This window comes from Mustela erminea, chromosome X, assembly GCF_009829155.1.
Source record: "Mustela erminea isolate mMusErm1 chromosome X, mMusErm1.Pri, whole genome shotgun sequence".
Classification (NCBI taxonomy): domain Eukaryota; kingdom Metazoa; phylum Chordata; class Mammalia; order Carnivora; family Mustelidae; genus Mustela; species Mustela erminea.
This window is the reverse complement of record NC_045635.1, coordinates 46544973-47083423: the sequence shown is the minus strand read 5'-3', so window position 1 is coordinate 47083423 and position 538451 is coordinate 46544973. Positions and strand designations below refer to the sequence as shown.

General features: G+C 38.8%; 3 protein-coding genes, 2 non-coding genes and 3 pseudogenes across 17 annotated transcripts; 5 read left to right on the top strand and 3 right to left on the bottom strand.

The window, feature by feature from the left end:
• Positions 1–3125: 3125 nt before the first annotated feature.
• On the bottom strand, positions 3126–3681 carry LOC116583123 (annotated as a pseudogene).
• A 69461-nt stretch (positions 3682–73142) lies between these two features.
• Positions 73143–230570, top strand: WNK3 (WNK lysine deficient protein kinase 3). 6 transcript variants are annotated; one of them, XM_032330111.1, is made up of 25 exons: positions 73143–73249; positions 85212–85313; positions 94862–95516; positions 120810–120982; positions 122268–122488; positions 123216–123373; positions 126321–126409; positions 130221–130440; positions 134911–135205; positions 136182–136363; positions 136459–136608; positions 166273–166341; positions 167233–167294; positions 184287–184434; positions 194409–194525; positions 196349–196504; positions 196586–196637; positions 197902–198039; positions 198412–199355; positions 204559–204790; positions 205204–205334; positions 205874–206496; positions 209685–209896; positions 221628–221830; positions 225759–230570. In XM_032330111.1, exons 3-25 carry the CDS (start codon positions 94980–94982, stop codon positions 226086–226088), a joined length of 5442 nt encoding a protein of 1813 aa, XP_032186002.1. In that variant the 5' UTR covers positions 73143–73249; positions 85212–85313; positions 94862–94979; the 3' UTR covers positions 226089–230570. The 6 variants fall into 6 exon arrangements, with proteins under 6 accessions (XP_032186002.1, XP_032186001.1, XP_032186004.1 ...); XM_032330110.1 differs by lacking the exons at positions 73143–73249; positions 85212–85313 and adding an exon at positions 73867–73946; XM_032330113.1 differs by lacking the exons at positions 73143–73249; positions 85212–85313 and adding an exon at positions 73968–74063 and having other exon boundaries at positions 204559–204649.
• A 9001-nt stretch (positions 230571–239571) lies between these two features.
• Positions 239572–377193, top strand: FAM120C (family with sequence similarity 120C). 3 transcript variants are annotated; one of them, XM_032329769.1, is made up of 16 exons: positions 239572–240365; positions 262562–262808; positions 264700–264782; positions 270406–270534; positions 294676–294778; positions 295349–295425; positions 295869–296149; positions 297950–298223; positions 298907–299078; positions 311529–311778; positions 362184–362298; positions 362679–362888; positions 364494–364695; positions 368406–368544; positions 368930–368987; positions 372340–377193. In XM_032329769.1, exons 1-16 carry the CDS (start codon positions 239673–239675, stop codon positions 372592–372594), a joined length of 3288 nt encoding a protein of 1095 aa, XP_032185660.1. In that variant the 5' UTR covers positions 239572–239672; the 3' UTR covers positions 372595–377193. The 3 variants fall into 3 exon arrangements, with proteins under 3 accessions (XP_032185660.1, XP_032185662.1, XP_032185661.1); XM_032329771.1 differs by lacking the exons at positions 362679–362888; positions 364494–364695 and having other exon boundaries at positions 372340–372403; XM_032329770.1 differs by lacking the exons at positions 262562–262808; positions 264700–264782; positions 270406–270534; ... (10 more) ...; positions 368930–368987; positions 372340–377193 and adding an exon at positions 248834–253142.
• On the bottom strand, positions 265564–265702 carry LOC116583834. Its single transcript, XR_004282931.1, has one exon. It is a non-coding gene; the product is annotated as a small nucleolar RNA SNORA8 (small nucleolar RNA).
• Positions 285488–286612, top strand: LOC116582419 (annotated as a pseudogene).
• LOC116582420 lies at positions 338651–343103 on the top strand (annotated as a pseudogene).
• Positions 377194–411310: 34117 nt separating the features above from the next.
• On the bottom strand, positions 411311–411413 carry LOC116583788. The gene has a single exon (XR_004282897.1). It is a non-coding gene; the product is annotated as a U6 spliceosomal RNA (small nuclear RNA).
• A 1778-nt stretch (positions 411414–413191) lies between these two features.
• On the top strand, positions 413192–513179 carry PHF8 (PHD finger protein 8). Of its 6 annotated transcripts, none has more exons than XM_032329896.1 (22): positions 413195–413944; positions 414858–415047; positions 432610–432695; positions 433062–433170; positions 437781–437941; positions 438562–438703; positions 440317–440503; positions 444031–444193; positions 459037–459124; positions 459489–459595; positions 461125–461216; positions 463713–463802; positions 465642–465944; positions 466705–466808; positions 471087–471265; positions 471569–471654; positions 472213–472346; positions 472962–473275; positions 495607–495702; positions 504866–504975; positions 509239–509575; positions 510532–513179. In XM_032329896.1, the coding sequence occupies exons 2-22, from the start codon at positions 414950–414952 to the stop codon at positions 510618–510620; spliced, it is 3075 nt and encodes a 1024-aa protein (XP_032185787.1). In that variant the 5' UTR covers positions 413195–413944; positions 414858–414949; the 3' UTR covers positions 510621–513179. The 6 variants fall into 6 exon arrangements, with proteins under 6 accessions (XP_032185790.1, XP_032185792.1, XP_032185787.1 ...); XM_032329898.1 differs by having other exon boundaries at positions 413708–413822; XM_032329900.1 differs by lacking the exon at positions 413195–413944 and adding an exon at positions 414560–414645.
• The last annotated feature ends 25272 nt before the right edge of the window (positions 513180–538451 follow it).

Here is a 538451-nt window from a genome sequence, read left to right as displayed (position 1 = left end):
ATTAAAAAAATAAATTAAAAAATAACAAAGTTGTAAAATTCACTAATATGTGGAAATTAACACCTTTCTAAATAAAAAATGAGTCAATGAAAAAATCATGAAGGAAACTGGGAAACAAACTGAAATGAATGAAAATGAAAGCACAGCACACCAATATTTAAGCTAAAACAATGCTTAAAATTAATTTTAGAGCAACTGGGTGGCTCAGCGGGTTAAGCCTCTGCCTTCCACTCAGGTCATGGTCTCAGGGACCTGAGATGGAGCCCCACATCCGCTGGCTTCTGCTCAACAGGGAGACTGCTTCCCCCTCCCACCACCCCTGCCTGCCTCTCTGCCTACTTGTGAGCTCTGTCAAATAAATAAATAAAATCTTTAAAAAAATGAGTTTTATAGCTATAAGCACCTATATTAAAAAAGAAGAAAGATGTCAAATCCATAACCTAACCTTTCACCTTAGGAAACTGGAAAAAGAAGAACAAAGTTCCAAAAGCAAGCAGAAGGAAGGAAATAATAAAGACAGAACAGAAAATACCTGGAATAGAAAACAAAAGCAATAGAGAAAATCATGAAACAAAAGTTGATTATTTGAAAAGATCAACAAAATTGACAAATTTTTAGCTAGGTTGACTAAGTAAAAAAGAAGACTCAAATTACTGAAATCAGGAATGAAAGAGGTGACATCACTACCAACTAGCCAAAAAAGACTACATATCATATAATACCATTTAATATGAAATGTACAGGGGTGCCTGGGTGGCTCAGCTGTTAAGCATCTGCCTTGGCTCAGGTCATGATCCCAGGGTCCTGGGATTGAGCTCAGCATTGGGCTCCCTGCTCCGTGCGGAGCCTGCTTCTCCCACTCCTCCTGCTTGTTTCTGCTCTCGCTATCTCTCTCTCTGTCAAATAAGTAAAAAAAAAAAAAAGTAATATGAAATGTACAGAATAGGCAAATCTACAGAGATAAAGAATAGGTTAATGGTTGCCCAGGCTTTGGGGAGGGGGGAAATGGGGTTTCTTTGGGGGGAGATGAAGATGTTCTAAAATTAGATGTGTGATGGTTGCTGTTGGGGCTGAGTTGTGTGCCATCCCTTCCATTCATATGTTGAAGTGCTAAGACCCAATACCTCAAAATGTGACTATATTTGGAAACAGAGCCTCTACAGAGGTAAATAAGGTAAAACAAGGCCCTAGCGGTACACGCTAATCCAATACAATTGGTTTCATTGTAAGAAAAGGATATTAGGGCATAGAGAGAGACATAAGATGCACAGAGAAATGGCTATGTACACAGAAGGTAAATATCTGCAAGCCAAAGAGAAAGGCCTCAGAAGAAACCAAACCTGCTGACAACTTGATCTCGAAGTTCTAGAATTTCGAGAAAATAAATTTTTGTTGTCAAAGCCACCAGTCTGGTATTTCGTTATGGTAGCCCTAGCAAACTAATACAGTTGCACAATCCCATAAATATACTAAAAACCATTGAATTTTATACTTTAAATGGGTGAAATTTATGGCATATAAATAATATCTCAATAAAGCTGTTCTTAGAAAAATAGCATAGGTGATTCCCTCTCACAGAAAGGATTGCAAACTTTGGACTAGACCATGTTAACAAACAATACTGTCACTTCTGTGCCTGGGCCCCTGCTGAATATTGCTGTGTCATGCGTGGGGTTTGATCAAATGCTTAAGGAATTTACAGTCCATCATGCAAGACTGGCCAAGGACCCTAGAGAATTATCAGTGCTCTGGATTAATCTAAGTGTTAAATGACCTGAAGCAGATAGAATTCTGCAAACTCTCTTTAAGAGAAATGGTACAAATTAGGTATGAAGGTATTGCTTCAGATTTATAAAAGAAATCACAAATGTTACAAATTACAAAACTTTCTAAAAACTGACAAATACCATAAACATTCTCAAACTCCCCAAAATAAAATATTTTTATCAATTGTTTGACTCGTCTCCCCACTAATTTTTCTTTTGGTTACAAGCTCCTTGATACCCTCCTCTAAATAAATATGACAATTACTTTATAATAACATTTTCTAGAAAGACTACAAAGAATTCAATTGAATTCAATGTCATTCAGTTGATAAAATTTTTTATTGGTAGTTTAGAAAAGTGTCGACTTCACAATTTGTTATTAGTGAGGTAAATTTTAAGATTGTTGTCAAATTTGGGGAAACCTCTCTTTTTTTTTTTTTTACATGTGAGCTATAAAATTTCAAGGTATTTTAACTGTTCTTGTGCAATGACAAATTGTAAATGCTCTTCAAATTAACTGCGCTCAATAATCAGGGACTTGGAAGTGGCATGTGTAAGTATGGGGTGCTGAGCCTTAAGCTTTATTGTTCTATAATAAATCCATCTCTGTGCAATGTTAGAGAAGGGAGCACAGGGGCTCATGAGAATCCAGCAGAGGGAGCCCCTGACCCAGCCTGGGGGCTTGTGGCAGGCTCTCAGAGATGACGCTTGAGCTGATTCTTAAAAGTTTGAGCGGAATTTTGCCAAGTGGCAAAAACCCCATCCTCTGGTTCAATTAATTTGCTACAGGGGCTCACAGAACTCAGAGAAACATTTTACTTACTAGATCATCAGTTTAGGGTTGCCTGGCTGGCTCAGTCAGAAGAGCATGTGACTCTTGATCTTGGGGTCCTGAGTTGGAGCCCCACATTGGGTGTAGATAGATAGATAAACAAATTGAAGTTTAGATTATTGGTTTATTACCAAAGGATATAACTCAGGAACAGCTAGATGGAAGAGATGCATAGTGCAAGGTGTGTGGAAGGAGCAAGGAGCTTTCATGCTCTCTCTGAATCTCCCTGTGATCATTAACCCAGAAGCTCTCTGACAGGGTTTTTATGGAGGCTTCATTACACAGGCATGATTGATTGAATCTTTGGACATTAGTGATTTGTTGGTGGTCGTTTAGTCTTTATTTCATAATCATAAACTTCACCCTACAATCCAGCTAGACTTAGAGTAAGGAAAATATAGAACCCACAGAACTGCAACAAAAGCACAAAGATTATAGGATATTTCAAGCAGCTGGAGGTGAAAGGGTGCTCTCTAAGCTACAGAAGGAAGTATCTGGCAGTTGAGAGAAAACACAAGTCAAATTTATTAGATTTGTCCACAGTCAGCAATGGTGATCTTCTTGCTGGTTTTGCCATTCATGGTCCCAAAGTACTCAATGGCTTCCACAAGATTCACACCTTCTTTCACCTTTTCAAAGACCATATGCTTGCTATCCAACCACTCAGTGTTGGCAGTGCAGATGAAAAACTGGCAACTCTTCATGTTGGGTCCAACATTTGCCACGGACAAGATGCCAGGACCTGTGTGCTACAGGATAAAACTCTCATCATCAAATTTCTCCCCATAGATGGACTTGCCACCGGTGCCATTATTGCATGTGAAGTCACCACCCTGGCACAGAAATCCCAGAATAATCCTGTGAAATCAGGAGCCTCTATAACCAAATCCTTTCTCCCCAGTACTCAGAGCATGAAAGTTTTCTGCTGTCTTTGGAACTTTGCCTGCAAACAGCTCCAATCAGTTAAAATAGATTTATGAATCAGATGAGTAGTCACTTCTCGGTTTCCAGGTCCCTTACCTCGAAGGAGATGTGACCCAAGGGCTCACCACCCACAGCAATGTGCATGGTGGGGTTGACCATGACTGGTGACATGGGAAGTTCCAGGGCAGTGGTGCCTGCAATGCCATTGGTAATTGAATTCAACCTCCAGCCCCTCCCTGCTCCCAGGAGGTTGAGGGGTGAAACTGAAACTTCCAAACTTATAATCACAGGGTGGCTCTACAGGCAACATAGCCATAAATACCTTTTACCATTCTCATCACTTAGGAAATTACAAAGATTTTGGGAGCTCTGTGCCAGGAAAGGGTTCAAAGGCCAAATACATATTTTAATATATATTTTTAATTAATTTATTTATTTGACAGACAGAGATCACAAGTAGGCAGAAAGGCAAGCAGAGAGAGAGGGGAAAGCAGGCTCCCCGCTGAGCAGAGAGCCTGATGCAGGGCTTGATCCCAGGACCCTGAGATCATAACCTGAGCTGAAGGCAGAGGCTTTAACCCACTGAGCCACCCAGGTGCCCCTCAAATACATATTTTTATTATAAATCACAATATCACAGTAGATCTTCTAGAAATACCCACACTTGGGACTCCATTCTGGGCTCCAACAAACCAAGACCTCTGAATGAACCCTGAGATTTAGCCTTGAGACTGAAGTCCAAGGTTAAGTATACTAAGTGACAGACTTCCTCTTTTCTGTGCCTTGAATCCATCTGGCAATCTGTTGAAGCCAATATGTCCCTTCCCAGATTAATGTTTTTAAATGCATAAGATAAAATTTACATTACAAAGGAAACCAATTATATTAAAATATAGTTATAAGTGAAATAAGTCAAACAGAGAAAGACAAGTATCATATGGTTTCATTTATTTGTGGAACATAAGGAGTAACATAGAGGACCTTAGGAGAAGGAAGGGAAAAATGAAAGGAGGTGTATCAGAGGGGGAGACGAACCATAAGAGCCTATGGACTCCAGGAATCAAACTGAGGCTTTTAGAGGGGAGAAGAGTGGTGGGATCAGTGAGCCCGGAGATGGGTATTAAGGAGAGCACATACTGCATGGAGTACTGGGTGTTATACACAAACAATGAATCATAGAACACTACAGCAAAAACTAATGATGTACTGTACAGTGACTAACATAATAAAAATAAATAAAATAAAATATAGTTATCAAAACATTACAAAACTGATTGTAATATACATTTTTTATTAATGCCTTAAATACAATGCTCTACTAGCAGGTTAGTTGTTAAATGACTTGCGATTTCAAATTAATGACTGTAAATAACATCTTTTAAAAAGATTTTATTTATTTATTTGACAGGGAGAGACAGCAAGAGAGGAAACACAAGCAGGAGAAGCGGGAGAGGGAGAAGCAGGCTTCCTGCTGAACGGGGATCCTGAAGCAGGGCTCAATCCTAGGACCCGAGGATCATGACCCAAGCCGAAGACAAGTGTTTAACAACAGAGCCACCCAGGTGCCCGACTGTAAATAACATTTTAAGAGATCTGTTATGAGGGGTGCCTGGGTAGTACAGTCAGTTAAGCATCTGATCTTAGTTTTACTCAGGTCATAATCTCAGGGTTGTGAAATCAAGCCTGAGCTCCATACTGAGCAGGGAGTCGGCTCAAGATTCTCTCTCCCTTTCCCTCTGCCCCTTCCCCTTTATAAAATAAATCTTTCTTTTAAAAAGACCTGCTATGAAAAATATCTGTGTGTTGGCGACAAATTTAATATTATTGCTAATACTACTGTGGTTGGTTACCTACATTTATTATTGAAAGAAATGCCTATAACAGACACATGAAAAAATGTTCATCATCACTAGCCCTCAGGGAGATTCAAATTAAAACCACATTGAGATACCACCTTACACCAGTTAAAATGGCCAAAATTAACAAGACAGGAAATAACATGTCTTGGAGGGGATGTGGAGAAAGGGGAACCCTCTTCCACTGTTGGTGGGAATGCAAGTTGGTGCAGCCTCTTTGGAAAACAGTGTGGAGATTCCTCAAGAAATTAAAAATAGAGCTTCCCTATGACCCTGCAATTGCACTACTGGGTACTGACCCCAAAGATACAGATGTGGTGAAAAGAAGGGCCATCTGTACCCCAATGTTTATAGCAGCAATGGCCACGGTCGCCAAACTATGGAAAGAAGCAAGAGGCCCTTCAACAGACGAATGGATAGGAAGATGTGGTCCATATACACTATGGAGTATTATGCCTCCATCAGAAAGGATGAATACCCAACTTTTGTATCCACATGAACAGGACTAGAAGAGATTATGCTGAGTGAAATAAGTCAAGCAGAGAGAGTCAATTATCATAAGGTTTTGCTTATTTGTGGAGCATAAAGAATAACACGGAAGACATGGGGAGATGGAGAGGAGAAGGGAGTTGGGGGAAGTTGGAGGGGGGTGATGAACCATGAGAGACTGTGGACTCTGAGGAACTAACTGAGGGTTTTGGAGGGGATAAGGGTGGGAGGTTGGGTGAGCCTGGTAATGGGTATTGTGGAGGGGACATATTGCTTGGAGCACTGGGTGTGGTGTATAAACAATGAATTCTGGAACACTGAAAAGAAATTTAAAAAATAAATAAAAATTTAAAAAAGAAACAAAGAAATGCCTAATTTCATTGGAGGTTAGAAAATAAGATGTATTTTTTCACATCTAAATCCACACTTAAATTCTATGCATGACACTTACTCTACTCCTACTCTAGACCCTATTCTAGAGCAAAAATTTCAGACTAGATTAAGCCTAGATGAAGAGGACCAGATTAACATGGTAAAGACTGAACTCCCAAAACCTAAGCCTAAACTCAATTCCCAACATGAGACCTGAGACTAAGATCCAAGATTAAAACACAGATTGAGTTGCCAAACTGAACTGCTAGTGTTTAAATGCAGCAGGTTCTTCCAGATGGAAATTTTCAGACTAGAACCCAGCCTGGAATTCCAAGACAGAGCCCACCACACAGAGATCACAGGTGAGGTTACCATATTGAGATCCCCTAGGCTTGGCTCCTCAGTATAAAATATTCTGGACTGAACTCCCAAAATCTGATTGTCCCAAAGCGGCCAGACTCAGCCACCCACACTGAGCCTTGAGCCTGGCAATCACTTGGTGAGAGGCTCAGTCATATCTTAGATCAAAAATCAGTCTTCCATATCAAATCCTTGGGTGTTTCAAGAGTTAACTCTCAGTGTTTAAACCCTCAATGTCATGTCCCCATAATGAACTTCTAGGCAGAGGTATGGGATTGAGACCCTAAATTTAGCTACTTGAAGGAGGATAGGGATGATATCTGGAGGAGGTCCAAGCCTGAGTTCCCAGAAGGACCCCTCACATGCTGAGGCCACAGATACATCTCCTCACTGAAAGTATAAAGTGAGCTCATGTTCTGAAACAAGTTCCTCCAGAATGAAAACCTAAGTCTGAGCTCCCAAATAACATGCCCAGAATGAGCCCTAGAGGGAATCCCCAGAGAGAACCACCAGTACATATCCAGTGGTAGCCATGAGAAAGCATCTCATAGACTTTTTATTTTATTTTATTTTTATTTTTAAAAATTCTTTTGTTTCAAACAGATTTTATTTATTTATTTGAGAGAGACAGAAATAGAAGGAGAGAGCATAAGCAGGGGGAGAGGCAGCAGGAGAGGGAGAAGCAGACTCCCTGCTGAGCATGGAGCCCAGTGCAGGGCTCGATCCCAGGACTCCAGGATCATGATCCAAGTTGAAGGCAGATGCCCAACCAACCAAGCCACCCAGGAATCCCTCTCATAGACTTTTTAGACTTTAGGGAGCATAAGTAATCAAGTGCCCCAGCTGCTGCGTTCCGAAATCCATCCCTACATTTCTGCAAAGACCATGCTTCCCACAAGCTATTCCTAGCTTGAGTATGGCAGAGATACTTTGATGACTTTGGGTCAGGAATCCCAGACAGCCTTGCCAAAACTTCCTTGTACTGCACAGCTGTCTAGAACACTTCTGTTCAATCTTCCCCCCTTCTCTCCTTTTACGGGCCAAACTACATTGTGTTCTGATGGCTCTCAGCCTTCCATGGCAACTACCCCATTTTCTGTCATGGGCATTTCCCCTGATAAAATCTTGCTCACTTAATCCCATCTTGGTGTTTGCTTCTCAAGACTAACACAAGCTCCTGGGCATGAGACTATGTGGTTAATTGCTCCAGACTGAACTTCCATTTTTAGAATGAGCCTACAGAATGAGATCAGGAGCCACGGTGTTCCCAGATGAGCTAATAAGGTCTCAGCCTCAAACAAATATCCCAGTTTGAGTCCTCAGACTTCTATGGGAGAGGGAGCAATCCAGGTGGAACTCCAGAGGCTACCAGATTGAACTCCCACTCTCAAAACTTTAGGTTTATGCTTGCAGAATTAACTTCCAAGACTGAGCCCCTGTCTAACTGCCCCAGAATGAGTTCCTAGATTATTCACCATTCCCCTGAGGAAGCTCCCCACAAGCCCCCAGACTGAGCTCCCAATGTTAGAGCTCCTAAGACATATATCAAAAATGGATCTCCAGACAGGCAGGCAGAGAGAGGGGGTCCTTGTCAATTCAGACTAAGGGCCCCACACTGAATCCTAAAAGTGATGAGTAAAGGCTGATCCCCCAAATTGAGCTAGTTCTCTTAGATTGAGCCTCCAAAAGCTGGGCTTACAAACCCAAGATCCAGAATGAAGCACCAGACTGGCAATTCAAGAGGCTTAGACACATCCTGGACTGAACCCAGAGGTAGAATATAAAAAATCAGGATCCCAGACTGAATTCTCATATTGAAATACAAGAATGATTCCCTAGTTTGAGCCCCCTCCAGACTGAACTTTTTATGAATGGAAAACCAAGAATGAGAATCTGAAGACTGATTCTACCAGACTGTCCCCAGACTCAGAAATTGAACTAAATCCTTTAAAGTAAGCTTCTAGACCAAGGTTCCCCAACTTTGATCATGAAACTGATTCCCCAGAATGAATTTCCAATCTCTCAGACCCTAAATTCGTATCCCCAGAATGAGTTGCTCGAAATGGTATCCACAGAATCAGGGGCTCAGACTGAGAATCCCAGGCTGAGATGTCTGTGCAACAAAACTGCTAACTTCACATCCCAACTTACATTTTCCCTTTCTCCTTTGGAACGGAACCCATATTTTTAGCTAAGTGGATATAAGTCCAGCTTAAAGACTATATTTCCCAGTATCCCTTGCAACTGATGGCCATGTGATATAAGCTTTGGCAGTAAGATTTAAACGGAAGAGTGAGGCAGTTCCTTGGAACTGTTTTTACATGAAAGAAATAAAGGCTTCTATCTTGTTTGAACCATCAGTATTTGCTGGCTCTCTATTATGTGCAATTGTATCTGATGCCTGTGGAGCACCCTTGGTTGGGCTGAAGTCTGATCCACAATGACTCAGCATTCTAAGCCCAAATCCTGATGCTGAGTGCCTAACAATGAGTGATCCAGACTGAGCTCCTGACTGACCAATACAGTGAGACTGACCCTCAGTACTAAGCTAGTAGTGCCTTAGCCCTTAGACAGGCAACCATAAAGTAAGTGTTTCAGTTTCTAGACCAAATCCCCCAAAATTATGTCTCTAGAATAAATATCCTGCCTAAGCTCCCTGACGAAATTTCCCAGATTGTGCACAAGAGATAGTTTGCAGGACAAAGTTTTAGATCCCCATACTGAGGCCACACTCTGAGCCTCCCCAAAAATGAAACTCCTCACCAGCCTCAGAATTAACCACTGGATGGAGCTAGCCCATTACATCCAGAGTAAACCTCTTCACGGAACCTAGTAGACAAAATCCCCCAATTGGAGCCTCCAAAGTGGTTCTCCAGAGCAGAATTCCCAGATAAATCTCCCTGAAGTCTATCTGCTAAATTGAGGTCCCAAGATCAAGTCCCTCAGGCTAAGACTCCAAAATGACCTCCAATTATAGATCTAGGTGGTCCACTCAAGTTGTTCAGACTGAACCCAAATATAGGCCCTCAGAGTGAGGCGTTCAAACTGATTCCACAGATGAAATTTTCAGATCAAGGTCCTGTACTAAAATTGAGACAACCAGTGACAATGTTGGAACTTATCTGAGCCCTGTGTTCCTGGAAAATAGCCTTCGTCCAAAACTCATCCACACTCTGTGCTCTGAGAAAGGGCTAACTACCAAGGACTTCCCTGCTCCCACATATTCTGAGATAAGACTCAGCTCCCCCTTTCCTCAGTGACTCAGATAAGACCTGTCCCTTTTCTTCTTAATCATCCTGTAAGACTCCTTAACTGTCCACCCTTGTCTACTTGCCTCCATAAAATTTCAGTCTCCCTTTCTTTCCTTTAAGACATTTCTCATTAGTGTACGATCTCTCTACTGTAATAGGCTGAATAAAAATATCCTCTTAATTGTCCAGAGTGTTTTGTCTTTCATGCCAATCTCAGTCCTCACATTGAAATACATTGCACTTAAATCCTCAGTGTCTCATTCATTGATTCATTCATTCATTCACCAAATACTGATGGAATGCTGAATATGTGCCAGGCACTACACTAAGCTCTGCACTAACAAGGCTCTGCTTTCACAGAGCTTACATTCAAGTAGGATAACAGGTGAGGGAGGAACAGTTTTTAATATGGTGGTCAGGAAAAATGCTGGATGTAACATTTAAATTGTTTTTATAAGGAGAGGATAGGCCAGAAGAAGATGGTTCCAACAAAGGTAACATGCACAAAGACAAGGATAATGGAACTTAGAGGAAAAGTGGTACAGGAGGTGAGGCATGTGACACCAGCAAGGGCATTATTAGTCCATGAGAAGAAATTGAATTATAGAGAAGCAAAAGTGGAAGCAAGAGACCTGTCAGAAAGCTCTTACAATAGTTCAGATAAGAGACAATGGTAGTTTGGTGTAGGTTAGTGATAGTGGAGACAGAGACCTGTGGACAAATTCAAGACAGGTTTTAGAGATAAAACCCATAGTATGCTGTAAGTACTACTGAGTGTGGAGGAGTTGAGGGAAGGGCATGATTCTCAGTTTTCTAATTTAGTAACTGGTAGTTGTACTGAGGTAGAGAAAGGTGGTGGGAGGAAAAGACTTGGGGAAAATATCAAGATTTATGCTTTAAAGATGTTTAATCTGAGGTGCCTATTAGATATTCAAGTGCAGATAACAAGGGGCAATCCATCTACAAGCTCAGAATGTCAACATTTAGAGGCTAGCGAGAGAAGATGAGAACACACAGACATGCTTCTAGAAAGAGGAACTGGTTGACTGACCATGTCAGATTCTACTGAGAGCACAGTTAGGATGAGCAAAGACAAGTACTCATCTGTTGGGTTTGACAACATGAAGTCTTTGGTGACTTTGACAAGGGCAGGTTTCATGGAATGGTGCAAAACTAGACTGGAGTTAGTTGAAAAGTGAATGGGAGGTGAAATGGGGACAGCAATGTGTAATCCATGTCTTGAGAAATTTTGCTATGAAAGGAAGAGAGAACTAGGCAGTAGCAGAGGGGCTCATGGAATTCAAGGAGGACTTAAAAATGGTAGATAACAGAGCACATTCACGCACTAATGGGCATGGCCCAAAAGAGGAGAACCTGGTGATCCGGGAGAGATGGGAGTAGCTAAAGGAGTAAAGACCTTGAGCAGGTGAACAAAGTGTAAAGTAGAACTGAAAGGACTGGTCTTTGATATGAAGAGGTTTAGTTCCTTCACGTGACAAGTCAGAAGTAAAGGAAGTTCAGCGCAGAGAGGATTGTAGATCTGGTGGTGAGATAAGGGAATTTCCATTTGAATGTAGCTATCTTCTTAATGGAAGGTCAAGTGAAACCAACAAGCTGAAGGTGAGAATAAAGACTGGAATGTGGAAGGTTTGGGAGGAGCAGAGAAGGTATAAAATAGTAATCTCTGAAAGTGCGGAAGTGAGCACAACAGGATTGCTATGCTATTAATGCCCATTTGGAGGTCTGCAATCAATGATTTAGAGTGAAATCAACTGACTTGTTTTGTGGTTTTTTGTTTTCTCTAATAACATTCAGCAGCTCAGATACAGATGTAGAGTGGGTGGGGCATTTTGACTAACCAGGTTGTGTTTGGCCAGCCAAGTATTAAGATGGGAGGGAGGGGCTGCATTAGTTTCCTATGCTACGGAACAAATCATCACAAACTTAGAGGCTTAAAACAAAATGCATTTATTATCTCACAATTTCTATGTATCAGAAGTCTAGGAATAAAATAACTTGGTCTTCTCTAGGGTTTCATCAGGCTGCAATACAGATGTCAACTAGAACTGCGGTCTCATCAGAGGCTCAAACTAGGGAAAACATCTGCTTCTTGGCTCCCTTGGGATGTTGGAAGAATTTACCTCCTTGAAGGTATAAGACTCATTTTCTTGCTAGCTTTCAGGTAGGGATGGCTGTCAGCTGCTAGACACCAAGTTTCTTGCCACATGATCCTCCCTATAGGCCCTTTCACAACAAGTCTGCTTACTTCTTCAACGCTAGTAAAAGCATCTTCAATTCTAATCTGCTAAGGTGCAGTCTTATGGGAATGAAATCCTATCGCTTATCATATTCTATTAGCGAAAAGCAAGTCACAGATTCTGCTTACACTGGTGGGGGGGGGGGCAATCAACACCTGGTAGTGGAGATTACTGGGAGTTGCTTTAGGGTTTATTGGCCGCAAGGGCCAGAATAGTAAGGAAGTTTGCAAGGGAGTGATTATAATGATGGATAATGAAATCTAAGCTGAGTGTATTAGTTTTCTATTGCTACATAACAAATTACCACAAACTTTGCAACTTAAAACAACACACAGTTATGTCACAGTTGCCATGTGTGAGAAGTCTAAGCACAGCTTAACTGGGCTCTCTGTTCAGGGTCTCACAGGCTGCAGTCAAGATTTTGGCCAGAGCTGAGGTCTCATAGGAAGCCACATATTATTTCTGTGAGGACCTATTTTAGAAACTGTCACGGCTCCCCTTCCTCCAGGGGATTTACAGGTAACAAAGCCCAGATACAAAGGTGGGTCAGGCCAGGTGGAGACATCGATCAGTTGGGGGGGGGGGGATGCATGCTGTCTCCCTGGTTACCAAGGAGTATGGGCCCCGCCCTTTGGGAGCCCTTTTGTCGCTAATCCCAATCAAGGTGTAATAGGCCAGTTCAAATGTCTACTAGGGTAAATTGTAACTCAACTGGTCACCTTCCATCACTGTGGAGTTTCCTGTGTGTGTTACAATTTCATTGGCCACCTGTGCGTGGCCAAGCCCCACCGCATGGCCTTTGTCCTTAAAAGCTAGACTGTGAAACAGAGAAGGGTCACCCTCTCTTGTAAGAGGTGCGGCCCTGAACGTTCGGTTAGATTCTTGATGCTTGGCATGAAATAAATCTTTGCTTGACCTTCGCTTTATATCAGTCTCGCTTCTTTAATCACGGACCCATTATTGGGGCATAACAATTTCATATTCTCTTCCAATCTCACATGGCTGTTGACAGAATTCAGTTCTGTGTGGTTATAGAACTGAGGTTCTGAGATCCTAGGGTCTGCCCAAAGCTCCCTGCTATGTGGCCTTCTCCATAGGCAGCTCACAACATAGCAACTTGCCTCTTCAAGGCCAGCAGTTGAGTTCCTTGCATGCTAGCAAGATGAAGCCCATCAGCTAGATAGATAGATAGATGATAGATAGAGATGCCTCCCATCACCTTTGCCATATTCTATTGGTTAGAAGCAATTCACAAATCCTGCTCATAAGCCAGGGAAAGGGCATAATACCAGGAGGTAGAGATCATGAGGACCATCTTGGAGTTCTGCCTACCACACTAGGTAAGGAGGGAAGTGAGAGCACAAGGGGAGTGCAGGACAGTGAAAAGGTGGTGGGTGAAAGAATCAGAGGTTGAGATGTGTTTGAAGAATTCTTATGCAAGGTAGGTATGAAAGTAAATCAGCAAGAGGACCAGGGAATGATTATTAGAGGGTGATATGTTTGAACTTGAGATCTGGGGAGAAGGTTCCATTTTTTGCTGAAGATAAGGGTTAGGCTATGATCATGAAAGTGAGGGGCTGAGGTAGCTGGAGAGGAAGGTTGGAAATGAGGAGGTCAGAGATAGGCCAGTGTGGTGGATGGGTCATCTACATCTAGGACCTAGCCATCCAGGAGAGCCTCACAAACTGAGCCCCCCCACAATGGAGCCCTCAAATTGAGATCCTAAGGTAGACCCCCATAGCTTTGATGCCCCCTAAATCAAGCCCCTGATTGAACCAGGAAGCTCACATAGGCCTGAGTAAATTCCCAGAGAGAGGATATACCCTTAACTTGTCCTTTTCCGTATATAATCTACTCTGAGTACCTATCTGGGTGTCCTGCAAGGTTTCATCTTGTTTTCCTCAGTCTCTCTCAAACTAACAGCCTCTTATCCTATGCTGTCTCATCCTTCCCAGCCACCCCAGCCCATCCCCTCCCCAACCTGCCCCAGGGAGATACCCCAGGTAAGGCTGTTACTAATTCATACAGTATTGTAGTCTGAATGTAGTGAAAGAGGCACACTGTCGGCTGGAAAAATTACAAAAATGAGCCCCTTCCAGTGGATGGGCACAAGTTCACAAAGGGGGAGCATCCTTGTTGAGTGGATCACAGATTATATTTCATTTCAGCCCAGTCCCCACTTAGCCTCTAGATTGGGTATTCTTGTAAATGCATAAACTGCACAACCATTTACAGCAGCCAAAGCAGCATGTGTAGGGGGAATGACCAATGTGAGGCAGCCTTAGCTCTGCCATCTCCTAGCTAGACAACCTAAAGCCAGCCACCAACCTTTTCTGAGCCTCAGTTTCCTCACTGGACGAATGAGACATAGTCATACTTATAGTACAAGGCTGTTGTGAGGATTAAAAGAACTACTTAATGCAAAGCATTTGATGGAGAGCCCTGATGAGGGGAGTGGGACCTGGGTCCTGCCCTAGGGGGCACAGTCTGATAGCTTATGTGACCTCTTGTGGGTAGGGACCACCTCTGGTAATCTAACGTCTTTCACACTCATTCCTGCACCGTATTTCCTTATTTGTGAATGGTCTGTTCATATCCCTTGCTTATTTTTCTAATTGGGATGTTGGGGCTTGGTATCCAGCAATGCAAAGATGGGGAAAATGTTTGGTGTTCATTCATTTCTTCTAGGAGTAGTAACCGGGGGACCCTGTTAATAATTTTCTGCTATTATCAAGTTCCCTAAGGGTTTTTGTCTGTCCAGGCTTCCTTTTAATCCTGTGAGTTTCTCTTACTTTCTGTTACTTGCAGCCAAAGAATCCTGATCAAAACTCACATTTGTAAGTGAAGAGATGAAGGTGGGCTGGCCTTCTGTTAATCTTATAAGAATAATTTTGAGGGGAGACCCTCAAAGAGCATCTTGAATGCTAGTGAATGAAGTCTTACAGATTCAAGTTTTGCTCTTTATGGGTGGATTCTAATAAATTACTATGTGATGTGGAATAATAAGCCTATTGTAAACCAAAGTTGAAGCCAACCTAATACCTTATACCATTTACTCAGAAAATTATCGGAGCCTTGGAGACAGAGTCATTTGGGCAAAATATTGGGCAAGCTGGAACTATTATTGTGAGAACAGGGCAGACAAGCAAAACTCACCCATATTTTTGCTTTCACCACTATGGAATCTGCTCCATACCAAATATGGCCCTAGATGGAAATACCATAAGAGTGTCCTGTTACCTTGCCAGTGAGAAACCAGAGCTGAACACTTCCTGGAATTCCCAGCTGCTGGGCCTCACCCACAATAATGCCTATGTCTTGAAGCATTCATCCATCTCTGGGAACCACGGCTTCATTTGAAGGTTTTATTCAAAGATTACCCCCATGAAGAAGTTAAAGCTGTTTTTGTTTTTATTTTTTTTAAGGAGGAACTTCCTGAATTGTCCTTATCAGCTGGTAGCAATATCTTGGGTACACGCTGAGAAACTTGTACTTTGTCTTATAGCTGTGTATCTGAATTATGAGAACAGTGAGTTTGGGACATGGAGTTCAGATCACCCCTTAATCATGTCTCCTTTCTGCCACATACCCTTTAATAAGCTACTGCATTTTGTAATGTTAAATCTTTTAAACATGGCCTTCCAGCAATTTAATGAACCAAAACAATTATTAATGGAGACTCTGACATTAATGCAAAGAATCTTAGTGATAGGCAGACCTTCTTTCTTTATCAAAGCTTTAGATGAACAGTCATGCATCTGTGCACATAGTTTCCCAGTTTTCTTCCAGTTGTTGCTGGGCAAAGAAACTTTCAACCACCTTGAAGATGCCCAAGTGCCTTTATAGTCTCCCAAAGGTGCTCACAAAATAGAATGTCTTTCATGACATTTCATGATGTCATTTCATGATTTCATGACATCAGCAACACATAGAGGTTGAAAACTAGGTGCTGGCTATAGGGAGAGACTTTGACCCAGTTGCCTATTGAAAGGAAGTTGCTGAGATGCCTGGGTGGCTCGGTCGGTTAAGTGGCTGCCTTCAGCTCAGGTCATGATCCCAGGGTCCTGGGATTGAGTCCCACATCCGGCTCCTTGCTCCAAAGGGAGCCTGCTTCTCCCTCTGCCTCTGCCTGCCTGTACTCTCTCTATCTCTCTGATAAATAAATAAATAAAATATTTTAAAAAAAGAAAGAAAGGAAACTGCTCTCACTTTCTCACAACACATCCCTCCCTTTTTACTTCCCTCCCTCAGGCTTTTCTTCTCCTTCCTTCCTCTAGAAAGGAGGACCAGATTCAGAGCAGCTCTAGACTGATATTCTTTTAAGGCTTGCTGCATCTGGATGAAGGTATTCCATCTGTTTTCCCACTCTGCACTCTTTTTGCTCAAAGGGTGATCTGTTGGCATCATCTGGGTTTTGTTTTTTTTTTTTAAGAAATACAGGATTTCAGGCCTCACTGACTCAGAACCTGCAAGACTCTCAAGTGATTCAAATTCATATTAGAGTTCAGAGAAGCCTGTCTCAGTAAAAATCCAGCTGGTCTAGTTTGGGTCATCTGCCCACGCTTTGACAGAGGAGGGCATACACTATGGTCAACCTTACCGACAGACTATATCAGTGGGGGAAGTGATCATTTAAATTTCCTGAATCAAGGTGCTATTACCAAAAGAATGGGAAACAAATGAAGGGAAGCAAGAACCAAGTAAAATACCCATTTCACCTTTGTTCTTCTTTGGGAGGATGAAGTTTCCCCTTGCAGGCAATGAAGTTATTTTGCCTATGAAAGGGAATTTCAGAGGCTTGAAAAGGAAAGTCTCACTTGGCCTGGGATAAATCCCTAGGGAGTGGAAAGAAGGGTCTGTGATGGGCAAATACCTGATTCAATCTGAACCCTGTGCCTCTGGGGCAGTGAGGTCTCTGAGAAGAGCTAAAGTGTAAACCCAGAAACATTGGTTACTTAGAGTTATAATTTGGGGATTATCTGTAAAGACCATAGTGACCTGTGCTGGAAGGTGGAATCAGCTAAGCTTTGCTCTGGAGTAGACCAGCTGTGCCAAATGGAAACAGGTCAGTGTTCAGTAGTGATACATTGTGGCATTGAGGCATGGCAGTAGAGATTTTTCTCTGCTGAGGCAAAGACATCAGGCCAAACTCCTTTGTGGACTATGGTCAAATCCTCTATGGACTTAGCTTTCTGGATAAGCTAGAGGAAGAGAAGAGCCAAAGTGGGTGGTATTAAATTTTTTGCTAACTGGCCTATGAAGGCTCAAGCCTGTTTTCATTTATTTTGGAGAAATACAAAAGGTAAGATTCTACTTGCTCCTCAAGTCCTAAAGTTCTAAAGCTATCATAGAGTCTACATGCAATTTTATGTAATTATTAGTTCACTGTCTTTCTTCCCAAGAAGAAAATACCAAGAATGGCAGGGATTTTGCCTGTCTTATTCATGCCTACATCCCCAGAAACTAGCACATAGTAGATGCTCAACAAACATTTGTTGAATGAATGAATGAATATGATGGGGTGTCAGTGTTGTGGGGCTTCAAGACGTGCAATAATGCTGGCCAAATCCAGAAATCATCTAAATGCCTTCTGCCTAGATGTACCCAGAAACTACAGCCTGACGTGGTCTTTTAGTTCTTTAACACTCTCATAAAATGGCTGAAATCTTAGCCACTTAGAAGTGGCTGATATTTCTCCCCTGATATTTCTGAAGATTCTTGGCAGAATCTCATTTATTCTGGCCGGATTTCCTACTTCTTCTGGGCCTGCCTGCTACTTTGCATTGCCCTGCAAGGTGCCATAGCCACTCCCATTGTTACATACACCAGGAGCAGTCCTTTTCACTGGGGCTTTCCTGAGCTGCCACCAACAGTTCTTGGCACTGTTTTTACCCTGTGCCTGCTTTTCTTCATAGTCTCCACCCCCATTCAATCCTTTCTTCTTAGACCTCTTAACCTCGTTTAAGGTCACCGCCACTACTCTTTCCTCCCCCAGACCAGAGTAAGTGACTGTTAAGTAGAATCTGGCATTTGGTAGGGGGAGAGCCCCATAAGATGGCCTCTATTTTCCTCTCTTTTCTTTCCAATCTTTATTATAATATGTTCTGCTCTAATTAAGGATTTCTCTTTTGAGTCAAAGACAGAGTCAAAGTGCATTACCTTTGCACAAAAGCCTAAGTTAGAAGCAAAACAAAACAAAAACCTGAGCATTATCTACCTCTTTATGTTTCTTCTCTAACAATTCTAATTCCAAATTCCCTTCAAGGTGATAATATACTGAACTGAATGGTCCTCCCTGAAAAATTATGTGCACTCAGAACCTATGAATATGACCTCATTTGAAAATGCTATCTTTACAAGATGGGATTGGGAGGGAGACAAACCATAAGAGACTCTTAATCTCACAAAACAAACTGAGAGTTGCTGGGGGATTAGGGGGTAGGGATAGGGTGGCTGGGTTATTGACATTGGAGAGGGTATGTGCTATGGTGAATGCTGTGAAATGTGTAAGACTGATGATTTACAGACCTGTACCCCTGGAGCAAATAATACATTATATGTTAATAACAATAAAAAATAAATTAAAAAAATAAAATATTATCTTTGCAGATATAATCAGGTTAAGATGAGGTCATACTGAATTAGGCTGGGCCTTAAATCCAATGACTGGTGGCCTTATTAGAAGAGGGAATTTTTAACACAGAGACACAGAACAGACACACAGGGAGAGGGCCATGTGAAGATGGAGGCAGAGATTGCAATGATGGATCTATGAACAAAGGAACACCAAGTATTGCCAGCAACCACCAGAAATTAGGAGAGAGGCGTGGATCAGATTCTTCCTTAGAGCCTCCCGAAGGAACTAACCTTGCCAATACCTTGATTTTGAACTTTTGTCCTCCTGAGCTGTGAGAGGATAAATATCTGTTGTTTTAAGCCATTCAGTATGTTATTTTGTTATGGCAGCCCTAGGAAACCAATACAAATATGGATGCTCTTGTCTCCTGGTAGAAGAGCTAGGAAAGGTAAGGCAAAAAAAAAAAAAAAAAAAGAAAGAAAAAAAGAAAAAAGAAAAGCGCAAAGATTAAGGTTTCAAGATTGTATCCTGAGATTTTTAATATGGTCTACAACCTTGCTAATCAAAGTAGGTCCAAAGAGCAGCAGAATTAGATCTTAAGAAGGGCTGACTCTTGGGGCACCTGGGTGGCTCAATGCGTTAAGCCTCTGCCTTTGGCTCAGGTCATGATCTCAGGGTCCTGGGGTCGAGCCCAACACTGGGCTCTCTGTTATGGCAGGGAGCCTGCTTCCCCCTCTCTGCCTACTTGTGATCTCTCTCTCTCTGCCAAATAAATAAAATAAAATAAAATACAAAAAAAAAAGAAGGGCTGACTCAAGGAAATTCTACACATGCTACACATATTCAAGTACATGCTACAACATGGATGAACCTTGAGGGCATTATGCTAAGTGAGATAAGCCAGTCTTAAAAAAACAAATGCTATATGATTCCTCTTCTATAAGGTACCTAGGACAAGCAAATTCATAGAAACAGAAAATAGAATGGTGCTTGCCCAGGACCAAGAGAGGAGGGAAATGAGAAGTTATTATTTAATGGGTACAGAGTTTCAGCTTTGCAAGAGGAAAAGAGTTCTGGAGATGGATGGTGGTGATGCTTGCACAACAATGTGAATGTAGTTAATGCCACTAAACCATACACTTAAAAATGGTTAAGATGATACATTTTTTAAAAAGTTTTTCTTTTTTATTTTTTTAGTAATCTCTATGTACAACCCTGAGATCAACAGCCACATGCTCTTCCAACTGAGCCAGCTGGGTGCCCCTAAGATGGTAAATTTTATGTTACATGTGTTTTACCACAATTAAAAATAAAAAAGAAGGGCTGGCCTACAAAGTCACTTCTGGCTTCTGCTGCCTCTCTAGCCTCATTTAGCCCATTATCCCCCTTACTTTGTGCCCCAAACAACCAGGAGTTTCTTCTGTTCCCTGCATGTATCAACTGTGAACTTTGACAAGACGTGGCTCTCTTTGGTGCATTTTTCCTTCCCTATTGCCTACTATCAAATGTCCCTTTCTCAGAGCAAAACTTTCCTGACACTACAGACCAACTCAGCCTCCAACTGGACATTCTCAAGGCACCTGTGCTTTTCCTTCTTTATGCTGATTGCGTCAAATACTTAAACAATCCATTGTTTAAAGTCTGTGTCTCCAACTAGAGTGTCAGCTCCTCAAGGACAGGGATCGTGTCTATTTTGTTTACTGCTGTATCCCTCCTAGAACAGTTAGACATTCAGTAAACATTTGCTGACTGAATGAATGACCTACTCATTGCTAGTTCAAGCTCCTTACCTCATATAATCCAAGGCCTATAAACTTCAACTATGCGGATCCAGAAATCTGACTTTGAAGGAACACGCAGAGCTGATCCAACTCAGTGCTGGGTGACACAAGCAAACAGTACACTCAATTACTCCACAAAACAGATGCCATTTAATTAATTTATGGAGTGGATGCCTGGTTGAGCAGAGAACTACTGCCAAGAAAGATAAAGAATCTTCAGCGATACTTGCCTGATGAAACAAAATGAAACAGAGAGTATCTCCTAGTAACTGGTATATTTCTGTCTCTGATCCTGCATCGTTTTTAAGGTTGTTGGTTGCTCACAATGGAAATCATGTCTGTGCTCATAGAATCCATGCTCTCCTAGAGGACCAGGCTGAGAAGGGGGATGGGGACTACAGGAATATTAAGGGAAATGAACAACTTCACAGTCTTCCCTCCATCCTTGTATTCTTCGCTCATGATTCGAAGACAGAATCTGGTTGGCTAAGCTTAGTTCATAAGCCTACTGGGCTCAACACACTAGGGAAAAAGGTAATGTATTATTTTGCAAAACAATAGCTAATAACAGCACAGAAGAACTGAGATTAAACTGAGTTAATCTGTAAAAACACATATATTTATGTTCAACCTTAGCTATTAACCTTAGCCAAGCACCACCTTGGCTATTATTTATTTAATTTTCATCTTTAATTCAACTCAATTTATTTCAAAAAGAATATCTTGTATTCTAGAAAATACAAGAATATACAAAGATACATTCTATTCACTCTCAGAGTGATAATATCATATGTCATATAACCTCTAAGAAACCCCATCATATACTTGTAAAGTAATGAGAGTAAAAAAGGAAAAGAACATCATGAAAACGGTTATGACCTTGCAGTATTAAAAGGTCTTGGGTATCCCCAGGAGTCCCATAGTACACCTTCAGAACCACTGGCTTAAATCAATCAGGACTTAGTCCTGAGTCACACAAGGTAAGATTGGGCCCTGGAATCAAAGCAGGGCCCTGACAGCCTGGAAGAAGGAGATAACTGATGGCCTGCTACAGTGGGTCAGAGAGCATTCCCCAAAGACCACAAAGGAAGGAGAAGAAGTGTGTCTGGGCAATCATAAATCAACAAGCAATATCCCCACTCTCTTCCCCCGAGACAGGACTACTATCCATTGGACACTCTCTTTCAATCTCTGCATCTCTTCTTCACAGGGCTGGGCATGGTTGTCCATGGAACCATTTTTCCTTCAGATGTATTCATAGCCCTGATGAATTTGTATAGGCACTTGGCTGCCTACCTTTATATATTTCTTTCATTAGATGGGTGTTTGCTAAACAGCAGCTGCTGGAGAAGAACCTTAGAATGTTTGCCAAGATCAAGCACCACCTTGGCTATTATTTATTTAATCTTCATCTTTAATTCAACTCAATTTATTTCAAAAAGAACATCTTATTCACTTGGATAGTGAATCATCATCATTCAATCAGTCATCATTGATTGAAAGTCTCTCTAAGCTTCTCCAAGGAGTCACAGGAAAAATGATCCACTAGACTATTGATTCTTTCTTAGAATTACATTTGTGTGTGGGTTAAATTGGTCTTAAAAGCCTTTTCTGTTTTTATTGTCTTATCAGATGCTGTGGTCCAGGCAAGCCTAGCATTTCAAAGATGCGGTTTCTTAGTGGAGTTTGTTTTTGTTTTTTTTCCTAGAAAGTCAAACCAAACTCTGACCATCATTAATTGTAGCAGGGCAAGACAAAAGGAGAGTTTAAATTCCTCTTTTGTTTCACTTTTCCCCTCCAAAACAAATGGCAAAAAAGAAGACTAGGAGAGACTATGGACTCTGAAAAACAATCTGAGGGGTTTGAAGTGGCGGGGGTGTGGGAGGTGGTGGGTACTATAGAAGGCATGGATTGCATGGAGCACTGGGTGTGGTGCAAAAATAATGAATACTGTTAGGCTGAAAATAAATAAAAAATAAATTTAAAAAAAGACTAGAAGTGTAACAACACCCCCTTTTTCCTGCTTCTCCTCTCCATTCACCCCTCCTGAGGATCAGCCTTATTCAGGCCTGGGAAGTGGGACGCCCCAGGGGCTTTGAACAGAGGCAGAAGCTCCAGGTTCTTAAAAGTTGCTCATCCTTAAACCTGGGAGGAGGGAGGAGTGTAGAGAGGGGGTGGGGTGGTCACAAGAAAGATTGCAGAGGGGTGGGTGGAGAGTTCAATTGACCCAAAGGCCAACCCTCTGAAGGGAAGGAGAAGAGAGAGACAAAGAAACAGAAAAGCAGAAATCTGAATCACAGAGAAGAGAAAGGGCAACACATAGGAGGGCCAAGAAGGAGAAAAAGTCAGAGAGAGACTAAGGGAAGGAGAGACAAAAATAGAGGAAGACAAGAAAGTAAAGTAGCAGGAACTAGCTCCTCTAACCTCACTGACAGAATGATCACCATTTTCTGAGTACCACTCCGCTCAGCTTTCTTAGGATAATCTCATTTCTCCCACATCCAAGTCCTTGCAGGTGACCTAGCTGCCACCTCTCTGTTCAAATCTGCTGGGCTTTTGGGATCCAATATGAGTCCAGGAAGAAGAGCAGACATACCTAGAGCAGAGATTCAGGAAAATGTATCAGGCAGCGAGGAGACCAAAGGTGAAGTAACTAGCCGGAAGCCTTTTTCAGAAGTTCTGGCAAAGGGATGAGAAATGCAGTAGTGGGACAGTGAGGAGGGAAAGAAGGGCTGCAATATCATGATGTCACCAGTTACCTCATGGCCAGCTTTCTAAGAGCTTCTTTCACATCCAGGCTTTCTTTTCATCTGCTCCATCATTTTTTTTCTTTTCAGTGAATATTATATCCATTGTACAAAAGAGGAAACTCAGTCTCAGAAAGTGAAAGAGATTTGTCTAGGATCTCTTGGTGTGTCTGTGGAGGAACTAGGACTAGGGTTGAGGTGTTCCAAGTGCCTATTAAGTACCAGGCCCAGTCTTCCTACTTTTGAACATATATTTGATCCTCACAGCAACCTTATAACGTTAAGGAGGTATTAATATCCTCATTTCTCACAGTTTGCACAAATATACAACTGCTCCGGGACTCCTTTGGGAGGGTGGCCTATTGGCTGTTATTCTTTCTGGAGGTCAGATTTCCTCGGGGCTACAGCTTCTTTCCATGGGGAGAGAAACTCCCCATAACCATTCCTACCCCTCTGTTAGAGTAGTTGTTTAGGGCTGGAATGAGTCTGAGCCTACATATTTGGTAGGCCTTGGAGCTGCTCTTAGAAAAGCAATAATACTCCATTCTTCCAAGGGCTAGGCCTAGGACCCAAGGCTAGGATTTCCTCAGCATATCCCTTGACCATTTTCTTCCCTCTACCCTGCTTCCACCCTCATCCAAGCTATCACCATCTCTCGCAGGATTACTGCAACAACCTCTTACTAATCTCTTTGATGAGGGCTGTAGAGAGTAGTTGTGCGGTTTGTGCACTACACAAGGGCCTCTGGTTGAGGGGCCCAGTAGGGTCTGAAATCCAGCCTGTATTCTGGTGATAAGTCATGCATGCTGGTGTGGGCCTGTATCTGCAGGAAGAAGGCACATATTTCTCTTTAGACAAAGGCCCTCTTTCCCAAGCCAAGCCAAGTGCCATAAGGCTAAGTCCACATGGAGATGGCACATTTTATAAAGTCACACATTGACAGGCAAAGAGCACCTAAACAGCAACCTTGCTCTTGCTTTCACCCTTGCCTCCTTCAACCTATTCTCACAGCAACCAAAGGGGTCCTGTAAAAACCTAAGTCAATCATATACCTTCTTTGTTCACAGTCTTCCTGTGGCTTCTACCTCACTCGGAGTCAAAATCAAAGTCATTACAGTGGCATACAAGACCCTTTGTGAGCTCATCTACCAATACCTCTATAATCTAAACTCTCACCTTTCTCTCACTCATCACTCTATCCTAGCCACACTGGACTTCTCACTGTTTTTTAAACACACCAAGTCCAACTCATCTCAGGATCTCTGTACTTGCTTTTCTCTCTACCTGGATTCCTTTTCCTCTAGATATCCACATCATTGACTCCGCAACACAGACAATATATCGTCACTTCTACAAGATCCAAATTAGTACCTAGAGCACATGTTTTTTTTTTTTTAATTATTGATCCTGAAGAGTGGGAAGAAAAAAAGGTTTGTGACAGGGGTGCCTGGCTGCTCAGTTGGAAGAGTATGCAAGTCTTGATCTCAGGGTCATGAGTTTGAGCCCCATGCTGGATGCAGAGATTACTAAAAATAAGTAAATAAATAAATAAATAAATAAACTATTAAAAAAAAGGCTTGTGACATCACTGGAATTGTAACGAATGCTCTCACTTTCAAAGTTTCCTCCATCATAGCATTACTCACTCAGGATTCAATCTTAAATGAGAGCCAAATTTGGGTCAAGTGCCCACATGGTGTCTATACCAGGGGGAGGTTAAAAAAAAAAAGGATCTGGCCCCATTGGCTTTTGTAATGGGAGCCAGTAGTGGGGAGCAGGTGTTGGGAATTCCCTTCCTGCCAATACTGAAACTGGAAAGTATGAAACTGGATAGCCCAAAAAACAACAACTGTCATGTTTTTAGGTAAGGAAGTAGGGGTCTCAGTCTAAAGCAATTTCTGGACAATTGCCACGAAGAAATAGAAGGAGGTGGTGAGATCCTTGAAAGTACTGACTAGTATAGCCATCTTGGCAGGAAATGTAAAGCCTTGCCAGGGCAAGTGTCAAAGCTGGTCAAGGAAGCAAGAGGCCTGTACGGTCCTCCTGCCACCAAGTTGACGATGATTCTCTTTTGGGGAACTTTTCTTTTCTTTTAATAAATTTTAAAAGTCTTTTAAAATTGTTTTAAATTCTGGCTTTCTGGGGCCCGGATTGGGATTGATTTGTTCCATGAGGTGGCAGAAAGATCCTAGGATAAGCCCCAAAGATTCCCACCTCTTGATGTTCATGCATTTAGTTGGACAGAACTTGTTTTTTTTTTTTTTAAGATTTTATTCATTTACTTGACAGATTGAGATCACAAGTAGGCAGAGAGGCAGGCAGAGAGAGAGGGGGAAGCAGGCTCCCTGCTGAGCAGAGAGCCCGATGTGGGGCTCGATCCCAGGACCCTGAGATCATGACCTGAGCTGAAGGCAGAGGTTTTAACCCACTGAGCCACCCAGGCGCCCCTGGACAGAACTTGTATCTTGCAAAGGGGATGGGTTGACCGCTCCCATGATAACATTATATTATACATGACTCTACCTAAGAAGACTGGAGTCAGAGAGAATCTTCTTTGCTGGTTCTGAAGAAGCTGGTACCTGCTGCACATCCTGGTGAGATTCTGACAGAGAACTCAGCTTAACTATGCAGAGATCCTTGACACAGAGAAACCGGGAGATAATAAATGTATGTGTTGTTTTAAACCACTAGATTTATGGTAATTTGTTACACAGCAGTAGAAAACCAATACAATCATACTCCCCACTTAGCGAACTCATTATCAATCCAGACATGGTACCACATGGAGATAATAATAGCATTTTCCTCATAAGGTTGTTATAAGAATACCTGAGTTTGGGGCGCCTGGGTGGCTCAGTGGGTTAAAGCCTCTGCCTTCGGCTCAGGTCATGATCCCGGGGTCCTGGGATCGAGCCCCGCATCGGGCTGTCTGCTCCGCGGAGAGCCTGCTTCCTCCCCTCTCTCTCTCTGCCTGCCTCTCTGCCTACTTGTGATCTGTGTCTGTCAAATAAATAAATAAAATCTTAAAAAAAAAAAAAGAATACCTGAGTTTAATTTTATAAAGGGCTTAGAACAGTTCTAAGCACATATGTGTGTTTTTAGGGGTTTTGTTTGTTTTTTAAAGAGGGGAGTGTGGTCTTAATTTTAATTGTATAGAGGGCTTAGGACAGTTCTGCCACATATATGAGTGTTTTTAGGATTTTTGTTTTTTAAAGTAGGGGGTGTGTGGTCCCATCTTCATCCCAACAGCTTCCAAATGTGCATTATTGAGACTTGCTTCTGTTGTCAATTTTACCGTCTCTGCAGGTCTCACAGGCTGCTGGACCATTCCTTACCCTATTTGGTGTATCACAGAGCATCTTGTATTGTGGCTTAGAGGACAATATATTTAATTCAGCTGTTTTGAGAAGATTTCTTCATTTTTCTATTTTTTTTTTCATTTTTTTATTGTGGTAAAAGACATAACAAAATTTACCATTTTAACCATTTTATTTTTTAAATATTTTATTTATTTATTTATTTGGCAGAGAGAGAGAGAGAGAGATCACAAGTAGGCAGAGCAGCAGGTCGGGGTGGGGGCAGCAGGCTCCCCCATGAGCACAAGCACAGGGAGAGGCAGAGGGAGAGGAAGAAGCAAACTCCCTGCTGGGCAGGGAGCCCGATGTGGGGCTCCATCCCAGGACCCTGAGATCCTGACCTGAGCCAAAGGCAGAGGCTTAACCCACTGAGCCACTCGGGTGTCCCCCATTTCAACCATTTTATTTTATTTTATTTTTTTAAAGATTTTATTTATTTATTTGACAGAGAGAAATCACAAGTAGACGGAGAGGCAGGCAGAGAGAGAGAGAGAGAGGGAAGCAGGCTCCCCGCTGAGCAGAGAGCCCGATGCGGGACTCGATCCCAGGACCCTGAGATCATGACCTGAGCCGAAGGCAGCGGCCCAACCCACTGAGCCACCCAGGCGCCCCCATTTCAACCATTTTAAAATGCACAGTTCAGTGGTATTAAGTACAGCCATCACCAATATCTATTTTCAGAACATTTTCATTACCCCTAATAGAAACTCCGTGTCCATCAATCAGTCACTCCCTATCCCCCGTCCCTAACTGCTGAAATCACAAATATGCTTTCTGTCTCTATGAATTTGCTATTCTGAGTATTTCATATGAGTACAATTATTGTCCAAAACCAACCTCTGTGCTCTGGACCAAAATGTAACATAAAGACAGAGTTTGGGGATAAAGAGGAACAATAGTTTTATTACTTTGTCAGGCAAAGGAGACTACAGGAATCTAATGCCTTCAAAACTGCAGACCCACCAGGGATAAAAGGCTGAGGGGTTTTATAGGAAAATACATGACCTCGGCAGTTTCAATAGGAATCTGGTATGTGTCGCCAGCCATGTTTGTCATGTCTTCTACCTGGCTTCATGATTATTGCTGGCACTGGTCGTCCATGTCTCCTTACCAACTATATATTAAGGTCAGCAAGATGTCAATATCAATACTGAGTTCCTGGAACAAAGGGTTCTACAGAAAAAAAAGTGAATAGGTGGAGGAGGCTTCAAGAATGAGGAAGAGAAAAATTTGTTCAGTTTTAAGTCAAGCCTTGCTGAAGCATCAGTGTTTCCCTTTTAATTTCCATCCATCTTTACGTTTCTATAATGGTTTCAAGAATCATATGATATGTGGCCTTCTACATCTGGCTTTTTTCACTTAGTATAACGTTTTCAAGGTTCATTCACGTTATGGCATGTATCAGTTGTTCACTTTTTTAATGACTGTGTAATATTCCATTGAATGGATATACTACATTTTATTTATCTACTCATCAGTTCATGGACATTTGGGTGTTACCACCTTTTGGCACTTATGAATAGTCTTGCTCTAAATATTCATGTACAGGAATTTATTTGAAAACAAATTTTCAATTCTTTGGGGGATGTACCTAGAAGTAGAGTTTCTAGCTTATGTGGTAATTCTACGTTTAACTTGTTGAGGAACCATCAACGTATTCCCACTAGCTACACCATTTTACATTGCCACCAGAAATATAAAAGGGTTCTAATTTCTCCATATCCTTGCCAAAGCCTGTTATTATTATTATCATATTATTTTAATATATAATATATTGTAATATATTAATAATAATACTAGTATTATTAATTATTGCCATCCTAATAGGTGTGAAGTAGCTTGTTGTTTTTTTAAATTTTTTTATTTAAATTCAATTTGATTAATATATACTATATTATTTGTTTCAGAGGTAGAATTTAGATTCACTACAACTGAATTTAGATGTATGCAACAGATCCATTAGTTGCATACAACATCCAGTGCTCATTAATTCAAGTTCCCTCCTTAATGCCCGCCACCCAATTACCCCAGGCCCCCACCCACCTCCCCTCCAGCAACCCTCAGTTTGTTTTATAAAATTAGTAGTCTTTTATGTTTTGCTTCCCTCTCTGTTTTATCTAATTTTATTTTTCCTTCCCTTCCCCTATGTTCATCTGATTTGTTTCTTAAATTCCACATATGAGTGAAATAATGTGGCATTCGTCTTTCTCTGACTAGCTTACTTTGCTTAGCATAATACCATCTAGTTTCATCTACATTGTTGCAAATGGCAAGATTTCATTCTTTCTGATGGCTGAGTAGTATTCCATTGTGTGTGTGTGTGTGTGTGTGTGTGTGTGTGTGTGTGTGTGTATCTCACATCTTTATCCATTCATCTGTCAGTGGGCATCTGGGCTGTTTCCATAGTTTGGCTTTGTGGACACTGCTATAAACATTGGGGTGCAGGTGCCCTTTCCAATCACTATGTTTGTGTCCTTTAGATAAACACCTAGAAGTGCAATTGTTGGGTCATAGGGTAGCTCTATTTTTAACTTTTTGAAGAACCTCCATTCTGTTTTCCAGAGTGGCTAAACCAGCTTGCATTCCCACCAACGGTGTAAGAGGGTTCCCTTTTCTCCGCATCCTCAACAACATCTGTTGTTTCCTGAGCTGTTCATTTTAGCCATTCTGACTGGTGTGATGTGGTGTCTCATTGTAGTTTTCATTTGTATTTCCCTTATGCTCAATGATGTGGAGTATTTTTTCATGTGTCTGTTAGTCATCTGTATATCTTCTTTGGAGAAATGTCTGTTCATGTCTTCTGCCCAGTTCTTGACTGGATTATTTGTTTTCTGGGTGTTGAGTTTCATAAGTTCTTTATACATTTTGGATACTAGCCCTCTATCTAATAAAATATTTGCAAATATCTTCTCCCATTCCATATGTTGCTTTTTAGTTTTGTTGACTGTTTTCTTTGCTGTACATAAACTTTTTATCTTGATGAGTCCCAATAGTTCATTTTTGCTTTTGTTTCTCTTGCCTTTTGAGATGTGTCTAGCAAGAAGTTGCTGTGACTGAGGTCAGAAACATTGCTGCCTGTGTTCTCCTCTAATTTTGGTGGATTCCTATCTCACATTTAGGTCTTTCATCCATTTTTATTTATTTTTGTGTATGGTGTGAAAAAGTGGTCCAGTTTTACTCTTCTGCATGTGGCTGTCCAGTTTTCCCAATGCCATTTGTTGAAGATACTGTCTTTTGCATTGGATATTCTTTTCTGCTTTGTTGGAGATCGAGTCAAGAGCCCATTTCTGAATTCTCTATTCTATTCCATTGATCTAGGTGTCTGTTTCCATGCTAGTACCTTACTGTCTTGATGATTACAGCTTTATAATAGGCCTTGAACTCCAGAATTGTGATGCCTCGAGCTTTGGCTTTCTTTTTCAACATTCCTTTGACTATTTGGGGTCTTTTCTGGTTGCATACAAATTTTAGGATTGTTTTTTCCAGCTCTGTGAAAAAGGTTGATAGTATTTTGGTAGTGATTGCACTGAATCTATAGATTGTTCTAGGTACTGTAGACATTTAAATAATATTTCTTCCTCTAATCCATGAGCATGGAACATTTTTCCATTTCTTTGTGTCTTCCTCAATTTCTTTCATGAGTGTTCTATAGTTTTCAGAGTATGGATCCTTTACCTCTTTGGTTAGGTTTATTCCTAGATATCTTATGGTTTTGGGTGCAATTGTAAATGGGACCAATTACTTGATTTCTCTTTCTTCTGCCTCATTGTTTGTGCTTAGAAATGCAACTGACTTGTGTGCATTGTTTTTATATGCTGTGACTTTGTTGAACTCCTGCGTCAGTTCTAGTAAATTCGCTGGAGTATTTTGGGTTTTCTACATAGAATATCATGTTGTGTGCAAAGAGAGAAAATTTGACTTCTTCTTTGCTGATTTAGATGACCTTTATTTCTTTTCGTTGTGTGGTTACTGAGGCTAGGACTTCCAGTACTATGTTGAACAACTGTGGTGAGAGTGGACATCCCAGTCATGTTCCTGACTTCAGAGGGGAAAAGCTCACAGTTTTTCTCCATTGAGGATGATATTTTCTGTGTGTTTTTTGTATGTGGCTTTTATAATATTGAGGTATGTTCCCTTTATCCCTACAATGTAGAGAGTTGTTGTCAAGAAAGGATGCTATATTTTGTCAAATGATCCTTCTGCATCTATTAAGAGGATCATATGGTTCTTGTCCTTTCTTTTATTTTCCATTATGTTATGTTAGTCACTATACAGTACTTTAGTTTTTGATGTAGTGTTTCAAGATTCATTGTTTGCGTATAACACCCAGTTCTCAGAGATTGATTTGCCGATGTTTACCACCCTTGCTGTCCAGGAATAAATCCCACTTGGTCATGGTGAATAATCCTTTTAAAGTTCTGTTGAATCATATTAGCTAGTATCTTGTTGAGAATTTTTGTGTCCATGTTCATCAGGGATATTCATCTATAATTCTCGTTTTTAGTGGGATATTTTTCTGGTTTGGGGATCAAGGTAATGCTGGCCTCAAAGAGAGAGTTTGGAAGTTTTCCTTCCATTTCTATTTTTTGGAATAGTTTCAGAAGAATAGGTATTAATTCTTGTTTAAATATTTGGTAGACTTCCCTTGGGAAACCATCCAGAACTAGACTCTTGTTTGTTACGAGATTTTTGATTACTGATTCAGTTTCTTTGCTGGTTATGGGTCTGTTCAGCTTCTCTATTTATTCCTCTTTCAATTTTGGTAATGTATATGTTTCTAGGAATGCATCATTTTCTTCCAGATTGCCTAATTCTTTGTATTTCTTCAGTGTTGGTTGTGATCTCTCCTCTTTCATTCATGATTTTACTTATTTTGATCCCTTCTGTTTTCTTTTTGGTAAGTCTGGCTAAGGGTTTATCAATCTTATTAATTCTTTCAAAGAACCAGCCCCTAGTTTCATTGATCTGTTCTTTTTAAAAAATTTCTATCATTGATTTCTGTCCTAGTCTTTATTATTTCTCTTCTCCTGCTGGATTTAGACTTCACTTGGTTTATTTATTTTATTTGCTGTTCCTTTTCCAGCTCCTCTAGATGTAGGGTTAGGTTGTGTATTTGAGACTGTTTTTGTTTTTTGAGGAAGGCCTGTATTGCCATATACTTCCCTCTTAGGACGACCTTTGCTGCATCCCAAAGGTTCTGAACTTTCACGTTTTCATTTTCATTTGCTTCTATGTATTTTCTTTTTAAAGATTTTATTTATTTATCAAAGAGAGAGGGAGAGAGAGCGAGCACAGGCAGACAGAATGGCAGGCAGAGGCAGAGGGAGAAGCAGGCTCCCTGCCGAGCAAGGAGCCCAATGTGGGACTCGATCCCAGGATGCCGGGATCATGACCTGAGCCGAAGGCAGCTGCTTAACCAACTGAGCCACCCAGGCGTCCCTGCTTCTATGTATTTTTTAATTTGTCTTTAATTTACTGGTTGACCCATTCATTCTTTAGTAAGATGCTTTTTTTAAAGATTTTATTTATTTGTCTAACAGAGAGAGAGATCACAAGTAGGCAGGGAGGCAGGCAGAGAGAAAGGGGGAAACAGGCTCCGTTCTGAGCAGAGAGCCGGATATGGGACTTGATCCCACGACCCCAGGATCATGACCTGAGCCGAAGGCAGAGGCTTTAACCCACTAGCCACCAAGGTGCCCCAGTAAGATGCTTTTTTAACCTCCACATATTTGTAGTTCTTCTAAATTTTTTCTCGTAGTTGACTTCACGTTTTACAGCATTGTAGTCTGGGGTTGCTTGGGTGGCTCAGTCACTGGTTAACCATGTGCCTTCACCTCAGGTCATGATCCTAGGGTCCTGGGATCAAGCTCCACATCGAGCTCTCTGCTCAGCAGAGAGTCTGATTGTCTCTCTCCCTCTGCTGCTCCCCCTGCTTGTGCGCTCTCTTTCTCTATCAAATAAATAAAATCTTTAAAAAAAAAAAACAAAGCATTGTGGTCTGAAATTATGCATGGAACAATCTCAATCTTTTTGTGTAAGTTGAGACCTGATTTGCAAACCCAGTTTGTGATCTTTTTTGGAGAATATTCCATGTGCACATGAGAAGAATGTGTATTCTGCTGCTTTAGGGTGAAATGCCCTGAATATATCTGTGAAGTCTGTCTGTTCCAGTGTATCATTCAAAGCCCTTATTTCCTTGTTGATCTTCTGCTTAGATGATTTGTGCATTTCTGTGAGTGGGGTGTTAAAGTTGCCTATTATTATATTATTATTATCAATAAATTTCTTTAACTTTTTATCAATTGGCTTATATATTTGGCTGCTCCCAAGTTGGAGGTATAAATACTTACAATTCCCTTTTATTACGATACAGTGTCTTTCGTGTCTTACTATAGTCTTTGCTTTAAAATCTAGTTTGTCTGATACAAGGATTGCTACTCCAGCTTTCTTTTGATGTCCCTTAGCATGATAAATGGTTCTCCACACCCTCACTTTTAATCTGGAGGTGACTTTGGGTCTAAAATGACTCTCATGTAAAAAGCATATCAGTGGGTCTTGTTCTTTTTTTAAAATCCATTCTGATATCGTATGTCTTTGGATTAGAGCATTTAGTCCTTACATTCAGAATAATAATTGGAAGATATGAAGTTAGTGCCATTATATTACTTGTAAAGTCACTGTTCCTGTAGATCGTCTCTGTTCATTTCCAAACTTTGTTACTTTTGGGCTCTGTCCTAGTTCTAATAATCCCCTTTAATATTTCTTGCAGAGCTGGTTTAGTGTCTACAAACTCCTTTAGCTTTTGTTTGTCCTGGAAACTCTTTATCTCTCCTTCTGTTTTGAATGACAACCTTGCTGGAAAAAGTATTCTTGGATGAATATTTTTCTCATTTAGCACATTGAATATATCATGCTAGCCCTTTCTGGCTTTCCAGGTCTCTTTGGACAGGTCTGCTGCCAACCTTATTTTTCCACCCTTGTAGGTTAGGGATCTCTTCTCCTGAGCTACTCTCAGGATTTTCTCTTTATCCCTGAAATTTGCATGCTTCACTATTCTGTGCCTTGTACACTTGAAATACTGTTTCCTTCCCCAGATTAGGGAAGTTCTGTAATTTTAATTATAGAAGAAGTTGTCACCATTTTAATTTTAAACTTTCTGATAGACATGCGGTGAATTCTCATTATGGTTTTAATTTGTATTCCCCTAATGGCTACTGGAGTTGAGTATCTTTTCACATGTTTCTTTGCCACCTTTATATTCTCTTAAATGAGATGCCTCCTCATTTTTGTCCATTTTCTAGCTGAATTTATTTATTTATTTTATATTATTTTATTTATTTGAGAGACAGCATGCATTCATTTTGTGAAAAATTTTTGCATCCATGTTCATCAAGGATATTGTCCTGTAGTTCTCTTTTTGGGTGGTATCTTTTTTTTTTTTAAAGATTTTATTTATTTGACAGATCACAAGTAGGCAGAGAAGCAGGCAGAGAGAGAGAGGAGGAAGCAGGCTCCCTGCTGAGCAGAGAGCCTGACGTGGGGCTCGATCCCAGGACCCTGGGATCATGACCTGAACTAAAGGCAGAGGCTTTAACCCACTGAGCCACCCAGGCACCCCTTTGGGTGGTATCTTTATCTGGCTTTGGTATCAGGGTAATGCTGGCCTTATAGAATGAATTTGGAAGTTTTCCTTCCTTTTTTATTTTTTGGAAAAGTTTAAGAACAATAGGTATTAACTCTCCTTTATTTTTTAAAAAGATTTTATTTATTTATTTGACAGATCACAAGTAGGCAGAGAGGCAGGCAGAAAGAGAAAGAGAGGAGGAAGCAGGCTTCCCACTGAGCAGAGAGCCTGATGGGGGACTTGATCCCAGGACCTGGGATCATGACCTGAGCTGAAGGCAGAGGCTTTAACACACTGAGCCACCCAAGCACCCCTAGCTTTTCTTAGATGTTTGATAGAATTCTGCTGTGAAGCTATTTGGCCTTGGATTTTTTTTGTTGTTTTTGGGAGGTTTTTTTTTTTTTTTTGATTGATTCAATTTCTTTGCTGGTTAATAGTTTGTTCAAGTTTTCTATTTCTTCCTGTTTCTGTTTTGGTAGTTTACATGTTCCTAGGATTTATCCACTTCTAGTTTGCCCAATTTGTTTGTATATAGTTTTTCATAATACTCTCTTATAATTCTTTGTATTTCTGTGGTATTGATTGTTATTTCTCCTCTCTCATTTATGACTTTATTTATTTAGATACCTTCTTTTTTATTTTGATAAGTCTGTCTAGAGTTTTATCAATATTCTAAAGTATTTCAATGAACCAGCTCCTTATTTCATTGCTCTGTTCTATTTTTTTTTTTTTTTTAGTTTCTAGATCATTCATTTCTTTCATCTTTATTATATCCTCCCATATGCTGGCTTTAAGCTTTGCTTGTTGTTCTTTTTCTGCCTCCTTTGATGTAATGTTTGGTTGTTTATTTCAGATTTTTCATGCTTCTTGAAGGAGACCTATATTGGTATGCACTTACCTTTTAGGACCACTTTGCTTCATGCCAAATGCTTTGGACCATCGTGCTTTCTTTGTTATTTGTTTCCATGAGATTTTTGATTTTTTTCTTTGATTTCATGGTTGACCCATTAGTTGTTTAGTAGAATGTTGTTTAACCTCCAAGTAATTGTGGTCCTTCCAGATTTTTTCTTGTAGTTGACTTCTAGTTTCAGAGCACTGTGGTCAGGAAAGGTGCATAGTATGACTTAAATATTTTTGTGTTTGTTGAGGCCTGTTTTGTGACCTAGTATGTGCTGCAGAATATCCCATGTTCATTTGAAAAACATGTGTACTCTGCTGTTTTAGGTTGAGATGTTCTGAACAGTTTAAAAAACATTGTGGTCTGAGAATACACAGGGTATAATCTCAGTCTTTGGGTATTAGTTGAAACCTGATTTGTGACCCAGTATGTGATCTATTCTTGAGAAAGTTTCATGTGCTTTCAAGATTAATGTTCTGTATATATCTGTTAATTCCATCTTGTCCAGCATGTCATTCAAAGTCATTGTTTCCTTGTTCATTTTCTGTTTAGATGATCTGCCCACTGATGTAAGTGGGGTGTTAAAAATCCCCTACTATTATTGTATGATTATCAATTAGTTCTTTATTTTTGTTATTGTTTCATATATTCGGGTGCGCCCCACATTGCATGCATAAACATTTAAAATCGTTATATCTTTTTGTTAGATCTTCCCCTTTCCTATGATATAGAGCCCTTCCTTTTCTCTTGTTAAGTCTTTTTAAATTTATTTATTTATTTATTTATTTACTTTTAGAGAGAAAGAGAGAGAGCAAGAGAGCATGTGTGGGGGGAAGGACTGAGAGGGAGGAAGAAGGAACAAGAGCATCTTTCAAGAAGACTCCATGCTGAGCATGGAGCCCATTGTGGGGCTCAATTCCGCAACTCTGAGATTACAAACTAAGCTGAAACCCAGAATTGGACACTCAACCAACTGAGCCACCAGGTGCCCCATTGTTAAGTCTTTCTGTAAAGTCTAGTCTGTCTGATATAAGTATTGCTACTCTGGCTTTCTTTTGACCTCCATTTGTGTGATAAATATTTCCCCATCCTCTCACTTTCCACCTGCAGGTGGCTTTATGTCTCTATTGAATCTCTTGTAGATAGCATATAGATGGGTCTTTTTTTTTTTTGGCCCATTCTGTTACTCTATGTCTTTTTTTTTTTTAAAGATTTTATTTATTTATTTGACACAGAGAGATCACAAGTAGTCAGAGAGGCAGGCAGAGAGAGAGGGGAGGAAGCAGGCTCCCTGCTGAGCAGAGAGCCCGATGCGGGACTCGATCCCAGGACCCTGAGATCATGACCTGAGCCGAAGGCAGCAGCTTAACCCACTGAGCCACCCAGGCGCCCACTCTATGTCTTTTGATTGGAATGTTTAGTCCATTTACATTCAAGGTAATTATTGGTAGATATATATTTATTGCCATTTTATTACTTTTTTTGTCATTGTTTCTGGAGATTTCCTCTGTTTTTTTTTTTTCTTGTCCTTGTCACTTTTGGTCTCTACTTTCTACCCCCTCTAATATTTCTTGCAGGGCCTGTTTAGAGGTCATAAACTCCTTTAGTTTTTTGTTTGTCTGGGAAACTCTTTATTGCTCCTTGAATTCTGAATGATAGTCTTGCTGGACAGAGTATTCTTGGCTACAAGTTTTTCCAATCAGCGTTTTGAATATATCAAGCCACTGCCTTGCAGTGCAACTGGCTTGTCAAGTTTCTGTTGTGACATCTCCAGCTAGCCTTATGTGCTTTCTCCTGTATGTTAAGGACTCTTTTTGTTTTGCTGCTTTTAAATTTTTCTTTATCACTATATTTTGCAAAATTAATTATAATATGTCTTGGTGTTAGCTTGCTTTTGTTGATTTTGATGAGAGTTCTCTTTGCTTCCTTGATCTGGATAGAGAGACAGTGAGAGAGAGAGAGAACACAAGCAAGGTGAGGGGCAGAGGGAGAAGCAGACTCCCTGTTGAGTAGGGAGCCCAATGTGGGGTTTGATCCTGGGACTCTGGAATTAGGACCTGAGACGAAGGCAGAGGCTCAACTGACTGAGCCACCCAGGCACCCATCTGATGGCTGTTCTTTCATTTGGGATAAATTCCTCTCTCTTTATCTTTTATCTTTCTCTGCCTTCCTCTGTGTGTTAGAAAAGCTGGTTATGTCTCATGCTCCTGAAAGCTTTATGACAAAGAGATCATGTAATGCCCAGGGCCTGATGCTTCAAGGAATATCTCGGGTGTGTGCTGCATGTGCTCTACTATTGTGTTTTCACCACTCTCTTCTTCAGGCCAGTCATCTGCATAGGCTCTCCTTGCCTGCTGTAGCCGTATTTGGTCCCTGGCCTGAATGTGGCAGGTTTTAGCTACCTGTATTCTGGTCTGCTTGTGAAATGAGACCTGTTATCACCTCCAGCAGAACTGAGGCCCTGCAAAACTCTCCTGTCAGGAAATGTGTGGGCAAGGATTTGTGCTGGTCTTCTGTGGGAGGGGTCTGCCTTGCTGGGACTGACACAAGTGTGACTTAGAAAGGAAGTCCTTTAAGAGTGCGGGGGATGGGGCTTATAAGCAAGTTGGGCAGCCAGTGTTGGTGCTTCACTTCTTCTCCTAGGTGGCACTTTGTTGATGCTGAGGGGCAGGAGAGGAAAATGGTGCCAGGCAACTCCTTTTTTCCTAAATAGGTTATCTCCTTGAACACTGCCTCCCAGTGATGTGCTCTGAGAAGAGCAAATAATCTCCCTATGGCATGCCCCTAGTGCTCTTCAGATTGCTGTTTCCTTGCTGTCTGCCCCTAAGTTATTTGCCTGTCTTCCAGGAGCAACTCAGTGTCCTCTAGGCTCTATTCCAGCCAAGCCCATTGACCTTTAAAATGTCACACTTTAAAGCCCTGCTGGTTGCAAGAACTCAAGAAATTCAACTCCTCTCATTTGCCTAGCCAGTGGCTTTGAGAAATGGTCTCTTTGTGTATTCCTGTGTGCTCCTGTCTCTCTCACCCTTCTTCACAATCAAGGCACCCCCCTCCACAGCACCTGTGATCCTTTTCTCCTCTAAATTTTATCTCTGCACTTCCTACTTTCTTCAATGTGCCATCTTCTCTCCCTTTAGTTACAGAGTTTGTTCTGTTAGTCTTCAGGTTGATTTCTGGGGTACTTAGGGTGATTTGGTAGTTATCTAGTTGTGGTCATGGGATGAAGTTCCTACTCTGCTGCCATCTTCCCCTCCCTGAAAAGATTTATTGTGTTTGCTATTCTTTTTTTTTTTTAAGATTATTTATTTCTTTGACAGAGAGAGATCACAAGTAGGCAGAGAGGCAGGCAGAGAGAGAGAGAGGAGGAAGCAGGCTCCCTGCTGAGCAGAGGGCCCAATGCGGGACTCGATCCCAGGACCCTGAGATCATGACCAGAGCCGAAGGCAGCGGCCTAACCCACTGAGCCACCCAGGCGCCCCTGTGTTTGCTATTCTTAATGCAATTAAATACATTATCAATAGGGTTGATGTGCATTTTCCTAAGATCCAGGGCTAGTGTGAAATTCTAAATAAGTCAGTGAACCAGATAAACCCATGGGTCACAGTTGTTTATGCAAGATTATGCCCAATCTTTATTTCCAGCCCAGATTTCTTCCCTGAGCCCCAGACCCAGGTATTCAATTACCTACTGGACATCTCCCTGTGAATGTCCCATAAGCATCTCAAATTTAACAAATATCACTAAACTCACCATCTTCTTTTTTAAAAGATTTTATTTATTTATTTGAGAGAGAGGGAGCACGTGTTGGTGGGGGGAAGGGTAGAAGGAGAGGGAGAAGCAGACTCCCTGCTGAGTGGGGACCTGATGTGGGGCTCAATCCCAGGACCCTGAGATCATGACTTCAGCTGAAGACAGATGCTTAACCGACTGAGTCACCCAGGTGCCCTTAGTTCATTATCTTCTTACCCAAACTTGTTTCTTTTCCTATGTTTCCTACCTTAATTGGTGGCATTACCATGACGCACAATGACCAAAGTCAGGAACAAAGCAACAATATCTCCTGTTCCTGATAAATTTCTCCAAGTAAGGTTGACTCTACAACTAAAGGTCTATCAAAACAGTATACTATTTTCCATCCCCATGGCCATCTCCTTAATTCTGGCCTCAATAACGCTCTTCTTGATTATTGTGTTTGCCTCTCTAAGTCCAATTTTCATCCTTCAGTCTACTTGCCACAATGACCCCTGGCAATTGTGTCTTGGTAAATGTTTAACAACAGGCTCTGTAGGGGGAAAAAAGCTTCAGTTTGTAGCATTTGTTGACATCCATTCCGTAAATATCCCCATTATGACTGATTTCAAGTTACTAACATGTCAGTTGGCTGGCAAAATTCCTGAAATTTTAAGAATCATCTGTTTTGGGAGCTGGTAGGAGCCAGCTGCAGAAAACCACTGGTATAAATGAATCTTTGTAACATACAAATTTGACCAAGTTACTCCTTTGATTAAAACTTCAATGACTCTCCCATACTCACAAAATAAAGCCCAAGTTCTTCAGCTTAGCATTCATTCACCTTCTTTTGCAATTTAGCCACTACAGACTTCACCAGCTTCATTTCTCAAACCACCCAAACTACAGGTCCCGTCCATTTTGAATGGCTCAACATTCTTTGATTCACCAGACTGTTTCACACCTTTGTTATCTTATTTCTTGCTTTTCTCTGCACCTGGTGAACACCTATTTATTTTTCCAGACTCATTTGATACCCTCAGGCAGAACTGGACACGCCCATATCACAATTCATTCAGACTTCTGTCACAGCACCTGTAACTTTTTGTTTTATGTGTTCCTTTATGTTTCTTTCTTTGAGACCAGCCTGTGAAGTTACTTGAAAATGGATAGAGTATCTATCATTCATCCTTATCTCTCTAACACCTAAGGCCTTAGCCTGGTCTATACATACAATTTAATAAATAACTATTAGAGAGAAAGTTGATTTATTTTTTTATTTTATTTATTTATTTATTTATTTATTTATTTATTTTACAGAGAGATCACAAGTAGGCAGAGAGGCAGGCAGAGAGAGAGAGAGAGAGAGAGAGAGAGAAAGAGAGGAGGAAACAGGCTCCCTGCCGAGCAGAGAGCCCAATGCGGGACTCAATCCCAGGACCCTGAGATCATGACCTGAGCCGAAGGCAGAGGCCTAACCCACTGAGCCACCCAGGTGCCCCAGAGAGAAAGTTGATTTAGACTAAGACTTGAAGGAGTTAAGAGTTAGCTGGACAGACAAGTATTAGGAGAGAATTGCAGGTGAGAGAAAGTGTCCATATATACAATATGAGCACTCTCCAATTCCTTAGAAGGCAAGGTGTGTGATATTCCTGAGGAGTTTTTTAAGTATTCCTCTAACTAAGTAAATAAAGAGGCTATTAGTGAGCCTATCACACTGTGGACTTCAATTATGATTAATGGCAACAATCACTATGATGTTTTTCACTCCCCACCCCTGGCTCATCTGCCATGGGTACAAAAAATGTGCTGTACTCTGATTAGGGAAAATACAAATGCTCCTTCTTTTTCTACTTTTCTTATGAATGATTCTTAAGACTTCTCTGTGGATGGTGAGGAGACAGATTTAGGATACATTTTAGAGATTGGGCTTTAGAGGACTTGATGGATTTGATGTAGCATGTGAAGGAAGGGGAGATATCAAGGATAACTCTTAGGTTATCTAGGTTGACTGGAAAGATGAAATTTTCATTAACCAAGGTGGGGAAGACTGTAGGAGGAGCAAGTTTGTGGTGGAGGAAGATCAAGATTCTATTTTGGACATGCTAAATTAGAGAAGCGTATGAGACAACCAAGTGGAAATTTCAAGTAGGCAGTTGAATACACAAGTATGGAGTTCTGGATAGACTATTTGGGAGTAATTAGTATACAAATGGATGGTAGTTAAAGTGCAAGGACGGGATGAGATTCTCAGGAGAAATATCTGAGGACTGAGACCTGAATACTCTGAAGTTTGGGGGCTGGGGAAAAAACACTGGAATCAGCATAAGACAATGTGAAGGAGCAACCAGTGAGAAGGGGAACACTATAAGGTTTCAGTGTTACAAAGATTAAGAGAAGAAAATATTGTAAAAATGAAATTATTACCTCTGTTGAATGTTGCTCATAGTTTGAGCTGCTAAAATAAAATACCATAGACTGCATGGTTTTAAAAGAGTAGAAATTTATTTCTCACAGTTCTGGAGGTGGAAAGCCAAGATCAAGGTGCCAGTATGGTTGGGTTCTGGTGAGAAACCTCTTCCAGGTTGCACATAACCATTTTCTCCACTTATCTTTACATGGTGGAAAGGGCAAGAGAATTCCCTAGGACTTATTTTATAAGGGCACCGATTTCATTCATGAGGGCTTCACCCTCATGACCTAATCATCTCCCAAAGATCCCACCTCCTAATACCATCACATTGGGGATTAGAATTTCAACCTGTGAGTTTTGGGGAGATACATTCAGTCCATAAAAGTTGGAAGTTGTTGAGTAAAATGAAGATAAAGTAATACTGAATGCAGTTGGCAACCTAGAGCTCACTTGTGGCCTTGCCGAGGACAATTTTACTAGAGGAGTAGGGATCAACACCTACTTACAATGAGTTGAGAAGAGAAAAGAATGTAACAATAGCTCTCCACTCTCACCTAGCACTGTCTGAGGTCAGTGAATATTAACCAAGATGTTTATTTCTTCTTGAGATACAGTGTATGATACCATACAGATTAAGACAGACTTTAGAGTCAGACTGCCTGGTTCTAGTCCTGATTTAGTCACTTGCTGGTAGTGTGACATTGAGCAAATGACTTCCCTTCTCTGTGCCTCAATTTTCTCATTTGTAAAGTGAAAATAGGTTGTTGTGAGATATATAAAAATTAATCTATGTGATATAGAATAGTGCCTAGCTCCTAATAAGTGTTAAAGAAATGGTAGATCTGATTAGTGTTTCATTTTTAGCCTTCAGAGAGATCTCTGGATTGGAATACTGGAGGGCAGGCCTCTAGTCCTATTTCTGCCACGGATGAATGACCATGAGTAATTCACTTAAAAATAAAGAAGTTAAAACAAAATATTTCTAGAAATTCAAGAACCTAGAATAAGTTTTAACCTATATGGATGGCAACTTATTCAAATTTGAAATGGGTGAAATAATGGTATTTTATACACATACATTTGCACTCACAGAAACCCCTGGAATTTGAAGGGCCAGATATGAGATCCCATTAGTTGCTGAATTTAATGTTATATCAAGTAGAGGCAGCTGGGATGCAAAGGGAAGAAAGAAACAATCAGAACCAATGAGGCTCAGTTGTCTACATAGGTTAACCAGGCATTTCACAGCAACCCACCATGGTTAAGTATGATTCTCATTTCACAGGTGAGAAAACTGAGGCTCAGGGAGGGTAGGTAATTAGACCAGAGTGGCACAACTATTGAGAAAAAGAATCAGAATTTGAACTCTGCTATTTTGACTCAAAAGTGCCTGCTTTTTCTACCACTAAGGCAGCCACAATGCTCTGTGGTCTCAAGCATAGGCTTTGGAGCAAGAACACCTAGATTTGATTCTAGCTCCTGCCAGTTATCAGCTGTGCAGCCCTCTGCAAGCCACTCCAATTCTCTGAGCCTCTCTTGTTCATTAGTAAAACAGTGATGGTAATAAGACTATTTAATTTTCACAGGGCCCCTGTGAGGATTAAACAGTCCTATAAGTGAAGCACTGAGCACATAGTCAAGAATCCATAAAGGGTAGCTCACAATAATACAATAGTATGCTACTCAAGATTTAGTTTTAGGTTTAGCCATTTATAGTACACTCAGATTAGTTACTATACTTCCCTGGGCTCCAGTTTCTACCTCATCTTTAAGGTCCCTTTTCTGTTTGTTAACAACAACAACAAACAACTTGTATTGAACTATTGCCTTTAAAGGATTTTGATAGGATTTAAATTCAATCCCAATTTTTTTCAGTAAGCTTTAGGCCCAATATGGGCTTGAACTCACTCTGAGATCAAAAGTCACATGCTCTACCAACTGAACAAGACAGGCACCCCTCAATCTTAATTTTAAGTAAAATTGTGTGAACACTAGGTACTTCCACTGAGCTGATTGGGGTCACAAAGATTTTCCATATATTTGGTCTATATCTGCCTAAAATTATTCTTATTTTTATTTTTTTGAAGTGTAACTAAAGGTTTTAATGGCATGTGTTTTTTCTTAATTTAATTTTATTTTATTTTTTCATTGTTCCAAGATTCATTGGTTGTGCACCACACCCAGTGCTCCATACAATACATGCCCTCCTTAATACCCACCACCAGGCTTACCCATCCTCTCACCCCTTCCCTTCCAAAACCCTCAGTTTGCTTCTCAGAGTCCAGTCTCCCATGTTTCATCTCCCCCTCTGATATCTCCCAATTCACTTTTCCTTTCCTTCTCCTAATGTCCTCCATATTATTCCTTATGCTCCACAAGTAAGTGGAACCATATGATAATTGACTTTCTCAGCTTGACTTATTTCACTCAGCATCATCTCCTCCAGTCCCATCCATGTTGATACAAAAGTTGGATATTCATCCTTTCTGATGGAAGTGTAATATTCCATTGTATGTATAGACCTTATCTTCTTTTTTTTTTTTAAGATTTTATTTATTTATTTGACAGAGAGAAAGATCACAAGTAGGCAGAGAGGCAGGCAAGAAAGGGAGAAGGAGGCTCCCTGCTGAGCAGAAAGCCTGATGCGGGCCTGGATCCCAGGACCCTGAGATCATGACCTGAGCTGAAGGTAGAGGCTTAATCCAGAGTCACCTAGGTGCCCTGGACCATATTTTCTTTACCCATTCTTCTGTTGAAGGGCATCCCTCCACGGTTTGGCCATTGTGGCCATTGCTGCTATGAACATTTATATATGGCCCTTCTTTTCACTACATCTGCATCCAAGCCTCACTTCAAAAAAATGGAAAAATCCCGAATACACCAACTCTCTTTACATCTTAAAGAACTGGAAAATCAACAACAAATTAAGCCAACCCCATGCACAAGAAGGGAAATAATCAAGATTAGAGCAGAGATCAATGAATTAGAAACTAGAGATACAGTAGAACACATCAACGAAACTAGAAGCTGGTTCTTTGAAAGAATCAGTAAGTTTGATAAACCACTGGCCACACTAATCCAAAAGAAAAAATAAAGGACCCAGATTAATAAAATTATTAATGAAAGGGGAGAGATTACAACAAACACCAAGGAAATAGAAACAATCATCAGAAATTATTATCAACAGTTATATGCCAATAAGTTAAGCAACCTAGAAGAAATGGATGCATTCCCGGAAAACTTTAAACTTCCAAGACTGAAACAGGAAGAAATTGACAACCTGAATAAAACTATTCTTTTTACAAAAATTATTATCATAACCCCTTCTGTGATCTGTCCCTATTCAGCCCTTCATTAGTTAAAAGTACCACATAAACAGCTACTACAGAACCATACATCTAGGTGATTCAATCATTTTGTTGCTTTCATTTCTCCTTTCTAAACACATTCCAGTTGACTATACTCAGTACATTCTGGTCATTATTTCTTCCAGAGATCCTCTTTAAGGTATACACAAAGGTGTATGGAGTTTATATCAGTAGAAGTCCTCGAAGAATAGAGTAAAACACTTCCTGCTCTGAGAAACACTACATGAATCTGTTAAAAGAGAATGAGAAAAGGTAAATACATATCACACTGAATATACCTGTAACATAACATATTCTCAGGAATTAGTAAAACAACTCAGAACATTTACTAAAAGCTCTCAAAAGTGGTAGTTAAAGACCAGAGATTTGGCAACAAATGATGGAAAAACAATTGGTTACACATAAGAAAAAACTGAAATTGGAGGCTAATACTATGTCATATACAAAATCCAACTCCAGCCTTATTAGACACTTAATAAAGGCAATATTTTACAAAAAAATAATAGTCCTTGATATTCAGAAGCTGGTCTAGCACTCACAGCTAGGCCATGTTATTCTCATATTTAGACATAAACAGAGAACACCCACCTCAGACAAGGTTACACTGAGACCATGATAAATTGAGACAAAACAAGGTCATTTCATAATTTTGTCTAAACACTGTGCCACTCACAAATTACCAAATGTCTCCTCTCTTTGCCAAAATGAGTGACTTCTACTTTGCCTATTATAACCTTAGCATTATGCTCCTTTTTCCCTCCCTATAGATAAGATTTATTGAGATACCTGATCATAGAATTGCCCCTTCCCACTGTCTGTTGGCACCCAATTTAGAACAGACTCTCACTTTCTTAGGCTCTCCTCCAAATCACTCAACCAAAGTTCAATTCCAGTAAAAGGTTTTTTTGTAATCCAATTTTATTGAGACCCCTCTGGATTCCTTATGGTGTGTGTTTTTTCTTGTTGCAATGAATTATAAATTCAACTTGTTCAATTTTAGGTGTCTTTGATTGGAGGGCATTGACAACTTAAAAACCTTGAGTAAAAAATACTGGAGAACGTACTTTTACTTTGGGGTAGTGAAGTATTTTTTAAACAATACACAAAAGCATTAGCAATATAGAATAAAATTGATAAATTTGAGTGTGTGTTAGGCAGCCTCTTACATAGTCCCAATGATCCCCTCCTCCTGGTTTTCACACTCTTGTGTAATCCTTATTGTTGGGAGTGGGCTGGATGTAGTAAATTGCTTTTGATGAATACAATAGAGAAGAAATGATAGGATTTCACTTCTGAGATTAGATCATAAAGACTGGGCTTGATCTTGAGTACTCTTTGTCATTCATTCTCCCTCTTAGATTGCTCACCCTGAGACAAGCCTTTTGCCATGTCATGAGAAAGCTCTGTATAGAAGCATCCATGACAAAGCACCAAGGTTCATTAACCACCACATAAGTGAGTTTGGAAGTGGTCCTCCCTCAGTCAAGCATTCAGATGAGACCACAATCTCAACCAACAGCTTAGCTGCAACCTCATGATACACCTTGAGCTAGAAGCTAAACCGTGTTCAGATTCCTGACCCACAGAAAATGTGGAATAAGAGTTCATTGTTTTAAGCTGCTAAATTTCAAGGTAATTTATTACATATTGATAAGTAGCTAATATAGACCACATTAAAATTAAGAATTTGGGTTCATTGAAAGATGTGCTATTAAAGTGAGAAACTACAAAGCTATAAATCATGTTATGTTACAGGTATATTCAGTGTGATATGTATTTACCTTTTCTCATTCTCTTTTAACAGATTCATGTAGTGTTTCTCAGAGCAGGAAGTGTTTTACTCTATTCTTCGAGGACTTCTACTGATATAAACTCCATACACCTTGAAGAGAATATTTGAAATACACATGTTTTTTTTTTAATTTAATTTTATTTTTTCAGTGTTTCAAGATTCATTGGTTAGGCACCACACCCAGTGCTCCAGGCAATCAATACATGCCCTCCTTAATCCCCATCACCAGGCTTACCCATCCCCTCACCTCCTCCCTTCCAAAACCTTCAGTTTGTTTCTCAGAGTTCACAGTCTCTCCTGTTTCATCTCCCCCTCTGATAACTCCCAATTCACTTTTCCTTTTCTTCTCCTAATGTCCTCCATGTTATTCTTTATGCTCCACAAGCAAGTGAAACCATGTGATAATTGACTTTTTCTGCTTATTTCACTCAGCATCATCTCCTCCAGTCCCATCCATGTTGATACAAAAGTTGGATATTCATCCTTTCTGATGGAGGCATAATATACCATTGTATATACGGACCATATCTTCTTTAACCATTTGTCTGTTGAAGGGCATCTTGGTTCCCGCCACAGTTTGATGATTATGTCCATTGCTGCTATGAACATTGGGATACACATGGTCCTTCTTTTCACTGCATCTGTAGCACAGTTGCAGGGTCATAGGGTAGCTCTATTTTTAATTTCTTAAGGAATCTCTACACTGTTTTCCAAAGTGGCTGCACCAACTTGCCTTCCCACCAACAGTTGAAATACACATACTTATCAAAGGATAACTAGAATATAAATCAAGAACTTCCACAGATAAAAATAGGAAAAAAATAACTCAGTAAACAAATGGGCAAAAGACAAAGATAGGCATTTCATAGGGTGAGAAAGAGGAATGTCAAATAAGCATATAAAAGGACAGTAAACCTCATTAATAATCAGACCAAGGCCAAATAAGATCTCAATGAGGTATCATTTTATTCATTAAACTGCCAAAAGTTAAGAAGTCTGCCAATGCCAAGTAATAGAAAAGGGAATGTTATATACTACTGGTGGGAATGTAAATGGAGACAATCCCTTCAGAAACATTTTGCTATTACCTAACTAATAAAGCTGAGCATACCCATATTGTACATTCTGGACATTTCAATCTTAGGTATATGCCCTGGGAAAAGTCTTTCATGAGTGCCCCATGAAACACGTTTACAGCAACACTATTGGTCATAGTCAAAACATGGAAACAATTTAAATGTCTGTTGAGAGAAAAATAAATTGTGATAAGTGCATACAGTGGAATATTATATTTTTGGGAAATGAATTACAAAATGAATGAATCTTTTAGAAACATAATATATTTTATTAACATATAATGTATTATTTGTTTCAGGGATACAGGTCTGTGATTCATCAGTCTCACCCAGTTCACAGCACTCACCATAGCATGTACCCTCCCCAATGTCCATCACCTAGTCACCCCATCTCTCCCACCCCCCTCCACTCCAGCAACCCAGAAACATAATATTGAGTGAAAAAAACAAGATGCAGAGGACTATGGAGAGCATGATATTATATTTATAGAGTTAGAAATAAGGAAAAATTAAGCAATTTATTGATTATGAATACATATATAGGAAATAGAACTTTTCTAAACAAATGACAAATATAAAACTCAAAATAGCAGTTAGTTATGTGGAGAGGTAGGTGTGGGTAGAGAGAATCCTATAGATAAATATAAGTTATTGGTAATTTCCAGTTTTTTAGGCTGTGTGGTTGATTCACAGGTGTTTTATTAGGATTTATAGGTTACATTTGTAACATAGTTAAAAATATTATTCCAAATGTCTCAAATATTACTTCATTTAAAATATTTTAAAAAACAGATTAGGAGCATTTTTATTGTTTATTATGGAAAATGAAGAGCATATTTTTACATCTAGAGAAAGTAACCAAGTTTATTTTTTTAAATGGGAAGGAAAAATACAGAAGGGAGAAAAGTTTGGTGAGCTCCTAAGAAGATCAAGAAAGGGAATACAATTCAGGGAAAAGGAAAAAAATCTTCCATTTTACACTATGTTATTATTTTAATCCTAGATCATTCAGGAAGCTATGCTGGCTAAAACAGGAATTTATTAAGAAGATTATACATTCACCTGCAGTTCACATCAAGTAATTTCCATCCATGTTCCACATCTACATCTTTAAATAGTTTTTAATGCTCTCCCTTCTCAAATCAATCTCAAATATCAGAAACCACCACATAAGGAAGTAGATAGAGCTACTTCTATCAGTGCTAGAGGGGAACCAGTCTCAGTTACATTCTTGGGGTTTTCCTAACTGGTTCTGGGGTCTTATGCAATGTCAACTCTTGATAGGTGTTGAAGAGGATCATTTGTATTTACAAATTATTATTGAGGGACATTGTCCACTTGGCATCTTCAGATTGGCAGTCTCTCTGTGGCTTCTGTGCTTGCCTTAGGACACAGAAGTCATAATATTTGTAACTCCAGGCCTTACATTCTGTCCCTCAATTTTTTTTTAAAGATTTTTATTTATTTATTTGTCAGAGAGAGAGAGAGGAGTGAGAGTGAGCACAAGCAGGCAGAGTGGTAGGCAGAGGGAGAAGCAGGCTCCCGGCTGAGCAAGGAGCCCGATGCGGGACTCGATCCCAGGACGCTGGGATCATGACCTGAGCCGAAGGCAGCCGCTTAACCAGCTGAGCCACCCAGGCGTCCCCCTGTCCCTCAATTTTATTAAAGCAGACATTCCTTTCTAGGGCCTCACTGGGAGGCCATGGAAAGAAAGTCCAAGGTATCAGCTGACTTTTCCTACCTTCCTGCCCCCCAGCCCATGGGACCTTGCTTTTGAATCTGATAGAGGTCCCATTCTCCCTCAAACCCAATTTTCCTATGCGCTGGGGCTTTTAGAAAAGAAAGCTCAAATATCTTGCAAGCTGACCTGCTTTTGCTCAACCACATACTTCCTAGAAGGCGAAGTACAGAATCTGCATTTCCCAGAAAAGGAGAAAAGGAAAGTGTGAAATACAGGAAGAAAACCCCTCAGTATTTCAAAATATTATCTGGAGGTTAAGCAAAAGTTTTTCAGATAGGATTCAAAAAGTGCTAACTGGGGCACCTGAATGGCTCAGTCAGTTAAGTGTCTGACTCTTGGTTTCAGCTCAGGTCATGATCTTAGGGTCCTGGGATTGAGCCCCATGTCAGGCTCCCCACAGCGGGGAGCCTGCTTGTCTCCTTTTCTCTCTGCCCCCCCCCCTAAAATAAATAAACCTTTAAAAAAATCCTGCTAACCAAAGAGGGGAAAAATTGGACTCCCTAAAATAAAGAACTTTTGTTTACCAAAATACACTGTTAAGAGAGGGAAAAGGCAAGACAAAAAAGCGAAGAAGATATTTGAAATACATATATCAAAGGATTCATGTTCAGAATATATAACAAGGTCCTATAAATCAATTAAAAATGCAGACAATCCAACTGAAAAATTACTTAAAACCAGTATTTCACAAGAGAAGATATCCTAATGGCCAATAAACATGAAAGATTGTTCAGCCTCATTATCATGGAAATGTAAATTAAAAAAAGAATGCAATTCTACTCTACATTGACCAGTATGGTTAAAGTGGGAAAGACTGACAATATCAAATGTTGGCAAAGATGTGGAACATCTTGATGGGAAACATAAAATGGTAAAACCACTTTGGAAAACTGACATTAACCACTAAAGCTAAACAACTGTAGCAATTTCACTTAGATATATACCAAAAAGAAATAAATATATATGTTTATCCATAGGCATATCTAAGAATTTTTATGGAGGTACTACTTATGATAGCCCCAGTGGAAACTACCCAGATGCTCATCAACAGTAATTGGATAAAGAGTAGTATATTCAGGGACACCTGGGTGGCTCAGTTGGTTAAGCAGCTGCCTTCGGCTCAGGTCATGATCCCAGCGTCCTGGGATCGAGTCCTACATCAGGCTCCTTGCTCAGCAGGGAGCCTGCTTCTCCCTCTGCCTCTGCCTGCCATTCTGTCTGCCTGTGCTCGCTCTCTCTCCCTCTCTCCCTCTGGCAAATAAATAAAATCTTTTTAAAAAAATAGTATATTCATACAATGGAATAACATACAGCAATGAAAATGAAGAAAGTATTTCTACATAAAATATGGAGGAATCTCACCAACCCAATCAAGTGTTAAAAAAAAAACAGACATAAGAGTATGTGTTGTATGATTCAATTTACATAAAGTTTTAAAAGAAGCAAAATTAATTTTTGGTGTTAGAAATCAGAATAGTAGTTATCTCTGAGATGAATAGTGACTGGAGTGCACATGAAGAGAGCTTCTAGGGAACTGTCCATGTATTATTTTGGGATCTGGATACTGGTTCCACAGCTGTGTTCTCTTTATGAAAATTCATTAAACTCTACACTTAAGATTTGCTCATTTTTCTATATATATGTAATACTTCAAAATACTAAAATACTAAATTTACCTACAAAATTTTCATCTAAAATTTATGCAGCCTCATTGTACCTACAAGTCTGTGGGCCAGACCCTGAAATATGATTCACCAAAATAGCCAATGCCTCTTTAAAATGTTTTAGGTACTGCCCTTCGCCTTTTTCTTGTTATACCCCTATGCAGCCTTTCCCAGAACACAGCAAAATTTCTTCTCTAGGTCCTTTAGTGAAACTGAATAAAGTAATCTAGGCACATATGTAGGTTTTCACAAATTAGAAAACTTGGTATTCTATACCTACCTCAGCTGGTAGTGAGGGACAGAAATTCATTTAAACTTACTTGCCCAACTTCACTTGATACCCAAATTCACCCATCTTCTGACAAATTGCAATTACCTTTCTTCTTTTCCTATTTTTCCTTTTCCAGAGTCTCAATTCACACATTCAACTAACAGAAGATGCCAAACTCTATTACTTTTACAAAATAAGTTTGCTTTTTATAGAAAAATTCAACAATAGAAAAAAGAACAAAGAAACGGGCAATAGATAACCCCAAAATCCCACCACCCAAGTATAACCAGAGTTAGCAATTGGTGAGGACTCTCTGTAGAATGTATTCAAATAGCAAGAAGGATATATAGAAGAAAGATGGATCATGGATGCATAGAGATGGATATGAATATTTAAGCCACAAATTGGAAGAAGACAAGTTGCCATAAATACAGCAGCAAAGGATTAATATCCTGTATACGTAGAGAACTACAAACAAAAAAGATGTGCAACTCAATTAAAAAGTGGAAAAATGATATGAAGACAATTTACATGGTATGAACCACAAAAGAACTGATAAACATATGAAAAGATGGTAAATCTTACATGTAATCAACAAATTGAAAGTAGAGCGGGTGCCTGCGTGGCTCAGTTGGTTAAGCATCTTCCTTCAGCTTGGATCATTATCCCAGGGTCCTGGGATTGAGGCCCATGTTAGACTCCCTGCTCAGCAGGGAGCCTGCCTTTCCCTCTCCCTCTGCCCCCCACTCATGCTCTCTCTCTTGCTTGCTCTCTCTAAATATCAATTAAATTAAATTAAATTAAATCAAAATAGAGTGACATAGAGTGAAAGTAATGGGATACATTTCCACATGTATGCAATGTTATTGCTACTATTTCACAATAATATTGGCAAAAATTAAGTAAGTTTTTAAAAAGTTAATTAGGTCTGGTAATATCAAATATTGGTAAAAGTGTGAAGAAAAAGAAAAGGAAAAAGGAAAGAAAAAGGTTGCAGCATAAATCAGTACAATTACATTGGACATTGTTTCAGAAATATCTAGGAAAATTAAATATTGATGTCCAAGAGAAATCAAGATGCATGTTCACAAAAAACTTCTGCAATAATGTTCATAGCCATTGTATTAGTTATCCATTGCTACAGAACAAATTACCTAAAAATTTAGTGGCTTAAAACAACAAATAATATCTAATAGTCTGTAATACCATGCAGGGTTTAGTTGAATGCCTCTGCCTCAAGGTCTCTCACAGGGCTGCAATTAATGCATCATCTGGAGCTGTGCTCTCATCTGAAAGATCAATTAAAGGGAGGAGATTACAAAAGGTCAGGCATACCAAGAGACAGAGATCATTCGGTCCCATTTTGGTTTTTTATTATTAAACTTTTTTAAAATTTTAATCCCAGTATAGTTAACGTACAGTGTTATATTAGTTTCAGGTGTACAATATAGTAACTCAATAATTCTATATATTACTCAGTGCTCATCATGATAAGTATCCTTTTAATCTCTTTCACCTATTTCACCCATCCCTCCACCCATCTCTCCCCTGGTAACCAACAGCTTGTTTTCTATAGTTAAGAGTCTGTTTTTTGGTCTCTTTTTTTCTCTTTGTTTGGTTTCTTAAATTCCACATGTGAGTGAAATGATATGGTTTTGTCTTTCTCTGACTGGCTTATTTCACTCAGCATTACCCTCAAGATCCATCCCTGTTATTACAAATGGCAAGCGTTCATTCTTTTTTATGACTGAATAATATTCCATTGTGTATATATACCACTTTTTCTTTATCCATTCATCAATCAATGAACACATGGGCTGCTTCCATTATTTGGATTTTGTAAATAATGCTGCAACAAACATAGGGATGCATGTATCTTTTCCAACTAGTATTTTCACATCCTTTGGGTGAATACCCAGTAAGGGAATTACTGGGTCATATGGAATTTCTATTTTTAATTTTTCTGAATAATCTCATACTGTTTTCCACAGTGTTTGCATCAATTTGCATTACCACCAACAGTGTATGAAGGTTCCTTTTCCCCACATCGTTGGCAACACTTGCTTCTTGTGTTTTTTATTTTATCCATTCTGACAGGTGTGAGGTGATACCTCACTGTGGTTTTGATTTGCATTTCCCTGATGATGAGTGATGTTGATCTTTTCATGTGCCTGTTCACCGTCTGGAGTTCTTCTTTGGAGAAATGTCTGTCCATGTCTCCTGCCCATTTTTAATTGGATTACTTGTTTTGTGGGGTGTTGAGTTGTATATGTTTTTATATATTTTGAATATTAACCCTTTATTGAATATATCATTTGCAAATATCTTCTCCCATTCAATAGGTTGTCTTTTAGTTTTGTTGATAGATTCCTTTGCTCTGCAGATGACTTACCTGGATGTAGTGTCAGCAGTTTATTTTTGCTTTTGTCTCCCTTGTGTTAGGAGACATATCTAGAAAAAAAAATGTTGCTATGACAGATGTCAGAGAAATTATTATCTGTGCTCTCTTCTAGATTTTTGTGGTTTCAGGCCTCACATTAAGGTCCTTAATCAATTTGAGGGGTTTTTTTTAGATTTTATTTATTTATTTATTTGCTAGAGAGAGAGAGAGATACAGTGAGAGAGGGAACACAGTAGGGGGAGTGGGAGAGGGAGAAGCAGAATTCCTGAGGAGCAGGGAGCCTGATGAGGGGCTCGATCCCAGGACTCTGGGATCATGACCTGGGCAGAAGGCAGACGCTTAACGACTGAGCCACCCAGGCGCCCCTTGAATTTATTTTTGTGTATGGTGTAAGACAGTGGTCTAGTTTCATTATTTTGCATGTAGTTTTCCAGTTTTCCCAATAACATTTGTTGAAGAGACTTTTTCCCACTTCATATTCTTGCCTTCTTTGTGGAAGATTAATTGACGATATAATCACAGGTTTATTTCTGGGCTCTGTGCTATTTGATTGATCTATGTTTCTATTTTTGTGCCACTATCATACTGTTTTGATTACTATAGCTTTAGAGTGTATCTTGAAATCTGGGATTCTGACACCTCCAGCTTTGCTTTTCTTTCTCAAGATTGCTTTGGCTATTTGAGGTCTTTTGTGGTTGCATACAAATTTGGGGGTTGTCTGTTCTAGTTCTGTAAAAAATGCTATTGATGGGGCACCTGGGTGGCTCAGCCATTGAATATCTGCCTTCAGCTCTGGTCATGGCCCCAGGGTCCTGGGACTGAGCCCCTCATAGGGGCTCCCTGCTCAGCAGGAAGTCTGCTTCTCCCTCTCGTACTCCCCTTGCTTGTGTTCCTGCTCACTGTGTCTCTGTCAAATAAATAAAATCTTAAAAAGAAATGCTACTGTTGTTTTGATAGTGATTGCATTAAATCTGTAGATTGTTTTGGATAATGTGGACGTTTTAACAATATTTGTTCTTCTAATCCATGAGGATGAAATATCTTTCCATTTCTTTGTGTCCTCTTCAATTTCTTTCATCTCTGCTTTATACTTTTCAGAGTATGGGTCTTTCACCTCTTTGGCTAAGTTTAATCCTAGCTATTTTATTATTTTGGGTGCAATTGTAAATGAGATTGTTTTAATTTCTCTTTCTGCTGCTTCATTATTGGTTTGTAGAAATGCAGTGCATTTCTTTTTAAATTACTTTTATTAATATATAATGTATTATTTGTCCCAGGGGTACAGGTCTGTGAGTCATCAGGCTTACACATTTCACAGCACTCACCATAGCACATCCGTCCCCAAAGTCCATAACCCAACCATCTTCTCCCTACCCCGCACCCTCCAGCAACCCTCAGTTTGTTTTGTGAGAGTAAGAGTCTCTTATGGTTTGTCTCCCTCCTGATCCCATCTTGTTTCATTTCTTTTTCTTTCCCTAACCCCCAAACCTCCTGATTTTGTATCCTGTGACCTTACTGAATTCATTTATCAGTTCTAGTAGTTTTTTGGTGGTCTTTAATGTTTTCTATATATAGTATCATTTTATCTGCAAGTGAAAGTGTATTTCTTCCTACCAATTTGGATGCCTTTTATTTCTTTCTGTTTGGTTGCTGAGGCTAGGATTTCCACTAGTATGTTAAATAAAAGTGGTGAGAGTGGACATCCCTGTTCATGACCATAGAGGAAAAGTTTAGTGTGTCCACATTGAGTATGATGTTTGCTGTGGGTTTTTCAGATATGGCCTTTATGAGCTATGTTCCCTCTAAACCTACTTTGTTGAGGGTTTTTTTTTTTTTAATCATAACTTGGTGCTGTACTTTGTCAAATTATTTTTCTATTGAAATGATCACATGGTTTTTATCCTTCTCTTATTGATGTGATGTATCATGTTGATTGGTTTGCAAATATTGAACTAATCTTGCATCCCAGGAATAAATCCCACTTTAATGTGGTGAATGATTTTTTAAATATATTGTTGGATTTTGTTTGCTAGTATTTTGTTGAAGATCTTTGCATCTATGTTCATTAGGGATATTTGCCTGTAGTTCTCTTTCCCTGTGGTGTCTTTATCTGACTTTTGCATCAGGGTAATGCTGGCTTCATAGAATGAATTTGGAAGTTTTCCTTCCTCTTCTATTTTTTGGAATAATTTGAGAAGAATAGAATATTAACTCTCTTTTAAATGTTTGGCACAATTCACCTGTGAAGCCATCTGGCTCTGAACTTTTGTTTATTGGGAGTTTATTACTGATTCAATTTCATTTTTGCTAATATGGCTGTTCTAATTTTCTATTTCTTTCTGATTCAGTTTTGGGAGGTTATATATTTCTAGGAATTTATCTATTTCTTCTAGGCTGCCCAATTTGTTAGCATATACTTTTTTATAATATTCTTTTATAATCCTTTGTATTTCTGTGGTATTGTTTGTTATTTCTCTTATTTTGTTTCTTGTCTTTTTTTTTAAAGATTTTATTTATTTATTTGAGAGTGAGAGACAGACAGAGAGAGAGCGAGAGCAAGAACAGGGGAGAGAGGCAGACTCCCTGTCAAGTTGGGAGCTTGATATGTGGCTCAACGTGGGGCTTGATGTGGGGCTTGATCCCAGGACCCTGGAGACAAACCATGAGAGGCTCTTAATTATAGGAAACCAATTGAGGGTTGCTGGAGGGGAGGTGGGTTGAGGGATGGGGTAACTCAGTGAAAGGCATTAAGGTGGCATAAGATGTGATGAGCACTGGCTGTTAAATGCAACTGATGAATTACTAAACTCTACATCTGAAACAAATGATGTACTATATGTTGGCTAATTGAATTTAAATTTAAAAATATATAGTAAAATATTAATAGTAGAATTTAGGTGGTGGGTACGTATAAATTCACTCTACAATTTTTCAACTTTTCTGTATGTTTCAAATAAACAATAATAAATAATAAAACATTGGAGAAAAATTTAAGAAGCATATCCCATATTACTCAGCAATCCAATTCTAGGTATTTGCTTACAGAAAAAATCTCAAACATGAGTATAGGTAGACATGTGAAAGGATGTTCACTACAATGTTGTATGTAATAGTAAAAAAGTGAAAACAACTCACCAGTTCTTCGGTAAAGGTTTGGATAGATCAACTGTAATTTATTCATACAGTGGAATATAACATACGGTGGAACTAGATCTACATGAATCAACTTGAATATATCTGAAAAACAATGTTGAATTTAAAATACAAGGTGCAAAACCATGCATATATCATGAGACCAGTTATGTAAAAACAAGATAAATATTATTTATGGCTAGCATCATATGAAATAAACCTATAAAAACATCCATTGGAGGGGTGCCTTGCTGGCTCAGTTAGTACAGCATGGACTCCTGATCTCAGGGTTATGAGTTTTAGCCCCACACTGGGTGTAGAGATTACTTAAAAAAATAAAATCTTTAAAAATATTCATTGGAATAATATATACCAACATCAGAATGACTGTCCCTCTAGGAGGGAAGGATGTGAGTTAGGGCTCTAGAAGTATCTTTTTTTTTTTATAAAAAGATTTTATTTATTTATTTGACAGTGAGAGAGGGAACACAGGTGGGGGAGTGGGAGAGGGAGAAGCAGGCTTCCTGCTAAGCAGGGAGCCTGATGTGGACCCCAGGACCCTGGGATCATGACCTGAGCTGAAGGCAGACGCTTAAAGACTGAGCCACCCAGGCGCCTCTCTAGAAGTATCTTTAATGCATTATGTCTTTCAAAAGTAAAAATATTTGCAGCAATTATGGAAATAATATGTAATATGTTTAATCTTAGTGGTGGATTTATACTCAAAACTTTGCTAAATGTTTTATATATTTTATATCTCACTTAATCCTCAAATGAAATAGATTACCATTCATATTCACTTTCCAAATAAGGAACCTAAGGCTTAAAGAGATTAAATAATTTAACCAACATCTGGGACACCTGGCTGGCTCAGCTAGTGGAGCATGCAACTCTTGTTCTTGGGGTTTTAAGTTCAAGCCCCATGTTGGGGGTAGAGATTACTTAAAAAAAAAAAATCTTTAAGAAAGTAATTTATCAGGGTGCCTGGGTGGCTCAGGGGGTTAATCCTCTGCCTTCAGCTCAGGTCAGGATCTCAGAGTCCTGGAACTGAGTCCTGCATCAGGCTCTGTGCTCAGCAGGAATCCTGCCCCCACCCCACCTGCTTGCCTTTCTGCCTACTTGTGATATCTATCTCTGTTCATCAAATAAATAAATAAAATGTTTGAAAAAAAAAGAAAATAATTTACCCAACACCATACATGCTAGCAGATCCAGAAAGTCTAACTTCAGAGTCTACATTCTTGACCATTCTATTTATATTTGTCACCTGATTAACCCTGTGTCTAAACCTCATGGAGAGAGAGGTTTCAAGCAGGATATGAGGGACTGATTTTATAAGGGATGCCATGAGATACAGGGAGACAAAAGGTGACACAAGGTGGATAAAATGGAACTTGTCTTCACTTCTGCACAGAATACAGTATATCTCTACCAATTCAAAGACTGGAAGCAGCAAGAGATACAACCCATTATGCAGATGCTGTTGTTTTCATGATGGATGTTACTCTCTATTGTGTATTGAATTGTGTCCCCCCCCAATAAGATCTGTTTAAGTCCTAAGCCCCAGTACCTATAAATGTGATCTTATTTGGAAATAGGGTCTTTGCAGTTGTAATCAAGTTAAGATGAGGTCATATTGGATACTCCTCTCTCTTGACCTCGCATGTTTTTAGGCACTTTAGAGAACAGTCAGAGCCCTGATGGCCCAAGTCCTTGGCGTACTACCTCTGCAGATTCCTGAGTTGAAAGCACATTCCAGGTAACTGCACCTTTGTTTGTTCTTTTATAACCAGGTACCTAGTAAAGTGGAATTTTAAAAAATTATAGCAATCGCTTTAAGTCATTAAGACTGTGACTCATTCTGGGAGGGCTTTTTCTTACTCTTACCTAAAGAAAAACAAGATCTTTTTTTCTGTGTTTTAGCAATGTTATTCAGAATTCTGAAGAGTCTTTGGGAGGGAGTAGACCCAATTTGCATAAGAAGGCAAGGTGCTTTGGGAGAGGAAAGGAGAAGAGAATTCAATCCCTTCTTGCTTAGATTTAAAGTTTAGGAATCTGTTGGAGTGGTAAGAAAGGACGCCAGTGGTCCCAAAGGAGAAATTACCTTGAAGGCTAGCAAGAATCTAGGCCGTTTATCTAGGCTGTTTATCTCAACACCACAACCTAAAGGTTCTTGAGGGTTGGGCTGGTTCTAAAGTTTAAAACCCCAGGACTGAACCTGGCAGGCACAATGGTATGTTTTCAGGGTCAACAGCTAAAAATGAAGAATTAACTCAAAGAGCCGTAATTTTGGCACTCCAAACTCTTGCCGTGTGCAGGATAAGGGGAGATGGCAAGAGAAGCAAAAGAGCTAGTGGACTGAATGGACTTTCTAATTCTCTCTCTCTCTGCCTCTGAGTTCAGAAATAGGACTCATCAGGGGCGCCTGGGTGGCTCAGTGGGTTAAAGCCTCTGCCTTCGGCTCAGGTCATGATCCCAGGGTCCTGGGATAGAGCCCCACATGGGGCTCCCTGCTCAGCAGGAAGCCTGCTTCTCCCTTTCACACTCGCCTTACTTGTGTTCCCTTTCTTGCTGTGTGTGTGTGTGTCTCTCTCTATCTCTCTGTCAAATTAATTAGTTAATTAATTAAATCTTGAAAAAAAAAGATACAGTGTAATGATGAAGGAAATGGAGAATTTTTTTAAAGATTTTAGACAGAATCAGTATAGATTTCTAATATATACATATGGACTTCTAGAATCAGAGAAATTCACAGTTCCACAGAGCTATTCATTAGGGCACAACTTATGATGTACAGTGCTATCAAATGAAAAAAGAGTGGTGTTCAACGTTCTTTGAACAAATTTGTCAAGACCTGAAAAGAAGAGCAGCTGGGTGGCTCAGTTGTTTAAGCAGCTGCCTTTGCCTCAGGGCATGATCTCAGGGTCCTGGGATCAAGCCCTGTGTAAGGCTCCCTCCTCAGCAGGGAGCCTGCTTCTCCCTCTTCCTCTCTCTTGCAAATAAATAAAATCTTAAATAAGAGAGAGGAGTTGAAAAGATACCTCAACGTTAACATCAAAATTCCATGCTTAATCCTTTGAAATTCATTATCAACAAGTCCTTCTTCCCAACATTAAACCCAAAAAAATGTTTGAAGAACTCATGGCCAAATTTTAAAGAATTTGTTGAAGATTATAAAACCGCAGAACTTCTTTTTTTCAGCCCCTGACTAAATTGTAAGCTCAGGTGCTAGGACTAGACCTAACTTGTTCTGGGTTCTCACCGTAAATTGAGCACAAAGTAAAAAATTAATGAATGTAATAAATAGATGGACCTGACTATTTTGCAACAAATATTTGCTGAGGTCCACTGAAGAGGTAATACAGTTCTTGAAAGTAGAGTGCTTTCAAGTGTAAGGCTTATTTGTGAAAGGACCTTCTGTTCCCAAAGATTACTGTTTCCAACAAGAAGTCTGCTATCATCCTTATCATTGTTCTGTGCATAAATTATCTTCTTTTAAAAACAAGCTGTTTTAAGATTTTCTCTTCATCATTGGTTTTTTTTTTTATTTCCAGCATAACAGTATTCATTATTTTTGCACCACAACCCGTGCTCCATGCAATCCGTGCCCTCTATAATACCCACCACCTGGTACCCCAACCTCCCACCCCCCGTCCCTTCAAAACCCTCAGATTGTTTTTCAGAGTCCATAGTCTCTCATGGTTCACCTCCCCTTCCAATTTCCCCCAACTCCCTTCTCCACTCTAAGTCCCCATGTCCTCCATGCTATTTGTTATGCTCCACAAATAAGTGAAACCATATGATAATTGACTCTCTCTGCTTGACTTATTTCACTCAGCATAATCTCTTCCAGTCCCGTCCATGTTGCTACAAAAGTTGGGTATTCATCCTTTCTGATGGAGGCATAATACTCTATCCCCAGGGGTACAGGTCTGTGAATCACCAGGTTTACACACTTCACAGCACTCATCATTGGTTTTAAGAAATTTCATTATTGACATGCCTTGGTGTAGTTTTCTGCCTGTTTCTTTTGCTTAGGGTTTTGTTTTTGTTTTGCTTTTTTGTTTAAGTTTTCTGGATCTCTGGTTTTCTAATTTTCAACAAATTTGGAAAAAGTTCAACAAATAGTTCTTCAGATATTTGTTTTTTGACACACCCCCCTTTCTGGGACGCCAGTGACATGTGTATTAAGGCCTCCTAAAGTTGTCTCACAGCTCGCTAATGCTCTGTTCATTTTTTTCAGTCTTTTTTTTCTATGTTTTTAGTTTCTTTTTCTTATTAAAAAAAACCCATGTATTTATTTTTCTCTCTTTTTAAAAGGATTTATTTATTTAGTTTAGAGAGTGAGTGCATGTGAGTGGGCAGAGGGGGAGAAGGAGAGGGAGAGAGAGAATCCCCACCAAGTGCAGAGCCCGACTCAGGGCTCTATCCCAGGACCCAGAGATCATGAACTAAGGTGAAACCAAGAAACAGCCACTTAACCAACTGAGCCACCCAGGCACCCCATAACTAGATAGATTTATTGTTATGTTTTTGAGTTCATTAATCTTTTCTTCTGCAATGTCCAATGTCCAAGAAAATCTTAAAGCAACTTGTTTTTTTTTAATAATTTTTAAAATTTTTTTATAAACATATAATGTATTTTTAGCCCCAGGGGTACAGGTCTGTGAATCGCCAGGTTTACACACTTCACAGCACTCACCATAGCACATACCCTACCCAATGTCCATAACCCCACCACCCTCTCCTGACCCCCCTCCCCCCAGCACCCCTCAGTTTGTTTTGTGAGATTAAGAGTCTCTTATGATTTGTGTCCCTCCCGATCCCACCTTTTTTGATTTATTCTTTTCCTACCCCCCTAACCCCCCCCACATTGCATCTCCACTTCCTCATATCAGGGAGATCATATGATAGTTGTTTTTCTCCAATTGACTTATTTCACTAAGCATAATACCAACTAGTTCCATCCATGTCTTCGCAAATGGCAAGATTTTATTTCTTTTGATGGTTGCATAGTATTCCATGGTATATATATACCACTTCTTCTTTATCCATTCATCTGTTGATGGACATCTAGGTTCTTTCCATAGTTTGGCTATTGTGGACATTGCTGATATAAACATTTGGGTGCATGTGCCTTTTCGGATCACTACGTTTGTATGTTTATGGTAAATACCCAGTACTGCAATTGCTGGGTCATAGGGTAGCTCTATTTTCAACTTTTTGAGGAACCACCATGCTGTTTTCCAGAGTGGTTGCACCAGCTTGCATTCCCACCAACAGTGTAGGAGGGTACCCCTTTCTCTGCATCCTCGCCAGCATCTGTCATTTCCTGACTTGTAAATTTTAGTCATTCTGACTGGTGTGAAGTGGTATCTCATTGTGGTTTTGATTTGTATTTCCCTGATGCCGAGTGATGTGGAGCATTTTTTCATGTGTCTGTTGGCCATCTGGATGTCTTCTTTGCAGAAATGTCTGTTCATGTCCTCTGCCCATTTCTTGATTGGATTATTTGTTCTTTGGGTGTTGAGTTTGCTAAGTTCTTTATAGATTTTTGATACTAGCCCTTTATCTGATATGTTGTTTGCAAATATCTTCTCCCATTCTGTCAGTTGTCTTTTGGTTTTGTTAACTGTTTCCTTAAAGCAACTTGTTTTTAAGAAGATACTTTATGGGGGCGCCTGGGTGGCTCAGTGGGTTAAGCCTCTGCCTTCAGCTCAGGTCATGGTCTCAGAGTCATGGGATTGAGCCCCGTATCGGGCTCCCTGCTCAGCAGGGAGCCTGCTTCCCCCCCCCCTCTGCCTGCCTCTCTGCCTACTTGTGATCTCTGTCCGTCAAATAAATAAATAAAATCTTATAAAAAAAAGATACTTTATGGGGGTGCCAGGGTGGCTCAGTCAGTTAAGAGGCTGACTCTTGACTTTGGCTCAGGTCATGATCTTGGAGATCCTGGGATCTGGCTGCACTTCGGGTTCCGTGCTCAGTAGGGAGTCTGCTTAAGGATTCTCTCTCTCCAAAAAAACAATACTTCATGTACAGAACAATGATAAGGATGATAGCAGATGTCTTGTTGGAAATAATATAATCTTTTAGAACAGAAGCTTCCTTGCCTGGCAAGGTCTGACATCTTAGCTTATGCACTAAAAACTTATGAATGAATGAATGAGTGAATGAATTAATGCCTGAATGCCTGACTGTCTGTAGCACTTATTATAAAAAAATGCACATGTTAATTTGTTCTTCACTATCCTGTAACAATTCTTGAATTATTGTTTTCATTTTCACTTGTTTAGGCCCTATCTCTTCCTCTGTAGTCTCTGCCCACCTTAAGCAGGGATTATAATTGTGTGCTTCTCTTTTTCCCAAGTAGCCACATTAGTATAATTATTTTGCCCAGGTTTCCTAACTCTCAGTCCAATACTCTTTTTTAACCATTCCACTAACTAGCATTCTTTTTTTTTTTTTACTTTTTTTTGAAGATTTTATTTATTTATTCGACAGACAGAGATCACAAGTAGGCAGAGCTGCAGGCAAAGAGAGAGAAGCAGGCTCCCCGCTGAGCAGAGAGTCCGATGCGGGATTCGATCCCAGGACCCTGAGATCAGGACCTGAGCCAAAGGCAGAGACTTTAACCCACTGAGCCACCCAGGTGCGCCACTAACTAGCATTCTTAACAGAAATAGTTTACCAAGGTAATTATAAGTATTCCTTGGCATATGCAACGATGTATTCTTGAAAAGGCATGCATGGTTTAAAATTGTGCAAATCAAAAGCAATTTTCTCTCAAGAAATTATGGTAAAAGATATTATTATGCCATTTTCATTTCCGCTAGGTAAAATTTTTGCTATATAAGTAACATGTGTTAACCATCCCTAAATCCATACACTCCCAAATGAGGTAATCATTATTAAAATTATGCTGTAAACTCTTTCACAATTTTCTCCAGGTCAATAGGAATAAATGTAATTCATCATATTTAATAGCTGCATAATATACTTTGATGTCGATATACCATAATTTATTCAACTATTCCTCTATTGATAGGCATACAGGTTTCTTGGCGCTTTTATTTCTGTAAGATAGACTCCACACAGCTTGGTGAAAGGGTAGGTGTATGTAGTAGACAAAATCAGCTGGCATTTTCCCACTTCTTTCTTGATAACAGAATGCTAATTTTGTTCAGGTATTAGGGAGAGAACCCTGACCTCAAGGAAGGTGGTTCTGCTTCTTGGTCTATATATGATATGTGATTCAGTTATGGCAAAGGAGATGCATGGGCAAGTTTGCTGGGGGATGTCTGGAAAAAACTACCTTCTTTCAGAAAAGGAGAGTGGTACCTCCCTTGCTTCCCTGGCCACTGCCATTCTCCTTTTCTACCTTTGAATGAAGTTCTGATATTTAGATTCAACAGCTCATCTCACACACATGAAGTAAAAAGCCTAGGGATAAAAAAGCCAATGTGTCAAAGATGGTGGATTAGAAGGATGGAAAAAAGCCTAGATTCTTGAGACCTTGTTGAGCAGCTGATCCAATGCTAGGATCTGTATCCCTCGTATTTCTTGAACATGAGAAAGAAAAACAAACCTCTATTTGTTTAAGCCACTATTAGTCAGCTATCCTGTCACTTGCAGCCCAAACCATTCTGGACTAATACTGTAGATTTTTAATTTTATTAGATTCTTCAGACTACTTTCAAAAAAGGTAGTAATGAGTCCTACTTCTATTAGCAATAAATGGAAGCAGAGAAATAAACATTCAACTGGAATTTATTTTTGTGTATGGCATAAGGTAGAGATTTTTTATTTCTTCTAGTTGGATGACCAATTTTGAAAGCACCAATTATTAAATAAGCTATCCCTTTTGCACAAAATTAAAATAGATACTTTATTTTTACCTTTTGATTTTTTAATTTTTATTTTAGTTCATTAATGTACACTGTTATATTACTTTCAGGTGTACAATATAGTGTTTCAACACTTCTATACATCACAACTATTGCACTCTTTAATCCTCATCACCTACTTAACCCATGCCCCTACTCCCTCCCCTTCTTGTAATGATAAGTTGGCTCTCCATAATTAAGAGTCTGTTTCTTGATTTGTTTCTCTCTCTTTCTCTTATTTTCCCCTTCACTCGTTTGTTTGTTTCTTACATTACACATATGAATGAAATCATATGGTATTTGTCTTCCTCTAACTGGCTTATTTTGCTTAGCATCATACTCTCTAGCTTTATCCATGTTGCTGCAAATGGCAATATTTCATTTTTTTTTTTACTGGCTGAATAATATTCCACTATATATATTTATACCATGTCTTCTCTATCCATCCATTAATTAACGGACACTTGGGCTGCTTCCATAATTTGGTTATTGTAAAAAATGCTATAATAAACAGAAGGGTGTGGGTGCCTGGGTGGCTCAGTCAGTCAAGCACCTGCCTTCAGTTCAGGTCATGATCTCAGGGTCCTGGGATTGAGCCCCATGTCAGGCTCCCTGCTCAGCAGGGTATCTGTCTCCTACTCCCTGCTCATGTTCTGTCTCTGTCTCTCATTCTCTTTATGTAAAATAAATAAATAAACAAACAAATAATAAATAAGTAAATAATAAATGTAATGGTGCATGTATACCTTTGAATTAATGTTTTTGTATTCTTTGGGTAAATGCCCAGTAGTGTGATTGCTAGATTGTAGGGTAGTTCTATTTTTAATTTTTTGAGGACCTTCCATACTGTTTTCCATGTTGGCCACACCAGTTTGTATTCCCACCAACAGTACATGAGTATTGCTTTTTCTTCACATTCTCATCAACACTTGTTTCTTGTATCTTTGCATTTATCCATTCTGATAGGTGTGAGATGATATCTCATTGTCATTTTGATTTGTATTTCTTTGATGGCAAGGATGATGATTATCTTTTCATGTGTCTATTGGCCATCTGTATATCTCCCTTGGAGAAATATCTATTCATGTCTTCTGCTCATTTTTATTGGATTATTTGGTTTTTGGGTGTTGAGGGTTTTTTGGCATTGAGTTTTATAAATTCTTCATATATTTTGGACACTAACCCATTTACAATTGCACCAAAAAATAACAAGATACCTTGGAATAAACCTAATCAAAGAGATGAAAGACCTGTACTCTGAAAACACTGATGAAGGAAATTGAAGAGGACAAAAGAAATGGAAAAATATTCCATGTTCATGAATCGGAAGAAAGAATATTGTTAAAATTCCATACTACTGAAAGCAGTCTACACATATAATGCAATCCCTATCAAAACAACAGCATAAATAATCCTAAAATTTGTATGGAATACCCAAAGACCCCAAATAGCCAAAACAATCTTGAAAAAGAAAATAAAAACTTCAAATAATATTTCAAAGCTGTAGTAAAAAAAGGAGTATGGTAGTGGCACAAAAATAGACACATAGATCAATGGAACAGAATATAAAGCACAGAAATAAACCCACAACTCTATGGTCAATTAATCTTCAACAAAGTAGGGTAGAATATTCGATGGGAAAAATAGGAAGAAGACAGCCTCTTCAACAAATGGTGTAAGGAAAGCTGGACAGCAACATGAAAAAGAAAGAAACTGGACGACTTTCTTACACCATACACAAAAATAATTTCAAAATGGATGAAAGACCTAAATGTGAGACCTGAACCCATAAAAGTCCTACAAGAGAACATAGGCAGTAATGTCTTTGACACAGGCCCTAGCAACTTCTTTCTAGATATGTCTCCTGAGGCAAGGGAAACAAAAGCAAAAATAAATTACTGGGACTCCATCAAAATAAAAAGTTTCCACACATTGAAGGAAAAAAATCAACAAAACTAAAAGTCAACCTACAAAATGGGAGAAGATATTTGCAAATAACATATCTGAAACAGATATTTTAATGTTTTTTATAGTTACTGCTTTTAACTTCTGTATCTTCCTCTCACATCCTTTTGCCCCCATACCCAGGTTTTATTGCCTCAGGGGAAGGGAATGTGGAAGGACAAAAAGCAGATTTCACTTGCCAGTCTCTTTGTTTTTGTGTTTCAAACGCCCAAGTCCTTTAGGGAGAGAGGATTAGGGACAAAGACAAGTGTTTTGGCCAGAAAAAATGAAGGGCAAAGGATTTTATCCAGCTTAGAGAGGGATTCTAGCACTTCCTGTCCTTAGGGCTGGAGATAATATAATGCTATCAGGGAGACGGGGGTGGGGGGGGTGCGGGCGCTGGGTAGAGGGGACCTGTGTCCTGCTTCCTGGCACCATCTCTGGATAGACAGGAACATTTGAGAAAACAGGGGCTATTCTAGGCAGCCTTAACAAAAATTCCTGAGCCACTGGCGGGATCCCAATGTAATAAGGACCTGCCAAATAGCAAAGGAACGCTGTGGGCAGAGGTAATGGACCTCTGACTGCTAAGCTGTATTGCCTGATGGCCAAGGACTTGATGAACTTCTGTTCCCAGGCCTTAGCACTGTGTAATAGCCCAGAACTGTGGCATAAGCCTAGGAGAAATGCCAAGAAGAATTGAGGTTAAGTCACATAGTAAAGGAAATAATGGATAAAATGAAAAGACAACCTACTGAATGGGAGAAAATATTTGTAAATGACATACCTGATAAAGGGTTAGTATCCAAAATATATAAAGAACTGACATAACTCAATACCCAAAAAGCAAATAATCCAATTTGAAATGGGCAGAAGACACGAACAGACATTTCTCCAAAGAAGACATACAGATGGTCAAAAGACACATCACTCATCATCAGGGAAATGCAAATCAAAATTAGATATCACCTCACAAGTTTCAGAATGGGTAAAATAAAAAACACAAGAAACAGCAAGTATTGGTGAGGATATGGAGAAAAAGGAAACACTCTTGCATTGCTGGTGGGAAAAGAAATTGGTGCAGCCATGGTGGAAAAAAAAACAGTATGGAGGGGCCTTAAATATTAAAAATAGAACTACCTTGTGGTCCAGTAATCACACTACTGGGTATTTACCCTGCAAATATGAAAACAGTAATACATGAACCCCTATGTTCATTGTAGCATTTTTTACAATAGCTAAACTAGGGATGCAGCTCAAATGTCCATCGATTGGTGAATGAATAAAGAAGAGGTGGTATATATATATATATATATATATATATATATATATATATATATTACTCAGCCATAGAAAGAATGAAATCTTGCCATTTGCAACAACATGGATAAAGCTAGAGAATATAACGTTAAGTGAAATAAGTCAGTCAGAGAAAGACAAATACCATGTGATTTCACTTGTATGTGGAATTTAAGAAACAAAAGAAACAAGCAAAGGAAAAAAAGAGAGTGGGTGACAGAACAAGAAACAGACTCTTAACTATAGAGAACAAGCTGATGGCTACCAATGGGGAGGCTGGTGGGTGGATGGAGAAATAGGTAAAGGGCAGTAAAGAGTACAGTTATCATGATGAAAAATAAATAAGTAAAATGAATAAAAGGAATAAAAATAAAAACGAAAATAAAAAAGAATTGAGGTTGTCTTACCAGCCCCATAGAAAAGGGAGCTTGGAGTCTAAAGTTAAATGTAATCATAGAAAGATACAACAAAATGATTGAGAGCATGGACTCTGAAATAAACTAACTAGGTTCAAATCTAGCTCTGCCATTTACTCGCTGTGTTACCCTGGCAAGTTATTTAAATTCTTTGTGATTTGGATTAACAACTTGAAAAATGGTATTAATAATGTCACTTAACCCATAGGAGTCAATGGGTTTGTATAAAGCACATTGTAAATGTTATTTCATTATTATTATTATTACTACTACTAGTAGTAGTAGTAGTAGTAGAATAGTAGTAGTAGACAGAATGTTGGAACAGATACAGAGGGATCAGTGGAAGGGAAGGTGAAGGGAGAGAAGGAGAAGGAAGGAAAGGCAGGCAGGCAAATACAGCCTTGTAGGTTAGCTCAGAAAATTGATTCCCAAAAGAGTATACCATGTTAGACTACACATTTCTTTTTTAAAAAAACATTATTTATTTATTTATTTATTTATTTATTTATTTAGGAGAGAGAGAGAATGAGCAGGAGGGGCAGAAGGAGTGGGAGAGAGAATCCCAAGCAGACTCTGTGCTGAGCTCAGAGCCCAACATGGGGCTTGAGCTTGTTACCCTGAGCTCATGACCTGAGATGAAACCAAGAGTCAGACCCCTAACTGACTATGCTACCCAGGTGTCCCTAGACTGTACATCTCTAAATGAATTGATTTTCTTTTGGAGAGAGAAAAGTTTGTTTCAGCACCCCCAACTCAGGCTCTGTATCCAGTCCACATGTGGACTTGGCAGAGGAATGAAGATTCCAGATACCTAGCAAATTTTAGAGAAATGATGCAGGTTTACTCTTTTTTAGGCTAAGTTGTCAAGGCAAAGGCATTTACTATAAATTTGCCCCCTACCTGATATCTGGCCTGGGGCACATGAGGAAAGACTGTGTCTAGGAAGAGGAGAGCCGACTCCATAGTAAATCTCCAGAAATTGTACTGTTTAATCTGGATGGTGGAGATAGTTGCTCATTTCTGAGCTAGGTGATGTTTGTTCTTACCCAGGCAACACTCAACTTCTCCTGGAAGGAAAGATAGCCTCCTGAGAGGACATCAACAGACCCTAGATGATTCAGGTAAGAAATTTCCCAGTACCAAGCCTTGCCTGGAGAAAAGATCACCCATGCATCCAAGCCCTGAGAGTTACTGTCTTGAGCAGGGGGCATCTCGATGAGAAGTAAATTTTCTTTTTTTTTTCTTCCAAATTTTTATTTAAATTCTAGTTAGTTAACATATAGTGTAATATTGTTTTCAGGAGTACAACTTAGTGAATAATCACTTACATACGACACCTGGTATTCATCATAATAAGTGCCCTCCTTAATACCCATCATGCATTTAGCCCATCTGCTGCCTACCTCCACTTCAGTAACCCTCGTTTAGTTCTCTAACGTTAAAGAGTCTCTTATGGGTTGCTTTCCTCTTTTTCTTTTTTTCCCCCGTCCCATATGTTCATCTGTTTTGATTCCTAAATTTCACCTATGAGTGAAATCATATGGTTTTTGTCTTTATCTGACTGGCTTGTTTTGATTAGCATAATACACTCTAGCTCCATGCACATCATTGAAAATGGCAAGATTTCATTCTTTCTGATGGCTGAGTAACAGTCCATTGTATATATATACACCACATCTTCTTTACCTGTTCATCAGTAGATGAACACTTGGGCTCTTTCCACAGTTTGGCTATTGTTGTTAATGTTGCTATAAACATCCAGGGGCATGTATCCCTTCAAATCTGCATTTTTGTATCCTTTCAGTAAGAGAAGTAAGTTGTCTTTGCCCTAGGTGCTAAGATTTAATAGAGGGAGAATGTGGCTGGAATGTTTTGAGACATAAATTTTTTCTTTTCTGTATTCCCATCATTCCCCCCCCTCCGAAAAAGTAGTCAGTTTTGTGGTGTATCTCAGGGCAAGAAGGCAGTGAGGCAGGAAACCAAATACTGTGTCAATCTCTCTAGCTTTTGTGTTCCAAAAGTGGAAGCACTAGGGGAGGGGGATTAATGTCAGAGGCAAAGACAAAGTATCTGGGCCAGAAAACTAGAAGGAGGAAAGATTTGCATAAGGCTAAAAAAAAAAAGGTTCTTCTCTTCCTCACTCCCCTCTCCTTGGTGCATGGGGTGGGGGTGGCAAAGAGAGTTCTTTGGGAGGTCAACCAGCACAAACTGCCAGGAGCAACATTTGGTTGGCTGGAAGGCTCAAGAGAGGAAGGGCTGTGTGGAATGTCTAGGTAGATGGACCAACAGGTACCTTGACAATGAGTTCTATGCTCCAAGTATGGCAGAGACATTGGAGAAAACTATAGCACCTGAAAGGACCATGCGGGCAGAGGGCTAAGCAGTAACTGACAGGCTCTAAGGACTTGGAAGTATATAATTTTACTCCAGTCCCACTCTCCACCCCCATGCCTGGGTACTACATAAGATCCCCGAACTGTGACATCACCTGGGATGAGGGCAAAGTACATTAAGATGACTTATATTGTTTTCCCAACAACCTGACAAAAGGAGGGCTCGGGGTCAGAAACTGAGTTTCAGAAACAGTCACAACTCTACCTATGGTTGTAGCAGTTAGCTAACAGTCAGCTTTGAGGTTCATCTCCATTCCATCATGTTAATTGAAGGAGTTAACTTCTGTGTAGTATGGAGGAGATCAACATCTAGTAGGGCCATGAAAATAACCCCCAGCCCCACCCCTGTGGGATGCTGGGGTCTAAAAATGGTTCCAGCAAAACCTTTTGTAATTTCACATAAGATGAACTAGATTATTGGAAGAATGTTTTCCTAGAATAATGTAAGGCCAAATTACAAATAGTTAAAATAAGTCAAATTTTCTATCTGATGAATAAAAACATCACTAATACAACCTAAGAGTCAGTGGAAACCAGGGGGTTAGAAAGGAATATTCCCTGGCATACGTTATTGACTAGTTATAATTGCGCATTCCCCTTTCTGCCCATAGTGACATTTGTTCCTACTTATGGATAGGTTGCTTCAAATAGAAGAGCATGGGTGTCAATAAAATGTCTAAACTGAGAAAAGCCTGTGCTTGAACGGGGAACAAACTGATTTTCTAACTTCTGAAGTTTATAAAAGTCACACTACTTTACATTTATTTAGCAAATGTTTGACTGTCGAAGAGGGACTTCTCAGAAGGGTTCATATCTGAGCAGGTTGAAGGGCTAACATTTCTAGGTATTGCTCTGTACTGATTACATTAAGGCACTTGGAGACTAAGGAAGAGAAGGCCAAAACTGAGGGAGGTACCTGTTGATTTTCCTAAAGGTGGATGTGTGTAGTGATGGTGGGAGTACAGAAACACTGAGAAATAAAAAATTGTGGTTCAGTTAAAGAAAATGGTGGGCACAAGTTTCTAGTTGCCATCTCAGTGGGAGTCAGGGGATACAAAGACTTGTAATAACTTGGTAACCTTTGAAACTGCCTTTTGGTAGTTGGCTCTGTTTCCTGTTTTCTTCGTAGTAGTGAACAATTCAACAAGGAAAAGGGATTATCTTCAGGGGCAGTGAGGAAAGGAGGTTAGGAGACTCCATTCATTCCACAGCTAATTTGGAATGTGGAGACCTTTAAGGTAGAGTGGTGGCGCTTTTTGGAGAAATCACACCTTGCTCTTCCAAATTTTGCCAGGAACATCTCCACAGGTGAAATAGTTGGACCTTGTAGCCCTGAATTTCATTCCTTTAGAGTCTCTTTCCATTGTCAAAAGGGAAGATGGGGATTTGAATTTATTACGGGCATAGTCTGGTTTTCTTACATATTCTGGCAATCATGGGATCAATTAAGTGACTTTCAAGAGGAAAGATGTAAAGACAACAAACAGGGCTATATGGCCTCTCACCATTCCACTCCATTTGAACTCTGGAAACTTATATTTAACTTTATTGACTTTTTTTTTTTAAGAGCTGAAAAGGCTGAGGTTTTAAGGCCTAAAAAGAAAAAAAAAGTGGGGAGAAGATTGATATAACTCTGTAATAGGGCCCTGAGGCTGGGCGGTTGTAAATATTAGCCTGGCGTTTTCCACACAGCCTCCTACACTCAGGGCATCTTGCTAAAGCTTGAGGGGTATTTGAAAGGAGTCCTGCCCCTGAGGAGCTTTCACTCAGGGGCTCAGAAACCAGATGAGGCCTGGAGGGTTGAAAAATGCATGGGCTTTGGAGTGAGCACACTTGGGTTCAAGTTATGACTCCTCCATACTTAGTTGTGTGAACTTGGGCAAGTCATGTCCGTTTTCCCCTCCTGAGCCTAAGTTTCCTCCTTTATGGAGCCAGGATTATTCATGCGAGAATGACAGAAGTAATTCTGTACAATGCCTGATACAATACAGGAAGCAGTTCTTAACTAAAGCCGCTGTGCTGGGGTTAACGCAGCAAAAGCTTGAAGGAGCTAGCATTCATTACCAACTAAAGGAGAAAGGACGTGAGCGGTAAGAGATGGTGAGAGCCTGCCTTAGCGGGAGGTGGCCTTTCCGCATGCGCACAGTCTAGGAGACCAGCAGAGCAAAGAGGGGGCGGGGCTAGGTGCCTGAAGGGGTTGCTATGGCACCGAGGGGCCAGGGGAGGTTAACTGAACCCTTAAAACATTACTCCCTCCCCCACCCGTTACTGCCTAGGCCGAAGGCCATTGTTCCCAGCAAAATGGCGTCGGTAATTTCCCTCCCGGCTAGAGGCCTAAGTAAGGCTGAGGATGGGAATTGGACTGGGGATGAGAAGAAAAACTACAATTCCCAGGGTACACCGCACTCGTCTGCGAGGCGCAAGGCACGTGCCCAGGCCTAGCGGTTACATGCCGTCAAAAATCCGTTTCATAGCTTCCCTTTCCCATCCCCACTTTCGTTGTTGCCCAGCCCCCGCGCGCGCGCACTGCGGTCTTTGGGGGGGGGGGGACATGCCGTGGCCGTTGCCCTCGCAACGTAACCGGGAGACCGGTATTTGTAAATCTGTGCTTCGATTTCTAATCCCAAAGCCGGCAGGTATGGGTCTCGCGAGAAAAGACGGGAGTTGGAAAAAGGGAGTTAGGGGTGGTGGGTGAAAAGGTGCCCAAGGGTACCACATCTCGGCAGAGAGGCTGCATTTAGAGGCTTGCGGATAGCAGAGTGGATGGTGGGTGGCTGGGAAGTAGGGTGTGCTTGTACTTTTCTTTTTTGGAGGGGAAGAAGGTAAAGCAGCCGTGGAGACAGAGCTTTTGAACACAAGAAGGTGTCACGCGTGTCTTTTTGGACAGGAGAGAAGCCTTTCTCCTGTTCGACGCGCATCCCTCTCTCCCGCTGCGCTGAAGAGGGCGGGGGAGGAGTGCGCTCGCTCTAGTTGGCTAGCCACTCGGCACCTCGCAGCGATAGGGGCTGTTGGGAGTTGGGGCTGCTCCGTAGGCTTTCTCCGCCCCTCCCCCTCTTCTTTCCTCCCCTCCCTTCCCCGCCCCCCTCCACCCCTCTCTCCTCTCCAGAATTCCCTGGCTGGAGTACGCGTGCGCCTGCTCTGCTCCCGGGCGAGCGCGAGCTTGGGCTCGTACCCCGCTCCCCTAACCCCGCCCGCTCTTTACCTACCGGCAGTAGCTGGCCCGGTGGGCTCGCGGGAGACGCTCGCACGCGCACGCGCACACATCGCGGAGCGGAGCTGGAGACATCGAGGAGGGGAGTAAGAAGCATCGGAGGAGGTGATAGAGGAGGCGGTGTGCGTATCTGTGTGTGTTCTACGGTGTGGCTCGTCGATGGGCGAGCGCAGGCTTGAAGGAGGGCGAGGGAGAAGGGAAAAGAGTCCGAGTCTCTGTCCGTGAGAGCCTCTAATCTGGTGAGGGTCCCGGGCCGGCCAGGGTTCTGGGAGAGAGGGAGGAGGCCGGGGGGCGTGTCTGGGATCCGGCTGAGAGATGAATGGGCCGGGGATGAATGGAGGGAGGCAGCGGCGGCCAAGAGTCTGTTGAGGAGTAAGCGTCCTAGTGGGGGGCGGCTTGACCGAGGCAGGGTGATTGTTGTCGCCAAGAGGTATGGGACGAGGCCGGGCTTGGGTCTTCGCGGTTGTCGGAGTTGCTGTCGGTTTGAGCGAACAGGCGGAGAGGAGAATTCTAAGGTGGGGGGAGTGGAGAAGGGCAGGTTTGGGTTTGAGGTGCGTTTTTTGTCTTCTTTTCTGTTTTTGTTGGGGGTGGCAACTTTGGGAGTTGATGGAGAACTAGGGAATGGGGAAGGTGAGAGGATACATGGGGGGGGTGGGAGATGGTTGACAAAGGACTGAGTGATCATTTAAGTGAGATTGAGGGTGCTGAAAGAGATGATCGCTTCAGGTGTGAGAAGTTGAGTTTCAGTGGGTAAAGTGGTGGGGGAAAGTGGACTTAATATAGAGATTCAGTTGATGTGTGAAAGTCGATAGGACTGGATCGGGTGAGAGAATATTGCTGTCTGGTTCTGTAAGTGGGTTAGGTTCAAAGAGATTGAGAGGTGTTATTTGGCAACGGTGGTGTTTTCTGTGACTGACAGCTTGAGGATGGGGAAGAAATGGTATGTTTAGGATAAAAGTGGTGAGGTGGCTTCACTGTGCCGAAAGAGGTTTTGTTCGACTAGTTAAGAGTGGTGAAACATTTATGGAGTGGGCTGTGGATGGAAATCCTGCACGTGTATATCTTCCCATCTTGGGAGTTGATAGACGTGTTAAAATGAAATTGAGCCCTCAAAACAGATGCGAGTGGTATGGCTATTCCTTCTTAAGAATTACCTTTGACTAAAGCAATTATACGAATAAATGGGCTTTAAGTTGTGAAAGTCTTCTGTGTGGTAGTGATTACATCCAATTTGGGGAGGCATTGTTACCTGTTTTTCATTTATAGTACGTTGTAATACCAGGATAACTTTTGAAGAGATCTCAGTATATGATACAGAGCAGCAGGTGTTTTCTAGACAGTCTCTAACCTTTAGCTTGATGAATTTAAAAATTGCTTAAAGTCAGCAGCCTAAGGGAAGGATACCCTGCATTTAAGGATGGCTAAAATACACTAAAGCTGATTCTGAATGCTGAAGTAATTATACATAATTTTTTTTGTCATTCTGAATTTACCTTGTTTGAAAATTGGCACTTGCTTTTTGGTGTGAGTTTAAATTATAGTAGATTACTAGGACATTTTGTTCTCTGAATACATTACTTATCTTCTGGTAAGGATGCCTGGTGATGGTCTCATTCTGTTCTGGGTCAAGATTAATAGTTTATGAATTTGTAACTTTTCATGGTTACTTTTTACAAACTTTACTGACATATACTCAGTATCTCGGAAATGTTGCAAATTTGAGAACTCTCCCATGCCCTTTATCTTTTATTCTGCTTTGATGTTACAAAGAGTGTAATCCTTGTTTTGACTACCCAGAGTTTAAATACAAAAGCTAATACTATATTCATACTTTCTTAGATTAAGATGAATACTGGTGTATTAAACGGTAGAGTAGAAGTACTAAAGCACCATGAGAGCCTGGGAATGTTGCACCAATTTTGGCAGGCAAGGTAGCCTCCCTGTCTTGAACTAGATGTTCCTGGAGTGGAAGAACCTGCAAGTTTTGAGGCTGGAAAGTGTAATCTTGGTATATCTGGGGAGTGGAATGAGATAAGGCTGGAATCTTAGTTTGAGGCTGGGGTGAAGGACTACGCTTCAGAATTAGGAGCCTTTGACTATTTAAGAAGGGGAATAACATGAGCAGGTTTTTGGTGTTCATCTCCCTGCCTTTGCTTCTGATGCCTCTGCCCCCCAACCTGGAATGCTCTCTTTTCCCCATGCTGTGAATTTGAGCTCATTCTTTTTAGACTAACCTCAGTCATTAGTTATTCCCGAAAGCCTTTCTTGCCCCCAACTTTTTTTTCCTTTTCCCAGCATCCTCCACAAAGCTTCATTAGGTGCCCCACTTCAGTGGTCCCATCATACCTTGTACATATTTTTATTACTGTATTTCTGTTGGTAGGCAGGCAGGAAAGTTATTTGCCTTTTTATTCTTAAGAGAGAAAATAAAGATAAGAGAGATAAGACCTGCCCTAGTAAGTAAGCAGTGGACCCTGGAATTCCGACTTCTAAACCAATGTTGATCCTTGTATCACAAGTCTACCTTTGTTGATGTAATAATTCTGTAGTGTTTTAGGAGTTAAATTTCTCTAATTTGGACTTTAACTTCCTTCCATAAAGTACAGGAATTTTTCATTAAGGTGTGCATTAGTTAGCTAGTAAGTGATAAAGCCAGTGGCTGCATAGAACCAGAGTAATCAGAAATAAATGAGAATTGTTCTATTACTATAAGATTTATTGTCAGATAATTTACTTTAACAAATTAACAGAAGTTCTAAATTTTTGTGTATATGTTTGTGTGTGGGGAGGTTGTGTGCAAGGAAAAAAAAAAACCCTTTCTCAGTACCCCATCTTAGTGTAAGTAGACCAGTTCTATTTGCAGATATATTTGATTATTTCTCTTGGCTAGAACCCAGAATACTTTTGGGGGAGAGGAGTTCCCATTTTTTGTTTGAGATCATAAAGTTTATGGCACTGTTAGGAGATGTTTGAAGATTGTAAAGGATGTCTATAAAAGATTTCATTCAGAAATTCCCAAAACTTCAAGAGTAGAATTGATGCCATTTTAAATTGTTTTGGTAGAGTTTGTCATGAGATACTTGGTTTAGAAAATGTTGAGGTTAAGTTACTGCAGTAGTGAGCCTTTAATGCCCCTTTCTTCAGGGATATCTATCTATCTATCTATCTATCTGTATATATATCTCATTAACAGAAATGAAGTAACATTGTTTTCTGTGTTTTAACCTGGTAATTTTTTACTGTGATAAAATTCACGTAATGTAATGTACCATTTTAGAGTGTACAATTCAGTGTCATTAAGTACCTTCATGATGTTGCATATCTAGTTCCAAAACATTTTCATCACCCCAGAAGGAAACTCTGTACCCATTAAACCATGGCTTCCCATTCCCCATTCCTCCCAGCCCCTGGCAACCACTAATATTCCATCTCTATGGATATTCCATTCTGGGTATTTCGTATAAATGAAATCATGCATTATATTACCTTATTGTCTGGCTTTTTTCACTTCACATGTTTTTGAGGTTCACTAATGTTGTGGCATGTATCAGTATTTCATTCCTTTTTAAAAAAGTTTATTTTTTTTTAGTAATCTCTACACCCACTGTGGTCTCAAAACTCACAGCCCTGAGATCAAGAGTTACATGCTCTTCTGATTGAGCCAGCCAGGTGCCCCTATATTGCATTCCCTTTTAATGGTTGAATAATATTCCCTTGTATGGATATACTACATTTTGTTTATTTATTCATCAGTTCATAGACATTTGGGATCTTTCTACCTTTTAGCTTTTGTGAGTAATGCTGGTATGAATATTTGTATATACATTTTTGCTTGAAAACCTGTTTTCAGTTTTTTCAGGTATGCACCTAGAAGTGGAATTATTGTGTCATATGGTCATTCTGTTTAACTTGTTGAGGAGCCACTAAACTGTTTTCCAGAGTGGCTGCACCATTTTACATTCCCACCAGCAATGTACAAGGGTTCCAGTTTCTTTACATCGTCACCAACATTTGTTACTTTCTGGTTTTTTGTTTGTGTGCTTTATGGCCATACTAAGTGGGTGTGAAAAGGGATCTCATTGTGGTTTTTATTTGTCTTTCTATAATGACTGATGATGTGTAGCATCTTTTCATGTGGCTGTTGCTATTTGAATTTGTTCTTTGGAGAACTAAGTCTTTTGCCCATTTTTAATTTTTTAAATGTTGACTTAAAGAGTTTTAAAAGAATACATTCTAAATTCTAGACCCTGATCAGACATATGATTTGCAAATATTTTCTTCTATTCAGAGTTATCTTTTTACTTGTTAATAGTGTCTTTTGATGCACAAAAAATTTGAAATTTGAAGTCCAGTTTATCTATTTTTTTTTGTTGCTCGTGCTTTCAGTGTTATATTTAAGAAACCACTGCCAAACCCAAGACAATGCAGACTTACTCCTATCTCTTCTTCGCAGAGTTTTATTGTTTCAACTTTAATATTGAGGTCTTTGTTCCATTTTGAGTTAATTTTTGTATATAGTATGGGGTAAGGGTCCAGTTGTGTTTTTTTTGTATGCGGATTATCTTGAAGTTTTATAAACTATAAAATAGATAAGGGGGTGGGAGATATAGGCTTCCAGTTATGGAAGTAGTAAGTTACAGGGATAAAAGGTACAGCCTAGGGAACATAGTTAACAGTATTGTAACAATGTTGTATGGTGACAGATGGTGGCTACACTTGTGATGAGCATAGCATAATGTATAGACTTGTGGAAACACTATGTTGTTTCCCTGAAACTAATGTAACATTTTGTGTCAACTATACTTCAATAAAAAAAGTAATACATGATACTATATATGACGCTATTTTGTGGCAATATGTAATTATTCTTTGGGCTTTTGTGGAGGAGAAATGTTTCTAAATGCATTTTTGAAGGTCATGCTTTGTATTTGAAGAGTGGGGATATTCTAAAGCTCTTTATGAGACAGTTGGACTTTCATGATCAGGAAACCTCAATATGGCAAACTAGACAATCCTTATGGTAAAGTTACATAAGTGTTTTGTTTTTTAGATAAGTGTTTTTCTTTTTTTAAAATAAAGAGTATTATTTTTGTTTTCGGATTGTTTGTGTAGGGTGAAATCTTTGATTATAACGGGGGGGAAAAGCAGATTTAGTTTATAATTAAGCAGAAATTGGCATTGGATTTATCCTAAGAGCACCCTCATCTATGTGTTATTTGGTTTCTGATTGTGAGCCAGCTTCTTGACCAAAACATATATCAATCAGTACCTTGTGGAGACTTTTTATTTGTAGCTTAGGCCATAATGACCTGTACATTGTCCTATTCATTTAAGAATCATGTAAGATTATTTTAGTTCCGTTACTTGTAAAAATGAGAGTTAAAATTTAGCACAGCACAATTTGTTGGTAAATCTCAGCCTCTAGTTAAGTGTAATTAAAATAGAGACGTTAGTTTGAATTGTTTTAAACACTAGGGGGTGTGTTTAATAGAAGAATGGGAAATTGGCTTGATTAGACCCAAGACTCATAGGGTGCTAGTTCAGCTCTGACGATATCCAGTGCTGCCCAGAGAATAATTTTGTCCTGATGAGCTACTGTGGCATTTCCATTCATAGTTAGCCTTTGAAGGTTTCTAGCAAGAGGGGGGAAAAAACCCCTTGAAGCTCTGTGGTTCATTTACTAAGGAAGCTTTCAAAAGTCCTGATAACTTACTCTGAAGCTGTTAATCCAAATGAATTTTGGAGTATGACTTACCCAACATATTTGTAAGGTTCTACCATTCCTTGAACAAATATTTATTGTGTTCCTCCAGTGTGCAGGGTTGGTGTGTTGGGAATAGATGAAAAGGAAGCAAAGCAGGCAATGACCCTGCTCTCTTTGAGGTTACATTATAGTTGGAGGACAGTAGTCAACAAATAGAACATAAATGCTGAGAAGAATGAGTTTTTTGAAAGATTTTATTTTTAAGTAATCTCTACCCAACTCTGAGATCAGGAGTTCCATTCTCCACCAACTGAATCAACCAGGCACCCTGAGAAGAAATTTTTTTAAAGGATGCTGGGATGTTAGAGAGAAGCCTCTTTAGCTCAGTTGGTTAGTTTGGAAGGTTTCTTTGAGGAGGTGACTTTGAACAGAGATCCGAATGTTAAGAGACCAGCAATTCTTAGTATCCCTTCTGTTAATTATTATTTTGTTGAATTGTTAATTTATCTCTACTAAACATTTTAGATTTCTTAATATTTTAAATGTGTAAGATATGTGCTTTTTTTTAAGATTTTATTTATTTGACAGACAGAGATCATAAGTAGGCAGAGAGGCAGGCAGAGAGAGAGGAGGAAGGAGGCTCCCTGCTGAGCAGAGAGCCTGATGTGGGGCTCAATCCCAGGACCCTGGGATCATGACCTGAGCTGAAGGCAGAGGCTTTAACCCACTGAGCCACAGAGGCGCCGCTGTGCTTTTGTTTCTAAGGAAAAAAAAACAAAACAAAAAAGGTGCATTCCTTATGAGAAGAAACTGTGTTTCCAGGTGAAAATGTCACTGGAGTAGGAGTCAGCTTAGGTTCTGGTCTTGCTCTCAGTGTAATCTTGTATAAATTGGTGAGCATCGATTTCCTCATTTGTTACTAAACAAAGCAAAAGCCCTACCTATTTTGCAGAGGTTTTTTTGTTTTGTTTTGTTTTTTTTTTTTGGCTAACTAAGTGAGAAAATATACTTCGTAAATTACACAACGGTATATGAAACACAGTGTATTCTATTAACATGTTTTTGGAGTCAAAGTTTCTCAATTGAGAAATGTTTTCCTACCAATTTAAAGCTTTTGTGCCTGTAACCATCTGGTAAATTTTAGCACCAAAGATCTAAACTCATTGATTAATCAGGAGGGGTTGGGTTCTTAGAACATGGCAGTATGGTAGAAAGTATGTTGGATTTGGAGCTAGAAAACTGGGGTTCCAGAATTTCCCCTTCACTTACTAGCTTTGTGACTTGGGCAAGACTATAAACTTTTCTGAGCCTTCCTAATTTTCAGAATTCAGGGTAATACTACATAGCTCTCAGGGTTGTTGTTAGGAGTCTTTGAGTTAAGTAGATGAAGTTCTTATGGAAACTATAAACCTTTTTCTGTAAAGGACCAGATTGTCAATATTTTAGGCTTTGCAGACCATGAAGTCTGTTGCAATAACACAGTTCTGCTGTTGTAGCAGCCATAGACAATATGTAAATGAATGAGTGTGGCTGTGTTCCAATAAAACTATTTATGAACACTGAAATACAAATTTTGAATAATTTTTCTGTGTCATGAAATACTATTCTTTTGATTTTTTTTCCCCAACCATTTAAAAATATAAAAATTTTTCTCGGGTCACCTGCTGCACAGAAACTAGCAGTGAGGTGAGGTGAGTTTGGCTTGAGGGCTGTATGTAGTTTTGCCACAACTGTTGTAAAGGGTCAGGCAGAATAAAGTGTTAATTAGGGATTTGAGGGTAGATGATTGATAAATATAAAGCCAAGTGCCCCGATAAATATAAATTGTTTAATTTTGATAACAAAAGAAGGTGGAGATGATCTCAACCCCTTTTCTAATTTGAACCCAGAAATTTCTTCATATAAAATGAGCATCTTTAATTGAGGAAATGATCTTGCTAAAGCAAAACTGGATGATGGAAGTGAGGAAGAAGATAGTTTTAGTGTTATAAACTCCCAAGGACTGTAATGTGGTTATGCATTGTATGTATCTCTGCAATTCAGGATTGTGTATAGTGTTGTGCATGTGGGTCCATGTCATATGTGGGTGCATGTCGTATGTGGCCCCATATTATGAATAAAGAGTGGACTTGGGAGTCCAGTGCCTGAGTTGAATTCTGGCCCTGGTTTCTACTGGCTGTGTGATTTTAGACAAGTTAACTTAATTTTTGGAGCCTAGTTTCCTCATTTGTAAAATGGGAATAAAAATATTACCTACGTCAAGATTTTTGTGGTGATTATATGAGAGAATGCATGAAGGGGCTTACAGTGCTTGGCACAAAGCATTCAATAAGTATTAATTGATATTTATTTGTATTTATATTGTGCATACCTTATTTGTTTTCTTCTTTCAGTTACTTTGAGAAATGGTAATATCCTCTTTTTATTTATTTATTTATTTGACAGAAAGAGATCACAAGTAGGTGGAGAGGCAGGCAGAGAGAGAGAGGGGGAAGCAGGCTCCTGCCGAAGAGAGCCCGATGTGGGGCTCAATCCCAGGACCCTGAGATCATGACCTGAGCTGAAAGCAGAGGCTCAACCCACTGAGCCACCCAGGTGCCCCAAGAAATGATAATATCCTTAACTGGTTCTTTTGTACAGGTTATTGATGGACAATTATGCTTTAAAGGATTAAACTAACATACAGGTAGATTAAAACCTTAAGGTCCACCTTTACACAATTTTTGCCCTCCAGTGGGTAACTATTGTTAAGTGTTGACTGTAGGGGTGCCAGGCTGGCTCAGTTGGTAGAGCATGAGACTCTTGATCTCAGGGTTTTAAGTTCCCATGTTGGGTGTAGAGATTACTTAGAAATAATTTTTAAAAATCTTTAAAAGGCAGTTGACTGTGAACTTGTACAGTCCTTTTTCTCTTTGCATATGCATATGCAAATAAAAATATTTTATGTCTTGTTCTTTTCCCAGAGAATATGACTTAGGGCTTTCTCTCTCTCTCCATATATATGTGTGTGTGTGTGTGTGTGTGTGTGTGTGTATACATACACATATATATGTATCTTCACATCATTCTTTTTAATGAATACATAGTGCTTAATACTAATTGCTTCTTAAACCTGCAGGATAAATTAAGAGCATATCTTTTGGGGCTTTTTTGTATGCATTTAAACATACATGAGTACATTTGGAAACAAGGTTTTGTAGTTTTTTTTCTCACATAAATGATATGTTGTATATGCTGTACTGTAATTTGTTTTTTTCACTTAATAGTATTTATATGTAGGAGATTTTTATATATTAGTTGTATATATCCATCTCTTATTTTTTAAACATGCATATTATTACATAGTACAGATTTACCACTGCTTATTTTATCATTCTCTTATACATGGATATTTAAGTTCTTTTCAGTATTTTTTGCTATTCCAGACAATGCTTCAGTAAAAACCCTAGTGCATGTATATTTGTATACGTACAAAAATATTTCTCAGGTAGATACCAAAAAGTGTAATTTCTGGTGATAAGTATGTATTAAGATACTTGGAATTTGTCAAGGAGTTTGACAAAGGGTTTGAAAGGTCTATTCCAGTTTGTCTGCCAAGAGTGCATGAAGTGCTGAATTTCTCATACACTTTTCAAAAACAGATTTTTTGGCTCATCTGTTGGATAAAAAATGATTGTTTGAATTTGCATGTCCCTGCTCAAAAAAGTTTGAGCCATCTTCCTATCATCCACATATTGGCCTTTTGTATTTCTTACTGATTTTTTTAGTTCTTCGTATATTCTGGATATTAATGGTTGTTATACATGTTGCAAATATTTGCTCCCCATCTGTTGCTTAGCTTTTAACCTTGTTCATGGTCAGTTGGGCAAATGTGTTAGCTTTTTATTAATGGTCTTTGCATTTTGTCTTTTTATGAAAGCCTTTCTTCAGGTTAGAAATATATTCAGCCATATTTTTAAAAATTAATTAATTAATTAATTATTTTTTCATATTTTCTTTTAATAGTTATATAGTTTTGCTGTTACATTTAGCTCTTTAACCTACCTGGAATTTATTTTTGTGACTGGTCTGAAGCGGGTCTTTAACATCCTCCCCCACATTATAGATAGCCAGTTATTCTGACAGTGTTTATTATGCTATCTGTTCTGTGCTGAAACTATTATTTAACTTACTATAGCTGCATTATATTACAGTTTTCTTTATATAGGTATTGAATATTTCTTCTTGAGTTTGTTCCTAGATGAGTATGTTACAGCTTTGTTGCTCTTATGTACAAGATAGTGTGTGTGTATTTAAAATCTCAGTGACCTGCCTTCCTCCAGACACCCAGCCCTTCCCTCCCCTTCTGAGTGCTGCCCAACTCCAGGTCCCTCACCTTAGAATAGCTGCTTTTTAAATTACATTTTCTAGCTGATTATTGACAATGTATAGCAAAGCTATTGATTTCTGTTTGTTGATTTGATCTTTGGCCTTTCTGCTGAGCTCTCTATTCTGCTGAGCTCTCTATTCTGCTGAGTTCCTATTATAGTTGTTAGTTGATTTGCTTGGATTTTCTAGATAGATAATCATATAGGCTGCAAGTTTTGAATTTTGTGTCCTACTTTCTAATATTCATACATCCTGTTTTATTTCCTTAAATGGTAGTGGTGATAATAAGAATTCTTGGCTTATTCATGACTTTAATTATTGTTTATGTGAAAGATGCTTAACCTCACTCATAAGATAAATGCTAATTAAAACCACACTGAGATTCCTTTTTAAAATCTATCAGAGTGTTAAAAGTCAAAATATTTGATAACGGGGCGCCTGGGTGGCTCAGTGGGTTAAGCCTCTGCCTTTGGCTCAGGTCATGATCTCAGAGTCCTGGGACTGAGCCCGCATCAGGCTCTCTGCTCAGCAGGGAGCCTGATTCTCCTTTCTCTCTGCCTGCCTCTCTGCCTACTTGTGATCTCTCTCTCTCTCTCTCTCTCTGTCAAATAAATAAATAAAATCTTTAAAAAAATATTTGATGATACCTTTTTTGTTGTAGATAGGAGTTTGAATTGGTACAATGGCCATGGTACGCAGTTTGGCAGCATTATATATAGATACACATGTATTACGTGTATTATTCTGGATATATTAACATACATCAATAAAAGTTAAATACATAAATTTCTTTTGATCCAATAATATCATTTCAGGAAATACATATATAAACACATACATACATACACACATATGTACAAAATATGCAATGCTATTTGTCATAACAAATAACACAGCAAATAATTGAATACCATATACTATATAGGTTTTAAAAGAATAAGAATAAGGAACTTCTGTGTAGTGACAGGGAAAAAATACCAAGTTGTTATGACTATAAATAAAAGTTTGGTATACACTGTGCTATTTTTTTGTGTAAGGAAGGAAAAAGAGAGCATATATTTGTATTTGCTTATTTGCCTAAAGGAATTCCAGAGGGCTACACAATAATCTAATGAGTGGTTACCTGTTGGGGGAGTGGTGGGAACTGAATAGATGGGAAACAGGGTTGGGAGGGAATCTATTAATTATATACCTCTTTGATTTTTGAGTTTTAGGACTATATTTTTAAAAATTAAATTAAAAATGGTTTCTTAAATTATTTCACCTCCTCCAAGGACATTTTTGTTTCTCTTGATCTCTCTTTTCTGTATTACAGGTTTTCTCCAAATGGCTGTCTCCTGATTCTGTCCGTATTTAAGAATGAGCTAGTAGAAGGGCCGACTGGGAGTTCTGTGTACGGAGACAGGGTTGTCAACTGGTAGGCTTTATTTTGGGGTGAGTGGGTGGACAGCTGGCTATTACACTTGGAGTACCCAAATACCAGAGGGCAAAGGGCTTTGCTCTGGGATGCCCTTGTTCATCCGGGTTTGTTGAAATTAATATTTTGCGTGCAAGGATTTTTTTCTTGGTGGAATGGGGAAGAGAGTTCATCAACTGTTTCATAATTCAGACCTTCAGTTAGTCCCTTTTTTTCCAGACTTTTTTTTTTTTAACTCTGGCACTTTATGGGATCACTTATCTCTGGGGTTTGGTCCTGCAAGTCTTCTCCATCCTGGGTTGGAACCATTTCTATTGCATATTTTAGGTTGTAGTATCCTTTGATTTGTGTTACTAGCCAGTTCTTTCCTATTTGCTCTCTGTCAGAAATTGTTGAAATCTTGTATTTGTTATGCCATTTTCCATTTGTATCCTTGGCCTGTGACTTATACTTTTGTACTTTATTACCATTGCTTTTCCAGGAAAGTACAAGAGATATAAGTGTTCAGTTTATCTTCTTGAACCAGAAGCCAACAGTGGTATATGTTAAACTTGGGTAAACTGTAGGCTCCTTGAGGACAAGGACAGACTTTTTCTTTTATCCCCAGATCCTGACCATGCTTGGCACTTGATAAATGTTTATTGATGTGGATACATATATGAGAGAGAGAGGACTGTTAATGGGAAATTTACCATATAATTGTGACAATTTATTTTAAAAAATTTTATTGAATTATACTTGACATACGGTGTTGTATTAATTTTAAGTGTACTACATAGTAATTTGACAGTTCTATACATTCTGCTGTGCTCACCACAGTAAGTGTAGTTACCATCTGTCACCATACAAAGTTATTACAATATAATTGACTGTATTCCCTATACTGTACTTTTCATCTTGTGACTTACTTATTTTAGAACTAGAAGTTTGTATCTCTTAATCACTTCCCCTATTTTGCCTGTCCCCTCACTCCCCTCCCTTGTGGCAACCACCAGTTTGTTCTCTGTATTAGTGAGTTCATTTCTCTTTGTTGTCTTTTTGTTAGTTTTATTTTTTAGATTCGATATGTAAGTGAAATCATATGGTATTTGTCTTTCTCTATCTGACTTATTTCACCTAGCATACTACCCTCTAGGTCCATTCATGTTATCGTGAATGGAACGATCTCATTCTTTCTTATGGTTGAGTGATACTTCATTTTGTATATATACCACATCTTCTTTATCCATTTATCTGTTGATGGACACTTAGGTTGCTTCCACATCTTGGCTTTTGTAAATAATGCTGCAGCAAATATAGGTGAGCATACAACTTTTTGAATTAGTGTTTTTATTTTCTTCAGGTATAAACTTACCTGAAGTGGCCCAGTGGAATTACTGAATCATGTGGTGCTTCTACTTTTAGGTATTTTTTAAAGACAAGGAAGGGGGAGGAGCAGAGAGAGAGGGAGAGAGATAATCTTAAGCAGGCTCTGTGCTTAGCACGGACCCCGACATGGGGCTTGAGATCATGACCTGAGCTGAAATTAAGAGTCAGATGCTTTAACTGACTGAGCCACCCAGGCGCCCCTGCCTGTTTTTAATTGGATTATTTGTTTTTTTGTGTGTTGAGTTGTATGGGTTCTTGGTATATATCTTGGATATTAACTTCTTATCAAATATGTCATTTGCAAATGTTTTCTTAAGCAGGTTGACTTTATATACATTCTTTCAATGGCTGGTTCCAAAAGTTGAAGTTCTTGAGCCATGGATTAACAGAGTACTGATTTTATGCTGAATTTCTGATGGATAGAATTTCTGATGGATGATAAGCTATGAGGGAAGATTATTTCAAGCTTTTCACTCAAATGCTCCAAGATTATATATCAAACAGGTTAAAGGAGTAGATATAGGGTACACATTTGTGAGAGTTTCCCTATAATTTCAGTCTCTCTGGTAGTGCTTTTGTAGTTATCTTTATATATATTCCCAGTTTGTTACCATTTTATGAAGGAAAAAAATGGTCATATAAAAGTTACAACATATAGCTGTTGAACTTAGTAAGAGACTTTAGTTTTGAGGCCTGATTTTTGTGGACTATTTCACTGAGGTATGTTGCTGCATTGCTGAATGTAGAAGAGTTTAGCTTGGTTTATTACTGGAAAGCTTTAAAAGAATGCATTATATACTTATCAGCCTTCCTAAGTGAGTCTACTGAAAATCATTTGATTTTTTTTAGAGTATTGTTGAATAGTGCTTTAATATAGCACTGCCCCTAGGGGTTATTAAGATGTAGAAAATAAAAGCTTCTATTGATTGATTATTATATTATGCCAGGCACTGTGCTAAGTAGTTTATATGTGTATTTTCATATCAGTCCTTTGAGATTTCACAAATGAAATCAAGAATGAATGAGGTAAAGTAATGGGCCCCAAATCTACTTTGAGGAATGAGAGGCAGAACCAAGATTTGATTCCAGGTTTCTCTCACTCCAAAGCCTGTGTTCTGAACCCCTGTTTTATGGACAAGAAGCTAGTGGATCCATGATGGGAAGGCCATAGATATTCTATGCTTAGTGTAGTTCTTGGCCTAGTTTTAAAAAGATTTGTTTTTCTTATTTGTTGTGTTTGTGTCTTTTATTTGTTGTTTTTTATTAATTATTGATGTCAGGGCTTTCCCATTCAGAGCGGTGATTCTCAACTCGGAGGCCAGGCTGAAGATAAAGAAAGTGGACAAAATTGAGTGGGGGAAGATAGAGAATATAATTTTAGAAAGGCATATTTGATATTATGGCTTAGATTTTAGTCAAAATGTTTTAAGACTCTTAAGAGAGACATCATCTTTTATTGAGATATAATTTATATACTATAAAATTCACCAATATAAATGTAAATGATTTCTAGTAAATTTATAGAATTGTGTAACCTTGATTACAGTCTAATTTTAGAATATTTCCATCACCCCCAAAAGATTCTTTAGGCCAGTTTGCAGTTAGTCCTGTTCTTATATACTTCAGCCCCAGGTGACAAGTTATTTATTTTCTCTTTCTATAGATTTACATATTCTAGATTTTTCATAGAAATGGAACCATATGGCATGTTGTCTTTTCCTCTGGCTTCTTTCACTTAGCAAAATGTTTTCAAGGTTTATCCTTATTGTAGCATATATCTGTAACTCATTCCTTTGCATTGCCAAGTAGTATTCTATTGTATGGTTATAACACATTTTGTTTACCCATCAGTTGACAGACATTTGGATTGTTTCTGCCTTTTGGCTATTGTGAATAGCATTGCTATGGACACTTATGTACAAGTTTTGTGTGGACATACGTTTTCATTTCTCTTGGGAAGATGGTGTCATATAGTTACTCAATGTTTAATTTGTTGAGGAACTGCTAGACTGTGTTCTGGAGCAGCTGCACCATTCTACGTTCCCTCCAGCAATGTATAAGAGGTCCATTTCTCGGGGTGCCTGGGTGGCTCAGTGGGTTAAGCCGCTGCCTTCGGCTCAGGTCATGATCTCAGAGTCCTGGGATCGAGTCCCGCATCGGGCTCTCTGCTCAGCAGAGAGCCTGCTTCCCTCTCTCTCTCTCTGGCTGCCTCTCCGTCTACTTGTGATTTCTCTCTGTCAAATTAATAAATAAAATCTTTAAAAAAAAAAAGATGTCCATTTCTCTACATCCTTACCAACACCTGTTATTGTCTGTCTTTTGTATCATAGCCATCTTCATGGGTATGAAATAATATTTCATTTGTGGTTTTGAGTTGCATTTCTCTAAAGAGTAATGATGTGTAACATCTTTTCCTGTGTTTATTGGCTATTTGTATATCTTTTTAAAAAAATATTTTATTTATTTATTTGACAGAGAGAGATCATAAGTAGGCAGAGAGGCAGGTGGGGGTGGGGGAAGCATGTTCTCCATGGAGTAGAGAGCCTGATGAGGGGCTTGAACCCGGGACCCTGAGATCACTACTTGAGCCAAAGGCAGAGGCTTAACCCACTGAGCCACCCAGGTGCCCCTGTATATCTTATTATACAGAATAGACATTAGAGAATGTCTCTGATAGACATTAGAGAAATGTCTATTCAGATTTTGAGCCCATTGGATTATTTATCTTTTCATTATTGAGTTATAAGAATTCCTTTATAGGAGTGCCTGAGTGGCTTAGTCAGTTAAGTGTCTACCTTCAGCTTGGGTCATAATCCCAGACTCCTGGGATGGAGTCTCTCAAGGGGCTCCTTGCTCAGGTCTTGCTCAGTGGAGATCCTCCTTCTTCCTCTGCCTACTGCTTCCCGTGCTTATGCGTGCTCACTTGCTCGCTCGCTCTCTCCCTCCCACCCTCCCTCTGATGAATGAATAAAATCTTAAAGAAAAAAACAAATTCCCCATATATTCTGAGTACCAGTCCCTTATAAGATATGTGATTTGCACATATTTTTGGTCAGTCTTTTTGCTTTTCATCTTCTTGATGGCATCCACTGAAGCACAGAAGTTTTAAATTTTGATGAGGTTCATCTTCTCAATTTTCTCTTTTATCACTTGTATTTTTGTTATTTTATCTGGGAAATCATTGCTTAACCCAAAGTCACTAAGATTCACTTCAGTGTTTTTTTTTTTTTAGAGCTTTAGAGTTTTAGCTGCTATATTATGTCTCTGATCCACTTTGAGTTCATTTTTTTATGGTGTGAGATAGGAGTCCAACTTTATCTTTTATATGTGGATATATCCAATTGTCCTAGCACCTTTTGCTGAAAAACTGACAAGGAGCAAGGAGCCCATGCTGGGAGTAGATCTCAGGACTCTGGGATCATTCTTTTCCCATTCAGTAGTCTTGGCCTCTTATTTGAAAATCGATTGACCGTAAATGTTAAGGTTTACTTCTCGACTCTCGATTCTATTCCATTGATCTAAAATTGACCCTTGATGATGTGAGGATTAGGGGCACCAACCCCCGGTGCAGTTGAAAATCTGCATATAGCTTTTTGTTCTCTAAAAACTTTGTAGTTGGAGCGCCTGGGTGGCTCAGTGGGTTAAGCTGCTGCCTTCTGCTCAGGTCATGATCTCAGGGTCCTGGGATGGAGCCCCGCATTGGGCTCTCTGCTCAGCAGGGAGCCTGCTTCCTCCTCTCTCTCTGCCTACCTCTCTGCCTGCTTGTGATCTCTCTCTGTCAAATAAATAAATAAAAAATCGTAAAGAAAAACAAAAATACTTTGTAGTAATAGTGTACCAAAGCTTTACCAATAACATAAACAATTGATTAGCACATATTGTATATGTTATATATATTGTATACTGTATTCTAACAATAAAATAAGCTATGAAAAAATGTTATTAAGAAAATCAAAAGACTATGATGAGTGCTGTGAAGTGTGAACCTGGCGATTCACAGACCTGTACCTCTGAGGCTAATAATGCATTATATGTTAATAAAAAAAATCAAGAGAGAGCAAATTCACAGTACTCTATCGTAAAATATCCATGCATAAGTAGATCTGCACAGTTCAAACCCATGTTATTCAAGGGCCAGTTATATGTATCTCCTTTTTCTATTGTTCATTTCTAATTTAATTCTTTTGTGGTAGGAGAACATACTTTGATTTCAGTTCTCATAAATTTATTGAGATTTATTGTATAATATGTGATTTGCTCTGGAGATTTTTTGCATGTGTGTTTGAAAAGAATGTATATTTTGCTCTTATTAGGAGTGTTCTATAGATGGCAGTTAGGTTAAATTGGCTGGTTGTATTGACCAAGTTTTCCAGATTCTTTTTGCTTTTCTGTCTAGTTCTCTCCATCACTGAGAATGGGGTATTAAAGTACTCTACTGTTGTTTTTGAACTGTTTATTTCTTTCCAGTTTTCTCATACTTAAAAAATATCCTTCTTTGTATCTAGGAACATTTCTGTCTTGGGTTTTGCTTTTTTAGAATTTAGAAGACTGGGGAACACTTATTTCCCCATTCCGCTTAATTATTTCTTCTTATAGTTATAGTTTAGGAAACCAGGTGACCAAATGTGTTAGAATTACTATACCAGAGCAACACTACTGTTTTTATATTCGAACTCTGAGTAAGATTTATATTTTTCTTATTCTTTTTTTTTAAGTGTTTATTTATTTGTCAGAGACACAGAGAGCAAGCTCAAGCGGGCGGCGGTGGGACGGGGGTAGGCAGAGGCAGGAGGAGAAGCAGCCTCCCTGCTGAGCAAGGAGCCCCTGCTGGGAGTAGATCTCAGGACTCTGGGATCATGCCTGAGCCAAAGGTAGACACTTAGCAACTGAGCCACCCAGGGGTCCCAAGATTTAATTTTTAAAAAGAGGTTATGCAGTTAAAAATGTTTGTTGAAGGCCTTTTCCAACTTAAATTCTCCAATTTTATGTATTTTTGTCTGCTAAGAGGTCTTTTTATCTTACTTATGGATCTCTGTTCTTAAGGTTTCTGGATAAGTGATCTTTAGTGAAGTAAAGTGAATAATACTCTTCTTTCTTAAGAATATCCTACCTAAAATGTTTACATTTGGAAAATGTGAGTGAAGGGTATACTGGATTCTTTGTATATTCTTGCAGGGTTTTTTTTTTTTTTTTTCCAAGTCTGAAATTATGTTGGAATAAGTTAACGAAAAAAATCTCTGCCTCAGTAAGGCATTGTTAGATACTTATTTCTCACTTGCAGGCAGTACTAGTCTGAGTCTTAAAGTGTATTGATTTGGCAGTGTAACCTTACAGAATAGTTTTGGTATTAACATAGTTACTTCCTAGTTCTGTCATCTGATAGGCACATTTCTGGGAATTTTTATAGGCTTTTCTTTTGCCTCACAACCATATTCACTTAGATATAAATCTTGCATTTAGTATTCGCTTAACATGTCTTGAGTCTGTCCCTCTTGCCACTGTTTTCACTGAAACCTTAGCATCTCTTCCCTGAATTGTGGCAGTAGCTCTCTAACTGGTCTCCTTGTTTTACTTTGTATGGCATAGAAATCCTTAGTGACTGTCTGCCTCTCTGTCCTCATCTACGTGCTTCTAATAAGTGAGTAAACTATTATTCATGATACCACTTATATGCACTTATTCCATACTGTTTTATGACTTTGCTTGTGATCGTCTCTTTGCTTGGACCAGCTAATTTTCTTTCTTTAAAACTCAGTTTGGGGATCTTTCCCAGGAAACCATTCTTAGAGTATCTGACTTCAGGTTTTTGCATGTAGATATACAATAGTCCTAGCACCATTTGTTGAAAAGACTGTTCTTTATTGAATTTTCTTGGCACCCTTGTTGAAAATTAATCAACTATGAATATGTGGGTTTTTTTCTGGACTGTTTATTTATACTCCCTTTATCTATACCTCTTTATGCCAGTATCACACTATCTTAATATTATAGCTTTGTAGTAGGTTTTAAAATTGGAAAGGGTGAGTGAGTCTTCCAACTTTGTTCTTTTTCAAAATGGTTTTGGTTTTGGCTCTTCTGGGTCCCTTGTAGTTCTGTATGAATTTTAGGATCAATTGGTGAATTTCTGCAAAGAAACCAGCTGGAATTTTGATAGGAATTATGTTAAACGTGTAGAACAATTTGGGGTGTTTCTCCTCATTTTGTTTTAGTTCAGGGTTGGTTTTCTTCAGTTTTTCAAATTTGGTATTTCTGTGTATGCTTCGTTTGGCATAGCAAATTGTGCCTTTGGAGGCATATAACATGATAATGGGTATATAAGCTTAACTTCGTGATGCATGTTTGTGGTGGGAAGGGAGAATTTTCTTACTGGTAGTTTTACCATTTTTGAAAAAAGGTTTTTCCTTATGAATTCCATGTATTTCCACACATTCATTGTGGAAAGTTTTAGAAAATACAAGAAAGCAGAAAGTTCATAATTCCACCATTCAGAGTTCATATAGTGTGTACATATGTGTATGGAAGCTTGTTGTATATATTTCTTTTTTCATTTATCTGTATAACATATAGGCAATGTCTTTTCATCTCACTAAAAACTGTGGTGTTTTTCTTTCTTCTTTTTTTTTAATATTTTTGTTTTTTAAGTAGGCTCAATTGCCAGCATGGGACTTGAACTCATGACCCTGAGATCAAGAGCTCTGTGCTTTGCTGACTGAGCCAGACAGTCACACCCAAACTTCAGTGTTTCTTAATGCTGTGTCACATCTCATTTTGATATTTAACTAAACCTCTATTAGGCTTATGTTTAGGATAGTTTTTCCAAATTATAAGTGCTATAGTTAAATCTTTGCCCAGATTCTTGACTATTTTCTAAGGCAAGTTCCTATAAGTGGAATTGTTGGTTCAAGAGGATGCATATTTTTAAGTCTTTTTTGCCATTTTTTTAGTATAGTGATTTTTTTTAAGATTTTATTTATTTATTTATTTATTTATTTGACAGAGAGAGAGAGAGAGATCACAAGTAGGCAGAGAAGCAGGCAAAGAGAGAAGGAAGCGGGCTCCCCGCTGAGCAGAGAGCCCGATGCGGGACTCGATCCCAGGACCCTGAGATCATGACCCGAGCCGAAGGCAGCGGCTTAACCCACTGAGCCACCCAGGCGCCCCTAGTATAGTGATATTTGAAAGCCATTTCTTTATGTTAATATTTGAGGGTAAGCCATTTCTTTATGTTAATATTTGAGGGTAAGCTCATTAACAAGTATTTACATTATTTGGAACTACCATTAGATGTTCATATAGCATTATTCACTGTTGTTATTAAAAGGATAAAAAAAGGCAAAAACAAAAAACCAATCCATTGACCAGATGAATGGAAAAACAAAATGTGGTATATCCACACAATGGAATATTGTTGAGCCTTAAAAAGGAATGCAATTCTGATACACGGTACAACGTGAGTGAACTTTAAGCATGATGTGAAGAGAAATAAGCCAGACATAAAAGGACAAATATCGTATGATTCCACTTATATTGAAGTACCTAGAATAAGCAAGTTCATAGGGACAGAAAGTAGTATAGAGATTACCAGAGGCTGGGGATATGGAGAGTTTAACGGATGTAGAATTTCAGTTTGGAATGATGAAAATGTTCTGGAAATGGATAGTGGTAGTGATTGTACAACATTGTAAATGTACTTAATGCCACTGAATTGTACGCTGAAAAATGGTTAAATGGCAAATTTGATATTAAGTATATTTTACCACAATAAAAATACTGCAATTGGAGTAATTTCAGAATTTTAGATAAAAATCACTCACTGAGAAATTATGTGCTTATTTTACTTATTGTGTATTACCTTGTAGCTAAGTGAGCTCAGGTTTTGAATACTTGTTTTAAATGTGATGGATTGATAGCTGGTGCTGAGAACTAAGTTCCTCATCAACATTCATACAATATGAAGATTTATTGAGCTCTGTATGCTAAGTAGTCTGCTAGGCACTGAGGACTACAGTGGTAAACAAGATAAGACACAGTCCCTAGAGTCTCCTGGTTGCTAAGATTGGACAGAAAAAGAACAAATTTCTTATTAAGAAAAAAAGGGATTAAACAATCAGGTGACTTGTTTTCTCCTTAATGATTTCCTTTGTGGGGTGATTTTAAAATATCCGTTTTCCCCCCTTCAGGTTGCTATGGAAACATATGACTAAATAAACGGAAGTCCATTCTGATAATTCTGATACCTGAGATGTAACTGGACTAAAGAGTGGAACAGGAAAAATTTTAGTGCCAACCTCAATTACAATGGCTACTGATTCAGGAGAGCCAGCTAGCACAGAAGATTCTGAGAAACCTGATGGAGTTTCATTGGAAGACAGAGCTCCTCAGCTTGCAGCAACTTTGACAGTGGAAGCTAGACTAAAAGAAAAAAATAGTACCTTCTCTGCTTCTGGGGAGACTACAGAAAGGAAGAGATTCTTCCGAAAGAGTGTTGAGATGATGGAAGATGATAAAGTTGCTGCATCTTCCTCCAAAGATGAGAGAATGAAGACCACAACCAATATTCCAAGAGTAGAAAAACTTCCTACAAATGTGCTAGGAGGTGGACAAGAAGTTAAATATGAACAGTGTTCAAAGGCAACTTCAGAGTCCTCAAAAGATTGTCTCAAGGAGAAAAGTGAAAAGGAAATGGAAGAAGAAGCAGAAATGAAGGCTGTAGCTACTTCTCCTAGTGGGAGGTTCCTGAAATTCGACATTGAGCTGGGAAGAGGAGCATTTAAAACAGTATATAAAGGATTGGACACTGAAACATGGGTTGAGGTTGCTTGGTGCGAGCTGCAGGTGGGTATATAATCTTCTTGGTCTTAATAAATTCCAGTTTTAGCATGCCTGGCCTTCTGAGGGGTCCAGGGGTAATACATATCATGGATTAAAATAAAACGAAAGGCTTGTCCACTACCTCCCTGAAATTATGCTCTTTTCCTAGATCCTCTTAGGAGCTCATGGCAGCCTTTTTTTCCTCCTCTTTTTTCCCCCCTGTTTTAAAGGGGAAAAAATTTATCAGTGTTTTCTTTGGAAAAATGTTCTCGATTTATTAACGTTGGGAAATCCCCAAAACTCTTGAGGTCTCATTTTGAAAACTTTTAGTAAGTTTTAGTTAGTTGCATTATTACTTAGTTGATTGTTCTAAGTATTTGGGAGTGTGATATATCAGGGATATATTTAGCACGATACCACCCTTTTCTCTTTTTCTTTAAGCAAATTTTTTGGGGTTCGTATGGTGTTTTTTCAGAACAGAAAATATTATGCTTGATTCTTTGATGACTTTTTTTTTTAGAAAGTATTTTTTTGATTTTTATTTATTTGAAAGACAGAGATCACAAGTAGGCAGAGAGGCAGGCAGAGAGAGAGAGGAGGAAGCAGGCTCTTCGCTGAGCAGAGAGCCCGATGCGGGACTCTATCCCAGGACCCTGGGATCATGACCTGAGCCGAAGGCAGAGGTCAGCTTTAGCAGAGGCAGCTTTAACCCACTGAACCACCCAGGGGCCCCAGTGACTTCTGTTAATATAGACTTGTCCATGTTTTAAATTTACCTCAGAGAGGATCTCTGGAAGAAATAATCACCAGAACCTACTGAGGTTAGTCAACTGGAATGTGTTTAGAAAAGAGAAATGAAAACAACAGATTAAATTTCCTCAGTATTTGGTTCCATATTTGTGTGGTACTTTTAACTAACAAAGGACTAAATGGGGACAGAACATCATAGAAGGGGTTATAATAAGAATAGTTTTAGATAGATACAGTTCAAATATAAAGAAAACCTTTGTGACTTCAGTCAGCCCATGGAAAATGTCACTGTTCACATGAGATGCTTAAAATTAAGATTGAGTAGAGCAAGTCACTTAGTACAGGTTTTTGTTGTTATTCAGATACCTGTGGTCTCTCCCTATGGATGTGGATGTAGGTGCTCTGATTTCACCCATTCTGAATTTGCTGTAGGTTGCCATTTAGATAGGTTGAAATTTAGTCCAGGTCCCTGCATTTCTAGGGAGCTTTTTGCTAAACAACATAGTTTTGAAACTTCACCGTCTGTAACAGTTAGTGTTTTCTTCATATGTGGATTCCAGAGCCTATTGTCAAAGATTCAGATTCAGTAAGTCTGGGGTGGAACGCAAGACTGCAGTTATTTTTTTAAAGATTTTATTTATTTATTTGACAGACAGAAATCATAAGTAGGCAGAGAGGCAGGCAGAGAGAGAGGAGGAAGCAGGCTCCCTGCTGAGCAGAGAGCCCAGGGCTCGATCCCAGGACCCTGAGATCATGACCTGAGCTGAAGGCAGAGGCTTCAACCCACTGAGCCACCCAGGCGCCCGCAAGACTGCAATTTTAACAAGCTTTCGAAGTGCTTTGAAAGTGCTTGGCTCTCTGGAATGCAAGTTACCTAGCAGTCAAGCCATTCTAGTAGTTCTCCAAAGATGTGTGCATGTGTGGGTTTGCTTGGTTTTCTTTTCACCCCCTTGTTGCCCTTTCAGAATTTCAGAATTTTATAAGGTCTGTGTTGTAGTGGAAATATTAAGTCATGTGAACAAATAAATATCAAAATCACCTGAAATTCCACCATTTTGAGGATGCTTTTAAATGGGCTCTTTTTTTTTTTTTTTTTTTTTTTTTAATGTGGGCTCTTCCCCCCCGTCCCCACCCCGGGCTCTTTTTTTTTTTTTCAAATGTGTACATGACTGTTTTTTCCCCCACACAGTGGGATTGTTACTATAAGGTTTTGCAAAACCTTTTGTTTTTACTTATGATGAACATCTTTTCATTATCAGTAACCATGAATTAAATTATTATTTTTAATAGATACCTTTATAACTTATTTAATCAGTCCTCTATTGTTAGACATCTAGAATTTTCTCCGCTATTTCACTGTTGTAAACATGGTTGTGACCAACATCCTTGTATATATAGTGAAAATTGTGTACATTTTAATTTCATCTCTACATTGTGCCATTGGTAACACTCAGCTTTTAGTGGTACTCTGTAAATGGGGGAAATAGCTTCCATTCACTTGGTAGTAGGATACATAGTAAAAATATGTCAAGTATTTTGCAAATTGTATACTCTAGCTATGCTAAAAGATGCTTAGGTAAAACTTAAAACATTCTAGTGGTGGACCACTTAGGGAAGTGCCTTCTATCATTCACCTGTGGAGAGAGTGAAATAGCCTGTAAGGTCTTAGTATTCAAAGTGTGGTCCCTGGACCAGCAGCATGGACATCACCTGGGAGCTTGTTAGAACTGCAGGTTCTACGTCTCATCCCAGACCTACTGAATCAGAATCTGCTTCTTAGTGACATCCATAGGTAATTTGTATGCACAGTAGTATTTGAAAAGCCCTGAAAGAAGGGACCACCAGTCTAAGAGCTAGCTGAATCAGAGGAGGAATTCCCTTAATACACCAACATATGCTTTATATTATATCATAGATACTGATTCCTGCTGTCTGCTCCAGACTTTCCAAATCAGAATCTCTAAGAGATGGGACCCAGGAACTTATTTTTTTAAAAAGTTGCCCAGGTGATTGGACACATAGCCAGATTTGGTAATATCCATGTGGAGCAAACGCTGTAAATATATAAAATACATTTTAACTTACATCAAGAACAATTGCAGTTTTTGTCAGAATTGGTGGACTTGATACAATTTTTAGACATCACTTCATTTTCTGCATATTTGTAATTAGGAAAAACATGAGTATTATGCAGTTTGTAATGTATACTTTCTCATATTTTTTCCACAAAGTCGTCTTTGTTATATAATTAAACAATTTTGTAGAAAAACTTCCCAGTCAATAATTTAAATGTTTAAAGTATTCCAAATTCTTCTCCACTCTTTGCTTATATGTGTGTGTGTGTCTGTGTGTATAATATATAAAATTAGTATGTCCATACTTTTGTTATCAATTTGGTATGTGCTTTCTATTTATTAACATCACTAAAATATTTATATTTTATTGCATTCATGTCACCTCTTGCTTAAATCTGCTTCCCTGGAATTAGGTAGTTGAATTAAAAAATTTTTTTTGCATGTTTCATTTAACAGTTTAACAAAAGACTTTTATACCTTTTTCTCTTGATGACATTTTCCCCCACTGTGGATATTTGAGCCTTGTGTAACAGTTGTTAAAAGCTCCATATCCATTTGTTTAGACTACCTTGACCTTATGGCAGTGCAAAGAACCAGAAGAGAGAGATTTTACTGCTGATATTTGACTTTGAGGATGTTAAACAAACTCTTTGATGATGTCGGTCTGATTTAGGATTTGGCTGTAAATGTCTGCATTTCAACAGTTTGTCATATTTTATGGTTTCCATAACTTTATGCATTAGTGGGAAGGCTGACCGATTGTTCTTTCTAAAGAATTTGCTGAACTACTTGGTAAATTGGTAATTTACTGTGAGTGAGGGTTGTAAGTCGTAAGTGCTGTTTGGAAGACTGTTTTAGTTTATGATGTTGAAAGACCTGGTCAGATATTATTGAAAGGCTTGTTTAGTAACCCCCTAGAAGGAGTCAGTCACAAAAATTTATAATATTTTCTTCCCCTACCAGCTTGAGAACCAATAGCATGGAAACATAACCAGTTTTTGCTTTACTCTAATTTGGAAAAAATACTTCCACTAGTGCATTTGTCATTTGTTTTCCTGATGGAATTGAGTTTTCATAAATGGGACTATTTTCCAAATAAAGAGACATCATAGATATCTGAAAATTTTTTTGTTATTTGACTGTTTCTAAAATGTTTTTGAGTGTTCTTATAATAAGCTTCACTGTGGGGTCAGATACAGGATTGCTTGCTTCTCAGGGTAATTAAATGGGCCTCCTTTTTTATTTTAATTAATTTTTTTAATTTTAAATTTTTAATCACCATATAGTTAACGTACAGTGTAGTATTAGTTTCAGTATAGTGTACAGTATAGTGACTCAACAGTTCATCACCTGGTGCTCATCAGGACAAGTACGCTCCTTAATCCCCATCTTCTATTTAATCCATCCCGTTACCTGCCTCCCCTCTAGTAATCATCATGTTTTTTGTCTATAGTTAGTATCTGTTTCTTGGCTTTGCCCTATCTCTTTTTTCCCTTTGCTTTTTTATTTCTTAAATTCCCTGTATGAGTGAGATCATATGGTATTTATTTTTCTCTGACTTACTTCACTTAGCATTATATTCTCTAGATCTTAATGGGCCTCCATCTAACAACTAGACATCTAGCAAGTCTGGCTATAGGGTCTGAACTGAACCAAAAATGGCACTGAAGAAGAGATTTTTTACAAAAGACTCAGTTGACCATAGCGAGTTGACATGTTGAGTGAGCATTCTAATGCACTTTCTTTATATTAGTGAATATATTCAGAGCAATGCAATGGAAGTAGCAGTCTAAAAATCTATACTTCCACACCCAATGTACCTATCATAATTGTGGAGAAACTTCTTTCCATTTTATTTTCATTCAGCATCTAAAAGCACTTTGGGGATGTATATTTTTTAATACCAGCCCTACATTTAATTGTAAAATTAGAATTAGATAATAATATGTAAATAGTTGAATTTCCAAAAGAAAAGTAAAAAAATGTTAGAATTTCTGTTTCTGAATAAATATTGTGGTCCAAAGTATTCACTCTGGGATACTTTTGCTCTCAAAAGTTTGTTATGGCCTTCTTGGAAATGCTTCCAATTTCTGTTTGAGCCACACAAGAAAATGCTTCATTACATATAAGCACTCCCAAAATATTGTTATTCAGTTTGATTCCTGTCTTTTCATCTGACCTAGCCCTCAAAGTGGAATACTCTCACAAACAAAGAAGATTACATTGAAGGGAGGAGGGATAAGGCTTGCTTAAATATATATGTTCTTATCTCTTTGTCTAAAAATTAGTCACATAACTCTATCAAGTATAAACCAAAGGCAGATGTTTTCATAAAATGACAAAGGGTGAGGGTGGCAAGAGACAGACTCAGTCTGGAAAATAACGTTTATTTTCTCAGTTCAGAGTTAGTTTTGAACGATCTGTTTGATAGTTAAAAGAACAAACTGATACATCTACTCGGCTGAATAATTGTACCCCAAGAGGCCCATGTCCTAATTCCTGGAATGTAAGAATATGTTACCTTACATTGTAAAAAGGACTTTGTAGATGCGATTAAAGATTTTGTGGTGGGTAGACTATCCTACATTATCTGGGTGGGCCAAATGTAATCAAAGGTCCTTAGAGAGAGGAGGGATGGTCCTGGTCTGTAGAAGATTTGATGATGGAAGCAGAGGTTGGAGTGAAGTGGTTGATGAAAGTGGGCGTGAGACAAGGAACGTGGGAAACCTTTAAAAGCTAGAAGGAAACAGATTTTTCCCTAGAGCAATCCAGCCTTGCCAATACCTTCATTTTAGTCTAGTGAAACTCATTTAGGACTTCTGATCTCCACAAGTAGAAGATAATAAATTTGTGTTGTTTTAAACCACTAAATTTGTGACAATTTGTTACAACAGAAATAGGAAATGAATAGAATACACACAGCTGCCATTCATTCATTGTCCATTCATTCAACAAATGAATATTCAGTTCTATATGTGTTAGAACTGTGCTAAGTGCTAGGGACATAATGGGGAGGAAAAGCAGACACAGGCTGTATTTTCATAAGACTTACAGTAGAGGGAATTTATAGTCAGTAAGAAGGCTTGGAGATTGAAATTAGTAAAAAGATCAAAGGGCTGTTAAATATAGGTTTGTTTGAAAGAAATAGTAAGGTTGGGAGTATTGGGCAATGGTGATACCACTCGTTTACTACTTAGTTTTCTTTTTTAACTTTTTTTTTTTTGAGATAATTTCTACTAACCAAAGAGTTGCAAAGATAGTATAGAAAGTTCTGGTATGCCCTTCACTCAATTTCCCCTTATGATGATATCTTAACCAGAGAACATTTATCAAAACTTAAGGAATTGAAATTAGTGTAATAACTAATCCAGCACTTACTTGGATTTCACCAGTCTTCCTACTGATGTCCTTTTTCAATGCTTTGATCCAATTTAGGATCCCACATTGCATTTAGTTGTTACATGCTCTTAGTCCCTTCCAAACTGTGACACTTCTTCAGCCTTTCCTCTCCTTTTCATGATCTTAAAGAGTACTGCTCAATTATTTTATAGAATGTTGCTTCATCTGGGTTTGTCATGTTTTCTCATGATTAGATTTAGGCCATGAATTTTGGGAAGAATACCATAGAAGTTATACAGCCTTCTCAGTGTGTCATAGCAGGGGGTACCTGAGGTTGTTTAGAGTACTGGGGATGATAACCTTGATCACTTGTTTAGGATGGTGGCTAATAGATTTTTTTCTACTGTAAAATTAGTATTTTTCCCTTTGTAGATTGATAAATATCTTGGGAGTAGATACTTTGAGACTATGTAAGTATCAGTTTCTCCTCAAACTTTGCCCTGTTGTTTCAACAACCATTGGTGTATCTTGCCTGTAATAAGTATTACTATTGGTGTTCAAATGGTGATTTTCTATTTCCCAGGTTCCTTCTACAGTTCTTCATTGGAATTACCTCTTAGTTTTATGTGGTCACTTCCTAAGTATGACTGTTAAGTTTCTGAGAGCCCAATAATTGGGAAATTTGTGGTTGAGGAATTTTAGTATATTTTAAATTATTAATAATGATATCATATACTTTGCATTTATCAAAATTAATGTTAATCGAGCACTTGTAGGAGTACCCAGATAGGTACTTAATTTGAATATTTTATTTAATCTTCACAGTAATTGTATGAAGTAGAGATGATTAGTTTTCAGATGGTGGAACTGAGGTTTAAGTACATTAAGTAACTTGCCAAAAGGATAGAGCAGGGAACTGTATTCATCAATTATATATATGAAACATTTACATAGATTATTTAAGAACTTTCTCCTCATTGGTTATTTGAGCAGATCGTTCTTTTGTTTTTAATGAATTTAGATCAGTTTCATAAATGGATCCTGTTTAAAATAAAGTTCTTAATATTAAACTACTAAGGCTGAAGGTATACTTAATAGTGTCATTTAAGGACACTCCCTGGCCTGGGGCCTCTGAGGAATAATTTAATGGCTGGGTTGCCTTGGTTCAATATCTGGCCTTCATCTTCTGTCAGTGTCCAGAGGTGGTTGGAAATGTGGGCGAGACTGACTTGTGTTCATTCAAAAGCCTGAATCTAGGACACAAATTTATTAATTTAGAATGAGGAGTACATTTGGTAGGTCAAATGTTCTAGTTGGTCTGTAGGCTAGATACATGGGACACTAAATTATAACCAGAAACTGGCTTGGTAAGAATAGAATCAGAACAAAGCAACTAGAGTCCCTTTGTATGTTCTGCCAAGACAATAGACCAAGCAAATGAACTGTATGCTCAGGTCCTGCCTGGATGAGGACATCCTCTTTGTTCAATAGTACTGGTAGACAGGTGAACCTGGTTCTGTATTTGGTTCATTCCCTTCTCCATGTGCTATCTTAACTACTATTGATGAGCACTTTTTAAAAAGGTACTGATACTATTGCTGCCTAAAAGCTTTAAAATGCTAATATGACCAGGCCATAACTATTATATGCTGATTTCTTGATTAGTACTTTGGTATTACCACTTACTTAAAATGATTGTTACCCTAGTATGTGTTTATTTCATATAGCTTTAGTTCTGGGATGCTACACTGTCTCTCCAAGGAAAGTGGTTTGTGAATGAGGTATCTGCAGTCATTGCTGTGAAGACTCTTTCTGAAAGGCAGAGCGGTGAACTAGAAAGTACTCAGGATTCAGAATATGGCAGACCTGGGTTCTAGTGATACCTGTGCCCTTTGGGTTTCTTGGGCAAGCTAAGCAGCTTAACATTTTGGAGCCTTAGTTTTTTACTTTTTAAAAAAGAAATATAATATTTCTGATATGCAAAAGAGAATAAAGAATAACATGGAATATGTGTACATACTGCTCACATAAATAAAATAAAAATAATATAATAATTTAATAAATATCTAATAACAAATAATAATATTTAATAAAATAATTTAATAATAAATTATACTTAATATTTTATTATTAAAATAATAATCAATTATTTTAATAACAAATTATCGTTTTAATTTTTATTAATTATATAAATATTTTAATAATAATTAAAATCAATTTATTTAATATTTAATAATAAATAAATAATATTTAATAAGAATAAAAATAAAAATAAAAATGTTGAGGATCAGAGATAATGATTATAAAATGTGGCACATGGTTGAGTGAACAATAAATGATAGTGATAAAATACTGAGTGGCCTCATATTTATCCAAAATACTCATTAATGGACTACTTTGTAAGTTAAGCACCATTTTGAAGCCTTCATTGTGATTTTCCTTACTTGAACAAGTTATTATACAGCTTTTGAAACACCGTTGATGATTTCTTCTGTTCATCTTTGCAGAAACATCCACGTAGCCACTGACCTGGTTATGTAGTTTATTGTTGGTGTTTGCATTAAGAGACATAGCTGATAAGGCTATAGTTTACATTTTGGAAATGGAATGCTTCTTTTTTGTTTTGGTTTTTTTTTTTGTTTAAATTACAATTAGTTAACACAGTGTAATATTAGTTTCAGGTGTACAATAGAGTGATTCAGCACTTCCATACAGCACCTGGAGCTCATCACAAGTGATCCTCATCACCTATTTAACCCATCTCCCCACCTACCTCCTCTCTGTTAACATCAGTTTGTTCTCTAGTTCGGAGTCTGTTTCTTGGTTTGCCTCTCTTGCTTTCTTTTTCTTCCCCCTTTGCTCATTTGTTTCATTTTTTAAAAATTCCACATATAAGTGAAATCATGTGGTATTTGTCTTTCTCTGACTTATTTCTCTTAGCATAATACTTTCTAGCTGCATTCATGTCATTGCAAATGGCAAGATTTCATTCTTTTCTTATGGCTGAGTTATATTCCATTGTATATATATTCCATTGGCAGGTTTCTTTTCCACTCACTGAATTAGAAGTGGACCTTGGAAGATCTTGGCTAGACCTTTTCGGTGGAGTTTACCTCCAGTAATACATCTGGGGCAACAGTTGTAATTTTGTAAAGTTGTTTACTCCTAATGCTGACTACTTTTGATTCCTAGGATCAAAGGATAAGATGGAGTAGTTTAGTTTGGCACGTGAAAGACTTGTATTCTACTAATTTAATCAGAAGGCATCAAAATCTATTCATTATTCTTCAGAACAGATCTGCTGATCTATCACAAGTGGATGACTTCCAGCTAATTATAGGGACAGTTAGGACTTACTTAGTCATCTTAGATTAGACAGAAAAATGTAAACACTTACTCCCAGGTCTCTTCTTTTTTTTTTAAAAAAAAGATTTTATTTATTTATTTGACAGAGAGAGAGAGACAGCAAGAGAGGGAATACAAGCAGGGCGAGTGGGAGAGGAAGAAGCAGGCTCCCCACTGATCAGGGAGCCTGATGGGGGGCTCAATCCCAGGACCCCAGGATCATGACCTGAGCTCACGGCAGACGCTTAACGACTGAGCCACCCAGGCACCCTCCTAGGTCTCTTCTAAGTGTAGTATTCTTTGCTCTTGTTCTTTAAGTTCCTTAACTCTTTTAGCATTTTTTTAAAAAAGTTCGGATATGCTTGACATAACATTGTGTAAGTTTAAGGGGTACAGTATGTTGGACTGATACATTTATATATTGCAATATGATTGCCACAGTAGCCTTAGCAATCTATCGTGTCATGTGTTTATCTTTTACTTTTTGTGTGAATACAGTTAAGATTTAGTTGCTTAGCAGCTTTGACGTTTATGACAGTATTGGTGACTATTCACTATGTTGTCTATTAGATCTTCAGAACTTACTTATTTACTAGTTGTACATTTATATCCTTAAGCAGCATCTCTCAAATTCCCTCCTCCAGTCCCTGGTAACCACTGTTCTAGTCTGTTTTTAGAAATTCACTTTTTAGATTCCTTACTTATTTTAAAAGATTTTATTTATTTGACAAAGAGAGAGTATAAGCAGGGGGCGTGGCAGGGAGAGAGAGAAGCAGGCTCCCACTGAGTAGAGTATGGGGCTCCATCCCAGGACCCTGGGATCATGACCTGAGCCAAAGGCAGATGCTTAACCAACTGAGCCACCCAGGGGCCCCTAGATTCCACATTTAAATGATACCACACAGTGTTTGGATCTCAGCCTACGCGTGATCATTGCAGCATTATTCACAATGGCCAAGATATGGAAACAGCCTCGGTGTCTGTCAGCAGATGAATGGATAAAGATGTGAAGCATATATATAGACAATGAAATATTATTTAGATATACACAGTGAAATATTATTTAGCCATGAGAAAGAAGGAAACCCTGCCATTTATGACAACATGGACAGACCTTGAAGGCCTTATGCTAAGTGAGATAAGTCAGAGAAAGACAAATAATGTATGTTTCTTAACTCTTTTTTAAAGATTTTATTTATTTCTTTGAATGAGAGGGAGCAAAAGAGAGCACACACAAGTAGGGGGAGGGGCAGGGGGAGAGGGAAAGAGACAAACTCCTCAGTGAGCGAGGACCCTGACATGGGGCTTGATTCCAGCATCCCGAGATCACAGTCTAAACCAAAGTCAGATGTTCAACCAACTGAACCACCCAGGCACCAGATAACTCTTTCTTAAAATACTTTTGTGTTGTGGCAAAATGTACATAACAGTAAAATTTACCATTTTGGGGGCACTTGGGTGGCTTAGGTGGTCAAGTGTCTAACTCTTGATTTCCCCCCTCAGGTCATGCTCTTAGAGTCCTGAGCTTGAGCCCCATGTCGGGCTCCAAGCTCAGCACAGAGTCTTCTTGTCTCTCTCCCTCTCTTCCTCACTGTACTTGCTCTCTCTCTCTCAAATAAATAATAAATAAAATATTTTAAAACTTTACTGTTTTAGCCATTTTAGGTGCATAATTCAGTGGCATTATGTATATTCACATTGTTGTACGACCATTACCACCTCCCATCTCCAGAACTTTTATTCATCCCAAACTGAAACTCTATACCCATTAATCAATAATTCCCCCTTCCCACTCTCCCCGCACTGGTAACCACTGTTCTACTGTCTCTGTGAATTTCTGTCTCTATGAATTAGTCTAGCCTGTTCTAGGTACCTTGTAAAACTGGAGTCACACAATATTTGTTTTTTTGTATCTGGGTTACTTCACCTAGCATAATGTTTTCAAGTTTTATCCATGTTGTAGCATGTATTAGAATTTCATTCCTTTTTAAGGCTGAACAATATTCCATTGTATGTATATACCACATTTGTTTTATCCATTTGTCCATTGATGTACACTTGTGTAGTTTCTTCTGGCTGTTGTGACTAATGCTGTTATGAATGTTGATGTACAAATATCTGTTTAAGTCCCTGCTTTTAATTCTTTTTGGTGTATATCTAGAAGTGGAATTGCTGGATCAAATAGTAATTCTATGTTTAATCTTCCAGGAACTGCCATACTGTTTTCTACAGTGGCTGCACCATTTTACATTCCTACCAGCAAGTCACAACGGTTCCAGTTTCTTTAAATCCTGGACAAATCTTGTTATTTTCTGTTTTTGTTTTGTTTGTTTTTTTAAATAACCATCCTAATGGATGTGAAGTACTATCTCATTTTGGTTTTGATTTGCATTTCCCTAGTGGCTAGTGATGTTGAGCCTTTTTCATGTGCTTATTGTCAACTTATATTTCATTCTTTGGAAAAATAAATATTCAAGTCCTTTACCAGTTTTTATTTTATTTATTTATTTTTATTTTTATTTTTTTAAAGATTTTATTTATTTATTTGACAGAGAGAAATCACAAGTAGACGGAGAGGCAGGCAGAGAGAGAGAGGGAAGCAGGCTCCCTGCCGAGCAGAGAGCCGGATATGGGACTCGATTCCCAGGACCCTGAGATCACGACCCGAGCCGAAGGCAGCGGATTAACCCACTGAGCCACCCAGGCGCCCCTACCAGTTTTTAAATTGGGTTGTTTGTCTTTTGGTTTTTGAGTTGTAGGAGTTCTTTATATGATCTTAGTATTAATCCCTTATAAGCTATATGAATTACACATATTTCTTCCCATGCTATGAATTATCTTTTCATTCTCTTAATAGTGCCTTTGTTGTACAAAAGTTGTAAATTTTGCATAAGTCCAGTTTATCTATTTTTTTTAAAGATTTTATTTATTTATTTGGCAGACAGAGATCACAAGTAGGCAGAGAGGCAGGCAGAGAGAGAGGAGGAAGCAGGCTCCCTGCCGAGCAGAGAGCCCGATGCGGGGCTCGATCCCAGGTCCCTGGGATCATGACCTGAGTCGAAAGCAGAGATTTTAACCCACTGAGCCACCCAGGGGCCCCACAGTTTATCTGTTTTTCTTTTGTTAATTCTGTGATTTGAGATTCCCCATGAATTTTAGGATGGGCTTTTTTTTTAATTCTGCAGAAAATGTCATTGGATTTTTTTTTTTAAAGAGTTTATTTACTTGAGAGAGTGTGCGAGAGAGCAGAGGGAGGGTTAGAGGGAGAAGCAGACTCCTAGCTGAGCAGGGAATCCATTGCGGCGCTCCATCTCAGGACCCTGAGGTCACAACCTGAACTGAAGGCAGTTGCTTAACTGACTATACCACCTAAGCACTCCTCATTGGGATTTTGATAGGGATTGCATTGAATTTGCAGATTTCCTTTGGCATTGACACTTAGCAATATTAAGCCTTGCAGCCATTAAATTCCATTTATTTATGTCTTCTTTAATTTTAGCAATGTTTTGTAGTTTTCAGTGTTAAAGTCTTTCACCTCCTTAATTAAAATTTCTTCTACGTATTTTATTTTTTTGATGCTGTTGTAAATAAATTGCTTTCTTAATTTCCTTTTTGGGTTATTAATTTTAGTCCATAGAAAGACAACTGATTTTTGGATGTTGATTTTATATCCTGCAACTTTGCTGAATTAGATTATTAGTGTGTGTTTTGTTTGTTTGTTATTTATTTATTTGACAGGCAGAGATCACAAGTAGGCAGAGGCAAGCAGAGAGATTGAGGAGGAAGCAGGCTCCCCACTGAGCAGAGAGCCTGATGCAGGGCTGAATCCCAGGATCCTGAGATCATGAAGCCAAAGGCAGAGGCTTTAACCCACTGAGCCACCCAGGCACCCCTAGTTTATTGGTGTTTGATTTTGAGTGTCAGGAAGAGGAAGCTAACAACTTGTGAAAATGAAAAAATGTAATATATTTCTAAGTTAATAGAAATAAAGGAAACAAAAAGTAAAATATATAAACAACCTGAATAAGATAGAAGGAGTAAAATTAAGTATGTCATGTGCTAAATCAAATATGTTCCTATTGCATTTGCTTGTTAAAAAAGTGAGACTGTTAAATGGGGTTAAAAGACAAAACCCACGTGTTGTTTGCTAAAAACATACTTAAGACAGTGGTAAAGAAAGGTAAGATAAATGTATGAACAAGAAAGAGAAAACAGGAGTGGCAATATTAATATCTGTCACAGAAGGAAGGAAGTAAACTTAGATCACTGAACAGGATTTTATGAAATTATTTACTTCACAGTTTAAGAAGATATATAAAAGAGCGATAGGCACAAAAAATATTTTGGTTTGTAATTTAAACTAAGAACCTGTAATAGTTTCGAGGAAAATGGATAAACATATGGCTATAGTCAGAGATTTCAGGTCCTAGTATTTCAAAATAGGACTGATCTAGTAGACAAAAAGTGAATAAACACAGAAGAACTAGATAATATAGTCCACAAACTTCATTTGATGGATATATAGTACTATATATCCTTCAAAGAGAATACACATTTTTATTAAAAAGTTGGTCAAATTGGGCGCCTGGGTGGCTCAGTGGGTTAAGCCGCTGCCTTCGGCTCAGGTCATGATCTCAGGGTCCTGGGATCGAGTCCCGCATCGGGCTCTCTGCTCAGCAGGGAGCCTGCTTCCTCCTCTCTCTCTGCCTTCCTCTCTGCCTACTTGTGATCTCTCTCTGTCGAATAAATAAATAAAATCTTTAAAAAAAAAAAAAAAAAAAAAAAAAAAAAAAAAAGTTGGTCAAATTATGTGGCCTAAAGAAAACATTAAGTTAAATAAAGAGATTTTATATTCTGTATTCCTCAGTAAAATGAGAAATAATGAAACAACTAACCAAAAGATTCTTAACTGGAAATCAGAAATCATACTTGTAGATAAATTTTGGAAAGAAGAGAGAATCAAAACTGAAATTATAAACTACCCAGAAAGTGATGAAAAAGAGGACATTATGACAAAATTTGTGGGTCATTGCAAAAGCTATATCCAGAAGAAAACTTACCACCTAAAATGTCTTCATTATCAATGAATAATAACTAGAAGGTATTTGATAATTTTGAGACATTAGGGATATAACAACAAAATAAAGCAAAATAAAATAAGAGGGAAATAAAGATAGCTGAAATTAATAAGGAATTATAAACCTGAAAATAGGATAAATAAATTCTACTCACTTTGGCTTTCTGAAAATAATTAATGAACCTGATGAAGAAACATAAAGAAGGCAAAAATACACAAGAGGAGAGAAATGACAAATGAAATATACCCATGCTCTGGAAAAGAGTCAAAGAAGTAGAAGAGAACATTATATGCAACTTTGCCAAAAAAATTTTCCCAACACTTAGCATGAAACATTTCAAATATAGAGCAAAGTTGAAAGACTTGCCTAGAACATCCATTATGTCTGATAATACATTTTAAATCTTAAGTAATGGGTTGCTCCTAAACAAAATATAATCCAAAATGTACCCAAGAAAAAGTAGAAAAGTTGAATAGGCCAGTTATTGTAGAAAGGTGATCTAAATTCTTTTTTGTTTTTGTTAATACCGGGACAAGGAGGCATCCAAGGATATGCAATGCAGCATTGTTTATAATAGAGTAAGCTTGTATCAACCCAAATATCCATCAGTGGGTGAATGGATAAATTATGGTAGAACTAGATAATGAGATACTATGCAAGTTAAAATAAATAAATGGGAACTGTTATACATATCAAATAGTTACTTCTGGAATGGAAAGGAAGGGGTAGAATCAAGAAGGGATATCTAGGAGACTTCAACTATGTCTCTAATGCCTTGTTTAAAATGGAAGTAAATTTGGCAAAATGTTAAAATTCAGCAGAGCTGGTTATTACACCTTATTCTTTATGCTTTTTTTTTATAATTTAAAAACATAAAAGAACATTAGAAACAAGTAAATCCAGAGCTTGATATTTAGGTAACCTTTATTTTTTTTTTTAAAGATTTTATTTGTTTGACAGACAGAGATCACAAGTAGACAGAGAGGCAGGCAGAGAGAGAGGAAGGGGAGCAGGCTCCCTGCTGAGCAGAGAGCCCGATGTGGGACTTGATCCCAGGACCCTGAGATCATGACCTGAGCCGAAGGCAGCGGCTTAACCCACTGAGCCACCCAGGCGCCCCAAGCCAGTGTATTTTCAATATGAATCCTTATATTTGCCAAAGAAAACTATAGCCTAATCTCACATATTAATATAGAGGTTAAAATCCTCTATAGCAAAATATTAGCAAATATGATTAATCAGTGGATCAAAAGAATAATATGCTGGAACTAGGTAGGCCTTAAAGATTTTAAGAATAATTCTGTATCAGGAAACTATCAAGAAACCATATGATCACATTAATAAATGCTGAGAAAACATTTAACAAAATTCAACAGCCACTCCTAATTAAAAAATAAAAGTAATGTAAGAATGTAAGTTCAGCGTGTTAAAGTACTCGCAAAAACAAAAACAAAGCAATGGACGTTGTAAGCTGTGAGAATAAAACTTTTTATTAGAATACAGTAAAAGGCAGTGATAACTGTTACATCATTATTTTTTTTCAGTATTGTGAATGTCTTAGCAAAATTGATAAAAAATAAACAGGTCCATCCACGTTGTCTCAAGTGGCACTATCTAACTTCTTATGGCTGCATAATATTCCAATGTAAATATATATACCCATCTTCCTTATCTGTTCCTCTATTGATAGACACTTAGGTGCTTCCATATCTTGGCTGTTGTAAATAATGTTGCAGTGAACATAGGGGTGCACATATAGTTTTGAATTAATGTTTTAATTTGGGAATTATTGGATCATATGTTATTTCTATTATTAATTTTTTAAGGAACCCCCATACTGTTTTCCAGAGTGGCCGCACCAATTTACCTTCCTTCTATAACAGTACATAAGGGTTTCTTTTTTCCCACATTCTCACCAGCACTTGTTTTTTCTTGTCACTTTGTTTATAGCCATTCTGACATCTCAGTGTGATTTTATAGCCATTCTGACATCTCATTGTGACCTTTCAGTGTGATAGCTCAGTGTGATTTTGATTTGCATTTCCCTGATGATGAGTAATATTGAGCATATTTTTATGTCTGTTGCCATCTGTATGTCTTCTTGGGAAAAATATTGGTTTGGATTCGTTAGCCATTTTTTAAAAGGTTTATTTATTTTAGAGAGAGAGCACAAGGAGAGCAGGGGAAGAGAGAGAATCCCAAGCAGACTCCCTGCTGAGTATGAAGCTGGACACGAGGCTTGATCTCATGACCCTGAGATCATGACCAGAGCTAAAATAAAAAATTGGGTGCTTAACTGACTGAGCCACCCAGGCACCCCTCACCATTTTTTAAATCTCATTTTTTTGGGGGGGGGTGTTGAGTTATATGAACTCTTTATATATTTCACATATTAACCACTTATTAGATATAACATTGACAAATACCTTCTTCCATTTAGTAGATTGACTTTTTTATTGATGGTTTCCTTTGCTGTGCAGAATCTTTTTATTTTGATGTTGTACCAATTGTTTATTTTTGTTTTTGTTTCTCTTCCATTAGGAGACATATCTAGAAAAATGTTGCTATAGCCAATGTCAAAGGAATTACTGCCTGTGTTCTCTTTTAGGATTTTTATGGTTTCAGGTTTCACATTTAGGTCCTTACTCCATTTTGAGTTTATTTTCGTGTATGGTATAAGAAAAGTCTGTTTTCACTCTTTTGCATGTAGCTGTCCAGTTTTCCCAGACCATTTATTGAAGAGACTGTCTTTTTCTCATTGTATTTTCTTGCCTCCTTCATTATAGATTAATTGACTATAGAAGTGTGGTTTTATTTCTGGGTTCTCTGTGCTTTTCTGTTGACCTATGTGTCTGTTTTTATGCCAGTGCTATACTGTTTTGATTACTACAGTTTTGTAGTACGTCTTGAAATCTGAAATCGTGATACTCCCAGCTTTATTTTTCTTTCTTAAGATTTCTTTGGCTATTTGGGGTCTTTTATGGTTCCATAAAAAATTTTAGGGTTTTTTTGTTCTTGTTCTGTGAAAAATGTTGATGGTATTTTGATGGAGATTGCATTGAATATGTAGATCATTTGGGTTGTATGAGCATTTTAACAATAGTAATTCTTCCAATCTGTGAGCATGGAATATTTTTCCATGTTTTTGTGTCATCTTCAATTTCTTTTATCAATGTTTTATAGTTTTCAGTGTATAAGATCTTTCACCTCCTTGATCAAGTTTATTCCTGGGTATTTTATTCTTTTTGGTGCAATTGTAAATGGAATTCTTAATTACTCTTTCTACTACTTTATTATTAGTGTATAGAAATGCTACCATGAAATTGTTATTTTTAAAAAATACTATTTACAGTAGCACCAGAAAAATACTTAAGTGTATATAAAGTATGTGCATTATCTGTATGCTGAAAACCAAAAAATAAGTAAAATCAAAGAAGATCCAAATAAATGGATAAGATGTCAGTTTTCTCCATATGACCTACAAATTCAAGACAATTACATCAAAATCCCAGTGGGAATATTTGTAGTTGTTGACAAGCTGATTTTAATTTGATTAATCCAATTAATATGGAAAGGCAAGGAACTGGAATAGCTGAAACAATTTTTTTAAAGATTTTATTTATTTATTTATTTGACAGGGATCACAAGCAGGCAGAGAGGCAGGCAGAGAGAGAGGAGGAAGCAGGCTCCCCACTAAGCAGAGAGCCCAATGCGGGGCTTGACCCCAGGACCCTGGGATCATGACCTGAACTGAAGGCAGAGGCTTTAGCCCACTGAGCCATGCAGGCACCCCTAAAACTATTTTGATAAAGAAGTTTAATGAATTCCTGTTAACTGATTTTTCAGACTTACTCCAAGGTTACAGTAATTAAGACATGTTTGGTATTGGCAAAAAGTAGACACATAGATAAGTGGGACAGAACAGAATTTGGAAATAGACCCAAACAGATATGGTCAAGTGATTTTTATTTTATTTTGTATTTTATTTTTTTGGAAGATTTTATTTATTTATTTGAGAGAGCGAGCCACAAGTGGGGAGCGGGAGAGGGAGAAACAGACTCCCCACTGAATGGGGAGCCCAATGTAGGGCTTGATCTCAGGACCCCCGGGATAATGACCTAAGCTGAAGGCAGATGCTTAACCAGCTGAACCACACAGCTGCTCCCTGGTCAAGTGGTTTTTGAAAAAGATAGAATAGCAATTCAGCATAGAATGGATGGTCTTTTCAACAAAAGGTGCTTGAGTAATTATACATGCATACTAAAAAAAAATGAACCTCCACCTGATTTTCACATGTTATACAACATTTAACTCAGAATAGATCATAGACCTAAAAATGTAAAACATAAAACTGTAAAACCTCTAGCAGAAAACCTGAGAAAATCTTTTCCACTTTTGGTTAGGCGAAGAGTTCTTGGATATAACAATGAAAACATGATCTATAAAAGTAGAAAATCAATAAATTGGAGTTCAACAAACTTAAAATATTTTGTGTTATGAACGACACTGTTAAGAAAATGAGAAGATAATCCACAGAGTGGCAGAGAATATTTTCAAATCTCATACGTGACAAAGGACTTGCATCCAGAATCTATAAAGAACTCTTAAAACTCAACAATAAGATAAAACAACCTAATTAAAAATGGATTAAAGATTGGAACAGACATTTCAGCAAAGAAGATAGATGTATAGCAAGTAAGCGCAAAAAAAGATGCGCACCCTCATTAATCATTAAGGAAATGAAAATTAAAACCATAATCTGATACCCCAGTATACCTATTGGAATGGCTAAAAACCAACCAAATGAAACAAAATCCTGACAGGACCAACTGCTAGTGAGGATAATGTGGAGAAACTCTAATACATTGTTGGTGAGAATACAAAATGGTAGAACCATTCTGGCACTCTCAGTTTCTTACAGAGTTAAACATACCATATGACCCTTCAATCCCAGTTGAGACATTTATCCAAGGAAACCTATATTCATGCAAACAGTTGTACATGAATGTTTATAGTACTTTTATTTGTAATTGCCCCAAACTGGAAAGTACCCAAATGTTTTTCATCTGGGAATGGATAAACATATTGTGGTACATTCATAGGTGGAATACTAGTCAACAATTAAAAGCAACAGACTATTGATAGAACAATATATGGATCAATCTAAAAGACATTGTGCTAAGTAAAAGATGCCAGACTCAAAAGTCTGTGTATACTTTCTTCCCATTTATAGGACTTTCCAGAAAAGGCAAAATTATAGGAATAATAAATAGATGAGTAGTTTCTGGAATTTAAGAGTACGAAGAGGGTTTGACTAGAAAAGGATGGTGCAAAGGAATTTGTGTGTGTCGGTGGGGAGAGGGTGGAATCAATGGAATTGTTCTGTGTGTAATTGTGGCAGTGGTTATACACTTTATGCATTTGTCGAAATTTAAGGAACTATACATCAGAAAGAATCTGTTTTACTAAGTGATTTTCAAATAAATTAAAATTAAGTATGTGGTTCAGGAAAAAAATAAGCTAAAAGAGTAACAGGTTTTTCTCCTTCCTCTCCCTCTCCCCCCAAAGAACCTTACTGGAACTCTGGACAAATGGAAAGATAAACACCATCTTCTTAGATGGCTTGCTAGTTACAGTTTTCTCCAAATTAATGTCTGTATATTTGCTATAAGTCCAATTATATTCCAAGTGATTCTTTTGTTTTAATTGGAAAAGTGATCTTAATGTTTATATGGAACATAAAGAGATGAGAAAGCCAAGAAAATAATGAATAGGGAAGTGATTTGTCTTATCAGTCATTATACATACTGAAAGCCACTATCATAGGAATGGACAGATTAGTGAAAAGAAGCAGAATCCAGTATAACTAGAGACAATATACAACAAACATTTTCCTCAAGTCAGTGAGAAAAGAGTAGTTAAAGTGGTGCTAGCACAACCAATTAACCATCGAGATAAAAAGACTGCATGTACAGGAAACTCCAGATAGATGAGAAAGTTAAATATAAAAAGTCTTAGGAGAATAGTCACATAAAAGATATTCAGTAAAGTAAGAGATACTGCTGAGTGACTATGAGGTGTACCATATAGTTAGTCATCATGTGAGAAAAGACTCACATGCCAGTCTTCTCCCTTCCAGATATAATTCCAGCTACTCATTTGTGTATCTGTCTCATCCTATATCTATGCATTTAAGTATGTAATAGAAAATAAAGCATTGTTGAGGATGGGTTTTTTTATGTACAAATTATCATCTTGTAATTTTTTCCGAGTGCTTTTTTTTTTTTTTTTCTCAGCAGAATGTCTTAGAGATCTATCCACATGAGTATACATAGATCTCCCTCATTCTTTTAACTTGTTATTTGGCTATAACCCACATTTAGCCCATTTGATCCTGGGCAGGTTACCTAACCATCTTAACCTCAGTTTCTTCATTTGCAAAATGAAGATGACAGTAGTAATGCCTATCTTAAAGGATTGTTGTAGGACTAAATGTATCAATATATTAAAAAATTTAGAGCAGTACCTGGCATATAATAAACTTTATTACTGACATTTTAGTTGTTTGTAATTTTTCACAATTACAATCCATGCTGCACTGAATATCCCTTTATATATTTCCATACACACAACAAGGAATAATGTGAATAAAGTAACCAAAAATGAAATTGCCACAGCCCTGATGTGCTGCTTTATTAGGGTTATCATGAAGTCTTTAAAAAAACCTCTTTTTAAAAGTTTTCCCTTTTTTCCTCTTTTAAAAAATACGTATTAGTAATCTCTACACCCAACATGGGCCCCAAACTCATGACCCCAAGATCAAGTGTCTCATGTTCTTCTGATTGGGCTGGCCAGGAGCCCCTTAAAGTTTTTCTTTATATTCCAGTTACTTAACATACAGTATAATATTATTGGTATGCAGTATAGTAATTCAGCACTTCCATGTAACACCAGGTGCTCATCATAACCAGTGCCCTCCTTAATTCCCATCACCTATTTAACCCATCCCCCCACCCAGCTCCCCTCTGATAAACTATCAGTTTGTTCTCTATAGTTAAGAGCCTGTTTCTTGGTTTGCCTCTCTTTCTCTCTTTTTTCCCTTTGCTCATTTGTTTGTTTCTTAAATTCCTTATATGAGCGAAATTATATGTTATTTGTTTTTCTCTGACTTATTTCTCTCAGCATAATACTCTCTAGCTCCATGTATGTTGTGGCAAATGGCAAGATTTCATTCTTTTTATGGCTGAATAATATTCCATTGTGTGTGTGTGTGTGTGTGTGTGTGTGTGTGTGTGTGTGTATGTGTGTATATATGTATACATATATACACACTACATCTTCCTTACCCATTCATCAGTTGATGGACACTGGGGCTGTTTCCATAATTTGGCTACTGTAGATAATGTGCTATAAACATGAGGGTGCATGTATTCCTTTTATTTAGTATTTTTGGATGCTTTAGGTAAATACCTAGTAGTGTAATTGCTGATCATAGGGGAGTCCTAGTTTTAACTTTCTGAGGAATCTCCGTACTGTTTTCCAGAGTTGCTTCACCAATTTGTATTTGCATCAACAGTGCAAGAGGGTTCCCCTTTCTCCACAACCTCACCAATGTCTGTTGTTTTCTGAGCTGTCGATTTTAGCCATTCTGGCAGGTGTGATACCTCATTGTAATTTGGATTTGTATTTCCCTGATGATCTGTGATGTTGAACATCTTGTGTCTCTTGGCCATCTCTATGTCTTCCTTGGATAAATGTCTACTTATGTCTTCTGCCCAGTTTTTAACTGGATTACTTGTTTTTTTGGATGTTGAGTTTTATAAGCTCTTTATGTGGTTTATCACATATGTCATTTGCAAATATCTTCTCCCATTCTGTAGGTTGCATTTTAGTTTTGTTGATTGTTTCCTTTGCTGTGGAGATTTTTATTTTGATGAAATCCCAGTAGCTTATTTTTTTCAAAAAAAATAAAACAACCTCTTTAATGGAAGTCTTTTGTGTCTATCAAGTTACCATTTCTTCTACTCTCTTGAGTTTCATAAAAGTATATTCTATCAATGCTTTTATTATTTATCTTTAAAAAATTTAACCCTTCTCATATTTCCATAAATGAAACAAGATGGGATTGGGAGGGAGACAAACCATAAGTGACTCTTTTTTTTTTAAATTTTTTATTTTTTATTTCATAAGTGACTCTTAATCTCACAAAACAAACTGAGGGTTGCTGGGGGGAGGGGGGTTGGGAGAAGGGGGTGGGGTTATGGACATTGGGGAGGGTATGTGCTATGGTGAGTGCTGTGAAGTGTGTAAACCTGGCGATTCACAGACCTGTACCCCGGGGGATAAAAATATATGTTTATAAAAAATAAAAAATGATTAAAAAAAAAGAATGTAACACTGCAACCAGAAAAAAAAATTTAACCCTTCTCATACTTCCGATACTACTGTGGATTTGCTTATGTATTTCTTTTGTCATTTTGGTGAGATTTAGGAAGAGAAGGGAATTAATTTAATATGTTGTCAGTCATCTTGAAATGAAAATTATACTTAAATTTTTAACTAGGCTATTTGATTATTTCTCTGTCAAAATCAAAACTTAAAATAGTTCTCTCCTTCCTTTCCTGCTCTCACTTTCAGAAGACAAAATTTTTTATTCTTCTTTTTCTGTTTTTTTAAAATTCAATTTATTTTTTTATAGTTTCAAATTTTTATTTAAATTTTAGTTATGTAACATACAGTGTAATATTAGTTTCAGGTATAGAATTTAGTGATTCATCACTTACATATAACACCCAGTGATCATCTGGAGTCTTAATTGCAGAATTTCTTTTTGCATTACATATCTTCTATTGAAATTATTGTTTAGAAAATTCCTTCAGTTTTAATAACCACATTAACCATGATTACTTAGCCTTGACTAAGCATTATTGGAAATTTCATGCTATTTATTGTATGTCATACTCTCCTTTTCTAATGATGTTATCTGGCTAGATTTTTATTGAAATTCTTTGAGTAATAGTTTCAGAAAGGGTGTACGGTATGGTAAACTTTGGGTCCTTATTTTCATGAAGATGTGTTTCTTTTTCCCTTATAAATTTGGTTGGTAGCTTGTCTGGGTTCAGAGTTTTAGGGTTACAGTCTTCCCTCAGAATTCTGTAAATGTTGCTCCTTTGACTTCTAGAATTTAATGTAGCAGATTAGAGGTCCAGTTCCTGTTTGAAGGTATTTTACTGGATGGTAATCTTGTATTTCTGTCTGGAAGTATGTTGGCAATTCAGAAGTTTAACCAGAATAAATGCCTAATGTCTAACATTTTGATTATTCCTGTCCTGACATTGTAGATCCTATAGATGTGGAAATTTCAGATTTAGGGAAACTTCTATTTGTTTTGATTATTATGTTTTTTCATTTTGATACCTTGTTTTTCTTTTCCAGCAAAGGAAATTTTTAAAAAAATTTATTTTTTTTCAGTGTAACAGTATTGTTTTTGCACCACACCCAGTGCTCCATGCAATCCGTGCCCTCTCTAATACCCACCACCTGGTTCCCCCAACCTCCCACCTTTCGCCCCTTCAAAACCGTCAGATTGTTTTTCACAGTCCATAGTCTCTCATGGTTCACCTCCCCTTCCAATTTCCCTCAACTCCTTTCTCCTCCATTTCCCCTTGTCCTCCATTCTATTTGCTATGCTCCACAAATAAGTGAAACCATATGATAATTGACTCTCTCTGCTTGACTTATTTCACTCAGCATAATCTCTTCCAGTCCCATCCATGTTGCTACAAAAGTTGGGTATTCATCCTTTCTGATGGAGGCATAATACTCCATAGTGTATATGGACCACATCTTCCTTATCCATTCGTCTGTTGAAGGGCATCTTGGTTCTTTCCACAGTTTGGTGACCATGGCCATTGCTGCTATAAACATTGAGGTACAGATGGCCCTTCTTTTCACAACATCTGTATCTTTGGGGTAAATACCCAGGAGTGCAGTTGCAGGGTCATAGGGAAGCTCTATTTTTAATTTCTTGAGGAATCTCCACACTGTTCTCCAAAGTGCCAGCAAAGGAAATTGTATTTATTTTTCCAGTTTTATTGAGATATAATTGACATATAACACTGTATAAGTTTAAGGTGTATAGCATAATGATTTGATATTTGTATATATTATGAAATGATTATCACAGAAAGTTTAGTTATCATATGAGGTTTTGATTTTTAAGGTATTGATTTTGTAGGTGGATTTATAACATAGTTATGAACTATGAACTATAACATAGTTATGAACTCTGGCCCCATTGCCATAGTTATGAACAGTGCTGCGGCACTGTTGAATGGGAGGAGTCATAGTATCCACCTAATAAAATATATCAGTGATTATATAGGTCCTGAGAAAAAAATTGATAGGTGAAGATAAATACATACATAAATGAAAACAACAAAATAAAGCACATTTGAGCGATGTTACACATGTGCATGAGAATTTCTAGACTCTAATTTGGAAATTCTTTTTTTTAAAAAGATTTTATTTACTTATTTGACAGCGATCACAAGTAGGCAGAGAGGCAGGCAGAGAGAGAGAGAGGAGGAAGCAGGCTCCCCAGCAAGCAGAGAACCCGTTGCAGGGCCCAAACCCAGGACCCCGGGATCATGATCTGAGCCGAAGGCCTAGGCTTTAACCCACTTAGCCACCCAGGCACCCCTAATTTGGAAATTCTTATTCCATTTCAGGATCGGAAATTAACCAAAGCTGAGCAGCAAAGGTTCAAGGAAGAAGCAGAAATGTTAAAGGGTCTCCAACATCCCAATATAGTTCGATTTTATGATTCCTGGGAATCTATATTAAAAGGAAAGAAATGTATTGTATTGGTGACTGAACTTATGACATCAGGAACTTTAAAGACGTAAGTTGACTTTGACAGTGCCAATGAAGTTTTACTTGGATATAATTTTCAAGAGTCATAAAAATTGTTTATAAAATAATTACTTGATTAAAGAATAGGTAGCATCTGAATCTAGTGACTGTGCTTCAGGGCAGGTTGAAAAATTTAGGATGTTAATGAAGTTCATTAGAAAATACAGTATTGAAAACAAAAAAGAAAATACAGTATTGAGAAATGAATATTTGTGGGATCACATAGAATTTTAGAATTAGAAGTAATGTCATTTTGTAAAAATAATGAAATTTCAAGGGTATGGCTCCATTCACATATCTAGTGAATAGGAGTGTATAATTATAGTTTATTTACTTTTATTTCTTTTCTTTTTTTTTTTTTAAAGATTTTATTTATTTATTTGACAGAGATCACAAGTAGGCATAGAGGCATAGAGGCATAGAGGCAGGCAGAGAGAGAGAGAGGAGGAAGCAGGCTCCCCGCCAAGCAGAGAGCCCGATGTGGGACTCGATCCCAGGACCCTGAGATCATGACCTGAGCCGAAGGCAGTGGCTTAACCCACTGAGCCACCCAGGCGCCCCTTACGTTTATTTCTGACTATAGTTTTTCATTTGATGGTGTAATCAGTTATTTATAACTATTAAATGTGAGATAGTTTTTCTGTTTCCTAGCATCTTTGCAGTAAAATTTTACATAGTTAAACCTATTTCTGTTTCCTAGCATCTTTGCAGTAAAATTTTACATAGTTAAACCCTGTGGTGACCTTATATAAGCAGTTAGTTATTAGAAAGTAGAGAAGAACTTTCTTTTTAAAATTGTGCTACCTTTCCACAAAAGGATACTCTGATTAGAATGATTCTTGTTTTGAATTAAAAATACTAAAAACTGCTAAACTTGGCAGGGTATCTTCTCTAAGAATGAAGCCTTAGATTTTTTTTAAAGGGTTTTTATTTATTTAACAGAGAGATAGAGATCACAAGTAGACCGAGAAACAGGCAGAGAGAGAGGGGAAGCAGGCTCCCCGCCAAGCAGACAGCCCGATGCGGAACTTGATCCCAGGACCCTGAGATCATGACCTGAGCTAAAGGGAGAGGCTTAACCCACTGAACCACCCAGGTGCCCCTGAAGCCTTAGATTTAAATTTGTTTTTCTATAACAGAGAATAGAAAAACAGTTCAGTGATGGCAAGCATAGTACTTACAATAGCAGCCAGCTTACATGATTTACCCTAATAGTGCTCATGTAATAAGCTAGGTATGTGTGTTTACATGTGGTCTTCTGTTTCTTTGTGTAGGTACTTAAAACGATTTAAAGTCATGAAACCAAAGGTCTTAAGGAGCTGGTGCAGGCAAATTTTAAAGGGGTTGCAGTTCTTGCACACTAGGACTCCTCCCATTATTCACCGGGATCTGAAGTGTGACAATATTTTCATCACTGGACCCACTGGATCTGTGAAGATTGGTGATCTAGGCCTAGCCACCTTAATGCGAACATCATTTGCTAAGAGTGTTATAGGTGATTAAACTTTTATAGTTTATTGGTTGGATAAAGGGAGATTTTGCTAATTGTCTATATCTAGAATAGGGATCAGCAAACTGTGGCCCATGAGCCAAATCTGGCCCCATTGCCTATTTTTGTAAATAACATTTTATGAGAACACAGCTATATCCACTCATTTATGTATTGTCTGTGGGTGCTTTTGCACTACAGTGGCAAAGTTGAGTAGTTGTGACAGAGACTGTTGTCTCTGAAATATTTACTATCTGCTTCTTTACAGAAAAGTTTGCTGACTCCTGGACTAGAATGTGAATTTGCTTTGAAATATCTATTACATATTGACTTATTTCAGAGACATCCTAGTGTATTTCTTTTTTGGAATATATTAAAGATCATTAAAAGGTTCTGAAGACTTAAGAAAGAGGATTTACTAATTTAGTTCAGAAAAATTTATACAGGAAGGATAGAAATAAAAACATTTTAAAAATTAACAAAAAAAGAAAAAAAACAGATTTTAGTAATCATTACCTAATCTTGAGTGTTACAGATTGTACTCCATGAGTATAGAAAGTTAAGGAAATTCCTGAAGTACTTTATATAGGTATAGCAAGTATTCTGCAAATATTTAGAAATTTGGTTTAGGGAGCAGAAATTAACTCTGGTAATCCTTATGGCAGAGGGAATGTGATATTGGTGGATACATTTTTCTTTTTAATAAAGATGTGGATATGGTGTTATTTTGTAGGGACTCCTGAGTTTATGGCCCCAGAGATGTATGAAGAGCACTACGATGAATCTGTAGATGTCTATGCTTTTGGAATGTGTATGCTGGAAATGGCTACTTCAGAGTACCCTTATTCTGAGTGCCAGAATGCAGCTCAAATATACCGTAAAGTAACTAGTGTAGGTATAACTTTATTCTTTTTACTTCCTAGATTGTCACATTTCATGTTGAAGTTGGTAAAATTATTTTAAAACTAATTTTGGTTTAGTGCTATATAACAGTGCTAAATTTAAAATAATTTTAATGTAACAAGCTTTAGATTTATGTTATATACCTATACTTTATTGGGGTCACATAAAATGCTCTGTATTAGTAAATTGGGTAAATTTACAGACATATTATCTATAACCACTTGTTTGTAAATCACTTTTACATTTATTAGGTGGATATTATTTTTTCAAAGCTGAATAATGAAGATTGACTAAACGGTTTTGAAGGTTTCTGGTTCTAAAAGCCTCATTATAAAAGGGTGTTCAAAATATTATTCAATAGCTATAGTATTTGATTCCCTGTTAGGGGTATTTTGTTGCATTACAAATTTCAAGGAATGTAAAGATGAATAAGAAGTGTTTGCTACCCACAAAGAGCTTGCATTTTTAGTATGGATAAATTCACAAACAGGTACAAACATCAGAGGATAGGAATAGAGTAAGGGATATAAGAGAGGTAGAAGTAAAGTCTTAGGATAGTTCAGAATAGGTCTGTTTCATAATCCAGTTGGGTGGCTCTAGAATAGGCCAAGAAAGAGACTGTCAAAGTGTTTAAAGTAACTGATATTAATAGGTACCCTTTTAAAATGCATGCTTATACTGCATACTTTCATATTTAAATCCTTACAAGATGGTACTATCTTCAGTTTATGAATGATAAGACTGAGAACCAGAGGTTGTGACTTGCCCAAGTTCAAACACTACTAATAATGGTGGATTTTGACCCTAAGTTGGTCTGACTCTAGAGATAATTGTATAGGGAGACTAGAAATAAGGCCACTATTCCAGAATGTGGGCCATTCTGTAGGGCAAATGACTTAGTTTCTCTAGCAAATCATTTTCATGAAAGCAAAAGGGGGAGGGACTGTTAAAGAATACAAGAGACTTAAAGTAGTGGTGAGCAGGTAAATGTTCAACAACCAATTCTCTGAAAAAGAAAAAACACTGATTTTTAGCATTTCCTGATTTCCTTGGTGTTAAATATTTCCACAGTGACTTTTAAGTTTAAGGTTTTTTTTAAGTTTAAGTCACCAGTGTGACCTCACTGAATGCAGGTTTGGAGACAGTATACACAGTGGAACTTAAATGATATTTCCACCATATGCTTAGAATAAACAACCTCAAGAGCATAAATAATAGTAAAATATAGTAAAATAATTAAGGACTGACTGATATTTTCAGTATTTATTACCTTGGTTATTGATATAATTTATTTAATTATAAGCTTATGTAATTTAAATTTTGTAAATGACTATGTTTAACAGTCAGCTTGCAAAATTCTTGAAAATGTAATAGTTGCCTCTTGTAAGCTTGGTATGAGCCATACATGTACTATGAGGACCTTGTTTGAATCCTGATTTGAACAAACCAAGTATAAAAAGCCATCATTTAGACTATTGGGAAATTTAAGTGTGGACTGTAACAAAGAGCTGAGAAAAAGAGGTAAGGCTAGAATGTCTTTTTAGTCTTGGTCTTTACATTGTACGGCAACAAATAGAAAAAACTGTGTACTCAATTTTTTAAGTTGCAGTTTCCCAATTATTTTCACCTAGGAGCAGTAATTACCCAGGACTGGGAAATAGGTTAAGAGATCAGTGGAAAGGCCAAAAAGGACTTTTTCTATAAGTAGAATGATGTAACTCCATATTTTGAATGGTGACTTTATTATCTTATTTTAAAGTCACAAAAATATTATATCATAATTCATGTTTCCATCTGTAAGAAAGCTTCTAGAATTTGAGATCCCACTTAACTCCTAATCTCACCAATTTATCTACTATGTGATACTGGGCATTTTGATTCTGTATCCTGTGAAGTAGTATGTCAGACCCAGAACTAGGCTTTAGATTGCCTCATTCCATGACAATTATTCTATGATATCTTTCTCCTTCTAGATTAATTTGGAGTTTTTTGTTAAATAACTGTAATGATTTTTTAAAAGGATTTATTTATTTTAGAGAGAGAGCGCGCGCCCATGAGTGGGAGGGTCAGAAAGAGGGAGGGAGAGAATCTCAAGCAGACTCCATGCTGAGTGCAGAACCCCACTCAGGACTTGATCCCAGGAGCCCGAGATCATAACTTGAGCCGAAACCATGAGTCAGATGCTCAACCAACTGTGCCACCCAGGCGCCCCTAATGATTATTGTTTTAAATCTAAAACTCATAATTTGAGGGTAATAGAATATAAATAAGCAGATTCAGGCAGCTAACAGCTACAGAAATATTTTTAATTGTCTGGACCTTACTAATTTGTTATTGAATTTCTAGAATCTGATAATTAGCTTTGAGTTTCTCTCTATATTTTAGTATTCCTTAATGATAAAAATAATATAGATTTCTCAGAAATACATACACACAGCACACACACACATACATATATATTGATTGATTATTGCTTCTCGCCATTCTGGAAGACTTGTTTATTACAGTTTGTTAATTGGTGTTATGCTTGCATGTATATTTTGGGATCAAATATTTATTCCCTACTTAATGTTGCAATAAGAGAATTATCCATGTTATTAAATACTCTGAGAACATTTTTATTTTTTGCATAACAGCATATATATTTATCACATAATTTGTATCTCTTGTTAGAAATTTAGATTGTTCACAGTTTTTCACTGTGAAATTTATTATAGACTATTAGAACTGTGACAATATCTTCAACAAATTGTTTAAGTTTACACCATATGTCTATATTTATCTCATTTAAAGTTTGAATATGGTTTAGTGTTAAAAATTATTATGTTAATAAGTGTCATATTGATTTGAGCTTTCAATTGCTTAATTTGTGACTAGAAACTATTTTTCAATCAATTGTTTAGTTTGTGACTAGAAACTGTTTTTCTTTTCTCAGGGCATAAAACCAGCCAGTTTCAATAAAGTCACTGATCCTGAAGTGAAAGAAATCATTGAAGGATGTATTCGCCAAAACAAATCAGAAAGGTGGGTACAAATGTAGTGAAATGATACAACAGATGGATACATTAAAAACTTCCCTTGGACTGGGTCATTTTCTGACCTTTGAATAATACCAGTTATTATTTTTGAATGGAACACAAACCATTCTGTCTGGGGTGAAGTATATCAGTGCATGTTGTTTGCCATTTTGGACTTTGATATCATGTGCCGAATTTTTCTTGAACTGGAATTTGGGTTTTGTTTGTGTTGTGACAAGTTTTCATCACCTTCACCCTTCAGTTTAATAGTCACTGGTAGTAGAGTGCTTCTGCATTGTCACCTTCAGGTAAGTACTTAGAAAAAAATGATAGCTTAAGAAAAAATTGACCATCAACTCCCCAAGTGTTTCATATTTGACCAATGTCCTTGTGTCATGATAATGGTAAAATATATAGGGCTATTTATGTCTAAGAATTAGTATTCTAAGTTTATTTATAACACAACTTGTGTTTTTCTTATGGATATATCCCTTTAGTTTTAGCTTTTATTTCCTGTTAATTTGAGCTTTGGACAGTTGTCAAGTTAAATCAGTAGGTTAGTCTTTTGATTTTTTTACCTCCTTATTGATTATGATTAATAAAGGTGATAGGTCCTTTACAGAAATTATTTTTACCCACATTTTATTGACTGTCCCTCATTTTTGTTAGTTTTCTAAGTTTAGTGTTGTATATCTGAGACTATATAAAGGCCACTGAGGTAAAGCCTGCTTCATTGTATCTTTATTACTGAACATTATTTTACCAACAGGCTATCTCTAGGTAGTTATATATTTTAATTATGGTAAAATATACATAACCTGAGATTGACCATTTTAATCATATGTTAAGTGTACAATTCAGTAGCATTAAGTACTTTCACATTGTTAAACAACCATCACTGCTATTTCCAGAACCTTTTCATTACCACAACAGAAACTCTGTACGCATTCTCTCTCCATTCCCTCTTCCCCTCAACCCCTGGTAACCTTTATTCTACTTTCTGTCTCTATGAATTTGTTTCCTCTGAGTACCTCATGTAAGTGGAATCAGTATAGTATTTGTCCTTTTGTGTCTGGTTTATCTCACTTAGCATAGGGTTTTCAAAGTTGATTTCCATGTTGTATCATAATTTCCTTCCTTTTTAAGGAAGAAACACATATACACACACAGCACATTTTGTATATCCATCCATTTGGATACTTGGGTTATTTTTACCTGTATGCTATATGGTGAATAATGCTGCATGAACATTGGTGAATAAGTATTTGCTTGAATCCCTGCTTTCAATTCTTTTCATTATATACCTAGGAATGGAATTGCTGGATCATATGGTAATACTATGTTTAATTCCTTGAAGAACCGCCAATTTTTTTCCACAGTGGCTGCACCATTTTGTATTCCTTCCAGCAACATATGAAGGTTCCAATTTGTCAATATCATCACCAACACTTGCTATTTTCCATTTTTTTGATAATAGCCATCCTGATGGCTATGAAGTGGTATCTCATTGTGGTTTTGATTTGCATTTCCCTAATGTCTAATGATGTTGAGTATCTTTTCATGTGGTTATATCTTCTTTGGAGAAATGTCTGGTCAACTCCTTTGCCCTTTTTAAAATTAGGTTGTTTATTTTTTGTTGTTGTTGTTACTGGTTTTGAGTTGTAAGAGTTTAGATGTGCTTGTTTTTAAGTGAATCTAAAAATGCAGTTGTCTCTTGAATAACATATTATACAATACTGTAAATGTATTTTCTCTTCCTTATGGTTTTCTTAATATTTTTTTACTTTAGCTTACTTTCCTGTAAAAATACAGTATATAATACATAATGTAATATGGTATATAACACATACAAAATTTGTGTTAATCAACTGTATATGTTATTGGCAAAGCTTCTGGTCAACAGTAGACTATTAGTAGTTGAGTTTTGGGGAAGTTAGGAGCTATACACAGATTTTCAGCTGAGATTGGCACCCCAATCCCCCCTCCAAACATGTTTGAGGGTCAGTTGTACTATGTGGAAGTACTCATTTTAGTTTGGATTCTGATTATTGCTTTTACAGCATTTTAATTGTGATCTATTACCAAAGAACGTTGGAATATTCAAAAGGATTCATTATATATTAGTGTATTAGAAAGAACACAGGCTTCTACATCAGACTAAGACTCAAATGTGGACTCACACTTAGCCAGTATGATCTTGAGCGAGTTACCTCTGTTCCTCAATGCAGGTATTTATTTTGATGATTAAAAAGATATTGCATATAAAATAACTAACAGAGTAGTAAGTATTTAATGGTGTCTTCTGCTATTACTGTAGTTATTCCATAGTAAAAATACATAGGCTACATTTTCATTGAAAGGTAGAGAGCTTGACTTGGTTGTATACTTGTTGTTCTTCAGATTTTACCTATTTATTTGAGAGAGAGAAAGAGTGTGTGAGAGGAGAGGGGAGGGGTAGAGGGAGAGGGAGAAGCAGGCTCCCCACTGAGCAGAGCACCAGACACAGGGCTGGATCTCAGGACCCTGAGACCATGACTTGAGCCAAAGGCAGACACTTAACTAAGACACGGAGGTGACCCTTGGTTGTGTCTTCTTAAACACGTCTCACCTTAGTCTTGAAACTAGTCTGAGGAATCTTATTCTTTTTATAACAGTCTCTTAATTATTTGTCCCTTGATCACTAAAAACATAATCAGGAGGGTTGAAAATCTTCAACTTACAGGATACCATGCTTCTCAGTATACTTTATCTGCTTTAAATAGTCGAAGAGAGATTTTCTATATAGACATTATGAAATACGTGAGTTTTAGCTCTCTCTGGCCTATGGTATAGATAGATTAGATATTATATATATGTTTTTAGAAATTGGCCCAAGCAAAGGACATTAACTGCCCCCAGCTTGTGAAAGAATCTTTTGAACCACTGTCTTTTTTTTTTTTCCCCTCTTCAGAGATGGTTAATCTCTAATATTAGGTAGAGGGGTATCCATTGTATGTATACTTTGGCCTGAAACACTAGGCTTAAATACTTGAAGAAAACCATGGGACTTTGCTGAACTAAATTAATTTCATTCATGGCATTCTCTAAAGAGTGAAGTTCACTGACTAGATTATTATTAATGGAGTCAATGACTTCTATTTATAACGTTTGCAAAAGAGTTTGTATTTCTGATTTCCTTTAGAGGTTATATATCCAGAAGAGTTTTTAGTTTCCTTTGCTGACAGTCTGTTGTTTGGGTTTTAGTTTTGTATTTTTTTAAAGATTTTATTTATTTATTTGACAGACAGAGACCACAAGTAGGCAGAGAGGCAGGCAGAGAGAGAAAGGGGGAAGCAGGCTGCCTGGCGAGCAGAGAGCCCGATGCAGGGCTCCATCCCAGGAACCTGGGATCATGACCCTAGCTGAAGGCAGAGACTTTAACCCACTGAGCCACCCAGGTGCCCCTGCTGTTTGAGTTTTAGTAACTTAAGTCAGTGGCTTGGGGAAACTAGTCACTCTACCTAACATACTGTAACACTTCTCCAGTTCTCTAGGCATACTTATAGGTATGTTAAAATTCAGAATCTAGCTATGCTGCTGGAAACAATCTTTAAGGTGACTTTAAGTGCATGTTGGTTAGGATTTCTTTGCATCTTTGGTAAATAATAAGTTGGATATAAGATTTCATTTTTTCATAATGATGCAGATTAATGGTCTAATTAATAGGAAATTTAAAATAAGATTGTTACTTTGATTTCATTGATGTGTGCTAATTAAGAGTTCTATATCTTGTTCATGATTGGAAAAATTGATAATGAGATATGTATTTTGTTTATTAGGTTGTCTGTCAGGGACCTACTAAACCACGCATTTTTTGCTGAGGATACAGGACTGAGGGTGGAATTAGCAGAGGAAGATGACTGCTCAAATTCATCCCTGGCCTTAAGACTCTGGGTTGAAGACCCTAAAAAATTGAAAGGCAAGCACAAAGACAATGAAGCAATTGAATTCAGTTTCAATTTAGAAACAGATACCTCTGAGGAAGTAGCGTATGAAATGGTAAGTGAATCCTACAGATATTCTCCACTCCCCCCACCACTGTTGCCCTTTATAATATCAGGGTTAGTTGATTCCTTTCTCCTTATTGCTTTCTTTCCTCGCTATTTTCTCCTTTTCTTTATTTAAATTCTTTTATTGTGAAATGCATCTCTGTAGCAGAGATGTACAGTATGTATGTATGTACGGTATAAAGAATAATAAAACACTACTTTGTTAAGAAATGGAACACACTCTCTGTCAAATAAATAAATAAAATCTTTAAAAAAAGAAATAGAACACAACCTGTACCTTAGAAGCCACTATATGAGGCACTTATATGCCTCTCCCAGTTGTATTCCCTTCCCTAGTCACCACAGGTAATATCTACCCTGACTTTTATGTTACTCATTTCTTTGCTTTTTGTTATAGTTTATCAGGTAATATGCTGTTTTGTTTTAAAAACCTGAGTGGCAAGCACATATCTAGCTGGTTATTGAAGTTACTATTAGGTGAAGATGTTTAGGAGCACATAAACTGAATGGAGTCTCTCAGTCATAGTCTGGCTTCAGCTTTGCTAAGTGTTTACAAGAGTCACTTCTGGGGAAGTCAGCAGGTGAGGTCATGAGTGAGTTCAGGGAAATACATGCATGGCTCACCAATCAATCACCAGTGGACCATTGTGTGGACCTTTAAAATTAGTTGTCTGGTAACAATATGGTTTGATGGGGAGTGGGCCCCTCTGACCTCTCTACTTCTAATCACCTCATGTTCCCCTCCTTACAGAGCAGATGACAGCAGATAACGTCTGTGGGTTTGAATGTGTGTCCCCACCTCTCCCAGGCTGCTACAGTGCTTGGAGGGAAGGTGTGTAGGTGCTTTGTAGCACATAGTCAAATTAGCCAAGTACAGAGCGTCTAAGCCAGGTTAGCCTGGGCATTCTGTCCTCAGGTTAAAAATAAGGATGGAACATTGACATTGGGGATCTTGGAGATGATAGCCTTTAACCTGTCTGTTTTTATAGTAATAGTGTTCTAATCTGGAATGATTGCCTTGAACATCTGGTGCACAGCTATTATCCTGATATTTCTCTTTACTATCTTTCTAGACTTCTCTTCCTCTCTTCTGTAGGGTTTCATGTTTCTTAAATCCCACGTCTTTCTCTTCCTTGGCTTATCCTCTTGTTTTAGTGACACACTTCCTCTGTCTGCTTCTTAAAGAAAGGGTATAAGAGGTAAATTCTTTAAGACTTGCATGCATGAAAATATTTTTATTCTATATTCATATTTAATTGATTCCTTGGCTGCCTAAAGCGTTTTAGGTTGCAGTTTAAAAAAAATTTAGACTCACTGTTATGCTTTTCTAGCTTTCAGTATTGGTATTGAGAAGTACAAAGTTCTATTTTCTGAATCTTTTGCATGTGATTTGCTCTCTGGAAGCTTGTAGTAGTTTCTGTTTCTTCTTTAGTATTCTAAAATTTCACAGTGATGTATCTTGATTTGGGTTTATTTTCGTCTACTGTGTTGGATTCTCAGCGGACCCTTCCGATCTGTCAATGCATATCCTTTAGTTTCTGGGGAATTTCTTGAAGTATTTTATTGATGATTTCTTCCCTATTGTTTTCTTTCTGGAACTGTTATCATTTGGATGTTGAACCTCTTGAACTAATTCTCTAGTGTTCTTAACCTTTCTGTTTCCCATTCTTTTGTCTTTTTATTCTTTTTTCTGGCAGATATTACTAACTTTACCTTCTAACCCTTCCACTGAATTTTTCATTTCTGCTATCATGTTTTTAATGTTAAGAGTTCCTTTTTATTTTTTTGAACTGTTCCTTCTTTAGAGTAAACATCTTGTTCTTTGTTTTGTGGAGGCAATATCATCACATCTCTTTGTAACATAAGTAAAGAGAGTGTTTTTGACATTTTTTTTCTTCCCATATAGTCTCTTTTCTCCAAATTGTTGTTTCACTTTTGATGGTTTTGTGTTTTGTGTTCTTGTTAGAGGCTTTTCTGATATTTCCGATTATTCTTGGCTAGTTGCTTATGATTAATAGATTTTAGGAGACTATATTTGTTTTCTGTTGCAGTGTAATAAATTACCACAAATTTAGTGGCTTAAAGCAACACCCATTTATTATCTCAGTTCTAGAGGGCAAAAGTCCTAGTGGACTTCACTGGATTCTCTACTTAGGATCTCACAGGCTGAAATCAAGGTGTCAGTGGCCTGGGCTCTTCTCTGGAGGCTTTTGGTGGGGAGTGTGAGGAGAGTGTGGGGGTCGGGGACTGCTTTTGAGTTGTTGGCAGAATTCAGTTCCTTATGGTTGTAGGACTGAGGCCCCTGTTTCCTCGGTGGCTATAAGCTTGTGGTCACTTTCTGCTCCTAGAGGCTGGTTTTCAGTCCTGTCATGTACCCCACTCCATCTTCAAATTCAGCAATACCATGTTGAATCCTTTAAGAGTTGCCAGCTGGTAAAAGACTCACCCAGATAATCTCCCTATTTTAAGGTCAACTCTTCACAGCAAAATAATGGGAATGATATCTCATTATATTCACAAGTTCAAGGATTAGGATGGGATACCTTTGAGGGGCCATAATTTTGCTGACCACAGGGTCTTACAGCCTATTGGGTGATGTGATTGCTTGTGTCAGACTTGTTAACTTTGACCCATAAGGTAGGGTATCTGGATGGGCCTTTAATTAAGGAATCTTTGACATCAATATTTATAGGTGTGGGGTGCCTAGGTGGCTCATTCGGTTAAGCCTTTGGCTCAGGTCATGATCCCAGGATTGTGAGATCAAACCCCACATTGGGCTGTCCACTCAGCAGCTAGTCTGCTTCTCCCTCTCCCTCTGTGATCTCTTGCTTTCACTCTCACTCAGATAAATAAGTAAAATCTTTATAAAAAATATTTGTAGGTCTGTCTTCTTAGATTGGTCAGATTCGCCAGAGAATCATCTTTCAATGTCCGTCCTGAAGGGTTAGGGTCTGGTTACTGGTACTTTGGTAGCCAAGTGAGGAAAAGGGCTAAGGGTTTCTGCATATGCCATTCAGCATGCATATGGTCATTTAATCTTGTTTTCTATGTAGTAGCCTTACCCTCAGTTGTGCCTGGTGTTCCATAATCCAGAGAGCCCCTCTTTTACCCTCTCCAGAGAACAAAACTCAAGGCTTCTTGAGTAGGGGAGAAGCACTCACCCAAAGGTATGGAATGGAGGGTGGGGCATAGGGATCTAAATATTTAACTGTTTTTCACAACCCTTTCACTTAGTCTTCCTTATTTTAGTCATCTCTTTTGACTTTATCCAGTTCTGGAAGTAACTGGTATTGCCAGTTCCTGTGCCTTAATGAGCATTTTTCAGTATAAGTCATAATGATTCTCAGCTTTCCCTAATTCACCTTTTTCAGGACTGCTAGGTCATTTATTACTTAATCTGTTTTCCACATTCTGCAATGTCCAAAATGTTGCTGCTATTGTCTTTCTCTTATTCTCCCTGTCCCTGTGGGTTTACAACTTAAAAATCCATTTAGTATGGGGTATTTTTTTTTTTTGGAGCTTCGGGAGGGAGTGAATTAAATATATGGATTCCATCTAACATTTTAATCATCTTTCGACTACCACGAAATTTCCCTGAGTCTGCAGACCCCCAAGACATGCTTTAAAAAACAGATTGTAGGACTGAGAATGATATGCCATGACACCTCCTCAAGTCATCTTCTCTGCTACTCAGCCCTGCTCTTCTCAGACAGCAAGCCCTTAACTTCTCTTCTCTCACTCTTCTAACGCCTGGTAAGATGTAGTACTTTGCTGTGAGCATATGTCCCTTTGCCTAGAGTGTGGATCTCTAAACTTCGTCCACACCTCCCTTAACAGCCAGCAAGTACCTTTTTTTGTTTTAATTAAAATCAGAGTTAACCTTTCTCTGTGACACTTTCTCTACTTTTTCTTTTAGGGCTTTTGCAGCTGCTCATTTCTACCTTATTTTAAGTTAAATTTGTACCGTCTTACCATCAGATTGTGTGCTCATACAGGACAAAGGACTGATGTAGTAACTTATATGTCTCTGGAGTCCAGTACTGGGCACATTGTAGGCACTTAACGTTGTTGAATAAGGAAACCTTTTTAATCTTTCACAAACCTAATGACAATCACAAGTGGTCTGTAATAAGACTGCATGTACTGAAACATCAAGTTATTTGTTTTCATTTAAAGTCAGAATTATTTTAACAATGCTTGGTAATGGTATTGTTTTTCTTATGCTGAATTTATGTATGTCTGATTAAGAAAGAACATAGATGTACATCCAAAATATCGAATCACCATGATGTACACCTGAAACTGTCAATTATATTAAATTGAAAAAAAAAGAACATATAAACAAGTTAACTGTTATTTAATAACATTTAGAATTTGGGGGCACAAAATAATTCTGCTAGTAAAAAGTTAAAATCGTAAATGTTAAAGATGTAGTTTGCTTATTATGTTTTGTTTGTAGGTCAAGTCAGGATTCTTCCACGAAAGTGATTCCAAAGCTGTTGCTAAGTCCATTAGAGACCGGGTCACCCTGATAAAGAAGACAAGGGAGAAGAAGCCAGCTGGCTGTTTGGAAGAACGCAGGGATTCCCAGTGCAAGTCTGCAGGGAATGTACTCCCTCAGCCCCAGAATACAGCTTTGCCCCCTGCTCCTGCTCCACACACTGGGGCTGAATGTGAAGAACCTGAAGTTGATCAACATGTTCGACAACAGCTTCTACAGAGAAAACCCCAGCAGCATTGCTCCTCTGTTGCAGGTAACAGTTAAAATTTATAAAAGCAAACAAATGTGTAATTGTATTCCTTTATGTCAAAATAGTACTTTTGTGTTTTTCAATGCATTTTCTTATCTATCATTTCATCAGTCCTTTTACAAAACCCCTGAAATAGACAAGCTGGCTAGTTTCCTGATTTTGAAATTAAGAAACTTGTGTTATGTGACCTGTCCATGGTGCTAATTGAATAAGGATTATAATCTTTTTACTTTTTTTAAAGGTCTGATGTAAATCCTTTAATAAAGAAAATTTGGAACTAAAGGGAGAATGTGTTGTTCTAGATTTTAAGATCCTTTGTATTTTAGACTCAAGTATAAAATTATCATAGTTCCTCTAATTTTTCTGCTATAATGCATTCTCTTCTCTAGAAGGACAGAGTATTTTCACAATAATAACTAATTGTTCTATAATGATAGTATTGTTTTCTAGCCAGGTTCTAGGAGAATGAGAATATGACACTTCGATTTGACTGAAATCCTAGTGGCAAGTATAGATTAGTTGGGTGGGGGAGAAGCAATCACCCAAAGGTGTGGTATAGAGGGTGGGACACAGGGATCTAAATATTTTGACTGCTTCTTACAACCCTTTCACTTAGCCTTCCTTTACTTTAGTCATCTCTTTTGAATTTACCCAGTTCTGGAAGTAACTGGTATTGCCAGTTCCTGTGCCTTAGGAGTATTTTTCAATATAAATGATAATGGCCAGCAAAAGGAGTTGATTTTTATGTGATTCTTTGTTTTTAGGTTTGCTTTACTAAGAAAATTTTAGTTGTACGACATTGTCGGCATGGAGAGTTTACATAATGGTTTTTGGTTAACTGTGTATTGTAAATATTTTATTTCAAGTTGTCTCAGATTGTCAGAGTAAAAAAAAAAAACAGAGAAAACACTTATTTTCTATGCCATTTGGACCTTGTGTTTCAGGTTTTTCCTTCTATTTCTTATTTTCTTTGTCGTAGGTGACAATTTGTCTGAGGCAGGAGTTGGATCTGCTGTACACTCAGATACTTCAAGTCAGCCCAGTGTAGCCTATTCGTCAGACCAGATGATGGTTTCCAACATCCCACAGGCTGAAATTAATGTTCCAGGGATGATTTTTCCATCCCAGCAGCTAGTAGGACATTACCAGCAGATTTCAGGGGTGAGGTGAACTCATATATTTTTAAATATATAATCTGTATATTTACTATAAATGAGAGAGTTTATCTTTAATGTATTTTTTTTCTTATTTAACAGTTGCAACAGCAGCCAAAGCTGACTCAGCCCCACATTTTGCCTTTGGTTCAAGGTCAGTCCACTGTTTTGCCTGTGCATGTACTTGGACCTCCGGTTGTCTCACAACCCCAGGTTTCCCCATTAACTGTCCAGAAAGTCTCACAGATAAAGGTAAGATATATTTTAGAAGCTCTGTATTGGGTTAAAAATTTTTCTGATAAAGCCTCTCTTTTGTAAATTCATTTTAGTTTATATAAAACTCACTGAAAGCCAAAAGTTGTTTATGCTTTCCTTCACTTAAGATATTCTTGAGGATGTGCCTAACACTGTGAAACTAGAATCTTGAGACACTGCTTATATAACTGGAAAAGAAAATGAGAACTCCACTGATAGAAAAACAAATTTATTTAGGACTCAGATCTCTTGCTTTTGGTGATAATGGTTTGTTCTTTGTATTAGACTTTTCTAGCCTGATGTGCATGTGGAGGGATTTCTTTCCTTTTCTCCCCCAGATTTTATTTATTAGAGAGAGAGAGAATGTGTGCACATGAGTGAGGGGTGGTGGGCAGGGCAGAGGGAGAGGGAGAAGCAGACTTCCCAGTGAGCAGTGATCCCAATGCAGAGCTCAATCCCAGGACCCTGAGATCATGACCTGAGCTGAAGGTAGATGCTTAAGTGATGGAGCCACCGAGGTGCCCCTGGAGGGATTGCTTCCATAGTTAATTAGAAATAATATTTTATAGACTTAAAATTTTTAGCACTTTCATCTAGATTTATGGAGGTTCCTCAAGATATTAACAATAGAGCTACCCTACAACCCAGCAATTACACTAGATATTTACCTCAAAGATACAGATGTAGTGAAAAGAAGGGGCACCTGCACCCCAAATTTTATAGCAGCAGTGTCTGCAAACTTTGGAAGGAGCCAAGGTCCCCTTCCACAGATGAATGGATAAAGAAGATGTAGTCCATATATACAATGGAATATTACTCAGCCATCAGAAAGGGTGAATACCCAACTTATGCTAAGTGGAGTAAGTCAAGCAGAAAAAGAGAATTATCATTTGGTTTCACTTATATGTGGAACATAGGAAATAGCATGGAGGACCATAGGGAAAGGGAGGGAAAACTGAAGGGGGAGAAATCAAAGAGGGAGACAAACCATGACAGACTATGGACTCTGGGAAACAAACAGGGTTGCTGGAGAGGAGGGGGATCGGGGGAGGGGGTAGCTGGGTAATGGGTATCGAGGAGGGCACATGTTGTGATAAGCGCTGGGTGTTATAAGCAACAAATGAATCATTGAACACTAGATCAAAAACTAATGATGTACTATGCAGTGGCTAACTGAACATAATAAAAAATTACTAAAAACATTTTAGCTTTTTAAAAAAATTCTTGGCTTTTTGAGAAATTTAAATTCCAGTTTAGTTAACATACAGTGTTGTAGTGGTTTCAGGTATCGTGAAAGTGTAGTGATTCAACAATTCTATGCGTTATTCAGTGCTCATCATGTTAAGTGTACTCTTAATCCCAATCAACTATTTCACCTACCCCCCCCACCCTGCTTCTGGTAACCATCAGTTTGTTCTCTATAGTTTAGAGTTTGTTTTTTTTTTGCCTTGTCTCTTTTTTTCTTTGTTTTGTTTCTCAAATTCCACATCTGAGTGAAATCATATGGTATATGTCTTTCTCTGACTGACTTATTTTACTTAGTGTTATATGCCCTAGATCCCTCCATGTTGTTGCAAATGGCAAGATTTCATTCTTTTTTATGGCTGAATAATATTCCATTATATATGTGTACACACACACTATATATATATGTATATACACACACACACACTCACACACACCACATTTTATCCATTCATCTATCAGTGGACACTTTGGTTACTTCTATAATTTGGCTGTTGTAATTAGTGTTGCTATATACATCAGGGTGCATATATTTTTTTGAATTAGTGTTTTTATATTCTTTGGGGGAAGTACCCAGTAATGGAAGTGGCTGCACCAGTTGGCATCCCCACCAGTGGATTCCCAAGAGGGTTCATTTTTCTCCATGTCCTCACCAATACTTGTTTCTTGTGATTTTGGTTTTAGCCATTCTGACAGGTGTTAGGTGATATCTCATTGTAGTTTTGATTTGTATTTCCTGAGGATCAGTGATGTTGAGCATCTTTTCATGTGTCTGTTGGCCATCTGTATGTCTTCTTTGCAGAAATGTCTGTTCATGTCTTCTGTGCATTTTTAAATAAGATTATTTGTAAGTTTTGGTGTTAGATTATATAAATTATATATTTTGGATACTGACTCTTTATTGGATCTTGGCTTTTTTTGATTCATGTTTATTTCTATAAGAGAAATAAATGTTTCTGTCTTTTTGACTCTCAAAGTCAGCATTATTCATTTCTGACAAGGAGTAAACAGTTATGAGCGTTCATATATTAAGACTATATTGTGGTTCCCAAGGTTATAAGGTCTGGACGCATGGTTCAGCTTTTCTTTGCCATCACTGCATTTTCTTTTCTCAGTCTCACCCTCCCCTGCAAGTGCCTTATTTCTTTGGGAATGAGATGGTCTGAACATTCTCTGTATATGATTCAGTTAGCAGCTGGCACGTCTGTTTCTTTTTAAGAGATTGGTATATAGTAAGTGACAGCTTATCAACAATTTTTAATGATTGCCATTTCTGTGGATATAAGATAAAATAAAATATGGTTCTTACCTTCAAGGAGTTCACAGTCTTACAGGGGGAAGCGTACATGTAACTTGACAAATGTCAGATACATTTAAAATCTGCTGGGGTAATTTAACCTGATAGAGTTGACAGTAGCCTGATATTTGGCTTTTGTTTGTAGGTAACATGGTACATATTCATAATTGAACTCTTGTTGTGGTTTTATTTGTGTAAGATTTTAATAGAAAGTGTATTGAATGGATGCTTAATTTAACTTAGGTTCAACCATATAAGTATGCAGATATGTATATTTTAAAATGTATTTCCAATCTTTTTAAAGTTTTAAAAATTATTCTGAGTGTTAACCGTATGTGGGGGCCTATGATTTAGTTTGTATTAATGTCAGTCATATTATCAGTCCAAAAACTGACATATGATAAGTTCTAGTAATGTTTTAATGCTTATTGAATAAATAATCATTATTTTAAAAAAATTACTCTGTTATTTACCTATCTAAAAATAAAGCCTATGAAGTTATAAAATAGACTGTGAAAATCACCTGTTATTTCTCCAGCTAGAGACAACTTTTGTTTACATTTGTGGGTAGAGCCTCTAGGTTTGTCTTTTTTTCCCCTATGTATACAAAATATGTAATTTTGTTTATATAGACATCTGTATATCACATACATGCTATTTTTTAGACTTTTTCACCACATATGGAAGCCATATAAGAAAGCACTTTGACCATTGGTGTCTTTTTATGAATGTGGTAGTTCAAGTTCTTGGAATTATTGCAGCCAACCTCTATTTATTCAGCCAACTCTGCTCTCCTCTTTAGAGAACTTCTGTGTTCATTTTAGGTATGATACTGAAATCCTTTTGAGCTTTTTCTTGGAACTTCGAGTGTCTGGTGTGTGATAATGTTAGATTCAGTTACTCTGAATCTCTGCCAGGGTTTGAATGAGTTATGTGGCAAGTGCAGTAAATGAGAAGCCATGAGCAGTGTATTACTGGGATTGATCTCAATCCCTTAATGTATTCAACTAGCATTTACTCATGGTATCAAGGATTTCTGTAGTATTAAAACTATACCCAGCACCTTTTTGATAACTTGCTGAAATTTTTAGAACATAGCATTATTTTATCTGTCATTCTGTCTGGGACAGGCCCACTAAAATGGGCATGGTATATACATTTGTAATTTGAATTTTCCTTGCACCAGAGCCAACTTCAACTGACCTTTGGAGCAAATGACCAAACTTCAGCCTAATCTATGACTTTACACTTGTCAGTTAGAGTTCCACAACCAGTCTTTCTGCAGTTTCTCCTCAGACATTGCCTATTTCACAAATGACCTCCAGGCATGTAACTGTTGGTCTTCAACTTGAGCCTGGGCCTAGAAATGGAAAGCAGGCATTAACCAAATCACCAGATGCTAATCAGACTTTTAGTTTCTTACTGGTTAATTGTCTTCAAGCTTTGTCAGACAGTCATTCTGCCCAGTATATGAGTAGTGCACAGAATGTTGCTGGTACAGCTCAGGTCCCTTCTGATTCCACTGAGGGGCCATTCCGGGGCCAATCAGCCTTCACAAAAGATACATTCAGTACCCCACCCATATCCAGTAGTACATCAGGAATCTGTGGCTCTAGGTTCTTTAGCACCACAAAGCCAGACTGTGCATTTGAAGAAACCTTGTTTCCAAGCCTCTATGCAGCAGCAGCCATTAATGTTACAACCTGAGATTATGGCATCACTACAAAAAATTTTTCACCAGGATTGTATTCTGCGAGTGTCTGAAGCTCATGCAAGTGAGCAGCAGCTGAAGGATGGCATTGAAAGTGTGATTCAGTCTCTGGAATAGCCATCTTATTCTGTTCAACACGCTTATCCAGGACTACCTGCAGAACTGCCATCCTTCTCACTGAAGGCTCCTGGGCAGCTGCCATTGTCGCCAGAAACAAGCTTCTTACCTATCACAACTAACCTACCCAATCCAGACTCTAGCACAGCCTGTTTATTCACTGCCAGCCCCAGAGTATCATCTTATAGTGTGCAACCACCAGGATCATAGTCAACCCATTCTATGCTGACTTCTTACCCAGTCCCACCTGTGTGTACCGACCTCTTATTTGGCCCCAGGCCAAGGGCAGCCTGCTTTTCAGTACAAACTCAGGTTTCATTACCTTTTCTAGACCAGACAGCATATAAGATCCAAGGAACTTACTCTGTAATTTATAGAACAGTTTGCTTACCAGGTACTGCCTATTGAACATGCCCATTATTCAGCACAAACTGTTTACACCATCCAGACAACTCAACAGGTAACCTTCATAACCCAGTAAGTATATGCAGTAAACCTTCCTGATAGCAAGAACATATGTATTAGAAATTCTGCAGATCAGAAGTTACACTTAGTACTCCCTTATGTAGCACAGACTTCTGACCAACAAACCTATTTAACACAACCCTAAGGTAGTAATTCTTCAAAGTTGGAGCAAAAGCCATTTTTAACATCACTCTTAGATATACAGACACATTCTATGGAGCCTTTGTTTAATGTCCAGCACTCAGAAGCTCCATCACAAGCAGATGTCCATTTTAGACACCAGCAACTAGAAGGCCAGTCAATTAGCATTACATCTCAGAGGGCACAGAAGGACAGCTTCAACACCCTGCACAGATGTCCTTCATTCAGTAGGCTTCCTCACAGACCCAGATCCAGCCCCCACATTTTTCTACACAGTTTTTGCAATCACATTTAACACCAGGCCAGGTTTCTCATTCAGATTTCATTTAGCATCAGCAGATGACTCATTCATGTTACAGACAAGTACAGAAAAGCCATCAGTTGTCTATTTAGGAAGGTCCCCTAAATCAATAGCAGTCTTTGGGTAGCCACCATGCTGCCTTCCAGCAGCGGTTACCAGGCACCAGGTATGTCAAAGGCCGTTATAAACATGGTACAGATTATACCTCCTTTGCAAGAACCATTGTAACCAGTGACAATGGGACAACAATATGTAATACAGCCTTTAGAGCAGCCTCAAGTGCTTCAAACATTAGATAGCAGTCAGACTTTTCCCCTGAAGAAAACCCTAGGTCAGGACCAGCCAATGTGCATTCAGCAGCAGTCTGTCCAGCCACAGTGGCAGCCATCTTCTGACTCAACTCTTGTTTTGGGGTCAGCAGAAACAATGACAACAGCAGACCCTCTGTCAAAGCTCTGGAATAACTCTTTCAAATCAGCTGTCATCTTCTGTTAATCTGTTAATACGTAATATTCTGGTACAGGCTTCCACTGTCTTTCAGAGCATTTCTATGTAACAGACACAACAGCATTTGCAAACCCAAGAAATTCTGAAGGTAAACCCTCCTGAGGGAAAATTATAGACGATTGTGATTTTTCTGTAACGTTCAAGGGTCAAGGACATGAACTAGGTAGAAATGACATCGGATAGGGACTCATAGTCCTTGTTCCTGGGTCTTCCCCTTATTCAGTGTGTGGCCTTGACTCAAATCTCTTTGGAGTTTTCTCATCTGTAAAGTTGGAGGGGTTAAGCCAGATGATGGCTTGATAACAAAAAAATATTTGAGCACCTACTTGGTATATATCAGTGAATAAAACACAAAAGTCCCTTCTGTCATTGACTTTTGTTTCTTAATGAGGGGAGACTGTCAATAACCTTAATAGAAAGTAAATTTATAGTATGTTCCCAGGAAGTTGGGGGAAATATGGAACAGGGTAAGGAGAAAAGTGGATTATAATTTTATTTTTTTTATTTTTATTTTTTTTTAAAGATTTTATTTATTTATTTGACAGAGAGAGATCACAGTAGACAGAGAGGCAGGCAGAGAGAGAGAGAGGGAAGCAGGCTCCCTGCTGAGCAGAGAGCTCGATGTGGGACTCGATCCCAGGACCCTGAGATCATGACCTGAGCCGAAGGCAGTGGCTTAATCCACTGAGCCACCCAGGCGCCCTGGATTATAATTTTAAATAAGGTGGTAATCAGGGTAGGCCTCACTGAAAAGGTGACATTCAAGCAAATATTTGAAGAAGGTGAAGCAGCCCACAGTGCACATGTTGGGTAGAAGGAATAACCAGTGCAAAGGCCCCAAAGAAGGAGAGTGTCTGGTATGTTTGAAGAACAGCAAGGAGGCCAGTGTAGCTGTTGGTTGTAAAATGTTAGGAACCTGTGATTGTCTTATTCTACATTAATAATAAAGCATTTGCCCTTATGAGGTGCTAATAACAAACACTATTAAGTGATTCCTAGGTGCCAAATACTGTCTTGATGGTTTTATATGTACTATCCTCTTAACTGTATGAATTGTAGCTACCATTACCCCTCTTTTACGGGAAAGGAAACTAAGGTTCAGACAGGTTACAGAAGGGTCAGGATTTGAACCCAGACTACCTGGCTGCAGAGGCTGTGCCCTCAATCATTACACTATCCAGCCTCTGTGTAAGATAGCATCTTTCCTGCCAGAATTGGAGAAAAAGGGCATGATGACTTCATTGAGATTTAGTTAACTCAGATTTATTGAATTAATTATAGGAAGGAATTGACAATCCAGTTTATTCCCCCCCCTCTTTTTTTTAAAAAAGATTTTATTTATTTAACAGATCACAAGTAGGCAGAGAGGCAGGGAAGCAGGCTCCCCACGGAGTGGAGAGCCCGACACGGGACTCGATCCCAGGACCTTGGGATCATGACCTGAGTAGAAGGCAGAGGCATTAACCCACTGAGCCACCCTGGCATCCCTTCCCCTCTCTTTTATTCTGCTGTAGATAACTCTAAAGACTCTGAATTGATTGAGTTTGGCTAATAAAATGTTTTGAGTCCTTAGATAAAAGGTATGCTGTACAGTAAGAGTTCTAGTGGTGGCATATTACTTCCAAAAGCTATTTTCTCAAGTACTGTATGTTTTGTAAAATTCTCTCTCTCTTTTTTTTTTAAAGATTTTATTTATTTATTTGACAGAGAGAGATCACAAGTAGACAGAGAGGCAGGCAGAGAGAGGGGAAGGGAAGCAGGCCCCCTGCTGAGCAGAGAACCCTATGCGGGACTCAATCCCAGGACCTTGAGATCATGACCTGAGCGGAAGGCAGCGGCTTAACCCACTGAGCCACCCAGGCGCGCGTAGAATTCTCTTTTCATCAAGGGTGTAAATTATAATGAATTCCAGTGTGTGCAAGCTGACTTCTAACAGGGATGATCAAGGATTAATAAAGATCTTTGCAGTTGAAGTTTTTTCAGACAAGGCATGCTATTCTGGGATTTATTTCTTTAGAATAAATTTCTTCATAAAATATTTTGGGTTGGAATATTCATTTCTGTGGTCATGTGCTATATACTTTCCTTACCTAATTAAAAAATTTTCCCCCAAAATTTATTAAGAAAAATGTCAGAGATACAGAAAAATTGAAAAATTATAAACACCCATATACCTACCAACTAGAATCTGTAATTAACTCCTGCTGTATTTGCTCAGTCACATATCATCCCTTTATTCATTTATCAATCCATCTCATTTTTCTGGTGCATCTCAAAATTAAAGTTGTTGACATCAGTATATTTCATAAATACTTCAGCATTCATATCATTGACTAGAACTCAGTATTTTTTTGTTTAAATTTATATGCAGTAAAATGCATAGATTATAGTTAGTGAGAATTGACAGTAAGTGTTTGCTTACACTTGTAAACAAACCAGTATCAAAATATAGACCAGATGTTGACAAACATTTTCTGTGAAGGTCTAGGTAGTAATTATTTTAGGCTTTGGGGCTATATGGTTTTTGTTGCAGCCACTTAATTTTGCTATTACATGAAAATGGCCATAGGCATTATGGAAAAAAATGGACATGGCTGTGTTCCAATACAACTTTATTCACAAAGCTGGTGGTGTACCAGCTTTGGTCTGCGGGCTGTAGCTTACCTACTCAATAAGGAATACTGCCATTACTACAGAAAGTTCCCTGTGCTCTTCCCCAGTCAGTAGCTCCCATATTCCACCAGAGTCAACTACTGTTGAGTTTTTTTACCTTAATTAGTTTATCCTGTTCTAGACCTTCACATAATTGGAATCATACAGTGTATACTCTTGTATAAGACTTCTTTCACTCAGTATGTTTTTGAGATTGATCCATGTTGTATCAGTAATTTTTTTTTACTGCAGAACACTATTGTATGAATATTCCAAATTTGTTTATCCATTTTACTCTTCATGAATACCTGAGTGGTTTCTAGTTTTGGTTTATTAGGAATGAAACTGCTATGAATATTCTTGTATAAGTCTTTTTGTTAACATACGTTTTTATTTCTCCTGGGTAATACCTAGGAATAGAATTGTTTGGCCTTGGGATAGGTATTTGTTTACTTTTTAAGAAATTGCCAGTTTTCCAAATTGGTTGCACTCATTTACCCTAACACCAGCAATATATGAGAGTGCCACACCCTCAACAACACTAATTTTAGCTATTCTGGTGGGTGTGTAGTGGTTTCTTGTCGTTTTAATATGCATTTCCCTGATGACTGTGTTGTTGGGCACCTTTTCATGTATTTATTGGTCTTTGTGTATTTTTCTTTGTGAAGTGTCTGTTTAAGGCATTCGCCCATTTTGTTTTGCCTCTTACAGTTTGCCTTCTCATTTTTGACTTGTTAGGAGTTATGATATATGCTGGGTAATACTAGTCCTTGAGCAAATACTTGTTGACTATTTCCTCCAATCTGTGGATTGCCCATTTATTTTTGTAATGACTTCATTTGGTGAAACAAAGTCTTTAATCTTGATGAAGTCTGATCCACCAAAATTTTCAGTTGTGGTTATTGTTCCTGTGGCCTCAGAAACCTTTGCTTACACGAAGTTAAAAAAATACTCTCCTCTTTTATGGTTTTAGGTTTTATGTTCAGGTCTATGGTCTATCTTAAATTAATTTTATGAGTGATGTGAAGTAGGAGGTCAAAGTTCTTTTTTTACCCCCATATGAATATCCATTATTTAAGCTTCATTTGTTGAAAAGATTTCCTTTTACCATTGAATTTATAATGTATCTTGAAGTTAAGTAGTACAAGTCTTGCTTCTTTGTTTTGCTTTTTCAAGATTTCTTTGGATATTCTAGGTCCTTTGCATTTCCAGGCCTTGACCTCTAGTACAATATTAAATAGCAAAGAAGATACTAGACATTTTTGCCTTGTTCCTGTTATAAGGGAGAAAGTGCTCAATATTTCACCATTAAGTATGCTGTTAGCTGTAGGTTTTTCTAGATGGCCTTTAACAGATGAAGGAGTTCCCTTTATTCACAGTTCACTAACAATACTTTATCTGGAGTGGATGTTGAATTTTGTCAAATGCTTTTTCTGTGCCCGGGGATATGATGACATATGACTAATGACTAAATTTACATATACCATTTTATTCTTTTTTTTGCTTTGCCCCTCTGTTTTTTTTTTTTTTTTTTAATGCCTCATGGGCAGCCTTCTTTGGGTAAAAAAATTTTTTTTAGAATCCAGTTTTAATTTTTCTGTTGTCTTTTTCGCTAAGTATTCTTTCTGTGTTTTAAGAGTTTCTATCAATTTTATTTATCCAGGCATTTTTTAATTCAGATATAATTCATACACCATAAAATTTATCCTTTTAAAGTGTACAATTCAGTGATTTTGAGTATATTCATAAGATTGTGCAACCATCACCACTAATTCCACCCTAAAAAGGAAACTCCCTATCTATTAGCAGTCATTCTTTATTCTCTACCTCACCTTCCCCTGCCATTCACTTAGCTACTTAGCTATTCTAGTCATTTCACATAAATAGAATCATACAATGTATGTCCTTGTGTGTTTGCCTTTTTTCACTTACGATAATGTTTTCAGGGTTTGTCCATGGGGTAGCATGCATCAGTACTTCATTCAAAATTCTAACCAAATAATATTCCATTGTATAGATATATTTTTTATGCATTTATCAGTTGATAAACATTTGGGTTGTTTTCACTTTTTTGTTGTAGTGAATAGTGCTGCTATGAACACTTTTATATAAGTTATTGTATGAACGTTCATTTCTCTAGTTAGATACCAGAGATCCTGGGCCACATGGAAACTCCACATTTAACTTTTTGAGAAACTGCCAAGTTTTCCAAAGCAGCTGTATGGTTTTACATTCCTACCAGCAAGTTATAAGGATTTCAATTTCTGCACATCCTTACCAAAACTTACTCCTTGTCTTTTTGATTGTAGCATCCTAATGGGTGTGAAGTGGTATTTCATTGTGGTTTCATTGCATTTCCCTAGAGGCTAATGATGTTGAGAATCGTTTCCTATGTTTGTAGACCCTTTGCGCATCTTCCTTTTTCTTCTTAGAAGTATCTATTTGGGGGTGCCTGGGTGGCTCAGTGAATTAAAGCCTCTGCCTTCAGCTCAGGTCATGATCCCAGGGTCCTGGGATCGAGCCCCACGTCGGGCTCTCTGCTCTGCAGGGAGCCTGCTTCCTCCTCTCTCTCTACTTGCTTCTCTGCCTACTTGTGATTTCTCTTTCTCTGTCAAATAAATAAAATCTTTTTAAAAAAAAGAAATATCTATTTGAAGTCCTTTGCTCTTTTTTTTAATTAAGTTTTTTTCTTTTCATTGTTGAGTTGCGTTTTTCATGTATATTCTGGATGCACCTTTAACAGATTTGTCATTTGCCAGTATTTTCTCCCATTCACTGTGTTGTCTTTTCACTTTCTTGATCGTGTCCTTTGCAGTTTAAAACTTTTTAATTTGATAAAGTCCAGTTTATCTGTTTCCTTTGGTTGCTTTGTGCTTTTGATGCTATATCTAAGAAACTATTGCCTACTCCAAGATCATGTAGACTTTCTTCTATATTTGATCTTCTAAAAGTTTTTAAGTTGTAGCTCTTAAATTTAGGTCTTTGATCTATTTTTAAGTTATTTTTTTGTATATAGTTTGAGGTATTGGTCCAATTATTTTTATGTGGATATTCAAATTTCCTAGCACCATTTGTTGAAAAAACTATTCTTTCCCTATTGACTTGTCACACTTGTTGAAAATCAGTTGACCATAAAAGTATGATTCTTCCAACTTTGTTTTCTTTCTTCAGGACTATTTTGGCTCTTCTGGATCCCCTGCATATGATTTTAGAATCTGCTTAATAGAGCTTAATTGTGTTAACTCTGAATGTTGCCTTTAGTATTATTGTCTTTTAATAATAGTAAGTCTTCCAATCCATGAATATGGGGTTTCTTTTCATTAAATTAAGCGTTCTTTAATTTCTTCCAGCAACATACGGACATTGGGGAAGGTATGTGCTATGGTGAGTGCTGTGAAGTGTGTAAACCTGGCAATTCACAGACCTGTGTCCCTGGGGCTAATAATACATTATAGTTAATAAAAAATTAAAAATTATAGAAAAAGATTGGAAGAATTTAAATAATTAAAATTAAAAAAATAATTTCTTCCAGCAACATTTTGTAGTTTTCAGCATACATGTATTACATTGCCTTTTTTTTTTTTTTAAAGATTTTATTTATTTGACAGACAGAGATCACAAGTAGGCAGAAAGGCAGGAGGGGGCGGGGGGAAGCAGGCTTCCTGCCAAGCAGAGAGCCCGATGCGGGGCTCGATCCCAGGACCCTGAGATCATGACCTGAGCTGAAGGCAGAGGCTTTAACCCACTGAGCCACCCAGGTGCCCCTACATTGCCTTTTTAAGTTTATTCTGAAACATTCTTTTTTATGTTGTTATAAATGGAATTTTCTTAATTTCCTTTTTGGATTATTCATTCCTAATGTCTAGAACTATAACTGATTTTCATGTGTTGCTCTTATACTCTAACTTTGCTAAACAAGTTTATTAACTCTAATAGTTTTTCTGTATGTGAATTCTTCAGGATTCTCTGTATATGAGATCATGTCATCTAGGAATAGAAATAGTCAAAATTTTTCCTCTCTAATTTGGATGTCCTCTATTTCTTTTTCTTCCTAATTGCTCTTTCTGGAACTTCCAGTGTTTGTTGAACAGAAGTAGTGAAAGAGGACATCTTTGTATGGTTCCTGATCTTAGTGGGAAATCTTTGAATCTTTCACCATTAAGTATGATGTTAGTTATGGATCTTTCCGTTTTTAAACAACTTTATTCAGGTATAATTTATGAACAAAAAACTGCATATCTCTTTTATAGCCCACAATTCAGTGACTTGACAGATAATATGCTACAGTCAAGATATTGAACATTTTCCAAACCTCCAAAAGTTTCTCATGTCCCTTTTCAGTGTTTTTTTTTTTTTGTGGTTGCTCAAGGGATTTTATTTTAAATTCTTAATTCTTCAGTTTCTACATGGCTTTAATATTTTATTTAATATTGTATTATATAAAATATAAAAACGATGTAACCATTTATTCCCTCTAGACTTTAAGTTGTAATTATTATATATATTATATCTACATATATCATAAACCACACAGTGCAGTCTTACAATTTTTGCTTTATATAAACATAAACATTTTTCTTTTTTTCTTCTTTAAAGATTTTGTTTATTATTTGACAGAGACACAGCGAGAGAGGGAACACAAGTTAGGGAGTATGAGAGGGAGAATCAGGATTCCCACTGAGCAGAGAGCTGGATGCAGGGGCTGGATCCCAGGACCTGGGATCATGACCCAAGCTGAAGGCAAAGGCTTAATGACTGAGCTACCCAGGCGCCCCTAAGCATAAACATTTTCCAAGAAATTAAGAGAACATGGATGCCTGGGTGACTCAGTCGGTTAAGCTGCTGCCTTTGGCTCAGGTCATGATCCTAGGGTCCTGGGATCGAGTCCCACATGGGGCTCCTTGCTCTGTGCCTCTGCCCACCCCTCTGCCTGCTTGTGCTCTCTCTCTCTGACAAATAAATAAATATATAAAATCTTTTTAAAAAATTAAGAGAACAAATTAATTTAAATTTTGATGGGGTCCCATTTTTCAATTTCTGTGGTATTGATTGTGTCTTTGATGTGAAATCTAACTCTTTGCCTAGCCTTAGACCCTACAGATTTTCTTTTGCTTTTTAATTTATGGTTTTCACTTGTGATCTAGGTGATCTATGTTATTTTGTTGATTTTTGTATATGGTGTGAGATTAAGATTCAGGGTTTTTCTTTTTCTTTCTTTTTTTTCTACCTGTATCTGTTCAGTTTCTCTAGTATCATTTGTTGAAAAGGCTATCCTTTTTCCATTGAATCACTTTTTATGCCTTTGTCAAAAATTAGTTGAGCATATTTGTGTGGATTTTTTTTTTAAGATTTTAGTTATTTGAGAGAGAGGGAGAGAGAGAAGGAGCAGGGGGAGGGGCAAAGGGAGAAGGGGAAGCAGATACCCCACTGAGGAGGGAGCCTGACATGGGGCTTGATCCTAGGACCCTGGGATCATGACCTGAGCCAAAGGCAAGCACTTAACCAGCTTAGCCACCCAGGTACCCTTGTGTGAGACCAAGGGTTCTCTATTCTGTTTAATTTATTTATGTCTCTATTTCTCTCTTAATTATGTAGATCTTGATTACTGTAGTTATATAGAAAGACTTAACATTGAGTAAAGTGATTTCTCCCACTGTCTTCTCTTTTTAATTCTTTATTTAAATTCAGTTTGGTTCTTTTTTAAAGATTATTTTAACTATTATAGGATGTCTGACTATCCATATAAATTTTAGGATAATCTTGTCTGTATCTACAGCAAATCTTGCCAGGATTTTGATAGTAATTTCATTAATTTTATATATGAATGTGGGGGAGAATTGACATCTTTACTATATTGAGTCTCCCAGTACATGAATGTAGTGTCTCTCCGTATATTTATGTCTTCTTTGATTGCTTTCATTAGCATTTTGTAATTTTCAATATCCTGAACATCTTTTGTTAACTTTAAGTATTTAATTTTCTTTGGAGAGATTATAAATGATATTCCTTTTTATTTCAGTTTCCACATGTTCATTGTTAGCACACAGAAATGAAGTTGGGGTGTGTTTGTGTGTGTGTGTGTGTGTGTGTGTGTGTGTGTGTGTGTGTGTGTGTATCTTGTGTCCTATGACCTTGCTGAGCTTAATTAGTTCTCGGAGAGTTTTTTGGGTAGAATCCTTGGGATTTTTTTTTTTATGTAGACAACCATGTAATCTCCAAAATGGAGACACTTTAATCTCTTCCTTTCTACTCTATATGGCATTTAGTTTTTATTTTCCCTTTATTGCCTGGGTAAGAATTTCCAATATTGTGTTGCATAATAAGACTGGTGAGAATGAACATCCTTATTACCTTGTTCCCCAAGCCTAGAGGAAAATAGTAAGTCTTTCACCATTATGAATGATGAAAGCTATAGATTTTTCATGCATGCCCTTTATCAAGTTGAAGTAGTGCCTGGTGGCTATTTCTGACTAAGAAAATATGACTTTTCTTCGTTAATTAGTGTAATTTTGCGATTTTTTTCAACTATTGGTATTGTGGATTACATTGATTTCAAATGCTGAAACATCATTGCTACCTTGGAATAAATGCATTTGGTCATAATGTATAATTCTTTATATACATTGTTTTATTTAATTTACTAATATTTTATTGAGGATTTTTGAATCTGAAATTCATGGGAGATATTAATTGACATTTTTCTATATCTTTGCTAATTTTGTTTAGAGATCCATCAATTGCTAAGAGTAGGATGCTGAAGTTTCTTTTTTTTAAAACATTTTATTTATTTACTTGAAAGAGAGAGAGAGTTGGGGGGAGGAAACAGAGGGAGAGGGAGAAGCAGACTCCCCACTGAGCAGGGAGCCCAATGTGGGGCTGGCTCAATTCCAGGACCCTGGGATCATCGCCAAGGCAGATGCTTAACTGACTAAGCCTCCCAGGCACCCTGGATGCTAAAGTTTCTAACTATAATTGTAGATTTATATATTTCTCCTTTTAGCTCAGTCATTTTTTCCCATTTATTTTGAAGGTTTGTTTCATGCATTCACATTTAGGATGGCTATGTCTTCTTAGTGGATTGATCTTTTTATCATTAAATTATATTCCTCTTCATCACTAGTAATTTTCTTTTTTGTGAAGTATGCATTATCTGATAGTTCATATCCACTCCTGCTTTCTTTTGATTAATGTTAGCATGGTATATCTTTTTTACTTTCTTTCTTCTTTCAACCTATTTATCTTGTTGTGTTTAAAGTAAGCATATAGTAGAAAGCATCCAGCTGATTATATATATATACATATATATATATGTATATATATATACACTCTGACAGTGTCTTCCTTTTATTTGGTATATTTAGACCATTTACATTCAAAATAATTATTGATACCTTAGGACTTAAGTTTGGCATTTTAATATTTGCTTTTTGTTTCTTGCCTGTGTTTCTCTTTCCTCTGTTTCTTTGTTCTTGCCTTCCTGTGTGTTACTTGCATTTTTTTTTTAGTATTCTTTGTTTTCTTTATACTGTTTTGAGTATCTTGTGCTGTATAATTTCTTAGCAGTTGCTCTAGGTATTACTCTGTATATATGTAAGTGACACACTTGCTGGTATGGACATTTTACTACTTCAGGTCAACTACTGAAACCTTTCTTCCATTTAGGTCCCCTTACCCTTCCTACTTTTAAAATAAAATTGTCTCAGGCATATGTTGTTATAAGTTTAATGATCTAGTTCTGAAAAATTCTAGTTTTCTTTTGTCTATGTATTTTTTTCTTTTTCACTTCTGAATATGTATTTTGCTGGATGTAGAATTCATCAATAATTATTATTTTCTTTCAGCACTTGAATAATGTTATGCCCCTCCTTGTGGCCTCTTATTTATTATATGACAAATATGCTGCCATGCATGTTGATGTTCCCCTAACAGTAATGTGTTATTACTTCATAGTTGTTATTAAAATTTAATTTTTTTAAATTTAATTTTTATAGTATGATGTATCATGCTGTGGATTTCTGTGGGTTTGTCCTTTTTGAAGTTCACTCAGCTTCTTATGTCTGTTTTATGTCTTTGGCCAAATTTGGGACATTTTTAGCCATTGTTTCTTTAAAATATATATATTTTTCTGGTCCATATTCTTTCTTTCCTGCTAAGGCTCCAATTACATGAATTTTCAGTCTTTTTAAAAATTATTTTTCCACAGGTTTAGAGACCCTGTTCATTTCTTCCTCTTTTCTCTCTCATTCAAACTGAGTAAATTCTATTAATCTGTACTGAAGTTCACGGATTCTATTTTCTGTCCTTTCCAGGTTATTAATTAGCCTGTTCAGTTAGTTTTTTTATTGAGGTTATTATATTTTTCAGTTCTATAATTTCTGTATAGTCCTTGTAAGTTCTACTTTTTCCCTGAGGTTTTCTATTTTTTTCATTTGTTTCCAGAGAAATTGTGATTACTCACTGAGGTTCTTTTCCTGATAGCTACTGTAAAGTCCTTATAAGATAATTCCAACATCTGATTTATCGCAGTATTGGTGTGAGTTGTTTATTCCCATTTGAGTTACGATTTTTCTCTCCATAGAACAAATTTTTTTGTTGTATATTGGACATTTGGGGTATTATGATTGGAGACTTGGTCATGTTTAAATCTTCTAGTTTAGCAAAGACTTGCACTAGTAAGTCTAATTAGCCTGTAGACTCTATCCTTTTGTGGGCTGTAGTTTCAAAGATAATTTAGTTTCCTGAGCTCTTACAGTGCTATTCTGGACTAGTTGGTCTTCTGGCTCTTTCTGGTTGAGCTCTTGCTGGGTCCCTATTGGTGCTACGTGCAGTAACGGAAGGGGCTTTTCTGAGCTGCCAAGTTTCAGGAGTGGTGGATGCTGGGCTGAAGGCTGGAGGGCATTTCCCCTGACCTCTTTTCTGGCCACCTGATGCTCGTACCCTTCATACTTGATCTCTTCCAACACTTACCTGGTCACTGTCTACTCCTGGTCAGGAGTTGAGGGGTCTGTATGGCTCTCTGCCACTGGATGGAGGGTGAGGACATAATGATTTGGGTTGCCTTCTGCCATTAGGTGAAGTGTTAGGAGACATCTAGCCAGGATCTTTTTCTGCTGCGTGGTAGAGCACTAGGAACTTTGTGGATCTGGAATGCTCTGTACTACCCAATTCCTTCCTCTTTTTCTTCAATCTTACTAGAATATTGGGGTTTTCTTATGATTTTTAGCTGCTTTCAGGTGAAAAGCCATAAAAATGGTAACTCATCCACTGTCCTTTCTTTTTTTTCCTGCTGTCACCTTTTTACCTGTTTTTACCTGCTTTTGCCTACTCTGTCATACCTTCCGGCAGTTGTAGGTTTTTTTTTCTTTTTTTTACATTTGTCCAGCACTTCTTCTTTTTTTTAAATTTTATTTATTTATTTGAGAGGCAGAGTGTGAGAGTGGAGAGCTCAGAGGAAGAACAGATTCCCTGCCAAGCAGGGAGCCCAGTGTGGGACTCGATCCTGGGACTCCAGGATCATGACCTGAGCTGAAGGCAGTTGCTTAACCAACTGAGCCACCCAGGCACCCCATTGTCCAGCACTTCTCATTGATAACTGCTGGGGATGGAGGAAGCTATAAGAAGTAGAACTTCACTTTCCTAATTTTTGTCATTGCAAAATTCACTTAAGTTAGGTAATCACTATAGTCCTGTCAGTAAACCCTAGAGAGTTGATGACAAAGGGATGGAGTGAATTTCCGATATTTGGGTTATTTTACTGCTGAGGTAGAGGAAAGAGATATCTTCAGTCTGGTCAGATAGCAAACTGTGCTTATATTTTGTGTCTGTCTCCCCAATAAAACTGAAATTTTTTTGCACAGAGGTCTGTATACTATTTACCTCTAATTCCTTGCACCTAGGACAGTGTTTGATACAAATAGTTGCTTATTACATATTTGTTGAATAAATTAATAAGAATATCTGTAGATATCTCTATCAGCCTGCCCTCAGTGGCAGAAGGATTCTTTGTTGATATTTATCATTCTTGTTGCTGCATCAGGACTTCCAAACTGATAATGAACTTCTGTTCGGTGGGCAACTAGTATCTGCTCTTATTTGTCCATTTTATTTTTCCATTTAGCGATGGACTGGGGTTACATAAGAGACAGGAAGTGAATCACGAGTTTAGATGGTTTTGATCATTTTATTCAAATAACGTGGAAAATCACTTATTCTGATATTTATCTATTGCTAAGGTCAGTATTTCTTACCTTCTCTAGTGTGATGTGTTAGTGCTAGTGAATTAATACTTCTGGTGGTTAAGATGGATTTCTTTTCATTTGACATTGTGGTCTAATCAGAAATCCATTTAAATGGTTTCATTTTCAGCTGCTGGAAAGAAATATTAAACCTTTGCATTTCTTTTTAAAAAAGATTTTATTTATTTATTTGACAGAGAGAGATCACAAGTAGGCAGAGAGGCAGACAGAGAGAGGAAGGGAAGCAGGCTCCCTGCTGAGCAGAGAGCCTGACAGGGGGCTCGATCCCAAAACCCTGGGATCATGACCTGAGCCAAAGGCAGAGGCTTTAACCCACTGAGCCACCCAGGTGCCTCTAAACCTTAGCATTTTATATACAGTTGCATCCTTACTGAGTATAATGTTTGAATATCACTTTGATTCTTTACCACAATATTTGCATTCCTTTTCCTTTTTAAAAAAATATTTTCCCAAGTACTTTAATTACATGAGTTATATGCCACTATATACTTTTGGTAAAAATTATAAACAATGCAGAGAAGCCTCATTTGACCCACCCATGTCCTTGTCCCTTCTATCGTCAGCTTGGTGTATATCCTTCCAGATTTTTTTCAATGTAGTTACATATATAGATATGTATGCTTAGACCATACATAGCATTGTGTTTCAGTTTGATTTTTGTCTTTATGCAAAAAAGATCATCCTACTGCATGTGTTACTTTGTACTTTTTTTTACTTAATTACATGTCTTGGAAATACAACTGTGTTATTACATATGGGTATGTTGGATTTTATTTAATTTAATTGCCCTATAGTATTCATTATTAAGACTGTACTGAGGCTTATTTAGCTATTCCTCCTACCGATGGGCATTTTGGCTATTTCCAGTTTTTTACTACTAATGTTACAATGAACAAGGTAGATCATGCTAGAGGAGACACTAGGGCAGAATTACTAGACCATAGTTCTATACATTTTTTTTACATTAATACATATTGTCAAATTGCTTTTCCAAAGGACTATACCAGTTTAAATTCTCATCCACCAGTTGCACAATCTGTCAATATTTGGTAACATCAGATTTTTTGATAGGCTGATGCGTAAAAAATAACATATTGTTTAATTTACATTTCCTTGATTTCTAGAAATTATGAGCATGTCTTCAGATGTTTATTTTTGACTTTTTATTATGAAGTGATTTTAGACTCACATAGAGCTTGCCAGAATAGTGCAGAGAATTTCGGTGTACCCTTCATTCAGCTTTGTCCAGTATTAACATCTTATTTAATCATAGTGCAATCATCAAAACCAGAAAATTGACAGTGTGTGATACTATTACTTAAACTAAAAACCTTGATTGGATTTTACCAGTTATCACATGTACTCACTGATTTTGTGTGTATCTATAGTTCTGTGAATTTATGTCATGTATAGATTTACATAGCCATCACCTAAATCAGGATGCAGAACTTTTCCATTACTCAAAAAAACTCCCTCGAGCTATCCATTAATAGTCACACCCTCTTCCACCTCTAACCCCTGGCAGTCAATATTCTGTTCCCCTTCATGATCATTTTGTCCTTTGGAAAGTAATGTATCAATGGAACTGTCCATGTATAACCTTTTGAAATGGACTTGAGATCCATTCAACTTGTTACAATGTATCACTAGTTGCTTATGTTTTATTGTTGTATAGTATTTCCTTGGATATGGCTATACCATAGTCTGTTTACTTTTTCATTTGTGGGATGCCTGGGTGGCTCAGTTGGTTAAGCGACTTCCTCCTACTCAGGTCATGATCCTGGAGTCCTAGGATAGAGTCTCACATCCGGCTCTCTGCTCAGCAGGGAGTCTACTTCTCCCTCTGACCCTCCCCTTCTCATGCTCTCTCTCTCTCTCAAATAAATAAATAAAATCTTTTAAAAAAATTTCTTCTTTTTATTGAAGTATATAAGGCGCATATGCATTAAAATACCCTAATCTTAAATACATTGTTTAATGAATTTTTACTATTATATTCCTCCATTAAATGCAAACAAAGATAGAGAACATTTTTAGTCCCCTGGAAGGCTTGCTGAGATCAACCCACATTTTTGTACATATAGGTAGTTCATTTTATTTTTTGGTGTGAATTGTTCTATTCTAGAATATGCCACGGTTCAGTGATCAGTGTTCCTATTGATGTACATTAAGATTGGTTCTGTTTTTTTTACTCTTATGAATAAAGCTGCTTTTAATGTTCCTGTATGTTTTATTGATGGACACATACACTCATTTCTCTTGTGTGTATATATTAGAAGTGGGATTGCTGGGGCGCCTGGGTGGCTTAGTTGGTTAAGTGTCTGCCTTCAGCTCAGGTCATGATCCCAGGATCCTGAGATCGAGCCCCACATCAGGCTCCCTGCTCAGCAGGAAGCCTGCTTCTCCCTATCCCACTCCCCTTGCTCGTGTTTCCTCTCTCACTGTCTCTCTATCTGTTAGATAAATAAATAAAATCTTAAAAAAAAGAAGTGGGATTGCTGGGTCACAGGGAAAAGGTTTATTTAACTATACTAAGTAATGTTACACAATTTTCCAAGTATTGTGTCAAAATTCATTCCTACCAGCAATATATGATGAGTATTCTAGTTATTTTACATCCTTATCAACACTTAGCATTACCTGTATTTTAAATTTTAGCCATTCTGCTGGAAACAACGTAGTATATATTGTGGTTTTAACTTGCATTTTTCTGATAAGTAACAATGTTGTGCATCTTTTCAGGTAATTCTTAAGAGACTCAGATATCTTTTTTTTTCTTCAAAGATTTTATTTATTTATTTGACGGAGTGAGAGAGAGAGATCACAAGTAGGCAGAGAGGGGAAAGCGGGTTCCCCGCTGAGCAGAGAGCCAGATGTAGGCCTTGATCCCAGGCCCTTGAGATCATGACCTGAGCCAAAGGCAGAGACTTAACCCACTGAGCCACCCAGGTGCCCAAGATTCAAATATCTTCTTTTGTGAGGTGCCTCATCAAGGTTTTCGGGGGGTGGTTGTTTGTCTTTTTCTTTAGTCTGATTTAATCTCAAATATTTCTTCAGCCTTTCTTTGTTTTGCTTGACAGTTTTGAAAAGCACAGGCCAATTTTTTGTAGATTATCCCTCAGTTTGTATTTGTTTGAAGTTTTCTCATGATTTGATTCAAATAATGGATTTTTGTCAGGAATACCATGTAAGTGACATGCTGTTCTGCTCAGGGCATCATATTAAGAGGCCTGCCAGTTTGTCCCAATATTGGTGATACCAACTTTTATTACTTGGTTCAAGTAGGGCCTGCAAGTCTTCTCCACTATTAAGTTGTCATTTTTTCCTTTATAATTTTTGAGTTATTTGCAGGGAGCTGTTTGACACTATGTAAATATCCCTTGCATCATCAAAACTTTCACCCACTAATGTAAGTATCTGTTGATGATATTCTAATTTCATCATGCCTCTTTATATTTATTAGTTGGCTCTTCTCCTTTATTTATTTATTTATTTATTTCGAGTGTGGACTCATATAGCCTTATATTACTAAATAGGTTGTGATATAATATTATCATAATTTATTTGATGGTTGAAGTACCCCAGATTTGGCTAATCAGCACAGTACTCAATGGCCTGAAACCCTGCTAGGATCTGGACTCCCCTGTCTAACTCTTTGACTTCATGTAGATTTTCTTTGACTACTGTTGTCCTTTGTGTGATGATTAAATCCTTCCACTGGTCTGCAGTTTAAGGACAAGGAGATATATGCTGTGTATTATTAGGCATTGATCTGCTGTGGTTCTGTAGTAAGATGTGGTTTACTTTTACCCCCATAATGTGTTCTCCAAAGCTTGTAATAATCAAATATATTAAGACTGCCATCTTCAATATGTATGGCTACCAAAATTTTTCCTTTCTGCATGCTTGCTGATTTGACTTTACTTGCAGGGACTCTACCTCCCAGAATGCCAAATGGCTCAGTTAGTTCTCTCCTTTTTATTTCCAATATGAATTCTCATTCCTTCCATTAAAAAACAAACAAACAAAACAAAAAAACAGGGTTGTTTGCGCTCTCCAAATAGCTGTAGAAAGCCTGGAGGGCTGGGACGTCTGGGTGGCTCAGTCGGTTAAGTGGTGGCTGAAGTCCCACATTAGGCTCCCTGCTTCTCCCTCTGCCTCCCCTCCCCCTGCTTGCTAAGTCTCTCTCTCTCTCTCTCTCTCTCTCTCACACACACACACACACACAAATAAATAAAATCTTTTAAAAAAAAGAAAATCTGAAGGGTTTGAAGTGGCGGGGGGTGGGAGTTTGGGGTACCAGGTGGTGGGTATTATAGAGGGCACGGATTGCATGGAGCACTGGATGTGGTGAAAAAATAATGAATACTGTTTTTCTGAAAATAAATTAATTAATTAAAAAATAAAGAACATTAAAAAAAAAGAAAAGAAAAGCTTGGATGGCTGCAGGAAGAGCAGTGTCTGATCAATTTGATGATCAGTACAGACCCTTGATAACTCAACCAGGGACAGATAATAGGGGGGAAGTATGAGGTATAAGTTGACTTTCAGTTAGGTCCCTTTCATGGGGTGCTCCCTAGGGAGGCCCTGGAGTAAAGCCCAGGTAGTTTTATTTCTTTTATACAGTTCTACCTGCCTTATAATTAATGAATCTTCCTCCTAGTTTCTGTCACTCGTGCCTGTCAATATTTTGTGTGCCGATGTGTTTACATCTTTTTTTCCTTGCCTGTTTAATAGCTTGGGTGTCTTTATGTGAGTTTATCCATGGAACTGTTCTATGGATCAGTTATTTCTTAGGGTAAATTTCATTATTCAGAATCTTGGCTTGGGCCAGGAATTGGGCTTAGATAAGCAGTGACTTTATAGATGAACGATTCTTTAAAAAAAAAAAAAAGATTTTATTTATTTATTTGACACAGAGAGAGAGAGAGCACAAGTAGGCAGAGAGGCAGACAGAGGGAGGGGGGAAAGCAGGCTCCCTGCTGAGCAGAGAGCCCGATGTGGGGCTTGATCCCAGGACCCTAAGATCATGACTTGAGCTGAAGGCAGAGGCTTAACTCACTGAGCCACCCAGGTGCCCCAAAGGGTTCTTTATAAAAATATGGAAGTGGAGGGCGCCTGGGTGGCTCAGTGGGTTAAGCCGCTGCCTTCGGCTCAGGTCATGATCTCAGGGTCCTGGGATCGAGCCCCACATCGGGCTCTCTGCTCAGCAGGGAGCCTGCTTCCTCCTCTCTCTCTGCCTGCTTGTCATCTCTCTCTGTCAAATAAATAAATAAAATTAAAAAAAATATGGAAGTGGACATATACACATTGGTAATTTTTAAAAATTAAATTAACAATGATTTCACTGTTAAACAGGTATATACATCATATATGTAATTTTTAAAAAATTTATTAACATATAATGTATTATTTTTTTCAGGGTTACAGGTCTGTGATTCATCAGTCTTACACAATTCACAGCACTCACCATAGCACATACCCTCCCCAATGTCCATTGCCCAGCCACCCTATCTGCACCCCCAGCAATCCTCAGTTTGTTTCCTGAGATTAAGAGTTTCTTATTGTTTGTCTCCCTTTCCAGTCCCATCTTGTTTCCTTTTTTCCCTCCCTTCCCCTACTCCCATCCTGCCTCTCAAATTCCTCATATCAGAGAGATCATATGATAATTGTCTTTCTCTGATCGACTTATTTCGCTTAGCATAATACTCTCTAGTTCCATCCACATCATTGCAGATGGCAAGATTTTGGGGGGTTTTGATGGCTGCATAGTATTCCTGTGTGTGTGTGTGTGTGTGTGTGTGTGTGTGTGTATCTTACATGTTCTTTATCCATTCATCTGTTGTACATCATACGTATAGTCTTGAGCAGATTGTATCTTTGATTAGACCTGAGTTTGAACAATGTCTCTTTGAATTATTTACTCTACGATTTGAGGAAAGTTATTTAATTTATTTTAGCTCTGACTCTTTTCATTTGCCAAATGACACTTTAAAATGCCTGTCTTGGATTTGCACCTTACTTTGAAATGTAAAACATAAGATGGATTGATGGATATACATGTGATAAACAATTATAATAAAGTACTGTAGACTGTGAGTGATGGATTTATAAGTTTTCACTAAACAGATTTTCAACTTTCGGAAAATTTTCATTGTATCAGAGAAAATGTCTGTCTTGTAGGCTCATTAGAATTAGATGAGGTATATGTAAGAAATGCCTGGCATGTAATAAGTGCTTAATGAATAGTGGTTGCTATAAAAAAGCACGCATAGGAAAGACATGGTTTGTAGTGTTGAGAATACAGTGAGGCAGTTTATGGAATGTTTAAAGGTTTCTTTTTTTGTTTTTTTGTTTCCTTTCTCTTTCTTCCCTCTTCTCCTTCCCTGGAGATTATAAACTGCATCCAGGGCTGAGAATCACTGGTGGGAGGAGGGCAAGTAATGATAAAGTAAGTAAAGGAGAAAGAGGGTTAGGAACCAACAAAACTAACAGAAAGCCTCTGTGGTGTGCACACATGGTCTTTGGTCCTCAGTACTCTTTGGAGTCATTTGTCTATTCATTGATTTCCATTTACTGACTCAGTTTTCATTTCCATCGCTTACAACTTTGGCTTGCTCATTTGTAAAATGAAGATAACAATACCTACTGCTCAGAGTTGTCATAAGAGTGGAATTTAGTTAAATAATGTATATGAAGTGCTTAGCACTTAATAAATGCTTAATAGTGATTGGTGTGTTGCTGTAATAAAAATAAAAATAATAACATGAGAATATTATAATAATGAAAAATTGTTATTGAGCATCTATTCCTATTTCAGGTGTTTGTTAGGCACTGGGAATATTGTGATAAATTTTACAGATCTAATCTCTTCCCTCGAATAGCTCACAGCATCATGGGTGAGAAAGGTCTAGAAACTATAAGAGAATGGTTTAGGTATCAAAATGGAGAGGAGAGGATGGTATGGCCCATGGAATCCAAGCCTAATTTTGCTTCTCATTTTTGGCCTTATCCTCATTCTGCATGTGTGCAGAGGTACTTCAGTATTATTGAACTTTGCTGGCAAGTTATCAAGGTCTCAGACATCCAGATTATCAAGGTCTCATTAGGAAAGGGGATTGGTGCCTGTCTTTCATTTGAATTTTAAGGTGGGGGTAGTTGAGAAACAAGCACAAGGAATCATTTTTTCGCCTTCCCTTTCCCCCTCCAACCTAGTCAGCCCATACTGAAGTTTTTTCCTGGACAAATTAGATTAGCTTCTAATTGCAGGTTAGATAATTAGCTTTTTAACATAATCACTGTTTAAATGCTGAAAGCAAGTATTTTGGCAGTGAGATTTCTTTTTTTCATACATACAAGATTCAATAAGATGTATCTAGCCTAACAAATGGTTGTATTAAAGAAATTTTAAAAGAATTATATTGAGTCCCAGCAGGATAGAACAGTGATGTGGTGTCCTGATACATAAATCTGGAGGCAAATCCTATGGATTAAGTAAGGAGAAACAAGACATAGTTACTGTAACAATAATCTGGAATGATATTTTATAACAACTTATAATTAATGCTACTTTGTGTCCTTAGAATCATGGCTAATAGTTGGTTTATCTTTTTTATATGATAGCTTCTAATTAAGTTCTCTCATAATATTTTGAGGAGTTTCAAAACTATTATTTATAAATAAATGCTAGGCTATTTTTTTAGATGCTTTCAGATTTAATGAACTTCTCCCTTTTTACTTTTGTTTAAAGTGACTATAGGGCGCCTGGGTGTCTCAGTGGGTCAAGCCGCTGCCTTTGGCTCAGGTCATGATCTCGGGGTCCTGGGATCGAGTCCCACATCGGGTTCTCTGCTCAGCAGGGAGCCTGCTTCTCTCTCTCTCTCTCTGCCTGCCTCTCTGCCACCTTGTAATCTCTGCCTGTCAAATAAATAAATAAATAATATTAAAAAAAAAAAAAGGGGGTGCCTGGGTGGCTCAGTGGGGTTAAAGCCTCTGCTTTCGGCTCAGGTCATGATCCCAGGGTCCTGGGATCGAGCCCCACATTGGGCTCTCTGCTCAGCGGGGAGCCTGCTTCCTCCTCTCTCTGAATGCCTCTCTGCCTACTTGTGATCTCTGTCTGTCAAATAAATAAATAAAATCTTTAAAAAAAAATAATAAAGTGACTATAATGTTGTGTATTGAAATAAAAGGGACCTGCCTTGTGATTACCAGATTTGAGAAAGTTGGATTTATTTTTTTCTTAATTACTAATGCAAGATGATTACAGATAAGCTTATTAATACCTTATTATGTATTCTTCCAGGCCATTTTATATGCTTATATATATATGTAATTTTAATGTAACCATAGTATACATATTCTTTTATAATCCTTTTTCATTTATAGTGTTATCTTATATATTTTAACAAATTTTTAATGGGCTACATAATACCAATTACTATGGATATAGCATTATTTATTTAATGGAACAAGTAAGGGAAACAAGTGTCTAATTTTTTTGCACTTTGTGATTATAATCTATGTTATGAGGAACATTCTTAAAGCTAAATCTTTTTATATACTCTTATTTCCTTTGTATACACTCTTAATTATATCCTTGGGTAAATTTCTAGAAATGTCATTGATAGATATTTTTAAGACTTGATGCATTCACTGATTGTCAAGTTACCCTTTGAAAAGGTGTAACCAGTTTACAGTCCCACCAGTGGTTTATGAAAATCCCTCTTTTCCTCTACACTTAGTATTTGATATCCTTTCAAAGTTTTTTAAATTAGAAAATGTATGTAGTAACATTGTAAAGAGTAGGAAAATAGGGAAAATCACCCAGAATGCTATTTCCTTAACATAGCAGTGATTATAATATTTGTTATAGTATTTTAGGCTTTTAACACATGCGTAAGTGGTATGTATACTTTTGCTTTCTACTTTTTTCATTCATTGGTAAGTAGTTTCCCCTGCCTTTACTTGGCCTTTAAAATTCCAGTATTCAGTGGCCACATGGTAGTGCAATACATATTTGTATTTACCTAACTCATCCCCTATTCGTGCCAGTTTTTATTTTGTGTAATGCCACAATTAAAAACACAGGTATCTACCATTTAGTCAGTATTTACTATGAAACAAACTTTATATTATGTACTTTTTTCTCCCTTTGTATTATTTCCTGGCTTTATGTCCAGGAATGGTAATATTGGATCATGAGCATTTTTATGGCACAGTCCTTCTTATGTCACTGTTTTCTTTCCTATTTCTTACTATCTTAAAACATTTATTAAAAGCCTAAAATGAGGGGCGCCTGGGTGGCTCAGTGGGTTAAAGCCTCTGCCTTCGGCTCAGGTCATGATCCCAGGGTTCTGGGATCGAGCCCCACATCGGGCTGTCTGCTCAGCAGAGAGCCTGCTTCCTCCTCTCTCTGCCTGCCTCTCTGCCTACTTGTAATCTCTGTCTGTCAAATAAATAAATAAAATCTTTTTAAAAAAAAGCCTAAAATGTGCCAGACATTGTGTTAAGAGGCACTGAGAATACAAAGATAAATCAGAGTCCTTGGAGTCAGACATTAAACATACATGATAAAGAGGGACATGATAAAAGGAAATCCCAGATGATGGTACATCAGTTTCTTGGTTAATCATTCTTTCCGTCCATCCTCCATCCATTCATCCATCCATTTACGCATTTATACCCACTTGATATCCCTCTGGAGCATGAGAGAGCTAGTTGTAGACAGCATGATGCCCATTCATTCCTAAATATTTCAGTTTAAGAATAAGGATCTTTTTTAACCACAGTACAATGACCAAATTCAAGGAATTTAATATGAATATCATACTATTATTTAAACTGTTGTCCACATTCAAATTTCATCAGTTGCCCAAATGATGTCCTTTATGGCAGTTTTTCTTCTTTGATTCAGGATCTAATTGAAGATCATGCACTGCCTTTAGTTGTGTTGTCTCTTTTGTTTCCTTTAATCAATCATTCTTTGTCTTTAACCTTTTTGAAGAATAGAGGTCAGTTATTTTGTTTTTTTTTTTTTCAAGATTTATTTATTTATGAGAAAACGAGCTGGGGGAGGGGCAGAGGGAGAAGCTGACTCCCGGCTGAGCAGGGAGCCAGATGCAGAGCTTGATCTCAGGACCCTGGGATCATGAACTGAACCAAAGGCAGATGCTTGACCAACTGAGCCACCCAGGTGCTCCAAGGTTGATTATTTTGTAGACTATCATTCAGTTTGGAATACGTGGGTGGCTCAGTTGGTTAAGTGTCTGCCTCTTGATCTCAGCTCAGGTCTTGATCTCAGGGTTTTGAGGTCAAGCCCAGCATGGACCCTACTTAAAAAAAAAAAAAAAAAAGGAATGTCCTTCAATTTGAGTCTGTTTGAAGTCTGCTTTTGCTCCAATTCAGATTATGCATTTTTGTTAGGAATACCATGTAAGTGATGAGGTGTTCTTTGCACATCATATTAGGAGGCATTTGATGTCAGTTTGTCCCACTAATGCTGAGGTTAAATTTAATTCTTTGGTTAAGAGGGAGGCTGCTGTGTATAGTTTTTTGTTTTTGTTTTTGTTTTTTTTTTTACCATAAAGTGACCTTATTTTTGCTTTTGTAATTAATAAGTAATCTGTGGAGAGATATTTTGAAATTACATAAATTTTACCCTCTGGTTTTATCACCCATTGATGATTTTCTGATTTCATCATTCTCTATATTTATTAGTTGGCTTTGTGCTGTAAAAACTTTATTTGTTTGTATCAGTATGAACTCATATATTCTTATTTTATTGGGTGGGTTATATCCTGTTACTATCATTATTTATCTTGATGCCCAAATGTCCCATATTGGGGCAGTAGGAACCCCTTCAAGCTGACTCCTGTATATTTTTGATATGTTCCCATCCTTCTTTGAGCAGTTCTTTACTTTTTGGCATAACAAGATGATCCAGCCTCATCTTGTGCTTTCTTTGCTCCAGTGTTGGAATAAGTCATTTCTCCAGGAAACCTTCATCCCTTATAGTTTGGAAAACAAGATAAGAGCTAAGGTATATGTTGTTGTTTTTTAAAGAGTACCCAAAGTGATTTTCCTGGTTTGTCTGGAGCCTATTGTATTAGAGGCTTATTGTATATAGGAGTTCTGTCCATAGAATGGGCAGGACTGAGGAGCAGCTGAAATAGTCCAGGAAGATGAAAGAATATAAGTAGAGTCACACTATGTGGAAAAGCCCAGCTCACTCAGAGGAGCTACATTTCCGTGTGACTTCAAGTAGAGGAGTTTGAGAATGAGGCAGGGACCAGTTCATTGAGGACTTTGCCATCCAATGGAACTTAACCTTAGAGATGAGGAACCATCATAGAGGGTTTAAACTGGGCAGGGAAGAGATAAAATTTTGATAGATTTGCATTTTAAGGACAGTGTGCTATCACCAGTGGCAATATGTAGGATGGATTAGATAAATGTTTAAAATTGTTTTCCAGCATAGTTGGCATTTCCCTTCTTAGAGGTCCAGTATTGCAGCTGCTGATACTAATGCGTCAGAGGGATAGTTGTCAGTAGTTTAGTCTAAAGAGAGCAAGAAAAAGCCAGAGCACACAAGTTAAAGCTTGAGTCATTTATCTGTTTGTTGAAATGGCAGCAACTCTCCCTTTTAGTACTGCTTTTACAATCAAGACTGGAAGATGAATGTCAATGTTTTCCATAGAAAAAAATACAAACAAAAGATATAAAATATTGATGAATATGAATATTGCTACATTTTATTTTTCTTTATCTTTGGTAGTAACAGCTAACATTCAGTGATGTAGACATTCTACCTAGTTTGTTATGGTAACCAAAATATGAAATGTAACAACCATGTTTTTTGAAATAATAGCAGATTGCATTTTTAGCTTGAAGTTTGTTGTTATAACAAGTTTTATTTCTGTACTATTTACAGCCTGTATCCCAGGCAGTTGGAATTGAACAAGCAACTCTTCTAAAACCGGATTTAGTTAGAAGGTGAGTATCTTCAAATTCATACCATCAAAACAATGAGAGTGTTTTGAAGTATTTGCACTCAGTGGGTGCTTAGTGAATCTTGATTAGAGAAGCGTCTGTTTTCTTGTATTTGTGTGTATGTTCAATAAAATAGTAGGTATTATTTTTACTTTTTAATGTTAATAATCATATAGGATGTTAAATTATTGACTGTTTTCTTGTTTTCATTATTATAATACTCTATTCTTAAGAAAAGCTTAAAGGGGTTAAAAAAGGAAACAAGGAATAGTGTAATTTAGAATAAAAGTCCTGCTAATCTAAAGAAATAGGTATATCCAGGTATATAATTGTGTTATTATCTGGTCGTTGGAAATTAATATTTTTCTCTGTGTTGTTCAGATTGGATAATTTTTATTGTTCTCCAAGTTCATTGGTTCTTTCTCCTATTCATTCTGCTATTGTGCCCATTTGATGAGTTTATCTCTATGATTATACTTTTTTCCAGTTTTATTGAGAAATAGTGGACATACATCACTGTATAAGTTTCAGACATACATCTTGATGGTTTAATTTACATATACATTGTGAAATGATAACCACAATAGATTCAACTAACATCCATTTTCTCATCTAGATATAATAACAAAAAGAGAAAAAAGGAAAAAAATCTCTCCTTGTGGTGAGAACTCACAGGATTTCCTTTCTTAACGACTTTCGTGTATCTCATATAGCAGTGTTAACTATAGTCATCGTGTTGTGTATTACATTCCTAGTACTTATTTATCTTATAACTGGAAGTTTGTACCTTTTGACCATCTTTCAGTTTTCCCTCTCCCCACCCTCCGCCTCTGGTAAACACAAGTCTGATCTCTTTTTCTGTGAATTTGTGTTTTTTTTTATTTCTGTATTTCTTAGATTCCACTTAAGAGATTGTACAGTATTTGTCTTTCTGACTTACTTCGCTTAGCATAATGCCTTCAAAGTCCATTAATGAATCTGCAAATGGTAGGTTTTCCCCTCCTTATGGCTAAATAATAGTCGTGTGTGTGTGTGTGTGCATGTGCACACACCACAATTTCTTTATCCTTTCATCTATCAGTGGACAGACAGGTTGTTTCCATGTTCCATGTCTTGGCTATTATAAAGAATGCTGCTATGAAAACAGGTGTGCAGATATCTTTTTGAGTTAGTGTTTTTGTTTTCTGGGGATATATTCTTAGAAATCAAATTGCTGAATCATGTGGTTTCTAGTTCTAATTTTTTGATGATCCTCCATACTGTTTTCCAGAGTGGCTACACCAATTTATAGTCCCACTCACTACACAGTCATTCTCTTTTCTCCACATCTTTGCCAGCATTTGTTATCTTGTCTTTTTGGTAATGGCCGTTGTAATAGGTGTGAGGCAGTATTTCTAGAGCTCAGTTTGCCAATTCCCATTCTTGAGACAGAGGTACCTGGGTGGCTCAGCTGGTTAAGTGTCTGCCTTTGGCTCAGGTCATGATCTCAGGGTCCTGGGATCAAGCCCTGTGTCAGACTCCCTGCTCATTGAGAAGTCTGCTTCTCCTTCTCCCTCTGCCCCTTTCCCCAGCTTGTGTACACACGTGCTCTCTCATGCTCTTTCACTCATACTCTCTTTCTCTCTCAAATAAATAAACAAAATTTTTAAAAATGTAAAAAATTCCTGAGACAAAATGGAAACACAACATACCAGAACTTTGGGATGCAGCAAAAACATTTCTAGAAGGGACATTCACAGTAATAAATGTCTACATTAAGAAGTAGGAGAGATCCCAAATAAGGAACTTAACTCTGTGCTTAAAGAATTAGAAAAAGAACAAACTAAGCCCAAAGTTAGCAGAAGAAATAATGATTAGAGTAGAAACAAATGGAATAGAGAACAGAAAAACAACAGGACATTAACCAAACTAAGAGTTGGTTCTTTGAACAGATAAACAAAATTGACAGACCCTTAGCTAGAGTAAGCTAAAACAAGAGATTAAGGACCAAAGCAACAAAATTATAAACGAAAAGGGAGGAATTACAGCTGATAACACAGATATTCAAAGGAACAAAAGAAGCTATGATGAACAATTAAATGCCAACGAACTATACAACCTAGAAATGGATAGATGCTTAGAAACATACAATTTACCAAGACTGAATCAGGAAGAAATAGAAAATCTGAATAGACCAATTACTTATAAGAAGATTGAATCAGTAATCAAAACGTTCCCAACAAGTAAAAGCCCAGGACCAGATGGCTTCACAGGTGATTTTTACCAAATACTTAAGGAATAATTAACATTAATCCTTCACAAACTCACAGTAGTGAAGAGGAGGGAACCGTCCCAAACTCATTTTATCAGATCAGCGTTATACTGATACCAAAACCAGAAAAGGATATTACTAGAAAAGAAAATGATAGGCCTATTCCCTGATAAATATAGATGCACAAAAACCTCAATAATATACTAGCAAACTGAATTCAACAGCAAATTAAAAGGATCATACACTATAATCATGTAGTATTTATCCCTGCGATACAAGGATGGTTCAACATATGCAAATTAATCAATGATTTGATTGAAAGAAATGACTCATGATCATATTAATTCAATGAAATAAAAGAATCATATGATCATCTCAGTAGATGCAAAAAGTACATTTGACATAATTAAACATTCATGGTAAAAACTCTTAAGAAATTAGACACAGATGGGCACCTGGGTGGCACAGTGGGTTAAGACGCTGCCGTCGGCTCGGGTCGTGATCTTGGGGTCCTGGGATCGAGTCCCGCGTCGGGCTCTCTGCTCGGCGGGGAGCCTGCTTCCCTCTCTCTCTCTCTCTGCCTGCCTCTCCGTCTACTTGTGATCACTCTCTGTCAAATGAATAAATAGAATCTTTAAAAAAAAAAAAGAAATTAGACACAGAAGGCACATACCTCAATATAATAAAGGCTATGTATGGTAAATCCATATCTAACCTCTAACTCAATGGTGAAATGTTGAAAGCTTTTTCTTGAATATCAAGAACAGAACAATGGTACCCACTCTTGCCACTCTTATTCAACATAAGATTAAAAATCTTAGCACAATGAGGGATGGAAAGAGATAAAAGGTAGTATCCCAAACAACAAAAATACTTAAGGGATAAATTTAACTAAAGAAGGGAAATATTTCTACTCTGAAAACTACAAAATATGGGTGAAAGAAATCAAAGAAAACACAAATAAATGAGTAGGTATTCTGTGTTCGTGTCTTAGAAGAATTAATGTTAAAATGTCAGTACTACTGAAAGCCATCGATAGATTCAATGCAATCCCCATCAAGACTCCAGTGCCATTTATCACAGAGCTAGAAGAAGTACTCCTAAAATGTATATAGAACCACAAAAGTAGCCAAGTAACCAAAGAAATCCTGAGAAAGAAAAACAAAGCCGGAGACATCATACTTCCTGATTTCAAGCTATATTATAAAGTTATAGTTACCAAAACAGTATCATACTGGCATAACAACAAATAGACCAGTTGAGGACAATTAAGAGCCCAGATATAAACCCAAGCATATACAAGTCAACTAATATTTCACAAGGGAGCCAAGAATACTTAAAAGACAGTCTTTTCAGTAAATGGTGTTGGGGTAATTGGATATTCACATGTAGAAGAATGAAACTGGATCCATATCTTACACCACTCACAAAAGTTAACTTGAAATGGATTAAGACTTAAATGTAAGACCTGAAACCTTGAAACTCCTAGAAGAAAACACAGGAATAAAGCTCCTAGACATGGGTCTTGGTAACGATTTCTTGGATATGACACCTAAAACACAGGCAACAGAATAGAAAATTAACAAGTAGGACTACACCAAACTACAAGCCTTCTGCACAACAAAAGAAACCATTAGCAAAGTGAAAAGAAGACCTATGGAATGGGAAAATATTTTCAAACTGTGTATCTGATAACAGGTTAATAACCAAAATATATAATGAGCTCCTATAACTCAATAACAAGAAGACAAATACCCCAATTAACAAATGGGCAAAGGACCCAAATAGACATTTCTCCGAACAAGATATACAAAAGGTCAACAGGTATGTAAAAAGATGTTCAATGTCACTAGTCATTAGGGTAATGCACATAAAACAACAATGATATCTTACTAGTGAGTGTACACTCCCAACTGGATTCTGCAGATGAGCAAAACCACTCATTGGGATTACTACTTGGACACTACAGGTATGAATTTGTCTGCTACGGAACCATCTGTTGTCCTGTTGCAAACCCTCCCCTCCTTCCCTGTCATACTCATATTCCCAGTGGTTGAGCCCTGCAGATTCTCCTGCAATGCCTGTAGTGTGAGATCAAAATAGGGGCTCCCACAAAGCTACCCACAATGCTGAGTGAGGGCTAGTTGTCCCCCTGCCAGGTTCTCTTTTCCAACTGGAGGTATTAGAGGCTCAGGTACTATGCTTGCCTGGGGTAGGAGCAGTGTGGCCAATGTATAGCCACTTCTCTTACACCTCTTTTTTTTTTTTTAGAGGGGGGAAGGAGAAAGAGAAAGAATGAGCATGAGCAGGTGGAAGGGGCAAAGGGAGAGGGAGAAAAAATCTTAAGCAGGCTCCATGCCCAGCATGGAGCTCGACTCAGGCCTATATCTCATGATCTGGGCTGAAATTAGTAGTCAGATGCAACTGACTGGGCCACCCAGGTGCCCCTTCTCTTACCCTTCTAATCCAGTCTGACTTGGTCTCTATGGTGCAAAGGGGTGGCTTCAGTCAGTTCTAGGAATGTTCTAGGAATCTTTCAGTGGTGTATTGTTCTCAAATAGTTATTAGTTGTTCTTGTGAGCAAAGGGAGAAACAACCTATGTTGCCATCTTGGTGATGTCACTTCCTGTGATTGTGCTTTATTTTTGTAATTTTCCTTAATTCTCTCTTAATATCTCTATTTTTCTATGAGATTTTATGTTTTCACATTTGCTTCAAGAATATTTGTAATTGCTCATTGAAGCATTTTAATGAAGGCTGCTTTAAAATCCTTATCAAGGGGTGCCTGGGTGGCTCAGTGGGTTAAAGCCCCTGCCTTCAGCTCAGGTCATGGTCCCAGGGTCTTGGGATTGAGCCCCGCATTGGACTCTCTGCTCCACAGGGAGCCTGCTTCCTCCCCTCTCTCTCTGCCTGCCTCTCTGCCTACTTGTGATCTCTCTCTCTGTCAAATAAATAAATAAAATCTTTAAAAAAAATAAATAAGAAATAAAATCCTTACTAATAGGGATGCCTGGGTGGCAAGTCAGTTAAGCATCTGCCTTTGGCTCAGGTCATGATCCCAGGGTCCTGGGATTGAGTCCAGCACTGGGGCTCCTTGCTCAGTGGGGAGCCGGCTTTTCCCTCTATCTGCCGCTCCCCTGCTTGTTCATTCTCTCTCTCTCTCTGATAAATAAATAAATAAAATCTTTAACAAAATAAAATCCTTGTCAGATAAATCCAGTATCTGATTCATCCTGGTGTTGGCATCTCTTGATTGTTTTTTTGTATTCAAATTGTTATTTTCCTGGCTTTTGGTTTGATAAGGAATTTTCATTTGTCTTCTGGATATTTGGGATATTATTTTGGGAGACTCTGGATCATATTTAAATACTGCATTTTAGTGGACAGTTACCCTATTTAGATGCATAGGTTCTGATCTACTTTTGTGGGCTGTGCTTCTAATGACAATTTAGTTTTCAGAGTCCTTGTAGTATTAGTACTAGTAGTACTAGTTCACCTTGCTTGGTTCACCTGACACCACTGGGCCCCATTGCTGCTGCCCCAGGCCAGAACTCCAGGCCACATGCTACTGGTGGAGCTCCCTCTAATCTTACTAGGGGAGGGAAGGGCCACCTGAACTATCTTCTGCTGGGTTGGGGGTCAGGAGACCACTGGTCTTGCTGCCTTTGCCTTTGAGCTGAGAGTCAGGAGACACTGAGCCTGGACTGTCTTGTCACTGGGTGGGTAATTGGGAGATGCCAAACTGCTTTGTTTTTCTTTGAGTCCTGGGAGTCCCTAGCCAATCCACTTTCATATTTTCATCCTTCAGTATCTAGCTGTGATTTTCTACTCTATTTAATTTCCACACTATTTAGTTGGACTTAAGAGGTGAGAATAACAGAGCGAGTTGAATTTCTGCCATCTTGTCCCAGACCCTCAACTGGTGTTTTAAGATTACTTTGAAATGCAAATGAAATAGCCCCATTGACTAGAATTATATCCCTTTTATCCTTTGAAGGTGTTGTTACTATTTTTTTTTGTATATTAAAAAACTAAGAGGGGGCGCCTGGGTGGCTCAGTTGGTTAAGCAACCGCCTTCGGCTCAGGTCACGGTCCCGGAGTCCCGGGATCGAGTCCTGCATCGGGCTCCCAGCTCCATGGGGAGTCTGCTTCTCCCTCTGACCTTCCCGCCTCTCATGCTCTCTCTCACTGTCTCTCTTTCAAATAAATAAATAAAAATCTTTAAAAAACTAAGAGCAGTATTAATGTATCTCCTTCCACCATTTGTTTTTTTAAAGATTTATTTATTTGAGAGAGAGGGGGAAAAGTGAATGGGGGGAGGGGCAGAGGGAGAGGGAGAGAGAACCTTCAAGCAGTCTCCCCACTGAGTGTGGAGCCCTACGTGGGGCTTGAACCCAGGACCCTGAAATCATGACCTGAGCTGAAACCAAGAGTCAGACACTTAACTGACTGAGCCACCCAGGGGCCCCCTTCTACCACATGTATTTATATAATTTTTTTAACAGGAACATAGGAAAAATTTTAGAAGTTATTTTTATATCTTCTTTCATATCTTTATATAAATATTTCAGGGGTAGTTTCCAGGAGAAAGGAATTTACCTAAAAATTAATTTAAAAGATATGTGTTTGGTGCTAACAGATCTTTTCATTTAATTTTTAAATGTGTTTATTGGAAATTTCGTATTTATTGAAATATCTTCAAACTTAAGGAAAAATGTCCTGACACAGATACACTGAAAGATAGCTGCCATTTCATAATCATACTGATATGAACCTGCAAGATATAACTAATTAAAATTAATCACATTGAACCATTTTAATATATTTCATTTTTTAATTTTTTTTTACCAGAATTGTAGTTTATTTTATTTTGTTATTTATTTTATTGAGGTATAACTGACATAAAAATTTATATTAGTTTAAAATACACAACATAATAATTTGATATTTGACTATATTGTAAAATGATCACCACAGTAAGTGTAGTAAACATCTATCACCATACATAGTTACAGAATTTTTTTCTTATGAACTTTTAAGATCTAATCTCTTAGCAACTTTGAAATATACAACATAGTATTATTAACTGTAGTCACCATGATGTACATGACATCTCAAGAAATACTTATTTTATAACAGGAAGTTTATATCTTTGATTGCCTTCACTCATTTTGCTCAACACATTTCCCACCTCTGGCAACCTGTGGCAACAATTAATTAATCATTAATCTGTTCTCTGTATATAGGAGTCTGTTTTTTTAATTCTACATGTTATATTTTTCTTTCTGTTTCTGACTTATTTCCCTTAACATGAAATATAAAGAGGAAAATAATATCCTGAGGGTCTGTTCATGCTATGGAAAATAGCAGGACTCCATTCTTTTTTATGGCTGAATACTATTCCTCACTGTGTGTATAAACATGAATATAACACATTTCCCTTTTTCCTTTAAGTATAGTGTTTTATTTTTTATTAACATTCAGTGTTTTATTAGTTTTAGGTGTATGATATAGTGATTCAACAATTCCAAATAATTCCCAGTGCTTCGTATGAGAAGTGCACACCTTAACCCCCATTCCATTTTTTTTTTAAAGATTTTATTTATTTGACAGACAGAGATCACAAGCAGGCAGAGAGGCAGGCAGAGAGAGAGGGGAGGAAGCAGGCTCCCTGCGGAGCAGAGAGCCTGATGCGGGGCTCGATCCCAGGACCCCAGGACCATGACCTGAGCGGAAGGCAGAGGCTTTAACCCACTGAGCCACCCAGGCGCCCCACCCCCATTCCACTTTTAACCCATTCCTCCCCACCTCCCTTTTGTGACACTTTGGTCTCTATAATGATGAGTCCGTTTCTTCATTTGTCTGCCTGTCCTCTGTATTTTTGTCCCTTTGCTTATTGATTTTGTTTCTTAAATTGCAAATATAAGGGAAATTATATAGTATTTGTCTTTCTCTGTCTTCACTTAGCATTATACTCTCCACCTCTATGCATATAATTTCCATTCTTTTTTATGGCTGAATAATATCCCATTGTGTGTATATACACCACATCTTCTTTACCTGTTCATTAATTGATAGACACTTGGGCTGCTTCCATAATTTGACTATTGTAAATAGTGCTGCTATAAACATAGGGGTGGATGTATCTTTCTGAATTAGTGTTTTTGCATTCCTTGGATAAATCCCCAGTAGTGCAATTGCTGGATCAGAGGCTAGTTCTATTTTTTTAACTTTTTGAGGAACCTCCGTACTATTTTCTGTAATTGCTGTACCTGTCTGCAGTCCTACCAACATTGCAAGAGGGTTCCCTTTCTCTGCATCCTTGCCAACATGTGTTGATTCTTGTGTTGTAGATTTTAGCCATTCCAACAAGCATGAAGTTGTAGCTTAGTGTAGATTTGATTACATTTCTCTGATTATAAGTGATGTTGAATATCTTTTCATGTGTCTGCTGGCCATCTGGATGTCTTTGGAGAAATGGCTGTTCATTTCTTCTACCCTAATTGGGTTGTTTGTTTTTTGAGTGTTGAGTTTTACAAGTTCTTTATATTTGGGTACTAACCCTTTATCGAATGTGTCATTTGCAAATGTCTGATCCCATTCAGTAGGTTGTCTTTCAGTTTTGTTGATTATTTCCTTCACTATAGAGAAACTTTTTATTTGGGTGTAGTTCTAGTAGTTTATTTTTGCTTTTGTTTCCCTTGTCTCAGGAGACATATCTAAAAATAAGTTGCTAGGGCCGAGGTCAGAGAAGTTATTGCCTTCTAGGCTTTTTATGATTTCAGGTCTCCCATTTAGGTCTTTCATCCATTTTTAATTTATTCTTGTGTATGGTGTAAGAAAATGGTCCAGTTTCATTGTTTTGCATGTTGTTGTCCAGTTTTGCCAACATTTGTTGAAAATATATTTTTTTTCCTACTGGATGTTCTTTCCTGCTTTGTCAGAGATTAATTGACCATATAGTTGTGAGTTTATTTCTGAAATTCTGTTCTGTTCTACTGAACTATTTATCCGTTTTTGTGCCAGTACTGTTTTGGTCACTACAGCTTTCTAATATAATGTGAAGTCCAGAGTTGTGATGCCACCAGCTTTGCTTTTCTTTTTCAAGATTACTTTGCCTATTCAGGGTCTTTTGTGATTTCATACTAATTTTAGGACCATTTGTTCTAGTTCTTTGAAAAAAAAGTTAGTATTTTAACAGATTGCATTTAATCTATAGATTGCTTTTTATAGTATAGACATTTGACAGTATTTGTTCTAATCTATCAGTGTGGAATGTCTTTCCATTTCTTTGTGTCATCTTTAATTTCTTCCATCACTGTTTTATAGTTTTTAGAGTACAGATCTTTTACCTCTTTGGTTAGGTTTATTCCTATGTATCTTACTATTTTTGGTACAATTGTAAATGAGATTGGTTTCCTAATTTCTCTTTCTACTGCTACATTATTGGTGTATAGAAATGGAACAGGTATCTGAGGTGCGTGGGTGGCTCATTCGGTTAAGTGTAACTCTTGATTTCCGCTCAGGTCATGATCTCAGGGACCAGGGATTGAGCCCCACGTTGAGCATGCTTAAGATCCTCTCTCTCTCTGCCTCTGTCCCTCCCCTGCTCATGCGCTGGCTCTCTCTTTCTCTCTAAAATAAATAAATCTTTAAAGAAGAAAGAAATGCAACATATCTGTATATTGATTTTGTATCCTGCAACTTTACTGATTTCTTTATCAGTTCTGGCAGTTTTGTGGTAGATTCATTTGGGTTTTCTATATACAGTGTCACATCATCTGCAAATAGTGAAAGTTTTACTTCTTCCTACCAATTTGGATGCCTTTTATTTTTTTGTTATTGTTTGATTTCTGTGGCTTGACTTCTAGTACTATCTTGAATAAAAGTGGAAGAGTAGACATCCTTGACTTGTTGCAGACCTTAGTGGAACACTCTCAGTTCTTCCTCATTAAGTATGATGTTACCTCTGTGTTTTACGTAGATGGCCTTTATTATGTTGAGATATGTTTCCTCTATACCTATTTCATTGAAGGTTTTCATTATAAATGGATGTTATACTATGTCAGATGCTTTTTCGGCATCTATTGAAATGATCAAATGGTTCTTATTCTTTCTCTTATTGATGTGATGTAATGTGTTGATAGATTTACAAATATTAAACCACCCTTAAAATCTAGGAGTAAATCCCACTTGATTGTGGTGAATGATTTTTTAAAATGTACTGTTAGATTCTATTTCCTAGTGTTTTGTTGAGGATTTTTGTGTCTATATTCATCAAGGTTAAAGGATATTGGCCTGTGGTTCTCTTTTTTTAGTGGTATCTTTATCTTGTTTTGGTATCAGGGTAATGCTAGTCTCATAGAATGGACTTGGAAATTTTTTTTCCTTTTCTATTTTTTGGAACATCTTAAGAAGAATAGATATTAACACTTCCTTAAATGTCTGATAGAATTCACCTGTGAAACCAACTGGACTTTTATTTGTTGGGAGTTTTTGATTACTGACTCAATTTCTTTGCTGGTTATTGGTCTGTCCAAATTTTCTATTTGTTCCAGTTTCAGTTTTGGGAGTTGATATGATTCTGTGAATTTATTCATTCCTTCTAGGTTGTCCAGCTTGTTGCACATAGTTTTTAATAATATTCTCCTATAGTTGTTCATATTTCTGTGGTGTTGATTATTTCTCCTCTCTCATTTGTGGTTTTATTTATTGGGGTTCTTTCTCTTCTTTTTGCTAAGTCTGGCTAGAGGTTTATCAATTGTATTAATTTTTTTCATAAAGCCAGCCCTTCCTTTCACTGGGTCTGTTCTATTTGTGTGTGTGTTTTTTTTTTTTTTTTTAGTTTCTATATTGTTTATTTCTGCTCTAATCTTTATTCTTTCCTTCTGCTGGTTTAAGGTTTTGTTGGTTTTTTTCCTAGCTCCTTTAGATGCAAGGTCAGGTTGTTTATTTGAGAGTTTTCTTGCTTTTTGAGGTACGCCTATATTATTGTTATAAACTTCTGTGTTAGAACAGCTTTTGCTGGGCGCCTGGGTGGCTCAGTCAGTTAAGCATCTGCCTTCAGCTCAGGTCATGATCCCAAGGTCCTGGGATCAAGTCCTGCATCGGGCTCCCTGCTTAGCGGCGTGTCTGCGTCTCCCTCTGCCTCTGTACCTCCCCCCTTCTGCTTGTGCTCTCTCTTTCTCATGCTCGCTCTCTCTCTCAAATGAAAAAATAAAATATTTTAAAAAAACAGCTTTTGTTGCAACTCCGAGGTTTTGGACCATTGTATTCTCATTTTCATTTGTTTCCATGTACTTTTTTTTTTAAGATTTTTTTTTAAATTTATTTGACAGAGATCACAAGTAGGCAGAGAGGCAGGCAGAGAGAGAGAGAGAGGAGGAAGCAGGCTCCCTGCTGAGCAGAGAGCCCGATGCGGGACTCGATCCCAGGACCCTGAGATCATGACCTGAGCTGAAGGCAGCGTCTTAACCCACTGAGCCACCCAGGCGCCCTCCATGTACTTTTTAAATTGCTTCTTTTGTTTCCTGGTTGAGCCATTCATTGACTAGTTGCGTGTTGTTTAACCTGCATATATTTTTGGTCTTTCTAGATTTTTTCTTGTGGTTGACCTCTGGTTTTATAGCATTGTGGTCAGAAAAGATGCATGGTATGACTTCAGTCTTCTTGAATTTATTGTGGCTTGTTTTGAGAGCTAGTATGTGATCTATTCTGTAGGTTGTTCAGTGTGCACTTGAAAAGAATATGTATTCTGCTGTGTTAGGGTGGAATGTTCTGAATATATGTGTTAATTAAATCCATCTGTTCCAGTGTGTCATTCAAAGCCATTGTTTCCTTGCTGATTTTTTAAAAAAGATTTTATTTATTTATTTGAGAGATTGAGAGTGAGAGAGAAAATGCATGAGCAGTGGGGGGGCAGAGTGAGAGGGAGAAGCAGACTCCCTACTGAGCAAGGAGCCCTCCTCAGGGTTCTATGCTAGTATTGTGAAATCATGATCTGAGCTAAAGGCAAATGCTTAACTGCCTGAGCCTCCTAGGAGACCCAGTTTCTATTTAGTTGATCAGACCATTGATCTTAAGTGGGGTGTTAAAGTACCCAACTATTGTATGATTATTGATTATTTATATTTGTTATTAACTCTTTGTCTTTTTTTGCTCATATGTTGGGTGCCTAGATATTTACAATTATTGTATTTTCTGATTGGCTGTCCCCTTCATGATTATATGTTGTCCTCCTTTTTCTCTTGTTAGTCTTTGTTTTAAAGTCTGTTTTCTCTGATGTCAGTATTGCTCCTCCATCTTTCTGTTGATAGCCATTTTCATTATAGAGGTTTCTCTACTCCCTCATTTTCAATCTTTTGGTGTCTTTAGGTCTAAATTGAGTCTCTTGTAGGCTGCATATAGGTAGGTCTTATTTTTTTTTATCCATTCTGTCTCCCTGTGACTTTTGATTGCAGCATTTAGTCCATTTACCTTCATAGTAATTATTAAAAATGTATTTTCATTTTATTCTTTGTTTTGTGGTTGTTTCTGAAGATTTTTGCTGACCCTTTATTGTTTTTATCTCTTTCATCATTTGATTTTCCTTATTGATATATTTAGTTTTTTTCTTTCTGTTCTTTATGTATTTATTAGTGGTTTTTCATATATGGTTACTGTTAGGTCTGTGTGTGATGACTTCTGCAGGTCTTAATCTATATTAATTTGATGGTCGTTTAAGTTTTGACCCATTCTTTACTCTTCTCTCCACATTTTAGTAATATTTTGTCATATTTCACAAATTTATGTATTTTACATGTTTTTCATTTATTTTTTAATGTCTTTACTGAATTTTTACAGAAATATTAATTTTTACTTCTTTAGTTTCCTAGCTTTCTACTTTCACTTTTGGTCTTTCGTCTACTCAGAGTCCCCTTTAATATTTTTTACATAGCTGGTTTAGTCATCACGAACTCCTTTAGTTTTTATTTCTCCTATTCTGAATGGTAGCCTTGCTGTATAGAGTATTCTTGGCTGCAGATTTTCCTCATTCAGTACTTTGAACTTATCATGCCACTCCCTCTGGCTTGCAAAGCTTCTGCTGAAAAATCTGCTATCCTTTTATGTTTCTCTTTTATGTTACTATCTTGTTTTGCCTGCTGCTTTTAAAATTTTTTTTAAAAGATTTTATTTATTCATTTGATAGAAAGAGGGAGGGAAAAAGAGAGCAGAAGCAGGGGGCTGCAGAGGGAGATAGGGAAGCAGGCATCTGATGTGGGGTTCAGTCCCAGGACCCTGGGATCATGGCTTGAGCTCTGAAGGCAGATGCTTAACTGACTTGAGCCCCCCAGATGTCCCTTAAATTTTTTTCTTCATCACTATTTTTTTTGCCAGTTTAATTACAATATATCTTGGTATGGATCTCCTTTTGTTGATTTTATTGGGGGTTCTCATGCCTCCTGGATCTGGATATCTGTTACCTTCTCCAGATTAGGGAAGTTTTCAGCTATTATTTCTTCCAATAACTTTTCTACCCTGTTTTCTCTCTCTTATTCTAGGACTCCTATAATATGAATGTTACTACATTTGGTGGAGTCACTGTGTTCCCTATGTGTATTTTCATTTCTCAAAATTCGTTTTTCTCTCTTGTTCAACTTGATGACTTTCCATTGTTCTGGCTTCTAGATCACTAATTTGCTCCTCTACTTCTTCCATCCTTCTCTTCATTCCATCAAATATGCTTCTCATTTCATTTATTGAGCCCTTTATTTCAGCTATGTTATTCCTTATCTCTATGTTAAGGGTCTCACTGATGTTTTCCACTCTTTTTTCAAGTCCAGTGAGTATTTTTGTGATCATTACTTTAAATTCTCTATCAAGCACGTTAAGTATTTCTGTTTTGCTTAGATTTCTGGCTGTGGCCTTGTCCTGTTCTTTCATTCCGGATAAATTTCTCTCTCTTCTCATTTTACCTACATTACTGTGCCTGATTCTACGCTTTAAGAAAGTCAACCACATCTTCTATTCTTGAGGGTAATGGCCTTATGATGAAAAAATCCTGTAATGCCTTGCCCAGTAGTGTCCCTTGTTCCCTAGGGCCTTGAACTTACAGGAGTGTCTCCAATGTGTGCTGTGTATGCTCTTCTTTTGTCCTAGTCACTTTATCCTTCAGGACATTTGTTTGCCAAGGCTCTATTTGTGTGTTGTGGGCAGTATTTGATCCCTTGCCTGAATGTGGCATGTTTTAGCTAGGTGTGCTCTGGTCTGTTTGTGAAGTGAGACCTACACCAACACTATAACTGGTGCTTTGCAAAACTCCTAAGTCAGGAAGCATTGTGTGAACAGGGTTTTGGGTCCATCTTCTGGGGGAGGGAGTCATCAAGGTGGAATTGTGGCAATGGAGACTGGGAATGGGAGTTCCACTAGAACATGGAAGAGGCATGGCTTGGTACAAGCATGTAAGGTTGGGGTTGTCATCATTGTGCTGGTTCCTGTCATGGCTCTGTGGTTCAGGGGAAGGAAATGGCACCACCTCATTCTTTTCTTCCTGGAGGTTTCTCTCCATGAATGATGCCTCTCTGGGATGTGGTCTGAAATGAACAAATAACCTCCCCACCGTGTACTCCAGATGCTCTTCAGATCACTGTTGCCACACTGTATACTCAGGTTATTTGCCTGCCTACTCTGTACGTGTAGCACATTGCGCTCTGGGGTGTATCCCAGCCAAGCCCAGTGACCTTTAAAACTCTAGGCTTATGCCTTGCTGGTTGCTGAAAGTCATAAAATTTGGCCCCTCTTGTTTTCCAAGCCAATTGCTATGGGGATTTGTTCCCATCCACTCCCCTGTGTATTAGTCTGGTATCCCTTTTCTGTGGCTGCTGCTTCCTTCCCATCCCAGTGACCACTCTCTGATTCTCTCCCCAAACATGTCTCCATACTTTCTATCTTCTTTTTTTTTTTAAGTTTTTATTTTTTTTTTCAGCGTAACAGTATTCATTGTTTTTGCACCATGCCCAGTGCTCCATGCAATCCGTGCCCTCCCCAATAATACCCACCACCTGGTTGGTTCCCCCAACCTCCCACCCCCCGCCCCTTCAAAACTCTCAGGTTGTTTTTCAGAGTCCATAGTCTCTCATGGTTCACCTCCTCTTCCAATTTCCCTTAGCTCCCCCCTTCTCCTCTTCATCTCCCCATGTCCTCCATGTTATTTGTTATGCTCCACAAATAAGTGAAACCATATGTTAATTGACTCTCTGCTTGACTTATTTCACTCAGCATAATCTCTTCCAGTCCCATCCATGTTGCTACAAAAGTTTGGTATTCATCCTTTCTGATAGAGGCATAATACTCCATAGTGTATATGGACCACATATTCCTTATCCATTCGTCCATTGAAGGGCATCTTGGTTCTTTCCACAGTTTGGCGACCGTGGCCATTGCTGCTATAAACATTGGGGTACAGATGGCCCTTCTTTTCACTACAGCTGTATCTTTGGGGTAAATACCCAGTAGTGCAATTGCAGGGCCATAGGGAAGCTCTATTTTTAATTTCTTGATGAATCTCCACACTGTTCTCCAAAGTGGCTGCACGAACTTGCATTCCCACCAACAGTGTAAGAGGGTTCCCCTTTCTCCACATCCTCTCCAACACATGTTGTTTCCTGTCTTGCTAATTTCATCAAGATCAAAAGCTTCTGCACAGCAAAGGAAACAGTCAGGAAAACAAAGAGGCAACCCAAGGAATGGGAGAAGATATTTGCAAATGACAGTACAGACAAAAGGCTGATATCTAGGATCTATAAAGAACTCCTCAAACTCAACACACAAAACAGATAGGTATATCAAAAAATGGGCAGAAGATATGAGCAGACACTTCTCCAATGAAGATATAGAAATGGCTATCAGACACATGAAAAAATGTTCATCATCACTAGCCATCAGGGAGATTCAAATTAAAACCACATTGAGATTCCACGTTATACCACTTTCTATCTTTTTCAGTGTGGCTGCTTCTGTACCTTTAATTGTGTAGTTGTTCTTCCAGTCTTCAGGTCAATTGCTGGTGTATTTTAGATGATTTGATAGTTATCTGGTTGTATTCATGGGATAGGCGAGCATAGGGTCCTCCTATTCCACCACCATCTTCCAATGAACCTTTACCACATTTTTTAAAATCTCATTTTCATCTTTTGTTCTTTCTTATACCCTGTTCATCTTTCTATGTCCTTTTGAGTTCAGTACCTAAACAGGTATATTTTGAGTGAAAATTGTTTTTTAGAAGATTTATTTGAACACATTAATAATATACCCAAAACAAACAAGATAAAATTGATCAAGAGCATCCTCTGATAAAAGGTTCCACAAAGATCCGTCAATGCCCTTGTTTTTCTTTTATTGCCACTACTGTCAGGTGATTGCCAAATAAATACATATTATCTCAGTTTTTTGTAACTTTGAATAATATCTTCATTGAGATATAATTCACATACCATTAAATTAAGCAGTTTAAAGTGTACATGTGCTTTTTGTATATTCTCAGACATTATGTTTCTTATTTATTTCCTTAAACTGATTATGTATTATTTTATAATTGGAATTTTTCTAGAATTTTACTGTCAGAATGGAATTATTCTAGATGTCATAGAATTTCAAATGTTAATTCTAATTTGGGTTAAATACTGGGCTTTGAGAATCATGGAATAATGTTTTCTTTGAGAAATTGAATATGACTTGCTTTCATTTTTTTTTTTTTTGATAACTAGTTTGAATCCTGATGTGGCAGCTGTGAAAGAAAACATCAATACCTCCGATAATCCATGTGGAAATGGCAAACAAGATCGGATCAAACAAAGAAGAGCTTCCTGCCCTCGACCAGAGAAGGGGACTAAATTCCAACTTACTGTCCTTCAGGTCAGTGTGTAAATATTATTTGGTTAAGTGTGTGTGTAGAGGTCTATGTTGACAGGTTGGGACCATGTTGCTTCAGACTTAAGTATAGAGCATTGCAGAATGCTAACATCTCTTTCATTAAAATTTTTTCTGATTACAATATTCTATACTAGGAAATATCGGCCAAATATTAGGAAGAAAATAAAAATCACATTTTACCACCTCTCAGAGATAGTTCCTATTAATGTTTTAGTTTTCATCTTTCTTTCCTATATGTATGTGTAGTATTTTACATTATTAAGGTTGTAATAGTACTAGTAATAGTAGCATATTTATTGTATTATTTTGTGGTAGAAACCCCAAATGTTATGCATTTGTTTTATCATTTAATCCTTCAGTACACCTGTATGATAGATGTTAGTATACTCATCTTTACAAATGAAGATGCTGAAGATTTGAAAGGTAAAGTAATTTGCCTGTGGTCATTGAATTAGCAAGTGATTGTTGGATCTGAATCCATTTCAGACTTTAAAGCTGGTATTCTAACCAATGTGATAAACATTTTGGATGGATGCTTAAACCTATATATATAATTTCATATTCTTCTTTTGCTGAACACACACACACATACACACAGACGTATATTAGTTGTATTAAGTTTTTAATTTTAATTCTGGTAGAGTTAACATACAGTGTTATATTAGTTTTAGGTGTACAATATAGTTACTTAACAGTTGTGTACATTACTTAGTGCTCATCATGATAAAGGTAATCTAATTCATATCATCTATCTCACCCATCCCCCATATACCTCCCCTGTGATAAACAGGGGAGGTTTTTTGATTACTGACTCAAGTTCTTTGCTGGTTATCTATTTCTTGGTTGTCTCTCTCCCTTTTTTTTTTTTCAATTTTTCATTTGTTCTTAAATACCGCATATGAGTAAAATGTTGTTATTTGTCCTTGTTTCACTGACTTACTATACTTAGCATTGCACTATCGAGTGCTATCCATTTTGCTACAAATGACAAGATTTCATTCTTTTTTATGGCTGAATGATAATCCATTGTGTGTCTATCTATCTATCTATCTATATACACACCCCACATCTTCTTTATCAATTCTTCAGTTGATGGGCACTTGAGTTGCTTCCATATCTTGCTTATTGAGTGCTGCTATTAACATAGGATTATATATATCTCTTGGAATTAGTGTTTATGTATCCTTTATGTAAATAGCCAGTAGTATGATTGCTGGATCATGGGGTAGTTCTATTTTGAACTTTTTGAGGAACTTCCATAGTGTTTTCCATAGCGGCTATACCAGTTTGGATTCCAGGCAATAATGCATGAGGGTTCCTTTTTGCCACATCCTTGTCAATAACTATTTTTTTCTTGTGTTGTTGATTTTAGCTATTCCAACAAGCATGAGGTGGTAGCTCATTGTAGTTTTGATTTTCAGGTCTGTGATGACGAGCATTTTTCATGTGTCTGTTGGCCATCTGAATGTCTTCTTTGGAGAAATGTCTGTTTGTGTCTTCTGGCAACTTTGTAATTGGATTATTTGTTTTTGTTGTGTTGAGTTTTACAGATTCTTTATGCATTTTATATGCTAGCCCTTTATCAGATATGTAATTTGCAAATATCTTCTCCCATTCCATAGGTTGCCTTTAGTTCTTAATTGTTTCCTTTGCTGTTTAGGATATTTTATTTTGATGTAGTCCCAGTAGATCATTTTTCCTTTCATGTCCCTTTCTTCAGGAGATACAACTAGAAAGAAGTTGCTAGTGCTGATACCAGGAAGTTACTGTTTGTATTCTCTTCTAGGATTTTTGCAGTTTTAGATCTTACATTTAGGTCTTTAATCCATTTTGAATTTATTTTTGTATATGGTATAAGAAAGTGGTGCAATTTTATTCTTTTGCATGTTGCTCTCCAGTTTTTCCAAAGCCATTTGTTGAAGAGACTGTCCTTTTACCATTGGATGTTGTTTCCTGCTTTGTTGAAGATTAATTGATCCTAAAGTTGTGGGTTTACTTCTAGATTTTCTATTATTGTTCATTGATTTATCTGTTTATTTTTATGCCAGCACCATAGTGCTAGCTCTAGATATCAGGTTATACGACTAAGCTGTATTAATCAAAATACAGCTTAGTCGTATAACCTGATATCTAGAGTTCTGTTGCCTCCAGCTTTGCTTTTCCTTTTCCTTTTATTTTTTAAAGGTTTATTTGTTCATTTTTTAGAGAGAAAGAGAGAGCATGCATGTGAGTGGAGGGAAGGGCACAGGGAAAGGGAGAGAGAGAGGAAGAGAAGCAAATTGCCTGCTGAGCTTGGAGCCCTATGTGAGGCTCGATCTCACAGCCCTGAGCTCATGACCTGAGCTGAAATCAAGAGCCTGATGCTTAACTGACTGAGCCATCCAGGCACCCCTCCTTTTCCTTTTAAACATTGATTTTTGTGTGTATGTTCATCAGGGATATTGGCTTGGAGTTCTCTTTTCTAGAGGTGTCTTTATCTGGTTTTGTGTCAGAGAGTAAATTGGCAAATTTTCCATTCTTCTCTACTTTTTGTAATAGTGTGAGAAGAATAGGTATTAACTCTTCTTTAAATGTTTGGTAGAATTTGCTTGTGAAGGCATCTGGACCTGGACTTTTTTTGTTGGGAGTTTTTGATTACTGACTCAAGTTCTTTGTTGGTTATCTGTTCAAAGTTTCTATTCCCCTCTGTTTCAGTTTTGGTAGTTTATATATTTGTAGGAATTTATCCATTTCTTCTAGGTTTCCTAATTTCTAGCATATAATTTTTCATAATATTCTCTTATGATTGTTTCTATATGTGGTGTTGGTTATTTCTCTTTGCTCATTTGTGATTTTATTTGAGCCCTTCTTTTCTTGATAAGTGTTGGTAGAAGTTTATCAGTTTTATTCATTTTTTTCATAGAGCTAACCTTTCCTTTCACTGGTCTTTTCTGTTTGTTTTGTTTTGTTTTGTTTTCCAGTTTCTGTATCATTTATTTCTGCTCTAATCTTTATCTTTCCTTCTGCTGGTTTAAGGTTTCGTTTGTTGGGTTTTTTTGTTTTTGTTTTTTTTTTTTGTTTGTTTTGTTTTGGTTTTGGTTTTTTTTTTAGCTCCTTTAGCTGCAAGGTCAGGTTGATTATTTGAGAGTTTTCTTGCTTTTTGAGGTATTCCTAGATTGTTGTTACAAACTTCCATGTTAGAACAGCTTTTGCTGGGCGCCTGGGTGGCTCAGTCAGTTAAGTATCTGCCTTCAGCTCAGGTCATGATCCCAGGATGCTGGGATCAAGTCCCGCATCAGGCTCTCTGCTCAGCGGGGCGTCTACTTCTCCCTCTGCCTCTGCACTTCCCTCCTTGTGCTTGTGCTCTCTCTCTCTTTCTCATGCTTGCTCTCTCTCTCTCTCTCTCTCAAATGAATAAATAAAATATTTTTAAAAAACAGCTTTTGTTGCATCCCAGAGGTTTTGGACCATTGTGTTCTCATTTTCATTTGTTTCCATTTCATTTGTTTCTTTTTTATTTCTTCTTTTGTTTCCTGGTTGAGCCATTCATTGACTAGTTGCGTGTTATTTAACCTGCATATATTTGTGGTCTTTCTAGGTTTTTTTTTTCTTGTGGCTGACTTCTGGTTTCATAGCGTTATGGTCAGAAAAGATGCATGGTAGACTTCAATCTTCTTGAATTTATTGTGACTTGTTTTGTGAGCTAATATGTGATCTATTCTGTAGGTTGTTCAGTGTGCACTTGAAAAGAATATGTATTCTGCTGTGTTAGGGTGGAATGTTCTGAATGTATGTGTTAAATCCATCTGTTCCAGTGTGTCATGCAAAGCCAGTGTTTCCTTGTTCATTTTCTGTTTGGATGATATGTCCGTTGATATAAGTAGGGTGTTTAAGTCCCCTGCTATTATTGATTATTATCGATAAGTTCCTTTATGTTTGTTATTACTGTTTTAGGTATTTCACTGGTCCCATGTTAGGTTGATAAATATTTGTAGTTGTTACAGCTTCTTGTTGGATTGTCACCTTTATTGTTATGTCTTTTTTAATGTCTTCTTATATTTTTGGTTTAAGTGTCTAGTTTGATGTAAGTACTGCTATTCTGGCTTTCTTCTGACATCCATTTGCATGATAGATGTTTATCCACCCTGTCACTTTCAATCTTCATAAGTCTTTAAGTGTAGAATTGATCTTTTGTAGGCAGCATATAGATGGACATTGTATTCTTTTTTTTTAATTTTTTATTTTTTTAGGCAGGCAGAGAGAGAGAGAGGAGGAAGCAGGCTCCCTGCTGAGCAGAGAGCCCGATGCGGGACTCGATCCCAGGACCCTGAGATCATGACCTGAGCCGAAGGCAGCGGCTTAACCCACTGAGCCACCCAGGCGCCCCTGGACATTGTATTCTTATACATTCTCTTACCCTATGTCTTTTCACTGGAGTATTTATTCCAGTTATTACACTGAAAGTAATTATCAATTACGTATCTATTAGATATGTACTTACTGCATTTTATTACTTGTTTATGGTTATTTCTGAAGATTTTCTCTCCCCCTTTCTTGTGTTTTTCTCTTTCATATATTGCTGATTTTTCAGTTTTATATTTAGATTTCTTTATCTTTGAATATTAGTGGTTTTGATATGTGATATTGGATATATGATAAATTTGATTTAGCATTTACTGCATATTGAAGTCTATGTTAGGTTGATGGTCATTTAAGTTTGAACCGATTCTTTACTCCTCTTCTCCCCATGTTTTAGGTATAGGTTAGTTCATGTTATACTTTTCTTGGTGAGATCCTTAACTGTTTTTTTTTATTCTGTACGGAAATACTCATTTTTACCACTTCTCTGTTTTCTGCACCTGTACTGTCACTTTTCCTCTTTTTTTACTTTTAAAGACTTATTTATTAATTTTTAAAATTTATTTATTTATTTATTTACTTTGGAGAGAGAGTGAGCGAGCACACTTGTCTAGGGGGAGGGGCAGAAGGAGAGGGAGAGAGAATCTCTAGCAGACTCCTTAGGGGCTCTATTTCACAACCCTGAGATCATAAGCTAAGCTGAAATCAAGGGTGGGACGCTCAACTGACTGATCCACCCAGACAACCCATATGCTGTCACTTTTGCTTTCTCTTTTCTGCTCAGAGTTCTTATTAATATTTCTGCAGGGCTGGTTTAGTGATCATGAACTTGTTTAGTTTTTGTTTGTTAAACTCTATCTCTTATTTTACACAGAATGATAGCTTTGCTGTATAGAGTATTCTTGGCTTCAGATTCTTCCGTTCAGCACTTTGAATAGATCATGCCACTCCCTTTTGGCTTGCAAAGTTTCTGTTGAAAAATCTCCTGCTAGCCTTATGGCTTTACCTTTGTAAGTTAAGGATTTATTTTGTCTTACTGCTTTTGAGATTTTTTTTTCTTTGTTACTCATTTTGCAAATTTAATTACAGTATGTCTTGGTATCAGTCTGCTTTTGTTTATTCTTTTGGGGTTCTTTGTGCCTCCTGGATCTGGATTTTTGCTTCCTTCCTCTGGATGGGGATGTTTTTAACAATTATTTCTTGAAATAAATGTTCTGCTCTCCCCTTTCTCTCTCTTCTTCTTTTGAGACTCCTGTTGTTTGAATGTTACTACATTTGATGGATTCACTGAGTTTCCTAAGTCTATTCTTTTGTTGCATAGTTCTTTTGTCTCTCTTTGTTCATCTTTATTCCTTTCTACTACTCTTTTTTTCCAGGTCACTAATTCATTTTTCTGCTTCTTCTGTCTTGCTTTTCTATTAAGTATGTTTCTCATTTTATTTGTTGTGCCCTTTAACTCTGTTATGTCTTTCCTTATCTCTGTGTTAAGGGTCTCACTCATGTCTTCTACTCTTCTCAAGTCCAGTGAGTTTCCTTATCATTTTTTGCTTTCTTTATCAGGCATGTTACTTATGTCTCAGGCTGTGGCTTTTCCAGTTCTTTTATCTGGTACAAGTTTTTATCTCATTTTTTCCGGCTCTCTGTCTGTTTTTTTTGTGTGTGTGTTAAGAAAGCCACCTGTGTCTTCTGCTCTTAAAAGTAGTGACTTTATGGGCGCCTGGGTGCTGCAGTCGGTTGAGCATCCGACTTCTTGGTTTCAGCTGTGGTCACTCAAGGTTGTATGGTTGAGTCCTATGTCCAGGTCTGTATCGGACTCCCTGATTTTAGGAAGAGTCCTCCACGTCAGTCTAAAATCAATATGAACATATCTGTCTCCTCTGTTCCCCCAGCTTTTTGTGACTTCCATTTTTTAAAAAAGATTTTATTTATTTATTTGACAGAGATCACAAGTAGGCAGAGAGGCAGGCAGAGAGGGGTGGGAGAGCAGTCTCCCCGCTGAGCAGAGAGCCCGATGCGGGGCTCTATCCCAGGACCCTGAGATCATGACCTGAGCCAAAGGCAGAGGCTTTAACCCACTGAGCCACCTAGGTGCCCCTGTGACTTCCATTTTTATGTTGCCTCCCCAAAGGTCGCTGTCTCTTTAAGGGCAACAACCCCCAGCTATCACGTGGCCTCCTGGATTGCCCAGTGCTGAGTCAGCTGACCTTCAAAGTTCAAGGTTCTAAGCCCCACTAGTTTTACAAACTCAACCCCTCTTGTTCTTAAAGCTATACATTATAAGTATTAGTTTTCCTTGAGGACCTGTTTCTCAGCAATCTTTGTATAGCTAGTCCCTCTTGCAGGCAGCCTTCTTTACCATTGACCTTCCTAACCTTTGAGGTAATGCTTCTTCCATATATTTAGTTGTGGAGTTTGTTTTGCCAGTCTTCAGATCGCTGTCCAGTTTATTGACTTGGATGTGGATGATACCTAATTGAAAACACGGGATGAGGTGAGCTCCAGGTCCTCCTATTCCACTGTCTTGTCAAACTCTTACTCTCTCTTCTGCCCATTTTGTAATTGGTTTATTTCTTATATTGAGTTGTATGTTTTCTTTATATATTTTGGATGATAACCCTTTATTGGATATGTCAGTTGTAAATATCTTCTCCAATTTAGTAGGTTGTTTTTCAGTTTTGTTGATGGTTTTCATTGCTGTAAAGAAACTTTTTATTTTGTTACAGTCCCAATAGTTCATTTCTGTTTTTATTTTCCTTGCCTCGGAAAACATATCTAGAATAATGTTGGTACAGCTAGTGTCACAGAAATTACTGCCTGTGTTCCCATCTAGGACTTTTATGGTTTTAGGCCTCTCATTTAATTCTTTCATCCATTTTGAATTTATTTTGTGTATGTATGAAAGTAGTACAGTTTCATTCTTTTGCATGTAACTCTACAGTTTTACCAACGCTATTTTTCAAAAAGACTGTCTTTTCCAATTGCATATTCTTGGCTCTTTTATTGAAGATTAATTGACCATATAATTGTGTGTTTATTTCTGGGCTTTTCTATCCTGTTCTTTTGATCTGAGTGTCTGTTTTTGTGCCAGTACTGTACTGTTTTGATTTTGATGGCTTTGTGTTAATAACTTGTGGAATTGCGATACCTCTAGCTTTGCTTTTCTTTTTGAGAATTGTTTGGGCTAAGCAGAGTTTTTTTGTGGTAACATACAAATTTTAGGGTATTTTGTTCAAGTTCTGTGAAAAATGTTGTTATTTTGATAAGATTTGCATTAAATGTGTAGATTGCCTTGGGTGGTATGATCATTTTAATAGTATTTGTTCTTTAAATCCATGAGCATGTAATATCTTCCCATTTCTTTGTGTCATCTTTATCTTTCATCAGTATTTGATGGTTTTCAGAGTATAGGTCTTTGGCCTCTTTGATAAGATTATTCCAAGGTATTTTATTATTTTTGGTACAATTGTTAATGTGATTTTCTTTCTTTCTTCCTTTCTTTCTTTCTTTCTTTCTTTCTTTCTTTCTTTCTTTCTTTCTTTCGGTTTCTGCTGATTTATTATTAGTGTACTGAAATTCAACTGATATCTGTACATTGACTTTGTATCCTGCGACCATAGTAAACTCATTTATCAGTTCTAGTAGTTTTTTCAGTGTTTTGTTTTGTTTTCTTTTTCTTTAAGTTTTCTATATATAGTATCATGTTGTCTGTAAATAATGAAAGTTTTACTTCTTCCTTACTGATTTGGATTCCTTTTATTTGTTTTTGTCATTTGATTGCTGTGGCTAGGACTTCTAGTACTGTGTTGAATAAAAGGGGTGAAAGTAGACATCCTTGAATTTTTCCTGACCTTCGGGAGAATGGTTTCAGTTTTTCATCATTGAGCATGATGTTATCTACGGATTTTTCACATACAACCTTTATTTTGTTGAGGGATGTTCCATATAAACCTATTTTATTGAGTGTTTTCATCATAAAAGGATGTTGTGCTTTGTCATGTGCTTTTTCTGCATCTATTGAAATGGATCATATGGCTTATTCTTTCTCATGTTGATGTGTGTGTATTACATTGATTGATTCATGAATATTGAACCACCCTTGCATCCCAGGAATAAATTCTACTTGATTGTGGTGAATGATTTTTTAAAAAATGTGTTGTTGGATTCAGTTTGATAGTATTTTGTTGAGTATTTTTTACATCTATGTTTATCAGGGATATTGGTTTATACTTCTTTTTTTTTTTTTTTTTGCAGTTTCTTAATCTGGTTTTGTATCCAGTTAATGCTGGTGTCAGAAAGAATTTGGAAGTTTTCCTTCCCCTTCTATGTTTTTGTAGTAGTTTGAGAAGGCGTATTCTCCTTTTTTAAAAGCTTAATATATCATGTACATTTTCCTATGTCAGTAATTTTTCAGTAATATAATATTTCCAATTGCTGTCTTACATAGTCCCTTATATAGAGCTATAACAATTTAAAAATTTCTTCTGTTGTCATTTAGGTTGTTTTCAGTCTCTGTCTGCCAGTCTGTGTCTTCTTTAACTTTTTGTCTTTCTCTCTCCTTTTTTTTAAAAAAGATTTTATTTATTTATTTGGCAGGCAGAGATCACAAATAGGCAGAGAGGCAGGCAGAGAGAGAGAGGAGGAAGCAGGCTCCCCGCTGAGCAGAGCCCTAAGCAGGGCTCCATCCCAGGATGCTGAGATCGTGACCTGAGCTGAAGGCAGAGGCTTAACCCACTGAGCCACCCACGCGCCCCCCTCTCTCCTTTTTTCTGTCTGTCTCTGTGTGTTTCTCTGTAACAGACACTCTTGAACATGGATCTTTATAAACATCCCTGATTCTTCTTAATTCATTCCTAGAAGTAGAATTAATGGGTGAAAAAGTGACAAAAAAACAAACAAAAAAACCCCCAAATTCATTAATACAGAGAATAAAAGTGGTCGGTAGAGGGGAAGTTGTTTTGTTGTGGGGAATGTACAACAAAGGGAATATAGTCAATGACATTGTAAACATTGTTTGCTGACAGGTGGTAAGTACATTTACCATGGTGAGCACTGAGTAATGTATGGAATTGTTAAATCAGTATGTTGGACACCTGAATTCAATATAACTGTATATGTTAATATACTTCAATTTAAGATAAATTAATAAAACTAATGAAAATTTAAAAAAATTTTAAATACATATTGCTAGATGGACTGTCCAAAAAGTCTGGACTAGTATTCATTTTCAATAGCAGTATGTTTTCTTTTGCTTGAAGAGCCAATTTGTAGGATTAAGAGAATTTTGGCATGAATGACTGAATGATCTTTGCATTTTGGAAAAAATAGACTTCTTCTGAGATTTTTGTCTTTCTTTTTACTTTTTATAGAAGTTGTATTCCTTTCTCATTTCTGTTGGATCACATTTCTAATTTATATTTTGCTAGTTTAACTCTTGTATTTGGCATAGGATGGGTGCTAAGGCACTATTTCAATAGGAAAAAAACAATCTTTTTATATTTTCAACAGTTTAAACTATTTTTCCATGTATTGAACATATGTTCATCTAGTTCCTTGGTTGATTGCAAAGAGAAGATAATAAATAACTGTGACTCTTAAATTGGTGAAATGTTTGTGTCCAGGTATCAATATCTGGAGACAATATGGTGGAGTGTCAACTGGAGACACACAACAACAAGATGGTCACCTTCAAATTTGATGTTGATGGTGATGCACCAGAGGATATTGCAGACTATATGGTAAGTACAGTGAAACCGAGTTATTTAACCTTTAGCATTCTGTATCTTTTTTCACTCATCCTCTCCCCTCACTTATTCAGAACAGTCTTTTTAGGGTACCATTAGTTTTTAAGATTTGCACAGAACTATACTACTTATAACAAAAAGTAAGTCACTCTAACTTATTTCATTTCAGTATATTTATCTCTAAAATATGAGGGGTTTTTATTAAGAGGTCAATGTTTCTTATTCCGGGCTGCATGTTAAAGTCATCTTAAGAGCTTTTTACAAACAAATCCATTGCCTAGGTCCCTAATTAAATCAGAATCTTTGGATGTAAGGCCTAAGCAGGTAATTCTATTGTGTTAGGTACTGATGTGTCATCTTACAAATAGGTCCTTATTTATTTATTTATTTATTTATTTATTTATTTATTTATTTATAAAAGATTTTATTTATTTATTTGACAGAGAGAGATCACAAGTAAGCAGAAAGGCAGGCAGAGAGAGGAGGAAGCAGGCTCCCTGAAGAGCAGAGAGCCTGATGCGGGGCTCGATCCCAGGACCCTGGGATCATGACATGAGCCGAAGGCAGAGGCTTTAACCCACTGAGCCACCCAGGTGCCCCATAAATAGGTGTTTAAATAATAGTCATCATTTCTTTTAGTTTTCATATTTTCTTTGAATTGTTAGGCTTAAGTTAGTTGTTTTGCCCTTTTTGAAATGCAGATAAATAAGGGTAGAAGGAAGAGTACTTCATGCTTTTTTTAATAGCCTTTATTTTTTTTAATTTATTTTCAGTATTCCAGAATTCATTGTTTATGCACCACACCTAGTGCTGCATGCAATACGTGCCCTCCATAATACCCACCACTGGGTTCACCCAACCTCCCACCCTCCTCCCCTCCAAAACCCTCAGATTGTTTCTGCCAGTTTTCTTTAGATGTGCATTCCTGAAGAAAAAGAATTAAGCATTTTTAAAGTTAATAATGTTGTTAGTTCTGCTTCTTGTTTTTGTTTTGTTTTCAGTAAATAGTTCATTGATCTAATAATTGTTACACAGGAAATAAAACTGAAATTCTTTAGTAATTTTAAAATTAACATATAATGTATTATTTGCTTCAGGGGTATGGGTCTGTGATTCATCAGTCTTACACAATTCACAGCACTCACCGTAACACATACTCTCCCCAATGTCCATCACTCAGCCACCCTATTCCTTCCACCCCCAACTCCAGTCTAGTTCTGCCTCTTGTTTAACATGTTTTCTGAGTTCTCCGGGCCTTTAGAGATGTTCATTTTGTGATTTAAAAAACTTTTGGGTTTGGACATCTTAGTGGTAATCATAAACATTTCCTCAGTTATGTTCCTCAAATGATAATTTATAGAATGTGAGATGTTGTTTTAAATGCTGGCTTTTTCTCTGGTAGGTGGTACCAATCTGACAAGCATCAATGGTCTCAAAATAAGAACAAGTTCATGTTTTACGTGGCATTTTAGTGTGGTCATTTTTTAAAAAGATTTATTTATTTATTTTAGAGAGTGCATGAGCGCCAGCGGAGGGAGGGGCAGAGGGAGAGCATCTCAAGCAGACTCCCTGTTGAGTGTGGAGCCTGATGCTGGGCTCGATCTCACGATCCTGAGATCATGACCTGAGCTGAAACCAAGTGTTGGACACTCAGCTGACTAAGCCACCCAGGTGCCCCAGTGCTGGTTGTTTTTAATTCTCTTGTGGCCTTTGTATCTAATACTCAATTTTCATTTATTTTTCTTTAAGATAGTCACCATTGATATAATATCACAATCTTGAAGAAACTAAATAGACTTACTTTTACTTTTGGACAGGTTGAAGATAACTTTGTGCTAGAAAGTGAGAAAGAAAAATTTGTAGAAGAATTGAGGGCTATTGTAGGTCAAGCCCAGGAGATCCTTCATGTCCACTCTGCTGCAGATAGAGCCATCGGAATTGACTCTATTATTGTGGAATCCAACAATAGCCAAGTAAGAGCAGTTGCTTAGCAAATAGGTCTTCTCAGATATATATCAGGAACTTCTTTATTTATTTGTTCATTTTTAATTCAGACAGGATCATCTGAACAAGTACAGATAAATTCTGCATCCACTCAAACCAGCAGTAAGTATATTTCATAAAATTTACCATGTGGCTTTTGAAGCAAGACATTTGGAAACTTTATGTATCTTCATTGAGAAAGATACTAGCCCATAAAGGAAGTTCATAAATTGTTAATGTAGGTTTACCCACACTTGGAAAGGCCTTTTCAGCCCAGATGTAAGAAGTAAAGTCATTCTCCAGATTTTCTTCAAGTGTTGGTTCTTTATCCAATTAATTGATTTCTGAGTCATTGCATGGTATGTTATCAGAAAAGCAGTCACAGTTCTGATGACCTTTAATGGCTTTACTGTTTGAAGTTAATTGGTAAGTTGGTTTTTTAAACCACTGATATGATGTGGACAGTACCTTTCTTAACTAATATCACTATGTTCTAAGTTTGCCTCGTGTTTTAATATAGTCATTTATATCTTGATTTCCTTCCACTAGTGTTATACTTCTACCTGCTGTGATCACTGATAAGTTTTTGTAAATCAGTTACTAGCTAAACTTCCAGGGACTAAAAAATGGGTTCTTCTGTTTTCTTTTCTGATGACTTTATCTCTCCATTCTTTTCAGCTCTGGTCATGGTTATATTTAGAGTATCTGGGAGGGGGCGAAGAGCCATAGACAAATGAGGACCTGTGAAGGAATTATAACAACATGAAGAAGCAACAGGTGGTGTGGGAGTCATGAAACCAGATACCATTACCCTGAAATTTACTTTGTGTTAGGATGCCAGGGTCCTCCTCTGTTCTTTCTTGCTAGGGGGAATTTGAACAGATTTCTGAGTGATAAAGTATGGTAAAGTTTACAAAAAGAATTACTTATTTGAATGAATTTACAAAGTAGGAGTAAAGATGTAGGGACTTTATTTTTAAGTTGTCATATAGTAAAATTGATTTTTTTCTTTTGGTGTATAGTTCTGTAACTTTTAATACCTATAGAATTGGGTAAGCATCATCATAATCAGGATGCAGAACAGGAGATAGAGGTTTTATTGGAGAAAATGCTTTCCATTTTTCCCCCAAAATGTGCCCTCTTCTAATTGCTATTGCTATAATGTTTGTTTTCATAGATTTAAAAAATCCTTCCCTAATAATATCTTGTGCTTAGTTCTTTAGAGTATTTGCCTGCGTTGGGAGGTCTGGTCTTATAAATTACACATATCCTAATGCTGTTGGAAATGGAGATACAAGACAAATTGGTGTTTCAACCTGGTTTCCTTAATAGGGTAAACATGTTGACAATTGCTTAGCATATTGATTTTTGCTAATTCTTTTTACAGATGAATCTGTTCCACAGTCATCCCCAGTTGGTCGGTGGCGATTCTGTATCAATCAAACAATAAGAAACCGTGAGGCTCAATCACCTCCTACTCTTCAGCAGTCCATATCTACAGTTCCTGGGCTGTCTCTGCTTCCTGGTAAGTGTTCATTGTCTGCCAGCTTTCTCCAGACTTGGAGGGGTTACAAGATATATACCATATCTTTAATTTGTGTTCATGGATATTGTATTCTTATGAGAATGTTCATAATAATTTTTGAAGGTGTTATTGTTAGGGTCTAACTTAAGCCATTTTAAAAGGTAATATTTTTAAATATAGTATTTATGGGAAAAAAAAGGTTTTTTTATTCCTTGACAGGTTGAATTCTGTGTATTTTGAGTCTTATTTACAAGACTTATTCACACAGGTTCTTGTTTGTCCCTTGCTCCTCTTGTCCCCTTTGAATTTGGTTACTAGTCCATGCTTTGTATTTATTAATATGTGCCTAGCTATTCTTTGTTATTGTTCTAGGTCCAAGAACCACAAGTAATAAGGAAATATCACAGGACACAGTGCCCACTCTAGAAAGTAATCCATGCCAGCGTGTACTTTTTGCCTCCAAATCAGAACTCAAGGATGTAGTTGATGGTAAGATTTCTGAATATGCCAGTGTAGAAACTAAGCAGCCAGCTATATTGTATCCAGTGGAAGATGACAGGCAGATAATGGCACGAGTTACTAGTAGTTCAAGTTATACTGCTACTTCAGTTCGTGCAGTTCCAGTTGAATGTGAGGGACTCACCAACCGAGCAGGCATATTTCTACCTGTATATCCATGTCACCAAGCTTCCAGTCAGGCTGATGTACCTATGGTCCCTCCTGGCGAGTCAACTCAGATTGCTGGTAACTCTGTTACAACTCTGGCATTTGTATCTGATCAAAAGCCTCAATCCTTAGCAGTGCAGCAGCCAACTATGGATGCAGAGTTTATTTCCCAAGAAGGAGAAACCACAATGAACACTGAAGCAAGTTCTCCTAAGATGGTCATTCCCACTCAGACCCCTGGCCTTGAACTGACTACCCTTCTACCCACTACTATCCTGGAATCAGATGGGGAAAGACCTCCAAAAATGGAGTTTGCAGACAACCGAATTAAAACTCTGGATGAAAAATTAAGAAACTTGCTCTATCAGGAGCATAGCATATCTAGCATCTATCCTGAGAGTCAGAAGGATACCCAAAGCATAGACTCTCCATTTTCTTCCTCTGCTGAAGATACGCTTTCATGCCCAGTGCCAGAAGTCATAGGCATCAGTCACAGTGGAATTCAAGATAGTCCTGCACAGTCCCCTAATTTTCAGCAGACAGGCTCTAAGATTCTGTCCAATGTGGCTGCAAGTCAGCCTGCTAACATATCAGTATTCAAAAGGGACCTGAATGTGATAACTTCTATACCCAGCGAATTATGTTTACATGTAAGTATTATTCTTTCTAATCAATTTCTTACCCTTATTCTTTTAAAGAAATTCCTTCTTTCCTAAAGTTATATCCTTTGAAATGAAATTGTCTATGTCTTAAGATTCTGAGGTCACAGGTTATTTAAGAAGGTCATGACTTTGGCTGCAGGTGCCCAGAATTTCTAGATGGAGACGACTGAAGTATCTTTGGTGAGAGAGCCCTCTGGTGAATTAGCTAGGAACCTGCAAGGATGTCTTTTTTTGTATTCGTGACAACAGGACTGATTCATAGATTGTTTTAGTAGGTAGGAAGAACTGACTTTTAGATTTCCAGTTAAAAGTGCCTGGTCTCAATTTCCTTTCTTAAAAGTTTATGCTTCTAGTTTAATCTTGTTTGGTGGGTTTTGTTTGAAAAAAAATTATTTTTTAAAATTTAAATTCCAGTTCACCTCTAGTCTAATATTAGTACAGGTGTACAATATAGTGATTCAGCACTTCCTGCTGTGATCCAATACCCTGCGCTTATCACAAGTGCCCTCCTTAATCCTGATCTCCTATTCAGCCCATCCCTCCACCCATCTCCCCTCTCTGGTTCTTGGTTTTCCTCTTCCCCTACCCTGAGTTCATTTGTTTTGTTTCGTAAATTCCACATGAGTGAAATAATACGGTATTTTTTTTAAGTTATGTACATAGGAACTTAATTTCCCTTTTCTATTCCTTCAAATCACAGGGGGTAATGACTATTTGGTGTTTATCCAGTATTTGGTACTTAACCTTCTTAAGCTTACATGGATCTTTTTACATCCCTATAACTTTTTATTTACAAAAATAGGATTGCGCTATATGCATATTGGTCTGCAAATTTATCTTTTCATTTTATAGTATATCATAGATATATTTCTAAATCTTCACCACTGTATCTCTTTATTATTGTTATTATTATATGAGTATCATATGTGTGTATGTAAAGTAAAATCCATCCCACTTCCAAACCTATAGACACAGCTGTTAATGAATCTTTGCAGACATAGTTTTAACTAACATACAGATATTTGTATAATCATACTTCTTTTTTTAAAGGATTTTATTTATTTATTTGAGAGAGAAAGAGAGCACGAGCTGGGGGAGGGAGCCCCACCTGGGGCTCAATCCCCACCCAAGATCATGACCTGAGCAGAAGTCAGATGCTTAACTGATTGAGCCACCCAGGCGCCCCAGTCATACCTCTTTATTACATATTTACAAAGATATAGATAGATATGTTTTTATACATATACTTCTCTACGTTCATGTGCTATTCTGCATTTTTTCCAATTATGAGCATTTATCCATGTTGGTACACATAGTTCCACCTCACTTATGTTTTTTAAACAATGGCGTAATATTCCAGTGAATAGATACAACATTAAGATTTATATTGTTGTAAACTAGTATTCTAAATTATATAGTTGATATATAAACAGGAAAGCAATTCAGAAGAATAGAAAATTAAAAGTAATTATGTTAACAACTTCTATACCCTATTCTTCTCCCCAAACACTGTTCAGTTCCTGGTTTTAATTCTTGAAGTCATTGCCATTAATAACTTGTAAATAATATACTTATTCATCTATCTTTTGATTGAATACTTTTAGATTATACCTAATAATTCACTACTATGAAGGGTGAGGAAATTATTATATTTTCCCTTTCTTCTTCTTTCCCACATACCTTCTAATTTTTATCACTTGTATTGCTTTTTAACACTGGCAAAGTTTATAACATCTACATTTTTTTTCTGTAATATTGGTTGTGCTTTGTCTGTGGGTTGATTTGAAGAATTGAAGGTCAGTAAACAGCATTTATATTATAATTATATTGTTATCTGATGATCATGTAAGATGATTAGAACCATTAAAAATGAAAAATGATTTTCTGTCATTTAAATTTTTTTGCTCAGAGGACACTCAAGTGTCAAGGTCAAATGGATTCTTTTGTCTAAGCGTCTGTTGCTACTTCTGGATCAAACTTACTTGCCACTATTTCTGGTGTCCTAGAATTCCTTCCTCCCCTACCCCAAAATGCTTCAATGAGTAATATTTTTAAATTTGTTGCATGGGTGACTAATTTGGGTATTTTTTTAAGTCCAAAAATGCCTTTATTGCTTCACACTTGATTAAGTGTACATGGTAGGGTCATTTTGAGTTAATTTTTGTATATGGTGTGAAATAAAGATTCACCTTCATTCTTTTGCATCTGACTATCCTATTGTTCCAGTACCATTGTTATTCTGTTTGTTTTTATTATAAATGGAATTGTTTTCTTAATTACCTTTTCAGATTTTTCATTGCTAATATATAGAAATACAACTATTTTTTGTGTTGATGTATCCTTCAATTTCGCTGAGTTTGTATATCATTTTGTATTTTCTGTACAATATATAAGATCATATTGTCTGTAAATAGAGATAGTTTATTTCTTCATTTGCTGCTTTTCTTATCTATTAACTTTTCACTGTCTGCTTTCTATCTCTTTGTCCTTTTGCTTTTTGTACTGGAAGAATTTCTCAATTTTTAAGCTATTTCCAGTCTCCTATTCAGCTGTATCTTTATGTCAAGGATTCTGTTATTCTTTTTTTATTTTAATTTTTTTTTCATTTTTTTTAGAGAGGGGAAGAGAAGGGCAGAGTGAGAGGGCTCCATACCCAGCACAGAGCCCAACATGGGGCTCGATTTCACAACCCTGAGATCATGATCTGAGCTGAAATCAAGAGTTGGATGCTTAACCCAGTGAACCACCCAGACACCCTGAGGATTATATTTTTAATTTCCAGTAACTGTAGTTCATAATTTTTCTTATGCTTGTATTATCTTCACACATATTTCTGGAGATATTAAAGTCTTATTCTATGTTATTGATGCTATTTCAAAACTTGGCTATTCTTCTTATTGAATTTAGTGTTTTCTTTCTTTCTTAAAGTTTTTATTTATTTACTTTTTATGTAGGCTTCACACCCAATGTGGGGCCTCAACTCACGACCCTGAGATTAAGGGCCACATGCTCCACTGACTGAGCCAATCAGGTGCCCCTAATGTTTTCTTATAGTGTTGACTTCCCATAAGTGTTTGGTGATTCTTAGACTCATTTTTTCTTTTTCCCCTGTACGATTTCTTGTTTGTCTCTCTAAATGCTATATATAATTGTTGTAGCCTTCCTCCAAGTAATGGTGGGAAAGGCATTGAACATGCTTCTTGGCTCTGAACATTACTGCTTTTCTTGAAATGCTGCCTAGAAGGTAGCTTAATCTTCTTCAAAGGTGGAAGGGCTTTCCCTTCCTTCTGGATGTTGTCTCCTTCCTATGTTGCTGGTTGGGCCACAAACATTTTCTTCTCACCACTCTTATTTGGGAGCAGATGCCTCTGCTGTCTTTTGCTTGCTGTGGAGATAGGGAAGGAAAGAAGAACTGCCTGGCTATTCTTTCTTTGGTACCCCAACCATTTTACTCTCCCATTCAGTGAGTAAGTCAAGATCTCTCTTTGTGAAGCCCAAATTCTAGTGGGAGAAGATAGATCCTAAACAAATAAAGAAAGAAAAAGGCTATGATAGAATGAGTAGGGGATTACTTTATATAGGGTAGTCAGGGAAGAACTTGTGTATGGTGGTAACAGTCATGGTTGGAGACCTGTTCAAGGAACCAAAAGAAGTCCAGAAAGTAGGAGAGTGTTAGGAGATGATGTTGAGGTAGATAGGAGACTGATTGCGGACAGCTTTGTAAGCATTCTAGCCAACCACTCTTCCCTTTGGTTGGCCAGGGCTCGCGCTCACTGCCTATATCTGCCACCCAAGTTTGCAGCATAATTTTTTTAAAGATTTTATTTATTTATTTGAAAGGCAGAGATCACAAGTAGGCAGAGAGGCAGGCAGAGAGAGAGAGAGGAGGAAGCAGGCTCCCTGCTGAGCAGAGAGTTGGGTGTGGGTCTTGGTCCCATGACCCTGGGACTATGTCCTGAGCCAACGGCAGAGGCTTAACCCACTGAGCCACCCAGGCGCCCCAAGTTTGCAGCATTTTGAAATAGTTACTGCCTGTGTCATGAGCTTCTTTTCCCTCCTCTAGTCATATATACATGTGTCTATGCCTGTTTTTTTCTGTCATATCTATGGATTTGGACTGATAAGGTAGACTAGAACTTGTGCTTAACTCACCATCTTGATCCAGGTATTACTTATTAAAAAATTTTCTGTAATTTCAGTGGGACCAATGCAACATTTTCTAAATTTAATATTATTGAGAATTTTTTTCTCTTCATGACAGTAGCATTATTACTAGTTCAGAAGGAGATTTTTTTTCCAAAATAGGACTTCAGAAAATAAGAACTGATTGTTCAGAATTTTAATAAATGCTGACCTGCCCTGAGTGTTAATGCTTATTCAAGACTCCAGTGTACTTAATGCCACTTACGCTATCTTCCTGCAGACAAATGCTGAATCCCATTCTTTGAACTCTGTAATACTCATTTAATTTTCTAGATTAGTAGAGACCAGTCTCATGTTCCCAAAGTTGTATACTTTTGTATTAACTGTTATAGAGGATTTATTTTTAAAGTACTCATTTAGAATACAACAGTTAATTCTGACATTTTGTTGGGAGGGATGGGAGGCAAGAAGAGGAAAGTGATTTTATAGTGAGCTGTGGCCTGATGTTAACAATTTTTATAGCAAGAATTTGAAATAATTTCAAGGTCCATTGTAAGTTTCTGCGTGCTGACATAAAGTAAGAAATTTGATTTGGTAGTATTTCTCTATAAATCTAAATGCCTAGAAAGCTTTTTTCTATGTTATCATAGGTGTTAGGCATCTTTAACTCTCTCAAATAATATGAGCATAAATGAAAGTTTCATTTTAAGAGCATAGGGTTTCAGTAACCTTTTTTTAGTAAATGAAGCATATGAAGGAAATAATTTTAATTTCAGTTTTCAAAGTTGCTGTAATGAAAAATATTCTAGGGTAGAAGGTTAATATTCTGCTCTTTATTTGTCTGAAGTCCAAATAATATTTTTAAAGAAAGGAGAAGGATTAATTCCGCTAAGTTGAATACTTCAGATTCACTCTGATATGCAGGTATACATAGCATTCCATTTTTGATTACTGATTAGTCCATGCAAGAAAGTCCAATGATATAAACAACTGCTTCACCTTACCTAAATTATTACTATTTTGGTTTTTCTCTTTTTGTCTCCATTAGGAGATGTCCCCAGATGCTTCACTGCCAGGGGATCCAGAGGCCTATCCTGCTGCTGTGTCAAGCGGTGGAGCCATTCATCTGCAGACAGGAGGTGGATATTTTGGCCTAAGCTTTACTTGTCCTAGTCTCAAAAATCCTATTAGCAAGAAATCCTGGACTCGCAAATTAAAAAGCTGGGCATACAGGCTACGGCAGTCAACCAGCTTTTTCAAGAGATCAAAAGTCCGTCAAGGTAGTGTGCTTACAGTCAGGGACATAGACTAGGTAACATCACTTTTCATTTACTTCTGTTTTTCTTTTTGTTTGTTTGTTTGTTTGTTCATATACAAACCTTACCACTTTTTTCACGTAGCCCATGTCTGTGACGTGTCCCATTAATGTCATTGCCACTTTACTTTTCCTTTTGTAACTAATTTGGTTTTACAGTTATTCATTTCATGTAGATACTAAGTCTTGGGATAAATCTTACAATGTCTGATTTTGAGTTAGGGACTTCTGCAGTGTTGCTTATTACATTAACACTTTTTAATTATTTAGCAGGGGTTAAGCTTTTTCTACTTTTCTTCATTTTTTTGGTAATGTAAACAAATTTAGTCTTAACAAACAATTTTCTCTTTTCTGCTTACAATTGTGCAAAACTTGCAGTGGAAACAGAAGATATGAGATCAGCAGTTGCTCCTGATCCCATTCCCCTGACGGGAGAGTCCATGGCTGATACTAGGGCTTTGAGTAGATGTAAAGCAATGAGTGGATCATTTCAGCGGGGTCGGTTCCAGGTTTGTGTATTTGGCTGAATCTTTATCTATAAGGGCATTGTAAAAGAGAATAGCATTGGAGATCTTGGTATTTAAATAGTACTTACTTTGAAGGTAGATTATTGTCATATTTAATTTTTTCCCCTTACACACATCCCTTACCTTTTGTAGGCTTTGAGTTAAGTCTAAAGAAATGGGGATTTTAGTAGTGGAAAAGAGCACAGAAATGAGTCATCATTTCTCAGTGGGTGGTTGGGTCACCTTTTTTAATAAATCTATTTCTTGTCCTTTAGAATCTCAGTAACTTGAATTATTGAATTTTTTTAAATTACAGAATTTTGTTTGAGCAATTTGAAGCCAACTCTCCTTATCCAGGGGACCTAATTGAAGGACTTTGAAAATGAGAATTATAAATGGAGTTTTTAGGTTTGGGTGTTAACGATGTGTGTACATCACAGCAGACCATTCACTTGTCTGTGCCATATTTTGATATTGAATTTCTTTGTGGGTTTACTCTTTGGTTAGATAGAGCCAACCACTTTTGCCTTTTTGTATCTCAGGTTATTACAGTTCCTCAGCAGCAGTCAGTGAAAGTGACATCTTTTGGAATAGAACACACACCAGCATTCAAAAAAATGACAACCCATTCTAGTGAAGAAGCTCTAGTCTTTATGGACAGAGCAAAGCCTCAGTTAGTGGAAATGGAACATGCCATGCACAATCCACAAACTTCACTTTCTTCTCAGAAGTTACAAGCTCTTCATGAGACCTTCAAAGAAGGCAAAAGCATTCCCAAACAAGGAGACAACTTCTTATCTTTTAGCACAGCTTGTGAGACTGATGTATCTTCAGTGACCCCAGAAAAAGAATTGGAGGAGAACTCAGCCACGGGAAGTAGTATGCATTCTGGACATGAACTGTTGCTTAAAGAGAGAGAGATACTTACTGCTGGTAAACAGCCTAGCTCTGATAGTGAATTTTCAGCCACCCTTGCTGGCAGAGGGAAGTCAGTGGCAAAGACTGGTCCAGAGAGTGATCAGTGCTTACCCCTCCATGAAAAAAAAGCCTATAACCAAACACAGAGCTCACTCTTCTATTCACCATCTTCTCCAATGAGCAGTGATGATGAATCAGAAATAGAGGATGAGGATTTGAAGGTGGAGCTTCAGAGATTACGAGAAAAGTAAGATTGTTTCCCTTTTGTCACAAATCTGGTTGCCTGGAGTTTTATAGAACTAAGTATTTGACTGATAGCTAATTTACAGTTGGTAACATTAAAAAAAGAGAGACTTATTTATTTATTTATTTATTTATTTATTTGAGAGATAGAGCACATGTGTGCACAGGGAAGGGGCAGAGAGAGAATCTCCAGCAGACTCCGTGCTGAGCATGGAGCCCAACATGGGGCTCAATCTCATGACCCTGATATCATGACCTGGGAAAAAACCAAGAGTCAGATGCTTAACTGACTGAATCACCCAGGTGCCCCATGATTGGTAACATTTTAATGATTGAAAAATTTTGATTATTGACAAAGATAGCATCAGATCTCACAGGTTAAGGGCTCAGTCCCACAGATGCCAATCATAAGTCCAAGTAGTATTAACCTATGCTTCTGACCAACCTGTTGTAAATCAAAGGTTCCCACAAGTCCTTCTTTGGGTTCAGTTAATTTACTAGAGCAGCTTACAGAGTCAGGAAGAGCAGTTTACTTACTAGGTTATCAGTTCTTTTTTTAAGATTTAATTTATTTATTTGACAGAGAGAGAGATCACAAGTAGGCAGAGAGGCAGGCAGAGAGAGAGAGGGAAGCAGTCTCCCTGCCAAGCAGAGAGCCCGATGCGGGGCTCCATCCCAGGACCCTGAGACCATGACCTGAGCCGAAGGCAGAGGCTTTAACCCACTGAGCCACCGAGGCACTCCAGGTTATCAGTTTCTTATAAATAAAAAGGACACAACTGAGGAACAGCCAGATGGAAAGGTATAGGGAAGGGGACATGGAGCTTCCATGCCTTCTTGGGAGTGCCACTGTCCCAGCACCTTAATGTTTTTACCAACCTGGACCCTTTCTCAGCCCTACAGCTAAGGGATTTTTATGGAAGCTTCATTATGGTAGGCATGATTGATTTAAACCATTGGCCACTGATGATTAATTCAATCTCTTCCTTTTGTCTCAGAGGTAGAGTGTGAGGGGCTGAAAGTCCCATGCTCTTATCACTTGGTTCGTTCTCCTGGCAATCTGCCCCCATCCTTAGGGGCTGTTTCGAATGTCAGTTCATTAATATAAACTCAGGTGTGATTCCAAGGGCCTTGTTTTAAATAATAAGATTCCTTTCACCTTTATCACTCTGGAACTACTTCAGGAACTGGAGCTATTTGAAGACAATAGACCAAATATTAAAAGAAAAGATTCTCTGGGCACCTGGGTGGCTCAGTCGGTTAACCATCTGCCTTCGGCTCCAGTCATGATCCCAGAGTCCTGGGATCAGGCCCTGCATTGGGCTCCTTGCTCAGCGGGAAGTCTGATTCTCCCTCTGCCTCTGCTGCTCTCCCTGCTCATGCTCTCTCTCTCAAATAAATAAGTAAAAATCTTAAAAAAAAAAGATTCTCCTATTGTTTTTTATAGCTTAAGAAATTACTAGGGTTTTAGGAGCTATATTCCAGGAACAGGGATAAAGACCAAATATATATATATATATTTTAATATAAATCATAGTATCACAACAGTAAAAAAGCACACAAAATAATCTCTTATTTCTCATGCCCTAATCTTATTTCTCAGAGGCAACCACTGTGAACTATTTGGTATATATCTTGCCTATCATTTTTCTGTGCATTTATAAATATATACTTTTTGCCTTTTATGAAAGTGAGGTCATAATATACTTGTTATTCTACAGTTTTTTTACTTAATTGTTGCTTAAATGTACATATATGTACATGTTTATATAGATAATCTTTATTCCATACATTAGAATAGCCACTTAAAGTTTATTTAATCCCTCATTAATGGACATTTCAGCTTTATTCCATATTTTGCTTATGTAAACAATGTTGAAGTAAACAGCCTTATAATTTTCACATACTTATGTGAGTATTTTTGTTGGATAAATACCTAAAAGTAGAATTTCTGGGTTAAAAGTTATATATACTTTAAATTGATAGATACCTCTAAAATTGTTGTTCAGGTGGCTATATTTTATTCACCAAACAAATATATGTGAAAGTGGGGTGCCTGGCTGGCTCAGTCAGTAGAGCATGTGATTCTTAACCATGGGATCATGAGTTCCAGCCCCACGTAGGGCATAGAGATTACTTTAAAAAAGAAAAAAAAAAAAAATATATATATATATATATATGAAAGTGCCTGTTTTCTCACTTCTTAACAACATTGGACTGGATATTATTGATCCTTTTAGTTTTATTCCAATCAGATGAATTAAAAATATTTCTTAAGAAATAATTGTATTCTCCTAATTAATAGTGAGGTTGTTCATATCATATTTATTGCCTGCTTGTATCTCCTTTTTGGAGTCACCTTCTCATATTCTTTCCTCTTTTTCCTACAAGGTTGTTTCTTTTTTTCTTAGTGATTTTTTTAAACAGATTTTATGTATTTGAGAGAAAGAGAGAGAGCGAATAAGCATGACTGGGGGTGGTGGGCAAAGGGAGAGGGAGAAGCAGATTCTCCACTGAGCAGAAAGCTCGATGCGGGCTCGATCCCAGGACCCTGGGAACAGGACTTGAGCTGAAGGCAGCCGCTTAACTGATTGAGCCACCCAGACGTCCTTTTCATATTGATTTTTTTAGAAATTATTTGTATATCCTGTATATTAACCTTTTAGTATATGTTGCAAACATTTTATTTATACTTCCAACATAAATAAGGAGAAGGTTAATATTAGCAATACTCTGTGACTTTAAATTGTATTTCATTGTCTTTCACTATATTGAAGTTTTAAAGATTTTTTAAAATTTATTTATTCATGACAGACAGACAGAGAGAGGCAGAGGCAGAGGAAGAAGCAGGCTTCCTGCTGAGCGGGGAGCCAGATGCAGAGCTCCATCCCAGGACCTTGGGATCCTGACCTGAGCCAAGGCAGATGCTTAATGGACTGAGCCATTAGACACCCTATATTGAAGTTTTAGAAATTTGTTCTTGTCACTTTGTTCACTTTTTTCTTAATCTCTGGTTAGTTTAATGTTGAGCTTAGGAAGGCATATCTCATCCTAAAATTGTGAAGATTCTGTATTTTCACATTGTTAATCAAAATTCCTTGTTAAACTTGCCTTGTATTGATGTAGATGTTTCTGGAGTCATCTGTATGGTGCCAGTGCTATTAAAATGCTTTCTGCGTTATTTTCATTTAGACACATTCAGGAGGTGGTAAATCTTCAAACTCAGCAGAATAAGGAGCTGCAGGAGCTCTATGAACGTCTTCGGGCAATTAAAGATAGCAAAATCCAATCATCAGAGGTTCCTGGGCCACCTTCATCACCACGGAGACCAAGATCTTTCAAAAGCAAACTTCGTAGCCGACCACAGTCCTTGACACATGTGGATAGTGGCACAGCTGCTGCGGGTAAATCAGTCTTAAAAGTGATTTTAAAAATCTGGTCAAATATCAGCAAAGTAAGAAATATAATGATGATATAATTATTTCTTACTTTTTATAATTTATTTCTTATTACACTAAGATGCTTTAAAGAAGTACACATTATCCTAAGATTCTTTTCTACCTTTTTTGATAGAAATTCTTTTGTGAAATTATGGTGAGGCTAAATGATAGATTTTGTAGAGAAGATGAGTGTGTTCTATGTTTTCATTTGGAAAACAAACACCTGGAAGCCCAACTTCAATCCTGCAAATAGGGTTGTTTTTTTTTTTAAATATTTCAGGTTTTTAATTATTTTATTTTATTTAATTTATTTATTTGACAGACAGAGATCACAAGTAGGTAGAGAGACAGGTAGAGAGAGAGGGAAGCAGGCACCCTGCTGAGCAGAGAGCCCGATGTGGGGCTCAATCCCAGGACCCTGGGATCATGACCTGAGCCGAAGGCAAAGGCTTTAACCCACTGAGCCACCCAGGCACCCCATCAGGTTTTTAATTTTTAATAGTTATTTCCTGATTCCAAAAATATTTTTAGGAAATTTTAAAAGTACAGAAATACATTGTTATTGTTGCCACTGATAATTATTAATACATGCTACAGGTTTCAAAGCATAGTGTAAATTGGCTGCATCTCAGTCATTAAGCTAATTATTTAATTCTTCGGTCTCTTTAATGTTCATTATCCCATCTCTAACATCTCTAACTCAGAGCTGGGATATTTTCTACTTTCATAGCCAGTTCCATGGAAGAGATATTTTTTTTTCTTTAGCAAATATAAAAGAATGCAGCCAAATAACTAAGTCTGTGTTCAGATAATTTTTTTTAAGATTTTATTTATTTATTTGACACAGAGAGATCGCAAGTAGGCAGAGAGGCAGGCAGAGAGAGAGGAAGGGAAGCAGGCTCCCTGCTGAGCAGAGAGCCGGATGTGGGACTTGATCCCAGGACCCTGAGATCATTACCCGAGCTGAAGGCAGCAGCTCAACCCACTTAGCCACCCAGGCACCCCTGTGTTCACATAATTTTTAATTAATTTTAATTCTGAATATATTTGTATATTACTGTTAGCAGTACATTATGCAAACAGTTTTTAAAACGTTAGCAATCATTGGGAGCTAGAGTTTGTTGAGTTTGTAACTAACAAAGATAATCTTAAAAATACTGTCATGTTCTATGTGTTGTAAGAGATAATTGTTTCTTATTTATGAGACTATTAGAAAAATGTACTTCTTTTGATTTGAAAATAGAGTATCAGTCTCTTCTTAATAAAGAAGTTGCTAATCAGGTCAGACTTCCTGGTTACATGTGCATATTTAAGTGAGGGTTGATGGTGAACTATAAGGATATACGTAAGATGGCAACAGAATTTGTGGTAGACAGAATAATGGCCCCCAAACATGTCTTTGTGCAAACTTTTGGAAACTGAGACTATCTTTGGTTATATGGCAAAGGGGAATGGGGGTTGTAGATGGAATTAAGGTGCTAATTAACTGATTTTAAAATAGGAAGATTATCCTGGATTAGGTGGGTCCAATGTAATCACAAGGGTCCTTTAAAGTGGAAAAGGGAAACAGGAGAGAGGGTCAGAGAAAAGATGTAAGGGGGGGAGCAGTGTCAGATGGATGCAACATTGCTGGCTTTGAAGATGGAGGAAGAGGGCACAAATCAAGGAATTCATGCTGACTCTAGAAGCTGGAAAAGGCTGGGGAGCGGATCTTCTCTAGAGCCTCCAGAAGGAATGAAGCCCTGCCAACACCTTGATTGTAGTCTGGTGAGACCCATGTTGGACTTCTCACCTACAATGCTATAATAAATTTGTGTTGCATTGGTATGGATGTTAGCCACTAATCTATGGTAATCAGTTATAGCAACAATAGAAGAGTAATACCGATCTCAAGAATGGGAACTCTACTTTGTGATCCTCCTAAAGATAGAACTGAAGGGTAATCTTAGATGAGGGCAACTTTCGGAGTTTAACAGCAGAAGCATATGGATTTTCAATCTAATACTCTGCCATTAATTGCTATACTTTAAAAAAAAGATTTAGTTATTTATTTGAGAGAGAAAGAGCCAGTGTGAGAGAGCATGAGAGAGAGACAGAGAAAGAGAGAGAACAAGCAGGGTTGAGGAGTAAAGGAAGAAGCCGACTCCTTGCCTATCAGAGCACCTTGACCTGATCCTGACCTGAGTTGAAGGCAGACACTTAACCAAGGGAGCTATCTTTTGTTCTTAAGTGACTTGCTCTTTTTATGTAGTTTCTGTTTCCCTAGGACTTTGACTTGCAGATGGCTTTGGTTTGTTATGATGGAAAGCATTCTTTCACTTTCTAATCCCTGCTTAACTGGCTTTTGTCAGATTGCAGAGACAGAAAATGGACTGACCCTGCTCATCTTTTTCCTGCCAAGAGATGGGCCAGAGACCATCACCTGTCCTATTGTTAAAGGACTTTCTGTAGGCGAACACAGTTCTTGGTCACACCACTTTGAGGAATGAAGAGGTAGAGAAGACAGAGTGGTGGACAGCAAAGCAAGGGGTGTTGAGTTAAAGCAAAGTGATAGTACAGAGCTCCTGAGGAGGGAGGGGACCTGAGAGGGTTGCCACCAGGTTTCTAAGTCAAGGGTGTTTTATGGGCTGGTTGGTGGGCTGTTTTAATCTGATTAATCCTCCCTGCATCTGTCATCCAATCAGGTTTTTGTCACATGGGAGAGGGTGGCAGGCTCCTTCCAGGGTGGTGTAAAATCATTTTAAGGGTGGTTTCCTCTTAGGGCAGAGGGCCCCTTGTCCCTACCTGCTTGCCTTCCAGCCGTCTTTCATCAATATCTGTTGTTGATTCACGGTAGTGAATTTTTTTATTTCAGTTATTGTACTTTTAAACTCCAGAATTTTTTTTTTAAAATCCTTTAAAATTTTAGGCATAGTTTCCTTAAATTTGACTACAGATTTTGTCTACTAATACCAAAATCTAGACCCCTTTTGGGATGTTTTTGTTGACTTTTCTGTATAGGCAGAATTCTTTTCTATTTTTTGCATGTACCTTATTTTGTGATAAAAATTGGACATTATAAATAATACATTGTAACAGCTCTGGTTTCAGATTCTCCCACCTTCTTCCCCACCAAGGTCTGTTGTTGTATTTTGTTTGTTTATCATTATTATGGTATTTTCTTACTGCTGTTTGTTTACTGATTTTCCAGAATAACTCTGTATTCCCTGCAGTGTATGACCATTCAGTTCTTTGCAACTCTAAAAATGTTTTTATTTTTAAGTCTGGCATGCTGATGGTCACACCTGGGCCAGTATATTTAGTGGTGAGCCAATGATTTTTCAGATTTATTTAAGTGCTTCATCTGTGTGTTTTTGCCAAGGGGATCTCTGAGGGAAGGCACACTTTCAAGCTTCACTTTATAAGACAAACTTTGAATTTATTTCCTGCTTTCTCAGGAACTGAACTTCAGCCAGAATGGAATGATTGGTACTTTCTCCTTTCTCAGGTCTTTCCTGGCATGCCAGACATTTATATTCCCAGGAATATGTCAAAGATTTTGAAAGTTTCCTCTGGTCATCTAATTGTCCTAGAATTCCTTTTTAATTCTAGGCCAGGCTCTTGTGTGCCCCAACTAAATCACAGCTTTGTGCATCCAAGTTGTTGGCAGCACTTTCCTATTGTTTCAGTAATGCCCTAGAGGTAGTTCCTAACCCTCCCCCACTCCTTATACCCAGCCTGCCTGGGATGACCTGAGCTCCAAGTGAAACCAAATAGCCACCACACTCTAAGAATGGAGGTATTTTTTTTTTTAAGGTTTTAAGTTTAGGCACAATATTGACTCAGGGGATGGTGCTTTTTAAAAGATTTTATTTATTTGAGTGAGAGAGTGCTCACGAAGAGTGAGAGGGAGAAGCAGATGCCCTGCTGAGCAGGGGGCCTGATGCAGAACTCTTCCCTAGGGATACTGACCTGAGCCAAAGCAGACAGGGCAGATGCTTAACTGACTGAGCCACCAGGCGCCCCTTGGGATGGTACTCTTTTTTTTTTTACGATTTTATTTATTTGACAGACAGAGATCACAGGTAGGCAGAGAGGCAGGCAGAGATGAGGACCAGGCTCCCTGCTAAGCCGAGAGCCCGATGCAGGGCTTGATCCCAGGAGCCTGGGATCATGACCTGAGCTGAAGGCAGAGGCTTTAACCCACTGTGCCACCCAGGCGCCCCAGTTTTCCCAATTATTAACATCCTACATTAGTATGGTATATTTGTCACAACTAATAACCCAATCTTGATACATTAACCAAAGTTCATATTTTACTCTGATTTCCTTAGTATTTACTTATCTTTTATTTTCTGTCCCAGGATCCCTTCTAGGATAACACATTATTAAGTGTTCATGTCTCCTTAAGCTTTTCTTGGCTCTAACAGTTTCTCAGAACTTCCTTGTTTTTGATGACCCTGAAATTTTTGAGGAGTACCAGTCAGCTATTTTGTATGGTTTTGTTTTTGAACTCTTCTTTACTTACTAGCACCAGAAGATGCTCTAGGCTAATTTTGTATATTTCCTGGCCCAGTCTTAGCCACCATTTTCAAAAGGAATCCTAATTCCTTTTACTAGAGAATAAACTAGCTGGCTTCTCCCTCTCTCTCCCCACCCCATTGATGCGTGTGCTGTCTCTCTCTCTCTCTCTCTCAGTCTTTTCGCTCTTCCTCAAATAAATAAAATCTTAAAAAAATAATTCTTTCTATAATGTTAATTTTTTTTTTTTAAAGATTTTATTTATTTATTTGTAGAGAGAGAGCGAGCATAGGCAGAGTGGCAGGCAGAGTCAGAGGGAGAGGCAGGCTCCCTGCGGGGCAAGGAGCCCGATGTGGGACTCGATCCCAGGACGCTGGGATCATGACCTGAGCTGAAGGCAGCTGCTTAACCAACTGAGCCACCCAGGTGTCCCTATAATGTTAATTTTTTTAGGTAGGAAGTAATTGACCCAGTTTTTTTTTTTAAAGATGTATCCATTTAGGAGCAAATAATGCTAAAATTTATATGGAACCAGAAAAGACCTCGAATAGCCAAAGGGATATTGAAAAAGAAAGCCAACGTTGGTGGCATCACAATTCCGGACTTCAAGCTCTATTACAAAGCTGTCGTCATCAAGACAGCATGGTACTGGCACAAAAACAGACACATAGATCAATGGAACAGAATAGAGAGCCCAGAAATAGACCCTCAACTCTATGGTCAACTAATCTTCGACAAAGCAGGAAAGAATGTCCAATGGCAAAAAGACAGCCTCTTCAATAAATGGTGCTGGGAAAATTGGACAGCCACATGCAGAAAAATGAAATTGGACCATTTCCTTACACCACACACAAAAATAGACTCAAAATGGATGAAGGACCTCAATGTGCGAAAGGAATCCATCAAAATCCTTGAGGAGAACACAGGCAGCAACCTCTTCGACCTCTGCCGCAGCAACATCTTCCTAGGAACAACGCAAAAGGCAAGGGAAGCAAGGGCAAAAATGAACTATTGGGATTTCATCAAGATCAAAAGCTTTTGCACAGCAAAGGAAACCGTTAACAAAATCAAAAGACAACTGACAGAATGGGAGAAGATATTTGCAAACGACATATCAGATAAAGGACTAGTGTCCAGAATCTATAAAGAACTTAGCAAACTCAACACCCAAAGAACAAATAATCCAATCAAGAAATGGGCAGAGGACATGAACAGACATTTCTGCAAAGAAGACATCCAGATGGCCAACAGACACATGAAAAAGTGCTCCATATCACTCAGCATCAGGGAAATACAAATCAAAACCACGATGAGATATCACCTCACACCAGTCAGAATGGCTAAAATCAACAAGTCAGGAAATGACAGATGCTGGCGAGGATGCGGAGAAAGGGGAACCCTCCTACACTGTTGGTGGGAATGCAAGCTGGTGCAGCCACTCTGGAAAACAGCATGGAGGTTCCTCAAAATGTTGAAAATAGAACTGCCCTATGACCCAGCACTTGCACTACTGGGTATTTACCCTAAAGATACAAACGTAGTGATCCAAAGGGGCACATGCACCCGAATGTTTATAGCAGCAATGTCCACAATAGCCAAACTATGGAAAGAACCTAGATGTCCATCAACAGATGAATGGATTCAGAAGATGTGGTATATATACACAATGGAATACTATGCAGCCATCAAAAGAAATGAAATCTTGCCATTTGCGACAACATGGATGGAACTAGAGCGTATCATGCTTAGCGAAATAAGTCAAGCAGAGAAAGACAACTATCATATGATCTCCCTGATATGAGGAAGTGGTGATGCAACATGGGGGCTTAAGTGGGTAGGAGAAGAATAAATGAAACAAGATGGGATTGGGAGGGAGACAAACCATAAGTGACTTTTAATCTCACAAAACAAACTGAGGGTTGCTGGGGGGAGGGGGTTTGGGAGAAGGGGGTGGGATTATGGACATTGGGGAGGGTATGTGCTTTGGTGAGTGCTGTGAAGTGTGTAAACCTGGTGATTCACAGACCTGTACTCCTGGGGATAGAGTATTATGCCTCCATCAGAAAGGATGAATACCCAACTTTTGTAGCAACATGGACGGGACTGGAAGAGATTATGCTGAGTGAAATAAGTCAAGCAGAGAGAGTCAATTATCATATGGTTTCACTTATTTGTGGAGCATAACAAATAGCATGGAGGACATGGGGACTTAGAGTGGAGAAGGGAGTTGGGGGAAATTGGAAGGGGAGGTGAACCATGAGAGACTATGGACTCTGAAAAACAATCTGAGGGTTTTGAAGGGACGGGGGGTGGGAGGTTGGGGTACCAGGAGGTAGGTATTATAGAGGGCACGGATTGCATGGAGCACGGGGTGTGGTGCAAAAATAATGTATACTGTTATGCTGGAAATAAAAAAAAAAAAAAAAAAAAAAAAGATGTATCCATTTAGTTGAAAGAGAGTGTGCGTGCGCACATGTGCACGTGAGTGGAGAGAGGAGCAGAGGGAGATAATCTCAGACTCCCTACTGAGTGTGGAGCCCTTCGCGGGCTCAATCCCACAACCCATGAGATCATGACCTGAGCCAAAACCAATTGTTGGCTGCCAAACCAACTGAGCCACCCAGGCACGACTGACCCAGTTATTTTTACCTTGTGGTTTCTAGCCTGTCTTCTTTGGTCTGTTGTTCCAGCTCAGTTGCATTGCCTCTGTGGTACTCTTTGGATCTTTCCCACATGTGGGTCTCCCAGTGGTCAATCTCAGTCTTCGGTAGTTGTCTTAGTTCGGTTTTCATGTCTTTGGTGTACTGCATTTTTCATGGCTGAGAGAAAGAAGTATGCTCAAGTGTGCCCCTCATAATAGGAAGAGAGTATAAGGAATTCTGTGCATAAATTTCTCTAGATTCCTGTTTCTTTTTCCCTTGCTGATCCTATCATGCATCTTTTTTGCTATAATAAACTTAACTGTGAATACAGCTATATGTTGAGTCCTTACAACTTTGATTGAATCATTCAATCTGTGAGTGGTCTTCAGGACCCTGAAACATAATTGCATTACATAATTACAATCCTCAAAATAACTCTAAGGGAGGTAGACATTACTGTGTCTGTCTCTTACGGGTAAGAAGACTAAAGTTGGTGAGGTTAAACAACTTTCCTAGGACCTCAGTTCATAAGCGAGGGAATCCAAATCTGTTTAATCCCAAAGACTTGGTTCTTTACTGTTACTGTGCATTGCCTCCCAATACCAGAAATTATGTCTGCAGTGGGTTGAGAGAAGGCAGTGAAAGCTTATAGAGGGTGATAATGGTCTGAGACTGCTACATACAGGATGTAGTATTTGAGTTGATCTTGAAGGATTAATGGACAGGATTACAATTGGTGAAGTGCTATGGGAAGAGTATTTTCTACAGATAGAATTGCATGGTATAAGCATGCAAATGTTAAAATGCAAGATTTATCTCCAAGAAAGAGAACATAACAGTTGGGTGAAATGGAGTGTTTATGTTAGAATTAGAAGGTTTTTCTTACGTACTTCAAAAAAACTTGTGGCAACTGCCATAGCTTGTCTTTGCTACAGTTTGGTGTAAGATAATATATCTGATCTAACACATAATTATATATTTAAGCTTAATAACTGAGATAGTATGTTTGTTTAGGGATAATAAATATCTGTTCTGCAGAGATAACCATGACTACTACCAATGACTTTGCCACCTAAACAAGTTAAAAACCCACTGTTGTTAGTACTAAGAAACTCCTGAAGTGGAGGGGGCGTTTTGAAGAGAAGAGTGAAATGCTGAAAACAGCATTTAACTGATACTAACCTGGTGGCAGTGTGAAGAATGTATTGACTAGAGCTAGGGAGGCAGTTCATTCAGAACATTGTAATCATAGCATTCCATGTATGAGATGATTAAGAGCTTAGAGAATTGTGAAAGTGAAAATAGGTGAAAGATATTGTGTAGGATGAATTGCCATGATGTGGTGATGACTGGATATTTCTATGTTTTTGGTGAGATCCAAATGTTTGGAGTCTGAGTAGTTTGGAGAAAATATGAAAGTTATCATAGAAATATGACATTTAGGTGAACTGTTATGCCAAGACCATGTTAGGTTTCATTCTAACTGAATTGTACTGAATTGAACAATTTATTGATGTCCTAGTGGAAAAACACATTTGGGTTCTGAAATTGGATTGAAGAGGGGTAAAAGTTTGAGATAAGAGATGGGAAAATTTGCAGTTGAGTGGTCACTAAAATGATCTGAATGTGGGCATCACCTTGGGGAAAAAAACAAAAAAGAGCAACAAGGACCATACTCTGGTTTTATTCATTTCATTAGTAAGAAATGAATATTAAAGAGCATCTCTGAAGTTTTAAGTAATGTTATAAGTAATGTTGACATTTTTTTAGAACTGTTAAAAACATTTGTATAGTACTTCTTTTCATGTAGGTATTTTCTAGTTCGTGAACTTTAAGTGGTCTTTTATAGTATATGAATAACTCTTAAATGAAATCAATAAGTAATTGTCCTTTCTGTGTGTAAAGTATAGGCACCAGATAACGTTCAAATAACGTTTTTTTCTTCTCATATAGCACATTGTTCTTGATAACTTCTGGAAGATATTTGTGTGCATATCTTTCTGTTGCCTACTTAGGAGTCTTGCTCTAAGTTCTGTTTCATTTCAATACCTGTTTGGTTTGTGAATCATTTCTTAGCACTTGCTGACTGTTGTGCCATTAGTGCACCAGCCATCATTACCATCACTTGAGGGTTTGAAATCACTTGTTCCATCACTTTCCCTTAGTGCAGAAATGTTCTTAAATGAATGACATTCAGACTTAGCTCTATGCAACACATTTGTTTTTTTAGAAAGTAAGGGGAATGAGCACAGAAATACTCCTTAGGAGAAGCTGGGTAGACAAAAACGTTGGCACTAATGTGTGTATGGTTCTGGCCGTTGTCTCCATTTTACTCCTACCTGCTGACATTTTTCCAGGGTAAGAAGACACTATTAAAAAGCTTCAGCTCCAGAGTCTTACCCATTTTGTTCTGCTATTTGTTCCATTACTGGAATTGACAGAGAATTAGATGAATGTGCAGAGGGATAACAGGAAAAATATGTCTTTATTATAGGCTGACTTGTTTTCTTTGGGTTTTAAGTGTTAGAAAAGGAGGGAATTCCATCAAAATTTGTATGTCATTTTGGTATCTCATGGTTGCCCAAAAGGTAGTATACATGATTTTTTAAAAAATTTTTTATTTTTTCAGCCTAACAGTATTCATTATTTTTGCACCACACCCAGTGCTCCATGCAATCCGTGCCCTCTCCAATACCCACCACCCGGTTCCCCCAACCTCCCACTCCCTGCCCCTTCAAAACCCTCAGATTGTTTTTTCAGAGTCCATAGTCTTTCGTGGTTCACCTCCCCTTCCAATTTCCCTCAACTCCCTTCTCCTCTCCATCTCCCCTTGTCTTCCATGCTATTTGTTATGCATGATTTTTATAAAACTCTTTTGTATATCTGGGGGCGCCTGGGTGGCTCAGTGGGTTAGGCCTCTGCCTTCGGCTCAGGTCATGATCTCAGGATCCTGGGATCGAGCCCCACATCGGGCTCTCTGCTCACTCAGGGAGTCTGTTTCCCTCTCTCTCTGCCTGCCTCTCTGCCTACTTGTGATTTCTCTCTCTGTCAAATAGATAAATAAAATCTTTAAAAAAAACTCTTTTGTATATGTGAAGATGGTCCAATTAATTCATTAAACTCTTCTTAAACAATTTTCATTAATGTTTTTATTTAATATTTAATCCCCTTGAATCTAAGCTTTCAGTAATACAGAGTTCATTGAGAATCACAGACTTTGTATAAGCACTCATTCATATCATCATGTTCCTCCATTTGAAGCAAGTTCCCCATTCATTTCCCAGTGTATTCTGTGGGTTGGTATGGTACAATGGAAAGCACACTGATCTGTCAGGATACCTGGGTTCTAACCCCAGCATATAACCTCAGCTTCTGGATCCCATTCTTCTCATGCAAAAAGTAGAATACTTGTTGAGCCTATATCACAGGCCTGTTAGAAGTTTCAAAAATGATAAAGAAAATTACTTTGAAAATGTTAATATGGAGGCTTCTTGCATCATCTTCAGCAATTTCCGTATTTTTCACAATTAAAATACCATAACAAATGTACAAGAAATGTTCATGTGCTTGTTTAATAAAGTTCCTAAAAATGTTATTGTGCTTATATTTCACAACTGCATTTCCTAAAATTTATTTTAAATCCACTCTGTAAGTTTTGGCTTATAAATCAGAGGAATTGGAACTTTATGAATTTTTTCTATGAGAATGATTTAGCAAATGTGTAATAGTACTGAATAATTGAAAGACTTAGTGTGATGTTCAGATTAGGGAATTTTTTGCTAACAGAGACTTCTGTAATTGATTTGCTTCATTTATTTGGACAACTTCTGTAATTGATTTGTTTCATTTATTTGGACATCTTATGCTCTACAACTCACGAGGTTCATATACCATCTGTATTCTTGTTTCTGCCATTTGTTTATCATTAACAAACAAAAATATTGGTTAAAAAGTTAAATGAGATTCTAGTTTTCTGATACTTGTTTAAAGTCAGTATGGTATACTGAAAAGAGAGAGCATCCTCGTCTACACTTGAGCATTCCAAGTCTGAGTCAGCTGATGACTAATTGCAAGAATTGCAAGAACTCAGGCATGCCGTTCTTTTTCTGTGGCTCATTTGTCCATTATAAAACAAGTGGTTTGGATTAGACTTCTAAGATTCTTTTAAATTTTAACATTCTATGATTGTTTTTTAAAACTTCTGAGTATCTGAAGAAACCAATGTAAAGATTATAATTGGCACTAATGTTTTTAGAAAGAATATTTAGAAATATTATATTTGACTTATAACTTATATACCTTATTTGACTTATACCAAGGTGACCATATAATTTGCCATCCAACAAGAGAAAACTTTTGAGAGTTAAAGGCATATTGTTAATAATTACTCCAGGGCAACAGCTTTTAAACCAGGACTGTCTCAGATAAACTCAAATATCTGGTTACCCTATCTGTACCCCATATGTGGGGTTCTGTCAACTGCACTGTTGGTCAAAGAACAGTATTTATCACTTCTAATTCCATTTTTATGGTTTTACTGTTTTTTCTTCTAGATCCATTGTGTGTGGAAAGTAATGTAGCATCATGCCAGCAATCTCCAGCTAGTAAAAAAGGGATGTTCACAGACGACTTACATAAACTGGTGGATGACTGGACAAAGGAAACAGTAGGAAATTCTCTTATTAAGCCAAGTTTAAACCAACTCAAACAGAGTCAACACAAACTAGAGTCAGACAACTGGAACAAAGTATACGAGGTAAGTTGTTTTTACATGTTCCTCTTTATTTATGAGAACTAAAACCAGGGGCTCCTTGGTGGCTCAGTCAGTTAAGGGTTTGACTCTTGATTTCAGCTCAGGTCCTGATCTGATCTTGCAGTTGTGAGTTCAGGCCCCATGTTAGGCTCCACAATGGGCATGGACCTTACTTAAAAAAAAAAAAGAATAAAACCGTAAAAATTGATTCACTTAGTCACTATGAGAGAATGGTGTGATTTGACAACATAGAGACTTTTATCCTTATCTAGATTCAGTATATCCTTGAGCAGATTATCTTTTAGACCAGGGGTCAGCAACCTTTTCCTGAGAAGGGGCCAGTTATTAAATACTTGCAAGTCATGTGGTTGCAACTAGTCAACTCTGTTGGAGGGCAAAAGCAGCCATAGACAAAACATAAGTGAATGCATGTGGCTTTATTCCATGAAAATTTGACTTTCAAAAACAGGTGGCAGGCTGTAGGTTGCTGTCCCTTGTTTTAGACTTTTATACCCAAAAATGTAACCATCAGGTATCAAAAAGAAAGCATCTAGAGTGATGGTTAATTCAGTCCTGTGTTGCAAGAAGAGTTTGGTTTTGAGGAAAAGCTATCATATGTTGTATGTCAGTATTCTTAGAACTACTGAGTGATCTTAGTTGTTCATTTTTCAAAATAATTTTAAAGCTCTTTAAGCTAGAATATAATGAAAGGCATCTTAAATTCATGGGATGAGATGCCTAGTTAATTGCAGATGGCTTTAGTCAGATGTACATGCATTTGAGATATGGAAAGATGTCCTCAGTGCATCTGGAATGGGAAGAAGGTAGGCTTAGAGAATAGTATATACAGTATTTGTTTAAAATTATGGGCATTAGATATATGTATATACACATAGAAATAGGAAGAACTATTAAAATATGTGGGATGGTGGAATTTGGGCCTTATTTTACTTTGTACCTCTCTGTGTTTGAGTTTTTTAAAGTATCACTTTTTCATGATGAGTAAATCTACTAAAATGTGAATCAGGGCTTAGAATCTGAACCCTCATAATTGAAAGAGATATATTTGTGTGTCTGTTTTTCTGTCATATTTGTGTACATGTATGTGTATATTTGTAGTCATTGCATGTAGTTTGGTAAAGAGGCTGAAAATACAGTTAGTGTTAATGTTGAATAAAAATTTCAAAAGCCTAGATTTCCCAAAATAGTAAGCAGTATATTTCTTGGGGACTCTGTATTTATCTTACTCCTGGAACTGATTTATACACAGATAATATTACCATTGTAAACACTGGAAGTCTTTAGAGGCAAATTTCAAGGCATAAATGCATTGGTGTTGCCAGTGAGAGAGCCTCTGAGTACTCTGTGAATGGAGACTTTTGTTGACTAGTAGGGGGATGGTTTTTTGCAGCATAATGGGGGATTTTGGAGGGAAAATGAGTAGAAAATAGAGTATGAACAAAAGTAATTAAGGTCTTTAAACAGTTAATACCTACCTTAGAAGATTGCTGTGAGGATTAAATGAGGTAACACCTATAGAGTAACTAGCACAAGGTAGTAACTACTTTTGTATTTTGAGTTCACTTGATTACATCTTTTTGTGGAAAACTCATCTCATAACTTAATGTTCTTGCTTGTTACTGAGCTTAGAAAAATTGAAAAATAAGAAAATTTGTCACAATTATATTAGGCCCTTCACTATGTGCCAAGCCCCGTCCTAGACACTAGGTTTGATGAGCAAAAACAAGTATGTGCCCTATCTCTTGGAACTACACTCTGGTGGGGCAGTTCAACATGAACAAACATATAAATATAAAATTGTAGCTATAATATGGACTACAAAGGAAAAACTAAGATATCATAGGTAAGAGATTTGATCTAGTGAAGGGAAGTCAAATTTCACCGAAAAAGTGCTGATTGAGTAGAGATCTGAGGAATGAGTAGGTGTTAAGTAGGTGAAAAAGAGAGGGAATGTGATTCCAAGCAGAAAGAACAGCTTATGCAAAAGTCATGTATGGGTAAAGGGATCATGAGGGGACTGAAAGTAAGCTAGTTTGGCTGAAGTGAAGAGAGCAGACAGGAGTTGGTATGCGGTCAATCTAAGGAGGCTGGGAGGGTCTTAAAAGTGGTGATGATAAGGAACTTTGTCTTTATTTAAGAAAGACGGGTAGCAGGAGGGGAAAAAAAAGTTGTTAGCCATTGAAGCCGCCCTAGGGTTAACATCAAATTTGCTTTTCGAAAATATTACTCTGACTTGAAGCAAGAAGAAAGGATTATGGGGGAGGGTGAGGGTAGAAGCTGATAGATGAATTGAGAGTTAGTCACAGTAGTCTATATAAAGAGAAGCTGAGATAAAAGTGAACAGATTCTAAGAAATGTTTAAGGGATAAAATGGAGGTGCCTGGGTAGCTCAGTCAGTTAAGTGTCCAGCTCTTGATCTCACCTCAGGTGTTGATCTCAGAGTCGTGAGTTCAAGACCCGTACTGGGTTCCACACTGGGCATGGAGCCTACTTTAAGGAGAAAAAAGGGACAAGATTTAGTGATGGAATGGATGTACATTAAGAGGGAAGTGGTCAAGACTAGGTTTCTGGCTGCCATTACTGGCTATCATTCCAGTGTACCATTCACAAGATGTGGAACATGAGTAGGCAGTGTGTTTTGGTAGAGGAAAGACTAGAGGTCATTTGAATCTCAAATTCCTTTGAAATATGCAGAAGGTTAAGTATAAGAAACCATCTCCAATTGTCTTTTTTAAAAATAAAAATCACATTATTGTTTGTAAAATAATGTTCATTGTAGAATTTAATAAGTGCAGAAAAGTACAAATCTTAAAATACCACCTTCAAATCCCACTACCTCTAAATAATTGTCACTAACTATAAACACCATTTCATATATCTTTCTATGTCTGTATATGTATACATGGAAATGACTTCATAAAAATGCAGTCATACTATATGTGCCCTTTTGAATCAGAGGTATTAAATTTTACTTTAATGGAACTAAAACACTGATATGAGGAAGAGATGACTGAACTTGAAATAAATGTGTTTTTTCACCACATGAGATACAGTCATTCATTATTGAGTCAAGCAAAAGCTTTTTACTTTCAACGTTTATTTGAAAGGCTTTTAGCTTGACTAGTCAGCTTAAAAGAACTAAGCATTTGGGACTGATACCAAACTCTACTTTAAGTAAGAATTATTTACTTCCGTTTGACTTACTATTACTGTGTGCCTAAAATTTCAGTAATCTTGATAGATGTGTGTAATCACAATAGGACATGATAAGGAGAGTCAGGCAGGAATATATTTTCACAGTACTGCCAAAAACATAATTGTCTTGAGTTTAAACTTCCAAAAATGCAATAGGAATTTTAGACTTTAAGGCAATGAGAAGTGGGTAGGGCAGTGACATTTGTTGAGCACCTACTGTATATACTAGACTCTTCCCCTGTGCCACACTATATCATGCTCGTCTGTGTCCAAAGAATTACATAGTAAGCTGGTCTGTGGTGCTGAATGAGAAAAATTCATGGGGCTAGCAGAAGGAAATAAAAATAGAAGAGTACTGCTACCATAAAGAAATGGACAGTATTAAACTGTGAACAGAGATTTAGCAGGGTCCTTGGAGTTAGCTGGAACTCTATTCAAATCCTCACCTCACTGTCAAGTTGCTTAGTGATATTGGGTGTCATCAGTTTTGAGCTTCAGTTTCTTTATCCAAAAATGCCTCCCTTATAGGGCAGTAATGAAGAGGAAATAAATAAGGTATGCAACAATGCTTGGCACACAGAAAGGTGCTCCAAAAGTGGTAGCCTCTTATAGTAATAATAGAAATAGTAAGCCAGAAGGAATAGGAAGGAATATAGATGGGTAAAAGCATCGACCAAATGAACTGATCTTTTGTTTTTATTTTTGTTTTTGTTAGAATACTCCATCTACTATGGGCTACACACCAACATGGATTTCTTCTCTGTCCCAAATCCGTGGAGCTGTCCCAACCTCCTTGCCACAAGGACTCCCACTCCCTTCATTTCCTGGGCCATTATCATCATATGGAATGCCCCATGTTTGTCAATATAATGCTGTGGGGGGGCCAGGGTACCCAGTACAGTGGGTAGGAATTTCAGGAACACCGCAACAGTCTGTAGTAATTCCTACTCAATCTGGGGGACCATTCCAGCCGGGAATGAATTTACAGGCATTTCCAGCTTCATCAGTGCAGAATCCATCTGCAATCCCTCCTGGTCCCAAATGAATCAGAGTAGAGATGAAGAAAAGGGAGATTTTTTTTTTCAGAATTATTTTCAGGACACCTAAGATACTAAACGTTCTTCTTCTTGGTTCTGCCATATTTTCCCTCATTTGAGTTTACTTTTCCCTGAATTTTTGTTGTTGTTGTTCCATCATGGTATTTTATATAGCTCATCATTCTGTAGAACTGTGCAGTTTGTACATAGAGCACTGCACACAGAAATGTTTTTTCACTTCAGATCCTATCCTCTTTGATACTTGATTTTTTAAAAATACCGTTCAGAATGCTTTAATAAGCTCAGCTTGAGCATTACCATTTCCAGGACACTTTCCATGAATTGTTGAGAAGCCCCCATTTTTTACTGCTGCTATCTGCAGCTGGATGATACTTTAAAATGTATAAAAACTATTTAAATTGATATTCCCCAAACGTGGATGAAGTGAGACCCTCGAACAGCTGGAGTTTTATGGGATTCTTCACATGTTTATCTTAGGTTTACCTTTCCCAGAAGGCAGGGTAACTTGCTGCAGGAAACGTTTTGGTATATGAAATTAGAATAACTTTGTCAACCAATATAGACCATGAGCCCTTTTTAATGTGATTTTCTTCCCGTCGTCACAGCAGGAGGAGTGAAGCCTTGTTTTAGGTGAGGCGGAGAGAAAGGAAAAAAACAGAACTGTAACAGTTCCTTGATTCTGCAGATACTGTAGCTGCTTTAGGATTTCAATAGTAATTCAAAGCAGCTATCTCCTTGTTTCTCATGTGCACACTACATTGTTTTTGAGCATCTGAGAGGCACTGGTTTGGCTTGCATTCTTTTGTAAGGGATATATTGCAGCTGATATGAATCTCATTTTGGGGGAATCTTGGTATTCCGAACAAAGAGGATTCAAGTTACACCTCTATTGATCCATTGTTCTGAAGTAAAATGTACTTGACACAGTAGGTTGTAGGTTTTGAGACTTAAACATGAAACACTGGCTTTACAGGGTTCTAAGGTGTGGGGTATACACTGTCCTGCAGTGAAATAGTAGACCCTCAAAGGACACTATTTAAGTTGCCCTTAGCTTTTTTTTTTGAGGGGGGGATTGCCATTTTTTTAGTTGTTATAATTTCTTGTTAGTATATATAGCATCCTAGATGATTTTAGATCTTACATGATTTTGGCAGCCTCTTTTTAGAATCTGAGGGAGATCACTGTCAAGTTGCACTTTACTGGGTTTTATCCAGTTTTAGAAGGAGGTGAGACAATGTCAAAATATACACTTTTTGCTTTTCAAGAAGGCTAACTATAATAATCCTAAAAGGCTGGTCACAGAGTTACCTAATGCTCATTCTGTGAAACCCAAATAGAATTCTTAAATGGTATTAATCAACTATCACATACACATGTTTGAAATACTTTCTACTCTGAAAATTTCAGGGTCATTTCTACCATACAATTACCTGATAATGAATTCTATCTACTGGTAACCATTCCATATTACTACCCAACATTTCTTTGAACAGATTTTCCTCCATGTTCCTCTAAAATTTTTACCCCATGAGCTTGCCAGGTAATGAAGAAAACTCAATAGGTATACTTTTTTTTTTTTTTGCATAGTCTACTTTGTGACATTCAGTACCCCTTTTCAAAAAAGTGTGTCTGGTATTGCTTCCCTGAGGATAACACTAAACATCATAAAGATTTTGTCACTATCCTTTGGGGTGTCTAAGGCAGCATTTTCAGAATTGCTGTTGATAAGAGCCACAGTTTCTTTTCATAAATCATACTGTGGTTTGGGTGAGTCTCTTCTGTACAGATTCTTCAAATTTCTCCTACAGTATTGGTTTGCAAGTCGCAGTGATTTTAGGACATTAGTGTAATGCAAATACTTGCATTGCATTGTTTTCCATGTGTACAAAAACAATGCACCTAAAATCCGTAATTCTTTAAAACTGCTCGTGTTTCATTATAAGAGTTGGCTTTGTGTAATTACATTAAGACTTACAACCTATAAAGTGAAAATCCTGCAGGTTTTAAGATCCCTTCCTCTCTACATGTAATGCTTTTAAACAGTATACCCCAGGATGAAAAAAACCTCCATGGATGACATGCACAATTACATTTATTAATGGCTGCTCTACATCAAATGTCCCACATTTTGCCACCACCTCTGTTTTAGGTATGATTCATCATTCATTTGCCTGCAGACTTTTGCAGTGCCTTGTAATATTTAGAATCTTTTCAGATTTTTTGCTGGAAAGAAAAGTAGTCTTCTGAAGTTTGAAGATAGTGAATAGCATACTGCTGTCTCCATGCTGACCGCAGTAGTTGGATTAACATATGTTATGTATACATTATGTATATGTAACATGTATAAGTTTAAAAATACAGAAAAAAAGTGAGTTTGTGCAGAAATGAAAACAGTGTTATTCACATCACTGTGGGTTTTTATTTTTTTTCTCATTAAATGTTTGATTCAGATTATAGTCACTTTGACTGTAAATATTGGCTAGTTTTCTAAGTCGGGGTTTTACATTATTTCATAATTTTGCTAACTCATATAATAGTGCTGTTTTCATCCTTGCTGAGGTAATTTTCCTTCCCAAAAGCAGTTAACTCTTGAGGTGAAGCTCAGAAATTCCCTTCTTACTTAACAAAGAGCCTACTATATAACAAGGGCCTTCTACCCAAAACTGTCCTTTTCATTTTCCTTTTTGTAGGAGAAAGAGGTTGTACTAAACCATCCTACTTGTAAAGTTTATTTGGGGGATAGTCTGTATGTCCAACCTCTATGTTTACTTCTCAAAGTACAAGTCTGATGAATAGTACTGTATCTCCATATGTGGCAATGTGAGCATTTCATCATGAAGTACATGCTGCTATGTTTGTGAAGTTGGGTGTAACATCATAAGACTATGAAACCAGTATTGGTGTAAATCTAATGAAAATAACCCTATGTATATTTGTAGCAGTCTTGAATCTCTATTTAAGGTAATTTGCTGTAATATAACAAATATCCCTTTTGTTTTTCATCCTTTTCTTGCCAGTTTTATATCAAGCATGAATTCTCATGGTTTGACAGCAAAATTATCTGTGAAAGTTTAAAAGGCACTTTTCCGCTGTGATTTTTGGATTGAGTGTGGAGTGTTATGTACAATATGAAGGGATGTATCATTTTAGAACCCCAGATTTAACCCAGTCCAATTACTTTTGTTTATCTACCTCGTTTTCAGTGCTGTTTAGGGGTGCACAAGTAAACACTGCCTGTGAAACTTGCTTTTTTGCCTTGATTCTCAGTATTCTTTCAGGTTATAAATCTGGCCTGCCTCCTAGTCCCAGTGCTAAGCATGAGTTCGATATGAGAGGAACCACCACTCTGCCACCAATCTGTGTTTAAGTGATGAGAGCCACGTGCCTCTGCAGAATAAACTTTTGGGATTTGGGGAAGGAGAGCAGAGAAAGAAATCCAGCTGGTGGCAATGTAGGATTTAGTTTTAGGAGTCAGTCCTAAAAGAAATGGTAAGAAAGTATCTAGACAGTCCAGTGCCTGCAACTTTGCATCTTTTACTAAAGGTGCATTTCTCGTCTGTGTGCCTAAAGGGCTATGTGTTGAAATTGCTTTAACTATCACAGTGACATATTTGCTCAATCCTACAGCAGTGGCCTGTCATTCAGCATATTAGCATACTGCTAGGTATTTTCAGTGGTATTTTGTTACCTTAAAATGGCTGTATGCTTTTAGTTGAATTGTAGTTGGTGGTAACTGTTTATTCAATCTCTAAAGTTTATTGGAGGCATTGACTTTCTTCTTTGCTGTCTTTACTGAATGATGAAATGATGCATTCTTTTTCTTTTTCCAGAACACTCAGCTAATGTTTATAAGCCACATGTTCTTTGTTTCACATGGTTACTGTGTATAACACTACAGCATATTTAATGTTAGCAAATACTGTATTTCAGGCTTCATGCACAAATACATTCCTGAAATATATTTGGGATTCAGTTATTTAATCTTCTGTTTGGTTTAGAGAAACTTGAGATTTGAGGTGGGGTGCAGGCCATTTTCTAGAATAGATTGTTCATTTTTTCATTCTATAGTGTATTGGGGACTTTTTTTTATCCCCCTTTGGTTTTGAAGATGAACCGGTGGGGGGTTGTTGTGTAGAAAAGGCCATTGATTTGATAAATGTAATTTCTGATAATCAGTTTTGTTTTTTTAAACCAATACAGACTATAAAATTGTGACACTCAAACTTGGTAAAGTCCTTTGAAATTAGTATGAAATTTTGACAGAGCCAAATGCTTTCAGTTCACCATGGAAACAGTCTTTGTATGTGAAGGATGAACACAAACATTGGTCAGGGTTCTTGATAGCCAACATAGGAAGGGGCCTGGAATAGTGCTTAGGTGACACTGAAGTTATTTTCAAGTGAGATAGTTGGAAGAGTGTACAAACCAACAGTTCCCATTCTGGAAGGTTTTCTCTTAATTAAAAAAAAAAAAAAAGGCTAAAAGTCAAGCAAGAAGGGAAAAGAGAAACTGGGCTCTTGAGAAAAAAAATGTGCCGGTGTAAAATAAACTCCTAAATGTGTGCTTTGTCATCCTTCCCGTTGTTTTTTTGTTTGTTTGTTTTGTTTTGTTTTTTAAGTTACATTTCTTTTCCACTGTAAGTTAAGATTTCAGATTGAGGTTTGTGGGCCAGACCATACCCTCAGCAGAAATAGTGACTGATCGGAAAGTGCAGTTGTTCAAGGTCTGTCATGCTCAATCACTTAAAGCTGTAACTTGTTTGATATGAATATTAAGCATGTAGACCTAGTGCAGCATGGGAGCCACTCAGGAAGTTTATGCAATTAATAAACTTTCATGCATAATTTGCTATGAAGTATGCAGAATTTCAGCCACTTCTTTACACTTAACATTTAGTTGTATATGCGAATTCTCCTTTCTTAATTGGGGAATGTAGCATTATATAGAAAGAATGTTAAATTTAATTTTAATCCTTCTTGACATTAACCTTTTTTTTCCTTTGGTAAACCAAGTGATCTGCCTTTAAGCAGTCAACTGATTTTGGTTCTTTGAAACTGTGATTTTTATTTCATTTGTACCCAGCCATTGTAAGTATTTTGTTTTGTTTCTTGGAAATTTTGTTTTGAAACAGAAAATAAAGGCTGTGTTATAAAATGAGTATGGTATCTTATTAAAATGCTTTCATAGTCACTGCAGTCACCTGGCTTAAACTGGTTCTTCATTTATCAAATGTAATTTTTAGGAGATTTAAAAGATTTAGTCCTATAGATTATGCTGGCTGAACAAATTAACCAAGCCATCGATTATCTCTTGATGTATATAGCTCTAGCAAATTTTGAGTTGTACCTGTTCTCCACTCTTATCAATGAGCTATAATTATAATACTCACTATGATTTTTCTGAGTACCTGTTGTGTTATTTAGGCTTTTACCTGTGATATTTTTAATTCAAAAAACAATCCTATAAGCTAAGTCTTACTATCTCAACTTAAAGAGAAAATTTATGGATCAGAGAGATTAAAGAGTTTGCCATGGTTAACACAACTAGGAAATGGTGAAGCCTGGACCCAAACCTAGTCCTGTCTGACTCCCTAGCTCATGGGAAAAACCCCAGGCCATACAACTCTCAGATACACTGTTGGAAAAATAATCCACATAAATTTACATTAAGTTTCCATCTATTAATCAGGATTAGTAGGTGCTCTTTTTAAATGTCTTTCATGAGGTTATATCCAGTGCTTGTTTCATCATTTCAGGAGTAGAACTGTGTTTCTGGTACAAACAGGAATTCAAAATGTGCCCTTTGCACAAACTTAAGGAGATTTCCTTTCATGTTGACTATGTTTATGGTGCATGTTTAGGGAAAAAAGTATATTTGGAAATTTCCCTCCCGCATCTCTCATTTACTACACTGCAATGACTTAGGAAACTGCCAAATGAGGTCCGATCACTTGTTCACTCGATAACTTAGAAGAACTGAGCATATATTTATGCAACCAGCCCTGGAGAAAGAGTTAGAGACCTGTCAAAAATACCCAAGGTTAGCTGAGGATTTTAAAAATATTTTTAGGGGTGCCTGGGTGGTTCAGTTGGTTGAGCATCTGTCTTCAGTTTGGGTTAATACAGATAGACTCTTTAGAGTCCAACAGACCCAGATTTGTATTCTGGCTTTGTGAACCTGGGAACACTGCTTAACTTTTCCACTTTGATTTCCTTTTCTATAAAAAGGATAGCTGCCTCAGTCAGGTTGTTTCCAGACTAAATGAAAAAGCAAAGAGAGGGCTTAGCACTATATCTTTCACATAGTAGGTGTGCTCAAATAATAGTAATGACTGCTCAAGGGACCTTACATTATCACTATTTTAAGAGAAGAGGAAACAGGTGACAAAACTGAACCCAACCGGTGAGTCAATGTGAAATCTGTTGGTGGAAAAGATTAGGTATTGGCCCCAAAGGTCCTAGATGATGTAAGAGTGAGATCCAGAGGTGAAAGTGTTTAAGTAGGGGAATAAGACAATATAAAACCCACTTAAAATGTGCATCAGTGGAGCGCCTGGGTGGCTTAGTGGGTTAAAGCCTCGGCCTTCAGCTCAGATCATGATGCCAGAGTCCTGGGATTGAGCCCCAAGTCGGGCTCTCTGCTCAGCAGGGAACCTGCTCTCCCCCCCTCCCCTGCCTACTTGTGATCTCTGTCAAATAAATGGATAAAATCTTTTTAAAAAATCCTTTAATTTGGCCTTCATTTAATATTGCAAAAGCTCTATATGAAAATAATTTGAGGAAAACAATGTGTACCACTAGATAAAAGAATGAGATGGCAGAATTGTCTGTGCCTAAAGTGTTTTGAAGGAGCTGAAGAAGTAGTAGTGGTAGGAGTAGTAGTGGGGAGAAGGAGGTGCGGTCACACAACAGAAGCTCAAGACAGAATTGAAGATGTACAGCATAGGTAATGGTCCAAATAGGAGCAGGACCTTGTGATAGATAGATGAAGAATTGCAAAGGACTAGCTGGCATGCATGTTACTAATGAAGAAATAACCTCAGAAATTAAACCAGTATTTGTAAGTTTTCTCCATTACAGTTCAGAGGTTCTCAACCCTGACTGCATATTAAAATCACCTGCCTGGGGAGCTACATAAAGCACAACAATGTGAATGTACTTAACACTATTGCACACTCAAAAATGGTGAAAATGGTAGATTTTGTTTTATGTATTTTACTGCAATTTAAAATAATATGTCTGTGTCCCATCCCTACAACCAGTACTGTTACATCCACATATTAATATAATTAGGGTTGAGAACCACTGTCATTGTTTACTAATCAAATGACTTCCCTGCCTGCTATTAGAGAGTTGCTGGTTCAAGAAAAACAAGAAATAACGGCAGCCTCATTAGACCTTCTAATTAACTATTTCCTATAACCATATGAGCTTATAGCCTCTCAAACAGGCCCCAAGGTTCTGGGCAATAGAGAAAGCTATGTGGGCCCCTTGCAGACACTGAAGAGCTAGTTGCTATTTAAGTGTAAGATTCCAGAAGATTGAGTCCAGTGTGAACTCTCCAGGCATACTCCTTATGCTTCTCTCCACTCTTCATGATAAGAATGAACATTAATTAGGTGCGTACTGTGCCACTTATTATGCTAAGCACTCTACATCATTTAATCTCCACAAGCTTCTGAGGTAAGTATCCATCTCCTTTCTAAGCTCCTCGACTGCCAAAAACTGCTTTCTCCCAGTGCCCAGCTTTATTCCTGGCATGTAGTAGGGACCAAATCTGTTGAACGAATTAATGATTTCTATTTCACATTCTATCACACAGATATTAATGATATCTATTTCACAGATACAGTAGGGGTCAAAAGGCTAAGTAACTTGTTAAAGTTAGATAGCTAATAAGGAGTTGAACTAATATTGGAACCCAGACCTTGGCTCCAAAGCACGCACCTTAAATACTGTTCTGTGACATCTACTATCCCCTTCTGCTTTCAGGGCTTTGGCCTCTGTTATCTCTACTTTCTCTGGCCTTTTGAGCATCGAGTGTCTCCTGTATTAGGTATGTTAAGACTCTTGTGTACAAGTAATAGAAATCCAATTTGAACAAGCTTAAGCAAAAAGAGGAATTTATTATAAAGATGGTGGTGTCTCACAAAACCCAGGGATAAGCAGATGGACCTGAGGAACATATAAATAAAATGGTTGAATGCAGCCAGGATTTTTCACTCTTCTCCAGCTCAGTCCCAAATTCTCTGTGAAGGTACATAAAGGATGGCTCCTGCTACAACCATGAGGATAAGGCAGAGAAGGTGGTAGAAAAGGGGTGCTGGGAAGACAAAACAACAGATGTTTGCCTATACTCCTCTTAACTGCCCATAAACACATGCCATTTTCCCCCTATCTACAATTCCATAAATGCCCATACCTAACAGAATCCATGGATAAGTGCAAGTCACTTGCAACTTCCGCATCCAGAAGCAACAGCATAGGATAGACATGCCCCTTCCTCATCTACTTCAGTGACAACCTAAATGTGGCTCCTTTTGATCCCGCAACCTTTAGTAAACTTAACTGCAACCAATAGATCTAACATGAGAAATACAGAAATAGATTAACCACCATTAAAATCTGTTTTACCTTTTAGGAAATAATAAACCATTATTAGCCACCAGGTCCAAGTATGCACCATTTTCCACCCGGATAGGAATAAAGGAAATAAATTACAGGCATAGAAAAACTTTTGGGGGGGCACCTGGGTGGTTCAGTGGGTTAAAGCCTCTGCCTTAGGCTCAGGTCATGATCTCAGGGTCCTGGGATCGAACCCGCGTCAGGCTCTCTGCTTGGCAGGAAGCCTGCTTCCTCCTCTCTCTCAGCCTGCCTCTCTGCCTACTTGTGATCTCTCTGTCAAATAAATAAATAAAATATTAAAAAAAAAACTTTTGGGAGTCAATTTACTAATGCACCTTCTCACTTAACCATCTGTACTTGGACCTATGGCATGTTCTAAAAGAGCAGTGATTCTCATGCTTGAGAGTGCATTCCAGTCACCTGGAGGTGAGAGACCTGTGAATACTTTTCTCAACACAAACACTCCCTTCAAACACCTGCGCCAAGAGACTTGACTCCCTTCAAACACCTGCGCCAAGAGACTTGACCAAACTTAGTATGGCTTCTAGCAGCCTAAGGCTGGTTCCTGGGATGACCCATTTCCTATCTGGAAAGCTCAGGGCTGTTGCTCTAGCCAACACTTAAAGATAGGACCCTGACTTCCCTTTTTTAGAGCGTTTACTAAAAAGGGCTTACAATTGTTAGTTCTTCCCCTCCCCCCTTGAGATGTGTTATGTATCTCTTACAGCTCAGAAAGATTTTTTTTTTAAAGATTTTATTTATTTACTTGACAGAGAGAGATCACAAGTAGGCAGAGAGGCAGGCAGAGAGAGAGGAGGAAGCAGGCTCCCCGCTGAGCAGAGAGCCTGATGCGGGGCTCGATCCCAGGACCCTGAGATCATGACCTGAGCCGAAGGCAGCGGCTTAACCCACTGAGCCACCCAGGCGCCCCCATAAAGATATTTCTTAAGGACCTGAGAGCCGTTCCTTTGAAATGTAATCATCAGGAAGGCTAGAGCCTCTACCTTGAAGTCTCTGTTGGAATAGCACCCTAACTTTGATAATTGCCAGCTAGCAGACCTACCTCGCCTAATCACTTTTGCACTCTTACCCACTTTTTGTAATTTTTTCACTTCCCTGACTCTACTTGAGCCCCTGCCCCGTCTTTCTCTGTCCTCCCTCATCCTCCCTTTAAAACACCCAGTCACCTCTGCACAAGTGGGAACAGAGCCCAGCTTTTTCCCCTACTGGTTACAGAATAAAATCTGTTCTCGCTGCCTTTTTTTTTATTATTTTATTTCAAGTTTTTATTTAAATTCTAGTTAACATATATGGTAAAATTGGTTTCAGGAGAATTTAGTGATTCGTCACTTACATATAACACCCAGTGTTCATCACAAGTGCCCTCCTCACCCAGCTTTCACTGCTTTAACTAATGTCAAGTTTTATCTTTGATATTACTTAAAACACAGATTGCTGGCCCCACTCACAGAGTTTCTGATTCTACAGGTCTGAGGTGAGGTCTGAGAATTTCTGAGTTTGTAGGTGATGCTGATGTGCTGGTCCAGGAACCATACTTTGAAAATCACTGTTTACGGTCCCTATTCACTAGATAAAATATTTTCTGGTGAGACAACTTCCTCAAAATTCATTTGACTGCCTGTGGATTTCATTTGAGGGGACTCAGAATGCTAATAACAAGTCCAAGATCTAGACAAGATCTAAAAATCTTGTCAAAGTATTCTCTTTGAATCTTCAGATCTACTAAAGGGAATAACCTGGCTCATCATGTTGCAGGTTCTATCTCTTAGCGCTCTGCCTAATGATTTGGCTTATTCCCTCTGGCATTCTGCTCAAGGTCTCCAGTTCAGAGCCTAGGTAGATGATAATAGGCTGAGTTCAAAGCTATGGGGTGTCTTTCTCTGTGTCTCTCTCTAAAGATTTTATTTATGAGAGTGAGAGTGTGGGAGAGGGAGAAGCAGACTCTGTACTGAGCACCCAGCCCAACACGGGGCTTGATCCCATGACCCTGAAATCACAGCCTGAGCCAAAATGAAGAGTCTGGCACTTAACTGACTGAGCAACCCAGCCACCCCATCCCTCTTTTCTAATCTTCTTTGGGTGTGTTACAACTATCCTCTCTTCCTTGCATTCCAGCTGAATGCATTTACAGAGGGAGACATCATCACACTTGGGGGATTTGGAGAACAAGGAATCTATAAGGCTTATACAGATAACCTCATTCCAATTACCTAGATGGCAATTTCCTAATCAGTGAAACATTTGACATGAGAGAGTTCTACTGCTCTAAGTCAGCAAAGCCCACAAAAATCGGACACTCAGCAATTGCACATTTCTTGATACAGGCAGAAGGGCTGCTCTGTTTTGAGTCCCAAGAGCAATGAGCAACTGCTTCACTGCCAAATACCACAGAATGCCAACTTCCCGTTAACTGATGTGGGAGATCTCCAGTCTCTGCCAGTTCCATATTTTAGGGTCTGTAAGTTGTCACACTCCATTTCCCATATCAGTTCTTGAAGGGTGTTCTTTATTTATTTATTTAAAAAGATTTTATTTATTTATTTGTCAGGCAGAGATCACAAGTAGGCAGAGAGGCAGGCAGAAAGAGAAGAGGAAGCAGGCTCCCTGCTGAGCATTGAGCCCGATGCGGGGCTCGATACCACCACCCTGGGATCATGACCTGAGCCGAAGGCAGAGGCTTTAACCCACTGAGCCACCCAGGCACTCCTAAGGGTGTTCTTTTTGTGTGTGTAGGTGTTTTTGTTTTGTCATAAGTAGTTTCTAACCCAATTCTGCATGAAAAATAGTAATAGTAAGGATATGGGGTTGCCTCACAAGACCAAAAATGCTTCAGGAATGATAAAGAACCTGGAACTTAAACACGAAGACTATCTCTCATTTCTGTGCTGGGAATCTGCATTTTTCTTCCCTTTCTATAGACCAGTATATTTTACTTCTGTCCCTCTGTGGTAAAACTGCTGACAGCTTCCAAGTTTTATGCTTAGAGAAAAACTGATCTCTGGCCCAATTCCAATTTTCCAGGGAATGAGATTCTTTTTTTTTCTTTAAAAAGAGTTTATTTATTTGTCAGACGGAGATCACAAGTAAGCAGAGAGGCAGGCGGGGTGGGGGGAAAGCAGGATCCCCGCTGAGCAGAGAGCCCCATGCAGGGCTTGATCCCAGGATCCCGGGATCATGACCTGAGCCGAAGGCAGAGGCTTTAACCCACTGAGCCACCCAGGCGCCCCCAGGGAATGAGATTCTAATTGACCCAGCTTGGATTATTTGCCTGCCTTTGTACCATTCAGCTATGGTTATAAGAACATTTGCTGTAACTCTGTCAATGGTAGGAGGGTCAATTCTCAGAAAATGAGGATTGAGAGACAATCCAATAGGTGTTTACTGTACTAGAAAACCTCTACTCTTTCCATCTTTCATCCCTTCAAGCCACTGTGCTCTCCTTTCACTGCTTGTTTTCAAGAGTTATCTGTGTGCACTGCTTCACCATCTATTTATTCCTTGCCAGTCTAGCTTGTTCTGTCTTGTTCTTTTATGATAAATTCCTTTATGGAGTTTGAAGCATTTTCAGCTTTTGAATCCTACTAGACTGTTCTCAAACTTCATTCATCTTGACTACTCTTGGGTTCTGCACTTCTGCATTCTAACTCTGCCTACTATTACCTCCCATCTTTCATTATGTTCCAAGCCAGATATGGCTACTACTTATCATTATAAAACAGATCTTGTTTTCTGCCCTCCTCCTGCTAAAAGAGTGGGCCTTAAAAGCCAGTTACTGCTACCTCAGAATCAACTGAGAAGCATGCTGAAAATCTATTTTTTTTCTAAAATTCTGTACATCTGCAATTGTAGCCCTTGCAATTACTCTGCAAGAGCTCCCTGACAGATTCACAGTGAGATTTGGAAACAAAGATCCTAACTATACGACGCCGTAGCTCAGTGAATAGTGGAAAGGTACAACTTGCAGTTTAATCTGTGTTGGTGCTTATTCCCTGACCAAAAACTTTCTGAAAAAAAGTGATACTCAATTTCATTTTGTCTCTGCATTGGGTTGGGCAAATAATGTCGATTTCACCACTCATAAATTGGGGTCAACAACTCTTCGAAGAATTACGGTGTTAAGAGTTACGTGGGTTACTACAGAAATGTTGGTTAGCACTTAAATTTCATATGTCCCATCTCATTCATTAAAAACTACGCATATTATACCCCCCAAAGGAAAACGCTCCCTCCTAGCGAATTTTAGCGTTGTTTAGCTGATCTCAATTAATCCACGCTACTTCCTTTCCCATGATGCATCACTTCTCCCCCCAAACTCCTTTTCCTGGGAAAGGCGGTAAATATCCTGAAGCAACTCGGCGGATAGAGGGAATTGGAGTGCAAATCCTAAACACATATCATTCTCCGCCATCTCAGATCCTGTGAGCGCTAGGGCAGAAAGAGGTGGTAATCTTGTTCCTGGACTGCACCCTGAGGCCATAAAGAAGACTACAACTCCCAGGATGCCCCTCCGCCCTGCCCCGCTCCCCCTCCCGCAGCTGGAAAGCGTGTACCATAGAGAAGACGAGACAACATGGCTCCCGAAGGTGGAAGGAAGAAGCTTCACCCCTTTTGAAGCGGTGAAGAGCGGCCGGTGAGGGGGGGGGGAAAGAGAGAGAGAAAGAAGTCAGTAGACCCTGCCATTGCTTTTATCCTCCCAGCCTCTCCTAAATCGGGTCGGCCTTACCCCTTCTCCCCACCCAAATCCGATCTGTGGTCTCCTCCCCACCCCGCCCTCATCCCCTCGCTCGCTCACCCCTCCCCTCGGGAATCCTTTGCCCGCCCCCCTCGCCCCCCGCGGAGTGCGCACGCGCCCGCCCCCAGCTTCGCGCCCAGATCGCCGCCTAATCTGCTCGCGCAGCCGCTGTCTTGTCTGCCCGCCGACGAAGCATGGGCGTCCAGGGCTTCCAAGAGTTCCTGGAGAAGCGCTGTCCCGGGGCCGTGGTGCCCGTGGACCTCCTCAAACTCGCGCGCACGGTCTCGCGCCAGCAGCAACAGCACCAGCATCGTCAGCTGCCGCCTACGGCAGCACTAGCGCCCGGGGCTCCACGCGCCACCAGGGGCTCCGCGCCTCTGCAACCGCCGCTCCCGCCCGCTGCCTTGGGTGCCTACTCCGGGGGCGCGGGGCCGACTCGGCACCATCACCCCGCTCACCACTTCCACCACCACGGCCAAGCGCACCCTGGGCTGCACCCGCCGCTGCCGCCGCCGCCCCCTCCGCTGCCCGGGGCCCGGGTGCTTGTGGACGCGGGCTCGGCGCTTCCGCGGCTTTATGGTGGCTACCAGACGGACTGGGTGTGTGGCGGCCAATGGAACGCCATGCTGGGCTACTTGTCAGCGCTATGCCAGGCTTGTGCCTATCCCGGCGGCGACGGCCTGGAGCTGGTGGTCATGTTCCCCGGGGGCCTGGGAAAGGACCGGCTGGCCGAATGGGGCCGTCGGTGCCAGGCCGAACGGCAGACAGCGCAACTGATCGTGGGACACGTGGGCAACAAGGGCACCCCTCCTCCACGGGCCTGGTTCCTGCCACCGGCCTGCCTGAGCCACTGCGTGAGGCTAGCACTCATCCGCTTCCGGGTCAAGGTGAGGGAGGGGCCGGATCTTAAATAATATGCCCCACACCTATTCCCTCCCAGCTAAACACCTAACCACCCACCCGCTAACCTGCCCCCATCTACTCACCGCTTAATCAGCTAATTCACTTGCCTAACCTTTATCATTTTATCCATCTACCCACCCTTTCATACCCCCCTACTGGTTCGCTCACCAACACAACCACATCTACCCATGTCATCCCAGTAACTCCCCTTACCTTCATTTATCCAGTGGCCTGTCTCTGGGTTTTAGCCAAATTTCTTTTGTGATCCCATCTTTCTCCTGCTGTCTTTTGCCTCAAGCTGACATGCCTTTTTCCACAATTCTCTACTTGGCATCTCTCTTACGTATGTCTCTTTCCAACCTGGCAACAAATCAGTTAAGCAGATAATGGAATACCTTTTTTCTACAACTCCCCCCCCCCCCCCATTTTGACCCTGTGCGCTTTTTTTTTTTTTTTACCCATCTGTCCATTCAGCCTTTTTCATTACAACATGCCTCTAGCTCCTCCTGCCTTAACTAAAACAAATTAAGAAAAAAAAAAAACCCACTGATTCAGTCACTGTTCAACAAGTGTTAGACCACTGAGAGTGAGGGGTTTAAGGGACTGTGAAACATGGTTTCCTGCCCTTGGAAAACCAAATATATAAACATGAAATATATTTAATGGTATAAGTGTGTATGTGATTATGCTTTATGCTACAGACTGTAAGTACAAAATCTGTGTGTGGGAGGGTTTATCTATGGGCTAAAAGGGTCAGGGGAGACTTCTTGAAGAAGATGGATCTCTAGTTCTTCAGGGATGGATTGGATTTGAATGGGTTATGGGTTTGGGAGGGCTACTTTAAGTGGGAGAAAGAGAATGAACATGAGCAAAAAGGAATATCAAGCACGTGAGGCCCAGTGGGTAGTTAAATCCAAACTCTGCATGTAGTTGGTCACTGCATATGGGGCCTAGAGAAGAGCTTGGCAGCCTTCCCCAGTTCTTGGCACCATTCCTGTTGCTCTGTTGCTTTCCCATACTCTTAGGTTTCAAGTTCTTACGTGTGGAGAATAGCAAGGCTTGAGAAGTAAAGGAGGTGGGCAGGAAGAAGAAACAGTAGTACAGGGTTGGGTAGGACAAAACCTCAAACCCATTTTCCAACCAAGGCTCTTGGGTATGTGGTCACAATTGGAAGACAGGACAGGGAATTGTGAGAATCATAAAGAAATGGTCCTGGGTGGAGTAATGTGGAGGAAAAAAATCTCATCTGAGAGACTGGAAGACCTGCATCAAGAAGCTTGCTGTGGTCATAGAGTTTGTGACTACAGTCCATTCATGCTAGAACTCGTGCACATCATCAAATCTGTGTCTGGATTGGATAGATTATAGCTGTTTTTAATAACAAAATTTTTAGTAAAGAGCTATCTCAAACATACAAAGTAGCAAAAAAATAGAACATTCATTTGTTTGCCTTCCTGAATGAACATTTTTCAATAGATTGTTCATTCATAAGGATTCTTTTTACTTTGTTTTCATTGCTGCCACCCAAGCTTTAAGGACTTTTGACCTCAGTGTCACTATTAACCTGGTTGCTGGTGACAGTGACTGACTATATGTGCCAGGCGCTAATCTGTGTGCTGTAACAACAAAATTATTTCATTTGATCCTCACAATAACCTGTGAAGCAGTATTATCCCTGTTTTCCAAATAAGAAACTAAGGCACAGGAGGTTTAGAAAGTTGCCCAAAGTCACCCAGCAATAAACGGCAGAGCTGAAATTCCAGGATTAATGCCGGGGCAGTCTGACTCCAGAGCTCGTGATCTTAACAACAGTGCTCTAAGACAAATCTAAAGTGCCAATGTGATTATTAGATCCTTCCCATACTCACCTAAAATCTTCCCTGGTTCCTGGTAAAGACATGTCTGAGTCATTTATTTATATTCATTTATTGCTTGCTATAGGCTAGGTACTATGCCTGTTGCTGAGGATTCACATGTAAAAAAGGGAATCTCAGTACTTATGGAGGTCAATTTAGTAAAAGACAAAACCAAGTTGTAGATACTGTGAGCTAATTGCAATTGTTGAAAAATATGCCCTATTTTAGTAAAGAGCTATCTCAAACATCTCAGTACTTAACCATGCCCCCCTACAGGGGGCATGGTTAATTTTGAAGGAGGGTTTGAAAGTTGGGAAAGGCTTCACAGATTGGGCTGAGCCTTGAAAGAGGGCTGGGAAGGATATAGTTCAAGTAGTGGACAAGGATGTGGAAATATAAATGGCCAGCCATGAGATCTGAATGGATTTTGATTGTAGGTTGGCAGGAGAGTTAAACACTGAGTGTGGATTTGTGGTTTCCAAACTTTGTTCATGCACCCTATCAATCAAAAGTTTTGAGAAGCAGCCTTACTATGGCATACCAAAATTCCCTTTTACACAGTCTTATTTTTAATCCCAGTAGTTCATCCTAATAAGATGGATTGATAAACCAAGTATAGTGAAAATAGTAGAATCTCAGTGGTGGGTGTTTGTGTGCTCACTGCAAAATTTCAACCTTGTCCTATTAAATTTTTCATAATACAATATTGGGGGAAAAATTCCCAACGGTCCTGAGAACAACCATTTGAGGAATATATACATTTTATTCCCTATGCTAGATTGTAAACAGATTCTTTGATCTTTTCATATTTTCCATAATGTCCTGAATATTTTAGGTTTAGGATACAGTTTTTTTACGCCTGAATGAATAGGTCAATAACTCTAAGAGAGTGGATTGTAGGGAGTAACTTTTAGAAAATGTGTAGTGGGGGTCTTAATATAGTGGATTTAAGACTGGCTCCAAAATCATATTTGTGAAGTATCTGTAGTTGTTCTCAGTGAATGAAGTTCTCTTTCCTGGTTCTGGTTGGTGATTTTTATTGTTGGAGTGAAGGAGAGCTTCCTGGTTTATAGTACAGATTTAAAAAGTATTGGTTGATAACTGATCATGGTTTGCCTCTATAGAGGAGTGTTCCACTATCTTTTTTTTTTTAAAGATTTTATTTATTTATTTGACAGAGAGAGATCACAAGTAGGCAGAGAGGCAGGCAGAGAGAGAGAGGAGGAAGCAGGCTCCCCGCTGAGCAGAGAGCCCGACGCGGGACTCAATCCCAGGACCCTGAGATCATGACCTGAGCCGAAGGCAGCGGCTTAACCCACTGAGCCACCCAGGTGCCCCAGTGTTCCACTATCTTGAAGATAGCAGTTTTTCACTTTGGATGATCTGCATGGCTACATTTCTTTCAACTGAACTGCTGAGTGCTTCAGAACAAAACCCACTACTTTATTTTTCCTCCCCTTGGTTTTGTTCTTCAGCCTAGGCCACAAAATTGGGCTTTATTCCTAATCTCATTTTCATTTGTAATTGAGAAAATAAAGGTTGAGGGATTAAATAAAAGATAAATTGCTAGGTTGTCCGTTTAGCTTTAGACAACGTAAGACTTCCCATGAGAAGATTCAGCGTATATTATTGGCATAAACTTTGTCATTTGGTTGGTTTCTTTAGTATGTTCTGCAAACCTTTGTAGTGCCAAAAGTTAATGGCAGGAAAATTAAGTAAACTGACCAGTTGCTAGCCTGTTCTCTTCTTCTTTTTTTTTTTTAAGATTTTATTTATTTATTGGACAGAGAGATCACAAGTAGGCAGAGAGGCAGGCAGAGAGAGAGGAAGGGAAGCAGGCTCCCCGCCGAGCAGAGAGCCTGATGTGGGGCTCGATCCCAGGACCCTGAGTTCATGACCTGAGCCGAAGGCAGAGGCTTAACCCTTTGAGCCACCCAGGTGCCCCTAGCCTGTTCTCTTCTTAAGGGTCTGAAAAGTAGAGCAGCCAAAAGCAGTTTTAGATTGTAGTTTGGGAGATGACAGGGGTGGTTCTGGGGATGAGTGTTTTGTTTTAATAGTTAATGTACATTAGAAAAAAAAGAAAACATCAAACCCACCACTTCACAGTTATAATTCTTTAGAATGGGACCGTTAAAAATGAGTTGATTTAAAGAAGAGTATTAAGTTGCAGTACTTGGATGTGGCAGAAATCATGTTGGTGGTACAAGAATGATCAAAGTTTTGAAAAGTCTGACCAAAAGCTGATGTCATTTTATGCTTTCATTCTCTGAAATACAGTAGAGCAATGGCTGCTGTACTTCTGGGTTATTTATTTACCCTTAGTCATAGACACATTCTGAAAGGTCAGGGACACTTCTAGGTGCTCTAATGGTAGGAAAAATGATTATAATAATTATTATTACTACTACTTGAGCACCAAGTTGTACATAAAGTACTTTTTAAATATCTCATTTATCCCTTACAAGCTTGCGAATGCACAGTATTCTTCCCATTTTTAACAGTTGAATAACTGAGGTACAAAGAGGTGAAATGATTTTTCTTTGGTCTGTATACTGCTAAGTGCTGGATAAATGTTCTTGTTCTGGGTCTGTGTTGCTCAAAGTCCCATTCCACAATTCCACCACACTGTTTCCTTCTTTTTGTATATTCTTGTGTAAGATTGTACACTTTTATTGACCAGATAATATGCATAAATACACGAAGAAAAACAATAAGTCAACTTGTTGAGCACTTAGTTTGTGCCAGCATTGCTAAATTGTACAGTACTACCAATATAAAGCACATGAGTAAGCTAAGTGCCAAGTGAGTGAGTCACAGCAGTCTCTTCCTTTTTTGAATTTTCAGTCTCTCCCTCTGGTTCTTGCACTTACAGCATAAACAAGTAACATTTAAACAACAAAAACTTGCCTTTACTTTGTCATTCCCTTAAGCCATTATTCTTATCCCATTCTTCCCTTTTAACCATTATTCATGAACAAAGAAGACTGTATTAATTCCCATTCTCTAGCCTGTTGCCGCTTGATATCTGATGTCACCATTCTCACGCTGCCACATCCATTTCCACTCTTAACATTTTTTGGTCTTTTGAGATAATTGACACTATCGAGCCATCCTTTCCTTGAATTGCCTTCCTTGGATTTCATAATGCTGCACACTTCTCATTCTCTGTATAAGTCTCAAGTTCTTTCTCTTGTCCTAAGTTGCTCCTTCTCCTTCGCCTGCTTTCTTAAGCCTCAGTGCTCTCAAGGTTTCTGTCCTAGTCATATTCTTCTATATTCATTTCCTGAGCAATCTTACCATTATTATGGTTTTAATTATTAGCTGTATCTTGATGATTCCTGTAGCTCTTTCTCTACACCCAAACTGCCTCATGAACTTTTGACATACCTTTTCAGCTCTACTACTCAATGTGATATAGGTCTTTTAAACTTAAAAATATTCAAGATGGAACTCATTATTTTCCCTGAGAACTTGTTATATTCCCAGTATTCTCTTTTTGTTTGAACATTGTCTTTTATCTATTTCAAGCCAGAGATGATGGAGTCTTTAATTCTTTACTCTCCTGTCACTTCCCATATTCAGTTGGTTACCTGGTCCTGTCAATTCTGTCTTAGAAATGTCTCCAGCATCCAGCCAGTTCCACTCCCATTGCCTTATTCCAAGCTACATCATTTCTTATCTGAACCATGAAAATAGCTTAACTTTTTCTCTACCATTTTCTGGACTATAGTCCCTCTTAACCATTGCTGTCAGGGATACCATCCTGAAGACCAAAGCTGACTTCGTTGTATGCTCAGAGATATCCACTGGCTGCTTTTTGCCTACTCTCCCAAGTCCATACTTCTCAGCATGGCAGACAGGGCCTTTTACAGTCTGATTCCAAACTCTGTCCAGCTTTATTTGGTGCTTACCTCTGCGCACACCTGTTCCAGCCTTTGGAGTGTCCCAACCATCCTCAACTTTTTAGTTTCCTAGGCTTACGGTGTGCTCACCTAGTGCTTTGCCTATGTTACTCTCACCCTTACATAGAAAATTCTTGCAGATTGTTTAAAAATTATCACTATGCATCTTTCCCAGCCAACATGAATGATATGCTGCCCAAATGTTCTTTAACCTCTCATTTTTTCTCTTTCATAGTATTTTCATATCACATGTAATTCTTTTTTTTTCCCATGTGGTACATTACATCCCCAAAACTTACTTATTTTATAACCTAGAGTTTGTATATAATTCTTTTTTAATTGAATTCCAAGAGGGCAGGGATTTGCTTCCAGGGCTTGACACATTGTGTATAATAATGGTTTTTGGGAGAGAGTGAGATTGTAGTTGATTGACTGACTATAGAGAGCTTTAAAGGTCAGATAAGGAAGAATTTAGAATCAGTGTTTCATGATGTTATATATTAATTCCATGTAAGTCAACTTAAATTCCAAATGGAATTACAAAACTCTGTTAACTAAGTTTGGTAGCTGCTTAGCAATATATTTATAGAATAAAGTCCCTCTTGGTGGTAGTAATAATAGCAACCACATGGGCTGGATACCTTCTATAGATTCATTATGCCATTTAATCCTCATAACCACCACTCAGGATATGTATTAATCTCCATTTTTATGGCTAAAATAAAAACAGACTCAGCATAGCTACTGGCCTGAGGTTGCATTGCTAGAACATGATTGAGCCAAGATACAAACCTAAATATTTTTGACACCAAAATCCTTCATCTTTAACATACTGTAAAACCGTATAGGTGCATTTTAAATTAAACTTTTTCAGAACATGTTTCTTATATTTAGTTTCTGTAGCATAATGGCTAAGAGCATAGAACTTGGAACCAGACTGTGTGGGTCTAAATCCTTGTTCTTCTACCTACTAGGTATGTAAACTTAAGCAAGTCAACCTCTCTGTGCCTTCGTTTTCTCATCTGGAAGATAAGGGTAGTAATAGTACCTGCATCACACACTTCGTTTTAAGTCTTAAATGATTTAAGGTTGGTCATGGGGCTCAAGGCATCGTCTTTTCTCTCTCATAACATTACCTGGCACATAGTAAACACTGTATAAATGCCAGCAGCTATTCGCACAAAGTATCTTATATGCCAATTAAGTTGAACAAGTTTCATTTTACTTTCATGCTTTAAGATTAACATGGCATGGCACGCAGGGTCCTTCATGATCTGCCTGCCATTCTCTGGCGTCATTTCACCGCATTGGTCTTACCAGGACAGTGAGTGGTTTTCACTTCAAGTAACACTTTTTGAGCATCTACTTTGTGGGAGACCCTGTATCTAAGTACTATGAACAATGGAATTCATTCAGTCAACGAGTATTTATTGGGCTTCTGCTGTATGCCAGACACAGTTCAAGATTGTGAAGATAAAGTAGTGAACAAAATGGATTTGTGATCTTATGAACTTTACATTCTAATGGGGAGGACAAACAGTAAACAAGATAAAAAGAATACATAGTGTTTTAGGTGGTATAGTAAGTGCTGTGGAGGAAAATGAAACAGGGAAGTGAGATAAGGGAGTGTTGATGTCAGGGAGATTCTCTCTCTGTCTCTCTCCAGGACAGTGTTGTCTGGTAGGGGAGACAAGTACAAAAATATAGTATGAGCCCTTAGGATCATTTCTCTGACCCTTGTCATAGGCCCAATAACATGGTCAATGGAAGTGGCAGAAACAGGATATGCATACCAGACACCAAAACCCTTTCCCTTTTACCTGTACCATGAGGGAAATTAGAAAGGTTATGGCAAAGATGGCAGACTGGCAGCTGATAGGCCTACATATTTCTTAAAAGAACTTCATTGATTTTTGTTGACCAGTAGTGTTTATCAGAATCTGAAATCAAGCAGCAGGTTTGGACTGAATATTAAGACATCATCTATTCGAATAATTTTTCACTTCCCTCTATTTAACTTGTATTATATGAATACATTTCTTTTTTAAAAAATGAGAATTTGTTGCCAGTATTTTAAAAATTGTGAAATGTTACAGAAAAGTCTGACTTTCCAACCACTTGTGAAATATCAGATCCTTTGGCAACATTGATTGCACCCTTTTGCTTAGCCACATGGTCTTCATTTATTGGAATCTCTACTGTTCCATGGTGTCTCCCTGACACAGTGACCAAGTGCCTCTTGCCATTCATGATAGCAAACTTCTAACAATGGCTCCCAATGTTCCCCACCTCCTGGTATTCACATTCTTGTGTTATCACCCCCTATTCCTTGTGCGTGTGCTGGACCTAATGACTTGTTTCTTAAAAAAAAAAAAAATTTATTGAAGACAGAGAGCATGAGCGGGTTGGGGGGTGGAACATAGGGAGGGGGGGAAGCAGACTCCCCACAGAGCAGGGAGCCCAATGTGGGGCTCTGTCCCAGGACCCTGGGATCATGACCTGAGTTGAAGGCAGATGCTTAACTGACTAAGCCACCCAGACGCCCCCCTAGTGACTAGTTTCTAATGAGCAGACTGAAGCAGTGATCAGATGTCACTTTCAAGATGAGGTTATAAAAAAAAACCTGTGACTTCCATCTTGTTTGCACTCTCTTTTTCTCTCTCTGGCTTTTCTTGCTTGATCACTCTGATGAAGCAAGCTGCCATGTTGTGAACTGCCCTATGGAGAGGCCCACATGACAAGAAACTGAGGGCAGCCTCCAACTAACAGCCAGTGAGGAACTGAGGCCCTCAGTCCAACAACCTGCAAGAAACTGAATCCTGCCAACAGCCAAGTGAGTGAGCTTGGAAGCGGATCTTCCCCAGTTGAGCCTTGAGATGACTGCAGACCTGCTAATACCCAGATTGCAGCCTGAGCCAGAGGACCCAGTTAAGCCATGCCCACAGATACTATGAGATAATAAATGTTTTATTAAGCCACTAAGTTTTGGGGGTAATTTGTTACACAGATAATGAAAACACCATTGATTGCTGTGCTTGTACTTTTTTATAGTAGTTTTGGTAAGCATGAAATACTTCTTGTACCCACATCTATGAAAATTGACAAAAAAATATACAAGAAGGTCACATATTTAAAAATCATAATTTTTTCTTCTAATTCAGTGACAAGGGATTTGTGCTGTAGTGAAAAGAGCAAATGAGTTGAAGTCCAGAGACTTGGATTCAGGTCACTAGTTGGATCTTGGGTAATTTATTATTTCATTTTGAAGATCTTCATTTATAAAATGGATAAGGAAGTAATACCATGTTTCCCAGGACAGTCAAGAAAACTACTGGGTATAATGTATGGGAACATACTATACACATGTGTTAGTTTGTATTAATTTCAGTCCCTCCTGTGTTCCCATAGTACTCTTTACATATTTCCATTGGCTTATACTGTAATACATTGTGATTATCTGTTATATGCAGGTGACTTGATGGAAGGGACCATATTTCATTCATCTTTGCATCTCCTTACACAGTATTTGGACACATACCAAGCTGCAAAAAGCATTGGTTGAAAGAATGAAGGGTGGTTTTGTTAGATAACTAATGAAATTTTTAAAACAATGCTTCAAATTCTTAACCAAGGTATCTTTCAAATTTGGAAAACTTCCTTTTGCCAGTTTGCACATAGGCAGGCATGTCTATAAGAAGGACAATTTTTACAGATAAATCTTCATATAAGGTCACTATGTAAGGCTTAAATTTGGTCTATCGAATATTTCTTAGCACACCCAAAGCATCTGAACCAGATCTATAAGAACAGACCAGTCCATCTTCTAGGCACTCTTACATCACAAAGAATACACTTAAGTCTACATATATTTTATGCCCTAAGGCAAGAAGCAGTCATCGGGCTCAAGGCATCATCTTTTCTCTCTCTTTCTCTCTCTGCCTCTGTCTCTCTCAAATCAAAAAGCTGACAGTATCAACTGAAGAAGGTCACATATTCCTCTATATTATATCTAAATAAAATATGTGTTGAAATACTGCAGTTTAAGAGACCATTTCAAAATAAGCCATTGTAAGAAGCATGACTAGTATAAAAATGAGGAGTCCTGAAACAAAAAGAGATTTTAAGGGGGCTTGGAATTTCAATAGACTGTGTTTTGGAATAAAAACAGAACAAGTGATACTGTTATGAATTGCATTTATATAGTGAATGAAGAATTTGCCAGGGCTTGAAAGTCTTTCATAGGTGGTGGTTTAAGAAAAAAGTTGTCTTGTTGAGTACAGCAGAAATTACATCATAAACAGTCATTTGTAAAGATAGGAAATACTGTTGCTCAGGATATTAAAGATTGGTGGCTGAACACTTTTAGGACAAATTGGGTCAAGAAGTTTTGTGAAGTTTTAAATTGCAGCTAGTTACAAGAGATCTAAACACTACCCAAATACCTATACACTTAACTATGTGCCTAGCCAGTAGTTCTCAAAGTTTGGTCCCTGACCAACAGTACTGTATCACCTGGAAACTGGAAATGCAGATTCTCGGGCCCTGGTTTAGACCTATTGAGTCAGAAACTGAATATGGGGCTTGTCAGTCTGTTTTAACAAGGGCTCTAGCTGATTTTGATGCACCCTAAAGTTTGAGAACAACTGCACCTAGATAAAATTTATGTGTTAAGAATTTTGGTGGAATCTGACTCTTTTGGACTTGGAGTCTATTACGAGTACATTCAGAAAAACCTGGATTTTGTGTGTTGAGGAAAGTCTTGAAATTTTTAGTATAGGTTGGTCAAAATTATAACTACAGATAGTGCTTCTGCAAATAGTAGTGTTAATCTTGGGCTCAGAATACTTCAATCTGAAGCAGAAATACTTTATAAGGACTTAAAGCTTTTCATTGTGTCACTTCTTAGGGATTCAGTTTTCGTGTGGAAATGTTCAAAATGAATCATGTCAGGATCTAGTGGTTAACATTGTGGTTTACAGCAAACACAGTTGAATACTTTGATTTATTAGATGCTAGACGTTATGGAAATCTAACCTATTATATATAGGTTGGCTTAGTTGAGGTATGGTAGCAAGATACTGGAAAAAAAGGCAGGGCAGGGGGGACTTGTTTGGCATCCAAAGGCTATTCAGTGCATTAGCAAAGATTGAAATAAAATATTTGATCTGTTTGGTTGACATTGCAACTCATCTAGGCACTCTGAATCAAAGCAGATTTATTCAAAAGTAGCTTCACAAATGCATGGTTGTATTTGCTCATTCCTAGCAAAATTATGCCTTTGGGAAACTCATTTGGCGGGTGATAAACCGGCTTCTTTACTGTGCTGAAATTCATTTCCAAGAAATGAAAGTGATGGCCTGAACTAGATCCCCAAAATTGCGGAATTGTCTTTTGCATTCCAGGAAAGGCTCTCTCTGGTATTATATTTTATGAAAAGGAACTAATATTGTTCAGTTAGCCTTTCTCAGTTAATGTTCATGGTGTGAAAGAAGAGCTGCAATGGTGATACTGAATTACTGTACGATGGTACTGAAAATGAAGCACAATATCTTTGGAATACCAGAATTCTACAAGTATCTTGGGAATTGTTACCCTAAATATATAAAAAAAAAGCACTGTGTAAAATGTCTGTTAAGAAATGCCTGCATTTCTAAACAGCTGTTTTCTATTATGAAATAGGGTAAAATTAATCATTCCCAATGAAGGGACCAAAGGCTAAATTCTTTACTGCACACCTTAACACAAAAATGTAAGACCTAATATTGACCTCTTGGTGTGTAAGAAAGGCATTAGACCTGTTGCAAGTTAAAGGAGAATAAATCACACACACACAAATGTAATAATGAACTTTTTCTATTTTTGTAACAGGCTTTCTTATTTCTCATTCGTTAAAATTTGCTTTGGGCAGAACAGGTAGCCTATACTGGTATCTACTTGTCTCAAATGATTTCTCAGGACCTACAGAGAGTAGTACACACCATAGGCTTCATCTCTGCAAAATAAACAGACTATAATTTATTTTATAACCACTTTTTCCGATCCTACATGCAAGGTATTTTATATAATCTCTGAGTCTTTTTTATTTAAATTCAATTAGCCAACTTAGAGTACATCATTAAGTTTCAGATGTAGTGTTCAATAATTTATGAGTAGTAATTTCCAAGTCTTAAAATCAGGAATTTGCAAAATCTCGACTTTATAGATGAAGAAGCTAAGTGACTTGCCCATGACTTACCCATCACTGGAATTTAAGCAAAGGTCCACTAGATACTGAAATTCCTGCTGTATCTTCCAATGGTAGAAGTTGCTCTCAAAGTAGTCTCTAGCCCCCAGTTGAACCACATAGCTTCATAGTAATTGAGGTTACTAAAATTGGGTATTTGCAAATTAAAACTAGTACCTTAATAGCCTTTACCAACATTGGATCAGTGTTCTATCTCTCGTCTGAAGGAGATATTTAATGGCAAAGATTATACAATGCATGTGTATGTAGATAGTTGAGATTCCTGTAGTCAGGAGAGAAGGCCAATTTGTTGATGTTGCCTTAAATTGGTTTTTCTTTTTTAATTGCTGCTGTTCTTACTTTTGAGTTTTATATTCTTTAGCTTCATGACTCTCAGTTTGGTCTCTTACCAGTTGCTGGGCTACACAGTATGTAGTGATGAAAATTTGTTTCAATAGTAGTTTTGGTCTCCCTTTTTTCAGTAGTTAGACTCCAAGGCACAAAGGCCTTGCAGCTGAAATGTAAACTGTCCATATTTCTATTGCTAAAGTGAACTTAAACATAATCCACTCCTCCCCCTGACTTACAAAGTGAAATGAGACATTAAACTTTTCTCAGAGAGTTGTTTTCCCTTGAGTTTTATAAATAAAAGTGTTGCATCCTCTGGAGAGCATTGCCTCATTGACTGGTTAAGTCCCTTCCCTCTATGTTTCCATGGCATCCTGTGGTAATAACTTCTTATTTTTTTAAGATTTTATTTATTTATTTGACAGACAGAAATCACAAGTAGGCAGAGAGGCAGGCAGAGAGAGAGGAGGAAGCCGGCTCCCTGCAGAGCAGAGAGCCCGATGTGGGGCTCGATCCCAGGACCCTGGGATCATGACCTGAGCCTAAGGCAGAGGCCTTAACCCACTGAGCCACCCAGGCGCCCCAACTTGTTAACTTGTATGTTAAGTGTCTTACTCTGTGCCGTCTGCATCCTGGCACTTAGAAGGTCTTCAATTCGTATTTGTTGTACTGAAGAGTGAGCTAACAATTAAAAGCTATAGGCAGTTATTCAGAATCTCAACTCTTACTTTCTTTAAAGTTCAAGTGTGCTTCTTTTCTAAGGGTATGTTGTTTAAACTCACCTAAATCATTTTAGTCTCTTGAAAAATTGCAAGGTTAACAAATAACTGAATCAGTTTGAGCCAGGAACTGGAAGTTAGTCTGCTTACAGGTGGTAGCAGTCATCACACATGGAAATGGAGCCAGGGTACTCAGCTCTTCTGAGGAGCATTGTGGCTAGAAGGCGTCTTCCTTTCCCTGGTCAGGATTTAGTTGCCATCAGATAACTCTAGATATTTTGCAAAAAAATAAATTGCCATGCGGTGTGATCTGACTAGAGAGCACTGTTTCTTCAACTTGCCTCATCATGACAATCATCTGGGGTTCTTGAAAGTAACCTAAGTGTTCATTGTTGGATGAATGAATAGAGAAAATATGGTTTATACAGACAGTAGAATAGTATTCAGCCTTACAAAAGGAAATCCTGCCATTTGGGACAACATGGATAACCTGAAGGACGTCATGCTAAGTGAAATAAGCCCGACACAGAAGGACAAGTCCTTCATGATACCACTTATATGAGGAATCTAAAATTGTCACTCACAGAAGCAGAGAGTAGAATGGTGGTGGCCAGGAGCTGTCAGGAAGGACTATTGGGGAAGTATTAGTCAAAGGGTGCAAAGTTTTGGTTATAGAAGACAAATGAATCCTAGAGATCTATATAGCATAGTACTCATGATTAATAAGTTACTTAGAACTTTGCTAAGACAGTAAATCTTATTTTAAGTGCTTTTATCACAAAAAATAAGAGGGCAGGAAGAAACTTCTGGAGGTTATGGGTATGTTTATGGCATAGACATGATGATTCTTATTTCTAAACTTGAATTATATACATTAATTATGTACAGCTATTTGTATGTCAATCATACCTCAATAAAATGGTCTAAGAAATATATTCCCAGCCTAGCCCTAGATCTTCTTAATCATACTTCTCAGAGAAGAGACCTGAAATAATTATTACCTTTAGTGAATGGGGGCAAAAGGACTACAGGCATACCTCATTTTATTGCCCTTTGCTTTATTGCATTTAGCCACTGCTTTTTTTTTTTTTTTTTTTTTTTTTTACAAATTGGAGATTTCTGACAACCACGCATCAAGTCTGTTGGTACCATTTTTCCAACAGCCTTTGCTGAATCAAGCCATCTCCAACATCCCCTTAAGTCAAAGCCTAATCCAGAGGAAGACCCTAACTCTCCTTAATTCTAAGAAGCTACAGAAGAAAAGTTTGAAGCTAGTAGAGGTTGGTTCGTAATGTTTAAGGAAAGAATTCATCTCCAGAACATAAAACTGTATGGTAAAGCAGCAAGTGCTGATGTAGAAGCTGCAGCAAGTCATCCAGAAGATCTAGCTAAGGTATTCCATGAAGGAGGCTACATTAAACAGGTTTTCCATGTAGGTGAAATATCCTTCTATTGGAAAAACATGCCATCCAGGACTTTCATAGCTAGAGAGGAGAAGTCAATGCCTGGCTTCAAATCTACAAAGGACAGGCTAACTTGTTAGGGGCAAATGTGGCTGGTAACTTTAAGGTGAAGTCAGTGCTCATTTACCATTCTGAAAATCCTAGGGCCTTTAAGAATTATGGTAAATATACTTTGCCTGTGCTCTATAAATGGCAGAACAAAGCCTGGATGATACCACATCTGTTTACAACATGGTTCACTGACTATTTTAAGCCCATAGGTAAGACCTACTGCTCAGAAAAAGAATCCTTTCAAAATATAACTGCCCATTGACGGTGTACCTGGTTACCCAGGAGCTCTGATGGAGATATACACCAAATTAATGTTGTTTTCATGCTTTCTAACACAGCACCCATTCTGCAGCCCATGAATTAAAGAATAATTTCAATTTTCAAGTCTTGTTATTTAAGAAATTTTGTAAGGCTATAGCTGTCATAGGTAGTGATTCCTCTGATCGATCTGGGCAGAGTAAACTGAAAATCTTCTGGGAAGAATTGACATCTAGGATATTAGATTCCATCTGGAATACTAAATGCTTTTAAGAATATTCATGATTCATGGGAAGAAGCCAACATAACAACATTATTGAGAGTTCAGAATAAGTTGATTCCAACCCTCATGGATGACTTTGAGGTGTTCAAAACCAACAGAGGAAGTACTTTGCAGATATGGTAGAAAAAGCAAGAGAACTGAAATTAGAGGTGAAACCTGAAGGTGTGACTAAATTGCTGCAATCTCATAATAAAATGAACGGGTGAGGAGTTCTCTCTTATAGATGAGCACAGAAAGTAGTTTCTTGAGATGGAATGTGCTCCTGGTGAAGATGCTGGGAAGATTGTTGGAATGACAAGTGGTTTAGAATATTACATAAACTTAGTTGATAAGCAGTGGCAGGATTTGAGGGATTGACTCCACTTTTGAAAGAAATTTTACTATGGGTAAAATGCTATCAAATGGCACCAGGTGCTACAGAGAAATATTCCTGAAAGGAAGAGTCAATCTGTGTGACGAACTTCATTACTGTCTTTAGAAATTGCCACAGCCACCCCAGCCTTCAGCATCCACCACCCTGATCAGCCAGCAGCCATGAACATCAAGGGAAACCCTGCTCCACCAAAATGATTATGACTTGTAGCTCAGATGATTGTTAGTATTTTTTAACAATAAAGGATTTTTAAACTAAGGAATATACTTGGGGACATAATGCTGTTGCATACTTAATAGACTACAGTATAGTGTAAACATAACTTACATGCACTGGGAAACCAAAAAGTTCATTTGGCTTGCTTTACTGAGATACTTGCTTTATTGCAGTGTGCTGGATCTGAACCCACAATATCTCTGATGCATCCCTTTATTACTTTTCATCCTATACCTTTCTGTATTTTTTATTTTTTTTATCTGGAGTATATTCTTTTATTCAGTTGTAATTTATCTTTTGTATTAAGTATTGCAATTCACATTATAAAAATTCAAAAGGTACAAAAGGATATTTGATAAAATCTCCCTTTCACCCCTGTACATAGTCACTAGAGTCTTTTCTCCAGAGTTGACCAATATAATCCGTTAGTTGTGTATTTTTCCAGTTATTATGCCTATGAGAGCAAATACTTAAAACTACTTGCTACACACACCATAAATATACATTTCAAAAAATAGTAGCATACTATACATAATTTGTATTTTACTTTTCTAGTTACTATATCATGATTTTTCCATGTGAGTACATAAAAGTTTTGTGTTTATATTTTATGGTTCCACCTTATTCTGTTGTATGTTTATGTAATAACATATAACTAGTCTCTTATTGATGGGCAGTTAGATTTTTTCCAGTTTTCAGCTATTATAATAATACTATAACGAATACTTATACAGTTGCAGTGCTCTTGCCAATACCTAAGCACTTGTGTTGTTCCAAGTACTTTACATATCTAAAAGATCAATCCATAGAAGCAAAATTACTGGGTCAAAGGATATGTGCATTTGTAATTTTGACAGATCTTGCCAAATTTTTCTCCATAGAGATTATACCATTTACATGCCTACCTTCAATATTTGTGTGTGCCTGTTTCCCTTACCAGTATAATATTTGGTAATGTTATAGTTGAAATACCATCTTTCAGTATTGTTTTAATTTTCCCTTATCACAAGTGAATTTGATCATTTTCCTACACGCTTACAATCTGTTTTTTCATTTTTTTGTGTGTGAACTGTTTTCTTGTGTTGTTAGGTTTTTTCTTTTCTATTAGAGAAATTAACCCTCTATGCAGGGTTTTTTGCAGTTTGTCAATTGTCTTTTGAGTTTACTTACTTTGGCTTTTCCCAAACAATGTTTTATTTTAATAATGTTTTATTTTATGTTTTATTTTTAATAATGTTTTATTTTATGTTTTATTTTTAATAATGTTTTATTTTATTTTATTTATTATTATTTTTTAAAGATTTTATTTATTTATTTGTCAGAGAGAGAGCGAGAGCGAGCACAGGCAGACAGAGTGGCAGGCAGAGTCAGAGGGAGAAGCAGGCTCCCTGAAGAGCAAGGAGCCCGATGTGGGACTCGATCCCAGGACGCTGGGATCATGACCTGAGCCGAAGGCAGCTGCTTAACCAACTGAGCCACCCAGGCGTCCCTGTTTTATTTTTAAGGATTGATCTTCCTCTTTACTCTTACTGGGTTTTCTCTTACACATAAATTTTCCTCACTGTGAAATTATATTTTTAAAAATCCCCATGAAATCTTCTATTATTTTTATGGTTATCCTAGTTAAAATGTGAGGAATGGATCTGTCTTATTGTTCTCAAACGAATGTCCAGTTATCTCAACACCATCTGTAGAATAATCCATATTATCTTTGTAATTTAAAAAGTGAGTTATGGTTTTTGCAATAGGTAAATGGCATTTAATAAAGGCAGGGGCAACTGTTAAAATTAAGATACTTAGAAGCCGTATCAACCAAGTGCAGCATGTGGACCTTATTGGGATCCTGATTTGAACAAGCCAGCTGTCAAAAGACATTTTTAAGGTAATCTTGGAAAATAGAGTAGGAACTGGATATTAAGATATTAAAAAACTTGTTAATTTTGGTGAGATGATAGTTTTGTGTGTTCTTTTTTAACTCTTCATCTGTTACAGATAAAGAAAGAAGTATGTATAGGTGATTTGGTATCTGGAATTTGCTTGAAAGTATGCCAGAAATGACGAACAATCATATGAAAAGATGTACAGCATCATTAACTATCAGAGAAATGCAAATGAAAATGAGATATCACCTCATACTCATTAAGATTGCTACTATAAAAAAGAAAGGAAAAGAAGTTTTGGTGAGGTTGTGGAGAGGTTAGAACCTTGTGCATTGTTGGTGGGAATATAAAATCAAGCAACCTCTATGGAAAGCAATATGGAAGTTCTTTTTAAAAATTAAAAATGAAACTACTATGTGATTCAGCAATTCCACTTCTGAGTATTTACCCAAAAGAACTGAAAACAGGATTTTGTTTTGTTTTTTTTTTAAAGATTTATTTATTTATTTATTTGACAGAGAGAGAGACAGTGAGAGAGGGAACACGAGCAGGAGGAGTGGGGGAGGGAGAAGCAGGCTTCCCACTGAGAAGGGAGCCCCATGTGGGGCTTGATCCTAGGACCCCGGAATCATGACCTGAGCCGAAGGCAGATGCTTAATCACTGAGCCACCCAGGCACCCCTGAAAATAGGATTTTGAAGAGATATTTTTCACATCTATGTTTACAGCAGTGTTAGTCATAATAGCCAAGAAGTGGAAGTAACCCATATGTCCATTGATTAACAGAGGAAGAAATTGTGGTGTGTACATAGAATGGAAAATTATTCAGCCTTAAAAAGAAAGCCTGTCACATACTACAGTGTGAATGAATTTGAAGGACATTATGTTGAGTGAAAAAAGTCAGTCATAAAAAGACAAATATTGTATGATTCCACTTATATGAGGTATCTAAAGTAGTTAAATTCGTAGAAAGTGGAAGGGTGGTTGCCAGGAGCTGGGGGAGAGGTGAAAATCAGGAGTTGTTTAATGGGTATAGAGTTTCAGATTTGCAAGATTAAAATGTTTTGGAGATGTGTTTCACAACAGTGTTATTAAATCTAACACTATTGAACTATACACTCAAAAATGGTTCAGATGGTGAATTTTATGTGTTTTTTTTTTTTAGTCATGACTTAAAAAGTGCATTTAAAGATGCCAGAAAAGGGATGCCTGGGTGGCTCAGTTGGTTGGGCGGCTGCCTTCGGCTCAGGTCATGATCCCAGCAGCCTGGGATGGAGTCCCACATTGGGATCCTTGCTTGGCAGGGAGCCTGCCTCTCCCTCTGCCTGCCACTCTGCCTGTGCTTGCTCACTCTCTCTCCCTCCCTATCTCTCTCTCTGACAAAAAAATAAATAAAATCTTTAAAAAAAATTAAAATGCCAGAACAAAATGGCAGCATAGTAGATGAAACAATGACTTAACATTGATAGTGGTTGAAACAGGATAATGGTATCATAGAGATTCGTTATGGTATTTCCTTTACCTTTGTGTGTTTAAAATTTTCCATACATTTTAAAAGTGAGATTTAGGGAGCATGGGCTGTGTAGACAGAGCTGAATTTGAATTCTAGTTCTGCTTTTTAATAATTGGAATATCATTCATGTAATACCATAAAATTTACCATTTTTTTAAAAAGATTTACTTAGAAAAAAAAAAGATTTACATAGAGAAAATGCACAGTTGAGTGGGAGGAGAGGTAGAGGGAGAGAAAGAATCCTTAAGCAGACTTCCACTGAGTGCAGAGCCTGACTCAGGGCTTGATCCCAGGATCCTGAGGTCATGACCTGAGCTGAAATCGAGAGTCTGCCACTCAACCAATTGAGACACTCGGGCACCCCAAAAGTTACCATTTTTAAGGTGTATAAGTTGTAGTCACAGAGTTGTGCAGCTATGATCACTGTCTAATTACAGAACATTTTTAACACCCCAAAAGGAAACTCAGTACCTTCTAGCAGTCACTCTTCATTTCCCTTTTCCCTCAGTCCCTAGAAACCACTAATCTATTTTTCCCTCTCAGTGGATTTTTCTATTCTGGAAAATTCATATAAAAGGAGTCGTATAATATGTGGCCTTTTTGTCTGGCTTCTTGCACTCGATATTGTTTTTAAGTTCATTGATGTTGTAGCATGAATCAGTACTTCATTGCTTTTTATAGCTAAATAATATTCCCTTGTATGGTTATGCCATACTTTGTTTAACCATTTTTTCTGTCGATGGACATTTGGAATGCTCCGTGGCCCTGAGCAAGGCATGTTGCTTCTCTGAGCCTCAGTTTCCTCATCTGTAAGATGGGACTTGTAACACCTACTTGGTCTGATTGTGATGAAGAGATGGAAGGTACCATACCTAGCACTACTCCTGGTACAGATGAATGCTCAATGAGTGACTTGTATGAGAGGTATGCTGGAACAAACTAGCACCAGTAGACAGCATAAACTGTACTCCTACTCTGACTCAATTGGAGTTCATCATAACTCTAGGTGTAAATATGTTGCCGCACAAAGTAAGGATTTTTGGTTCCTTTGCTTGGAAAACAAACATGTACACACGTTGTGTGCTATCTGCTTATCAGTGACCCTCCCCTTGTGGACTTAATGTGTGACATGACTATCTGCTGTGACTAGTCTCTTCCCATAGCCTCGCAGAAGCTTAATGCATTGAAACTCCAGTCAGGCTGCAGAAAACTACCATTATTTTGTAATTATTTATTTATTTTTAATTTCTTTTCAGCATAACAGTATTCATTGTTTTTACACCACACCCAGTGCTCCATGCAATCCGTGCCCTCTCTAATACCCACCACCTGGTTCCCCCAACCTCCCATACCCCACCCCTCCAAAACCCTCAGATTGTTTTTCAGAGTCCATAGTCTCTCGTGGTTCACCTCTCCTTCCAGTTTCCCTCAACTCCCTTCTCTCCATCTCCCCTTGTCCTCCATGCTATTTGTTATGCTCCACAAATAAGTGAAACCATATGATAATTGACTCTCTCTGCTTGACTGATTTCACTCAGCATAATCTCTTCCAGTCCCGTCCATGTTGCAACAAAAGTTGGGTATTCATCCTTTCTGATGGAGGCATAATACTTCATAGTGTATATGGACCACATCTTCCTTATCCATTATTTTTTAATTTAAGTGAAAATAAAATAGGTTAGTTGAGTTCAGCAAAAATATTTATGTCCATAGGTTCTAGAGCCAAAATCCAGGCTTTGTTCCTTCTGGCCATGCGACCTTAGGAATAGCAATGTAAAAATGGAGCTGATAATAATAGATATGGCCTTATAAGATTGAATATTAAATGAGTTGATGAATGCAGAGTACTTGGAATGCTGCTTAGCACATAGTATGTATTCAGTATCTGTTAACCATTATTATTCATATTGTAATGCTCCAGGTTTTATGTTGGAATCAGGAATAAGGAGATAAATTAAGTCTCTGTAGTCAAGGAAGTTAGCAAGGTATAGGCAGTATGCAGATTATCTCAGTATGTTCTAAGTGCAGGGATAGAGGCATACAACGGAAGGGCATTTAAGGGTCTGCCTCTGTTACATGAAAAATAATGTTCCCTAGGAAGAAGCCTGGTACTGTAGAAATAAGTGCATTCCAGATTCAGAACAGCCTGAGTTTGAATCCTGTGTACTCTCATTCATTATGCAGCTTTAGAGGCAGCCAACCTCTCATAGACTTAGTTTTCCCATTTCCAAAATGGGATGATGTTTCTGACCTCTACCTGCTGGAAGTTCTCTGTGGTCTAAGATGTTCCTAAGAAAGCAAGCAAGGATTTCTTTTTTTAGATTTATTTATTTATTTTAGAGAGACAGTGCAGCAACCCCCCACCAACCCCGGTGTGTTGGGGGAGGGGCAGAGGGCGAGACTTTTCCAGCAGACTCCCTCCTGAGCATGGAGTCCAACCTGGGGCTCCATCTCACCATCTATGAGATCATGACCTGAGCCAAAACCAAGAGTCAGAGGCTTAAACAACTGAGCCACCCAGGTACCCACAAGCAAGGATTTTTTTGAAAGGTGTTAGATTAAAAAAAAAAAAAGATGAACTTAAAATCAGATTCTAGTTAACTATGTTAATTTAACCTGTGTCTATTTCTACATGTAAGTTTTTTCATCCATGCCTACCTTATTCTTGGTTGTTCTGACAATGAGATAATGTAGGTAAGGTATATGTGGCATATAGAAGGTGATGAGCAATAAATAATAGCTTTATTATCTTTCTAACCAAGATTTCTTCTGTTACTGTGTGCAGCAGAAACTTAAGTAATATATACCATGTTAAGTTCAGTATTCTCTTGAAATGCCTCACACCACAGTTTCATGAAAGCACTGGGCATCTCAATGAAAACATAGATAATACTATCTTTGTTTATAGTAGGAATAATCAAGTTTGAATCTGGGAGACACTTTTGTTGTTGTTGAGTATTGTGTTGAGCAGTGATCTTAGATCTCAAGAGTGATCTTAAATTTCAACTACAAAAGTTTGTTTCTAACTTTCTGGACTCTAACCGAATAATAGTCAGTTTCTGTTACATGACATGTTCCTCTCTTCTTCCCTCCTAGGTCTTTCAGAGCCTTGAAGACCACCATTTGGAAGTGGTGGCTTTTTTCAGGGAAAATGGCTTCCATGGCCTTCTTGCCCATGATTCCGAGTATGCTCTCTACAATATTCCTTCTTACTACAGTTCCCATGCTCTGAAGCTGAGCTGGAATGGGAAGAATCTCACTACCAATCAGTTCCTGATGCAGGAGGTAGCCAAGCAGCTGGGCTTGAAGCGAATGAATTTTCCCATATTTGCTGCACTGCTAGGTAGGTATCCAAGAACGGGCTCTGATTGGTGAAGTTTCCTGTTCCAGTGTTAAGACACAAAGATCAGCAATTTAGCCTGTCATAATTGAATTTATCTTTTTAAAGTCCACATGCTAAACACTCTACTGGGGAAAACCCAGCAGGTTTTTGGGCTTCTTATTAGAAACTCAGCATGTTTGTCTTATGAATTTAATATAGGACATCGTAGAAAATTATTTTGATTTTTGTAAAACTTTTTTTCTTAAATTCCGTAACATTTTATACAGAGTACTGTCTTAGGCCAAATGTTTTACTAGCCCCAGATAGTTTTGGTTCCCTATTCAGAGCATTAGCATTTCTTTCCTGCTGTCTCAATTTAGATGAAGAACACAATTTGTTGTATATATTTTTTCTTTTTATCTTGTGCTAACATTGTATTATAAGAATTTCCAAACACACAGCAAAATTAGAAAGAATTTGGTAGTGAAAATCCTATATATCCTGTATCTACCACCTACATTCTGCCATTAACATTTTCCTATACTTGCTTTATCATATATGTGTCCATTCTAGCCATCCATCAATTTATCTTTTAAAGATGCATTCAGAAGTAAACTCCAGGGGTGCCTGAGTGGCTCAGTGGGTAAAAGCTTCTGCCTTCAGCTCAGGTCATGATCCCAGGATCCTGGGATCGAGCCCTGCATCAGGCTCTCTGCTCAGCAGGGAGCCTGCTTTCTCCTCTCTCTCTGCCTGTCTCTCTGCCTACCTGTGATCTCTGTCTGTCAAATAAATAAATAAAATCTTAAAAAAAAAGTAAACTCAGGAGAGTTGCTTGTTGTTGTTTTTTTTTTAAGATTTCTCTATTTATTTGAGAGAGAGAGAAAAAAGGCAGGTGGGGGAGGGGCAGCAGGAGAGGGAGAGAGAATCTTTTTTTTTTAAGATTTTATTTATTTGACAGACAGAGATCACAAGTAGGCAGAGAGGCAGGCAGAGAGAGAGGAGGAAGCAGGCTCTCTGCGGAGCAGAGAGCCCGATGCGGGGCTCGATCCCAGGACCCTGGGCTCGTGACCTGAGCTGAAGGCAGAGGCTTAACCCACTGAGCCACCCAGGCACCCCTGGGAGAGAGAATCTTAAAGCAGACTTCTGCAGAATGCAGAACCTGATACGGGGCTCAGTCCCAGGATCCTGAGATCATGACCTGATCTGAAACCAAGAGTTGGACACTTTAACACCTGAGCCACCCAAGCACCCCGAGAGTTATGTTTTCAGGTGGCTTTCTAAGTACCTACAGCGTGAAGATTAATATATTGTCTCAGGTGTAACCTCTGCTTATAATCCCAAAGGATTTGAGTTTGGCACATCTAATGGAGTTAGCACAAGTCATAGAATTAGGCCTGTGACAAATCGCTGAAGTCACACCTCCCTGGTTTCAATTTCTTCATCTGTGAAATGGAATAGTATACCTCATTGTGTTATTGACAGAATTAAATGAAATGAGATGTATAAAATGCCCAGCACTTAGTAGGCAGTCAGTAATTGTGGGTGCTATTATAAAAGGCAGAATGACTAGATGAGAGATAATAGCATGGGCTTTAGAGCTTGCTTCTTATCCTGGTGGGGGCACTTATTAACCAAGCTACTTTGGGCTATGTCACCAAACTTGTCTGAACCTCTGTTTCCTTATCTGTAAAATGGGGATAATAATAGTCTTAGGCATGGTTATTGTAATAATAAAACATATAATGCATGTGATACATAGTAAGTAATCAACACATAGATACTATAGATACTACATTGAGAATCTACACCTCTGTGAATTATTTGATTATTTTCTTTCCCAGAAGCCCTTTCATGGCCTGGAGGTTCTATGAAAACATTTACACAGTCAATAAATGACAAATGTACTTTATAGGTAACCACATTCTTCCAGATGAGGACCTGGCTGCTTTTCACTGGAGCCTCTTGGGACCAGAGCATCCCCTTGCATCACTTAAGGTAAAGTGCCCCCATTTCCTGCCTATACATCCATGCCTAGGGGATATCAGGTTTTTTCCATTGGAGTTTTAATAGAATAATTACCTTTCATTAGGCTTAAAATATTTCAAATACAGAAATTATAATTATGATCAGTACCCTTAATATCTTTTTCCAGTATAGTTAACACACAGTATTATATTACTTTGAGGTATACAGTATAGTGATTCAATAATTCCACACATCAAGTGCTCACCCAGACAAGTACACTCCTTAGTCACCATCACCTATGTAATCCATCTCCACACCCATCCCTGTCTCTGGCAACCATCAATTCTCTACAGTTAAGAGTCTGTTTCTTGATTTGTCTCTCTCTCACTTTTTTTTTTTTTTTTGCTTTGTTCATTTTTTTTTTTTATTTAAAGCCAATAAATTTTTATTTAAGGAGTTTTTATATGTGATTACTTCCACTGCCAGTCACTGCTCATCACCATAGTTCCTCCAAAGTTAGAATCATAATCTTCAAAACAGCCCTTTTAAAAAGAACTTGATCAATCCACAATTGTCACTGTCACTCCAGAGTTCTTTCAGCTGGGTTTCTTGCATCTCCATTTGAATACGGACATAATTTAAGAACTCCCCACCTATAATCTTTGGGATCCAATGTCTTTACTTCAGGGCCCTGTTTAGGGTCTGAGTGTGGATCTGTCTGGTTCTCAATTTCAAACACCCTAGAAAAGGAGAAGCATTACTTCCTCTTGAAAATTATCTCAAGCTGAGCAGTATAAAAAACCGTTAAGAATACTGTTTCAGTAAAAATACCAGGTTTAACATGCACGAAAGCCAAGAAAACCAACGATGCCAGATACTGAGTTTCTATTGCACTGTCCTTTGAACACCCAGCAGGAATGAGCTGCTGAGGGCAGATACCATGCAGTGCGATTGTTCATTTTTTTCTTACTTAAATTCCACATATGAGGGAAATCATTGGTATTTGTCTTTCTCTGACTGATTTATTTCACTTAGCAGTGTATACGTAGCAGTATACTTTATAGCTCCATCCATGTCATTGCAAATGGCAAGATTTCATTCCTTTTTATGGCTGAATATATATATATATATATATATATATATATATATATTTATATATATATATGTATATATATATTTATATACACACACACACACACACACATACACATAACACCCACATACATACACATATAACACCCACATACATACACACACACACATACATACATACCACATTTTCTTTATCCATTTATCTGTTGATGGACATTTGGGCTGCTTCCATAATATGGCTATTATAAATAGTACTATAATAAACATAGGAGTACATATATAGTTTTTAATTAGTGTTTTCATGTTCTTTGTGTAATACCCAGTAGTGCCATTACTGGATTGTAAGGCAGTTCTATTTTTAACTTTTTGAGAAAACTCCATACTGTTTTCCACAGTGCCAGCACCACTTTGCATTCCCACCAACAGTGCAGGAGGGTTCCTTTTTCTCCACATCCTCACCAACACCTGTTGTTTATTGTGTTTTTGATTTCAGCCATTCTGAGAGGTGTGAGGTGATTCTCACTGTTAGTTTTGATTTGCAGTTCCCTGATGTTAGTGATATTGAGCATCTTTTCATGTGTCTGTTGGCCACCTTCATGTCTTCTTTGGAGAAATCTCTGTTCATGTCTTCTGCCCATTTGTAATTGGATTATTTGTCTTTTGGGGTATTGAGTTATATCAGTTCGTTCTATATTTTAGATATAAACCCCTTATCATATATGTCATTTGCAAACATCTTCTTCCATTCAGTTATAGGTTGCCTTTTCATTCTGTTGATTATTTCCTTTGCTGCACAGAAGCTTTTTATTTTGTAGTCCCAATAGTTTATTTTTCCTTTTGTTTCCCTTGCCTCAGGAGTCATGTCTAGAACAATGTTGTTATAGCCATTGTCAAACAGATTACTCCCTGTGCCGTTTTCAAGGATTTTTATGGTTTCAGGTCTCACATTTAAGTCTTTAATCCATTTTGAGTTTCTTTTTGTGTATGGTGTAAGAGAATGGACAAGTTTCTTTCTTCTTCATATACCTGTCCAGTTTTCCCAGCACCATCTCTTCAAGACAATACCCTTAATATCTTAAGGATTCATATAAACCTATGAAGTAAAATACTAATACCCCAGTAAATGAGATACTGAGCGGAAGACTGAAGTGGACAGTTCACAAAAGAAGAAATATAGTGGTCAATAGTATGACTAGATAGGTGTTAAATCTTCCTAGTGATCACACATGTAAATCAAATAGTTTTTTTTAACCTAACAGTTTGGCAGATCCTGAAAAACGAGTCTGTCCACTCCTGTCGAGGCTGTGTTGAAACTGATACTTCCATACGTTTCTGGTGGTAGTGTAAGTTGGTGAATATATAACTTTTCTCTAATTCTTTCACTCTGCTAGTTCATACCTTTCCCTCTCTCCTCAAGCTGCTGATACTCCCTCCTCCTTGCTCACTGTCAGCTCATGAGCTAGCTTCCCATTTCACTGAGGAAATGGAAGCATTTGAAACAGCACTTCACCGGCTCCTAGCCTTTCATCTTCTCACCTACATGCATCTATGTGCCCGCATGTTCTGCTTGCCTTGTGTTAACTGTGGATGACCTGTCCATGTTCCCATCTAAGGCCAACCCCTCTACTGACATGCCAAATCACATTCCCTCTTGCTAACTGAAGGGCATCACTTTTTGCAATTCTTACTTCTTTCTCCTGCATCATCAGTTTTTCTCTCTCCATTGGATTTTTCCCATCAGATTTATTACCATGCATCCATCTTAAAAAAATAAAGCAAATCCTGCTCTTGACCTTACTCCCTCCATCCAAGCTATTGTTCCATCTTTACTTTTCTCTATGGCCCACATTTCTTCCTTCCCTTATAGCAAAACCCTCTAGAGAATCATCTACACTTGAACTGTTTATTATGCACTTTCCCTCTTCTTTCTGCAGTCTGTTTTATTTTTTTTTATTTTTTTTTAAGATTTTATTTATTTATCTGACAGACAGAGATCACAAGTAGGCAGAGAGGCAGGCAGAGAGAGAGAGAGAGAGAGAGAGAAGCAGGCTCCCTGCGGAGCAGAGAGCCCGATGCGGGGCTCGATCCCAGGACCCTGAGATCATGACCCGAGCCGAAGGCAGCAGCCCAAACCACTGAGCCACCCAGGCGCCCCTCTGCAGTCTGTTTTAAATGGTTCTTGATGAGGTCCAGATGTTCATAATCCTTGATGTTAATAAATCTAATGGCCAGTTCTCAGTTTTCATCTTACTTGACCAGTTAGTGGCATTTGACCCAATTGCTCACTCCGTCTTCCTTAGAACATGTTCTTCACTTGGCTTTAAGGACACCACTCTCTTCTAGTTTCCCTCCTGCTTCACCGGCTGCTGCTACTGTTTCCTTTGTTGCTTCTTTGTCTTCTTCTCTACTTCTTATGTTTGGAGTGTCCCTGAATTCTGTCCTTGGTCCCTTCTCTCAGTTCTCCCTACACATTTTGCCTTAGTGATTAATAGCGTTCAATCTCATGACTTTAAGTATCACCAGTCCCTTGATGACTCCTAAATCTGTATCTCTAGTGTTGACATCCCTCTTGAACTCCAGATTGCAATATCTAACAGCCTCCTAAACATCTTAAGGAAGTGTATCTAAGTGATCTTTCCCCTAAATGTGTTCCTCCTAGAGCCTTCCCCATTTTTATTAATGGCAGTCTCATCCTTCTAATTGCTCAGGCCAAAAACCACAGGTCATCCTTGACTTCTTGCTCTCTTTCTCACACCCTGTATTTCTTCTGCCAGCAAATACCATCAGTTCTCCCTCTAATATATGTCCACTTCTCACCATTTTCATTGCTACTACACTGGTCAAGCTACCATTATTTCTTGCTTGGATTATTAGAACAGCTTATTGACTATTGGTCTTCTTTTTGCACTCTTCCCTCCCCAAAACCTATTCTCAGTACAACAGCAAGAGTGAAGGGTAAAAACTGATTCAGATCATGTTACTTCTGTATTCAAAATCCTCCAGTGGCTCTTCATGTCACTCACTCAGTTGTGACCATGGCTTACAAAGTCCTGTACTCACTGGCCTCTGTTACAGTTATAATGTCATCTCTTCTTTTCTTTTGTTTGTAGAACCTTTGTACTTATTATTCCCTCTATTTGGGATGCTTTTCCCTCCCACATAGCTTTGTGTCTCACTCTTAAGAGGTTTTCTCAAATGTCATTCTCTCAGTGAGGCCTTTCCTGACCATCTTATTTAATATTATGTGCTTGTGCACATGCATGCACACACTTGAATTCCCAAGGCCATCCTCTGCTTAGATTTTCTCTGTAGCACTTATCTACATCTCACAGTATGCATTTTACTTTTTTATTCTGTTTGACTCCCCTCACCCTATCCTGACACGCCTACACTGCAATTTAAGCTTGCATAGGGATAGCGATCTTTCTGTCTTGTTCACTGCCTTATTCTTGGTGCCTGTGACAGTACCTAGTTAGTAAACAGTAAACACTTGTTGAAGGAATCAGTGGTACAGACTTTTGCCCAAACAATTTTATATAAAAAGTCTTTAAGAAGTTTATACTCTTTGACTAATTATAATTTTAGGAAGCTTGTAATTATATAACTGGAAAGTGAACAACAAATCATGCCTACATTTTTATCATGGCATTAAAAAAACCCTGTATTTAAAAAATTTTCGAGCATGATAAAAATAGAGAAAATAATAGCATAGGCAGTCACTGTTGTAACATCTTCTAGCTCCAACAGTTATCAAGATGTAGCCATACTTGCTGGTTTTTGTTTGTTTGTTTCTGTTGCTAATGTATTATAAAATAAATTCTGGACCTCAAGTCATTTTACTTGCACATTCTACGATATGCATCTCTAAAACATAAGGGCATTTTCATGCATGAGCACAATGCTATTACTACTCTTAACAAAATTAATGATAATTTCTTGGTAACATTTTAATATCTAGTCCATTTTAAGATCTTCCTGATTGTCCCAAAAAGGCTTTTTTGTGGTTAGTTCAAATCGGGATCCAAACCTGGTCTACATATTAAAACCTTACCTTTAATAGCAAAATATTGAAGCAGCCAAATGGTATTGAAAGAAAACTGATGAATTGTGACAGTGTCATCAACTAGTGGCTCTCTCTATAGTAGGATTATAAATGATACGATGTTATCTTTCTTCATACTGTTTGATCTTTTCCAAGTGTTGTATACTGAGAATTACAGGGGAAAATACTTTCAAAGAAAAGATTTTAACTATCAGTACATTTACTGAGTTTGAATTCTCTGTATTAGGCCTACCTCACTCTTTTTTTTAAAGATTTTATTTATTTATTGGACAGACAGAGATCATAAGTAGGCAGAGAGGCAGGCAGAGAGAGAGGAGGAAGCAGGCTCCCCACAGAACAGAGAGCCCGATGTGGGACTCGATCCCAGAACCCTGGGATCACGACCTTAGCCGAAGGCAGAGGCTTTAACCCACTGAGCCACCCAGGCGCCCCCTACCTCACTCTGTCTTAGTGATCCATCTCTGATGTCAGTGTACCTTGGTATCTTATCTCTTTTAGGTACGAGCTCATCAGCTGGTGCTTCCTCCCTGTGATGTGGTGATCAAGGCTGTTTCTGAGTATGTTAGTTCCATCAAAGACCCCTCAAACCTGGATGTGGTTGGGAAGGATGTTTTCAAACAGTCTCAGGTAAGTTGGCTTCTACTTAAGAGTCACCAGTTTTCTTACCTTCACTACTACCACCAGCAGATCTGATTTTTTTTTTCCTCTGTGCTACCTACCTTCTCTCCTTGTAGCTGCTTGTCTTCTCCATGCTTACAGACCAGAGCCCTAAAGTTTCCTTTGAAAACAATACTAGGCCTGGGCTGAAAGGGTTCTTTAGCTTTTCCCCACTAATTATCAATGTTATATAAGCTCATTCTGGAAAATTTAGAAAATAAAGCCACTTAAAATCTCATTGTTCACAAACAACTTGCTGTAGTTATCACTCTAGAATATGTCCTTCTTTTCTTCTATTTGTTTCAATGTATACTTTAAAGAAGTTTTTGCTTAGTAGAGGTTAATGGGTAGTGAAAAAGACTACAAGGTCCACATAAAACAAAAATCAATATGTCATTGTTAATAATGAAATATGGGCTCTACTGGGAATTTGTCATTTCTAATAATTTAATTTATACTTATACTATGGGTTTTTCAGTTTATTTTAAAAATTAACATAAAGTAAAACCAACGTTTATATGTGTGTGTATATAGTTCTGTGAATTTTTAGCACATGTGTAGGTTAAACCACCCCAGAAATCTCTCATGCTATCCCTTTGTAATCACACCCAAACATCACTACCTCCTGCAAACTACCAGTCTGTTCTCTGTCACTACAGTTATATCTTTTAGAGAATAACATATGAATGAAATCATACAGTATGTAATCTTTTAAGAATAACATTTTTCTTTCAACATAATGCCTTCAGGAATCTTCTAAATTGTTACATATTACACATATCAATAATTCATTCCTTTTATTACCAAGTAGTATACATTGTGTGGCTATACCATAATATGTTTATTTATTCACCCCTGGAAGATATTTGAGTTGTTTCCAATTTTTGGTGGTTTGAATAGAGTTTCTATAAACATTTGTATACCGGACTTTTTCTTATGAACAAAAGTTTTCATTTCCTTGGTGTGAATGCTTAGGAGTGGGATTTCGGGGTCATATGGTAGGTACATCTCTAACTATAACTTTATAAGCCCCTGCCAAACCATTTTCCAGTGTGGCTGTTCCATTCCTCCCTAGTTCTTGTTACTGTCAGTATTTTTTTACAGCCATTCTAAAAGGGGTATAGTGGTAGTTCTCCATAATTTTAATTTGAATTTCTCAAATGAGTAATGATCAACACTTTTTTCTTGTGTGTATTTGCCATTCATCAACCCTTATTGGTGAATGTTCTTCAACAGTCTTTTGTCCATTTTTACACGAGTTGTTTATTTACCCACTGTCGATTTTTGAGAGTTCTTTATATGTTCTTGCTTAAAGTCCGTTGTCAGATATTTGGTTTGCTAATATTTTCTCCCAGCCCATAGTTCATGTTTACATTCTCTTAACAGTGTCTTTTTAAAAAATATTTAATTAATTAATTTATTTGACAGAGAGATCACAAGTAGGCAGAGTGGGAGGCAGAGAGAGAGGAGGAAGCAGGCTCCCAGCTGAGCAGAGAGCCTGATGCGGGGCTCGATCCCAGGACCCTGGGATCATGACGTGAGCTGAAGGCAGAGGCTTTAACCCACTCAGCCACCCAGGCACGCCTTAACAGTATGTTTTGCAAAGGAAAAGTTTTAAATTTTCATCTGCTATGGATCATGCTTTTGGTGTCATATATAAAAATCCTTTGCCTAACTACAGGTATGCTAATATTGTCCTGTTTTCTTATAAAAATGATATACTTGGGGCACCTGGGTGGCTCGGTGGGTTAAAGCCTCTGCCTTCGGCTCAGGTCATGATCCCAGGGTCCTGGGATCGAGCCCCACATCGGGCTCTCTGCTCAGCAGGGAGCCTGCTTCCTCTCTCTCTGCCTCTCTGCCTACTTGTGATCTCTGTCTGTCAGATAAATAAATAAAATTTAAAAAAATGATATACTTTATATTTTACATTTAGAACAAATCATCCATTTTGAGTTCATTTTGTATAACGTGTCAGGTGTTTTTGTTTACATTTTGCATATGGATTTTCAGTTGTTTTTAGCATTTCGTTGAAAAGATTGTCTTTTCTCCATAAATTGCTGTTTGTGTGGGTCTATTTCTGAACACTGTTCTGTTGAGTTGACCCATGTGTCTATTTCTTTGCAAATAAGACTCTGTCTTGAATACTGTAGCTTTATGGTAAGTCAAAATTAAGTAGTGACCCCTCCAATTTTCTTTTTCTTTATCTTTTTCAAAATTATTTTGTCTATTCTAATTTCTTTCTCTCTCCATAATCATTTTAGAATAATCTTTTCTGTAGCCATAAAAATAATCCTGCTGGGATTTTAATGGGAATTCCTTATATTAAATATACAATTGACACTTTAATAACATGGGAGTTAGGGAAACTGACCCCCCCACCCCATGCAGTAAAAAATCCATGTATAGGGATGCCTGGGTGTCTTAGTCAGTTAAGGATCTGCCTTTGGCTCAGGTCATGATCCCAAGGTCCCCACATCAGGCTCCTTGCTGAGTAAGAAGGCTCCTTCTCCCTCTGCCTGCTCTGGCTGCAGCTCTCTGTGCTTTTGGTCTCTATTTGACAAATACATAAAATCTTTTTTAAAAATCCATGTATAAATTTTATCCCCCCCAAACATAGCTGCTAATAGCCTATTGTTGCTTGGATGCATTACTGATGACATAAACTGTCAACCTATATTTTGTATGTTAAATGTACTATATACTGTATTCTTTTTTTTAATTTTTAATTTTTTATAAACATATATTTTTAACCCAGGGGTAGAGGTCTGTGAATCGGCAGGTTTACATACTTCACAGCACTCACCAAAGCACATACCCTCCCCAGTGTCCATAACCCCACCCCCCTTCTCCCAACCGCCCTCCCCCCAGCAACCCTCAGTTTGTTTTGTGAGATTAAGAGTCACTTATGGTTTGTCTCCCTCCCAATCCCATCTTGTTTCATTTATTCTGCTCCTACCCCCTTAAGCCCCCATATTGCATCACCACTTCCTCATATCAGGGAGATCTTATGATAGCTGTCTTTCTCGCATTGACTTATCTCGCTAAGCATGATACGATCTAGTTCCATCCACGTTGTCGCAAATGGCAAGATTCCATTTCTTTGGATGGCTGCATAGTATTCCATTGTGTATATATACCACATCTTCTTGATCCATTCATCTGTTGATGGACATCTAGGTTCTTTCCATAGTTTGGCTATTGTGGACATTGCTGCTGTAAACTTTCGGGTGCACATACCCTTTCGGATCACTACGTTTGTATCTTTATGGTAAATACCCAGTAGTACAATTGCTGGGTCATAGGGCAGTTCTATTTTCAACATTTTGAGGAACCTCCATGCTGTTTTCCAGAGTGGTTGCACCAGCTTGCATTTCCACCAACAGTGTAGAAGGGTTCCCCTTTCTCCGCATCCTCTCCAGCATCTGTCATTTCCTGACTTGTTGATTTTAGCCATTCTTACTGGTGTGAGGTGGTATCTCATTGTGGTTTTGATTTGTATTTCCCTGATGCCGAGTGATATGGAACACTTTTTCATGTGTCTGTTGGCCATCTGGATGTCTTCTTTGCAGAAATGTCTGTTCATGTCCTCTGCCCATTTCTTGATTGGATTATTTGTTCTTTGGGTGTTGAGTTTGCTAAGTTCTTTCTAGATTTTGGACACTAGTCCTTTATCTGATATGTCATTTGCAAATATCTTCTCCCATTCTGTCAGTTGTCTTTTGATTTTGTTAACTGTTTCCTTTGCTGTGCAAAAGCTTTTGATCTTGATAAAATCCCAATAGTTCATTTTTGCCCTTGCTTCCCTTGCCTTTGGCGATGTTCCTAGGAAGATGTTGCTGCGGCTGAGGTCGAAGAGGTTGCTGCCTGTGTTCTCCTCAAGGATTTTGATGGATTCCTTTCGCACATTGAGGTCCTTCATCCATTTTGAGTCTATTTTTGTGTGTGGTGTAAGGAAATGGTCCAATTTCATTTTTCTGCATGTGGCTGTCCAATTTTCCCAGCACCATTTATTGAAGAGGCTGTCTTTTTTCCATTGGACATTCTTTCCTGCTTTGTTGAAGATTAGTTGACCATAGAGTTGAGGGTCTATTTCTGGGCTTTCTATTCTGTTCCATTGATCAGTGTGTCTGTTTTTGTGCCAGTACCATGCTGTCTTGATGATGACAGCTTTGTAATAGAGCTTGAAGTCCGGAATTGTGATGCCACCAACTTTGGCTTTCTTTTTCAATATTCTTGTGGCTATTTGAGGTCTTTTCTGGTTCCATATAAATTTCAGGATTATTTGTTCCATTTCTTTGAAAAGGATGGATGGTACTTTGATAGGAATTGCATTAAATGTGTAGTTTGCTTTAGGTAGCATAGACATTTTCACAATATGTATTCTTCCAATCCAGGAGCATGGAACATTTTTCCATTTCTTTGTGTCTTCCTCAATTTCTTTCATGAGTACTTTATAGTTTTCTGAGTATAGATTCTGTGCCTCTTTGGTTAGGTTTATTCCTAGGTATCTTATGGTTTGGGGTGCAGTTGTAAATGGGATTGACTCCTTAATTTCTCTTTCTTCTGTCTTGCTGTTGGTGTAGAGAAATGCAACTGATTTCTGTGCATTGATTTTATATCCTGATACTTTACTGAATTCCTGTACAAGTTCTAGCAGTTTTGGAGTGGAGTCTTTTGGGTTTTCCACATATAGTATCATATCATCTGCAAAGAGTGATAGTTTGACTTCTTCTTTGCTGATTTGGATGCCTTTAATTTCCTTTTGTTGTCTGATTGCTGAGGCTAGGACTTCTAGTACTATGTTGAATAGCAGTGGTGATAATGAACATCCCTGCCGTGTTCCTGACCTTAGCGGAAAAGCTTTCAGTTTTTCTCCATTGAGAATGATATTTGCGGTGGGTTTTTCATAGATGGCTTTGATGATATTGAGGTATGTGCCTTCTATCCCTACACTTTGAAGAGTTTTGATCAGGAAGGGATGCTGTACTTTGTCAAATGCTTTTTCAGCATCTATTGAGAGTATCATATGGTTCTTGTTCTTTCTTTTATTGATGTGTTGTATCACACTGATTGATTTGCAGATGTTGAACCAACCTTGCAGCCCTGGAATAAATCCCACTTGGTCGTGGTGAATAATCCTTTTAATGTACTGTTGAATCCTATTGGCTAGTATTTTGGTGAGAATTTTCGCATCTGTGTTCATCAAGGATATTGGTCTATAGCTCTCTTTTTTGATGGGATCCTTGTCTGGTTTTGGGATCAAGGTGATGCTAGCCTCATAAAATGAGTTTGGAAGTTTTCCTTCCATTTCTGTTTTTTAGAACAGTTTCAGGAGAATAGGAATTAGTTCTTCTTTAAATATCTGGTAGAATTCCCCCAGGACGCTGTCTGGCCCTGGGCTTTTGTTTGTTTGGAGATTTAAAGATTTTATTTATTTATTTGACAGAGAGAGAGGAGGAAACAGGCTCCCTGCTGAGCAGAGAGCCCGATGCGGGACTCGATCCCAGGACCCTGAGATCATGACCTGAGCCGAAGGCAGCGGCCCAACCCACTGAGCCACCCAGGCACCCTGTTTGGAGATTTTTAATGACTGTTTCAATCTCCTTACTGGTTATGGGTCTATTCAGGCTTTCTGTTTCTTCCTGTTTCAGTTGTGGTAGTTAATATGTTTCTAGGAAAGCATCCATTTCTTCCATATTGTAAAATTTGTTGGCATAGAGTTGCTCATAGTATGTTCTTATAATAGTTTGTATTTCTTTGGTGTTAGTTGTGATCTCTCCTCTTTCATTCATGATTTTATTTATTTGGGTCCTTTCTCTTTTCTTTTTGATAAGTCTGGCCAGGGGTTTATCAATTTTATTAAATCATTCAACGAACCAGCTCCTAGTTTCGTTGATTTATTCTATTGGTTTTTTTTGGTTTCTATTTCATTGATTTCTGCTCTGATCTTTATGATTTCTCTTCTACTGCTGGGCTTAGGGTTTCTTTCTTGTTCTTTCTCCAGCTCCTTTAGGTGTAGGGTTAGGTTGTGTACCTGAGACCTTTCTTGTTTCTTGAGAAAGGCTTGTACCGCTATATAGTTTCCTCTCAGGACTGCCGTTGTTGTGTCCCACAGATTTTGAACTGTTGTGTTTTCATTATCATTTGTTTCCATGAATTTTTTCAATTCCTCTTTAATTTCCCGGTTGACCCATTCATTCTTTAGAAGGATGCTGTTTAGTCTCCATGTATTTGGGTTCTTTCCAAACTTCCTCTTGTGATTGAGTTCTACCTTCAGAGCATTGTGGTCTGAAAATATGCAAGGAATGATCCCAATCTTTTGATACCGGTTGTGACCTGATTTAGGATCGAGGATGTGATCTATTCTGGAGAATATTCCATGTGCCCTAGAGAAGAATGTGTATTCTGTTGCTTTGGGATGAAATGTTCTGAATATATCTATGATGTCCATCTGGTCCACTGTGTCATTTAAGGCCTTTATTTCCTTGTTGATCTTTTGCTTGGATGATCTGTCCATTTCTGTGAAGGGAGTGTTAATGTCCCCTACTATTATTGTATTATTGTTGATGTGTTTCTTTGATTTTGTTATTAATTGGTTTATATAGTTGGCTGTTCCCACATTGGGGGCATAGATATTTAAAATTGTTAGATCTTCTTGTTGGACAGACCCTTTGAGTATGATATAGTGTCCTTCCTCATCTCTTATTATAGTCTTTGGCTTAAAATCTAATTGATCTGATATAAGGATTGCCACTCCTGCTTTCTTCTGATGTCCATTAGCATGGTAAATTCTTTTCCACCTCCTCACTTTAAATCTGGAGGTGTCTTTGAGCTTAAAATGAGTTTCTTGGAGGCAGCATATTGATGGGTTTTGTTTTTTTATCCATTCTGATACCCTGTGTCTTTTGATTGGGGCATTTAGCCCATTAACATTCAGGGTAACTATTGAGAGATATGAATTTAGTGCCATTGTATGGCCTGTAAGGTGACTGTTACTGTATATGGTCTCTGTTCCTTTCTGATCTACCACTTGTAGGCTCTCTCTTTGCTTAGAGGACCCCTTTCAATATTTCCTGTAGAGCTGGTTTGGTGTTTGCAAACTCTTTCGGTTTTTGTTTGTCCTGGAAGCTTTTAATCTCTTCTTCTATTTTCCATGAAAGCCTAGCTGGATATAGTATTCTTGGCTGCATATTTTTCTCATTTAGTGCTCTGAATATATCATGCCAGCTCTTTCAGGCCTGCCAGGTCTCTGTGGATAAGTCTGCTGCCAATCTAATATTTTTACCATTGTATGTTACAGACTTCTTTTCCCGGGCTGCTTTCAGGATTTTCTCTTTGTTACTAAGACTTGTAAATTTTACGATTAGGTGACGGGGTGTAGGCCTATTCTTATTGATTTTGAGGGGTGTTCTCTGCACCTCCTGAATTTTGATGCCTGTTCCCTTTGCCGTATTGGGGAAATTCTCCCCAATAATTCTCTCCAGTATACCTTATGCTCCCCTCTCTCTTTCTTCTTTTTCTGGAATCCCAGTTATTCTAATGTTGTTTTGTCTTATGGTGTCACTTACCTCTCGAATTCTCCCCTCGTGGTCCAGTAGCTGTTTGTCCCTCTTTTGCTCAGCTTCTCTATTCTCTTTCATTTGGTCTTCTATATCACTAATTCTTTCTTCTGTCTCATTTATCCTAGCAGTGAGAGCCTCCATTTTTGATTGCACCTCATTAATAGCTTTTTCTATTTCAACTTGGTTAGATTTTAGTTCATTTATTTCTCCAGAAACGGCTTTTATATCTCCCGAGAGGGTTTCTCTAATATCTTCCATGCCTTTTTCGAGCCCGGCTAGAACCTTGAGAATTGTCTTTCTGAACTCTAGATCTGACATATTACCAATGTCTGTATTGATTAGGTCCCTAGCCTTCGGTACTTCCTTTTGTTCTTTTTTTTGTGGTGAATTTTTCCGCCTTGTCATTTTGTCCAGATAAGAATATATGAAGGAGCAAGTAATATACTAAAAGGGTGGCAACAATCCCAGGAAAATATGCTTTATCCAAATCAGAAGATGTCCCAAATTGTGAGGGGGGAGAAAGGGGATAAAAATAGGTTCAGAAAGAAAGAAAGAGAAAAAAAAAGAAAAGAATTAAAAAAAGAAAACGAATAAAGAAAAGTATAGAAAAGAAAAAAATATAAATATTAGATAAACTGCTTTAAAAACGTTAAAAAATAAAAGGGTAAAAGTTAAAAAAAATTTAGCAGAAGAAGAGAAAAAAAATGAAAAAGAAAAAAAAATTAATTTAACTGCAAGACTAAAGAATCGTAGGGAGAAAGCTATGAGTTCTCCTCCTCTGGAATTCTGCTACTCTCCTTCGTATTGAAACTGCCCTCCTTGGTAGGTGAACTTGGTCTTGGCTGGATTTCTTGTTGATCTTCTCGGGGAGGGGCCTGTTGTAGTGATTCTCCAGTGTCTTTGCCCGAAGGGGAATTGCACCGCCCTTATCAGGGGCCGGGGTGAGTAATCCGCTCGAGTTTGCTTTCAGGAGCTTTTGTTCCCTGAGCGCTTTCCGTAGTAGAGTTCCAGAGGACGTGAATACAAATGGTGGCCTCCTGGTCTCTGGCCCGGAGTTGCTGAGAGCCCAGGGCTCCACTCCTCAGTGCACCCTAAGAGAACAGCGCCCCGTAACTCTTGTATGCCTGACCTCCGGCTGCGCTGCGAGCTTACCGAGCCTGCGACTGGTTCAAGGTAACCCCGAGCTGTGAGCTCACTGTCGGCTCTGTCTCTGTAGCCGGCTTTTCCGTTCTAGTACCTGTAAGCTCTGCGACACTCAGATACCTCCGATCCTTCTGTGACCCTGCTGGCCTAAGGCCACGCTGACTCCGCCTGGGCTTCAGCTCTGTTTAGCCTCTGGAGCAATGTCCCTCAGCGGAACAGACTTTTAAAAGTCCTGATTTTGTGCTCCGTTGCTCTGCCGCTTGCCGGGAGCCGGCCCTTCCCCCCGTGGTCTCTCTTTCCATCACTTGGGATTCACTTCTCGCCAGTCCTACCTTTCAGAAAGTGGTTGTTTTTCTGTTTCTAGAATTGCTCTTCTTCTTCTCTTCAATCTGCCAATGGATTTGTAGGTGTTTGCAATCTTTAGATAAGCTGTCTAGCTGATCTCCTGCTAGCTGAAGTAGTCTCAGCCTGCTCCTTCTCTGCCATCTTGACTCCTCCTCCTATATACTGTATTCTTATGATAAAGTAAGCTAGAGGAAAAAAAAGGTTATTAAGAAAATTATAAGGAAGAGGAAATGCATTAAAGTACTGTATTGTATTTATCAAAAAAAAAATTCACATATAAGTGACTCACACAGCTCAAACCTGTGTTGTTCAAGGGTCAGCCGGATAGATGGATTTTAGTTTTCAGATCCAGTAATACAATTATCTCTCTCCATTTATTTAGTTCATCTTTGATTTTTTTCATCAGCATTATATAGTTTTCAGCATACAAGTCCCACACATTTTTTATTTTTTATCATTATTCTTTAAATTTAATTAATTAACATAAAGTGTATTATTTGTTTCAGGGATACAGGTCTGTGATTTATCAGTCTTATAGTCTGTAATTCATCAGTCTTATCTAATACTCAGTGTTCATTACAACACATAACCCTCCCCAATGTCCATCACCCTGTTACTGCATCCTCCACCCTCTCCCCTCCAGCAACCTACAGTTTGTTTCCTAAGATTAAGAGCCTCTTATGGTTTGTCTCCCTGTCTTGTTTCATCTTGTTTTATTTTTTTCCTCTCTTCCCCTATGATCCTCTCTTATTAAATTCCACATATCAGTAAGATCATATGATAATTGTGTTTCTCTGATTAACTTATTTCACTTAGCATCAGACACTCTAGTTCCATCCACATCGTAGCAAATGGCAAGATTTCTTTTTGGTGGCTGCATAATATTCCATCATATATATATATATATATATGGTGGAATGTGTATTCCATCATATATATATGTGTATGATGGATGTGTATATATACATATATGTATATATACACATCTATAGATATATATATACATATACATCTATATGATGTATATATACATCTGTATAGATATATACATCTATACATATATGTATATATACATCTGTGTAGATATATACATATCTACACTGATGTATATATATGTATATACATGTATATACATATACATCTATAGATCGATATAGATCTATATACATATATATATATACATATATACACAAATATACACATCTATCATTTATATATACCTCTATATAGGTGTGTATATATATACATCATATATATGTCTATGTATGAATGTGTATGATGGATGTGTGTATATATGTATTATATATATCAAACACACACACACACATATATATACACACACACACACACACCACATCTTCTTCATCCATTTATCTGTCAGTGGACATCTGGGCTCTTTCCACAGTTTGGCTATTGTGGACATGGCTGCTATAAACATTGGGATGCAAGTGCCCCTTCAGATCACTACATTTGTATCTTTGGAGTAAATACCCAGTATTGCAATTGCTGCATCATAGGGTAGCTCTTTTTTCAACTTTTTGAGGAACCTCCATACTGTTTTCCAAAGTGGCTGCACCAGCTTGCATTCCCACCAACAGTGTAGGAGGGTTCATCTTTCTCCACATCCTCCCCAACATCTGTCATCTGTTGTTTCCTGATTTGTTAATTTTAGCTATTCTGACTGATGTGCAGTGGTATCCCATTGTGGTTTTGATTTGTATTTCCCTGATGCTGATTGGTATTGAGCACTTTTTTATGGTGTGTTGGCCATTTGGAGGTCTTCTTTGCAGAAATGTCTGTTCATGTCTTCTGCCCATTTCTTGATTGGATTATTTGTTTTTTGAGTTTGATACGTTCTTTATAAATTTTGGACAGTAGCCTTTTATCTGATATGTCATTTGCAAGTATCTTCTCCCATTCTGTCAATTGTCTTTTGGTTTTGTTGACTGTTTCCTTGCTGTGTAAAAGCTTTTTATCTTGATGAAGTCCCAATAGTTCATTCTTGCCTTTGGAGATGTGTCCAGCAAGATACTGCTGTGGCTGAGGTCAGAGAGTCGCTACCTATGTTCTCCTATAGGATTTTGATGGATTCCTGTCTCACATTGAGGTCTTTCATCCATTTTAATTTATTTTTGTATATGGTGTGAAAAGTGCTCAAGTTTCATTCTTTTGTATGTTGCTCTCTAGTTTTCCCAACACCATTTGTGAAAGAAATTTTCCCATTGATATTCTTTCCTGCTTTGTCAAAGATTAGTTGACCATAGAGTGAGGGTCCGTTCCTGAGTTCTCTGTTCTGTTCCATTGATCTATGTGTCTGCTTTTGTGCCGGTACCATGCTGTCTTGATGATTACAGCTTTGTAATACAGCTTGAAGTATAGAATTGTGATGCCACTAGCTTTAGTTTTTTTCAACATTCCTTTGGCTATTCGGGGTCTTTTCTGATTCCATACAAATTTTAGGATTATTTGTTCCAGTTCTGTGATAAAAGTTGATGGTATTTTGATAGGGATTGACCTGAATCTGTAGATTGCTCTAGGTGGCATAGACATTTTTAACAACATCTGTTCTTCCAGTCTGTGAGCATCGAATGTTTTTCCATTTCTTTGTGCCTTCCTCAATTTCTTTCATGATTATTATATAGTTTTATGAGTACAGATACTTTGCCTCTTTGGTTAGGTTTATTCCTAGGTATTTTGGGTGCAATTGTAACTCCTTATTTCTTTCTCTGCTGCTTCATTATTGGTGTACAGAAATGCAACTGATTTCTGTGCATTGATTTTATATCCTGCCACTTTGCTGAATTCCTGTATGAGTTCTAGCAATATTGGGGTGGAGTCTTTGGAGTTTTCCACATAGAGAATCATGTCATCTGCAAAGAGTGAGAGTTTGACTTCTTTGCCAATTTGGATGCCTTGTTATTTCTTTTTATTTTCTGATTGCTGAGGCTAGGACAAGCCCCATACATTTTTTAACAGTTATTTAAGTATTTTATAATTAAGGTACCTATTGGTTTTTTTTATTTCAATTTCTAATTGTTCATTGCTACTGTATTAAAATATGATTGTTTTTTGTGTGTTGACCTTGTATCCTGCAACCTTCCTAAACTCACAGGAAGTTTTTTAGTAGATTTCTTGGTATTTCTTGTAGATGATCAATTGGCTGTGAATCAGGACAGTTTTATTTCTTTTCTAGTCTCTTTGCCTTTTTTTTTTTTCTTACTGCACCATCTAGGATTTCCAAACAATGGTGATTAGGAGTGATGAGAGAGGCTATATCTTTTTCTCATGTTCTCAATCTTTGGGAAGAGCATTCAGTCAGCATTAAGTTTTATATTAGCTATAGTTTTTGTCAATGTACATTATCAGGCTGAGGAAGTTATGCTCCTCTTTTACTAAGAGTACTTGTCATTAAAGAATGGTCTGTTTTGTCAAATGTATTTTTTTGCATTTACTGATAAGCTCATGTGCTTTTTCTTCTTTCTTCTTCTTTTGAATATTGAACCTTCTTTGCATTCCCAGGATGTGCTGAAGGTATACTTCCTTTCTTATTGGATTTGAATTACTAGTACTTTATTTAACATTTTTGCATTTATTTTCTTGAGGAATATTGGTCTATAGGGGTTTTTTTGTGCTGTCTTTGGTTTGGTGTATCAGGGTAATGCTGGACTCAAATGAGTTGGCAAGTGTTCTTCTCTTTTTGGGGGGAAAGATTGTGTAGAATTAGTTTTTCCTCTTTAATTGGTAGAATTTGCCAGTGATTTCTTGCAGAGATTTCTTTGAATTTATGCTGTTCAGAGTTTTCTAAGCTAATTGAATATCTAAGTATGTCTTTTACTAAATTTGAGAAGTTTTCAGCTATTTTTTTTCAAATAGTTGTCCTGTTCCATGTTTTCTTTTCCTTCCATGAGTATAATGACACCAATGTTAGAAATTTTGGTATTCCTGTGTATCCTTGAGGCTCTATATTTTTCAATAAAATTTCATTTTTGTCACTGATTTTCACACTGGATAATTTCTTTTGATTTATCATCAATTTCATTGACTCTTTCCTTGGTCATCTCTTGTCTGCTATAGAGCCCATCCAGTGAGGTTTTTTTAAATTTTGGTTATGAATTTGGTTATGAATTGTTAAGTTCTAAAATTTCCATTTGATTCTTCTTTACATATGATCTTTTTTTTCAGAGACTTTCTGTCTTTCTTTTTTGTTTCAGAAGTGTTCGCCTTACTTTCAAGCACTTTTATAAAGCTGCTTTGACGTCTTTGTCAGATAATTCCAGCATGTTTGTCATCTTGGCATTGAAATTCTTGGTCTTGTTTCAGTATATTAGGGAATGTTTACAGTTTTGTTTTAGGAGTCAATTGACCCATTTAGGTTCAGACCACAGGTTCTTATCATCCTTCTGTGGGCAGTGGTATCATTGTCAATGCAATTTTCAAAGTTTGCAAACTTATTTGGCTTGGTCCCATGTGTATGCTACCCACTCAGTATCCAGTCTGGGACTTGTTTGGTTGTTTATTTCTTCAGTTCTCAGAGTCTGTTGTCTGCTGTTTAGTGTCAGATCCACCCATTCTGTTGTTCCCTCTCTATTATCTCTTCAGTACTTCTGGTTCATATGGTTCCACCCTTTCTCAGTGTCTGGGGCTAACCAGCAGAAGGATAGAAAGAGAGGAAAAGCATCAAAGGTTCGCCATACCCTACTGAGACTGCTGCTTCTCTGATTGGAGAAGAAGGTTGCCATGCTGCTACATTAAGTTTGTTTCAGGCTGGTACACATGAGAACAGACAAAAGGAAAGGAAAAAACTTGGGGTGTTTCCGCATACTTTCTTGAGTTTTCAAGAACCCCTTTCCCATTCTTTAAGCCAGAACTAAACTTAGGTTTCCCCGGTGCTCTCTGTCCACATCAGTGTATGCTTCCAGGTGTTAGGCTGCAGTCTGTCCACACCAAGGGATACTGCAAGAAAAAGAAATGCTAAACTCACACATGATTCTGTGATACTTTGAATCCTGGTCTTCTTCCCCAGTCCTCCTGCCACTGTTTACTTTTCACAGTCTTCAAATAGTTGCTCCTAGGTTTTATAACAAACTTCCAATGGGAATAAGGTAGTGTGTTTACTCCGTCTTATCTGGAATAGAACTCTCTCCGTAGATTTTTTTTTTTTAAGCAAATAAAGCATGAAATCAGCACTTCTTTTTGGGAACATAAGTTTTCCTAACTAGTTATGTGGTAGCACAATCTAGTATCCATTACTTTACATGTAACTTTCTAACATAATTAGAAAAAGGGTTGTTTTTCATTTAAAAAAATGTACTTGGGCTTTATTTTCCCAAAGGGCTTAATTTCTTTTTATATTCAAATCATTATTTTTCCAAGTGCCTTTCCTAACATCTTTCATAATTCTTTCTTCCACTGTTGTTGAACACTAACTGTACCAGATCTCTTGTTCCATGACTTCTAGCATGATGTACACAGTCCTCCATCATTTCCCTTGACTTAAGGAAATCTTGACCTTTATGATAGATTTTGCTCATTCACTTTGTTGATTTCCATTGTACTTTCAGCTGTTTGCAAAGGCACTGACTCACAAAGAAAGAAATTCACATAGTGAGTAGGGAGAGATTTTAGTGTTAAGTAGGAGATACTGTTTAGATGGAGAATAAATTTTCCTTCCCTTTTTTATTGTGATAAAATATATATAACATAAGGGTGGGCGGGCTCCCAATCCGGTTCCATCTGGTTTTCCCTCTGCCCCCGCGGCACGTTGCAGCAGCTCGTGCGGGAGGAGCGGCAGTGGCCAGGCAGCCCAGCTTCACGAAGGCTCTGGGCGTGCCACGGCCCTCAGCCACCGGGCTCGCGCCTGCCCCACCACCACGATGCCCAAGAGGAAGGTGAGCTCCGCAGAGGGCGCGGCGAAGGAGGAGCCCAAGAGGAGGTCGGCGGGGTTGTCTGCGAAGCCCGTGCCTACGAAAGAAAGTGAAGCCCAAGAAGGCGGCAGCAAAGGATAAATCTTCAGACAAAAAAGTGCAAACAAAGGGGAAAAGGGGAGCAAAGGGAAAATAGGCTGAAGTGGCTAACCAAGAAATGAAAGAACACTTACCTGCAGAAAATGGAGAAATAAAAAATGAGGAGAGTCCAGCATCCAATGAAGCAGGAGAGAAAGAAGCCAAGTCTGATTAATATCACATACCGTGTCTTATCAGTGGTCCCTGTCTCCCTTCTTGTACAAACCAGAGGAATATTTTTATCAACTATTTTGTAAATGCAAGTTTTTTAGTAGCTCTAGAAACATTTTTAAGAAGGACGGAATCCCACCTCATCCCATTTTTTTAAGTGTAAATGCTTTTTTTTAAGAGGTGAAATCATTTGGTTGTTTATTTTTTGGTACAACCAGAAAATAGTGGGATATTGAATGTGGGAGGCTTTGATTGTCTTGAGTGTCAGCTCAACATCCATAGATGGGGTAGTTTTTTATATCCTGTAATACCAAGCATACTAAATGGCAATTTGGAGTCAGTCGTGCATTTGATATGTCTTGAATCTTTTAAATTACTCCTTTTCCCATGTTGTTTTGGTAGAATTGTTGCCTAAAGAAAACCACTCCTAGATCTTGGCTCTCCCTGTCAGAATTCTTGTGCACTCTGTAACATCTTGGTTGTGGTAGTCCAGTTTTCCTAGTAACTGTTAATGTGCTGTGCAAGATTGAAAATTTGAGTATGTAGTGTATATGATATTCAATTATGAATTAATGGGACTTAACACTGTAACAGTGTATCAGCATTTGAATCTATTGGTACTTGATACACTGTTAAGGAAAATTGCCTCCAAATTTTAAGCTGGAAGGTCACTGGAATAACTTTTAGAAAAGAATCACAACTACGTGATTTTTTAGATTTTTGGTACGTACATTAGGAATTGCGTACAAAATTGAAATGTCTGTACTGATCCTCAGAACAACCAATAAAAACTCAGTTATGAAAATATATATATATAACATAAAATTTACCATCTTAATCATTTTAAGTGTGTAGTTCAGTGGTATTAAATACATTCATAGTGTTGTGTACCCATCACCATCATCCATCTTCATTATTCTTCATCTTGTAAAACTGAAACTCTGTACCCATTAAATGATATCTTTCCATTTTCCCCTCCCCTCTAGCCCTTGGCAACCCCAGTTCTACTTTCTTTCCCTATGATTTTTTTAGAAGATTTTTATTTATTTATCTATTTATTTGACAGAGAGCAAGGGAGAGAGAGAGCACAAGCAGAGGGAACAGCAGAGGGATAAGGAGAAGCAGGCTTCCCACGAGCAGGGAGCCTGATGTGGGACTCCATCCAAGGACCCTGAGATAATGACCTGAGCTAAAGGCAGACACTTAACTTACTGAGCCACCTAGGCACCCTTCTTTCCCTATGATTTTAACCACTTTACGTGCCTCATCTAAATGGAATTAAACATGGGGCGCCTGGGTGGCTCAGTGGGTTAAGCCGCTGCCTTCGGCTCAGGTCATGGTCTCAGGGTCCTGGGATCGAGTCCCACATCGGGCTCTCTGCTCAGCAGGGGGCCTGCTTCCCTTCCTCTCTCTCTGTGATCTCTTCCCTTCCTCTCTCCTACTGTGATCTCTCTCTGTCAAATAAATAAATAAAATCTTTAAAAAAAAATAAATGGAATTAAACATTATTTGTCTTTTTGTGACTGACTTATTTCACTTAGCACAGTTTCCTCAAGGTTTATCCATGTTGTAACATGTGACAGAATTTCTTTCCTTTTAAACCAAATAATATTCCATCATATGTTGATGGGAAAATGTTTCTAAGTGTTCATCTGAGTGGTGAATATTTTTGATGTTACAGCTTTTGGTTCCCTTTAGAACTTTATGATCTTTGGAATCTGGATAATGACTATTCATTAAAAACAAGGATCCCCCTTTTCACTAAACAATAAGAACAAAAAATTTAAAAAATAGGGACTTTGCTGTGAATTCCACCCTAAATGTTTTACAGTGTTTCCTAATCTCCTTTGTATGTATGTATGTATGTTTTGATGTGTTAAAATTTTTAACCTGCTTTTTTCACTTAACATTATGTCTTAAAACAGTTTTCATCATTGTTGTATAATTTTCATACATATCATTTTTAGCAGTTGTAGAATTACGAGAGCTCTCCTAAACAAACATTAAAAAACTGCTAGGTAATAGCATTAAAGGACAATGTTCTTCTCTGCTTCCCATGTTCTCTGGCGATCTATAGAAGAAAAGGGGAGGATATTATTAAACATGATCATATATGAAATACTGAATATACTTCCACAGACAAGGTCCCATGCTAGACACTAAAATATAAGTGTGAATAAACTCTTCTCTGTTCTTGCAGAACTTTTGGTTAAATGTGAGGCAGAGGCACATAAATAAGTAAAATGAAGAAAAACCACAATAAATATGTCACAGGAGGAAAGGTTTCATAGAAGTTGTACCCTTGAAGGAAGAGTAAATGTTATGTCAGAGCACAGAAGAGTGATACATTGAGAGACATACTCATAATTCAGTATTTCAGGGAATGAGGTCATAGATCTTTATTCACTGATGTTGAATAGTTTACAAGTTAAGTGCAGAAATCAAGTTGAAAAAACAGTATAATAATATGATTCCACATACATGAAAAAAGCAAAACTATATTGGTATATATACATAATATGTATATGACAGGACACAGATCAAACTGATAACACTGGTCACTTCTGGGGAGGGGAGTAAGTACAGAGCTATAGATATTAAGGAAGACTGTATGTCTTTTATCTTTTAGGAGATTGTTAGGTGTATAATTAAATACAATCTGGAAATAATAGTGAATATGTAACTAATGGAACCTTGATACAGTGGAACATTATTCAGCCAAATATCATTCTATAAGTCAATAATTTGCATGTAATCTTGAGATTTGGGATACTTTTTCGGACAATTACATACTCAAAAGAATATTGAGAAAGCAGAGTGATTTTATTTCTAAGTGAGGCTAGAGGACCTGGTGATCTTGATTTCTGTGTTTGTGTGCCTGAATGTTTATAAATAAAGACATCTGGAATGCTATATAGATCCTAGAATGTTAACAATTATAGATTCTGAGAGAGAAGATTATAAATGTTTAAAATTTTACCTTTTTGGATTACATATTTTAATAATCTTTGTATATTTCTATAAGAAATGTTTCTTGTAGCTGGATGGTTATTTTGTAGAAGGTACTCAACATTGGGGCTATATGGTGAATTGGGCACTCTCATGCATTGATAATGAGAGTATAATTTAAGACATCAGTTTTGGAAAGAGATTTACTATCGTGTCAAAAGTCTATGCATTTTAGACTTAAAGAATCCTGCGGATTGAAAGTGAGGAGATGGAGAACCATCTGTCATGTAGTGAACATCAAAAGAAAGCTGGAGTAGCCATGCTTCTCTCAGACAAATGAGATTCTAAAACAAAGACTAACGAGATGAAGAAGGGCATTATATCATAATTAAGGGGTCTGTTCATCAAGAAGATCTAACAGTTATAAATATGTGTACCCCTAACTTGGGAGCACCCAAATATATAAATCAATTCATAATAAACATAAATCCATTGATAATAATACAATAATAGCAGTAGACTTTAATACCCCACTTACAGCAATGGACAGATCATCTAAGAAAAGCAGCAGGGAAACTTGGCTTTGAATGACACACTGGGCCAGGTGGATTTAAAAGATAATATTCAGAACATTTCATCCTAAAGCAGCAGAATACACATTCTTTTCGAGTGCATGTGGAACATTCTCCAGAATGATTCACATACGGGGTCAAAAATCAGCCCTCAACAAATACAAAGAGACTGAGATCATAACATGCATAGTTTTAGACCACAACATTACAAAACTTGAAGTCAACCATAAGAAAAAAAAAAAAGGAAAGACTGCAGATACATGGAGATTAAGGAACATTCTACTGAAGAGTGAATGGGTTAACCAAGAATTAAAGAAGAAATTTAAAAATACATGGAAGCAAATGAAAATAGAAACATGACTGTCCAAAACCGTTGGGATGCAGCAGTGGCAGTATTAAGAGGGAAGTACATTGCTACGCAGTCCTACCTCAGGAAAGAAGAAAAGTCTCAAATACATAATCTAACCTTACACCTAAAGGAGCTGGAAAAAGAACAGCAAATAACCACCTAAAGGAGTCGGAAAATGAATAGCAAATAAAGTCTAAGTCCTTGAGAAAAAGGGAAATAATAAAGATTAGAGCAGAAATAAACTATATAAAAACCAAACCAAAAGAAAACAAAACAAAAACCCCATAGAACAGGTTAAAAAAACTAAGAGCTAGTTATTTGAAATAATTGGGAAAATTGATAAACCCCTATCAAAAAGAAAGGAGAAAGGACACAAATAGATAAAAATCATGAGTGAAAGAGTAGTGATCACAACCAACACCACAGAAACACAGTTATAAAATAGTACTATGAAAAATTATATGCCAGAAAACCACGCAACTTGAAAGAAATGGACAAATTCCTAAAAACCTACAAACTGCCAAAACTGAAACAGAAACAAATAGCAAATTTGAACAGATCCATAACAGAAAAGAAATTAAATCAGTAATCAAAAATCTCCCAACAAACAAGAGCCTAGGGCCAAATGGTTTCCTAGGAGAATTCTACAAGACATTTAAATAAGAGTTAATACCTATTCTCCCCAAACTGTTTCAGAAAATAGAAATGGAAGGAAAAGTTCCAAACTCATTGTATGAAGCCAGTATTACCTTGATTACAAAACAAAAAAAGACCCCACTAAAAAGGAGAATTAAAGGCAAATATTCCTGATAAACATGGATGTAAAAATTCTCAGTAAACTACTAGCAAATCAAATTCAACAATACATTAAAATAATTATTTATCATGTTCAAGTAGGATTTAATCCTGGGCCACAGAAGTGATTCCGTATTCACAAATCAATCACATCATATTAATAAAAGAAAGGATAAGAACCATATGATCCTATCAATAGATGCAAAAAAAGCATTTGACAAAATAAAGCATCCTTTCTTGATAAAAAACCCTCAACAATGTAGGGATAGAAGGAACTTGCTTCAACCTCATATAGGCCATATACAAATGACCCACAACTAATATCATCCTCAATGGGGAAAAACAGAGCCCTTCCCCTATGGTCAGGAACCAGACAAGGATGTCTGCTGTCACCATTATTTAACATAGGCATCCAAATTGGCAAGGAAGAAGTCAAACTTTCACTATTGGCAGATAACATGATACTCTATGTAGAAAACCCAAAAGACTCCACCAAAAAATTGCTAGAACTCATACATGAATTCAGCAGAGTTGCAGAATATAAAATCAATGTGCAGAAATCTGCATTTCTATACACCAATAATGAAGCAGCAAAAAGAGAAATCAAGGAATCGATCCCCTTTGCAATTGCACCCAAAACAAGAAGATAACCTAGGAATAAACCTTACTATAAGGAGGTTAAAAAAATCTGTACTCTCAAAACTAGAGAACATTTATGAAAGAAATTGAGGAGGACACAAAGAAATGGAAAAGCATTCCATGTGCATTGGAAGCACAAACATTATTAAGATGTTTATACTACCCAAAGCAGTTTACACGTTTAATGAAATATTTACAAACAACATTTCTGATAAAGGGCTAGTATCCAAAATCAATAAAGAACTTACTAAACTCAACACTCCAGAAAACAAATAATCCAATTAAGAACTAGGCAGTAGACATGTATAGACACTTTTCCAAAAAATGACATTCAGATGGCTAACAAACACATGAAAAGATGCTCAACATCACTCATCATCAGGGAAATACAAACAAAAAATAACAATGAGTTACTACCTCACACCTGTCAGAATGGCTAAAATTAACAACACCAGAAACAACAGGTGTTGGTGAGGATGCAGAGAAAGGGGCCCCTTCTTGCACTATTGGTGGGGATGCAAACTGATACAGCTACTACTCTAGAGAACTTGGAGTTCCCTCAAAAAGTTAAAAATAGAACTGTCCTACCATCCAGCAATTGTGCTACTAGGCATTTATCCAAAGAATACAAAAATACAGATTCAAAGTGGTACATGCACTCTGATGTTTATAGCAGCATTATCAACAGTAGCCAAACTATAGAAAGAGCCCAAATGTCTTTAGGCTGATGAATGAATAAAGATGTGATGTGTATATAACACACACACACACACACACACACACACACACACACACACACACACTGGAATATTACTCAGCCATCAAAAGAGTGAAACCTTCCTATTTGCGATAATGTGTATGGAACTAGAGTGTATGACGCTAAGTGAAATACGTGTCAGTCAGAGAAAGGCTAATACCATATGATCTCATTCACGTGTGGAATTTAAGAAACAAAACAAGATCATTAAGGAAGGGGGAAAAGAACAAATGGAGAGAGGGAAACAAGCCATAAGAGACTTTTTAAAAAAAGATTTAATTAATTAATTTATTTTAGAGAGAGTGGGGTGGAGGGCAGATGGGGAGAGAAGGGACAAGCAGACTCCTCATTGAGTGTGGAGCCCAGTGTGGGTTTGATCTCATGACCCCGATATTACAACCTTAGCCAAAGCCAAGAGTCAGATGCTCAACTGAGTGAGCCACTCAGGTGCCCCTAAACCATAAGAGATTCTTAACTATAGAGAACAAAGTGAGGGTTGTTGGAGGGAGGTGTGGGGGGGATGGGATAGATGGGTAATGGTTACTAAAGAGGGCACTTTTGATGAGCACTGGGTGTTGTATGTAGTGATGACTCACTGAATTCTACTGTAGAAACCAATATTGCATGGTACATTAACAAACTAAAATTTAAATTTAAAAAATGTGTCTATGAAAATTACCATATCCTTTGACCTAATATTTTCCATTTCTAAGAAGTGGACCTGAGAAGTCCCTATGAAATAATCCAAGAAATTTATGTAAAATTATGCTTATTAAAGCATTTTATATAATGATAAAGTAGAAATGACTTTAATAGTTTATATTCCATTTGATGAAATGTTAGGAAGTTCATAAAATTATATCCAAGAGGACTTTAAAATTACGTTGGAAAAGGTTTGATAAGGAAAAACTCCTTCTCAGTCAGCCCTAATCCCTCAGAGATGAACAGTATTTGTACTTCTTTTGCCATAGATCGGTTTTACTTCTACTTGAACTTCATATGTACTCTTTTGTGTCTGTCTCTCTTCTTTCACGTAGTATAAGGTGTTTGAGATTTATCTGTGTTGTACTTTGTTCTTTTTAGAACTGTGTAGTATTCCATTGTAGGAATCTACCACAATTTATCCATTCTTCTCTTGGTATACATTTGAGTTATTTGAGTTTGGGCTATTATGAATAAAGTTCTTGTTAGCATTTTCATTCCTATCTTTGGTGGGCACATGTAGTCATTTTTCCTAGGTAAATACTTGGAAGTAGGATTGCTGCACCATATGGTAAATATATGTTTAACTTTTTAAGAAGCTGCCATTCGGTTGTCCAAATTATACCAGTATATGCTCCTACCAGCGATGCACTGCAGTTCCAGTTATTCCATATCCGTACCAGTGCCTGATGCTTGTAACCTTTAATTTTAAGATATATAGTGATGAAACATTGTGGTTTTTATATATGTTTTAGTGCTTTTTATTTTAGTGTTCAGACCTTTTGAACCAATGATTCCACTTTGGGGACATTTTCCTAGGAACGTAATCTGAAATCCAGAAAAAATTTATATGTACCTATATGCTCTTTGTTGCATAACTTACAATAGCCAAATGTGAGAAATAACCTAAATGTCAGGTATTAGGGTAGTAGTTACGTAATTTATGATAACATTTATGCTTAAAAATATGGTCATTCAAAATTATAATAGAAGGAGAATATGAAATTATAGAGTACCAACTATAGAAAAATGTGTACATTAAAATAGCCCAGCAATATGTCAACAAAAAAGTTTATTTTAAAATACTGGAAGAAGGGACGCCTGAGTGGCTTAGTCGATTAAGTGTCTAACTCTTGATTTCAGCTCAGGTCATGATCTCAGGGTCCTGGGATTGAGTTCCGTGTCAGGCTCTGTGATCAGTATGGAGTCTGCTTGAGGATTCTGTTTCTCCTTCTGCCCCTCACCCCACTCACATGCTTGAGAATTCTCTCTCTCTCTCTTCCCCCACCCCTCAAATAACTAAATCTTTTTTTAAGATTTAAAAAATAAAATATATAAAATACTGGAAGAAAATGACAAAAATATCTTTGGGTGGTGGTACTGTGTAATTTTTCCCCACTCTTATCTATTTTTTCTAATGATCATATGAACATTTTAGAATAGCACAAAATATAAGTAAACTTCAGTTCCTTATTTACTTATTTTTAAGCTTAATTTTTTAATTTTACATTTTATAATGCTTTATCACTACTTAATTTTTTCTGCACCATGAAAAATTGCTCTGTGTTTCTTTTTTTTTCTTTTTTTTTTTTAAGATTTTCTTTCTTTATTTAACACAGAGAGAGAGAGACCACAAGTAGGCAGAGGGGCAAGAAGAGTCGGGGAGTGGGGGAGCAGACTCCCCGCTGAGCAGAGAGCCCGACGTGGTACTCGATCCCAGGACCCTGAGATCATGACCTGAGCCTAAGGCAGAGGTTTAACCCACTGAGCCACCCAGGCATCCTCTTTTACTTTCTTTCTTTCTTTTTTTTTTTTTTAAGATTTTATTTATGTATTTGACAGAGAGAAAGACACAGCAGGAGAGGGAACACAAGCAGGGGCAGTGGGAGAGGGAGAAGCAGGCTTCCCGCTGAGCAGGGTGCCTGATGTGGGGCACAATCCCAGGACCCTAGGATCATGACCTGAGTCTAAGGCAGACGATTAACGACTGAGCCACCCAGGCGCACTTTGGGTTTCTTAATATATTTCATTTCTGCTACTGTTTTGACTCTTCAATTATACATTGCATGAAAAACATACTCTCATGTTGTTTCTTCTCCTGAACATCTGATGTTCCAATGTCCAGTCTAGGACAGAAGATAAAATAGAGCGATTCAAGAAAGCAGTTGAATATTATTCTGTCACAACCAAACTCTCTTCACTGCCAGTGGGTCCCTCGTCCTTTCTAGGTAAGGCTTCCATCTGATACAGAGCTTCTGTATCCAAAGGGGAAACCGAGTCCCTCATGGGAATTCCTGGGCCAGAGTGAAATGACAACTTGTATTGCACTCTTATAGAAGTCGTTCCTATTTGGTGGATATTTTCCTTTCGATTTCCATGTAGTAAGAGTGGTGACCTGAGACACAGGGCACTGGTTTCTCAAGTTTGTGGATGGTGTCCAATGCCATTTCCTTTGCTTGGGCTTCTTCTGGCACTAATCTCCATTATGGCCTGGTGTAAGAAAAATAGCCCTGTCTTTCAGTTCAGGCCTGAGTTTGAATTCCACCTCTGCTGCTTAATACCTGTGTGATCTTAACTAGTCACATTTACATGTATGTTATGTGGCTCATGATACCTATTTTATAGGATTTTTTTAAAAATAAAATAATTTCTCTAAGTTTCTTGTCATGGCACATAGCTGGTGTTCAATAAATTATAACTTATCTGTTAATAATTTTTCAAGCAATGTGGGGTTAGCAGAATGTATATGGTAGAATTACTAGGATTGACTGAAGTATAACCCTTTCTCTTGGCTTCAGGTTTTCGAAATAATCGGCTTGGAAATCCTCCCCTTCCACGAAATCAGATGAGCACTATCTCTGCTGGAAAGCCAATGGTAATATCTTTCAAGAGTCCTAAGACCATGTGTTAGCATTAGACTCAGGTTGCTTCTTGATTTTTATACTCTGAGTTAAGGAGTTAAGATAATTCAGTGTTATCAGAATATCAAGGCTCTATATACCTATGTTGCATTCTCAACTCGAGGCTGGCAGATTATGTAAAGAAAACATCCAGATTAGTAATCACTAGGGCACTGTGAAGGTAGATTAGCTAATGTTGGAGAGTGGTTCTAAGAGTCATGTATTGGTCCATTGCCCTGCCCCTGAAGGGTTCTGTCCATATTTCACTGTTAGAATAATTTCTTATTATTCTCAGTAGGTTCTTTGTATCCCAACAATCCCTGCTACTGGCATTATCCACTGTATCACAACTTCTGAGGGAACCATTCTGGAGCCTGTTCAAATGTTAAATAGCTTTTCTGTCTGTTTTATCCTTTAGTTTTCTCACCATGTGCCCCAGAAAATGAAATATCCACCACCAATCCCAATTGGACCCAACTCCTCTCTTCTCTTCTCTCCCCATGCTTTGGGGGAATCCCATGCTTTTTCTGAGGATCCCATGCTGCAGGACAGCCCCTTTGCCAGTTGGGCTGTCTCTTATGATTCCTCTGCATCCCATTTTCCCAATTACTTGACTTCCAAAACCTCACCTCCTTTGGGACCAGACTCTTCTCACTCCTCTTCCTCTGATGGTGATGAACCAAATGGAACCAGCTCTGAGTAAGTATCTCAGTAGGCACTCAAGAGAACAGACTTTTGGAGAAAAAAAAAAAATATATATATATATATATATATATATATATATATATATATTTTGCTTGTAACCTGGGTGGGGCGTGGGGAAGTATATGTTTCTGGCTTTTCTCTGTGGTTCTTTACTCTTAAATGAAGTAGGAAGACTCTATGCTTGACTACATCATACTTATATTGACTCTGCACCGGTGGTAATTTTCAGCTACCCATGCCCCTGCAATAAAAGGAAGCATTGCAGCTGGTTAGGGAAGCTGTAGGTATGGGTGTGCTACATGTCATGGCTGTCATTTTTTTTAATTTTGAGAAGGACGGATTGGATGTAGAGAAAAAATGATAAGATTTGTAGAATTGAAGTATTATATGCAGCCATCAAAAGAAATGAAATCTGGCCATTTGCAATGACGTGGATGGAACTAGAGGGTTGAGTGAAATAAGTCAATCAGAGAAAGATAGTTGTCACATGATCTCCCTGATAAGAGGAATTTGAGAGGCAGGGTGGGGGATTTGGGCGGTAGGGAAGGAAAAAATGAAACAAGATGGGATCAGGAGGGAGATAAACCATAAGAGACTCTTAATCTCACAAAACAAACTGATTGATGGAGGGGGGTAGGGAGAGCGTGGTTGGATTATGGACATTGGGGAGGACATGTGCTATGATGAGTGTTGTGAAATGTGTAAGCCTGATGATTCACAGACCTGTACCCCTGGGGCTAATAATACATTATATATTAATAAAAATAATCTTAAAAAAAGAATTGAAGTATTAAAACAGTTGAGTATGCAGTTACATTGCTGAAGATAGGGTTCTGAGGTTGAAAACAGTGGTATTTTATACTAGCTTATTTGTTCTTAGATTATTTCTCCAAGCAGATTTTTCCTGGGAAACACTGAGGTTTCAATTGTAATTAGTTTCTTAGAATGTAAGCTGACTCTAGACATGGCCTTTTATAAGGTGTAGAGGAAATGAATCAGGTCCAATACTAATTTAGTGTCTTGATTTCCAGAGGGTCTGGAAGAATCCTTAGCCTCAGAACAGACATCTTCAGTTGGAATGTCTTTTTTTTTTTAATATACTCATATGTTTATATCTTTGTTTTTTTTCCAGCTGAATTATCTTATTATGTTAGTTACCATACATCATTAGTTTTTTTTAATTTTTTTATTTTATTTATTTTTTTTTTTTAGGTATTCCCATCACATATTTTTTTTTATTTTTTTTTTTACTTTTTTTTTTTTATTTCCAGCATAACAGTATTCATTATTTTTGCACCACACCCCGTGCTCCATGCAATCCGTGCCCTCTATAATACCCACCACCTGGTACCCCAACCTCCCACCCCCCGTCCCTTCAAAACCCTCAGATTGTTTTTCAGAGTCCATAGTCTCTCATGGTTCACCTCCCCTTCCAATTTCCCCCAACTCCCTTCTCCACTCTAAGTCCCCATGTCCTCCATGCTATTTGTTATGCTCCACAAATAAGTGAAACCATATGATAATTGACTCTCTCTGCGTGACTTATTTCACTCAGCATAATCTCTTCCAGTCCCGTCCATGTTGCTACAAAAGTTGGGTATTCATCCTTTCTGATGGAGGCATAATACTCTATCCCCAGGGGTACAGGTCTGTGAATCACCAGGTTTACACACTTCACAGCACTCACCAACATCATTAGTTTTTGATGTAGTATTCAGTGATTCATTATTTGCATATAACACCCAGTGCTTGTTACTCCTTTATCTCTTCTACATGATCTTTTGAAATTTTTAGTCACATCACAGAAACACTTCAGCAGCACCCTGGATGGGAGGATCCAAATGGTGACAGAGGGTCCTGGGTACAGCCCATCGATGCTGGAGTTGCAGATACCAACCTGGGTGATGGAGAGCCCCACATCCCATCCCTGCTGTCTATGTCTACAAGGAACCACATTGACATCACCATTCCCCCCTTACCTCCAGTAGCTCCTGAAGTCTTACGGGTTGCTGAACACAGACACCGAAGGGGTCTTATGTACCCATATATCTATCATGTCCTCACTAAGGTAAGAGAGCACATCGGCACCTACCTCCCTGCTTTCAACATTGTACTACACACTTCTAGAACCATAAGTTACCAGAGAAAATTCCAGTTGGTTCTGAAGGGAGATAAAATACAAGTATCCTGGGGCCCCTCATTGTATTAAGGGCCTCAGGTAAAGTGACACCAGCAGGAGACAGAAATTTATAATAAATGAGGCCCCAAGAAGAGAACTGTAATTGTGAGATGTCAAAGAAGATCATGCACCATATTGATAGACTGTGGACTTAGCGCTGGACACAATCTAAGAAAAGGTTTTATGCCCTTGTTCTTTACACCCTTGTTCTTTACTTCTACTTTTCCAGAGTTGTTCCCTTCCCCCAGTCTTACTAGACAAATCTATCCCCCAGCAAAATGTCTAAGATGTGACTTTCTCCATTTAGTCAGCTATAGTCAGTCATAGCAGAGATTCTAAAAATGGAGCATAGCTTTTAAGCTGGCTATGATCAGGGGGCTTATTACACCTTCTTTTTATTCTGAAACTGTTAAATACAAGTAGAAAATTTGGTAGCTTGGCTACAGAGGCTCTAGTTCATTACTGATTCTTCTCAGCTCAATTCCAAATCTTGAGATAACTCATTTTGTTTTTTTTCCTGGACGGTTTTTTTGTTTGTTTGTTTGTTTGTTTGTTTTTGTTGTTGTTGTTAGGGTGAGATTAAGATCCCCGTATGTATTGAGGATGAGTGTAACATGGAGCTGCCTCCAGCCACTCTCCTGTTCCGGTCTGCACGTCAATATGTTTATGGAGTCCTTTTCAGTCTGGCAGAAACACAGCGGAAAATGGAACGCCTAGCCATACGGCGGCGGCTACCTGTAGAAGGTAGGTTTAGTTCTAGCTTCAACAGCTCTCTCAGAGCTGGTGTGGAACAAAAATGTCTGTGCAAGCACATCATAATACTTTTGGCTATGGAGCAGTCTTTGAGAAAATACATAATTCACCAGAATACACATTAGTATGGGAACTGCATTAACTTAAACCTCAATTCTTTAATCATTAAGCATTCAGAGTCACTACTACTTAAAAGAAGCATGCTGGACTTTGGGAATGTAGAGGTATATCTGACATAGATTTTCCTCCTCAGTAAGGTTTTGTTGTGGATTTGATCCCGTAGAGAGTTGGAGCCATTGAGATGTTTTAAGCTGCAGAAGGACATGGTCAGATTAGTGTGTTCAGTAGAACCCTCTAGATTTCTGCTTCTGGGAAGATGGAGTACATATACTTTTCCTTATTTCTCCTGCTAAATACAACTGAAAGCCCAGGACATTATATATATAACAAGCACAAGACATTCTCAAAGGTGACAAGAAGGCAGCAGACTGGCTAAGGACTTTGGGATCCAAGGAGTAATGCAGTGCTGAGTTCCCTGGGTTTTCTTATTGCTGCATATATCCTAGACTAGGTGTGGGACAAACTGGCATCCCAGAAACACCCAGCATGTACAGACCAGTAAAAGCCCCAAGAAATGCCTTCTCACTCTAGTCGAAGGACCCAAACGAAAGAACCTAGCAACACAATATATTTAGATAATAACCATTCTACACTAGTCAAATACCACAGAAAAACTGCAGCCCACCCTCACCCCTACTAGCAAAGGCCAGATAAATAACCTAGATTTCTATCCTTGCCAGCATGTATATCAAAAGAGAGAGGGGAACTGAGTGGGGAGCCAGGACTTTCATTCACTCCTGCTTGGCAGGAATGATATAGCATCCCCCTTTATTCACGGTAGTAATAGCAGAAAATACCTGCTAAAACAACAAAATTAAAATAAGATCCTTTTAAAAATTAAAGATCCTTTTAAAAGATTGAATTAAGAATCTTTTAAAATAATATCCCAAATGTCCAGGTTTCACTTGAAAATCCTTCATCATACTAAGAACCAGAAAGATTTCAAACTGAGATGTCACACCAAGAAAAGAAAGTCAGTGGGTGCCATCATTGAGATGATGTAGATGTTTGAATTACCTGATAGGGATTTCAAAGCAGCCATCTTAAAAATGCTTTGATGAAGAGTTCTGAACATGCATTATATGACTTAAAAATAGAAAGTCTTAGCAACAAAACAGAAGATAGAAGAAGGGGAAATTAAGAACTAAAAAATACAATAACAAAATACTCAATAGATGGGTTAAATAACAAATTGGAGACAACAAAAGAAACAATCAGTGAATGTGGAGACATAACAATAGAAATTACTCAGTCTGAATAATAGAAAATAGGCTGAAATAATGGACAGGGATCAGTGAAACTAAAACAAAAGGTCTAATATTTGTGTCATCACAGTTCCAGAAGGAGAGGTGGAAGAGGGTGAACTTCAGCAGATGTATTCAAATAAATAATGGCTGGAATATTTTAAAATTTGGGAAAAGCAAGCCTGCAGATTCAGGAAACTAAGTGAATTATAAATAATATAAACCCAAAGAAATCTTGTGAAGATATATCTTGATTAAACCTGTGAAAGCTAAAGGCAGAAAAATTCTTGAGAGCCTCCAGAGAAAAGCAATGCTTTACATATTGTGGCAAACAGTATGAATAACAGCTGATCTCTCTTCAGAAGCCAGAGTCCAGAAGGAAGTTGCACAACATTTTCAAGGGCTGAAAGGAAAGAAATGTCATGTTGGAATTCTATATCAAACAAAAGCATCCTCCAGGAATGAAGGGGAAATCAACATATTCTCAAGTGAAAGAAAACTAGGATAATTTTTCACAAGCAGAACTGCAGTAAAAGAAGGGCTAAAGGTATTCCTCTACACAAAAAAGAAATGATAAAAGGAGGAATCTTGGGAGGAGCTTGGGAAGATGGCAGAATAGGAGGACCCTGAGTTCACCCCATCCCATGTTTCCAGTTAGATATCATCCACATCCAAGTCAATAAACTGGAGAGCAATCTGAAGACTGATAGAACAAACTGCACAAACAGTAGACAGATCTGTTCATACTTGTTTCTGAGTATGTTGGGGGACTTCTGAAACAAGGGAGCTGGCAGGTACCATTTTCCATCCCCAACTGTCAGCGTAAGCACAGAGACACCTGCTGGAGGTGTGGCTGCACAGACACTTGGCACCTAACTCACTAGCAGTGCTCCATGCCCCTGAGTTCTCCTGAGGACTTATCAACTCCAAGCCGCTGTTGTTGACCCTGGGCTCAGGGCAATTTTTTAAAAAATTTATTTATTTTCAGAAAAACAGTATTCATTATTTTTTCACCACACCCAGTGCTCCATGCAATCCGTGCCCTCTATAATACCCACCACCTGGTACCCCAACCTCCCATCCCCCCGCCACTTCAAACCCCTCAGATTGTTTTTCAGATTTATTTATTTTAGAGAGACAGCACAAGTAAGAGGGGCAGAGGGAGAAGGAAAGAGAATCCCAAGCAGACTACATGCTGAGCATGGAGCCTGACACGGGATTTGACCCCACCACCTGAGCTGAAGCCAAGAGCTGGGCAGTTATGGGGCACCTGGATGGCTCAGTCGGTTAAGTATCTGCCATTGGCTCTGGTTGTGATCCCAGGGTCCTGGAATTGAGCCCCACTTTGGGCTCTCTGCTCAGTGGGGAGCCTGCTTCTCCTTCTTCTCTGCCTGCCATGCCCCTTGCTGTGCTTTCTCTCTGTCAAATGAATAAATACAATCTTAAAAAAAAAAGAGTTAGATGCTTATCTGACTACACCACCCAAGCACCCCAGGGCAAATTTTGTTAAAGCTAAACAGGTTCCCTACCCATCCACCAAGGTGCACAGCTGCCACTGAGCACCATGCATGTCTGTCACACTGTGCTTAGCTGTATACCCCTAGCCACCCTTGTGTGATCTCCAGGACATGTGCCCCCAGCCACGACCATGTACCACACTGAGCAGCAATCCTCCAGGCACCTTTGTGCACCCACAGGCATCATCTCCTACCATGCCCAGCTGTGTACCCCCAGCTGGTCTTGTTTTTCTGGCTGCCCAGTGTGCAGCCTCCAACGACTACAACACTAAAGGAGATCTGGCATAGGACTAGTTGCCCAGTGTACATTTTGCTAATACAACTGTCCTGTTCCCTTTCCTTGGTGGGCATGCCCCATTCCCCCAGAGCTAGCCTGCCTGGGTCCCACTACCACCATAGAGAGCAAGCACAACCCACAGCAGGCAGAGAGTCAGTGCTGATGACTACATGGAAAGGAAAAGGGACCCATAAACAAAAGAAGGCCATAAGCAATATACATAGGCTATTCTCCTGAAGTGCCAGGTTCTGGTGAATGGGGGATTAACACTCCAGGACCTCTTCTTTATGAAGTCACTACTTTCAAGAGGAGAAGATGGAACTGACTTTGTTAACACAGAGAAATTGACACAGAGAGGCAGACAAAATGAGAAAACAAATTTATCCCAGCTGAAAGAAAGGATAAGGCCAAAGCCAGAGATCTAAGCAAAACAGATATAAGTAACATGCTGGATAAAGACATTAAAGCAATGATTCTAAGGATACTCACTGGACTTGAGAAAAGAGTAGAGTACATGTATGAGACACTTAGCACAGAGATAGGGATGACATAGCAAAGATAAGGGGCACAATAAATGACATTTAGAGACACATTTGATGGAATGAACAGCAAGATAGAAGAAGCAGAGGAACATGTACATGGAAACAAATGAAAATGAATTAATGACCTAGGAGAGAGAGTAATGGAAAGTAATCAAGCTGAATAAAGGAGAGAGAAAAGAATTATGCAAAACAAGAATAGACTTAGGGAACTCACTGATTGTGTTAAATGTAATAACATTTATATTACAGGAGTCTCAGAAGAGAGAGAAAGGTGGTCAGAAAATGTATTTGAGGAAATAACAGCTGAAAAGTTCCCTAAGCTGGAGAAGGAAGCAGATACCTGGGTGCAGGACTCACAGAGGAACCCCAACAGAATCAACAAAAGCTGACCAACAGCAAGACATATTGAAATTAAATTTATAAAGTATAGTGATAAAGAAAAAATTCTAAAGATAGCAGGTAAAACAAGTCATTAGCTTACAAGGGAAAAATCATAAGGCTAACAGGAGATTTTGCAACAGAAGCTTTGCAAGCCAGAAAGGAGTGGCATGTTATATTTGAAGAGCTGAATGGGAGAAATCAAGAGTCAAGAATACTCTATCCAGCAAGGCTGTCATTCAGAATAGAAGGAGACTTAGTTCCCCAGACAAACCTAAAGCAGTTCATGACCACTAAACCAGCCCTACAAGAAATATTAAAATGTGAGACCTGATGTTATAAAAATCCTAGAAGAGAACGTCTTTGTCATTAGCTGTGGTAGCTTCTTTCTAGATAGGCCTCCCGAGGCAAGGGAAACAAAAGCAAAAATAAACTCTTGGGACTATATCAAATAAAAAGCTTATGCACTGCAAAGGAAACAATCAAAACTAAAAGGCAGAATGGGAGAAGATATTTGCAAATGACATATCCACTAAAAGGCTAGTGTCCAAAATATATAAAGGACTTACAAAACTCAAACCCAAAAAACAAATAACCCAATTAAAAATTGGGCAGAAGACATGAACAGACATTCTCCAAAGAAGACATCTAGAGAGCCAACAGGTACATGAAAAGATGCTCAACATCACTCATTATCAAGGAAGTGCATATCAAAACTACAATGAGGTAACACCTCACATCTGTCAGAAAGGCTAAAATCAAAGGCACAAGGAACAACAGGTATTGGCAAGGGTGTAGAGAACTGGGAACCCTCTTGCAGTGTTGGTGAGAATGCAAAGTTGTACAGCCACTGTGCTAAATAGTATGGAAGTTCCTCAAAAATTTAAAACTGGAACTACTTTATGAACCAGTATTTGTACTACTGGATATTTACCCAAATACAGAGACACTAATTCAAAGGGATACATGCACCCTTATGTTTATAGCAGTATTATTTATAATAGCCACAATATGGAAATAGCCCAAGTATCCATCAGTTGGTGGATGGATAAAGATGTGTGTGTATGGAATATAATGGAATATTGTATAGTAATATATAATGGAATATTATTAAGTCCTAATAATAACTAAATCTTGCCATTTGCAACAGTATTGGTGGAGCTAGAGAATACAATGCTAAGCAAAATAAGAGAAAGACAAATACCATATGATTTGTGGAATCATATGGTGGAATTTAAGAAACAAAACATATAAGCAAAGGAAAAAAATGAGAGAGAGATAGTCAAAGCAAAAAACAGACTTTCCATCATAGGGAACAAACTCATGGGTACCAGAGTCGGGGAGTAAGAGGGTGGGTACATGTCCTGATGAGCACAGGGTGATGTATGAAAGTGCTGAATCACTGTATTATACACCTGAAACTAGTAACACTATATGTTAACTAACTAGAGTTAAAGTAGAAACTTAAAGAAGGAATCTTGCAACATCAGGAAGGAAGGAAAGACAATGGAGAGAACAAATATGTAAGTAAAAACAATAGACTTCGCTTTTCTTGAGTTTTCTAAAATTCACAGTTGAAGCAAAAGTATCACTGCTTAATTTGGTTCTTAGTGTCTGTAGGGAAAATATGTAAGACAATTCTAAGTCAGGAAGATTAAAGGGATGTAACTGGTAAGGTTTCTATACTTGAACGGGTAAAATGTCAATACCAGTGGACTGTAGTAACTTATGTGTACATAATGCAATGCCTAGAAAATGTGTTAGAAAAGGTATACACAGAAATACTAAAAAACACTATAGATAAATCAACACGGAACCTAAAATAAGTTCATGTAACCTATAGGAAGGGAAGAGGAAGAAAGCGGAGATATGAAAAACAGAAAACAAACCAAAAAAATGATAGACTTAAGCCCTAACATTACATTAAATGTAGTAGTCTAATTACACCAGTTAAAATACAGTCATTCGCAGACTGGATAAAAATCATAACCCAATTATATGTTGTCTTCAAAAATTCACTTCAAATATAAATGATATGCATGTTGAAAGTTGAATGATGGAAAATTATTTACCATGAAAACATTAAACAAAATAAATTAAGAAGGGCTATATTAATACCACATAAAGTAGACTTTGGAGCAAAGCAGATTGCCAGGAAAAGAGAGGGATATTATGTACTGATAAGAGTCAGTATACCAAGAAGACTAGCAATCCTAAATGTCTATCACCAAACCACAGAGCCACAAAATATGTGATGCCACAACTGAGAAAACTTAGAGACAAATCCACAATTATAATCAGAGACTTCAACTCTGCTTTCAATAATTAGTAAAACAACTAGAAAGGAGATCATCAGGAATATAGAACTCAACAGTACCATTAATGAATAGGATCTAATTGACTCTTAATAAAACATGCAACAAGAGGAAAATATATGTTCTTTTCACATGCCCACTTAACATATACCATGATAGATTATATCTTGGACCATGAAACAAACTCAGTAAACTTTTTTTATTAGCATATAATGTATTATTAGCCCCAGGGGTACAGGTCTGTGAATCACCAGGTTTACACACTTCACAGCACTCACCATAGCACATACCCTCCCCAATGTCCATAATCCCACCCCCTTCTCCTAACCCCCCTTCCCCCAGCAACCCTCAGTTTGTTTTGTGACAGTAAGAGTCTCATGGTTTGTCTCCCTCCTGATCCCATCTTGTTTCATTTATTCTTTTCCTACCCCCCAAGCTCCCCATGTTGCCTCTCAACTTCCTCATATCAGGGAGATCATATGATAGTTGTCTTTCTTCTCCGATTGACTTATTTCACTAAGCATGATACCCTCTAGTTCCATCCATGTCGTCGCAAATGGCAAGATTTCATTTCTTTTGATGGCTGCATAGTATTCCATTGTATATATATACCACATCTTCTTGATCCATTCATCTGTTGATGGACATCTAGGTCCTTTCCATACTTTGGCTATTGTGGACATTGCTGCTATAAACATTCGGGTGCACGTGCCCCTTCAGATCACGACATCTGTATCTTTAGGGTAAATACTCAAACTCAGTAAACTTAAGCTCATTAAAATTATACAGAGTATATTCTTAGACCACTATGGAATCAAACTAGAAATTAAAAACAGAAAGGTAAAAGGAAAACCTGGAAATACTTGGAAAATTACAAAGCACTTTAATACAATCCATGGGTCAAAGAACAAGTCTCAAGAGGAAGAAAGAAATACATGGAATGAAATGAAAATAAAAATACAGCATATGAGAGTCTGTGGTATGGAGCTAAATTGCTGAGAAGGAAATTTATGGTACTAAATGCTCAAATTAGAGCATCATCTGCATTTCTACCTCAAGAAACAAGAGGAGGAGAAAGCTAAGCCTGCAGCACACCAAAGTGAGGAATTAATAATAAAGAGCAAAAACCAATGAAATTGAAAACAGAAAAATAACAGAGTAATTAGTGAAACAAAAACCTGGTTCTTTGAAAAGAACAATAAAATTGACAAACTTCTAGAAAGTCTGCAAAGAAGAAAATAGGGAACACACAATTATTAATACCAAGAATGAGGCAGGGAATAACACCATAGTACCTACAGTTATCCAAAGGGTTATATGGGGATACTGTAAACAACTCCACACATAAATTTGACAACTGAAACAAAATGGAGCAATCTCTGAAAATTGCAAACTACCACAACACACCTAATATGAAATAGATCATTTGAATAGCCCTGTAAATACTAATAAAATTTAAATTTTCCCAGAAAAGAAATCTGACTGAATTGATTTCACTGGAGAATTCTACTGAATTTTTAACAGATAATTTTCAAATCCCTATGTTGTACAACTGAAACTAATATAACATTTTATATCAATTATATTTCAGTAATAAAAATTTTTAAAAATTTTATTGTAATCTCTACAGCCAACATGGGGCTCGAACTCATGACTCTGTGAGCAAGAGTTGGATGCTCTACTGAATGAGCCAGCCAGGCACCCCTCAATAATAATTCTTTTTTAAAAAGAGTACATAGAGTCTGTCTCGTAAGTCTTTTAATTTCCAACAGTGCTTTATACAGTCAGGCACTTATTGTGGACAATAAATCTTTAAATTGAAAAAAAAGTATTGCCATCAATTCTACACAAATCTTTTTCAGGAAATAGGAGAGAACACTTACCAAATCACTCTATGAAGCCAGTTACTACCGCAATACTAAAACCAGATGAAGACAGTATATAAAAACAGTACTTCAGACCAATATCCTTCACCAGTATAGATATAAAAGTTCTTAACAAAATATTCATCTGTAGAATTCAACAATATATAGAAAGAATTACACACCACTGCCCAGTAGGGTTTATTCTATCTTGTAAGATTGGTTCAATATTTGACAAATCAGTCTATGTAAGCTACCATATAGACAGGATAAAGAAAAAGTATCTGGTCATCTCAATGGATGCAGAAAAATATTTAACAAAATTTAACAGTTCATGATAAAAAAAAAATCTCAGAAAACTAGGAGTAGAGAATTCCTTCAACTTGATAAAGAACATCTACAAAAACCTTACAGCTAACATTACACTTCATGGTGAAAGACTGAATGTTTTTCTCCTAAAATAAGGAGCAAGGCTAGTTATGCCCTCACTGCTGCTCTTCAGTATAGTATTAGAACTTCGAGCCAGCATAGAAAGGCAAGAAAATGATACAGAAGACGTACAGATCAGAAGGGAAGAAATAAAACTGTCCCTAGTTGTAGATGACATAGTCTATGTAGAAAATCACAATCTACAACAAAATTCCTAGAGCTAATAAGTGAGTTCATCTTGTTTGTAGGATACATAAATTAATTATATTTCTGTATACTGACAATGAATATGAGGAACCAAAATTTTAAAATACCATTTATAGTTCCTCCAAAGAAAATGAAATACTTAGGCATAAATTTAACAAAAGATGTTCAAGATCTGTATGCTGAAAATTATAAAATGCTGATGAAAGAAATCATTGAAGAACTACATTAATGGAGAGACATAGATCTCCATGAATTGGAGGATTCAACATAGTAAAATGTCACTTCTCTTCAAATTGATATGCAGGTTTCACACAATTCCTATCCAGATACCAGCAGGGTTCTTTGTAGATATATACAAGATTATTCTAATATTTATATGAAAAGAAAGGAACTAGAACAGCTAAAACAATTTTGAAAAGGAGTAAGTTGGCAACAATCACTCTGTCTTGATTTTCAAGACTTTCTGTGTAGCTACAGTAATTAAGACTGTGTGGTATTGGTGGTAGTAATATGGACAGACAGAGAAGTGAAACAGAATAGGGAATCCATAAATAGCCCCATGCAAGTACAACCAACTGATTTTTGACAAAGCTGCAGAAGTACTTCATTAAAGGAAGGATAGTCCTTTTAAAAAATGGTACTAGATGAATTGGACATCCATAGGTGAACAGATACCACATACCTAGATTACTGTCTAAAATATATCAAGAACTCTTGAGGGCTCAGTCGATTAAGCATCTGCCTTTGGCTCAGGTCATGATCCCAGGGTCCTGGGATCGATTCCCACATTGGGCTTCCTGCTCACTGGGGAGTCCGCTTCTCCCTTTGCCTGCTGCTCTCCCTGCTTGTGCTCGCTCTCTCGCTCTCTCTCTGGTAAAAAAAAAAATAAAATATTTTTTAAAATATAAAATATATAAAGAACTCTGAAAACTAAGCATTATGGAAACAGTCTGATTAGAAGATCAGCAAAAGAATTCGAAACTTTCACTGAAGAAGTTATATGTGTGGCAAATAAAGACATGAAAAGATGTTTCACATCATTAGCCATGAAAGAATTTCAATTTTTTAAGAAGGATTTTATTTATTTATTTGACAGAGAAACAGACAGTGAGAAAGGGAACATAGGCAGGGAGAGTGGGAGAGGGTGAAGCAGGCTTCCCGCTAAGCAGGGAGCCCAATGCAGGGTTCAATCCCATTACCCTGGGATCACAACCTGAGCCAAAGGCAGACACCTAGTGACTGAGCCACCCAGGTGCACAAAGAATTTCAAATTAAAACCATAATGAGATATAACTATATATCTATCAGAATGGCTAAAATGAATAATGGTGTCAATACCACATGCTGGATTGGATGTGGAGGAACTAGATCACCCATAAATCGCTGGTAGGAATGTAAAATGGTACTGCCACTCTAGAAAATACTTGGCATTTCCTTTTAAAAGTCAAAATAGACTTCTCATGCACCCCAGCACTTACACTTTGGGGCATTTATCCCAGAGAAATGAAGACCTACTTTCATGCAGGAACCTATAAAAAATATTCATAATAAATTTTATTTGTAATAGCCCCAAGCTGGGAACAACCCAGATGTCCTTCAAAAGATGAATGGTTAAACTGTGGTATGGCATACCATGGAATAGTACTTGGCAAAAAAAGTATTGATACATGCAGCAACATGGAAGGATCCTGAGGGCATTATGCCAAGTGCAAATGCCAATCTCAGAAGATTACATACTATATGATTCTATTTATATAACATTCTCAAATTGACAAAATTGTAAGGATGGAGAATAGATGAGCAGTTGCCAGGGATGTAGGGCATTGGGTGTGACCATAAAAGGGATAGCATAAAGTAGACTTTGTAGTAATTGAATAGTTCTATATCTTGATTACAGTGGTGGTTATACAAACCTCTGTGTGGGGGCGCCTGGGTGGCTCAGTGGGTTAAAGCCTCTGCCTTCAGCTCAGGTAATGATCCCAGGGTCCTGGGATCGAGCCCCGCATCTGGCTCTCTGCTCAGCGGGGAGCCTGCTTCCCCCTCTCTGCCTACTTGTGATCTCTGTCAAATAAATAAATTAAATCTTAAAAAAAAAATCCTCCGTGTGAGGGGTGCCTGGGTGGCTCACTCAGTTTAAGCATCTGCCTTTGGCTCAGGTCATGATGGTCCTGGGATCAAGCCTCGCATTAGGCTCTCTGCTCAGCGGGGAGTCTGCTTCTCCCTCTCCCTCAGCCGGCCACTTTGCCTACTTGTATTCTCTTTGTGTCAAATAAATAAATAGAATTTTTAAAAAACTACCTGTGACATAGAACTATACACACAACTATACCAAGGTCAACTTCCTAGCTTTGATATTACAATTGTTTTAGATATAACTTTTCGGAGAAACTGGGTAAGGAGACACAGGACCTCTCTCAACTATCTTTGCAACTCCCTATGAATTAATTATTTCAAAATAAAAATTTTGTTAAAAAGAGAATTCTCACAGTTGTGGAGCATGCATATGAGGTAGACCAGACAGGATGAAGTGTGGGACAGCAGTCTGGAGACTTGTCAGGTGAAAGGTGATGAGATCTGAACCTCTGCAATATTTGTTGTGATGAAGAAAAGGGCACAGATACAAAATATATTCAAGTAATAGAATCAGCAGGACCTTGGAAATAACCAGATGTGTAGGAGGTGAAGGAGAGTGTAGCCTCTGGGATGACTTCCAGGTTTCTAGCTTGGGTAATGATTAAATGCTAGATGTCTTAAGTAAAAGAGGCCATAGCTTAAGAGCCTGACATATACCAGAAGTAGACAGAAGCCATGTTTTCTTCATCTGTTTAACCTTCAAAAATCTAAAAGATTTTTTTTTGAGAATTTTGTGACATTTAAAAAAATCTTTTGGAGCGTCCTGTAGTCTATAATGAAGCCAGATATTTTTAAAAATTTTTTATAAACATATAATGTATTATTAGCCCCAGGGGCACAGGTCTGTGAATGACCAGGTTTACACACTTCACAGCACTCATCATAGCGCATACCGTCCCTGATGTCCATAATCCAACCACTCTCTCCCTACCCCCCTGCCCCCAGCAACCCTCAATTTGTTTTGTGAGATTAAGAGTCTCTTACAGTTTGTCTTCCTCCCAATCCCAGCTTGTATGAAGCCAGATACTTAGGTAATTCTTAGTTGGTCTTCCTTCCTTGATAGCCTGGTACATGTACTTAAATGAGTTTTAATATAATTAACTGTGTGATTTTGAGACTTTATTTCTTCATCTGAAAAATGGGCACTATGTTTTATGATAATATAATACTTCTCTCTCAGGATTGGAGTTCTGAGAAATAAGTGAGATTTACATTTATATGTAAAGTTCTTAGCATATATCAAATATCTGATAAGTGTTTACTGTTCCTGCTGTTACTACTGTTAACAATAAAATTTAATGGTAACAAAAAATAAAAAGATGTTGAAATATGACAGATGATTCTGTCAATTGTGGCCAGTTGATGAAATGCTCAGATATTCTCTAGAACTTGTTTTTTCTCAATTTCTGTTTTCTAGTTCCTTCAGTGATCCTCAAAGAGTGGTCTGCCTATAAAGGGAAGTCTCCTCAAACCCCTGAGCTGGTGTCTGCACTGACATTTCGGGAATGGACTTGCCCAAACCTCAAGAAGCTCTGGCTAGGCAAAGCCGTTGAGGACAAGAACAGAAGGATGCGGGCCTTCCTGGCCTGTATGAAGTCAGATACACCCAGTATGCTCAATCCAGCTAATGTCCCAACCCATCTGCTGCTCATGTGCTGTGTACTCCGGTAAGCCATGTGACAGGGAGGTGGCCAGTTCATTTCTCTTTTACTTTTTTCACATTTCCTTTAAGTATGTGTTTTTATGGTGTTTGGGGATGGGGAGGTTTTTGTTTTATGTTTAGCTTAGAATTCAGAAACACTGAAATGGATTGCTATGACAGTCTCCTCAGTTCATGATCCTCTGTCATCATCAGTTCATGCGTGATCTGTGTGAACTTTCGTATTTGGTTTTATGTTTGGTTTTTGTCCTCTTCAGTCTTTATTCATGATCTAGTTCCCTTCTCTTCCTATAGTTACCCGCTCTTGGGTATTTGGAGTATGTCCTTTCAAGTCATTCTCCATGCATTTATTTAGACATGCGTATATCCTTACAGAGTCTATAGTGTTGTTTGTATGTGTAGATTTTTCCCCCCTTTTTAACAGGAAAGGTGCTGTACATCTCATTCTACTTATTTTTTTCACTCTGTTATTTTTGAGATCTATCCATATTCATGCATGGTTCATACCTCATGACCACTGGATTATGTTCCATCAAATAGTAACGTCACAGTATTTTATTTATTGATTTCCAGTACTTGGGTGTTCCAAACAGTGCTGCAGGAAGTATTTTCATAGATGTCTTTGTTTCTTTGTGTTCCTGTGTCAGTTTATCTGAAGTATATACTCAGGAGTAGAATTCCTGGACCCTATAAGATACACATATAGGTTTTTTGTCACATATTGCCAAGTTGCTCTAGATCGTTTCTGAGCCAATATATAGTTCTGTGAGCAACACTTAAGGGTTTCTCTTTCTTCGTAGTATTGCCAGTACTGATATCACATAACTTCTTAATTTTTGCCAGTCCAGTGGGCTTCACGTAGTATCTTTTTTAAAAGATTTGTTTGTTTTGTTTGTTTGTTTGTTTAAGAGAGGGGTAGGGGAAGGACAGAGGGAGGAAGAATCTGAAGCAGATTCTGGGCTGAGTGTAGAGCCTGACAGAGGGCTGGATAGGGGTCTGGATCTCATGACCATGAAATCGTGACCTGAGCCATATCCAAGAGTCAGACACTTAGCCAACTAATCCACCCAGGTGCCCCTCAAGTAGTATCTTTTATTTTACTTTTCATTTCTTTGACTACAGATGAGATGAGCTTCTACTTTATACATATTAACCATTTGTTTTTCTCATTCTCTGCAGTGCCTGTTTATTTTACCTTGCAAGTTTTCTTTTAGGTTACTTGTCTTGCGGATCATAGAAGTTTCTTGTCAAATGTGTGTATATACATATGTATATAGCAAGTATCATTTCTGTATCTGTGTGTATATCAAATATATTTCTGTTCACAGTTTTTTAAAACTATGTACAATATTTTGTTGAACAGAAGTGCTTCATTTTCACCAGCTTTTTTATTTTTATAACTTCGTACACACAGAAAAGTTGGAGAATAGTATGGGGAACACCCGTATGACCACTGCTTAGGTTCTATAATATTTTACTATACTTACTTTATCTTATTATAACTGTCCATCTGTCCATCTCTAAACAGCCATTCATCCATCCTTTTGGATGCATTTCCAAATAAGTTGCAGACATCAGTGTACTTCACCCCTAACCAAGAAATATTTAATTTTGGTTTTGTCACACCTTTCACATTGTATCCCTGTGGTGTGTGCTTTTGAACTCTTATTTAATAAATTCTTCCCTACCTTTGGGTCATAAAGATAATTCTCTACATTTTTAATAGTATTATAATGTTGCCTTCCACGTCAGTTCTTTAATATAGTAGGTATTCTGTATATTCTGTAAGAAAGGATCTGATTTTATTCTCTTTACATAATAAGCTAGTTTTCCCAACTCCATTTATTAAATGATCTCTTCTTTCCCCATTGATGTATATTACCACCTTTCTTATGTACCAGGTTCCTATATATTCATGAGTACATTGCTGGATTCATTTTTTTTCCATTGCCTATTTGATCTCTGACCAGGAGCACCTTGTTTCAATTATTATAAGTTTTTAATTTTCCTTAATATCAGGTAGGACAAATCTCTACTCCGTACTTTACTTGTGTCAGACGTGTATTGTTTCTGAATCATGTGATCTTTATTCTTCCACATATAGTTTAAAATTCATCCAGTTTCCACAAAATCTTGTTGGAATTTTTGGGTTAATGAATTGAGTTTATGGATTAATTTTGGGAGAGTTCACATCTTTATCATGTTAAGTACTCCCATCCAGAGATCATAGTTTACCTCTCCCTTTATTTAGCTCTCTTCGTTTATGTCTTAGTAGAGTTACTTTTTTTCCATAGAGGTCTGCGTTTTAAAGTTGTAAGTACTTGATACATATTGTAGTGATTATGGTTGACATTCTGTTATCTGTTACACTTTCTCATTGTTTATTTGCTGATGTAGAGGAAATAAATTTTTGTGTAGAGAAGTCAGTCTCAACAAGTCATCAGGGAAGCCTGGGTGGCTCAGTTGGTTAATCATCTACCTTCGGCTCAAGTCATGATCCCAGGGTTCTGGGACCAAGTCTTGCATCAGGCTCCCTGCTCAGCAGGAAGTCTGTTTCTCCCTTCTCTCCCTGCCTCTCCCCACGCCCAGCTCATGCTCTCTCTCTCTCACTCCCTCTCTTTCTGACAAATAAATAAATAAGATCTTTAAAAAAAGTCATCAAAGGGTTACAGAGCATTGACCTTTGAAATTGGACAGACCTTAATTTGAATTCTGGTTTCGGCACTTTGCAGCTTGGATAAGTCACTTTAACCTTTTAGCACATTCATTCCCTTACCATAAATGGGTATAATAATTCTTATTTCTCAGAGCTCTTTAAGGAGTGAGATAATACATGTAGGGGCCCTATCACATAATAGATGCTTAGTATTTTAATTTTCTAACTGCCTTGAGATTAAAATTGGTGATTTAAGAAGTCTTCCCAATAAGAATAATGACAGGATTCATTCCTCCTAGCTTCTAACATGTTTCTGGCCCATAGCCCTGAATATTAACTCTGGAATCACCTGTTTTGTTTACCTTTATTCTCAAAATACAGTAATAGCTCATTTTTCCATATGTTTGATTCTCTAGATTTTTTTTTCTTTATAATTTTTTATATTTTTATAAACATATATTTTTAACCCCAGGGGTACAGGTCTGTGAATCACCAGGTTTACACACTTCACAGCACTCACCAAAGCACATACCCTCCCCAATGTCCATAATCCCACCCCCTTCTCCCAACCCCCCTCCCCCCAGCAACCCTCAGTTTGTTTTGTGAGATTAAGAGTCACTTATGGTTTGTCTCCCTCCCAATCCCATCTTGTTTCATTTATTCTTCTCCGACCCACTTAAGCCCCCATGTTGCATCACCACTTCCTCATATCAGGGAGATCATATGATAGTTGTCTTTCTCTGCTTGACTTATTTCGCTAAGCATGATACGCTCTAGTTCCATCCATGTTGTCGCAAATGGCAAGATTTCATTTCTTTTGATGGCTGCATAGTATGCCATTGTGTATATATACCACATCTTCTTGATCCATTCATCTGTTGATGGACATCTAGGTTCTTTCCATAGTTTGGCTATTGTGGACATTGCTGCTATAAACATTCGGGTGCACATGCCCCTTTGGATCACTACGTTTGTATCTTTAGGGTAAATACCCAATAGTGCAATTGCTGGGTCATAGGGCAGTTCTATTTTCAACATTTTGAGGAACCTCCATGCTGTTTTCCAGAGTGGCTGCACCAGCGTGCATTCCCACCAACAGTGTAGGAGGGTTACTCTTTCTCCACATCCTCACCAGCATCTGTCATTTCCTGCCTTGTTGATTTTAGCCATTCTGACTGGTGTGAGGTGATATCTCATTGTGGTTTTGATTTGTATTTCCCTGATGCTGAGTGATATGGAGCACTTTTTCATGTGTCTGTTGGCCATCTGGATGTCTTCTTTGCAGAAATGTCTGTTCATGTCCTCTTCCCATTTCTTGATTGGATTATTTGTTCTTTGGGTGTTGAGTTTGCTAAGTTCTTTATAGATTCTGGACACTAGTCCTTTATCTGATATGTCGTTTGCAAATATCTTCTCCCATTCTGTCAGTTGTCTTTTGATTTTGTTAACTGTTTCCTTTGCTGTGCAAAAGCTTTTGATCTTGATGAAATCCCAATAGTTCATTTTTGCCCTTGCTTCCCTTGCCTTTGGCGTTGTTCCTAGGAAGATGTAGCTGCGGCTGTGGTCGAAGAGGTTGCTGCCTGTGTTCTCCTCAAGGATTTTGATGGATTCCTTTCGCACATTGAGGTCCTTCATCCATTTTGAGTCTATTTTTGTGTGTGGTGTAAGGAAATGGTCCAATTTCACTTTTCTGCATGTGGCTGTCCAATTTTCCCAGCACCATTTATTGAAGAGGCTGTCTTTTTTCCATTGGACATTCTTTCCTGCTTTGTCGAAGATTAGTTGACTGTAGAGTTGAGGGTCTATTTCTGGGCTCTCTATTCTGTTCCATTGATCTATGTGTCTGTTTTTGTGCCAGTACCATGCTGTCTTGATGATGACAGCTTTGTAATAGAGCTGGAAGTCCGGAATTGTGATGCCACCAACGTTGGCTTTCTTTTTCAATATCCCTTTGGCTATTCGAGGTCTTTTCTGGTTCCATATAAATTTTAGAATTATTTGTTCCATTTCTTTGAAAAAGATGGATGGTACCTTGATAGGAATTGCATTAAATGTGTAGATTGCTTTAGGTAGCATAGACATTTTCACAATATTTATTCTTCCAATCCAGGAGCATGGAACATTTTTCCATTTCTTTGTGTCTTCCTCAATTTCTTTCATGAGTACTTTATAATTTTCTGAGTATAGATTCTGTGCCTCTTTGGTTAGGTTTATTCCTAGGTATCTTATGGTTTTGGGTGCAATTGTAAATGGGATTGACTCCTTAATTTCTCTTTCTTCTGTCTTGCTGTTGGTGTAGAGAAATGCAACTGATTTCTGTGCATTGATTTTATATCCTGACACTTTACTGAATTTCTGGACAAGTTCTAGCAGTTTTGGAGTGGAGTCTTTTGGGTTTTCCACATATAGTATCATATCATCTGCGAAGAGTGATAATTTGACTTCTTCTTTGCCGATTTGGATGCCTTTAATTTCCTTTTGTTGTCTGATTGCTGAGGCTAGGACCTCTAGTACTATGTGGAATAGCAGTGGTGATAATGGACATCCCTGCCGTGTTCCTGACCTTAGCGGAAAAGCTTTCAGTTTTTCTCCATTGAGAATGATATTTGCGGTGGGTTTTTCATAGATGGCTTTGATGATATTGAGGTATGTGCCTTCTATCCCTACACTTTGAAGAGTTTTGATCAGGAAGGGATGCTGTACTTTGTCAAATGCTTTTTCAGCATCTATTGAGAGTATCATATGGTTCTTGTTCTTTCTTTTATTGATGTGTTGTATCACATTGACTGATTTGCAGATGTTGAACCAACCTTGCAGCCCTGGAATAAATCCCACTTGGTCGTGGTGAATAATCCTTTTAATGTACTGTTGAATCCTATTGACTAGTATTTTGTTGAGTATTTTCGCATCTGTGTTCATCAAGGATATTGGTCTATAGCTCTCTTTTTTGATGGGATCCTTGTCTGGTTTTGGGATCAAGGTGAAGCTGGCCTCATAAAATGAGTTTGGAAGTTTTCCTTCCATTTCTATTTTTGGAACAGTTTCAGGAGAATAGGAATTAGTTCTTCTTTAAATGTTTGGTAGAATTCCCCCGGGAAGCCGTCTGGCCCTGGGCTTTTGTTTGTTTGGAGATTTTTAATGACTGTTTCAATCTCCTTACTGGTTATGGGTCTGTTCAGGCTTTCTATTTCTTCCTGGTTCAGTTGTGGTAGTTTATATGTTTCTAGGAATGCATCCATTTCTTCCAGATTGTCAAATTTATTGGCGTAGAGTTGCTCATAGTATGTTCTTATAATAGTTTGTATTTCTTTGGTGTTAGTTGTGATCTCTCCTCTTTCATTCATGATTTTATTTATTTGGGTCGGGCCAGGGGTTTATCAATTTTATTAATTCTTTCAAAGAACCAGCTCCTAGTTTCGTTGATTTGTTCTATTGTTTTTTTGGTTTCTATTTCATTGATTTCTGCTCTGATCTTTATGATTTCTCTTCTCCTGCTGGGCTTAGGGTTTCTTTCTTGTTCTTTCTCCAGCTCCTTTAGGTGTAGGGTTAGGTTGTGTACCTGAGACCTTTCTTGTTTCTTGAGAAAGGCTTGTACCACTATATATTTTCCTCTCAGGACTGCCTTTGTTGTGTCCCACAGATTTTGAACCGTTGTATTTTCATTATCATTTGTTTCCATGAATTTTTTCAATTCTTCTTTAATTTCCCGGTTGACCCATTCATTCTTTAGAAGGATGCTGTTTAGTCTCCATGTATTTGGGTTCTTTCCAAACTTCCTTTTGTGGTTGAGTTCTAGCTTTAGAGCATTGTGGTCTGAAAATATGCAGGGAATGATCCCAATCTTTTGATACCGGTTGAGTCCTGATTTAGGACCGAGGATGTGATCTATTCTGGAGAATGTTCCATGTGCACTAGAGAAGAATGTGTATTCTGTTGCTTTGGGATGAAATGTTCTGAATATATCTGTGATGTCCATCTGGTCCAGTGTGTCGTTTCAGGCCTTTATTTCCTTGCTGATCTTTTGCTTGGATGATCTGTCCATTTCAGTGAGGGGAGTGTTAATGTCCCCTACTATTATTGTATTATTGTTGATGTGTTTCTTTGATTTTGTTATTAATTGGTTTATATAGTTGGCTGCTCCCACGTTGGGGGCATAGATATTTAAAATTGTTAGATCTTCTTGTTGGACAGACCCTTTGAGTATGATATAGTGTCCTTCCTCAGTCTTATTACAGTCTTTGGCTTAAAATCTAATTGATCTGATATAAGGATTGCCACTCCTGCTTTCTTCTGATGTCCATTAGCATGATAAATTCTTTTCCACCCCCTCACTTTAAATCTGGAGGTGTCTTCGGGCTTAAATTGAGTTTCTTGGAGGCAACATATACATGGGTTTTGTTTTTTTATCCATTCTGATACCCTGTGTCTTTTGACAGGGGCATTTAGCCCATTAACATTCAGGGTAACTATTGAGAGATATGAATTTAGTGCCATTGTATGGCCTGTAAGGTGACTGTTACTGTATATGGTCTCTGTTCCTTTCTGATCTACCACTTGTAGGCTCTCTCTTTGCTTAGAGGACCCCTTTCAATATTTCCTGTAGAGCTGGTTTGGTGTTTGCAAATTCTTTCAGTTTTTGTTTGTCCTGGAAGCTTTTAATCTCTCCTGCTATTTTCAATGATAGCCTAGCTGGATATAGTATTCTTGGCTGCATGTTTTTCTCGTTTAGTGCTCTGAAGATATCATGCCAGCTCTTTCTGGCCTGCCAGGTCTCTGTGGATAAGTCAGCTGCCAATCTAATATTTTTATCATTGTATGTTACAGACTTCTTTACCCGGGCTGCTTTCAGGATTTTCTCTTTGTCACTGAGACTTGTAAATTCTACTATGAGGTGACGGGGTGTGGGCCTATTCTTATTGATTTTGAGGGGTGTTCTCTGAACCTCCTGAATTTTGATGCTCGTTCCCTTTGCCATATTGGGGAAATTCTCCCCAATAATTCTCTCCAGTATACCTTCTGCTCCCCTCTCTCTTTCTTCTTCTTCTGGAATCCCAATTATTCTAATGTTGTTTCGTCTTATGGTGTCACTTATCTCTCGAATTCTCCCCTCGTGGTCCAGTAGCTGTTTGTCCCTCTTTTGCTCAGCTTCTTTATTCTCTGTCATTTGGTCTTCTATATCACTAATTCTTTCTTCTGCCTCATTTATCCTAGCAGTGAGAGCCTCCATTTTTGATTGCACCTCATTAATAGATTTTTTTATTTCAACTTGGTTAGATTTTAGTTCATTTATTTCTCCAGAAAGGGCTTTTATATCTCTCGAGAGGGTTTCTCTAATATCTTCCATGCCTTTTTCCAGCCCGGCTAGAACCTTGAGAATTGTCATTCTGAACTCTAGATCTGACATATTACCAATGTCTGTATTGATTAGGTCCCTAGCCTTCGGTACTGCCTCTTGTTCTTTTTTTTGTGTTGAATTTTTCCGTCTTGTCATTTTGTCCAGATAAGAGTATATGAAGGAGCAAGTAAAATACTAAAAGGGTGGCAACAACCCCAGGAAAATATGCTTTAACCAAATTAGAAGAGATCCCAAATCGTGAGGGGGGAGAAAGGGGATAAAAAGAGGTTCAAAAAGGAAGAAAGAAAAATAATGAAAAAAGAAAAAAAAAAGAAAAGATTTTTTAAAAAAGAAAACAAATAAGAAAAATATAAAAAAGAAAATATATATATATTAGATAAACTAGTTAAAAAACGTTAAAAAAGAAAAAGGTAAAAGTTAAAAAAAAATTTAACCAGAAGGCGAGAAAAAAAACAAAAAATGAAAAAGAAAAAAATTAAATTAACTGCAAGACTAAAAAAATCACAGGGAAAAAGCCATGAGTTCCGTGCTTTGCTTTCTCCTCCTCTGGAATTCTGTTGCTCTCCTTGGTATTGAAACCGCACTCCTTGGTAGGTGAACTTGGTCTTGTCTGGATTTCTTGTTGATCTTCTGGGGGAGGGGCCTGTTGTAGTGATTCTCAAGTGTCTTTGCCCCAGGCGGAATTGCACCGCCCTTATCAGGGGCCGGGGTGAGTAATCCGCTCGAGTTTGCTTTCAGGAGCTTTTGTTCCCTGAGCGCTTTCCCGTAGAGTTCCGGAGGACGGGAATACAAATGGCGGCCTCTTGGTCTCCGGCCCGGAGGAGCCGAGAGCCCGGGGCCCCACTCCTCAGTGCGCCCTCAGAGAACAGCGCCCAGTTACTCCCGTCTGCCTGACCTCCGGCCGCGCTCCGAGCTCACCGAGCCTGCGACCAGTTCAAGGTAACCCCCAGCTGCGAGCTCACTGTCGGCTCTGTCTCTGTAGCCGGCTTTCCCGTTCCAATACCCGCAAGCTCTGCGACACTCAGACACCCCTGATCCTTCTGTGACCCTGCGGGACCTGAGGCCACGCTGACCCCGCGTGGGCTTCGCCCCGGTTTAGCCTCTGGAGCGATGTCCCTCAGCGGAACAGACTTTTAAAAGTCCTACAGACCTGTACCCCTGGGGATAAAAATATATGTTTATAAAAAATAAAAAATTAATTAAAAAAAAAAAAAAAGTCCTGATTTTGTGCGCCGTTGCTCCACCGCTTGCCGGGAGCCGGCCCCTCCCCCCGCGGTCTATCTTCCCGTCGCTTTTGATTCACTTCTCCGCCGGTCCTACCTTTCAGAAAGTGGTTGTTTTTCTGTTTCCAGAATTGCTGTTCTTCTTCTCTTCGATCTGCCGATGGATTTTCAGGTGTTTGCAATCTTTAGATAAGCTATCTAGCTGATCTCCGGCTAGCTGAAGTAGTCTCAGCCTGCTACTTCTCTGCCATCTTGACTCCTCCCCCGATTCTCTGGATTTTTTTAAACACTTCCAGGAGCATGAAAATAAGAATGGCTTATGAGTAGTTATAATAGCTATCACAAAGCCTATGGCTCTAATAGTCTTTTAGGTTCCATATGCTTTCCCTGAAGAAAACCCTTTGGCCTCCTTCTTAACCTATTTATTCTTAATTTAGATACATTTCTGACAATTTCGTTACATGATTTTTCAGTGTACAGCAGATCAGAAGCAGCAAATTATAAGGGGGGGGTGAGACAAGGAATAGGATTTATTCTTAGAACCAGCCCCAGTGACAGCAATGATAAGTGGCAGCTTAAAAGCTGCCTAAAAGCAGGGAAAAAGATATAAAGATTACTTTTTATAATAAAGATTTTTATTTACTTATTTGACAGACAGAGATCACAAGTAGGCAGAGAGGCAATCAGAGAGGGAGGAAGGGAAGCAGGCTCCCCGCTGAGCAGAGAGCCTGATGCAGGGCTCAATCCCAGGACCCTGGGATCATGACCTGAGCCGAAGGCCGAGGCTTTAATCCACTGAGCCACCCAGGTGTCCCTAAAGATTACTTTTAAAAAGACCTAAGAACCCATGCGGTAGAGGGGGAAACTGCCCTGTATAAACCCGGAACCCATATAAGTTCATTAATAAAGCATAGGCAATAATCATTGTTCATAAAATCATCAAGAACAGGTTTTGTAATATTACATGTTATGTACCTGGCAATGTACTAAGTCAGCTCTTTGTGTACAATGCTTCTAATTCTCATAACAGTGCTAATATGTAAATATTATTTATCTCCATTTATACATGAGGAAATAAAGGGTCAAAGAGAAGTGACTTATGGAGGTTACAAAGCTAGTAATGGGTAGTGTTAAGAGTTTGAACCCAAGTCTCTCCACCTCTGAATTCCTATGCTCTTTAAAAGACAAAATAATAGAAAAATACGCCTTAGAAATTAACATAAAATCTGGTTGGAAATTTAAAATTCAACTTTAAATGAAGATTAACTTATCCTAAGTACTGCATTGCTCAGCAATGTCAGATAAAGACTGGGTAGCAGTGTTGAACTGTGGCCTGACTGAGTACTAGGAGTCTAAACTCCTCAGTTGCTTCTGCTAACTATAAGATACCTCTCATGGAAGTAAAGTAATGCTGGGGAAGTTGTGACTAAAAATTAATGTTGATGCAGCTCGTAGACAATTGGCCTAGAGAAAAGAGAGTCTACAGGACAGGCTAGTACAGTTTGAGGAAGGCATAACCTTCCAGGGGTGGGGTACAGCCCTGTTGAATGTGAGAAGCATGTAGCAAGGCATTTCTAGCAAGGTTTCATTCAAATCTCAACAGTTTTCCAGAAATAGAACATGAAATTGGACAAGGTCATACCTCTAGATTTATGGGTAAAAGTTGAATCTTTCTGGACAAATAATCCTGTTAAAAAGCAGTGGATTTATCAGCTGTAATAGGGCATTTGAGTTAAACATGTGCCATCCTGATATGTAAAAAGTAAAGATAAAAAAGAACTAGTTTTTGTTCACTTGACAGAATAATTCTAAAGTTTATTGGGAGAAACAAATGAAGAAGAATAGCTTGGGATTATAAAAAAGTCTTGGCTCAAACAAACAAAAATACCAAAATGTATTATAAATTTAAACTAAAATGATGTGATACTGGCATTAAAATTGACAGGTCATTGTTTCAGAGCAGATAATAGTAAGATCACACATGATTACTTAAAACAAGCCAAAGGAAGCTTCAAAAATCTGAGGAATAGAGGAATTTTTACATAGTTGTTGAAAAAACTATATTGGTATTTGGGGAGAAAACATCAAGTTTGGGCCTAGCCTCACATACATTCCAGAAAGATATATTACAGAGATAAAGGTAAAAGAGAAAAGAGAAAAGATAGAATAAAAACTAAGCAATGATTTAACTGATCTTGAGAAAAGAAAGGAATTTTTAAATGAAAAGCTTAAGTCCAGGGCAATATCAAAAACAGTAACAGTATCAGGGAAGGCAAACACCTCTGTTGCCAGTGGCTGCTTTACACTGTGCTAAAAATTTAACTGATTGATCTGGGCAATATGATGGTCATAAAGGGCTTTGATAAGCTGCTTTATATTCCTGGGGCTCTGAAAGGCTGTGTACATCCGTAGGGCTATATACACACTGAAGAGAAACTGGAGAGAATGCCAATTACATATTCCTCCCAGGCTGAACATGAGGCCTGCACAAGGTAAAAATAAAAGCCTGATTTATAACTGCCTAAAATTTTAATGCATGTCTAACCTACACTTATATCCCCTTGGCAAAAATGGGAGCTTTATTAGCTCAAGATGTTTCTACACAACCTTTGATTAATCATTGGCTGACCACTAAGCTATGCTGATCCAAGGGAGATGCCTAGGAAGCTAGGCTTAAAAATGAAAAGAAGAGTTAAAAATAAAAATAAAAATCGGGACAGGGCTATCGGGCCACACTCTGCAGGAGGGACACGCTCTGCAAAATTAGTCCAGACATTTCACTAAGCAAACAAAGCAATAGCAACAATAGTGCTTGGGGAGGGTTGCTGCAATATATGATTGAAAAGAAGGCTTCCAAAGAAATAATAATGTGTGATTTATACACTGAACAAAGAGCACTGAATAGCAACTGTCTCTGAGGGTGTATGGATGTAGGACAAATTAAATTAAGAATTTTTAATACCTATAATGGATATACTCAGAAAACTAAAGGAAACCATATTTAAAAAATTGAAGTATGAGGGGCACCTGGGTGGCTCAGTTGGTTAAGCCTCTGCCTTCGGCTCGGGTCGTGATCCCAGGGTCTTAGGATTGAGCCCCTCATTGGGCTCCGAGCTCCACAGGGAGCCTGCTTCTCCCTCCCACTTGCCCTGCGTGTGTTCCCTCTCTTGCTGTATCTCTCTCTGTCAAATAAATAAAATCTTTTTAAAAAATTGAAGTATGATAACAGTGACCCATCAAATTGAGAATAGCAGTGGAGAGATAGAAATTACAAAAAGAAACCAAATAGAGATTCAGGAATTGAAAAATACAATAATAGAAATGACAAATTAACTTGAAGGAAGAGGCTCCTTCTAGTAGATTTGAGCTGAGAGAAGAAAAAGATCAAGAGAACAGAATGTAAAAAAGAAGAATAAAGATGAAAAGAGACTAAGAGACCTATATGGACATCACACATACCAACATATGCACAATAGGTGAGCCTAGAGAGAGGGGGGTGGTTGAAAAAAATACGTGAAGAACTAAGAAATGAAAACCTCCCAAATTTGGTGAAAAACATAGATCTACATATCCAAGATCAAAAATTCCAAGGTCAACTCAAAGATCCATACTCAAACACTATTAAAAGACAAAGACACTCATGGAAGAAGCAAGGGAAATATAATTTATCACATATAAGGAATCAGAAGAAGATTAATAATAATCAAAATGTATGGGGCGCCTGGGTGGCTCAGTCATTAAGAATCTGCCTTCGGCTCAGGTCATGATCCCAGGGACCTGGTATTGAGCCCCGCATTGGGCTCCTTCTCCCTCTTCCACTTCCCCTGCTTGTATCCCCTCTCTCACTGTCTCTCTCTCTCTGTGTCAAATAAATAAAATCTTAAAAAAGATAGTCAAAAGGTGGAAGCACCTGTTTCCACTGATGGATGGATTGATAAACAGAATGTGGTATATACGGAAAATGGAATATTATTCAGCTTTAAAAAGGATGGAAATTCTGATGCATGATAGAACACAGCTGAACCTTAAAGACATTATACTTTTTTAAAAGTTGTTTTTATTAACAGATAATGTATTATTTGCCCCAGGGGTACAGGTATGTGAATCATCAGGTTTACACATTTCACAGTACTCACCATAGCACATACCGTCCCCAGTGTCCATAACCAAACCACCCTCTCCCTACCCCACCCACCCCCCAGCAACCCTCAGTTTGTTTTGTGAGATTAAGAGTCTCTTATGGTTTGTCTCCCTCCCAATCCCATCTTGTTTCATTTTTTCCTTCCCTACCCCTCACAACCCCCTGCCCTGCCTCTCAAATTCCTCATATCAGAGAGATCATATGATAATTTTCTTTCTCTGATTGACTTATTTCGCTCAGCATAATACTCTCTAGTTCCATCCACGTCAGCGCAAATGTCGGGATTCCATTTTCTTTTGATGGCTGCATAGTATTCTATTGTGTGTGTGTATGTGTGTGTGTGTGTGTATACACCACATCTTCTTTATCCATTCATCTGTTGATAGACATCTAGGTTCTTTCCATAGTTTGGCTATTGTGGACATTGCTGCTATAAACATTCGAGTGCACATGCCCATTCAGATCACTACATTTGTATCTTTAGTGTAAATACCCAGTGGTGAAATTGCTGGGTTGTAGGGTAGCTCTATTTTCAACTTTTTGAGGAACCTCCATGCTGTTTTCCAGAGTGGCTGCACCAGCTTGGATTCCCACCAACAGTGTAGGAGTGTTCCCCTTTCTCCGCATCCTCGCCAGCATCTGTCATTTCCTGACTTGTTAATTTTAGCCATTCTGACTGGTGTGAGGTGGTATCTCATTGTGGTTTTCATTTGTGTTTCCCTGATGCCGAGTGATGTGGAGTATTTTTTCATGTGTCTATTGGCCATCTGGTTGTCTTCTTTGCAGAAATGTCTGTTCATGAAAGACATTATACTTAAGTGAACTAGCCAGTCAGTAAAAGCAAATACAGTATGATTTAATTTATATGAGGTACCTAGAGTAGTCAGATTCAGAGATAGAAAGTAAAATGGTAATTTCCAGAGAGTTGGGGTTGGGGAAATAGGGAATATTTAGTGGGCATGAGTTTCAAGTTGGGAAGAATAAAAAGTTCTGCAGATGGATGGTGTTGATGGTGTAAATTTATTTAAATACCATTGTGAAATACACCGAACATTATTAACATGGTAAATATTATATATATTTTACCACAAGAGAAAAAAAAGTCCATATGTGGTAGGACCCTTCCTCTTCCCCTTCCAGAAGGACACAGTAAGGACATAGACAAACACTCTTCCCAGGAAAATTGCAGCTTATCTGGTGAAAATTATTTTAATCACTTAACCCTTAAGCATATATAGCCAAGAAGATGAGGTTTCCTTTTCCCTGCTCTCATTCCTGGATTATGGTTTCACCTGGGGAGGAAAATATTGCCATTTCTCATCAATTCCTGCCCTGTGTTCAGGCAGGCATGGTAAAGAAGATCACCCACCAACCGCCCCACCCCGACTCAGGGCAGAAGGTCTAATCTAGGGGCAGCATGCCAGGAATACTTGGAGCTCTAATCACTCCTACCCCAGCTCATGTGTAAGAAGGAGTTTCCACACTGGGAAGATCAAGCCAAAAAGTGTAGGGGCTGCCAACTACCCCACCCTTTTTCAGTGCACACTTATAGAGCAGGGGCGTCACTTGTCACTCTGGGAAAAGCAGCCTCAGAATGATGCACTGAGCAGTTCTTTTCAGGGAGAAAGTAGGCTGTAAGAATGAGGAGCTCTACACCTGCCTGAAGGGACTGTCTTTACTTGGAGCAGAGTATGGAGAATTCTGTGCCTAAGAGTATGTCAAGAATAATAAGTATCTTGATGAACAATTAAGAGGAGGCTGGTAGCTCCATGATCTGAGCAGAACACCAGGGCATCCAGGTTTTATAGAGGACACCAGGGAAAGAAACAGCCAAGAAGAACCCTCCCAGGATCAGAATGAACTCTGGAGATCAGGAATGGTGTATGCATGAGCTAGATGGAACCCACTCAGGAGCAACCAGAACAGGACACAGGACAGACTTCAAAGCATTCTCCAAACCACCCAAGATCATCAATACAGGGCAGATGCCTCACTGATACAAGGAACCGAAATACCACCTCTCATCAAGTATCAACTGAACAGTAAGCTTTTCTGACCCAGAAGCAACTCCTAGGAAGCCAAGTTTAGCACTAAAATAAAACTTTTATCATTGCCAGACTAGAATATTGTAAATACCCAGAGTTATGTCTTCTTAGCAGTGATCAGAGAAGGAACCTCCAAACTAATATTCCCTCACTGAATATGGGTCAAAAATGTGTAAACTCCCTGAGCCATGAGAGAAGCCTTACTCTACACATTCAATGGTAAAAGGTAAAAATCTAACTGGCTAAGAAGGCTTAAGCAAAATCTTTGATCAGTTAGTGGCTTAAGCAGACCCATGGGGAACATCTTGTTTGCTAAGCTAAAAGAAAAACAAGTAGAGACATCAGTAGAGACATCGGAGGCTTCACCCTACATTTCTATTTCAGAAATAGAGCTCACAGAATTAGTTCAGCCAAGTCACTAAATAAACAAGAGAACAATCAAGCAAACATCAACCAGCCAGGGGCTGGAGGGCGAGGTCAGTATCCAGTGTCATTACAATATATTATTTAAAATATCGTTTGCAACAGAAGACTTCCAAGACTCTCTAAAACCATGCAAGTCTGACCCACTCATACTAAATAAAACAGGCTTTTTTTTTTAATTTGAGAGAGAATGAGAAAGAGCATGAGAGGGGGAGGATCAGATGGAGAAGCAGACTCCCTGCCGAGCAGGGGGCCTGATGTGGGACTTGATTCCTGGATTCCGGGATCAGGACCTGAGTGGAAGGCAATCGCTTAACCAACTGAGCCACCCAGGTGCCCATTAAACAGACTTTTAATGAAGCCTAATTACAGACTTAGCAGAGAGACTTAAAAGCAGATATTTTAAAAATGTTCAAAGGGGCGCCTGGGTGGCTCAGTGGGTTAAGCCGCTGCCTTCGGCTCAGGTCATGATCTCAGGGTTCTGGGATCGAGTACCGCATCGGGCTCTCTGCTCGGCGGGGAGCCTGCTTCCCTCTCTCTCTCTCTGCCTGGCTCTCTGTCTACTTGTGATTTCTCTCTGTCAAATAAATAAATAAAATCTAAAAAAAAAAATAAAAATGTTCAAATAACCAAATGAAACCATGCATAAAGAATTAAAACATGATGATAGTGTCTCCTCAAATAGAGAATATCAGTAAAGAATAAGTATTTAAAACAACCAAGTGGACTACACTGGAGTTGATAAATATAGTAAACCAAAATGAAGTTTAGAGATAAACAGTAGATTTGAACTGGCAGAAGAAAGAAGCAGCAAACTTGAAGACAGATTAATACAGATTATGTGGCCTGAAGGCCAGAAAGATAAAAGAATAAAGAAAACTGAACAGAGCCTCAGAAAAATGAGTGACACCATTAAGTATACCAACATTCATGTAACGGGAGTACCAGCAGGGGGGAATAAAAAAATTCAAAAAAAATGGCTGAACGCTTCCCAAATTTGAAAAAAAACAAAACAAAACACATTATCTCATACATCTCAGATGAGATGAGCTCAGAGAACCACACTAGACATAGTCAAAATGGTGAAAGACAAAGACAAAAAGAGGATCTTGAATGTTGTAAGGAGGAAAATGGCTAATCACATACAAGGAAACCACAAAGATTAGATTCTCATCAGAAACAATGGAGACCAGAAAGCATGGGACAATATAATTCAGTGTGCTTAAATATAAAATTCTCAGCTGCCAACTTTATATCCAATAATACTATGTTTGAGATGTGAGAGCCAAAGAAAGACATTAAAAGGTAAACTGAGAGAATGTGTTGCTAGCAGAATTCTGTTATAGGAAATATTAAAGGAAGTTTTACAGGCTGAAAGCAAGTAACAACAGACAATAATTCAAATTCATACTAAAAAACAACGCCAGCAAAGGTAATTGTGTAGGTCAATACAGAAGACAGAATAATTGCATAGTTCTTATTTAAAATGTAATTGCATCAAACAATATGTATGTAAATTATATGTATGTAAATGTAAATGGGTACAATTTAATACTTGAAATGTATAGTATGTTAATTTTATCTCAACCTGTAAATTAGAAAGGAGAGTAAAATAAATAGATTGCCAGATAACCAAAGATAAGGAGAATTTATTGCTACCACCTTGCATTATAGGAAGTATTAAATGATGTCCTTCAATGTGAGACCTGAAACCACAAAAATCCTAGAAGAGAGCATAGGCATCAGACATAACAACATCTTTCCAGGTATGTCTCCTGAGGCAAGAGAAACAAAATCAAAAATAAGCTATTGGAACTACATCAAAATAAAAAGCTGCTGTACAGCAGTGGAAGCTATCAACAAAACTAAAAAGTAGTCTACCAAATGGGAGATATTTACAAATGACATATATGATAAAGGGTTAGTATCCAAAGTATAAAAATAACATACAATTCAACACCCCAAAAAGCAAGTAATCTAGTTTAAAACAGGTAGAAGAATGTACATTCTCCAAAGAAGACATCCAGATGGCCAACATACACATGAAAAGATGCTCAACATCACTCATCATCAGGGAATGAAAATCAAAACTTCGGTGAGATACCACCTCACACCTGTCAGAAGGACTAAAGCCAAAAACACAAGAAACAACAGGTGTTGGTGAGGATTGGAGAAAAGGGACCCTTGTGCACTGTTGGGAGGAATTCAGACTGGTACAGCTAGAGGACAGACAGTATGGACAATGCTCAAAAATTTAAAAATAGAACTATCATATGATCCAGTAATCAAAACCACTAGGTATTTACCTGAAGAATACAAAACACTAATTCAAAGTGATATATGCACCACCATGATTATTGCAGCATTATTTACAATGTCAGATTATGAATGTAGCCCAAGTGTCCATCAATTGATGAATGGATAAAGCTGTGGTATTTGTATACAACAGAATATTTTTTAATCAGGAAAAAAAGAAAGAAAACTTGCCATTTGCAACATATTGGATGGATCTAGAGAGTATAATGCTAAATGAAATAAGAGAAAGACAAATACCATATGATTTCACTCATATATGAAATTTAAAAACAAAACAAAAAGAAACAAACCCAAAACAGTCTCTTAAGTATAGGGAACAGATGGTTGTCAGAAGGGGGAGGTTGGTGAGGGGATGGGTAAAATAGTTGAAGAGGATTAATAGTACACTTACCTTGATTCACAATGAAGAGTAGATAGAATTGTTAAATCACTATATTGTACACCTGAAACTAACTTAACGCTATATTAGCTATGCTGGAATTAGAATGAAAAAAAAAACAATAAATATGTAAAACAGAAAAAAAAATCGTGTCATTTGGGCTGAAAGGCAATGACACCAAATGGACAAATGACCACCTGTTAGGTAATTGCATAGACAAATATTAAAAGTTGTATAAATATATATATTTTTTAAAATTTATTTTTTATTTATTTGCAGCATAACAGTATTCATTATTTTTGCACCACACACAGTGCTCCATGCAATCCGTGCCCTCTATAATACCCACCACCTGGTACCCCAACCTCCCACCCATTGCCCCTTCAAAACCCTCAGATTGTTCTTCAGAGTCCATAGTCTCTCATGGTTCACCTCCCCTTCCAATTTTTCCCAACTCCCTTCTCCTCTCTAATTCCCCATGTCCTCCATGCTATTTGTTATGCTCCACAAATAAGTGAAACCATATGATAATTGACTCTCTCTGCTTGACTTATTTCACTCAGCATAATCTCTTCCAGTCCCGTCCATGTTGCTACAAAAGTTGGGTATTCATCCTTTCTGATGGAGGCATAATACTCCATAGTGTATATGGACCACATCTTCCTTATCCATTCGTCTGTTGAAGGGCATCTTGGTTCTTTCCACAGTTTGGCGACCGTGGCCATTGCTGCTATAAACATTGGGGTACAGATGGCCCTTCTTTTCACTACATCTGTATCTTTGGAATAAATAACCAGGAGTGCAATTGCAGGGTCATAGGGAAGTTCTATTTTTAATTTCCTGAGGAATCTCCACACTGTGCTCCAAAGAGGCTGTACCAACTTGTATTCCCACCAACAGTGTAAGAGGGTTCCCCTTTCTCCACATCCCCTCCAACACATGTTGTTTTCTGTATTGATAATTTTGGCCATTGTAACTGGTGTAAGGTGATATATCAATGCGGTTTTAATTTGAATCTCCCTGATGGCTAGTGATGATGAACATTTTTTCATGTGTCTGATAACCCTTTGTATGTCGTCATTGGAGAAGTGTCTGTTCATATCTTCTGCCCATTTTTGATATGATTGTCTGTTTTGTGTGTGTTGAGTTTGAGGAGTTCATTATAGATCCTGGATATCAACCTTTTGTCTGTACTGTCATTTGCAAATATCTTCTCCCATTCCGTGGGTTGCCTCTTTGTTTTCTTGACTGTTTCCTTTGCTTTGCAGAAGCTTTTGATCTTGATGAAGTCCCCAAAGTTCATTTTTACTTTTGTTTCCTTTGCCTTTGGAGACATATCTTGAAAGAAGTTGCTGTGGCTGATATTGAAGAGGTTACGGCCTATGTTCTCCTCTAGGATTCTGATGGATTCCTGTCTCACGTTGAGGTCTTTTATCCATTTTGAGTTTATCTTTGTGTATGGTGTAAGAGAATGGTTGAGTTTCATTCTTCTACATACAGCTGTCCAGTTTTCCCAGCACCATTTATTGAAGAGACTGTCTTTTTTCCACTGTATATTTTTTCCTGCTTTGTCGAAGATTATTTACCCATAGAGTTGAGGGTCCATATCTGGGCTCTCTACTCTGTTCCACTGGTCTATGTGTCTGTGTTTATGCCAGTACCATGCTGACTTGGTGATAACAGCTTTGTAGTAAAGCTTGAAATCAGGTAGCGTCATGCCCCCAGTTTTATTTTTGTTTTTCAACATTTCCTTAACGATTCGGGGTCTCTTCTGATTCCATACAAATTTTTGGATTATTTGCTCCAGCTCTTTGAAGAATACCGGTGGAATTTTGATTCGAATGGCATTAAAAGTATAGATTGCTCTAGGCAATATAGACATTTTAACAATGTTTATTCTTCTGATCCAAGAGCATGGAATGGTCTTCCATCTTTTTGTGTCTCCTTCAATTTCTTTCATGAGTGTTCTGTAGTTCCTCGAGTACAGATCCTTTACCTCTTTGGTTAGGTTTATTCCCAGGTATCTTATGGTTCTTGGTCCTATAGTAAATGGAATCGATTCTCTAATTTCCCTTTCTGTATTTTCATTGTTAGTGTATAAGAAAGCTACTGATTTCTGTACATTGACTTTGTATCCTGCCACGTTGCTGAATTGCTGTATGAGTTCTAGTAGTTTGGGGCCGTAGTCTTGGGTTTTCCATATAAAGAATCATGTCATCTGCGAATAGAGAGAGTTTGACTTCTTCATTGCCAATTTGGATACCTTTTAATTCTCTTTGTTGTCTGATTGCTGTTGCTAGGACTTCTAATACTATGTTGAACAAGAGTGGTGAGAGTGGGCATCCTTGTCATGTTCCTGATCTCAACGGGAAGGCTGCAACCCTTTTCCCATTGAGGATTATATTGCTGTAGGTCTTTCATCGATAGATATGATGAAGTTCAGGAATGTTCCCTCTATCCCTATCCTTTGAAGCGTTTTAATCAGGAACAGATGCTGGATTTTGTCAAATGCTTTTTCTGCATCGATTGAGAGGACCATGTGGTTCTTCTCTCTTCTCTTATTCATTTGTTCTATCACATTGATTGATTTGCGAATGTTGAACCATCCTTGTAGCCCAGGGATGAATCCCACCTGGTCATGGTGGATAATCTTTTTAATGTGCTGTTGGATCCTGTTTGCTAGGATCTTGTTGAGAATCTTAGCATCCATATTCATCAGTGATACTTGTCTGAAATTCTCATTTTTGGTAGGGCCTTTGCTTGCTTTGGGGATCAGGGTAATGCTGGCTTCATAGAAAGAGTCTGGAAATTTTCCTTCTGCTTCAATTTTTTGAAACAGCTTCAGGAGAATAGGTGTTATTTCTTCTTTGAAAGTTTGGTAGATTTCCCCAGGGAATCAGTCAGGTCCTGGGCTCTTGTTTTTTGGGAGGTTTTTGATCACCGCTTCAATCTCGTTACTAGATATTGGTCTATTCAGTTGGTCAATTTCTTCCTGGTTCAATTTTGGGAGTTTATAGTTTTCCAGGAATGCATCCATTTCATCTAGTTTGCTTAGCTTATTGGCATATAACTGTTGGTAATAACTTCTGATGATTGTTTCTACTTCCTTGGTGTTCATTGTGATCTCTCCCTTTTCATTCATAATTTTATGAATTTTGGCTTTCTATCTTTCCTTTTGGATTACTGTGGCCACTGGTTTATCGATCTTATTGATTCTTTCAAAAAAACAGCTTCTACTTTCATTGATACGTTCTACTGTATCTCTGGTTTCTACCTCATTGATTTCAGCTCTAATCTTGATGATTTCCCTTCTTATGTGTGGAGTTGGTTTGATTTGTTGTTGATTCTCCAGTTCTTAAAGGTGTAGAGACAGCTGCTGTGTTCCGGATTTTTCAATTTTTTTTTTGAGAGAGGCTTGGATGGCTATGTATTTCCCCCTTAGGACCGCCTTTGCTGTATCCCATAGGTTTTGGACTGAAGTGTCTTCATTCTCATTGGTTTCCATGAATTGTTTCAGTTCTTCTTTGATCTCCTGGTTGATCCAAGCATTCTTAAGCAAGGTGGTCTTTAGCTTCCAGGTGTTTGAGTTCCTTCAGAACTTTTCCTTGTGACTGAGCTCCGGTTTCAAAGCATTGTGATCTGAGAATATGCAGGGAATAATCTCAGTCTTTTGGTATTGGTTGAGTTCTGATTTGTGACCCAGTATGTGATCTATTCTGGAGAAGATTCCATGTGCACTAGAGAAGAATGAGTATTCTGTTGTTTTAGGGTGGAATGTTCTGTATATATCTATGAGGTCCTTCTGGTCCAATGTGTCATTCAATGCTCTTGTTTCTTTATTAATTTTCTGCTTTGATGATCTATTTCTGAGAGAGGTGTTTTAAGATCTCCTACTATTATTGTATCCATATCAATATGAGTCTTTATCTTGATTAATAGTTTTCTTATGTAATTGGCTGCTTCCATATTGGGGGCATAGATATTTACAATTGTTTGTTAGATCATCTTGGTGGATAGTCATTTTAAGAATGATGTAGTATCCTTCTGTATCTCTGACTACAGTCTTTAGTTTAAAATCTAGTTTATCTGATCTAATTTATCTAATCTAATCGCTACCCCAGCCTTCTTTTGAGGCCCATTGGCATGAAAGATGCTTCTCCATCCCTTCACTTTCAGTCTGGGTGTATCTTTAGGTTCAAAATGGGTCTCTTGTAAACAACATACGGATGGGTCCTGTCGTTTTATTCAGTCTGCGACCCTGTGTCGTTTTATGGGCACTTTTAGGCCATTCACATTGAGAGTGATTATTGATAGATAACGTTTTTATTGACATCGTGTTACCTTTGAAGTCTTTCTTTCTGTAGATTGTCCCTTTATTTCTGTTCAATGCTATTTTTAGGATTTTTACTCTTTTATAGAACCCCCCTTAATATTTCCTGCAGTGTCGGCTTGGTGGTTGCATAGTCTTTTAAGCCTTGCCGGTCTTGGAAACTCTTTATCTCCATCCATTTTGAATGTCAGTCTTGCTGGATAAAGTATTCTTGGCTGCATGTTCTTGTCATTTAGTGCCCTGAATATATCTTGCCAGCCCTTTCTGGCTTGCCAGGTCTCTGTGGACAGGTCTGACGTTATTCTGATGGGCTTTCCTCTGTAAGTAAGAAGCCTCTTTGTCCTAGCGGCTTTCAAGAGATTATACCTACAATATGATTCCTCAATTTGACTATCAGGTGCCTTGATGTTTTTTTGGAATGTATAATTTTGGGTGGAGACCTTTCGGCCTCTAGTATATGAACGCTGATTCCATTCGCGAGATTGGGAAAATTTTCATGAAGAACTTGTTTCACTATATCTTCTAGACTTCTTCTTTCTCCTTCCCTTCAGGGATTCCAATAATTCTGACGGTGGAACGTTTCATGGCATCATTTATTTCCCTGATTCTGTTTTCGTGGCTTCTAAGCTGTTTGTTCCAGGCTTCCTCCTGATCCTTTCTCTCTATCTGTTTGTCCTCCAGATCACTAATTCTATCTTCTGTCTCAGTTACCCTAGCTTTGAGAGAATTTAGATTAGATTGGAACTCATTGAGAGCATTTGTGAGCCTCAGCCCTGGTAGCTTTTAACTCTGCCCTAACATTGTGAACATCATCACTGGTCGCTTTCAGCTTGGCCCTAATCAATTCCATTTGGTCATCCATGGCTTTCTCCAGCCTAGCTATTGCCTGGATAATTGTTAGCCTGAATTCTCTTTCCGGCATATTGTCTATGTTGATAGCTGTTAGCTCTGTTGCAGAAGGTCCATCCTCTGTATTCTTTTTCTGTTGGGCATTCCTCCTCCTAGTCATTTTGGTGAGAGATGACTGAACAGATGTAGCTGGATGTATTGACCATGGTGCATTCAAGGTGCACCCTCGAACACTTCTGAGTAATCAGGATTCCCCACCCATACGAGAGACAAAAGAAAAGAAAAAAAAAGAAAGAGAGAGAGAGACAAGAAAGAAAGGGAAGATGAACGAGAAGGTTCAGCCCAAATGGGCCCCAAGGTAAGATTTATGAAGTATACAAACAAAAACAGACAAACCAAAAGACTGATAAAAGTGTATGACAAGAGAAAAAAATATATATATGAAAATAAAGGAAGAACCTCGTCAAAAAGAACCCCAAGTGTAAGATTTATATACTATCAGGACAAACACAAAAACACAGAAACAGTGGTTGAAGAAAAAGATGGGAGAGTGGTTATAAATTCTCAATGTGGACAAGGAAGGTTGTTTTCATTCTTCCTGGATGTATCTTGATATCTTTGTTAAAGGACTCAACTTCTCTAAGATAAGGGGGATTAAAAATTGGTTTACCTATAGGGGTAGTATTGATTGGAGAACGGGGATTACTTTGAAGTTTAACTCTATATGAATATTAGAAAATAAAAATAAAAAGGAATAAACTAGACTAAACTAATCTAAAATTTTAAAAAATTTCAAAAAATAGAAATCCAAAAGAAAAACACAGTTGTATGTATCAGAAAGTTCAGGTTAGAAGGTTATTTGGAATTTGATATACTGGACAGCTCACTGATGGTAAATAGGTTAAAAAATTATCTATATAAAAAAATATGAACCAGAATAGTGGGAATGAGTTAAAAATAAAGGTTGTCCAATGAAGTAGTGGTGGTTGTTCTCTTGTAGTCTTTTTTTTTTTTCCTTTCTTGGTTGGTTTTCTGGGGGAGGGGCCTGCCACGTGGGTTTTCAGTCAAAGATGTTCCCTGAGTTAATTCCCCCCTTCCCCCTCAAGAGGGTGGGCTCTGAGGAAGCTGGTTTTTTTCAGGCTTTTGTTCTCTGGCGGTTTTTATGTTTGTTCACTTTTTTTTTTTCTCTCACCTTGACCGCTTTTGATGGTTTTTGTAGTTTTAGAGGAAAACAAACTGCACCCTGACCTCCCTCTCAGAGAGAAGCCTTAGTCTGGCTGCAAAGCCCAAATAAGTTCCCCCTTGGCCTCTGGTAGAGCAGGTTCCAAGTCGCGGTCCCTGGGGATGCAGGATCTTCTGCTTGTACCCAAAACCACGGCAGCAGCGGCTCTCTGGGCAGCTCCAGACCACCAGAGAGGTTCCAAGCAGCGATCGCACACTGAGATTTTCCCGCTGGCCCGGGCTGGGAGTGCCTGGTCTTTCTGGGTCTAAGAGCGCCCGGCTTGCGCGCACCTCTTTCAGGGGAGGCTGTGGGTCACGCTCGCTTTTCAGGCTCTGAGAGAATGGGGCGCAGGTCCAAAAGCACCAGGCTGGGTCTTCGCGCACCTCTTTCAGGGGAGAGTTTGGGGCGCACGTCTTAGGCTCTGAAACAATGGCGTGGGTCAAAGAGCACTGGCTGGGCCATTGTGTACCTCTTTCAGGGGAGAATGAGGGGCGCGCGCATCTCAGGCTGTATAGCAGGGCTTGCACATTCTGCCATCCAGCGTGGCTCCCATTCCCTCATAGGAGCCAGACCCCAGGCTTTCTCGCTCTTGGACCAAGACCTGGTTTCTCCGCTGCACTCTTTCTGGCTCAGCGCCAGGGGAGGCTGTCCTGGGACCAGGGACTTAAGCCCCTGTCCCTAGCCGCCCCGATTCCCACAATCCCCCCCCTCCCCCCGGCGATCCTTTGCTCTTTTGGAGTGCTTTCAACCAGTCTCCAAGTTAATGCTGGTCCCCAGATGGCAGGGCACTCTCGCTCGTATTAGGGATATTACTTTCCAACCAGTCGCCTCTGGTCGCTCCCTCCCCCTTTTGTTTATCTTCTGATATCAGTTCGCCAATAGCAGTTCGCTGTTCCCACTCTGCTTTACCTGCCCACTGGCGTTTTCTGCCCCTGTAGAGATCCAGACGGGTATAATTCTGATCTCAGGCTGATTTCATGGGTGATCGGAGTTCTTTGGTAGGTAATCAGCTTACTTTAGGGTACAGGTTGAAAAGGTGCCTCCTCCTGCTTCCCCGCCATCTTGTCTCCAAATATATTTTTCTAATTTACTCACTTAACTGATTTTTTAAAGATTTTGTGTTCTTAGACTTGGAACCAAAAGCACAATTCATAGAAGGAAAAACTAATAAATTGGACCTCCTTAGAGCTAAAAACTTTTGCGAGTTGAGCTCTTTTCTTCCCTCTTTCACCATCCCATCCACCCCACAGCTCAGGTCCCCCACTCCTACCCAGCAGAGCCTCCTGTCAGGACCTGGTATGTGGCACCAGGCCCCCTTGTGGCTGCAGGGCACAGAGTTGGCCGGCATCTGGTGGAGAAGAGTGGGGTGACAGGGCTGGGCCTGGGTGGACACCGGGCAGGAACCAAGGGAGCAGCTGCCTGCAAGGGCACAGAGCAGGCGGAGCAGCTGCAGCCCAGGTGGTCAAGTGTGCAGCAAGCAGGGTGGAGCCAGTTGTGGAGAGCTCTACAGTGAGCAGCCCAGAGAGAGACAGTGAAATCATGGAGCCCAGCCGAAAATGAACTGGTCTCCTTGAGTGTGCCCAAGCCTTGGGGCCAAGCCTCTGTCCCAGCACTGAAGTTTTCGTCATCCAGGAGCACTTTGATCCCAGGCTGGATGTGTGCCCCTACTTCTGGACTAGGGGAAGAGAACGTTTGCTTATTTGGCACATGAGCTGAGCTATGGACACTGACCTTAGCCCTGGGAACATCAAGATGATTTGTGATCATCCTGAGATAAATGAACATTGGCTTCCAGGCTCAATAAAGTAAATATTCCTCCCATGGAGAATGGTGCTGGTTCCTAAAGACTGGAAGGATCTGCAGCCCCAGGGGCCTTAGCCAAAACCAGTCTTGTTTTCCTGTTCAGAACCGAGTGACTGCCTTGAATGCCTCTTTCATTATGATTCACACCAACTTGAAGAGATAGTTGAGTTGCTGTGTGCTGGCCTTTCTCCTGTTCGCAGTCATCTGTGGGGAAGGAGAAGAAGAAACGGAGTTACTGTGATTCCCTTAAATTGCAAACCAATTTCAGATGTTGAGAAGTTTGGAGAAATGGTCTATGGCTTCCAGGACCCCCACAGGGGCAGCAAGGCCCTCAACATCCATGTCCTTAACAGGCCCCGGGGCCCAGCCAAGACCAAGCCAGAGCCCTCCTTTCAGGTGTGAAACAAGGACAGCTCTTCCAAAAACCTTATCACCAGGCTGCAGAAAATCTGGAGGAATTATCTGAACATGAAGAAATATAAAGTGGGAATGGAGGAGATTATGCTAAGTGAAATAGGTCAAACAGAGAAAGTCAATTATCATGGTTTCACTTATTTGTGGAACATCCAACAGCATGGAGAACATAAGGAGAAGGGAAAAATGAAGGGGGAGAAGCTGGAGTGAGAGACTATGGACTCCAAGAAACAAACGGAGAGTTTTAGAAGGGAGGGTGTTGGGGGGATGGGTTAGCCTGGTGATGGATATCAAGGAGGGCACGTATTGCATGGAGCACTGGGTGTTATACGCAATGAATCGTGGAACACTACATCAAAAACTAATGATGTACTGTATGGTGGCTAACATAACAAAATTTTTTTTAAAAAAAATTTAAAAAGAAATATAAAGTGCTAGGGCCAGGGTTCAAGTTCAGTGCAGAGGCCCTGCACTGCCACCTCTGGGACCATGTGAACATATCCATAGTAAAGGCCACAGATTTTTCCCTTCAGTGTTTCTGAATGGGAGGGTTTCCTGCCCAAGGAGAACATTGGGACCAAGCCTTGGCCATGGGGCAGATGTGCTATTATCTCAGGAGCAGAAAATCTCTGAAGTCCTCTCAGATGGGCCAAAAAGTAGATGATCATGATGCAGTCCTGTGGTTTAATGCGACACCTGCAACCAATTTCCAGGAAAATGTGGGCACAAAAACTACCATTTACCTGATGAATTCTCAGTTGGTCACCTCTTCGGGACACTTCCTCAAGACAGCTTATGCATTGAGAGAATTGTGTGGGACCCGTCTCTTTGCAATTCAGATATCCCAGCATGGAACCAGAGCCCTGACTACAGCTTCTTTAAGTACTATAAGAGCAGTTGCGAGCTGTATCCTGATCAGCCTTTTTACATCCTCAAGCCTAAGCTGTGGGACAACATTCAAGAAGTCTCCACAGAAGACATTCAGCCAAATCCCCCATCTTCTGGGATGCTTGGTGGCATCATCATCATCATCATCATCATCATCATCATCATCATGCTGTGTGACCAGGTGGATATTTATGAGTTCCTCCTATCCAAGTGCAAGACCAGTGTGTGCTACTACTACCAGAAATTCTTTTGCAGTGCCTGCACAGTGAGCACCTACCACTCACTCCTCTTTGAGAAGAATCTGGTGAAGCACCTTAACCAGGGCAAGACAAGGACTTTTACCTGCTTGGCAAAACTCCACTGCCTGGCTTCCAGAGAATTCGCTGCTGAGCATGGGCTCCCTGGTCATGTCCCCTAGCTCTTCTCCACCAAGCCTGGGCAGACCACATTCCTGAATAATCACAGCTTGCACTGTAGGCCTTCAGGCCACAAGAGTCCCAGGCTGTAGGAGCCCAACAGCAAGCAGCCAACAGCAACCAGTCTGCCCTGTAGCTACAGAGGTGTGTGAGCCCAAATCCTCCTGCCACACACGTACACACACACCTAGCTTTCTTTCCACACAAAGGTAAATGTAAGATCTACCTTTCTCACCAGAGCTGGGCTGTTTTCCCCCATTGGAATGATGTTATTCTCACAAACCAGCACTCTATTGCTTGAAATCTGCACCTAGATACTGATCTCATGTGTTAAAGAAATTTACCCAAATTATGATTGAGCTTGCATATAGGGTGGCTCTGGGGGGCCAGTAAGTGGTACAGGACATAGGAAACATGCTCAGTTGCTCCAGTACAAAGTTGCCCCCCCAAGGTCCATGCCCCTGAGAGAGGTGGTATTCTGTCTGTCTAGCTGGTTTTGTGGATCCTTAGGCTGGGTGCTTATGAGCAAAGGGTCTTGATGATCCCATAGCCACCTCCATCTGGAGGTGAGAGGCACAGAGGGCACAGTCTCCATCCTCCAGTTCCTCATAGTTCACTGAGAGAGAGGGAAGATTCACTGTGTTCAGTGCATGGGGTTGGGGGAGGGAGGTGTTGTGGAGAGGCAAGCACATTTGGGAGGGACCATACACTTGCTGCATCTATGGCTGGAGAGGGCTTCACAGAGCTGCGGCTATGAAGGAAATTTTAGAGGAAGAGAAGAAACATGTCATGCAGATATTTGAGTCATTTGAATTGTGTTTTCCTTTCTGCCTTTGTTGCCTGTAATTATTCTCTAAGGTCTACCTGAACTTAAAGGGTCAAATTATTTTTTGAGGAAACCCCTTGTCCTGTCTGAGGTAGCAAGTACAGCCCCATGGCAGACACTAGGCAAGTCAGATGCCAAAAACTGGATTTGTCCAGGCTCACCCTGGCCTGACCCTACCCTACAGCTGGGTTTGCCCACCATGTCCACTGCTTCCCTATTGATGCCCACCCTACCCCCTCCTGACTGCAATCTTGCTTTTTCCCTTTGAAAGTAGTAGTTTTTCCCCCTCTCTCAAATTGCCTTTAAGCATTTTCTACTTTAAAAGTATCCTGACCTGACAATTTCTTTGATCTTCATGGGCCTTTTGTGGAATGTCTCTCAGGGAGTGGGGATGTGGTTCCCTAGAATTTAGTCACTCTCAGAAGTCAGAGATCATAACTGATTCTCCCAAAATTTATCAGACTGCCGTGCCCTCCACCCCTCCAGCAAGGGAACAATGTCAAGTATCCAGACAGAGGCCTTGCTACCGTAGTCTGCAAAGGTGCTTCCAGGTAGTTTTGCTACCCCCTCCCCCATTGAAGAACCGCATTGGAATAGTCCGGCCTCCAGTGTGGAGAAAGTAAAGGACTCACATAGGGTCACAAAGTAATGCTATAGAGCCAGGGGTCCTAGACCCAGGATTCTGGACTCCTGGCTCCATGTGCTCAAGGGCCTCTTAAGCGTGAGCTACAGACCAGCCATCTGGGAGCTGCAGTGCTCATTTGCTGCCAAACACTTGGCTTAAATAAGCAGTAAAAGGAACCCTGAAGGGAGAAGCCCTGGGTTTTTAAATTGATGATCCCCTGTTTACTATCAGTGCCACCATGGGCGAAATCTCCTGAGACTATTTCCTCATCTGTAAAATGGGGGTGATGAGCCTACATCAGGACTATTTGAGGATCACATGAAACATCTGTCCTGGCACATAGCAGGTGCTCAGTACATTATGGTTTTCTTCCTTCCTTCATTAAGGACCTGTTCTGTGCTCACACCTGGTGAGGACCTTGCTTTGAGGGAGGGCAGAGAGGGGTTCCTGTCCTCAGAGAATTAACTATCTTATTGGGAGACAATAACTATCCTGCCTGGAACACCCAGGAAACCATCCAAGGCAATGGAAGGTACAGAACATGGCCCTTTTCCTCATCATCATCCCTGCTTGCAGTTCAGGCCTAATTCTGCTTCGGAACGGGTGGAGCACTTGGGCCATTTACTGCTATGTGGAGCAAGTCTTTTCTGCCTCTCTGGGCCCATGAATTCCTGGCCTGCTTTTTTTTGGTTGGGGGAGTAATCTCTACACCCAACGTAGGGCTTGAACTCACAACCCCAAGATCAAGAGTCACATGCTGTACTGACTGAGCTAGCCAGGTACCCATCTGGGTTGGTTCCTGTTCTGATCTACACATTCATTGCAATCTTTGAATCACAAACACTGAGTGAGAGGAAGGTGGCATTCCATCAACAGAAGATAGGTGTTGGTGTGGACACTGAGACTATGCTGGGTAGATGCTAGCTTTTATTTGTTATTGTAATATAAGGGATCAGATTAATTTTATGTGTGATTCTAGGACTATAAACTTTTTAATTCTGTGTTCTTTATATATGGAAACTAGTAAAATGCACATTAGATAGGGGTATTATTGTTGGTCTAGTGATATGTTTAATATTTGTGACAGATAACTTAAAAATGATGACTGAGTGTGACAGGAAAGTCCCTGTCCATAAGGGGAGGAGGGTTCTGTCTTCATCAGGAGCCATCTGTTCATCCTATATCATGAGCTCCCCCTGTCCTTCCACCAGTCACATAAGCTATTCACATTGGTTTGGAGACCTCAATCTCAGAAGCTTCAGAAACATGCCTAATCTAATTCTGAATTACCCAAAGATTATGTAAAAATTTTAAATAAGTGTTTAAAAAATACTTTTGCCAATTGAAAGAAAGCCCATTGAATAGGATGAAAAGACAAACTACAGGCTGGAAGAGAATGTTTGCAAACCACATATTCAGCAAAGGACTAGTATCTACAGTATATAAAGAGCTCTCAAAACTCAACAGTAAAAAAAAAAAACAAAACACAAAAAACAACAACAAAAAACCCAAACAATCCAATTAAAAATGGGCAAAATACATGAACAAACATTTCCCTGAAGAGGATATACAACAGCAAATAAATACATGAAAATATGTTCAATATTATTAGCCATTAGGAAAATGCAGATTAAAACCACAATGAGATATTATACAGCTATCAGAATGGCTAATATAAGAAATAGTGATGGGGCACCTGGGTGGCTCAGCCAATTAAGCATCCGACTCTTGATTTCAGCTCAAGTCATGATCTCAGGGCTGTGAGATCAAGCCCCATGACAGGCTCCATGCTGATTGTGAAGCCTGCTTAAGATTCCTTCCCTCTCTCCCTCTCCTTCCAACCCTCCCCTGCGTGCATGCACATGCTCTCTCTCTCAAAAAATAAATAGAAATAGTGATAATACCACATACTGGGGGGATGTGGAGAAACTGGATCATTCATACAGTGGTGTTGGAAATGTCAAATGGTACAGCTACTTTGGAAAATAATTTGTCAATTTCTTAAAAAAAATAACTGTACAACCCAGAAATTGCACTCTTGGGCATTTATTCCAGAGAAATGAAACCTTATGTCCCCACAGAAACCTGAACACTAATGTTTATAACATCTTTATTCTTATTACTACAAAATTAGAAACAGCCCTGATGTCTTTCAATAGATGAATTGTTTATCTATTGTATATATATATACCATGGAATTCTACTGACCAATAAAAGGCAACAAAATCTTGATAACACACAATAACTCAGATGAATCTTAAGGAAATTATGCTGAATTTTAAAAGTCAATCCCAAAAGATTATATACTGTATGATTCCATTTATATGATGTTGTTGAAATGACAAAATTATGGAAATGGAGAACAGATTGGTTATTTCCAGAGGTTAGGAACATGGAGTGGGGGAAGAAGATGGGTGTGGTTATAAAAGAGGCAATATGATGAATCCTTTTGATGATAGAACTGTTGTATCTTGACTGGGTCAGTGTCAGTATCCTGTCTGTGATGTTGTATTATATTTTGTAAGATGGTATCATTGGGAGAGCTAGGTAAAGTGTTCACGGGATCCTTCTATTTTATTCCTTAAAATTGCATATGAATCTACAATATCAAACTTAAAAGTTGAATTAAGAACTATGCTAAGGAAAGAAGCCAGTCACAAAAGACCACAAAATTCCATTCATATGAAATGTTCAGCAAGGTGAATCCATGGAGATAGAAAGCAGATCCATAGTTGCCTTTGGGGTGGGAATGAGGAGTGACTGCACAGGAGAATGAGGGATCTTTCTGGGGCAATGAAAATATTCTAAAACTCAATTATCCTGATAGTTGCACAATTCTGTAAATTTACTAAACATCGTTAAATTCTACACTTACAGTGGATGAGTTTTATGGTATATAAATTATACCTCAACTGAACTTTTTTAAGGTAAATTTCTATATATATAAAAATTTTGCAAAGTAAAAATTTTATTTTAAAAAATGATTAGTGTTAAGGAAAAAAGATAAAGACTTGAGGCACTTCCCCACCAAAAAAGGGAAGATGTAAAAAACAGATCAATAATTATAAGAACTTGTGTATTCCAAAATACATAAAGTTAAAAGACAAATTACCAATGGGAAATATTTGCAAGTCAGGACAGTTCATCTGTCAATATTCTCAACATACAATGGCTTTCTAATTACAAGTATACCTCGGAGATGTTGTGTGTTCGGTTCCAGACCACTGTGATAAAGTGAGTATCACAGTGAAATAAGTCAATTCAAGTATTTTGTTTGCTAGTACATATAAAAGTTATGTTTACACCATATATTGTAGCCTGTTAAGTATACAATAACATTATGTCTTAAAAAACAATGTATACACCTTAATTAAAAAATACTTTAGTGCTACAAAATGCTTACCATCATCTGAGCTTTCAGCAAATCAATCTTTTTGCTGGTGGAGGGTCTTGCTTCAATGTTGATGGCTTCTACTGATAGGGGTAGTAGATGCTGAAGGCTGGAATGGCTGTGGCAATTTCTTAAAGTAAGAGCAGTGAAGTTTACCATTGACTCACTTTCATGAAGAGCAGGTGACTCCCTTGCTACATCCCAGCTTCTACATCCAGCATATGCTGCCTCACCTTACACCTTTGTTATGGAGACTACCTCTTTCCTTAAACCTCATGGAACCAGCCTTGGCTACCTTCAAAATTTTCTTCTGCAGCTTCCTCACCTCTCTCAGTCTTCACACAATTGAAGAGAGTCAGGGTCTTGTTCTGGATTAGGTTTTGCTTAAGGGGATGTTGTGGCTGGTTTGATCCTCTACACAGACCACTAAAACTTCTTCCACATCAGTAATAAGACTGTTTCTCTTTTTTATCATTCATGTATTCACTGGAATAGTAAGAACCTTTTCTTTGCATTTACAACTTGGTTAACTGGCAGAAGAGGCCTAGCTTTCATCCTGTCTTGGCTTTTGACATGCCTTTCTCACTAAGTTTAATAATTTTTCAGTTTTGATTTAGAGTGAGAGAGATGTGACTCTCCCTTTCACTTGAACGTTTCCAGGCTGTTGTAGGGTTAACTGGCCTAATTTCAATACTGTTGTGTCTCAGGGAATAGGGAGGCCTGGGGAGAGGGAGAGGGACTGGGGAACAGCCAGTTGATGGCACAGTCAGAACACACACACACACACACACACACACAGAGTTATCAGTTAAGTCCACGGTCATATATGGATGTGGTTTGTCATGCCCCCCAAAATAGTAGCAACATCAGATGTCATTAATCACAGATCACCATAACAACCATAATAAAGATGAAAGTATAGGAAATATTGTAAGAAATATCAAAATGTGATACAGAGACACTGAGCAAATGCTGTTGGGAAAATGGTACTGATAGATTTGCTTGATGCAGGGTTGTCACAAACCTTCAATTTGTAAAAAGTTCAGTATTTGCAAAGCACAATGAAACAAGATATGCCTGTTCTAGCACCCCAAGACAAAAATGGGTAAATGACACTCTTCAGATTCATTTGTTTACAATGAACAAAAGCCATCTCTGCCTACCAGGTAGGCTTACTGTCTTCCAAGGAAAAGAAAGGTACACACAAGGAATAGTGCTGGAAAGGCAGAAATGGAGACTGCCTACTCTTTCATGGGCCTGTGTCACTCTTTCTGTTTCATCACTCTTGGGATCTCTTAATTCAAGTTCTTGAGAGTCTGGCAAGCCATGGATTGATTTGACTTAGCTTAGCTATATACTCTGTGTCCAAATGGCTGTCACTAACATAAAGATTAAAGCTTTAGATTATCTGAGAAGGAGCTATGAGTAGGACAAGAGAATTGATATTTAATGATAGACATAGAGCAGTCATAGAAGTATATAAGTGTTTGTAAAAAAAATATGCAGCCTTGTGGTGCCTGGGTGGCTTAGTTGGTTAAGCGTCTGCCTTCGGCTCAGTCGTTATCCCAGGGTCCTGGGATTGAGCCCCAAGTTAAGCTCCCTGCTCCGCAGAGAGCCTGTTTCTCTCTCTCCCACCGCTGCTCCCCCTGCTTTTGCATGCTCTCTTTTTCTCCCTTTCATAAATAAATGAAATCTTTTTAAAAAATGCAACCTCATCATTAGCAATCAATGAGCTATTTAAATAGCAAGAGCCTTTTTTGCCCATTAAATCATTAAAGATTAATGATAACAATACATGCTTATACACTGCTAGAAGATGGGACAAACTAGTATGGAAAGCAGTTCGGCAAAATGTATTGAGGACCTTTAAAATGGACATAACTTTGGCTCAGTAATTCCAAATCTAGGAATCTATCCTAAGAGAATGAATAATCAGAGATACTGATGAGATATGTATGTGATCTTTGTAGTATTATTTATACTATTTATACTATTATATATAATGTATGTAAAAAGAAAAACAAGTTTCCACTGTTACAGGAATGTTAAGTAAAGTGGCATGTTCACATCATGAATATGCAGTCATTAAAAATTATGTTTTCGGTTAAAATGTCCATACTACCCAAAGCAATCTACACATTCAATGCAATCCCTATCAAAATACCAATATTTGCCACAAAACTAGAAGAAATAATACTAAAATTTATGTGGAACCACAAAGGGCCCTTGATAACTAAAGCAATCTTGTGAAAGAAAAAGCTGGAGGTATCGTAATTCCAGATTTAAGATATACTGCAAAGCTGTAGTAATCAAAGCAGTATGGTACTGGCACAAAAATAGACACAAAGATCAGAGAAATGAAATATAGACCCCAGAGATAAGCCCGCACTTACATGGTCAATTCATCTGTAACAAAGGAGGCAAGACTATACAATGGGGAAAAGATAGTCTCTTCAATAAATGGTACTGGGAAAACTGGACCGCCTTCTGACGCCTTACACAGAAATAAATTCAAAATGGATTAAAGACCTAAATATGAGTCCTAAAGCCATAAAAATCCTAGAAGAGAGCATAGGCACTAACTTCCTTGACATTGGCCTGGCAACATTTTTCTAGATATGTCTCCTAAGGCAAGAGGAACAAAAACAAAAATAAACTGTTAGGACCATACCAAAACAAAAAGATTTTGCACAGTGAAAAAAATCAACAAAAAGCAACCTACTGAATGGGAGAAGATATTTGCAAAGGATATATCTGATAAGAGGTTAATATCTAGAATACATAAAGAACTTCTAAAACTCAACACCAGAAGGCAGTCCAATTAAAAAATGGACAGAGAGCTTAAATAGACATTTTTCCAAAGACATCCAGATGGCTAACAGACATATGAAAAGATGGTCAACACCACTCATCATTGGGAAATGCAAATCAAAACCATAGTGAGGTATCACCTGTCAAATAGCCAAAATCAAAAGTACATGAAATAACAAGGTGAAGAAAAAGGAACCCTGGTGCTCTGTAGATGGAAAGTAAATTGGTACAGCCACTGTGGAAAACAGTATGGAGGTTCCTGAAAAATTAAAAATAGAAATACCATATGATCCAGTAATTCCGCTGCTGGGTATTTACACATACAAAAATAATAATTCAAAAAGACATAAGCACCCCTGTGTTTATTACAGCATTATTTATAATGGCCAAGATATGGAAGGAACCTAACTGTGCATCATTAGAGGAATGGATAAGAATGGGGTGTGTGTGTGTGTATGTGTGTGTGTGTGTGTAATGGAATTTCACACAGCCATACAAAAAGATGAGATTGTGTCAAATGAGACAACATGAAAGGACCTAGAGGGTAAAAAATCAAATGAATTAACCAAACAAAAAGCAGAATCAGACTTATAAATACAGAGAACAATGTGATGGTTGCTAGAGGACAGTGGGTGGGGGTTGGGCAAAGTGGGTGAAGGGGAGTGGCAGATAGAGGCTTCCATTTAAGGAAGGAGTAAGCCATGGGAATAAAAGGCACAGCATAGGGAATATAGTGAGTGATATTTTAATAGCTTTGTGTGGTAACAGATGGTAGCTACACTTGTGAGCAGAGCATAATACATAAACTTGGGACATCTGGGTGGCTCAGTCAGTTAAGTATCTGCTTTCAGCTCAGGTCATGATCTCCAGGTCCTGGGATTGAGCCCCTCACCGGGCTTCCTGTTCAGGGGAGAGTCTGCTCCTCTCTCTCTCTCCCCTGCCTCTCTCTCCCTCGGCCCCTCCCTACTGCTCATTCTCTCTCTCACAAATAAAATCATATATATATATAAAATCACTGAGTTGTACATCCAAAACTAATGTAACATTGTGTGTCAGCTATACGCAAATGAAAAAAAAAATTAAGATTTTATTTATTTAGGGGCTCCTGGGTGGCTCAGGGGTTAAAGCCTCTGCCTTCTGCTCAGGTCATGATCCCAGGGTCCTGGGATTGAGCCCCGCATCGGGCTCTCTGCTCAGTGGGGAGCCTGCTTCCTCCTCTCTCTCTCTGACTGCCTCTCTGCCTATTTGTGATCTGTCTGTCAAATAAATAAATATTTATTTTATTTTATTTATTTTTATGTATTTTAGTTATTAAATAAACATTTATTTATTTATTTATTTAAATTTTATTTATTTATTTGACAGAGAGATGGGAGAGAGAGATAAAGAGCATGCACAAGCTGGGGGAGGGGCAGAGGGAGAGGTGGAAGCAGGATCCCCGCTGAGCAAGGAGTTAGATGTGGGACTCAATCCCAGGGTCCTGGGATCATGACCTGAGCCAAAGGTAGACACTTAATCCACTGAGCCACCCAGGCATCCCATCAAATGAAAAAAATAAAGAAATAAGAAAACGAAAGGTAAATGTTTTTGAAAAGTAATTAATGAATGAAGAGTTCTCATAATGTTTGTTGAGTGAAAAAAGTAAGATACAGAGTTCTGTTTATTGAAATAGAGAAAATTGAAATAGAGAAAATTTAAGCTCATTAAAATTATACAGAGTATAGGAAGAAGGAAGCCAAAATCATAATCTTAACAGTGGTAATATCTGAATGGTAAGAGTACAGATTATTTCCGTGTTTATCTTTCATTTCCTTTATACTTTGTTCTTGCTTTTTTCCTATTTTCTGAATGATAATGAACATTTGAAATCAGAATAAAATCATAAATATTACTTAAAATTAAAAGAAGTGAATTAAATGGGGAAACTAACATATACTAAAGCATATTTAAAACTTAAGTCAGCACGGTACTGGCATAAGAAATAAAAATAGAATAAATAAGGTAGAAACAGATTCTGAATTTAATATATGATAAGAGGGCCTCACCAAATAGTAAAGGAAGACTTAGACCATAATTAGTTCAGCTACAAATGGTAACCAGTAGTGCTGCTATGGCAGGCACTCTGCTAAGTGCTTTTATGTGCATTTTCTCCTTTACTTATTACAACCTTTTGAGATGTAGGTAGTATTATCCCCATTTTAGAGATGAAGAAGAGAACTACAGCCCCTAGAAGCTGAAGAAGCATTTGCCCGGAATCACATAGAAAAGAAGTAGAACCTAGATTGAGACCAACTATGTCAGACTCCAAGTATGTATTCTTTGCTACTATGTTCTATGTGCATAACATTTATGGCAGAGTGTCTAGAATACAAGAGGCATTTGTAAATGTTGGTCATATGAGTAACTTATAGTTTCCTGCATATATTGTAATATGTAATGTTTGTACGTAGTATGTATAATAACATAGGGCACCTGGGTGGCTCAGTGGGTTAAGCCTTTGGCTCAGGTCATGGTCTCAGAGTCCTAGGATAGAGCCCTAGGACTCTGTCAGGCTCTCTGCTTGGCAGGGGGCCTGCTTCCCTCTCTCTCTCTGCCTGCCTCTCTGCCTACTTGTGATCTCTCTCTCTGTCAAATAAATAATTTTTTTTAAAAATCTTTATAATAATGTAAATACTACTAAGAGTAATCAAGCCGTCTTGTCATGGGGAATTAGTAATCCTGTGATTTTTTCCAGAATAAATTCCCAATGGAATCATGATTTAAAAAATAACACATGATGAGCATCACCAAATATTGGTTGATTTAATAATTACTGTTTCCTCTTGTCTCATTCACTCTCTTTGGACACTGTCCTCTCTTTCTTGTAATTCATTTGAGGTGGGCTGATTAGCAGCGTTGGCCAAAAGATGGAGCTAGAGTTTCCTTATGAATATCGTGCTGTAGACTCATTTTTTCAGCAAACTTTTTTTTTAATGTTTTAATTTTTTAACAAACATATACTGAATTATTAGCCCCAGGGGTGCAGGTCTGTGAATTGCCAGGTTTACACACTTCGCAGCACTCAACATAGCACATACCCTCCCCAATGTCCATAACCTCACAACCCTCTCCCTATCTCCCCTCCCCCCGGTCACCCTCAGTTTGTTTTGTGACAGTAAGAGTCTCTTATGGTTTGTCTCCCTCCCAATCCCATCTTGTTTCATTTATTCCTTTCCTACCCCCCCAAACCCCCCACTTTGTATCTCCACTTCCTCATATCAGGGAGATAGTTGTCTTTCTCCGATTGACTTATTTTGCTAAGCGTGATACTCTGAAGTTCCATCCACCTCTTCGCAAATGGCAGGATTTTATTTACTTTGATGGCTGCATAGTATTCCATTGTATATATATACCACATCTTCTTTATCCATTCATCTGTTGATGGACATCTAGGTCCTTTCCATACTTTGGCTATTGTGGACATTGCTGCTATAAACATTCAGGTGCACGTGCCCCTTCAGATCACTACATCTGTATCTTTAGGGTAAATACTCAAACTCAGTAAAGTTAAGCTCATTAAAATTATACAGAGTATAGTCTCAGACCACTATGAAATCAAACTAGAAATTAATAGGAAAACCTGGAAATACTTGGAAAATTACAGAGCACTTTAATACAATCCATGGGTCAAAGAACAAGTCTCAAGAGGAAGAAAGAAATACATGGAATGAAATGAAAATAAAAATACAGATTTGGCTATTGTGGACATTGCTGCTATAAACATTCGGGTACACGTGCCCCTTCGGATCACTACATTTGTATCTTTATGGTAAATACCCAGTAGTACAATTGCTGGGTCGAAAGGTAGCTCTATTTTCAACTTTTTGAGGAACCTCCATGCTGTTTTCCAGAGTGGTTGCACCAGCTTGCATTCCCACCAACAGTGAAGGAGGGTTCCCCTTTCTCCGCATCCTCGCCAGCATCTGTCATTTCCTGATTTGTTAATTTTAGCCATTCTGACTGGTGTGAGGTGGTATCTCATCATGGTTTTGATTTCTATTTCCCTGATGCCTAGTGATGTGGAGCACTTTTTCATGTGTCTGTTGGCCATCTGGATGTCTTCTTTGTAGAAATGTCTGTTCATGTCCTCTGCCCATTTCTTGATTGGATTATTTATTCTTTGGGTATTGAGTTTTATAAGTTCTTTATAGATTTTGGATACTAGCCCTTTATCTGATATGTCGTTTGCAAATATCTTCTCCCATTCTATCAGTTGTCTTTTGGTTTTGTTAACTGTTTCCTTTGCTGTGCAAAAGCGTTTGATTTTGATGAAGTCCCAACAGTTCATTTTTGCCCTTGCTTCCCTTGCCTTTGGCGATATTCCTAGGAAGAAGTTGCTGTGTCTGAGGTCGAAGAGGTTGCTGCCTGTGTTCTCCTCAAGGATTTTGATGGATTCCTTTCTCACATTGAGGTCCTTCATCCATTTTGAGTCTGTTTTCGTGTGTGGTGTGAGGAAATGGTCCAGTTTCATTTTTCTGCATGTGGCTGTCCAATTTTCCCAACAACATTTATTGAAGAGGCTGTCTTTTTTCCATTGGACATTCTTTCCTGCTTTGTCGAAGATTAGTTGACCATAGAGTTGAGGGTCTATTTCTGGGCTCTCTATTCTGTTCCATTGATCTATGTGTCTGTTTTTGTGCCAGGACCATACTGTCAAGTTTTGTAATTGAGCTTGAAGTCAGGAATTGTGATGCCACCAACTTTGGCTTTCTTTTTCAACATTCCTTTGGCTATTCAAGGTCTTTTCTGGTTCCATATAAATTTTAGGTTCATTTGTTCCATTTCTTTGAAAAAAATGAATGGGATTTTGATAGGGATTGCATTAAGCATGTAGATTGCTTTGGGTAGCATAGACATTTTCACAATTTTTGCTCTTCATGAGCATGGAACATTTTTCCATTTCTCTGTGTCTTCCTCAATTTCTTTCACAAGTACTTTATAGTTTTCTGAGTATAGATTCTTTGCCTCTTTGGTTAGGTTTATTCCTAGGTATCTTATGGTTTGGGGTGCAATTGTAAATGGAATTGACTTCTTAATTTCTCTTTCTTCTGTCTTGTTGTTGGTGTAAAGAAATGCAACTGGTTTATGTGCACTGATTTTATATCCTGACACTTTACTGAATTCTTGTACAAGTTCTAGCAGATTTGGAGTGGAATCTTTTGGGTTTTCCACATAGAGTATCATATCATCTGCAAAGAGTGATAGTTTGACTTCTTTGCTGATTTGGATGCCTTTAATTTCTTTTTGTTGTCTGATGGCTGAGGCTAGGACTTCTAGTAGAATGTTGAATAGCAGTGGTGATAGTGTTCCTGACCTTAGCGGAAAAGCTCTCAGTTTTTCTCCTTTGAGAATGCTATTTGTGGTGGGTTTTTCATAGATGGCTTTGATGATATTGAGGTATGTGCCCTCTATCCCTACACTTTGAAGAGTTTTGATCAGGAAGGGATGCTGTACTTTGTCACATGCTTTTTACCATCTATTGAGAGTATTATATAGTTCTTGTTCTTTCTTTTATTAACGTATTGTATCACATTGATTGATTTGAGGATGTTGAACCAACCTTGCAGCCCTGGAATAAATCCCACTTGGTGGTGGTGAATAATCTTTTTAATGTACTGTTGGATCCTATTGGCTAGTATTTTGGTGAGAATTTTCGCATCTGTGTTCATCAAGGATATTGGTCTGTAATTCTCTTTTTTGATGGGGTCTTTGTCTGGTTTGGGGATCTCAAGGTGATGCTAGCCTCATAAAATGAGTTTGGAAGTTTTCCTTCAATTTCTATTTTTTGGAACAGTTTCAGGAGAATAGGAATTAACTCTTCTTTAAATGTTTGGTAGAATTTCCCCTGGGAAGCCATCTGGCCTGGGCTTTTGTTCATTTGGAGATTTTTGATGACTCTTTCAATCTCCTTACTGGTTATGGGTCTGTTCAGGTTTTCTATTTCTTCCCGGTTCAGTTGTGGTAGTTTATATGTTTCTAGGAATGCATCCATATCTTCCAGATTGTCAAATTTGTTGTTGTAGAGTTCCTCATAATATGTTCTTAAAATTGTTTGTATTTCTTTGTTGGTGGTTGTGATCTCTCCTCTTTCATTCATGATTTTATTTATTTGGGTCCTTTCTCTTTTCTTTTTGATAAGTCTGGCCAGGGGTTTTTCAATCTTATTAATTCTTTCAAAAAACCAGCTCCTAGTGTCGTTGATTTGTTCTGTTGGTTTGTTTGTTTGTTTTGTTTTTATTTCATTGATTTCTGCTCTGATCTTTATTTTTTCTCTTCTCCTGCTGGGTTTAGTTTTTGTTGTTGTTGTTGTTGTTCTTTCTCCAACTCCTTTAGGTATAGGGTTAGGTTGTGTATATGAGACCTTTCTTATTTCTTGAGAAAGGCTTGTATTGCTATGTATTTTCCTCTCAGGACTGCTTTTGCTGTGTCCCACAGATTTTGAACCGTTGTGTTTTCATTATCATTTGTTTCCATGAATTTTTAAAATTCTTCTTTCATTTTCTGGTTGACCCATTCATTCTTTAGAAGGATGCTGTTTAGTCTCCATGTATTTGGGTTCTTTCCAAATTTCTTCTTGTGATTGAGTTCTAGCTTCAGAGCATTATGGTCTGAAATATGCAGGGAATGATCCCAATCTTTTTTTTTTTTTTAAAGATTTTATTTATTTATTTGTCAGAGAGAGAGGGAGAGAGAGCAAGCACAGGTAGACAGAATGGCAGGCAGAGACAGAGGGAGAAGCAGGCTCCCTGCCGAGCAAGGAGCTCGATGTGGGACTCGATCCCAGGACTCCGGGATCATGACCTGAGCTGAAGGCAGCTGCTTAACCAACTGAGCCACCCAGGCATCCCGATCCCAATCTTTTGATACTGGTTGAGACCTGATTTATGACCCAGGATGTGATCTATTCTGGAGAATGTTCCATGTGCACTAGAGAAGAATGTGTATTCTGTTGCTTTGGGATGGAATGTTCTGAATATATCTATGATTCCCATCTGGTCCAGTGTGTCATTTAAGGCCCTTATTTCCTTGTTGATCTTTTATTTGGATGATCTGTCCATTTCAGTGAGGGGAGTGTTAAAGTCCCCTACTATTATTGTATATTGTCAAAATTCTTAGATTTTGTTATTAATTGGTTTATATAGTTGGCTGCTCCTATGTTAGGGGCATAGATATTTAAAATTGTTAGATCTTCTTGTTAGGCAGACCCTTTGAGTATGATATAGTGTCCTTCCTCATCTCTTATTATAGTCTTTGGCTTAAAATGTAATTGATCTGATATAAGAAGTGCCAACCCAGCTTGCTTTTGATATCCATTAGCATGGTAAATTTTTTTCCATCCCTTTACCTTAAATCTGGAGGTGTCTTTCGGTCTAAAATGAGTTTCTTGTAGGCAGCATATTGATGGATTTTGTTTTTTTATCCATTTTGATACCCTGTATCTTTTGATTGGGACATTTAGCCCATTTACATTCAGGGTAACTATTGAGAGATATGAATTTAGTGCCATTGTATTGCCTGTAAGGTGCCTGTTACTGTATATTGTCTCTGTTCCTTTCTGGTCTACTACTTTTAGGGTGCCTCTTTGCTTAGAGGATCCCTTCCAATATTTCCTGTAGGGCTGGTTTGGTGTTTGCAAATCCTTTCAGGTTTTGTTTGTCCTGGAAGCTTTTTTTTTTTAATTTTTTACTTTTTATAAACATATATTTTTATCCCCAGGGGTACAGGTCTGTGAATCTCCAGGTTTACACGCTTCACAGCACTCACCAAAGCACATACCCTCCCCAATGTCCATAACCCCACCCCCCTTCTCCCAACCCCCCTCCCCCCAGCAACCCTCAGTTTGTTTTGTGAGATTAAGAGTCACTTATGGTTTGTCTCCCTCCCAATCCCATCTTGTTTCATTGATTCTTCTCCTACCCACTTAAGCCCCCATGTTGCAGAGAAAGACAACTATCATATGATCTCCCTGATATGAGGAAGTGGTGTCCTGGAAGCTTTTTATCTCTCCCTCTGTTTTCAATGATAGCCTAGCTGAATCTAGTATTCTTGGCTGCATGTTTTTCTCATTTAGTGCTCTGAATATATCATGCCAGTTATTTCTGGCCTGCCAGGTCTCCGTGGGTAAGTCCACTGCCAATCTAATATTTTTACCATTATATGTTACAGACTTCTTGTCCCGGGCTGCTTTTGGTATTTTCTCTTTGTCACTAAGACTTGTAAGTTTTACTATTAGATCATGGGGTGTGGACCTATTATTACTGATTTTGAGGGAGGTTCTCTGTGCCTCCTGGGTTTTGATGCTTGTTCCCGTTGCCATATTAGGGAAATTCTCTACAATAATTCTCTCCAATATACTTTCTGCTCCCCTCTCTCTTTCTTCTTCTTCTGGAATCCCAATTATTCTAAAGTTGTTTCCTCTTATGATATCTCTTATCTCCTGAATTTTCCCCTCGTGGTCCAGTAGTTGTTTGTCTCTCTTTTGCTCAGCTTCTTTATTCTCTATCATTTGGTCTTCTATATCACAGATTCTCTCTTTTGCCTCATTTATCCTAGCAGTAAGAGCCTCCATTTTTTATTGCACCTCATTAATAGCTTTTTTTATTTCAACTTGGTTAGGTTTTAGTTCTTTTATTTCTCCAGAAAGGGCTTTTATTTCTCCTGACAGCATTTCTCCAATATCTTCCATGCCTTTTTCAAGCCTGGCTAGAACTTTGAGAATCGTCATTCTGAAGTCTAGATCTGACATATTACCCATGTCTGTATTGGTTAGGTCCCTAGCCTTTGGTATTGCCTCTTGTTCTTTTTTTTTTTTTTTTTTTGTGGTGAGTTTTTCTGCCTTGTCGTTTTGTCCAGATAAGAATATATGAAGGAGCAAATAACGTACTAAGAGGGTGGCAAAGACTCCAGGAAAATGTGCTTTAACCAAATCAGAAGAGACCCCGAATCGTGGGGGGAAGAAAAGGGGGAAAAAGAAGTTCAGAAAAAAAAAATTAAAAAAGAAAACAAATAAAAAATATAAAAAAGAAAATATTTTAGACTGGTGACTAAAACAGGGTTACCCACTTAATTTGGGGAGTATTTTGGTCTCTTAGAAGAAACTACCTCCCAAAATTTTAAAGAATGAAAAACGTATATAAAGGTAAACACAATGAAGGGATGGAATATGACTATAAAGATGAAAAAAATATTTCTTTAATTTCTAAAAAAAGGAGTTGATAGGGTAAGTTGGTTGGGAAAACAAAGAGAAAGAAGGTGGAGAGAATTTGCTTAGGCTGGAGACTAGAAGAAGCCTGGTGCGAGATTTAGGGTGTATTTTGATCTGTTAGAAGAAATTGTACCCCAGATTTTTTAGAGGAAAAATCCCTATGTGTATACAAAAAATAAAGTTAGATACAATGAAGGATAAAATCTGACTATAATAATGAAGGTTCAAAAAAGATTTTTTTTAAGTGAAAGGTATTGTTAAGATAAACTAGTTAAAAATCGTTAAAAGAGGAAAGGGTAATAGTTTAAAAAAATTATCAGAAGAAAAAAAAATAAAATTAAAAAAATTAATTAACTTTGCAAGACTAAAGAATCATGGGGAGAAAGCCATGAATTCCATGCTTTGCTTTCTCCTCCTCTGGAATTCCACTGTTCTCCTTGGTAAGTGAACTTGATCTTGGCTGGATTTCTTGATCTTCTGGGGGAGGGGCCTGTTGTAGTGATTCTCAAGTGCCTTTACCCGAGGCAGAATTGCACCTCCCTTACCAGGGGCCATACTAAGTAATCCGCTCGGGTTTGCTTTTGGGAGCTTTTGTTCCCTGAACACTTTCCGTGGAGTTCCAGAGGATGGGAATGAAAATGGCGGCCTCCCAATCTCTGGCCCAGAGGAGCCAAGATCTCTGGCCCCCACTCCTCAGTGTGCCGTCAGAGAAGAGCGCTCAATCACTCCTGCCTTCCCGGCCTCCAGCTGCGCTCCAAGCTCACCCAGCCTGCAACCAAGCCTCTCTGTCTCTGGCACACAGCTCTGCCTGGAGTCTCCAGACCCCTCAGATCCCTGAGCTCTTCCAGGGGGGGTCTCCCCGGATCTTGTGGGGACCCCACTCACAGAGCAGTGACCTTTCCACGGGTTATGGTTGAAAGTGACCCTGAGCTGAGAGCTCACTCCTCAGCTCTGTCTCTGTAGCCAGCTTCCCTGCTCTAATACCTGCAAGCTCTGTAACAGTCAGACACCCCTGATCCTTCTGTGACCCCGCGGGACCTGAGGCCACACTCTCCCCTCGTGGGCTTTACCCCGGTTTAGCCTCTGGAGCGGTGTCCCTCAGTGGAGCAGACTTTCAAATGTTCTGATTTTGTGCTCCGTTGCTCTGCCTCTTGCTGGGAGCCGGCCGCTCTCCCTGCAGTCTATCTTCCCGTCGCTTTGGATTCACTTCTCCACTGGTACTACCTTTCAGAAAATGGTCGATTTTCTGTATCTAGAATTGTTGCTCTTCTTCTCTTCGATCTCCTGTTGGATTTGTAGGTGTTTGGAATGGTTTCATAAGCTATCTAGCTCATCTCTTGCTACCTGATGTCATCTCAGCCTGCTACTTCTCTGCTATCTTGACTCCTCCCCCTCAGCAAACATTTTTTGCACATCCATTCTGCCATGCATCATGCTAGAGTCAGAGAAACGTGAAAAATTGCAAATTAACATTAACAAGTATCAACCAAGCCAACCAAAAATCTCACATCCTTAGGAAATTAAATGTTCTCTTCTCTGTGAGGCCTTCTCTGATTCTCCCAGGTGAATTTAGTCACTCTTTTTTAAGAGCACCCAAAACAACCTGTTCAACTTGTAAAGTCACATCCCTCTCATTGTATTTGTCTTTCAGTGAGCCTGCCTGTTTCCCACACTTGACTTCTTTAGGAGCTCCTTTAGGTCAGTTTTTCTTTCATAGTAGTCAGGATATGACTGGTACAATTTGCCTTTGGAGGATTTTTGTGGAGCTTTTTTGGTTTGGCGCTTTTTTTTTCCCATGACCTGGTTGATGCATTCAGTCAGTGCCCTAATAAATATTTACTGATACCTACTCTATGCCATGTACTATGTTAGATAATGTATAATAAATATGAATAAGAAACAAGACAATAGACAAGGCCAAACAGACAAGGTCCTAGATCTCATGAGATCTCACATGGCCACTTGAAAGAAATATGTTTTCTTTGTACAAAATCAACCAAGCATTTGAACCTTATTTATTGTATTGCTCAAATCTTCTGTGATTTTAAATGTATTTCAGGCGTATTTTACATGTTAAAGCTTAATGGTAGTATGCTAAAGTCTCCCTCTATAATTGCATTTCTGTTCATTTTCTTCTATTTTTGCTTCACATTTTGCCAACAAAATCAGATGGAAAGATTAAAAATAAAAGAATGGGCAAAGGTAAATCAATGAAGTATAAATCAAAAGAAAGAAACGGTATTAGTTAATAAAATAGTTCCCAAGACAAAAAAACACTGACAAAGGAGAGTATTTTATATTGAGAGAAGATAAAAGCTCTGAATTGTGTACTATATAATATAGCATCAAAAAGTGTAGGGCGCCTGGGTGGCTCAGTGGGTTAAGCTGCTGCCTTCAGCTCAGGTCATGATGTCAGGGTCCTGGGATCGAGTCCCGCATCGGGCTCTCTGCTCAGCAGGGAGCCTGCTTCCATCTCTCTCTCTCTCTCTACCTGCCTCTCCATCTACTTGTGATCTCTCTCTATCAAATAAATAAATAAAAATCTAAAAAAAAAAAAAAAGAAAAGGAAAAAATGTAAAATAAGGGTGCTTGCATGGCTCAATCAGTTAAGCATCTGCCTTAGGCTCAAGTCACTATCCCAGGGTCCTGGGATCAAGCCCCATGCTGGGCTCCCTGCTCAGCAGGGAGTGTGCTTCTCCCTCTTCCTCTGCTCCTCCCTGACCTTGTGCTCACTCTCTCTCATAAATGAATAAAATATTTTTTTTTAAATGTAAAATAGATTATAAGATATAAATACATTTTCTAAAGGGAGAACATGTGGACAGGGAAGAGGGTAGAAATTGTTCTTTATTTGTGGCCCAGGAGGATACCTCCTGGAAAGCCCAGTCATTTAGAACTTCGTTTGTAAAGAAGCAACAGAACTTGTCAGCATGTCCTGTAGTCCCAGAAATACCCTTGAGTTCAGGGAAATGACAGTTGCGCTTGAAGAAAGAGTAGTGGCAGGAGGACTCTCTGGGCTGTTGTGATCATTCTGGGTGAGGAAACAGCAGGTTAGAGATTCAAAGGTGGGGTGCCTGGCTGCAGAGCCCAGGCTCTTTTCAGGGTGCCATACTGCCTCCTAGTAGTAGTAATGGGATCAGAGTCCCCAGGAATTCATTCCATGAGCCACTCAGAAGAGACCAGCCTTTGCTTTAAATGCCAGCTTTCTCACACAGCTGCAATAAATGTGAATCATCATTGTCTTGTGGGTCTTCAGGAAGCTATGGACAAAGACATAGATGTATTTTTTTTTGTTTTTCTCTTCCTCTTTCTGCATTTTCTGTGCTTAGAACATTAAAACATACTCAGTTCATGAAGTTCAGGTCAAATACTCATCAATGAGTACTTACTTCTTTTAATTAGTGAATTTCCTGACTTGGGGAATGGCCCCATCATCTAGGCATCTGCCCAAGCCAGAATTCTAGGTATCTTAGACTCCTCTTTTTTCTTTACCCCCTTTCCATAACATGCATGACCAAATCCTATGGATTTATCTCCTTAGTAGCTCTTATGTTCGTCCCCTGGTCCTCTCCATCCCCGGGCCAGTGCTTTTGTTCATAACTCTTCGGCCACATGTTGCTATAGTTGCCTCCCAACTAGTACCCATGCCTCTTGTCTCTTGCCCTATGAGTCAGTCACTATCACTGTCCTGCTGATAATCCTTAAGTGTCTTCTTACATTTTCAGAACCAAGGCCCAAATTCCTTAATTTTGTTTTTTGAGACACTAAATGATCCCGCCTTTTTTTTTTCTTTTTTAGTTTTACTGAGAAAAAATTGATACACATCACTGTATAAGTTTAAGGAGTACAAGCATGATGGTTTCATTTACATGTATTGTGAAATGATTACCACAATAGGTTTAGTTCATATCCATCATCTCCTATAGATACAAAGAAAAAGAAAAAATTTCTCTTGCTGATGAGAGTTCTTAGGAGCTACTGTCTTAACTTTCCTATATACCACACAACAGTGTTAACTATAGTCATTATGTACCTTATCTCTAGTACTCATTTATCTTATAACTGGAAGTTTGTACCTTCTGACCACCTTCCCTCAACCCGTCCTTCCCCCGTCCTTCCCCCAGCATCCCCTCACCTTTGGTCACCACAACTCTGATCTTTTTTTCTAGGAGTTCAGTTTTTTTAAGATTTCACATATAAGTGAAATCATATACTATTTGTCTTTCTCTGTCTGACTTATTTCACTTAGCATAATACCTTCAAGTTTCCTCCATATTATTGCTAATGGTAGGATTTCTTCATTTTTTATGGTCGAATAATATTCTGTTATATTTGCATATATTACCACAACTACTTTATCCACTCATCCATCAGTGGTCACCTAGTTAATTTCCATGTCTGGCTATTATAAATAATGCTGCAGTGAACATGGGGGTTGCAGATTTCTTTTTGAGCTAGTGTTTTCATTTCTTCTGGACATATTCCCAGAGGTGGGATTGCTCAGTTATATGGTAGTTCTATTCTTAATTATTTGAGGAACCTCCATACTGGTTTCCATAGTCTGGCCTACTTTCTAATCCTGCCTTCTGTCACTGCAAACCTGCTAAGCTCCAGCATTATGGAACCTGCTGTATCATCCTGAACTCTACAACTATGTGCCTTCACATGTACTATTTGCTCAACCTAGGACATCCTTTCTCCCCATTTTGTTTTACTTATTTCCACAGGCCCTTTGAAACCCAGCTCCTACTGACTTTTTTTCAGGATTCCCTCTCTCACTTTTCCAGACTCGCTGTCTTCTGTGCTTGTGTAGCACCCTGGGCATTCTTCTATCTTGGTACTTAACACTCTCCTGTCATTGTTGATGAATGTGCCTATCTCCTCTACCACTCAGACTGCAAGCAACCAGAGGCAGAGATGCTTTTACTTTATTCTTTTGGAATAAAGAACCTAGTCTAGAGTCTGGTCCATGATAGGTTCTTAGCTTAGTAAAAATGTTTATGAAATGAATAAATGAGCTTTTGTGGCTCAATAATGATGCTTTTATTTTCTAGGTACATGGTTCAGTGGCCTGGTGGCCGAATCCTGCATCGCCATGAGCTTGACACTTTCCTTGCTCAGGCAGTATCTACCCAGCTTTATGAACCTGATCAGCTTCAAGAACTCAAGGTGATTTGATCTTCCCTCACTTAAATTCTTTCCTCTATGAGCTCACAGCTTTCCTTTTGGTCTTTCCTCATCAGCTTTGGGTGTTCTTTTTTGTCTTTAATTTTTAAATTTTTTCATAAATTGACAGGCCAAAAAAAGGTATCTCAAGGTGGTGTCTTTTTAAAGTTTTAAAGTTGATGTCTTTTGGGGGGAGCGGGTAATGAGTGTCTTTCAGTCTCCTGGAATGTCATGGATTGAAGCTACTAGTGAACTCAGATGTCTGTAATTAAAAGCCAACATGTTCAACTTTAATTAGAATAATAAACACAATGGGGACAAGAGTAAATGTAACCAATAACAATAAGTTTTTAATAGTAGTTTTTCGTCTGTGGTGGTTTCAGATTGAAAAACTGGATGCCCGAGGGATCCAGCTTGCTGCCCTCTTCATGAGTGGGGTCGACACAGCTCTGTTTGCTAATGATGCCTGTGGCCAGCCAGTCCCATGGGAGCACTGCTGTCCCTGGATTTACTTCGATGGCAAGCTGTTCCAGAGCAAGTTAATTAAAGCGGGCCGAGAGCGAGTATCCTTGATTGAGCTCTGTGATGGCCAGGTACCAGCAAGTTAGGCAGCTGCTAAGGGCCATCTCTGATCTGCCGTGGGGATAAATTGGCAGAGGGTGGAAGGGAGCACAGACATTAGAGGGGGAGGTAGGAAAAGTGGGAGAATATATCTGCCATTAACCGCACTTGGTCAAGGATCAGCCCAAAGGCTCAGAGTCTGATATGTACATGCTCTAAAATCGTATGTTGGAAAGTATTTTTTATGAACTTCAAATTTTTATATTTTCTTACTGAATATTTCTTGCCCATAGAATACTCAGATACACTATATGCCTTTCCTGAAATTCTTAGAATTTCATTTCCCTTATTTGCAAAATACAAAAAAAAAAAACCCTGTTATATACTTTTGCAAGTGATGATATCTTTTTAAAATTTTTATTTTTTTAATTTCTTTTCAGTGTCCCAGAACTCATTGTTTATGCACCACACCCAGTGCTCCATGCAATACGTGCCCTCCATAATACACACCACCAGGTTCACCCAACCTCCCAACCCCAACTCCTCCAAAACCCTCAGATTGTTTTTCAGAGTCAACAGTCTCTCATGGTTCATCTCCCCCTCCAATTTCCCCCAACTCCCTCTTTTGTAAAGGAACTATGTTTGGAACTAGAAGAGGGTGGTAAAGTAGATGACAGAGTAGAAGCAGGGGATTTTTTACGGTGAAACCTTAAGAAAGATGAGGAAAGGCACCCTTACTTCTTTATCCATTTGGGCAGAATGAGCTTAGGGACTAGAACAGGAGTCGTCAAACTACCTCAAAATGCAAAACTTGGAATTTTTATTCCAGTCAAGTTTTATTGGAACACAGCCACATTCATTCATTTATGTATTGTCTACAACTGCTTTCCCCCGACAATAGCCGAGTTGTATAGTTGTGACAGAGACAGTTTGGCCTGCAAATCCTATCTGGCCCTTTTCAGAACTGGTTTGCTGACCTCTGGCCTAGAGGCATGGACTAATCCTAGACAGAGGTCATGGTCTCTGATCCTGGGTATGGAGGAAAAGGTTAAAAAGCTTGGCATATGTCAGGTTTTATTCTCTCGTTCATCTAATTAGACCCACTTATTTCCCCCTTAAAAAATAACCTAGCGTATTTCTGGTTGTGTGGTAGACCATCAGTAAATACTTATGGTTATATTTGTCTTCCTTGACGTAGTCACTGTGCCTTAATAATCCCTTGGCCAGAGCTAATATGATCATTTGGTGTCATGTAAAAAGTGCCAGGCAGGTTTTCCTGGGTATGGCTCCTTGAGCCATTTAGCCCAGGCCTCAGTTCTCTTAATGGCAATGGATTTGTGAAACTGTAACTAGAATGCCCAGGACTATACCTGAAACATAGAACTTAAAAAATGGCAGCTTTAGGGGTGTCTATGTGGCACAGTTGGTTTAATCCGACTCTTGGCTTTGGTTCAGGTCGTGATCTCCGGGTTGTGAGATCAAGCCCTCATCCGGCTCCACATTCAGTGTGGAGTTGGCATGGGTTTCTCTCTGTCTCCCTCTGCCCCACCCCCCCACCCCATCTCTCTCTAAAATAAATAAATAAATCTTTTTTAAAAATGGCGGTTGCTATTATTAATTCTGTTCTTCCTTTGAAGGCTGACCTGGCAACCAAAGTGGAAAAGATGAGACAGAGTATCCTTGAAGGAGTCAACATGAACCATCCACCACCTTCTGCTCTACTTCCATCACCTACTTTTGTGCCTCCCATGGTGCCCTCTCTCTACCCTGTTTCACTTTATTCCCGAGCCATGGGCTCAATGCCTCCTCCCCCTCAAGGACGGAGCCGGGGATTTGCGGGTCAGTACCTAAAAATGAGGTATTTGTCATTCTCAGTCTGTTTCATAGTAGTCTATCTAGTAATTATTGCCAGATACTGAATCAGCAGGGTTTTTTTAATATATGTATTATCTAATTTACCTTCTGTGCTGTGCTGTGGTAGTTTGAAGAGGAGTTTATTGACAGAGGTGTGGCCTAGATGTAGCCTAGGAAGTCCACTGACTTCCCAGACCATGCTCCATAGAGGTAGTTGGTCCCTGAGGATTTGACTGTCACCAGCTAAACTCACAAAGTAGCTGATGTAGAAACCAGGAGGTACTTTATTACTTCTGAGAACTATATCTCAAGTGAACTGGATCACCATAGTTGCCAGTTAGCTCACTCATTCCCCATAGGCAGATGTACATAGGAGCTTCCAGAAAGACCAAATGGGAGGTAAGAGTAAATGACCAGTGTCTACAGACAACCATACCTGATGTACCCATTTTGGCTCTGGGGGTAGATGACACATTTCCAGAAGCATAGAGAGAAATAAATTATAGTCCGTGCCCGCTAGGGGATTGCAGTTTAGTAGGGAAAACAAATAGACACACATATACCCAGACATACCTAAGTATAAATTATGGTGACACCTGAGATGTGGCTTAGTGATGAATAGACAGTCAGGCTTAGGTAGCTCAGATAGTGATCCTAATAATTCAAACAACCTTGGCAAAGCACAATATTTTAATAGGGACATTTTGACATGAAATATCAAGGTTCTGTGATCAGGTGGGAGTGTCATTGCTGTGGTTGGAAATGTTTGTTGTCTATTGCTCATCATTTAAAAAAATAAAGCTGGAAGTTGAAGTTTGTCTACAATTTAGGCTCATAAATTTCAGTATGCATATTTAGTTCAAGGCTCTACTTAGATGAGCAGTGTGAATGTCTGCTCTGTTCAATCAGCTAATGAACAAGTGTTATAAACCAGGGAGCTGGCCATTCATTCATTCTATTCCTTGAAACTGACTTTAGAGATCGTTGCTCTCATTTTTTGTGCATTGATTTTATTGTGTCTCAGAAGATAGCCTTAATTAAGGTTAAGTTCTCAGGAGGTCCTTTACATTGTCCCAGCTCCCAGTGATGCCTGGTCTCCAGTTACTGGTGGTTCATGAGGAGCCTCTTGCCTCCTGAAAGGCCACAATAAGATCCCCCAAATGCAAGTCACTTGAAGTTAATTTTTATTCTATTCTAGCCTCATTACTTTGTCATCTTCTTAAGTTCCCAGCCCAATCTTTGAGCCTGTCACATTTTATCGAGAATAAGGAGACTCACCTGTGTAAGCTCCACTAGGGTAGAGATTTCCTTCTGTTTTGTTCACCAGATGTTTTCTCACCTGGGAGAGGCCCTGGCACTTCCTGGGCCCTTAACACCTACTTGTTGCATGAATGAAATTTCTTAAAGTCCCTCTTATGCATCTTAAAATGTCGCTGTCCCCTTCTCTTCTTCCTTCCTCTTTCAGAAAATGAAGACCCACTTATTTCCCAAGTTTGTGGGCCTGTGCCCTTGGCCCCATCTCTTCTTCTTTTTAATTTATAGATGATCTTACTTTATTTATTTATTTATTTTTTAAAAAATGTTTTTGCATTTATTGATTTTTTTTTGGATTTTCAGCATAACAATATTCATTATTTTTTCACCACACCCAGTTCTCCATGCATTTCGTACCCTCTATAATACCCACCACCTGGTTCCCCCAACCTCCCACCCCCCCCCCCCGCCACTTCAAACCCCTCAGATTGTTTTTCAGAGTCCATAATCTCTCATGGCTCACCTCCCCTTCCAATTTCTCCCAACTCCCTTCTCTCTAACTCCCCATGTCCTCCATGCTGTTTGTTATGCTCCACAATAATGAAACCATATGATAATTAACTCTCTCTGCTTGACTTATTTCACTCAGCATAATCTCTTCCAGTCCCGTCCATGTTGCTACAAAAGTTGGGTATTCGTCCTTTCTGATGGAGCATAGTACTCCATAGTGGATATGGACCACATTTTCCTTATCCATTCATCCGTTGAAGGGCATCTTGGTTCTTTCCACAGTTTGGCGACCATGGCCATTGCTGCTATAAACATTGGGGTACCCAAAGTAATGAGGCTAGTATAGAATAAAAATTAACTTCAAGTGACCTAAAATCATACTCAAAGCAAACAGGATCTGCCTGGACTCAGATGGAACCAGCGAACCATGGAGAAATTCTAAGGACACTGACCCTCCCATACACTTAAGTCAGTACATTGTATCCTTCAGTCTTACAATTTTATTTGTCAATTTTGCCTCAATAAAGCTGAAAAAGAAAGAATAAATAAATAAATAAATAAAATGCCAAAAAAAAAAAAAGGCAAGTCTTTCTAGCCTTCTTAGGACTAGCTAGTACCCTAGTTCCTTAGACTCCCACTGTCATATGAATGAAGCGCTCTTTACTGCTGACCTGCTAAGTGAGCGAAGGATTATTAACATTCATGTTTTTTCCATAAACTAAAATTAAAATTATTCTGTGAAGGCTTCCTTTTGTGCCAGATTACAAAGCTCTATTGTGCTGGTAAGCTCATATGTATATACAGCGTTGGAATTTCCTGTTTTAAGGAGATATGCTATCTTGTCTTAAATTAGTTCTGGTTTTCAGCTGTTGCTATTCTTGCTTATTAATTATCAATTGCTTTCAGTTTAGTTTCATTATTTTCCATTTAGTTTGGTTGTTTGGCTAAGCCTCCACTGTGTCATGGTATGTATTTGAATCAGAAGTTGTTTGGGTTCACTTTATATTAAGTAACTAGAATTTGAATAAACTTAAAAGAAAAAGAAAAATCATTTGGCCCAAATGAATAAACAAATAAAAATCAGAATCAGACTCTTAATTAGAGAACAAACTGATGGTTGCCACAGGGGAGGGAGATGGGGGGCTAGGCAGAATGGGTGAAAGGGAGTGGGAGGTACAGGCTTCCAGTTATGGAATGAATAAGTCACAGGGATGAAAAGCACAGCGTATCTAGTCAATGGTATTGTAATAGCATTGTATGCCAACAGATGGTAGCTGCCCTTGCGGTGAGTAGAGCGTAACTCCATAGTTTTCAAATCCCTGTGTTGTACACCTGAAACTAATGTAACATTGTGTGTCAACTAAACTTTAATAAAGAGAAAAAAGAAAGGAAAATAAAAGTGGTTTTGGCATATAATTTTCTATTAACTAGATTTTAGGACATTCATTCTTTCAACAAATATTGCATGCCTACTCTGTGCCAACCAGGCTCTGTAGCTGAAAAATGTGTCGTCCACACCCAGCTTGCCAAAGTGGATGTCCTACAGATCTTCAACCCCCCTCCCTAAATTCACTTCCACCATGAACCTTTGTTGTTATCACAGAGTCTTTTTTTTTTTTAAAGATTTTACTTATCTATTTGACAGAGAAAGAGACAGCGAGAGAGAGAACACAAGCAGGAGGAATGGGAGAGGCAGAAGGAGAAGCAGACTCCCCACTGAGCAGGGAGCCCGATGCAGGGCTCTATCCCAGGACCCTGGGATCATGACCTGAGCAGACACTTAACCAACTGAGCCACCCAGGCGCCCCCAGAGTCTTTATCATAGAGAAATGGAAATAGGCAGAGTAGGGGGCACTGTAGGATCTTTTGTTCCACCTCTTACCCTACCTTGCATTTAGCATTCATTACTGCCCTTCTTCCTGTCTTTCCAGGTCTCCATCCAATCCCACCCCAAGGAGGAAAACTGGAGATTGCTGGGATGGTTGTGGGCCAGTGGGCTGGTAGTAGGTCCTCCAGGGGCCGAGGCTCTTTTGGCATGCAAGTTGTTTCTGTCGGTGGGCCAGGAAAAGGGTATGTATTCCAGTAGGTTGATATGAGCTAATGTCAATCAAGGTGCCATTGGGAAAATGCCCAACTACTGAATACTTCTATTAAGGTAAGAGGTATTAACTAACTTTCTATTTTTAAAGCCAGTTTTCAGTTTAGTTCAGCAAACACACACTATATTCCCAGCCTCAGTGAAAAAGTTTTTACTCTAGAGGAGGACATGGGACACAGAACAATTTAGTATAATACAGAAATAAGAGAGATAAAGGTTTACAGTGGTAACACAGAGGAAGGGCACCTAACTTAAGGGAGTCAAACTTCCTAGAGGAGGTGAGTAGTTAACTAAGTGAAAATGTGGGTATGGACTCTGTGTATTCCTCAGGATCACTTTTCCCCTCACTTTCTACAGGCATGGAAAAGAACAGACTGGTAGAGGATCCAAAGGACATAAAAAAGGAAACAGACAAGTAAGCCCTGTTTTGAGATTATTTAGCTTCTGTTTGATACCTCTTGTCTTTTCACCTAACTTGCAAAAGATCAGATCAGGCATGGAAAACTGTGTTTTCGGGGCTTCTCCCAGCATTTGAGTTCTTTCTTTTGCTCTAGTGAGGGTCTAGTGAGGGTTAGCCTGCCCAGGCTGTTCACGCAATGCTGCAGAGTGTCATTCTTTCCTCTGAATGAGACCACAGGAGAGAAACCAGGTCCTGTGTCCTGAACACCTGTACCTACCATAGTATGTGCTACATGCAGCCACAAAAGGGCCAGAGTGAAGTTAACAGTGGGATTTCCAGCTGCTCGAGCTTTCTGAGTAGAGATGCTTAGAGAATTGGACTTCAGCCTTTGCTGAATATGAGAAGGAAGGAGATGTTGCCATTTTGTTTATTCTTAATGGCTCAAAATGGTCTTAAACTTTCCTCTAAGGTACACCTTGAATTATATCACAGTTTCCACTGGTCTTCATTAGACATGCCCCTCTCCCCAGACATGAAGAACCTAATCTTTATTGAACCAGAATCTTGTATTGGACTCAGCCTGCTGGGCTCCTCCTAGTATAGCAGCTATCATTTCTTTCTTCCTTCCTTTTTCTTTCTTTCTTTTCTTTCATTTATTTAGAGAGTACTCATGAGCAGGGTGGGGGTGAGGCCAAGGGAGAGGAGAGGGAGAGAGAGATTCTTAAGCAGGTTCCATGTCCAACGCGGAGCCCATTGCAGGGCTCGACCTCACAACCCTGAGATCATGACCTAAGCTGAAATCAAGAGTCTGTCACTTAACCGACTGAGCCTCGCAGGCGCCCTAGGAGCTATTGTTTTCTTGAATGCCCCCTTTCTACCAAGCCCTCTACTAGACATTTTACATGCAGTTTCTAATCCTCCCAAGGGTCACTGATGAGACCATATTGCAAAGCAGCTTTGACATAGGTTCTCAGTCCCGAATTAGCTCTCCTGTATACAGCCAGCCCTCACTGCATCCAGTTAATCCCCATTGTCTAATGCTTTCTCAAAGATAGGTATTTGCTTTAATGTTATTTTGAGCTAAAAATGGAACTGGGTGTGGTGAAAAAATAATGAATACTGTTTTTCTGAAAATAAATAAATTGAAAAAATTTAAAAAAAATGGAGCTAGAATGGTAAGTCCTCCACACAAGTCAGAGAGCAAGAACTTTGAGATTTTTCTAGAGCTTCTCAACTTTTTCCAGAAGCTGTTCAGTAAGATATAAGGGATTATACCTAGAAGGAAAACTGGTCATTCAGACAGGCTCCCATAAGGTAATACAGCCTTGATTAACTAACCATGATTCAGGGTCTGATCATTAGGTATACAGTCTGAAAAACCTGATTTTTTTTTTTGTACAGTAAGAGTAGATCTCTCTCTCTCTCTCAGGGGTTGACTCACATTAATTAAGATCACAGAAATAGCTATGTGGATATGACTGAAAGAGTGGCACTGGGGAGAAGGGAGGGAGTGAAAGATACTGAAAGATCTGTGAAAGATCTTGTGAAAGGTATGAATTTACAGCACTTTGTCTCAATCAAGTACTTTCTGCAGTAAGTATTGTGATATATTGTACAGTTACTCTTTTCTGGTCACTCTTATAATAAAAACTTGTGAGGTGTTTATTATTCTCCATTTGAAACTGAGGCTCAGAGGGATGAAACATCTTGCCCCAAATTATCCATCAAGTCAATATCAGCGTTGCCCTTCCAGCCTGAGCTGATTCCAAAGCCTGTTGCTGTCCTGATTCCCCTGCAGTATAACAGCTCTGATTGGTAGAGACAAGATTCAGACTTAGGTCTGGCTGACGCTAGTGCATATGCTCTTAACCATTTCTACCAGAGCTTGCTTTCTTTAAGTGTAAGCTGCAAGGGAAACCATGGTATTGGAAGTTTGCTAGGAGACTTGGAATCAGACAAAAGTATTAGCTAGAATTTACTGAGTTTGTACAGTGTGCCAGGCACAACATGTTCTAAGTGCTTTACATAGAGTGTCTCACTGAGTCCTTATAGGAATTTAAAAAACAGATACTATTATTATATTTTACAGTTGAAGAAACTAAGGGAAGAAGTAGGGATGGTAGATGATCTTAAGTTTCTCTTTGTGAAGATTACTGGGGATACTGTTACCTACTCCAGAGGTAGCCTGGCCAAGGAAATTCTCATGTTAACTTTGTTTTTAACTGAGGCATGGTTCCTGCACAGAGCTGCTGCTGAGGGCCATGATGACTCTCCTTTTTCTATTCAGCCACCCTTTCTTCAGAGTATGAGATCATTGTCCAGCTTATTTAATCTGCTTACATTATAGTCCTATGTTCTTTATTTTTCTCAAGTCTTTTAAAATTTTTTTTAGTGATCTCTGTACCCAACATGGGGCTTGGATTCACAACCCCAAAATCAAGAGTCACATGCTCCACCAACTGAGCCAGCCAGCTGCCCCTATAGTCCTGTCCTCTTGAGATTATTCTTAGGCCACTGGAGTATTGTGTATTTTCAGATTCTTAAGTCACTTACTGGTAATGTTTTGATATCTTTGTTAACTCCCTCAGGTGGCTAATTCCATCCATTGTGCAGATTTTTACTTGTTTCATCTTTTTTTCCAGGTTCTTGAACAACATTTTGTAGTAGTATAGTAGTATCTTTTTAGAAAAAGATACCGTAAAGCTTTATAAATGACAGCTGTGTCATTATTGCATGGTTGTCATGGCCATTGAATTTCAGTCAAATCCATCTATTGTCACCCTAAGTTCTCAGGACAGTCATCGGGGTGTACTATTAGGTGGTAACAAGCTTTGAAGAACTGAAGCCGCTTCTGGAGGCAGCTTAGGAACATGTTTGGGAAGTGTCAGCCAGTGTGGGTAATTACCAATTCCACTGACTCCATCTTTGACAGGGCACTTCTTTTTCTTTTCTTTTTCCCATGGGAGAATTATTTTATTTTCTTGGATGTTAACCTTAAATACTTTTATATCAGCAGACATTATTATTATCTCTAATATTGTCAAATGTCAGGTGTGTCAGGTATCAAAGGCAATCTCTTGGGCTCTGCTGCCTTGACAACAAATCATGGTCTTGGGAGTCCTTGCAGAGCTGAATGCTTGGCTTCCAAGAATTTTTTTTTATAATTTTTAAAATTTTTTTATTAACATGTAATGTATTATTGGCCCCAGGGATACAGGTTGTGAATCACCAGGTTTACACTTCACAGCACTCATCATAGCACATACCTCCCCCCAATGTCCATAACCCAACCACCTTCTCCCTATCCCGCTCCCCCGGCAACCCTCAGTTTGTTTTGTGAGATTAAGAGTCTCTTATGGTTTGACAGGGCACTTCTGATGGAGTTTCTAAATCGCTGGAGCCTCATCAGGGTCGGTCCCACTCACAGGTAAATGGAAACAGTGGCACATCAGTCAAAGAAGAGAAGAGTGATCATCACCTTCCAGCTTCATCCCAGTGTGCCTTACCCAGAGACAACAACATGTGTAATAATGGTAACCGCTACTTCCCTGCGAAGAATGGGGAGAAGAGCCGCTTGCGAGAGCAAAAGCTAGGAACTGTGGCACAGCAGAAGGAAGGGTAACGAGCAGAAGATGGCTTCAGCAGATCAGGAAGAGAGGAAAACCTATACTTTTCTGATTGTAGGCCCAAGTTAGAGGAGGACATGAATGCTTACCCTAGATTTACCCAGGATTTCTTGGGATGTCCTATTGTATTCATCTTTTTCCATTCCCTGTCTTTTTCTGGACCTCCAGACTTAGTGGTCAGCTTCTGGGGAAGCTCTGGCCAGAGATGAATGGCCGCAGCACTAGCTCCTATTCTCAAATTGAATATGAAGTGCCAATATTCTCTTTGCCTCCCCTGGGAGTGTAGTAAGGCAGTGTCTGTCAGAAATCTGGTGTCATCACGTAAGGCCCTATAGAAAAGTTCCAGCCTTGGTTTTCTGAGTCTTCGTCACGTTACTCATTTACAAAACCCATGGATGGTAGGGGTAGGGACTACCATCTGTGGCCTCCTAACTTGTATTTTCCTCTGTGAAGTAGTGTGACCTTGGTATATAATCTGTACCCTCCTCTCACTCTTTCTCCCCATTCACCTAACCCAGGATTTTGTACCACCGCCTCTAACTCTGGCCTGACAATCAGATAGGTAAATGTTTTCAGGGAAGTGAAATAGTATTGGTTATTTTATTTTATTCTATTTTTTATTTTATACACTTAAAAAAAAAAAAACTACCAATGGCCTTTGTACTGGGGGATTCTAGTGAGTCGGAAAAGTACTGGGCAGATTTTTCCTGCCTCTGAACTAATGCATTGTTTGTAAAATAGAAGATGTGGCGCAGTTCACCCACTCCTTGCTGCCCACACCCTAAAAGGGTGGGAATCAATGTATTAAAACTGAGTACGAAAGGGAACTGAAAAGACAGTGCATGCATGTGTGTGTGTGTGTGTGTGTGTGTGTGTGTGTGTGTGTGTATGGGTGTGTGGATGGATGTATATATGAATGGGTGTATCTATATGCATACACATACCCTTTATATAAAAGAGACAGATCTATTTATCTATACATATTTTATATATATAAATATATGTGTGTGTGCGTACACACATGCACACATACATTACATACATGGTGATGTATCAGAGGATTTACTGAATTTCCCAGAAATGCTTCCACTGCTAGGGAGTGGTGGGTTTCAAAAGACCACACTTAAAAATCCTTACTGAGTCACAGCCCATCAGTTACGAGAAGATGGGCTTCTCTAAAGCAGACAAAAAGTACTTTCCAGAGATTGCCTGCTCAGAACAACAAATAGTTGGGTTGTCAAAAGTTTAATCTTGAACAGAGCCCTCACATCCTATAGAGTGAGTGCAGGGAGGTTGGAATGGCATGGGGGAAGATTCAAGCCTTTCCTTTGGCCAGAATAGCCACGTTCAGAGAGAGAAAGGTGATGGGAGGTGATTACCAGGGCTTGCAGCCAATTTGGAGGAAACCTCATCTGGAACTCCTGGGTCAAACTGGCCTCAGGCTAGAATTGATTGCCATGAATCCTTGAAGAAGAGAAGACTAGCATTGGAAAGATGGGTAGGGAAGTGTGAGGAGATCGACACTTGGATTTTACATGCCTAGATTGTTTTATTTGTTCATTGATGTTTTGACTACTGGATCTTTTCATTTGCTTTGCAAGGAAGACTTCAGAGGACTCTGGCCCAGGTCTTTAGGGGCATTCTGGAAAGCTCCTAGGCCCTGAGGAGGCCAGAATCTGTCCAGGACAAAAAAAGTTGTTCTTCCTTGCGGAAGATACTCTCGAGACAACCTTGCATTTCCAGTTTCCCTTCTCAGCAGCTTCAGTATGAGGGAAGGGAGCATGGCTTACAACAGATTAGCATTGTGTCTTCATTCAGGAACTGAGGCTTCCAGCCTTACACATCTCCTTTTGGGCTTTGTGATATTCTTGCCCAAGAAGTACCATTTCTACAGGAATTCAACTGACTAGACTTCTAGCAGGGTTTCTCTCTCTTTTTGAAAAACCCCATGCACGTTAACCCACAGTAGGTCCTTGGTGATTTTTTTTCCAGACAACCGCAAGGCTGTTTGCTCACTGCCCACTTATAATGAGTGCATCATACGAGACCAGAAACAGTCTCAGACTGTTTAATCCTAGTCTGGCCCAGTTTAAAAGAACCCACAGCTTGTAGGGGGAGGGAGCCCTAGAATTCCTCTCCCCCTGCCCAGATACTTCTTACATAAACCAAAGCAAGATGACAAGAGTGCACACCTAGCAAGATATAACCAGGAACAAAGTGTACAGAGACCTCCTCTTTGGAATTTGCTCCCTTAATTTGGGCCCTCTTCTTCTCGTGGACCTGCCCAGCCTTTCACAAAAGTCTTGAAGGGTAGGATGATTGTGTCCAGCAAAATCGGAATTTGGTAATGAGCTTAGGTGGCTTGGAAGTTTCTGGAGCCACAGATGGAGGAATCCTCGAAACTCTAAAAATGACTAGAATTACTGAGCTGAGTTAAATTAAGTATGTAGGCACCATTTTCTAATAGGAAGTACTTGGAGTTCTATGGAAAGGTATTTTCTTCGGGTGCTGTTTCTGTGCATCTTGAATCTATTTGACACAATCAAGTGACAGTATTGTTAAATCTCACAGCCTTAAGAAAATTTCTTATTTTGTAGGCATTCACTGTGAGAAGTAAGATTGCTGCTTTGACAGGGATGATTTCAGTTTGCCAAAAGGCTTGCTTCTCTCCCTTACACATCTCTGCTTTCTCCTAGCCTGGCCCAGGGTAAAGTAAGTGGCTCACTTCCAACCTTGATTTTTATTTGGACTTCAGGGTTTGGAAGGTTATAAGAAAGAACCAAAAGGGGCCACATTCCTGAATTTAAATTTTCTGCCAAAATACGCAGCTTAAAAGCCAGAAAAGCTCAGGTTCATTACTGAAAGATGAACTTGTTCTTATCTGAGGACAAATTGGGGAAGGTGGGTCTGTTCTTTGCTGCGAGTACCACTTGGAGAGACTGTCATCCTCTACTTGAGGTTCCATTTCTTACTATGATGTGTGTGGCTTCTCTTGAACAAAGTCATACAGGTACCCCCAGAGATGACGACCCCTTGACCTTGTAGGGACACAGGCAAAAGCACCCTGGTTGTATATAGCCACTGATTCCCAAGGACCTGCAGTTCTTGATTTCTGCTGGTATGTCTTGGGGTCAGCCTATAACTCCCATCCTTATTCAGTGGCCCAGCAAACTTTTGCTCACTTGCATCATTTTCATTCTGAGCCAGGAGGACTTTGGGTAGACTTTAAAGCCCAAGAAATGGCACTGGCACTGCCAGTGACATTTGATTTTAGTCTCCATCTTGATTTTCTGGCATTATTGATTGGCCAAGTCACATTAGCTTCTTTTGATCAGAGAGAAAAACAGCCAGACAAGGCATTACAAGGCATTAGGGAGGGTGGTTAAGGTGGGGTTGGGGGGTGGGGGGAGGAATGCTTATGTAGGGTAGAGAGAATGTGGAAGTAACTCTTTGGTTATAGTGATCCAGTCCGTTGGAACCTTGGCTCAGTGGGCATGTCAGTGATACCCTTTCAGTCTCTAAGACCCCCTCTCCTTTGAAATGACAATACAAGTAGACCACAGTTTAAAGTAGCTAGTAGACTTCTACTAAGGTTTAATCGTTATACTTGTTCACTTCCTGTTGCATATTTCCTAAATATGCTTGGGGTTTTGGGGCAGGGGGTAAGTTTTCACTGTTCCATGGTATGTCACTCTATATTTTCTCCCTCTCGTGACTTTGGCATCTTTAATTTGACTTTCTATTCTCTTTCCCTTGGCTTTATTGCAGTAGTCTGCTGGGGCAGGTAGAGCTCAGTGCACTTATTCCCTTATTATTGCTGATTCCCTTCAATATTGTCAAAGGTTGTTTTGATGTTCTCAAAAGATAACTTCATTTTTTTTCTTTTTTTTACAAAATCATCTTTTCCAAGTTAAAAGCAAAATAAAATACCCCCTGTGCTACGGTGCCCATTTCAGCTTTTGACATTGCCGTTGTACTTTTATAGCTCTTTTTGTCTGTGTTGGTAGTAACTAATGACTAGTGAATTTTCATGTAAATGAAGCAAATTAAATATTTCTGATTAATCTCTCATAACCCTGCCAAATCTGATGATTTCATTTTAGTTACTTCCCCCCAAGACACTTCCCCTCCTTTTATTTTATTCTATTCTCTTCTATTTTTAGAATAACATACTAGGTTAAAGAAACTTTAACTGCAAGGAGTCAATGATTTTTAGTGCTCCCTAATAAATGATGTTATTGACAAAGTAAATTCTTTCATTGTTTTTTCCTGTGTTAATATCTCTTCTCCTGTGCTCTTGACAGTGTGTTTAGTGGATGGATAATACGTATTTCTCTTTCCCACTCCCAGATTCCAAATTCCCTGCCTTTTTGGCCCACCTCACCACAAAAGCTCCATAGTCTATTAATGTAAGTTTGAATGGATGCTTCTTAGGGAAAACTGCAGGAATTTCTGGACGTGTTTCAGAAAGGAATGAAAATGTCTCAGGAGTTGTTCTGTGATGGAAATTGGTCTGTTGTTCTGTTAATGCTGATGGAAAGAAACTTACAGTGCTTAATAAAAGTCTATTCTTTTAGTAAAAAAATGTGAAATAATTTGGGGTGTGTGAAGTTTAATTTCTTCTCCCATTCCTGGATCCCTTTCTGCAAGTGGGGGTTATCTCAATTCAGAAAATGTTGCACAGAGATTTAGGAGCCTCTTTGTAGGTGAATATCAGGGCAAGAGAAACACGACAAGAATCATCAAAAGGAAGGGTATATTTAGCTTCCTACTGAACTTTTTTATGTGGATGTTCTAAAGGCACTTTTGACTTGACATTTCCCAGACTGAGCCTATCTTCTCTTCTGAAGCCTCCTCCTCTCTGTGAGCACCACCACCTTCCACTCAGTGGTCGAAATCACAAACCAACCCGGGAGTTCTCCTAGACTCAGGGCTTTCCCTCATTTCTGAAATCCAGCTCGTGACAAGATCTGTTGATAATACTCCGCCAGCCTTCTGTTTCTCATATCTGTCTCCTTTTTGTCTGAGCTCCTGTGGCTTAGCTCAGGCCTCTTTATGGCTCACCTGGACTATTGTAGCTGCTCCCCTGTCTTATGCCTAACTGGGAAATTATAAGCAACATTTCATGTTTAAGCATTATGTACCTTTGCCCAATGAAAGGGCCAGTGGCTTTTTTTTTCCAGGTTCTTAAAGAAGGCTATGACTCAAGAGACATTAAGAACCACTGCTTTAATCCACTATGTATATCAGCTTCCAGAGTAATCTCTCCTAACATGCTGTACCCCCAATTTCATGGTCTCTTCATAATCAGGTCCCTGACCACTTCCCTAGCCTCACTTCCTACAACCCTAACCCACTTCAGCAACACTAAAGTGTATCCCATATAGCTCTTAATACCCATTTCTTCTCATTTGCTTATACCATTGCCTAGAATGCCTCTCTCCCTTTGTCTCTGGTGCATTCTCAACTTGACCCCCCAAGATTCAGCTCATAGCTTTGTGATTCTTTTCTTGATCCCTGACTAGGGATCCCTGTACAGACTCTTCGCACCCAGTCCTATAGCACTTTCCTGCATCTCTGCCCCTCAGTTAAGACAGATCATCTCTGTCTTCTTGGCACCTATCACCCAGCATGCACCTAACAAATCAAGGACAGCTAAGCCACCTTTGAAAATATTCCCTGGTATAAAGCAGATTGTAGACTTCTGAGGTAGTATGTATTGATGGCAAAAACATAAGATTGAGGATGAAGGTTTAGCACTGGATGGTATTCACTTAAATGTGTTATGGGGCTATAAAAAGAAAAAAAAACCAACCCTGAGCTCTGAGTCACCTTCGAGCCATAGAGGGATGCTTATAAACACCTTACACTTACACTTTACACTTAACTGAAAACTCTTATTTGTAATATACTTTGTTTTATATTGGCTTCATTGTGGCTACAGATGCCTTTTCCTAACCTTTGATCTTTGGGGGTTGGGAGTCAGAAATTAATAGTAGGAAATCTTGAGCATTTGGCTTTTGAAAGTTACCATTTATGGAGCACCTGTTGGGTACGAAGCTCTTGTAGCTTATTTCTAATCTTCAAACCACTCTGCAAAGTAAGTACCATCCCCACTTTGTACATGAGCAGATGCATTCAGTGGCGCCCAAGTTTGCACATGCTAATGAGCAATAAAACCAGGGTTCTAAATCTGTTTGTTTTTACTAAGTAGATAACTTTGTCTCTGCCTGCCCACCATTCCTTCTTCTTTCTAGACATTAAACCCAGTTTTCCCCCTTGGGGTAGTGCTCCTCCCTATCTTGGGGTAGAGGAGGCTTGGTGGTCAGTCACATGGCTTCACCTTCCCCAGTGGGATGGCTGTATGATCTGAGCAGGGCCAATTGTGCTTTTTTATGGATTTGAGGGAGAAAGTGACAAAGGATTAAAATATAGCTCTTAAACTTACAAACATTAGGGATAATGTGAGCCTAGAACATTGCCTTCTATTTATATCTTCTACAATTAGTCTTCGTGTGTGAGAAACATGAAAATTCTGTGGTAATTTATTAGGAACAGATTACAGAAAGTGGTCTATCGAAGTCTTGCCAGAGAGAGGTCTGGGCACTTTATTTTACACATTTGTATATATTTGCATTTCATTTTTCAGCCCCTATATATCAATAATCTCTAACTGTTGAAAACGGGAGTGTATCAGGCAGAATAAGCTAGGTTTTGCCGCAATAACCCCCAAATCTCAATAACATAATAGAGGTATACTTCTTGTTCATATATGTCCAGCATGCGTTGGTATGGGAGCGCTTCATCTACAGCCCCTCGGGAACACAGACTGACACGCCCCATTACTGGATCAGGGGAAGGCATGTGGCAAAATGCAAACTGACTCTTAAAGCTTAAAATGGCACACAGCACTTCTCTCTTCTCATCCTCCAAAGCAAGTCACATGTTTGCACCTAACTTCATGGAAGTGGAAAAGTACAATTCTGTTAGGTGCCTGGAACAAGGGAGAGATAAGAGTTTGGTGAGTTGTAGTAAAAGCATCACAAGGAGAAATGACCCATTTCTGGGTAGAACTGATTCATCACATTTTGTCTGGTTGCCATAACCTAACCACTTGAGCTATTACACCTAAAATTTGAAATGAAACAGTGAAGCCTTCATGCCCATTCAAGTGTCCTAAGGGATTCTCTGCATGTGGCTGAAGTGAATACAATTCAGGTGGTAGCACAAGTTTGGCTCCCCTCGCCCACTTTGTGGGTGTGGCTGTAAGGATTAAGTGATATAGTGTATGTAAAGTGCCTGGCACATAATCCAGCCTTGATAAATATGAGCTGTTGTTGAGATTCTGCAGGAGATGGTGATAGATGAAAGACTTTATGCTCCCAGTCATGGCTTCCTAATAACACATTCCTTCCTTGCCTGTAATTGGGTGCCAGTCCTTCCATTTGAATGTGGCTGCTCCCAAAGGTGACCAGTGTGCTCCCTGTCACCAAGTCCTGGGTGTTCATACAGGCCTCGTCTCACTGAGGACTTCCATAGTAACTGACACTGAAACAGAACTTACTTTCTGAAACTTTCTGGCTTCCCTGGTCTTTCTTTCTCCTCTTTCTCTTTCCTTTTTGACTACTCTGAAAAAATCATGTAATATTTGATAAACACAAGAGGCTATATGTAACATACATTATGAGATGAGATAATAAAATGAACATTCATGGCCCACTGCCTAGCCTAAGAACTATTCCATCTCTTTATCTTCTGAAAGAGGTATCTTGAGTTTTATTTTTCATTCTCTTGTTTTCTTTTTAAATATTTTTATCACATAGTTATCTCTGAACAATATACTCCTAGGTTTTTAATTTTATACAAATATAATCTTTATGTAGTCTCCCACAACTTCCTTTGCTCACTCAATTTGATTTTTCTGACTCAAACATGTTGTTGCTATAATTGTAGTTAATTTGTTTTCACATCTATATAGTATTCCATGTATGACCACACCACAATTTACCCATTCTCTGTCCAGTGGAAATAACAGGTTTCCATTGATGTTGCTGTGAAAACTTCTGCATATGGCTCCTGCTGGGACCTAAGGCATGCAAATGTTCATCTTTATAAGATAGTGAAAAAATTATTTGTTTTGTAAAAGAAAAATTATTTTTAAAAGTAGCATTAAGTGGGAATTGCCTCCCTTACAGATAGTTGTGAGCATAAAACAAACTAATGGATGTGAAAACACATTCAGTACACTAAGAAGACATGGTTGGCCTGCTGGTTTTAAGTCCAGGTTCAGACTCCTAAAGTTGACCCACGTGCATACTAGTTTCTAGGACCAGAAAGACCAAAACTATCCATTGTCAAAGTATTTCTAGAATTTTCTGATAAAAAAGGCTAGATTCTTAGATTCTGAGGCAGGTGTCTATTTGGTTTTTTCTTACCTGACCAGCAGCCCTTCCTTGTTCTATACAGTAATAACACCTCAAATTTCCAAGGGCGTACATCTATGCTATTTTTGTAAGTTTCCTCAAGTGCTCTGTTCTCCCCAGCCAGGGAGAGATTTGCTAACTGTCATTGTCATAGATTTGTTTGTTTGTTTGCTTGTCCTCTAAAGACTCCTTAATTCCAGCATGATTAATTGATTACAAAAATGGCCACAGTTGTTCACATCTTCCTGTATCTACATCTTCTACAGCTCCTCCCATTAAGAGATGGCATCTGTTTCTCCAGCCTTTGAATCCAGACTAGTGTTTTGTTTTGGCCAGTAGACTGTTGCAGAGTGATAATTATGCCAGTTTCAAGCCTAGGCTAGATGCTTCTGCTGACTCTTGAACTGCTGGAACTACTGTGAGAACAAGCCTGGGCTAGCCTTCTGGAGGGTGGGATCCAGTTATCCAGCAATACCAGACAAGACCATCCTAGACCTGTCAAACCCCAGCCAACCCACCAGCAGACCACAGGTACACGAGCCAAGCCAAGATCAGCCAAGCCTGGTCCAGAAAGCAGAGCTATGCAGCCAACCTGTAGATTCAAAGCAATAATAAATGGTTTGGTTTCAAACCACTGAGTGTGAGGATGGTTTATTTAGCAGCAGTTCTAACTCACATGTCCAGCAATATGGTACAAATTGTTTTATGCAGGATCAAGTTTTGGTAGTAGGAGGGTGCTTCAGGATATCTAGCCTTCTGTACTGCCTCTTCAGTACTTCATTTCCTTCCTTGGCCTATCTCTTAAGATTTACATTTCTCAGAGTTTCTGTTGTCAGCCAACTTCTCACTATTCTTTCTCCTTGGTGAGATTCATCCCATCCCATGGCCTCAACTTTTACCTTTATATAGATGACTTCCAAATCTACCTCTACCTGAACTCTCCTGAGGAGATACACAGTTCAAATGGTCTGCTGGGCAAGTCCGTATAATACAATCCCAGAAAAAGCAAAGCTCAATATTTTAAATGTGAAGTCTTGCTACTACTCCTCCATTGTTTCCTACTTCTCCTATCTCCAGCTTGATTCCTCTGTGTTTGGCTAATGTTAGCACTATCCTCACACCACCCAGGCCAGAAACCTCATCATCCCATGTTCTCCTCATCTATCATGTCTAATCATTCTGCTGCAGTGTCTTGTATCTATCCCATCTTCTCCATCTCCACAGCCCACTCCCATGCTTCCTTTTTCTTCTTCATTTTCTCCTCCTTTTTTCTTGCTATCAAAGTTTGATCAGTGGTCCAGCAATCACTTGGGAGCCTATAAGAACTGCAGACTATTGAGCCCCACCTCAGATCTACTCAGTCAGAATCTGCATTTTAAAAGTTCCCTTTGTGGGCACCTGGGTGGCTCAGTGGGTTAAGCCGCCGCCTTCGGCTCAGGTCATGATCTCAAGGTCCTGGGATCGAGTCCCACATCGGGCTCTCTGCTCAGCGGGGAGCCTGCTTCCCTCTCTCTCTCTCTGCCTGCCTCTCCGTCTACTTGTGATTTCTCTGTGTCAAATAAATAAATAAAATCTTTAAAAAAAAATAAAAAAATAAAAGTTCCCTACGTGATTCATATTCATACTAGGGTACAAAAAACAACTCTCTAGTTTGGTCTCAATCTAGATAGGTATATGTCCTCACCAGTTTATAACCTGGAGCCTGGTTGAGTACCTGGGAAATCTTCAATTTTCCATTTATCTTTTCATGATTTTATCTTTTAAGAAAGAATATAACATTTATTAGTTGTTTTTTAAATACAGAAATACAAAGAAAGAAACTAAAATTGACCTATACCTTGCCCAGATAACTCCAAATCACATTTTCTTTTCTTAAAAAAGGAAAATTTACCTAAAGTTAGACAATTAAAAAAAATATGTACAAAGTAATGACTGGAAAACCTCTAGCACTACCCCAATCCCAACCCCTCTCCTCAAATATAGCCATTCTTAATCAGAATTAACCTTCCAGGAAGTAATTAACCTTCTTGGAAATAATTAAGCATTTACTTGCGCGCGCACACACACACACACATATATATATATGCACATATATACACATATATCTGTTTATTCTTTTGTTTAAAAAGAATTGTTTATTCTGTTTAAAAAGTATAATTTTTATTATCTGTCTATTCTTTTGCTTAAAAAGTATAAATTATTCCCTCTTAGTCATCATTATTTTTTGTACTTAATGTATCTTAGAGATATTTCTTTATGAGCATATACAGACTTTTGTAATTTTTGACACTGCATAGTATTCCATTAGATGGATGATTCCATCAAATAATTTCCCTGTTGAGAAGTGCCTTGATTTCTTCCAGTTTTAGCTATTACAAACAAGGTTGAAATGATCATCCATGGACATATATTTTGGTGAACTTCTGCAAGGATATCTGTAGGGTAAATTTTCAGTGGCAAGATTATTAAGTATAACGAATGATTAGGATGCTTTTCTTTACAAGTAGAATACAACTCCAGCAGTAGGGTGAGCTAGAGCTACACAGTTTCTATTCATCTCCATGTTCTGCAGTCCCTCCTTGGTCCAAGTGGATTTTTAAGCCCATTCCCTGGACCAGCAACCTCAGCAGCATCTGGGAACTTGTTAAAAAAGGAAATTCTTGGTCCCTACCTCAGATATACAGAATTTGAAATTCTGGAGATGGGGATGAGCAATTTGTGTTTTAATAAACTAGGTGATTCTGATGCACACTAAAGGCAAAGAACCATTGCTGTAGGCAAGGTAACCATGAGATGGTTACTGATGTTACCATCCCTGAACTTGCTACTTCTTCCCTGAAGTAATAATGTCTGTGGCCAGAAGAACTAGGTATAGAATCAGTTTACCCCAAAATACATGGGCTAGGAGTGGGAAGATTAGGTATACAAATAAAAACTTATAAATTGGTAGAAAGGAAAAAGTGGGGGAATGACTGCTATGAATGCTATAGCACTGGCCACCACATTCAGTCAAAGAGAATGTGCATGATCTATTTTGATAAATATTGCCAATTTGTACATGTAAAATGTTGCATCAACTTACAGTCTCACCAGTAGTGCATATCTATTTCCTCATATCCTTGCTTGCTCTGCATATAATCAAACTTCAAACACTTCCCAATATGATAGGTGAAAATGGAATTTTAGTGTTTCAATATATATTTATTATATATATATTTTATAAAACATAAGAATATATCTCCTGTATATCTCATGGATGAGATTGAACATCTTTTCAAATCTTTATTTTTTTTTTTTTTTTTTGAACATATAATGTATTATTTGCCCCAGGGGTACAGGTCTGTGAATTGTCAGGCTTACACATTTCACAGCACTCACCATAGCACATACCCTCCCCAATGTCCATAACCCAACCACCCTCTCCATATCCCCTTACACCCAGCAAACTTCAGTTGGTTTTGTGAGTTTAAGAGTTTCTTATGGTTTGTCTCCCTCCCGATCCCATCTTCTTTCATTTTCTCCTTCCGTACCCTGCACACCCCCCACTTTGCCTCTCAAATTCCTCATATCAGGGAGATCATATGATAATTGTCTTTTTCTGACTTATTTTACTCAGCATAATACCCTCTAGTTCCATCCATGTAATTGCAAATGGCAAGATTCCATTTCTTTTGATGGCTGCATAGTATTGTGTTGTGTATGTATACTACATCCTCTTTATCCATTCATCTGTTGATGGACATCTAGGTTCTTTCCATGGTTTGGCTATTATGGACATTGCTGCTATAAACATTCGGGTGCATGTGCCCCTTCGGATCACTACATTTATATCTTTAAGGTAAATACCCAGTAGTGTGTTTGCTGGGTCATAGTGTAGCTCTATTTTCAGCTTTTTAAAAAAGGTTTTATTTATTTATTTGACAGATCACAGGTAAGCAGAGAGAGCGGAAGGGAAGCAGGCTCCCTGCTGAGCGGAGACCCTGATGTGGAGCTTGATCCCAGGACGTTGGGATCATGACCTGAGCCGAAGGCAGAGGCTTTAACCCATAGCCACCCAGGCACCCCATATTTTCAACTTTTTGAGGAACCTCCACGCTGTTTTCCAGAGTGGCTGTACCAGCTTGCATTCCCACCAACAGTGTAGGAGGGTTCCCCTTTCTCCACATCCTATCCAACATCTGTCACTTCCTAACTTGTTAATTTTAGCCATTCTGACTGCTGTGAGGTGTTATCTTGTGAGGGGGGATTCTCTGTGCCTCCTGGATTTTATGCTTGTTTCCTTTGCCATATTAGGGAAATTCTCTACTATTAGTTCGCTCCAATATACCTTCTGCCCCCCTCCTTCTTCATCTTCTGGAATCCCAATTATTCTAATGTTGTTTCATCTTACGGTATCATTTATCTCTTGAATTCTTCCCTCATGGTCCAGTAGTTGTATGTCTCTCTTTTGCTCAGCTTCTTTATTCTCTGGCATTTGGTCTTCTATATCACTAATTCTCTCTTCTGCCTCATTTATCCTAGCAGTAAGAGCTTCCATTCTTGATTGCACCTCTTTTAATTTCAGCTTGGTTAGATTTTAGCTCTTTTATTTCTCCAGAAAGGGATTTTATTTCTCCAGAGAGGGTTTCTCTAATATCATCCATGCTTTTTTTTGAGCCCAGCTAGCACCTTGAGAATCATCATTCTGAACTCTAGATTTGACATATTACCAATGTCTGTATTGATTAGGTCCCTAGCCATTGGTACTGCCTCTTGTTCTTTTTTTTGTGGTGAGTTTTTCTGCCTTTGTCATTTTATCCAGATAAGAATATATGAAGGAGAGAATAAAATACTAAATGGGTGGCAAAGACCCCAGAAAAATCTACACCAATGAAATCAGAAAAAAACCCAAATCAGGGGGAGAAAAAAAGGGGGTAAAAATAAATTTTAAAAAATTTAGACTTGTGAATAGAACAGAGCCACCCACTTGATTTTGGATGTATTTTGGTCTCTTAGAAGAAACTACCTCCCACAATTTTAAAGAAAGAAAAACTTATATATATATATATATATATATATATATATATATATATATATACAAAAAAAATAAGGATAAACACAATGAAGGGATGGAATATGACTGTAAAGATGAAAATTAAATTTTTTTTTAATTTTTAATTTTTTATAAACATATATATATATATTTTTTAATTTAAAAAAGGAATTGATCAGATCAGTTGGTTGAAAAAAGAAAGAAAAAGAATGTGAACAGAATTTTCTCAGGCTGGAGACTAGACAAAGCCCTGTGCTGTATTTAGGGTATATTTTATTCTATTAGAAGAAATTGTATCCCAAAATTTTTTAGAAGAAAAAACCCTATATGTATACAAAAAATAAAGTTAGATAAAATGAAGGATAATAATGAAGGTTTTAAAAGATTTTTTTAGAAAGGTATTGTTAAGATAAACTAGTTAAAAAACATAAAAAGAGGAAAGATGAAAATTTTAAAAAATTAGAATAAGAAAAAAGTAAAATTAGTAAGGTTTAATTGATTTTGCAAGACTAAAGAATCATGGAGAGAAAGCCATGAATTCCATGCTTTGCTTTCCCCTCCTCTGGAATTCCACTGTTCTCCTTGATCAGTGAGCTTGGTCTTGGCTGGATGTTCTTGCTGAACTTCTGAGGGAGGTGCCTGTTGTACTGATTCTCAAATGTCTTTGCCTAGGGCAGAATTGTGCCACCCTTTCCAGGGGTCACGCTAAACAATCTGCTTGGGTTCGCTCTTGGGAGCTTTTGTCTCCTGAATGCTTTCCTTAGAGCTCTGGAGGACGGGAATGAAAATGGTGGCCTCCCAATCTCTGGCCCAGAGGAGCCGAGAGCTCAGGGCCCAACTCCTCAGTGCACCCCAGAGAAAAGCCGTTAATCACTCCCATCTCCTCTCTGGCCATGCTCAGAGCTCACCCGGCCTGTGACTGAGCGTTTCTGTCTCTGGCACGCAGCCCAACTTGGAGTCTCCAAACCTAGCAGATTCCTGTCTCCAGAGGAGGAAGGTGGGTCTCCCCATATCTGCCACTTGTGGGGTCCCTGCTCAAAGAGCAGTGTCCTGACAGTGCTGCAGATCACAGTTTAAGGTAACCCCAAGCTGAGAGCTCAGTCCTCAGCTCTGTCTCTGTAGTCTGCTTCCCTGCTCTGATACCTGCGAGCTCTGCTACACTCAGACATCCCGGATCCTTCTGTGACCCCACAGGACCTGAGACCACACTGTCCCCGTGAGTGCCCCACCTCCACTTAGCCTATGGAGCAATGTCCCTCAGTGGAGCAGACTTCTAAAAGTTTGAATTTTGTGCTGCATTGCTCCACCACTTGCCCAGGGCTGGCCACTCTCCCCTCAGTCTATCTTCCTGTTGCTTCAGATTCATTTCTCTGCATGCCCTACCTTTCAGAAAGTGGTCAATTTTCTCTTTCTAGAATTTCTGCTCTTCTTCTCTTCAATCTCCTGTTGGATTTGTGGTGTTCAGAATGGTTTGATAACTATCTAGCTGAACTCCTGCGACCTGATGTTATCTCAGTTTGCTACTTCTCTGCCATCTTGACTTTCCTCCTCAAATCTTTATTGATGTGTATATGTCTTTGTAAATTACTTGCTTATTCTTTAACTCATTTTACTATTGGGGTTTGCCTTTCTCATGTTGATTTTTTCCTGAACTCACTGTAAATTTACAAAACTAGCCCTTTGTCATATATGTTGCAAGTATGTTTTCCCAGCTCTGTTGATCTTTTGAATTTGTTTATGGTATTTTTGTCTCACAACACTTTTAACTTTTTTTAAAAAAGATTTTATTTATTTATTTGACAGAGAGAGATCACAAGTAGGCAGAGAGACAGGCGGGGGGGGGGGGGGGCGAAGCAGGCTCCCTGCTGAGCAGAGAGCCTGATGCGGGACTTGATCCCAGGACCCTGAGATCATGACCTGAGCTGAAGGCAGAGGCTTAACCCACTGAGTCACCCAGGCACCCACAACACTTTTAACTTTTATGCACACAAATTCATCAGTAGTTTTCCTTATGGGTATCTGGGTTTGGAATTCTGCTTTAAAAGGGCATTCCCAATTCTTAACCACATGTAAGTACATTCATCTTTTCTTCTAGAATTATGTTGTCATTTTTGTCGTTTTCTACTTCTATGATCTATCTAGAATCATATCTTGGTTACACGAGTAAGGTAAGGATACTCCCTGCCCCGTCCCAACACCAAATAGCCAGCTGAGTACTATTTATAGAATAAGCCCTTCTTCCCCCACTAATTTTAATTGCTACATTTATCATAAACTAAATCCCTTTATGTATTTAGGTATACTTAAGGAATCTATTTGTTCCATTGATCTAATTCATTTCCTGTTCTAAACTGTATTAATCATTTTGCTTCTGTAGTATTTTTAATATCTAACAGAACTAGTTTTGTATAACTTCCTCTTTTTAATTTCTTTTTTAGAAATATTCTAGTTATTCTTCCATGTTTACCTTTCCAGGTGAACTCAAGTCAGTGAAGCTTTTCAAAATTAAGGATACTAGGGTATCCTGACCTAGTGAAGCAAATTTTTTAAAAAATGTGGCACTCTGTAATGAGTTGAATAGTATGCCCCCAAGATTCTCATTCACCCAGAACCTGTGATTGTAGCCTTATTTGGAAATATGGTCTTTGCAGATGTAATCATGCTAAAATGTGGTTCTACTATAGTAGGGTGAATCTTAATCCAGTAATTAGAATCCTTATAAGAAACAGAAATTCAAGCACACAGGGAAAATACCATGTGATGATGGAGGCAGAGTGATGCATCTACAAGCCAAGGAATGTCAAGGATTGCAACCACCAAAAGCTAGAAAGAAATGCAAGATTCCCTGCTAGGGCTTTCAGAGACAACATGGCCTGCCTTGTTGTCACTTTGATTCTGGACTTCTCACCTCCAGAACTATGAGACAATAAATTTCTATTGTTTTCAGCTATCCACTCTGTGGATAGAAAACTAATACACACCCTATATCTAAATTTTAAAAAAATCTGTAAGTATAATTCTAATACTCCAGCAGGGCTGAGAACCACTTGGCTGAATAATAATAACCATTCTTGACTCACTCAGTATTTAGTAGGGTAGAAAAGCAGGATGAATGACTGAAATAATTTTCCTTTTAGAAAGGGAGTCTTGGTGTTGAAACAATCAGCTATCCATTTGGGAAGAAATTACTTTTCTCTATATCATATCAAATTCACTTAAAATAAACTCTTAACAGTATTCTAGTAGCTGGGAATAAGACAAAATCCCTACACTCACATAGAGTTTCCAATCTAAGGAGACACAACAAATAAATCAGATAACTTCAGAGAGGTGATCTATAAAGAAAATAAATTAAGGTAATGAATTAGGGCACATCTTTTTTTTAAAGATTTTATTTATTTATTCGACAGAGAGCAAGTGAGAGAGCACAAGCAGGGGGAGGGGCAGAGGAAGAGGGAGAAGCAAGATTCCTACTGAGCAGGGAGTCCAACGCCAGCTTGATCCTGGGAACCTGAGATCATGACCGAGCCAAGGGCAGACATTCACCAACTGAGCCACTCAGGCACCCCAAACTGGGGCACATCTTAATGGACAGGGGATGGTCAGTTTAGTTAGGGTAGTCAGGGAAGGCCTTTTGAAAAACCAGTATTTGAACCAAGTGCTAAAGTTGTCATCCATAGGAAGATCTGGGGGAAGAGAGTATTTAGATAGGAAAAGTACAAAGATTTGAGAAGGAAGTAAGTTTACAGTATATTAAAGACCTAAACAGAAAGCACTATAACAGAATGAGAAAAAGAGAAAATGGTTGTTGCCTTGGATAAGAAAGGCCTTCTAATAAAACAGAAAAAGCAATAGAAGAAAAATGTTGAAATAAATATAGCAAGTCAGGGGCACCTGGGTGGCTCAGTCGTTAAGTGTCTGCCTTCAGCTCAGGTCATCATCCCAGGGTCCTGGGATCAAGCCCCACATTGGGGTGGGGGAGTTCCCTGCTCAGCAGGAAGCCTGTCTCCCTCTTCCACTCCCCCAGCTTGCATTCCCTCTCTTGCTCTCTCTCCCTCTCTGTCAAATAAATAAACAAATAAAATCTTTTAAAAAATACAGCAAATCACTATCAAATATTTAAAACTTCTGTATGATAACATAAACCATAAACATGTTACATACTATGGAAGACTATCTGCAACACGCATAATAGAAAAAGGGTTAACATCCAGAACTAGAAATGACTCCTACAACTCAATATGGAAAAGACAACCCTGAAAGAAACACTAAACAAAGTTTACAAACAGTTCATAAAGGATGGGCTAATAAACATAGGAAATGATATTCAATTTCACTAATGATGAGAGAATGAAAATTTAAAACAAATAAACATAAGTTACCATTTTTTTTCATCTGTCAGATTCGTAAACAATTTAAAGGTCAGAGTCTGAGGAAACATGAAGATATACTGATGAGATTGAAAACGGGCATAATGATTTTGAAAGGCAATTGGGCAGTATTTATTAAAATGTCAAATGTCGGGGCGCCTGGGTGGCTCAGTGGGTTAAGCTGCTGCCTTCGGCTCAGGTCATGATCTCAGGGTCCTGGGATCGAGTCCTGCATCGGGCTCTCTGCTCAGCAGGGAGCCTGCTTCCCTCTCTCTCTCTCTCTGCCTGCCTCTCCATCTACTTGTGATTTCTCTCTGTCAAATAAATAAATAAAATCTTTAAAAAAAAATGTCAAATGTCCATACCCCATGTACCAGCAACCCACTTTTGAAGTGTCCACTTAGAGAAACTTGACTGACCTCAGGAGGCCCCTACTGGTATGTTTGCTGCCACTCTGTATTGGAGAAATTTGAAACCACATTATATATCCATCAGAGGCTAGGGGTATATCAATCTTGTTAATTCTTTCAAAGAAGCAGCTCCTAGTTTCATTGATGATCTGTTCTACTATTTTTTAAAAATTTCTGTATCATTGATTTCTACTCTAATCTTTGTTACTTCTCTTCTTCTGGATTTAAGATTTATTTGCTCTTCTTTTACCAGGTCCATTAGGTATAAGGTTAGGTTCTGTATTTGAGACCTTTATTATTTCTTTCTTTTTAATTTATTTTTTTATTTTTTATTAACATATAATGTATTATTTGCCCCGGGGTACAGGTCTGTGAATCGCCAGGTTTTCGCACATCACAGCACTCACCATAGCACATACCCTCCCCAATGTCCATAACCCCACCCCCTTCTCCCTACTCCCCCCCCTCCCTCCGGCAACCCTCAGTTTGTTTTCTGAGATTAAGAGTCTCTTATGGTTTGTCTCCCTCCCAATCCCATCTTGTTTCATTCATTCTTTTTCTACTCCCAAACCCCCCACAACCTTTATTATTTATTAAGGAAGGCCTGTACTGCCATATACTTCCCTCTTAGGACTGCATTTGCTACATCCCAAAGGTTAGGGTTAGGGTTAGGTAATTTCCTGGTTGGCTCATTCATTTTTCAGTAGGATGCTCTTTAACTTCCATGCATTTGTGGTCCTTCCAAATTTTTCATGTGGTTGACTTCAAGTTTCATAGCATGTGGTCTGAACATATGCATGGTATGATCTCAAAATTTTTGTACGAGTTGAGTCCTGATTTGTGGCTCAGTATGTGATCTATTCTGTCAAAAAGAAAAGAGAAAGAACCCAAATAAATAAAATCATGAGTGAAAGAGGAGAGATCACAAACAACACTGCAGAAATACAAACAATTATAAAAGAATATTGTGAGCAATTATATGCCAACATATTAGGCAATCTGGAAGAAATGGATAAATTCCTAGAAACATACAAATTATCAAAACAGAAACAGGAAGAAATAGAACCTGAACAGACCCATGATCAGAAAAGAAATTGAATCAGTAATCAAAAATCTCCCCACAAACAAGATTCCAGGGCCAGAGGGCTTCCCAGGGGAATTCTACCAAACACTTAAAGAAGAATTAATACCTATTCTTCTGAAACTGTTCCAAAAAAAAAAAAAAAACCCAACCAGAAATGGAAACAAAACTTCCAAACTCATTCTATGATGCCAGGATTACCTTGTTCCCAAAACCAAAGACCCCACTAAAAAGGAGAAGTACAGACCAATATCCCTGATGAACATGGATGCAAAAATTTTCAATGAGATACTAGCTAATAGGATCCAACAGTACATTAAAAGGATTATTCAACACAACCAAGTGGAATTTATTCCTGGGCAGCAAGTGTGGTTCAACATCTGCAAATCAATCAACATGATACCCACATTAATAAAAGGAAGGAGAGGAACCATATGATCCTCTCAATAGATGCAGAAAATGCATTTGACAAAGTACAGCATCCTTTCTTGATTAAAAAAAACACAACAACAACAACTCCACAATGCAGGGATAGAAGGAACATACTTCAACATCATAGAGGCCATAAACAAAAGACCCATAACAAATATTATCCTCAGGGGCGCCTGGGTGGCTCAGTGGGTTAAAGCCTCTGCCTTCGGCTCAGGTCATGATCCCAGGTCCTGGGATCAAGCCCCACATCAGGCTCCCTGCTCAGCTGGGAGCTTGCTTCCTCCTCTCTCTCTGCCTACTTGTGATCTCTGTCTTATTAAATAAATAAAATCTTAAAAAAATACATCTTCAATGGGGAAAAACCGAGAGGTTTTCCCTTCTGAGGTCAGGAACATGACAAGGATGTCCACTCTTACAACTGTTGTTCAGTGTAGTACTGGAAGTCCTAGCCTCAGCAATTGGATAACAAAAAGAAATCAAAAGCATCCAAACTGGCAAATAAGAAGTCAAATTTTCACTCTTTGTACATGGCATGATATTCTATGAGGAAAGACCCCACCAAAAAATTGTTAGAAGTGATACAGGAATTCTGCAAAGTTGCAGGATATGAAATCAACACATGGAAGTCTGTTGCATTTCTATCCACTAACAATGAAGCAGCAGAAAGGTAAATTAAGGAATCAATCTGTTTATAATTGCACCAAAAAACATAAGATACAAAGGACTAAAGCTAACCAAAGAGGTCTGTACTCTGAAAACTACAGAACACTTATGAAAGAAATTGAGGAAGACACAAAGAAATGGAAAAAAAAACACTCCATGCTCATTGATTGTAAAAACAAATATTGTTAATATATCTGTGCTATCCAAAGCAACCTACACGTTCAATGCAATCTCGATCAAAATACCACCAGCATTATTCATAGAGGTGGAAGAAACAATTCTAAAATGTGTATGTAATGAGAAAAGACCCCCAAATAACCAAAGTAATGTTGAAAAACAAAACCAAAGCTGGAGGCATTACAATTACAGACTTCAAGCTGTACTACAAAGCTGTAAACACTGAAACAGTAAGGTACTGGCACAAAAACAGACACATCAATCAATGGAACCCAGAAATGGGCCCACAACTCTATGGCCAACTAATCTTCAACAAAGCAGGAAAGAATAGCCAATGGAAAAAAGTCTCTTCAACGCATGGTGTTGGGAAAATTGGACAGCTTCATGTAGAAGAAAAAAACTGGACCACTTTCTTACACCATACACAAAAGTAAATTCAAAATGGATGAAAGACCTAAATGTGAGACAGGAATCCATCAAAATCCTAGAGGAGAACACTGGCAGCAACCTCTTCAACCTCAGCCCAGTAACTTCTTGATAGACATGTTTCCAAAGGCAAGGGAAACAAAGGCAAAAATGAACTGTTGGGACTTCATCAAGATAAAAAGCTTTTGCACAGCAAAGGAAACAATCATTAAAACTAAAAGGCAATGTATGGAGTGGGAGAAGATATTCACAAATGATATATTGCTAGTATCCAAATCTATAAAGAACTTATCAAACTCAACACCCAAAAAACAAAAAGTCCAGTGAAGTAATGGGCAGAAGACATGAACAGACATTTTTCCAGAGAAGACACAGAAATGGGTAACAGATACATGGAAAGATGCCCAACATTCACTCAGTATCAGGGAAATACAAATCAAAACCACAATGAGATACCACCTCACACCAGTCAGAATGGCTAAAATTAACAACGTAGGAAATAACAGATGTTGATGAGGATGCAGATAAAGGGGAACCCTCTTACACTGTTGGGAATGCAAACTGGTACAGCCACTCTGGAAAACAGTATGGAGTTTTCTCACAAAGTTAAAAATAGAACTACCCTATGACCTGGCAGTTGTGCTACTAGGTTTTTATCCAAAGGATACAAATTTTATATTTGTTTGTATTTGTGCAGCAATGTCCACAGTAGTCAAACTATGGAAAGAGCCCAGTGTCCATTGACAGATGAATAGATAAAGAAGTGGTATATGTATATAATGGAATATTACTTAGCCATCGAAAAGAATGAAATCTTGCATTTGTGTGATGAGGAAGGAACTAGAGGGTATTATGCTAAGCAAAATAATTCAGTCAGAGAAAGACAAATACAATATGATTTCAGTCATTTGTGGAATTTAAGAAACAAAACAGATGTGACACCTGGGTGCCTCAGTTAGTTAGGCAACCGCCTTCAGCTCAGGTCATGATCCTGGAGTCCTGTGATTGAGTCCTGCATCAGGTGCCCTGCTCAGCAGAGAGTCTGCTTCTCTCTCTGACCCTCCCCCCTTCTCCTGCTCTCTCTCTTTCATTCTTTCTCTCGAATAAATAAATAAAATATATATTTTTAAAAAGAAACAAAACAGATGAACTGGGGAAGGGAAGGAAAACTAAAATAAGATAAAAACAGAAAGGGAAAAAAAAAAAAAAAAAAACAAAACAGAAAGGGAGGCAAACCCTAAGAGACTCTTAAATATAGGAAACAAACTAAGGGTTGCTGGAGGGAAAGTGGGGGGAATGGGGTAATTGGGCGATGGGCATTAAGGAGGGCATTTGAAGTTATGATCCCAGGGTGTTATATGCAACTGATGAATCTAAATTCTAACCTGAAACTAATACTACACTCTAGGATAACTAAATTGAATTTAAATATAACATTTAAAAAATATGTTCATCAGAGGAGTAAGGAAATAAATCAGGACTCAGCTAATTATGGAATTCCCTGAACAAGAATTCCAAAAAGAAAGCTAGGTTGATTTTGGTTTTGGTAGAAAGATCTCCAAGATATATAGCCAAGTGAAGAAAGCAATTAGCCAAATAATATGGACAGTATGATCCTATTCATGTGAAAATGATAAATATCCACACTAACCTCTATATATCTGTATTGTTGTTCTGTCTCTACCCACTGTCAACACAGCTCCCAATGGAGAGGAGTTTGGTTAGGGCAGTGAGACTGTTTGAGTGGCTACAACCCCCTAAAATCGCCTACCCCATAATTACCATCAACAGTAGTTGAAGGCTGCTACATAATTTGTGGGACTTGATGCAAAAGAAAATGGAGGGCTCCTTGTTTAAAGACCAGGGGAGAGGTGGGAAGTATAGTTAAAGGTACTAAAATTTACTATAAAATATAATAGGGGTGAGGTTGGAAGATGGCAGCAGAGTAGGAGGACCTTAGGCTCACCTCCTCCCATGACTATAACTACATAACTACATAACCCTAGACATTGACCTGAAGACTGACAGAACAAACTCCACAACTAAAGGGAAAGAAGAGGCCACATCAAAGAAGGTAAAAAGTGTGGAGAGCCAGTTTTGGAAGATGCAGATTGTTGCTGCTGGAGTGAGGAGGAAGCTATGGTCACAGAGAAGGGTGAGAGACAGACGAGCATGCAGAGAAAACAAATCCCCACAGCAACTGGCTTGGAAAGTGAGAGGGGCCAAATTTTGTCACTTTTGGCAACCATTGGGACTTAGAAACTGGAGTTTCAAATGTCAGTGGGCTTGGCTGGGTTAGAGCCTGGAGGGCAGGGCCCTACTCTTGGACAAAAAGCAGGCAAACAATCTGCAGACATACAGCATGGAAAGGGTGGTCTGAAGAGCACCTGGGGCACACAGTGGGGAGGTTATTTGCTCATCTCAGAGCATGTCCCATACAGATAGCATTTAGGGAGAGACTCCTCCAGGAAGAAAGGAACAGGCCAGCACCATTTCCCTCTCCCACCACTCAGTATAAGCGCAGAGCCTCCTGTGGAAACCAGTGTGGTGACAACACTCATGACCTAAATTGCACTACACTAAGCCCTGCCACCCCAAGCTCCAGTGGAACTGTCTTTCTTAGGCACACTTGTCTAAGTCCCAACAAGGTGGGGCCCCTCTATGAGAAGACAGGCCCAACCTCTGCTCACACCATGTCTTCCAACATAGGAGTCTACTGTAGCCTTGGTTCCTGCAGTGGTGGTGACAGAGCCTGCCTAGTTAAAAGGCACAACATTCAGGCCAGGGACCAAACTGTCCGCAACAGGCAAACAGAACCTCTGCCTGAAGGAAAAAGTGGCCAGGACACAATAGCAGAGCACATGCAGCACCCACTGGAGACACTCCTGCGAATAATACAAATACCATATGATTTCACCCATGTGTGGAATTTAAGAAGCAAAACAGATGAACATAGGGGAAGGGAAGGAAAAATAAGATAAAAACAGAGAGGGAGGCAAACCATAAGATACACTAGATTCTAGGAAACAAACTAAGGGTTGTTGGAAGGGAGGTGGGTTGGGGGAAGGGATAATTGGTCATGGGCATTAAGGAGGGCACTTGATGGGGTGCCTGGGTGGCTCAGTGGGTTAGAGCCTCTGCCTTCGACTCAGGTCATGATCTCAGGGTCCTGGGATCGAGTCCCACATTGGGCTCCCTGCTCAGCGGAGAGCCTGCTTCCTCCTCTCTCTCTCTCTGCCTGCCTGCTCGTGATCTCTCTCTGTCAAATAAATACAATTTTTAAAAAAATCTTTAAAAAAAAAAAAGGAGGGCACTTGATGAAATGAGCACTGGGTGCAACTGATGACTCACTAAATTCTATCTCTGAAAATAATTTTTAAAATTTCAATGAAAAAAGAAAAGACATAGGTGGACAGAATTAATAAAAAAAAAAAAAACCAACAACAAAACACAAGACCCATCTATATGCTGCCTACAAGAGACTCAATTCAGACCTAAAGATACCTACAAATTGAAAGTAAAGGGTTGGAGAAATATCTATCATGCAAATGGATATCAAAAGAAATCCAGGATACTAATACTTATACTGGACAAAGAGACTTGAATACAAAGACTGTAGGGGCACTTGGGTGGCTCAGTTGGTTTTAACTCTGACACTTGTTTTCAGCTAGGGTCATGATCTCAGGGTCCTGGGATGGAGGCCCATGTCCAGGCTCTCTGCTCACTTGAGGTTCTCTCTCTCTTTCCCTTTGCCCCTCCTACTGGTGCGCTCTCTCTCTCTCTCTCTCTCTCTCTCTAAAATAAACGAATAAATCTTAAATAAATAAATAAATGTAATAAGAGACAAAGACACATATAAAAACAAGTGGGTCAATCCAGCAAGAAGATACAACACTTATAAATATTTATGCAACCAACAAAGGAGTACCCAAATACATAAAACAGTTAATAACAAACATAAAATAACTAATTGATATAATACTGGAGGACTTTAACATTCCCACTTACATCAATGGACAGATCATCTAAACAGAAAATCAACAAGGAAACAATGGCTTTGAATGACACACCAGAACAGATGTACTCAGAATATTCTATCCTAAAATAGCAGAATACACATCTTTTTCAAGTGCACATGAACATTCAACAGATCACATATTAGCTCACAAAACAAGTCTCACAAATTCAATAAGGTCAAAGTCATACCATGCATCTTTTCTGACCATAATGTTATGAAACTAGAAATCAACCACAAGAAAGAAATTTGAAAAGACCACAAATACATGGGGGTTAAAGAATGTGCTACTAAAGAATGAACGGGTCAACCAGGAAATCAAAGAAGAAATTTTAAAAATATAGACACAAATGAAAAAGAAAACACAACAGTCCATAACCTTTGGGATGCAGCAAAAGGGGTTCTAAAACAGAAAAATCTCAAATAAACAAACTAACCTTAACCCTTAGAGGGTTACAACTGAGAGCTTTTCCCCTAAGGTTAGCAACAATACAAGGCTGTCCACTCTCATCACTTTTATTAAACATAGTAATGGAAGTCCTAGCCATTGCAATCAGACAACAAAAAGGAATAAAATGCATCCAAATCAGCAAGGAAGATGTCAAAAATTTCACTATTCACAGATGACATACCATATTTAGAAAACCTGAAAGACTCCACCAAAAAACTGCTAGGACTTAGGAACAAATTCAGTAAAGTCACAGGATACAAAAATCAATGTACATAAACCCATTGGATTTCCACACACCAATAATGAAGAAGCAGAAGGAGAAATTAAGAAAACAATCCCGTTTACAATTGTACCAAAAATAATTAGATAATAATAATAAGGAATAAACCTAACCAAAGAGTTGAAAGACCTGTACTCCGAACAGTATAAAACACTTAGGAAAGAAACTAAGGATGACAGAAAGAAATGGAAAGACATTCCATAATCATAGATCAGAAGAACATATATTGTTAAAATGTCTATATGCCCAAAGCAATCTACACGTAAGATGCAATCAAAATACGAATGGCATTTTTCACAGGACAAGAATAAACAATCCTCAAATTTGTATGGAACCATAAAAGACCCTGAATAGCCATCTTGAAAAATAAAGCAAAGCTGGAGGCATCGTAAATCCAGACTTCAAGTTATAGTAAAAGCTGTAGTAATCAAAAAATTATGGTACTGGCATGAAAATAGACACATAGATCAATACAACAGAATAAAAGAAAACCCAGCACTGAACCCATGACTGTATGGTCAATTAATGTTTGACAAAGCAGGACAGAATATCTAATTAGTCTCTTCAACAAATGGTGTTGGGAAAACTGGACCACTTTCTTACACCATACACAAAAATATATTCAATATGGAATAATCTCCTATATATGAGACCTGAAACCACAAAAATCCTAGAAGTGAAATAGGCAATAACTTCTTTAACATTGGCTGTAGCAACTTCTTTCTAGATATGACATCTGAGGCAAGGAAAATAGAAGCAAAATAAACTGTTGAGACTCTATCACAATAAAAAGCTTCTGCACAGTGAAGGAAACAGTCAACAAAACTAAAAAGCAAACAAAAGAATGGGAGAACATATTTGCCAGTGACATATCCAATGAAGGGTTAGTATCCAAAATATATAAGAGCTTATAAAATTCAACACCCCCAAAATGAATTATCCAATTAAGAAATAGGCAGGAGACATGAACAGATATTTTTCCAGAGCAGATATCCAGATGGCCAACAGACACAGGAAAAGATTATCAACATCACTCATCATCAGGGGAGTACAAATCAGAAGTACAATAACATATCACTTTATACCTGTCAGAATGGCTAAAGTAAACAACACAAGAAACAAGTGTTGGCAAGGATAGGGAGAAAGGGGTACCCTCTTGCACCGATGGTGAGAAGGCAAGGTGCTGCAGCCACTCTGAAAACAGTATGGAAGTTCCTCAAAAAGTTAAAAATAGAACTACCCTACCATCCAGTAATTGTACTACTAGGTATTTACCCAATGAATACAAAAATACAGATTCAAAGGGGATACATGCACCCTGACGTTTATAGCAGCATTATCAACAATAGCGAAGTTATGGAAACAGCCAAAGTATCTATCAACTGATGAATGGATAAAGAAGATGTGGGCTATCTATATATGTGTGTGTGCGTGTGTGTATGTATGTGTGTGTGTGTGTGTGTGTGTATATATATATCCCACATTATATATAAATATGTGTGTGTGTATATCCACACAGAGTGGACTATTACTCAGCCATAAAATTGAACAAAATCCTACCATTTGCAATGACATGGGTGGAGGTAGAGAGTATTATGCTAAGCCAAATAAGTCAGTAACAGAAAGACAAATACCATATGGTTTCACACATATGGGTAATTTAAGAAACAAAACAAATGAGCAAAGAGAGAGAGAGAGAGAGAGAACCAAGAAACAGACTCTTAACAACAGAAAATAAACTTATGGTTACCAGGAGGGAGGTGGTTGGTGGATTGGATTAAACAGGTTTGGGGGACTAAGAAGTGCACTTGTGATGAGCATCTGGTGATGTATGGAAGTGTTGAATCATTATATTGTACACCTGAAATTAATATTACACTGTATGTTAACTAGCTGGAATTTAAAGAAAAACTTTAAAAGAAAGAATAAAAAAATTTTTTCTGACTCCCTTTTCTGCAAACTCAGTTAGTCATCAAAATTTATATTTGGGGCGCCTGGGTGGCTCAGTGGGTTAAAGCTTCTGCCTTTGGCTCAGGTCATGATCCCGGGATCCTGGGATCGAGCCCCGCATTGGGCTCTCTGCTCGGCAGGGAGCCTGCTTCCTCCTCTCTCTCTGCATACCTCTCTGCCTACTTGTGATCTCTGTCTGTCAAATACATAAATAAATAAATAAAATCTTTAAAAAATTATATTTTTAGGAACCTCATTTTCTTTTTAAAATTTTTTTTATTTGAGTATAGTGTACCCACAATGTTACATTAGTTCCAGGTATACAACATAGTAATTCAACTCCTCCATACATTATGCTGTGCTCACAAGTGTAGCTACCATCTGTCACCATACAGAGCTATTACATTATCACTGACTATATTCCCCATGCCGTACCTTTACTACTGTGACTTATTGAATCTATAACTGGAAGCCCATATCTTTCATTCCTCTACACCCATTTTTGCCTCTCCTTCCAACCGTCTCCCCTCTAGCAATCATCAGTTTGTTTTCTGTAGTTACAGGTTTGATTCGTTTTTTGCTTATTCATTTATTTTTGTTTTTTAGATTTAGCAACCTTATTTCCATCTAGTGTAATGGAAAGCACCATCAGTCACAATGTTGCAAGTGGTATTTGATAACTTTTCATTTTGAAAGGGAACTCTGTTGGTGCAACTGTTACTGGGACTGTTTTTTGTAGGCTGTGGCAAGAGTATGATGGATTTCTGATAAGTTGTTTCAAAAGAAAAATTTTAATGCATCTAGAGTAGATGATTCTTGTAGAAGACTTTTTCAAAAAACAAATTAACTCTTGGGTGCCTGGGTGGCTCAGTTGGTTAAGGGACTGCCTTTGGCTCAGGTCATGATCCCAGAGCCCCGGGATCCCAGCACTGGGCTCCCTCTGCTCTGCGTGGAGCCTGCTTCTTCCTCTCCCTCTTCCTGCCATTCCCCCCGCTTGTGCTCTCTCTTGGTCAAATAAATAAATAAAATCTTAAAAAAAAAAAACTCTTCAGGTGGTGTCCGGCTCCTGTAGTGGAAGTGGTGCATGGGAAGGTGCTGGAAAGTCAAACAGAGGGAGATGTGTCCTCCGGACGTGGCTAGCAGAGTAGACCCGCCTCCAGTTGCCTGATTCCTCCTGCTCAGGGGACATAGCCAGGGGGCCCCAGCTTCTGCAAGTGTAAACAGCCTGGAACCATCATGCGGAGTGATTGAACAAGTCTTCCCTGGGGAAAGGGGAAAGAATCACCTTTAACAAGATTAATTTTTAAATGTTTGTTGGGGTTTTTAAAAGATTTATTTATTTTAAAGAGAGAGAGAAAGCACAAATGGGAGGGGCAGGGAGAGGGAGAGAGAATCTCAAGCAGACTCCATGCTAAGCACAGAGCCTAACGCAGGGCTCCATCACAACCTGAGCCAAAACCACAAGTTGGACACTCGACTGCACCACCCAGGCACCCCTAAATGTTTTTATAATGTTTGGAATTGTTAAACTGGCTTTGCTCAAACAGAATCTCACCCTTAAGATACTATTTGAATGTTGGTTTCAATAAAGGCTCTTGAAATTGTTAAAAAAAAAATATAAGTGTAACAGGGGAGGCACAAGAATATATATAAAAAAAGGAGCCAGGTCAGAGAGAGTGGGGAAAATCATTCCAAAAATAATATGTGATTTGACATCAGAAATATGAGCAAGAATAAATAATGTGGGGTTTGTGTTGTGTGTGTGTGTGTGTGTCTGTGTGTACATGTGGATGTGTGTATGTTGTATGTGTGGATGGATGTGTATATAGATATATGGGTGTATGCATGTGTGCATATGTATGTATGAATCTGTGTGGGTATGTATGTGTGTGTAGATATATGGGTATTTTGGGGGGGTGTATGGATGTGTGTGCAAATGTGTGTAGATGTGTGGGCATGTGTGGGTTTGGGTAGATGGATGTGTGTAGATGTATGGGTGTGTGTGTGTAGATGGGTATGTATGTGGATGTGTGGGTATAGATGTGTGTGTGCATGTGGGTATGGACATGTGTGTGGATGTGTGCGAATGTGTGTAGATGTGCGGGCATGTGTGGGTTTGGGTGGCTGCATGTGTGTGTGTGTGTAGATATATGGGGGTGTGTGTGAATTGTGGTTTTGGGTGGATGTATGGGTGTGTGTGTGTGTGTGTGCGCGCGCACGCGCATAAGAGAAACAGTAGAGGGAGAGCCTGGAACCAACACTAAGGGCAGAACTTGTGGGAAGAGGAAGCAGCATGCCCCAGGTCCTGAACGAAGTCCAGTGGGACGGGTGACAGGAGGGCAGGGAGCCAGCTGTGGAGCAGCTGTGGGACACAGATGAAACGGGGCAGCCCTCAGTTCTGTCTCAGAACGCATTGTGCCAAAGAAAGGCAAATCCAAAGCCAAAGAAAAGCTGGGAAGAGTGATGTGTACCTTTCCTGAAGAACATGTAGCCCTGCTGAAGTCGGGAGCCACCAGCCTCATCCGCCTTCCTCATTTTCCTGAATCCCAGGAGCCGCTGCATGGAAAACATTAAGTCTGGACTCTAAAGGGAGAATGAGGGAGGAAGGGTGTCTGAATGGTCCCCCTCTCTCGTCTTTGTTTTAGTGACCCCCAAGTATCTGAAAACAGATTGGACACTTGTTGCTCTTTGAGAATCGATCTATTGATTACTCTCGCGGGGTCTACAGATGCAATGTGTTTGCTGCCATCCCCTCCCTCTCCTGTTCCCTGCAGGTATACCAGTGACAGATCATTTTTAATTGTCCTTTTTGACCTTTTCGACTAACATGAGGTGGAAGAGGGGGTAATGTGATCAGTGTTCCTTTCCTAAATTCCGGCCTCCTCCTCCTTGCTGCACAAGACAAGGAAAATACTGGCACAGGGCCCTGGGGGCTCTGTGAGACATCTTGGACTTTTTCCTAAAAATAATAGGACATCGGCTGATGATCTTAAGCAGAGCAGTGTGATGAAGTTTTTGAGCCAACATCAGAAAATTTCACCTCTCTTGACTAACCATGAAGTTTTCCTAAGGGGGATGCCGTCCCGTGCCTGGCCCTTTGCCCCGTGGCGCCATCTCTCAAGCTCAGCGCTGTCCACACTGTTGACCAGATCATTCCATCTTGTAGGCAGTTGTGCTGGTGTTGTCGGGTGTTCATTAGATGCCAGTCATCCCGCCCCCCAACTCTGGGTGTGAAAATCAAAAACATTTTTATATTGCCAGGTGTTCTCTGAGAGGAGAGGGCGAAATTGCCCGCGTAGAGAAGCACTCTGCCCTTTGGTTTCAGGCTCACCCTTTTTTTCTCACCATTTCATGGGACTCTCCCCTAAATTACATCTACCCAAGATACATGGAAGGCTCCGTTTCCACAGATACTGATATTAGAGCCTTCCATTTAAGCTCCTGTGGATTTTCTTCTTTTGCTGATAAGATGCAAATCTCTTGCTGGCCCTTCAACCACCTTCTGAGAATCTTGTCCAGCCCCATCCCATTTGCCTGACTGGCCTCTCCTTAGTTCAAATGGGCTCACCTCTCTCACATCTATGCCCACTATTCGTGGGCATAGTTCATTATGTGGTGGTCATATAAAGGCTTGGACAAGGGGGGGGGCATTGGATCACCGTGATATGACAAACACTATTCTGTGTTGGGAACTCTCAAGGTCTTTTATGATTTACTGGGGATGACTCTAGACCCTTCAGTTGTTTGAGATTTTTTAAAAAAATGACCTTGAACATAATGATCTCTGGTTAACAAGTTAAAAAAAATTAACTCTTCATACAAATCACTTTTGTGAAAGTCTGAATCGAATTTTAAATATAAATTTATACAATGGCATCTGGTGTTTCCTCTGACATTTCATGTAACTTGTGGAGGTGTGCTATAGACGGAATTCCTGTGTCCCCCTCCCCAGCTTTATGTATCAAAATCCTAATCCCCCATGTGATAGTATTAAGAGATGGTGTCTTCAGTAAATGATTAGGCCTTGAGGGCAGAGCCCTCATGACTGGGATTAGTGCCCTTATGAAAGAGACCCCAAAGAGCTCCTTCACCCCATCCACCACAGAGCAAGGAGATAGCCATGGGTATCTCTCACCCAACACTGAATCTGCCAAACCCTTGTTCTTGGACTTCCCAGCCTCCAGAAATAAAATTTTGCTAGACCAGCTTAAAGAGACTAAGACAGGCTCATATAAGAAATGGAAAATGGCTTCACAATTTATTTATAACTCAAAATACCTGTTTATGTATTTTAGCACTGTATCTTCAGTTACAAGGAAAACACTTTTAAACTGTCTTCCTGATTAATAATCAGTGCACTGGAAGCTTTCATCAAATGTGTCTAATGTGATGATCTTTAAATTTCCATTTTTATGTCTGTTGTTATTTGTTGCAGTGTTGCAGCAGTTTTGAAAACCAGAGATTCTAAATTCTTCAAAGAATTGTAACTCCCGATGTACTTTACTGCAATGGTCATGGATACACTTTTATTTTGTTACCATTTACTGACAAAGTTTTCTACCCCAGCACTGGCAGTTCCTGTCCTAGGGCTCAAGCCAGAGTTAATATTTGTGCAGACGCTGCAAGGACAGGCTCTGGGCATAGAAGGGCAAGATTGCCTCTCACACCGGGCCCCATCACTGCCTCTAGGCAGAAGCCATCCCCTCTCTCAGGGCTCTAGCCACCCCACCACCACTTCTCGTTTTTACTGCTGCTGCACCATTGTCACTGGCCCACTGTCTCCCCTCTGGGCTGCATGGCACCCCAGGCTCCCCCAGATGCACTGGTGCACACCAGGTGGACTGACCACCTGCTCAGCATATATATAACCTACCATGCACATTGTGATCCAGTGTATCTCTACCACTTACGTGTACACTTCATAGTCACATTGGACTATAATTACAAAACACAAGTCCAAAGACAAAATTATTTTTTAAGGATTTTATTTATTTATTTGACAGAGAAAGAGGCAGAGAGAGAGGGAACACAAGTGGGGGGGGGGGGAGTGGGAGAGGGAAGGGTCCCCGTTGAACAGGGAGCCCAATGTGGGGCTTGATCCCAGGACCCTGGGATCATGACCTGAGCCAAAGGCAGGTGCTTAACAATTGAGCCACCCTGGAACCCTTCAATGACAAAATTATTAAAAATGTCAAGACAGCAACCCCACAGGTGGCACATTCTTAAACAAGCCTGGAGGAGTGGGTTTGTGGGTTTGTGGGTTTGTGTCCTCAACCTAGTAGTTTGGCACCTGAGGGACCATTCTGCTAGTTTTTATCCCAAGTGAGTATAAACCCTCTTTTGGTTTCTGTGATTCAGATTATGTGAAGAATGGTTGAAAACCTTCCCCCGATCTGAGAAACACCAGTTGTTTTTATTTTTTTATTTTTTATTTTTTTATTAACATATAATGAATTATTAGCCCCAGGGGTACAGGTCTGTGAATCGCCAGACACACTTTACAGCACTCACCACACCAGTTGTTTTTAAATCCAACTAGTGGAGTAATGGAGTGGCAAAGGGCCTAGACTCTGGACCTGTATCACCAGGAACTCCATCTTGGCCACGGACTAGCTACATGACCTTGAGCAAGTGATAAAGTCTCTATTCAGGCATACCTTGTTTTATTGTACTTTGCTTTATTGGGCTTTGCATATAGTAGGGTTTTGTTTTTTGTGTTTTTTTTTTCACAAATTGAAGGTTTGTGACAGCCTTGCATCAGCAAATCTATTTGTGCCTTTTTCCCGATGTCATTTGTATCTCTGTGTCACATTTTGGTAATTCTTATAATACGTCAAACTTTTTCATATCATTATTATTATTATTATTATTATATTTGTTATGGTGATCTCTTATTAAGGATCTTTGATGTTACTGTTGTCATTGTTTTGGGGCACCATGAACTGTGCCACATAAGGCAGGAAATTTAATTGATAAATACTGTGTGTGTTCTGTTTGCTCCACCCTCCAGCCGTTCCCCTTCTCTCTCATTCTCCTCAGGCCTCCCTATTCCCTGAGACACAATATTGAAATTAAGCTAGTTAATAACCCTACAATGTCCTCTAAGTGTTCAAGTGAAGGGAAGAGTTACAGGTCTTCAAGAGCTAAAAATGATTAAGCTTAGTGGGGAAGAGATGTTGAATGCCAAGATAGGGCAGAAGCTGGGCCTCTTGCATCAAACAGTCAAATTGTGAATGCAAAAGAAAAGTTTCTGAAGGAAATTAAAATTGCTACTCCAGTGGACACACAAATGGTAAGAAAGTGAAACAGCCTTGGGGCACCAGGGTGGTTCAGTCAGTTAAGCATATGCCTTCAGCTCAGGTCATGATCTCAGGGTCCTGGAATCAAGCCCTATGTCAGGCTCTCTGCTCGGTGGAGAGCCTGCTTCTCCTTCTCCGTCTGCCGGCCGCTCTCCCTGCTTGTGCTCGTTTTCTCTGTCAAATAAATAAAATCTTTATTAAAAAAAATAAAGTGGAACAGGCTTATTGCTGATATGGAGGAAGTTTAGTGGCCTGGATAGAAGATCAGACCAGCTACAACATTCCCTTATGCCAAAGCCTAATTCAGAGCAAGGCCCTAACTCTTCAATTGTGTGAAGGCCAAGAGAGGTGAGGAAGCTGCAGAAGAAAAGTTTGAAGCTAGCTGAGGTTGGTTCATGAGATTTAAGGAAAGAAGTAGTCTCTAAATACAAAGGTGTAAAGTGAAGCAGCAAATGCTGACGTAGAAGCTGCAGCAAGTTATCCAGAAGATCTAGCTAAGGTAATTCATGAAGGTGGCTATGTTCAACAACAAATTTTCAATGTAGACAAAACGGCCTTCGATTGGGAGAAGACGCCATCTAAGACTTTCATAGCTAGAGAAGAGAAGACAGTCCCTGGCTCCAGGCTGACTCTCATTAGGTGCAAATGCAGGTGGTGACTTTTAGGTGAAGCCAATGCTCATCTACCATTTTGAAAACCCTAGGGCCCTTAATGGGGTTCACAGCTGGCTCAGTCGATAGAGCACGTGACTCTTGATCTCAGGGTCATGAGTCTGAGTCCCACATTGGACACAGAGTTTATTTTTTCCCATTTTATTTTATTTTATTTCTTTTCAGTGTTCTAGCATTCATTGTTTATGCACCACACCCAGTGCTGCATGCAATATGTGCCCTCCATAATACCCACTACCAGGCTCATACAACCCCTTTCCCTCCTCCCCTCCAAAACCCTCAGTTTGTTTCTCAGAGTCCACAGTCTCTCATGGCTTGAGATTTTATTTATTTGACAGACAGAGATCACAAGTAGGCAGAGAGGCAGGTGGCGGGGGTGGGTGGGTAGGCTCCCTGCTGAGCAGAAAGCCCGATGCAGGGCTCGATCCCAGGACCCGGAGACCATGACCTGAGCCGAAGGCAGAGGCTCAACCCACTGAGCCACACAGACGCCCCCAGAATTAAAAAAAAAAAAAGAATTCTGCTAAATTACTCTGCCTGTGCTCTATAAATGGAACAAAGCCTGGATGACAATACATCTGTTTATGTGGCTTACTGAGTATTTTAAGCCCACTATGGAAACCTACTGCTCAAAGAAAAGACTCCTTTCCCAAGGACAATGTACCCAGTCACCCAACATTTCTGATAGAGATGTATGTACAATGAGGTTAATGTTGTTTTCATGCTTGCTATGCAACATCCATTCTCTAGCCCATGAATCAAGGAGTAATTTTAACTTTCATGTCATTACTGAATAAATACCTTTCCTAACAGTATAGCTGCCATGGTGATTTCTTTGATGAACCTAGGCAATGTAAATGGAAAACCTTCCAGAAAGGATTCACCATTCTAGATGCCATTAAGAACATTCATGATTCATTGAAAGAAGTCAACATATCAACATTAACAAGAGTTAAGAAGTTGATTCCAAGCAGAGTTTTCCCTCTCAGAACCCTGATTTCCCCCTTCAGCCAAAGAAAAGGTGATTGTTTCATAGCCTTGTGCCTGCAACTAGGACCCTGCAATGGTCATCAGATCCATGGGGGATTTCAGACACACTGAAGGAGAAAGGGGGGACTCATCTGCACAGCTCCAGACAGTTTTTCACCCCTCTCCCTCCGTTCATTGCCACTAAGAAGTTGCTGATCAACCCTGTGGCCCAGGAGCAGTGCAGAGCAGACAACCAGACCTGCATGGCCCCTTCCCTTCACAAGCTTGGAGAAAGGCAGGATGCCTGCCACCTGAGCCCTCTCCACCAAGGGTTTCATTCTTCCTCTGAGGCTCTGATGGGGGTGGGTGCCCTCTGCCAGGCCCAGCACATGATTGGAAGAATGAATTAAACACCCAGTTCTTACTGTTAAGTTTTGCTATGCAATCACAGCTGCCATGATAGATATTTTTTAATCAGTGCTTGGTTGGTTTTAAATAAAATGCACTTTATTTCTAAAAAAAAAAAAAAAAAAAAAAAAAAAAAAGGTCATGGGTGACTTTTGACTTTGAGGTGTTCAAGATTTCAGTGGAGGCAGTATTTGCAGGGTTTGAGGGATTGACTCCACTTTTGAAAGAAGTTCTACTATGGATAAAATGCTATCAAATGGCTCTACATGCTGTAGAGAAATAATTTTCTCTATAAAGGAAGAGTAAATCGATGTGGCAAACTTCATTGTTCTTATTTTAAGAGATTGCCACAGCCGCCCCAGCCTTCAGCATCTATCGTCCTGATCAGCCAGCAGCCATCAACACTGAGGCCAAACCCTGCACCACCAAATAGATTACAACTCACTGAAAGGTCAGATGATTGTTAGCACTCTTTTAGCAATGGAACTTGAACTCAAGGCCTCAAGATCAAGAGTCATGTGCTCAATGGCCTGAGCCAGCCAGGTGCCCCAACAATAAAGTATTTTTAAATTGAGGTATCTATGTTGGTTTTTTAGACAAAATGTTGTTGCACACTGAATAGGCTAGTATAGTGTAAACATAACTTTTATATGCACTGGGAAACCAAAAAGTTCATTTAACCCACTTTATCATGATATTCACTTTATTGCAGTGTTCAGGAACTGAACCCACCATATTTTTAAGACATGCCTGTATTCCTTATACTTAAAATAGGGGTAGTACCTGTCCCTACTTTACAGGGTTGCTCTAAGGATTGAATGAGTTAATGCATGCATATAAGGAGCCTAGAACAGTGCTCAGCACATCGAAAGTCCTCAGATAATGCTACTTGTCATTACTTTTGTTTTCACTGTCCTTGTACTTCTCAGTCTGTTTTGGAGCAAGCCTATTCTTCCTCATGTAATTTTTCCATTTCCCTCTCTTTCTCCTGTAATTTATAGTCCACTTTAGCCCTTATCATTTTTCATCTAACCAGTTAAATGTACATAACATATGCAGAGAGATGAATTGGAAAAGAGGCCACTGAGGTTCCCCCTAAGGAAGTAGACAGGGACTAAGTGGTGGGCAGGGGGTATCTTCAGCCTGTTTGAATGTTTACAATGGGAATGCATTTACTACTGTTTCTGCAATTAAAACGAAATGTTTATAACTGCTAAGTGGAGGTGGGGTAGGGGAGGAAAGACTCCAGGGCAGCCTCCTTCTATGGTAGCCAGTTCACATCATGCACTGATGCTATGAGGGATACAACCAGACAAAACATTTCCAGGACTGCAGCCAGCTGCCCCCTATCCATGGCAGTGCCAAGAGTTCCTTTGTCCACAAAATATGCCTCAGATTCCCCTCTCTGCTGGCTTTGCCTTTCCCATTAGCCTTTAGCATGCCCACCCTGCCGCCCAAGGACACCAGGGAGGAACTGTGGGGGATGAGTACTACTGTACCTGGGTCAGATGCCACCTCCTGTGAAGGCTTTCCTGACATACCAAGTGAACATGTTTGAATTAACTGTGGCTCTTTGTTCCCACACATGTTGTTGATACCTGCCTAGGCAGCACTTAGAGTTTGACTTTTTTCGGCCTTGTGTTGTTCATCGAACTTTGACTCTCTCATTAAACTGTTTACTTGGTAAGGGTAAATACAGGGTCTATTATTCATGGCTGGAGACCCCACCCCAGTCACCACCTGTACCTGGCTCAGTCCATCATAAATGCTCAGGAAGTGTTTTATTGAAAGGGTACCCTGAACTGCCCCCCTTCCCCACACCACATTAGGACTTTTGCATTTTATTCCTTCTGCCCTGTCCCTGGCCACTTCATATTCTTCAGATCTCAGATTACACACTGCCTTCTCCAAGCACCCTTCCTTGAGTACCCTATCTAAAAACAGACTAACTTCTACCCGAATCCTTCTCTATCTCATAACTTGTTTTATTTCCCTCAAAGCACTCACTGCAATCTGAAATTCTCATGTTTGACTCACTTTATTGTCTGTTTCCCTAGCTGGGATGTGAATCACAGGAGGGCAGGGACCTTGTCTTTTTGTGTTTGCCTTGAGTCCCCAGTGCTTAGGACAGTGACTGGTATATAGCACGTGCTCAATAAATATATGAATGAAACTCTATTTGTTTGGTTATTGACTGATCCCCGAGTAGAATGTCAGCTCCATGGAGGCCAGGATCTTTTCTGGGTTATCACTACATCCTCAGCACCTAGCATGGTGCCTGGTGCATAATAAATGCTCAAGAATTTCTGGGTCAGTGAATTAATGTCTCACGCACACTTTAACACAACATGCTCCAAACTGAACTTAGTTTCTTCTCCACCAAACCTGCTTTTCCTTCTGTGCACTCTAGTTCAGTCAATGGCATCATTATCCACTTCTGACACCCAACCCAGAAATGAACTCACACTCCTTTCACTCCCTCATGTACTAGTTTCAATTAGTCTCCAAGCCCTGCCTATTCAACCTCCAAAATATTCCACTTATCAAATCCTTTTCTACCTGTGTGGCAGCTATCTTGATTCAGTCCTAATCATTTTTTTTTTTTCATTACTAATGCAACAGCCTCCTCCCTCCTATCTCTCTTCATTTTTCTTTTTTATTGTGGAAGACTTCATAACATTACATGGCATCCTTGGGCAGGGGCCATGTTAATCTTCTTTGTGTCTTTCCAATTTTATTATGGCCAAAATGAGTCCATCCTGTCTCCTTGTGAAGCTAAGAAGGCTTTACCTGTGGGATCTATCACTTGCCATATGGTCATGTTGTCATATGTTTTTATAAAGTTTGCAAACTATATTTAAAGCACAATTGGTTAAAACTGCTTTCCTCTTCCACTGGTTTCCTCCTAGTCACACTTTCTCTTGTATTAGGTGGTGTTGCAGCTGCCTGACATTTTTGAGATCCAGCTAAGTGAAAGCTGATTTAGGAGTTACATTTAGTTTGGGTTTGGTGAGACATTGTATCTCTTCAATTTATAATTATTACCCAGGTCTAGTAATAGCTTCTAGAAATACTCTGTCCACCTTTGAGCCTAATTTTGTATTCATGACTCTGTTTCTTAAACTCCTACTTCATAAACTGTATAAGCTTCAGGTCCCACTAAACCTCGATTTTTCCCTGGCTAAGACACAAATGTGACTCAGTTGCCCTCGCTCAAACACTTTCAGTGGTTTGTTATTGCTTACAGGGTAAAATCTAATATTTAATTTCTCTTTGTAAACATTTTCTCATTTGCTTCTGTGCATTTGTACATGTTGATTCTTTTATCTACCATGCTCGTGCTTGTTAATTTATTGGACCTACAGATCTCCCTGACGCCTTCCTTGACAGCAATAAGCAACTTCTGATGCACCTTCATGATTTTATTTTGTACCTTGCAAGAGGTACCTGTGTGCTTAGTGGACCTTGTAATACAATTGTTGACTTGCAAGCTTGTCTCCTGCCTCTGCTGGCAATTTTCCCACTGCAGAGTCCCTCTTCAACATTGTATCCCCAGGACCTAAGCCACCCACTACTTAGAAAATTGGTGTGCACACATATAAATTCTTGTTTAAAGTGGTGAGAACCTTTAAAAAAATGAAATAGTAAGAGGATTCCTAGAGAATATTCTAGAATGTCAGGAAACACCAGCGCCATCTTAGAGCATGTGTGTGGAGCTCCATTCTTTCAACCCCTTCTCCCACCCAACCCTCAGGCAGTAGTCAGAAAATCTTGGGACTTGTGCATGAAAATCCTACACTGTATCTGAAGCAAACTGAACTGAAACAGTGGAGTCAAAGAAAAGAGAGTTCAGAGGGCGCTGGGAAGTCGACAGAAGCTTCATGAAGGAACTAGGATTGAGGGACCAATGACAGAACACGGGGATAGTAGGTGCAAAGTTCAACTTCTCGGCTCTGAAATTCAAGCCACGTGTCTTCCCTAAGCCCATGTGGTCACTTGAGAATAATAAAAGAGCTTCTCTTACAGGGTGAAGAATAAACGCTTCGGAGACGGTGCAAAACAGCCTAGCCACTGAATGTGCTCGAAGACCAGAAGCTGTTGTGCGTACTACACCCCCTCCCTGGCCCAAGCCCGCCCCCTCCGTCAACCATTAGTTTTGCCAGTTTGCAGTCACTGAGTTCACCTCCCCTAATAGGACGAGAAGGCTGGGGCTGGGGCTGGGGAGGGGATGGGGAGGGAAGGAAGGAGTGGAGGCGGAGGAGGAGTGAGTGTGAGTTAGTATGTAAGTGTTGGCGCCGGGGGGTTGGGGGTGGTGGTGGTGCTTAACTCCCCGTTTACCCCGAGGAGGAGGAAAACTGGGAAGGTTCTGGCCCCACTCAAAATGGAGCCAAGCGACTGCCTCGCCTAAGATGGTGGCTTAAGGTCCTCAGTCTCGATTGGTTACCTAGAAGAAACGAACAGGACCAAAGGTAGTCGAATCCCGTCCCCTTTTCTCAAGGTGGCGCCCCGCCTCTGCTGGCGTCACGCGGGAGCCACTAGCTTCCCTTCCCCGCCTCTGCCGCGGTTACCTCCTGTGCCCAGCCCTCATAAGATGGCGGTCGGGTAGCTTCCCCGCGGCGCCGCCGCCACTCTCAATATGGTAGCTGTTTATCCCATATTTCTCCTCCCCATTTCGTTTCAACTTCCTCCTTGTTTTGAATAAACTTTATTGACTACTTCGAATCGCCTACCACTGCCACTGGGCTGCTCCCGGCGACTTTTCAGGCAGTTTTCTCTCCGACCTGGCCGCAGGCGCAGCTAATTCCTGGTTGGCTTCCTCGCGGCGATCTCCTGCTGGCCCAGCGACGACGCCGTTTGCTTGTTCACCCGGCGGCCACCGGCTAGGCCTGAACCGCGGGCTCCAGTAGGCCCCATCGCCGGGCCCGGAGCAAAACCGTGGGGGGAAAGCTGCCCTGAAGCACTACCCGGCGCCCGGGGCCGCGAGACCCAGCGGGTGGTTCTGCGGGAAGGCGAGCAAGGTTCGCAGCGTTGCCGTGACGATCCCAGAATTCGGCGCGCGCAGCCGGTGGGGCCGGAACTGCTGGCCGATCCTCCGCTCAGCTAGGCGCCCAGGCGCTCCAGAGCGAGCCCGGCTCCCGGCGCGTCGCTGGAACTGAACTTCGCGAGTGTGAGCAATCCCTGCAGCTTTGCAGATGAGGAGGTCTCTGTAGGGCTTGGGACGAAAGACATTCTTGTCAGATTTGGGGCGTGAGGAGGTTCCTGTCATTTTGGGAGGCGTGAGGCGATCTCGTAAGTTTCGGGGGCTGCAAAAAGATCCTGTCAGTCTTGGGATTTGTGAGATCTCTCTCAGTTTTGGGGGACAAGGGAGTCCTCGTCACTTTGAGGGGACTGTGAGGAAATGCCTGCCTGTTTCTGATCGTTGGCGGGGGGAGTCCTTGCTTAGTTGCAAGAGTGTGAAGAAATTCTAGTCAGTTTCAGGGGTTTAAAGAGATCCTTTTTAGTTTTGGGGGTGCAACGGGAACCCTTTCGTCTTTGAAGTAGGGGACGATCGGATCAGTTCTGAGATTTCTTTCTTTTGTTGGGGTGATGATACTCCTGACTGGTTGGGGATGGAATGATTTTGAGAGTGAAGGAGAAGACCATTTAAACTCTCAGCATAACCCAGAACTGTGATTTGAGTTGGGCGCCTAGTCTTGTTTGCCTTGTTCTTGAAGGCATCAAGGTAATTGTCGAGTAATCTGAGCCAACTTTCAGGGATCCCTCATCTCTCTCTAGTTGCCCCTATGTTGGGGGGTTGAGAGAAGGGGCTTTTTCTGATGTACCCCAGCGTATTTCTTTAGGCTCTCGTTTGCGTCATAATAGAGCCCTAGGAAGAAAAAGGTTGTGAGCAAGGAGAGGGTACAGTGAGGGATCAAAGAAGCTTCCTGAAGGCGTCAGATATTTCCCTGAAACCCGGAAAGAAGTTATCACGACTCTGGGGGCCGAAGGAGGTAGGGAAAAAACAAAAAAATCCTCGACCGTCAAACGCCGTCCTTTATTTGTTAAGGAAATTCTGGAGGCCGGTGGACTTTTCTCCGATTGCCCCCTACAGCCACACCAGCTGTGTTGCATCCCAGCAGCACTAACTGCCCATTCGTGAACTGAGGGGTTGGTACACTGGGGGACCTGATTCACTAGGTTAAAAAGTGTTGTTTGTGCCCAGCCATCGTCCAGAAAGGACGCGTGCTGCTGCCTGCTGCTTCTCTTGACGCTACGAACCTGGCCCGCCGCAGAGCGCTCCAAGGCCGGGCGAAGATGGCCTCGGTGCCAGTGTATTGCCTCTGCCGGCTGCCTTATGATGTGACCCGCTTCATGATCGAGTGTGACATGTGCCAGGACTGGTTTCATGGCAGGTAAGGAGGGCAGGCCATGCTGGGCAGGTGCTCATTTGCTCGCTCCTTTCTCAACCCTGTTTCAGGTTCTCGCTCAGAAAACAACCTGCACCCCGCGCCCCTCCCCCCACTCCAGTGAAGAATTACCTCCAACCCACCTCCCAGACCCAGGTTCTCTCATCCCTTCTTGCAGACCAGGGCCTAGCTGACATCGGCTTTTGGTGTCTCCCTTTTTTCTCTTTTCCCTTATATGTTTCTTCTTTGCCCCCTTTTGACTTTATCTAATTTGCAAAATATTTTTTGAGCCACAGTGTATCATTTTTGTACCCTGGCAGTTGTGTTTTGCCTTAGACTCAGGCTTTGTAGGATACAGTACTATATTCTTGAGATAACTGAGTCCAACAAACATGGTTTTGAGTTGTGGCTTTGCAACTTAATATCAGTGTGTCCTTGGGTAAGTTGCTTTGCCTCTCTGAGCCCCATTGTCTTTGCCTATAAAATATATCTAATCTATCTAATACATCTGTTCTGATTATTTAAAGTATTTTGCATGCACTCAGTGAGTGGAGGCAGAAATACAATAGGATTTCTGTTTCTTCAGTATTTATCTGCAGACCATCCAACTGAATTGAATTAAGCAGAAGAGATATTGGGTAAAACAGCAGGAATAAAGCCACTAATGAATTTCTTCGTTAACCATGTGTGCTCATAAGCACCTGTCACCCAGGATACCAGAGAGGTTAGTGTGTGGGAAAAAACTGATGTTATCCCATAATTGGGACTTAAATTCCAGTTATGGAAAGAAAACCATGAGAGGAGTTTTTGCACTGGAGTACAACAGAACAGTATATGGTGTCTCCTGTTGCATGTTAGATTCTAGTTTTCAGTTGTCACTAGTCCCTTACAAATGAGTTTCTGTTGTTTCACCCAAGACCAGACTGAAGGTGCTGATACTGCTAAAATTCTGTTCTCAGCAGGGATTGCCCCTTGCAGGGCATTCACGTTCATGTTCACCTGATCTTTATTGAGTATTTCTGTGTGCCAGGTGTGGAGTTCTTTTTTTTTTTTTTAAGAGATTTTATTTATGTACTTGAGAGAGAGAGAGAGAGTCAGAGGGAGAAGCAGACTCCCTGCTGAGCAGGGAGCCCAATGTGGGACTCGATCCTGGGACTCTAGGATCATGACCTGAGCCAAAGGCAGTCACTTAACCAACTGAGCCACCTAGGCACCCCAGGTGTGGAGTTCTGTTTGCTGCTTCATGTTGTTTGATTTAAGAGAGGACAGACCTACAGGGTGGGGCATTTTCCTTTCCTCTGGAAATTAGCAGGTTTAAGATGATTTTCAGGATTCCTGGTATCTTTGCTACTGCTGATCAAGTCACTCCTCTGTTTAAAATTCTTTTGGTGGTTCCTCTATAGAATGAAATTCAGTCCCCTTTGTGTGACAGACAAGACGTTTTGTGATCTACTTGTTCAGTCTCATTTCCCGCCACTCCTCCTCCTGGTTCTTCTTTATGTCCCAGCAAGACTGAACTACTTAGAGTTCTGGGAGAATTTTATACTCCTTTATGCCTCTTCTTTGTGTGTGCTATTCCTACTAATGTCCTCTCTTTTACAACTCATAGCATATACCTCCTCTGTAAAAGGCTTGCATCCTCTTGGTTCCTATTGCACTTTGTGTATATCCTTACCGAAAGTAATTATTTCATCATCTCATAGTCATAAATACGTCTGTGTTATTCATTAGCCAGAGCTACTTGAGGGCAGATATGTCATCTTTTCAGTTTTGCTATCCGTAGAACCTAGCTCAGTGCTAAACATTTCATAGATTGAGTGCATTTTTGAATGAATAAATGAATGAATGAATGTGTCTTCTTAAAAAAAGCTATTGTCTGTGCCTTTGCTTTGGTTTATGTGAAAAGTGTGTAGGTTCAAACTTGGGAAGAAATTCCTTCCTGCCTACAATGTAGAGACCATAACTGCACAGTTTAGGAACAGAAAACTGGACCAAATGCTCTCTCATATGCCAGTCCCCATGACAGGGACTTTGCATAAATTATTTCAATCCACACCCAATCCTGGAAGTTAGATTTTTCTTTTTTAAATAATATTTTAAGTTTTTTCCTGACTGCAGATGTGAGACATGCTCATTGTAGAAAAGAAAAATTATAAAGAAGGAAATGAAAATCATCTATGAATCTGCTATCCTGCATAATCCACTGTTAAATGTTTTGTTGCATTAACTCCTGTCTTTTGACTTAGAATATGAAACTGCATTTTTATAAAATAGGATTGTATTATAAATACCATTTTGTAGCCTGATTTGTATTCTTACTGAACATTATAATGTGAGTATTTTACCAGGTCGTCAAATATTCTTCTAAAGTTCATTTCTGATATCCCAGCATATATGTGTGTCATCAGTTACTTGGTCATTTCCTCTGTAGTTGGATACTTCTTTTTTTTAAAGATTTTATTTATTTATTTGACAGACAGAGATCACAAGTAGGCAGAGAGTCAGGTAGAGAGAGAGGAGGAAGCAGGCTCCCCGCTGAGCAGAGAGTCCGATGTGGGGCTCAATCCCAGGACCCTGGGATCATGACCTGAGCCGAAGGCAGAGGCTTTAACCCACTGAGCCACCCAGGTGCCCCTGTGGTTGGATACTTAACATTAGTTCTACTTTTTTATAATGAAATATTGTGATATGAGGGAAGCTTGGAGGATTCTGGAAATGTTTTTCATTTTGATACAGGGTTCCGGTTAAAACAAAAAGAAAAACTTATGGTGAATATTGTTGCACATTAGAGACTTGACATTTATAATGAATGCCACGGAGTTCTTTAAGAATTCCAAATTTACAAATATGGAAATGGGTTTACGGGCTATGCTCCTCCTTCTATGGTAAGTCCTGTGTTTCTGTAAACACCCCAACACAGGCAAATTGCCTTAATTTCTTTTTTCTATGAAAGAGACCAAATTTTTGTGTCATCATGCTTCTGTCTCTGGGCTAGCAGAAAACAAGGAAGCCAGCTGAGAATAAGGTCCTTGGGTCGCTCTTGCTTACTCAGTGCATTGTGTACATGCACATGCACGCACACACACCAGGCTCACAGTGCTCCATATACAATTGTACTTAAGCACAATTGAAAATGACTCGATATTGTGGACTTTTCACGATTGCTCACAATAGTTAAGCCCACAAATGCCTGTAGGTGATATAAATCTGTCCACATTTCTGATGACTTCCAGAGGCTAGATTTCTTCAAGTCTGGTTGGGGAATAGTAATGCCAAGTTACTTCCTGGAAAGGTTATAACAAGGAAGGTGACCATTCTATTTTGCTGGTGAGAATCTATAATTCATGGAATTACTTTCTAAAGTCTGGATTTGAACTTAGAATTACCTGGCTCCAGAGCCCAGGTTCTCAAAAGTGGAAAAAACTTGGTATTAGCTTTATTTCTCCTACTATAAAGGGTGGGGTTTTTGCAAGTCACTTTGATTTGTAGAGCAGTGGTTCTCCCAACTTTAATGTGCATCAGAATCATGTGGGAGACCTGTTAAAAGACAAGGTAGGTAGGCCCCACTTACAGGGTTTCTGATTTAGTAGGTGAGTGGGGACCACCCTCAGAATCCCTGATTTATAGCATTATTCTGTCTCAGTTCTTCCCCTTTTCTGCAGAGTGTGACAGCTTCTGATGTTGAGAGAATGGGCAAACTAACATACCCTTATCATATAGTGTTCTCAAAGTGTGGTTCATTAACGAAATTTGTTAAAAATGTGAATTCTTGAGCTGGGACCCAGCAATTTCTAACAAAAAGGAAGAATCTGATGCACCTTAACTTTCAAGAATCATTGTCGTACACTGGCGGAGAGTTAGTTGGTGAGCATTTATTGATGTCTGGGGCTTTGGCAAAACAACACCCCTTTGCAGTGTTCCTGTCTACAAAGGAAGTATTGGTTGGCACAGCCTCCAGTGGTGTTTTTTTTTTTTTTTTCCTGGAGGAAATGGCACTAGCTTCAGAACTGGGTTCGAGTTCTGACTCTTCTAATCAAAGGATTTCATCTCTGTGAAGCCTAGTTTCCCCAAGAGTGGTTGTGATTTAAATAAAATGATAATGAAAAAAAAAATAATGGCCTTTGTTTACCAAGTACTAACAAATGTGTCAGCCACTGTGCTAAATACTTTGCCTAATTAACTTGGTTTAATCTTTTAAAAATTTAATCATTTAAAAATTATGGATTATATTTATTTAATAGTTTTAGGACTATTAAAGTTATCTATTTAATATTGGGTACGTTGTGGTAGTTTGTGCTTGCCAAGGAACTGATACATTTCATCTAAGTTGTCAAATGTAAGTGTGTAGAATTGTTGACAGTATTCCCACAGGCTAGCTTTGTGGTGATACTTCATTCCTGATACTGAAAATTTGCATCTCTTTTTTTCTTTCTCAGACTTGATAGACATTTGTCAGTTTTGTTGATCTTTTCAAAGAACAAGCTTTTTGTTTCATTGGTATTCTCTATTGTCTTACTGTTTTCAATGTCATTGATTTTATTTCTTTATTATTTCCTTCTGCTTGCTTTGGATTTATTTTGCTCCTCTTTACCTAATTTCTTGAGGTGGGATCTTCAGTTATTGATTTGAGACTTTCCCCATTTTCTACTGTAAGTATTTAGTCTTTCTAATTTCCCTCTTAGTATGGATATAGCTGTGTTCCACAAATTTTGATATTTTCCTTTTCATGTAGTTCAATGTGATTTTTTAAAGATTGATTTATTTATTTGAGAGAGAGGGCGGGGGGCAAAGGGAGAGGAAGAGCATCTTCAAGTACACTCCACGCTAAGCATGGAGCCTGATGTTGGATTCATTCTCATGACTCAGATCATGACCTGAGCTAAAAACCAATAGTCAGATGTTTAACCGAGTGAGCCACCTAGGTGCCTCTAGTTCAATGTAATTTTCAATTTCCTTAGAGATTTCATGTTTGACTTATGGATTGCATAGCAGTGTGTTGTTTAGTTTCCACGTGTTTGTAGATTTTCCTGTTCATTCTGTTACTGATTTCTGTTTTGGTTCCATAGTGCTCAGAGAATATTCTCTGTATAATTTCAGTTTTTTTAAACTTATTGAGGTTTGTTTTATGGCCTGGGATATGCTCCGTCTTGGTAAATGTTCCGTGGTCACATGAAAAGAATCCTGCTGTTGCTGGGTTGAGTTTTCTATAAATGTCAGTTTACTCCTGTTGGTTGATGGTGTTGCTGAATTTTTCCTTGTCCTTGCTGATTTTCTATCTAGTTCAGTCAAGTGTTGAGAATGAGGTATTGAAGTGTCCAGTTACAAGTGTCAATTTGTTTCCTTTCAGTTCTATCAGTTTCCATTCAGTTTGTTTCCTTTCAGTTCAGCTTCATATTTTGCAGCTTTGTTGTTTGATGCATATGCATTGAAGATTGCTATGTCTTGGTGGATTGACCTTGTTATTATGATGTCCTTCTCTGTCTCTGGTAATTTTTTGCATGGAAGTCTACTTTATGTGATATTAATATAGCCACTTTTTTCTTCAGATTAAAGGTTGCATCGTATATCCTTTTTCATCCCTTTACTTTCAGTTTACATCATTGTATATAAAGTGAGTTTTTGTAGCAGATAGCATATAGTTAGTTTAGTATCATTTTTATCCACTCTGCCTCTCTCTTTTAATTGTTATATTTAGACCATTTCTACTTAATGTGGTTATTGATATATTGGGGCTTAAGTCTGTCATTTTGCTTTGTTTTATTTTCTGGTTGTTCCTCTTTTCTCTCTTTTCTTTATCCTACCATCCTGTGGAATTTTCTAGAATTCCACCTTGACTTATCTGTTGTGTTTTTGAATATATCTCTTTGTATAGCTTTTTTTACTGCTTGCTCTAGGTACTAACATAATACATACATAACATACCACAATCATCTAGTATTGACATCTTACCAATTTGAGTGAAGAGTATAAACCTTACTACCCTTTAAACTCCTTTATGCTTCCAGGTTTATAATATAATTATCTTGAATATTTTCTCTACCTACATTGAGAAGCACATCAGATAGTGTTACAGTTTTTGTTTCAACTGTCAAACAGATTTAGAAAACTCAGGGTAGGGAAAGTATACTCTATTTACTTTACTCTATATAGTATACTCTATATACTCTATTTACTCTATATTTTTACTCCTTCCACTTTTCTGGCTTATTTCCTGATTGTCCCAAAGATTACTTTGTCATCTTCCTTTTTAGAGAGCTTCCTTTGGCCGTTCTTTTAGGATAGGTCTGCTGGCAACAGATACTATTAGTGTTCCTTCATATGAGAATGTCTTGATTTCCCTTGGATTCCTAAAGGTCTTTTTTTTTAAAGATTTTATTTATTTATTTGATAGAGAGTGAGAGCAAGAGAGATCACAGAGGGATAGGGAGAAGCAGACTCACTGCTGAGCTGGGATCCTGCTCTATCCCAGGATGCGGGGCTCCAGGATCATCCCAAAAATAAATCACACTTAATCATGGTAAATGCTTATTTTAATCTACTGCTGAATTCAGTTTGCTAGTATTTTATTGAGAATTTTTTCATCTGTACTGATCAGGGATATTAGTGATAGTAGTGTGTACTTTTCTTGTAGTGTCTTTTAGTGTCTTTATTTGGCTTTTGCTTTATTTTATTTGATAATGCTGGCCTACTAAAATGAGTTTGAGAGTCTCCCTTCCTCTTTGATTATTTTTGAAGAGTTTGAGAAAAATTGTAATTAATTTGCCTTTAAATATTTGGGCAAAATTCCCTGGTGAAGCCACCTGGTCCTGGGCTTTTCTTAACTGGAAGTTTTTTGTTGTTGTTGTTGCTTAGTCGGTCTTTATACTAGTAATTGATCTGTTCACATTTTCTACTTTTTCCTGATTCAGTCTTGGTAGATTCTGTTTTTAAGAATTTATCCATTTCTTATAGGTTGTCCAGGTGTAGAGTTGTTCATAGTTCAATCTGTTTTCTTTCTGTTGTGCAAATTGGGTAATCTCTGTTTATCTTCAGGTTTACTGGTCTTTTTTTTCCCCTCTGTTGTCTACATTTCGCTGTTGAGCCCATCCAGTGAATTTTCATTAAAGTTACTACAGCGTTTAGTTCTAAAAGTGCCATTGGTTCTTTTCTTTATCTTCTACTTTGCAGAAAGTCTCCATTTTTTTTTTTTTTTTGCTGACATTTTCTATCTGTTCATTTGTTTCTGGCATGTTTGTAATTGTTCATTGAAACATTTTTATGATTACTCCTTTAAAATCCTTGCCAGATAATTCCAACATCTGTGTCCTCTCAGCGTTGAGATTATTGATTTCCTTTGCTTATTCAAGTTATGATTTTCCTTGTTCTTGATATAATGAGTGCTTATTTTCATGATATCCTGGATATTTTGGTTATTATTAGATTCTGGGTATTATTATATCTTCTGTTTTTGCAGGCCTCTTTAGACACTGCACTTTAGTGGCAGGTGAAGGGGGTGTGACTTAGTTACTGACAGGTGAGAGTAGAAGTCTAGGTCTCTTGGTCTCTGTTGACACCAGCTACTTCAGGTCCTGCTGTCCCAGTCAGGTTGCCTTCTTCTCTCCAGCTAAGTTCACACATCCAGTAAGTGGCAGAGGTGGTTTGAACCTAGGCAGTTTGGCTCCCAGCTCTGTATTTTTAACCTCTGTGCTGTAGTGCCTCTGAATACTTTACAGAATGTCCTGATTGATTGTGGAGATTAAATGTGATTTTAATCACATTTCTCCTCAGTTTTCTCCTCAGTTTCCTCTATGCAAGCTTCAAATTCACTTGTTTTCCCCTCATCCCCTTAGCCTGCTCTTCTACTTTTTACCACTTAAGAAACTTTTGGCACCACTTGTCCATCTTCCCCTCTAGAATGTCCACTCCATGAGGGAGGTGGCTGTTCTCAATCAATATTTATTGAATTTGTGCATTCACTTTTTTAACAAATACTGATTGACTGTCTACCATGTACCAGGCTTTCTGGTGCACAGTGGGGATAAGTCCTCTTAGTCTTGAGACCTGGTGCTGTGATAATTGGCCTCTTCACTAAGGAAGCAAATTAGCATTTAGGACACTTGGTTCCAGGTGATAATTATTGAGACAGTGCAGACAGAAGTCTGATTTTCATCCATCTTTCTTCCTGATGTGAGGAATTATCTAGCCCAATGAATGTTTGTGAATTGAATTGAAGAATAAATAAAACAGGACTGGGAGATGAGTTAGGTAAAGATTTCTGGTGAACAAGATCAGTGCTGTCTGCCAAATGTAGTGGGGGCAGATAGCAAGTAAATGAGCAGTTGCAAGTCCACGTGGTGAGTGCTGAAGTAGGGATAGTGTGTGTGGCGTGCCATGGTGGCATGGAAGGGGAAGAGCAGGAATGTCCTCGGCACAGAGAGCCACGTGTCATGAGACCCAGACCAGAAAAAGCATGGCAGCTGACTTTTTAGAGTAGGACTGACTTCATGGGAATGTGACCAGTCACACAGAGCCTCATATTCATTAGGGGACCCCATCCTTGAGGTTTAATGTTTTGTGGTTATTGTCTTGAAATTCTTAATAACTTTACCTTTGAATTTGTGTTTTCTATGTGAAATCCAGTTAGACAATGCAGTGTGTCCTAGGGACTTCGAGCTTTCACTCACATGTGATCTTCCCTCCTACTGCCTCTCCACTCCCTAAACAGGTTCTCGATTGGCTGCCTGGGGCACCAGGTCTGAACGAAAGTGCATGAGAGTCCGGGTTAGGTTCATACATCCTGTGCACTGAGCATAGGACGTGGCCTGTACTTCCCCTTGAGTATTCTCATGCTAAGGGAGCATGACAATAAATAACAAAAAGCTCTATGACAAGTTGAGAGAGAGAGACCCAGAAGAAAGGAAGCTTTTTTCTTTTTTTTTCCCCTGGTTTTCGTTTGCACCAGGCATCACAAATTATGTAGCGGACACTGTGTGTCAGAGGCCAGAGGTCAGGGTAAAGAGGCAAGGCCTTTTAGACTGTGATAAGTTAAACTTTACTTTAAAAAATTGGGAAGCCTGTGAGGGGTTTTGAGCAAGGGTTTTTATTTTATTTTACTTTATTTTATTTTTATTAACATATAACGTATTATTTGCTTCAGGAATACAGGTCTGTGAATGATCAGTCTTACACAATTCACAGCACTCACCATAACACATACCCTCCCCAATGTCCATCACCCAGCCATCCTATCCCTCCCTCTCCCCGCAGCAACCCTCAGTTTGTTTTGTGAGATTAAGAGTCTCTTACGGTTTGTCTCCCTCCCTGGTCCCATCTTGTTTCATTTTTTTCCCTCCTTACCCCCAACGACCCCCCCGCCCTGCCTCTCAAATTCCTCATATCAGAGAGATCATATGATAATTATCTTACTCTGTTTGACTTATTTTGCATAATACCCTCTAGTTCCATTCCTGTCATTGCAAATGGCAAGATTTCATTTCTTTTGATGGCTGCATAGTATTCCCTTGTGTATATATGCCACATCTTCTTTATCCACTCACCTGTTGATGGACATCTAGGTTCTTTCATAGTTTGGCTATTGTGGACATTGCTGAGCAAGGGATTTTTTTTTAAAATTTTTTTAGGTTATTTATTTATTTATTTGACAGACCGATCACAAGTAGGCAGAGAGTCAGGCAGAGAGAGGGGAAGCAGGCTCCCTGCTGAGCAGGTAGCCCGAAGTGGGGCTCTATTCCAGGATCCTGGGGTCATGACCTGAGCCAAAGGCAGAGGCTTTAAACCACTGAGCCACCCAGGCGCCCCTGAGCAAGGGTTTTTTTAAACAATCACTCCGGCTATAGTGGGGAGAGCCAGTTGGGTGAGGACAGAGTAGAGGCCAGGAGCCCAGTTAGGAAGACAACAGTAATCCCAATTAGAGATAATAGGGGTCTGGATTAGAGCAAGGGCAGGAAGGGTGAGAATAGGGCTAATCACAAGATAGAAGGATAGGATGTGATGATAACTTGAATGGTAGTAGCAACACAGAACACTTAACTCTGTACTAGGGACTGTTGTAAACATCTTGTATGGATTAACTCATTTATTTTTGATAACCTTATGAGGTATGTACAGTTTTTTATCTCCACTTTAGGGATGAGGAAACTGAGGCACAGAGAGGTAACATGCCCAAGATCCCACAGCTAATAAGCAAGAGGGACAGCCGGGATATACACTCAGGCAGTCTGAGGTTATGGTGGCAACTGCCAAGAGAGAAAGCAGGTTTAGAGTGCAGGCAGAAGGAGAGTTTGAATTTTGACATGTGAAATTTGAAATAGGTAAGGAGGCTATCCTGTAGAAGTACCAGGAGGCATTTTGTGGGAAGGGTCTGAAACTCAACAGAAGGATCTGGCTTCCTGTTTTATGGGTGTAGAGGGCACATGGAGTCCTGGCAGTAAGATCAACAAGGGGAAGTGAGGGGAGAAGAATGCCTAGGCAAGAAGGCTGCAGAAACATCAACCTTTCAGGAGTGGGCAGAAGAAAAAGAGTGCAGTGGGAAACAGAAGCAGCAGCCAAAGACATAACTAAGATCACATCACATTCCTGCTCATAGTTGTTCCATGGATTTCACCTGGTTTTTCACTCAGGAAAAGCCAGTGTCCTTTATGATGTCCTACAAGACCCTACTGCATGAACCCATTACTTTTCTGACCTATCACGGTCCCCCACCCCCACTCTATTCCAGAACACTGTTCTCCTCTCCATTGCTTTAATAATCTAGGCACACTCCTGCCACGGGGCTTTTGTCCTTTCTATTCTCTCTAATTGTGATGTTCTTCCCTCGTATCCATATGGCTTGCTCCTTTACTCCTGTCAGGTCTTTAATCAAAGGTCATCATCTGGGGTGCCTGGGTGGCTCAGTGGGGTAAGCATCTGCTTTCAACTCAGGTCATGATCCTGGGGTCCTGGGATCTAGCCCCACATTGGACTTCTTTGTTGGTGGAGAGCCTGTTTCTCTTTCTCCCTCTACCTGCTGCTCCCCAGGCTTGTGCACTCACTCTCTCTCTCTGTGTCAAATGAATAAATAAAATCTTTTCAAAAAGTCATTTTGTTAGTGAGTTGCTACATAAAATTTTAGTATCTACCGGCTTTCTTATGTAAATTTCAGCACCGTTGCCATCTTCCCCCTCAGTGTATATGAGTGTGTGTGCGCGTGTGTGTGTGTGCGCACGCGCACACGTGTGCCTGTGTTTGTGTCTCTGTGTCTCTTCCTGCTGGATTCTTCTGCTTGGCTCTTCTCACTATGATACAATGTATTTTACTGATTACATTGATTTATTTTGTTTCTTGTTTGCTCTATAGAATGTGAGCTCCATGAAGGCAGGGATTTTTGTATGCTTTGTTCTGTCTTTGTCTCCCCTGCACTTGGACCAGGGCGTGGCAGATGCTCATCAGCTATTAACTGAAGAACTGGACATCAGACGGAGGGGTTGTTCTGGAAGTCAAAGGTAGAGAGCTTGTCAAGTGGAGAGAGCACAGGGTCAGCACTGTGTGATAATCCCACTAAGAGATCAAGTGAGATAAAGGAGAGAAGTGCTTATTGCTTGTATCACTAAGAAGGTTAGAATATTGATGAGCTCTGTTTTAAAGAAGGTGGGGACTAAAATCAGACCATAGCAGTGGGTGAGAAAGTATACACAGCAACCCTGGAACACCTCTTACAGGTTTTTGGCTCTGGTTAAACATCTCTGGACAATACCAGGTGGCAAGAAGTCGGTGGACTTTTCACTGTATACAGTTTTTTACCTTTTGAGTTTTGTACCATGTGTAAGTGACAACTATCCAAACAAGTCATTATGAACCTGCACAGGTTTAAACAAAGAAGATATTTGGCTGTTAAGTGGCAGAGGGGCAGACAGGAGGGAGTGCCTTCTCTTTTTCATCTGTAAAGATCCAGGTGGGCTTGTTGAAATGCTGTTGTGAAGGAGAAGGAAGAAAGGAAGGCAGGAGAGGTTGAAGATACTGAAGAAAGGGTTGATTGATTGAGAAGATCAAAAAGATGTAAACCAGGTGGAAAAGCTGACTTTAGAAAGGAGGAAGGATAGTCCTTTCTTTGTAACAGGAGGTAAGGATGGGTGCAGAAGGAGGTGGTTTCAGTGTGGGAGGTTGAGGTGGATCTCCTCCTATTATTTCATTTTGTCTAAGAAACAGGCAGTGTCATTTTCTGAGACAGAAGAGGGAGGTAGTGGAATCAAGGATTTGAAATAGTCACTGTGGATAACAGGAGAGAGACCGAAGCAGGCAAGTATAGGAGCATTGTGAGGAAGCATGACCCAACAGACTACATTTTATTTATTTATTTATTTATTAATTAAAGATTTTATTTATTTATTTGACAGAGAGAGATCACAGGTAGGCAGAGAGGCAGGCAGAGAGAGAGGAGGAAGCAGGCTCCCTGCTGAGCAGAGAGCCCGATGCGGGACTCGATCCCAGGACCCTGAGATCATGACCTGAGCCGAGTGCAAATGCCTTAACCCACTCAGCCACCCAGGCTCCCCCAGACTACATTTTAGAGGAGTTTAAAGTTCACAGTCAAATGGAGAGGAAGTTAAAGAGATTTTTCATATTCCTATTGCCCGCACATTCATAGCCTCTCCACTGTCAACATTCCTCACCAGAGTGGTGCATTTACCATCAACAGACCTACAGTGACACATGATTATCACCCAAACTCATCGTTTGCATCTTGGCAGCATACATTCTGAGTTTGGACAAATGTATAATGATATGTACCTACCATTATAGCATTTTTGTATCATACAGAACACTTTCAATGCCCTAAAAAAAGTTCTCTGTGCTCTGCCTATTCATCTTTCTCTCCCCTCCTAACCTCTGGCAATCACTGACATTTTTACTGTCCCCGTGGTTTTGCCTTTTCCAGAATATCTGTTAGTTGGAATCATAAATTGTGTAGACTCTTCAGATTGGCTTCTTTCACTTCGTAATATGCATTTGAGTTTCCTCCATGCCTTTTCATGGCTTGATAACTCATTTATTTTTAGTGCTGAATAAATATTTCATTGTTTGGATATACCACAGTTTATTTATCCATTTACCTACATCTTAATTGCTTCAAATTTGGCAATTATGAATAAAGCCACTATAAGCATCCATATTTAGGATTTTTTGTGGACATAGTGAGTAAATGCCAAGGAGTGTGATTGATGGATTGTATGTTAAGAGTATGTTCAGTTTCATAAGAAACTGCCAAATTGTCTTCCAAAATGGCTGTACCACTTTTGCATTCCCACCAGCAGCAAGTGAGATTTCCTTTTACTCTGCCTCCTCATCAGCATTTGGTGTTGTCAGTGTTTTGAATTTGGGCTATTCTGATAAATGTATAATGATATCTCACTGTTTTAATTTGCATTTTTCTAATGACATATGATACGGAGCACCTTTTCATATGCTTATTTCCCATCTGCATATCTTCTTTGGTGAGGTTTCTAGAGAGATCTTTTTGGTGCATTTTTAAATTGGGTTTGTTTTATTGATTTTTAAGAGTTCTTTGTATATTTTAAGTAACATCCTTTATCAGGTAAGTCTCATGCAACTATTTACTTCCAGTGTTTGGCTTGTCTTTTCCTTCTCTTGGCAGTATCTTTCAAAGATCAGGTTTTTAATTTTAATGAAGTCTATTTTATCAATTCCTTCTTTTATGGATCATGCCTTCAGTGTTACATCTAAAATGTCAGTATTGCCATACCCAAGCTCATCTAGATATTTAGCCAATGTTATCCTCTAGGAGTGCTATAGTTTTGCATTTTACATTTAGATTTGTGATCCATTTTCAGTTCATTTTTGTGTGTACAAAGTCTGTGTCTAGATTCATTTGTGTGTGGATGTCCAGTTGTTCTAGTACCATTTGTTTGAAAGACCATCTTTTTGTCCCATTTGCTCTTTTGTCAAAGTTTAGTTAACTATATTTATGTGGATCTACTTCTGGGATCTCTATTCTGTTCTATTGATCTGTTTTTCTATCTTTCATCAGTACCACACTGTCTTGATTACTGTAGCTTTACTTTCTTTTCAAATCTTTTTTGTTTTTTTAAAAATTATTTTTATTAACATATAATGTGTTATTTGCCCCAGGGGTACAGGTTTGTGAATCATCAGGCTTACACATTTCATAGTGCTCACCAAAGCACATGCCCTCCCCAATGTCCATAACCCAGCCACCCTTTTTTTGTTTTTTAAAGATTTTATTTATTTGAGGGAGAGAGAAAGAGTGTGTGCATGAGCAGAGGGAGGGGCAGAGGGAGAGGGAGAAGCAGACTCCCCACTGAGTAGGGAACCCAACGTGGGGTTTGATCCCAGGACCCTGGGATCATGACCTGGGCTGAAGGCAGCTGCTTAACTGACTGAGCCATCTAGGTGCCCCTGATTACAGAAGTTTTACAGTAAGTTTTGGAAGTTAGGTAGTGTCAGTCTTCCAACTCTGTAGTTTTCATTCGATATTGTGTTGGCTATTCTGTGACTCAGATATTTTTGGATAGTGTGAATTTTTTGTGGCATCTGTCCAGTGGGTGATTTTTCTCCAGCCATGTCCAATGGTCCAGTGTTACATGGTTGAATTGAGTCAGGCTTAGGATTTGCATGGGGGGGTGATGGAAAGGCAGTGGAGCAAGGGAGGATATCTGTACGACAATGGCTGAAGTGAGGAATGCTAGAATCTGAGGTAGACTGGGGAAGAAGGGTGAAGTTAAGAATAGGTGAAAAGTAGGATCAAGGGATTTTTGAGGGCAAAGAACGGGTATAATGAATGAGAGCTGGATGATTACATTTGTGGTCACATTGTGTGATAATATGAATTTCATATTCCAGATGTGGAGCAATTGCAAGTTTTGACAAGTGATGACCATGAGAATAAATAGCTGAAAGGGGAGTCGGCAGAGTAGCCTCTGAAGATGAGAAGGTCAAAGAGCTAAGGAGCCAGGATGTTGGGCCTCTGCATCAATACTGATGTCTTGTGGGGTATTGGCAGGACATGGGATGGAGAGAAATCTGCGAGCCGGTTCTTTAATGAGTGAAAGGGTTATGTTGGGGAGTTGAGTAGCTGGCAGTGAAGAGGAGTGGGAAGAGGCATGGCTACATGATATGAAGCTCAAAGGAGTAAGAGATCTTACACAGGAGTACAAGAGAGATGATCTCAAAGTCTCACTGGAAAGTGAGGGGAATATCTACCCCCAGTGCAGCCCTGAGTTAAAGGGTCTGGTAGAAGACACAGATTCTGCCTGACAGGGCTCTAGCACAGTGCTTCTTAGACTTTCTGTGGCTAAGAGCCAGGTTGGTTGGTTGGTTTAACTTTCCAATCCATAATGGACCTGTCATTTGGCAAAATCAAAAATGAATTACTAGAAAAATAGTTGAACAAAAAAAGCTATACAAAATACAAGCCCCAATTTTTTTTATTGTTAGATTCAACAGTAGACATCAGCCAAATTGCCATATAAGTTTTTTGATTGCTTACTCTGACTTTTTGTAATTACCACAGAGCTGTGGGAAACAGCTGTCAACCAAAACTGTGGTCTGTAGTCTGTGGACCAAGCTGACTGGCATTCGTGTAGGGAAAATGGCTTTCTTCTAGGAGACACTGCTGTCAGTTAAGCCAGGAAGGTGAAGAAGGGGTTTGTTGAAGGGGATGTGAATTAGAGAGGTCTCCTTACCAAGGAATGGGGTTGCTGGGGGTACAAGAGAAAAGTTAGGAATGTCAATGACCAGTGGATGTTTGATGGGATGAGAGTTCAGGAAGGAGGAATGAGTGGAGCAGTTCCTTCTTGAGCAGTGTCCCAGGATAATGGGTGTGAGACTGAAAACAAGTCCAAGGAAGTGAGTTAATGCTACAAGGTCTGGGGAATATATTTAAAGAAAGTTTAGGCAGGTGAAGGGTGACATGTGCTTCTCTGTTCTCACGGTCTAAGTACTATATATATGTTCCCTGAGCCCTTAAAAAAAATTCTACCTAGTTGATGGTGATATCCCCAATTTATATTGATATGCAGCAGGTTTTACGGGCATAGGATTAGCAGTTGGAATGGTGGTGGGGTCCTGATCCCAGGAAGTCAGTTTGTGAACATGATCTTGGACAAAACAGTTAAAGAGTTCTGCCCTATTTTTATGCTGACCAAGTAATTCAGGAGTTTGATCTTAGCCAGAAGTTATTAGGAGGGCTTCTGGTGACTTCTTTGGTGAAGAAGGGTTTAATTTTTTTTTTAAGATTTTATTTATTTATTTGACAGACAGAGATCACAGGTAGGCAGAGAGGCAAGCAGAGAGAGAGGAGGAAGCAGGCTCCCCGCTGAGCAGAGAGCCTGATGCGGGGCTCGATCCCAGGACCCTGGGATCATGACCTGAGCCGAAGGCAGAGGCTTTAACCCACTGAGCCACCCAGGCACCCCAAGAAGGATTTAATTTTGTAAGATTTCCACTTCATATATATGCAAACTTAAATTTTTGAAATGAAATAAATCTTTTTTAGATGTTACAGTATGAAATTAGTAATACATGTTCATTGTAGAGAATTAGAAAATACAAATAAGGAGGAAAAAAACGATTACCTGTGATCCTTCGCTCAGCACTGTCGATTATAAAATACTCTTTTCAGTCATTTCATTTAGTCAAGTAAAATAGCTTAATAAAGTTTAAATTTTTGACTACATGTTGAAGTAAGAGTATTTTAGATGTATTGGTTAAAATAAATATTACTAAAATTAATTTCACCTGTTTCTTTTTACCTTTTTCATGCAGCTATTGGGTCACGTTATATTTGTATTGGACAACATGTCCTAGAATCTCTTCTAGCTTTGATCATTCTGAGTCTTTTTTAAAAAAATATTTATTTATTTTTCGGGCGCCTGGGTGGCTCAGTGGGTTAAGCTGCTGCCTTCGGCTCAGGTCGTGATCTCGGGGTCCTGAGATTGAGTCCCGCATCGGGCTCTCTGCTCAGCAGGGAGCCTGCTTCCTCCTCTCTCTCTCTCTGCCTGCCTCTCTGTCTACTTGTGATCTCTCTCTGTCAAATAAATAAAATCTTTAAAAAAAAATATTTATTTATTTTAGAGAGAGAGTGAGTGTGTGAGAGGGGGGAGGGGCAAATGGAGAGGGAGAGAACCTAAAGCAGACTCCCTGCTGAGCACAGAGCCCGATGCAGGGCTCATCTCAGGCCCCAGAGATCATGACCTGAGCTGAAATCAGGAGTCGGATGCTTAATTGACTGAGCCACCTAGGTACCCCTTGACCATTTTGAGTCTTAATGAAGCTTTGCTGTCTATATTTTTAGCTCTGTCATAATTGTTTTAGACCAGTGTGGTTCAGTATAACTTTTTGTATTGATGAATATGTTTGATAATCTGCCCAATATGGTAACTTTAGCTACATGTGGCTACTGAGCTTTTGAAATGTAGCTAGTATGATAAGGTTGTTCCTCCCTGTTTTGAATTAATTTAAATGTAAATAGCATGTGTACTGGACAGCACAGTTCTATACTTTATGAGAAATAAAATTTCCTTATAAACCTTGACTGATTTTTCTCTTTTCTAGTTGTGTTGGTGTTGAAGAGGAAAAGGCTGCTGACATTGACCTCTACCACTGCCCCAACTGTGAAGTCTTACATGGGCCCTCCATTAGTAAGTAGATCTTGGGATTTCCAAGAGAAGATGGTCCAGAGGTGAGACAAAGCAAAAGAAGCTTGGAAGGGAGATTGCCTTTGCCTGAATACTTGGGAAATAGCAAAAGCCTGTTTAGGCCCCTCAGGCTAGTAGCTGCCCCACTGAGAGGGCAGAAGTGCAGAGCTTTATCTCCCTAGGGACTTCCTCAGAGAAACCACCAGCTTCACCAGGAGCTTTCCCTGAGTTTGTGAGGGCCTCCTTGACTCCAGGTGTTCCAAGAAGTTGTTAGATTGGAAGAGAAGCAGGATCTGCTGAATCCTTTGCTCCTGGAACCATAGCGCGTGGCCATTCTGACTCACAGTCTCATGTCTTTTTCTGGCTTAGTGAAAAAACGCCGTGTATCTTCTAAAGGACATGATACACACAAGGGGAAGCCAGTGAAGACTGGAAGCCCTACGTTCATTCGAGAGCTCCGGAGTAGGACCTTTGACAGGTGAGGGTTGGTGAATGCCAGGGCTCTGGGAGTCTAGGATCCATCTCTTCCCAACTTTCCCACTGGCTGTCCTGTTAGGTGCCTCCCTCATTTGGGAATGTCTTTAGGGTTCTATGTGTTCCCTTTGGGGATGGATCTTCTGTTTTAGTCATTTTTTAAAAGATTTTATTTATTTATTTGAGAGAGATAGGAGAGAGCACAAACAGGGGGACCAGCAGAGGGAGAGGGAGAAGCTGGCTTCCTGCTGAGCAGGCAGCCTGACATGGGACTCCATCTCAGGACTCTGGGATCATGACCTGAGCCAAAGGCAGAGCTTAACCAACTGAGCCACCCAGGCGCCCCTGTTTTAGTCCTTTTCTAAGAAACATTGTTAGGGTTTCATTTAACATGCAGAGTATGTTAACATCTGCTCGTAAAAACCTTTGGTAGATTGGGAATCAGTTTTTACCTTTCAGGAGAGGATATTTACATGCACCCAAGGAATGCTTCAACTAGGAGTCTAAAAATCAGAAAGTTTAATTCTCTCATTGTAGAGAAAAGGAAACTTTTTAAAAATTAAAAAAATGTTTGAGTGGTCATGCATTTCTTTTAAATCAAAAAAATATTTTTCCCCGTTTAATCTGTTTTGTTTTTAATTTTAAAAAATTTTTATTTCAAAATTAAACTCTGTGCCCAACATGAAGATCGAACTCACGACCCAGAGATCAAGAGTGTCATGTTCTACTGACTGAGCCAGCCAGGTGGCTTTTTTTTCCCTTTAAAAAATATTAATGGGCTTATTAAAAATAAATTACTTGAATAGAAGTAATGAGTTAGAAAAAGTAATGAATAAAGCGCTGTCTTTTGCTTGGTTTTTAATTTGCACAACCATTTTCAGCTTTCCTGTAATTGAAATGTTATTTAGGATTATGTGTTCCTTCAACTTAATATTCTTTGTTTTGTTTGTTCAGAGGCAGTGAGTCTCCTTTCTCCTCCCTTAGATCTTCTCCAGTCAACCAGTGTCTTGTGCATTCATTAAGAAATAGTTTTTTTTAATATAAATGTGTGTGTGTGTGTGTCCTGCTTTTCTGAAAAAGCATTAATACACTCTGTTTTCTGCATCTTGCTTTTTTAAAACCAAAATTACATATCTTGGCAATTAATCCATAATAGCATATGCAGATGTTTTTCATTCTTTTTCATGAACATTTAGTATTCTTTTGTATGGTTATATAATTTATTTAACCATATTGAACATTTAAATTGATTCTAGTATTTTGCTATTAGAAAAAAGTGTTGCAGTGTATGTACAAAGTGTAAGTACAAAGTGTTGTACTTAAGTTTTTGTATATGTGGATGAGTATATGTGTGGATTTACTACCTAAAAATGAAATTGCTAGACCAAAGAATATGTGCCTTAAAAATGTTTATAAATGGGGGCACCTGGGTGGCTCAGTGGGTTAAGCCTCTGCTTGTGGCTCAGGTCATGATATCAGGGTCTTGGGATCGAGCCCCGCACTGGGCTCTCTGCTGAGCAGAGAGCCTGCCTCCCCCTCTCTCTGCCTGCCTCTCTGCCTACTTGTGATCTCTCTCTATCAAATAAATAAATAAATAAAATCTTAAAAAATGTTTATAAATGTTGCTAAATTGTTTCCAAAGTGATGATACCATATATATTTTTTATTAACCTATAATGTATTATTTGCTTCAGGAGTACAAGTCTGTGAATCATTAGGCTTATACATTTCACAGCACTCCCCTAGCATATACCCTCCCCAATGTCCCTAACCCAGCCATCCTATCTCTACTCCCCCACCCCCCAGCAACCCTCAGTTTGTTTCATGAGATTTAGAGTCCCTTATGGTTTATCTCCCTCCTGATCCCATCTTGTTTCGTTTTTCCCTTCCCTACCCCCTACAACCCCTCGCCATGCCTCTCAAATTCCTTATAGCAGAGAGATCATATGATAATTGTCTTTCTCGGATTGACTTATTTTGCTCAGCATACTACCCTCTAGTTCCATCCATGTCACTGCAAATGGCAAGATTTCGTTTGTTTTGATGGTTGCATAGTATTCCACTATATATATACATATATATATGTATATGTATATGTATATATATATATGCACACACACACACACACACACACACACACACACACACACACCACATCTTCTTTATTCATTCATCTGTTGATGGACATCTAGGTTCTTTCCATAGTCTGGCTATTGTGGACATTGCTGCTATAAACATTCAGGTGCACAGAAGGTACATATATTTTTGTGCTTTTATAAGTCATCTTTATTTCTTTTTCTGGTTACTGCCTGCTTATGTCATTTGACAATTTTTCTATTGGGTTACTGCCCATTTTTACTGATTTATAATAGCTTTTCTTGCACAAAATTTTATTTAAGCATGTATTTATTGTTGAAGTATAATTAACATAGAGTCTTTTATTAGTTTTTCAACTATACGGTATAAATGATCAATTCTATGCATTACTCAATGATCATCATGAGCCACATGAATGAAATCCTGCGGTATTTGTTTTTCTCTGGCTTGTTTCATTTAGTATTATGTCCTCTAGAGCCATCCATGTTGCAGATGACAAGATCTCATTCTTTTTTATGGTTGAGTAATATTCCATTGTATGTGTATATACCCACATCTTTATCCATTCATCTATGAATGGACATTTAGGTTGCTTCTCTGTATTAGCTATTGTAAATAATACTACAGTAAACAATGAGGTTATTAGACCCTAGACCTGTCAGAATGGCTAGAATAAAAAAGATAAGAAATAGCAAGTGTTGGAGAGGATGTGCAGAAAAAGGAACCCTTATGCACAGGTACAGCCACTGTGGTACAGCCACTGTGGAAAATTATAGAAATGTCCTATAATCCAGTAATTCTGCTACTGAGTATTTTACCCAAAGAAGAGAAAAACACTAAAGATACATGCACCCCTAAGTTTCCTTGTAGGAAATTTTAATTTTTAATTTTTATGTAGTTAAATTTATTTATTGCTATTTTTTAATTACTACTGGGCCTTGTCTCTCCCATGTTTTTCTACTACTCTCTGACTTCATGTTTTTCAGTTTAATCTTAGATCCATTTAGAATTATGTAAAGAGTGAGATACACATTGAGCTTAATATTTTTCCAGATGTTTGTTCCAATGCAACTTGGCCAAATAGTCTATCTCCAGCATGATTTCTAGTTTTCTAGTTAACTAAGTATATGTATTGAGAAGGTGCTTGTAAAAATCAAAAACAATTTTAATTTTATTTTAATTCTAATATAGTTAACATACAGTGTTATATTAGTTTCAGGTATACAATATGGAGTGATTCAACAATTCTATACATTACTCAGAACTCATCATGACAAGTGTAGTCTTAATTTTTATCACCTATTTCACCTATCCCCCCACCTACTTCCCTTCTGGTAACCATCAGTTTGTTCTTTATAGTTAAGAGTCTGTTTTTTGGTTTGTCTCTTTATTTTTCCTTTGTTTTGTTTCTTAAATTCTACATATGAGTGAAATCATATGGTATTTGTCTTTCTCTGACTCATTTATTTGCTTACCACTATACTTTGTAGTTCCATTCATGTCATTGCAAATGGTGAGATTTCATTCCTTTTTATGGCTGAATAATACACATTGTGTATGTGTATTTGTGTGTATGTGCATATGTACACCACATCTTCTTTATTCATTTATCTATTATTAACTATTGAACACTTGGGCTGTTTCCATTATTTGGCTATTGTAAATATTACTGCAATAAACATAGAGCTGCATATATCCTTTTGAATTAGGGTTTTCGTATTCTTTGGGTAAATATCCAGTAGTGTGATTACTGGATCTTATGACAGTTTTATTTTATTTTTTGAGGCATCTCCATACTGTTTTCCACAGTGGCTGTCCCAGTTTGCATTCGTACCAACAGTGCATGAGAGTTCCTGTTCGTCCACATTATCGCCAACACTTGTTTCTTGTTTTTGATTTTAGCCTTTCTGATAAGTGTAAGGTGATTGCTCACTGTAGTTTGGATTTGCATTTCCCTGGTGATGAATGATGTTGAACATCTTTTCATGTGTCTGTTGGCTATCTCTGTGTCTTCTTTGAAGAAGTGTCTGTTCATGTCTTCTGACCATTTTTTAATTGTATCACTTGTGTTTTTTTTGTGTTGAGTTGTGTAAGTTCTTTATATGTTTTGGATGCTAACCCTTTATTGGATATGTCATCCAAAAATCAGTCTTTTCTCTTTATTTGCCAGTGTTTTAAATGAATGATGCTGCTCTGGGTTAGAGTGAATTAGCTAAATTTGCAGATACATCTTTACTTTCTGGACAGGCTGTTGGCTGATTTCTTTTTTTGGCATTCAGAGAAGAGTACCCTATTGACAATATATCCTAAGTTTAGCTCCTCACCTCTGCCAATGACCAGGCTTCTTGCCTAGGATAGGTCATTTCTTCCCTGGAAAATGAGGTGTATGACATTAGCTTCTACCCCACATTAAGGTCCACTAAGGAAGGCCCCACTCTTTGGGTTAATAGCAGCATCAAGTGAGGCCTTCTGTGGCAGAGCCTCTGGGGCTCAGGCTTTCTCTCATGTGGCCCACAGCTCAGATGAAGTGATTCTGAAGCCCACTGGAAGTCAGCTGACCGTGGAATTCCTGGAAGAGAATAGCTTCAGTGTGCCCATCCTAGTCTTGAAGAAGGATGGATTGGGGATGACACTGCCCTCTCCATCATTCACTGTGAGGGATGTGGAACACTATGTTGGTAAGCATCATGGATCCTCTTAACTGTGACATTGTTTATTCTCATCAAGTCCCATGACCCTTCCCCTCCAGTCTACTTTTACATTTCTTTTCTAGCCATCTTGGGAATCTGAGGCAAAGGGATTTACCCAGAGTCATTCTTTGGTAAAACTAGAACCCAAATCCTGCTTTTCTTTTCCTTTTCCTCCTTGTAGGCCACAAACACCCAGGTTGAGCCCCATTTTTTTTTTTACCTGGAGAATTCCAGGTATCATGGTGGTCTCTTTCCTGTTGAGACGAGAAAGCCTTTGACTTTTGACCTCATGTGCCAGTTGTCTCCTGGCCATGACTTTTTGGGGATAGCAAGAGAAGTGAAGAAATAGGGCCCAGGCACATGGATTGTACTGTAAGTGATGCTGTATGTCAGGCTGTTCTGTTGCTGTAGCAAACCTGGACCCAGTATGTAGATCTAAGGAGAGTGTGAGGGATTTCTACCCCTACCTCTAAAACATGCACACACAAATACAGTGTGTCTGAGGTGAGAAGTTTTGCGTGCCAGTCCATTGTAGGGACAGGTGAGGAGGGGAGGGAGGCTTCCCTGGTCCAAGGCCACTTGGTACAGAACCCATCTCTTTATTCCAGGTTCTGACAAAGAGATTGATGTGATTGATGTGACCCGCCAGGCCGACTGCAAGATGAAGCTCGGTGATTTTGTGAAATATTATTACAGTGGAAAGAGAGAGAAAGTCCTCAATGTCATTAGTTTGGAATTCTCTGATACCAGGTAGGAAGGGCAGGGGTAAGTAAAAAACAAACAAAGTCCTTGGAACTTGTGATATACTGAGTATAAGTGTTCCTTTCCCTTCCTCTTGGTAGTTTCTTCCTTTGGGATGATGAGCTGGTTTATCCTTTCTAGGGTAGATGATCACATTATAACAACCAAATTGTGTTTCTCTTCTACAGTTTCTAGCGTTAGATAGAGTATGCAGTAACTATTTTAGTTAATTTTTGTCTCCTTCAAGAGCTAGGGCAGCTTTCTTAGACCTTGTTTTTGGTATTTTGATTGTGGCATGGTCACTGTTTAACTCTCAGGATAGGCCCTCTGTCCCTGGAAATAGATTTACTGAATTAACCCCAAGTAGTTTCTCTAAGGATAAGGTTTCTTAGATTTAAAAGAAAAAAAAAAGCTGATAACCTTTAAATGATTCTATGTGGACTCATGCACTCAGTAGATATATGGTGTAGTCTTCTCTGTGCTCAGAACTGTGGGAGTTCCCAAAGTATTATATAACATATCCATTTGTACTTAGAAAGCTTACTGTCTGATTACTTTTTTTTCAAGATTTTATTTATTTATTTATTTGACAGGATCACAAGTAGGCAGAGAGGCAGGCAGAGAGAGAGGGGGAAGCAGGCTCCCTTCTGAGCAGAGAGCCCAATGCGGGGCTCAATCCCAGGACCCTGAGATCATGACCTGAGCTGGAAGGCAGAGGCTTTAACCCACTGAGCCACCCAGGCGCCCCTGATTACTTTTTTAACTTTGAATTTTGACATAATTACAGATTTACAGGAAGTTGCAAAAAAACACACAGGGAGGTCCTGTGTATTCTTCAGCCAGTTTCTATCAATGGCAACATCTTACATAACTGTACTACAATATTAAAACCCTTGCTGTTGGTTTTAACATACAAATTTAAAAACCTGAGGATTTAAAAAAAAACTATGGTTGTTTATACCTCACTTCATCTTGAAAGACTATTTGAAGTGGATTACAGAGATACAGAGGGAAAAAATGGAAAAATTGGAACAAAAGGAAAATAAAGGGTAAATAGGATGCATCTGGAGGGTAATCTGCACACAAAATATGTGTATGAGTGTCTGGATAGTTGGTAGAGAAGGACTGTAGAGTGTTCAGTAAATTTCCTGAAGGTCAGGACAAGGAAGGAAGTGCAGTATTATAAGGTTTATGGTTTTTACATAAGACAAAACAACCAGGTATTTGGGAGAGGTACTTCTTTACCTGAAACTGAGCCTTTGAGAAGTTTCTCTAATGGTTCCTCATAAAGACCTTATGAGATGGGGACAGTACAAAAACTGTTACTGACCAAGTACCAAGTGAGTGGGTCCAGGTTGGGAGAGTTATGAGCATTTAGTGGAGGAAATGATCTCCTTTAACTGGGGGATGCTGTGGAGCTAGGACTTAGGACTTCTGGAGCTGAGTGGAATGAGGATGCTGACCAGACTTACAGGAATAAGTGAGCTAGGTGCCCTTAGGGATTCTGCAGAAAGAACTTTTTTGTCTTACTTGACTCTCACTGGGATGGGGAACATTTTATTCAGGCTTTAATCTTTAATTCCCAATCAGCTGACATCTGCTTTCCATCCCTTCCTTGCTAGGCTTTCTAACCTTGTGGAGACTCCCAAGATTGTTCGGAAGCTGTCATGGGTGGAGAACTTGTGGCCAGAGGAGTGTATATTTGAGAGGCCCAATGTGCAGAAGTATTGCCTCATGAGTGTGCGGGATAGCTATACAGACTTTCACATTGACTTTGGTGGCACCTCGGTCTGGTACCATGTGCTCAAGGTAGGAACGAATGTGACTTCTAGAGGCAGCCTGGCCTTGAACCTCCCTCTTTGTGTCAGGTGGTAGCACAAAATAGGCCGCTAAGGTCTACCCATCTCCCAGATTGTTTGGTGACATCTCCATATAACTGCTCTCTTGGGGTTGTGCACTTAGTGGGTATGCCATATAAACTGTGTCTACAGTTTTGATGCTTAACATTTTTTTTTTATCCGAAAGAAGTTATTGCCTTTATTTTTTAACCTTCTTTTTTGTTAATTTAAAATTTTTCCCCCAAGCAACCCTCAGTTTGTTTTGTGAGATTAAGAGTCACTTATGGCTTGTCCCCACCCAATCCCATCTTGTTTCATTTATTCTTCTACCCCCTTAGCCCCCAATGTTGCATCTCCACTTCCTCACATCAGGGAGATCATATGATAGTCCTTCTCCAACTGACTTATTTCGTTAAGCATGATACCCTCTAGTTCCATCCACGTCGCAAATGGCAAGATTTCATTTCTTTTGATGGCTGCATAGTATTCCATTGTTTATATATACCACATCTTCTTTATCCATTCATCTGTTGATGGACATCTAGGTTCTTTCCATAGTTTGGCTATTGTGGACATTGCTGCTATAAACCCTCCTACACTGTTGGTTGGAATGCAAGCTGGTACAATCACTCTGGAAAACAGCATGGAGGTTCCTCAAAATGTTGAAAATAGAACTGCCCTATGACCCAGCAATTGCACTACTGGGTATTTACCCTAAAGATACAAATGTAGTGATCCGAAGGGGCACGTTTTTATTTTTATAAACATATAATATATTTTTATCCCCCGGGATACAGGTCTGTGAATCGCCAGGTTTACCCACTTCACAGCACTCACCATAGCACATACCCTGCCCGATGTCCATAACCCCACCCCCCTTCTCCCAACCCTGCTCCCCCAAGCAACCCTCAGTTTGTTTTGTGAGATTAAGAGTCACTTATGGCTTGTCCCCGCCCAATCCCATCTTGTTTCATTTATTCTTCTACCCCCTTAACCCCCAATGTTGCATCTCCACTTCCTCACATCAGGGAGATCATATGATAGTCCTTCTCCAACTGACTTATTTCGTTAAGCATGATACCCTCTAGTTCCATCCATGTTGTTGCAAATGGCAAGATTTCATTTCTTTTGATGGCTGCATAGTATTCCATTGTGTATATATACCACATCTTCTTTATCCATTCATCTGTTGATGGACATCTAGGTTCTTTCCATAGTTTGGCTATTGTGGACATTGCTGCTATAAACCCTCCTACACTGTTGGTTGGAATGCAAGCTGGTACAATCACTCTGGAAAACAGCATGGAGGTTCCTCAAAATGTTGAAAATAGAACTGCCCTATGACCCAGCAATTGCACTACTGGGTATTTACCCTAAAGATACAAATGTAGTGATCCGAAGGGGCACGTGCACCCAAATGTTTATAGCAGCAATGCTTAACATTTTTTTAATAACCTAAGGTTTTCTCTGACTGTTAATCTTAATTGAACCAATCCATACTCCTATGACTGTGTATGGAAATGTCCATATTTACTGTAGAAATTCTTGGTAACATGAGAAACTTCCCCTCCCCCTTACCATCTTTATTGAGATATAATTTATACACCATAAAATTAGTCTATTCCAGGTGTATAGTTTGCTGAGTTTTGACAGTCATATGTAGACACATAACTGCCATTACCATCAGATAGAGCATATATAACAGGTCTTTATTTTATAAAAGATTTTATTTATTTATTTGACAGAGAGAGATCACAAGTAGGCAGAGACACAGGCAGAGAGAGAGAGAGGAGGAGGAAGCAGGCTCCCTGCTGAGCAGAGAGCCTGATATGGGGCTCGATCCCAGGACCCTGAGATCATGACCTGAGCCGAAGGTAGAGGCTTTAACCCACTGAGCTACCCAGGCACCCCTATAACAAGTCTTTTTTAATGTCAATGTTCCTATGGGTAGTTTCCTATTTAGTGGTTATAAAATTTTTGTAATTAGCATATGGATTGTTAGTGACTATGAAGGACTTTTGAGGTCTGGAAAATAATTTTGATTCTTCCACCATCATGCTATTTAATTTTCTTAACAGAAATGCCAAGGAAAGAGCCAAAAACTTGGATGTGGCTATTGTCCAAATGATTGTGAATCCTAAACTAGTTGTTTCCACTGGCTTAGCATGAAATTGGAGAATGTAGATCACTGTTACTCAAATGTTAGGTTTAACTTTTTTCTTTTATTTATTTGAGAGAGAGAGAGCGAGCACAAGTGGGAGGGGCAGAGGAAGAGGGAGAGAGAATCTCAAGCAGACTTCTGTGCTGAGCATGGAGCCTGATGTGGGGCTTGGTCTCATGACCATGAATGTCATTACCTGAGCCAAAACCAAGAGTTGGACGCTTAACTGACTGTGCCACCCAGGTGCCCCTCTTTTATTTTAAAATAATTTTTATAGAAATACATATATATTTTATATATAAAATAGTTTTTATAGAAAAATTGCAGAGTGGTAGGAAGAATTTCTGTGTGCCCTTCACTTAGATTTCCTAATGTTACCATTTCATTATATTCTTCCTCTGAAGTAAACATAATAAATAATAAAATAGTTCCCTCTGTATATTTTTTTCTGAAACATTTGAGAATAGTTACAGACATGGTTTCTCTTTATCTTGTAATCAGTGTGTATTTCTTGAAAATAAGAGCATTCTCTTTTATATAACCACAGTATAGTTACAAAATCAGGAAATTAATGTTGATATATGTATAATACTATTATCTACTGATTTGATTCAAATTTTTCCAATTTTACAGTAGATAATTTCTAGTGTTGTTGCTTTTCTACACTGGAATTTATTATCATGAAACACCAGTTAAACTAATCAAGTGTCAGTTGGGGATGTTTTTGTACTAGTGGGCTTTTGTTTCTTTTCTGCCAAATAATCTATCTGGTGATTGTCCAGGCAGAACATAATTAGGAAATAAAATGTTTTTCCAACAGATAATCGCCTAACATATAATCTTCTAGAAGTCCTTTGGCAATTACTGAACTTTTAAACATTTATTAGCTTTGATTGCAGGTGTGAGAAGGAACACTCTTTGTAAATGGCATTTAAAGGCAAATTCAATTTTCTTTTCATCAGTAATGTGGCCTTAAATTCTCTTAGGGCTACTAGTATTGATCTACTCATCTATAGAGGCCATTTCTCATTTGGCCTGGTTGCATCTAAAATAGGATCTTTTGGTGTACATTTGTCCTAAGCCGAACAATTTTGTTTGAGATGCCCTTTCCAAGTCGTTTTGTCAATCTTATAGAAGCTTAAAAATACAGAGTTCAAAAGGACCTTTTAAAGTTTTTCAAATCCACGTGAAAATGATTTTTGGATGGGTTTGGAAAAGAATTCTGTCATGTTACATGGTCTAGGAGCATGAGAGAGAGAATATCCTTTCGGAGATCCTGTGGAATATTTTTCTGGAAAACCTGATATTTTTGGCACTTCAACCTCTTTTTGTTTCAGGGTGAGAAGATCTTCTACCTGATCCGCCCAACAAACGCCAACCTGACTCTCTTTGAGTGCTGGAGCAGCTCCTCTAACCAGAACGAGATGTTCTTTGGGGACCAGGTGGACAAGTGCTATAAGTGTTCCGTGAAGCAAGGACAGACACTTTTCATTCCTACAGGTCTTCCGTGGGCCCCTCTGGGAGGGTTTCAGAAGGGCGAGAAGTGGAAGGGAGGTTGTGGCACCAGAGTCAGCCCCTTTCCATGATGTATTGATCTGATTATGTGGGATATCCCTCTCATATCAACTGGTAACTCAGACTGGACCACAGGAAAATTCACATGATGGCCAGTGGGCATCATGGTCACTTCATGAAGCTGCAAATGGGAAGGTCTAGGAAGAGGTTGATGGACTCCCTTGCACTAGACTGATGTCAGCTTGGTGGACAGAGAGAGAATAGGTCTTTCCACCCCATGACTCTAGGGATAGTGACTGGAGGCTGGCATTGCAGTCTATAAATCAGAATGACTTGGGTCATATATATTTCAAAACAATATATGCCTAGACTTCACCCCTTGAATTATGAATTTGTAGGTCTGGGGTGGGATCTGAGTTTTTGTTTTGAAAAAGTGCCCCCGGTTGTCTCAATTTGGGGAAGTTGACATTTTTACCATGTTGAGTCTTCCACGAACCCAGTATGTCTTTCCATTTATTTAGATTTTCCTTGATTTCTTAATTTTCATTCTTTGCTTTCAGAATTAATGTTTAATTTTCTCAAAACTTTGGTAGAATTCTCTAGTGCAGTCACATGGATCTGGAGATTTTTTTTTTAGGAAGTTTTTATTAACATTCAATTTCCTTAAACTTTAGCAGGCTATTCAAATTATCTGTTTCATACTGGGTGAGCTATGATAGTTGTGTTTTCAAGGAATTGTTCCATATTATCTATGTTGTCAAATTTATGAATATATACAGTTGTTCATAATATTTCCTTACTATCTTTTTGATGTCTTCCAAGTCTTTAGTGATATCCTCTGCTTCATTCCTAATACTAGTTATTTGTGCCTTCTCTTACTCTGTGTCAGTCTTGATGGAGGTTTGCCAATTTTTCAAACTTTTTAAAGAGCCACTTTCTGTTTCAACAGTTTTTTCTGTTGTCTTTTTATTCAGTTTCATTGATTTCTGCTTTTATCTTTGTTTTTCCTTCCTTCTGCTTGCTGGGGGTATATTTTGCTCCTTTCTCCAGTCTTGAGACAGGAACTTAGATTAGTGATTTCAGATTTCCCTCTTTTCTAGTGTAAGCATTTAGTGCTATAAATTTCCTCCTCAGCACTGATTGAACTGTGTCACATATTTTGATATGTTGTGTTTTCATTTTCATTTAGCTAAATGTATTTTTAGAAAAATTGGGATGTAATTCACACACCGTAAAACTTTACCATGTTACGAGCACCTTTAAGCATTGGACTCTCTTTTTTTTTTAATTAATTTTTTTATTTTTTTTATAAACATATATTTTTATCCCCAGGGGTACAGGTCTGTGAATCACCAGGTTTGATTTTGGCTCAGGTCATGATCTCAGCGTCATAAGCTCTGAGTTGGGCTCGGTGCTTAGCAGGGAGTCTGCTTAAGATTCTCTCTCCCCTTTCCCTCTGCCCCTCCCTGTTAGCTTTGCCTGTGCTCTCTCTCTCTCTCTCTCTCAAATTAATAAATCTTTAGGGGTACCTGGGTGGCTCAGTTGAGCATCTTCCTTCAGCTCAGATTGTGATTCCAGGGTTTTGGGATCAGATCCCACATCAGACTTCTTGCTCAGCAGGGAGCCTACTTCTCCCTCTGCCTGAAGCTCCCTCTGCTTTTGCTCCTCTCTTTCTCTCTCTTACAGATAAATAAATACAATCTTTAAAAAAAAATAAATCTTTGGGCACCTGGATGGCTCGGTTGTTAAGGATATGCCTTCAGCTGATCCCAGGCTCCTGGGATTGAGCCCTGCATTGGGCTCCCTGCTCCACGGGAAACCTGCTTCTCCCTCTCCCACTCCCCCTGCTTGTGTCTCTCTCTTTCAAATAAATAAATAATATCTTTTAAAAAATAAATAAATAATAAATAAATAAATCTTTAAAAAAACCTTACCACTGGGCACCTGGGTGGCTCAGTCAGATAAGTGTCTGCTCAGGTCATGACCCCAGGGTCCTGGGATTGAGCCCCGCATCAGGCTCCCTACTCAGTGGGGAGCCTGCTTCTCTGAACTCTGTCTGCTGCTCCCATTGCTTGTGTTCTCTCACTCTCTCTCTCTGTCTCTCAAATAAATAAATAAAATCTTAAAAAAAGAAAAAACTTACCATGTTAAAGGGTGCAGTTCAGTTTTGTTTTTTTAGAGAGGGAGAGTGAGAGAAGAAGGGGTTGCAGAGAGAGAATCTGAAGCAGGCCTGGCACAGAGTGTAGAACCCTACACAGGGTTCTGAGATCATGACCTGAGCCGAAATCACGAGTCAGACACCTAACCAACTGAGACACCTGGGTGCCTCAGTGCCATTCAGTTTTTTAAACAAGGTTGTGTAACCATCACCACTGTCTAATACCAGAAAATTTTCATCACTTCAAAAAGAAATCCTGTGCCCATTAGCAGTTACCCCTCATTCCTTCCACTCCTTCTCCCACCCCTGTCAACCACTTTTGTCCATTCTTTGTATATGGATTTGCCTGTTCTGCATATTTGTCATTGAATATGTGGTCTTTTGTACCTGGCTTTTTCACTCAACAAAATATTTTTTTAGCAAAATATTTTTAAGATTCATCCATATTAAAAAAAAAGATTCATCCATGTGTTAGCATTTGTCAGTACTTATTCTTTAAATGGCCGAATAATATTCCACTGTGTGGATATACCACATTTTGTTTATCCTTTCATCATCTTAATAGATATTTGGGTTGTTTTCATTTTTTGAATATACTGAATAATGCTACTATGAACAATCATGTACGAGTTTTTGTGTTAATGTATATTTTCTTTTCTCTTGGGAACATACCTAAGAAAAGAATTGCTGAGTCATATGTTAACTCTGTGTTTTAACTTCTTCAGGAAATGCCAAATTGTTTCCTAAAGCACCCCCACCATTATAGGGTCTCAATTTTTCCACATCCTCCCCAACACTTGTTCTTTTCTGTCTTTGTGATTATAACCATCCTAGTGCATGTGAAGTGGTAGCTCACTGAGATTTTATTTTATTTTTATTTTATTTATTTTATTTATTTTTAAAGATTTTATTTATTTATCTGACAGACAGAGATCACAAGTAGGCAGAGAGGCAGGCAGAGAGAGAGGAGGAAGCAGGCTCCCTGCTGAGCTGAGAGCCAGATGCGGGGCTTGATCCCAGGGCTCCAGGACCATGACCTGAGCTGAAGGCAGAGGCTTTAACCCACTGAGCCACCCAGGCGCCCCGCTCACTGAGATTTTAATTTGTGTTTCCATAATGACTGTTAATGTTAAACATTTTTTCATGTGCTTATTGGATATTTGTGTATCTTTTTATGGAGGAGTATGAATTCAAAACTGTTACCCAGGTAACAGGGTAACAGGTAGTTTGTTTTTTTAATTGTTGAGTTGTAAGAGTTCTTTATATATTTTGGTCATTAGACTTTGTCGGATATGTGATATGAAAATATTTTCTCTCTTGTCACTTTGGTGAGAGTGTCCTATGAAGAACGAAAGTCCAGTTTATCTACTTTTTCCTTTATTTGCTTGTGCTTTTGGTGTCATATATAGGAAACCATTGCCTAATTCATAATTTAAGGTCATGAAGATTTACACTTATATTTTCTGCTAAGAGTTTTGTAGTTCTGATTATTACATTAGGTTTTTTATCCATTTCAAGTCAACTTTTATATATAGTGTGAGGTGAGGGTCCAATTTCATTCTTTTTCGTGTGCTATCCCAGTTGTCCCAGAACCATTTGAAAAGGCTGTTCTTTCACCTTTGAATTGTCTTGACACTTTTCTCAAAAATCAGTTGACCATAGATGTATTGGTTTATTTCTGGACTTTGAATTCTGTTCCATTGATCTGTATGTCTATCCTTATATCATACTGTTTCAATTACTCTCTCTCTCTCTAATATAATAAAGTCTTTAAAAAAAACCGCTATATGATATGGTTCTCAGTATATGCAGAAGAAATATTTAAGACAAATAAATACATTATAAATGCATTTGTAATAATTTTGAAGTCAGGAAGTATCAACCCTCGAACTTGGTTTTTCCTTTTCAAGATTATTATGGCTATTCTGGGCTCCTTGAATTTCCATATGAATTTTTAGCTTCTGGTTTGTATAGATATTTAGTAGTTGCTCTAGTTTTAATTTATGTGTATAATAGATAAGATAGATACATCTTATCGTAAGCTACTGGTATTAACATTTTAATTGACATTTTACCAGTGGAGGGAAGGGTTGAAGCCTTACCTCTGTTCACATCCCTTTGCCCTTCCCATTTATAATATATTTATTTGTCTTAAATATTTCTTCCACATATACTGAGAACCATATCATATAGTATTTTTTTAAAGATTTATTTATTAGAGAGAGAGAAATAGAGATTGCACAAGCGGGGGGGGGATCAGACAGAGGGAGAAGCAGGCCCCCCACTGAGCAGAGAGCCCAACGTGGGGCTTGATCCCAGGACCCTGGGATCATGACCTGAGCCGAAGGCAGATGCTTGACCAACTGAGCCACCCAGGGATCCCTCATACAGTGTTTTAGTCTTTGTTTCAACTGTCAAACATAATTTTTAATATCCAGGTGAAGGAAAGCCTATTGTATTTATCAGTATTTTTACTTTTCTGTTGTTCTTTCTTCCTGGGGTTCCAAGATTCTTATCATTTCCTCTCTGTTTACTGTGTGTGTATGTGATTTTTGTTGTTGTTGTTTTGTTTTAGTGAGAGAGAGTGTGACAGGTGGGAAAGGAGGAGAGAGAATCTTAAGCAGACTTCCAACACAGAGCCTGACATGGGGCTTGATCTCACAATCCTGAGATCACAATTTGAGCTGAAATCAAGAGTCAGATGCTTAGTCAACTGAGCCACTCAGGTATCCCTGTTTAGAATTTAGGGTAGGTCTACTGGCAATAGATTTTCTTGGTTCTCCTTCATCTGTAAATGTCTTGATTTCCCTTTTATTCCGAAAGGATATTTTTGCTGGATATAGAATTCTGGGTTCATGGTTCTTTCCTTTAAGTACTTGGAAGAATATTGTGCTGCTTCCTTCTGACTTCCATGGTTTCTTATTTATTTATTTATTTATTTATTTAATAAGCATATATTTTTATCCCCAGGGGTACAGGTCTGTGAATCACCAGGTTTATCACTTCACAGCACTCACCAAAGCACATACCCTCCCCAATGTCCATAACCCCAACCCCCTTCTCCCAACCGCCCTCCCCCCAGCTACCCTCAGTTTGTTTTGTGAGATTAAGAGTCACTTATGGTTTGTCTCCCTCCCAGTTCCATCTTGCTTCATTGATTCTTCTATCCACTTAAGCCCCCATGTTGCATCACCACTTCCTCATATCAGGGAGATCATATGATACTTGTCTTTCTCTGCTTGACTTATTTCGCTAAGCATGATACGCTCTAGTTCCATCCATGTTGTCGCAAATGGCAAGATTTCATTTCTTTTTTGATGGCTGCATAGTATTCCATTGTGTATATATACCACATCTTCTTGATCCATTCATCTGTTGATGGACATCTAGGTTCTTTCCATAGTTTGGCTATTGTGGACATTGCTGCTATAAACATTCGGGTGCACGTGCCCCTTTGGATCACTACGTTTGTATTTTTAGGGTAAATACCCAGTAGTGTAATTGCTGGGTCATAGGGCAGTTCTATTTTCAACATTTTGAGGAACCTCCATGCTGTTTTCCAGAGTGGCTGCACCAGCTTGCATTCCCACCAACAGTGTAGGAGGGTTCCCCTTTCTCCGCATCCTCGCCAGCATCTGTCATTTCCTGACTTGTTGATTTTAGCCATTCTGACTGGTGTGAGGTGATATCTCATTGTGGTTTTGATTTGTATTTCCCTGATGCCGAGTGATATGGAGCACTTTTTCATGTGTCTGTTGGCCATCTGGATGTCTTCTTTGCAGAAATGTCTGTTCATGTCCTCTGCCCATTTCTTGATTGGATTATTTGTTCCTTGGGTGTTGAGTTTGCTAAGTTCTTTATAGATTTTGGACACTAGGCCTTTATCTAATATGTCGTTTGCAAATATCTTCTCCCATTCTGTCAGTTGTCTTTTGATTTTGTTAACTGTTTCCTTTGCTGTGCAAAAGCTTTTGATCTTGATGAAATCCCAATAGTTCATTTTTGCCCTTGCTTCCCTTGCCTTTGGCGATGTTCCTAGGAAGATGTAGCTGCGGCTGAGGTCGAAGAGGTTGCTGCCTGTGTTCTCCTCAAGGATTTTGATGGATTCCTTTCGCACATTGAGGTCCTTCATCCATTTTGAGTCTATTTTCATGTGTGGTGTAAGGGAATGGTCCAGTTCCATTTTTCTGCATGTGGCTGTCCAATTTTCCCAGCACCATTTATTGAAGAGGCTGTCTTTTTTCCATTGGACATTCTTTCCTGCTTTGTCGAAGATTAGTTGACCATAGAGTTGAGGGTCTATTTCTGGGCTCTCTATTCTGTTCCATTGATCTATATGTCTGTTTTTGTGCCAGTACCATGCTGTCTTGATGATGACAGCTTTGTAATAGAGCTTGAAGTCCGGAATTGTGATGCCACCAACGTTGGCTTTCTTTTTCAATATCCCTTTGGCTATTCGAGGTCTTTTCTGGTTCCATATAAATTTTAGAATTATTTGTTCCATTTCTTTGAAAAAGATGGATGGTACCTTGATAGGAATTGCATTAAATGTGTAGATTGCTTTAGGTAGCATAGACATTTTCACAATATTTATTCTTCCAATCCAGGAGCATGGAACATTTTTCCATTTCTTTGTGTCTTCCTCAATTTCTTTCATGAGTACTTTATAGTTTTCTGAGTATAGATTCTGTGCCTCTTTGGTTAGGTTTATTCCTTGGTATCTTTTGGTTTGGGGTGCAATTGTAAATGGGATTGACTCCTTAATTTCTCTTTCTTCTGTCTTGTTGTTGGTGTAGAGAAATGCAACTGATTTCTGTGCATTGATTTTATATCCTGACACTTTACTGAATTTCTGGACAAGTTCTAGCAGTTTTGGAGTGGAGTCTTTTGGGTTTTCCACATATAGTATCATATCATCTGCGAAGAGTGATAATTTGACTTCTTCTTTGCCAATTTGGATGCCTTTAATTTCCTTTTGTTGTCTGATTGCTGAGGGTAGGACCTCTAGTACTATGTTGAATAGCAGTGGTGATAATGGACATCCCTGCCGTGTTCCTGACCTTAGCGGAAAAGCTTTCAGTTTTTCTCCATTGAGAATGATATTTGCGGTGGGTTTTTCATAGATGGCTTTGATGATATTGAGGTATGTGCCCTCTATTCCTACACTTTGAAGAGTTTTGATCAGGAAGGGATGCTGTACTTTGTCAAATGCTTTTTCAGCATCTATTGAGAGTATCATATGGCTCTTGTTCTTTCTTTCATTGATGTGTTGTATCACGTTGACTGATTTGCGGATGTTGAACCAACCTTGCAGCCCTGGAATAAATCCACTTGGTCGTGGTGAATAATCCTTTTAATGTACTGTTGAATCCTATTGGCTAGTATTTTGTTGAGTATTTTCGCATCTATGTTCATCAAGGATATTGGTCTATAGCTCTCTTTTTTGATGGGATCCTTGTCTGGTTTTGGGATCAAGGTGATGCTGGCCTCATAAAATGAGTTTGGAAGTTTTCCTTCCATTTCTATTTTTTGGAACAGTTTCAGGAGAATAGGAATTAGTTCTTCTTTAAATGCTTGGTAGAATTCCCCCGGGAAGCCGTCTGGCCCTGGGCTTTTGTTTGTTTGGAGATTTTTAATGACTGTTTCAATCTCCTTACTGGTTATGGGTCTGTTCAGGCTTTCTATTTCTTCCTGGTTCAGTGGTGGTAGTTTATATGTTTCTAGGAATGCATCCATTTCTTCCAGATTGTCAAATTTGTTGGCGTAGAGTTGCTCATAGTATGTTCTTATAATAGTTTGTATTTCTTTGGTGTTAGTTGTGATCTCTCCTCTTTCATTCATGATTTTATTTATTTGGGTCCTTTCTCTTTTCTTTTGGATAAGTCTGGCCAGGGGTTTATCAATTTTATTAATTCTTTCAAGGAACCAGCACCTAGTTTCGTTGATTTGTTCTATTGTTTTTTTGGTTTCTGCTTCATTGATTTCTGCTCTGATCTTTATGATTTCTCTTCTACTGCTGGGCTTAGGGTTTCTTTCTTGTTCTTTCTCCAGCTCCTTTAGGTGTAGGGTTAGGTTGTGTACCTGAGACCTTTCTTGTTTCTTGAGAAAGGCTTGTACCGCTCTATATTTTCCTCTCAGGACTGCCTTTGTTGTGTCCCACAGATTTTGAACCGTTGTATTTTCATTATCATTTGTTTCCATGATTTTTTCAATTCTTCTTTAATTTCTCGGTTGGCCCATTCGTTCTTTAGAAGGATGCGGTTTAGTCTCCATGTATTTGGGTTCTTTCCAAACTTCCTCTTGTGGTTGAGTTCTAGCTTTAGAGCATTGTGGTCTGAAAATATGCAGGGAATGATCCCAATCTTTTCATACCAGTTGAGTCCAGATTTAGGACCGAGGATGTGATCTATTCTGGAGAATGTTCCATGTGCACTAGAGAAGAATGTGTATTCTGTTGCTTTGGGATGAAATGTTCTGAATATTGTGATGTCCATCTGGTCCAGTGTGTCATTTAAGGCCTTTATTTCCTTGCTGATCTTTTGCTTGGATGATTGGTCCATTTCAGTGAGGGGAGTGTTAATGTCCCCTACTATTATTGTATTATTGTTTATGTGTTTCTTTGATTTTGTTATTAATTGGTTTATATAGTTGGCTGCTCCCACGTTGGGGGCATAGATATTTAAATTGTTATATCTTCTTGTTGGACAGACCCTTTGAGTATGATATAGTGTCCTTCCTCAGTCTTATTATAGTCTTTGGCTTAAAATCTAATTGATCTGATATAAGGATTGCCACTCCTGCTTTCTTCTGATGTCTATTAGCATGGTAAATTCTTTTCCACCCCCTCACTTTAAATCTGGAGGTGTCTTCGGGCTTAAAATGAGGTTCTTGGAGGCAACATATAGATGGGTTTTGTTTTTTTATCCATTCTGATACCCTGTGTCTTTTGACAGGGGCATTTAGTCCATTAACATTCAGGGTAACTATTGAGAGATATGAATTTAGTGCCATTGTATTGCCTGTATGGTGACTGTTACTGTATATGGTCTCTGTTCCTTTCTGATCTACCACTTGTAGGCTCTCTCTTTGCTTAGAGGACCCCTTTCAATATTTCCTGTAGAGCTGGTTTGGTGTTTGCAAATTCTTTCAGTTTTTGTTTGTCCTGGAAGCTTTTAATCTCTCCTTCTATTTTCAATGATAGCCTGGCTGGATATAGTATTCTTGGCTGCATGTTTTTCTCATTTAGTGCTCTGAAGATATCATGTCAGCTCTTTCTGGCCTGTCAGGTTTCTGTGGATAAGTCAGCTGCCAATCTAATATTTTTACCATTGTAGGTTACAGACTTCTTTTCCCGGGCTGATTTCAGGATTTTCTCTTTGTCACTGAGACTTGTAAATTTTACTATTAGGTGACGGGGTGTGGGCCTATTCTTACTGATTTTGAGGGGCATTCTCTGAAACTCCTGAATTTTGATGCCTGTTCCCTTTGCCATATTGGGGAAATTCTCCCCAATAATTCTCTCCAGTATACCTTCTGCTCCCTTCTCTCTTTCTTCTTCTTCTGGAATCCCAATTATTCTAATGCTGTTTCGTCTTATAGTGTCACTTATCTCACGAATTCTCCCCTCGTGGTCCAGTAGCTGTTTGTCCTTCTTTTGCTCATCTTCTTTATTCTCTGTCATTTGGTCTTCTATATCACTAATTCTTTCTTCTGCCTCATTTATCCTAGCAGTGAGAGCCTCCATTTTTGATTGCACCTCATTAATAGCTTTTTTTATTTCAACTTGGTTAGATTTTAGTTCTTTTATTTTTTTTTATTTTTTATTTTTTTTTTAAAGATTTTATTTATTTATTTGACAGAAAGAGATCACAAGCAGGCAGAGAGGCAGGCAGAGAGAGAGGAGGAAGCAGGCTCCCGGCTGAGCAGAGAGCCCGATGCGGGGCTTGATCCCAGGACCCTGGGATCATGACCTGAGCCGAAGGCAGCGGCTTAACACACTGAGCCACCCAGGCGCCCCAGATTTTAGTTCTTTTATTTCTCCAGAAAGGGCTTTTATATCTCCCGAGAGGGTTTCTCTAATATCTTCCATGCCTTTTTTGAGCCCGGCTAGAACCTTGAGAATTGTCATTCTGAACTCTAGATCTGACATATTACCAATGTCTGTATTGATTAGGTCCCTATCCTTCGGTACTGCCTCTTGTTCTTTTTTTTGTGGTGAATTTTTCCGCCTTGTCATTTTGTCCAGATAAGAGTATATGAAGGAGCAAGTAAAATACTAAAAGGGTGGCAACAACCCCAGGAAAATATGCTTTAACCAAATCAGAAGAGATCCCAAATCGTGAGAGGGGAGAAAGGGGATAAAAAGAGGTTCAAAAAGGAAGAAAGAAAAAAAAAGAAACAAAAAAAGAAAAGAAAAGAATTTAAAAAAAATGAAAACGAATAAAGAAAAATATAAAAAAGAAAAAATATATATATTAGATAAACTAGTTAAAAAACGTTAAAAAATAAAAGGGTAAAAGTTAAAAAAAAAATTTTAGCCGTAGGCGAGAAAAAAAAAATGAAAAAGAAAAAAATTAAATTAACTGCAAGACTAAAAAATATCACAGGGAGAAAGCCAAGAGTTCCGTGCTTTGCCTTCTCCTCCTCTGGAATTCTGTTGCTCTCCTTGGTATTGAAATCGCTCTCCTTGGTAGGTGAACTTGGTCTTGGCTGGATTTCTTGTTGATCATCTGGGGGAGGGTCCTGGTGTAGTGATTCTCAAGTGTCTTTGCCCCAGGGGCCGGGCTGAGTCATCCGCTCGGGTTTGCTTTCAGGAGCTTTTGTTCCCTGAGCGCTTTCCATAGAGTTCCGGAGGACGGGAATACAAATGGCGGCCTCCTGGTCTCTGGCCCGGAGGAGCCGAGAGCCCGGGGCCCAATCCTCAGTGCGCCCTCAGAGAACAGCGCCCAGTTACTCCCGTCTGACTGACCTCCGGCCGCGCTCTGAACTCACCGAGCCTGTGGCTGGTTCAAGGTAACCCCGGGCTGTGAGCTTTCTGTCGGCTCTGTCTCTGTAGCCGGCTTTCCCGTTCCAATACCCGCAAGCTCTGCGACACTCAGACACCCCCGATCCTTCTGTGACCCTGCGGGACCTGAGGCCATGCTGACCCCGCGTGGGCTTCGCCCTGGTTTAGCCTCTGGAGCGATGTCCCTCAGCGGAACAGACTTTTAAAAGTCCAGATTTTGTGCTCCGTTGCTCCGCTGCTTGCCGGGAGCCGGCCCTTCCCCCCGGGGTCTATCTTCCCATCGCTTTGGATTCACTTCTCCGCCGGTCCTACCTTTCAGAAAGTGGTTGTTTTTCTGTTTCCAGAATTGCTTTTCTTCTCTTCGATCTGCCGATGGGTTTGCAGGTGTTTGCAATCTTTAGATAAGCTATCTAGCTGATCTCCTGCTAGCTGAAGTAGTCTCAGCCTGCTACTTCTCCGCCATTTTGACTCCAACATCTCCATGGTTTCTGATGAGATTTTGGCTGTCATTCAAATTGTTTTTTCCCTTATATGTGTCATTTCTTGCTATTTGTTATTTCTTTTTTTCTTTAGTTTCTCGCAGTTTGACTATAATGTGTCTTGGCGTGTACTCCTTTGGGTTTACAATAAATGTGTTCATTGAGCTTCCTGAATGTGTAGGTTTATATTTTTTGTCATATTAGTGAAGAAACTTTTAGCTGTTATTTTTGAATGCTTTTTCAGTCCCATACTCTAACTTCTTTTCTTTTGGGTCTCTGATTATATGAATGCTATATATATTTTGTTGTAGTCCCATAGGTCCCTGAATTTATTTTTTTTGTTTTCTCTCTTTTGTTTATGTGGAGTACTTTCTATTCTGTCTTAAAGTTTTCTGATTCTTTTCTCCATTGTCTTTATTCTTCTGTTGAGTCCATCTCTTTCATTATTTTTTTCAGATACAGTACTTTCCAGTTCTAAAACTTCCATTTGTTTCTTATTTATATCTTCTCTTTTTCTTTTTTTTTTGTTGCAAACATGTTTATAATTGTTCACTGAAGCATTCTTACGATAGCACCTTTAAAATTGTCAGATGGAGTGCCTGGGTGGCTTAGTTGGTTAAGTAACTGCCTTCGGCTCAGGTTATGATCCCAGGGTCCGGCGATCGAGCTCTAGGTCGGGCTCCCTGCTCAATGGGGAATCTGTTTGTCCTTCTCCCTCTCCCTCCCTCCACTAGTACGCTTGCTCATTCTCTCTCAAATAAATAAAATCTTTAAGAAAATAAAATAAGGCTGCCATATATATCTCACATCTTTGTCTGATATGATACTGTATAATGCTGGATTTTCTTTTCTGTTGCACAGAGCTATTTATCTGTTCATATATCAGTTATCATGTTGATTTGATTACATTGATTTTATATACAATATTTAATATGTGCTGAGGCATGTTACCTTCCCCCATACCCACCTGCTTTTCTCTTTTCTGTGCCCAGGCATTTATTAATTCATTTATTAATCTTTTAATCCTTTGCCTAATAGGGTGTCACATAATACCTTTTCTACACTGGGCATTTAATAACTGTTTGATGAATTGAATTTGCCTACCAGAGATTTGAGTTGGATTAATTCACTTACTGGTGTGAAGTTCCATGAACTGGGTAAACTCTAGTTAGTTCCACAAGTATTGCATGTCTACTGAGTATACCCACATGGGGTTAGGTGCTAGAGACAAAAGGTCAGTAGGCCATTTCAGTATCATGTTCTAATAGCCATAATAGAGGCATTTACCACAAGCTGTGGGAGTATGGAGAAGAGCATTTAGTCTAGCTGGAAGTTTGTGAAAATCTTCTCAGAGGAGTGACACCTCACAGGTAAGTATGGACTGACCAAGGAAAGAAAGGCAGAAGAGTCCTCTCAGACATAGAGAAAGGCATAAGCAAAGCAAGGCTGTGTGAAGTAGTTCATGCATACAGGAGCCTAGAGGTCAAGGAGGAAGTGAAGCTGAAAAGATAGGCAGATTGTACTTACCCCAGACGTGACTGGAGAACCATTGAAGTTTTATTTGTTTATGTAGCAAAAGATATAAAGAATAATTAATAAACATTTATGTGTTTATAACCCAACTAAAAAGATAAAATATTTCAAATATATTTGAAGCCTCTCATATACCTCTCCTCAATTCCATTCCCATTTTTCCCTCTCTGAGCTAGATATTGTTCTGAAGTTGGCAATTATTATCCTCATGCATTTCTATTCCTTTATTATACAGGTCATGGCTCATCAAGTCAATAGTTAGTATTGTTTTACTGTTTTTGAATGTTATATAAATGGAATCATATTAGGTAATTCTTCCCAACTTGTTTTTTTCTCTGAACACTGTGATTGTGAGATTCATTTTGGTACATGTTCACTCATTTTACTTACTTTCCAATATTCCATTGTATGAGTATATGGCAATTTATCCATTCTCCTGTGGATGTACATTTTATTGAAGTATTTTGAGCAGGGATGACATGGGCAGATTTGTATTTTAGAGTCAAGATGTGGAGGATAGACTTCAGAGATTGAGATTGGTATAGAGCAGTGGTTTGTAAGCACTTTGGACTCAGGACCCCTTTATACTTTTTAATATTATTGAGGACCCCAAGGCTTTTATTTATGTGGTTTATATTCATCAATATTTACATTATAAATTAAAACTGAGAAAATTTTAAAATATTTGTTTAACTCATTTGAGAAGTAATAAACTCATTACATGTTAGCATGAATAATAATTTTTGTGAAAAATAACTTTTCAAATCAAGAAATGTAGGGAGAAGAGTGACAGTTACATTTTTGCAAACCTTTTTAATGTCTGGATTAATAGAAAATAACTGGATTCTCAAGTCTGCTTCTGCATGTTGTGTTATCATGTCATTTACCCTTTGGAAAAATACACTGTACACCCCTGAGAGAATGAGGGTGAAAAAGACAAATAGCTTCTTAGTATCATCACAAGCACAGTTTTGACCTTACATGTGCTCTCAAGGAGTCTCAGGGAGCCCCAGGATTCCCTGAACCATACCTTGGGAACTACTGGTATAGAGGAGCCAGTTTGGAGGCTCTTGCAAATAGCCTAGGTGTCAGGTAATGAGGGATTTGAACCAAGGCATTGGTAGAATGGATGGATGGGGAAAGGGAGATGAATATGAAAGAGGTTTAAGAAGAAAAATTAGAAGGTCTCAGAAGGCAGTGTAGAGTCAAGGGCAAGGAAAATAATTGAGTTCCAACAGGTGCATACTTCACAACCAACCTTTGAAGTAGATGTTTAGCTAGAAAATGGCAGACTTTGAACTCAGGCTTGTTCAACACAAAAGCTCTTTGTTTTACCTAGAGTAAAGTTAGAAGGGGGAGACTTGGCAAGGAGGTAATGCCCTTCTAAGAGATGAGAGAGCAGATGGGCAAAACAGCAGAGAGATTGGAAGTCGAGAGGAGGGAAGTAGAAGGAGTTTAATAACCCCATAAATTGGTCCAGTTCAGGGTTATAATGGTGGCAGAATGGATATTGGGAGAGTAGAGGAACTAGAACTTTCTAAGTCATTGCCAGGTTGGGTGTTCTGAGAAGTTGTGTTTGAGCTGAGTTGGGGCAGTGATGTTCAGAGGAAGTAAGGCCCTCTGCCAGCTTTGATTTTGCCATGTTATACTGCAGGATGGATCCATGCTGTGCTGACCCCAGTGGACTGCCTTGCATTTGGAGGGAACTTCTTACACAGCCTTAACATCGAAATGCAGCTCAAGTGAGTGCTGAAGCTGTGGTGATCCCAAGTTGGCCATTCCCATCTGCTAGAGTCCTTGGGTTCTCCTTTATAGTGAGAAGTGCAGCATTGGAGGAGGCAAGATGATCAGAAAGGAATAGATCGTGATTCCTTATAATGATCAGTGTGGGGATGAATAATCCTTCCTCACTTAGTTGTTTATGTGACTTTGGGCAAGTCACATAATCTTTGTGCTCCAGTTCCCTAACCCACAAAGTTGGATTTTACAGGGTAGTTGTGAGGATTAGAGGTAGTGGGTACAAAGCATTCATAACCCCATATCTATTAGGTGCTCAGTAAACAGGATCCTTGTTATCATCATTGTTGTTGTGCCTACTTCTTCTAGAGCCTATGAGATTGAGAAACGGCTGAGCACAGCAGACCTCTTCAAGTTTCCTAACTTTGAGACCATCTGTTGGTATGTGGGAAAGCACATCCTGGACATCTTTCGAGGTATGGATCCCTTTACTAGCTGCCCCTTTTAGCCTGCTTCCCTGAGCATGCACATGCACATGTGTGTACATGCATGTAACCATCACCTCAAAGAAGATACAGTACTGTTCCATCACCACAGAGACCCTCTAGTGCTACCCCTTTATCGTCTCACCCATTCTTTCCCCTTGCACTATCCGTAACTTCTGGAAACGACTGATCTGTTTTCTATCTCCGTGATTTTGTCATTTCAAGAGTGCTATAAAAATGGAATCCTATAGTGTGTGAACTTTTAAGATTGGCTCTTTTACTAAGTATAATGTAAGGTAGAAAATGGATTTTAACTTTATTTAGCAAAGGTGGCTAAGAAAATTGCATTACAATGAAATTATCCCTAGTTCCTGATAATTAAAGTAAAACTCAATCTGGACAATCTCAGAGTTTCCTGAAAGTGCTTCCTATGGAATGGGGACAAGGCCCAGTCCTCACCAGTCTGGCATCATTGTGTCGGTTCCCAGGTATCAGCCCAGATAGAAGCAAAACTGCTGGGATTTTCTGGTCTGTTTTGAATTAGAGCAGCTCCCTTGCTCAGACCTGAGATTCTTGAAGGTAACTTGGGCACGAGGAATCAGTATTTTAGAGTTACCAAGAACCTCAGAGGCAGGGGTGCATGGGTGGCTCGGTCGGGTTAAGCATCTGACTCTTGTTTTCAGCTCAGGTTGTGACCTCAGGGCCATGAGATCAAGTCCTGTGTTCGGCTCTGTGCTCAGTGTGGAGTCTGCTTGAGATTCTTTCCCCTTCCTCCCCGCTCTGTTCCTCTCCCTGCTCGCATGCACACACATTCTCTCTCTCAAATAAATGAATAAGTTAAATTAAATCTAAAAAAAGATCTCAGAGGCCAATGAGTACAGTCTCCTACCCACTACTTCATGCCCTTATTCTGCTACCTAGACAGGCTGTCACTTAAGTGTTCAATCAGAGGCTAGATGACTAACCAGTTATTACCTGTTCAGAACAGCTCAGTTCAGTAGAAGATTCTGTATTGAGCCAAAATCCAGCTATTTGTCATAACCTCCTCCTGGAGTAACTGAGAATAAGAGCATTTGTTAATGGCCCTTCAGCTCTGTGTAGGTGGCAATCAAGGTCTTCCTGAGTGTGGTTGCATTTTGAAACTCAAGAGGCAGAGCACTTCCAATGTGGTAGAAGGATTCAGATTCAGGCCTCAGATTCATGGTCTTCGCTCTGGCTCTTACTGGGTATGTCCCCTTGGTTAAGTCTCTTTGCCTCTCTGAGCCTCGGTTTCCTGAACTGTAAAGTGAGGGTAATGATACTTGGCTTAGAGGATGGGTATAAGGATTCACTGAGATAGTAGATATTAAATGCCTGGCATATAGTAGGTACTTATTAAATGAACACTATTATAAGAACTGAGATCTGGAGTTGTGCTTAGAACGTTGCATACTTTATCTGGTTGCCTGAGAAAAAGTAACAAGTCCTTCACTTCCCCGCATGGCTTCATTGACCTTCTGCCTTCCTTTTTCCCCTTTTAGGTTTGCGAGAGAATAGGAGGCACCCAGCATCCTATCTGGTCCATGGTGGCAAAGCTCTGAACTTGGCCTTTAGAGCCTGGACAAGGAAAGAAGTAAATACACTTTTTCTCTACTTCCTCTAGAGTTCTGCCCTCAGTAGAGGCTTGCTTTGGGTAGATGCTTCAGGGAGGTGGAAGAGACCAGGGAGGCCTGTGGGCTCCTGGGGTTAGAATGGAGGACTGAACTAGGACTCCCGGATAACATTTTTAAAACCTTTCTTTCTGATTTTAAAAAGTAACACATGCTTATTCTAGAGAATTAGAAAAAATGAAGAAGAGTATAAGGAGGGAAAAACATCACCTATAATTTTAACACTTGGAATTAACATTAACACTTGGTTATATTTTCTTCTGGTCTTTTTTATATGCATTTAAAAAACATGATTGCTATCACTCTGTACTTTCAGTTTTATATCTTGAGTTTGTTGGCTTATGTTCATTATCCTGTGTCCTCAAAGTTCTCCACAAACATTTAGTAGTTAAATGATACTCTTTTGCAAGGATGTACCGTCCTTATTACCTCACCACTTGTTTATTGTTGCTTTATTTATTTGGGGGAGTAGTTACAGCAAATCATGCAGTGACTGTGTGCTTGCACCAACCTTTGTCCCTCATCTTTTGATTGTTTCTTCAGGATAGATTCCTAGAAGAGCAATTACTGGCTCAAAGTATATGAAAAAAATGTAAGGCTCTTGACGCATACTGCCAAAATGGCTTTTTAGAAATAACACCAATATCCATCTATCCAATTGAATATGAAACAGCTATAAAAGAGATTAAGGAAGTTTTCTCTGTACTGACTTGGAAAGATCTCTAGAATTTGTCAAGTAAACGTGTGCAACCATGTGTGTGATGTGCCACCTTATGTGTTAAAAGGTGTGGGGGGGGGAACAAGAATAGTATTTTTTATGTGCTTGTATTTGCCTGCAGACACAATCTGGAGGGATGCAGAAGACAGTAATAAAGGTGGTTACCTGTGGGTGTGGGGTAATGACACTTATGGCAGGGACAAATATATTTTGAGGCTTTTCAATGTGTATCTTTTTATATTGTTCAATTTTTGAGCTATATAAATGGATTACCTACTCAAAATGTTGACTTTAAAAAAATTTTAAGAAATACAACAAAGTAAAAGAAGAAATATCAATATATTTCCTTATGCTTTTGATATTCTTTACAGATTATCCCCTTGCATACAGTGGCTTAAGGAGACCTTTCAGCCATTGTAGGCTTAACTTGCACAATCTCCCCATTCCTGTTGCCGACCTTCCCTGAGATATCCTTGGACTTCTTGTTTTGGGCCTTCTTTTCTCCCTGAACATACCTACACCTGGGCCTTAGCCTAGTCTTCTGTTTCTCTATATCCCTCAGGTGTGGCTACCTTAGGTTTCATTTCTTAAAAATGTTCAATGAAAGTTCAGTGAAGTGAACTTTAGAGTGACTCTGCTCCAGGAACAACAAAAGGGAGGGGAGTGAGTCCTGATTACTCATGCTGTGAGCCAGGATGGCCCCACATAGCTTGGCCAGAGGGAGCTGGAGAAGAGTAGAACACAGATCTGAGGAGCCCATTCTCATCTCATGGAAGTAGTCTTTTGTGAAATGAAGATGATTTCTATGGGGGGTACTTGCTCCCTCACCTTTCCAGAGCCTCTGGGCCAGGAGAGGGAGCTATTAAATTTATCCAGCTGGATCACATGGGTTCTCAGACCCTACCCCTGTCCAGCCACCAAAATAGATTCCAGATGGCTTAAAAGAATTAAAGGAAAAAAGAATCAAAACCATGGTAAATAAGGTAATGCTGAAGAAGTTTTGTCAGTCCTCTGCATGCAGAAGTGAAGTGAAAACTGGTGGAAGAAATCACAAGGGAAAAGCCTGAGAGCTCTGTCTATATAAAGGTGTAAATTTTGAGGACTCAAAAAGATTGCAAATAAATTTAAAGTGAGACACCCAAGAGGTCTCAGCTGGGGTTGCTGTGGAGCTAGCACTGGACCTGTAGCTTCTCAGACCTGAGCTCTGTCCTTACAAGTGGAGAGGACAGGTTGTCCCCAGGGGTCTCCTCCAGGTTCTTGACTTTTTGAGGGGTATGGCCCAAGCCCACCACTGAGTTACTCACACGCCTTGACACTGTCCTTTATCTAAGACAGGTTTTGCAAATATTTCCTCACAGTCTCTGGTTTGTCTTAACAGTGTTTTTCAAAGAGAAGTGTTTGTTTTTTATTAAGCTCAACTTATTTTTCTTTTAAGGCTCATGCTTTTTGTACCCTTAGAAATCTTGGTGTCTAACCCAAGGTTCCAAAGATTTTCTCCTCTGTTTTCTTCTAAAGGGATTATAGTTTTAGAGTTTACATTTCGGCTTTTGATCCATTTTGAGTGTGTGTGTGTGGTGCAAGATATGGATTGAGCTTCTTTTTTTACATATGGGTATCCATTTGGTCCAATATGAGTTGTTAAAGAGATTACCCTTTCTCCATTGAATAACCTTGGTACTTTTGTCAAAAATCAGTTGTCTATTTATGTGTGGGTCTATTCTTCATGCCTTTTGTTTGACAGGCTCTGCCAGACCACGAGGATGAGATTCCGGAGACAGTGCGGACTGTACAGCTCATTAAAGATCTGGCTAGGGAGATCCGCCTGGTGGAAGTAAGAAGCAGGGGAGCAGGGGAGGCGTTTGGGAAGGGCTCAAGGCTCAAGTGGCAGGTCAGGCTTCTTCAGTTGGCTTGAGAGTCCAGGGGAAGGGTTGGGAAAACCCCATCAAGGACTCCATTAATTTAAATAATTATTATGTGCCTCGAGTGTGCTTCGCATTAGGCTAGGTGCTTATAATACATAAATAACTCATTGTCCACAAAGAACTCAAAATCTTTTAGAGGACCCTGGGCAAAGTCCACTGTCTGAACCTCAGTTTCCTTGTTTCTAAAGTGTGGATAATTATACCTACTCAGGGATTGTTAAAAGGGTTAAATAAGGTAATACAGGCTGAGCATTAAGAATGGTACTTGGCACATAGTAAGTGTTCAGTAAGTTCTGATGGTGGGTCATGGTAGTGGTGGGTGGTGGAGGTCATATTTAATATTTTGACTCAGTCTCTGCGTTCTACAAAATGACAGTTCTCCCAGATTAAACATGATTACAAAGCCGTCTTTCAACAGGTGGCTTATACCACAAGGCAGTAAGTGTAGATGGTAAGAGACTCAGAGAAACTTGGATTCCGGTTCCTGCTCCATCACTTGCAAGCCTTTCAGAGCCTTAGTACCTTTGTCTGTAAAGGGGGAATAACACCACCTTTTCAGAGTTCTGTTAGGCTCGAGAGCTAATGTATGTAGAGCCCCTCGCACAGTGCCTGGCAGAGTAAGTACTCAATAAATGCGAGCCATTGTTTTTAATAGACTTTGCAGCAAAGAGAGAACTTGGTGTGGGCTGGTGAAGTAGCAGAGGCACCAGAGGAGAATTGGACTTAAGGAAGCTTAAACTCTCATTTAGCTCAGGAGCTGTCAATTTCCATTTAGCACTTAGGATATAGGCACTACGTCTGTGCTAAAGGGTGGTCAGAGTGAGTTACTGGGAGTTTGGGCTTCTAGCCGCACCGCCTGTAGCATGTTTCACTGCCTACACCATAGCTTACATTGTCCACCTCCTACTTCCCTTTCCTCCATTCCCATCTGTCAGAATCCTTCAGGGTTACAAGGGTTACAAGGCCTACCTTTTCTCTGTCTCTTTCCGCTGAAACCAGTTTTGTATATACAAAACTCTGGGTTCATTGGAAAAGGACTTAGAGAGATGGATTATGTCTGGTCCACTGGCTTTCAAGTGTTTTAAAGTGATGGAACCTTTTTTTTTTTTTTTCGTCAAATGAAATCTTACTTGGAAGGTCAGTATACAACCAATCAAAGGATAGCTGCTGTCAATAAGGTGGAAGGCAAGAGGCTTCGACTTCCACATGTTCCTCTTGTTTGCCTTCCACCTACCTCCAGTCTTCAGGCCTCCTCCCAAGAAGTTCAGAGGAGCCACAGAGCACCTCTGACAACCACCTTTACAGTCTGCTCCTTCAATTTTATAGTCGAACAAACAGTAGTCAGATCACTTACCTGAGGTCACAGAGCTAGCTAGTAACAACAGACTTCGGACCAGACCCTGTCTCAAATCCTGCAGTCCTTAGGGTTGGGACCACACAGTTTAGTACTCAAGTATTTTCTCTCTCATGCCAGCTGCATTTGGAGTCTTTTCTCCAATTTTGACAGTAGTGCTGGGCTTTTTTTCTGCTCGTCTTCTCCTTACTTGTCAGTGGCTGGGTAAAGAAATGCCACCCAGTAAATTCCTGATGACCAACTCATTGTAAAAAATCTAGGCTGTGCATCTAGATGCGGAGCATCTGTAAGACACTTCCATGGCACTTCCAGTGCCATGAACAGACCTCTGCTCTTAGCATAGAGAGAACCCTGGAGTAAGCGCTAACCCCGTCGTGTACTAATACTCTTGTAGGATATCTTCCAACAGAACGTTGGGAAGACGAGCAATATCTTTGGGCTGCAGAGGATCTTCCCAGCTGGCTCCATTCCCTTAACCAGGCCAGTCCATTCCACTTCAGTATCCATGTCCAGGCTGTCACTGCCCTCCAAAAGTGGTTCAAAGAAGAAAGGCCTGAAGCCCAAGGAACTCTTCAAGAAGGCAGAGCGAAAGGGCAAGGAGAGCTCAGCCTTGGGGCCTGCTGGCCAATTGAGCTATAATCTCATGGACCCATACAATCATCAGGCACTGAAGACAGGCTCTTCCCAGAAAGCAAAGGTGGGTGCTGGCCCATGGGTTCAGCCCAGCCCTTTTGGGTCCCTTGGAAGATCAGGGGATCAAAAGGATTGTCCTGTCTTCCCACCTCCCTTAGGGCCCCTGGTGTTTGGCTACCAGTACCACTCATTTAACAGGCATTTATTGAGACCTTGTCTGTGCTGGGCACTGTGATAGGTGCTGTGAATGTTACCCTCAAGAGACTGGCAGGCTAGTGAGAAAGACAGGCATAAAAACAAATGAGTGCAATGAAGTATGGAGGATGCCATAATCAAGGGTGTGTGGGGGACCCTCAGACATAGAGGGGGAATGAGTTTATCTGGGTAGAAGTGATGGTCAACAGTTCTTCTCAGAAGACATGACACTTCAGCTGAATCTTGTAGTGCTAGATGGGAATGACATTTAAGAACATGGTATATGAGTGTCAGGTTGGAGTCTTGAACAGGTCCTTAAGTAAAGCCCTTCTCCAGGGCTCCACCTTGCTTCAAGATTGTGGTGCTCTCCATGGGCACGTGAAGATGCTCTCCCTCTTCAAAAGGGAACACGTTTTACAAGATTGATAGGTTTCCCCTGAGGTAGCCATACATTCTCAACCTGTGATCATTTGTGATCATTTGGGGTGGGGCTGGGGGACAGTGTAGCAGGAAGCCTTGGTTCAGGTGGTTTTAACAGTGAACTCAGCCAGTGAAACCGGAAGGAACTGGTCATCAGGATTCACTTGCAAGTCCCAGACAGGTGACAACTGAGCCTCCTCCTTCTGCAGTTCAACATCACTGGTACCTGCCTGAATGACTCAGATGATGACTCGCCAGACTTGGACCTTGATGGGAATGAGGGCCCGCTGGCCCTGTTGATGTCTAATGGCAGGTGAGGTGGGAAGAAGGAACACAGAGATAACTGGCACTGTCAGTGGCAACATGTCACTGGAACAGGGCATGGAGTTGAGACCTGGGTCTTGGAAATGGGTGGGGGAGGGACTGTACTTGGGGAAATACCCAGGTATTATCAGGTTTCATTGCTTAGTTCAGAGAACCATGGTAGCATTGGGGGAGAGGCCTGGAATCTTAATTGGCAGTCTGAGAAAAATTTTATGAGTTTTAGAAATTTCAGAAAGTCAGTGGGTCAGAACCACTGGCAGAAATAAGAGGGGAATATAGCATGCTGATTAAGAGCATTAGTTTTTTATATACCTTTTGCTATTAGATTTTTAGGAATTTTGCAGAAATATTTGCAAAGGTGTGTTATGAGAAATGTACAGTGTTCATAGCATCGTTGTTTGTAATAGTAAGTAATTAGAAATGTGTTTGTCAATAAGAGTTAGTTAAATGAATAGAATACCCTGTAGCTGTTAGAGAAAATGAGTTTAAAATCTGTTGGCATGGAAAGGTGTCCAAGATATATTCTTAAGTGAAAAAATCAGGTCACAAAATAATACATAGTAATAGTTGTATTTTAATTTTTAAAAAAGGTGTGTGTGCATGTACGTATGTATGCTTGTGTAGAAAAGTGGCATAGATTCTTTATTTTTAATAAAACTTTTTCGAAGAGGTTTAAAATTTAATATATGCAGTTTAAAATTTAAAAAGTATGCAACAGTACATAGTGAAAAATTTTATTCCCACCCCTCTCTGTTCCCCAGTTCCCTTCCTGATGGACAACTAGTGTCAATGATTTTTCTTCTAGGGATAATCATGCATATTTATGCAAATAAGTATATTTGTTATATATTTTATACTTGTCACACCAAACTTGTGAGAGTAGTTATCTCTGGAAAGTAGGATAAGGGAGCCAGGAGAGGAAATTTTCACTTCAGTAGCATTTGAATTTTGTACAATAAGCATGTATTGCTTTTCTTAAAATAATTTCTAACAGAACATTTTCTTAAAGAATAAAATCTAAGTGTTCACCACAAAAAGCACAGGCTTCAAAGCAGACAGTCCTGAGTTTGGGTCCCAGCTCTGACACGAATTCATTGTGTGACCTTGGCAGATTAATTAACCCTGCACCTCAGTGTCCTCATTTTATCTCTTCTATAGATAAAGCTTTTACCCTAGAGTTGTTGGAGGACTAAATGAGATAATGTATGTAGGGTGCTTATCACAGGGCCTGGCACATAGTAAATGCTTAATTGGTGGTAGCTCTTTCACTAAAATGTTGAAGATGAAAGGAGATGCTGGTAGTGGTGGTGAAGATGGTATAGGTATAGCCAGAAGCTAAGTGGATCATCCGAAACCCTGGAACATGTAGGGAGGCAGAGGAAGACAGTGAGAGTGATCATCTGGACACTCAGAGCACCAGACAGGAGCGGTCCAGAGTCAAGCAGAGTACCAAGCAGTATAGGAACACAAGTGCCAAGAATACCTTCGTAACCTTTTTGTGGGAAAAGGTCTTCGTATCCCAAGGGCAAGTGCAGTAGGTCCACCTGGCTGGGAGATAAGGAAAAAGGGAGTGTGAGAGTAGGGCAGATTCTGAAAGCAGCACGGCTGTTCTTGGGGTTTGGGACCTAGTTACTAAACAATAGTAGAGCAACTGTTGAGCATTGCCTTGGGCCATCGTTGGTCTCCTGGGGAGGAGAAAATTCAGAGTCCTAAGGGTCCAGCCTGTAACGGCTGTTGAGGACATGAGACATTTTCCCCTTTCCCACAAGTCTTTATGCCGCTTCTGTTAACTCCTGCAGCTGCCAGAGACTGTAGTTAAGTGAACCTAGAGAGACAAGATATAGAAATATTTACAGACAATATGACATTATGTCTGGGCTTTTCTCCAAAATCATCCAGTGTTTCACAAGGACTGAAGTGTAGATGAAACAAGATTGGCTGTATGTTGATAATTGCTGGAACTTAGCTGGGTGGAAGGTACATGAGAGTTAGTTATACTTTTATATTTTTGTATGTTTGACATTTTTCATATTTAAAAGTTAATAAAAGATCAGGGTATAAATAGCTACCATTTATTGAGCTCCTGCTCTGCGTCAGACTTTATCTTAGCTGTTTAGTACATTATTTTCTTTAGTCCTCACAACAGCCCTGAAAGGTAAGTGTTGTTATCCCCATTTTATTAATGTGGAAACTGAGGCCTAGAGAACTTAATTATAAGGTTAGCTACTGTTGGGCGCTTGCCATGTGTTGGTTTGTGCATTAGCTCATTTAATCCTCCTAAAACCCTGTGAGATAGAAAACAGGTCAGTTTAATGTCAGCCAGTTTACTGAAAGCTGGTTCACCAGATGACTGCTTGCTGAATGTATGTATCAGGAAGACTGATTTGCCAAAAGCTTGTTTCTTTTTTAACTATAGGTTTATTTCATCAGTTTGTACTGGTTAATACTGCTTACCATATCTAATGGGATTACATAAGCCCATTTCTTAGTTTTTCCCATATCCTTTATATATTTTAACAGCTTTTTTGAGGTATACTTTACATACCATACATTTAACCTGCTTTAAGTATACAATTAAATGACTTTTAGTAAATTTAAAGAACGTGCAACTATCACCACAGTCCAATTTTAGAACATTCCTATCACCACAAGAAGATCACTCATACTCACTTACACCTTTGGTTCTCTTCCCCAGGCCCAAGCAACCACTAATCTACTTTCTGTCTCCCTAGGCTGGCCTTTTCTAGACATACCATATAAATGGAATAACATAACATGTGGTCTTCTATGTCTGGCTTCTTGCACTTAGCATAATGTTTTTGAGGTTCATTCATGGTGTAGTGTTTATCGTTAATTGACTCCTTTTTATTTTTGAATAGCACACCATTGTATGGATATACCATTTTGTTTATACATTAACTAGTGGACAGTTATTTGGATTGACTCCGCTTTTGGCTGTTGTGGATAATGGTGCTATGAGCATTCACGTACAAGTTTTTGTTAAGGATATGTTTCCGTTTTTCACTTAGGAGTGAAATTTTGGGTCACATGGTAACTTTATACTTAACTCTTCGAGAAACCACCAAAATTTATTCCGAAGTGTCTATTCCACTTTACATTCCCACCAGCAGTATACTGGCTAACAATTGTTACTGTCTGTCTTTTTTATTATAGCCATTCTAATGGATATCAAGTGGTATCTCATTGTGGTTTGGATTTGCATTTCCCTAGTAACTAGTGATATTGAGCATATTTTTGTGTGATTATTGGCCATTTGTATATCATCTTTAGAGAAATGTCTTTTCAGATCTTTTGCTCATTTTTAAATTGCCTTGTTTGTCTTATTATTGGGTTCTAACCATTACTTAACTATTCTGGGTGCAGATCCTTTTCAAATAAATGATTTGCAAATATTTCCTCCCAGTCTTTCTATGGCTGGTCTTTTCATTTTCTTAGTGGTATCTTTTGAAGCACAAATGTTTTGAATTTTACCTAATTCCAGGTCATTAAAGATATTTTCCTTTATTGTTTTTCTAGAAGTTTTATAATTTTATTTTTTACATTTAGATCTAGGATCCATTTTGAGTTAATTTTTGTGTGTGATGTGAGTTAAGAATCCACATTCATTTCTTTGCATGTGATATCCAGTTATCTCAGCACCATTTGTTGAAAAGACCATCCTTTCCCCACTGAACTGCCTTAGCATCTTTTTAAAAAAGATTTTATTTATTTATTTGACAGACAGAGATCACAAGTAGGCAGAGAGGCAGGCAGAGAGAGAGAGGGAAGCAGGCTCCCTGCTGAGCAGAGATCCCGATGTGGGGCTCGATCCCAGGACCCTGAGATCATGACCTGAGCCAAAGGCAGAGGCTTAACCCATTGAGCCACCCAGGTGCCCCTGCCTTAGCATCTTTGGCAGAAATCAATGGCTGTAAATTATAGGGTTGGTTCTAGACTCATAGCTGTGTTCCATTGATGTATGTGTCTATCTTTTGCTAGCATCACACTCCCTTGACTACTGTTGCTTTTTAGTAAATTTTGGAAATTTAGTAGATAAATCCTCCAACTTTGTTCTTTTTCAAAATTCTTTTGGCCATATTAAGTCCTCTGTGTGCCTATATACATTTTAGTATCAGCTTATTAATTTCTATAAAAGAAATTAGCTGGATTTTTATAGGGATTGCATTGAATCTATAGACCAATTTGGGGGGAGTTGCCATTTTAATAATATTGAAAGTGACTATCTTTATGCTCTTTTTCTTTTTAGTACCAAGAGGGTAAAAACCTTATCCAAGTCTCGGCGAGCCAAGCTCACGAAGAAGGCAGATAAGGCTAGGCTGGTGGCAGAACAGGTGATGGAGGATGAATTTGACTTGGATTCAGATGACGAACTGCAGATTGATGAGAGATTGGGAAAGGAGAAGGCAACCCTGATAATAAGACCAAGTATGTACCTGTTCTTTCTTGTTCCTTTCCTGCCTATTTCACATTTGTTTTGGGTCCTCCTGATAGACCAAAGGCCTTAGGCCTGAGCTTGTTGACATTCTGACTTACCAGCTCTTTAGGCTTCCATGAATTCTTTGCTCTAGAGATTTATTTATAAACCAATTCCTAACCTCCCTAAATTAGTTGTGGCCTGTGTCTGTGGTCATTACTTTTAGGAAAATTATATTCTGACTTTTTTCCCCTGGGTGTTTGGCTCAGATGTTAATCTTATCTTCACAATATGTGTATTTCATTATTTTCTAGAATTTCCCCGAAAGTTACCCCGTGCGAAGCCTTGCTCTGACCCCAACCGAGTTCGTGAACCAGGAGAAGTTGAGTTTGACATTGAGGTAGGAGCCTGCCCTGTTGTCTGGTCTTCTGCCATTCTCGTTACAGAGACAGGAGACAGATTGTCATTCTAGGTGGGGGTGGGGGGTTGGGGAAAGATACCCTATGCCTTCAATTCCTAAAATATTTATTAAGTGAATGATTATGTGCTAAGGGCAGTGCACTTGAGCATATAACTGGAAGACCATAATTGAGTTGAAATATTTTAAAAATCCTTTAATGCAGGTTAGAATAAAAGGCATTGTGATGTAGCAGAAAGAGTATATGATTTGGAATATCTGGTTATGACCTTACACAACTTAGTTACTTTCCTGAACCTTAGTTTCCTTACCTGTAAAACGGGAATTAAAATACCTACCTCACACACACACAGAATAATAATGCCTACCTCACAAAGATGCTGTGGAGATTAAAATGAAAGAGTGAATATTCTGCTTAGTGTTTGATCTGTACTTGGTGCTCAGGAGATACTAGCATCCAGAGTAAAAATGTCAACATTGTACTGGGGACTTACCAGACCAGCCCTCAGCAGCTGAGGTGATATCCTCTTTCCCCAACAGGAGGACTATACAACAGACGAGGATATGGTGGAAGGGGTCGAAGGCAAGCTTGGGAATGGGAGTGGTGCTGGTGGAATTCTTGATCTGCTTAAGGCCAGCAGGCAGGTGGGGGGACCTGACTATGCTGCCCTCACGTGAGTACTGGCTTTGCTCTCCCCTTTCCAGGCGATCAGACAGCACACCCTCCCACCCCCACCTAAAAGGTTAGATGAGCCAATCAACAGATATTTATTGAGCCATTTAAAGGGGCAAAGACTTAGCAAGGGCATTCGGGCTGAAAGAATAAAGTAGACATGAAATCTGTCCTGAGGAACTTAAGACCTGACAGAGAGTAGATGTATAAACTTTAAGGGGATTGGTTTTGGGTACGTTGGGATTTGGAAGAGGGGCTAGAAGAGGCATGGAAGGAAAGCCGAGCCTTTTCTGGGCCCTGTTTTTTTTTTTTTTTAAATTGGAAGAATTCAGCATGGGTGAACAGGGAAGGAAGTGCACCCCTCTTTTTGCCACCTTCCTTGCTGTCTGTGGAAAGACTTGGGGCAGGAAGGACTGACCTTTACATGAAAACAGCCTTTGGGGTACTATCTTGATCTGTTGGTTTAATTTCTGGTTTCTTATCTGGAATTGTCCTCTCCTCCTTCCTCCCACCCTAACTCCCATAGCTATTGTCCCTCCTCCCTGACTATTCTGATGACTGGTTTCCTCCGACAGCTAGAGAACTCCCTCAAGCATTTCTCTTCTGTCCCTTGCAGTGAGGCCCCTGCCTCTCCCAGCACTCAGGAGGCCATCCAGGGCATGCTGTGCATGGCCAACCTTCAGTCTTCATCATCCTCACCAGCTACCTCCAGCCTGCAGGCCTGGTGGACTGGGGGCCAGGACCGAAGCAGTGGGAGCTCCAGCAGTGGACTGGGCACAGTGTCCAGCAGTCCTGCTTCCCAGCGCACCCCAGGGAAGCGGCCCATCAAGAGGCCAGCATACTGGAGAACCGAGAGCGAGGAGGAGGAAGAGAATGCCAGTCTGGATGAACAGGACAGCTTGGGAGCATGCTTCAAGGATGCAGAGTATAGTAAGGGCCACCAAGCACTTGGGTCCAGGCCAGAAGTGCTCCCCCCTCACCCCAGTCTCAAACCCACTCCCTGTCCAGGACAGCCTGTGACAATAATGAGCAAAGACCTTACCTTAAGCTTGATACTTGCTTTCTCTGAGTCATGTTTTCTTAATCTATAAAGTGGAAATATCTACAGGTTGATGCAAGAATTAGAGATGGTGCTTGTACAGAGCACCTGGCACATTGTCTCACGTATGGAAGACCCTCAGAAAATAATTAGCTATCCATTTTTTTAAAGATTTATTTATTTTTTAGAGAGAGAAAGAAAGAATGTGGTGGGGGGTGGGGTAGAGGGAGAGAGAATCTCAACCAGACTCCACACTGAGTGTGGAGCCCAACACAGGCCTTGATCTCATGACCCTGAGATCATGACCTGCGCTGAAATAAAAAGTCAGGTGCTTAACTGACTGAGCCACCTAGGTGCCCCAGGTGTCATCCATTTTTAAAATTGTGTAACCTTCTTTACTGGAAACTCTTTTTTTCAAACCCTCTTGCCTGTTTTATTTCTGTCACTTCCATTTCCTTCTCTGTTGTTTGGTTCATCACTTGCAAAGGTATATAATGATCTTTCGGCAGACTTCTTGCATTTAAGAGATAACCTTTTTTTAAGCTAAGATTTGTTAAGTACTACATTACATAATGCACCTTTTTGTATAGTGCAACTGACTTTAATGTGGGTTTTAATATTATTTTTTAATTTAAATTCAATTAGCCAACATATAATACATCATTAGTATTTTTTTTAATTTTTTATTTTTTATAAACATATATTTTTATCTCCAGGGGTACAGGTCTGTGAATCACCAGGTTTACACACTTCACAGCACTCACCAAAGCACATACCCTCCCCATTGTCCATAACCCCACCCCCCTTCTCCCAACCCCCCTCCCCCCAGCAACCCTCGGTTTATTTTGTGAGATTAAGAGTCTCTCATGGTTTGTCTCCCTCCCAATCCCATCTTGTTTCATTTATTTGACATAATGTTCAGTGATTCATTAGTTGCATATAGCACCTTTAAATTAATTCTCATTGACTAAGATTTGAACAAGAAGAGAAAGTAAAAGTGCCCTTTGACTAATACTCTTCTTTCTCTGAGGCAGGTTACCCAGAGGTAAATTGTGTTAACCAGGTAAATTGTGTTAACCAGTTGATACATAACTTTCATTTTGTACTTACAACCACATGTAGACACAAATAAATACAGTTTTGTGTAGTGTTCATGGTTCTACAACTTGCTTGGACATCTTTCAGCATCATTACATAGAGATCTATCTATTGCATCACCACACTGAAATCTTCCTGTTGTGTAGTAGTCTATAGCATTGGTGTGCCATTGTATTTTTAACCATTCCCTACTGATTAACATTGAGGTTGTCTCTAATTTTATAGTTTGACTAACAACGCTGCAAAGAAAATTCTTGTAAATAACTCTTTGTGCCCATGTGGCAGCTAACATTTCTGTAGGGTAGGTAGACCTGCTAGATTGAAGGGTATGTACAAAATAAATGTTAATAGTGCCAAGTTCCCCTCTGAGAGGGCCAGTGTATGAGCAGTGTATGAACCTTACCAGCAGTGGATATTATCAGTCTTCTTAATTTTTGGAACTCTGATAGCAAAAAATGGTGTTTGAGTTTGTTTTATTTGTTTATTGGCTCTTTTTTATTTTTTTAAAGATTTATTTATTTTAGAGAGAGAGTGAGTGAGCACAGGGAGGTAGAGGGAGTCTCAAGCAGACTCTGCACTGAGTGTGGTATCTGATGTGGGACTCAGTCCCACAGCCCTGAGATCACAACTCAAGCCAAAATTAAGAGTCAGTCGCTTAGCTGATTGTACCACTCAGGCACCCCTTCTTTATTTCTTTTCTGTGAATTAATTAATTCACTCTTTCAACCATTTTTTCTACTAGGATGGTTGGGATTTTTTTTTATTGATTTGTAGTTCTTTATATATTCTAGATTTTTGTTTTTAAAGATTTATTGATTTATTTGACAGAGAGAGATCACAAGTAGGCAGAGCAGCAGGCCGGGGTGGGGGGAACAGGCTCCCTGCTGGGCAGAGAGCCCGATGTGGGGCTTGATCCCAGGACTCTGAGATCATGACCTGAGCCAAAGGCAGAGGCTTAAACCACTGAGCCACCCAGGTGCCCCTAAATTATAGATTTCTTAGGGTTTTTTTTTTTTGGTTAATATATTCTGGAAATGTTGCAAAATGTTTTAATCTACTGCTTATATTTTAATTTTAGTTATGGTATCTTTTAGCATGTAGATTTCAGTTTTTGCATAGTTACCTTTATCAATTTTTTTTATTTTGTCTTGTGTAAGAAGACTCATATTTTTGTCAAAAATATGTATAGACATTAAAATTTTACCTCTTTCTCTGGAATTAAGTTTTATGAATTGTGGGAGATAAGAATCTAACTTAATTTTTTCCATATGGTTAGTCATTTGCCCTTACACCGTTTGTTCACTAGTTCATCATTATCCCCCTGGTTTGAAGTTCCTCTTTTGTCATAAAGTAAATTCCCATGTGAATGTGGATTTGTTTTTCTACTCTGTTCCCAGCTCTGTCCCTTAATAGCTATGTGACATTGGGCAACCTCTCTGTGCTTCTCTGTTAGAACAGTACCTATTCACAGGTTTTTGTAAGGATTGAATGAATCAATACACATAAAGCACTTAGGACATTGCCTAGCACATGGTAAGGGCTGTGTGTTAGATATTCTTAATATTTTTCTGTTCTATAAAATTTGTCCCTTTCTGTTGGGATACTGCGTTGGTTACTTACTATAGGCCTTGTATCTGGTAGGGCAAATCCCCTCTGCAGAACTTTCATTAGACCTAGGGAGAGCACAGGTGTTCAGCAAGCCCATCATCTCTGAATGGAGCTGTGATTGATCTTAAGGGCATGCCAAGTTCCTCTGGCTGCTCACCCTACCTTCAGCAGACAGTCGCATCAACCTACAGCTAAAACATCTGCCCCTGGTCTAACTACTCCCCTCAGCTTCCTGATTTGCCTAGTGACATGAGAAGGGCAGTTTAATAAGAAGGAGATGCCAACCTATTTATTCTTATTTTTCCAGAATTTCTAGGCCATTATTGAGGTTTTTTTCTATTCCAGATGGATTTTAGAATCAGTTTGTCCAATTCCATGGAAAATCCTGGGATTTTTTTAATTAAGATTGTATGGCATTTGTAGATAAATTTATGGAGACTATCATCTTTCATCAGAAGTCTTATCTGCTAGAATGGGATGTATGTATACTTTATCTATTACATTTTCCATTTGGCTATTCCAAGTATGGAGGAATGTATGAGTTTTCTATTTTGATCCTGTATCAGACTGCCTTACTATATACTCTTGCTGGTTCTATTAATTTTTCAGTTAATTGTCTTGGGCTATTGAAGGAGGTGATCTACGTTCCCTGTCTTAGTTTGCTAGGGCTGCCTTAACAAAATACCACAGACTGGATGACTTAAATGCCAGAAATTTATTTTCTCATAGTTCTGGAGGCTGAAAGTCCAAGATCAAAGTGCTAGCCGCGTTGGGTTCCCCTGAGGCCTCTCCTTGGCTTACAGATGACCACCCTTATGCTGCTTCCTCATCTGATCTTACCTTTGTGAACAGAGGACCCTGATGTCCTTGTGTATATCCTAATCTCTTAAAAGGACATAGTCAAGTTGGATTAGGGCCCACTCTATTGGCCTCATTTTAACTTAATTTTCTCTTTGAAAGTCTTATCTCTAAATAAGTCACATTTTAAAGTACTGGGGGTTAGGAACTAAACGTATGAATGGGGGGTGTTGGGAGACAGATTTCGTTCATAATACCCCTTTTCTTTCACGTATTCGTATGTCTAGATTTTTCTAGTTTTATTAGGGTGTTGAATAGTCCTTGTCTTGTTTCTGACTTTAAAGGTAATGCTGCCAGTGTTTTCCCACTTAATACATTGGGCTCTGTAGGTCTCTGATAGGCTATGTTCATGAACTTCAGGGGAATATCTATCTCTAGTTTGAGAGGTTTTCTTTTTTTAAATCAGAAATGAAATTAGGTTTTAGCAAATGGTTTTTGACATCTTTTGATTATAAATACATAGTTTTTCTCTGTTAATTTGTTAATGGTGGTTTACAGTAAGAATTGCTGCTTTTTTAAAAAAGATTTTATTTATTTATTTATTTATTTATTTGTCAGAGAGTGCGAGAGCGTGTGCAGAAGCAGGCAGAGTGGCAGGTAGAGGCAGAGAGAGAGAGAGAGAGAGAGAGGAAGGCTCCCTGCTGAGCAAGGAGCCAGATGTGGAACTCAGTTTGAGGACCCTGGGATTATGACCTGAGCCAACCAGGCGTCCCAGAATTACTGCTTTTAAGTTGACATTTCCTTATTGGGATTGGCTGTACTTGATCCTAATGTTTAGCAGTTTTGTTTCGTTCATTTGATTACTAATCATCTTGTTTGTTTACTGTTAATTTCTGGTTTTATTTCACTCCTTTCTCTAAGTGTTCTTTGTATAGCATCTTAGATTGAAAGCTCTTTTCCTTTATTTTTTTTTAAAGATTTTATTTATTTATTTGTCAGGGAGAGAGAGAGTGAGAGCGAGCACAGGCAGACAGAGTGGAAGGCGAGGCAGAGGGAGAAGCAGGCTCCCTGCAGAGCAAGGAGCCCGATGTGGGACTCGATCCCAGGACGCTGGGATCATGACCTGAGCTGAAGGCAGCTGCTTAACCAACTGAGCCACCCAGGCGTCCCGCTCTTTTCCTTTATTTTCAGTCTGTTTTCCCTTTTGATAAAGGGTTTTTTTAAATTTATTTTTTAAATTAACCCAAAATAAGATCGGCTTTGTTGTTATACACATTTAGATTCTTGTAACTACCACCAAATGAGCATATGTTGTCCCCTAGTAGTCATGCCCTCCCTCTACCCTTAAGGCCTGCCAGCCACTTGAGGTCCTCTTCATCCCTGTGGTTTTTGCCTTTGCCAGGATGTCATGTAAATGCAGTTGCACAATACTGTAATATTTTCAGATTAGGCTCAATTACTCAGCATAATGCCCTTAAGATTCATCCATGTTGTTGTGTTTGAATATATTGTTCCTTTTTATTGCTGTAGTCCATTGTATACCATAGTTTCTTTATCCATTCACTCACTGAAGGATATTTGGATGGTTTCCAACTTTGGGTGATTATGAGTTGAACTGCTACGAACATGCACATGCAGGCTTTTGTGTAAACATGAGTTTTCATTTCTCTGGGTAAATGCCTTAGAATCGGATTGCTGGACTGTCTGGTCAGTGTATAAGAAACGGCAAAGGTATTTCCCAGAGTGGTTGTGTCATTTTATGTTCCTATCAGTAATGTGTGAGTTTCAGTTCCACATGCTTGTCAGCACTTGGTATTGTCATTGTATTTATTTTAGCCATCCTAATAAAGCTATAGTGAATAGCTCATTTAATGGCTTGGCTAATGGCTAATGGTATATCTACTGTCTATTCATGCATACATCCTCTTTTCTGAGATGTCTTTAAATAGACACTTTGAATGACTTTTGACTATATTTATTATTGAGGTGTAATTAACATAGAGTATTATATAAGCCTCAGGTATATGATTCAACCGTTCTGTACGTTACTCATTGCTCATCAAGATAAGTGTACTTTTGGGTACCTGGATGGCTCAGTCAGTTAAACATCTGCCTTCAGCTCAGGTCATGATCCCAGGGTTCTGGGATCGAGCTATGTATCAGGCTCCCTGCTCAGGGGGCAGTCTGCTTCTTCCTCTGGCTGCTGCTCCCCAGCTTGTTTGTTTTCTCTCTCTCTCTCTGTCAAATAAATAAAATCTTTTTAAAAAAAGATACGTGTACTCTTAATCCCCTTTTTCTATTTCACCCATTCCCCCTAACCACCTCCCCTGGCAACCAGCAGTTTGTTCTCTGTATTTAAGATTCTGGTTTTTTGTTTGCTTGTTCCTTTGTTTTGTTTCTTAAATACTTGAAATCATAGGGTATTTGTCTTTCTCTTACTGACTTATTTCACTTTGCATTATACCCTGTAGGTCCCTCTACATTGGTGCAAATTTGAGGATCTCATTCTTTTCTGTGGCTGAGTAATAAATAGTCCAGTGTGTGTGTGTATGTGTGTAGATAGATATATAGACATATCTGTCTTGTATCTTCTTTATGCATTCATCTGTGGAAGGACTTATCTGTGGATGAGTTGCTTCTGTATCATAGCTATTATAAATAATGCTGCAATAAATATAGGAGTGTGTATATCTTTTCAAATTATTGTTTGATTTTCTTTTGGGTAAATACCCAGTAGTGGAGTTACTGAATCATGTGGTAATTTAATTTTTAGGAACCTCCCTACTGGTTTCCACAGTGGCCACACCATTTTGCATTCCCACCAAGTGCATAAGAGTTCCCTTTTCCCTGCATCCTTGCCAGCGTTTGTTAATTCTTGTCTTTGATTTTTGCCCTTCTGACAGATGTAAGATGATATCTCACTATAGTTTTGATTTGTATTTCCATAATGATTAGTGATATTGAGCATATCTCATGTGTCTCTTGGCCATTTGTATGTCTTCTTTGAAAAAGTGTCTTTTTAGGTCCTCTGCCCATTTAAAATCAGATTATTTTTTTGGTGTTGAATTATATAAATTTTTAATATTTTTTTGATATTAACCCCTTACTGAATATATCATTTGCAGATATCTTCTCACATTCCATAGGTTGCCTTTTTGTTTTGGTGGTTTCCTTTGCTCTTCAAAACTTTGTATTTTGGTGTAGTCCAAATAGTTTAATTTTGCTTTAGTTCCCCTTGCCTGAAGAGACTTATCTAGAAAAATGTTCCTACTTGCAATGTCAAGGAGATTACTGTCCATGTTTACTTCTAGGATTTTTATGGTTTCAGGTCTCACATTTAGATCCATAATCCATTTTGAGTATATTTTTGTGTATGGTCCAGTGAAAATGGTCCAGTTTCATTCTTTTGCATGTAGCTGTCCTGTTTTCCTGTAACCATTTATTGAAGAGACTGTCTTTTCCCCAGTGTATATTCTTTCCTCCTTTGTTGTGGACTGATTGACTATATGGGTGTGCACTTATTTCTGGGTTCTGTATTCTTTCTGATTAATTGATGTGTCTATTTTTGTGCCCATACCATACTGTTTTGGTTACTGCAGCTTTATAATATATTTTGTAATTTGGGATTATGATACTTCCAGTTTTGTAGCTTTGTTCTTCTTAAGACTGCTTTGGCAATTCAGGGTCTTTTTTGGTCCTGTGCATATTTTAGTATTATTTGTTCTAATTCTGTGAGAAAATGTTATTGGTATTTTGAAAGGGATTGCATTAAATCTGTAGATCGCTTTGGTTAGTATGGACATTTTGACATTATTTGTTCTCCCAATCCATGAGCATAGAATATCTTTCTATTTGTTTGTGTTATCTTCAGTTTCTTTCATCATCGTTTTATAGTTTTTTTTTTTTTAAATCTAGGTCTTTCGCTTTATCAAGTTCATGCCTAGGCATTTTATTATTTCTGGTGCAATTGTAACTTGATTTGTTAATTTCTCTTTCTGCTACTTAATTTTTAGTATATAGAAATGCAACAGGTTTCTGTGTGTTTAATTTTGTTTCCTGCAACTTTACTGAATTCATTTATCAGTTCTCATCGATTTTTGGTGGTATCTTTAGGGTTATCTTTCTTTCTTTTTTTTAAGATTTTTTAAAATTTTATTTGTCAGAGAGAGAGAGAGAGCACAAGCAGGGAGAGCTGCAGGCAGAACAGGCAGAGCAGGCAGAGGAAGAAGCAGGCTCCCCATTGAGCAAGGAGCCGGATGTGGGACTTGATCCCAGGACCCTGAGCCAAAGGCAGGCACTTAACTGACTGAGCCATCCAGGCATCCCTAGGGTTTTCTATTTATAGTATTATGCTATCTGCAAATAATGAAACTTTTACTTTTTCCTTACCAATTTGGGTACCTTTTATTTCTTTTTCTTGTGTGACTGCTATGGCTGGAACTTCCAGTACTATGTTGAATAAAAGTGGTGAAAGTGGACATCCTTGTCTTGTTCCTGATCTTAGGGGAAAAGCTCTCAGTTTTTCCTTATTGAGTATGATGTTTGCTGTGGTTTTTTCATAGGTGGCCTTTATTGTGTTGAGGTATATCTTCCTTCTAAACCTGTTTTGTTGAGAATTTATATCATGAATGGATGTTGTACTTTGTTAAATGCTTTTTCTACATCTATTAAAATGATCATATGGTTTTATCTTATTGATGTGATGTATGCTGTTGATTGATTTGTAAATATTGAACCACCCTTGCATCCTGAGAATAAATTCCACTTGAGCATTGTGAATGATTTTTTAAATACATTGTTGGATTCAGTTTGCTACTATTTTGAGGATTTTTGCATCTGTGTTCATCAGAGATACTGGTCTGTAGGTTTTTTTTTTTTTAGTGTGTTTAACTGGTTTTGGTATCAGGGTTATGGTGGCCTTGCAGAATGAATTTGGGAGCTTTCCTTCCTCTTCAATAATTTGGAAATAATTCAAGAAGAATAGGTGGGTATTAACACTTCTTTAAAGGTTTGGTAGAATACACTCGTGAAGCCATCTAGTCCTAGACTTGTTTGTTGGGAGTTTTTTGATTATTGATTCAGTTTCATTGCTGGTAATCAGTCAGTTCAGATTTTCTATTGCTTCCTGATTCGGTTATGGAAGGTTATATGTTTCTAGGCATTTATCCATTTTTTTCTTGGGCTGTCCAATTTGTTGGCATATAATTTTTCATAGAATTCTCTTAAAATCCTTGGTATTCCTGTGGTGTGGTTGTTTTTTCTCCTCCTTCATTCTGATTTTGTTTGAGTTCTTTTTTTCTTGATGGATCTGGCTAAAGGTTTATCCATTTTGTTTATATTTTCCAAGAACCAGTTCTTTGTTTCATTGATCTGTTCTATTGTTTCTTTAGTCTCTGTTTTATTTATTTCTGCTCTACACCTTATTTTGTCCTTCCTTCTTCTCAGCTTGCCTTTGTTCTTCTTTTTCTAGCTCCTTTAGGTGTAGGGTTTGGATGTTTATTGAGATTTTTCCTATTTCTTTAAGTAGGCTTGTATTTCTGGAATCTTCCCTCTTAAAAGAGCTTTTGCTGCATCCAGGTGATTTTGGACTATTGTGTTTTCATCTTCACTTGTTTCCCTGTATTTTTAAATTTTTTCTTTGATTTCTTGGTTGACAGATTCATTGTTTAGTAGCATGTTATTTAGCTTCCATTTATTCATGCTCTTTCCAGAGTTATTCTTGTGATTGATTTCTAATTTCATACTGTTGTAATCAGAAAAGATAAATGGTAGAATTTTGTGCTTTTTTAATTTCTTGAGGCTTGTTTCATGGCCTAATGTGTGATCTATTCTGGAGAAGGTTCCACATGTACTTAAAAAGGATGTGTATTCTGTTGTTTTAGGTGGAGCAGTCTGAATATATCTGTTAGGGCCATCTGGTCAAACTTGTCATTCAAAACTGTTGTTTCCTTTTGATTTTCTGTGTGGATGATCTTTTCATTGACATAATTGGGGTGTTGAAGTCCCGTATTACTATATTACTGTCACTTTCTTCTTTTGTCTGTTAATGGTTGCTTTATGTTTTTAGGTGCTCCCATGTTGGGTGCATAAATATTTACAGTTCTATCCTCTTGTTGGATTGTTCTCTTTATCATTAGGTGGTGTCCTTCTTTGTCTCTTGTTGCAGTCTTAGTTTTAAAGTCTATTTTGTTTGATTTCAGTATAATTACCCAGCTTTCTTTTTGCTTCCATTTGTGTGGTAAACATTTTTCCATCCTTTCGCTTTCAGTCTGCATATGTGTTAGGTCTGATGTGAGTCTCTTGTAGGCAGTATACAGATAGGTCTTATTACTCTTTTAGCCATTCCACCACCTTGTGTCTTTTGTTTGGAGAGTTTATTCCATTTACATTTAAAGTAATTATTGGTAGGTATGTACTTAACTGCCATTTTGTTATTTTTCAGGTTTTTTTATACTTCTTTGCTCGCTTCCCTTGTAGCGTAATTGCATTCTTTCATGATATGCTTGGCTTCCTTTCCCTTTATGTTTTGTGTATGTATTATAGATTTTTGATTTGTGGTTACCATTAGGTTCGTAATGACATCTTATACATATAGCAGTCTGAATTGAATTCATGGTCACTAAAGGTTGAAGCCATTTAAAAGCATTAAATTTTTACCACTCCCCATGTTTTATGTATAAAATGTCATCCTTTTTATCCTTTTATTGTGAATCCCTTGACTGATTTTGTAGATATAGTTGATTTTACTGTTTTTGTGCTTTAACTTCCATATTGGTTTGATAAGTGATTCATATACTACTTTTATTTTGTGTTTGCATTTTACCTGTGAAAAATTTCCCCATCATTTGATCACTCATGATTATGACTTTCTCTTTCCACTCCAAGAATTCCCTTTAACATTTCTTGGAGGGCTAGTTTATTGGTGATGAACTCCTTTAACCTTTGTTTGGCTGGGAAACTTTTATTTTAAAGAGAGGGAGTAGAGGGAGGGACAGAGGGAGAGGAAGAGGAGAATCTTAAGTAGGTTCCATGTGCAGTGAGGAGCTTGATGCACACCACTCAATCTCACAGCCCTGAGATCATGACCTGAGCTGAAATCAAGATTCAGACACTTAACCGACTAAGCCACCTGGATGGCCCTAGCTGGGAAACTATTTATCTGTCTTTCTATTGTGAATGATATCCTTGGCGTGTAGAGTATTCTTGGTTGCAAGTTTTTTCCTTTCAGTACTTTGAATGTATCATGCCACTCCCTTCTGGCTGGACAAGTTTCCACTGAAAAATCAGCTGATAACCTTATGGGGTTTCTCTTGTATGTAACTGTTTTATTTTCTATTGCTGCTTTTAAAATTCTCTTTATCACCACTTTTTGCCATCTTAATTACTAGGTGTCTTGGAATGGACCTCCTTGGGTTAATTTTGTTGGGTACTCTCTGTGCCTCCAGGATCAGCATATCTGTTTCCTGCCCCAGATTAGGGAAGTTGTCAGCTATTATTTCTTCAAATAAGTTTTCTGCCCTCTCCTCTCTCTTTTCTTCTTCTTCTGCAATCCCTATCATGTAAATGTTATCACACTTGATTTATATCACAGAGTACCTTAATCTATTCTCATTTTTTTTTCTTTTTGCTGTTCAGCTTGGTTTCTTTCCATTACCTTGTCTTCCGGATTGCTGATCCATTCTCCTGCCTCCTCTAATCTATAATTGATTCCTTCTAGTGTATTTTTATTTCAGTTATTGAGTTCTTCATGTCTCACTGGTTCTTTTTTATATTTTCTGTTTGTTGAAGGCCTCACTGAGATTCTCCACTCTTTTCTCAAGTCCAGTGAGTATTTTTATGACCATTACATTGAATTTTCTATCAGGCATATTAATTATTTTCATTTCATTTAGCTCTTTTGTTGTGGCTTTGTCTTGTTCCCTCATTTGATACATATTCCTCTGTCTCCTCATTTTGTCTGACTGTCTTTATTTCTGTGTATTAGGAAATAAGGCTACAGCTCCTGATCTTGAAAGTAGTGGCCTTTTGAAAAAGAGATCTTACAGTGCCATGTAGCACAATGCCCCCTGTTCACCAGAACCAGGCAATTGTCATCCGGAGGGGTATCTCCTGTGTTGGTGCATGTGCCCTACTGTTGTAGTTAATCTGTGTTTGCTTTCAGTCCAGTTGGTTGCAGTAGCCCTCTCTGCCTACTTTGGGTGGGCACAAGGGCACAGTTTGGTCCCTGTGATGTTAAAGGGCCTGTCTGGAGTTGCTACAAGCTTGTAGTTGGGTGGTATCAGTAGTTAGACACTTGCTTGCCCTCAGCCCATCTGTTGGGGCTGCAGTCACATTGACCTGCAGGACAGTCTTCTTATGTTGTACTCTGGAAGGCTTTCATTGGTTGGCAGGGCTGATAGACCAGATGCCTGCCCCCATTCCAGGACTGATGGGCAGAGCACTATCTCTGTGCTGCCAGTTATAAGGTTTGGGTGCTGGGACTGAGGGCATTCTGGTGTGTTTGGTTATCTTCCCTTCTCCCCAGGGCAGTAGTTACTTTGGAGTGGCACTCTTCCCTGCTGGGGTTGCTTGCAGAGTGTGTTGGGACAGGAGTAGTTTTGGAGGGAAGCCTGCTTCCTGATTTGGGCAGGTTGGATGGGCTGAGTGGCAGGAGAGCATGTGGGGTTAAGGCACATGGTGCTAGCAAGATAGGTGGACAGTGTTTGTACTGGTTTCCACAAGTGGCCTCTCTAGGCTGGGGATTGGGGAAGAGAAATGGTGCCCACCGGCAGTTTTGTTCTTGGAGAGGTCTCCTAAAAACCCGTGCTCCTCCAGCACAAGTTCTGCAATTAGTAAATAAATCTTCAGTATACCCCGGGTGCTTTTCAGATTGCTGCTTCTTTGCTTTATCTTGGCTGGGTTATTTGTAACACTGGCCCATAAAGGGCTGGGACCCAGTTCCTTGTTGTTCCCCAGCTTTCCAGGTTCCAAGCCTTCTCTAGGATCTAAGCCTGTTGATTTTTAAAGCACCCAGGGATAAACCCTGCTAATTGAAAAACTCTCAACATGAAGCCCGATTTGTTTTCAAAACCAAATGTTATGGAAATTTGTCTTCCCAGCGTGGGTCTTCTGTGCCTGGGGTACCTAGAGTGGGGTCTCATCCTCTCACTTCTTTGTGCTTGTATTGTCCCTTGTGTTTAAGGTTAGTTTTGTTTCCATCCCTCCTACCCTTTTCATTGTGGCCTCCTGTCTATAATGAACCTTGTAACGTCTGTTCTGCCAGTCTTTGTGTCATTTTCAGGGTAAGTGGCTGTTATCTGCAACAGAGTGAGCTCAGGAACCTCCTACTCCTCCATCTTTCAACTTTTGCCCATTTTTAAATTTTTTTTTTTTTACTTAAATGTTGAGCTTTGAAAATTATATAGTCTGAGTTCAGGTCTCTTGTCAGATATATATTATTTTCTACTAGTCTGAGCTTCTCTCATTCTTAACACTTCCTTTCTTAAAGCAAGCACTTTCATTTTCCAAAAAGTCTCATGTATCAATTTTATCTTTTAATGATTATGCTTTTTGTGTCTCATTTAACAATTCTTTATGTAAACTCAGGTCATAACAGTTTTCCTGTTTTACATTTCTAACCATGACATAGTTTGACTAAAGTTTTTCATAAGGTAGGTTTAGGTTGAGGTTTACCCTTTTTTTGGCGTATGGATGTCTATTTGTTCCAAGACCATTTGTTGAAAAGACTCTTTCTTTTCCCCATTGACTTACATTTACATCTTTGTAAAAAATCAAATGGCCATATTGGTGTGGATCTGTTTCTGGATTGTTTTATTTTTTTTTTCATTGATGTATATATCCATCTCTTTGCCAGTACCTCAATGTCTTGATTACTGTAGCTTCATAGCAATTCTTAAGATCAGTTAGTATGAGTTCTTCAATTTTGCCTTTCCATGTAAATTTTAGAATTGATTTGTCTGAATCCACAAAAAAATTTATACTGGGATTTTGATTGGAATTGTGTTTAATGGTATACATCAATCTGGGGAGAATTGGCATCTTTATTTTTTGTTGAGGTAAAATTCACAAAACATGTAGTTTAACCATTTTAAAGTGTACAATTCAGTGGCACTTAATGCATTTTCTAAGACATTTTTTTTTCACCCCTGGAAAAACTCCCTATATCCATTAAGTGATCATTACCCATGCCGCCCTCTCCTCCTTGTTTTCTGGTAACCACTAATCTGCTTTCTGTCTGTATGGATTTGCCCATTATAGATGTTTCATATAAGAGTAATCATGTAATATGTGACCTTTTGTGTCTGACTTCTCTTCTTTAGCATAATGTTTTCAAGGTTCATATAAGTTGTAGCATATATCAGTATGTTGTTCCATTTTATGGATAAATATTATTTCATTGTATGGATATGCCACAATTTGTTTATCTGTTCATCTGCTTATGGGCATTTAGGTTATTTCCATCTTTTGGCCATTATGAATAATGCTGCATTTGCATCTGTTTCTGTGTGGACATGTTTTCATTCATTCTGGGCATTTACCTATGAGTCACATTGCTGGGTCGTATGGTAATTCTGTGTTTAACTCTTTGAGAAATCATCAGACTGTTTCTACAATAACTTCAAGACAGTTGTCATCTTAGATATCGAGTGTTCTATGTATATGTTATTCCCTCTGTGTTTGGTCTTTTTAAAATATCTTTTATCAGTATTTTATGGATTTTACATGCAGATCCTGCACATGTTTTGTTAGATTTATCCCAGAGTTCTGTATTTTTTGGAGATCTGAATGGTACCTTTTTTAACTTTTGATTTCTGATTGTTTCATGATAGGATACATAAATGTGTTTGGTTTTGTATGTTGACCTTGTATCCTGCAACCTTGGTATAGTCACTTATTCTAGGAGCTTTTAAAATATATTCTTGGGATTTTTTGTATAGATGATCATGTCCTGTGCAAACATGGACAATTTTATTCATTTCATTCTAATCTGTAAGTCTTTTTATTTCTTCTTGCCTTTTTGTTCTGGCTAGGACTTTCAGCACAATGGGGTGAGAGTGAACACCCTGACCTCTTTCCAATCTAAGGAGGAAAGCATTCGGTTTTTTCACTCTTATGATGTTAGCTGTAGGTTATCAGATTAAGGAAGTTTATTTTTATTCCTATTTTGCTAAGGGTTTGTTTATGAGTGGGTGTTGAATTTTGTCCAGTGTTTTTGTTCCAACAATGAGTGTGGTCACATGGTTTTTCTTCTTTTGTCTGTCAGTATGGTAGGTTACATTGATTGATTTTCAAATATTGAGCCAGACTTAAAATTATAGTATAGACCTTAGATATTATTCTTTTTATATGTTACTGGATTTATTTACTAGAATTTCACTGAGGAATTTTGTGTCTATGTTTATGATGGATATTGGTCTGTAATTTTTTCTTTTACTCCCTGACTTTAGTTTTGGTATCAGGGCAGTGCTGGCCTCAAAGAATGAGGTAGGAAGTATTCCCTTCTCTTCTGTTTTATAGAAGCAGTTGTGTAGAATTAGCAATTCTTTTTTTTTTTTTTTTTTTGAATGTTTGGTAGAATTTGTGAGTGAAACCACCTGGGCCTAGAGATTTCTTTTTCAGGTTTTAACTATGGTTTTATTTTCCTTAGTAGGTATAGGATTATTCAGGTTATCTGTTTCTCCTTGGGTGAGTTTTGATAGTTTGTGTCATTCAGGGAATTGATGCATTTCAGCTAAGTTGTAGAATTTATGGGTGCAGAGTTGTTCGTAGTATATTCCTTATTATCCTTTTAATGTCTATGATGTCTTTAGCATATCTCTCTTTTTGTTCTTGATATTAGTAATTTGTGTCTTGTCTTTTTTCTTTGTCCTTGCTGGCATTTTATCAATTTAATGAATCTTCTCAAAAGACTTGCTTATGGTTTTATTTAATATTTACCACCATGTTTTATCACTCAGGGTTTAGTCTGTGTTGATAATTTTGCTTTGTGAACTTGAGAAGAATGTGTATTCTACTAGTGTTGGGTTGAGTGTTCTATAAATTTCAGTTAGATCAAGTTGATTGACGGTTATGTCTTCTTGTCGTTATGTTAGTATGTTATTTCCTATCCCAGGTAATTTTCCTTGGTGTAAAGTTACTTAATAGTCAATCCAGCTTTCTTAAATTAATGTTGGTATGGTGGATCTTTTTATATCCTCATTTATTTATTTGTTCATTTATTCATTCATTAATTTATATTTATCATGGCCCAGAACTCAGTCTGTGTCATTCATCTTTGGTTCCCAAGTGATACTCGATTCACATTCACACAGAATGAAGAGGGAAAAAAGCTTGAATCTGTTCTCAGTGCTATTCACTGAAATAATTTAGAATAAGATGAGGCCTCATTTCTCTCAACTAATCCAAGAGGAAACTGGTATTCACTATTTGAAAAAAAGAAAGGAAAATAAGCTTCTAAGATTGAACTGACTCATTCAGTGGAGGTCAGGAAACATCTATACACCTCATTTTTCAGCGGGAAAATGCAGATGGATACAACCACATAAAAACTCTGACTTCAGTGCTTGCGGGGAGGTGGTAGGACCAGGCCGGTGCAGTCTGGTGAGAGGAACATTAATTGTGAAATCTTACTGTGGAACATGTAGCCCAGACAGTGTCTTCCACAAATCTATCAGGAGACAAGTATGCCAATATTCCTGTAGGGGTCCTTGAGACCCATCCCTTGGGGAAAGGAGAAGTCAAGGATGGTAAATGTTAGCACAGTCAGAAATAATGAGCTAGATTTACACACAGAAACCTACAGATCTCAGATGTAGCACTGAATAAGAAACTAAGAAACAATGACATTTTGACAAATTAAAAATGCACACAATGCTAGATATTTTTCAGGGGAAATTTAAGTGACTGTTCTATCCTTTTATTTTTAACTACCTGTATGATTTTATTTAATGTGGGGTTTTTTGTAGCCAGCATTTAGTTGAATCTTACGTTTTTTAAAAAAAAATCCTTATTGATAATCTATTTTTGGGCCATTTACATTTAATGTAACTAATGATATGTTCAGATAAAGGCTTACCATTCTATTATGTCATTTATATTTGTTTCCTCTGCTTTTTGTTTCTCTCTTTCTCATTTCTCCCCCTCATTTGAATTGTTTACATAAACTTTAATGTTGGATTTTAATTAATTGAGTTAAAATTTTACTATTTTTCTTTGTATAACACCAGGTTTTTTTAGTTTATTTTTAAAGATTTTATTTATTTATTTGAGATTGAGAGAGAGAGAGAGAGAGCATAAGCAGGGAGGAGGGGCAGAGGAAGAAGGAAACTCCCTGCTGAGCAGGGATCCTGGTGTGGGACTCAGTCCCAGGACCCTGAGGTCATGACCTGAGCTGAAGGTGGATACTGTAACTGACTGAACCACCCAGGTACCCCTGTATAACATCAGTTTTTAAAGAGACTGTCCTGTCCCCATAGGATAGTCTTGGTACCCTTGTCAAAAATCAGTTGACTAGGGGTGCCTGGGTAACTCAGTTGGTTAAGCATCCTACTCTTGATTTCACCTCAGATCATGACATCAGAGTCGTGTGATCAAACCCTGCATTGGGCTCTGCACTGTGCTTGGAGCCTGATTAAGATTCCCACTCTCTCTCTTTCTCTGCCCTTTTCTCCCCACCCCACTGCTCACACATGCTCTCTTTCTCTTGCTCTCTCTCTAAAAAAAAAAAAATCAGTTGACTATAGATGTAGGGTTTTTTTTTCTGGACTCTCAGTTCTGTTCCACTGATCTGTATGTTTATCTTTATGCCAGTACTACAATGTATGGATCACTATAGCTTTGTAGTAAGTTTTAAAATTGGGAAATGGAATCCTCCAACTTTGTTCTTTTTCAAGATTGTTTTGCTATTCTGGGTTCCATTAGAATTTTAGGGTCAGCTTTTCCGTATCTGCAAAAAATGCCATTGGTATTTTAATAGGAATTGCATTGAATTTATAGAATGCTTTGGGTGTTCTTGCTATCTTAACAATAGTAAGACATCCAGTCAGTGAACATAGGCTAGTTTTCCATTTATTTAGGGCTTTAATTTCAATAATGTTTTGTGGTTTTCAGTATATTATTCCCATACCTCCTTGGTTAAAATTTATTCTTATTTGCTTAATTCTTCTTGAGGCTATTGTAAATGGAATTGTTTTCTTAGTATTCTTTACAGATTGTTCTTTGCTAGGGTATAGAAATACAACTGAGTTTTAAAAAGATTTTATTTATTTTTTTTCAGAGAGAGAGCAAGCACAAGCAGAGGGAGAAGCAGGCTTCCTGCTGAGCCAGGAGCCCAATGCAGGACTTGATCCCAGGACTGAGATCATGACCTGAGCGAAAGGCAGACACTTAACTGAGCCACCCAAGCATCCTGAAATACAACTGATTTTTACATTGATATCATATCCTGCAACTTTACTGATTTTTATTATTAGCTCTAATAGTTTTTTGAAGATTCTTTAGGATTTTCTGTACATAGAATAAGATCATCTGCAAATAGAGTTTTATTTCTTCCTTTCCAATTTGGATGCCTTTTATTTCTTTTTCTTGCCTAGTTGTTCTGGATAGAATTTTCTAGTACATTGTTGAATAGTCATGGTGAAAGTAGGCATATTTGCCTCATTCTTGATTTTCAGGGAAAGCTTTTAGTCTTTCACTTTTCTTTTCCTATTTTTTAAAGATTTTATTTATTTATTTCACAGACAGAGATCACAAGTCAGACAGAGATCACAAGTAGGCAGAGAGGCAGGCAGAGAGGGGGGAAGCAGGCTCCCCGCTGAGCAGAGAGCCCAATGTGGGGCTCTATCCCAGGACCCTGGGGTCATGACCTGAGCCGAAGGCAGAGGCTTTAACCCACTGAGCCACCCAGGCGCCCCTTTCACTTTTTTTTTTTTAAAGATTTTATTTATTTAGGGGGCCTGAGTGACTCAGTTGTTAAGTGTCTGCCTTCAGTTCAAGTCATGATCCCAGGGTCCTGGGATCGAGCCCCACATTGGGCAGCCTGCTCAGTGGGAAGCCTGCTGCTCCCTCTCCTATTCCCCCTGCTTGTATTCTCTCTCTCACTGTCTCTGTCCAATAAATAAATAAAATATTCTTTAAGAAGATTTCTTCTTCTTTAAGAAGATTTTATTTATTTAACAGAGAGCACAAGGTGGGGTCACAGCAGAGGGAGCGGAAGAAGCAACCCCCGCCCCCCGCTGAGCAGGGAGCTCGATGTGGGATTCTATCCCAGGACCCTGGGATTGTGACCTGAGCTGAAGGCAGACATTTAACCCTCTAAACCACCCAGGCACCCCTAGTCTTTCACTTTTTTTTTCTTGCTTGCTTACTCAATTTTATTTATTTATTTATTTATTGAAATTTATTTTCAGCGTGACAGTATTCATTGTTTTTGCACCACACCCAGTGCTCTGTGCAATCCGTGCCCTCTCCAATACCTACCACCTGGTTCCCCCAACCTCCCACCCCCCGCTTTAAATATGATATTAGCTGTGGGTTTTCATAAGTGCCTGTTACTATATTGAAGAAGTACCCTTTTCTAGTTTTCTGAATGTTTTTATCTTGAGGAGGTGATGGGTTTAGTCATTCTTTTTTTTTTTTTTTTAAAGATTTATTTATTTATTTATTGGATAGGCAGAGAGGCAGGCAGAGAGAGAGGAGGAAGCAGGCTTCCCGCAGAGGAGAGAGCCCGATGTGGGGCTTGATCCCAGGACCCTGGGATCATGACCGGAGCCGAAGGTAGAGGTTTTAACCCACTGAGCCACCCAGACACCCCAGGTTTTGTCATTCTTTACCTGCTTTGTAACTGAGTTACTCTCTAACATCCTTTCATTTCAGCCTGATGGACTCTTTTCAGTATTTCTTAAAGGGCAGTTTACTAATGACAAGCTCTCTTAGATTTTGTCTACTTGAGAATGTCTTAATTGGCCTTCATTTTTGAAGGACAGTTTTACCCAATATATTATTCTTGGTTGACAGTTGTTTATTTCAGTGTCTTAAATAGATCACCTAACTGCCCACTGGTCTCCTTTGTTTTTGATTAGAAATTGATTGTTAATCTTATTGTGGATCCTGTGAGATGACAAATTGCTTGTGTCTTGGTGCTTTCAAAATTCTTTTTATCTACTGACTGAGTATAATGTAGCTCAGTGTGGATCTCTGAGTTTATCCTATTTGGAATTTATTGAGTTTTTTGATGTTTATCTTCATGTATTTCATAAAGTTTGGAAATTTTTTGGCTGTTCTCCTTCTGGGACTCCCATATGAATACATTGGTAAGCCTGTTAGCATCCCACCAGGTCCCTTTGCCTCTGTTCATTTTTTCTTCTTTCTTTCTGCTCATCAGACTGGATAATTTTAATTGTGCTTTCTTCACATTCACTGATTGTTTCTTCTCCCTGCTCAAAATCTGCTATTGAATCCCTGTAGTGAATTTTTCACAACCACATTGTACTTTTCAGCTCCAGAATTTCTATTTGGTTCATTTTTATATTTTCTCTCTGTATTGGTACTCTGTTTTTTGTTGGAACATGCTTCTCTTTGATCACATAGGACTGTTGATTCAAAGTCCTTTGTATAGTAATTCCAATATCAGCTTCCTCATGGAGAGTTTTTTTTATCAATTTTTTTTTCTGTGAGTAAAACATACTTGTTTCTTTGCATGCCTCATAAGATTTTCTGAAGCTGAGACATTTTGAATATTATATAATGTGGTAACGCTGGAAGTCGTATTTTCCTCCCTCCCCAGACTTTTCTGTTGTTGCTTACTGTGAACTACAGTTATGTTTATTTAGTGACTTTCCAAAGGCTTTTTATAGACAGTGTCCTTTAGTATGTGGTCACTGAAGTATCCGTTCTGTAGCCTCAGTGGTCAACTGAGATTTCTTGATAGAAATTTACTTAAATGCCAAACTAAGCAGACTTTTTTGTTGTTGTTAAGCATTTTCCTTCTAAGTTTTTGATTGTATTCCAGAGTCCCCAAAATGTTTATTCTTACAGTTTTTGCTACCTCAACAGTTGCTGCAGTGGAGGGACAAATACTTGGAGCTCCTAACTCCATTTGGGGGACATCACTCCTTTCTACCTTTACATTTTTTAAAATATTTTATTTATTTATTTGACAGAGAGAAATCACAAGTAGGCAGAGAGGCAGGCAGAGAGAGAGAGAGAGAGAGGAAAGCAGGCTCTCTGCTCAGCAGAGAGCCCTATGCGGGACTTGATCCCAGGACCCTGGGATCATGACCTGAGCTGAAGGCAGCGGCTTAACCCACTGAGCCACCCAGGCGCCCCTCTACCTTTACATTTTTAATATGTGTATCTTAACTTCTATTTTCTTTTAATGTCTACACTTACTTAAATCTCTCAATACTTACAACTTTTCAAGGCTGGTAGTATTATTTCAATTTTATGGGTGAAGATAGTGAAACCTAGAGAAGTTTTCCTAAGTTACAAAGCTAGTGGGTCAGTCCAGGATTTCAAAGTAACATCTGATCCCTAGACTAACGGTTTTTCTACCATACCATACTACTTTCCTTGAGATGGCAAACTCTTTCAGACCCAACAAAATAATATTAACAGCCACTGGGACTATTAAGGATGGGATCTTTCTCAAACAATTGTTACCAGCAGCTATTTCTTTTGAGGGACAATCAGTGACCCCTCTTTTTGATTCTTTCAAAGTCAGAAGGCAGGAGTTTTACCTCTTTGCTCAAGAAAAGAAGGCCGGAAAAATGAACTCATTTTCCTATAAAGAGGTCCTACTAGAAGGAAGTATGTGACTAGAATTCCTCTGATGAAGGATAATTCTAGAGAAATTTGAGTCTGGTCATTTGGATGATTAGAATCACTAGGAAGAAGTTTCACTCTCACTTTGCTTCTCTTTCAGGTTTAGAAGCAGTAGACACAGAATTTGACTTCATCAGTAGGATCTATCTACATCATTGTCCCATTAAATCCTATAGGTGTTACATGTGGATTGTGAGCAGAGTGTGATAAAACTGGATGTTTGTGTGTATGTGTATAGCTTGAGATACTTGTATATGTGTGTTTTGCCTTTCAGATCATTCAGTTGCAGTAATCTTGTTGTCAGTTCAGCCCAAGTGGTCTTTTTGTTCCCTTTGTGTGATAATGTGTATAGCATTTCTTTTTCCATTTCAGCCAACATTTATTGTGTACCTACTCTGCATTGTATTAGGCTCCCTTAGTTAGTTTGAAATCAAATAATACTTATCCGTGCCCTCACAGTAAGTTAGGGGTGACTTATTTACTTTTCATCTCTCAAATACTGTATAATAAATAACTCCAGTAGAGGTATACCCAAGATACTCTGGAGAGTTGAGAAGCCATCTGAATCAGGTTAGAAGAACAAGGAAGGCTTCTTAGGAAGTGAATCTAGAGCTGAGTTTTGCAAGGTCAGTAAAGTAGTTCATGAGGTAACTCACTAAATGGATGTTGAGTGAGTGAATCAGAATTAGGTGATGCTTGGAGAAGGACATTTGCAGCAAGGTACAAAAGTAGAAAGACATGAAAAGTATGTGGCATATTCAGGGATTCCTGCATTTGAGTGTGGATTAAGTAAAGGGTCTACTGGTGGTGGAGTGGCAGGAGCTGAGGTGTAGGCATCATTCCGTCTTCACCCTTCTGGATGAAATATCAGTTTACCCTGCTTTCCTTCTCATTGCAGTTTACCCTTCCCTGGAGTCTGATGATGATGACCCTGCTTTGAAATCTCGACCCAAGAAAAAGAAGAATTCAGATGATGCTCCATGGAGTCCTAAAGGTGATCCAGTATTCTGTCCTTAAACTCTGTAGGTATGGTTTGGGGAAAATAGGCTGGGGGTAGTTGGGATACATAACATAAGAAGATATGATTCAGTCACTCATTTGTTTATTCAGCAAACATTTGTTGAGTACCACCTGTGTGCCAGGGTACTGTGTTAGGTGCTGGAGCAAAAATAGTGGATAAGACACATTTCACGCACTCAGCTCAGCAAAGTCAGAGGTGATGGAGCATGTTTCTTCTGATATATGGCTTGAGGTGAAAAGAAGGCCTTGAGCAGATTCCACCTAGCACTCTGAGGCTTCTGAGAAGCTACCATCATCCCAGACCTTTGGTAATACTTTGCCAAATGAGGGAAATTCTGCTGACTCTTGAACTTCACAAGGCCCAAGGCTCCTTAGACTATCACCTGTACTGCCTGAGAGGCCAGCTCTGAGGAGGGAAGAAAGAATGATCATTGAGTTGAATGTGGAATTTAGAGTGTAATACAAGAATTTTGTTCATCTCTCTGGTTGGGTGGTTTTCACATTGGAGGGCGTATCCGTTAGCCTTTGCTGCTTATCAAACTACCCCAAACTTCGTGGCTTAGAACAATGACAGCTGATCATTTCTCATTATTCTGTAGGTTGGCTAAGCTATTGTTCTAGTCTGGACTGGCTTGGCCTGGGCTGGGTGGTCTAAACAGATCTTCAGGAGTCTAGACCTAATTTGGGGTGGCTAGTGCCTCTCTCCATGTGGTTTCTCCTAGTCCACCAGGAAGCCAGCATAAACTTTTTCACAGAAAAGCAGAAGCATGTCCATTAGCAAGAGAGGGAAAGCCCCAGTTTGCAAGCACTTTTCAAGCCTCTGCTGGTGTCATGTTTTCCATTGTCCCACTAGCCAAAGCAAGTTACATGGTCAAGCCTCAATTCCAGGGGTGGAGCTATGGATTACACCTCTCAAGAGAGGGAACTGCAGAGCCCTCCTCTGCATGCAGGGAGATGTGAGCAAGTTGAAAGCTATTACTGCAACAGTCTGCTGCAGAGGGTGCTGGTACCTCCATACCCATGGGTCCCCAGGATATCCCCTGCTGATTACACCTATCCTATTTTCTTTATTAACATATAATGTCTTATTTGTCCCAGGGGTAGGGTTCTATGAATCACCAGGCTTACACATTTCACCGCACTCACCATGGCACATACCCTCCACAATGTCCATAACCTATCCCTCCCTCCCAACCCCCCAGCAATCCTCAGTTTGTTTCATGAGATTAAGAGTCTCTCATGGAGTCACCTAGGTGACTCAGTCATTAAGCATCTGCCTTCAGCTCAAGCCATGATCCCAGTGTCCTGGGATCAAGCCCCACATTGGGCTTCCTGCTCGGTGGGAGGCCTGCTTCTCCCTGTCCCACTCCCCTTGCTTGTGTTCCCTCTCTGGTTGTTTCTCTCTGTTAAATAAATAAATAAAATCTTTTTTTAAAAAAGAGTCTCTTATGGTTTGTCTCCCTCCTGATCCCATCTTTTTTCATTTGTTCACTCCTTATCCCCCATGATCCCCGCACTCTGCCTCTCAAATTCCTCCTGTCAGAGAGATCATATGATAATTATCTTACTCTGATTGACTTATTTCATTCAGCATAATACCCTCTAGTTCCATCCATGTCATTGAAAACGGCAAGATTTCATTTCTTTTGATGGCTGCATAGTATTCCATTATATGTATATACGCACACACACACACCCCACATCTTCTTTATCCATTCATCTGTTGAAGGACGTCTAGGTTCTTTCCATAGTTTGGCTATTGTGGTCCCACCCATCCTCATCTGCCTTTCTGCTATTTGCTGGGGATCAGGGGAATGGGGTGGTAGGGTAATCCTTGAAAGTGTTCTCTTAGTGAGTCAGTCAGCAAATGTTACTTTTTTTTTTTGTCAGAGAGAGTGAGCACAGGCAGACAGAGTGGCAGGCAGAGGCAGAAGGAGAAGCAGGCTTCCTGCTGAGCAAGGAACCCGATCTGGGACTCGATCCCAGGATGCTGGGATCATGACCTGAGCTGAAGGCAGCCACTTAACCAGCTGAGCCACCCAGGCATCCCACTATTTTTTTATTGTATTTTTTCCTATAGTTTCTGGCTGATTAGCAAAATAGAAGAGTTGGAAAATACAGAAAATAGAAGAATGTATAAGGAAGAAAGCACCCATGATCCTGCTACCCAGAGGCAGGCCCTGTGTCAATGTTTTGACATGTTTCCTTCAAATCTGTTTTTCCTATGTATCTCTTTTTATGGTTGTGTATACAATCCTATATCTTGCTTTATTGACTTTTAATCAAATTAATGTGTACATTTGGTAGCAAATCATATAGCACAGAGGAGTTTAGGATGAAATGCAGTGGTCTTCACTTCTGCTTTCCTCACCTCCAATTCCATGCCTAAGAGACAACCTTCTGGTTTTCTTTTTTTCTGGTCATTACCTCCAAAACTCAAGATGGTAGGGTTTATACCACTATTTCTTGATGTATCAACTTAGTCTCTGTTTCTCTTTCTCTCAGCTCTGTCACTCTCTCTTGATTACCCACTTTCTTTTTTTTTTTAAAGGTTTTATTTATTTATTTGACAGTCAGAAATCACAAGTAGGCAGAGAGGCAGGCAGAGAGAGAGGAGGAAGCAGGCTCCCTGCTGAGCAGAGAGCCTGATGTGGGGCTCGATCCCAGGACCCTGGGATCATGACCTGAGCTGAAGGCAGACGCTTTAACCCACTGAGCCACCCAGGCGCCCCGATTATCCACTTTCTAAGATACAGACATTAGAACACTTTCTTTCTTCTGACCTTCTGTGAACTGCACATTTTCCCTCTGCCGACCACCCGCCGGTACCTGCGCCCCAATAAACCTCTTGCTATTTGCATCCAGTGGCAGTGTTGGATTCTTGGGTAAGGGGATCCGCAGGTCTTACATTAGCATTTATATTGCTTTGTGATTAATACTTTATATTAACTAGGGGTTGACTGTAAAAGTTGAAAACCAATACATATACCTGGCCTTTTAAATATTATTTCATAAGTATGTCCTTATGCCATTGTTTTAAATATTTTAATGGCCACCAGATAGTCTATCTGTGGATATACCTTATTTACCTAACTTCTTTAATGTGAGGCATTTAGTCTATTGCCAAGTTCACATTTGGGGTGAACATATTTATATGTGTTGGTTTCTCTGATTATTTTTAGGATGGATCCCCACTAAATTCCAAAAGGATGAAACTTATATGTGGGTATATGGTAAATCTTTCCCTCTCACCCCTGTTCCACAGCCTTCACTTCCCCACTAGAATTCTCCACTGGAGGGTTGCCGTAAGCCTTTAGCTTCCAGAGTTCTGAAAAAGTTTATTCTGACATTTTTTACCAGATTTTTCATTGTTTTAATTCAGGAATGAGTGTTTGGAGATCCTTAACTTTGTCATTTTTGCTGTTGTCATCCATCATAACATACTAAATAGTTCAGTATGCATTTCTATGAAAATGACAGTTTCTTCTATAACCATAGTACCGTTTTATGACACCTGAGTAAAGTAGCATTTATTTTCTCATATCATTTGGTACCAAATCCTTATTCAAATCCCCCCCCCCCAAAATTGTACCAAAAATATCTTATTTGCTTTTTTTTTTTAAAGATTTTATTTATTCATTTGACACAGAGAGATCACAAGTAGGCAGAGAGGCAGGCAGAGAGAGAGAGAGGAGGAAGCAGGCTCCCCGCAGAGCAGAGAACCCGATGCGGGACTCGATCCCAGGACCCTGAGATCATGACCTGAGCGGAAGGCAGCAGCTTAACCCACTGAGCCACCCAGGCGCCCTTATTTGCTTTTTCAAACCAGATTCTATTCAAGGACTAAATTGAATTTAAATTAAAAAAAAAAAAGACATTTGGTGGGGCACAGTTGGTTTTGATTTAGAATTGTTTGTTCCACCTCTGTGAAAAATGCTGGTGTTATTTTGATAGGGATTACATTGAATGTGTAGGTTGCTTTGGGTAGTATAGACATTTTAATAATATTTGATCTTCCAATCCAAGTATATGGAATGTTTTTCCATTTCTTTTTATCTTCTTCAGTTTCTCTGATAAGTGTTCTGTAGTTTTCAGCATACAGATCTTCGCCTCTTTGGTTAGGTTTCGTCCTAGCTACATTATGATTTTTGGTGCAGTTATAAATGGGATTATTTCTTGATTTCTCTTTCTCCTGCTTCATTATTGGTGTATAGAAATGCAACAGATTTCTGTATGTTGTTTTTATATCCTGTGACTTTGCTGAATTCTTGTATCAGTTCACAATTTTTTGATGGAATCTTCCAGGTTTTCTACAGAGTATCATGTTGTCTGTGAAGAGTAAAAGTTTAACTTCTTCCTTGCCAGTTTGGATGTGTTCTATTTCTTTTTGTTGTCTGATTACAGAGGCTAGGGCTTCTAGTACTATGTTGAACAACAGTGTAAGAGTGGACATCCCTGTCATGTTCTTGACCTTAGGGAAATCTCTCAGTTTTTCCCCATTGAGGATAATATTAGCTGTGGGTCTTTTGTATGTGGACTTTACAATGTTAAGGTATGTTTCTTCTATCCCTACTTTGTTGAGGGTTTTTATCAAGAAAGGATGCTGTGTTTTGTCAAGTGCTTTTTCTGTATCTATAGAGAGGATCGTATGTTTTTTTATGCTTTATTTTATTAATGCAGTATATCACCTTGATTTGTGAATATTGAGCCACCCCTGTGTAGCCCAGGAATAAGTCTGACTTGATCATGGTGAGTAATCCTTTTAATGGACTACTGGATTCCATTAGCTAGTGTTTTGTTGAGAATTTTTGCATCCGTGTTCAACAGAGATATTGGTCTGTAATTCTCTTTAGTGGGGTTTTTGGTCTTGGAATCAAGGTAATGCTGGCCTTGTAGAATGAATTTGGAAGTTTTCCCTTGATCCCCGGTTTTTGGAACAGTTTCAGAAGGATAGGTATTAATTCTTTAAATGTTTGGTTGGTTCAGTTCCCCTGGGAAGCCATCTAGCCCTGGACTCTTGGTTTTTGGTTTTTTTTTTTTTTTTTTTTTTTTTTGGAGATTTTTGATTACTGATTGAATTTCTTTGCTGATTATGGGTCTGTTCAGCTTCCCTATTTCTTCCTGTTTCTCTTTTGGTAGTTTATATGTTTCTAGCAATGTATCCATTTCTTCCAGATTACCCTATTTGTTGGCATATAATTCCTCATAATATTTTCTTATAATTGTTTATATTTCTTCAGTGTTAGTTATGATCTCTCCTCTTTTATTTGTGATTTTATGTATTTGGGTCCTTCCTCTTTTTGATAAGCCTGGTTAAGGGTTTATGAGTTTTGTTAATTCTTTCAAAGAACCAGATCCTCATTTCGCTTATCTGTTCTACAGTTTTTTAAAATTTCTATATCACTTATTTCTGCGCTGATCTTAATGATTTCCCTTCTGGCTGGCCTTAGGTTTTATTTGCTGTTCTTTTTCCAGTTCCTTTAGGTTTAAGGTTAGGTTGTATATTTGGGACTTTTCTCAATTCCTGAGGATGGCCCATATTGCTATATACTTCCCTCTTATGACTGCCTTTGCTATGTCCCAAAGGTTTGGGACTATCATGATTTCATTTCCCTTTGCTCCCATGTATTTTTAAGTTTCTTCTTTAATTCCTGGTTAATCCAGTCATACTTCAGTATGATGCTCTTTAACTTCCATGTGTTTGTGGTCTTCCCAAATTTTTTCTTGTGCTTGTCTTCAGGTTTCATAGTGTTGTGGTCTGAAATATGCATGGTATGATCTCAGTCTTTTTGTACTGGTAGAAGGTTGATTTGTGACACAGTGTTTGCTCTGTTCTGGAGAATGTTCCATGTGTACCCAAGAAGAATGTGTATTCTGCTGCATTAAGATGGAATTTTCTGAATATATCTGTTAAGGCCACCTGGTCCAGCCTGCCTCTCAAAGCCATTGTTTTCATGTTGAACTTCTGCTTAGATGATCTGTCCATTGCTGTGAGTGGGGTGGTTTATAGTCCCCTAATATTATTACATTATTGTCCGTGAGTTTCTTTGATTTTGTTGTTAATTCACTTACGTATTTGGCTACTCCCAATTTAGGGGCATAAATAGTTACATTTGTTAGATCTTGTTGGATAGACACCTTTATTGTAATATAGTGCCCTTCTTCATCTCTTATTACGTCTTTGGTCTAAAATCTAGGTTGTCTGGGCGTGCCTGGTTGAGCTGGTGACTTAGTCTTGGTTTTGGGCTTGAGTCATGATCTCAGGGTTGTGAGATCAAGCCCCACATTGGGCTCTGTGCTGGGCATGGAGCCTGCTTGGGATTCTTTCTCTCTCTCTCTGTCCCTCCCCCTCCTCCAAAAAAATCTAGTTTGTCTGATGTAGGTATGGCTACTCCAGCTTTCCATTAGCTTTGGTTCTAAAATGAGTCTCTTGTAAGTAGCATATTGATGGCTCTTAATTTTTTTAATCCATTCTGATACCCTGTGTCTTTTAATTGGAACATTTAGTCTATTTACATACAGAGTAATTATTGATAGATAAGAATTTGGTTGCCATTGCATTACCTGTAATGTTCTTGTTCCATTTTAGTCTTTGTTGCCTTCAGTCTCTCTTTTACTGCTCAAAATGTCCCATTTAATATTTCTTGCAGAACTGGTTTAGTGTTCATGAACTCCCTTAGTTTTCACTAGAGTTTAGTGTTCATGAACTCCCTTAGTTTTCACTAGAGTTTCCTAGAAACTCTCTACATCTCCTTCTATTCTGAATGACAGCCTTGCTGGATAAAGTAGTCTTGGCATATTTTTCCCACTTAGCAGTTTGAATGTTTCATGCCACTACTTATTTCTGGCCTGCTGTGTTTCTGTGGACATTGTCAGCTGATAACCTTAGGTTATGTCAGCTGATAACCTACCCTTGTAGGTTAAATAGCTTTTATCCCTACCTTCTTTCAGAATTCTCTCTTTATCTTTGTATTTTTCAAGTTTCACTGTTATTTCTTGGTGATGGCCTGTTTTTGTTAATTTTGAAGGGAGTTCTCTGTGCCTCTTGGACTTGAATGCCTGTTTCCTTCCCAAGATTAGGGAAGTTCTCAGCTATAATTTGTTCAAATAAACAAACCTACTACCCCTTTTTCCCTTTGTTCTTTTTGCTTCAGATCATTTTTGAACAAATACTGCTTTTAAAGAGGGGACTTCAGTCTCCTGAATTGCTTATTCTAGAATCTGCATACTACTTATACAGAAAGGTTTTAATAGTTAAAGTAATAATAATAATAATAATAATAATAATAATGTTTTAATAATAACAATAGCAACAGCAGCAGCAGCAGCAGCAGCTAACCAACCAAGGAATCTTCAAATCTAGGTTGGTACCACTACCACCTCTTTTTTTCTGTGACATTGACTTGACTTTTTTCATTAATTAAAAATAGAATATACAATAAATTCCCATACAATCACCACTAACAACAGTTATCAAGATTTTGCCACATGTGACTCATCTATTAGTTCCCTTTTTTCAAAATTGTTCTTTAAAGCATATCCTACATATTTTGTCATTCCTGCTCTCAATGTACTTTAATGTACATCTCTAAAAAATACATTTTCTCATATAACCACAATCCTGTTATCATACATAACAAAATTAGCAATAATTTGATAATTCCTGCACATTATCTAATCCTAAATCCATAATAAAATTTCCTCAATTGTGTAACCATAAAAAGGTATTTTTACAGTGGGTTTGTTTACATAAGGATCTAGCAGAGTTCGCATAGCATTTGGCTGTCATGCCTTTTGAGTCTCTCTTAATCTAGAGCATACCCCCCTTTTTTGTTTTGTGCTATTTATTTCTTATAAAAAGTAATAGAATTGTCCTATGACCCATCCCACCTTCTAGATTTGTTTACTTCCTTGTGACATTGTCTTTTTAATAAAACTAGGGCAGTTATCTTGTAGAATGTCTGATTGTTTTCTCATGGTATCATTTAACTCGTTCTCTTATCTCTGTTTCCTAAAAACTGGAAGTGATATGAACCACTTATTTGATTTTAGATCTTTGGCAAAACTACTTCCAAGGTGATGCTGTGAATTTCATACTGCATTGCATCAGGCGGTGCATGAAGTCAGCTGTCTCACTATTAGTAATAATCAAGTTAATACTTAGTTAAGGAGGTGATATGATCTCACCATTGTAAAGTTAGTTTTTTCCTTGTTGAGACTAGCAAGTAATATGTATGTAATAGTTTGGTACTGTGTTACTATACAGGTCTCTAGCATCAGTTGTTTTATTAGGGCTTACAAACCTGTGATTTTCCAATTTTGTCATTCTTTCTACATTAACTAGCTGGCATTCTTCTGTAAATAGCAGCTTTCCTTCATCATCTGGGGCTCTTTGGTAAAATATACTTGCTGTGTAAAATGTGGGATAAATAACTATTTTTAAAAAAATAATTCCTTTTTGATTCAAGGTTGCTAAGGCACTATAAAAGGGTTATACAAGAAGACAGTCTTCTTCAGGAGCTTATAGCCTGTTGGGCTGGCAAAATAACATGTGCATAACAGCACTTCAAAGTTAGGGAATGAGACAGGATGGTGTGGTGCTATGTATGAAGTGACTGGTATACATCTTAAGTTCAGAGAGGGAGAGACCAATGTGAACAAGACAGGTCCTAGAGGTTTGTGTATAGAAGGTTGATTTCAGCTTACCTTTGAAGGACAGTCATGTTTTGAAGAGGTGGCCAAAGGAAAGAGGGTACTGTAGGTAATGTGGATGGTGAGGATGAAAGTAGAAAGAGGATGAGCTGTACATATTCTGGAGATAGAATAAGGAATCCATTCTGTCTAGAAAAGCTGAGAGTATGGATGTAGAAATAAGGCTGAGGAGGTGGGTAAGCCAGGAGCAAGACATGGACAACGTTAAATGCCAGTTTAGGAAACTTAACTTTTATCGTATAGTCATTGTATGCTTTGTGTACTTTGAGCATTTGTAAATTAGCTTCTTACCTGATGGGAAACAAAATCAGACTTTGTAAAAAGCTAGAAGCTGGGAGACCGATGAGACCACCTTTGGGGGAGACTCAGAGGTAGGGAATATGCTTGACATTCAGATCATTGTTTTCATCCTGTTTCCTCTGCAGCCCGTGTGACCCCAACTCTACCAAAGCAGGACCGTCCTGTGCGTGAGGGGACCCGGGTAGCTTCCATTGAGACAGGCTTGGCTGCAGCAGCTGCGAAGCTAGCCCAGCAGGTAGGTGCTGACACCCAGGCAGTGGCCCTGCTACTGATCCCAGTTTGCCTTTAGGACAAAAACTAGAAATGTCTCAGAGGCTGTCGTTGGGAGCCAGAGGAGACCAAGCAGGCCAACTTCTCTCTGTCCTTGAATGAGAACATTTGCCTTCAGATGAAGCCCTGAGGAGGTTACCAGCTGGGTATATTTGAGTTCTCAGCCTCCCAATCAGTATCAGAATTTGTTTTTTGGGGAGAGGCTTTCCTTGTCCTCTATACCAAATATTATTTTTTTAGTTTAAATTCAATTAGCCAACATATAGTACATCATTAGTTTCAGATGTAGTGTTCAATAATTTATCAGCTGCGTTTAACACCCAGTGTTCATCATATCATGTACACCCTCCTTAATGCCCATTACCTAATTTCCCCATTCCTCCATCCAACTGTTCTCCAGCAGCCCTCAGTTTATTTCCTGTAGGTAAGAGTCTTTCATAGTTTTTCTCCCTTTCTGATGGCTTCCCATTCAGTTTTCCTTCCCTTCCTCTATGATCCTCTATGCTAGTTCTTATAATCCATGTATGAGTATTTTGCTTGGGTCATGGTTGACATTTTTTATTTTGTTCTCTTGTTCAGCCATTTTTCTCTGGGCAAAATGACTAGAAGGAGGAATTCACAAGAAAAGAAAGAACTAAAAGTATACCAAATATTACTGCCTTAATATTTACCCCCCTGCTTTCCAAGTAAACTTCACCCACTGGTTTTTGTCTTAAGGGGTTACTTCACTAGAACCAACTTGACCTCCTAGCAGGTTACAGTTTGCAAAGTTCTTTAATGTGTATACTGTACTCAGCAACCCTGGGAACAGTTAGAGTTGAATTTTTTGATTCTCTCCTTATTAACATCCCCTTGGCTCCTTAGGCAACATCCTATTGCATAGAGCATTTACTGAGCATCTGCTTTCTGCTAGGTACTTTCATGTACAATGTTTTGTATAATCTGCCCAGTGGCCCTGTTCAATAGGTGATTTTTCATCATTTTGCAGGTGAAGAAAATGAGACTCTCTTTAAGTGACTAGTCCAGGATAATACAGCCAGTAAATGGAGGAGACAAGATTCAAACTCATATCCTCTAACTTCAAATTTCCTGTTACTTGCTACTTCAATAAAATAATTAAATGTTTATATAATTTAATAATTATATCCTATTTAAATAAAATTTAATAGAATGATGTTTTTAATATGCTGTTATATGGAGCTCTAGAGTTGCTTAGAAATGTCTCAGTGGCTGTTGTTGGGAGCCAGCAGAGACCAAGCAGACCAGGCAGGCCTTCTTTGACCAGAACTTCTGTTATGTATATCCTGGTGCCGTCTAAGATGTAATTTGGGATAAAAGGGAGGGAGGGGGGTTTTACTCTTTTAAATAAACAGATAAATTAATTAAAGGTGTGAAAACTACTAGTGCCTCCTAAGGAGTTCACTTCTGTTCGGTTTGGTCAGGGGTGACCTCAAAGAAGAGAATTTGAATGTTGGAAGTGGTTTGGCAGGCTCAGCTTTTAGAAGGAACAGGAGGCATCCCAGGAGAAGGGAAATCCTTGGCAAAGCACCCAAGGTCCTGTTAATTTGGTCTGTATTCACCTCTCCTCCCTAACCTACCAGCCCCTCATGCACGTGCTTTGCACCAGCCATACTACTGCACTGTGGTGCTTGTAGTTCACCTTGTGTACATCACACTGTCTCATGCCTCTGTGCCTTTGCACAGGTTGTTCCCTCTGCCCATTGGGGATCATCCCTTTCAGATGCCTTACCTAGCACTCTTTCATACCACCTACCACCAGTTTATTTCAGTGGCCTTCTATGCTTCTGTAGTATTCTCTCATGGTACTTGTAAGTATGCTTTCCTGTGTCCCTTATTAAACTGTGAGTGCCTCAAGGGTGGGGGTATATCTAATTTAACTTGATATCCCCACTGTACTAAACATGTGTTTAATCCGTGTTGGGCGAGTGAGTGAATGGATGCATGAATGAATGAGCAAATCTTTCTGCGTTGGAGGCTGCATATTGGGAACTGGAGTAAGATAGATTCAGATTTAAAAAGGGATTATAGAGCCAGCCTGCCTAAGTTCAAATCCTCACTCTACCACTTTAGCACATTACTTGATTTCTCTGTGCCTCAGTTTCCTCATAAACTTTGAGGATTAGATGAGGGAATGGGTGGGAAAGCTGTGAGCATGGCACTTGCCGCAGAGCAAAGTACTATAGATGTGTTAGTTTTTCAGTGTTATCATTATGGATTGGGTAAGTATGAATGACCAAACATGAATGTCAGATATGCTAACAGGTTTTTGAGCAAGGATTGGCAAGGTGTAAATGGTCCTGTCCTAAGATGGTCTAGTCTTCAGTGAGGGAATCTGTATAAATTATACAAGGAGATTGGCAATGACAATAGAAAAATTTAGGCTATGTGATCGAGGTGTGAATAGATAATTTCTGGATTCAGGTGAGAGAAATGGGGGCAGAAATGTACTTTCTGGTATGGGTGGAATAGCAGTGTCGTTGAGAAAAGAGATTCTGAAGCCGGATGGCTTAGGTCTGAATCCAAGCTTGGTCACATATTGGTCCTGTAACCTTGGAAAAATGACTTAATCTCCCTGTGCCACAGTTTCTTCTCCTAAAAATGGGATTTTCATTCTTTCTTCTCATACTTCTTCTGAGTATTAAATGAGTTAAATTATAGAACAGTACTTGGCATGTATTACTAATATTATTATTCTTATCCCCCAGAAATTCCTATGATAGCCACAGCCTGTCAGATCTTCCGAAGGCAGGAGTAGGCCCGTGTTGCCAAGGCAAGGAAATGTAATCACTGAGTTGGTCTGTGTGGCTGTGTAGCATTTCAGAAGGTGAAGTCGTTCACATGCTCTCAGCACCACCTTTCCAGGTTCTCAGGGCTCCAGATGCCCACTATACAGGTACCCACTACACAGTGGATAGTAGATCCATAAAGCAATGGATGGATGAAATCCAAGATATTGGGAGAATTGACACAACTCCTTATTCATCCCTCCCATGCAGAATTGAGGTTTTTAAGACCCAGTGACCTGGAGGATTGCCAAGTCCTCTATTAAAAGAAAAGACCAGCAAGAGGAAGAGAAACCATTGTAAGAGATGAACATAGAATAATAGTTTTCCACTTGTTGAGTACTTATTATGTGCTATAAGTTTTTACATCATCATTTAATCTTTCTGGCAACCCTAAAAAAACAGATTTATTTTGCCCATTTTACAGATAAGGCGATTGAGATTCACAAAGGTTAGTAAGTAACTTGACAAGGGTCATCCCACTTAGGGAACACAAACCTAGATTTGAACCCAAGTTTCTTTCATTCCAAAGCTACTACTCTTTCACACCCAGAGGTCCGTTTTTGAGAAGTGTGCAGGGTGGGTATTCAGATAGACCTGGCTGAATCCTAGACCCAACAACTTTTCACCTGTGAGGCTTTGGGCTCAACTTATTAATATCCTTGTACCTCAGTTTTCTCCTCTATAACCTGAGGGATTTTCCTTCTCATGGCTACTATGAGGAATAAATGAAGTATACAGTTAGCCCTTCTACAACATGGGTTTGAACTATGTAGGTTCAAACATAGATTTTTTTTATTATAGTAGTAGATTTTTTAAATTATAGTAGTATTATGAATGTATTTTCTCTCCCTTATGATTTTCTTAATATTTTCTTTTCTCTGCCTTACCTTATTATAATACTACATTTAACATAATAAAATATATGTTAATCAACCATTTATGTTATTAGTAATGCTTCCAATCAACAGTAGGCTATTAGTAGTTAAGTTTTGGGGATGTCAAAAGTTAAAATGTGGATTTTTCACCCACATGGAGCAGTATCCCTAACCCCTATGTTTTTTAAGGGTCAACTGTACAAAGGGCCTTAGCTGCTGTCATAAATTCAGCTATTCTTATTAGAAGTGTCCATTTTCCACTTCATAAATGGCAGTGCTAGGACCAAAACCCAAGTCTCTGAATTCATTTACCCTTTTGTTACCACTGTACTGATTCATGGCAGTGGTAACTTAAGGATGGATGGTACCAAAGAGATGATCTTAGGTGTTAGAAGGCCTGTGCCTTGTGTGTACATACATCCAGGCTAGACTTGGGGTGGGGGTGGGCTGCAGGACCACATTGACCAGTGTCTAGTTTCCTTTCTGGGCAATTCTCTTCTTTTCTCCACTTCTGAATTTTCTCCTTCCACTTGGCTTGTATTTCAGGAGCTGCAGAAAGCCCAAAAGAAGAAATATATCAAGAAGAAGCCTTTACTGAAGGAGGTAGAACAGCCTCGCCCTCAGGAGTCCATTCTCAGTGTGGCAGCACCAGCTCCAACTCTGGCCACTACACCCCAGCTTCTCACCTCCTCCTCGCCCCCGCCTCCTCCTGAGCCTAAACAAGAGGCCCTCTCAGGGAGTCTTGCTGACCATGAATATACTGCTCGTCCCAATGCCTTTGGTATGGCCCAGGCGAACCGCAGCACCACACCCATGGCCCCTGGTGTCTTCTTGACCCAGCGGCGCCCTTCAGTTGGCTCCCAGAGCAATCAAGCAGGACAAGGTATGATGGCCATATGGTTGCAAAACTGAGAAGGATCTTAGGGTCACCAGCTCCAAACCCTAAGCACTCTGGTAGATGGGAATACCTGGGAGGGATACTGATGACCAACCTCAGATGCTTGGATTTGATCTCTTAGGCCATGAAGAGACATTAACTGGTGCTAAACAGAGGAATTTCAGGTGTGAGTTTATAAGGAGCCTTCTGGTAACCAGAGGATGGGCTGCAGGTGGGAAATCTAGGGAGGAGGCATATACATAGGTTCAGGCTGCCGTGAAGAGAGGCTGAGGCTATAGCAGAGGGAACAGAGAGGGAGGGGATAAATTGATCAAATATGGAGGAGGTCACATGGGACCTGAGAGGTGATTTGATGTGTGGAGAGAGAGGAAGAGGCAATGGGAGGAGTGCTTAATCCCCCCTTTTCCTTACTTTGGCCCTCAAAGCCCAGTCCCTGGAGCATTCAGCTCAAGGGCAGTGAGGTCAGTATGGCCTTAGGTAATGAGGATGAGGTTTTCTTTCTTTTTTTTTGAAGATGGGGGTTTCTAATGAAAAAAGGCCTTGGGGATAGCACCTTCTGGGACACCAAATATAATCACTAACCAGGCTTTTAACTAATAACAGTGCTCAGGATAAGAGGACAGGGAGGCATAACCACAGCTCCACAGAATTTAGGAAGAAAAATGATTGGGGCCAAAGAAATCTGAGGAAAAGGAACCAGATAGACTAACCAGGGGGTTGATAGCTGCTGCAGAAGGTCATAGGAAGAACCAAGGCCTGTGGTATTGGATGGAAGTGGTTAAGGAAGCCTTCTTGCCCAATATGTGCTGGAGCCAGCATAAGGGTGGGGAGACTCTGTGGGCAGAGGAACAGAGGAGGGGGGTAGACTGAAGATAGTTGATGCTGGAATTGCTACTGAAGCCTGTGCCACAGCCTTTTATTTACCTCTCTTTTCCTCACAGGAAAGCGTCCTAAAAAGGGTCTGGCCACAGCAAAGCAGAGACTTGGCCGTATCCTGAAAATCCACAGAAATGGCAAACTACTTCTGTGAGCCCCCTCGTGTCCTGCCCCTCACCCCTTCACCCCCATTGCCTTCTCCATTGTCAACTCTCGGGGCATTCCTGGATCCTATCTGCCCCGGACAAGGTGCTGAGGCGCATTGTCCTGCTTTCTTGGAACTGACCAAAGGCACGGACTCCCCAACGGGCTCCTGCACCAACTCCCCTAACTCCCTTCCCTACTTCCACTAAAGCATCCTGCCTGCCTTCTCCATACCTCTGAGTAGCAGTGAATGGGAGAGGTTTCTGGCTGACTAGAACCCTCTTTTCTGCTGCTCCAGCCCATTTCCTTTTTACCAGCCTTGTCTGCCCTTTACTCTTATCCCTACTTAAAGCTGGAAGACAGGATCAGGAGAGACATAAAGTGAGCCTGGGTCCCTTGCTCTTTCCCTAGTCATGAAGTGGGATGCCCAGTGCTCAACACTTGCTGCAGCTCCCACCGTCTCCAGAAGCCTGTCCCCCTCTGCCCACATTTCCTTCCCCTTCTTCCCCCTAGCCTAGTGGACATGTCCCATTCCAGACTTGTTCTTGAGAGAAGGGTCTAGCCTCTGCCCCCTCTTGCCAAATGCTTCATGAAAATAAAGAGGAGATTCCAGAGTCTCCTTCCTGCCCCACCATGGGCCATTTTCAGAGGTGAACTTGAAAGGTTATGGACTGACTTGACTCACCTTTGGGAAGAAGAGAGATTTCTATCACTTCTCAAGGTGGGGAGAGGACTGACACCCAACCCTTTGACCATGACTTTGGAGCCCACTGGAGGAAGCTACTTTCGGGTGGCTACAGATGAGGTCCCCTGTCCCAGAGTGAGCTTCAGGGATTTGCCTGGATTTTGAGGTCCCACAGAACATTATCCAGTTGGCTGTAGCTGGGCCCCAACAGGTGAAAAACTATCTTCCAAAAGTCTGAGAGTTCCTGCCACTGAAGCAGATAACCCTGGCCCTGTGTACAGCCTGCTCTCTTCACCTGTACCACAGAGCACAGTCTGGACCTTCTGGAGAGGATGTGACAGGAGAGCTCACCCCTGGGTTCTCCATCAGGAGCCTCCCTGCTTCCTTCCCCACCTGAGGTCTTGGTCTGAAGAAGACCTCAGAACTCACATCTTCACTTCTTGGCCTTTGTGCTCCCAGACATCAGGTCAACGCCCAAGCAGAGTGCAGATGCACTACTCGGGAGCCTGAGCCTGGGAGAGGAGATGCCCATCTGTAAAGGAGCAGATCTTCTGATCCTCCACTCCCTGTCTTCCCCTTGTAGATGTCTCTGTTGTCCAGACAATACCCAACCCCTCTCCCTCTTCCTTCTCCTCCTCCTAACTCCCTCCACCTCTGCTTGTCTTGCCTCCCTGGTACCCTGGACTGGATGGAGAATGTCCCACTCCCTCCATTTTGGTACTGCGCAAGTAGAGAGCATCCTTGCCCTCTACTCCCCACTTCGACCTCACCCCAGTTTGCCCAGTGCTTCTGGGGAACTTAACAGCTACCATGCAGGCCACAGGAGTATATGAGGCTTCCCATGTCGTCTTTGTGTCTCCAATTTGTCTCCCTTTTCTCTACAGCCCACATCTGCTCTCCTTATTTGGAATCAGGGGTCCCTTAAAACCATCTGCTTTTTTTTTTTTTTTTTAATTTTGGGAACTCCAGGGGCCATGCAGTCCTCCATCTAGTCACACCAAAGGCAAAAAGCCTGGCTACCTCCCCCCTAGCATGTGAGGTCCCCACTCCCCTCTCCTCTGTTTCCACCCAGCTTTGCTTTCTTGGGGATTTCAAGGCAGCAGAGGGTAGTGAGGGGAGGGAAGGGGGGCAGCCTGTGTCCCTGTGTAGGCAACTACCTGACTAGGCCCTGACTGCTGTAACCAGACCAGGACCCCAGCCCTTCTGCCCATTAACACCCACCCCCTTGATCTTTCAAAGGCAGCTAATTGCTAGCAAATCCCCCTGGTTCCGGGCCTCTTTCCCCTCTGTTTCTTTGTTAGAAGTTTCTGTGGAGCTGAAACCCAACCTCCATATGACGGGGTTTCCATTTAGTTTAGATGGGCTCTCAGAGCCTCCTGTTTGTTGTTTTGTGTTTTAAATGAAAAGCAAGTTTACCCTCAGAGTTATGCTTTTCCAAAGAGGCTAGTGTGCTTTTTTTTTTTTTAATGTTATCAGGTTCTAAGTGATGAAGTAAGTTGGGGAGGGGTTGGGAGTGGTAGTAACTAAGGTGTAGAACATGGTGAGAGTTACCTCTGGTCTCCAATCCCCAGCACAGAGCTGGGGGTTGGATAGGGGGCAGGGAGAGAGGATTTCTATTCACCTTTAATATATTTTTACAAAAAAAGCAAACAATTTAAAAACAAGCCCACCGCTTCTGTACATGTCTAAATATATTTTTAGAAGTGGGTAGGATTGTGAATTTCTGATGCAGGGCCTTTTTATAAACAGGTTAGAATAGCATCATACAGACTTCTCTGTTGTTTTTTTCCCCCTGTTTTTTTCTTATATTGTGTTACTAATGTAATTTATATTTTTTTTAGATCCTCCCTTTCCTATAGAGATAAAAGTGATTTATCTTGGCAATTGCTTTGCTTGGAATTCTTTTTTGGTGGTGGTGGTGGTGGGTCGTGGGTAGTGGGTGGTGAGTGGTGGGATGGGTCCAGGAGTGCCGCCTTCTCTTTATATTTTCTCTGTCCCTCCCTTTCATGAACTCAGCACAAACTTACAACTGAGGTGGGGAAGGTACAGAATCCCAGTCTTCATGAGAGATACAGTTGACACACCAGAAACAGATCATCAGAAGTACAGTGAGGGGCGCCTTGGTGGCTCAGTGGGTTAAGCCTCTGCCTTCGGCTCAGGTCATGATCTCAGGGTCCTGGGATTGACTGCTTCCCCCCTCTCACTCTGCCTGCTGCTCTGCCTACTTGTGATCTCTCTCTCTCTCTCTGTCAAATAAATAAAGTCTTTTTAAAAAAAAAAGTACAGTGAACAGAAAACAAAGGGGGCAAACAATTCAGAGTGGCCTGACAAGTTTGTTGGGAAGCCTTTCCATATCTCCCATGGGCTATTTTTAGTAGCTACACCTGTATCCTCTTTAAATGTGGAGTTTGGGGGTTTTGTTTTTCTTCCCTCTCTCTTTTTCTGAAATGCTCCTCCAGGCTGAACTTGATTAATATGATTAGATCCAGTTCAAGGGATAGAATAGAATTATTAGAGCTAACATGACACGCTCATTTCCTTGTAGTAGACACTACTCTTAGTGTTCTTTGTATATTGATTCATTTTGTCTTCACTGACATCCTCATTTCTGCAGATGCAGAAAACAGAGGCAAAGAAACCTTGCAGCATCAAACATCTTAAGTTGTGGGGCTAGCCTAGTTCCAGAGTCTGTGTTCTTATCACCATACCACAGCTTACTGATAACCACTACTATTTATTAAGTGCCTTTTCTGTGCCAGGCATGGGCTTGGGGTTTACTAGGATATCCCATTTAATTCTCACTGACAACCTCTGAGATGGTTGTTAGTCCCATCTTACAGTGAAGGAGACTGAAGTTTGCCAGTGGTCTTCCACAGAAGGATCTGTCTGACTCCAAAACTAATGTTCTTTACCCTCACTGTCTTAGAAAATCTTTTGCGGATCAGTGACCCAACAGATGTTTATTGAGCACCTGTTGTGTGCAAAATGTAGCATTGAGAATTATGTCCTGAAAAGAGCCCACTGGGATAATGTCAGGAGCCTCAGTTCTAGATCCACTACCGTCCTGACTCTGTGTGACCCAGGATAGACTGCTTACTGTCTGAGACTCACTGTAAAAGGAGTTTGGACCCAATGAGAATTTCTTTATCCTAGAAATTCTACTACTGTGGGTCTGGGATGACTCTCTGGGTTTGACACCTACTGGCTAAATGGCCTCCTACTCTTTAAATCTGAATCTTTGTATTAGGATCTAAAGAGCAAGGGTTCTTTTCTGGGCCATGGGGAGCTGTATCTTCTGGTAGAAATGCTTCAGAAAAGAGGGGAGGGATTTCAGAGCCTTTGCAGGAATGGTGGGGTGGGTTCTCTTTGTCATCAGCTCCCAACCCACCCTTCCCAGGGAGGGACCCAAAGCACTGTCACCAGCCTCAGGTTAAAGGATAAACTAGAGTCTTGGTCACCTTCTCATTTAGGCAGAAGTGCCAGCAGATCAGAGGCTCCTGTCTAAAAATTAGGAAAACAAGAGCACCCAACTTCAGTCTTTCCTCTTTCCAATATGGAGTAGAAAAGTACATAGGACTTGTCACTAAGAGCCTGCCTTCTCAGTGACCAAGTAATTTGGGTGATATTTCTCATTGTCTGGATCTCAGTTTCTACATTGCCCAGATGGAATTATTTCAACTATGAAAACTTCTAGAAGCATGGTCACCCCCAAACTTTCTGGATACTGTTGATTCTCAAACCAAAACAGATCCCCAATTCTGCTTGTTCATATTGCATTCCCTGCCTCAAGTACACAGGCCCTTTCCTTTCCAATAGGACCCTGTTCATGCCAAGTTGACTGAAATGGCACTTGCTCTCCACTAAACTGAATGTAGCAGAAGAGCACCACATGGTACAGTGTGGTGATAGAGATGAGCACACGATGCTAGTCAGGGAATCTATCCTGAGGAAAAGAAGGGAATTCAGGAAGCAGGTAGGTCTTCCTGTCAGGGGATGCCTGAGCTGAAGCATTTAAAGTGATTAGCCAGTCTGGTGGAGAACAGTGGGAAGAATAGTTCGAGCCAAGGCAATAGCATGAATAAAAACAGGTGGGAGGGGGGGCATACGTGTGTATAGAGGACAAGCAATTTAGTATAACTGCAGCTGTGACTTTCACCTGGGGGATCATCATGAAGAATCTCCAAGAGGTAATGTGTAGTTGGAGAAGACATGATCAAAGTTGATTAGTTTTTAGGCATGATATTTATTTTTAATATCAGGTAATTGGAGGAGATGTAATTTTGATGTTAGTCAAAAGGTTTAACTGTATGCCATGAATAACAGAACCGCTGAAGGGTTTTAAGCAGAAAATGACATGATCCAACTTGCTTTTTAAAAATATCCCTTTGTCAGTCAACTCAGGAGTGGATTCGGGGGAAGCAAGATGAAGTCAGGAAGACCAGTGAGGAAGTTACTGAAGAAGGGGCAGGGAGGGCACTATCTTATCTTCTAATGCCCCATAAAATGTCACTTCCCTAAGGTAGCCTTCACCCGACTGTCAAGTCAATTCTGACCTTTTTTTAGACTTATACATCTCATAAAGTTCAGATATCCTAGGCTATTTCCAGGAGGCAGACCCATGGAGTTGTCCACTCATACAGCCCACAAGACAGAAGTTGCACTCCTTTATCCCCCTTTTGGCTTTTTAGCTCTCAAAATAGCTCACCCTTTAAGGCCCTCTCCTTCCCCTTAGGACCACAACATAATGCCAGCATACACCTATGAATGTGGTAAGGGATCTGCAATACCCATTTTATATTTTTCTTGTCAGGAGCCCAGCAAGCCTCCCTCACATTCCATTCTATCCTACACAGCTTTTCAATGTTATCTCCTGAAAGTCCTCTTTTCATCATCCCGTCCTGCACAAGAGCATTCCTGGCTTCCTGCTGCTTATTATACCTTCTGGGTTTCAAGGCTTTTCAGAACCTGGCCCAACCTGAAGACAATGGTCTGTGGTAGAAGGATGTGCCTGGAAGTTGAAAAGACCAATGACTGAATTCCAGCTCTACCACCTATGTAATCTTGAGGTGGCTACTTTATATTTCCTTGAGTCAGTTTCATCATCTGTAAAATAAAGATATAATTCTTACCTCACAGGGTTGTTGGGAGGAATTAAATTACCTAGTTTCTTTAAAGAACTTAATTCAACATCTGACACTCAGGTGATCAGTGAATTTTACCCACTTAAAATTTTCCCAATAAATCCTATAATCTTATAAAGATTACAGAAATATAACAAGCCTTCAAAGGAATTGAAGAGAATATTCCAAACCGTGGCAGGAAAATGAGTTGGCTTCATATGAAAGTGCTTGAAAGACAGAGAGAAATGACTGAGTCAATAAATGTGGCGAGCTTTACACTCCTGTAGAGGAGATACAACTAAGTCCAAGACACGAAATTGGTGAAAAGTGCCAGAGTATCATGCATGCTAATTCAATTATCACTGGTTCAGTTTTACAATGGTTTATTAAACCCTCTTGTGTCTGTCCCTGTGCACGCCTTTGGAGGGCTCAGTCTTCAAGGAGCAAAAGTTTTAGTACCCAGACTTGGAAACCCAAGTACAGGGTGCTGGGATAAATATTATGTTACAAATAAATATGGGGTGCTATTGAAGCATGAAAAAAGGAGATCAAACCCTGTCTGAGAAGCAGAAAAGACTTAGAAATTCTGAGTTGAATATAGAAGGGCATTCACTAGGCAAGGGAAGGCAGAAGAATGTATTGGAATAGAGCATTCCAGGCAAGAGGAATAGCGTAAGCAAAAATGGAATGTTGAAGCCTGTTGTGTGGGTGGAGCTATAAGCCCTTGAGTAGGCTGGTGTAAAGGCTAGAGTAAGATGGCAAGTGTTAGGGAGTGAGGCTAAGGCGGTTGGCAGGGATCTGATCATGGATGTTTTCTCTGGTGATCCTTGGGGCAGGAGAGACAGAAGTGGATTAGTGTGGAAGCCAGTGTGAAAGGTGTTGCAAGATCCCAGTTAAGATGCAATGAGGTCTGAACGAGGGTAGTGGCTGTGAAGATACCAGAGACGTTAAACCACACTCCCTTTTTACCCCTGACATTTTACTATGAACATTTTTGAACATTCAGAAAGTTGAAGTAAGGGCGCCTGGGTGGCTCAGTCAGTTAAGAATCTGCCTTCAGCTCAGGTCATGATCTCAGGGTCCTGGGGTCAGGCCCACATCGGGCTCTCTGCTTAGCAGAGAATCTGCTTCTCACTCCTCTGTGCTCTCCCTCTCTCTCGAATAAATAAAGTTTTGGGGAAAAAAGTAATTGTTACATGAATACCTATATCTATATCCACCATCTAGATTTTACAATTAGCATGATACTACACTTGCTTTGTCAAACATATCTATTCATCCTTCTATCTCTCCATCAACCCATCTTATTTTTTATGTACTTCAAATTAGACATTTGTATATGTCCCCTGAACACTTATGCATGCATATCATTAACTAGAGTTGAATGTACATTTTTAATTTTTTAGCTAAAATTTCCATAAAATGAAATGCAGGTATCTTAAGAGTATAGTTTCATATGTTTTGATAAGTGTATTAACCTACACTCCTATCAAGATGCAGAACATTATCCTTGACCCAGGGAGTTCCCACATGTCCCTTCCCAGTCAATCACAGCCCTTCCCCCTTCCAGAATAGCCTTTGAGTTTGAATGTGTAGGATTTGAAATGTGTGAAAATAGATGATCCAGGTGGAGAGAGCCTGAGTGGCTCCCTCTCCAGTGAAGTCTTCATAAGGCAATGAGCACTAGTAAACAAGCTTGAATGGATGCCTTGCTACCTCTCCAATCCCCCTACAGAGCCTCATCTTTATAGGTCAGTACATGAAAGAGTGAAGCAGAGAAGAGTGGAGCCATGGGACTGCCAAGCCCTCAGGAGTTAACAATCTTGCAGGGGGAGACAAACACTCATGGTCACAATTCAGTGTGACAAATGTTGAATGTTGCATTGCGCCGTGGTCAGTGTTGTAACAGTAGAGAATGGAAAATCAGGTAAAACATAAATGCCACAAGGGTTTGCGGTGTATGTGCATATGTGTGTAGAGGAGAGGGGACCGGAGAACAGGGAAAGAAAAGGTGAATGTTACACTCTTGGGACTGGAGGAGCTCAAAAGAAAAAAGGGAAAAAGAGCATTTAGCAGCCATGAAAGTTTTCCTGGAGGTGAGAGGAGGTAATTCTTGAAGTTTGTTTACTTTGATAATAAGATTGGTAGGCATAAAGATGTTTTAAATTACAAATAACAGAAAAGTCAACCATGGAACATTAACTCATGTAATTGCAAAGTCTAGAAGTATGTGGATTTTAGGCACAGTTTAATCAGAGCTTTGGTTCTGATTATCTCAGTTCTGCCCTCATGTGTGTATTAACTTTGTCTTTGTAACCATCTTCATGGTTACAAGGTGGCAGCACACAACACATTGCTTCTGCTTGTGCTTATTTGCCATCTATATATCCTCTTGGGTAGAAAGTGCCTGTTCAAGTTTTTTTGATATTTCTAATTGGCCTGTTTGTTTTCTTATAATTGAACTTTGAGAACTTTTTATGTATTTAGGATATAAATTCTTTGATTTGATATTTTTTATGTATTTAGGATATAAATTCTTTGCAAATATTTTTCCCAGACTGTAGCTTATCCTTTTATTCTCTTAGTATCTTTTGTAGAGCAAACCTTTTTAATTTTGACATTCTAATTTATCAATTTTATTTATTTTATAAATTGTCATGCTTAAAATTTCTTTGACTAACCTTAGGTCATGAAAATTTTCTCCAGTGTCCTAAAAGTTTTATAGTTTTATGTTGTACATTTATATCTGTGATCCATTTTTAGATAATTTTTGTAAGATATTTAGGTCAAGGTTCTTTTCTGGCCTATGAAATATCCAATTATATCAACAACACGTGTTGAGAAAATTATCTTTTCTCTATTCCATTCCCTTTGCCCCTTTGTCAAAAATCAGGTAGCTGTACTTGTATGGGTCTATTTCTGGAGTTTCTGTTCTGTTCCATTGATCATATGTTTCTATCCTTCTACCAATACCACACTGTTTTGATTACTGTAGCTATATAGTAAACCTTAATATCAAATTGAGTGATTCCTACCACTCTATTCTTCTTTTACAAGATTGTTTAGCTGTCCCAGGCCCTGTGCCTTTTTATATATATTTTAAATTTTTTAAAATTTATTTGACAGACAGAAATCACAAGTAGGTAGAGAGGCAGGCAAAGAGAGAGGGGGAAGCAGGCTCCCTGCTGAGCAGAGAGCTCGATGTGGGGCTTGATCCCAGGACCCTGAGATCATGACCTGAGCCGAAGGCAGAGGCTTAACCCACTGAGCCACCCAGGTGCCCCTATATATTTTAGAATAAAAGCTTTTCTGTGCCTACAGATACCTTGCTGGTATTTTGAAAGGAATTGGATTAAATTTGTAGATCAATTTGGAGAGAATTAACATGTTTCAGGTTTTTAAATACTTGTAGATTTTTATATAATTTTTAATTGAAGTATATAATATGCATACAGAGAAGGGCACAAACTCCAAATGTACTGATGGAGGAATTGTTACAAAGTGAACACATCTGTGTAATCATTACCCAGTTCAAAAAGCATAATAAGTAGCATCTAGGGGATTGAATCTTAACACAAAAGACATAGGAGATAAGCTCATGGACCCACTTGAGACGAGGAAGTCCTCAAAGATCTATATCCTCAGGGAAAGGTATATTCTCTAAAATAGACTTCCCACTGGCATATGGACACAATGAGGTAGCTTGTCTGTCTTGGCCTGGGCTTTGTAAGGGGACAAATTTTTCTCCTATTCTTAATCAGGTAATGAAGCTTCACATGGGTTTGTGATTCAAGCTGCTCATGGGGTTCCAGAATCCACAACTTATGAAATGTACAGAAAAAAAATGGTCTCTCTGGGGCATCTGGCAAAAGCAAACACCAAACCTCTCGGTATGAACATGTCTGTAAACCAGGTTGAACAAGAATACAACTCAGTTGAACATAAATTAATTCACAATAAGCAAGAGCAAACACAACAAATAGTAGGGTTAACCTTCCATGAACTTTAGATAATAAAGGAATCCAATAAAGTATGTTAAAATTGATTATGGATAGAAAAGAATAAGTTAAAAACATAAAAGAACAAAACACTATTTTTAAAAATTTCTTTTCAGCATAACAAAATTCATTGTTTATGTACCACACCTAGTGCTCCATGCAATCCGTGCCCTCTATAATACTCACCACCTGGTACCCCGACCTCCCACCCCCCGCCCCTTCAAAACCCTCAGATTTTTTTTCAGAGTCCATAGTCTCTCATGGTTCATCTCCCCGTCCAATTTCCCTCAACAAAACACTACTTAAAAACAACAGGCGAATGCAAAAAAAGAACCAAAACATTTCTGGAAGTGAAAAATGCAATAATTGAAATTAAATAATGAATGAATTAAACAGACACTGTTGAATAGATCATTTAACTGGGAGACAGATCTTAGGAAATTACTCAGCAAATGGCACATAGAGTAAGAGAGGAAGAAGTTAAGAGGTTAGAATATGTGGAAAACAATGAGAAGTTCTCATAAACGAGTAACTGGAGTTGCAGAAGGAATAAATAGGGGTAAGGGGGGAAAGTAATGTACAACCATCTACTCAACATTTTCACCTGGAAATATATCCAAAATGTAACTCCTGATCTCCCCTTCCCAAACTTGCTTCTCCTCTGCCCTCCCTCATAACAGATGGCAGTAGTAGTAGATGGCAACTTCATCCTTCCAGTTGCTCAAGTCAAAAACTTGGATAATCCCTGACTCATCGTTCTCTCTCAATCTGTATCCAAGCTGTAGGGAAATCCTGTTGGATTTCCTTCAGAATGTTTCCAGAATCTGACCACTTCTTACCATCTCCACTGCTGTCACTTTGGCCAGAACCATCATCATTTCTTACCTGGAAAACTACAAATACCATACTAACTCATCTCACTGTTCCTCCATTTTTATCCCCTGTAGTCTAATCTCAACACAGAATCAAGAGAAATATTTTTTTTAAATGTTGGTGGGACAGCTGGTTGGCTCAGCTTTTAAACGGCCAACTCTCAATTTTGGCTCAGGTCATGATTTCAGGGTCATGAAATTGAGCCCCCCACCCCCCGCTTCAGACCCCACGCTGGGTATGGAACCTACCTAAGATTTTCTTTCCCCCTCTCCCTCTTCCCGCACCCGCTGCTCACTTGCTCTCTCTCTAAAATTCTCTCTAATATTCCCTGGATATTATACTGAAAACAGGCATAGGACTTTGAATGGTAGAGAGAAGTCAGATTCATTTAGAGCATTGGGACCTGAGGAACAGCACTAGTAAATTCCTTAATTTACTTTTTGCCTTATACAACCTAAACAATACTGGAGAAGCCAGCAACCCACAAACACCAACAGAGGCAGACAAGAATATCCTGCTTTCTCTAGTCAAAGGACCAATAAAGGGGCAACCTAGCAATATAGAAAACTTTTAGGAATGACTATTTTACTGCAGCAAACCATAGAAAAGCTATGGCTCCCACCCCCCCACCCCCCACAAAGACCAAGTGAAGAGTCTAGACACTTTTTGGGTTGTGATGAGAGTCTCCAACCTCCCTCCACCCATCATCAAGGTAGTATCCGAGAAAGCCAAGTGGAGAACTAGGACTTCCACCCCTACCTGGCAGTAATGAGTTGACATCACACCTTCCCCTGCCAGAGCCTTCTCAAAGAGGTCAGCTCAAACAGAAGATTTAACTAAGGTCCAGAGTCTCATGTAGAAATACTGAAAATGTCCAGGCTTTTTTTTTTTTTTCTAAGTAAGCTCTACACCCAGTGTGGGACAGGAGTTACATGCTCTGTCAACTAACCCAAACAGGCTCCTCTGTTCTATTTCTTTAGGGGATCTGTTCTATTTTTTTAAAGATTTTATTTATTTGTCAGAGAGAGAGAGAAAACACAAGCAGGGGGGAGTGGCAGGCAGAGGGAGAAGCAGGCTCCCTACTGAGCAAGGAGTCTGATGTGGGACTTGATTCCCTGACCTGGGATCATGACCTGAGCCAAAGGCAGATGCTTAACCAACCATGGATGGAGAACCAAATGGAAATTTTAGAACTAAGGTATAAAATAACTAAAATTAAAAACAGTGGATGGTTGCAACAGCAGAATGAAGACAAATGAGAGAATAACCAGAGAAACTGAAGATAGAATAGGAATGACCCAGTTGAACACAGTTCCTGGAACTGAAAACTGACTTCAGCTAGGCCTTATTTACATACAATATCAACATGCAAAAAACAAATCAATTGTATTTTATATACTAGCATAAAATTAAGGTTATATAAATTAAAACATTTAAAATGAACAATTAAAAAACAAAGTGCTTATATGTAAATCTAACAAAACATGTATAAGACTTGTATGCTGAAAACTACCAAATGCTAATGAAAGATATCAAAGATCTAAATAAACAGAGACATTCTGTGCTCATTGATTAGAAGACACACCATAGTAAGGGTATTTTTTCTCCTAGAATGATATATAAATTTAATGGAATTTCTACCAAACACCCAGCAAGATTTTTCTGTAGATAAGATTATTCTAATATTTATATGGAAAGGCAAAGGAACAAGAATAATAGAAATGGGTTGAAAATGTTGGTCCCCTAAAATATACATCCGAAATCTATGAATGTGACTTTATTCAGTAAAATATGATTAAGCTATAGATCTTGAGATCATCCTGAATTATCTGAGTGAACATTAAATGCAATGACAACAGTCCTTAAAAAAGATGACAAAAACACAAGGATAAGGCGTGTGAAGATGGAGGCAAAGATTGAAGTTATGCAGTCGCAAGCCAAAGAACACCTGGAGCCACCAGAAGTTGAAAGAGGAAAGGAAGCATTCTCCACTATCACTCTTGGAGAGAGGGCAACCCTACCAACACCTCTACAGGTGACCTCCAGAACTGTTAGAGAATAAATTTGTGTTGTTTGGGGCCAAGCCAGTAATAGATAATTTATAATAGATAATGGAAAGCTAAGACAATAGCTAACACAATTCTGGGGAAGGAGAAAATTAGGAAGAATTATTTTATTTGACTTCATCAAATTTTATAGCCACAGTGATAAAGACTGTGCGGTTTTGCAGAAAGATGAACACAGAAATCAATAAAACAAGAACTCAAAAACAGCTAAACTATCTACAAACAAATATAGCCAACTCATTTTTTGACAAAGGTGCAAAAGCAGTTTAATGGAGGAAAGATAGTCATTTTCCCCCAAGTTGTTATTTAAATTCAAATTAGTTAACATATAGTGTTAGTGTTGTTTTCAGAGGTAGAATTTAGTGATTCATCACTTACAAATAATACCCAGTTCTCCATCACAAGTGCCCTCCTTAATGCCCATCACCCATTTAACCCATTTCCCTACACACCTTCCCTCAAGCAACCTTCAATAGTTAAGACTCGCCTGTGGTTTTCTTCCCTCTGTTTCTTGTTTTGTGTCTTTTCATGTCTTCTGCCCATTTCTTAACTGGATTGTTTGTTTTTTGGATGTTGAGTTTAATAAATTCTTTATAGATTTTGGATACTAACCATTTATCAGATATGTCAATGCGAATATCCTTTCCCATTCCATAGGCTGTCTTTTGTTTTGTTGACTGTTTCCTTCATTGTGCAGAAGTTATCTTGATGAGGTCCCAATCATTCATTTTTACTTTTGTTTCTCTTGCTTCCTGTGACATGTCTAGTAAGAAGTTGCTACAGCCAAGGTCAAAGAGGTTACTTCCAGTGTTCTCCTCTAGGATTTTGATGATTTCCTGTCTCACATCTAGGTCTTTCATCCATTATGAATTTATTTTTGCGTGTGGTATAAGAAAGTGGTTGTTTCATTCTGGGCCAGAATGATGATTCTGTGTGTCACCATCCAGTTTTCCCAAAACCATTTGTTGAAGAGACTGACTTTTTTCCATTGGATATTCTTTCCTGTTTTGGTTTTTTTTTTTTTTTATGTTCAGTTAGCCAACATATAGCACATCATTAGTTTTTGATGTAGTGTTCAATAATTCATAAGTTGCATTTAGCAGCCAGTGCTCATCACAACATGTGCCCTCCTTAATACCCATCACCCGGTTACCCCATCCCCCCAATCACTTCCCTTCTGTAACCCTCAGTTTTGTTCCCAGAGTCCAGAGTCTCTCATGGTTTGTCTCCCTGATTTCTTCCCATTCAGTTTTCCCTCCCTCCCCCTGTGGGCCTCTGGACTATTCATTATGTTCAATATATGAGTGAAACCATATGATAATTGTCTTTCTCTGCTTGGCTTATTTCACTTAGCATAATCTTCTCCAGTTCTATTCATGTCGATGCAAATGGTGGGTAGTCATCCTTTCTGGTAACTGAGTAATATTCCATTGCATATATGAACTACACCTTTATCTATTCATCTGTTGAAGGACATCTCAGTTCTTCCATGGTTTGGCTATTGTGGCCATTGCTGTTATAAACATTGGGGTGCATGTGTCGCTTCTTTTTGCTATACCTGTATCTTTGGGGTAAAAACCTAGTAGTGCAATTGCTGGGATGTAAGGTAGCTCTATTTTATTTATTATTTTTCTTTATTATTATTATTTTTTTAATTTATTTTTTATTTATTTTCAGCATAACAGTATTCATTATTTTTGCACCACACCCAGTGCTCCATGCAATCCGTGCCCTCTCTAATACCCACCACCTGGTACCCTGACTTCCCACCCCCTGCCCTTCAAAACCCTCAGATTGTTTTTCAGAGTCCATAGTCTCTCATGGTTCACCTCCCCTTCCAATTTCCCCCAACTCCCTTCTCCTCTCTATCTCCCCATGTCCTCCATGCTATTTGTTATGCTCCACAAATAAGTGAAATCATATGATAATTGACTGTCTCTGCTTGACTTCTTTATTATTTTTTAGTTTAATTTTTAATATGTTCAATTAGTCAACATATAGTACATCATTAGTTTTCAGTGTCGTGTTCAATGATTCATTAGTTGCATATTAACACCCAGTGCTCATCACAACACATGCCCTCCTTAATGCTTTTCTTTTTTTTTTTCATTTATTTATTTTCAGCATAACAGTATCATTATTTTTTTACCACACCCAGTGCTCCATGCAATCCGTGCCCTCTATAATACCCACCACCTGGTACCCCGACCTCCCACCCCGCCCCCCGCCACTTCAAACCCCTCAGATTGTTTTTCAGAGTCCATAGTCTCTCATGGTTCAACTCCTCTTCCAATTTACCCCAACCCCCTTCTCTCTAACTCCCCATGTCCTCCATGCCTTTTGTTATGCTCCACAAATAAGTGAAACCATATGATAATTGACTCTCTGCTTGACTTATTTCACTCAGCATAATCTCTTCCAGTCCCGTCCATGTTGCTACAAAAGTTGGGTATTCGTCCTTTCTGATGGAGGCGTAATACTCCATAGTGTATATGGACCACATCTTCCTTATCCATTCGTCCGTTGAAGGGCATCTTGGTTCTTTCCACAGTTTGGCGACCGTGGCCATTGCTGCTATAAACATTGGGGTACAGATGGCCCTTCTTTTCACGACATCTGTATCTTTGGGGTAAATACCCAGGAGTGCAATGGCAGGGTCATAGGGAAGTTCTATTTTTAATTTCTTGAGGAGAACATAGGCAGTAATCTCTTCGATATCAGCCACAGCAACTTCTTTCAAGATATGTCTCCAAAAGCAAAGGAAACAAAAGCGAAGATGAACTTTTGGGACTTCATCAAAATCAAAAGCTTCTGCACAGCAAAGGAAACAATCAAGAAAACAAAGAGGCAACCCACGGAATGGGAGAAGATATTTGCAAATGACAGTACAGACAAAAGGTTGATATCCAGGATCTATAATGAACTCCTCAAACTCAACACACACAAAACAATCATATCAAAAAATGGGCAGAAGATATGGACAGACACTTCTCCAATAAAGACATACAAATGGCTATCAGACACATGAAAAAATGTTCATCATCACTAGCCATCAGGGAGATTCAAATTAAAACTACATTGAGATATCACCTTACACCAGTTAGAATGGCCAAAATTAGCAAGACAGGAAACAACATGTGTTGGAGAGGATGCAGAAAAAGGGGAACCCTCTTCCACTGTCGGTGGGAATGCAAGTTGGTGCAGCCTTAATGCTTTTCTTTTTCAACATTACTTTGGCTATTCATGGTCTTTTCTGGTTTCATGCAAATTTTAGAATTGTTTGTTCTAGCTTTGTTAAAAATGCTGGTGTTGTTTTGCTAGAGATTGGATTGAATGTGTAGATTACTTTGGGTAGTAGAGATATTTTAAAAATATTTGCTCTTCCGATCCATAATTATTGAATATTTTTCCATTTCTTTGTGCTTCTTCAATTTCTTTCACAAGTGTTCTATAGTTTTCAGAGTATAGATCTTTTACCTCTTTGTTTAAGCTTATTCCTAGGTATCTTATGGTTTGGGGGGCAACTGCAAATGGTATTGATTTCTTAATTTCTCTCTTTGCTGCTTTATTATTGGTATATAGAAATGCAACAGGTTGATTGATGTATTTTACATCCTGAAACTTTGCTGAATTCTTCAATTAGGTCTAGCAATTTTTTGGTGGAGTCTGTCAGGTTTTCTATACAGAATATCATGTTATCTGTAAGGAGTGAAACTTTGACTTCTTCCTTGCCAATTTGGATGCCTTTTATTTTTTTGTTGTTGTTGTCCAGCTGCTGAGGCTAAGACTTTCAGTACTATGTTAAGTAGTAATGGTGAGAGTTGACATCCTTGTCTTGTTCCTGACCATAGGAGAAGGGCTCTCAGTTTTTTCCCATTGAGAATGATACTTGCTGTGAGTCTTTCATATATGGCCTTTTTGATGTTGAGGTATGTTCCATCTATCCCTACTTTGTTGAGGGTTTTATCAAGAAAGGATGCTGTATTTTGTCAAATGTTTTTTTCTGCATATATAGAGAGGATCACAGGGTATTTATCTTTTCTCTTATTAATGTCATGTATTACATTGATTGACTGGCAGATATTGAACAACCCCTGCAGCCTAAGGATAAATCCCACTTGATCATGGTGAATAATCCTTTCAATGTACTGTTGAATTTGATTTGTTAGGATTTTGTTGAGAATTTTTGCATCCATATTCATCTGGGATATAAGCCTGTAATTCTACTTTTTAATGAGCTTGGAATCTGGTTTTGGAATCAAGGTATTGCTCACCTCTTAGAATGAATTTGGATGTTTTCCTTCCATTCCTATTTTTTGGAACAGTTTCAGAAAAATAGGTATTAATTCTTCTTTAAATGTTTGGTAGAATTCCCCTGGGAAGATATCTGGCCCTGGACTCTTGTTTGTTGGTAGGGATAAAAATCTTTTCAACAAAAAAGGTGCTGGAGCAATTGGATATCTATAGGCAAAAGTGAACCTCAACCTAGACTTTGCAGCTTATGCAGAAATTAACTCAAAATAGATCATAAATTTAAATGTAAGATGTAAAATTATAAAACTTATACCACAGGGGAAAATTGTTACTAATGCTTGGTGAAGAATTTTTAGACATGACACCAAAAACATGTCCATAAAAATATTGATAAATTGGACTTAATCAAATTTTGCTCTGTGTAAGAGACATATAATACTCTTTAAGTGACAAAATTATAGAAAAGGAAAAAAGGATTATTGGTTGTCAGGGATTAGGGATGGTTGTAAGGGAAGTGGGAGTGTTACTATAACAGTGGGAAAGCATGAGGAAGATCTTTATGGTGATGGAAAAATGCTGTGTCTTAATTGTGGTGGTTACCTGAATCTACACTTGTGATAAAATAACAGAATAATACACAACACAACACAACAAAAACATCAAATTCCCGGTTACACACACTCACACACACATAGTGCAATATAATATTGTACTATAATTATATAAGATCCATCCATTAAAGGAAACAGGGTGAACATGGGACTCCTTTAAACTGTCTCTGTAATGGTCTTAAAATATAATTTTAAAATAAAAAATTTAAAAATGCAAGTCAAATCATATCATTACTCAGCTCAAAATCCTTCAAAGATTCCTCACTTTACTCAGAGTAAAAGTCCAAATCTTTAGTTTGTCAGGCCTTCCCATATCACCCATAAAAACTTTCTGACCTTTTTTCCACTGTCCCTTTGTTCATGCTAGTCTGGCCACACTGGCCTCCTTACTGTTCCTTAAAATTGCCACGCATGCTCCTCCTGCCCTTGCTCTAGCTAAAAATTTATAACCCTTGGTTCTGGAGATTTTTCTTCATTTTTTGTTTCTTTCTTTCTGCTTTCTCCTGTTCTATCAGCAATCCCTATTAATTAGAAATTAGCTTTTCTGGTCTGGACCTCTTATTTCTTTTCTCTCTCTCTCTCTCTCTCTCTCTCTCTCTCTCTCCCTGTCTCTCTCTCTCTCCATATTAATTGGTTGGATTTACTTCTTCCTTGAGTATTTCTTCAAATGTATCAGCCAACCCTTTCAACAAGTTTTTCATTTCTGCTAATATAGTTGACCCTGGGGCGCCTGGGTGGCTCAGTGGGTTAAGCCGCTGCCTTCGGCTCAGGTCATGATCTCAGGGTCCTGGGATTGAGTCCGCATCGGGCTCTCTGCTCAGCGGGGAGCCTGCTTCCTCCTCTCTCTCTCTCTGCCTGCCTCTCTGCCTACTTGTGATCTCTCTCTGTCAAATAAATAAAATCTTTAAAAAAAAAAAAAAAAAAAAAAGAATAAGTGTCTGAACTGTGGGGGTCCACTTATATGCATTTTGGGGGGTAAATATAGCACAGTATAAAATATGTATTTTCCTTATGACTTTCTTAATAACTTTCTCTGTAGTTCACTTTATTATAAAAATACAGTATATATCATATGTGACATACATTGACAGTTTATGTTATCAGTAAGACTTCCAGTCAACAATAGGTTATTAGTAGTTAAGTTTCAGAGGAGTCAAAAGTTATATTTAGATTTTTTTTTTTTAGAGACAGATGAGGGGAAGGACAGAGGGAGGGAGAGAATTCTAAGCAGACTTCATGCTCAGCACAGAGCCTGACACAGGGCTCAACCTCACAGCCTAAGATCATGACGTAAGCTGAAATCAAGAGTTAAACACTTAAGTGGCTGAGCCACCCAGGTGCCCCATATACAGATTTTAAAAATTTATTTATTAATTATTTTAAAAATTCTAGTGTAATTAACATACTATGTTATGATATTTTCAAGTGTACAATGCAGTAATTCAGCAATTCTATACATTACTCAGTGCTCATGACAGTAAGTGTTCTTTTTTTTTTTTAAAGATTTTATTTATTTATTTGACAGACCCAGATCACAAGTAGGCAGAGAGAGAGGAGGAAGCAGGCTCCCCGCTGAGCAGAGAGTCCGATTCAGGGCTCGATCCCAGGACCCTGGGATCATGATCTGGGCCGAAGGTAGAGGCTTAACCCACTGAGCCACCCAGGTGCCCCACAGTAAGTGTTCTTTTTAATACCCATCACCTATTTCACTCATATCCCCCACCAGGGTCAGTCCTCCACCTCTGAGTTATTCAAGGGTCAACTGTATTTTTTAATTTCAAAGAGCACATTTTGTTGTTTAAAAAATTGTGTTTTGTTCTTGTTTCATAAATATTTTATCTTACTTCTGAGAAATGGTTAATAGCTTTTAAACAAAGCTTTCTTCTTACTGCATACTTTCCTTCAAGTTTCTTCCCATCCCTCGTTTTCATGTTCAGACTTTCCTCAAGCGACTGATAGTCTTTGTAAACATGTTCTCTTAACTCCCTATTGCAATATAGGTTTCCTAACCTCAGTTTTGTCTAGAGTCGCCCATTCCAGAGACCCTCTGGTTTACCCTCTCCTAAGAAAAATTCTTCAGTCTTCGGTCAGGACACAGGAAATAAATCACCCAGTTCACAGAATGACAAGGGAATATGGAAATCTAAGTGCTTCTTAAACCAACACTCATGCAATTCCTCTGTTTTTAGCCCCCCTTTCATCACCACTTCCAGAAGTATCTGAAATATCCCAATGACCTTTTCTACAGAAATACAAAAAGCCAATTCTAAATTTTATATGGAATTGAAAGGGACCAAAAATAGCCAGGACAATCTTAACATGAACAAAGACAGAACACACACACTTTCCTTTTTTTTTTTTCTTAAGATTTTTTAATTTATTTGACAGACAGAAATCACAAGTAGGCAGAGAGGCAGGCAGAGAGAGAGAGGAGGAAGCAGGCTCCCTGCCAAGCAGAGAGCCTGATGTGGGACTCAATCCCAGGACCCTGAGATCATGACCTGAGCCGAAGGCAGAGGCTTAACCCCCTGAGCCACCGAGGTACCCCACTTTCCTATTTTTAAAACATAATATAAAGCTACAGTTTTCAAAAGAGTATGGTCCTGGCATAAGCATAGGCATATAGGCCAATGAAATGAAATTGAGAGTCTAGAAATAAATTCATACCCCTATGGTTAATGGATTTTCAATAAGAGTTTCCAGACCATTCAACTGCAAAGAATACTCTTTAACAACTGGTGCTTGAACAGCTGAATATTCACATGCAGAAAGATAAAGTTGCACACAATATACAAAAACTTAAAATGAGTCAAAAAACGAAATTTAAGAACTAAAAATATAAAGCTTTTAAAAGAAAATGTAGGCATGGGAGTAAATATTTATGACCTTGGATTTGACAATAGAGTCTTAGATATGACACAAAAAAGATAAACATCAGAAGAAAAAAATAGAGGGGCTCCTGGGTAGCTCAGTTAAGTGTCCAACTATCAATTTCAGCTCAGGTGATGATCTCAGGATGGTGGGATTGAGCCCTGTGTCAGGCGCTGTCCTAACTGTAGATAGAGTCTGCTCAGAATTCTCTCTCTCCCTTTTCGGCTGCCCTACCCCCACTCTTGTGTGCCCTCTCTTTCTCAAAAAAAAGAAAGAAGAAAAAAGATAAAATGATCTTCATCAAAATTAAAAGCTTATACATTAAAGAACCCCATGAAGAAAGTGAAAAGAAAACCTACAGAATGTGATAAAATGTTTGCAAATCATATATCTGACAAGGTCTAATATCCAGGATATAAAAAAAAACTTTTATAATCCAACAACAAAGACAACCCCTATTAAGACATGTGCTTGAATAGATATATATTTCTCCAAAAAAGATATACAAATGGCCAATAAGAACATGAAAAGATGCTAAGTATTAGTCATTGGGGTTTTATAAATCCAAAGCACAATAAGATGCCACTTCACACCCACTAGAATGGCTATAATATTTTTAATATTTTTTTAAGACAGAGAGTGAGAGTGAGTGGGGTAAGGGACAGAGGGAAGGAATCTTCAAGCAGACTCCCCACTGAGCATGGAGCCTGACGTGGGGCTTGATCTCACAACACATAAAATCATGATGTGAGCCAAAGCCAAGAGTCAGATGCTTAACCAACTGAACCAACCAGGAGCCCAGGATGGCTATAATAATTTAAAAAAAAAAAACACAGAAAACAGAAAATGACTACTATTGCCAATGATACAGAGAAATTGGAATTCATGTATATTGCTGATGGGACTGTGAAATGGTGCAGCCAGTGTATAAAACAGTTTGGCAGTTCCTCAAAAAGTTAAATATAGAATTCCGATATGACAAAGAAATTCCACTCCTAGTATATAACCCCCAAAATTGAACAGGTATTTAAACAACTACTGATACATGAACATTCATAGCAGCACTATTCATAATGGCCAAATGTCCATCAATGAATGAATGGTTTTTAAAAATGCGTTATACCAATACAATAGAATATTATTTAGACATAAAAACAGATGAAGTACTGAAACATACTAAAACATAGATGAGACTTACCTTCTACCACTAAATCTATAAACCTATTTCCATTTGCCCCATCCTCCTATCTTTCCCTCTTGTCATCTAAACATCAGCCACAACATACTGCATTATCCTCTTGTTCTCTGGTTACTACTCTAAGCCTATTTTGCTATGAACTTTCACTATATGTAACCATTAAATACAAAAATTCCTCAGAGTTATCTCCTAAAAGTCTTCTGCATTTTATACTATCCCTCTTAAAAAAAATCTCTCACACACTATGGATCTAAGTACCACCTGTGTGCTGATAAAAAGTACTTATTATAAGAAATCCAAGCAATACAGAAGAGTACAAAGAAGAAAGCAAAAAAAAAAAAAAATCACCTTAAAATACCACACTCCAAATCAGCCATCGTTAACATCAGGTGAATATCATTTCAGACATCTCCCAATGCATGAGAAAATGTCATTAAGTTCTTCTAGAAGATAATGCACTAGTGGGCAATTTTGTCCCTTGGGTTGTGTTTTCCTTCAAATGCGTTTTTAAACCTGTCTTTGCATATTATGTTCCTGTTTACTTTTTTTGTTTGTTTTACTGCATTTGCATAATAGCCTGTTTCTTTTCATGATGCTTATACTTAAATCGAAAGCCGTGTTCAGTCTGCTATTTTCTCTGATATGCAGTAGATCAATTCTCCCACACTCGTATTTAGCTTATCTGGAAAATTTTCTCCCCCTTCTCAGGACTACACTGTAGGATGTGTGTCTAATGATCCATCTCACTGTAGCTCAAGGGTTCACAGAATGGTGGTAATAGTGGTGGTGGTGAGTAGTCACTCAGAGGGTCGGGGCTCTAACGTTTTTCAAATTTATGGCATGAGATTAGCTTCCTTCCTTGTTTTGTTGTGCCTTGTGTGCTTTTTGCTGGATTTTGCTATTTTTCTTCGGAGTTCATAGGAGGAGGGAAGTTCTGTGATTTGACTCTATGCCACGGTGTTTTTTCCTGGCAGCTGATGGCATAGTTTATATTTCCAGTCTGGACTTCACTTTGTTCTTTGCATTCATATAACTAATAGAGTCATCAACATCCCCCCTTTTATGTTGTGGCAACCACTGTCCTTGGCCTACCCACAACAATTTCCTGCTTCACCTTTCCGATGCAGATATTTCACAGAGATCCCTTGATTTCAAGGAGGAAGTGAGAATTGATCTAAATGAGCGATAGTGTTCAGAATCCTCTTAGTTATTGATTGGCCTAAGAGTGGGCATGCAAAGGTGGCTAATGTGATACAAGAGGAATTCTTCCAGGGAGAAACTTCCCTTTTTGTACAAAATGATGAAGTTTCGAAGGAAGAAAAACTTCTCCTGCTTTGAACAGCATTTGTGGCCATGAGGAAAAAAGCCATGTGAATTACAGGGATGTCAGCATTGATATTTTGAATCACTGAACTAACTCCAACAACCATCTTCACAGAAAGACCTTTCGTTTTGTGAAAGTTTAGGTCTTGTTTGTTTCAACTACCCTTAACTGGGCATTCTGTTGGCATCTGCATTGGTATCAGCAGCTGAAAGAATTACAGTGATGCCCACTCCTCAAAATGAACATAAGTGAACTCATGATCCTCTTCACTAAACTTTTTTTTTTGAACACTTTCAATTTATTTATTTGACACAGAGAGAGCAAAAGCAGGGAGAGTGACAGAAGGAGAGTGAGAGAGAAAAAGAGGCTCCTGGCTGAGCACGGAGCCCAACACAGGACTCAATCCCAGGACCCTGCAACCATGACCTGAGCTGAAGGCAGACGTTTAACCCACTGAGCCACCAAGGCACCCCTCTCTTCACTAAACTCTTTCAGTCTCCTCCATCTTTTTTTAAAGATTTTATTTATTTATTTAACAGAGAGAGAGAGAAAGAGATCACAAGTAGGCAGAGAGACAGGCAGAGAAAGGGGAGGAAGCAAACTCCCCACTGAGCAGAGAGCCAGATGCAGGGCTCAATCCCAGGACCCTGAGATCATGACCTGAGCTGAAGGCAGATGCTTAACCCATTGAGCCACGAAGGCGCCCCAGTCTCCTCCATCTTAGTAACTTTTCACACCATCAACTCAGTTGTCTAAGTCAGAAACACATGAGTTTCCTTTGAATCTTCTGCACCTACACACCCCAATATCCTATTACCCAATGTTGTCAATTCTACTTCTTAAATATCTCTCCAATATTTCCATATATGCTGCTACCTCTCCAGTCTAACTTCACAGTATCTATCTCTTGGACTGCTGAAAATCATTCTTAACACATCTCCTCTGGCACATCTCCAGTACTTATTCCAAAACCAGCAATAGTGTTTCTAAAGAAATGTATCTGATCAAGGCCATCCCTTTGCTTAATTCTCTCTAGTAGCTTCCTACTTAACTTAGAGTTAAGTCCAAACTCCTTACAGGGCCTAAAAGACCTTAAGTGATGTGAACCTTGACTACTTGTCTAGTTTCATCTCAGCCTTGGTCCTCCTCAATCTTCAGATTAGCATTACTGGCTTTCTTTTACTTTCTTAACCACTTTTAAACTCTGTTTCATATCAGGAACATGTATTATATACATATATAATATTATATATGATTGATATATACCATATAACTATAGGTATTTAGAATAACCTAGTAAAGTCATGCCCGTGATCTATGATCCAGCAAATTCTACTTTTAGGTGTATATCATAGAACAATACTTTTTCAAATTGCTGGCTACAATACTTCAGTGAATGTGTTGTGAAATTAATGTAGTGGGTTGTGACTATTGTTAAATTAACTTGAGGAAAACAGAATAGAAAATATCAGATTTCATTGCATGTACTAAGCATAACTAATGTTTTTTAATTAATTAATTACTTTAAAATTAAAAAAAAATTTTTTTCGGTGTTCCAAGATTCATTGTTTATGCACCACACCCAGTGCTCCATGCAGTACATAATGCATAAGAAATGTTTTATGAAGATTTTATTTCATTTATACATATATATGACTCCTTATATGTATAATAAGTATGTGTATATCTATTTGTGATTTCCAAGGCATAATACAAAATGTATTTCTTTCTGCAGTCTCTGTCAAATATGTTTGCAAAAGCTTTTTATTTGGATGTAATCACAATAGTTTATTTTAGCTCTTATTTGCCTTGTCTCAGAAGACGTATCTAGAAACATGTTGCTATGGCCGATGTCAGAGAAATTAGTACCTGTGCACTCTTCTAGCACTTTTTATGGTTTCAGTTCTCACATTTATATCTTTAATTCATTTTGAATTTGTTTTTGTGTATGGTGAAGGAAAGTTTCATTTTTCTCCATTTACTTTCCAGTTTTCGCAACACCATTTGTTGGGGAGACTGTCTTTTTTCCATTGTATATTCTTTCCTGCTTTGTCAAAGACTAGTTGACCATAGAGTTAAGGATCCATTTCTGAGCTCTCTATTTTGTTCCATTGATTTATGTGTCTGTTTTTGTGCCAGTACCATACTGTTCTGATCATTACAGCTTTATAATATAACTTGCAGTCAGGGATTGTGATGTCTCTAGCTTTCATTTTCTTTTTCAAAATTGCTTTGGCTATTCAGGGTCTTTGTGGATCCATACAAGTTTTAGGATTGTTTGTTCTAGTTCTATGAAAAATGATGTTGGTATTTTGATAGGGATTGCATTAAATGTGTAGATTGCTTTGGATAGTATAGATAGTTTAACAATATTAAACACTGTCTTACGGAATCTTTTTACACAAGTCAAAGGAGATATGTAGAAGTATTCACTGCAGTGTTGTTCAAGCCCTCGGAAAAAGGCTGACTTGCTTGCATAGAGGCTCCCGTAAAGAGGCACCAGGGTGGCTCGTTAGTTACGCATCTGCCTTCAGCTCAGGTCATGATCTCAGGGTCCCGGGATCAAGCTCCACATCAGTCTCCCTGCTCAGTGGGGAGTCTACTTCTCCCTCTCTCTTTGCCTTTCCCCACTGGTCATGTGATCTCTCTCTCAAATAAATTTGAAAAATCTTTTTAAAAAAGAGAGACAGTCCCCTATAATTCACCTAATCAGTAAGAGCCTCTTTTACAGTGGTTGCCCTTCTATGAGCATTCACATGGAACACAAATATTCTCAAATTCTAGGCCCATCTGGAGAGGTTCCATCCACATACCTCCTCCTCAAGTCTTTTTACAATTTCGCCAGTCTTATTGCATCTTCCTATTATTAACCACAGCCCTATACATCGGTGCAAGTCCTGATTTCAGACTTCTGTATTTTTCAGGAAAAATTTCAGGAAAAAGAGTATCATGCATTTATCAAAGTTTCCCTCATTGTTTTGATTTTCCTTCTCCCACAGTGCTTAGGTCTGCATCTAATTATTACTGTAATAACACAGCAGCCTATCTCCACATGGTTCCAGCACATCTTATAGAACCCTTCATTAAACCAGACTACAGAGTCTTTCTCCTCAGTCACCAGATCATGAGAGACTCCCATTAAACTCAAATGTGTGGGTTGCGGAACAGATGGCAACAGAGAGAGGAATAAAAACCCAGTTTTGTATATACCATTTATCTTTGGTGATGAAGTCCTATTGGCTACACTAGACTTAATGGCTTAGTAGATTAGTCAACACCCAGTGTGTGCTGGGGAACTGAAGTCAAACAATCACCTCTCTTCTCATGGTCAGTCTCTACCAGTGCCCATAGCGAGCTAGGAATAGTTTCTTTAAAAGCCAATAGCTACTTGCTGATGGAGCCATGGGTTTACTTCAACTCTAGGCTCTACTAATATAATTCTGTTACCAGGGATTACTGCAGACTCTATATGGCACCATGATCTGTTATAGATGCTTCAAGCACTGTTCAATTTCTTGAGTCATAAGGGCTTAATGGCAGAGCTGCTTGACTTGGAGCCCAAGAGAATCAGAGAGCCTTCATTTGCTCTGGGCCACACTCAGTACTGGCTGTTTTTCTTGTCATCTACAAAACGGGTTAGAGCAGGACAACCAAATACGGCATTTAAAAAAAATTATTTTATTTTTTCAGTGTTCAAAGATTCATTGTTTATGCACCACACCCAGTGCTCCATGCAATAGTGCCCTCCTTAACACCCACCACCAGACTCACCCATTTCCTCCACCCTCCTCCCCTCCAAAACCCTTAGTTTGTTTCTCAGAGTCCACAGTCTCTCATGCTTTTTCTCCCCCTCTGATTTACCCCAATTCACTTTTCCTTTCCTTCTCCTAATTCCCTCCATGTTACTCCTTATGCTCCACAAGTAAGTGAAACTATATGATAATTGATTCTCTCTGCTTGACTTATTTCACTCAGCATAACCTCCTCCAGTCCTGTCCATGTCTATACAAAAGTTGGGTATTCATCCTTTCTGATGGAGGTGTAATATTCCATTGTATATATGGACCATATCTTCTTTATCTATTCATCTGTTGAAGGGCATCTTGACTCTTTCCACAGTTTGGTGATTGTTCATTGCTGCTATGAACATTGAAGGTACGGATGACCCTTCTTTTCACTTCGTCTGTATCTTTGGGGTAAACACCCGGTAGTGCAATTGTAGGGTTATAGGGTAGCTCTATTTTTTAATTCTTAAGGAATCTCCACACTGTTTTCCAAAGTGGCTGCACCAATTTTCATTCCAACCAACAGTGTAAGAGGATTCCCCTTTCTCCACATCCTCCCAACACTTGTTGTTTCCTATCTTGTTAATTTTGGCCATTCTGACTGGTGTAAGGTGGTCTCTCAATGTGGTTTTCATTTGAATATCCCTGAGGGCTAGTGATGATGAACATTTATTCATGTATCTGTTAGCCATTCGTATGTCTTCATTGGAGAAGTGTCTGTTCATGTCTTCTGCCCATTTTTGGACATGATTATCTGTTTTTTGACTGTTGCGTTTGAGGACTTCTTTATAGATCTTGGATATCAGCCCTTTGTCTGTAGTGTCATTTGCGAATATCTTCTCTCATTCCATGGGTTGCCTCTTTGTTTTGTTGACTGTTTCTTTGCTGTGCAGGCTTTTGATCTTGGTGAAGTCCTTAAAGTTCATTTTCACTTTAGTTTCCTTTGCTTTTGGGGACATGTCTTGAAAGAAGTTGCCACGGTCGATGTGAAAGAGGTTACTGCTTATGTTCTCCTCTAGGATTTTGATGAATTCCTGCCTCATGTTGAGGTCTTTT

What these genes read in the sequence shown, in the direction of transcription:
- WNK3 (XM_032330111.1), top strand. Translation starts at nt 94,980, where the DNA reads ATGGCTACTGATTCAGGAGAGCCAGCTAGCACAGAAGATTCTGAGAAA. An exon ending in ATTACCAGCAGATTTCAGGG is followed by an intron (nt 136,364 to 136,458) that starts GTGAGGTGAACT and finishes CTTATTTAACAG; the next exon opens with TTGCAACAGCAGCCAAAGCT. An exon ending in ACTGGAACAAAGTATACGAG is followed by an intron (nt 221,831 to 225,758) that starts GTAAGTTGTTTT and finishes TGTTTTTGTTAG; the next exon opens with AATACTCCATCTACTATGGG.
- FAM120C (XM_032329769.1), top strand. Translation starts at nt 239,673, where the DNA reads ATGGGCGTCCAGGGCTTCCAAGAGTTCCTGGAGAAGCGCTGTCCCGGG. An exon ending in GGGTCCCTCGTCCTTTCTAG is followed by an intron (nt 294,779 to 295,348) that starts GTAAGGCTTCCA and finishes TCTTGGCTTCAG; the next exon opens with GTTTTCGAAATAATCGGCTT. An exon ending in ATAAAAAAGGAAACAGACAA is followed by an intron (nt 368,988 to 372,339) that starts GTAAGCCCTGTT and finishes ATGGTTTGACAG; the next exon opens with GGCACTTCTGATGGAGTTTC.
- PHF8 (XM_032329896.1), top strand. Translation starts at nt 414,950, where the DNA reads ATGGCCTCGGTGCCAGTGTATTGCCTCTGCCGGCTGCCTTATGATGTG. An exon ending in GACACTTTTCATTCCTACAG is followed by an intron (nt 444,194 to 459,036) that starts GTCTTCCGTGGG and finishes GTTATACTGCAG; the next exon opens with GATGGATCCATGCTGTGCTG. An exon ending in GAGCAATCAAGCAGGACAAG is followed by an intron (nt 509,576 to 510,531) that starts GTATGATGGCCA and finishes TTTTCCTCACAG; the next exon opens with GAAAGCGTCCTAAAAAGGGT.